General features: G+C 36.4%; 3 protein-coding genes, 3 long non-coding RNA genes and 3 pseudogenes across 15 annotated transcripts; 5 read left to right on the top strand and 4 right to left on the bottom strand.

The window, feature by feature from the left end:
• Nucleotides 1-56,546: 56,546 nt before the first annotated feature.
• Ca-beta (Calcium channel protein beta subunit) lies at nucleotides 56,547-497,523 on the bottom strand. Of its 9 annotated transcripts, none has more exons than XM_070106634.1 (9): nucleotides 497,417-497,523; nucleotides 301,425-301,530; nucleotides 217,015-217,131; nucleotides 216,734-216,955; nucleotides 216,566-216,665; nucleotides 146,174-146,673; nucleotides 114,743-114,910; nucleotides 94,036-94,153; nucleotides 56,547-57,108 (listed from the first exon to the last, which is right to left on the bottom strand). In XM_070106634.1, the coding sequence occupies exons 2-9, from the start codon at nucleotides 301,488-301,490 to the stop codon at nucleotides 56,720-56,722; spliced, it is 1,680 nt and encodes a 559-aa protein (XP_069962735.1). In that variant the 5' UTR covers nucleotides 301,491-301,530; nucleotides 497,417-497,523; the 3' UTR covers nucleotides 56,547-56,719. The 9 variants fall into 9 exon arrangements, with proteins under 9 accessions (XP_069962735.1, XP_069962738.1, XP_069962736.1 ...); XM_070106637.1 differs by lacking the exon at nucleotides 497,417-497,523 and adding an exon at nucleotides 472,698-472,794; XM_070106635.1 differs by lacking the exon at nucleotides 497,417-497,523 and adding an exon at nucleotides 379,026-379,375.
• Nucleotides 101,731-102,809, bottom strand: LOC138856197 (uncharacterized). Its single transcript, XR_011395288.1, has 3 exons — nucleotides 102,369-102,809; nucleotides 102,147-102,286; nucleotides 101,731-102,065 (listed from the first exon to the last, which is right to left on the bottom strand). It is a non-coding gene; the product is annotated as an uncharacterized lncRNA (long non-coding RNA).
• On the top strand, nucleotides 225,261-250,793 carry LOC118682813 (uncharacterized). Of its 2 annotated transcripts, none has more exons than XR_011395286.1 (4): nucleotides 225,261-225,326; nucleotides 249,782-249,864; nucleotides 249,954-250,088; nucleotides 250,358-250,793. It is a non-coding gene; the product is annotated as an uncharacterized lncRNA (long non-coding RNA). The 2 variants fall into 2 exon arrangements; XR_011395287.1 differs by having other exon boundaries at nucleotides 225,267-225,330.
• LOC138856425 (uncharacterized) lies at nucleotides 254,686-255,522 on the top strand (annotated as a pseudogene).
• Nucleotides 255,615-262,170, top strand: LOC138856424 (uncharacterized; annotated as a pseudogene).
• Nucleotides 264,315-265,874, bottom strand: LOC138855910 (uncharacterized). Its single transcript, XM_070106216.1, has one exon. It carries the CDS (start codon nucleotides 265,287-265,289, stop codon nucleotides 264,642-264,644), a length of 648 nt encoding a protein of 215 aa, XP_069962317.1. The 5' UTR covers nucleotides 265,290-265,874; the 3' UTR covers nucleotides 264,315-264,641.
• LOC138855908 (uncharacterized) lies at nucleotides 352,666-353,838 on the top strand (annotated as a pseudogene).
• LOC138856196 (uncharacterized) lies at nucleotides 417,674-427,281 on the top strand. The gene is made up of 2 exons (XM_070106638.1): nucleotides 417,674-418,209; nucleotides 426,178-427,281. The coding sequence occupies exon 2, from the start codon at nucleotides 426,184-426,186 to the stop codon at nucleotides 426,799-426,801; it is 618 nt and encodes a 205-aa protein (XP_069962739.1). The 5' UTR covers nucleotides 417,674-418,209; nucleotides 426,178-426,183; the 3' UTR covers nucleotides 426,802-427,281.
• On the bottom strand, nucleotides 459,741-461,846 carry LOC138855907 (uncharacterized). The gene is made up of 2 exons (XR_011395048.1): nucleotides 461,628-461,846; nucleotides 459,741-459,937 (listed from the first exon to the last, which is right to left on the bottom strand). It is a non-coding gene; the product is annotated as an uncharacterized lncRNA (long non-coding RNA).
• Nucleotides 497,524-512,748: the final 15,225 nt, after the last annotated feature.

The following is a 512,748-nucleotide window of genomic DNA, read 5'->3' as shown; positions in this document are numbered from 1 at the left end:
GTGCTGATAAGAAAAAGTTTTGGAAGAAGTATAACAGTAGTTTGACTTGAAAAATTCTACAAACATATTAAATATAATAACATTTTCAGTTGAAATGATAGATTTGTATTTCATCGCGGATGGAAATTTGGAAATCCTGCGTTTGGAGTTGACGAAATCATAAAACGATTTTGGATTACTTACAGCATTCTTTTATACTTTATTTAAGTAATTATTATAAAATTTTTTTTTAGGTCAAAATATTGTCGACGCAATACAGAATATTTAGAATAGTCGACAAGTGAACCGGTTTTTTTTTAATTTTTTAAGGCTCGAGTTTTTTTGTTTTTCAACTTATGTAACTCTTTCGAAAACCACGGACTTCTACTTTTACTTTTATTAACAATTACTATTTTAACATACTTTTCAAATAATTTCGTAATAATGTTATTAAAATGAGAGACACTCAATTCAATATCACCATTATAATTAGGCCATGATATTGCAGAAAGTTCTATATTTAACTTTTTAAAATTAGCTTTTGCAAAGTTGAACCGAGTACGGAAGGACGAAGTTTGCTAATTATTATCACGTACGTTGCTTATGATTTCGACAGATATTTCCAAAGCAGGATGATATGGGTCCTCTGGTAGAACAAGAGGATTACTCTGAATAACGGAACACTTTGAAGAGGTATCAACGTATACTAAATCTAAGCATTTACCAAATTTATTCGGAATCAAATTAATTTGGTTCAGACCCAACTTGGACATTTTTTCGAACAACTCATGAAAACATGACCGATTGCAAATCGGTACGATATAGTCATCGCAAGCTTTCCACGAAGCACACGGTAAATTGAAATCTCCTAATACGATTATTGAATCTGCATTATTTGCCATCGAAGTAACACTATTTATTAAAGAAGCATGCTGCATATATACAAATAAGTCCGAATGGGGTGGTATATAAGACAGGGTTAAATAAATAAAGCAACTATTAACATATACTCTAATACATTTAAATTCAAATTAGTCGGTTCCTGGAACAAAACATCTTCAGATGATTCAGGCAAATAGAACACCTCCACCGATTCTGTTCAGTCGATCACATCTAAATATTTGAAATTCGCTGTTTAAAATCTCGTTATCAAAAATGTGAGGTTTTAACCATGTTTCTGTAAATCCAGTTATATGGAAATTAAAATTGGAACTGTTTAAATATAGTTTTTATATCAGTGGTTGCTTTTGGTAATTTAGCAATGTTTTCCCAGTTTGACTTCTAAGTTTAGGCTTAAATTCGCGTACAAAAGCCCCAGGTGACCAGAATGAACTATCTAAGATCTTTTTGAATGTTTCAAGAGATACATCTATTTTAAACGATGGTATACTTCTATCATAATTGATTGTTAAGTTTACGGATATTGATATCATCAATTTTTAAACGTGATGAAATGTAAGACTTAATGTCCTCCACCAAGGTATCTTTGGCAAGTCTAGAAATAAATGTATACTTTTTAGGTGGAATAACTACCAAATTTTTAATAGATGTTACTAAGTTATTAGTTACTATTAGAAAGAGCTTTTGGGGAATTGAGCTCTTTGGAAGTTGACGGCTTATCACCTTGATGACAAGGAGACGTTCTTTTCTGTACAGAAGAACTAAGTGTTACTTCATCGGAAGGACGTTTACGCTCAGGAGCAGGTTTGGAGGATTCATGAAAATCATTCAAACACTTAGAACAATTTTTCGTAGTGCCTAAATTTTTCAGTGAGGGTTACAAGATCTCGACCGATTTCGGTAAAGCCATTGCGTGTCTCCCTATAAACTTTAAATCGATCGATTTCAATAGATCTACAATTTAAACAGGACCAACGCAATCTCTTACAGTCGAGAATAGAATCTAAGATTCTACCCTCTGACTTGCCTTTAATGTTACAATTGGGGAAGTTACAAGACATAACAAACAGCAAAAATGAAGATCAAATAAAAGAGTATGTAAAACCAAATGTAAAAAAAAAGTCATTACGGTCGACCAGATTTGTTTATAACATTTACGTGTAATCCAAATTGGGAAGAAATCCTATCTTTACTATTACCAGGTCAACAATCAATACATCCTCACGATATTACTGCACGAGTGTTTAAACAAAAGTTGAAATGTTTGATTGATTTTATTGTATTTTAAATTCAGTTTTCGGCCAAATGTGTTGTTGGCTGTATTTAATTGAGTGGCGGAAACGAGGCTTACCTCATGCTCACATTTTAATATGGCTTGAAGATAAAATTCTTCAAGAGGAAATTGTAATTGATCAAGAATTATTGAAATATTGCTACAAGTCATATGATTCATGGACCGTGTGGAGCTCTTAACATGACATCACCATGCATGGAAAATGTAAGAAAAATTTTCCCAAGAAACTCACAAACGATACCATTACTGATATTGATGATTATCCATTGTATTGCCGCAGAACGCTGATAATGGGCGACATACATATATAATCAGAACGTCAAATTCTAGCCAATTAAAACTAACAATCAATGGGTGGTACCATACTCACCATTACTCTCCAAAACGTACAAGGCTCTTATTAATGTTGAGCTTTACAGTACTGTCAAATCCATCAGGTATATTTGCGAGTACGTTAAAAACGGCAGTGATTTGGCCGTATTTGGAGTACAAAATATAAACGAAAATGATGAAATAACACGCTACAAAATGGGTAGATATATTGGCAGCAGCTTTAGGGAACCTGCTATCCAACATCTTGCAGTGCATCTTGAAAATGGACAACGTGTGTATTTCACTGAAGAAAATATCCTGCAAAGAGCATTTGAACCACTAAAAAAGATAATAACAGAATTTTTCACTCTTTGTCACAAATATGATGTGTATGGTCAATTCGCAAAAACATTATTATACACCGATATTCCATGCTATTTTACATGGAACACGTCAGCTAAAAAATGGGAACCACGTAAAAAGAGAGAACCGCATCCTTCAATTGCAGGCATATTTTTAGCTAAGACACTGGGTCAACTTTATGATGTACATCCGAAACAACGTAAATGCTTTTTTCTGCGTTTATTTTTGGTGAATGTGCCTGGACCTATCTCTTTTAAAATTTTGCCAACAGTTAATAGCCAAGTGTTCAGTACGTATAAAGATGCGTGTCACGCTTTGCAACTTTGGGAAGATGACAACCATTGGGATCTGACACTTGCTGATGCTGCTTTATCGTCCTCGCCGAGTAATATACTATACCGGCATAAGCAAATAAACCACTCATCAAACTTATACTTCACACAAGATATGTATAACGAAACATTAATAATGATTGAAGATTTATGTACAATATTATGTTCTCAAATTCATCACTTAGTCATTATGGTATTCCATCCTTTAATCGCAAAGCTACAGACTTAGCGAATAGTGATTTGCAGCGAGAAGAACAATTGAATAATCGTGACTTAAATACATTTGTTATTAACAAAGAACCATTATTAACTGACGAGCAGAAGAACATATGCCTTTCATCATCTGATCATTATCATCAGGCATAGCTGTAACTTAGTTGGAAGGTGGGCGGACAGCCCATTCTACTTTCAAGATACCATTATATATTCATAACAATCCAATTGCAATGTGTAACATCAAAAAAGTAAGGAAGGGCTAAGTTCGGATGTAACTGAACATGTTATATGCTCGTTTTAGATACCAACCGTCTTACGGTACCAAGTTTCATAAAGATATCTCGATTTTTACTCAAGTTACAGCTTGCACTGGCGGACCGTCAGACAGAAAGATAGTTACCCGGATTTCAACTCTTCTCTTCATCCTGATCATTTATATATACATAACCCTATATCTAACTCGATTAGTTTTAGGTGATACAAACAACCGTTAGGTGAACAAAGCTATTATACTCTGTAGCAACAAGTTGCGAGAGTATAAAAAGAAGCGGAATGGCAGCAGTGTTACGGAAGACTTGGATCATAATTTGAGATGAGTTTACTATGGCTCATAAGCATTCGCTCGAAGCATTAAATAGGACTATGCAAGATACAATAGTAACTGACTTTTCGGTGGTACTATTTTACTTCTATCTGGTGATTTTCGGCAAACGTTGCCTGTTATTCCTCGCTCTTCTTTTGCAGATGAAATTAATGCATGTGTTAAACAATCAATTTTATGGAGAAATGTTTAAACCCTCAGACTGACAAAAAACATGTGAGTACAACTCCAAAAGGATCTAACAGCACAAGAATTTTCTAAGCAATTACTGAATTTTAGAAACGATGAAATAGAAAATCATCAAGATACGCAACGTATTAGATTGCCAGATAATTTCTGTACTGTCGTTCAAACTAAAAATGAACTGATAGAAAGTGTCGATTCTCCCATAGCATTTAAAAGACTACAGTTTCCCATTTATTAGCATTCGCGATGACTATAAATAAATCTTAAAGCCAAACAATGTCTATTTGCGGGGTAGACTTGGAAAATCCATGTTTTTCTCATGGGCAATTATACGTGGCCTGTTCACGAGTAGGAAGACCATCAAGTTTATTTGTATTAACAAAGGACCGATTGACCAAAAATATTGAGCATCGATTGGCGCTTGATTAAACAGCAACTCTGATTTATTACAATTAAAGATATTTAGAGTATATATATATCAAATAAAACTATTTAAAGTATTATATTTATTAATTAAATGTTATAAAAATGGTATGTTAATTTGTGTTAACTTTTGTCTTTTGCTAGCTCCAGGTTTGCCAGCGAGTGAGTCTGTATTAAACAAAAAACTTAATTTAACAGATGAACAAAATACTATTTACAATCGGATTAGGCTGATTGTCAGATAATTTCAGCACTATTGTACACGGAACAATATAATTTATTGGCAGTATATTCCCAGACAAACAAAATAATCTTCTAGTATTTAATATATAATAATAACTTTTACCTATGTAATAGGTAAAATAATAGGTAATACATAATAATAAAACTTAAATCTAGTTTAGGCTTATATAATATATTAATAAATTGCGTGGTCCGAGCCATACCGAATGGCACTATTGGTTTTGTACAAAAATAAATATAAAAGTGGTGACAAAACTCAAAAATTGTATAACATAAGTATGTACATATAACAATATAAAATCCAAAAGAAAGGAAATTTATACACAAAAAAAAATGTGGTACTAAAAAGGAAAAAAAATGTGGAAAAAGTACACACAAATAAACATACAGATATATACATGTATCGTATAATAAAATGAAAGTGCGGTGATACAAATATGTAATATGTTTATACATTTATTAAAAGATACCTAGAACAAAGCGCAGTGCAGTGTTAGAAATATACTCATACTAGAGGACCCCGTCCACACGTTGTTATGGCTAAGGTATATTATTATATATAATTATAAACTATTCAATACAGCAAAATTGTATTTATAAATAGAAACGAAACCGTTATTTCCGGTGTAAGAATAATACCGCGGATCTTTCTTCTTCCAAATTTTAAAATGATTGATATCACTTTTCTTCGATTTGTTATTAAGCACAAATAAACATAAAATATATAAAATAAACATTATAAATATTTTGAAACTCAATTTAATTCAGCTCTATTTGTATCGTACATTCTGACAGTATCATTGGAAAACATGGCAAGAGGACCATTTCTCCATTTAATTTCCCGTCAAAATGGTTGCTATTATAATATTCCCTATAATCCTTTTTATTACCAAACGTGAACCGTTGCATAGTTGAGGTGAATTGAAATTTCTCTGAACAATTTTCAACCGATGATGTGATGTCATCCCGAGTATATCTTGATAATTGAGGTTTTCATTTTCATTTATAACAGTAGCGAATGATTTAAAATAGACGATTCTAAGCTATCTCCCCACCAATTTTTAACCAAATCGGTTAAATCGTTCTTGAGTTATAAATATTTTAACTAACACGACTCTCGTTTGTATACAGATACAATATTACGAATCGTTTTTATGGGAGTATATAAGATAACGAATCGTTCGTATGGTGTTGTTTTTAGGATTTACAATTTTCTCTGTATAAGAACTTCGTACTTCAAGCAATTAAAAAAAGAATTAGCGAAAGTAGCTGTAATTAATTTTTATATTATAGATTGTATATTCCATCATTCGATGGCATGGCTATGATATAAGAATAAAGGCGAACACGTAATTCCCGGTATAAGAATACAAGGGATTGTACTTACAAACATCTGTCAATGAAAATAATAATGCATTTTTCATTTGGCATTTTACTGAAAATTTTAGTTAATTTTTATAAAATTATATATAAAGTTTGCCACGAAGTTTGTAACACCCAAAAGGAAACGTCCGAGATCCTATAAAATATATACATAAATGAACAGTATGATGAGCTGAGTAGATTTAACCATCTCCATCTGTATACCTATATACGGCTATATTAACTGAGCGATCGGAATAAAGTGCTTGCATGGAAAACTTTTTTATTTCACGAAATTAAATCGGAATCCAGTTCTTGTAAAGAATATTTGTATTTGTGATGGTATTATAGCTTCGGTGCAACCGAATTTAACGTTTTTTTCTTGTTTGTCCTGATTTTTAACATGTAGATTGAGGAAAGTTAGATATTCATCGCAAATCTTTAAGTTTTTACTTAATTCATACTTTTACTTTCTCATTTTAAAGAATTCGCCGCAAATATAGTAAATCGAGTTATATATAACTATATCTATATCTATCTCGATAAGTTTTAGGTGATACAAAATTCTGTTAAGTGAACAAAACTATTATACTCTGTAGCAACATGTTGCAAGAGTATAAAACGTTAAGTGACATAGGGTAATTTTAACGAAAATTAAACGAGGCATCTGGTCACAGTACTGAGGAATATATGCAACTTCAAGCGTTTTGAAATTGTACCCTTTATAACTTCTATTTACATACATATATCATAAGCTGTTTGATTAGATTAACCACACTTAGTTAAAACGTAAAATTTGCAATTTCATACCACAATTAAAATTAGTGAATTCGGACCACAATCTATTTCTAAAGTAGTAAAATCTTACTTATTCCAATGTGAGAGTTTTCTGAAATATCAATTTTTTATAGGTAACATTTCTCATCATTTGAAACCTGGAAATATACTACATTTTGCATGCATATTTATATATAATAACTTTTTTCTCTCGCAACATGTTCCATAGTGAACAAAATTATTTTTTTTGGGTAAGCGATAATGGGTCTGCTTTAGTATACCATCCCTAGATTTCAGGGATAAAAGGGGTATGGTTTGGTTTTATGGCCTGCGAATGGCAGGCACCTTGTCGTGGTGCAGGGGCTTAGGTCGCAAGGCATTCTCGGCATCTCCCAACCGGGGTGAGATGTGCTGCCTAGCACCTTTTACACTGGTTGTCAGAAGCCGCATGCGTGCGACAACCAAGAGCTGCCACTTTCTAATCCAGGGTGTTACGCGACTCCCGTGCCCATTGGACGATTTGCAGCCAGGTGGTAAATTCAGCTGTATTTGAACAGAGCCTTCCCAAAACCGGGCCGCATTGTGAAGTAACGGTGGCCTTACCGCGTCATGGGGGACTTTTGCGTTCCCCTTACAAAACGTTGACCGGGCGGCTCGCCACGTCGAGCCCATGGTCGTAAGAACAAGATAAATAACAACAAACAAACCACAACAACAACCAACAACACAACAAAGGACACAACAAGGCAACGACAACAGCGAACGGATAAGGACAATGCCAACAAAACAGGCACCGGTGCAGGTAAGGAAGGTTCAGGGGCAAAACTGAAGTTCAGCTTCCTGGACGCCCTGTCGCCAGAAGAGCGGGCGCTGTTCGAGGAGCATGCAAGAGACGACGACGACGACATGCCCTCGTGCAGCGGCGCTCAGCAGACAAAGTCGACTGCGGCCGGCGCTGAGATAGCGGACCTCATCGAGGATCCCTCGAGCAGGATCACCTGCTCGGACTCGGGTGACTCGCAACAGGCATCTACTGTGGGGGTTCAAAAACGAAAACGGAAGAGAGGAGGCAGACTACCCCCTCTACCACTAACTGGGAGTCCAGGGGGGCAGGATGATCCCAGGAGGAGAGGCATGAGTGGTGCCAGCCTTAAATGGTACCTGAGGCACCTCCAGGAGGGAAGAACTCCGGAGGTAACAGGGTGAGGGGAAACAATGCCTCTTCTGCCTCGGAGAAGTGGAAGGGTGGCAATACCGTGATCGGCAGTAAACGAAGGAGCAGTAATCGTAGCCAACGCCCGGTTAACGCAACTCAGGCCACAAGGTGGGATTGCGAAAGTGCAGCGCCTTCAACCACCCAAGCTGCGAAGCGCAAGAGTGGGCAGCTAACGCCACAGGAGCCGCCTAACACCAAGCGGCAGAGGGGCAGCAATGTACAGGGGACCGGAGGCAACCACTCCGCCACGAATCGAACGAAAGCCATACCCAAGGTAGGAAGGAAAGACTACTCATTCGCAAAATTCTTTAGGCCAAGAAGTCTAACTTCCTTCCTACTTAAAAGTATGGAAAATATCATTGATCACGAAATAAGATCGAAGGTGCTGAAGGCTGCACCGCTACACGCGAATCAGCATGCTTACAGAGCCTGCAGATCAACGAATACTGCTCTGTATCTGCTAACCTCTGAGATCCGAAGTTCTTTGGATGGGGTGAGGTGCTGCTATGCGCTTCTTTGACATCGAAGGTGCCTTTGACAATACGTCTCACGAAAGCGTGTCAAGAGCACTGGAGAAAAGAAGTGTGGCGCAGATGGATTGAAGCCGTACTGCGCACCAGGATAGCTGAAACCACAGTGAGCGATACCAAGAGTCGTCTTGGCACAACAAGAGGCAGTCCACAGGGCGGCCTAGTTATGGACGATCTACTCGAGCTGCCAATTAGCAATGGAATCCGCTGTCAAGGATATGTGGACGATATTGTTATTTTAGCCAGGGGTAAGTTCGCAGACACTCTCTGCGATATTGTACAAAGGGGATTGGGGCTGGCAAAGGGATGGTGATTTGCGTTTTATATATCAGCATTTAGCGATGAAAATATGTACCATATTCTATTATAACTCTGGACAAAAAAAAGAACCATATTATTATATAGTTCTTAGTTTAATTTTTATATATGTACAGTGTATCACAAAAATAAGTATGCACTGTGTATATGAGTAAAAAAAGTCATATTAATTGCAAAATAAAAATAAAACTTTTCGTGGTTTTTACAATAACAATTATCGCCTTCCTGAGTATGATAGATCGATGTCATTCACATTTCCCGTTATTAAGAACCGTTTGATTTTATCAGTAAAAACCAAAAATCACGTCACATAAATATGTATGCAATTTACCATTTCAGTATGTTTTCGACTGGCACACAGTATTTATTCTCTTCAAAATCTTTAAATAGTTATTTATTGTTTAAGATATAAAGCTTTACAAGTTTTAACAAAATTTTAGCCGTAATTTAATTTAAATTTTGATCATGGCGCCGCGCGGAAGAGAACTATCACAACAAAAAAGTTAGAGGCAAATTGGATAAATAACAAATCAAAGTAGTTCAACTATTCAAAAAATAATAAAAAAATATAAAAAAGAGGGAAATACAAAAAATAAGGAAAGATCTCGGGGGAAAAAAATATTTGATGCAAACGACCGGCGTATTATAACACGCAAGATACAGGTGAACCCAAAGAAGAGTGCACCAAAAGTGAGTACAGAGATTGAAAACGAGATTGGTAAAAACTGCAATCCCTTAACTATTCGTCGAATACTGTATGATGCTGGCTACCATGGTCGTAATGTCCGTAAAAACCCATTCATAAGCAACACAAACAAAAAAGATTGAAGTTTGTGAAAGAGCACGAAAATAACACGAACATTTTTGGAATTCTGTTATTAAATCGGACGAAAGTAAATACAATATTTTTGGCTCGGATGGACATGAAAAAGTTTGGAGAAAAGTGAATACTGAGCTTGACCACGGAATATGACTGCCACGGTAAACATGGTGGTGGGTCGCTCATGATGTGGTAATGTATGGCAGCATCTGGAGTAGGTAATCTTGTATTCATTGAGCATAAAATGAACAAATATGATTACCTTAACATTTTAAAAGCCAATTTGAATGAAAGTGCAGCTAGATTTGTCAAGGATTGGCTTGTTTTGTTAAGGAATGGCTTCTTTATAAGACACCCAAACAATTAAAAACACCAGCCCAATCTCCTGATGTCAATCCCCTCGAGCATTTATGGGATTATTTAGAAAGAATAATCAGAAGACACCAAAAAACCAGCAAAGAATCTTTGAAAGCTGCGTTAATCGAAGAATAGAGCAAGATTCCACCTTTAGTGACCCAAAAGCTGGTAAAGTCCATGCCATCCAGGTTGAGTGCAATTAAAAAATCCAAAGACTATCCACCGAAATATTAACCGTCCATCAAAGCTCAAAAATAAACCATTAGAACTTTTTTTCGTAATTTATTTTTAGTGCATATATACTTTAGTGCCGTAATTTTGAGCTATTGAAACATTTCTGTAATTTGAAAAATTATTACTTTAAGTTTGGGTTTTTTGTTATTGGAGAAATAGAAGTATATGAAATAATTGAAAACATAAAAAATAAATGGTTAATAATATTAGTTTTAGGTCTTTTTTTCGCATTGTAACGATTTTTCTGGTAATGCGGCAGTGCATATGTTTACCAGTATAGGGTCCCAGCTGTCTGTGGGAATATTTTGTGTCGATAAAACCGAAAAACAGTTTGAAACAGTGGATTGTAGTCTTATAAACTCTTCACTGGTTTCTTTTTGAATCTTAGGCAAGGTTATTAGTGTCGTTACTTGGTTATCGACCAATATTCTTTCATTTTCATATCTTGCTTTTAGAGCTTCCCAAGCCAAATTGAAATTGTCGTCATTAAGTGCGAACTGTTTGACTATTACGCCTGTTTGACCTTGCGTTTTGTATCGGAGGTGATACAATTTTTGCGCTTTTGATAATTTTGGATGGTTGATGTAAACGGCAGTGAACATGTCCCGGAAGGACGGCCATTCTTCATAACCTCCATAAAATATTTCTGTGTCACATGCGGGCACCTCGAGATGGATGCCTGAACTTGCCTCTTGATTTTGTACTTGTGGCAGCTCTACTCTCGGATGTGGAGTAGGTGCAATAGCTTTTATTAGCTTTAATTGATCAGAAATCATAGCTTTTGTTTCTTCGAACTGGTCTAAGCAGTTTACGTATAGTGCGTAAGCCGACGATTTAAAATCGTGTGGTAGATCTGAATTGTCATAATCTACTATGGCGTCATGAGCCGTTTGGAGACGAGTCCAAAAATTGTCCAATATATTGTTTTTTTATTTCCAATAACGATTCAGAGAAGATGAAAATCGAGTGCAGTATCGTGTTAATCTGTCACTCTCAGAAATGAATTTGGTGGCACACATATTTTTGCCTTTTATTTGCTTTGTGGTAACCTGCCTTGCGCGTGTAGCTTCTGCAGGTGTAATTTGATTTTTATCGTCATTAACCATTTTTGTTATGTTATTTATGTATGTGTCAAAGTTAATTAAAATTGTCTCAGTGTTAACTGATTTAAACGCAGCAATAAATGATAATTAATACCGAATACTCTTTTACGTATACTTGTATACGAGTTTTTTTCGGACTAGATAAATATTTAAATGCGAAATAAATTTTTTAATTTGTAAATTATTTTAAATATTTTGTTGTAAGTGTAATTTAAATTTTCTTAATTTTATTATTAAGAATCGCTCTTTTAATTTAACAATTTTTTTATGTCCTTATTGTTGATGTATTTAGGTACACCCTAATACATGGACTTGTTAGTATATATTTATGTGCTCGTTGAAGAGATCAATACACTTTGTACATAAGTTTGCACGGATTGTTTGTGCGTATGTATGTATATTTTCTAATGCAATTGAGAGCTCGTTGTAGAGATCAATTTGCTTTTACTTTTGTGTACGCAATCCTGCTTGTTTGTTACAAGGGGTATTGCGGGATGTATGCCAATTGTGGACTTTGAAAATATGTACAATTATGTATATGTTTTAATATGTATATATATTTAAATATTATTTTTGTTTGTGTGCAATTGAGAGCTCGTTAGAGAGATCAATGCGTTTTTGTTTGATTCGCAATCCTGCTTGCTTGTGTTTTAACAAGAACAAGAGGTTTTGTTGAATAGATGTACATATGCGTATGTACTTTAGTTCTTGTTAAAAGAATATTTTATGTATTTATATATATATATATATTTTTTTTTTTTTTGGTTTTTTTCTTAAGAGTTTGTTTGCTTTTTTAAAAAAAAAATTAAGGAAATTTTATTTCACTTTGTTTATTCATTCGCAATTTGAAAATCACTTTTTAGTGAATGTTTAAAATTTTAATAATTTAATATTACCCAATGTTGAGTATGGTATAAAAATATAGGTAGATTGTATGCCGTATGTATGTATAAACTGGGCTTCTATATTTTGCAATAGAAAGAGAGCGCGAAAAAGGAATTGATAATGTGCAGGTATTCTCCGTATGCACATATATGGATGTAAATATGTACTTGGTTTTTGAAAATATATAAATATGTCGTTTGTATTTATTTTGTTTCTCTTTCTTTGTCTTTAAATTTTTGTTATATGTTTGTGCCTTTGCTTACTTATTTAAGGCAATCCTGCTTACTGTGTTTGTTAAAAATAAGGGGTATTGCCGAAAAATATTTGCAAGTAAATACTTGAATTCTGTTATTGTTTTTTGTGTTTGTGAAAGATGTGTGTTTGAAAACACAAAGGTAAGCTTATAGGCATACAATAATTATTTACATAATATATATTTGGATATATATATTGTACCAAACTGGTTTTAATGTCAGCGGTATTTCGATTTGTACCGTGATCTATACCAGTTTGGTAATCTTATTTTATATTAGTGTATAAAATAATAAGTGAAATAAATACGCTCACTTTGGTTTTCCTCAAGGGGCTTTTGGAGGGCGTATATATGTATATACAAGTTACGTGCTTGTGCGTTTGTCCCAGTGTCTGTCTTCTTCGGCATCCAGTTGGCTAGCTCCTTATGCGTGTTTGTTGTTTGTATTTTTTTTTGTGGATAAATTTGCTCGCGCCCGAATATGTGTTTTTATTTAGATTTTGTTGTATGGTGCTTTAGTTTCGCGCTCAATTTATGTATTCTTTTAGTTTTCGCGTTCGATTTGTGTTGTATTAGTTAGTTGAACCCTTTTTTGTTTGTGTTTTGACATTCACTTTTTATAAATTCGTTATTTAATATGTTTTGTTTTTTTTTTTTTGTATTTTACTGCACTTGTTAGACCTATATGTCAGGCTATTGGTAATTTTTTTTTTAAGTTGGCTTTGTATATTTTAAAATATTTGTATATGTAGCCATGCATGTACATATGTATGTACATATATTTTTTTTTTTCGTGCCACTGCACTTTTTGGCTTTTTAGCTCACTGCTCTCTTCCGATTTATATATTTCATATAATTTTTCTATATGTTTCTTAATAGTTTTTATTTTATTTTTTATAACAATCCGAAGGTGCCTTTCAGTAAGGCTCGAAGGACCATGAATAAATTGATACTAATTTGCACAAAGCCTTTAACACTTATTTCCGAATAAAGCAAGGAAAATGTGATGAAAAAAGTTTACAAATTTAAAATTTGTTAAAATCTTTCAATTAAATTTCAAGTAAATTGAACTTTAACAAATTAAATTAAATATTCCGCAGAGAAAGAGTCGAAAAAAACGATGTTCACTTCGCAGGTTAACGATGACGGCGGACGATCGAAAAGTTGCACACAGGAGCTTTCGTATCAAAAATGTTGACTTGGCGCTCAGGCCTGTGGACGAAACGAATGATATATAGCGAATGAGAATGGTATGTTGTGTTGTCCTGTGTGGTGTCATCTGGTGTGGGGTGAAATTCCTTGAGTGTTCACAGGTGTGGTGAGTTTCATTAAGGTGCGTCAGTTTTTACCGAGTAGAGCGGTGCACTTGGAGGAGGGAGTTAAAACTCATTTAAACACGCATGAAAAAACAGATAAACACCCTGCATAAAATAAATTATTTATTGAAGTTACAATAGTTTCTTTATAGTATAAAATACGGTAGGCATACCAGGTAGCTGGCTCTGTATTTCAGCATATAGCGATGAATGTATGTACAATATTTTATTACAACTCTTTACATAAACAATTAAAATATTATTATATAGTTCTAAGTTTAGTTTTTGAATATATAGACTTCTTAAATAAAATATTTGTTGAAGTTCCAATATCTTTCAAGCATAAAATACGGTGGTTATATTTCTTTCCTAAAAAGTAGTTTAAAACTAGCTTACGCAACTTTGAAAATTTTTGACATGGACGGACTTATTTTTATGAAGGTTAGTTGTTTTTGAGTATTGCTTTTAATATAATTATTAGTTTTGTATAAATTTATAAAACTTGTCTAAAGGTTCGTTGAATAAGAATTTTGCGGATCCCGTTATTTGACATGGTTGCCTTACTGAATCTTTTATTTTTCAGTGGTGAATATTTATTAATTTACCACAGTTAAAAATCTGGAATGTGCCAATAATAGTCGCTCTCTTGAAGAATATACATTAAAATAAACTGATGTCATTTTTGAAAAATACAAAAGTTTTACCATAATCAATGTTTTTGGGACAACTTTCTCATAAATCAAAAGAAAATAGCAATATGCAACAATTTTTCGGTCAAAAGTCGGCCAGCTTGGCTGTCAATAGAAACTCAACCCCTAGGCCGACTTGACGTTTCTCATGGACACCTCTCAGCTGTGGCTTTGTTTACATAGATCAGCTGATAGTTTCTCTACTCCCCTTTTACGATGACCAAAATCCAACTGACATGCTTATACTATGTTCGCACCGAATTGAAATCCTCTTGAAAACACAATTTGTGGATTGTGGAGCCAAAGTCGTTCTGACCGACATTGTGTGTTTTCGATAAGTTTTCATTGACAGTTCACACATCTATTTGTTTACATTTGTTATGTACCCTACAAGAACAGTGACGGTCATCTGATGGGTAATATGACAGTCATAGCTGAAAAAATTTTATCAGCGCGCAGAACAAAGTTTCTATCATTTTCTTAAGAGCCTTGTGTAAAAACTGATGTAAACAAACGTAAGTGTGTGAGTTTGCATCTCTCTTTAACACATGCGTAATACAGGAATATCAGAGGAATGTTATGTACCGAATTCAGGTTAAATCGGTCGAGCAGGTCCCGAATATTTGATTTCCTCTAAAAGTGGGCGGTGCCATGCCTATCGTTCAATTTTGACAGCTGCACCTAAAAAGCATTTTTGTGTCATGTTGAGTATAAAATTTTATGTCTCTGACCATTTAGTTATTGATTTATCACACTTTTAGTTAATTGTGAACAAAATCGGTATATGAGGTGTAGGCGGGGTTATTATCCGATTTGGTTATATATGGGTTTGGAAGATATATACATTAAACTTATTAGGTACTGGCGGTGGTCCGATTACGCCAATCAACAAACTTGTCCTCACTTTTTTTGTCAAACACTTGTTACAAGTTCCATTAAGATATTTAAATTTTTGCCCCATTTATTGCTTGCACAGACGGACGGTCGGATTTTTTTCACGTCAAATACCAAAGAACATATTAAGGTACATAAGTGCACAACGAAAAATACCGCTTTGCGCTCACTTTTTAGTGCAAAATTATAGTCTTACGTTGTTTGTCTTGTCCCCTTTTCTATTTCGTTTTTGAGAGATTTATAACAGCTAATGGCTGCGAAAATTCCTCGAAAATACTAGAACCACGTTCGTCGTCAGGATCGTTTTAAAGGGGGATGTTCATTCCTTGTTCGAAATAGGAAAATCAATACATTTTTTTATGTTAGCTGTTACAAAAGGCTCTGTCTCTTCATCAAATAGCGGTTCTGCTTGCAACTGAATGAGCTCCTTATATGAAAGGGATTCCCTATCTGTTTTAGGTACATAAATCAAACACATCACGTTCGTTCAAATCTTCAAGTAATATAAAAAAAAAAGAAATAGAAAAACACGAAAAGTCCGTTCAAGGAAAGGATAAAAAGAAATTCAAAATATAAGGTTACAGAGTACTGGATATGTTTCCTGTCCTGCACACATCGAAACAACATTTTTTGGCCGTTACAGTGAAACAACTTAGGCCGTATATCAAAAATGTGCCTTAATTCAAGAAAGCCGTTATAGCGAAATGCCGTATAACCAGGTATGAGTGTATTCGGTTTCAGTCAGCAATAATAGCTCCATTTGTACTGAAAATTATTATTAATTTTACAAATATTTTACGATGAGTAACGACAAAAATCAAAACATACCTGCAGAAGCTTCAAGCTCAAAACAGGCCACTACAAAGCAAAAGCAGAAGAAAGAAATGAAAGTGACAGTTTATTAAGATACTGACACTAGATTATTATCTTCGCTAATTCGAGAAAATTCTGAATCGCTCTCAGAATAAAAATATAATTCTTTAAAATTTTGGACACCACTCCAAGCTCATGACGCAATAGTATTTAGAATTTGACAAATCAGATCTACCAGAAAATTTTAAACCTTCCGCTTACGCCAAGTATGAAAACCGCATAGACCAGCACCAAAAAACAAAAGCGATGATCTCCGATCCACTAAAGCTATTAAAATCAATTGCACCTACTCCACTTCCGATAGTAAATCTACCACAAATACAAAGTCAAGGGACAAGTTCAGGTATCCATCTCAAGGTGCCCGCATATGACACAGAAACATTTCATCGAGATTATGAAGAATGGCCGTTCTTCCGGGACATGTTCACAGCTGTCTATATCAACCATCCTAAATTATGAAAACTGTAAAAATTGTATCACTTCCGATACAAAAGAAAAGGTCAAGCAGGCATCACCGGTAAGCAATTCGTACCAAATGATGACAATTTAAATTTGCCTGTGGAAGCACTAAAAGCAAGATACGAAATTTTCATATTTCTATGTTATAGTGCGAAAATGGGCGAAATCGGACTACAACCACGCCTATTTCCCATATAACACCATTTTAAATTCTATTTGATTCTTTCATTTTCCACTATGCATATCAAGCAACAATGACTATATCGGGGTGAAACTTATGGTGAATAATACGTTTAAAGTATGCCACCTTGTGACCAAAAATTGTCTAAATCGACCCAAAACTGTTCAAGCCCCTAAGTACTAAATATGTGGACCCCAGTGCCTATAGTTGACCTTCTACCGAAAATATCAGTCAATCCACAAAGAAATCTCAAACGAGTATGTGGTATTTGACTTTGCGAGAGTATAAAATGTTCGGTTACATCCGAACTTAGCCATTCCTTACTTGTTATAATTTATTATTTAATTATATTTTTGTTACACTCTTATTTTATATTAATGTATATTATTATAACTATTTTAATTAAAAGTTTTGAATTGTGATAGATTTACAGTCATATCTGAATAATTACGGCTATGAAAGCGTCATAACTGACAACTTGCAGCTATGCTGGATTTATGGTCGCAATGACTCAGAAAAATACATGAGAGTGAGCAGTATAGATATGTAGTGAATCAATTTCGAATCCCCAAGTGTTAAAGAGAGATGGAAACCCACACACATATGTTTGTTTACATAAGTTTTTGCGCAAGGCTCTTAAGAAAATGATAGAAACTTTGTTCTGCGCGCTGACAAAATTTTTTCAGCTGTGACTGTCATATGATTAGTCCGATTTTAATCATTGTTCTTGTAGGGTTGCATTCAGAGATAAAGAGAACTCATCACTCCCTGGAAATGAGAGCGCAATTGCTAAACCGTCTGAACTCAGGCCACTGTCAAAGCTCAGGTCTGATGTTTAGCAATTGGAAAAAGAGGGACCGCCAAATTGAAATCCTACAGAAAAATATATGAACAGAGAGATTTGTTGCTGCCGTTGAAGATCACTAACAAAAATTGGAAAACAATGAAAGAAATTGAAATGTATGTGATGAAATCTTTTGTGATATCATGCTTGGCAGTACAAATTTTCAATTGAAAATTATAAAAAAAATTTATTAATTGAGAGCTTATACATTTATTCGTTTGATTAAGTATTGAAAGTACAAAAATTAATTGTTTTAATATAAAATATTACAAAATTACAAAAAAGGGTTTAAAAAGTGTATGAATTTGTTTAACGGATACATGTATAATAATATTTAATCTTAATAAATGTTGGGTACAACACACAACACATTTTAATTCATGAAAGGAGGCGTACTCTTAGCAAGCGAAGTTGAGTCATTCATAAAAATTAACGCCATACACATCTCCCTGAGCATGCGTTTGCCCACAAGCGTCTTTTCGCTACGATGGCAAAAGCTAAATATCATAAATTGAACTTTTTGATGTTCCTTGTGGAAGGGATGAGTGTCAACCCCGCAAACCCACATAACAAAGAAAATGTGACAAAAATAGCAACATAGTTCTTGACGATTTAAAATATTTTACAATTCAAAAATATTTTACCATGGCTCAGAAAAATCTGCGTTGATATATTATATTATATATGCATGCTCATACCAAAACATACATTTTTACGATGGTTTATTGGCAAAGCTGTTAGAGCGGCAAGGGAAGCGGGGACAATCGGCGAGCGTTCGTTTATTTTTCGGCACATCTCGGATTTTCTACCAACAACACAATGTTGTGACGCTTTGTCGTCGCGTTAATCCTTCGTTCGTTGGCAAAAATCCTCCGCTGAACCCTCCACGAGGGTGCCGACTGGAAATAGATACCACAGGTTCACGTCGTTAGTAGTGAGGTGTCTAGCTAAGGTCAGGCTTCCTATCTGGGTGTTCGGTACTCTTCGATAGTGCAGCATCCAGCCAGGAGGTCTTACCATGGTAGGAGGTAAAGGGCTGGATCAAGGTGTCATGCGACCCGTGCCGAAGATCAACCTGGCTGGGGGCCCTTAAATAGCCCAGTCTCGCACGGAGCTTACGGATACCTGGCGCCCTCCGTAATAAGATAGCCTTACTTGCGTAGCGGGGGCTATGCGCAAGCGGACATACTTTCCCCTACACTCGTGGGTCCAAAATATGAGCCAAAACAATAACATTATAAATAAAAACAAAAAGGAGTCCGGACCTCCTTCAAAAAGACCGGAGGGAGAGATCTTTTGCTGATGTGGCCCGAAACCGCATTTTCATTGGTGTACTGGATGAGGGTGATCCCGAAGGAAAAATCCCCAGAGCCCAATGGAAATGGGTGCAAGCCGCACTAACGAATGTGGCTTTGGAAGTGCTACTTAGCAATCCAGGTCCACCCCCGTCATGTGCGGATGCCGGATGATATCAAGGGCAAATAAAGATGATAGCGTGTGACGATGAGAGATCGGTCCAGCTATATAAAGCAGCAATAGCTAAGGTGGGAGAGGTCTACCCCGGAGCCAAATTGGTGGCGGTAGACAGGAAAGATATCCCATCCCGACCGAGAGCAAGGGTATGGATCCCGGCTACACCATCGCAGCCGGACCAAATAATGCAGCTCATAAGAGCCTGCAACCCAAATCTGCCAACGGAGGGATGGAGATTCGTCAAGGCCTTTGACGACCCCGCAGCAGAATCTCGAGTGGAGACGAAGCGAGCCACAATGCAGATTCTACTGCTTCTAACAAAAGAATCTGTAGAACCGCTAGCGAAAAGTGGCGCAGAGATCAACTACGGATTCACAAAAGTAAAGGTCATGACCTACAAATCAGACGCCGATGCAGGAGAAAACTTGGCATCGGAATCGGAGTGCGAAGTCGAGGAAGATCCAGTGGAGTCCTCGAGCGACGCAGAGATCACGGATCAAGGTGAGTGTACTTCGGGGTCTGAACTTGCGGACAGACTCTCTAAACTCTACACTGAGAGTGAGCTTTTAAGCGACTCTCATGATGATGCAGAGAAGACCATAACTAATGCGTCTTCTCCAAATTAATTTACACCACAGCAAACTAGCGTCTCTAGCCCTAGTTAACCGCATGGCAGAAGAACGGCCTGACTTTGTCCTCATTCAGGAGCCATGGGTTAACGGAGGGCGTATTTGCGGTCTGAGGATACCAGGTTACAATCTATACGCGAATGGTTGTGTAGGTAAGCCTAGGACATGTATATTGGCTAACAAAAAGCTTAATGTCTTTTTATTACACAATTACAGTAGTAACGACACTACGGTGGTAAGCTGGGAGACGAGCAAGAGGAAATACCGGCTCGCATCATTCTACATGCCGTACGACGAGGTAGCAGTACCATCGCAGCTGTTCAAGGAGCTGGTACGAGACGCCGAAGCATCCAAGTGTTCGATCATACTTGGATGCGACTCCAATGCGCAGGAGGCAATTCAATTCTGCCAAACTATCCCAAGAAGATATAGAGTGGGATAACTCTCACAACCACCTTCGGGCATACAAAAAGGAGGTAAGAAAAGCAAAAAGAAATTCGTGGAAATCTTTTTGTAGCGACATCGAAGATACAGCAGAAGTGTCCCGACTAAGAACGATAATGACACAGTCGAAACATAGCATCGGATACCTTCAGAAGCCAGATCACAGCTGGACGGAATCCAGTAAAGAGACTCTGACTCCAATTAGTCTTTTATCATTTCTTTTAAAAACGCTGGAAAGACTAATAGAAATACATATAAAGGACATACTAAACCCAAGAAAAATGGCAGTTTCGCAGCATGCGTACTCGAAGGGTAGATCCACAGAAACGGCATTAAGCTCAGTGGTAGCAGAGATTGAAAAATCTCTGGCAATAAAAGAATACACCCTCGTAGCCTTCCTAGACATAGAAGGTGCCTTTAACAACATCCAGCCGAAGGCCATATTGAGCGCATCTGGGCATATCTGAGCCTCTCCGGAAATTAATTGAACAGATGCTCTTGGGCAGGTCAATTATGTCAATGCTGGGAGCTTCAACGATGTACAAATCTGTCCGAAGGGGTACACCCCAAGGAGGCGTGTTATCCCCACTTCTCTGGGTCCTGACAATGAATAAAATGCTTGTGGACCTAGAAAAGAAGGGGGTACATGTTGTGGCCTACGCTGATGATGTGGCAGTCTCGGTTAGGGGCAAGTTCCCGAACACCCTCGCTAGTCTCATGCAGACAATACTAAACGAGATTAATCGATGGGCCGTATCATGCGGACTGAATTTAAATGCTAGCAAGACAGAACTGGTATTGTTTACTAAGAAACACAGTACTCCCGAAATCACGCCGCCATTTTTAAATGGCACCAGGCTAACGATAGGGGATAAAGCAAGCTACTTGGGACTAATTTTGGACAGGAAGCTTTCTTGGAAACAAAACCTGGAAGCGAGGATAAAGAAAGCTGCTACAGCGCTTTACACATGTAAAAGAATGGTGGGGCCCAGGTGGGGACTGACACCTCGGGTGGCTCACTGGCTGTACACAGCAATTGTAAGGCCGATCATGACCTACGGGATAGTAGTATGGTGGCCAATTACAGAAAAGAAATATGCGATTAGAAGCATGGAAAGTATACAAAGAGCAGCTAGTATTTGCATCAGTGGAGCTCTCAGAACTACGCCAAGCCAGGCACTCAACATAATTTTACACTTGCTGCCAACAGACTTATATTGCAAGCAAATGGCAGCGAAGTCAGCTCTAAGCCTGAGGGAAGCCTCCCTATTAGTCGCCTGTAACAAGGGACATTCTAGGATACTTAGGAAGTTCCCGGTTCTTCCCATAACTACGGATTTCCGCAATCCGGTGGAGCTGAACCTAAATCCGGTCCTCAATATTACCTTTCCCTCCAGAGAGGAGTGGGAACGGGATGTAGTGGACAAGGAAGAAGGGATTAGCTTCTATACGGACGGTTCCAAACTGGATAACCGAGTAGGCGGCGGTGTCTTCTCGGCTAAATTAGATACCAAAATCGCCTTCCGGTTACCAGACCACTGTAGTGTCTTCCAAGCAGAGGTCACTGCAATTAAAGAAAGCCTTCTTGTACTAACAAAAAGCGTAATCACAACAAGAAGTGTATTTATATATACAGACAGCCAAGCGGCTTTGAAATCTCTGATGTCTCATAGGATTTCGTCGAAGACAGTGAAGGATTGCCATGATCTTCTAGCGGATCTGTCATCCTATTTCACTGTAAATCTGCAATGGGTTCCAGGACACAGTGACATCCCTGGTAACTGCGTAGCAGATGAACTAGCCAGAGCAGGCACCACCCTACAACTAGATTCTGGTAAGGAGGGCATATATTTATATGCCTCTGGCTACTTGTAGATACTTAAGCGACAAACATGTCATTAACATAGCCGAGTGTCAGTGGAATCAATCCCTGACCTGCTCAACCAGCAGGCAAACGTGGAATATGAGCCGCACATGCCGACTGTTAAAATTCAAGAGGAATGATATAAGAACTCTCGTAGGAGTACTAACAGGCCACTGTCTAATAGGCAGACATGCAAGTAGACTTGGCGCGCCATATAACGACTATTGTAGAAGCTGCCAGGAAGTAGAAGAGGAGGAGACCATTAAACATCTTCTATGCGATTGCGCAGCACTATATAGGAAAAGAATCCCAACCATGGGTCGTGGGTTTCTTGACGACGTCTCGGAGGTTGCACAGATAAAACTTGTCACACTGATGAAGTTCATCAGAAGTACGGGGTGGTTCAGAGAGGAGCCAGTAGAGTGAGGGGATCACAGTCCCAGTGGTATCACAATGGGCCTCCTAAAGGCCTAAGTGTGTCGAATGACAGCCACTTTACCTACCTACCTACCTAATCCTTCGTCACATTGACTCTTTGATATGAAAAACGTGAGCTTCGGTCATTGGTTTCCGTGTCAACGGAGATTTCGCATGAAGTAATTAGTGTACATATTTACATACACATAGCCAATAAAGACTGCGTTCACCCGACACATTTTTTTAAGTGAAGTAAGAACACAATGTAAATAGGTAATTCAGTTCAAATTTTCTGCATGTATTTATTCTTTATATTCTTAAGTTCAAAATGCAAAAACAAATATGTGTATTCCGATTTCAATTTTTGTGATAACGGGATTTTAGTGTAAGAAGAAGTTAACATAGGCACCATTAAGTCTGCGTTAAGTTTTACATATATATACATTTTTGTTTTTGCATTTTGAACTTAAAAATACATACAAGAAATACATGTAGAAAATTTGAACTGAATTACCTATTTACATTGTGTTTTTACACCACTTAAAAAATAGTGTCGGGTGAACGCAGACTTTATTGGCTATGTGTATGTACAAACATATGTTGCTTGTAGACAGATATACAAACATTATGCGTTCTCTTATATTTGTTTACATTCAACGTTTCAATTGATGAAACAAGTTTATGGCGATGATTGCCTATCCCGTGGCAGGCTGCACGAGTGGTTTCAACGTTTTCAAAGTGGTCGTGAGGACATAAATGACGATCAACATGTGGGCCCAAAAATCGCGCCTGGAGAAGTCAATAATGAAGACAATGCTGATTTGTTTTTATGATTCCAAGGGTATTGTCCACAAAGAATTTGTTCCACCCGGCCAAAACGTTAATGCGGTATTCTACCTTGGAGTTTTGAAGAGTTTGGTGCGCCGTATTTGACGTGTTCGGCCCGAATATCGCGAAGATGGAAGTTGGCGTTTGTTGCACGATAATGCGCCGTCTCATCGATCGACGCTTGTGGCCGATTATTTGACCAAAAATCACATTTTAACAATGAACCACTCCCCGTATTCACCTGATATGGCACCGTGCGACTTTTATCTTGTGGGAAAAATGCATTTGACGATGAAAGGAAAGCGTTGAGCAGACGTGGAAGCCATTCAAAATGCTTGCACCGGCATACGGGCGGCCATACCGGGCAACGAGCTAAAACACTCGTTCGACATGCTTTTGGACCGTGCAAAAAGCTGTATTAAATCAGAAGGAGACTATTTTGAATAAAATTAATTGATTTTGCCCAAAAAACCATTTGTTCTGTCTTTTTTTTAAAGTCCTGTTTACTTTGGAACGCACCTTGTATATTTCAAGAGATTTTATGGAATTCCTCATGAAATACATAGGTAAATTTAAACATAGGTATGTACTGTATACTTATGTCCTGTGAACCCAATTAAATACAGATTATGTATAAATTATATGCAGAGTCGCTTGGGCATTGTAATTAAACGAATAGGTAAGCATACATTTCTTAACATAGGAATTAGCATTCTTTTTCTCATTTAACAGTGAAAATGCTCAATTCGGCTATTTTTTAGTTTTAGCTACCATAAAATATTAGTTACATTTATAAACTGTGAAACTCATAATGAAGATGGAATTGATAATAAAATGGTTGAAAATAATTGAAAAATGGATCAAAATTACTCAACGATTATAAAATATAGTTTTCTGTTGTTAAAGTGAAACGTTTTAATATTTGTATATCATCTAAATAATTGTTCAGTATTATGTATTTTTTTTTTTCATCATCATTGTTGTCGTCGCAGCAGCGGTATGTGCCGCTTGCAGGTCAAAAAAAACCCCCCTCTAGGGAACCGTCGCCCACCCTGGAACCGCGTTTGCATTACTTCAGGGTGGCGTTCCATTTTTCTCATTGACAGATTTACATCTGCGCACCTGCGTCCAGGTCCCGCTTTTTGCTGCGTAACAAATTTGCAGCGAATTTCTGGATGATCATGTGTCATGTAGAAGTCGACTTCTCCAAATTTGCGGCTTGTCCATAAGGTTGCATCTTTTATGAGTCTGGCTGTCCATCTGCCGCGACTGTCATTCTCCCATCTTCGTTGCCATGCTGACATGATATCTTTCTTTGTTTGTTCGGTTGCCCTCTTATTATTCTCAGATGTTTTCTTTAGCTCCGACAGTTTTTTCCTTTCGTATGCCAGGAGATCAATTGGGATATTACCAATATTGCATCGCCTGACACTGTGCGGTAAGCTGATGCAACTCTAAGGGCTGCGGTGCTGTGTACTTTGGCTAATACCTTACGCTGTTTTTTTATTTTTTTGCACATCTGCCCAAATCTCTGCTCCGTATAATAGGACACTGATGGTCGTGGACATTAAGAGATTTCTCTTTTCATGGCTGGGCCCCCCTATGTTGGCCATTAGTCTGCTGAGTTAGGAGGTTATTTTCGCTGCTTTTGCGGCGGCGTGCTGGATTTGTACCCAGAAAGTTAATCTGGTGTCCAGTCTGACGCCTAGGTAGTTTACCGCTTTTTGTGTCTTTAGAATATCCATAGTCGTCTGCATAGAGAGGTATGTGCTTGTTTGTTAGCAGTAGTAGCTCTGTTTTTTAAGTTTTTTATAAAACCTCACAATCCTTTTTTATATTACCAGAATGGGCGGAAGAGTAGTGCAAAACACAAATAAAATCCCAACTTACTAACATGCTTCCAAGCTATCATATAAATAGCCAAGCAAGGGTTGTACACCTAAAGCTTGCAGATTCTTGCGGCAACACTTCCGCTCAAATACATATTCTATTAGGCATCGACCTTCTGCCCCAAATATTACTTGAAGGTGTGAAAAAATTTCAAAATTAAATAATTCGCCCCGGGTTTCCACAGATAGCTGCTTGTTTTGTAAGTCGAACAGCAACTGCTTCTGCACCCGTGTTCTTTGTAGCGTACTACCATACACATTTAGAAAATGCGTCTACTATATGACCAAAATGTAATTGTAGGCTTTGCTTCTTGATTCCATGGACCCCACATGGTCGATGTGAAAGGTTCCTAGCGGCTAATCTTCTTTATTAACTGGATTTAAATACCCTTAGTCGTCGCGCTCTAACACCTTACGAACTGCTCCTATCCAGTCTTCACATAACTGCCCTTGCTTTAAACGGTGATTTAGTGATTATTCCAACATCAGACATGACACACGGCTTAAGGCATCAACATGCCGCATCTTCGTTCCGCTCCTATGCTCATTTTCAAAAAAGAACTACACTTATTTGTAGCCTGTCATACTGTATGACAAGGCTCCCGCCTTCAGTCGCAATAACGCACTCGCTCACGCGTCCCTTGCGCTCAACAGCTACCGCCTTCCGTAATTCATGTGTGCTTTCACCGCTTCTCCTGCAGCCTTACGCTTAACAGTTTCCATGCGCCTAAATGCGCCTGCAGTCAAATTGTTGTCCTGAAGTCCTATTGCTGCTATTTGGTTAATTTCCATGAGTTGCTGCCGTTTTACCTGACATTTTTTCACCATTAGAGCTACATTCGTAAAAGCTCTGTTGAAATTTAGTCTGTCCCGCAATGTCGGTTTTCTTCCGCTAGTCGGCAGATTCAACCCACTCAACTTCTCACTCTTATATAAATAATATTACGTTAGCATATATCAGTAAAAAAAAGTCTACTTAAATTCTTTAGCTTTCACTCATTAATAAAGAGAAATTATGGAGTTAAACTCCAAAACAACTGCGGCGGATCGATATAACAATACAAATTGAATACTAACGCACCAGTGTGCGTGCAACACAAATGAAAATGTACTAATCGCCGCTTGTACAAGTATACGCAAATAAGTACAACAATAAATCTTTTTTAAATTGCTGATGCTACTTGCTCGTCACCTCTGCTTCGCAGCGATGTTGCTGTTGCCTCTCTGCTGGTCTGCGCGTCGCTTATAGTGCGCCGCGTCGTAACTGTTACTTCGCCCGCACTTGGTTGCCATGCACCGTTTTCGTATATATGTATGTACCATCGTAAAAGAATTATATGTACATACTTCGTAGGGCTTCGTAGGATGTAGTAAACAAATACAAAATTCAAATTATGTTTGCATTTTTTATGACAAAAATTATATATATTACATATGTATATATACTTCGTTATGAAACTTGGTACTCGTGTTTCTTGGTAAAAAACAGTGGGAAAAGTTCGTAGATGGGCGTAATCAGACCACCGCCACGCCTACAAAAAGCCATTAAACGTAATTTTGAATATTGGTGATAGCAAGTGTACTTTAATATAATTCAGAGTGCATATTATAAGTTTGTGGCATGTTAAGCATATATGGTATTTCCAAAAATACATAAAACCAGGTCAATACATCCTAATATCTAATATACAATTTTCAAAAATCTAGAAAACCCATCACCATATATTCGAATTCTCTCACTCCCATATAATGTATTTCTAACAAACCTTATAACGAATACATTTGTCGTTCAGTGTGTGAATTATGTATTTAGAAAATGGTTTCAGAATATGTTCTCAAGTATACCTGAGCAATGTCCAAATTAGTGCATTCCCTTTCTCTGCTCCCAATATATCCCATTGTTTTACTTGGCTTTAAACCGTTTAGGCTGCTCAAAATACTATGTGATATTTTATTGAAATTAAATGGACAAGTTTCTTTGAAAACTATGTGGTTTACCATTGATCTGGACCTCAAGTTCCTAATATAAAGAATATGGACTCTCTCGTTGATGTTTTCCACATCCACTCAATATATTAAATTTTCTGCGGTTGAGTTTGTATCATATATATCTTATTTAAGGATGATTTTAATATAATTTTATAAAACAAATTGAGTATATGACCTACAATACAACTTAATAAAATAAAAAAAATTTGATTGAAATTCATTTTCGTTTTCGTCGAATAATGAATGTTGAATTATTTCGCAACATTTTTATACTCAGGCAACATGTTGCTACAGTTTTGTTCATCTAACGGTTGCTTGTATCACTTAAGACTAATCAAGTTAGATATACTTGTAGTGTTATGTTTATATACATGATCAGGATGAAGACACGAGTAAAAATCCGGCTGACTTTCAGTCCGTCCGTCTGTCCGTACGTCTGTGCAAGCTGTAACTTGAGTAAAAATTGAGATATCTTTATGAAACTTGGTACACATGTTTCTTGGTACCGTAAGACTGTTCATATTGCAGATGGGCGTAATATGACCACTGCCACGCCCGTAAAACGCCATTGATCAAAAACAAATAAATTGCCAAAACTAAGCTCCACAATAAGATACAAGACTATTATTTGGTACACAGGATCACATTAGAGAAGGGCATATGCAATTAACACTCGCCCACCCCCATAAAACGGTATTGTTCAAAACTACTAAAAGCGTGATAAATCAAGCACTAAAACACCAGAGACATTAATTATTATCTCTGGGATGACATGAGATGACTTTATAGGAACCGCGTTCAAAATTAGACAGTGGGCGTGACACAGCCCACTTTTAGGTGAAAACCCATATCTTGAGATCTGCTTAACCGATTTCAACCAAATTCGGTACATAACATTCTTCTCATATTTCTATGTTATAGTGCGAAACTGGGCGAAATCGGAATACAACTGCGCTTATTTCCCATGTAACACCATTTTAAATTCCATCTGATTCTTTCACTTTCCACTATGCAAATCAAGCAACAATTATTGTATCGGGATAAAACTTTGCTTGAATAAGGCGTTAAAAGTGTGCCATCTTGTGCCCAAAAATTGTCTAAATCGAACCAAAACTGTTCAAGCCCCTATGGTAGACTTTTTACCGAAAATATCGGTCAAGTGTAAAATGTATAATTGAAATTCATATAATAAAATAAATAAATGAAAATCTCTATAATAGTATGTGTTAAAAACATAGGAGAGAATTTTTTGCAATTTAACTGAAGTATATTTAAAATTGTTATAAAAGCGATATTCTTAAAAATTAAAAAAATTACTTTGAACTCTTCCCTCTGAAAGTTGTCATCCGAATGCATGATCGGCTCCCATTTTCCCATTGCCTACGGTGCTAATCATACTACCATTTGCTCCCTCTTCGCTTATTCTGCCAATCAGAGCGCGCCACGTCAGTTCATACGTAAGCAAATAGGATCTACGAGAATTACGTCAATCATGCTGCCATATCCTGCTGATCAGGGTGTACGGAATTAATCACATCTAGAACGGTAATTTGGCGGCAGCTCACTCAAAGATGTCACAGATGGTCTTCAAAGTAGCGCTACCGACTTTTCAATCATTACTCTTTCGTACTTGGATCACTTTGCCTTTAGGCCAGCAGTTTCGCGGGTTACTAGAATCAACTGTGTACGCGATATCACCGACTTCGATGTTCTTTACATCTGTAAACCATTTGCTTCGCTTGGTTATGGTAGGCAGGAACTGCAATATCTAACGCCTCCAGAATGTGTTTGCGAGTTGTTGCGATGTTTGCCAGTTACGAGGCAATAAAACGTTCTCAGCAACTGGTTGCGCGTTTGGCTTAACTCCACTGGAGCTACCTAACAAAAAGTGGTTAGCAGTGAGTGCCTCTTCCTCTTCGTGGTCGATAGGGATATAAGTTAAGGGCCGAGAGTTAACCGACATTTCCGCTTCCATAAAATTGCACGAAGGAGTTCGTCACTGGGACGGCTAGTTGTCAAGATTTGTTCAAGCACTTGCTTTACTGACCGAATTAACCGCTCCCACGCTCTACCCATATGTGGCGAAGCGGGTGGTATAAAACGCCAGTCGGTAGCAGCAGAAGTAAAAGTTCTTGTTATATGATGTTTATCTAACAGTTTAAATGTCGACTTCAACTCTTTCTTAGCACCTTTAAAGTTTGTACCATTATCACTCCATATTTCTAACGGACTGCCTCGGCGAGCGATTAAATTAGGTACAGCTAGAATGCAGGAGTCTGTTGAAAGCGAGTATGCGATTTCAAGATGCACAGCTCTTGTTGTTAAGCAGGTGAACAATACTCCGTACAGTACTTCTCTCAACTGTGGCCAGGAGTGGACCAAAGTAGTCAACGCCTACGTAGGAAAACGGTCTGCTATATTCTGAAGTACGAGATGGTGGCAGAGAGGCCATCATAGATGGTCGAGGTTTGGATGTTCCGTTTTTATAATGCTGACAAATGCGTCTAATATTTTTAGCCACTCTGCGTAGTTTTATAATCCAATAGTACTGCCTTATTTCGTTGACCACGTTTCCAAATTGCCACGACCTGTTTCCAAATTGCCATGATGATACTTTACATGGAAGTTGTTTATGATTAGGTACGTAACATGGTGATTTGAGGGCAATAATACTTCATCTGGTCGCCCTGTTATCTTAACTCGACCATTTATTCTTAAAACGCCGTAGTCATCTAGATAATGTTATAACTTGAAAATATTGCTGTTGTGGGCCTTTTTCCACAGATAACGTTCCGCTTTACGAAAATCTTCAGTAGTTAGGCAATCGCCAGCAAGTTGATTATCTCGAATATCGCTTAGCCAGATCCGAGCACAATATATTGTCCTAGCTGTTGCACAAAGTAGACGGTTCCAAGTTGAAAATTTTACTGGCTCTGGTACTACCTGAAGCTTTTCTGAGATGGGGTGATGAAAACCCGTAGGCTGTGGACGCAGTTCTTCAGTTGCAATACATAGCAATTCGTCAGACAAAAACCACTGGTCAGGCGAAAGGTACAAGGATGAAGGTTCTCTAAACCATCGACTATCGTTAGAAAAGTTTGGATCCCCATTCCTTTTCGTAGCTTCATCGCCAACGTTTTCCTTCTTTGGAACCCAGTGTCATTCCTTGACGGTGGTCATCTTTAGAATTTCACTAACTCGGAAGGCCACGAACTGTTTGCAGCGGCTAATACCGTTCGTGAATCTGAGCAATAAACGCATTTATCAACGTGTACTGAATGCGATGGTAAACGAGGTGTGGATATAAGCTTCAGTGGGGCTACCCTTGTTTTGCTTGCGATCATTGTACAGTTAACCGCATCGCCATACGAGTATCGGAGGTAACACACTGCTACGAAGCTGCTTTCTCTTGCATCAACAAATGTATGTAATGCTATTTGTGGAACTCCGGCAAACAGAGTTCGCATATAGCATCTTGAAATTCCTAGGCTCTCTATTTTAAGAATTAGTTTGAGGGATTGGAACATCCCAGTCGCATCCAGCTCTCCGTATCTCTTGCAGAATAACCTTAGCGCATATCACGTAAAAACTGATGAGTCCAAGAGGATCGTAAATAATCATAACCAAACTCAAAACCTCGCGCTTAGTAGGCCGCCGAACGAAATGCGAAATGGTCAGTGGACGTAATCCACCATATGCCTAAAACCTTCTCAGTAGGCAGTTCACGTCCAAGATCAAGAGATAGCTCATCAAGCGGATCCTCATTTAGGGCACCTAATACCCGACTCGAGTTGGACAAAAAATTTCTTAAATGAAAGCCTTCAAGTGAATGAACATGACGCACGTCTTGAACTAATTTAATAGCTTCCTCTTCGGTGTCAACACTTACCAACATATCGTCTACATAATGATTTTCGATTATGCATTTTGAAGCACAAGGAAATTCTTCTTCAAAATCTTTAGCATTCTTATTTTTTACTTGATGAACATGTGGCCCCAAACGTCATCACTGTATTCGCGAATGCAATGGGCTCATTGGCGTTGGATTCATATTAAAGAAAACGGAGGATTAAAGAAAAAGGAAGTTTTGGTATTCTTGCCATACACGAACTTGGTGAAACATTTCAGCTATATCGGCTGTTATAGCAATTCGCTTTTGTCGAAACTTAAAGAGCACTGAGTGCAAGTCTGGACCTTTCAGCAGCATGCTGTTTAGAGATACTCTATTTACCTTAGCTGCTGCGTCCCAGACTAATCTAACCTTTCCTGGTTTATTGGGATTGGTTACTGCAAAAATTGGCAAATACCAATATTTTTTCACTGCAGAATCAAGGGGTCCCAAACATCTGATATATCCCTTTTGCATATAATCTAGGATCGTTTTGTGAAGAGTTTCAGTCAGGTCGTGGTCTCGTTGCATCTTTTTCCTTAGACATTTCGCCCGAAATAAAGCCATTGACAGGCTATCGGGTATCTCAATGCCTGGATGCTTCCACAATAAACTGATTTTGAAACGACTTTCAATGCGGACGGTGTACCTTTTTAGTTGATCCAAAGCGACCTCATCTTTCTTAGACATTAAGGGAACTTAGGGGAGGGCACAATAGACCATAGGTCGCGGTGCATACCTCTAAACTAATCTATCTATCTATCTGGACAGCAGGCAACAGGTTTGGTTGACACACCTCAGTTGTCGAGGCAAATGTACACTTTGGTAATTTTAAGCAGTTCAGCTTGGGCAGAGCAATCACAGATGTGGTAAACTTAGTGTATGGGATCGGTACCGGCTGTAGGCCTCAACCCTTTCAATGTCCATCCCAATTTAGACTTCTCTACAATTGGACCATTTTCTCCTTCATATAGACATTTTATTGGAGATCCAAGTGCCGGGTTATTTAAGCCTATCAGCAGTTATGGGGTGGCGTTTGAATAGGACTGCAATGGCAACCCTTTTAAATGTTTGAAATGTAGTCGTAGTTTTTCAGCATCAAGCGATTGCGTAGGCAACCGGAGCTTCATGACGGTGCGAGCACCCTTAAGAGCAAATTGCCTATGCCCGTTTATAGCCGATATGGTTAGGTCGGCTACAACATACTCAATGTGTATCACCAGTTCAACGTAGGCGGTGTTCCTCTTACATAAAGCTGTCTTAAGAGGTCTTTGTCAATGAGTGTAAGAGACGAACCATAATCTATAAAAGCGTATGTTGATACACTACTGGCTAGATGAATTACGCCTCCCCCCTCCATACACGCCACTGCGCGCCAACACACCACATCAACACGATCCACAACAGACATCACACCACTCAGACCACCCACACATGCACATCACATCACACCACAACTCTACACAACCCAACACTCAAAAGGGACTAACAGAGGACCAGATGAGCTCTTTTTCGTTAGCAATTCGAGCGATCGAGACGTAGATCTTTTCCGCCCGTCTTTTTTATATATTATATATCAGCCGTGCCGACCGTGTCCGTTTGGTTTTTTTTGGTGACTTAACAGTGCAAACAAGTGGAAAAAAGGTGAGTGTGCAACGAAACAATTATTTATTGGTCCTTCAAGCCATAGTGAACGGCACTATGGAGTGAACAAAAACAAAAAGAATAAATAAAAAATAAAAAAAAAATAAAAATAAAAATAAAAATAAAAAAAAATAAGAATATAGATAATATATAACTTAAGTGAAAGTGAAGTGGCTAAACGTTTATATACACACGATAAAAAAAAGAGAAGAAAAACCAACAACGTGCGCGAAATAATAAGAAATTACGTACGGGCCCAAATTTCAACAAAAAAAAAAAAAAAAAAAAAAAATACATACATAAAAAGACAGAACGGGCGCGAATTAAAAAAAAAACCATACCAGCAAACAACAACAACGTGCTCACCAAAATCACCCACCACCGCTAAGCAGCAAAGGAGTGGGAAAGCAGTACGAAAGGCACACGCACAGGCACATATAGAACATTGTCCCCAAAACCCCTTGGCGGAAACCCCAACGTGAGTCGTATCGATTCCATTTAATACATGTATATATCCTCTTATTATATGTATGTTGAAATTTATGCCTTTGCGGTTTATTTTTTACAAAAATCCGTCTAAATAAAGGCAATAACAAAAAAGAGCGGTTACCAAACTGTTTCTATATTTCGGTTTATTTTCCGGTAAAAACCGAAATACCGCTAACAGATAAAACAGTTTGGTAAAAAATATATATCCAACGAACTCTTGATTGCCTAACTGCTTACCGTTGTGTTCAAATACACAAAAATAGCTCTAAAACTAAACAATTCAAGTATTTACTTGCACCAATTTCCAGCAATACCCCTTATACTTAATCAAGTATAAGCAGGATTGCGTAAAAAAAGCGAAGGCACATCAAAATCAAAAAATAAAGTAAAAAAAACAAACCAAAGCGAAAACGTACAAAATAAATTTTAACATACATACATATACATATTATATTTAACATATATAAATATATACATACATATATTACTAAAAATTTATATACATACATATATACATAAATTTTATTCGAATAACTGCGGTAAATTATTCTACGTTTTGCGGTCTTTTCGTACTGCGTACATATATTCCGCACAAATATATTACGTGAAATCCATACGTATATACATAAATTTTACAAGAATTTCTGCGGTATATTCTTTCCTTTTCGCGGTCCTTTCGCACTGCGTACATATATACACGCTCAGGTATACAAAAATACATAAGTACTTCGCTTCAAAGTCCACATTGGCAAATATTCCGCAATACACCTTGTTCTTGTTAAACAAAAACAAGTAGGATTGCATATATACATATAATATTCTAAGTCAACATTGGCACATATTCGCAATACCCTTGTTCTTTGACCAACAAAAACAAGCAGGATTGCGCAAAAATATTTAAACATAATATATTACATAAATACATATGTACATATGTACAAAGTGCATTGATCTCTAGGACGAGCTCAATTGCGCATAACGTCAAGTACATATGTATCAGCTGATCCGCTTATAGGTATACCCTATAGGAATTACGGACACATAATACTTACAAATACAAGTAAAAATAAAAAACATTTGCGTTTAATATTAATCAATTAAATAATATTAAAGGAAAAAAAGCGATAAAACACGAAATACGCGTAATATATTCATTTCATTAAATAAAAACTCTTATTTTCTTAAAAGAGGTTTCAAATCTACATATATTTCTTACATTGTAAATCTTTTCCGCCCGTATTTTTTTTTTTTTGGTGACTTACCAGTGCAAACAAGTGGAAAAAAGGTGAGTGTGCAACGAAACAATTATTTAACTACCATGACCATAGTGTAAAACTACTGGTAGTATTCGCAACAGTGTGCTTGCTCCAGTTACAATATGCGTATTAATGTTGGCGCAATGCTATTTGGATCCCATATTGACATTGGATGACGTTTTCTTAGCTACAGTATGGTCGAATCCCGAATTGTGTAAAAGTAGATGATAACTGCGTGTGAATCCGTTAAAGCTTCAAGGTTTAACCAAATTACATCTATTCGTCGAATGCCTTTTAAGACATCGACGACATAGCTTTAGCTTATGAACAAATTGGCACCTTTTACTTCGTGGCATTACCTTGAAAGAGGTACAATTAGAAGCTTCAATACAACTTTCATCGCAAACGATACATCTTACAGGATAAAATTGATGATTAACTGTCTCTCGTTTACGTTCTCGTATTGGTTCCTTTAGAACGATAAAGCAGTTGAAAAAGCCAATCACTGAAGTTTTGTAAATTACATACTGTCAAGCTCCGCTTATGCATTCCCCAATATGCTGGTGGAAGCCCAGGTAATTTTGAAACCAACCGCTGTTCAAATTCGGGATTGTTGAAATGACTAGTCAGGCCTGATACTGACATTGTTGCACAGATGTTTTGCACTTCTACCGCAAAGTTGACTATATATTTCAGATGGCCATAATTTGGTTGGCACATGAGGAGTGCAATAGCAAATTTTTAACAGCCTTTCGCGCTGGACCTTCTAATGCCTGCCCCAGTCTTAACAGATTCTCTTCGTCGGAAAATCCGCAAACCTCCGTAGTTCGATTATAGCGGCAAAAAATAACGGCCACTCGCTGGGTTTACCATCATATTTGGGCAATTTTTTTGCAAGGCTGTTACGAGAAGTAACTTTATCCCGAGTCAATCGGCGATAAGCTGAAGCACCAAAGGACAAGCTGTTAGCGTGTCCACCTCTCGGAAAAGTTGTATGTGCTGGTTGCGGCAAAGCAGTCTCTGGATAGAGTGTCGAATACCGTCGCAACTGTTGTTCAAGTGACTGTATTCGGTCCAATAAAAATTGAAAGATCAGTGTTTCACCTTGCTGACTAGTTAATATTCCGGTTGGAATATTGTTATGTAGTTAGGGCCCACTATTAGTGATACCATTTACAACATTTACAACAGGAGCTGTTCTAGTAAATGGTGCTACAAATTTTGGCGGTAGCTGCAGGATCTAGGATGGAGGAGGCACCTGATCCCTAAAACCATTTGTGATCCTTGGCATTGAGTATTGCCTTTCGTCGAGGTCGTTATCGAAGCCAATTGCCTCTATGCGATCCAAAAAGCTGTGCTGTTCCCTTAATAAAGCCTCCCTCTATCGCAGGATTTCGCTTTGCTCTGGTAGCAACTAACGGAATTTACGGATTGAACAGGACTTATGAGTTGGCTTTCGTGAAGATGCACTTGTTGGGGTGATACCGTATACACCCTATTGGCTGGGGGAGATGCATTTGATACGCCTGCGTTCGAACTTTCAGTGTTTGTCACAGGAATTCTCTTATTAGCAGCCCGCTCAGTAACACTATTATCTTCTGGATTGCCCACAACTGGACAGCTAGTTGAAGTAGTGAGGTTGCTGGCTGCAGCGAAATTATAGCTAAGAACGAAATTAGCAGGTGTAGCAGATGAATCTAATTTAAAGGCGTTTAAAGTGATATTCTTAAAAATTAAAAAAATTACTTTGAACTCTACCCTCTGAAAGTTGTCATCCGAATGCATGATCGGCTCCCGTTTTCCCATTGTCTACCGTGCTAATCATACTGAAATTTGCTTCCGCTTCGCTTATTAAGCCAATCAGAGCGCGCCACGTCAGTTCATACGTAAGTAGGTAGGACTTACGGGGATTACGTTAATCATGCTGCCATATTGTTCAGAACAGTATGTTTTTGTGTAAAACATGGGTTGAATCGGCTCAATACTTCCTATAGCCCTCATATACCTAATATAAAGATTTTTGAAAGGTCCTAAGGTCCCCTCACTCTATTGGCTCCTCTCTGAACCACCCCGTACTTCTGATGAACTTCATCAGTGAGACAAGTTTTATCCGTGCAACCCCGAGACGTCGTCAAGAAACCCTTGATCGATGGCTACTATATAGTGCCGCGCAATCGCATAGAAGATGTTTAATGGTCTCTTCCTCTTCTACTTTCTGACAGCTTCTACAATAATCGTTATATGGCGCAACGAGTCTACCTGCATGTATGCCTAGTTGATAGTAGTCTGTTAGTTTTCCTACTAGAGTTCGTATATCATTCCGTTTGAATTTTAACAGTCGGCATGTGCGGCTCATATTCCATTCATGCCACGTTTGCCTGCTAGTTGAGCAAGTCAGTGACTGATTTGACTGAGACTCGGCTATGTTAATGACATGTTTGTCTCTTAAGTATCTACAAGTAGCCAGAGGCATATAAATATATGCCCTCCTTACCAGAATCTAGTTATAGGGTGGTGTCTGTTCTGACTAGTTCATCTGCTACACAGTTCCCGGGGATATCACTGTGTCCTGGGACCACTTGCAGGTTTAACGTGAAATAGGATGCCAGAACCGCTAGAAGAGCATGGAATTATTTCACTGTCGACGAAATCATATGAGACATCAGAGATTTCAAAGCCGCCTGACTGTCTGTATATATAGATATATTTCTTGTTATGATCACATTTCTTATCAGTACAAGAAGGCTTTCTTTAATTGCGGTGACCTCCGCTTGGAAGACACTGCAGTGGTCTGGAAGCCGAAAGGTGATTTTGGTATCTACTTTAGCTGAGAAGACACCACCGTCTACTCGGTTATCCAGCTTAGAACCATCCGTATAGAAGCTTATTCCTGCTTCTTTGTCCACTATGCCCCTTTCCCACTCCTCTCTGGAGGGAAGGCAATATTGGCAATCGAATTTAGGTTCAGCTCTGTAGGACTACGAAAATCCGTGGTTATGGAAAGAAATGGGAACTTCCTAAGTATCATATAATGCCCCTTGTTACTGACGACTAGTAGGGAGCACTCCCTGAGTCTCAGAGCTGACTTCGCTGCCATATTCTTGCAAAACAGATCTGTTGGCAGTAAGTGTAAAATTACGTTTAGTGCCTGGCTTGGCGTTGTTCTGAGAGCTCCACTGATACAAATACTGGTTGCTCTTTGTATACTTTCCATGCTTCTAATCGCATATTTCGTTTCTGTAACTGGCCACCATATCAATATACCGTAAGTCATGATCGACCTTACAATTGTTGTGTAGAGCCAGTGAGCTAGCCGAGGCGTCAGTCCCCATCTGGGCCCCACCATTCTTTTACACATGTAAAGCGCTCTAGCTGCTTTCTTTACCCTATCTCTTATCGTTAGCCTGGTTCCATTTAAAGATGGCGGCGTGATTTCTGGAGCACTGTATTTCTTAGTGAACAGTACTAGTTCTGTCTTGCTAGCATTTAAATTCAGTCCGCATAATACGGCCCATCGATTAATATTAAAGGCAAGCGAGGGTATTCGGGAACTTGCCTCTAACCGAAACTGCCACATCATCAGTTCTAAAGCTATGACTTTTCCATCTCCGCTACCACTGAACTTAATGCTGTTTCTGTGGATTTACCCTTAGAACACGCATGCTGCGAAACTGCAATTTTTCCTGGGTTTAGTTTTCCCCTATATATATTTCTATTAGTCTCTCCAGCGTTTTTGAAAGAAATAAGGAAATACTAATTGGTCTAAAATCCTTTGGATTAATGTGTGAGCTTTTGCCAGCCTTTGGTATATATATCTCCTCCATACCGAGGGAATGTGGTTTAATTGCATCGCCGCTTTAAGCATGGCTGTTAACCAGTTAATTATGTAGCTCAGGGACTTCTGTGACTAAGCCGGGAATAATCCATCTGCTCCCGGCGATTTATAAGGCTTGAAGCTACCTATCGCCCAATAAACATTACTATCTAACACTATGTCTTACGAAGGGGACTCTGAGCCCACTTCACTCTCCAGTGTATGCTGCCTTATGTAGTTCTCGGAACTGTCTGGGAAGTGAGTATCCATTAGTAGGCCTAGAGTCTCTTCACTGGATACCGTCTAGATGTGGTTTGGCTTCTGAAGGTATCCGATGCTATGTTTCGACTCACATGTCATTAGTTTTCTAAGTCGAGACGCTTCTGCCGTATTCTCGATGTCATTATAAAAAGATTTCCACGAGTTTCTTTTTGCCTTCCTTATCTCCTTTTTATATGACCTTAGGAGGCTATAAAAGTCATCCCACTCTTCTTCTTTTTGGGATAATTTGGCAAAATTGCTTCCTGCAATCTTTCTGCATGTTCTTAAGTATGGGAGACCACCAGGGGGACCTAACTCTTCCCCTACGGTTCGTTAATGGACAAGCCACCTCTAGTGTGTAAGAATCTGTGAACTGTTTAATGAGGATTTCTAGGTCCTCTTTATTCTTGTTGTTGGAATCATGGGAATAGGCTTTTTGATCTCCTGCATGTGCAACTGCCAGTTCGTTTTTCTATCATTCCTAAATTTCTCTTCCTTAACTACATTCTCATCAATTATACACTCAATGTAGCGGTGATCTGAGAAGGAGTGTTCCTCCAGTACGCTCCAATGAATCATTTTATCCACCGGTTCTTCCGACACAAGTGTTATATCTAATACTTCTTGTCGGTTTATGGTTATATATGTTGGCGTTCCACCTTTGTTGCATAACAAAAGCTTATTTCCTATAAAATACAATAATTAAAGAGCAACTCACCCCTTTCATTGATGTCCGTGCTACTCTATAGTGTGTGGTGCGCGTTAGAGTCGCACCCAAATATGGTACTGCAACCTCGTCCTACGGCATGTAGGATGATGCCAGCCGGTATTTTTTTCCGCCCGTCTCCCAACTTACTGCTGTAATGTCGTTATTACTATAACTGTGCAATAAAAAGACATTAAGCTTTTTATTAGCCCCGGTGTCCTCAGACCGCAAATACGCCCTCCATGAACCCATGGCTCCTGAATGAGGACGAAGTCAGACCGTTCTTCTGCCATGCGGTTTACTAGGGCTAGAGAAGCTAGTTTTCTGTAATGTAAATTAATTTGGAGAAGACGCATTATTCAGTGTCTTCTCTGCGTCTGACTTGTAGGTCATAATTCCTCATGACTGAGGTCATGATTCCTTTGTCAGAAGCAATAGAATCTGCATTGTGGCACGTTTTGTCTCCCACCAGATTCCGCTGCGGGCTCATCGAAGGCCTTGACGAATCTTCATTCCCTAGTTGGCAAATTCGGGTTACAGGCTTTTATGAGCTGCATTATCTGGTCCGGCTGCGATGGGGGTACATACACTTGTCCTCCGTCGGTATGGGATATCTTTTTTGTCTACCGCTACTAGCCTGTATTCGAACATTCGTCTGACTTTACTCCATTTGATTGGTAATGGTATGTGAGGTACCTTAATGAAACAGTGGGAGCATTTTATTAGTCTGAGGCATGTTAGTAGTATGTGGTATTGGCAAAAATTTACAAAATCGGGTTAATACTACCCTCAACTTCCATATACTACTTATAATGCTTTTCGTTATTCTAACCAGACTTATGCCGAATACGTCGGTCGGTGAGTATTAATATTTTTTTATACTCTCGCAACCTGTTGCTACAGAGTATAATAATTTTGTTCACCTAACTGTTGTTTGTATCACCTAAAACTAATCGAGTTAGATATAGGGTGATATATATATAAATGATCAGGATGAAGAGACGAGTTGAAATCCGGGTGACTCTCTGTCCGTCCGTCCGTCTGTCCGTCCGTCCGTTCGTCCGTGCAAGCTCTAACTTGAGTAAAAATTGCGATACCTTTATGAAACTTGGTAGACATGTTTCTTGGTATCGTGAGACGGTTGGTATTGCAGATGGGCGTAATCGGACCACTGCCACGCCCACAAAACGCCATTAATCAAAAACAAATAAATTGCCATAACTAAGCTCCGCAATAAGATACAAGACTGTTATTTGGTACACAGGATCACATTAGGGAGGGGCATCTGCAGTTAAATTTTTATTTTTAAAGTGGGCGTGGTCCCGCCTCTAATAGGTTAAATGTGCATATCTCCTAAACCGCTAATGCAATAATAACAAAATTCACTGGAAGCATATGTTTTTAGCACTTCTATTGACGGTGTGAAAATAGTTGAAATCGGGTGGCAACTCCGCCCACTCCCCATATAACGGTACTGTTAAAAACTACTAAAAGCGCGATAAATCAAGCACTAACCACGCCAGAGACATTAAATTTTATCCCTGGGATGGTATGGGATAACTTTATAGGAAACACGTTCAAAATTAGACAGTGGGCGTGGCACAGCCCACTTTTAGGTGAAAACCCATATCTTGAGATCTGCTTAACCGATTTCAACCATAACGTTCTTTTCATGTTTCTATGTTGTTTACATATAAAATTGCTTCAAAATATGTTCTCGAGTATAGCTGAGCAATGTCAAAAATAATATCTTTCTCTATTCCCAATATATATATGATTTCCGTCTTTCTACCTGACTTTAAACCATTCCAGTTGATCAAAATATGATATTTAAAGGAAATTAAGTGGATAGTTTTCTTAAAAATTATGTGGTTTGACGCTGAATAAGAATGAAATTAGTATATACCTTGGTCTAAACCTCACACCTTTATAAAATTAATTCCGATTCTCTGGTTGACGTTTTCCACATAATCTTATAATATAAAATTTAGCCACTTAAACGCATCCTAACCTAAACCACCTAAAACTAATCGAGTTAGATATAGGGTATATATACATAAATGATCAGGATGAAGAGACGAGTTGAAATCTGGGTGACTGTCTATCCGTCCGTCCGTCCGCCTGTGCAAGCTTTAACTTGAGTAAAAATGGAGATATCTTTATGAAACTTTGTACACATTAATCAAAAACAAATAAATTGCCAAAACTAAGCTCCATAATAAGATACAAGACTATTATTTGATACACAGGATCACATTGCAGAAGGGCATATGCAGTTAAAAATTTTTTTTAAGTGGGCGTGGCCCCCTAATAGGTTTAATGTGCATATCTCCTAAACCACTACAGCTATAATAACAAAATTCATTATAAACAAACGTTTTTAGCACGTCTATCGACAGTGTGAAAATAGTCGAAATCTGGTTACAACCCTGCCCACTCCCCATAAAACGGTATTGTTCAAAACTACTAAAAGCGCGATAAACACGCCAGAGACATTAATTAATATCTCTGGGATGGCGTGGGATGACTTTATAGGAACCGCGTTCAAAATTAGACATTGGGCGCGACACCGCCCACTTTTAGGTGAAAACCCATATCTTGGGATTTGCTTAACCGATTTCAACCAAATTCGGTTCAAAACATTCTTCTTATATTTCTATATTATAGTGCGAAACTGGGCGAAAATCGGATTACAACTACGCCTATTTCCCATATAACACCATTTTCAATTCTATTTGATTCTTTCACTTTCCGCTAAGCAAATCAAACAACAATGACTATATCAGGGTAAAACTTTGCGTGAATATAATGGTAATACGTTTAGAGTATGCCACCTTGTGAAAAATTGTCTAAATTGAACCAAAACGGTTCAAGTCCTAGGTACTGAATATGTGGACCCCAGTGCCTTTATATTTTATAAGATATATAATGTAAATTCATATAATAAAATAAATAAATGAAACTCTCGAGAATAGTATGTTTTGTGTCAAAAATGGGTTGAATCGGATCAATACTTCCTTTAATATAAAATTTTTTTAACACCTGAAATAATTTCCTGGACTTTGACCCTTGCAAGTTGCGAGAGTATAAAATGTTTGGTTACACCAGAACATACAACTTCCGTACTTGTTCAATATAACGTTTTGCCAAATTCTATAAAAATTTCGCCGGCTTTGATCCTTGCAAGTTGCAAGATTATAAAATGTTTGGTTTACCCGAACTTAGCCCTTCCTTACTTTTTCATAATAAAGTTTTGCCACACCTGAAGATATTTCGCCGGCTTTGATATTTGCAAGTTGCAAGAGTATAAAAATTGGGTTACACGCGAACTTAGCCCTTCCTTACTTGTTTTTCATTGTAATTAACGCTTACACGGACGGACGGATAGTCACCCTAAACTCAACCCAATTCACCATTTATATTATATATAGTACATACCATACATAACTCTATATTTTTCTTGTTTTAAGTGAACAAAACTATTTTACTTCGTAGCAACATTTTGCGAGAGTATAATAATACGAAATATTATGTCACAACTTATTTCATGAAATGCATTTTTTTGTAAATGCATTAAATGACATTTATCCTTGCTAAACTTTTTTGTAAGTGCATTAAATAACATTTATCCTTGCTAACATTAATTTCGCTATTTTTTTTCGTGGTTTCCGATTCTGAACTATGCATTGGGATTCAACAAATCATAAGTCATTCCATCTGAAGATATTGAGCTTCAACCCGTCAGCCAAAATTACTCTCTTCTAGAAATCCAAATAATGTTCCTTCCAGCTACTTGTAGAATAAATGGCTTCTTCCGCGCAACATTGAAGCAATGTATAATCTTCACAGTTTCTGCGCGAAATGATTTGTTTAATTTCTGCTAAAACTTTGAGTTAATTTAAATTCAAATGTATTGTTTTTTATTTCGGTCAAACGAACGTTTCCGTCTTGTGGACTCAAATATTTTTGTATTCGGTTTCCATGAAAAAACCGCTAAATTTCTCTTCACAATTCGCTGCGATTTTCCACTTTAGAAATTATTTATTTATAAACAATTCGTGCTATTCAATATACGACGGTCGACGGTTTCATAAACTCCTATACAGATCACTTAAAATTAAAATAAATCCAAAACGCTATAAACGATAATTAATCGCGATGTAAAATATAAAAAAGTTAAATATCGTTATTTTCGCGACTGCTTGTCACTACAATGCAAACAAGTTATTTGCTCTGCTTTACTATATTTTTATTGGAAATACTTTTCATATTATTGTAATCTAGTTTGCAATATTAATATTGCGTTAAAAAACTTTGAGCCAATGTATGTTAAGACACATGTATGTAGTGTGGGTCTGAGTGAAGTCGGTTTGTTTCTTAGCGCTCTTGGAATATTTATATGTTATACTTCTAATTTTTAAAACTGACAGCAATATAGATTTTGATAGAGACTTACCATTTAAAAAGATAGTAAACCTAAATAAATAAATAAGTAGAAGTCTAATTTAAATAAAAATTTATTTGCACTTACCTGCCCAATTCCCCAAATAACAGAATATTAAAACGTGCGCTCAATTTAAAGCTGCCGTTTGGTGTTTCTCTGCTTTCGTTTCTTCTTCTTTGTTTCTCCTTTTTCGTTTTGCTTTTGGTTACGGTACTGCCAACAGATAAGGTTTTAGGACGAAGGACTGAACGTAGCCACTCACAAGTGTTCCTGAACTATTTTCTAGCAGAGAGTCCTTTTCGGAGAAATTTTGAGAACGCCTAAAAAGGGGAAAAATGAGGAATCCTCCGCTGCTGTATTAACAAAAATTTGTGAAAATTCCGACCAAACGAGCGAAGGCCGGAAAATCGAGCAAGAGAAGAATATGTAGTGAAACTACTGAAATTAAGGAGTTTGAAAGTATGATGGCTAGTCAGAGACACATAAATCAAGCTATGTGCGAGCTTGTCGGTATACATATATAATAACAAGGCTGAAAAACCGGCGAAAAGAGTAATGGTAGGAAAAGGGTCGCAAGTAGCCTTATTCATAAAGATGAAAATATACTGAAAAAACTGCGTGAGTTTTCAGGCTACTTACCACAAGAAAAAAGCCTAAAAACCTAAATGATAAAGCGCATATTACATATAGTGATTATGCAGAAAGACAGCTCAGAAGATAAGCCCACAGGCGAGAAATGGGTGGACGTGGTAAATAAGAAAAAGCCGATCGAAAAGAGAATCAGATCGAAACTAGACGCTATTATTTAAACAAAAACAGACGGAGCATCGCTTGCGGATATCCTTAGGAAATGTGGCCTTAAGGAATTGGGTTCAAACGTAAGGTACATCAGGAAACCCCTTAAAGGAGATCTGTAAATAGAACTTAAAAACCAAGCAGACAAGAAAGCCGACATGTTCGAGAGCGCCCTAGAAGGAGTAATTTGTGAGATTGCGGTAATACAGCCAAAAACACATAACTTTACCATTATGTGCAAGGACCTGGAGAAGATATTTACTACCGAAGAAGTTTGTGAAAGAAAATGTAAAAATAAGAGAAAACGTTATCTTCGGCTGCGCCGAAGCTGTAATACCCTTCACAGGTGCATTTCTTTTAGTAACTACTATATGTATGACTACATTTGAAAACCTGACTTGCCAACGGTTTGCATCCAACGGAAAGCATTTTCCCAGTTCTTTCTAGCCAGGTTCTTTGCTATAAACAATCTTCTATTCGAATTAAGGTTAGTTATTGAGGAAAATAGACCTTTCAGACATATACATAAATTTTAATTTTCTAAGCTGATTGATTATTCAAATTAATTAATGGAATACAAAACAAATTATAATATTTATAAAAATTAGAAAATATATAACATATAATAATATTTATTATTCTATAATACTTTTTTATATGATATATAAATTACAATAATTACATCTATGACTTACACTTTATATTATAATACAAACTTAAATTTATTATATATAATATATCTATTTTCTAAAGCTTAAAAATATTCCGTCATGATCACTATATGGTGTTTCATATGTGATACATGAGGTCATTGCAGAATCCATGTTTGTCCATACCCAATCTATTGATGTTTCCTGTTTTGTTGTGGCGACCTTAGCCAATGAAGATTGAAATCCTAACTATTGCAATCGAGCCTCCAAATCATCAGTTGCTGTTAGGCGACATATGTTAAAGTCACCAAGGACTACTGACGGTCCATAATACTGTTCAGTTATCTGACGGATATTATTTTCCACTTGGTTTCTAAATTCCGGAAGTCTATAGCGGGGGTTCCTGTACACAAGTGATATGGAAACTGTTGAATTGTTTACGTCTAACAGTTGGTGAACGTTTGTTGAACCGGTGTCGTTTCTTGAAAATGATCCTTCTGATAGACCTGGGCACCTATCTTGCCTGTAGTATATTATAAGGCCGTTGGCAGGGCGTCGTCGGGATGATCTTGTTTCTCCATCAAGGCGTGCAGTAACACTGTAGCCTTCTATTGGGAATTCTTCTTGAGGTAAGGCCCATGTCTCGGCAAAGCACAGAATATCAGCAGAACAAATCAGCTTGTCTGATCTAATATCTTCAATATGCTTGTTTAGGCTCCTTACATTTTGATAATAAATATCTAGGCGTTGTTCCGATTTTTCAGTCAAAAATCTGTAGCATGTCGTCAATGCTCCTTCTGTCTTCAATCTATTAAGTTGAGTTTTAATTGGATCCTGCGGTCCAAATGGGTTCGGGGGAGAAAATATTCCGATTATATACAATCCATTGGCACTTGTGGCTCTGCTATTGTTCATCCTACATATAAAGCTGATCTGCTTACTCTACCCTCTAGATGAACAGCAACTTGTGTGTATGTTCCACCTTGACTTTTATGTATCGTGATGGCTTCAGCTGGAATGACCGGAAACTGTCTGCGTTCTATGGTTATTTGCTCATTTCTCTTGTATTGGAATGATCGGACCACGCTCATGATTGGTGTCCAATCTGCATTGCGACTGGGAGTCTGCTTGGAACGTGCAAAGCTTCCAACTCTTGATTCTGCGAATTTTATCCATAGTCGCACCACTGAACTTTCAGATCTATGTGATTCGGAATCAACCTGCATTAGTTCCCCCGTAGCACCATTGACGAGACCATCACTTATGCTTATGTTGACTGTCACCATATATTTGATCGAAGTCTTGAGCTGCAATGTATAAAGCATTCCTTGTGTTTCCGATGGCTTAAAAGACTTCACAGCTTCTAAAATGTTTGCCCTGCTGCGTTCTGTTAGGGAACTTGACTTATTGTATCCTTCGCAGTCGAAATGAACTCCTCGGTCATCGTGTTCGCCAGTTTAGTTAAATTAAAATCATTTGCTCCAGCATTTGAATAAAATAGATGGATGGCTTCGTTCGGTATCTCATTAGAGGTCTTTTCCCTGCTTTTGATTAATTGGATGTCAGCGTGTGTCATATTTCCCTCTGACATGTTATTTAAAGCGATTTAAAATGCTTGATCTTCACGCTGGCGCATTATTTCAGTAAGCTCAAAGTACCGAAATTGATCCCAAAGCGGTGTTCCTGTAATTATACTGTAATGATCATTCCTATTCGGCGCAAATATCCATCGATCTCCTACTGGCGGCAGCTGCTTTAAGTCACCAAACACGATAATTGGTATGCCTCCAAAGTAAGCGGTGCTCCTGAAAATTTGCTTTAGCCTGCAATCTAAATATGCAAACATCTTTGCTCCAACCATTGAAATTTCGTCAATTATAATAAGCCTAATATCTATGAGATTGGCATGAAATGTGTTTAATGTGTCACTATTTAGTGGCCGAAGATCGCCGGAAGACTGGTTGACGGGGAGTGAAAAAACCGAATAAAGGGTTAGGCCCTCAATTCCAAATGCTGCTTTGCCAGTGGGTGCGCAGAGTAACACCTTGGCTGTTTCGGGGTTGGTTCCTGATACACTATTAGCTCGAAATGGCAACGACTGATATATAGTTGTTATAAGCCGACTCTCCGACATATATTATAAGAGGATTTCCCTTTAACTGACATTGTGCATTACATGAGCAAAGTATTCCCTCTGTTTGCTGTTAAGTGACTGCACCATTGCCAGTAAATGGTCTTCTAATATTAGAGGTGGGAGTTTAATTAATCGAACCGCCTCTTCCTCTTCCTCTGTATTGTTCTGCTCTTGAAAAACATTAATGTCTCCTGTTTGCTCTGGAACGGCTAGAGCTCTAAATTCGGGATTTAAAAGTTGTGAGGCAGCTCGATCAACAGCTGTTTCTTCCGCTGTGGCATTGAAGGTTTTCTAAAATCCGTTCTAGTTCGTTTGATGAAAATTTGTCATATTTGAGCTTATTCAGCTCAATTTGCTCCTTGTGTGAATTGCAAATACTATTATATAATACATTTGCATATTATGCTTGACGTAGAGCTCTGTACCCAGCAGATAGTTTAGTGCCTCCAATATTGTTGCTGGTCGCACTGTCTCCGTCATAAAATTTTGTTCATATTCCAATCGACGTTTCAAGTGCACTTGAATAATATGGCTATTATCAAATCTTCGTGGAAGCATGGTGACTGTCTCTACAACTGAAATGGGGATATTCACCGCTGCTCCACGAATAGCACATTGTCGTTCATATCCTAAGGAGATGATGCGCATAAATGGGATCTTCGGTGATATCAGTCTTTCTTCCAGACACGTTAAATCCTGAAGGCATTCCGGAATATCAGGAAACTCCTATCCTTCCGATAGGCAAATATTTGGTATCTTGCCCTTCCTAACAATATGATAGCATGTGTTGCAAAAGTTGTACTTTTGATTCGAAGACGGAAATTTTGATGACAGATAAAACACTTTTCTAGCATCTTCTGAGCGCGCAAATTTTGTTGAAGTCTGACATTTTTCTAGTTTTTTCACTTGATGAGGGACCAAGTGCCACCGCAACACACGCATCAGTGGGTCCTTTCTTTATCAACAATGCGTACATATCAAAGATATTGGCAGCTCGACGTTGACGTTGACGTTCTTGTTCTTCTAGCTGTGCATCAGGAGAAAGTTCACGACGTCTTCTTATATTCCTCCTGGTTTTCCTCTCGCTTTCTAACTGACGATTTGCGGGATCCGATCTATGCAATTGTACCCTTTCCTACGTTGATTCCTGCTCGTTTGCTAGTTGTTGCCTGGTTTGCTGACAGGTCACTCTTCTTTGAGAAGAATTTAAAATTTGCTCACGACGTCTTCTCCTCAATGCTGCATCTCGTTGCCTCTCTAATCCGGATTGGTTCTCCTATTTAAATGTTCCGCGGTGTTGCGTTCCTGCTTTTCAGTTCTATATTCCGGTTCTAAGCGCCTGTTCGAACGACCTATTGTTTTGCGCTCCTGTTCCGCTGCTCTATATTCCGGATTGGTTCTCCTATTTAAATGTTCCGCGGTGTTGCGTTCCTGCTCTTCAGTTCTATATTCCGGATCCAAGCGCCTGTTCGAATGTCCTATTGTGTTGCGCTCCTGCTCCGCTGCTCTATACTCCGGATCCAAGCGCCTGTTCGAATGTCCTACTGTATTACGCTACTGCTCTGCTGCTCTGTGAAGTAAGTTCTGTCGTCTAGTGGAACGTGCAGAACTATCACTAGTTCTCTCCTCATTGCGGTACTCCAAATTTGAGCTGCGTAATTCGGCAATATAGTCGGCGTTCCTCTGTCTATTATTTTCCAAATTTTGACTATATTGTTGTCGGCTTCGATTCAGAGCATTGCGACGTCTTTGTTCCTGCGATTGTTTAGATACTCTTGGCATTTTTATAAATTAATAAGATATTTATACAAATAAAAAATAAACAGTGAAAAAATTATAATAGAATTAAAATAAGGCTTATTCTTAAAAAGTAATAATATTTTTAAAATAATGCTTATTATTTGAAAAGGATTTTTTTCGTTGTCTTGAAAGTGTGCCTTGTTGAAAGTTTAAGCTGCTCGCGTAAACTGAAGTGATCCGATGTGTTGGGCCCTATTTATTGAATGCTTTAGAGCTCGAGTTCACATCTGCAAACTCTTTTGCCCTTCTTGGCATCATCAAGGAATTTTCAAAGAAATGTTAAAGCGTTAATTACAAAAGTTGCATTGAAGAGGTTCTTTCTTACCTAGGTTATATTTTCTACCTCCCCTACGAACTATGTTTACTTTCTACCTAGGTTTTATAATATATCTTGACTTATTAGGGATTTATTTATTTTATGGGTATTAAAATTATTATTTCGCCTTTCTCTTATGTATATATTCTTAACTTAATTGTCTACTTACCTCCATACCAAAATTTATTTAAATCGATCAGTTTGTATGGCAACTATATGATACAGTTATCAGATCTGAAAAATTTCTTATGATATTTTATTGTTACCGTGGCCAATAATCCATGCCAAATTTCATCAAGTAATTTTAGTGGAAATATTTAGACGTTAAATACAAAAGGGCATTATCGAAGTTTTTTTACCTAGGTTATGCTTTTGAGCTACGCTTCGAACAATGTTTATTTCCTACCTGTTATTCTACCTAGAATGTTTTGTACCTACCCATCAGTTAATTAGGGTTTTAAAACTGCATAGTTATGTTTTCAAAGTTAGTGTTTTATTATTATTAATAAATAATAATATATCTTGAATAATTAGGGATTTGTTTATTTTATGGTTAATTAAATAATATTTTTGCTCCTTACTCATATGTATCCATTCTTAACACAATTTTCAATATTGCACCTTACTTTTGTCACAAGCAAAACAGTTTTTGGCAGATATAAGAAAAATTTTATTGAAAGCTCAATTGGACAGATTTGTTTATAATATATTTTTTGTAAAGTGGTTAAAACTGATTACAATGTAAATATATTGGAGAAAATTGATTAGTTATGTTACTCACTATTTACCATATAGGAAAAATTTATGGGTTTAATTTTCTATTACAAACTATATTAGATTTCGGAATTTAATGAAAAAAGTAAGTCATGCAAAACTTTGTGAAGATATTTTGTCTTATAAAAAAATTGCCCATACAAGATCTTGTATTTGATCGGTCAGTTTCTATGACAGCTGTATGCTATAGTGGTCCGATCTTAACAATTCGTTCGAAGATTGAAGTCATATCTTAAGCAATAATCCACACTAAAAACTTCCATACAAAAATTTATTTTGATCGGTCCGTTTCTATGATAGCTGTGGTCTGATATGAACAATTCGTTCGAAGATTGTAGCGATATTTTGGACAATCATCATCCATGCCATATTTCGTGAAGATAACTTGTCGTAAACAATTTTTTCATATAAGAACTTAATTTAGATTGTCAGTTTGTATGGCAGCTATATGCCATTGAGAGAAATCCATGCCGGATTTCGTGAAGATATCTTATCTAATGAACAAATTTTCCATGCAAGCACTTGATTCCGATCGTTCAGTTTGTCTGGCAGATATATGCTATAGTGATCCGATCTGTACAATTTTTTCGGATATTGCAATACTTCTAGCAATAACCTATGCCGAATTTCGTGAAGATATCTCGTCAAATGAAAAAGTTTTCCATGCAAGTATTTAATTCCGATCTTTCAGTTTATATGGCAGCTATATGCTATGCTCATCCGATCTATACAATTTCTTCGGCGAATAGATTATTGCCTTAAATAATAATCCATGCTAAATTTCGTGAAGATACCTCGTCAAATGAAAGAGTTTTCTATACAAGAATTCATTCCAATTGTTCAGTTTGTATAGGAGCTATATGCTATAGTCCTCCGATCTAAATAATTTCTTCGGAGATTACATTGTTGCCTTAAATAATAATCCGTGCCAAATTTCGTGAAGATACCTCGTCAAATGAAAAAGTTTTCAATACAAGCACTTCATTCCAATTGTTCAGTTTGTATGGCAGCTATATGCTATAGTGGTCTGATATCGGCCGTTCAGACAAATGAGCAGCTTCTTGGTAAGAAAAAGACTTGTTCAAAATTTCAGATCGATATATCAAAAACTGAGGGACTAGTTCGCGTATAAAGACGGCCGGACGGACGGACAGACGGACATGGCTAAATCAACTCAGCTCGTCACGGTGATCATATATATATATTATATATACTTTATATGGTCTCCGCCGTTTACTTTTGGATGTTACAAACTTCGTGGCAAAATTAGTATACCCTGTTCAGCGTATAAATATGCGAAAAACCCAAAGCGGCACCCAAATAGCCCTTTTGTGACTGCGTGCCGAGGATACCCAGACCGTCCTTAAGCTAGGCAAAGTTAAGATCCGGTGGTCTATTTTCCAAGTGGGACACATGGCGCATATATGTCGCAACCGCACTGACAGGTCTGTACTCGTTGCGGAACCTCAGCACACGTGGCAAAGGTATGCACAAATAGCCCGAGCTGTATGCTTTGTAAAAGGGAACACTCCGACTTGAGTACGGTCTGTCTTAAGTATCTAGATGTGATGAAGTCGATGAAAAAAATTAATGATATCTTTAACTAAACCTTAACCAATGCGCTACAGCACAATCACTGGTAAAACAGATGATGCTAGAAGAAAACATAGATGCCTATTAAGCCAATCTCCTCAGCATTCGGAAAATATTTGGATTAAAAATATAAGTGGCAAGGCAATATGGTCTTGCAAAAGACCAGCGTTCACATCGTGCTCCAGAGAAGTCCGAAACGGCTTCACATGGGCGAATATACATATATCTTGTTGAAGTTTTGTTTGCCAGAAAAACGGAACCCCTCAGCAGAAACACCACTCGAAAACGAAGTTGAAGACAAAAGAAGTTCGATACTGACGTTTTCGAAAACCTTTGTGTGCGGCAAAGGCACCAGGTGAGGACGCCACCCACTTGGTTTCCGCGGAGCGGAAGGAGTTAGTTGCACCAAGCGACACAACTATCCGCAGTATGAAATACAATAACAAGCCAAAACCGGTATACTAGTGGAACGAAGAAATCGCCACGCTGAGGAAGCTCTGTCACTCAGCTAAACTTAGCTTACAGCGTAACCAGAGAGGTGAAAACGAAAACCACCTCAAGTCAGCAATTACTCGAAGCAAAAGATTCTGTTTTGAAAAGCATTATATATACGCCTTTTCCCACGCTAAGCAATGTTGCAGAGCCACTCTCAAGTCACAGAAGAAGAACTATTGGCTATTGCGAAAAAAATAAGAAGCTTTAAAATGCCTGAAATAGATGGTATACCAAATAGAGCCCTAAAAGAAGCCATAACTCTGAGACCCAGTTTATTCTTTAAAATGTACAATGCGTGTATATTGGAAGGCGTGATCCCAACCCGTGGAAGGTGCAGCGTTTGGTTATACTCCCAAAACCGAAAAAACTCATAAAGAACCTTCATCATATCGACCTCTGTGCATGCCCGAAAATATTAGCTTGGAGTTAGCAATCCAAAAAACGGGCGGATTATCAAAGAGACAACACGGCTTTATAAAAAAGAAGTCCACTATTGACGCAATAACTGAAGTCGTTGATACTTCGAAATGTGCGAAAAAGGGGCGAAAGATCTAAACCTTGCACAAAAAAATATTGCGCGCTAATTACCCTGGATATGAAGAAGGCATTCAACTCTACGAAATGGGCAAATATCATCAAGGCTCTGTATGAAATACGCGCTCCCAATACCTCATAAATATTCTTATGAGCTATTTTGAGAACAGAAGACTGCTAGCCTGGCTACTCTATTTCGAGTGTAGTACCGCAAAGTTCGGTTTTAGGCCCCCTTCTATATAACCTGACGTACGACGGGGTACTAAGAATACATCAACAATAATCCGCGATACTAATCGCTCTATGCGGATGATCTCACAGTGGTAGCAGTGACGGAACATCTAGATGGCATCCGAATCAAATGCAATGATTGCATAAATGGTCTGCGCCGATGGTTCGCCACTATCAGTCTAGAGTTGGCTGAGCACAAAATTTAAGAAACAATATCGCTCACTATAGCATAATGGGATATAACTTTACAGTCGCAGCTGAAGTACCTTGGTGTAATACTCGACTCCAGACTAAAATTTAAAGAGCAGGTTAAAGCAGCAAATAAAATCAGGTTAAGGCAGCAATATAAACGTACACTTGGCGGTAGTTTCACGGTGGAAAATTTGACAGCACATTTGTGTGAGTTCTTTATTAAATGGAAAGCTGTCAGCGAAGCGGCCGCTCTGATTATGACAAGGTGGAGACATTTACAACAGATTAGGCATCAATCGGTCCATACCATAGACGAGACTTAAATGCCTTATTCGCTCCCATGAAATAATACTTAGTCCATTGGTTCCGTGGGAGAGATATGAGATGGTAGTAGGTTAAGTTTAGCGGATTAAAATTCCACACTTCGGCTTTCGATGCTTTCCCTTACTATAAAAAAGCCACGTGGGAGATATGATATGTTCTTAGCGTACAAGAGAAAACTGACATTTTGAAAACTTATTTCCATTTTGGGGATTGATTTCTTTACATAATCTCCCTTTATCTCAATACACTAGATCAAACGATGTTCCAAACTATTCGAATCTTCTGACAAATACGTATTCGTGAGCATTGCAAAATAGGCCGCCGTGGTCTCTCGATGTAAATTTTTATCTGGCGAGTGACTTTTCCAGGCATGGAAACAAACAGAAATATACAAATCTGGATCTGATGATGGAGTAGTATTTCGTGGCCTAGTTAGACCAGGGACGTAAAACAGGACTTTTGACTCTTTGCTTGACACGGACCTTTCTTAGGACTATTAGATGCATTTGTTGAACCAGTGGCTGGTGGTCGAGGTATACTGTCACCCGCGTATGCAGGGGTGACACCCTGCAAGAATGCTGATGGGTTAATGTCATGACTGCTACCGTCCCGTTAAAATTCTGGCAGACCGCGGAGTATGTTTATATCCCCTAATCAATAAGTTGGTGTGATTGGTGTTGATTGAGATGACTTCTCCTTTACGCTTCGAACGCAGTGCTTCATAGGGTCGTGCATCATCCCTCGCCTGGGCTTCGTCACTGATATAATCGTGGAACCATATAAGGCGACTACCTTTCCGGGATGTGGATAACGGGTCCCAGAAAAAGGGGTTAAGCGGGACAAACGATGGGAAAGAGGGATCTAACGAGATTTAGAGGTCCCAAGAGGGGCGATCCTCGGCAGGAAATCACGGGTCTGCTGGAGAACAGTTTGGAGGATGAAGATCCTACACTCAACATTTTAATGTGTAAGAGCGGCTCTGATCGGTATCTGCGGTGCACTGCGGACAACAATACCACTACACATATCACTATTGGATTTTGCCAGCAGGTGCATTGATGTGAAGAAAGTCTCAGAGAAGCTGGGTATATGAAGAGATTCAAACAGGCTCACGCTGAAATTCTTTGCTCCTTAATTTGCATCTTTGAAAACGTGGACCACTGCGTCACAGAGGCTACTCCTGGTGGATATTTTTTTGCTCACATATCGACGAGGGACATGTGGGCGGGAAGAAGTCGCTGGTGAAGAGGCGCAGTAAACTTTTTCACGATAACTCGGAGCTAAAAGGGAAGGTTGAAGAGGGAGTCTTCTGTAAGGAACTCCCGTCAACCTTAGCCTGGGGCTACCGGACTACTGTAGTGTTTTTTCTGGCAGAAGTGGCTTCTTTTAACGTAGCAGTAGACTTACTGCTCCGAAGTGCAGCTTCTTTTGGGGAGGTGAGGACGATATGAGCGTTGAACTCGCAAAATCTGCGCTCAAAGTTAGGCAATTAGGGTCTGTTCTTACTAGAAATAGACTTGGGTGCCTTGTCATAAAGTAATCCCAGAAAACTGGAAAGCTGAAGAGCTAGCAAGGACGGGGACCGTTACATTGCTCACATCGGAGTTGGAACGAATTGGATTTCTGTTGTCATCTTTCGTTCTAGCACTGAACCTATGGACCTCGCGTGCGCTTAGTAGGCATTGGTCATCGACCATCTTCTGTGCAACATCATTCTGGCCTAGAATAGAACGTAGAGAATGGACTGACCTTTATCTTGGCGCAATCGTAGGAATTCTTACTGGACATTGTCTAATAAGCTAAGGCTAAAAATCCAGTCGGATACAAATTGTAAAAACTGTATGAAAGCTGTAAACATCAAGTCACTTTCTCCTACATTGCTCAGCCTTTCCAAGACTGAGGTTGAATCATCTCGGCAGACATACCTTCAGCGAAACAAGAGACATAGCCGAAACTGAAATAAGCCACGTCACCTTTTGATATGCTCAAAGTGCTTTGTCGATTTATGAGGCTCTTTATGATCAATTTTAACTTAACCTAAACCAAGTTGGCTATGACGAAGATAGTAGAATAAAAATGACTTTCCCCAAAGGGGATCAGTTTTCTGAAATTCGGTGTAGAATGAGCCCAATATGGGCGTTTGGTTCTTATCCAGCTAGTCGATGTAGATCACACCTTATGAACTCAAGAAAACAATGGCTATCACCTTTTCGGAAGGTATCACAGTTTTCGCCTTTTTCGGAGCGAGTTCACCGGAAAGTGCACTATTTCGACTGTTCCCTGACCTCTGGTGCGTACCACATCTATTATAACATATATTTAAGTGTGTGAGGGTAACCGTTAAGTGCGCAAAATTATGAAACTTAAGTTGGGAGAAATTAAAATTAAAGGTAAGGAAGCTCTAAGTTCGGGTGTAACCGAACCTTTCATACTCTCACAATATGCAAGGGTCAAAACCCAGGAAATCTGCAATCCCAACCGTCTTACGGTAACAAGAAACATGTATACCAAGTTTCATAAAGATACCTAAATTTTTACTCACCCTTTCAACTCGTCTCTTCATCCTGATAATTTATGTATATATAACCCTATATCTAACTCAATTAGTTTTAGGTGATACAAACAACTGTTAGGTGAACAAAACTATTATACTCTGTAGCAACAGGTTGCGAGAGTATAAAAATATTAAACAAGAAAATAGAACAACGAAAATCGTTTTTTAGAGTATGTTTTACTTCAATACTATATTTAGCTTTCGATTTGAATTTATATTATACTTTTTTACCGTTGAAAATATAGTGATACATGCGACAAAAATTAGTTTACACATAAACTTAGATTAAAAAAAATTTTTAGGTTTGTCGTCAACCTTATATCCATGATTCCTATATAGCATTCAGGGCTCGTCTGCCGCTAGTAACAACTCTATTAGTACCAAACTCATCGCGGTCTATAATGACATTATCATTAATTACTGTTGGTAATGTTGATAGAGTGCCTTCCGATTCTGAAAAACGTCCTCGAAGGGGACGTGTTATAGCAGAAGAATGAATTTTTGGTGAAGCATTGTGATCAATTACGTAAGAGGGTTCCTCTGGTTCTAATAAATTAATTTTTTCTTTTCTGTAATGCAAAATATCTCTATCAATATGCTGCAATCGTTTCACTTCACGCTCCGGTCTGGCATATCTGATTTGTTCGCTCGGAGGGTCAACAAAACCCTCTACGTGATGACCATAGTATTGCCGTTGGCTGCGTTGAAACGTTGAACTCTCTGTAAAGTAGATGGTAATTCAGTTATTTTTATTATTTAAATCTATAAACGAATTGGAGAAAATATTTACAAATTATACATATACATAAGTATTATCAACCAAGGCAATATTGAGATTCGCTATATTACACCACAGAACGTAAAGCATTGTTGAAACTTAGTAGTTAAAAAATATTTTGATATACATATATCTTTAGATGATTCATATATGCATATAAATTTTAATAAAAAACAAGTTAGGAAGCTCTAAGTTCGTGTGTAACCGAACATTTTATACTCTTGCAACTTGCAAGGATCAAAGCCCGGGAAATTACTTCAGGTGTTGATAAAATTTTATATTGAATTTATATGATCCGATTCAACCCATTTTTGACACAAAGACATACTATTTTTGAGAGTTTCAGTTATTTATTTTATTATATGAATTTCAATTATATATAACATTTCACACATTGACCGATACTTTCGGTTAAAAGTCAACTATAGGCACTGGAGTCCACATATTCAGGACCTAGGGGCTTGAATAGTTTTGGTTTTATTCCGACTATTTTTGGTTGGTCACAAGTTGGGATACTCCAAACGCATTATTCGCACAAAGTTTTACCCCGATATAATCATTGTTGCTTAATTTGCATAGTGGAAAATGAAAGAATCAGATGGAATTTAAAATGGTGTTGCATGAGAAATAGGCATCCAAATAATAGTCTTCTATCTTATTGTGGAGCTTAGTTTTTGCAATTTATTTGTTTTTGATTAATGTCGTTTTGCGGGCGTGGCAGTGGTTGGCCCATCTGCAATATCAACAGTCTTACGGTACCAAGAAACGTGTGTACCAAGTTTCATAAAGATATCTCAATTTTTACTCAAGTTACAGCTTGCACAGACGTACGGACAGACGGACGGACTGAAAGTCAGCCGGATTTTAACTCGTCTCTTCATCCTGATCATGTATATAAACATAACACTACAAGTATATCTAACTCGCTTAGTCTTAAGTGAAATAAGCAACCGTTAGGTGAACAAAACTGTAGCAACATGTTGCCAGAGTATAAAAATGTTGCGAATTAATTCAACATTCATTATTCGACGAAAACGAAAATAAATTTCAATCAAATTTTTTTTATTTTATTAAGTTGTATTGTAGGTCATATACTCAATTTGTTTTATAAAATTATATTAAAATCATCCTTAAATGAGATATATATGATAAAAACTCAACCGAAGAGCCCAAATTTAATTTATTGAGTGGATGTGGAAAACATCAACGAGAGAGTCCATATTCTTTATGTTATTAACTTGAGGTCCAGATCAGTGGTAAACCACATAACTTTTAAAGAAACTTGTCCATTTAATTTCAATAAAATATCACATAGTATTTTGAGCAGCCTAAACGGTTTAAAGCCAAATAAAAAAATGGGATATATTGGGAGCCAAGAAAGGGAATGCACTTATTTGGACATTGCTCAGGTATACTTGAGAACATAATCTGAAGCCATTTTCTAAGTACATAATTCACACACTGAACGACAAATGTATTCGTCATAAGGTTTGTTAGAAATACATTTTTGGAAATACCATATATGCTTAACATGCCACAAACTTATAATATGCACTCTGAATTTTATTAAAGTACACTTGCTATCACCAATATTCAAAATTACGTTTAATGGCTTTTTGTAGGCGTGGCGGTGGTCCGATTACGCCCATCAGCATTTCCCACTGTTTTTTACCAAAAAACACGAGTACCAAGTTTCAGCACGAAGTATATATACATATGTAATATATATAATTTTTGTCATAAAAAATGCAAACATAATTTGAATTTTGTATTTGTTTACTACATCCTACGAAGACATAAATAAAAATATATACTATTAAAATTTATAATGTGTTATCGATACTTTAAATTGAAGTTGTATTGTATGCACATATAATTCTTTTACGAAGGTACATACATATATACGAAAACGGTGCATGGCAACCAAGTGCGAGTGAAGTAACAGTTACGACGCGGCGCACTATAAGCGACGCGCAGACCAGCAGAGAGGCAACAGCAACATCGCTGCGAAGCAGAAGTGACGAGCAAGTAGCATCAGCATTTTAAAAAAAAGCTATATTGTTGTACTTATTTGCGTATACTTGTACAAGCGGCGATTAGCACATTTTCATTTGTGTTGCACGCACACTGGTGCGTTAGTATTCAATTTGTATTGTACTGATGTATGCTAACGTAATATTATTTATATAAGAGTGAGAAGTTGAGTGGGTTGAATCTGCCGAATAGCGGACGGAAATCGACATTCCAGGACAGACTAAATTTCAACAGAGTTTTCACGAATGTATCTCCAATGGAGAAAAAATGTTTTAATTGTAGTGACGCGTCACACATTGCACGTTATTGTCCCCGCAAACGAATTACTTGTTTAAAATGTGGCATAGAGGGGCATCGCGCTGCAGAATCCAGAAGTCCGTCAAAACAGAGAAAAGCAACGTAAACACAATGACAGATGATGAAATACCCGCGTTGGCGAAAACTGAAAGTGGCCTCATATTTAAGGGATTATTGGAGTCCCTGATTTTACTAAACCCTACAGATTTCATTGTAGCCAACAAAATGTCGAAAACGGTGTCTGCGCTAATAGACAACGGATCGGACTTATGTTTGATGCGCTACGATACTTTGGTTATGTTACAGTTGGATATTAAAACAAGAAAAAACGTTAACTTCGGTTGCGCCGAAGCTATAATACCCTTCACAAAAACAAAGGGCCCTTACAAGAACTTGATTCCGAACGTTCAATTTGTATGTCAGCTATATGATATAGTGATCTGATCTGACCAATTTCTGTGGAGAATAATTTGCCTTAAGCAATAACTCGTGCCTAATTTCGTGAAGATACCTCGTCAAATAAAAAAATGTTCCATGAAAGCACTTTACTCCGATCGTTCAGTTAATATGGCAGCTATATGCTATAGTCATCCGATCCATACAATTTCTTCGGATATTAAATTAATGCTTTACATAATAATACATGCCAAATTTCGTGAAGATACCTAGTCAAATGAAAGAGTTTTCCATACAAGCACTGAATTCCGATTGTTCAGTTTGTATGGCAGCTATATGCTATAGTCATCTGATCTGAATAATTTCTTCGGAGATTACATTATTGCCTTAACTAATAATCCGTGCCAAATTTCGTGAAGATACCTCGTCAAATGAAAGAGTTTCCCATACAAACACTTGATTCCGATTGTTCAGTTTGTATGGCAGCTATATGCTATAGTGGTCCGATATCGGTCATTCCGATAAATGAGCAGCTTCTTGGGGAGAAAAAGAAGTGTTCAAAATTTCAGATCGATATCTTAGAAAGGGGACTGAGGGACTAGTTCGCGTATATACAGACGGACAGACGGACGGACGGACAGACAGACGGACATGGCTAAATCAACTCAGCTCGTCACGTTGATCATTTATATATATACTTTATATGGTCTCCGACGTTTCCTTCTGGGTGTTACAAACTTCGTGGCAAAATTAATATACCCTGTTCAGGGTATAATGAACAGGAAGAGACGAAGAATTGTAGGAATAGGCAACATTGCGCTAGTACCGATTGGTAGTTTCACCATTCTGATGACGATTGATGATATTGAATTGAAAATCACTTTCCATGTGGCTATGTGCGTGATTTGAGTTGAACATTGGTGAGTTTAGACGAAAAGAGGTAAAGCGGCAGCGTTACAGCAATGATCTTGCGACTATTATCGAAATAAGGGCTAAGTTCGGATGTAACCGAACATTTTATACTCACGCAAAGTCAAACGGTATACTCGTTTGAGATTACTTTATATATTGTGCTTGATTTTCATAGTGGAAAGCGAATCAAATGGAATTTAAAATGAGGAGATATGCGTGGTTGTAATCCGATTTCGCTCATTTTCGCACTATAACATAGAAATATTAAAAGAATGTCATGTACCGAATTTGGTTGAAATCGGTTAAGCGGATCCCAATATATGGAGTTTCACCTAAAAGTGGGCGGAGCCACGCCCACTGTTTAATTGTGAACGCGGTTCCTATAAAGTAATCTCATACCATCCCAGAGATAAAATTTAATGTTTATGGCGTGTTTAGTGCTTGATTTATCGCGCTTTTAGTAGTTTTTAACAGTACCGTTATATCGCGACGTAAAAGAAATGGTGACTACTATCTTTCTTCAGCATTTTTTTTCACACGTGGAAATTAATTTTAATATAAAAGAATGCATAAATTATTAAAAAAATTCACTTTGCGCTCACGGGTTTGTAATCTTCGCGTCAAAATAAGACGATTTAAACAAAAATTATAATTTTTGCCTCCTTCATTGGGCGATCTAAATTATACATTTACCCATTTTGGCACGAGCACGAACATCTGATGTAAAGAAATCTTAGATAGTTCCTATTATGAATTTTGGTACGCTGCGACTAGCAGCAAAGAGCAGTTTCTTTTTTTAGTCTTCGCCAACGCCTTCTAATAATTTCTGACAAATTCGCCCCAATTGGAATTGCGGTTTGTTTATTCAAAAATGTATCGACACAGTTGACCACGAAGTTATTTGACCAGGGATAGGCACAACCACAACCAAACGACTCTGACAAAATGACATTCTACTCGAGAATTGATTTTTCTCATAAAATTTACCTTTACCTTCCGAAATCGATCACGAATCAATTCTAGATTTTACGGTAAGGTGACTAGTTTCACATTCTACATACCATTAAATACCATAACAAACGATGTGATAGAAAGTCATGCAAGTATATATTTATTTATTTCCAGTACTTATTACTTATATTATATATTTACAACTATGTATATATTAGGTGTAGTAAAAAGACTATCCATTATTTTTGCATGAAATTGAAGGCTTTAATCACCATAGTTAGAATAATCCGATTTAGGTCAAAAAGCGCAGTTTTGATTTTTGAGTTCATCATGTACAGTGTTTTATTTTTAAATTCGATTAGCAATACCTAAATTTAGGGGAAACTTTAGTATACCATCCCACGATTTCAGGGTAAAATGGTTAGATCGAAGAGATTCTCCAGATCAAGAATATATATAATTATAGCTGCTGGAAACTTAAAGTTTTCGAGATATTTGCATTTTAAGTTGAAAATTTCACAAATTTTATCTTACAATTTCTCGATTTATACTTACACAGCATGATGAGCTGAGTTGATTTAGCCATGTCCGTCTGTCTGTCTGTCCGTCTGTCCGTCTGTCTGTATATATACAAACTACTCCCTAAGTTCTTAAGCTATCGATCTAAAATTTTGCACTTGTCCTTTTCTCTCTAAGAAGCTGCTCATTTGTTGGTTCGGCCGATATCGGACCACTATAGCATATTGCTGCCACACAAACTGAACAATTGGAATTAAGTACTTATATGGGAAGCTTTTTTATTTTACGTAATATCTTCAATGACATGAGTTATTTTCTAAAGTTACAATGTAATCTCTGAATAAATTGTTTAGGTCGTATCTTTATAGTATATAGCTGCCATACAAACTGAACTATACATATATATATATATATATATAAATGATATGGCAACACTTATTATTTGTCAACATGGAACCCATTTGTTATTGTGGATATAACGAAAATTGTGTAAGAAATTAAATACTTATTTAAAGCAAATATGAAAATAATTCATATAAAATATATAAGTGCATAATATAAAAGAAAATTTAACTATAAATCGAGAAATTGCAAGATAAAAGTTTCAACTTAAAATGCGAATGTCTCGAAAACTATAAGTTTCTGGCGGCTATATCTGTATATATTCTTGATCTGGAGAATCTCCTCTATCTAACCATACCCCTTTTAACCCTGAAATCGTGGGATGGTATACTAAAGCCAACCCAAAATTTAATTATAATTACATTTAATTTAATTTTAAATAAAAATAAATAGATTTTAAAAAATAAGGAAGGGCTTAGTTTGGATGTAACCGAACATTTTATACTCTCGCAAAGTCAAATGGTATACTCGTTTTAAATTTCTTTGTGGATCTTGCCGCCTTGTTCTATGTTGACCGATATTTTCGGTAAAAAGTCAACTATAGGTACTGGGGTCCACATATTCAGTACCTAGGGGCTTCAACAGTTTTGGTTCAATTTAGACAAATTGTGGCCACTAAGTGGCATACTTTAAACGCATCATTAACGTAAAGTTTTACGCCGATACAATTATTGTTGCTTGATTTGCATACTGGAAAGTAAAAGAATCAAATGGAATTTAAAATGGTGTCATATGGGAAATAGGCGTTGTTGTAGTCCGATTTCGCCCATTTTCGCACTATAATATAGACATACTAAAGGAATGTCATGTACCGAATTTGGTTGAAATCAGTTAAGCGGATCCCAATATATGGAGTTTCACCTAAATGTGGGCGGAGCCACGCCCACTGTTTAATTTTGAACGCGGTTCCTATAAAGTAATCTCATACCATCCCAGAGATAAAATTTAATGTCTCTGGCGTGTTTAGTGCTTGATTTATCGCGCATTTAGTAGTTTTTAACTGTACCGTTATATGAAGAGTGGGCTCGGGTGTCACCCAATTTCACCCATTTTCTCCCTGTAGGTAGAGAAGCTAAAAATATTTACTTTCAGTGAATTTTGTTATTATAGCTTTAGCCGTTTAGGAGATATGTACTTTAAACTTATTAGGGGGCGGAACCACACCCCCTTTTTTTTATTAAACTGGAGATGTATGCAGTATATCTTGTATCTTATTGTGGAGCTTAGTTATGACAATTTATTTGTTTTTGATTAATGGCGTTTTGTGGGAGTGGAAGTGCTCCGACTACGCCCATCTGCAATACCAACCGTCTTACGGTGCCCAGAAACATGTGTACCAAGTTTCATAAAGATATCTCAATTTTTACTCAAGTTACAGCTTGCACGGATATCTAACTCGATTAGTTTTAGGTGATACAAACAACCGTTAGGTGAACAAAACTATTATGTAGCAACAAGTTGCGAGAGTATAAAAACACCTAGTCAGATCGACGATCATTAGTACTAACGAATATAAAATATAGTTAGTACTCTAGGGTTAAACAAGATATGACTTTTTGCCATCGTCGCGAGGAAAAAATTTGTGGTCAGCAAGGTTTGTGCGGGAAGAATAGTTGAAACGTATGTTGTTGCTGTTTTTGTTGCATTTATGTATAACAATTTTTTTAAGTCATTATCGTATGTTTGTTTGTCTATTACTGTGTTCACTTTTCCATCACTCTTACATATGTGAAAATATATTTTTATGTTTGTTCAGGTTCTTCCATTCTACTCCTTTCGTGGACAAATCCTAGTATTTAAACATTTTTTTTTTTACATATTTGTACTAAATAAGCGATTCAATCGACCATCATACAAAATTCGATTTGCACCTTCTCATTGCTTTACGTTGTCTCTAACTTGAGCATGTAAGCGACTATTCTGGGGGAAATATAATATGTTCAGCATATGTCACCCTTTGGTGGCCATTTCACCAGAAGGGGGGTAGTAGCAAGGTGCAGCGGTTTGGGCATACATACATATGTATCAATAAATATGGCGGTTTTTCTAACCAAAACCAAAGATATAATTTTTATTTCGTCATGTTCAAATGTGTCTGCACCATGGAAACAAATTTGACGATTTGTAGGACGGCATAGAGCTCAAGTTGTGATAGACTGACATATATTTGGATGATCTACCTTTGACCTTAAGAAGCGTCGCAGAAGCCGGTGCAGCGCGTGTACTCGGGGGCATAATTAATCCATCGTCGAAATTATATCTCAGAAATTTTTACTTAAATTGTCGCTTGTATCATTATTGGCGAAAGCCATCGGGGGTTGAAAAGTTTTGCCACTGATGACAAAATTTGCCTTTTTTTAACCCAGAGAATGCAGATATTGACTCAGTAGCATATGAGAACTTGTCTGATATCGAATTTTATTGAATGTCCATAGTTTTTTTTGAAGGGTGTTTGGCTGTTATCTCATTTAAGGGAAACCATACAGTTTTGAGGGCTTGTTTTACTTGAAAAGTTTGAGGTTGAATCGAACCCCAAGCATTTTATATATAGTCTTCTTTGCGACAGAACTGTTATGGGTGAGCGCAGCTTTGCACGTGCACTACGAAGGGTCAATAGAGACACCGCCTAAGGTGTGAAATTTGTGTCCTCTAGTCTAGATTTAGAGAGAAATTATCGATTGTTACAACTCGAGCGACGAGACTGTCAGGTGGTACCGAACATGGTTGAAATCGGTTAACCCTTAGTAGCCTGATTTACGAAAGTGATTTATTTTTAATATTACTGTGTTTGCTTGAGGGTCTAGATGAAGGGAAAATAGCTAAAAAAAAATCACAATATTTATTTTACATATTTATTTAGAAAAAAAAACAGGTATCAATTTTGATACTACAGGCATTAACACCGTAAAGAAATCAGATATACCTATGCATGAGATAATGCGAAACATTGATTGTTTTTATTATCGCATATCGACACTTTACACTTTTTACAGAACCAGGAGGTAAGTTTCCTACAATTATTAAATTTACACTTGTTTCTTGAATCCATAAATATTTTTTCATGACCAATATAATCGCAACGCACGTCAGTAGAGGGTAGTACTTGTACACCTTTCCGGGGTCTTTTAGAAGGTACTGTAGTGTATATGTGATAAAATAAAACAATAATGACATTTGATTGTTTTTAATTTCGTTGGAAAGAATATTATACAATAGTAAAATACGTACAGCCAACCTATAAAAAAAACTAATAGCAATGTGAACATTCGGTTTAAAAGATTGGTATCAAAATTGAAACTCTAGGTTATTAAGGGTTATGCAGATCCCAAGAGATGGGTTTTCACCTAAAAGCGGGCGGTGCCACGTCCACTATCTAATTTTGAACGTAGTTCCTACAAAATCATCTTATACCATCCCAGAGATAAAATTTAATGTCTCTGGCTTGTTTACCCGATTTCACCACACCGTCGATAGAGATGCTAAAAACATTTGTTCCCAGTGTATTTTGTTATTATAGCTTCAGTGGTATAGGAGATATGCACATTAAACTTATTAGGGGGCGAGACTACGCCCACTTAAAAAAAATTTAACTGCAGATGCCCCTCCTTAAGGTGATCCTATATACCAAATAAAATCTTGTATCTTATTGTGCAGCTTAGTTATGACAATTTATTTGTTTTTGATTAATGGCGTTTTGTGGGCGTGACAGTGGTCCGATTACGCTCATCTGCAATACCAACCGTCTTACGGTACCAAGAAATATGTGTACCAGTATAGTTTCACAAAGATATCTCAATTTTTGCTCAAGTTACAGCTTGCACAGACGGACGGACGGATAGATAGTCACCCGGATTTTAATCATCCTGATCATTTATACATATACAAGTATAACCCTATATCTAACTAGATTAATTTTAGGTGATAAAAACAATCGTGAGGTGAACAAAACTGTTATACTCTGTAGCAACAAGTTTCGAGAGTATACAAAACTGCTAAGTATTTAAATACGAGTAGTACATTTGTGTAGAGCCTGTCCTCTCTCTAATTTTTTATAAAGCCCTTCCGTAACATCCCGGCTGTAAAATGTAATGCCTCGCACGCATTTAGTTATTGATTTATTGCATTTTAGTAGTTTTTAACAAAATTGTTATATGGGGAGTGGGTGGGGTTAGAATACGCCTATATCCTTTTTCACACTTAGGTAGAAGTAAAAAAAATATTTGCCTTAAGCAAATTTGGTTATTATAGCTTTAGTGGTTAAGGTATATACATTAAAACTATTAAGGGCGGGACCACGCCCACTTTTTCAAAAAATTTAACCGTCGATGCCCCTTTGTAATTCGTTGTGTTAATAATAGTATTGTATCTTATTGTGGAACTTGGCTTATAGGTTTTCGATTATTGCCCTTTTGTGTGCATAGCAATGGGATGATTCCACCCATCTGCAATATTAACTTGGGTGCGAAAGAACATGTGTACCAAGTTTCATAACAATATTTCAATTCTTACTCAAGTTATTGCTTGGACGAACGGCCGGCAGACTGACATTAGGATTTCAACTCGTCTCGTTATCCTGATAATTTATATATGGTATACATAATCTTATATATATCTCATGACATATTTAAAATGGCCGAAACGACACTTAGAAATCATATCATCCCTATTGGAAAACCCCCTACAACCCATTTATGACATACAGTTATATCTATTATTGTCAGAAAAGGATTATTTTCAAAGTTCTATAATATATCTTACAGATTGACCGATATTTTCGATAAAATGTAAGGTAAGACTGGGACTCACATATTCGGTACCTGAGGCTAAACCTTTTAGTAAGCGGGACCACACCCATTTTTTCAATATTTTGAGCCCACAGGAGCCTCTTGCTAATACGATCCCCTGTGCCAAATAAAAGTTTTATACCTTAATTTAGTGATTAGTTATGACACTTTATAGGTTTTATTTCAGTGACGTTTTGTGGGCGTGGCAGTGATTCAATCATGCTAATCTACGAACTCGTCTTCTCTTTTTTGGTAAGGCACATGTGTAACTGTTTTATCACGGTATCTCAAAATTAATTCAAGTTACAGCTTGCACAGACAGACGGACGCACAGACAGACATCCTGCTTTCAGCTCGCCTCGTCATCCTGATAATTTATATATTTATATATATATATATATATATATATATATAACTCGATTCGTTTTAGGGATAGGATTTATTAAAATACATAAAATAGCGTTTGGAGAAAGTAAACTTCTGGCCGTACTGCCATAAATATGTGCTAGAACGATAGAAATCAGAACAGGACAAGTTGCAGAAAAATTATAACAGTTGGAAATTGAGATTGTTACATTTTCACATACATATGTTTAATTATATAATAGTCACTCCTAAAGTTGGTTTAGTTTATTTATTACCTTATCTTAGTATATGAATTCTGTTAAATAATAATAGTATGCTGGAACTGAAGGTTTTAATGTGTTTATTTCAAATTCATTTAACAAAAAAAATTACCGGAATAGCTCCAATGTTAAGAAAAAGTTCAGTCATAATATGAGATGAGTACATAATGGCTGACAAATATTCTCGAATCATTGCGCAGAACAATGCAACATTTAAACGCCAAAAATTTATTAATAAAAAGTATTTTCCTGGAAATAAAAAATAATTTCCTGGAAATTAAAAATCGTTTTATCGATTTTAGTAGGCACAGAGTTGCATCGTTATTAGAAAAACATGCCCGCTCAATTTTAGTAAGATAGCTCACATATTGGCCGATATATGCGGTATAAAAACAGCCGGAAGTTCAAAAATCTTTCTTTTAGGTATATGATGGCTAAGAGAAGTATTGACCCGATTCAATTCCTTTTTGACATACAGACATAATATTATCAGGAAAGGATTCTCTCTTACTTCCAAATATAACGGGTGATCCAAGTAGAGGTACTTTTTTCAATAGCCTATTTTTGACCGATCACGTGATCGTGAGCGTACTATTCCTAACACTATCACATATCTTGAGACCCAGCATTAGTTACATGTAAATGAAAAAGGATTACGAGCAATTATACATAATAGTGATGATACAATTTATGTACAAGTAAGAAAGGCCTGAGTTCGGGGAAACCGAAATTTTATGTTCTTGCAACTTACCAGAATCATAACCCGACAAATTATTTTAAGTGCTGGCAAAATTTAAATTTAAACATGTTGGGAAAGAATTCAACATTCATTTTTCGACGAAATCGTGAAAAAATTACAACGAAATTTTGTATCTTCTTGACTTATTTTTAAGGACTTAGTTTTAATACTATATTTTTGTTCATAGCAGGTAAAATTAATTCGACCGAAGAGCGTAAATTTAGTTTGTTAAGCTGATGTGGAAAACGTCAACCAGAGGATCGGAATTCATAAACTCGGGTCGGAATTGCTAATCCACATAATTTTAAAAAACACCTGTTCATTTAATTTCATTAAAAGATCATACATTTAGATCATCCTCAATGGTTTAAAAACAGTTGGAAAGACGGACTCATTATAAGGGGTGTATTAGGGGCAGAGAAAGGGGGATTGCATTAATTTTGAATTTGTTCAGGTATACTTGAGAACATATAATATTTTCAAGCAATTTTATAGATATATAACTCAAGCACTGAACGACATATTCGGCTTTAAACTTGTTAGAATAACGAAAATCATTATAAGTAGTAAATGGGAGTTAGGGGTATTATTGAACCGATTTTTTTCTATTTTTGGCATTACTACATATTATTAATATGCCACATACTAATAAAATTCTCACTGGGCAAATGTAGATACAGAGATTCATTTAGGGGCTTGAACAGGTTTGGTTCGATTTGGACAATTTTTTGTCGTAAGTGAAAGCAGCATATGGAATTTAAAATTGTGTTACATGGTAAGTAGACGTGGTTGTCATCCGTTTTCCCCATATTTCGCACTTTCACATAGAAATCGGAAGAACGTTATGCACCGGATTTGGTTGAAATCGGTCGAGCAGGTTCCGAGCTATGTGATTTCACCTAAAAGTGAGCGGTGCAACCCCCATTGTTCAATTTGGGCACCTGTGCCTATAAAGCCCACTTGTGTCATTCTGGGTGTAAAATTTAATGACTCTGACGCATTTATTTTATCGCACTTTTAGTAATTTTTAACAAAACCGTTATATGGGGAGTGGGCAAATGCATTATACCTATTAGAGGGCAGGTCACGTTCCTGACCCGTTGTGCCAAATTTAAGTTCTGTATCTTAATTTACGTCTTTTTTATACGTTTTCGGATAATTGCATTTTGTAGGCGGGGTAGTGTTCCGAACATGTGTACCAAATTTAATCAAGATATCTGAACGGACAGATAGACAGTCCCTCGGAGTTCAGCTAGTCTCGTCATCCTGATCATTTGTATATGTATTACTTCATATCTAACTCGATTAGTTTTAAATGAAACAAACAACACTCAAGTAAACACAACTATTATATGTTACTATTGCAAGAGTACAAAAAGTAATTGATGAAAAGAATACCATATAAATGTTGACATTGACTAAATGAGAATAAATGAGTAGCAGACAATTGTGACATTAAATGTTCAGAGTTAGGAGCAGAATTAAGTCTAATCGAAACTTTACTCGGACAATCGTGCAAGCGATTTACTTAAGATTTAAAAGCGGTATTAATGGAAGAGGTTCAATTTGTTCAAAATATAATGTTTTCGTTTTAATAAGTGTAGATAGCGTTTATTGGGAGAAATGCTGCAATTTTGACTATTATAGCATTACTTTTTTGATGGCAGCTTGAAACTAAATTTTGGCATATTCCACAGGAAGTAACCCCCAGGTAATATGGCCGAACGAAATCTTTTGTTGACGTTAAATGTTTTCTTAAAATTTTGGCTTTCATTAAAGCGCAAACATTCTCTTGGCACCTGGTGACCGTGACGGTCAATCTAAAGTCACAATATGGTTTTCTTGTTTTCATTGAGTACATACTCTACTCCTATGTTTTGGATCATTGTCTTCCTGCAGTTTCCATTCATGGTTACTTGTGTCGTAAAGCATTTTAGTTGCCTTCAGTAAACTCTTTTTATACAATTTTATCATTCTAGCGGCGTTTAGGTTTTCTGTGAAGCACCTCAAAACCCAAATCCATAAGCAGAGAAGCATCCATAAACATGTACCTTTTGGGGATGCTTAACACTCCTTTGAATAAATATCTGTGTTTTTCACAGCTAAACGCGTCTCCAGGGGTTAAGCAATGCAAAAGTTGACTCATCTGTAAATATTATATTGCTCCAATCACGGTTGATGTTTTCTTGGGTACAATGTGACCTTTTTATACTCTTCCAACATGTTGCTACAGAGTATAATAATTCTGTTCAGCTAACGTTTGTTTGTATTACCTCAAACGAATCGAGTTAAATTTAGGGTTTTACATGTATATATGTATACTTGTATATATATATATATATATATATATGTCCATCCGTCCATCTGTCTGTCTGTACAAGCTGTAACTTGTGTAAATATTGAGATATTTTGATGAAACTTGGTACAAATGTTTCGTGATATCGTAAGAACTTTACAATAAATGGGCGGAATCGGACCCGTACCACGCCCACAAAACGCCAATAAATTGCCATGACTAAGCCCCACAATAAGCACAAGAATGTTATTACGTATAACGAATCGCATTAGGAAGAGATGCCCCTTGCAGTTTAAAAAAATTGTAACAAGTGGGCGTGGCCCCGCTCTCTAATAAGTTTAATGTGCATATTTCCTAAACCGCTATAGTTGAATACGGACCGTTTTCCGTAGGAGTAGTAGGATTCTTAGAGCCCCTATACTTTCCACCACTCCAAAACAAGCTAACAAAACCGGAGAAAGGACAGCATAAATGGAAACGCCGGCTACGCAAACGGGATCTACAAAACAAAGAGAAGGGAAGTGCACCCCAGCTTCTATCACAGAAGAATTTCTGGCCACTCAAAACTCACCGAAACAAGAGTATATCGCCCAAATGAGTGCAAATAATGATGACGGCGATGGCCGTCAGTATGGACGTTAAGAACGGAGCGGCACAACTAGGCGAACTCTTTGACGTAATCAAAAGTTACCGCAGAAACTGGCTTATCGCTGAGACCGAGAAAAGATGGGGACATTTAAGCAGGCGTATCATGACCCCCGAGCCAATAACCTCGAAGCGGCGAGAGCCCAGCCCTGTGGAGCCTCAAGAAACTGTTCGACCACGTAACGAAAAGGAGGGCCAGTGGCACAAAGCTTTGCCTAAAAAGACGAAGAAGACCCATGCAGAAGGAGGCAAGGTGGTGGAAGCACTCAAACCCACAGAAGAAAGGCAACAAGGAAAAAATATAGCTGCAAGTCAGAGAGTATATAATAGGCCCAAGCGACAATCAGGGGCCGTGATCATTAAGCCAGCAGAAGGCATTAGCTACGCCGAGGTGTTTATGAACATCCGTAGCAAGGTAAACCTAAAAGAAGCAGACGTTAAGATTAAGGGGATCCGCAAAACAAGAGCCGGGGCGCTACTATTAGAGCTGGATAAGGGACAGACTGCAAAAGCAAACTTCTGTGAGGGACTCAAGCACATCCAACAAAAATCCGCAACTGTGGCCGACCTTAAACCAAAGGCTACTACAGAGATTAGAGACCTCGATTCACTTACAACAAAAAATGAAGTCGCAGCGGTCGTAAAAGAAGTGGTACAGGAGCCGATCGAAGACTTAACGATAAACATAACCGCACCTAACACTGCTCTCTTGTGTAAAGGCGTATATAACGCTTCATCAAAATAAAGCTGACAGACTGGTGCGAAAGACACGCATTAAAATTGGCTGGGTTAACTGCAGGCTGCGACTTAAAGAAAACGCTAAAAGGTACTAGTAGCAGCTCCCCCAAAATTGCAAGAAAAGTTGTCGAGCACACAATGCTTAATATAAAAAGAGCATGTCACAAATCGATTCCCAAGGTTTCCTGCAGCAAACATAAAGCAGCAGTTTACTGGTGGACAGAAAATATCGCCCAACTCAGACGCACATGCCTTTGCCTTCGTATATCGTATACGATACCCAGGCGAAAAGGAGCCGCATCCCGAGAAGCCAAGCAATATCAAGCAGCGACAAAGGAGCTGAAGTACGCCACCGACGATAGCAAAAAGAGAAAATGTGAATAATTATGCGAGGAGTTCAACAAAAACCAATAGGGACTTGGGTACAAAATAGTAATGAAGATACTCGGAGCTCGAACAAAGCCACCTGACTTAACCATTGCCAAAATTGATTACATCGTAAGCCAGAGGACCATCAACGAAGCCAGAGGACTCCCCCCTAGACAACACGGCTTTAGGAGGTCAACTTTAGAAGCTATAAGATGCATCACTGAAAGCGTAGAAGCCGCACAGCGTAGATGCCATAAGTACAAAAGATTAGTTTTGCTGGCGACTCTAGACGTCCAAAACGCCTTCAACAGCGCTAGATGGGCGGACATAATCGACGCTCTCGAAAAAAGTTTTAGAATCCACAAATACCTCAGAGCTGTGGTGCGGAGCTAACTCAGCAATAGAAAACTGATGTACCAAACCAGAGAGGAATCACGACAGATAGCGGTTACGTCAGGAGCTGCATAAGGATCCATTTTAGGCCCAGACTTGTCGAACATCAGCTACGACGCCATACTAAAATTCGAAATGTCAGACGAATCGTACCTAATTGCCTACGCGGACGATATTGCAGCAGTTATTACAGCCCTAGACACAGAAGATGCGCGAAGGAAGGTAAACCAGGTCATGATACTGACGCAAGCATGACTTGACTCACACAACCTCCAGCTCGCTACGGAAAAAAACAGAGCTACTACTGCTAACAAATAAGCACATACCCCTCGAAATAAGTATGCAAACGACTACGGATACCCTAAGGACACAAAAAGCGGTGAACTACCTAGGCATAAGACTGGACACCAGATTAACTTTCTGGGCACAAATCCAGCACGCCGTAGGAAAGGCAGCGAAAATCACCTCCCAGCTCAGCAGACTAAAGGGCCAACATAGGGGGGCCCAGCCAAGAAAAGAGAAAGCTCCCAATGTCAAGCACCATCAGCATCCTATTATACGGAGCAGAGATTTGGGCAGATGTATTAAAAAAGGAAACCCGGCGTAAGGTATCGGCAAGAGTATACCTCACCGCAGCCTTTAGAGTTGCATCAGCTTACCGAACAGTGTCAGGTGATGCAATATTGGTTATAAGCGGTAATGCCCCAATTGACGGCCTGGCATACGAAAGGAAAAATCTGTGGGTGCTAAAGAAAATGTCTGAATCCAACAAGCACGCATTAGACCAAATAAAGAAAGATACGATATCAGCATGGCAACGAAGATGGGAGAATGAGAGTCGCGGCAGATGGACGGCCAGACTTATAAGGGACGTTAACTTATGGACAAGTCGTAAATTCGGAGAAGTCGACTTCTACATAACACAGCTACTATCATGGATGCTTCAAAAAGTACCTCTACAGAATGGGGAAAGTCGAAGAGCCGATGCGACTGAAGATGACGCTGAACACACATTTTTTAAATGCGAGCGATGGAAAAGGGAACTCATCGCCGTAGAAGACCTGGTCGGTCCAATAAACGCGTACAACTTAATCAGAGTCATGGTGGAGAGCAAAGCTAAATGGGCAATTATTCAGAAATTCTCAGAAACTTTGTTTGCAGCAAAAAGTGAGACCTGGACGCAGATGCGCAGATGTAAATTTCTCAATGAGGAAAATGGAACGCCACCCTGAAGTAATGCAAACGCGGTTTCAGGGTAGGCGATGGTTTCCTAGAGGGGGTTTTTAGTGACCTGCAAGCGGCACATGCCGTTGCTGTGACAACAGCAGTGATGATGCGGAAGGCATTTGCCACATTCTCAGCCGCAAAACAAAAAAAAAACATAAATAGGAAGGCTTTAAGTTAATAAAACCAATAACCTTCAAAGCTATAAATATAAGTTTAATCATTTAAGCCTTAGTAAATTATTACTCCTTTAGAATTGCAAATAATTTCTTTGGACTAGCCGGTTTACCTCGTCGATACTCAAGATAACCCAGACGCTTACAAAATATGAATACATGAAACGTAGTATCTACGATTGGGATTTCGACAAACGATTTGGAAAAGTTGAACAGCTGACGGCTGTGGCATTCTGTTACCTGAGTATGCCAGAGTGACATCTTGCACTCGGTTTGAAGCGGGGACCTTTACGACATGAACATGAATAAAAAATAATAATGAAAACAAACGAGAGCAAAACCCAAAAGGAAAAACCGAGGACGAACTGAATGCCTTCGCACCGCAAATAGGAAATGAAAGGGTAATCCAAACTATTTTCAAGGAAGAAGCCGATTCCTCGATGTCTGAACCAGTGGACGATTTCTTTGGACTAGCCGGTTTACCTCGTCGATACTCAAGATAACCCAGACGCTAACAAAATATGAATACATGAAGCATAGTATCTACGATTGGTTCATCTATCTCGTTTCTAAGAATTTTAAGCCATCTGTTAAGCTCGCCCGGGCTCATAGATGACGCATGCTGAACGGCATGCAAGACGTATTTGATGATGTCTCCACGCTAGTAACAGCTCTTCCCAAACCGACTGCACCAAGCCCAGCAGAATACGATTCAGAGGAAAGGGGACGAGAACCCGTAAATGCCGTATGGCATGTAGTAAAAGGGAAAAGATACAGCACACAAAACGAAATAAAAGCACAGAACAAACCGCAGGCAACACTAAACGAACAAAACGATGACAAGCTTCAGAAGCAAAAACAGATAAACCTAACCAGAATACGGCCTATGTAAACTAGCAAAGTTTCCACATTTGGGACAAAAAGTAACCTGAAGAGATTCAAAAGCGGCCATTTTGGACTCGAAAATTTACTTGAAAACTGAGTGCGCCGCCTCTAGATGTTAAAAATTTTTTTTCGCTCCACCCAAATATATACTTATATATATATATCTACATGTATATATACATGTAAAACCCTAAATTTGACTCCATTCGTTTGAGGTAATACAAACAAACGTTAGTTGAACAAAATTATTATACTCTGTAGCAACATGTTGGAAAAGTATAAAAAGGTCGCATTGTACCCAAGAAAACATCAACCGTGATTGGAGCAATATAATATTTACAGATGAGTCAACTTTTGCATTGCTTAACCCCTGGAGACGCGTTTAGCTGTGAAAAACACAGATATTTATTCAAAGGAGTGTTAAGCATCCCCAAAAGGTACATGTTTATGGATGCTTCTCTGCTTATGGATTTGGGTTTTGAGGTGCTTCACAGAATACCTAAACGCCGCTAGAATGATAAAATTGTATAAAACAAGTAAGGAAGAGCTAAGTTCGGATGTAACCGAACATTTTATACTCTCGCAAAGTCAAATGGTATACTCGTTTGAGATTTCTTTGTGGATTGACTGATATTTTCGGTAGAAGGTCAACTATAGGTACTGGGGTCCACATATTCAGTACCTAGGGGCTTGAACAGTTTTGGTTCGATTTAGAAAATTTTTGGTCACAAGGTGGCATACTTTAAACGTATTATTCACGCAAAGTTTTACGCCGATATAATCATTGTTGCTTGATTTGCATAGTGGAAAGTGAAAGAATCAAGTGGTATTTAAAATGGTGTCATATGGAAAATAGGCGTGGTTGTAATCCGATTTCGGATTGAAATTCCATTTGGTTGAAATCGGTTAAGCAGATCTCAAGATATGGGTTTTCACCTAAAAGTGGGCTGTGCCACGCCCACTGTCTAATTTTGAACGCGGTTCCTATAAAGTCATCTTATACCATCTCAGAGATAAAATTTAATGTCTCTGGCGGGTTTAGTGCTTGATTTATCGCGCTTTTAGTAGTTTTAACAGTACCGTTATATGGGGAGTGGGCGGAGTTGCCACCCGATTTCAACTATTTTCACACCGTCAATAGAAGTGCTAAAAACATTTGCTTTCAGTGAATTTTGTTATTATAGCATTAGCGGTTTAGGAGATATGCACATTAAACCTATTAGAGGCGGGACCACGCCCACTTTTAAAAAAAAATTTTTAACTGCAGATGCCCCTCCTTAATGTGATCCTGTGTACCAAATAACAGTCTTGTATCTTATTGCGGAGCTTAGTTATGGCAAGTTATTTGTTTTTGATTAATGGCGTTTTGTGGGCGTGGCAGTGGTCCGATTACGCCCATCTGCAGAAACATGTCTACCAAGTTTCATAAAGATATCTCAATTTTTACTCAAGTTAGAGCTTGCACGGACGGACGGACAGACGGACGGACGGACAGATGGACGGACGGACAGACAGTCACCCGGATTTCAACTCGTCTCTTCATCCTAATCATTTATATATATATAACCCTATATCTAACTCGATTAGTTTTAGGTGATACCAACAACCGTTAGGTGAACAAAACTATAATACTCTGTAGCAACAGGTTGCGAGAGTATAAAAAGTGTATACTGAAGGCAACTAAAATGCTTTACGACACAAGTAACCATGAATGGAAACTGCAGGAAGACAATGATCCAAAACATAGGAGTAGAGTCTGTACTCAATGAAAACAAGAAAACCATATTGTGACTTTAGATTGAAAATTTTAAAGAAAACATTTAACGTCAACAAAAGATTTCGTTCGGCCATATTACCTGGGGGTTACTTCCTGTGGAATAAGGCTAAAATTTAGTTTCAAGCTGCCATCAAAAAAGTAAGGCTATAATAGTCAAAAAGGGAGATAATTCAATAAACGTCAGCTATAATAAAACAATGTATTTTCCATAATTGCAGCATTTCTCCCAATAAACGCTATCTACACTTATTAAAACGAAAACATTATATTTTGAACAAATTGAACCTCTTCTATTAATACCGCTTTTAAATCTTAAGTAATTCGCTTGCACGATTGTCCGAGTAAAGTTTCGATTAGACTTAATTCTGCTCCTAATTCTGAACATTTAATGTCACAATTGTCTGCTACTCATTTATTCTCATTTAGTCAATGTCAACATTTATATGGTATTCTTTTCATCAATTACTTTTTGTACTCTTGCAATAGTAACATATAAAATAATAGTTGTGTTTACTTGAGTGTTGTTTGTTTCATTTAAAACTAATCGAGTTAGATATGAAGTAATACATATACAAATGATCAGGATGACGAGACTAGCTGAACTCCGAGGGACTGTCTATCTGTCCGTTCAGATATCTTGATAAAATTTGGTACACATGTTCGGAACACTACCCCGCCTACAAAATGCAATTATCCGAAAACGTATAAAAAAGACGTTAATTAAGATACAGAACTTAAATTTGGCACAACGGGTCAGAAACGTGACTTGCCCTTTAATAGGTATAATGCATTTGTCTTCCAATCCAATAAAGTTATATCAACCAAATTTACAGGCAACACATTTTCTCAACATTTCTTATGCCAGTGTGAAAATAAGTGAAATCAGATGATAACCCTGCCCACTCCCCATATAACGGTTTTGTTAAAAATTACTAAAAGTCCGATAAAATAAATGCGTCAGAGTCATTAAATTTTACACCCAGAATGACACAAGTGGGCTGTATAGGCACAGGTGCCAAAATTGAACAATGGGGGTTGCACCGCTCACTTTTAGGTGAAATCACATAGCTCGGAACCTGCTCGACCGATTTCAACCAAATCCGGTGCATAACGTTCTTCCGATTCCAATGTGAAAGTGCGAAATATGGGGAAAACGGATGATAACTATGTCTAGTTACCATGTAACACAATTTTAAATTCCATCTGCTGCTTTCTCTTACGACAAAAAATTTTCCAAATCGAACCAAACCTGTTCAAGCCCCTAAATGAATCTCTGTGTCTACATTTGCCCAGTGAGAATTTTATTAAAGTTTCGATTATACCTAATTCTGCTTCTGATTCTGAATATTCAATGCCACACCGCCAATCATTTATTCTCATTTAGTCAGTGTCAGCCTTTATATGGTATTCTTTTCATCAATTACTTTTTGTACTCTTGCATTACAGAGAATGTAGATTATAGAGAAGGTTCACAGTGCGGCCATTATCAAAATATTTCACTTTTCGCAGGGGAACTGAAAACGATGAGCGTGTTTCACCACAGAAAATTATTGGCCACAATTAACGCCAGGAGACTAAAACATAGCAAAATTGAGCATTTTCGGTGTTAATTGAGAAAAGTAATGCTAATTTGAATGTTGAGAAATGTACGCTTACAAATTCGTATATTTATAATGCGCAAACGACTTTGCTTTTAAGATATTCTGCATATATAGAGTGGCTCACGAATCGTGCTACAAAACTAAACCATAATAAGTTTCTTATTAATCAATGCCTCAATTATCTATTTAATGATATGCTTCAGTTCGGTCAGATTTCTGGGTTTGATTTTGTACACCTCTTGCTTGACATAACCCCATAAGAAAAAACCAAGCGGTCGCAAATATCCTTATGCATAATATATAAGTATGTAATTATGAGTGCATGTAAACAAATATGAAAGTACCCATTATAATTTTTAATTTGCCTACATGCAACGTATGTATGTAAATATGTACACTCATTGTTTCATGCGAAATCTCCGTCGCCACGGACAACCAATGGCTGAAGCTCACGTTTTTGTTTTCTTGTCAAAAAGTCACTGTGCCGAAGGACTGACGCGACGACAAAGTGTCACAACATTGTGTTGTTGGTAGAAAATCTGAGAGGTGTCGAAAATCTGAGAGGTGTCTCTTGCCGATTGTCACCGCTTCCCTTGCCGCTCTAACAGCTTTGCCAACAAATCATCGTAAATATGTATATTTATATATGAACATGCATGCATATTGACGCAGATTTTTGCGAGTCGCGGAAAAAAATTTTAGAATTGTATGTGTGTTTTATGGGCTTGCAGGGTTGTCACTTTTCCCTCAACCAAACATAATAGCAGGAGACTTCAATACATGGGCCTTAGAATATGGAAGCAGAAGCACAAACCAGCGAGGACATGCGTTACTGAAAGCCTTCATGCTACTTGACATTGTCCTTCTAAACATTGGCTTTAGGAACACTTTCGAAAAAAAATGGTCGTGGTGCTATTATTGATATAACGTTTGCCAGCAAATCTCTAGCTCGAACGGCAGAGTGGCAGGTGTGTGACACGCACACACATAGTGACCATTTCGCAATCACAATAGATTTATGCAACCGCTCCGTAAGCCAAAGAAGATGTGCGCGTGTAAAAAAGGTACAAGCTAAAAGGTGGAAGGAAAGCACAATCGATTAGGATGTATTCAAACTCGTATTGAATGAAGACATACCCGAATCAGAAGACACCAACGAACAGGCTAAGTTGCTTGTTCAACATATCTGCAGAGCCTGTGACGCCGCCATGATTCGAAGAAAGCAACACCCCAAACGAAAGCCAGCATACTGGAGGAATAATGAGATCCAACAATTGCGAATAGATTGTAATAAAGCGAGGCGACAGTACTAGAGAAGTACAGTCAAATATATGGAAAAAACAACGTTTGGTCTTATTACAAAAGCCAACAAAACAGTTGGGGATCCTGTGCGTATCGAACACTGTACATGATAGACACAATTGGGAAAATTCTGGAGCGATTGATTTGTGAACGTCTTGAAGTACACCTGGAAAAAGTAGAAGATGGTTTATCTAGCAACCAATACGGGTTTCACAGGAAGCGAAGAATATTGCGCAATCATCACTTTCGACGTGAAAAACGCTTTTAACTCAACATACTGGCCCCACATAATAAGAGCCTTAGAGAGCCCCAAAACTCCAGTATATTTATTGCGGATTATAAGAAGTTATTTGTCCGACAGGCTGCTGGTCTACAACTCTGAGGAAGAGGTGGAAAATTATGCGGTAACTGGTGGAGTGCTACAAGGCTCTGTTTTGGGCTCAATGTTATGGAATTTCTTGTACGACGGAATACTGCGCCTCCCACTACCAAAAGAGGCCAAAATATTTGGATACGCGGATGACATTGCGGTGGCAATAGTAGCAAAAGAGCTATACCAAATCCAAAGCGTTTGTCTAGCTACGTCTCAGAAAATTAAAAACTGGCTCGACTCGTCGAAATTTCAGCTAGCGGGGCAGAAGACAGAAGCAGTCCTGATCTCTAGTAGGAAAAAACTAGAGACTATTACTCTAAACATTGACGGGCATTCAATTAGAACTCAGCCATCTCTAAAGTACCTGGATGTCATAATTGATGAGAGACTCAACTACAAGATGCATATCGAAAAAAGCTGCGCGAGTGACGTCGGCACTAGCGCGAATTATGGCTAACATAGGTGGGCCAAGACAAGCGAGATGGTTACTTTTAGCAAAAGCCAGCCTATCAGTTATGCTGTATGCGCTATCATGAATGAAAATTATTAGAGCAACCGTTACTAGCCATTAATTCATAAATTCAAAGAGAACAGAGAATAAATAAGTGTCTGGAATTATGAAATAAATCAAAAAGCAGAGTGTCCGGATTACAGAGTCAACAATGGAAAGCAATTCAGTGTCCGAATTATCGCGATGTCTGGATTAGAGATGGTCATAATAATCGAGATTTTACTGAAGTTACCAGAAAAATACTTCACTGCTCTCATCTTTCTTAATATGATAATCTCTAATTAAATCCATAAAAATAATTGTTATTTTAATTTTGATACAATGTTTTTTTAACTCACTTAAACTAAATTACCCTTCTCATCGCTTATAGGTCGTTACTGCCTCTGGAACTTTCTAGTATCTGGAGGTTTTCTGGAACACTGGTTTATCAAATAATTGTTTTTATCCCTAAAGCACGAGTTTTTTTTTACTTCTACTTAAAGGGAAAATTGAAATTCACTTATAAATTTTATTCGAATCTTCCTTTATTTTTTACGAGTTTTTTTTTTGCACATGTAACACGCGTCTTTGCGTTTTGTTTTTTATATATTTTTTCCTTAAAAGAATATTTTTGTTTGGTTGATTTTATTTTTTCTCTCTCTTTTTGGATACCTATTTTTAATAATTTTGTGTTTTACACTGCACGTTGACGTGTGTTATCTTCCCTACGAGTTTTCTTTATTTTAACCGTTTTTATGTGAGGGTCCCACGTTGGACGCCAATTAATTATCTGTGGTCAAAATAATCAAAGGGAATACCTTCATAAGAAAGCTTGTCCACTTAATTTCACTAAAATTTCACACGTGTTGACCAACCTAAACGGTTAAAAGACAGGTGGGAAGTCGGAAATCATTATATAGGGTATATTGGGAGCAGAAAAGATTCGAGCTGATTGCACAAACTTTTGATTTTCAAGCAAAAGTTTACGCACGACCCATATTTTTGATGTCTTGCTGAATGTTAATATAATATGGAAAAAGTAATGATGCAGTATTGTCTGAATTTTATGTTTAATAGAAAACTATAAAAAAAAATTATTCCATTACAAGCATAAAAAACTGTACACAAAAAAACTAGAAAAAACCATTGATAAAAGTCTACGTACGGCATGTATGATATACTTTTTGTTCTTGTTGCAAACGGAACAGTACCGTTTATACTAATTTTGTACTTATGCTTTACATAAGGCTTCGTGTTAATTACATTTCAATATAGGCACATATAGTTTACACCAGGTTCAGTTGTCACAATGGCTCCTCGGAAAGAAAGGAAGGAAACATCGGAGACCGTAGAAAATATATATACGTATATGTATAAATGATCAGCGTGACGACCTGAGTCGATTTCGATATACATAAAATCAGGCGAAAATATATTAGGTATATAGAGATTAAGGGAATTATTAATCCGATTCAACCCATTCCTGGCACACGGGCATATTCTTATCAGATAAATATTATCATTATGTTTCTATAATCTATTTCACAGATTGACCGATATTTTCGATAAAAAGTTCGCAATACAAACTGTGGTCCATATGTTCGGTACCTGAGGGCTTGAACAGTTTTGGTTCGATTTAAATAATTTTTGGTCGTAGGCTAAAAGGCAGTACTTGTGCGGATTTCAAATAGTCTCTTCATCCTGATCATTTATATAGGTATACACAACTCTTTATCTATCTCGATTAGTTTTAGGTGTTACAAACAACCAGTGAACAAAACAAGTATGCTCTGCAGCAACATGTTGCAAGAGTATAAACATTTCTTGGAAAAAAATTATTTAAAATTGTAATTTTTCATGTCTCTGACTACACCTAACATAAGCCCTTATTGTATTTGCCGTTTCTTGTATTATTCGGTTTATTTTACGGATTGCATTGTAAAGGACTTCGCGATGAAACGCTTACCTTGTAACTCACTCTTCAGTTCGATCACTAAATAAAATTCACAATTTAATGGCTATACACTTACCTTTACTTCTAATTCCAACAACTTAATACTTATTGCCCGTTATTCGAGATTACAACTTCCTGTTTATGTCTCAAGTGCTCTTAACACGACAACACTCTAACTAAAACTGTCCGTGCTGCACAACTGGCCGCCCTTATATAGTACATTTTTAATAAAACTTCGCCTCTATAACATTTTGGTAACTACGAATTCGCTGTCCAGTTTATTAAAGAATATAACAAAAAAGTGTTTGACAGCCGAATGGAATTAAATTTAAATATATTAAGAAGGATAAGAGCTCGGTATAGCTCGTATCCTTCGAAAAGGAGGCAGAAGCGATGGCAGTCGAAAGCAAAAAACTGTAGGGGAAAACTGTAGTATACCGTCCTAGGATTTCGATAAAATGGGTATGGGCGGATAGTGAAGATCCTCCAGATCAATAATAAATATAGATATAGCATATAGCGGGAAACTTGTAGTTTTCGAGATACTTACGTTTAATGGTTCGAATTTCAACTATTTAAAGTACGTATTTTTTCGATTTAAAATGAATTATTATTATTATTCACTTTTATATCGACTAACACTTCATAAATTTATTTTTAGACATTTTCGTAATGATTGTGTGACCAGGGTTATTTTTTTTGAAGCGTGGAAAGGAGTTCGACGATCTCCGATATTCGTCCATACCATCATCATAATCGAATCTGTTGCAAAATGTTTGTAGATTTTCTTCGGTATTTTTTCTTTCACAATAAAATGTCTAACATATTGAACGAGGTCTGCACAGGTTGTTTCTGGAACAGAACAATAAACTGTCCATATTGTGGAGAATTACGCACACTTAGCTCGAAAGTAACAAAAGACGAATTGTTCTTTCGCTGTCGCAAAAGTCGGGCAGTTGTGAAAAAAAAAATTCGAGTGAAATGTGATTTCACACAATCATTACGGAAAAACTCGTACTTTTCAGGATCACATTTACCGATATCTGAAATTTGCAAACTAGCTTGTTTTGTTCTTTTGAATCCCAAAAGTAAGATTCTTGTTTTGGAAAATGAAATGCAATTGACGCGCGTTACAATTTGTGATTGGTTAAGTTTTATGAGGGAAGTATTTTTGGATAGTGGCAGAGAAAAAGTTAAGTTTTATGAGGGAAGTATTTTTGGATTGGCTAGATTTGGAAAAAATGGTGGTCTTGGAAAAATAGTAGAAATCGACGAAACCAAAGTAGGTAAACGAAAAAATAATTGCGGAAGAATAATTGAAGGACAGTGGATTTTTGGAGGTATTGAACGTGGATCAAAAAAGTTTTTCGCTATTCCCATAAAAGATGGAACCTCTGTAAATCTGGAAAAAATAATTGTAGAAAAAATACACGATGGAACAACTATTATATCAGACTGTTCGGCGTCTTACAGAAGTTTAAGCAAAAAATGTTTCCAACATTTAACCGTTAACCATAAATATAACTTCGTAGATCCAGAGTCAAAAGCCATTACGCAAAATATTGAAAGACTACATTGGCGGGACTTGAAGGATGGAATACCCAAGTATGGACGGCGAAAAGAATACTATTTGGGATATCTGGCGGAATTTAATTTCAGAAAACGATTTCCACGACACACGGAACGAATTCACCAGTTCTTTTTGGCTGCTGGTCGCTTATATAACCCGAGAAAAGATCTCAACCTCGATGATAAGTTTCATCCCGATATGTGTAATTATTAATATCACAATAAAAGTGCACTAACATTGATATTTTCATATAAATTTTCAGAAACGTTTATGAAGAAGAGGAGTAAATAATAATTGTATTACAATTTTTTTCTTTTATTGCATATTTATAAAAAAGAAATAAAAAAACGTTTTTTCTTAAATTGTATTTTTGAAAAAATTTAAAAAAAATAGAAATATTGAAAAAATTCACTTTCCGCTCACGGATTTGTAATCTACGCGTAAAAATAAGACGATTTAAAAAAAAATTTCAATTTTCAGGCCTCTTTAGTGGGGGGAAATAAACTATACATTTACCAAACGCAACACTGCGATCTCTTGAATGCCACTGATGGAAGAACGCGTGTACAATTGGTTTATAATAAAACGGCAAAACAATCTACCAATTTCATCCAAGATCTTAAAAGAAAAGGCTAAGCTACTCTGTGCTGAAGTTTATGCAAACGCTGAATTTTTGGCTTGTAGCGGTTGCTTTAACAATTTTCATTCACGGAATAAAATTTCTGAAAGTATCTGGCGGGAAACTATCAAACAATCCAGTTGATCCGTACCTGGTCGCAAAATTGGTAAATAAAGGGTTACTCTTCTGCAATGCAACTGGAGAGCATAAGCTTACTGATGATCTGAAAAGCCAAAAACTTAAAGGTGTTTAAGAAAGTGCAGCTACCTATGCTAACACTAAAAATGCTTGGATGACAGAGCTTTTGTTTAAAAACTGGTTTGAAAAATAGTTTATCAAACAAATGAAAAGAAAATAATGTTACTTAAAAGGCGTGGCTTTTCTTACATCAAACGCTTGGAATGCTTCAACAAATTTCTTTATGACAAAGAATGGGACTCAGGTGACGATATTCCTCTTGCTATGGTGCGTCCCAATAACTCAACGAAAATAACTGATCTATTAGTCCAAATATCCGCGGTTGTTTATTTTGATGATGCAATTGATGATTGGCTAAATGATGAGACCGATGACTAGGTTGAAGAAGTCGATCTCGGTCCCAGCAGCCAAGATAAAAATGAACAAGAAATATAAATATAAAATATATAAAACAAATTTTTGAAGTGGAATTAAATAGTCTATTTTTATTAAGTAGTTATTTTCCGATTTTTTTCTACATTTTGGTAATCCGGACATTTCGATATTTCGACACTGCTTGGTTTTCATTTGTTCAGATTGTTGAGATTAAACTGTATTGTTGCCAGAAAAATACTACATTGCTTAATTGGCAAGGGCTGATATTTGGTGACACGCATCGTTCATAGTATAGTATTGTTGCCACATATCTGTCACAGGTATTAGAGGGGTTGGTTACTTCCACTTTAAAAAAAAATGTTAACCGCTGATGCCCACCCCACCGTGATCCCGTGTAACACATAATCGTATATTTAGATACTGCACTATATTTTTAACATCAACAGCATTTGGTATGCGTGCTAAATTTTCCCACTGCAACAATAGCTTCCTCAGAGTACCAAGTAACATGTGTGCCAAGTTTTATCTAGATATCTAAATTTTAACAAAAATTATCGCGGGGAAACTTAGTATACCATCCCACGATTTCAGGGCTAAAAGGAGTATGGTTGGATAGAGGAGATTCTACAGATCAAGAATATATATACATATTTTTTTTCTGTGAATTATTTTCATATTTGCTTTAAGTAAGCATTTTATTTTTTACACAGTTTTCGTTATATGCACAATTCACAATGCACATATCCAAACGAATGAAAGCAATCAAACTGAATTTTCCATTTTAATAAAAGAAAAGGCTTTTGGGCGTATAAGTATGTTTTATTGACTCTATTCGTTGCGTATGGGTTTTTTTGGTTAGATTTCCTTTCTGCATTGGGGGCCTTCGGCCGCGCTTCAAAAAAATAATCCTGGCTCGTCCAACACCGGGGTGGTCGTTATTCCTCTCGCGTACAAGTTTTTTATACATTGGCGGCCTTCGGCCGCGCTTCAAAAAAGTAACACTGCCCAAACCAAAACCATGGGCGTCGTTATTCCTTTCGCGTCCTACTTCTTTCTGGTATATTTTTATTATTTTTTATTTAATTTGATTACTTTCATTCGTTTGGATGGCAACACTTATTATTTGTCAACATGGCACCCATTTGTTATTGTGCATATAACGAAAATTGTGTAAAAATAATATGCTTATTTAAAGCAAATATGAAAATAATTCATATAAAATAAATATGTGGAAATAAGGTTGTGAAGTGTATAATAAGTGCAAAATACAAGTATAAAAGAAAAGTTAACTAGAAATGAAGAAATTGCAAGATAAAATTTGTAAAACTTTCAACTTAAAATGCAAATATCTCGAAAACTATAATTATATATATTCTTGATCTGGAGATCAAGATTCTCTACCAAACCATACCCCTTTTATCCCTGAAATCTAGGGATGGTATACTGAAGCCGACCGATTATCGCTTACCCAAAAAAAAATGTTGTTCTCTATGGAGCAAAAATTGATATTTCAGAAACCTCTCACATTGGAATAAGTAAGACTTTACTAGTTTAGAAATAGAATTTTGCCCGAATTCACTAATTTTAATTGTGGAATGAAATTGAAAATTTAACGTTTTATCTAAGTGTGGTTAATCTAGTCAAACAGTTTATGATATATAATATGTATGTAAATAGAAGTTATAAAGGGTACAATTTCAAAACGCTTTAAGTTGTATTTATATTCAGTTCTACTGTGACCAGATGTCTCGTTTAATTTTCGTTAAAATTACCATATATCACTTAACGTTTTATACTCTTGCAACATGTTGCTACCTAAAACTAATCGAGATAGATATAGTTATACAATATATGACTAGATTTACTTTATTTGCGGCGAATTCTTTAAAGTGACAGTGAGAAAATAGATGAAATCGGATGATAACCACGCCCACTCCCCATATAAAGGTTTTGTCAAAAACTACTAAAAGTGCGATAACTCAATAAATAAATGCGTTAAAGACATTAAGTCTTACATTCAAGATGGCGCAAGAGTTCTTTTTAGGAGAGCTATCAAAAATAGGCGATGGGCGTGATACCGCCTTCATTTAGGTGAAATCACATATCTGCAGACCTACTCCATTAATTTCAACCAAATTTGGTATATATTATTAGTTTAACATTTCCATGTTACAGTACGAAAATGGGCGAAATTGAACCGCAACTACTCCTACTTCCCATATAACAAAACCTTAAATTCCATCTGATTTTTTCACTTTCCAGTGTATAAATCAAGCACCAATTAATATTTCGGGGTACGAATTTACAAGAATATTGCCTTTAGGGTATGCCACCTCAGGTCTAAAAATTGTCAAAGCTGGACCATAGCTGTTCAAGCCCTCAGATACCGGAAATTGGGACACAAGAACCCAAAATATCAGTCAATATGTGGGATATATAATTGAAATTAGGAGATAATCTTTCTTTGATAATAGTTCATCTTCGTGTCAAAATGGCTTAAATCGTATATCTAATAGATTTAATAGAAATTCCTTATATATATATTGTTGATGGTATGTGAGGTACCTTAATGAAACTCAAGATTTTCAAACTTCCGAATGGAATGATACCGTATGTATCGGTATATATGATTGTGAGAAATCTTTAAGATTAAACTTTTTTGCTTTATGGAGTATGTTACTAATTTGACGTTGCTGATTTCAAATTTACCTACAATTTCTTTCTCGCAGCTCTAGTTTTAGTGCTACAGGTACTTCTTGAAATATCTTACTCGGCTTTCTTGAATTAATTTTTAGGGTAAAAAATTACTAAATTCCATAAATAAATAAATATGTCTTAATTTCAGTTTGATTCTATAAAAAATGCCTATTTGGCTACTTTGGGAAAAAATACATACACATAGCCAATAAAGTAGTAAGTGGACCAACTCTGTGCAACATGTTGCGGCTATAAAAATTGTACATTGTAAATTGCCGAATTTATGCAATAATATTATATATCTAGCGATTTAATTTTCTACCAAATTACTTATAGCGTTACTGACTTTATATTATATTAAAAGAATCTCCTTTAGTTTATGAAATTCTAGTTTTTTATTCACAACAAATTACAACCATTATATACTCAAAATTCTCTCAAAAGTTTCCAAATTTACTTCAGGTTGGGGATATGGTGTCCATCATGTCATACGTTATTTGTTAAGAAACTGTATAAAAAAGAAAAATTAAAGCAAATGATGGATATTAATAGAAAATCTTCTGGTAATTTATAAACAAAATAAATAGATACATACATAATAAAAAAGTTAGTAAAATTATAATGACGTCCTTTAGTTACAAATTTGAAAATCGGAACATATTCGTAGGGATAAGCAAAAATATAGTTTTAACAGATCTACATATTGATTTTTAAAAAGTAAACAATAATAATAAAAATATTTAAAGGCTTCAAAGATATATTACATAAATAAATTCTTGCTAAATTAATGCTTGATTTATATTGTTTTTTAATTATTTACTTGATTTTAAAATCTTTTTGATATGAACTTAAGCCTATTAACAAAATAGAGTTGAAGTACAGTAACACCGATTTCTGCTGTAGGAAAGGGTTTTCAAAAAGAAAACAAGAGGAAAGTGTATGTGTTTTGAACGAAGTTACATGATTCTTCCAATAGCAAGGGGCCACCGTCGAAAACGATTTCGGATTGAAAAAAGGTAACAATCGATTTTCAAGTAGCAACTCAATGTGGATCATTCAAAAAGTTTTTTTTTTTTAATTCTATTATTCTTTCAAATATACCAATATAAAATTCTCAAGCTTTTTTGTGACAAAATAAAACGCTGGGATGCGCAACTTTAAAAAAAAGTACCAATTGCCTGTGCCTTAACGAAAATTAAAATGTCCGTTTAGCAAAAAGAGGTGCGTTTGCGAGTGTGGTTTTATTATGGTACAATAGCATTCTTTATTTTATGTATAATATAAACTAACCTAAGCCTTAACCTAACAGCTTAAACTACAAGAAGTGGTATGTATTAAAAGAGGGGTAAGTATAAGCATATTTCAACAGTTTCGTTAATTCATTGTAAGAGATTATTGTAATAGATAATGTGTTTTGTAATAAGTATAATAAAGGTAAGAATTTTTATAGCATAAAACATTTACAATTCATTCCAATATTATTCAATTGATCTTTTTTTTTTTAAGTTTATTTTTAACATATATATTATTTTAGTTTCGAAAAGTTGCTTGGCGCAACAGACAATATACAAACAAAAATAAGTAAGGAAGCTCTAAATTCGGGTGTAACCGAACATTTTATACTTTCGCAACTTGCAAGAATCAAAGCCCGGGAAATTACTTCAGGTGTTGGCAAAATTTTATATTAAAGGAAGTATTAATACGATTCAACCCATTTTTGACACAAAACATACTATTCTCGAGAGTTTCATTTATTTATTTTATTATATGAATTTCCATTATATATAACATTTCACACATTGACCGATACTTTCGGTAAAAAGTCAACTATAGGCACTGGAGTCCACATATTCAGGACCTAGGGGCTTGAACAGTTTTGGTTTGATTGCGACTATTTTTGGTTGGTCACACGGTGGCATACTCCAAACGCATTATTCGCGCAAAGTTTTACCCCGATACAATCATTGTAGCTTGATTTGCATAGTGGAAAGTGAAAGAATCAGATGGAATTTAAAATGGTGTTACATGGAAAATAGGCGTAGTTATATATAAAATATGCTTAGTTATGGCAATTTATTTGTTTTTGATTAATGGCGTTTTGTAGGTATGGCAGTGGTCCGATTACGCCCACCATCCTCGTTTTGATTGACAGTTCAACTTTAACATTGAACGAAATAAAACAGTTTTCCATGCTTCTCTCACATATTTCATATTTCGTGTATTGTTATTTTAATCTTATGTACATACAATATTAAAAATAGATATATTAAAAAATATATTTATATATACTAATATATAAATATTATTAAGTACTTGATTTTGATCCACCTGATTGTATGGCAGTTATATGCTATCGTGGCTATATGCTAAGGTGTGCAAAATTTCAGATCGCTGTCTTAAAAACTGAGGAACTAATTCGACTATATCCTGACAGACAGACGAACATGGAAAAGTCGATTCAGCCTATCAAGATGATCACTTATATATAAACTTGAGATGATCTCCGACATTTTCTTCTGGATGTTACAAACTTAATATACACCTTGAACAGGGTATAATAATAGAAATGAGTAATTAAAAAAGACACCTGCTGCTTCTCAAAGCATAAAAAAATAGATTGCCGAAATTAAAATTAATGCATTGTACTTATATATTTAAAAACATCGTTTACGTTCTACGCCTCGTGTTTAATAAATCAATAATGTGTGGTTGAAAAACTTCTAAACAAAAAAAACTTCGAATAAGTGCTATAATAGTGCGGATCTAATTAAAAATTTTATTCGAAATATTGTAGTTAGCTTTTGTTTTCATAAAAGCCTTCAAATGATAGCAGCACGGTATTAGTGACGCTGCTCGAACCAAAAATTTTTTGAGACTCTCCTAATTTCTGTGTTCGACAGGCCATGTTCTCCAACTTTGACCACAAACATAGTCTAATAGATTTCAATCTGGACTTCCAGGCGGCCAATCATCTGCAGATATGAAACCAGGAATATTGCTTTTAAGCCACTGCTGAGTGGTTTTTACCTTATGTGCTGGATTAGAATCTTACTGGAAGGTCCAATGCTCTTCATCGAAGAGAGTATTGCTTAACTGCTTCACCACGCCTTCTAAAACATCCTATATTCACTTCATTTTATTAATATATTTTACTTCGCTTAAAACTTAACCGAAGAGACTAAATTTAATATAATAATTTGATGTGGAAAACGTCAACCATAGGATCGAAATACATTATAATAGGGGTATGAGGCTTAGGTCTAGGTCTAGACCAATTCCATTCGTACTCAGCAGTAATCCTCATAATTTAAAAAACACTTGTACATTTAATTTCGATTTTGACAATTTTTGATTATAAGTGGCTATTAGTGCAAAGTTGTATCCCGATACATTCATCAAAGCTTGATTTGCATATTGTAAAGTGAAAGAATCAGATGAAATTTAAAATTATGATATATGGAAAGTAGGTGTGATTGTAGTCCGATTTCACGCATTGCGCATTGCACTGGAACCTAGGAATATCAGGACAATATATGATTTCCCCAAAAGTTGGACGGTGCTACGTCCAACATCCAATTTTTACACCGGCTGCAATTAAGTGCTGAGTATAATTTGAATTTCCGCTTTGAGTAGCTTGATCTGGGGGTGGACGAGGATATCATCCGGTTTAATCCATTTTCGCACTGTTGGTGCTTAAAATATTTGACCTGAGCGAATTCGGTTATTGTAGCTTTCGTCGTTTAGGACATACATACATATGTACATTAAACCTATTAGAGGAAGGGGCCATGCCCATTTTTTCAAAAATTTTACCCTGTAGGTTTCTATTGCTAATATTTCCCTGCACCAAATTACAGTTTTATAATTTATTATATTGGTCTAATTACGCACGTCTGCAATGCCGTCTTCCCTTTTCTGCCATGGAACACATGTACAAACTTTAATTACGATATCTCAATTTTTACTCAAGTTACATCTTGCACAGACAGACGGGCGGACGGCCAGACAGTCAATCGGATTTTAACTCGTCTCGCCATCCTGATCATTTATATATACATAACCTTATATCGATCTTGGTTAGTTTAAAGTGATACAAACAAACGATAGGTGAACAAAACTATTATATATATGTACTCTGTGGCAACATGTTGCAAGCGTATAAAAATGATACGAAAAATTTTAACATTCATTATTCGACGAAAACGTTAATGCATAAGAATTTGTATCTTATTAACTTATTGTATATTATAGGTCATAGACTCAATTAGTTTATTATATTTTACTTCTCGTCAGCGACATTAAGCGTCAACCAGAGGATTTGAGTTCAATTCATTAGGGATATGAGGTTTGGACCAAGGTCTAAACCAATTCAGTTTGTTTACTGAGTTTCATTAAAATGTCATACATTTTGATCAACTTAAACGATTTCAAGTCAGGTGGAAAGTGGAAAACCACTATGAAGGGAAGTGAAAGATCAAAGTTGATCGAGTGAATTTCGACATTGCACAAATAAACATATTTTCAAGCAATTTAAAACTTTATTTCACACACTGAATGACCTATTCGACTTATGGTTCGTCAGAATAACGAAAATCATTCTAAAAAGCATATGGGAGTTGGGGTAACTCGTAGATCAATTTCACATATTTTAATTCCACAGTGTCAAGACATCCCAGTGCCTATTCCAAACTCAATATATAATATATTGATATATCTCAGAACTTCACATCAGAACAAGATTTACATCGTCAAGATTTGACAACATAAATTTATTTAAAGTAAGTTGAATGATTTAGTTAAGGATTAAAATCTTTCTAAGGAATCTGCTCCTAATACTTATTTTGCTTGATAGAAAAAACGTGAAAAAGAATATGAACACTTTTTTTGTCAAGAAGAATATTTTATTGTAAAAATATAACTGATCTTATTGAAAAGGTAGGTACAGAATTTAATCCTGGAGCATAAAGATACTTCGAAACGGAGTTTTAAAGGTATTGTTTTCCACAACACCTATAATAAGGCTTCTGTTACAGTCGCTCACGCTGTTCATTTGAATGAAAATTTAGAGACATTACGGTTATTAGCTTTGTGGGGATTTATGATGTTAGGTCAGCAGTCAGGATACCCAAATATCCTTGTTTTTTGAGCGAATGGGACGTATATAATTATAGTGAAGAACAGAGAGAAACGTTATCAAGGCAAACAAACTATGGAGACAAAAATTCAGAAACAAAATGCGCCTAGACATAATTTTGACGCTAAACGTTAAAGATGTCACTCTAAATGTGCCTATAGCAATTTCCACACTTGTTGTTTTCTTTATACATTTTTAAATATAAAATATTTACTCTTTTTTTTCAAGTTTTAAAAAGCCTGATATTAGATGATGTATTTTTGTGTTCACAATATTATAAATTGGCAATAATTTTCATTTAAATAAACTTTTTCTTGCTAACTTTTATTTTCCATTCAAATTCTTTATGCTTAAAATAAATTAGTATATAATAATGTTGTACTATAAATTTACCTGTTGATGTTGAATTAAATCTATTTTGATCTGCCATTGGTGATGTATTTTGTACCGTCAAGGATTTGGGAATAGGCGCAGTTACACTTATATCTGGATGCGTGGCCCTCCAATAAGTCTATTTTAAATATTTTTCATTAGTAACTCAATTTTATACATATATATATATATATGTTTCTATAACCTTAATAAAAAACAAGTAAGGAAGTTATAGGTTCGGGTGTAACCGAACATTTTATACACTCGCAACTTGCAAGCATCAAAGCCGGAAAATTACTTCAGGTGTTAAAAAAATTTTATATTAAAGGAAGTATTGATCCGATTCAACCCATTTTTGACACAAAACATACTATTCTCGAGAGTTTCATTTATTTATTTTATTATATGAAATTCAATCATATATCTTAGACATTGACCCACTATTTTTGGTAAAAAGTCAACTACAGGCACTGGGGTCCACATATTCAGTATCTAGGGGCTTAAACAGTTTTGGTTCGGTTTTTGGTCACTTTAAACGCATTATTCAAGCAAATTTTTACCCCGAAACAATCATTATTGCTTGATTTGCATAGTGGAAAGTGAAAGAATCAGATGGAATTTAAAATGGTGGGAAATAGGTGTGGTTGTAAACCGATTTCGCCTATTTTCACACTACTACATAGAAATATGAGAAGAATGTTATATACCGAATTTAGTTGAAATCAGTTACACAAATCCCAAGATAAGGGATTTTACCTAAAAGTCGCGCTTCCTATAAAGTCATCTAATACCATCCCAGAGATAAAATTTAATGTGTCTGGCGTGTATAGTGTTTGATTTATCGCGCTTTTAGTAGTTTTTAACCGGACCGTTCTATGGGGAGTGGGCGGGCTTGTAACCCGATTTCATTCGTTTTCAGACTGTCAATAAATGTGCTAAAAACGTTCGTTTTCGGTGTATTTGGTTATTATAGCTTTAGCAGTTTAGGAGATATGCACATTAAACCTATTAGTGCGGGACCACGCCCACTTTAAAAACAAATATTAACTGCATATGGCCATCCTTAATTTGATATTGTATGCCAAATAACAGTCTTGCATCTTATTGTGGAGCTTAGTTATGACAATTTATTTGTTTTTGATTAATGGCGTTTTGTGGGCGTGGCAGTAGTCCGATTACACCCATCTTCAATACCAACCGTTTTACGGTACCAAGTTTTATAAAGATATCTCAATTTTTACTCAAGTTACAGCTTTCACAGGCGAACGGAAGGACAAACAGTCACCCGGATTTCAACTCGTCTCTTCATCCTGATAATTTATATATGGATATATATATAATCTTATATCTAATTCGATTATTTTTAGATGATACAAGCAACCTTTTGATGAACACAACTATTATATATCTGTAGCAACATGATGCAAGAGTATAAAAAGTAAGAAAGGGCTCAGTTCGAGATTTACCGAATATTTCATACACTTGAAAATTGCAAGGATCAAAGCCGGAGAAATAATTCGAGGTGATATAGCGTCTGTGGTTTGTGAGATATCTATATTAAACTTATTAGGGCCGGTGCCATGTCAACTTTTTAAAAACTTTCAAATAATAGATTCCGCTTCATAATTCGATACCATATACCAAATTTTCTTATCATAATTTGTGGCTTACTTAAAGCTCTTTATAGTTTTGGCCGGACAGTCACAATAACTTTTTACGCGGTTTTGATTTAACACGATTTGAAAATTAAAACTAGAAAAAACGTTAACTTAACTGCACCGAAGCTATAATACTCTGTACAAATACAAAGGTTCCTTACAAGAACTTGATTTCGATAGTTCAATTTTTATGGTAGATATATGATATACCGATTTGATCTGAACAGTTTCTTCGGAGAATACATTGTTGCCTTAAACAATAAGTCGTTGAGCACTTGATTCCGATTGCTCAGTTTGTATGGCAGCTATATGCTATAGTGGTCCGATATTGGCCGTTCCAACAAATAAGCAGCATCAAGCGAAGAAAGGATAGATGCAAAATTTCAGAACGATAGCTTAAAAACTGGGGGACTAGTTCTTATGTATACATACAAACGGACATGGCGAAATGAACTCAGCTCGTTATGCTGATCATTTATATATATATTTTATAGGATCTCCGACGTTTCCTTCTGGGTCTTACTAACTTCGTAGCAAACTTAATATACCTTGTTCAGGGTATACAAATTTTAATTTTTTACACGATTTGATTCCAGTTAACGCAATTCAACATTTTTTGGCCTTAAATTTTATTTGTCAGATTTAGTTTTTGCAAAACATTTTCATATCACAAATTTAGGGGAATTCTCTTTTCGTTTGCAGCGAAGCTATAAATATACCCTTCACAAGTACAAAGATTCCTTGATTTCGGTTGTTAAATTTATATGGCAGCTATATCATATAGTGATCTTATCTAACCGATTTTTTTCGGAGAACATATTGTTGCCTTAAACAATAAGCCATGCCAAATTTCGTGAAGATACCTCGTCAAATGAAAGAGTTTTCCATACAAGCACTTGTGTCCGATCTTTCAGTTTGTATGGTAGCTATATGCTTTAGTGATCTGATCTGAACAATTTCTTCGGAGAATGTATTGTTTAAAAATATTTTATATTCATTCAATTATTAATAGCTGTTTTACATAATTGCTTTTAGTTCCTGAACTTACCACACATTTAAGATTAGAGTGCATATCTTTTTTTTCTTCTAGCACTATGCTTGTACAAATGTGAAATGTGTTGATAAAATAAACATTTATAGTTGTTCCAAACAAACTTGTTTTTCACAAATTTTAATAGGTTTTACTAATTCTAATACTTAGCCGAATCGACTAACATGTATTTAGCACTGAGTTTTTGCGGTTTTGAGGCATCAATTGTCAAAAAAAGCTTATATTATCTATTTGTTTGATATAGACTTTGGCAAGTGGAATGGACGTAAAGCAATTGTCCATCGTAACATTACGGTTAGAACCATGAATAGTTCTCGTTAACTCTTTTATGAAAAAGCTGAGTGGCAGCCACCAGTTTTTGTAGTTTTGCCCAAATAAGGTATTGCATCCATCATGTATTGGGTACCAGCATCACAAATTATTACAATATTTATCCCATATTTCGCCAGCTTATAGGGAATATACATTCTGAAGAAACATCTGCTTCGAAATGCTAGAAGTTGTTCATCAACTGTTACATATGATCATATTCATAATCTGCTCGAAAATTATCAATGAATATATCCCAAACTTTTCTGATTGGAGTAAACTTGTCATTGCTTATAGTTTTCAGTATATCGGACTTGTCGGCAAACCTTAGGCATTGTGTCAAAATGTTAAATCTTGCCCTGCTCATTGTTGAAACACACCTGTTGCCAGAAAATGATAGATCAAACAATTTATCTTTGAGCACAGCAAGTTAAATTAACAGTCCAATAAATGCTTTAATTTCGTATTTTTCAATTTTTTGTTGGCTAGCGCTGCAAGTTTCATAGTTTGACTGCGCCATTTTGATTTCAACGTTTGCCCATTTAACAATTCCATATATAATTTCATCTGTCAGAAATAATTCAAAGCAAGCTAATGGAGCAGTAAATCTTTGATTTTGGGTGGGTCCTTGATTTTTATGAACAATATTTATAGCTGTTTGTCTATATAACCTTAACGTTTGCCTTGAGTTGAACTATATTGGATATATACGGTGACTGGTTCAATGTGTATTCTTCTGACTAGAATTCGCATTCTGAATCAATGTCATTTATGTCAATAGACTCTTCCTCTTCGACAATAGCATCCTTTACGATTTGTTGAAATTCAAATCAAATCGCTTTCGTCACACGTTTAAATCATCAGTTAAGCTTTGTTTGAAACTCATTTTTCAATCCGCTGGTTAACTGCACAAAAAACACAAACGCTTCAATCTCTAATCTAGAAAACTAAATATTGTCAAAAAAGAAAACTTGCAACTTAAGTTAAAGTGAATTGTTAGTCGAATTGACCAACATGAACTTCACAGCTAAAAAACCACAAAACTTACTGCTATAATACGACTGCTCACGTTAAGATATCGGTGGCGACTAAGATTACATGAAAGTCGAAAGTTCACTTAGTTGAATTTAAGTTGAAGCCATTTATTGTATTAATATACAAATAAAAATATGTTGGGACCAAAACTAATGTGCAGAGCATAAGAAAAAGCAAATCCATTGGAACTTCCAAACAGCAAGTAAGCCAAAGTTTTATTGACAATTAAACGGCTTTTAAATAATGTTTGTACAGATACATAAGCTATTTTCGTTTAAATGTCGCATAATTTTGTTTTTTAATAAATGAGATGAAGGAACATTATCATAAACTCTTGGATCCTTTGCTGCCGGTAGTTATCATAAATGCATTTTATGGTAAATAATTTTAACATTGGGCTGAAGCAGCCTACGATATCTATGGTTGATACAAAACCTCCTTTTAAATATTAGGAACACTATATTTGTGCACAAAACCCAAATGACTGAAGAGGAGCGAAACACTTCAAAAATTTATTTTAATTGTACTTAAAAAGTATATTCCTAGCAGCTAGATTTATCGAGTCTTTACATTCGAAACACTTCCCACGATCCCTTAATATTTTGTTTTTACTGTTTGTATAATTGTAGCTTGCCTCGTCCAGTTTCGAAATTTCTTCTACACGAGCTCAACAAGTTTTTCACCTTTCTATGTAATATATTCAGTTACATCAATAGTTTAAAATTATAAATAAAATAATAATAAAAACACTTACGAATTCAAACACACAGTCAAAAATCTCTATATTAGGGATATAGGGTATAGTAGACGGGATTTTGGCGGCACTTCCCCGAGTAGATGAACCATTACCAGGTTGATTAATGTTTGCCAAATCTGGAAGTATCACAAGAAGACCGCACCATCGAAATCCGTATGTTCGTGTTCAAGAAACAATCGCGGCTGTTGCAGCTTCAATTCAGGCAAACCCAATAGTTTCGACTAACAACTTATCGGCGCAACTTGGAGTAAGCAGACAGTCATTACAACTAATAATTCATGATGACTTAAAACTGTTTCTGTACAAAGTTCAAATAAAAAGCCTATTAAACATTCTAGATTAGCCCATTCGCCTGGAATTTCGCCAAAAAATTATTGAAATGGCAGAAGAAGACAAAAATTTGATAAATTGTTTGTTTATGTCTGATGAGGGCCATTTGGATCTAAACAGAAATGTAAATAAGCACAATTGCCGCATATGGAGTGAATCAAATCCATACATAATCCACGAGACTCACCCAGAGCGAGTCACTGTGTGATGCGCAGTTTCATCAAACGGTGTAACAGAAACTGTCAATGTGTACCATAATTTAAAGATGTTGAATGCGTTTTTTTTACGCAGAACTACGCCGAAGACGTATCCTTTTGGTTCCAGCAAGATGGAGCAACTGCACACATAGCCAGACCGGTTATTGCGAAGCTCCAACGAAAATTTGAAAACAAATTAATATCAAGAAACTCCACTTTACGCTGGCCCCCGCGGTCACATGATCTCACTGCACCATACTTTTTTATGGGGTTATGACGCAGAAATATGACTGAAATGAAGCAGTCCAATAAATCGATAACTGATGCAATCCCGACTTCAACCCTTCATGCCGAAATATATAATATAATTTTCTAATTAGGTGTCGCATATGCGTGGCTTAGCCAAAAATAATTAATTATATAAAATAAAATTTGTAATGTATTCATTGATCAAAAACAAGTTATTACAGTTTATTTTTGTAGCACGATTCGTGCGCCACCCTGTATAAGCAGTATATGGGTGCTAGCTTATTTCATTAAACGATTTTCGCAACAAATTATTGTATTTAAAAGGTTATTAAGGGTAATTTTCATTTAATAAGATATCTTAAATACTGGTCGATATATACAGTATTATAGTCAACCAGAAGTTTGAAAATCACGATACCGTGGTAGGTAGTAGGGGAAGTACTAAAACTTTAACATTAGAGGGGAACGCTAAATGACCTGTGGTTAACACACCCGTAAAAAACACGGATTTACTTTTCCCCGCGTGGACTATATGGTAAATAAGATGACTTATATGGATTTGTTTGCAGCCTGGGTTGGTGGCCTAGGTATTCCGACACCTGCGTATGTGGAGGTATGCAGAAATGGCTGCAGTAATATGTGTATTAGTCAACTCAAATATTTGAGCTCTTTAGAGGTGCACATTTTTTCTTTAATTTGAATCTTTACGTTTGACCATTGTAAAATTGAACGGAATCTGACAGGAAACTGATCGCTCTACAAACTAAACAATAGAACCGGTAAGGAAGAAGTATGTTCGGATATAGCCGAACATTCCGTACTCTTTTAACTTGCAAGGATCAAAAGCGGGGAAATACCTTCAGGTGTTGTCAAAACTTTATTTTAAAAATGTTGCATTCATTGTTCGACGAAATTGTAAATGGATTACCCTCAAATTTGTATCTTATTAACTTATATTATAGGTCATAGACTAAATTAGTTTTATAACTATATTTTACTTCCCGTCAGCGAAAATTATATTAAAATTATCCTCAAATAAGACGTTTTAACACCCAAACCCTCCCCGGTCAGATCCACCACTGTATATCAGGTTTGGACCAAGGTCTAAGCCAACATTCATATTAAGCGCTAAATCACATTCTTTTTAAGAAGGCCACTTAATTTTACTAAAATAACATTCATTTTATTCAACCTAAACGGTTTACGGGGGGAAATCGAAAATCCCTCTATGTTTGCACAAACTGTTGACACTACTCAGGATTTTCTTGATAATTGGTCTTCCAGAGCGTTGTGCATCTTTGACATCGAAGTTACCGGAACGGAATCGACGAAACCAAAATTGCTTATGATTGGCTGTTACACGACCATAAACGCTATTCACATTTTCAGCCATTCGCTAGTGTTTATCTTTGACGTGCGTTCAAACAAAACTGAATCAACCAATCACAAAACTGTCAGAAAAGCTTTTTTAGTATGAAATGTCATTTTTTTCACGCCATTTAGCCGAACCCAATCTTATACATCTCAGGACTTATACAACGCGAGATACAGATAAATAACGCCATCTATTGTTAAAATAATTGATTTCTTTTTACTACACCTAATACATATATGGTATAAAGACAACCGGAAGTTTGAAATCCTTATATTAGGTATATAGAAGATAGGGGTAGTAATGACCCGATTTTATCTATTTTTGGCATTACTACATATTATCAACAGAAAAAGAAGTTATATATCAAGGATTCTTTCCGAATTTCTATAACATATAGATAACATAAGGGCTGGGGTCTACGTATTCGGTATGCAAAAATTTATTCGGTTATTTTGCTTGATTCTTGGTTTGTATACTGGAAAGTAAAGAAGCAGATGGAATTAAAAGCTGTGTTATATGGGAAGTAGGCGTGGTTTTCATCTGATTTTGTTTTAACCTAAATGTGAGCGGTGCCACGCCCATTGTCCAAATTTGACACCGGCCACCTATAAAGCCTTTTTGTACCATCTCGGGAGTAAAATTTTATGTGCCTGGCGCATTTATTTATAGATTTATCACACTTTGTCAGCAAAACCATTATGTGGAGAGTGGGCGGGGTTCTAATCCAAATTCACCCATTTTCATAGGGTGGGTAGCAAAAACATATACCTTGAACGAATTTGGTTTTTATAGCTTGAATGGTTTGGGAAATATGTATGGTACATTAAAACTATTAAAGAGCGGGGCAGCGTGGCTTTTTAAACGATTTTTTTACCATAGACGCCCCTCCCTCATGCATTTCGTTGTAATAAATAACACCCTTACATTTTATTCTGGAGTTTAGCTATGGTGCTTTATAGGTTTTAGAATAATGACGTTTTTTGGGCGTGGCAATGGTCCGATTCTGCCCATCAAATAGTTGCGTCATCCAGATTTATAGAATATATCATACATTTGGAAGTTTAAATACGATTATCTTTATAATAGTACACTGTAAAAAAAATTTTCATTTTAAATTTCGAATGAATGTTTTTATGAAATACTTTTTAAGTCTTCAAGTATCTTAATTAACCTTTAATAATACGTTATTTGGCAATAATCTTTGTCAAATTTCATGAAGATATCTCGATCGTTCAGTTTATAGGACAGCTTTATTATATATATTTATTTTTAAGTGGTCCGATATCGGCGGTTCCGTCAAGTGAGCAGCTTCTTGAGGAGGAAAGGATCAGAGCAAAATTTCATAAATAAATTAAATGCATAGTTAATTACAAATATAAATCGTATATTTTACCTAAATTCAGCAAAGAAATGTATACAATGTAGTTGATAGTTAGTCCAAGAATCGGTGAAATATGACACCGAATCACAGCAGCCTTCACTTACTACATGTTATGATTTTCTTTATTCTGTGTTAATATAAAGTTTGACAGCACCTCTCCTCCTTTGATCCTTCTAAATTGCGAGAGTACAAATTGTCTAACCGGCTCCGAGCTTCCTTACTTTTTTAAAATTGTTTTGTCTCTGGTTTATCTTTCGGAAGTAAAAATATTTGAAAAGTTTCTGAAGAAATGAAGTTTTAGGAATTTGTTACGATATAATTCTTTGGTTTTCGTTTGTAACAACTCAACCTAATCGAAATAATATTATATGTTAGTGTATTGTGAGATAACTTGAATAAAAGTCCAGATATTTTGATGAAACTTAGTGCACGTTTTCAATTAGTTATTTCGTACCACTGCCAGCCCAGAAAATAGAATCAATTGGAAAAACTTAAAGTGCTTTGATTAAGACTCAATTTAAGTTATTAAATTTTAATGTAGAGAATCTAGTAGGTTGGAATATATTCTACTTTGAGAGTATTAAAAGTGGTACACTCTTTAATAACTTTCAGTTACATACATATATCATAAACCATATGAGTTTGGTCAACCACACTTAGTAAAAACTCTACATTTTACGATTTCGTGCCACAGTAGGTTAGTATAGATTAGGTGATTGGGTTTATCCTAATCGATGGATCTCACTTGGACAGATGTTCGTTCTTTGTCTTACACATACATTACAAAAAGTGGATCATATCCTCAAAGACCGACGAAGCTTACCACAATTTTGTTAAGACGGTTATTATCAATATCAGCCACTTCGCTAGGTTCTCCAAAGGAGTATCTACCGAGATATTTCAATCTCAATCAGGCAAAAGCCGGGCAATAGAAAAATATTTAACCGCACCGCATGTGAACCTACTGGACAGTGTCCAATCAGAACACCTCCAACTGCGGCGAGATTGCCTTTGCTAAGACCAAGTAGTTTGGAGGACCTTCATTCTGGCCAGAAGGATGTCACAGTCGCACTAGTTGTGGTTGTTGACCAGCGCTTGCCGAGATCACTGCAGGTCCATAGGTCCAGCGCTACAACGCAAGAGGACAACAGGAAACCTACTCGCTTCCAATCAGATGAAATTGAGGTAAGAGTGAACGGGCACGCATACAGGTCTAATAGGAAAGAAGCTTGATGCTGTTGCCGCCATTTCTGTTTGTTTTCTATTATTATAGTATAGATAAATGACAAAATTAATCAACTACTTGAGATCAGTTGCCTACAATATTTTGCAAGTTTTACAATTTGAATATATTAAGAAGTACGATTGGAGCAAATGGGCGTATCGCTGCTCTTTAAAAACTACAAATTTACTTTAATTTAAATACTCTCGAAACCTGTTGCTACCGAGTATAATAGTTTTGTTCACCTAAAAATAAAAATTGAGATATCTTTATGAAACTTGGTACACATGTTTCTTGGTAGCGTAAGATTGGTATTGCAGATGGACGTAATCGGACCACTGCCACGCCCACAAAACGCCATTAATCAAAAACAAATAAATTGTCATAACTAAGCTCCACAATAAGATACAAGACTGTTATTTTACATACAATATCAAATTAGGGAGGGGCATCCTCAGTTTCAAAAATTTTTTTAAATATTTAATGTGCATATCTCCTAAACCACTAAAGCTATAATAACAGATATTTTTAGCACTTCTATCGACAGTGTAAAAATGGATGAAATCGGGTGACTCGCCCGCCCACTCTCCATATAACGGTACTGTTAAAAACTACTAAAAGCGCGATAAGTCAAGCACCATACACGCCAGAGACATTAAATTTTATCTCTGGAATGGTCTTAGATGACTTTATAGGAACCGCGTTCAAAATTATACTGTGGGCGTGGCACCGCCCAATTTTAGGTGAAAACCCATATCTTAGGACCTGCTCTACCGATTTAAAAAAAATTCGATACCTAATATTTTTCTCATATTTCTACAATATGTTATAGTGCGAAAATGGGAGAAATCGGATTACAATCACGCCTAGTTTTCATATAACACCGTTTTAAATTCCATCTGATTCTTTCACTTTCCAGTATGCAAATCAAGCAACAATGATTATATCGGGGTAAAACTTTGCGTGAATAATGCGTTTAAAGTGTGCCAACTTGTGACCAAAAATATCGGTCAATGTGTAGGATATATAATTGTGGTTCGATATATAATTCGGTTACACCCGAACTTAGAACTTCCTTACTGGTTTATAATTGTGGCTAAACGTACACTACTTGGAAATTGGTAGTTAATAAATAACTCTTCAGATCCTTTAAATTTAATCAACTTCAAAAGGTGAGTCATTTCATATAGTAATTTAGTAATTGCATGACGAACATACAAATTAATTAAAATCTGTTTATTGATTTTAAATTCTGAATGAACGTATTGCTGAGCAATGCTGACAAATATTTTAAACAGTAGTTGACACACATTGTAGTAAACCCAAATACTATTCAGCTTTATTTTAAACTTGTGTGAACGCCATTATTTCCTTAATCGTAGATCTAAAATTTTTCATGCTAATCCATGAAATTTGTTCAGAAAATTGTTAGTAAGGAACAATATCAATAAATGTAAGAGCACTTTATTACCAATTTGCTTGATTTTAAGACTTTTTTGATATGAATTTACCCCTATTAACAAAATATAGTTTTCGGTTTTGGTCAACACTAAAGCTGAAAAGCGTTTCAAAACGAACTCAACCTAATCCTAATTGGAAAGTACAATAGTTAGCTCACAAAAGAAAAAAGAAAATTTTTGGAAAATGGCGATTGACTTTTCAACGTAGCTCGACCAACTCGAACCAGCAATTTTCCAACTTCTTTCACATACGTTTTCTGTAGGTCTGCCAAGTAGGCATCTGTGGCACCTGTAACCTATTTATTCGACTCTAATTTCTGTCCGGAGAGGATTCGCACGAGGCCAATTCCGGAAAATACTGGGAATGTGGGAGTCTAAGTAATCCCTTGTTTAACCCAGAGAGGAGTAGCCATCTTTCCGGCCCATAGACCCGTTTCTTCGGAACAGTGAAGTTCACTGTTTTAACCCTTCATTGGCCTCTACTGTGTAACAGGGGATATATGTATGTATATTACGTCGACGGTCACTGGGCAGAAACTCCCTCTAGTCAAAATAGTACCAGTTGACCTACGATCTTCTGACATTGATTTGTTCGATATATTCGTTTACCTTGACATAATTTTCTGTTTTCTAAGGGATGTCTGCATATGCGTTCGCGAACAGTTTTTATGGCTGAATTGGTTCGAACCGCGAGGACGATCACTTCTCTGCCTGTCATCATGCGGCAAAAAAACATTTTTCAAATATTATGGTTTTTGAGAGATTCATAAATTACACTTAGGTTTTTTCCACGCTTATTCAAAGCAATCCGCCATATACTATATTTTCATCATAAAGGGTTTTCAAAACTAATATAAACTCGTATTAAACTCAATACAAAACAAGAAAAAACGTTAACTTCGGTTGCGCCGAAGCTATAATACCCTTCACAAAAACAAAGGCCCCTTACAAGAACTTGATTCCGAACGTTCAATTTGTATGGCAGCTATATGATATAGTGATCTGAACTGAACAATTTCTGTGGAGAATAATTTGTTGCCTTAAGCAATAACTCGTGCCTAATTTCCTCATCAAATAAAAAAATGTTCCATGCAAGCACTTTACTCCGATCGTTCAGTTAATATAGCAGCTATATGCTATAGTCATCCGATCCATACAATTTCTTCGGAGATTAGATTAATGCTTTAAATAATAATAAATCCCAAATTTCGTGAAGATACCTCGTCAAATGAAAGAGTTTTCCATACAAGCACTTCATTCCGATTGTTCAGTTTGTATGGCAGCTATATGTTATAGTCATCCGATCTGAATAATTTCTTCGGAGATTACATTGTTGACTTAACTAATAATCCGTGCTAAATTTCGTGAAGATACCTCGTCAAATGAAAGAGTCCCGGTTTATTCAAATTAAATAATTTGGCGTGTATATACAGTCAATCCAAAGCAGACTTATACTATGTTCGCACCGAATTGAAATCCTCTTGAAAACACAATTTGTGGATTGTGGAACCAAAGTCGTTCTGGCCGACATTGTGTGTTTTCGATGAGTTTTCATTGACAGTTCACACATCTATTTGTTTACATTTGTTATGTACCCTACAAGAACAGTGACGGTCATCTGATGGGTAATATATATGACAGTCATAGCTGAAAAAAATTTGTTAGCGCGCGGAACAAAGTTTCTATCATTTTCTTAAGAGCCTTGTTTTCTTTTTGGTTGTTTGTTTTGTTTTTTCTGAGTCATTGCGGATCATAAATCCGTCATAGCTGAAAATTGTCAGTTATGACTGAAACGCTATCAGAAGTGAAAAATTCTTTTGCGCAGTAGATAATACTTGTATAATTTTTATTTCTTTAATAAATTTCAAACTTTTAATCAAAATTAGTTATAATAATATACTTAAATATATAAAGGAATGCAACAAAAAATGTAATAAAATAGTTCTCAATTTAAAAATGCAAATGTAAATTAACAGTACTGACATATCAAATGTGAGTGTATTGGTGAACCCATCAGCAGTTTCTTGTAGGGCACGTTTAGGCCAATGGCAAAATTTAGCGCTGGCAAAATATGTCTTCTAATAATATCGATTAAATTAGAGCAGGCACCGACTATAATGAGAGGAATGTAAGTTTTCAAGGGGTTTTCAGCGAAAACTGTGTTTTCGTTTGACAGATTTTGTATGGATGAAAACACAAGTTTTCGCGTGAAAACCTCTTTTGTCTATGAAAACACGAATTTTGCGTCGGTGCGAACATAGTAGAAGGGATTGTTGGTTAAAATCACCGGACCATTGTCATTTGAAGATATAAGTAAAGTAAATGGACAACAGTATCCCACGTATAACAACACAAATTCTTCTAATATTTGCTACCCGATCAGAAATGTTGTGGAGTAATCACAATGATTAGAGGGCGAATGATATATTGAGAATCAATGTATTGTCATTGTTAATTTCGGTATGAGTTCACTAAATCGCATTAGTGCATTTGATTTAGTCAACGCAAGTACACATATGTAAATCGTGAACTGCAGTATGATACTGCCGAATTGGCAGAGACTGTTCCCCGCAATGTTCAACTACTAAATGATGAACAAAAAACAAATTACGACCGCATTATGCTGGCAGTTTCTTCAGAGCAAGGGAATTCCTTTCTAGGTTTTTTTGGATGCACCAGGTGGAACTGGTAAACATTCCTTATTTCGCTACTTCTTGTTGAGATACGATCAAAAATGGCATCGCATTGGCCGTCGCATCATCTGGCATTGCAGCAATTTTATTAGATGAGGACGAAATAGCTCATTCAGTATTTAAGCTGCCATTATACGAGTATACTCAAAATAACCCAGATGCAGTGTGTAACATAAAGAATCGTCCATTACCACTGTGCTGATATATGGTAAAATTATCATTTGGAATGAATACACTATGACACACAAATATTCCTTTAAGGCATTGGATATGGGTATAATATATAAAACAACGACGGGAAAGATATAAAAAAAAACAACGACAAACTATGTGGCGGCTGTCTATTATTTATTACTCCTTTCAACATGCGCGTTCATATGCTTTAAGATCCATCTGCCGAGACTTTCTTAAAACAACTGGTAGGTATTAGCAAGGGAAAAGTTACTGTACAGGGTTGCACATAATGCATTAAAAAAATAATTGATTTAACATTTGAATAATTTTTTTTTTCTATTTTGTAATCCCATATTTGAGAATACAAAATTTTCAATCTGGTAGTTGTATTTTAAACTTTGATTGAGAAATAAAAATAACAAATTTTAATCTTAAGCATATATAATACTTAAGATTTGAAAAAAATAATTGTTTTAAAATTAACACAATTTTCGCGTTGATGGTAATGAAAACCCCCTAGTGTAGATCCATGTCTACGTTGTGCCATCTGATCAAATATGACACTGACAAAAAAATCAACTTTTCACGTATTTGTATTAAAGACTTAATATACCATATTATCGCATTCAAAATAGGCTCCTTTTCAGCCAATATACCTACAAGCATGCCAACGCTTAACCCAATTTTCCATACATTTGTTATAAGCCTCGAATAGAATGGCCTTCCATGCCTTCAGCCTGAAAAAAGTCACAGGGAGCCAAATCTGGCGAATACGGTGGCTGAGAGATGATTCTCGTTTCGTGTGTGGCAAAATATTCAGTGACAATCTTGCTACAATGCCACGGCGCGTTATCGTGGTGGTAATACATGGAGAACCACAAAGTAATCCAAAATACGATGAGCATCAACATAATTTTTGTCTGACTTAAACGAAATAATGTGTTTGATTAATGTAGGGTCAGCTACGTTGTCAATTTTGCAACCTCTCTTCAAGCACTGTTTCTTTAACTATTTCGACATTATCGTCGTTAAGAGAGGTAAACGACTCATATGAGGCAACTTTGCGATGACATCACAACCTTTACTGAATGCTTTGTGCTACTCAAATACTTGTATTTGTGGAAATTTGTATTTTCTATCGTAAAAATCGCCAGATAAACATTTCGCGTCGCATAGCGAACAAACTGACTTAATTTCTAGTATTATATTTCCAAGATTTAAAGATGTTGCTCTTTTAAAACATTATACTCAAAACGCACCCTGTTTTTAGTGTGGCGCCACGAAAAAGTACCAACAAAGAAGAAGAAGTACCGACAAAGAAGCTAAAATAAAAAAGCAGTAGCGAAATTTTGTGAGCAAACTGGTAGAAAAGTGGAGAACTAGCCATGGATTATTAGCAGTATTTGTAGAGCGAAACAAGTAGTGGTTGGATAGAAATTTTGTACTGCCTGACCCAATAGTAAATATGTCATCGGGAAGTCCGGTTAAGTTATTTGAAGACTGCAAGACGGACCCTCAAGTACAAAAGGTTGGCGCAATTGTTGATGTAATTCCGTGTAAAGAGTTCATGGTGGCTGCCAGTCTATTCAACAAAGGAAAGAGTCGTGCTTCGCAATTAGTTTCAATGGATGGTTCTAGTCCAGAACTAGCATCAACATTTTCAAAAACTGTCAAATATGATACTAAAGAACCTATTCCATAACCCCACAATGGCTTCCGAAGCAACTGGAACGGAAATAAACAAAAATTTGTTTATTTAAAAAAAAAAAATTTTCGAGGTTAACCAAGATTTTTTTTTTATACCCTGAGAAGGGTATATTAAATTTGGCACGAAATTTGTAACACGCAGAAGGAAACGTCGGATACCCTATTACAGGGTAGGCGAACCAATGGCACGAGTGGCATTGATAGCACGCGACACAATATTTTGGGCACGTCGTAGAATTAGGTATTTTAAGACGATCGAACGCGATGCTCCTACGCTGCGGAGTGTTCGGTGCGCGGGGTGGGGGCAGCGCGGTGGCAGGCAGGAAGCGCTGCACGGCGCTAGTTTGTTTTGTTTTTATAATGCCGTGGGTTTCAATTGCGAATGACGCATTGTTTGCTTACGCATAAAGTAATAGTGAGTTTTGTTGACATAATTGTATTGTAAAGTTTATTCGGGTGATTTTAAACTGATATTAAATATTTTTCTTATTATTATTAAATTTTAATATGACCAGCTCAGCAAAAAAAAAAAAGTTCATGATACTAAGTATAACAGAGAATTTCAAACTTGGTGGACTGAGAAATATGGCATGATTAGTAAAGGTGACAAAGCGGTGTGTGTTTTATGTTCTAGAACAGTGGTATGTAGAACATCGTCTTTTAAACGACATTTTGAAACAAATCATAAATCTGTTAGTCAAAAAAGCGAGGCAGAACAAAAAGAATTAATTGCAAGTGCATTGAATGACAGAAATAAACAGTCAACGTCTATGATTAAATTTGTTGGCAAAAATTGTAATACAAGCGCGGAAAGTTACGCGGCTGCAAATGTCATTGCTCGGCATGGTAAACCTTTTCAAGAAGGTGAGTTTTTGAAGGAAGCCTGGTTAGCATGCGCGCCCTCTCTTTTTGAAGATTTCGACAATAAAGATAACATAATTCAGCGCATCATAGATACTCCTCTATCAAGAAACACAATAAAAGAAAGAATCTTAAAACTGGCTGAAAATATAACAGATAAACAAAAAATTGACATTAAAGATGCTTCTTTTATAAAAATCTGCACGTTTAGCTGTTTTTGCTCGGTATTGCGTAGAAAACGTCATTAAGGAAGAATTAATTGCAATAAAATCGTTGCTAACAACTACAAAGGGAACAGATATAAGTACGGCAGTTAAAAATTCGCTTGCTGAAAAAGAAATTGATATAAAAAAAATTGTTTCTGTAACAACTGATGGTGCTCCAAGTATGGTGGGTAAAAAAAACGGTTTCATAAGTTTATTTCAAGCTGACGTAGGACATTCGATTCTTGAATTCCACTGCATCATTCACCAACAAGTCTTGTGTGCTAAGAGTGGTTTAATATCCCTTGATAATGTAATGGCGGTAGTTACAAAAATAGTCAACCTCATCTCGTCACAGGCTTTAAACAAGCGAAAATTCTATGCTTTGTTGGACGAAGTCAACTCGGTGTATAATGGCTTACTGATGTATAATAGTGTTCGCTGGTTGAGTCGCGGGAATTTACTTGAAAGATTTGTTGATTGCTTGGAAGAAATCAGACTGTTTTTGAAATTGATGTTTTTTACAGACATATGCCAACATTTAAACACATTAAACGTAAAGCTTCAAGGGACAAACAAAACAATTATTGCCATGATAGATCTCGTTCGCGCTTTTGAGGCAAAACTGCAAGTTTTTAGAAACGATATTATCACAAGAAACTACAAGTATTTTCCAAACTTGAAAAAATATATGAATGATTTAGATATTCACGAGACAGCAGACAAAGAAAAAATTACTGCAGAATTTATTTCTGTGATCGATTCTTTAATTAAGGAATTTTTAGGGAGATTTTCTCAGTTCAAAGAATTGTCGGAAATACTCAAGTTCATTATGTACCCAGATGTGACGTCATTTCATAAACTGAACTTCTCTCAATTTGATTGGTTGGAAATTGAAGAATTTGAAATGCAGCTGATTGATTTCCAATCTAGTTCAATATGGATTCAAAAATTTATTGAAACAAGGAAAGAGTTGGAATTAATTAAAACTGAAAGATCGACAAGTAATTTAAGTAAAAATGCTAATAATAAAATTCTGGAAACATGAAATGTGTTACCAGAAACATTTAACTGTTTGAAGAAGCTGGCTCATGCTATTTTAACCATGTTTTCATCTACATATGCCTGCGAGTCATTATTTTCAGAGATGAATAACATTAAAAACTCGGTTAGAAACCGTTGGACAGATGAATCTAGTTCAGCATGCATTTTGCTAAAAGTAACATCTTACAACGCTAACATAAATTATTTGTCATCTAACCTGCAGCAACAGAAGTCACACTAATTTTACTGAAATTTAATATAAGAGTTTTGATAGTATTTATAATTATTATTTTCCCAACAATCAGAAAGTCAAAATTATTTGATGGCACGCGAATGACCCCATTAAACTTTTTTTTAGAAAAAATGGCACGTTGATGCATAAAGGTTCGCCTACCCTGCCCTATAAAATATAATATATACATAAATGATCAGCATGATGAGCTGAGTTCGTTTAGCCAAATCCGTCTGTCTGTATATACACCGGTGGCACACTAATTTGCACACCCTTACATATTCCAATAGTACTGCTTGAAATTTGAAGATAACAGTATTTTAGGAAAATATTTGTTTTGGATAATAATAAGTTGTTATTTTGCCGTTATAAAGGTCGGTTTCGAAAAAGTATGCCTTTATTTCACAAAGGCTTTTGATTCAGACTGGCATTTTAATTAGCACACCATGCCATCAGAAAAGTTTTTCGTAATTCGTTTGCGGTTAAGGTTGTGATTTTTCTCTGAGATCAGTTGTAAGTAAAATTTTTAATAGACATCGGTGTGAATTATTGAAAACGAGACGTTCCAAGGCTTTCGGGACGGGAAAAATATTACTGAAAACGCTCTCAGATATTATCGTGAGAATAAATCATTTGCAAATGTAAAGAGATCTAGACGCAAAAAGACCACAAAAAGAGAAAATTCACTTATTGTTCGGCAAGCGCTTAAAGATCCTTTTGCGACTTCCTCGCAAATACGAACTACAATGCAGGAGGAAGATAGCGTAAACATTGCCAGCAGGACTGTTAGACATCGGCTTTTAGAAAACAACCTTCGGGGATGCCAAAGTTTCACATTTTTCAGACTGCATAGGGAATCTCCTCTTTCCTTCTGGAATTCTGTTGTTTAGAGCGACGAATCTAAATTCAACTTACACGGGCCTGATGGGAGAACTTATGTGCGACGCCTCCCAAATAAAGAATTGGACCCGAAGTATACCAGGAAGACCGTTAAGTTCAGTGGGGGAAGTGTTATGGTGTGGGGTTGCTTTACGAAGCATGGTGTTGGTCCTTATGTTAAGCTAACAGGCAAGCTAGATTCTGTAACATACCAGAAGTTGCTTACAAAATATCTCGTACTGTTTTTGGAAGACTTACCGTTATCTGTATACACCACCGCAGTTTTCCAACAGGACAATGCGCCCTGCAATAAGTCGAGGTCTGTGATTCAGTGGCTTCAAAACCAGACAATTCTATTGCTGAATTGGCCTGCCCAGAGTCCAGACCTCAATCCAATTGCAAGTCTGTGGGCAATAATAAAAAAGGGAGATATGGCACTGAAACCGAAGACAGTGCACGATTTATGGACAGTTATTCAAGAGGAATGGCAGAAAATTCCCAATGACATCTGCGTGGATTTGGTCACATCTATGCCGAGAAGATATACATCCGTAATTTCCCAAAATGGATACCCAACTAAATATTGAGTAAGTATAAAATCATACGCTTCTTTTTTCAAATTACTTTCAAAATTTTGTAATATTTTTTTTCAGATGTGTTGATCTGTGTTTTATTTTAATTTTTGTGCACATTGGAGGGTGTGCTAATTAGTGTGCCACCTCTGTATATAAACTAGTCTCTCAATTTTTAAGCTATCGATCTGAAGATTTGCACATGTTCTTTCCTCATTAAGAAGCTGCTCATTTGTCGGAAAGGACGATTTCGGACCACTATAGCATATAGCTGCCATACAAACTGAATGATCGGAGTAAAACGCTTGCAAGTAAAACTTTTTTATTTGATTTTTTCTTATTCTTATTGTCTAAGGCAACAATGTAATCTTCGAAGAAATTGTTGAGATCAGATTACTATAGCATATAGCTGCCATAGAAACTGAACTTATTTAAGGCAATAATGCAATATCCGAAGAAATTGTATAGATCAGATGACTATAGCATATAGTTGCCATATTAACTGAACGAACGGAATAAAGTGCTTGCATGGAAACCATTTTTAATTGACCAGGTATTTTCATGAAATTAAATCGGAATCAAGCTCTTGTGCGGAACCTTTGTATTTGTGAAGGGTTATATAGCTTCGGTGCAACCGAAGTTAACGTTTTTTCTTGTTTTTCAACTAATAAAAGAAAAAACAGAACGGAGATTGTTTTATTCGTTCTGTAGTTATTAATTAATCCATCCCAGATTGGTCACTTCGTCCACTGTGCGTTATAAACAAATAGCTGCCAAACATACACTATTTGACACATGGAGATTAAACTTCACACGAACCTAGAAAAGGATGTACTAAAAAATCGAAAATTTACTTTATTTATTCGGCATGCGCACGTAGTTATAAAATAAATTCGACGTTTCAAAACTATCATAGGCAATCGATAGCATGAAAAATCGCAGCATGAAAAATCGAAGTAATTTATAAAATTATAAATTGCCTAAGAAATGAAATATTAGTGGAAAAGGAATTAAAAGTCATTTCAACAAAGTTTTTGTAATCGAAGAACATAGATATACCGGTGTTTTCTCTGCGCTAACATGTGCTTTGATACATGTTTGAGTTGAGTTGATTTTTTTTTGGTGGAGAAATTGATGTTTATAATATAACATTGTATGTGAATTTGAATGATATGTGAGAAATAATATAACTTATATGTATCAGATCATATATATTAGATTCTCGCAATAACATTTTCACTAATACCGATTTAAAGTTTTTCTTAGGAATGAATTAAACAAGCCATATTTAATACACCTTATCTTATTTTGATTTATAATAGAATTTTAGGATACTTACTTCTAAGTATTCAGCAATATGCTCACATGCATCCTCCAGTTGATTTTCGTCAAGTATCACATCAAACATCTCTGAGGGACATTGCGCTAGTTTTTCAGCAGCAACCATTTGAACTGAAAGATTTTTAGCTTGCGATTTCCCCCTCGATTTAATCAACCTTTGTAGGACCTAAAAGAAAATTTTATATTTACAATCTGGTTCGCAATATTCTTAAGCGTATTAAACACAACATTTTATTAAACATTTCGCATGATCTCTTCGTATAATCTCTTATACAGAATTTCTTAACCTTTTTTTGAAAAACTTTAAATAAGTCTTCCTTTGCTACAGTAATTCTATACTTTTTTAAAACAATTTGATATTTTTGTACAAGTTTTAGTATTGTGATAAGTAACGTGATTCATTAACAAAAACCTAAAATCTAACATAACAACAACCTTAAACACACGTTAGATCAGGGCTCATTCATGTCGAAAAAAAGTAACGCAAAGAGAAAAAAATTATTAATGGCACTGGTCAAGGCAGCAGTTCAAATCATAATTATTTTTCGCTACTGCAAACGGTTGATGATAACAGTGACGACGACGTAGAGATCATTAGTCCCACGCAGGGTTGCAAAGTTTCTAGTTCAAAATTTTTGAATTACAAATTTTATTTTAATTTTTTAATTCCGATGTTGGGATTAAAAATTAAATCCAAGACGTTTGGGATTAAATATTTTATTTTTTAATTTTAATAAAGTACGCAAACGCGAAAATTTTGTTAATTTTAAAACAAATACTTTTTAATTCTTAATTATATGCTTGGGATTTAAATAAATTTTATTTTGTTCAATCCAGTAGTTGGGTTTAAAAGTAAATTTTTATTTTAGAATGTGGAATTAATTTTTTTTTTTTTTCTAAACCGGTATATAAGATTATTTTGTTTTTATTTTGATATCTGGAATTAGTGTTTAATTTATTTTTAAATCCCGTATTAAAGACTACAAAATAAATAAAAAAATTCAATTATAATCTTAATCTCTCTATCTCTAAAGTCTTCCAGTCACCCAATTAAAGAACTCACTTTTGAGTTTATTAAAATTCAAGCTCTTCATTAATAAAGCATGTATATTTTTGTCGTAATGTCAGACCGTTTATATACAGCTATGGACAGAGGTTTAGCGCACTTTCTTATTGTTAAATATAATACTTAATAACGTTATAAATATATAAAAAGAAAGTAAACCCGTAATGTTATACAAAAACTATTTATTACTTCACTAAAAACTAAAATAATACTTTGTGGAATAATCGTTATTCTTCTTTGGCATCTGTCCAAAGTAATAGCGTTCCATGCTTTCTGTACTCCAGCAAAAAACTCGTCGCAATTTTTCTAATTTTCTTTGCCCATTTTTTCTTTTGACATCATTCCACAAGTTCTCGATTGGGTTTAGATCAGGACTTTGCGCTGGCGAATCTAGAAGTGGAATTTTTTCTTGTGTGAGCCAATTTTTTTTACCTCTTCTGTTGTATGCTTAGGACTGTTATCGTGCATAAAAATCCAATTTACAAAAATAACGTCGTAGGAATATGTCGCCATTGTATTTCTTAGTATATCAAGATATGCAAATTTCTATCTTTACTAGGGGTTCAACCTAACTCCATGAAAACTACCCCAAAGCTTTTAAATTTCATACACCGTGCTTTACGCTCTTTTTGGTATATCTTGGATTGACTTCCTGGTTTTTCTTGTACAAATGTTTTACCATCAGGACTTATGCGATTTATTTTAGTTTATTACGTAAAAAGTATTTTCTTTCCTTTTCCAAAAGTATAAATCTGTTGATCTGTGACTATGAGCGAATGACAAACGTGATTTAACATTATTTTTCGAAAATAACGTTTTTTTCTGCGCAGATTACATACAAATTATTTTCATTTAAACATCTCCGCTCTAGTTTCTTGACGAGTTTAAGCCCAGTTCTGCATTGACTTCGAATATTATTGCGCCTTACGAATTTTGTTTTGGGTTAACAGATTAGGATCACTCTTAACATTTTGATGGCATTGTTCACCATTTTTCTGGAACATTTCACTATATTAGCAATTTTTATTTGGTTTGTAGCGTTTTTGTTGGTGTTGGTGCATGGAGTGGTGATGTGGAATGTATGGCAAGTAGGTGTAGTGATGTGGATGTAAATAAATGTCGTGATTGTAGTGTAAGTAGATGTGGTTTTAAAATATTAGGGTGGTTCGCCTTTATCTTTTTCAACGGAAATATTGTGGTTTTGAGGGCGTGTACCACTTGCAATAGTGACTCGAATGCTTGTGAAAGCGTGGGATTTCCAGACAGGATATCATCTACATACAAGTACGTTTACGTTTTTAACACCTGGTTGCCGGAGGAAATTCTGACGTGGTGTTTTCTAACAATTCGAATGGCTAGATATGGAGCACAGTTGACGCCAAGGGTAACTGTTTTTAATTTATAGTGGCGTAGAGGACTACTGGGGTATTTTCAGAAAATAATCCGCTGAAAATCGTAGTCATCTTTATGTACGACTATTTGCCGATCCATTTATTCAGCGTCAGATTTTTAATATGGAAGCATATTTGTTAGTTGCGGTAAGACAATAGCTTCTGCTTCAGGGTAATGGGGCTCCGCTCATTCCCGCGATTTCAAAATGACCTAGTTTTGGTGCTTCTTGCCGATTTTCGGTATTTTGTATTTCGGCATTTGCTGTTGCAATTAATACCGTAGCCATTTTAACATTAGTTTGAGGTAAGCTGGTAAAATTTATGATATGTAACATTGAATGATGTCTTTTGTGGCAATATACTCAATTGAAATTGCTTTCACATTCTTTAAGACTGTCGCACGTGACAATTATTTTGTGCAAAGTTTTATTGTTCTCACAAATTTGTTCCCATCGACAATATTAAATTTTTTGAATTTATCGCAAGATTTGAGCTTATGCCCTCCTGTACACATTTCGCATGTCGTTTGTTTATACTGTTCGGATGTGAACGATTGACTGGTTTGAGGTCTATTGAAGCTTCTATTGAGGTTGTTTTGAACATTTTTAGTTCTAACTTTTTTGTCTACCCTTTCTGCAATTTCGTATTGGGTAGTTAGAAATTCTTTCATTTGCTGCCACGTTAGGCATTTTTTCCGAGATGAGAGCGCTTGCTCCCACAAAAGTAATGATTTTTCTGGTAATGCTGCGGTGGATATTTTTATTAGAGTAGGATCACAGCTGTCTGTGGGAATATTTTGTGTCGATAGAACCGACAAACAATTAGAAACAGTGGATTGTACTTAATAAATTATCTTCGTATATATGAATGTTTGAACGAAACTCTTTTAAGTAAATAGAGTTTATTAATTCCGACAAAATAACTTTTAAATTGCGTATATATGTATAACCGCAAACTCTTTTGAGTTAATAACAGTTTTTAATATATCTTCGTATATATGAATGTGTAAACGAAACTCTTTTAAGTAAATAGAGTTTATTAATTCCGACAAAATAACTTTTAAATTGCGTATATATGTATAACCGCAAACTCTTTTGAGTTAATAAGAGTTATTAATTCGAATTAAATATCTGAAATACGCGGATTTAGTTTTTATAGTTAGCGGTCGTATTTATTTTTTAATTTATTAACAATTTAACTTTTATTTATTTATGTTTTTGTGTCCTTATGTAGGGGTATGTAGGTTACCCTAATGCGTGAACTCGTAGGTACGTATTTATGTACTTGTGCAATTGAGAGCTCGTTGAAGAGATCAATGCACTTTGTACTAAAATGTTTGTGCGCAACCCTGAGTGTTTTCGTTTGCCAAAGAACAAAGGGTATGGCGGGATATACTATGCCAAAATGGACTTTGAAGAGCTATGTATGTATGTAATATATTTGATTAATTTTTATATTAAATACCGTGATTTTTTTTAGCTTTCTTTTAGCATTTTTTTTTGTTTTGTTATTTGTAGTTATTTGTTAAGAATTGTAGTTATAATTTAACCGCACCGTTTAATTAGTTTCAAAATAACCAATTTTTAAATGATAAAATGAAATAAAAATATGTAATTGTAACCACTGTACTTGGGGTAATAGGAGCATTGGCAGATCGTGTGCCGAATATACGAATGCGTAATATTTTCGGCACGAGAGAAGAGTGTAAAAAAAAGTTATAGTACGCAGGTATTTTACCGACTGCACTTATGTTAATATATTCGGATATAAGTATATGTGTAAATATATAAATAAATGTTTAGTTATAAAATATATTCGTAAATGTAATTTGCATATTATTTGACAATTGAACGTATTAATATGTATGTTTATATTTTTGTATTTTTGCTGTACATTCTAGCTTTAGTTGTTATTGTGCCTTAGCTTGCTTATTGTTATGCAGTCTTTTTTATTGCTTTATTAAGCATAAGGGGTACTACCGGAAATTTTTTTTTGGGTTTCGCGTACTTTTGTATTTGTATTTCAGTATTTCTTTTTTTTTGTTTTTTTAGCACATTTAATATGTTTTGCCGTTTCACTTTTCGTATTTTATGACATACCTTCTGCTCAAATATAAACGAGACTGGCTCAATAAAACAGAAACGGTTAATTATTCTTCAATATTTATTTTATCCCCTTCAAAATAGTCACCATTAGAGGCGATACACATATGCCACCTTTTTTTCCAATCTTCCTAACACTTCTGGTAGGCCGCTTTAGGTATGGCTTTCAGTTCCTTCTTCGAATTCTCTTTTATGACTTCAATCGACTGAAAATGCTTTCCACGAAGCGGCAATTTGAGTTTAGGGAAAAGAAAAAAGTCACACGGTGCCATGTCGGGTGAATACGGTGCTTGCGGAACAATATTTACGTTGTTTTTGGTCAAATAATCGCGTACAAGACGAGACGTATGAGCTGGATTTTGGAACAAGTCGAGCAGACACACGTCTCATGCCCAAAACATCGTGAATAATGCTATGAGCGGATCCATTTGATATGTTGAGCTCACTAGCTATCTATCTTTCAGTCACACGACGATTTTCCAACACAATTTTCTTTACTTTTTCGACGTTTTCTTCGTTTATTGACGTTGCTGGGCGACGATCATGGGGCAAGTTCTCCAGCGATGTACGGCCGTCCTTGAACGACTTATACCAATCAAAAATACGTGCACGTGATAGGCAAGACCCCATATATTCCATAGTAAAATTCGAAAAACACACTCGAGGTTGACTTGTTTATAGTGACTTAAAAAAAAAACTATGTGACAGATCGCGCTCAAATTTGACATGTAAACATATAACAGTCCTGCCAACCAAAGCAAAAAAAAGTATGGCCATATGTCATGTCCTTGTCGAGTTATGAATAAAGTCTCGTTTTGCGTTGAGCAGAAGGTACAAGTATACATACTATATGTATATGTACGAACATACGTATGTACATATATTCAGTCACTCAACAATGAAGAAGAAAGTAGATTTTTGTTTTGATCATAAAATGGAGCTTTAAAAAAACTATGAACACATTAATTTAAAGTCAAATCATTTAATTTTGTGAAAATTTTTTTTCCGAATGTTCAATAAAATTAAATTTTTATGATGTGATTATGTACACCAAATCGTTCATGTGACGCAATGTATGTATGTACATATATTTTTCTTTATATGGTACTCTGCACTTCGTTAATGTTTGAGTTTTGGTGCATGGTCCCTACAAGAAACTGCTGATGGGTTCCCCAATACACTCACATTTATTATGTCAGTACTGACAGTCAAATGAACAGTAAAATGACCGTCAATGTTTACGATTTTTCCAAAAGCAAGTTCTGTAGATGTTGTGAAATACTTGTGTAGCTGTTATTTGGTGCGATAAACCAAAAATGTTGCGTGCTTCTGTGCAATAACAATTTTTGTTTAATTAAAAATAAATAAATAACAAAGGATTTATAATATAATATACGTAAGTTATTATTTAGTTTAAAATAATTTATATTTTTAGTTAATTTTCATTTTTATTTAGGCATTTTTAAATACCGAAATATTCATGAACTGGAGAAATGCGTACAGCAGAGCTTTTGAGAGTAGCAAGCATGGAATGAGGTGAAGATTTCTTTTCATAATTTATTATTTAAATATATTTTTGTTACACTCTTTTTTTATATTTATGTATATTATTATAACTAATTTTAATGAAAAGTTTTCAATTTATTAAAGAAATAAAAATTATATTATCTACTGCGCAAAAATAATTTTTCATTTGTGATAGATTTACAGTCATAACTGACAAATTGTAGCTATGATAGCGTTTCAGTCATGGTATAGATATATAGCGCATCAATTCCGAATACCCCTGTGTTAAAGAGAGATGCAAACTCATACACATGCATTTGTTTACATCAGTTTTTGCACAAGGCTCTTAAGAAAATTATAGAAACTTTGTTCTGCGCGCTGACAAAATTTTTTCAGCTATGACTGTCATATTACCCATCAGATGACCGTCACTGTTCTTGTAGGGGCGTAGTGATGTGGAATGTATAGTAAGGTAGGTGTGGTGATGTAAGTAGATGTGGTGAATGTGGTGTGGCAGTGTCTTATGGTGAGGGAGGACTGAGACTCATTTAGCCAATAAACTATTAAATACAAGTTCACAACAGGGAGTCGTTATTTGTTAGACCAAACAAAACTAATGGCCGAAACTATTGCTGCGCTAAATCATTGTCTAATGAATTTATGACGACATTTAACTAAAACAAATAAACTTCATCTGACTGAATATGATAACGGGTATTCACCTCGCATTTAAAGGGGCGTGAGAAGCAGTATTGGCAATAATAAATTCCAAACAATATTATCTCTTACAAGTAACAGTAATATTTCTAATTATGAATGCAAGTGCGCTAAATCTCTGATCATAGCTGTAACTATAATCTCATGAAATGCCAGCGGTGTTGCGGTTATTCCCAATGATCAAGTCAACATTAGAAGGAAAATCTTATTTGTAGCATCTATCTCATATTATATATTATAACTCACACTTAATTTAACTTAATTTATACATACACATATGTATATACCACCCTCTGTGGTGAAAATACATAGTAAATATTTGCATACATCACTCGTTATTATAATTTCTCATTTGTTTGGGCAAAGCAACACTAAAAGTACCAGAGCGGTCAAATGACCGTTTTTGAGACTTTAATCAATATTGATTAATTCCAGGGTTTTATTTTTTGAACCTATTGCACGACTTTTTCTATAATATATAACTGTTTAATTTTTCAATATATATTTCTCTTCTTTTGTCGTTTTTCCTGTTAATAATATGTACTGTCTACCCTGAGCGGTCTTTTGACTGTTAAAATGTATATGAAGCTTTATGAAATTATCTGCTTTGAAATCCAAAATTTAACACAAAAACAGTATATCTTATGGGATGCGGAAAAAATATAACCACTGATGATTTTTTTATGAGGTCATCGTTAGCAACAAAACTTTTATCAAAAGGACCTACCTTAGTAGGAACTATTCGGGAGAATAAGAAGGAATTACCCAAACCTGCAAATGAAAAGAAGGACAAAATGGCACGTTTTTCAACGCCGATTTACAATTTAAATAATTGTATTCTAACAATTTACAAAAGCAAACCGAACAAACAAGTTCTCTTATGTGTAATATGTAAAAATTAAAGATTTTTATAAACTTTTCAGTTTTAAGCCTTCTTTCTAAAAATGACTCCTAAAGCCCAAAAGATAAATGTTTTTTTTATTATTATATGATAATAATTTTGTGTTTATTGTTTATGCTAAATTCTGTATTAATTACAATCAACTAGAAAAGACTACAATGATTAATTCAAAAGCGGTAATTTGACCGCCATCCGGTAGGAATAGGTAGCTTTAGTGTATATCACTGTATATCCGATCGTTTTTATACTCTCGCAACCTGTTGCTACAGAGTATAATAGTTTTGTTCACCTAACGGTTGTTTGTATCACCTAAAACTAATCGAGTTAGATATAGGGTTATACATATATAAATGATCAGGATGAAGAGACGAGTTGAAATCCGGGTGACTGTCTGTCCGTCCGTCCGTCCGTGCAAGCTCTAACTTGAGTAAAAATTGAGATATCTTTATGAAACTTGGTAGACATGTTTCTTGGTACAGTGAGACGGTTGGTATTGCAGATGGGCGTAATCGGACCACTGCCATGCCCACGAAACGCCATTAATCAAAAACAAATAACTTGCCATAACTAAGCTCCGCAATAAGATACAAGACTGTTATTTGGTACACAGGATCACATTAGGGAGGGGCATCTGCAGTTAAAACTTTTTTTAAAAAGTGGGCGTGGTCCCGCCTCTAATAGGTGTAATGTGCATATCTCCTAAACCGCTAATGCTATAACAACAAAATTCACTAGAAGCAAATGTTTTTAGCACTTCTATTGACGGTGTGAAAATAGTTGAAATCGGGTGGCAACTCCGCCCACTCCCCATATAACGGTACTGTTAAAAACTCCTAAAAGCGCGATAAATCAAGCACTAAACACCCTAGAGACATTAAATTTTATCTCTGAGATGGTATAAGATGACTTTATAGGAACCGCGTTCAAAATTAGACAGTGGGCGTGGCACAGCCCACTTTTAGGTGAAAACCCATATCTTGAGATCTGCTCAACCGATTTCAACCAAATTCGGTGCATAACGTTCTTTTCTAGCACTTCTATTGACGGTGTGAAAATAGTTGAAATCGGGTGGCAACTCCGCCCACTCCCCATATAACGGTACTGTTAAAAACTACTAAAAGCGCGATAAATCAAGCACTAAACACGCCAGAGACATTAAATTTTATCTCTGAGATGGTATAAGATGACTTTATAGGAACCGCGTTCAAAATTAGACAGTGGGCGTGGCACAGCCCACTTTTAGGTGAAAACCCATATCTTGAGATCTGCTCAACCGATTTCAACCAAATTCGGTGCATAACGTTCTTTTCATGTTTCTAAGTCATAGTGGGCGAAATCGGACTACAACCACGCTTACTTCCCATGTAACACCATTTTCAATTCCATCTGATTCTTTCACTTTCCACTATGCAAATCAGGTAACAATGATTACATCGGGGTAAAACTTTGCGTGAATAATGCAATTAAAGTATGCCACCTTGCGGCCAAAAATTGTCTAAATCGAACCAAAATGTTCAAACCCCTAAGTACTAAATATGTGGACCCCAGTGCCTATAGTTGACCTTCTACCGAAAATATCAGTCAATCCACAAAGAAATCTCAAACGAGTATACCATTTGACTTTGCGAGAGTATAAAATGTTCGGTTACATCCGAACTTAGCCCTTCCTTACTAGTTTATATTCGCTTCTTTCGGGTCCACAGTCCCAGCAACATACAAAGAAACATTAACTTTCACAAATAAACCACTAGTTGATATATGTATGAGGTGTGTTCAAAGGAAAAGGTTAATTTTGAATTTTTTTGAAAAGTCCCCCTCGGATATAATGCACTTGTGTCAACGCTATTTCCAATCTTTAAAACATTTATGAAATGCACTTTTCGGTATGCTTCTTTCTTTCTTTAGTTCTGACTTGATCTCATCAGTTGTGGCAAAACGCTTTCCTTTCATTGATTTATACAGTTTTGGGAATAAGAAAAAGTCGCAGAGAGCCAAATCATGTGAATACGGTGGTCGAGACATGATTAAAGTTTTGTTTTTGGTCAAAAAAATCACAAATAAGCATTGAGGTGTGAGCTGTTGCATTACCGTATTGCAGAATCTACAGAATCTACGATTGTTTGAAATTAGCTCCTAATGCAGGCACATGATTAACATATGTCGATAATCGAATGTACACAGCCCGCGAAAAATCAAAATTTACCTTTTTCTCTGAACACACTTCGTACATACAGTGCGTTCGAAAAATAACGTTTTTCGTTTGCTCTGATCCACGAAGTATTTAAATACGAGTTGTACATTTGTGAAAAGGTGTTCTGAGGACAAAGCTATTGTTCTCCTTTTTGAGAAGAAACCACTGCTCAGTCTAAGAGATGCTAAAAAAATGTTGCTCAAAAAGGGATTAGGCATATCTCTTAATATAATATGGGAAATACTGCAGAGATCTGGCATCAAACGCAATAGTACTGTAATAATTCGAAAAATATGGATGTTTATGGATGCTTCTCTGCTCATGGATTTAGGGTTTGACGTGCTTCACAGTAACTATGAACACCGTTAGAATGATAAAGTTCTACAAAAAGAACTTACTGAAGTGATCTTTTACTGCAAAATAACCATGATTGGATACTTAGTAAGGTAAATTCAAAAAGACAGATGTGAAAAATTTATTTAAAAAAATGTTTAAAACAAGTAAGAGATGTAGTTTCGTCAACAAATCAGTCACTTGTTCTATTCTAAATGAGCAGACATCATTATCCGCGAGCACAATAATTACTAATACTACAGTGTAAGATCAGAAAACATACTATAAGTATCTTATGCAAGTGAAATTATAGAAGATGAAAATACGGAACATAATGTTAGAAGAGCTTTATGTGTCTTTAAAATACTCAAATTCAACAAATAATAGTTCACCTTCAGAAGAATGACGCAGTACAAAGGAGAGAGAAACATTCTCAAATATTTTGGTATTACTATGGTAAAGAAAGAAACTAATGCCTTTCTACAATCTTGCGATCAAACCCGCTTGAAAAATGGAGATCTAAAAAGGAAGGTATTATCAACAAGTAAGGAAGTGCTAAGTTCGGATGTAACTGAACAATTTATACTCTCGCAAAGTCAAATGGTATACTCGTTTAAGATTTCTTTGTGGATTGGCTGATATTTTCGGTAGAAGGTCAACTATAGGCACTGGGGTCCACATATTTAGAACTTAGGGGCTTGAACAGTTTTGGTTCGATTTAGACAATTTTTGGTCACAAGGTGGCATACTTTAAACGTATTATTCACGCAAAGTTTTACCCCGATATAATCATTGTTGCTTGACATGCATAGTGGAAAGTGAAAGAATCAGATGGAATTGAAAATGGTGTTATATGAGAAATAGGCGTGGTTGTAGTCCGATTTCGCCTATTTCCGCACTATAACATAGAAATATTAAAATAACGTTATGTACCGAATTCTGTTGAAATTGGTTAAGCAGATCTCAAGATATGGGTTTTCACCTAAAAGTGGGCTGTGCCACTCCCACTGTCTAATTTTGAACGCGGTTCCTATAAAGTCATCTCATATCATCCCAGAGATAAAATTTAATGTCTCTGGCGTGTTTAGTGCTTGATTTATCGCACTTTTAGTAGTTTTTACCGGTACCGTTATATGGGGAGTGGAAGAGTAGCCACCCGATTTCAACTATTTTCACACTGTGGGTAGAGGTTCTAAAAAAATTTGCTTCCAGTGAATTTTGTTATTATATCACTAGCGGTTTAGGAGATATGCACATTAAACCTATTATAGGCGGGCCCAAGGTCACTTTAAATTTTAACTGCAGATGCCCCTCTCTAATGTGATCCTGTGTACCAAATAACAGTCTTATATCTTATTGCGGAGCTTAGTTATGGCAATTTATTTGTTTTTGAATAATGGCGTTTTGTGGGCGTGGCAGTGGTCCGATTACGCCCATCTGCAATACCAACTGTCTCACGGTACAAAGAAACATGTGTACCAAGTTTCATAAAGATATCTCAATTTTTACTCAAGTTACAGCTTGCACGGACGGACAGAGGGACGGACGGACAGACAGTCCCCGGATTTCAACTCGTCTCTTCATCCTGATCATTTATATATGTATATATATCCCTATATCTTACTCGATTAGTTTTAGGTGATACAAACAACCGTTAGGTGAACAAAACTATAATATTATACTCTGTAGCAACAGGTTGCGAGAGTATAAAAAGGCTCGACCACAATCTTAAACTTGTTCAGTGTTAAGTAGATTGAAGTTTTGATTATTTCTTGTTGACCGTTAAATCTGCAGAGTCTATTAATAATGAAATGTCAAAAAAGGAGAATTCGCCCCAGTAAATTTGGCTAGAGTATGCTTGTTTTACAACAAAAGATAATTTATAATAGAACAAGTCTTTTAGAAGATGTCCATACTGATACAGATTCAAACAATGAAAGTTTAAAAAATCTGAATGATAGATCTTATATTTATCACAATGCTTGTGGAATAAATAAAATAATTTCGGAACAAAAAACTTCAGCAATAAAAATATTAGTGGGTTCATAGTTCCGTATGATGTTTGGTACTGTGAACTACATCCATTTTTTTTTTTTTGTTTTTACTTCTAGTATAGAAGGTTATGATCGTATTAATCGAAGTTGTGACCATTTTAAGCGACAAGTTAAGTCTTTGAAAATTTGATACACATGGTTCACATGGCTCATTAGAACTTCTAAATATATTTGCTTAGCAATTGAAATTGATAGCATTGAAAAGTGTGGCAAGAAGTAAAAAGTTGTGTGTCATAATACCGGGGGCATAATACCTATATAAAAATATAATCTGAAAGATTACGAAGAGCTGCCAGAAAATTATTCAAACAAATATAAAGCTAACGACATACCTAGAATTGCCATTTTACCATCAAAATTGACCCGAACTGACAAAAAACTACATTTTCACGTATTTAACTAGAAAAAGTAAACGCTTAATTAATGTATATGAACCGTCACAAGTACTATGATATCCTGCTTCGAAAATATCACTAAGTAGAACAGTATTTTCCTATTTATGTTCATAAAATTTTCGTTGCTGCAAAGTAAGTATAAATCTTTTAATAGTTTCATTAGTAAACAAATGTACTTTACTATCTTTTCTTTGGTAAAAAATAATAATGTCTATAATTTTTGAGGGGCTGCCTTTAAAATACTTCCGAATCTGTTCTGATTTACGTACCTATCTTACCTTGTACAATACATATGTACTTTATTTTTATTGCATACTTCAAATACCAATGCATGGTGACTTAAGTGCAGCTAAAGCATTTTATCAGTTGCTGATTGTGTGCATTAGTATTTGGTGGACGAATATTTTGTATCTTGTATATTTTCATGCAATATTGGGTTGTTTTTAATTGTATAACCTAATACAAGTGTATGTGTGTATTTTATATATTATATTATTATTCAATGTGTATCGTAAAGATGTTTTTATGAGCAAAGTCTTATATTACAATTTTATTGCCTATCATTGCACTTGACATTTAGTGGACTGTTTTTATACCCTGAACAGGGTATATTAATTTTGCCACGAAGTTTGTAACATCCAAAAGTAAACGGCGGAGACCATATAAAGTATATATATATATAAATGATCACCGTGACGAGCTGAGTTGATTTAGCCATGTCCGTCTGTCCGTCCGTCCGTCCGTCTGTATATATGAGAACTAGTCCCTCAGTTTTTGAGATATCGATTTGAAATTTTGAACAAGACTTTTTATATAGCTGCCATACATACTGAACAATCGGAATCAAGTGTTTGTATGGAAAACTCTTGCATTTGACGAGGTATCTTCACGAAATTTTGCACGGATTATTATTTAAGGCAACAATGTAATCTCCAAAGAAATTTTTCATATCGGATGACTATAGCATATAGCTGCCATACAAACTGAACAATCGGAATGAAGTGCTTGTATGGAAATCTTTTTCATTTGACGAGGTATCTTCACGAAATTTAGCATGGATTATTAGTTAAGGTAATAATCTATTCGCCGAAGAAATTGTACAGATCGGATGACTATAGCATATAGCTGCCATATAACCTGAACGATCGGAATCAAGTGCTTGTATGGAAAGCTCTTTCATCTGACGAGATATCTTCACGAAATTCGGTATTGGTTTTTGTTAAATAAAGCTATGCAATCTCCAAATAAATTGTATAGATCGGATGACTATAGCATATAGCTGACATATAAACTGAACGATCGGAATTAAATACTTGCATGGAAAACTTTTTCATTTGACGAGATATCTTCACGAAATTTGGCATAGGTTATTGCTAGAAGTATTGCAATATCCGAAAAAATTTTACAGATCGGATCACTATAGCATATATCTGCCAGACAAACTGAACGATCGGAATCAAGTGCTTGCATGGAAAATTTGTTCATTAGATAAAATATCTTCACGAAATCCGGCATGGATTTCTCTCAATGGCATATAGCTGCCATACAAACGGACAATCTAAATTAAGTTCTTATATGAAAAAAATTGTTTACGACAAGTTATCTTCAGGAAATATGGCATGGATGATGATTGTCCAAAATATCGCTACAATCTTCGAACGAATTGTTCATATCAGACCACAGCTATCATAGAAACGGACCGACCAAAAAAAATTTTTGTATGGAAGTTTTTAGTATGGATTATTGCTTAAGATATGACTTCAATCTTCGAACGAATTGTTAAGATCGGACCACTATAGCATACAGCTGTCATAGAAACTGACCGATCAAATTCAAGATCTTGTATGGGCAATTTTTTTATATGACAAAACATCTTCACAAAGTTTGGCATGACTTACTTTTTTCATTAAATAGAGAACCCATTTTTTCCGAAATCTAATATAGTTTTTAATAGAAAATTAAACCCTTAAATTTTTCCTATATGGTAAATAGTGAGTAACATAACTAATCAATCTTCACCAATATATTTACATTGTAATCAGTTTTAACCACTTTACAAAAAATATATTATATTGTATATATAATATATATACAAATCAGATTAATTAATAATTTATACTGTCCAATTTGAGCTTTCAAAAAAATTTTTCTTATATCTGCCAAAAACTGTTTTGCTTGTGACAAAAGTAAAGTGCAATAAGTTGAAAATTGTGTTAAGAATGGATACATATGAGTAAGGAGCAAAAATATTATTTAATTAATCTTAAAATAAACAAATCCCTAATTATTCAAGATAACATGAAACACTAACTTTGAAAACATAATTATTCAGTTTTAAAACCCTAATTAACTGATGGGTAGGTACAAAACATTCTAGGTAGAATAACAGGTAGGAAATAAACATTGTTCGAAGCGTAGCTCAAAAGCATAACCTAGGTAAAAAAACTTCGATAATGCCCCTTTTGTATTTAACGTCTTAATATTTCCACTAAAATTACTTGATGAAATTTGGCATGGATTATTGGTCACGGTAACAATAAAATATCATAAGAAATGTTTCAGATCTGATTACTGTATCATATAGTTGCCATACAAACTGATCGATTTAAATAAATTTTGGTATGGAGGTAAGTAGACAATTATGTTAAGAATATATACATAAGAGAAAAGCGAAATAATATTTTTAATACCCATAAAATAAATAAATCCCTAATAATTCAAGATATATTATATTTATTAATAATAATTTTAAAACCCTAATTAACTGATGGGTAGGTACAAAACAAAACCTAGGTAGAAAGTAAACATAGTTCGTAGGGGAGGTAGAAAATATAACCTAGGTAAGAAAGAACCTCTTCAATGCAACTTTTGTAATTAACGCCTTAACATTTCTTCGAAAATTCCTTGATGATACCAAGAAGGGCAAAAGAGTTTGCGGATGTGAACTCGAGCTCTAAAGCATTCAATAAATAGGGCCCAACACATCGGATCACTTCAGTTTACGCGAGCAGCTTAAACTTTCAACAAGGCACACTTTCAAGACAACGAAAAAAATCCTTTTCAAATAATAAGCATTATTTTAAAAATATTATTACTTTTTAAGAATAAGCATTATTTTAATTCTATTATAATTTTTTCACTGTTTATTTTTAGTATATTTTTTATTTGTATAAATATCTTATTAATTTATAAAAATGCCAAGAGTATCTAAACAATCGCAGGAACAAAGACGTCGCAATGCTCTGAATCGAAGCCGACAACAATATAGTCAAAATTTGGAAAATAATAGACAGAGGAACGCCGACTATATTGCCGAATTACGCAGCTCAAATTTGGAGTACCGCATTGAGGAGAGAACTAGTGATAGTTCTGCACGTTCCACTAGACGACAGAACCTACTTCACAGAGCAGCAGAGCAGTAGCGTAATACAGTAGGTCATTCAAACAGACGTTTGAATCCAGCATATAGAGCAGCGGAGCAGGAGCGCAACACAATAGGACATTCGAACAGGCGCTTGGATCCGGAATGTAGGACTGACGAGCAGGAATGCAACACCGCGAAACATTTAAATAGGAGAACCAATCCGGATTAGGGATGCAGTATTGAGGAGAAGTCGTCGTGAGCAAATTTTAAATTCTTCTCAAAGAAGAGTGACCCTCCAGCAAACCAGGCAACAACTAGCAAACGAGCAGGAATCAACGTTGGAAAGGGTACAATTGCATAGATCGGATCCCGCAAATCGTCAGTTAGAAAGCGAGAGGAAAACCAGGAGGAATATAAGAAGACGTCGTGCACTTTCTCCTGATGAACAGCAAGAAGAACAAGAACGTCAACGTCGAGGTGCCAATATCTTTGATATGTACGCATTGTTGATAAATAAAGGACCCACTGATGCGTGTGTTGCGGTGGCACTTGGTTCCCTCATCAAGTGAAAAAACTAGAATAATGTCAGACTTCAACAAAATTTGCGCGCTCAGAAGATGCTAGAAAAGTGTTTTATCTGTCATCAAAATTTCCGTCTTCGAACCAAAAGTACAAATTTTGCAACACATGCTATCGTATTGTTAGGAAGGGCAAGATACCAAATATTTGCCTATCGGAAGGATAAGAGTTTCCTGATATTCCGGAATGCCTTCAGGATTTAACGTGTCTGGAAGAAAGACTGATATCACCGAGGATCCCATTTATGCGCATCATCTCCTTAGGATATGAACGACAATGTGCTATTCGTGGAGCAGTGGTGAATATCCCTATTTCAGTTGTAGAGACAGTCACCATGCTTCCACAAAGATTTGATAACAGCCATATTATTCAAGTGCACTTGAAACGTCGATTGGAATATGAACAAAATTTTATGACGGAGACAGTGCGACCAGCAAAAATATTGGAGGCACTAAACTATCTGCTGGGTACAGAGCTCTACGTCAAGCATAATATCCAAATGTCAAGTGATTGGCAGGCAAATGCTGGAAACGAGGAATCTGTGCCATTTATTATGGATTTAAATCCAGGTGGTCAGAAGACTTTAATGGACAATGAAACCGTTGAAAATTGATCCATTGAACGGGTTGCAATGGCACCAGGACAAGGTAGATGCCCAAGGGACGTTACAACCGACGACGATGCTCAGGAATTGTCGTATCCAACGATTTACTGCGAAAAAAGAGGACATCTACAACAACTTATAGTAAAATTGCACGTTCTGAAATTCGACGCTATGATCGGCGTTGTGTGCGCATGGACGTGCTCCTGTATATTTATAAGTTCTACGAGTTGGAGCGCATTAAAAATGCAATTTCCATTTGCCTGCGTAAAAAGTCTGGGAATATAACTGCTGCAAATGTGAGGGATGAAAAAGGCTATCATGTACTCAAAGGACTTCGATCCTCACCTGCACATTGGGAGGCTGAAAAGAAGAAAGTTTTAGCCATGATCCGCCAGTTTGGTTTTCCAACATTTTTTATCACAATGTCTGCTGCAGAAACAAAATGGCCTGAGTTGTTAGTCATATTGAAGAAACTGGTGGATAAAGTAGACATTTCGGAAGAGGAAGCTCCTGCTCTATCTAAGCTCTGAAAAGGCGAGACTGATAAGGACAGATCCAGTTACATGTTGTAGGTATTTCGACAATCGATTCCGCCAAATGCTAAAATTATTACAAAACGGACTATTTGGAGAGAATTTAGTAGTCCGTTACTACAACAGAATTGAATTCCAGCATTGGGAATCACCACATTGTCATGGCATGTACTGGGTAAGTAACGCACCACAATTGGAAAGTGATGGAATCACCAACACAAATGATGTTGAAACATTCATCGATCGACACATCACAACCGATGGGGCTGATTTGGACTTCATTCAGTATCAAAAACACAGACATGGTCGAGCTTGCATAAGAGAACAAGTCATATGCATATGGAAAACAAGTGTGCCGATTCAACATGCCATATCCGCCGATGCCACGGACAGAAATACTTTTCCCTTTGGAGAATGAGGAAGGTATCGAGCAACACAAAGCTCAATTCCAAAAAATACAGGAACTATTAACTCTAACGGATCTCCCAGAGGAAGAAATAACACGGTGAACTGCTTCGAAAATTTTTTGGCGGATGAGCGAATCAACACTGACTATGAAGGATACAAGCCTGCTCTTCGCTCATCTGTAAAAAAGCCACACATTTTCCTAAAGAGAAAATTTTCAGACAAACTTCTAAATGCCTATAATAAAAATATCCGTAAATTGCATAGAGCAAATATGGATATTCAATTCATTCTGGACGCATACGCATGCTGCAGCTATATCATTAATTATATAAATAAATCCAATAGAGGAGTATCAACATTATTGAAACAAGCCATGGAAGAAAAATGCAGGGAATTTCTCCATTAAAAGAAAACTGCAGCACATCGGAAACAAATTTGTAAATGGATCGGAAATATCGGGTAAAGAAGCAGCTTATAATATTTTGGGGCTGCATCTATCAGAAGCCAGTAATGGGTAAATATTTATAAATACATCACATCCAAACAACCGAGTAAGGATGATAAAGCGCCGACTTGAATTGAATGCTTTACAGGAGGACTCTACGGACATATATGTGCCGAGTGTGCTGGAGCACTACTTTCAAAGACCCGATCAGTTGGAAGAACTATGCTTAGCAGATTTTGCAACATGGTTCAGATTTTGCAAAACAAGCAGAAATGTTTCTGATAATAACGAAGAATACAACGAAGTAGAAAACGAGGATGACCCGACAGCTGCACTTCCAATGGCATTAAAGGATGGATCAGGATTTCTAAGGAAATGGAAGCAAGCCTTTATTCTCCGTCGGAAACGTTTTAGCGTTGAAAGTTCAAGAGCCGATTTCTTCAGAGTAACCGCCATGATGTTTCACCCATGGAGAAATGAGGAAACAGGCTTATTAAATAATGACATCGAGAGTATTTGCAATTCACACAAGGAGCAAATTGAGCTGAATAAGCTCAAATATGACAAATTTTCATCGAACGAACTAGAACGGATTTTGGGAAACCTTCATGTCACAGCGGCAGAAACAGCTGATGATCGAGCTACCTCACAACTTTTAAATCCCGAATTTAGAGCTCTAGCCGTTCCAGAGCAAACAGGAGGCCTTAATGTTTTTCAAGAGCACAACAATACAGAGGAAGAGGAAGAGGCGGTTCGATTAATTAAACTCCCACCTCTAATATTAGAAGACCATTTACTGGCAATGGTGCAGTCACTTAACAGCAAACAGAGGGAATACTTTGCTCATGTAATGCACAATGTCACTAAAAGGGAAATCTTCTTCGAATATGTCGGAGGCGGTGCTGGAGCGGCCAAGAGTCGGCTTATAACAACTATATATCAGTCGTTGACATTGCGAGCTAATAGTGTACCAGGAACCAACCCCGAAACAGCCAAGGTGTTACTCTGCGCACCCACTGGCAAAGCAGCATTTGGAATTGGGGGCCTAACCCTTCATTCGGTTTTTTCACTCCCCGTCAACCAGTCTTCCGGCGATCTTCGGCCACTAAATAGTGACACATTAAACACAATTCATGCCAATCTCATAGATATTAGGCTTATTATAATTGACGAAATTTCAATGGTTGGAGCAAAGATGTTTGCATATTTAGATTGCAGGCTAAAGCAAATTTTCAGGAGCACCGCTTACTTTGGACGCATACCAATTATCGTGTTTGGTGACTTAAAGCAGCTGCCGCCAGTAGGAGTTCGATGGATATTTGCGCCGAATAGGAATGATCATTACAGTATAATTACAGGAACACCGCTTTGGGATCAATTTCGGTACTGTGAGCTCACTGAAATAATGCGCCAGCGTGAAGATCAAGCATTTGCCATCGCTTTAAATAACATGTCAGAGGGAAATATGACACACGCTGACATCTAATTAATCAAAAGCAGGGAAAAGACCTCTAATGAGATACCGAACGAAGCCATCCATCTATTTTATTCAAATGCTGGAGCAAATGATTTTAATTTAACTAAACTGGCGAACACGATGACCGAGGAGTTCATTCCGACAGCTAAGGATACAATCAGTCAAGGGAACTAATGCAGGTTGATTCCGAATCACATAGATCTGAAAGTTCAGTGGTGCGACTATGGATAAAATTCTCAGAATCAAGAGTTGGAAGCTTTGCACGTTCCAAGCAGCCTCCCAGTCGCAATGCAGATTGGACACCAATCATGAGCGTGGTCCGATCATTCCAATACAAGAGAAATGAGCAAATAACCATAGAACGCAGACAGTTTCCGGTCATTCCAGCTGAAGCCATCACGATACATAAAAGTCAAGGGGGAACATACACACAAGTTGCTGTTCATCTAGAGGGTAGAGTAAGCAGATCAGCTTTATATGTAGGATGTAGCAGAGCCACATGTGCCAATGGATTGTATTAAATAGGGATATTTTCTCCCCCGAACCCATTTGGACCGCAGGATCCAATTAAAACTCAACTTAATAGATTGAAGACAGAAGGAGCATTGACGATATGCTACAGATTTTTGACTGAAAAATCGGAAAAACGCCTAGATATTCATTATCAAAATGTAAGGAGCCTAAACAAGCATATTGAAGATATTAGATCAGACAAGCTGATTTGTTCTGCTGATATTCGGCCTTATAATATACTACAAGCAAGATAGGTGCCCAGGTCTATCAGAAGGATCATTTTCAAGAAACGACACCGGTTCAACAAACGTTCACCAACTGTTAGACGTAAACAATTCAACAGTTTCCATATCACTTGTGTACAGGAACCCCCGCTATAGACATCCGGAATTTAGAAACCAAGTGGAAAATAATATCCGTCAGATAACTGAACAGTATAATGGACCGTCAGTAGTCCTTGGTGACTTTAACATATGTCGCCTAACAGCAACTGATGATTTGGAGGCTCGATTGCAATAGTTAGGATTTCAATCTTCATTGGCTAAGGTCGCCACAACAAAACAGGAAACATCAATAGATTAGGTATGGACAAACATGGATTCTGCAATGACCTCATGTATCACATATGAAACACCATATAGTGATCATGACGGAATATTTTTAAGCTTTAGAAAATAGATTTATTATATATATTAAATTTAAGTTTGTATTATAATATAAAGTGTAAGTCATAGATGTAATTATTGTAATTTATATATCATATAAAAAAGTATTATAGAATAATAAATATTATTATATGTTATATATTTTCTAATTTTTATAAATATTATAATTTGTTTTGTTTTCCATTAATTAATGTGAATAATCAATCAGCTTAAAAAATTAAAGTTTATGTAAATGTCTGAAAGGTCTATTTACCTCAATAACTAACCTTAATTCGAATAGAAGATTGTTTATAGCAAAGAACCTGGCTAGAAAGAACTGGCAAAATGCTTTCCGTTGGATGCAAACCGTTGGCAAGTCACGTTTTTAAATGTAGTCACACATATAGTAGTTACTAAAAGAAATGCACATGTGAAGGGTATTATAGCTTCGGCGCAGCCGAAGATAACGTTTTCTCTTGTTTTTATTCAATTTGTGGTTTACATATGTATGTATATTTAAGTACTAATGTACATGTCTCAAAAATGTAAATTTCCATATATAATTTTATTTTATGAGTACAATATTTTCATGCTCATTATTTTATAAACATTCTGCCAGGGACAAAGTTGATTTGTTTTAACATAACAAGCCTATCATGGAAGTTCTAATGGAACAGTCACAGTTCTTGTTATACATTTCGATCTTATATATAAAATAGAAATAATCAGTCCTATTATGAAAACTCAAGTAAGAGAGACGTGACCATTTTCGTGATGAAAAATGATACCTTTCAATTTTATATTTTCTTTTTTAAGAAGTTATATTTCTTGTTTAAGATTAACTATATCTTTAGTATTATTTATCAATGTTGAATCGAAAGACTTTATTTGTAGTTCTGGAATATCTTCAATTTCTTTTACCCAAGAAGAAGATAGTAATTATTTATTAATCTCCGATTGGATATGACGAGACGCTGTTATATAGATTCCTTTATGTCGGGTCGTACATATTATTGTGATAATGCCCTATTGTGATAATGCCTTGGCTAGGAATTTCCATTCGCAATTGTTGGTTGTTTTCGCATTCAAGATGTATCATTATTTTGCTAAATGATTTGTACAACCAACGATTTTGGGAAGATAATTTTATCCATATGTTTTCATTTGTAGTAGGTTTGAATCCAAAAGCTTCATTTTCTAACTGCTTTAATGCTATTATTTCACATGAATTATCAGTAGCAGTTTTCCAAGCCCAATTTCCAAGGCATTGATAGATTCTCTAAAGTAGTCGAAAACTTATCTAAATCTGATTAGATTATCAATAAATATTGATTCAAATCAAACTTATGTACTAAATATTCTGCTTTTATTTCTGGAATAATTATATTTCCTTTGTATTTTATTGGAAATGGATTTAATTTGTATACGTTTGATGTTTCATAAGATATTAAAAACATTTCTATGTTTATGACGAGTCGTGAATCAAAAATTAAGCCTCTAGCAGTCATCAATTTATAAATTTCTTTTATTGTAATTCATTACCCCTTTTTTTCCGGTAGTATTAATTTGTGTGATAACTTGTTTCTAATAATTTCAATTTTTTTAATTAAGCTGTGAAGGCTTTAATAGTTTTGGATTTATACGACCATGATTTATATCAATTAGGAGATTGATTATCAAAGTTTGTATCTCTTCACATTCGTCTATAACTATTCCTATTGCTATTGTTAATATTTGAAACATCAAACTCATCCACTAAGCTCGTGATAAAATTTATTTAGTTGTTCATTCATTTTACTTAACACTTTTCTATTTGTCCTTTAAAGTTTCAATAGACATAGCATCTTTGTAATAGGCCGATTTTGCATTGATGTTCTAGTTTGTTAATAAATTCTAGTACTTTATTATTTAATCATAATAAGTACCTAAGACATAATAAACGAAATTATTCCATTTTGAATTTACTATGTCTATTTTGTCATATATAATGATTTAACTTACGTTTGCAGTACTTTTTGTTATTCTTGAAGTCAACAAACTTGCAACCTGATTTGGCTCTTCTTTGTCTCCAGTGGACACAATTTGTGATGGTCTCGTTTAAGTATCCCATTTTGTAATTTTAGAGTTAGAACTCTAACATTTCCATTACTTCCAGGATGAGTTTCAATAATTTTAGCTAATAGCCATTTGGTTGGGTGAGTCTCTTCACCTTTAATAATAACTATTTGACCTACTTATAGATTCGCCTGTCTGTATTAGAATATCTATATCGCTTTCACTATCAATCGCACATAGAGGTCGTGAATTCAGCACTGCTTCAATTTGTGATAGCAAAGTAATCATCTCTTCAAATGTCAATTTACTTTCACCTATCACTCTTTTTAAATGATATTTAACTGAGTTGACTCCTGCTTCCAAATACCTTCAAAGTGAGTATTTACATGGATACTGGGAATTCTTTTTATTTGTTTTGCTACTACTTTGCGGTAATGTTTGCAAAGACTACAAACTCAAATTATCTTTTTTATAGAGTTTTTCAATCCAATAATTCCTTCTAATCATTGTTTCCATTAACTTATTTCCTCCATGCAAGGTTATTTTATGAACGTTTTCAATTATTAATGATGACAAATGTGATATATTTAATATTATTGGGCGCTTCTGATCAAATTGAAGATTTGCATCCTCCAACCTACCTCCTATACGAAAAATTCCATTACTACCAAAAATTGTATTCAAGCTTGCAATGTTACTTTGATATCAAATTTCTTTGTTGAGTTCTACACTCTAAATTTCCTCTCTAAATTGTAATATTTGCTGATATCTTATTATCATCTCTTCAGCTTTTTTTATTTCTGATTTAACTAAGTATGCAGGACATTTTTGTTTTCTTATTGTATTTTTCTTAAAAATCGCAAAATATAAGCTACTACTTTTATTAATTTGGATAAACTAGAATACTTTAGTATTATCTTATCCAAGAAATGTGATTCCTTTGATGATGTGACATACAATGCATCGATTTTAAAACTTGTTTGTGTTGGCTATTGGTGTTCTTCTTCTTGTAACTATTTGGTATCTCTCCACCATACATCGACTGGATTTTGCTTTGTTCCTACGCCATATAGCAGTGGAAGCAAAAAAGCTCTTGTTTTGATGAATCTGTCTTTACTCCGGCAATTATTTATCTAAGTTAACGTTATAGATGAATCGCTCCAAGCAAATATTTGAACTTTTCTGTTGATAACAGTTTTTATCCGTTGTAGTTTTTTAGCAAGTAGGTGAGAACCGATCCAACTCTAACATATGCAACTGCTGCCTAAGCTTTTTCTAAAGCATCTGCGAATCCATGTAGTTTAAGTCATGTAGTTTTTATCTCTGGTATATGCTGCACAAACTCTTGCCATACTTTTGTTAAATTGTCGTTAAGTAACTCGTCCCAGTTGATTTTCATCAACCAAAGCTTTTGTATAAATAACTTTGTTATAACTGTAATTGGTGAAAGCCAACCCATTGGTTTAAAAATTCACGCTAAATCAGATAAATCTAGTCCTTTTGTTAATTGCTTTTTCTTTAAAAGATTTGTATTAAATCCAAACATGTCTTTGGAAGAATCCCATTGAACACCCAATGTCTTTATTGTTTCGTCGTCTGCCGTTTTTATTACTTCATTTGCGTCGTTTATTGTTGGTGTAATCCCAGTGTTGTTTGACATCCATTTTCGTACGTGAAATCCATATTTTTGTAATTGTTTCGAAATTTCATACTGAATCACTTTACATTCATTTACCGTATCTGCTCCTGTCATTAAATTGTCCATGTAGAAGTCGTTTTTAAAATGTCTGAAGGTAAACAGTTGTGAGGCTTGCGGAATTTAGCAATTTCTTGTAATGCTCTTGTTGCCAGGAAAGGAGCTGATGCTGTCAAATACGTTACTGTTTAATACTATTTTCGCACCGAATTAAAATCCTCTTGAAAACACAATTTATGGATTGTGGAACCAAAGTCGTTCTGACCGACATTGTGTGTTTTCGATAAGTTTTCATTGACAGTTCAAACTTCAATTTGTTTACATTTTTTATGTACCTTACAAGAACAGGGATGGTCATCTGATGGGTAATATGACAGTCACAGCTGAAAAAATTTTGTCAGCGCGCAGAACAAGGTTTCTATCATTTTCTTAAGAGCCTTGTTTTCTTTTTGTTTGTTTGTTTTGTTTTTTCTGAGTCATTGCTGACCATAAATCCGTCATAGCTGAAAATTGTCAGTTATGACTGCTACGCTATCAGAAGTGAAAAATTCTTTTGCGCAGTAGATAATATAATTTTTATTTCTTAAATAAATTTCAAACTTAATATAAAAAATAATGCAACAAAAAATATAATAAAATATGAAAATATAAAAATTAATTTTCACTTGATGCCATCTCCTCCTCTCAATAGCTCTGCAGTTTTCTCCAATCAATGGATAGTTCTGAATTTACAAATGCAAATGTAAATTAACAGTACTGATTTAGGCCAATTATAGAATGTAAACAAATTGTCAACTGACTTAGGGCTGGCAAAATATGTCTTCTAATAATATCGATTAAACTAGAGCAAGCACCGATTATAATGAGTGGAAGTAAGTTTTCAAGGGGTTTTCAGCGAAAACTGTGTTTTCGTTTGACAGATTTTGTATGGATGAAAACACAAGTTTTTGCGTAAAAACCTCTTTTGTCTATGAAAACACGAATTTTGTGTCGGTGCGAACATAGTATAATTCTTTATCTTTTTTAAAAGGCAGTCTGACGACAAATCGATTATTTTCACTGTAATCTTTCACTGTTGTTTTATCAAAGGCATTCATCATCATTTTCTATATATGTTGGAGTTGCGGTATCTTCTATTTTCCAAAATTTCTCCAATGTAGTAACCGCCGCTAAAGTTTTATTGTTTTTTTTCCGCTTGTTGTAAAATTCCCGACAATATCCTGCTCAATTTTGTAGCTTAACCTAGTATTCCATCCTTCTTAACCCTAATTTTAGTAACCAACTTTACCGACGTCTTTTAGCAACCGGGTACCGGTTTTTTCTTCAAATAATCAGTGACAATTTAAAGAAAAAAATAATACTAATAACGTAGAGTCATGAATGACATCTGAAACCTATTTGGGACACTCCAGGTAGTCGGCCGGCTTTAATTGTTCGGAGCTGAGCAGATGCCGTTCGAGAGAAAAAGAAAAACTCAAGGTTATTTCTTTGTTTTCTATCGCGCACTGGATTCCAGCATTTTTTAGTATGTAACAGATTTTGGTGGGATCAGACGTGTTTCATTTGGTGTTCTCTTGACAATGGAAAATAAAGCTATGGAACAATTATCGAGAATGTATATATGCTCGGTAAGTAAACGTATATCAGATATACAAGTTGGTGATGACGCTAAACGAAAACCAGAAATTATAAATTTTTATAATAAATATAAAGCTGGAGTTGACACAATGGACCAAATGGTGCGGAGATACACCAGTCAACGACGATCGATAAGTCGTAAGAAGACACGTAAGGCCTGTGCCAATTGTCACCAACCTGTGTGTGACGAGCACTCAGTTAATCGTGTACAATGTGTTCAATGCACTAATTATAAAAAAAGTGTAATATTTCTTTATTTTTTTTAATAAAATTTAGTTGCATGCATTAATAGAAATTATATACAATATTTTTTCTAGCGATGGCTAGAGTTTAAGCTTATTTCAAAAAAAAAAATTATTAAATTAACTCACAAATAGCTTTCTTTTAAGTTAAAAAACGACGATTTGAGAGCTTAAAATGAAATATTGAATTTTTTTGAGATATTCACACAAATATGCCTTCTTCTATTATGTCAGCATATACATCACCTCCAATGACGACGTCGATTCGATCCGACTTATTGAAGTAGGGATCAGCTAAGATATAGTTTTGGAATTGTTCTACATCCCATTTAAACGTTTTATCTGATTATGAACACGCTAATTCTGGCAAAATTAGTGCCTCCACATTGCATTTGTGTCGCTTTGGAATCTTGGTTTGGTTTCAATTTTTATTTTGAATTTGGATACTCCCACTGTAGTATTTCCTAAGCCTTGTAGTTCAGTTACTTCTCTTCTTTTTGGTAAATGAAGTATTTGAGCTGCTTCTTCGGAAATTGTGATTTTTTGTGATCCTTCATCGATTACATCTCGCAATGTCACGTACTCCCCATTTGCTGCCTTCACTCTCATTTGAGCTGTTGCTAGAAATATTGCCGTTTCGGCGATTTTGGTGATCATTCTGGAAGATTTTTTTGTGATGTTTTCTTCACTTATTCCCTTTCCCATTTATTACAGTATTTTTTATTTTTACACTTGCCTTCATATACATGATCAAGGCAATTAGAGCATAGTTTGTTGTTTGTAACGTATCTCCAACGATTCATTATATTCAATGCCTGGAACTTTTTGCATTCAAAAATTGTATACCCAGGAATTTTGCAGAATACACAAGTTTATTGTATAGTTGTACAAAATGCAAATGTTCCTTTTGGTTGTTGCATTTAGCTGTTTTCCTGTCTCTTATGGCTTCTAGAGCTTGATATTGCTGTTCCAGAAAATGGAAAACCTCATCTGAAGTTTGTATATCCTTTTTTTTACATCCTGAATTTAGACCTTTTAATGCATAAATACACTCCTTAGTGGTATCCAAAAGCTGCTTAATGTTTGCTGCATTTTCTCTATTTACAGTTGGTTGATCGAGAAGTCTGTCAACTTGTACTGTGAATTGTGGCCGTTTATTTTCACACCTTTCCTGTAGAATTTGCCAAGCAGCTTCGCAATTTGATTCTATCACTAATAGATATTTACCAGCTTCTCCACCTAATGATGCCTTCAGTTGGAAAAACTGTTTTACTTTAGTAAAGTGCTTCGAATTATGCACTAAACTTGAGAAAAGATCACAGAATGATACCCATTGCTTCATGTCTCCATTAAATGTTGGAGTTTTTATTTTTGTAGTTTTACGTTAGAGTACACATTTTAGGGTCCGAGTGTGCTTGTTTAATTCTTCTTCTTTTGTTATTTTTTTAAGGAAAAATTTATATTCTGGTTGAATTTCTTCTATTTGATCCATCATTAAGTTTTTCGTCAAGACTTTTGAATGGATATTATTTGCTTCATCAAATGCTTCTTCAACAATGTATTTGAAGCTTCATTTTAAGATTTCTCCTCTCTTCTTATTTTTCTATTTCTGCTAATATAGTTTTTAGCTTTCGCCCTCGACGTTGAAATTTTCGTTCAACGTTGGAAGCAGAACCTGGTGGTTCGATTTGGCTTGTTTGTTGCATAGATCCAGTAATCCTTAACTTTTAAATTTTCAATGGAATTTTCCATTATTTGAATAACATGCTCATACTATTTTTTCGCAATGTATTCATCAGCTTCTTGACTTTTTTTAGTCATCATTTTGATATGAGTTCCTTTAAGTCCGTCATGGTTAACTGAATATGAGCGATATCGCCCAATTCCTTTGCCTCTTTAGCAAAATTTCCATGATGATTTAATTTATTTTATGTTTTTATTTTTTTTTTTAGCACTGTTCTTGTTATTATAGCCACAAAGACGCTATTTAACACGAACTTAAAACAAAATTTTTTTTTTGATTTTCCGTTTCCAGGGAATCGGTTTTCGTTTATGCGAATTATTTATATACATAAATGCAGATAATCCTTGTTATTTCGGCTTACTTTTATATTTATTTTCGTCACCTCTTTTTTAGGCTTCGAAGAACCAAATTTACAAAGCCTTCTCTCAATAGTTTTGTACAATGTGAGATTCAATAGGAATCTGAATTTATTTGTGAAATATTCTTCATTTTATACATTTCCTAAAAAATTGTTTTTGCCTAGCCTGAGGGTAAAATTTGTAGATTATAAAAAAAAAAAAAATTGGGAAAACTCTCACTCACTTTTAAAGTAAATTTCGAGTTAAAATTTGTATTTCGTAAAAAATTTTTATAAGTGTTCTAGAAGCTATGGAGAGTCCTCTTTCTGGCCACTTAAAAGTTATCAGCCTAAAAAATATGTTTGTGGTCATTATTAGCGTTTTAACAAAAAGTCTTAAACGACAACATGCATTCGTTAGCCGTTAAAATAAAATTTGAGTCAAAAACCGTCAAATTTTATATAAATGTGAAGAGTTTAAACCAAAAAAAAATGTTCTTGAAATTTACCTGAAAAGTGAGTCGGCCGCCTCTAGATGGTTTTTTTCCAAAAATTTTCTGTTTTTACTTTAAATACCATTGTATGGGTCTATTATAATTATTTTCGTTCACTGTGTGACTTAAGTGCAGCATTTTATCAGTTGCTGATTGTGTGCATTAGTATTTGGTGTACGCATGTTTTGTATCTTGTATATTTTCATGCAATATAGGGTTGTTTTTAATTGTATAACTTAATACATGTGTATGTGTGTATTTTATATCTTATCATTCAATGTGTATCGTAAATATGTTTGTATGTATTTTTGTATACGAGTGCACTGTAATTAATGTGTTTATATCGATAGGTAATGATTTCTACAATTTTATGAGCAAAGTCTTATATTACAATTTTATTGCCTTTCATTTCATTTCACTTGACATTTAGTGGACTGAATTTTTATACTCTTGCAACCTGTTGCTACAGAGTATACGGGTTTTGTTCACCTAACGGTTGTTTGTATCACCTAAAACTAATCGAATTAGATATAGGGTTATGTATATATAAATGATCAGGATGAAGAGACGAGTTGAAATCCGGGTGACTGTCTGTCCGTCCGTCCGTCCGTGCATCTGCAGAAAATTTTTTTTTTTAAACTGGGCGTGATCCTGCCCCTAATAGGTTTAATGTGCATATCTCCTAAACCGCTAATGCTACAATAACAAACTACAGTGTGAAAATAGTTGAAATCGGGTGGCAACTCCGCCCACTCCCCATATAACGGTACTGTTAAAGACTACTAAAAGCGCGATAAATCAAGCACTAAACACGCCAGACAAGAGCATTAAACCTCTTAGAGGGCAGAGCGACGCCAATTTTTTCAAAATTTTTAGTCCACAGGTGTTCTTGCTACTGCGATCCCATGTGCCATACAGTTTTATATCTTAGTTTAGTGCTGTATTATGGCTTTTTATAAATTTTAATGGCAGTTGTGGCCGTGGCAGTTATCCGATTACGTCCATCTACGAACTCGTCCTTTCTCTTTTGCCAAGGAATACGTTTATCAAGCTTCATTACGATGTCTAAATTTGTACTCAAGTTACAGCTTGCACGGATAGACAGACGGACAGAGGGACAGACATTCACCGGCTATTTCAACTCGCCTGATATAAACAATCGTGAGGTGAACAAAACTATTATACTCTGTGGCAACATGTGGCAATAGTATAAATAACATTGGAGGTGGACCACCATTTATGAATAAAAAAATGTTGGCCGATTCTTAGACCTACCTGATAAGCACTCTAAATTTTATCAAATTCGGCTAGATTTGATATACTAGATTTGTCGCACTTTTAGTAGAACCGTTATACGGGATTAAAATCCGATTTCATCCATTGTAACATAGTCGGATCATCATTTAGCACGATTAAAAATTTTGTAAGCCTTAAATTTTATTTGCCATGTCACATTTAATGTATAGGAATACTCTTTTTGTGGATACAAGCAAGTTTACTGGTCAGAGCAATTGTAAATAGTAGAATGAGCAAGAGAATGTCCAGTTCAAAATTATTCGTGCGATAATAGTGATTTTATACGCATTCGATTAAGTTTATGATGCTGTATTTATGAATATCATTTTATTTTTTTATTTTAATTTTTTCTTACCTTAAAAACCGATAATAGGTTATTTTATTTTTGTTGACTACATAATTGTTTTTGGTTGTTGAACTTGTCTTACATTTAATTTACATTACTTTTAAGCTTAGAGTGCATATCAATTTATTTTTATAACTATGCTTGTGTAAATACATTATGTATGTGATTTAATAAAGTAAACGTTAATAATTGTTCCTTAAAAATCATGTTTTTCACTCATATTTTTAAATCGGTTTTTCTGGAACCAAACTATTGTGTAAAAACAGAATTAGGTGTATATGAGATAACACAACAAGAGAGTTTAAAAAAAGAGCTTCAAATACAGAAAATCCCCAGCATTTTATATCAAAGTACATACCTTACTGCTGCTTATTTTTAGATATACAATAGTAGGCGCCAATGAAGTTTTTGCAAGTTGTGAAGGGTGGTTTATTGTGTCGCAGTCAAGAACTACTAATTGTAGAGTTCTCGCCAGTTCAAATATACGTTCAATTTCTTCTTGAACCTTGGTGAGACAGTCTGACCGACTGCTGGACCGTTCCATGATTGCACGTTTCGTAGGGTTGTTCATAATAGATCTCTTTGCTAGAGATATATCAGCCATTACCCGTGTAATTATAATTCTCCCTTCAAAGCGGTGTTTTAAAAAATCAAAGAGAGCCTTTTGCATCATATCTGTCACTTCATATCCCTTAAGGCTAGGGCCAACTAAAACAACTGGTCGCATTGATGGAACTACGTCGTAAGGAGAAGCAGTTTCTTGCTTTTTGAAAAATGGCTTACGCTTGTCTTTATTTAATGAATTCGTAATTGTAGTTTTTCCTTGTCGATTCGCGCCTAAGGAATCGGATTCATCACCTAAAGATGTTCGAGAGGATTAAAAGAATTGTAAAACATAAATGTAAATATATAAATAAATTGTACATATCAAATTATGAAACAACAGCTAGCTCTTCACTCCCAATAATTGGTTTAAAGTCATGACAAATTATATCATTTATAATTTTACTTTTGAATTTTACAATGGTTGATTTTGCCTAGCAAAGAACTTGCTTTCAACTTTGTTTGTGGAACGAATATTCTTGTGCGAATATATTGAAAATGTTGCGGAAGGTCTTTGGTGATAAAACTATGGCACAATTTATAAGTGGTACAACAATTTCAAAGTGGGCTGAGAACGCGATAAAGACGGCCCGCGCTCTGGAAGACCATCAGGTTTGGTGCTTGAAAATCGCCGACTGACAATTAGAGACTTTGTTGATAGTGTTGGAATATCATTTGGCTTAACCCAATCATTCCCCAACCACCAAGTTTGCTCGATTTGGCACCGTGCGACTTCTGGCTATTTAACAAACTTAAAATGCCAATGCCAGGACGCCATTTGGACACGATTGAGATGATTAAAACCGAATCGAAGAAGGTCTTCAAGGCTATACCGAAAAAAGACTACCGATTGTTTCGAAGTGTTGGCAAAAGTGCGTTTAACCGGACGTAGATTACTTTGAAGTGGATAAAATTGACTTGGAAGAATAAATAAAGAATCGGATAATTTGTCAAGCTGTTTTGGAAAAAACGCGTTTAAAGATGAACTAATAATGAGTTTGTTAAACTATGCGGCTACACTTTAGAAGGCTGTATTAACTCAAAAACTATTTGAGAAATCGATTTAAAATTGTATTACGTTATTTTGAAAGGTATAACTTATCGAAGTATAAAAAACATATGTATTTCGTTTAATTTCACACATTACAATCAAATTTGTATATTATTAACTTTTCTTATAGGTCATAGACGAAACAGGTTTTATAACTATATTTTACTTCCCGTCAGCGAAAATTATATTAGGTCAAGTAAAAAGATCGTTCGGTTTTTATCTAAGAGATGGCGTTATTGTCCATAGTACTAGTGTTACGTGTCGCATCATGTCATACTATACGGCGCTGAAAACGTGTTTATTCGCGCTAAAAGTTTGTCTTTGACAGTTTTTCGATTGATTTACTCAGTTCGTTTTGAGCGCTCGTCAAAGACGGACACCAACAAAGAGAAAATTCGCTATATTTTACAATTTTTCTTCGATAAAAGCGAAAAAGCAGCCAAAGCGGCTGAAAACATTAATTTAGTTTATGGGCCCGATACTGTAAACGAACGTGTAGCACAAAAGTGATTTGCTAGGTTCCGTTCCGGTAATTTCGATGTCAAAGATGCACCACACGTCGGGAGGCCTGTCGTCGAAAATTGCGATAAAATCATGGAAATAGTGGAAACAGACCGTCACGTGAGCACTTATTTAATTGCTGAGGAACTAAAGATAAGCCAGAAAACCGTTTGGAACCATTTGCATAACCTTCGATTCAAAAAGGAGATCGATGTTTGGGTGTCACACGAACTAACGCAAAAAACATGATGGACCGAATTTCCATCTGCAAATCGCTGCAGAATCGCAACAAAATCGACCCGTTTCTGAAGCGGATTGTGACTGGCGATGAAAAATGGGTCACTTATGACAACATCGAGGGCAAACGGTCGTGGTCAAAGCTCGGGGAAGCGGCCCAGATGGTGGCCAAGACCGGATTGACGGCCAGGAAGGTTTTGCTGTGTGTTTGGTGGGATGGGCAAGGAATCATCTACTGCGAGCTGCTCCCCTATGGCCAAACGCTCAATTTGGCCCTCTACTGCCAACAACTGGACCGCTTGAAGGCAGCACTCATCCAGAAGAGGCCATCTTTGATCAACAGAGGCCGAATTGTTTTCCATCGCCAGAAGCTCCTGGAGCTCGGATGGGAGGTCCTAATGCACCCACCTTATAGTCCGGACCTGGCACCAAGTGATTACCATCTTTTCCTGTCCATGGCGAACACGCTTAATGGTGAGAAGTTGGCCTCAAGAGAGGCCTGTGAAAATTGGCTCTCCGAGTTTTTTGCCAATAGGGACGCAGCCTTCTACGAGAGGGGTATAATGAAGTTGGCATCTCATTGGCAACAAGTTTACGAACAAAACGGCGCCTATTTGACTCAAATCGGACAAATGTACACAAAGTTATCATCTTTTGACAAATCAATAAAAAACCGAACGAACTTTTTACTTTACCTAATATTAAAATCCTCCTCAAATAAGACATATCTAACATAAACTTAATCGAAGGGGCTAAATGTAATATATTGAGATGAGAAAAACGGTCTGGGCTAATTGCATTAACTTTTGACATTGCTCACGTATACTCGATAACATATATTCGGCATTTCGTTTCTTAGAATAACGAATATCATTAGATGTAATATATGGGAGTCGGGGTAATTGGTTAAACAAATTCAAATTTTCGGCATTAAACTGTAGTATGTGCAGTTAATTTTGCTAAAATATTTTACATATTGACCCATATGGTAAAAACGGTATAAAGCCAACCGGAAGTTTGAAAATCTTATATTAGGTTTATGGAAGATAGGGGTAGTATTGAAATGATTTTATCTATTTTGGGCATCATCATACCCTGAACAGGGTTAAGTTTGCCACGAAGTTTGTAACACCCAGAAGGAAAACGAAGACCCTATAAAATATATATATATGATCAGCATGATCAGCTGAGTTGATTTAGCCATGTCCGTCTGTCCGTCCGTCCGTCCGTCTGTATATATGCAAACTAGTCACTCAGTTTTTAAGCTATGGATCTGAAATTTTGTACCTGTCCTTTTCTCACAAAGAAGCTGCTCATTTGTCAGAACGGCCGATATCGGACCACTATAGCATATAGCTGCCATACAAACTGAACAATCGGAAGCAAGTCCTTGTATGGGAAACTTTTTTATTTGACGTATTGTAATGTCTTCACGAAATTTGGCATGAGTTATTTTCTAAGGTAACAATGTAATTCCCGAAGATATTGTTTTGATCGGATGACTATAGCAAACTGAACTATCGGAAGCAAGTACTTGTATGGAAAACTCTTTCATTTGACGAGGCATCTTTCTGAAATTGGGCATGAATTATAATTTAAGGCAACAATGAAATCTCCGAAGAAATTGTATAGATCAGATTACTATAGCATATAGCTGCCATACAAACTGAACGATCGGAATCAAGTACTTGTATGGAAAACTCTTTCATTTGACGAGATATCTTCACGAAATTTAGCATAGAATATTATTTAAAGCAATAGTGCAAGCTGCGAAGAAATTGTACAGATCGGATGACTATAACATATAGCTGCCATATTAACTGATCGATCGGAATTAAGTGCTTACATGAAAAACTTTTTCATTTGACGAGGTGTTTTGAGGGAATTTGGCATGAGTTATTTTCTAAAGCAAAAATATAATCTCCGAAGAAATTGTTTAGATCGGATCACTATGTCATATATCTATCCTCCTATCATCACCAATAAATAAGCAGTAAAGTTAATGTTTGAAAATCCTGATATTAGTTGTATGGGGTCTATGGCAAGTTTTTAACCGATTTTATCCGTTTTAGGTAGAAAGTTGCACGGTTATTAAACAAAACAAGTAAGGAAGTTCTAAGTTCGGGTGCAACCGAACATTTTATATATCGACCCGATTCAACCCAAAACATACTATTATCGAGAGTTTCCTTTATTTATTTTATTATATTGGCTAGATGAGTTACGCCTCCCCCCTCCATACGCGCCACTGAGCGCCAACACACCACATCAACACGATCCACAAGAAGACTCCACCCATTAACACACACAAACACACACCACCCCTGCAGACATCACACCACGCAGATATCACACCACACAGACCACCCACACATACACATCACATCCTACCACAACTCTACACTACCCAACACTCAAAAGGGAGTAACAATAGACCAAAAACTTTCTTTCTCATCAGCGAATCGCCCCGATCAGACGTCCGCAAGTTTCCGCCCGTGTTCCCTTTTTTTTATACGCCGTATAATTTTTCGTCAAAGTGCAAACAGGTGAGTGCACAAGTGAAACGATTAAATATTGGTCCTTTGAGCCCTAGTGGACGGCACTATGGGCAATTAAACATAAAAAAAAATATAAAAAAACAGGTGCAGTGACAAAGTGCGGTGTGAAGTGGCTAAACACAAAAAAAAAAAAAAAAAACCAACAACGTGCGCGAAATAATAAGAAATTAGAAACGCGCGCGAATTTCAACAAAAAAAACAACAAAATTACATACATAAAAAAACGGGCGCGAATTAAATAAAAAAAACCTGCCACTCTACAACAACAACCACACCAGCTCACCATTGTCAGCGCAGCCAATGAGCAGAGGACTGGGCCACAGAAAGGACAGCACAAGCATATGTATATGTACATATATAAAATTGTCCCCAAAACCCCTTGGCGGAAACCCCAAAGTGAGTCGTATCGATTCCATTTAGTATATGTATATATCCTCTTAATATTATATGTATGTTGAAATTTATACCTTTGCGGTTTATTTTTTACAAAAATCCGTCTTAATAAAGGCAATAATAAAAAAAAAGCGGTTACCAAACTGTTTCTATATTTCGGTTTCTTTTCCGGTAAAAACCAAAATACCGCTAAGATATAAAACAGTTTTGTAAAAAATATATATCCAACGAACTCTTGATTACCTAAATGCTTACCGTTGTGTTCAAATACACAAAAATAGTTCTAAAACTAAATAATTCAAGTATTTACTTGCACCAATTTCCAGCAATACCCCTTATACTTAATCAAGTATAAGCAGGATTGCGTAAAATAAGCAAAGGCAAATCAAAAGCAGAAACAAACAAAAGCGAAAACGTACAAAATAAATTTAAACATACATATACATATTATATTTAATACATATAAATATATACATACATACTATATTAGGAGAAAACCTCCGTTTAAAGCATTAAAATATGTATGAAAATATTCAAACATACATATTATACTAATAATTGCTATACATATATATATTACTAAACATTTACATATATACATACATATATACATAAATTTTACTCGAACAACTGCGGTAAATTATTCTACTTTTCGCGGTCTTTTCGCACTGCGTACATATATTCCGCACAAAAATATACTACGTGATATCCATACATACATATATACATACATTTAAAAGAATACCTGCGGTATATTTTTTCCTTTTCGCGGTCCTTTCGCACTGCGTACATATATACACGCTCAGGTATACATAAATACATTAGTACTTCGCTTCAAAGTCCACATTGGCAAATATTCCGCAATACCCCTTGTTCTTTGTTAAACAAAAACAAGTAGGATTGCATATATACATCTAACATTCTAGGTCCACATTGGCACATATTCGCAATACCCCTTGTTCTTTGACCAACAAAAACAAGCAGGATTGCGCAAAACATTATATAATACATACATACATATGTACAAAGCGCATTGATCTCTAAGACGAGCTCTCAATTGCGCATAACGACAAGTACATATGTATCAGCTGATCCGCTTATAGGTATACCCTATAGGAATTGCGGACGAATAATACATACACATCAAATTAAAAATAAAATCATTCGCGTTTTATAATAATCAATTAAATAAATAAATAAAAATAAATTAAAAAAATTATTGCGAGTGAATACGAATGGTACAAACTAAATCCGCGAAATTTTGCTTACTTAATCAAATTAAAAACTCTTACTATCTTAAAAGAGTTCAGTTATTCATACGAGTTAATACGGAGATTAAAAACGTCATTGATTCACTTGGTTTATTCATAAAAAAAAATATATATATATATAAGAAAACAAAAAAAAAACTTCTTTTCTTAAAAGATAGATAGAAGAAGATATTTATTACACTGAAAATATTTTAATTTATTTCGGCATACCTTTTTAAATGAGCTCAGACTCAAAAGAATCAAAAATATCTCAATTGTTAAAAGTACCAAAGATGATTTCAGATGATAAAAGTCCATGTACACCTGCAGAAGCTACACGCTCGAAGCAAAGGTGCTACACTAAATTCATTGCTGAGAGTGACAGTCTAATACGATACTGCACTCGATTTTCATCTTCGCCGATTCAAGAAAATTCTGAATCGGTATTAGAAATTAAAAAAGACAATCCTGAAATTTTTGGAAACGTCTCCAAGCTGCATATGACGCAATTGTAGAATCTGACGACTCAGACCTACCAGAAAATTTCAAATCTTCGGCTTACGCCAAATACGAAAACTATTTAGACCAGTTCGAAGAAACTAAAGCAATGATTTTCGATCAACTTAAGCTAATAAAAGCAATTGCACCTACTCCACATCAGCGAGTAGAGCTGCCACAAGTACAAAGTCATGAGACAAGTTCAGGCATCCATCTCAAGGTGCCCACATATGATACAGAAATATTTCATGGTGGTTATGAACAATGGCCGTCCTTCCGGGACATGTTTACAGCCGTTTACATAAACCAACCAAAATTAACAAACGCACAAAAATTGTATCACCTCCGATACAAAACAAAAGATCACGCAGGCGTCATAGTCAAACAGTTCGCACTAAATGACGATAATTTCAATCTGGCTTGGGAAGCTCTTAAATCAAGATTCGAAAACGAAAGAATATTGGTCGATAAACAAATATCGATATTAATGAACTTGCCAAAAATTCAAAGGGAAACTAGTGAAGAATTTATCAAACTTCAATCCACTGTTTCAAATTGTTTGTCGGTTTTATCGACACAAAATATTCCCACAGACAGCTGGGATCCAATACTGGTAAACATATGCACTGCCGCATTACCAGAAAAATCATTACTTCTATGGGAACAATCGCTCTCATCACGAATAAAATGCCCCACGTGGCAACAAATGAAAGATTTCCTAACTACCCAATATGAAATCGCAGAAAGGGTAGATAAAAAAATGGTCAGAACGAAACCCGTTCAACATGACCTAAATAGAAGCTTCCACAGACCCCAAGCCAGTACCAACAACAATTTAAATAGAAGCTTCTTCAAAAATCAAACGTTCACATCCGAACAGTACAAGCAAACGTCATGCGAACTATGTACAGGGAGGCATAAGCTCAAATCTTGCGAGAGATTCAAAAAGATGACTATTTTCGATCGAAACAATTTTATAAAAACGAAAAGACTTTGTACAAATTGCCTATCACATGCACATACACTTAAAGAGTGCGAAAGCAAATTTAATTGCGTTTATTGTCATAAACGCCATCATTCAATGCTGCATTACAGCACATTTTCCAGCTCACCCCCAAACAACGCAAATACAAAAAGAGCCACGGGTTTAGTTGCAACAGCAAATCCTGAAGTGCGAAATCCCGATAATTGCCAAGAAGCACCATGCTGCTCAAAGGCATTAAAAACCCAAACGCTACACAGCGAAAATCAAAGTAGAGTACTACTACCAACAGCAGTCGTCTCCATCGAACATCGAGGAGAGTGGTTAAAAGTTAGAGCCTTAATAGACCAAGGATCACAACGATCTTTCATAGCGTCTAGGGCTCAAAATAGGCTACAACTGCCAACAAAACAAGCCAACTTTGAAATTACAGGAATGGGCGGAAGAGTAGTTCAAAACTCTAATAAAATCTGCCCCATTACCTTAATTTCCCCCCAAGCGGATAAGCACATACAAGCAGAAGCTATAGTCTTACCGCAACTTACAAATATGCTTCCAAGCTATCACATAAATAGCAAGCATTGGCAAAAGGTTTCACACCTAAAGCTAGCAGATCCCAACTGCAACACTCCCGCTCAAATTGACCTTCTATTAGGCAGCGATCTCATACCACAGGTAATACTCGAAGGTATTGAGAAAATTTCAAATACACTATTAGCACAAAATACTATTTTTGGGTGGATCCTAAGTGGACTAGTTTCGGAACCAGTTACCACCATGACCACTCAAGTTGAGGAAATCTCAAACGAATACCTCAATTCACAATTAAAAAAATTTTGGGAGTTAGAAGAACTCCCCCCCATATCAATCACAACCCCTGAAGATCAGTATTGTGAAGACTTTTACAAAGCCACAACTACTAGATCAGATAATGGTCGGTACGTCGTACGACTACCACTAAAACAACAATTTCCCAACACCATCGCCTTAGGTCACTCTCGCACCTCTGTAATACAGCAGTTTCAAAGTATGGAAAAAAACCTACTTAAAAAAGGCGAACTCAAACCAGTATATGATGGTGTGTTGAAAGAATATCTCCATTTAGACCACATGGAGGAAGTAAGTCCATGCGAAAAAATCATAAATGGCAAATATCACTCATTTTACTTGCCTCATCACGCAGTAGTAAAGCCAGACAAAAAAACAACTAAAGTAAGAGTTGTTTTTAATGCATCAAGATCTACTAGCTCGGGGAACTCCCTAAATGATATCCTATTTACGGGACCCACGCTCCAACCAGATTTAATGCTACTCATTTTAAATTGGCGTATATTCAAATACGTATTCAACGGAGACGTCGAAAAAATGTATAGGCAAATAGTCGTACATAAAGACGATCAAGATTTTCAGCGAATTATTTTCCGAAAATCTCCCAATAGTCCACTACGCGACTATAAACTTAAAACAGTTACCTTTGGCGTCAACTGTGCTCCATATCTAGCCATTCGAACACTCCACGAACTGGCAGAAAACACAAAGTCAGAATTTCCTCTGGAAACCAAAGTGTTAAAAACACAAACATATGTAGACGATATCTTGTCTGGAAGTCACAGTCTTCCACAAGCATACGAGTCACTATCACAAGTGATAAAAGCCCTCAAAACCGCAGGGTTTCCGTTGAAAAAGATAACGGCGAACCACCCTAATATTCTAAAAAATATACCACATGAAAATTTGTTAGATACTAATTTCCTTAAATTCGAAAAGGAAAGTACAACAAAAACTCTGGGGATCCAATGGAATGCGATATCTGACCAGTTTTCATACACTACAGAGTCAATATCTGCATTATCTGCCATAACAAAGCGACAAATTCTATCCTCTGTGGCGAAACTTTTCGACCCCGCAGGATGGCTTTCGCCAGTTATGATACAAGCCAAAATTCTAATACAAGAATTATGGTTAGATGGAACCGACTGGGACGAACAAGTAAAACCACTGCGTTTAGAAAAGTGGTCCCAGTTTGCGAGCAATCTAAATGATATCTCACAGATACAAATCCCACGATGGGTAAATTATGCCCCAGAGCACAAAGTCGAACTACACGGCTTCTGTGACGCTTCTGAAAAGGCATATTGCGCAACTATATATGTTCGCACACAAGGCGACATTGCGACCACAAGCCACCTACTAGTAGCAAAAGCAAAAGTAGCTCCGTTAAAAACAATAAGTCTGCCACGACTTGAACTGTGTGGAGCGCTACTACTAGCCAAACTAGCATCCATAGTGCGAATGCATTTAAACATGGCAAAATACAAACTATATCTGTGGTCCGATTCTGAAATCGTACTCGCTTGGTTAGAAAAACCACCACATGCATGGAAGACGTATATTTCCAATCGAACGTCTCAAATCCTTGACCTAGTAGGATCAGCCACTTGGCGACATGTGGCCAGTGCTGACAATCCTGCTGATTTAGGTACAAGAGGATGCAAACCGCTGCATCTTGCCACCACCACCCTCTGCTGGAATGGCCCCCGATGGTTAACAGAATCTCCGGATTCCTGGCCACAATCGCCCATGCGCAATATAATTGCCCCAGAAAGTCGAAAAATCGATTCTTTTCACACATCAGTGGAGAATACTGACATCCTTGAGCGATTTTCATCGTTCTCCCGAGCCCTCAAAGTAATCGCCTATATGTTAGAGTTCATAGAGCGACTTAAAATTAAAGTTAAGGGAGTTCCCTCAGAGTACCCCCAATGCGATACATTGACGCACCTGGAATTGCAAAAGGCAAAGGTCGCTCTAATCGCATCAACTCAAACTTCAGCCGCGATATAACACTATTAAGAGAATCAAAACCCATTGACAAAAGGAGTTCACTCTTAGTTCTTAACCCATTCCTAGACACGAAAGGTCTGCTTCGTGCGAATGGTCGGCTTGCCAATTCAAGCCTCACGTATAATGAACGCCATCCTCTAATCATACCAGAGAAATCTCGACTTGCCACTTTACTCCTCAATTATATCCACTTACTTATGCTCCACGCAGAACATCGCCTAATGCAACATATAGTCCGCCAAGAGTTCTATATTCCCCGACTTAAGCCCCAAATAAAAAAATGCATTTTCATGTGCAAGTTGCGAGATTATGGCAGCACTTCCACCGGAACGCTGTAACTTCGCTCTGCCTTTCACAGTCACAGGTGTCGATTTTGCTGGGCCTTTTCAAGTAAAGGCGTCCATGCTAAGGTCGCCCACCATAATGAAAGGCTATGTGGCTGTCTTTGTCTGTTTTACGACAAAAGCAGTGCACCTCGAGCTATGTACAAGTCTGACTAAGGAGGCTTTTCTCGCGGCATTTGCTCGCTTCGTCGGACGAAGCGGCTTCTCCTCAAAACTAATGAGCGATAACGGCAAAACCTTCATTGGAGCCCAAAGAGCCACTGAAAAACAGTTTGTGGATTTTATTAAACAAGTATCACCTGAAATTGTTCAGAAGTATGCTCCCCAAGGCATTAATTGGCAGTTTATCCCCCCAAGCGCTCCTCATATGGATGGTTTATGGGAATCAGCTGTAAAGAGCTTCAAATCCCATTTTAAAAAAGTAGCTGGAAATTATAAATTCAATTATGAAGAATTCACTACCTTATTAATCCGAATTGAAGCCGTTCTCAATTCACGGCCACTCACCACACTCTCGCAAGATCCCTCCGACTTCACAGCCCTAACTCCAGGGCATTTTCTCAAAGGAGCACCCAGGCGTGGGGTCGCTATCCCTATTAAATCGATGGGAAAGAATCAAAATTCTCCATCATGATTTCAGCCGTCGATGGAAGGAAGAGTACATCAAGGACCTTCATAAAAGGTACCGAGGAAAACTCCAGAAGAGGCACCAAAGCTTGGAGACTGTGTTATCATACACGATGATTGTCTACCCCCCACAGAATGGCGGCTTGGCCGCATAGAAAAATTATATTACGGTTCCGACGGTCATATACGAGTAGTTGATCTCCGTACTCAAAGCGGAACGCTGAAAAGACCGCTCGTGAAATTATGTTTTCTGCCAACCGTATCTAATGACAAAACCGCAAATAACAACCAATCCGCCGATATTACCGCGACGCAAATGAATTAGTCGTATAACTAACCAATAAACCCGCAAATGACAAAACCGTTATAAACCAAACATTCTAACCGCAATGATCGATCAAATTGACGATCCATTCCTGCTACACACCGTGGCACATTCGCCATAAATTTACATGCCACAAATGTATAATCATTCCAACTTCTTCATACAGATCAATATGGAAGTAGATATGGCAGCAACACCAACGCCAGCTGTGAGGTCCGCCATCAATGTGCCGCGCCCTGGGGCAACTGCAACACCACGAACCGCAGCGGCAATCGGCCCTGCAACCGCTCCCCGTAATGGCCCGCGACCACTACCACCTTCATCAGCACCGGCAACGGTACCTCAACACCGCCGATGCCCACTGTGTCAACGCACACACCGGCTGCAACACTGCAGCATTTTCCGAAACATGCAGCCACCACAACGTCAGCAGGTTGCCCAAGCGCACGGGCACTGCCTCAACTGTTTGTCTACGGTCCACACGACTCCGGAGTGTACGTCGGTTACGCTCTGCCAGCTGTGCCATAGACAGCACCATACTATGCTGCACCGCACCCCAAAGCGGGCCGTCGGGCGACAACTCGCCCCAAGCCGCAGATCGCAGCAGAGCAGCCATCCGGAGCACCACCGAAGACAGGCAGTTCCTTCTCCATCCGGACCGAGACAGGAGGCGTCAACACGGCGTCGGCAGCCCAGGCCAACATACCGCCGCTCCACTGGCCTCAGCAGCGTTGTTGCCACGCTGCAGCAACTACAGCGGTTGCTAGGCAAAAATTCGCCTAGGGGGGCCGGGATGGCTAGATGAGTTACGCCTCCCCCCTCCATACGCGCCACTGAGCGCCAACACACCACATCAACACGATCCACAAGAAGACTCCACCCATTAACACACACAAACACACACCACCCCTGCAGACATCACACCACGCAGATATCACACCACACAGACCACCCACACATACACATCACATCCTACCACAACTCTACACTACCCAACACTCAAAAGGGAGTAACAATAGACCAAAAACTTTCTTTCTCATCAGCGAATCGCCCCGATCAGACGTCCGCAAGTTTCCGCCCGTGTTCCCTTTTTTTTATACGCCGTATTATTTTTCGTCAAAGTGCAAAAAGGTGAGTGTACAAGTGAAACGATTAAATAATATGAATTATTATATCCTACACATTGACCGATATTTTCGGTAAAAAGTCAACTATAGGCATTGGGGTCCACATATTCAGTACCTAGGGACTTGGCATACTTTAAACGTATTATTCACGCAAAGTTTTACCCCGATATAATCATTGTTGCTTGATATGCATAGTGGAAAGTGAAAGAATCAGATGGAATTTAAAATGGTGTTATATGGAAACTAGGCGTGGTTGTAATCCGATTTCTATAATATAGAAATATGAGAATAATATTATGTACCGAATTTGGTTGAAATCGGTTAAGCAGATCCCAAGATATGGGGTTTCCCCTAAAAGTCATCTAATACCATCCCAGAGATAAAATTAAATGTCTCTGGCATGTATAGTGTTTGATTTATCGCGCTTTTAGTAGTTTTGAACAATACCTTTATATGAGGAGTGGACGGGATTGTCACTCGATTTCATCCATTTTCACACTGTCGATAGAAGTGCTAAAAAGATTAGTTCTCAGTGAATTTGCACATTAAACCTAGCAGGAGAACTGTTTCTTACGAATTTGAATTCACTGATTTCAAATCTACCCTCAGTTTCTTTCTAACAGCTCTAGTTTCAGTGATACTGGTTCTTTTTGAAACTTTGTTACTCGGCTTACTTGAATTAATTTTTAGGGAACAAAATTACTAAATTTAATAACCGCTATGTCTACATTAAGAAGAACTTGTTTAAATGATTCGAATAGTTTTGTTTTGTTTGTGGTGACTATATATTTAGAGAAAGGCTTACTAAATACTTGTAATGGCTTCCCAAAGTAGTCCAAATAGGTATTTTTTATAGAATCTGAGGCATTTAAACAGCGTTTTCTAAACAATAAGCCTTCATGTGCATATGGGACACCGGGCCAAGACATTGCACTGGAAGTTTGGCCTTTTAGAGTGAATTAAGTACCGGGTAGTACGAATGTGATGAATGCTTCTCTAGTTGCCAGAGACCGCATTATATTACCCCCTCTTTATATAAAGTTAGGCCTGATAAAACAGTTTGTAAAAGCTCTAAACAAGGGTGGGGAATTTTTTGAAATATCAGTAAAATATTTCCGAAATTGAGCACAGGAAAAATTAAAGCCGATGCTTTTGACCTTCCTTAAATCAGGGAACTAATAAAACCAATATTTCACTGATTGTATCGCAAACAAGGAAACAACTTGCATGGATGGAAATTTAGGTTGGCAATATTTCTGAAGAAATAAAAGTCTCCAGACGACCTTTAACACATTAAGCAGCTCATGTTGCACTCTCAGAGACTAGGACTAAGACTAGTAACATGATTCATCTTGGTACACTTCCTCTTCCACCATTTAGACTGCTCCCAGAAAATTTATGCGACCTACGCGAAGAACAAGGAAAACGCTTTCATCAGGAGATTCACACTATGGAAGAGCGGTGCCAAGATCGTTGGAATTCAAATATTTAACTGATTACTGCTGGATCATTCAAAACAAGACTGATGTTTCTACTCATGCAAGAAAAGCACATAAAAAGAATTTTTTTTTCATGTTAAGTAAGAGCAATATATTTTTAAATTCTAAAATTGTAGTACAAGCATAATATTTTTGGCTAAAAATATTATATGTTCATATTTCGAAAACTAGAGCTGCTAGAGAAAAACTTACTATAGATTTGGCAAAATCATACAAAATCGGTTAAGAAAATTCATAAAACAAAACTAAAGTTTCTCAGCGTAATTGATCCGATTCAAGCCATTTCTGACATACAGACATACTGTGATCAGAAAAAGATTCGTACTGAATTTCTTTAATATATCTGACCAATACATTCATTGATTTTTGATTTGTATACTGGAAAGTGAAAGAATAACATAGAGGTAAAAAAAAAGATGAACGACCTACTGCTTCTGCCCCCATACATGCCCTTTGCCTTCCTATATCCGCCTCCCTCGAAGGTATCGACGAATATCGCGAGGAATATTATGCGTATGGGAAGCAACTAATTACTGAGACAGACGCTAACGTACTAACTATTAATATAGGTAATACCCCCATCTTTATCAATAGACGTAGGAGGGAGGTCTTAGATATAACAATAAGGAACAGAGGCACGCCCGGCTAAAGTCTTATTGAAGTACTCTTTTTCGATCATAGGAGGGGTACCGATGTATACGAACAAATCTAGAACGAACCGGGACACATATGTGAGTGAACTGGATCGCTCTATTAGCACACTTTCAATCCGATAAGTTCTGCGTTGTGTGCATTGTCATTGCCTTTGAAATACAAACCATGTTTAAATGAGGAACTACAAATTCGACGTAATTACGATCGCATTGACGTATCAGATCGCATTTCATGAGTATAATATTATAAACAAGCAGATAACGTCAGCGCAATATGAAATATTAGAAGATTTTTTTGAAGGACCACATGCTCTATTGGTTGAGGCAGGGCACTTAACACGGAGAATTCAATAAAAAATATTACTAGATACACATGATTTAATGCGAGACGTCCGCAACTTGTACAACTACGAAGTTAAAATGAGGGTCTCGTGCTTACTTTAGAAAAGATTGCTAGATCTTTCGATAATTTCACTAAAGTAGCCTGCACGGACGGTATGTTCCCCCCTGTAATGCAGATGTATTATCTCACCGAGCTGTATATACTGCCTCTGACCGGTTAGCGTCCACAAGTAGGTGACAGAACCCAAGGAATTCATCCAAAGCCGGGAAAGAAATACTACTCATTGCCAGAATCGTATAGCCCAGTCAACCTAACATCATTCCTACTAAAAATTGTGGAAAGGCATGTTGATGGTCTGCTAGACTCAGAAGGTGAGTGAAGATCAGGAGTAACAAGGCTTTAAGTGTCTTCACTACTGGGGAAAGGATCCATTCCATTTTATCTTATTGTGAAATATATTTGATTAATTGAGCACAACCTTTTTATTGATTCCTTTAGCTTTATTAAGGCAAACAAATATAATTATTGTATAATAAATAAATATAAAATAAAAATAGTTTTCGCTTTGTGCGTAAGAGTAGCTTCCATTGAAATATTAGATGCATTGTTTGTCACGAGAATCATTTTTAAAAAATTAATCATAGTTTACGGCATCTGTTCCCTTTTATTTTTTGAACAGGTTTTAAATCGACATATTAAAAATCGTATTACTGTTATTTGTGATAACATATATACATACCTTTTTCAGTCATATTTTTTAGAAGTATTTGGCAATGACTCTGACAAAACAGAGTTGTCATTAGTTCATGCAAATTTTAAGGATATTTTGTTTTTGTTATAATCGGACACATATTATACTTGTATGTTTATCATGTGCTTGCCTTAGGAGCCAATTTCGATCAGTAGTTTGTTTTTGATTAGTTGTACCCAAGATATTGGGGAGTACACTATTTATCTAAAAGTAACACTTGCTTTGTTTCAAAGAACAGGTTTATTTAACTTATATATAATATGTGGTATATTTAATTTTGTAGACACAATAAATTTAAAAAATAAGTTCGGTGGCCGATGTAAAAGGAAGCACCAAATACGAAAACAAAAGTTTAATCGCCAGGATCGCCGTCGTATTAGAAAAGTTTATATAAGGTATTCAATACGTCGAAAAAGGTAGCGCGCAGGTTCGTATAGCGAAAACGAATGTGTATGATCGCTGTAGCAACTGTCCAAAGCGAATGTGGGGTGTTGACGCGGCGCAGTGTACTAAACGAATCGGATGGGTAGAGTTGCGCGCAAGATCGCTATTCCGTCGAATGAGGTGAAAAAGCTGATCATCCCTTTTGTTAACTGATGATGTACACGCGCGGTGTTGTGGTGTGTTGTACTATCCTATGTGGTGTCATCTGGTGTGGTGTATTGGTAAGTATTTGGTGGCATTATTAAGGTGCGCCAGTTTTTACCGAGGTGTGGTTATTTACTGAGGCTTAGCTCATTTAAACATCCTGGCCCCCCTAGGCGAATATTTTGCCTAGTGTTGCACATATTTGCAGTAAACATTCCAGGTATCTCGGCGTACTGCTGTTGGAGTAGCAGAGCGCGCGGCATGCATGATAATGCAGTAGTGGTAGATCCATATTTACCTGTGCGTGTAGGATGGAATTTTGATTTTGAAATGGGTATTATGTGTGCGTTAAGCAAGCAACGTTGTTTTGCATTTATTCAATTGGTGGTTGTGACGACGTATTATTAGATGGTATAATTTTGTTTATTCATTTTATTGCCGGTTATCTATTATTACTTTATTATAGGCTTATATGATGGCGACTCCACGTCTAGCTCAGATATGGCCAGAATGGGTGCCCCTTTTAAACCTTTGAAGAGGGATCTTGCGAGAGTGAGGTTTATGATTTTTACCCACTTTTTTGAAGTGAGATTTGCAACTTTTAAAAGTGTTTCCCATAAACTACCCATATGATGAGCGCATAGATCGATGGGATAAGTGCGACCTTTGCTTTTCGTAAGTCTAGGTGCGTCACAGTTTCACATTGGGAGTATGGTGATCCCTTAACTTGATTTTTGAATTATTTACTACTATGAGCCACTATAGTGAGATAGGTGTCGATATTTCGATATTCTAGGACAACTATACTGCGAACGATATAATGTTTGGGCGTGGGCGATTGTAGCCAAGAATCGGGAAATTCGAATATCGTTTAGATTATTCGAGAATTGTGTTAGGATTTTCACTTGTATCATAATTGGCGAAAGCCATCCTGCGGGGTCGAAATTATTATTGCGAATAATGCGGATATTGACTCAGTAGGATATGAAAACTAGTCAAATATCGCCTTCCATTGGATCCCCTGTATTTTTATATTGTTCGAAATTAGTATCCAACAAATTTTCTTTTGGTATATTTAGTAATATATTTGGATGATTTGGTTGTTTTATAAATATTTGTGTTGTTAACACTGGGGTTGTCAGAAGAAGCTCTGACTTGGTTTTTTGTGCCAATTTGTGGTTGGAAAGTTGTGGCTTTAGTGATAGTCGTAGGACGTACCGGCCATTATTTGATCGAGTAGTTGTGGCTTTGTGGAAATCTTCACAATACTGATCTTCTGGGGTTGTAATTGAAATGGGGGGAAGTTCTTTTAACTCCCAAAATTTTTTTAATTGTGAATTGAGGTATTCGATTTCCGCAACTTGAGTGGTCATGGTAGTAACTGGTTCCATAACTAGTCCACTTAGGATCCAACCAAAAATAGTATTTTGTGCCAATAGTGTGTTTGAAATTTTCTCAATATCCTCAAGTATTATCTGAGGTATGTTGCAGTTTGGATCTGCTAGCTTTAGGTGTGAAACCTTTTGCCAATGCGCGCTATTTATGTGATAGCTTGGAAGCATATTTGTAAGTTGCGGTAAGACTATAGCTTCTGCTTTATTTCTATTATCCGCTTGGGTGGAAATTAAGGTAATGGGGCAGATTTTATTAGAGTTTTGCAGTACTCTTTTGCCCATTCCTGTAATTTCAAAGTTGGCTTGTTTTGTTGGCAGTGTTAGCCTATTTTGTGCCCTAGACGCTATGAAAGATCGTTGTGATCCTTGGTCTATTAAGGCCCTAAGTTTAAACAGTTCTCCTCGGTGTTCGATGGAGACGACTGCTGTGGGTAGTAGTACCATACTTTGGTTTTCGCTGTGTAGTGTTTGAGTTTTTAATGCCTTTGAGCAGCATGGTGCTTCTTGGCAATTTTCGGGATTTTGCACTTCGGGATTTGTTGTTGCAACTAAACCCGTGGCTTTTTTCATATTTGCGCTGTAAACTGGAAAAATTATTTAAATGAAGCATAGAATGATGTCGTTTATGACAATTGGCCAAATGAGTTACAATTCCCGCCCCGAAGAACTCAGACACACGACACACAAGACAACACTGGCACACACACCACACACAACACCCACACACCACACGCAACACCCACACACCACACAAGGATCTCTACACAACACACCGAACAAAACATCTGTCCTCGAAGCGGACAGCCTCTTCTCTCAGCGACTGTCGATCAGCAAACATCGAGCTTTCCTTTGGCGCGTTTTATCGTCAATAAATTTATATCATTTTATTACCTCTCCACTGGTATGCGACCAGGGAGTGAGTGCGTCAAGATAACCCTTTTTATAATTTCATATTAAAATAAACATTTTCGAAACGGAAAAACATTCAATTTTACTTTAATTTACACACGCGGAAGTATAAAGTGGCAAGTAAGTGGTGGACTTAACATTGGTCCTTCGAGCCATTCCGAATGGCACTATAGTGAAAAAAAAAAAAAAAAAATTTAGTAAAAATAAGGGTGGAAAACCTTAAAAAAAAATGGCGGTGACAAACAACTAAAATAAAAAAATAAAACATAAAATATATATATGAAAAGTGCTTAAAAGTGATTTACATATGTATATATAAACGGAGAAGCCAACAACAAAGTGTATTGAAAAAAAAAGGCAGAAGGAAAAAACAAAAGAAAAGGGCAGTAACCACAAGAACAAAAAAAAAAATTTATATATATATACATATGCTTTTGGTGCATAATATAACAGTGCAGTGACAAAAAAAAAAAAAAGAAAAGGGCGCGGAAAACCAAAACACAAAATTAAACTGAAAACGGGCGCGAATTAAAACCCATATATATGTATATATACATATTAACATATAAAACGGGCGCGAAATTAATACAACAAAAACCAATCAAAAACCTCAAGGAACATCCCAGGGAAGGATTGGATACATCAGCAGGCATACAGGCTATAGTCCCCAAAATCCCTTGACGGATATTCAAGTGAGTTGTATCGATTCCATTTTGTACCTCATTACTGCAGGGTATATGTATCTTTATTACGGTTTTCAAAAACGGTTGCCAAACTGTTGTATTTGCGGTATTTCGGCTTTCACCGAAAAATTCAATACATATAATATACATATATATATATATATAATATTTATATATATATATATAAATATATACATATTTTTATTGCCTAGGAAAGCTTACCTTCGTGTATTTAACACAAATCCCAAACACAATATATGATATATACATATATATGAAATTCAAGTACTCTACTTGCAAAAATATCTGGCAATACCTCTTATGCTTGATCAAGTAATAAGCAGGATTGCCTAAAACAAGTAAGCAAAGGCAAATCAAAAAAAAAAAAAAACCACATATACGTATACCCACATAGCAACATATACAATATACGTGTCTATCTAACTCTCAGACATACGTACATATTTACTTTATATACCGAGAGTGCACATTTACGAATCGTAGTGCACATACGATTACTTTGTTTCTAATTACGTTTATGCGCTCTTTCTTAACTCAGAAACAACGTCCGTTCGTTTACATACATACTTATACAAGTACGGGACATCCTGTTATACCCTACTAAGGTACCACCAAAAGTTAAAGAACTTAAAAAGCGTATTCGGAAAAAAAAAAACATTTTAAACGGTTCGGTAAAGAAAAAAACGAATTCTTAACAAAAAAAAAAAAGAAAAATAATTATTTATAATTCTATAAATAAATAAATAACGATAATAAAAAATTGTGAACAATATTATATACATTGCTTCTATACAATTTAATTTAATATATTCCAAAGTACAATTTGGCACATACTCGACAATACCCCTTGTTGTTTGGCAAACAAAAACAAGCAGGATTGCGTAGAAAAAAAAAATTATTTAATATTATTTATATTCAAAGTCCATATAGGCACAAATCCGGCAATACCCCTTGTTTCTTGGCAACCAAAAAACAAGTAGGATTGCATACATATGTATAAAGTACATTGATCTCTTATACGAGCTCTCGTTGACACATACTAATTCGCTTATAGGTATACCCTATAACGCATACGAACACGAAAAAGATATAACAAACTAGATATTGCAATTTTTGAATAATTATTAAAATAAACAATACAATCGAGAAAAATAATAAATAAATACCGTAACAACGAAACACGCTATATCATTTAATCCGATTTAAAAAAAATAAAAAATAAACCGATTTACTAATTCTCTTATTTATATAAAAGAGTTTACGCGTTACAATTACGAATTTCGCTTGAATTTAATCAGTTTACACTGAGATAAATCATTTCATTAATTGGACTTTTTTAAATGAACGCAGATTCTAAAGATTCTAAATCTTACCAACTACTAAAAGTACCAAAAATGATTTCGGACGAAAAAAGTCCATGTACACCTGCAGAAGCTACACGCTCAAAGCAAGGTGCTACAAAACAAAAAAGGGGGAAAGACATTACATATAGTAAATTCATTGCTGAGAGTGACAGTTTAATAAGATACTGCACTCGATTTTCATCTTCTCCGATTCAAGATAATTCTGAATCGGCATTAGAAATCAAAAAGGAAAATCTCGACAATTTTTGGATACGTCTCCAAGCTTCATATGGCGCCATAGTAGAATCTGACGAATCAGATCTACCAGAAAATTTTAAGTCCTCGGCTTACGCCAAATATGAAAACTGCTTAGACCAGTTCGAAGACAGTAAAGCAATGATTTCCGATCAGCTGAAGCTAATAAAAGCAATTGCACCTACTCCACATCAGCGAGTAGAGCTGTCACAAGTACAAAGTCAAGAGGCAAGTTCAGGCATCCATCTCAATGTGCCCGCATGTGACACAGAAATATTTCATGGTGGTTATGAACAATGGCCGTCCTTCCGGGACATGTTTACAGCCGTTTACATGAACCACCCAAAATTATCAAATACACAAAAATTGTATCACCTCCGATACAAAACAAAAGATCACGCAGACGTCATAGTCAAACAGTTCGCACTAAATGACGATAATTTCAATCTGGCTTGGGAAGCTCTTAAATCAAGATTCGAAAACGAAAGAATATTGGTCGATAAACAAATATCGATATTAATGAACTTGCCAAAAATTCAAAGGGAAACTAGTGAAGAATTTATCAAACTTCAATCCACTGTTTCAAATTGTTTGTCGGTTTTATCGACACAAAATATTCCCACAGACAGCTGGGATCCAATACTGGTAAACATATGCACTGCCGCATTACCAGAAAAATCATTACTTCTATGGGAACAATCGCTCTCATCACGAATAAAATGCCCCACGTGGCAACAAATGAAAGATTTCCTAACTACCCAATATGAAATCGCAGAAAGGGTAGATAAAAAAATGGTCAGAACGAAACCCGTTCAACATGACCTAAATAGAAGCTTCCACAGACCCCAAGCCAGTACCAACAACAATTTAAATAGAAGCTTCTTCAAAAATCAAACGTTCACATCCGAACAGTACAAACAAACGTCATGCGAACTATGTACAGGAGGGCATAAGCTCAAATCTTGCGAGAGATTCAAAAAATTGAATATTATCGACCGAAACAATTTTGTAAAAACAAAAAGACTTTGTACAAACTGCTTGTCACATGCGCATACACTTAAAGAGTGCGAAAGCAAATTTAATTGCGTTTATTGTCATAAACGACATTATTCTATACTTCATTATAACAATTTTTCCAGATCACCCCCAAACAGCGCAAATATGAAAAGAGCCACGGGTTTAGTTGCAACAGCAAATCCCGAAAATTGCCAAGAAGCACCATGCTGCTCAAAGGCTACACAGCGAAAATCAAAGTAGAGTACTACTACCCACAGCAGTCGTCTCCATCGAACACCGAGGAGAGCTGTTTAAACTTAGGGCCTTAATAGACCAAGGATCACAACGATCTTTCATAGCGTCTAGGACACAAAATAGGCTACAACTGCCAACAAAACAAGCCAACTTTGAAATTACAGGAATGGGCGGAAGAGTAGTTCAAAACTCTAATAAAATCTGCCCCATTACCTTAATTTCCCCCCAAGCGGATAAGCACATACAAGCAGAAGCTATAGTCTTACCGCAACTTACAAATCTGCTTCCAAGCTATCACATAAATAGCAAGCATTGGCAAAAGGTTTCACACCTAAAGCAAGCAGATCCCAACTGCAACACTCCCGCTCAAATAGACCTTCTATTAGGCAGCGATCTCATACCACAGATAATACTCGAAGGTATTGAGAAAATTTCAAATACACTTCTGGCACAAAATACTATTCTTAGGTGGATCCTAAGTGGACTAGTTTCGGAACCAGTTACCACCATGACCACTCAGGTTGAGGAAATCTCAAACAAATACCTCAATTCACAATTAAAGAAATTTTGGAAGTTAGAAGAGCTCCCCCCTATATCAATCACAACCCCTAAAGATCAGTATTGTGAAGACTTTTACAAAGCCACAACTACTAGATCAGATAATGGTCGGTATGTCGTACGACTACCACTAAAACAACAATTTCCTAACACACTCGCCCTAGGTCACTCTCGCACCTCTGCAATACAGCAGTTTTTAAGTATGGAAAAAAACTTACTTAGAAAAGGTGAGCTTAAGCCAGAATACGATGGCGTGTTAGAAGAATACCTCCATTTAGATCACATGGAGGAAGTAAGCCCATGCGAAAAAATCATAAATGGCACATATTACTCATTTTACTTGCCTCATCATGCAGTAGTAAAGCCAGACAAAATAAGTAAGGAAGGGCTAAGTTCGGCTGTAACCGAACATTTTATACTCTCGCAAAGTCAAATGGTATACTCGTTTGAGATTTCTTTGTGGATTGGCTGATATTTTCGGTAGAAGGTCAACTATAGGCACTGGGGTCCACATATTTAGTACTTAGGGGTTTGAACAGTTTCGGTTCGATTTAGACAATTTTTGGCCGCAAGGTGGCATACTTTAATTGCATTATTCACGCAAAGTTTTACCCCGATATAATAATTTTTACCTGATTTGCATAGTGGAAAGTGAAAGAATCAGATGGAATTGAAAATGGTGTTATATGGGAAGTAGGCGTGGTTGTAGTCCGATTTCGCCCATTTTCGCACTATGACATAGAAACATGAAAAGAACGCTATGCACCGAATTTGGTTGAAATCGGTTAAGCAGATCCCAAGATATGGGTTTTCACCTAAAAGTGGGCGGTGCCACGCCCACTGCCTAATTTTTAACGCGGTTCCTATAAAGTCATCTCATACCATCTCAGAGATAAAATTTAATATCTTTGGCGTGTTTAGTGATTGATTTATCGCGCTTTTAGTAGTTTTTAACAGTACCGTTATATGGGGAGTGGGCGGAGTTGCCACCCGATTTCAACTATTTTCACACCGTCAATAGAAGTGCTAAAAACATTTGCTTCTAGTGAATTTTGTTATTATAGCATTAGCGGTTTAGGAGATATGCACATTAAACCTATCAGAGGCGGGACCACGCCCACTTTTTAAAAAAAACATCCAACTGCAGATGCCCCTCCCTAATGTGATCCTGTGTACCAAATAACAGTCTTGTATCTTATTGCGGAGCTTAGTTATGGCAAGTTATTTGTTTTTGATTAATGGCGTTTTGTGGGCGTGGCAGTGGTCCGATTACTCCCATCTGCAATACCAACCGTCTCACGGTACCAAGAAACATGTCTACCAAGTTTCATAAAGATATCTCAATTTTTACTCAAGTTAGAGCTTGCACGGACGGACGGACGGACGTACGGACAGACAGTCACCCGTCGTCTCTTCATCCTGATCATTTATATATATATAACCCTATATCTAACTCGATTAGTTTTAGGTGATACAAACAACCGTTAGGTGAACAAAACTATTATACTCTGTAGCAACAGGTTGCGAGAGTATAAAAACAACTAAAGTAAGAGTTGTCTTTAATGCATCAAGATCTACTAGCTCGGGGAATTCCCTAAATGATATTCTATTTACGGGACCCACGCTCCAACCAGATTTAATGCTACTCATTTTAAATTGGCGTATATTCAAATACGTATTTAACGGAGACGTCGAAAAAATATATAGACAAATAGTCGTATTATTTTCCGCAAATCTCCCAATAGTCCACTCCGCGACTATAAATTGAAAACAGTTACCTTTGGCGTCAACTGTGCTCCATATTTAGCCATTCGAACACTGCACGAATTGGCAGAAAACACCAAGTCAGAATTTCCTCTGGCAACCCAGGTGTTAAAAACACAAACGTATGTAGACGATATCCTGTCTGGAAGTCACAGTCTTCCACAAGCATACGAGTCACTAGCACAAGTGACACAAGCCCTCAAAACCGCAGGGTTTCCGTTAAAAAAGATAACGGCGAACCACCCTAATATCTTAACGGACATACCTAAAGAAAATCTGTTAGATACTAGTTTCCTTAAATTCGAAAAGGAAAGTACAACAAAAACTCTGGGAATCCAATGGAATGCGATATCAGACCAGTTTTCATACACTACAGAGTCAATATCTGCATTATCTGCCATAACAAAGCGGCAAATCTTATCCTCTGTGGCAAAACTTTTCGACCCCGCAGGATGGCTTTCGCCAATTATGATACAAGCCAAAATCCTAATACAAGAATTATGGTTAGATGGAACCAACCAAACCTTTCATGCAACATCGGATGATACTGACATCCTTGAGCGATCCTCATCGTTCCCCCGAGCCCTCAGAGTAGTTGCCTACATGATCAAATTTATAGAGCAGCTCAAAACTAAAGTTAACGGAACACCTCCAATATACCCCCAATGCGATACATTAACGCACCTACACTTACAAAAAGCAAAAGGCGCTCTTATCGCATCTACTCAAACGCGCTACATCAGGCGAGAAATATCATTGCTAAAAGATTGGAAGCCAATCGATAAAAAGAGCTCAATTTTAGTACTAAATCCATTTCTGGGCACAAAGGGTTTGCTTCGTGCGAATGGTCGGCTTGTCAACTCCAGCCTGACATACAACGAACGACATCCCATAATCATACCAGAAAAAGCACGGCTTGTCACATTATATCTGCATTATGTCCACATACTGATGCTACACGCCGAGCACTGCCTCATGCAACAAATAGTCCGCCAAGAGTTTTATATTCCCCGTCTTAAGCCTCAAATAAAGAAGTGCATTTACATGTGCAAAGTTTGCACAACGTACAAGCAAAAAATGCGAACGCAGATAATGGCCGCACTTCCACCTGAACGCTGCAACTTTGCTCTGCTCTTCACAACAACAGGTGTCGATTATTCTGGGCCTTTCCAGATAAAGGCTTCAATGTTAAGATCTCCCACTTTAATGAAAGGTTATGTGGCAGTTTTTGTTTGTTTTACGACAAAAGCTGTTCACCTTGAGCTATGTACAAATCTGACGACAGAGGCTTTTCTCGCGGCATTCGCTCGCTTCGTCGGACGGCGTGGTTTTCCTTCAAAAATAATGAGTGACAACGGCAAAACGTTTATTGTAGCCAAAAGAGCCACTGAGAAACAGTTTGTGGACTTTATCAAACAAGTCTCACCTGAGATTGTACAGAAGTACGCACCTCAAGGCATTAGTTGGCAGTTTATCCCCCCAAGCGCTCCTCATATGGGTGGTTTATGGGAATCAGCTGTAAAAAGCTTCAAATCCCACTTCAAAAAAGTAGCTGGAAACTACAAGTTTAATTATGAAGAATTCTCGACCTTATTAACTCGAATTGAAGCCGTTCTCAATTCACGGCCACTAGCGACACTCTCGCAAAATCCCTCAGATCTCACAGCCCTAACTCCAGGGCACTTTCTAAAAGGAGTACCCATTCTGGCCATACCTGAGCCAGGCGTGGAGTCGCTATCCTTACAAAATAGATGGGAAAGAATTAAAATTCTCCATCATGATTTCAACCGCCGATGGAAGGAGGAGTATATAAAGGACCTTCATAAAAGGTACCGCTGGAAAACTCCCGAAAAGGCGCCAAAGCTTGGAGATTTTGTTTTAATTAATGACGATTGTCTTCCCCCTACAGAATGGCGACTTGGTTGCATAGAGAAGCTACATCATGGTTCCGACGGTCATATACGAGTAGTTGACCTCCGTACTCGAAACGGAACGCTAACCAGACCGCCCGTTAAACTATGCTTCCTGCCAATCTCAAATAATAGCATGTAGTAAACCATCCGTTTAATAATACCTACAAGAAAAAAATCGAAATATCCGTCTAAATAATCGAAAACAGAAATAAAAAACCACAAATATAATATGACAAATTACAATCATACCGCACCAAGTTGCAGCACTGTGGGCTCTTCAAGGGCATGTCGCCGACACAACGCCAGCAGGTTGCCCAGGCGCATGGGCATTGCAGCAATTGTCTGGCACATACACACACGACGCAGGAATGCGACTCCGGTGCTTTGTGCCAAATGTGTGGCAGGCAGCATCACACGTTGCTTCACCGTACTCCTAGGCGAGAGTTCAGTCGGCAGCCTGCCCCACGGGTCCGCGGCGCAAACCGACCGCAGCAAGCCAATCGTGTGGCACGTCGCCGAAGAACGGCACCCCGATCGGAGTCCCGTCCATAGCGTCAGTATAACGTAGCACCGACTAGGCGTAGGCCGAACTATCGCCGCACGTCCGGACTCAGCAACGTTGCAACAGCTACAGCGACTGCTAGGCTGAACATTCGCTTAGAGGGGCCGGGATGGCCAAATGAGTTACAATTCCCGCCCCGAAGAACTCAGACACACCACACACAAGACAACACTGGCACACACACCACACACAACACCCACACACCGCACAAGGATCTCTACACAACACACCGAACAAAACATCTGTCCTCGAAGCGGACAGCCTCTTCTCTCAGCGACTGTCGATCAGCAAACATCGAGCTTTCCTTTGGCGCGTTTTATCGTCAATAAATTTATATCATTTTATTACCTCTCCACTGGTATGCGACCAGGGAGTGAGTGCGTCAAGATAACCCTTTTTATAATTTCATATTAAAATAAACATTTTCGAAACGGAAAAACATTCAATTTTACTTTAATTTACACACGCGGTTGTATAAAGTGGCAAGCAAGTGGTGGGCTTAACAACAATAAACGCAATTGAACTTGCTTTCGCAATCTTTGAGTGAATGCACATGTGGCATACAGTTTGTACAAAGTCTTTTTGTTCTTACATAACTGTTTCGATCGGTAATATTAATTTTTTTGAATTTCTCGCAAGATTTGAGCTTATGCCCCCCCTGTTGGGTATTATAAAAAAAACTTGGGGGTATTTTGCATTTCGATATTATTTTTAGGTGCTCCGTCCCCGAGTAGGCCTATATAACGCATTTACATCCCTATATACTTGTATTTACATAATAAAATTTTTAAAAAATCACATAACATAAAAAAATAGCATATAAATAAAAAAAATTATAACAAAGCAACAATACAAGTCATAAAAAAAGGTCATGGTTTTATATTGAACGTTTTAAATTAAATTAACAAATAAAATTTAGTTGCACGTTATTCAAAAGTATTTGTGTCGTTCCTTGAAATTTCTTTTCGCACTGCTTTTGTTAGCTATTTTTAGCGGGTTTATTTCTGGCATCCCGCCTTTTTTAACATCAGCTGTTCGAAATTCCCTGATTTTAATAATCAGGGAAAGAGAATAACAGAAAAATCAGCGAAAATGAGAGAGTCTCGCATCATGTCATCCTTGGTAATGCGGCAGTGTATATGTTTACCAGTATAGGGTCGCAGCTGTCTGTGGGAATGTTTTGTGTCGATAAAACCGACAAACAATTTGAAACAGTGGATTGAAGTTTGATAAATTCTTGACTTCTTTCCTTTTGTATTTTTGGCAAGTTCATTAACATCGATATTTGTTTATCGACCAATATTCTTTCGTTTTCGAATCTTGATTTAAGAGCTTCCCAAGCCAAAATGAAATTATCGTCTTTAAGTGCGAACTGTTTTACTATTACGCCTGCTTAACCTTCTGTTTTGTATCGGAGGTGATACAATTTTTGTGCTTGTGACAATTTGGATGGTTGATGTAAACGGCTGTAAACATGTCCCGGAAGGACGGCCATTCTTCATAACCTCCATGAAATGTTTCTGTCTCACATGCGGGCACCTCCAGGTGGATGCCTGAACTTGCCTCTTGATTGTGTGCTTATGACAGCTCTACTCTCGGATGTGGAGTAGGTGCAATAGCTTTCGGAGATCATAGCTTTTGTGGCTTCGTACTAGTCTAAGCAGTTTTCATAATTTGTGAAAGCCGAGGTTTTAAAATTTTGTGGTAGATCTGATGACTCAGTTTCTACTATGGCGTCATAAGCCGCTTGGAGACGAGTCAAAAAATTGTTAGGATTTTGCTTTTTTTATTTCTAATAGCGATTCAGAGATGTCTTGAATCAGTGAAGATGAAAATCAAGTGCAGTATCGTATCTCTCTCGAAAATGAATTTGGCAACCTGTTTTGAGCGTGTAGCTCCTGCGGGTGTAGTTTGATTTTTGTCATCATCAATACTATATGAGTCAAAGTTAATTAAAATTTTCTCAGTGTAAACTGGTTTAAATGCAGCAATAAATGATAATCAATACCAAATACTCTTTTAGGTATATACGAGTTTTTTTTCGGAATAGATAAATATTTACTTGCGAAATAATTTTTTATGTGCATGTGCTTGCCTTAGGAGCCAATTTCGATCAGTAGTTTGTTTTTGTTTAATTGTACCCAAGATATTGGGGAGTACACTATTTATCTAAAAGTAACACTTGCTTTGTTTCAAAGAACAGGTTTATTTAACTTATATATAATATGTGGTATATTTAATTTTGTAGACACAATAAATTTAAAAAATAAGTTCGGTGGCCGATGTAAAAGGAAGCACCAAATACGAAAACAAAAGTTTAATCGCCAGGATCGCCATCGTATTCGAAAAGTTTATATAAGGTATTCAATACGTCGAAAAAGGTAGCGCGCAGGTTCGTATAGCGAAAACGAATGTGTATGATCGCTGTAGCAACTGTGCAAAGCGAATGTGAGGTGTTGACGCGGCGCAGTGTACCAAACGAATCGGATGGGTAGAGTTGCGCGCAGGGTCGCTATTCTGTCGAATCAGGTGAAAAAGCTGATCATCCCTTTTGTTAGCTGGTGATGTACACGCGCGTGGTGTGTTGTACTATCTTATGTGGTGTCATCTGGTGCGGTGTATTGGTGAGTATGTAGTGGGCACTATTAAGGTGCGCCAGTTTTTACCGAGGTGTGGTTATTTGCTGAGGCTTAGCTCATTTGAACAGTTTTTGAAAAGGTTAGCCACGTTTTTCTGTGCTTTTGATTTTTGACTTTTAAAAGAAGTGGATCAAAGAATATGTATTAAATTTTGCGTTAAAAATGAAATAAAGTGCTCCAATGCACTTGAAATATTGACTGTGGCATTCGGTGAGTCCACTTTGTCTCAAAAAAGTGTTGATGAGGCTGAGCATTCTGGAGGTGCGACTACGTCAAGAAGCAAAGAAAACATCGAAACAGTGAAAACAATCGGCGAACCACTATTAGGGAAGTTACAGAGGATGCTGGCATATCAATCGGCTCATGCCGTTCAGTTTTCTCAAATGTTTTGAGCATGAAACGTGTGGCAACGAAGTTTTTTCGAACTTGCTAATTTTGAGCAAAAGCAATGTCGCATTAGTATCGCTCAGAAGGTCAAAAACAAAACCGCAATCATGCCTTAACCACCATATGTTCACCAGATTTGGCTCATTGCGACTTTTTCTCATTCCCAAAACTGAAGAAATCAATTAAAATAAAGCGTTTTGCCACAACTGATGGCTTCGAGGATTGGAAAAAGCGTTGGCAAAAGTGTATTATATCCGAGGGGGATTACTTTGAAGGGGATAAAATAGATATTGATAAATAAATAAGTACTTTAAAAAAATTCAAAATTCATCTTTTCCTTTGAACACACCTCGTACGTATTCACACGGATTATCAGTAACATGCACAAAAGAAGAGCTTAAAACGAGCACTTACCATGAGGCAAAGCGACGATAAAGACAGTATGCAATCAGCAGTTGACAGAACGGATTAGTGCGGACTCGATAAAATTTCATATAGTCCCTTCTTTAAATGCCAAATTGTCCAACTATAATATAATCGCCCCTCAACCTAAAATAATATTTACTTTGATCCATTAATTTGCATGTGAACATATTCGGTCCGGCATAGACCCGCTTATCCGCTTTGTCACACTGTAAACGCACTAACCCAATGTCATTTTGAGTTGTTTGGTTGTGGTTGTACCCGCCCGTGTCAATGACTCTGTACGAGGGCGGTTCCTTTGAAGTGACAATATCCTTCTCAAATTTCTTACCAGCTAGTGACTTTTTCACGATTGTAAACAAAAATTAGTCGCAGAAAGTCTGGAGAATAGAGTAGTTGCTTGATATGAACTACCCGGTTGTTGTTGCTGTTGTAGCAAGTACCTATATAAGCCATTTTTGGTGGAACATACAAAAATCAATGGCTTGAGTGAAGAAATCGCCTCGGTAAATTGTTAAAGCTCGTCGAATTATTATAGAAATGCTCTCTTTGTGTTTCTAGGAAGCGGCTTTTCTTCAAGTGTCATTTCTGCTAGAACATTCTGGGCTATAAAGTAAGTAGGGAAAGGAGATACCAAAGATGAGGTAGCTGGTATAGCATATTCCGTAGAAAGGCCTATCTTTAAAGTCGATGATCCAGCTAAAGCAGCAACCGCCAACTAATGATAACTTTACATAGGATCTCAATGAATCCATTATTTGAGAGAAAGCGGTTATACCCAATTTCAAACTTGAACCGCAGTTGCGGCAGTGCCCAATGGAAATGACAAACGCTTCTTTGAAAGTGCTATTAAGCAATTCGGGTCCACCATTGTCATGCATGGATGCTAGCTTTACAAAATCACTATGGCCAAAGTTAGGAAAGTTAACTCCGGAGCTAGGCTGAAAGTGGTCGACAAAAAAGACAATCCAAGCCAAGGATAATGGTCTGGATCGCGGCTACACCATCGCCACCAAATTTGCCAACGGAGGGGTGGAAATACGTAAAAGCTTTTGAAGAACCCACAGAATTATATGGCGTATAAACCAAAATCGCCACCATGCAGTTCTTGCTGTTACTAATAAAGGAATCCATCGAACCGCTGGCGAAATGTGACGGGCAGGTTAGTTATGGATTCAAGAAGAAGAAGATGCTATCGACCACGTTACTTCAAATAATAAGATTGGTGAAGTAGAGAAGACACCATAGAGCCCTCGAGCGATGTCGAAAGTATTGAGCAAAGTGACTGCTCTTCTGGATCAGAATTAGTGGAGAGACTCTCAAAATTATATTATATACTGAGAAAGAGTTTTTAAGGGACTTTCAAGAGCACAGGGACCATCTATTACTAATACTAGTTTTTCAAATAAATCTTGATCATAGCAAAATAGTTCTCTTAGCCCTAATTAACCGCGTGGCAACAGAGCGGCCTGACTTCGTCCTCCTTCTTCGATGGGTTAATGGGGGGCGCATTTGCGAACTGAGAACAACGAACTCCAAATTATACATGGTAAACTGCGAAGGTAAAAATAGGGCATGTATAATGGTAAGAAAAAACCTTGAATTTGTATGATACTATAGCAACCACTACACCAGAACAGTAAGCTGAAAAACCGGCACAAGCAAGTACCGGCTGGTGTCGAGTAACATGCCGTATGACGACGACGAAGTACCATCGCAGCTGATAAAAAATTGGTTCACGACAGTGAGGCATCCAAGTGCATGATAATAATTGGATGTGATTACCTATGGAGGTTGCGTGGTGTAACAGAGGTAATATACCAACAATTATTGTCAAAAATCGACAAAAAATATTAGATACTACACTACATACTTATATCGGAAGAGCTGTTAAATAGTAATAACCCAATGAAAGGTTCCTGAAGAACACTCCTTCTCAGATTTCCGCTACATTAAATATATATTAGAAGAAAATGTAGCGAGGGTAAACAATAATCAAACGGGTAAAAGAACGTATTCCTACGGTTCCCCCCTTCGAACCTAAGAACAAGGAGGACCTAAACATCCCCGAAATACGTTTCTCGGAATCTTGCCAACAGGCGGTAGAAGTGGCTTGTTTAATAACACATAGTATGAAATGATTTTGGCCGCCTCGAGCTTAAAAAATCACTTGCATGGAAGTAATTTAATGTAGCTAAACTATCTTAAATAGAGTAGGAGTGGGACAGTTATTACGACCTTCTAAGGTCATATAAAAAGATATATGAAAAGCAAAAGAAAATGTTTGGAAATATTTTTGTAATTATATCGAAACTATGTCAGAAGCGTCTCGTCTAAGGAAAATAATTGCAAAGTCGGTGCATAGTATTGGGCATGGGTAGAGCAGATCATAGATGGGCGTCCTTAAGCTTACTAGTGTATACTGTCTTCCCGGGCAGTTAAGAGACTTCTGCTGTTGAATACACACAAGACACGGAAGTAGAAATAGATCCCATTCCTGTATATATAGAATCAAAAATTAATGTATGATGGGCAATAAGCAGGTTCAAGCGCTTTAAAACACAATGACCCGACGGTACATTTCTGGCTCAATTACAGCAATCCTTGAATCATATAAAATTTGATTAGTAACTATTCTCAAAGAATCGCTGCAGTTAGACTATATTCCTTCGTTATGGATGAAAGTTAAGCAAATATATTTAACAAAGGCTGGAGAAAGCTCTCATACAAGTCCAACGGATTTTAGAACAATTAGTCCCTCCTCACTTCTTCTAAAAATGCTGAAAAGATTAACACAAATACACATAAGAAATATATTGACCGCCGAAAAACTAAAGTTTCGCACAATGCGTATTCTAAAGCAAAATCTCTAGAAACAGCATTAAGCTTGATGGTAACAGAGATTGAAAAATCTCCCGATATAACATAGAAAGAGCTTTCGATAACATTCACCCTAGGGCCTGAGCGCGATTAAAGATCTGGACATATCCGAATCCCTTGTGGAATTTATTGAACAAGTACTAATGGACAGCTTCATAATTTAAACGCTGAGAGTTTCAACGATGTGTAGATCTGTCCAAAGGGAAACACCTCAACCCTAAGCTGATGATGTGGCGGTTTCGGTTATGCAAACTATATTAAACGATATAAATAGAAGGGCCGTATCGAGCGGAATAAACTTAAATGCTAGCAAGACATACTGACATTAACACAAAAGACATTGTTCATTAGAAAATACAGATTTCTAAATATTACGCTGCCATTAATAAATGGTAACAGGCTGTCAACTCTTAGACTTAGCGAGTCCTCCCTATTGGTCACCTATAAAAGTTCTCGTTTCTACACAATACCAAAGATTTTCGTAATATTTTTCAATTTAACCTAAATTCGGTCCCCAATATTGATTTCCCCTCCAGAGAGGAGTGGGATAGGGGAGAGGTACACAAAGACACAGAAATAAATAAATTATACGGAAGGGTCCAAGCTGGATAATCGAGTGGGAGTCTTTTCAGCAAAATTAGATATCAGATCTACAAACCTGCAATGGATTCGAGGACACAGTGGTATTCCTGGTAAATGTAAAGCAGATTAACTTAGGCAGAAAAGACATCACCCTATAATTAGACTCGGACAAAGAGAGATTCCTCTGGCTACTTGTAGATATTTAATTGACAAATATTTTATGAATATAGCTGAGTCTCGGTGGATATCACCCTTGACCTATTCATGTCGACTATTGAAATTTAAAAGAAATTACATATATTGTAGAAGCTGCCAAAGGTAGTAATAGAAGAGACTAGAACTTCTTTCATGCGAATGCAAGGGTTTGCATAGGAAAAGAATCAGAACTATCGGTCGAAGATTTTGTGGCGATATTTCGGCAGTTGCACATAAACAAAACTTTGTGAATTAATGAACTTCATGAGGAGCACAGTCTGGTTCAAAGAAAACATAATAGAGTGAGGGAATTTTAGTATTGCTGGTTTAACAACGGGCCTCCTAAAGTCCTAAGTGCGTCGTTAGACATCCACTCTGCCTTCATACCTAGACATTGAATTAAAACCGTATACTTGTACAACAAGAGTTTTTCAAAACACTAAAATTTGTAATAGAAAATGCGTATGCTCCGACCAAATGTTTCTCAACACATTGAACGTTTTGGTTTTTAATAAAATATTTGAACTTATTATCAAAGCATTAATTTGTTTTGGTGTTTTGTCATTACAATAATCATAAACTATGACATTACACAATTGATTTAATAAAACATGTAATTTTTAAAAAAATAATAAAAGATAATTAATCTGGTAAAAAGAAATCCATTACTTTTCCATAAAATGGCTTTGGCAATCTGTATCTCGCGTTGTATAACTGCGATTGGGTTACGCAATATGGTGTTAAAAATATAGCATTTCGCACTGAAAAATTATCTCCGACAGTTTAGTGATTCCTTGATGTAAACACCAGCAAAGAGAAAATACGCCATAGCTTAAAATCTTTCTCCGATAAAGGCGTAAATGCAATCCAAGCGACTGAAATGTAAGTAGTGTTTATGGTCCTGTTACTGTAGAAGTCAATTATGCCTAAGGCCAATAGGAGGGAAATTGTGTTTCACCAAACAATGCCAGGCTACACACATCGATAGTGTCTCCCCCTAAGCTTCGGTAGCTTGGTTGTATTTATGCATTAACCTTATAGTTTGGACCTGGCATCAAGTGCTTACTACCTGGTCTTGTCTATGGCGAATGATTTTGCTGGTGAAAAACTCGCCTCAAAATAAGCTTATGAAAATTGACTGTCCTAGTTAAGGTTTTCTCCACACGTTATCGGCAATAATGAAAGTTGCCCGTGGATTTGTCTGTAGTAATTGTCGAGTACATGTGTTTGGCTTAAGTGCGAAATTTCCACCACCTACTGGCACAATTGTGTGAGAGTACATTTTTATACTCCTGCAGCATGTTAGCAACAGAGTATAATAACAGTTATTTGTCAAAATAATTAAGTTGGATATAAGGTATATACTAGGCTGATTCAAATAAAAAATTTTTTTTTCGAAATCCTCACGTACCTATAAAGTGCCATACCTAAGCTCAACAATAAGATACAAGGATGTTAGTTACTACAACGACTTGCATTAGGGAGGGGCATCTAATGTTGAAAAAAAATGTAAAAGTGGGCGTGGCCCGCCCTCTAATAAGTTTAATGTACATGTGTAAGTATATTATGTAAGTATCTTTAAATCAAACTAAAAGAACCAAATTCGTTAGAGGAATATCTTTTTGGCTCACTTACTTACCTACTGAAAATGGGTGAATTCAGATTAAAATTTTACACCTAAATTGAGACAAAAGGGCTTTATGTTAAATTTTAACGAAGGCCGTGGCACCGCCCACATTTAGGTGAAAACCTATATATCGACCTATCGGACCAATTTCAACCAAATTTGGCACATAACATGTTATGACATTTCTATGTTACAGAAATCGAATGTCGAAATCGAACTACAACCACGCCTACTTTCCATATAGCACAATTTTAATTTCCACATGATTCTTTTTAGTGTAAAAGTCAAGTACCATTTCAGATAAAACTTTGGACAGATAGTGCCTCTGAGGTATGTCATCCCAAATCTAAAAATCGGACCATAACTGTTCAAGCTAGGTACCAAATATGTGAACCCCAGTACCTATAGTTGATTTTTTACTGTAACTATTGAAAGATTTTCGAACTTATCTTAATATAATTGAAAATGTGAGTGTTTTTAAATGACGTTGCGTCTTTGTGCCTAAAATGAATAAAATCGGGTAAAAACTTACCATAGACCCCATATAACTAACAAACCTTATGAGTGTGAATGGATTTGCTGTGCCCACCCTCCACCTTGGTGAGTGCTCTTTATTTTAATTTAAAAGTTGCATGAGTTATTTTTATACTCTCGCAACATGCTGCTAACGATTATAATAGTTTTATTCATCTAACGGTTGTTTGTATTACCTAAAACTAATCGAGTTAGATATAGGGTTATATATATATAAATGATCAGGATGAAGACGAGTTGAAATCCGGGTGACTGTCCGTCCGTCCGTCTGTGCAAGCTGTAACTTGAGTAAAAATTAAGTAATTTCGGTTACACTCGAACTTATTTGTTTAATATAAAGTTTCTCAGCGCCTGAAGGAATTTCCTGGGCTTTGCTTCTTACTTGTACAAATTCGGTTACACCCGAACTTAGCCCTCCCTTACTTTTTTAAATATCGCAGTGTATAATTTAATATATGTATGTATGTATAACCTCTATACGCTGTATAAGTTAGTTTATGGTTGGACGTGCCATCATGTGTGGTGATATATGTATGTATGTGTATGGTATGGTTATGAGTGGTGCTCCCAGGTGTAGTTGGTAGTATTAGGGTATGCCAGTTTTTGTTCCGGGTGATGTTGTGTGATATATACTACGGGCATAGACTAAACCTACATATATACAATTGATTTATAAAAAAATCGAAGACGTGTTCGATGTGTTTTTTTTTCTTTTTTATTACCATTACGAATGAGTGTACAATTTATGATATATTATTAGTATGGATGCAATATTATTATTATTTTTTTTTTTTTTTTCTATACTTGATTATATTATATTATTTAAATAAATAAGATAACATTTTTTATTTTAATTGACTTATATACGTACATGTAGGGAATTAGTTTAAAAAATTTATGTATGTAATTAGGATACGATGAACCCTCTAAGCATTTGTGGGCGGTCCAAATGCCGGTTCGAAGATGCTACATTAGCAGCTGCTTTGACGGACCGACAACGCTTTTTGAATTTCCAAGAAAGGAAGATGTTCGACAGAGTTGGGCAAAGGCTTGCAACTTAGTCGTGTCGCCTTCCGATACCCTTTTTATTTGCCTAAATCATTTTGATTCGCAGTACGTCACTAAGTACAAACTTTTGTCTGGGGCTTTTCCCTGTTTGAGATTAGAGCCAGCACTAAGTCGTAGCTCATCCAGTGCTGACCCAAGTTGGGTGTGCTCGCCCCTCACTGTCACTCATGGACGTCCTAAAGTAGCTGTAGGAAGTAAAGAAGATCCATTTTAGAGGATAATATATTAGAATAAAAACCACAAAGTAACGACGTAGGCTGTGCAATAGATAGCCGCAAACGATTTGCTCGATCAGCACGTTACTATCAAAGTAATGCGCTTAAATTGAGTAGAAAGATCGAAGAGTTAGAGGGGGTAATTAGAGATTTAGAAATAAAATATGAAGACCTTAGAGTCCAATAATTGCGGATGTAACTTCAAGCTCTGAACCTAAAATATTCGCTAGGATGATCGTCACGAACAGCACTATTTTTAGTGATGAGGAAAGAACATTGGCACAGAACATTAATTAAATGTCCAACATATCTTATAGTTTAATGCGTGACGATTTAGGTAACTTATAACAGAGTTAGAGATGTTATTGATAGGTTTGTGGATTATGGGGAAGGCCATCGTGTAATGAATTTAGGTAATAAGTGTTGTTTTTTTATGATAAAAGGGTTAAGTTCAAATTGGAAATATGTGTTTTCAAACATTGTAAACATAACACAAAATTTTGTTTCGAAAAATCCATTGAAATATCCGCTGTTAGAGAACGACTCCGGGAAGGTCCAACGCCTCCATGATCATATAAAGTATTTTAAGTTAATCAAACTTCCGACCAATGCTCATGTAAGGTGTGTAATGGGTTCTGTCCCACAATTATTGGAATGATACAGTTGAGCTAAGAGCTATTTAGGGATCAAAAGGAATTAAGTTATATATTTCTTGTGAAAATGAATCAAGATGAGTTGGAAAATTTTTTTATAGAGTGCGGGCTAGTAAGGGTATCAATATTCAACCCTTTTGCCTATGAAATCCAGCATATTGTAGGTCGTTTAATTTCAATGAAAATTTTGAGACTAAATTTTGATGACAAGGGGGCTAATCAGGGGGGTCATCTAGATATACAGGGAAACGAACCGGAATATGAGCAACTCGACTTGGAAACATTTAGCCCTAATCAGAGCAAAAAGTTTAAGGGATGATAGGGTCTTTGAAGTGTGTCGACGCCAGATTATGTAGTACGTCAAGCTCTTCAACAAAAACGCTCATTCTCCACATTTGATCCAACTGATGAATGTTTCGCTCATAAAATGAAATTATTACAGTATTTACTGACTGTACTGTTATATAAAAATTCAAAATGGTTTGTGAAGCAGGAAGTAAATAAGGAACGACAGCGCGATGCTAAACTAAAAAAACTTAGTTGCAAGTCAAGACCCTTGGTGTGAAAAACATCTTACTTTCGGGTGAGTAATCAATTTATGAAATAAATATTTACATTCTTTTAATGTTTAGAATTTTATTTACAGGTTTTTTTATTTCCACTTTTTTCTCTACTTTCAGTCTTCTCTTTATACTTTCAGGTGTTTTTTTATTCTTTTTTTTTAGCATGTAAACTAGCCTAGCCTTTTAAACACTAACGTTGAACTTAATCAAGATGGATTAAATTGTGTTTAAAAAAGCAGGTGAAATAAATGACTTAATTTAATTAACAAGTCGTGTGAGAAATTTCCATTGTAAATGGACAATTTCGTAATTCGGCATTATTATTTTTTATATATTTTTTAACATTTAATTTCAGTATTTTATAAAAATTGTTTTAATTGTTTTTAATTACTTTAAGTACAAAAAATGTATAAATAAAATTTGCATATATTTTCTGAATACACTTGCCTTTGATTTATAGTATAGTACAAACATACATTTATTTGTATAAACACATAATACGTAAGTACTAAAATCATATTGGAATATACACACATATTTACATACGGACATTCTCTAACAATATATTGAATATTTTCTTTAAAAAGTTTAGCATATACAGTTATGTGTACATGTAAAGAAATATGAAAGAAAAATATTTGTAAATTTGTCTACAAACAACATACATATGTATGTAAATATATAAACTAATTGATTCATGTGAAATCTCCGTTGTTGCGGAAGGTCATGTTTTTTGTTTTCATTTCAAAAAGTCAATGTGTCGAAGGACTGACGTGACGACAAAGTGTCACAACATTGTGTTGTTGGTAGAAAATCTGAGCTGTGCCGAAAAAAATTAACGAACGGCCGCCGGGTGTCACCGCTTTACTTGCCGCTCTAACAGCTTTGCCTACAAACTATCGTAAATATGTATGTTTATGTATGAGAATGCATACATATTGACTGAGATTTTTGTCATGGAAAAATATTTTTGAATTGTAAAATATTTTAAATCGACAAAAGCTTTGTTGCCACTTTTGTCACTTTTTTCCTGTGTGTTTTGGGCTTGCGGGGTTGCAACTTTTCCCTTCTAGAGGGAATATGAGAAATTTGTTCAAATTATGATTTTTAGCTTTTGCCTTCGTCGCGAAAAGGCACGTGTTGGGAGAGACATGTTCGGGGAGATGTGTATGTGTACGTTTACTTTTATGAGTTAATCATTTGAGCTTGTTGAAAGTGCGCTTGCGTTCAAGAATGAAAATGTTGTTGTTTTGTGTTTTACTATAAATTTGGGCATACTTACATGTGTAAGCGTACAAGTATATGCATATAGGTTTGTGTATACATTATTTGTGTGGCAATGTCATACGCACATATGTATGTAAGTATGTACATATAGAGCAGAGCGCCACATGTTAGTGATTTGAGCGCGCGAAGGTGTATATACATAAATATATACATACGTGCGTGATACATGCGTATATATGTAAGTTTTAAACGATGAGAGATAGGATTTATATAAATTACTATTGAAATATATTAAGTCTTTTAGTATACCTATTATGATAGTATGTTATGCATAATGTATACACATGGCATATATACAAACATATGTATGTATTCGAGATATATTTAAAAAGGTATTTCTTTATTTCACATTGACTATAAATATTACTTTGGAAATTGCATAATTTAATAAGAATGTTACCAGTTTTACATGCATTCATTAAAATTCGCAAAATGATATTGATTTCAATAAATATGATTGCATATACGCGTATAAAAATATAAGCCAAAAGAGTAACATGCGGCTGTAAAATGAAATCAAGTCTCTGAGCATAATTTTTATCCAATGCTCAGCTCTGTTTACGCGCCACTGCTAAAAGTTCTCCTTCCGAGCTAGCTGTGGCAGTGTGTGTGTGTGTGTGACACGCTTGTCGTATTTTGTTAGGTTTTGACACTTCACACGCTGGTCCGTAGTTGGACGTTCTCAATAATCTACATATATACATAAAAAAAAGCAGAAGACAAAATAGTGCACTGACAACAAAAAAAAAATATATATATATAAGAAGCAATAGTTATACAAAACCAAAACGGGTACAGAAAAGCAAAAAACACAATCAAATGAAAACGGGCACGAGCTAAAGGCCATATATATATATGTATATATATACATATTGACACATAATACGGGCGCGAAGATAAAAAAAACAAAAACCAAAAACCCCTAGGAACATCCCAGAAAGGATTTGGAAGCACCCTCAGGACGCCTACTTACGTACACAAGCTATAGTCCCCAAAATCCGTTGACGGATATTCAAGTGAGTCGTTTCGATTCCGTTTTGTATTTTATTTCTGCAGGGTATATGTATATTTATTACGTTTACATTTAATGTCAAGCCGGTTTGAATAACAAAAAACAAAAAAAACCAAACAGAACGGGCGCGAATTAAAACCAAAAAAAACCTCAACAGAAAACAACCACACCAGTTCACCAAAATCAGCGCAGCTAAGCAGCAAGGGACTGGGCCACAGAACGAAAAGCACACGCACAAGTACATATATACCATACATACATACATATGGTATATAATATTGTCCCCGAAACCCCTTGGCGAAAATCAAAGGGAGTCGTATCGATTCCTTTTAGTATTTTGTTTATTTTCTAATATTATATGTATGTTAAAATGTATGCAATTTCGGTTTATTTATATATTTTTATTATTACATAAATCCGGATTAATAAAAGAAATAACAAAAACAGAGCGGTCACCAAACTGTTTCAATATTTCAGTTTATTTTCCGGTAAAAATCAAAATACCGTTAACAGATAAAACAGTTTGGTAAAAAATATATATCCAAATATATAACGAACTCTTGATTGCCCAACTTCTTACCGTTGTGTTTAAACACACAAAATATCTCAACAACAAAACAATTCAAGTATTTACTTGCACCCATTTCCGGCAATACCCATTATACATTATCAAGTATATTCAGGACTGCGTAAAATAAGCAAAAAAAGAAAACAAAAACAAGTAAGGAAGTTCTAAGTTCGGGTGTAACCGAACATTTTATACTCTCACAACTTCCAAGGATCAAATCCGGGAAATTACTTCAGGTATTGCCAAAATTTTATATTAAAGAAAGTATTGATCGGACTGAACCCATTTTTAACACAAAAACATATTATTATCGACAGTTTCATTTATTCTTTTTATTAAATGAATTTCAAATATATATTTTACACATTGACCGATATTTTCGCTAAAAAGTCAACTATAGGCACTGGGGTCCCCATATTCAGTAATTAAGGGTTTGAACAGTTTTGGTTCGATTTAGGAAGTTTTTGGTCACAAGATGGCATCGTTTAAAAGCGTTATTTACGCAAAGTTTTACCCCGATCATATCATTGTTGCTTGATATGCATAGTGGAAAATGAAAGAATTAGATGGAATTTAAAATGGTGTTATATGGGAAATAGGCGTGATTGTAATCCGATTTCGCCCATTTTCGCACTATAACATAGAAATATGAGAAGAATGTTAAGTACCGAATTCGGTTGAAATCGGTTAAGCAGATCCTAAGATATGGGTTTTCACCACTGTCTAATTTGGAACGCTATAAAGCAATTCACACTGTCGATAGAAGTGCTAAAAAGATTAGTTCTCAGTGAATTTGGTTGTTATAGCTTTAGCAGTTTAGGAGATATGCACATTAAACCTATTAGGGGACGAAACCTCGCCCACTTTACAAAAAAAATTACTGAAGATGCCCCTCCTTAATGTGATCCTGTATACCAGATAACAGTCTTGTATCTTTTTGTGGACTTAGTTATGGCAATTTATTTGTTTTTGATTAATAATGTTTTGTGGACGTGGCAGTGGTCCGATTACGACAATCTGCAATACCAACTGTCTTACGGTACCAAGAAACATGTGTACTAAGTTTCATAAAGATATCTCAATTTTTACTCAAGTTACAGCTTGCACGGACGGACGGACAGACAGTTACCCGGATTTCAACTCGTCTCTCCATCCTGATCATTTATATGTATATAACCCTATATCTAACTCGATTAGTTTTAGGTGAACAAAACTATTATACTCTGTAGCAACATGTTGCGAGAGTATAAAAAAAAGAGCAAAAACTTACAAGATAAATTTAAACACACACACATAAAGGCCAGTCCAATCTATGATATACATACATATATTATATTAACACACATACACATACATATATTACTAATAATGGCTATACATACATATCTTCGCACAACTATATAACGTGATATACACGCGCATTTATACATACATACGGGCGCAGGTATACAAACATACACGCGGAATAGAATCGAAACAAAAAAAAAAACATACCCCATTGATACCCGGTTCGCATACCTTTAGAAAATAAAAAAAAAGCGGCGGAAATTCGGAATCTAATAAACCAAAAAAGAATTTTTTTTTTGTTTCTGACCAATATACGCAAAGATTGGTATATACGTGTATTCCATACATTGGTATATATGTACATCGCTTCAAAGTCCACATTGGCAAAAATTCAGGACAATTCTGAATCGGTATTAGAAATCAAAAAGGAAAATTTTGATAAATTCTGAAAACGTAGCTGCATATGACGCAATCGTAGAATCTGACGAATCAGATTTACCGGAAAATTTTAAATCCTCTGCTTTCGCCAAATACGAAAACTGTTTAGGCCAGTATGAAGAAACAAAAGCAATGATTTCTGACCAATTAAAATCAATTAAAGCAATTGCACATACTCCACAGCCGAGAGTAGAGCTGCCACAAATACCAAGTCAAGAGGCATCAGAGAGATCAGGCATCTATCTCAAGGTGCCCACATGTGACACAGAAATTTTTCATTGTGGTTATGAACAATGGCGGTCCTTCCGGAACATGTTTACAGCCGTTTACAGAAACCATCCTAAACTATCAAATGCACAAAAATTGTATCACGACCGATACAAAACAAAAGGACAAGCAGGCGTAATAGTCATGACAATTTCAATTTGGCTGGGGAAGCTCTTAAATCAAGATACGAAAACGAAAGAATATTGGCCGATAAGCAAATAACAATATTAATGAATTTACCTAAAATTCAGAAAGAAACAAGTGAAGAATTTATGAGATTACAATCCACTGTTTCAAATCGTTTGTCGGTTCTATCTTTTGTGGGAGCAATCGCTCTCATCACGAAGAAAATGCATCGAAGAACGTGGCAACAAAATAAGGAATTTCTCTTTACCCAGTATGAAAACGCAGAAAGGGTAGACAAAAAAATAACTAAACTAAAAGGTATGCAACACGACAATAGCAGCTTTCACAGATCCCAAGCCAATAGCAACAACGATTTAAATAGAAGTACAAACTTCTTGTCACATGCGCATACACTTACAGAGTGCGAAAGCAAATTTAATTGCGTTTACTGACATAAACGACATAATTATGCTTCTTTATAACAATTTTTCCAGCTCATCCCAAACAGCGCAAATATTAAAAGGGCCCCGGGTTTAGTTGCAACAGCAAATAACCAAGTTCGAAATCTCGAAAACTGCCAAGCAGCACCATGCTGCTCAAAGGCATTAAAAACTCAAACGCTAGACAGCGAAAATCAAAGTAGGGACTACTACCCACAGCAGTCGTCTCCATCGAAAAACGAGGCGAACCGTTAAACTAATGGCCTTAATAGACCAAGGATCACAACGATCATTTATACCGTCTAAGGCCCAAAATAGGCTACAACTGCCACCAAAACAAGGCAACTTTGAAATTACAGGAATGGGCGGAAGAGTAGTTCAAGACTCTAACAAAATCTGCCCCATTACCCTAATTTTCCCGAAGCGGATAGGAGAATTAAAGCAGAAGCTATGATCTTACCGCAACTCACAAATATGCTTCCAAGCTATCATATAAATAGCAAGCATTGGGAAAAGGTTTCACACCTCAAGTTAGCAGAACCCAACTGCAACAGCCCCGCTCAAATAGATATTATATTAGGCGATCTCATGCCTAAGATAATACTCGAGGGTGGTGCGAAAATTTCAAACACACTATTGGCAAAAATACTATTTCCAGTTGGATCCTAAGTGGACTAGTTACGGAATTATTTATCACCAACTCAAGATGATGGAATATCAAATGTATGTCTCAATTCACAATTAAAGAAATTTTGGGAGGTAGAAGAACTCGCCTCCATATCAATCACAACCCCTGAAGAGCAGTATTGTAAAGACTTTTACAAATCCACAACTACTAGATCAGATAATGGTTGGTACGTCGACAATTTCTTAACACACTCAGCTTAGGTCGCTCTCGCACCTCTGCAAGACCGCAGTTTTTAAGTATGGAAAAAAACGTACTTAAAAAAGGTAAGCTTAAACCAGAATACGATGGCGTGTTAGAAGAACACCTCCGTTTAGATCACATGGAGAAAGTAAGCGCAAGCGAAAAAATCATAAATAGCAAATACTACTCATTGTACTTGCCTCATCACGCAGTAGTAAAGCCAGATAAAAAAAACAACAAAAGTCAGAGTGGTCTTTAATGCCTGAAGATCCTCTAGCTCAGGAAATTCCCTAAATGATATTCTATTTACGGGACCCACACTCCAACCAGATTTGATGCTCCTCGTTTTAAATTGGCGTGTATTCAAATACGTATACAACCGAGCCGTTGAAAAAATGTATAGACAAATATTCGTACATAAGGACGATCAAGATTTTCAGCGAATTATTTTCCGAAAATCTCCCAATTGTCTACTAAGCGACTACAAATTAAAAACAGTGACCTTCGTCGTTAACTGTGTCCTATTCTTAGCCATTCGTACACTCCACAAATTGGCACAAAATACCAAGCCAGAATTTCCTTTGGCAACCCAGGTATTAAAAACCCAAACCTATGTAGACGATATCCTGTCTGGAAGTCACAGTTTTCCACAAGCATACGGCTCACTATCACAAGTGGTACAAGCCTCAATACCACAGGATTTCCGTTAAAACAGATAACGGCGAACCACCCTAACATTTAAAAAAAAATATACCAAATGAAAATTTGTTAGATACTAATTTCCTTAAATTCGAAAAGGAAAGTACAACAAAAACTCTGGGGATCTAATGGAATTCGATATCTGACCAGTTAACAAAGTCTCTTGATTATTGTCCACAATCGCCCATGCGCAATATAATTGCCCCAGAAAGCCGAAAAATCGACTTCTTTCACACAACATTGCAGGATAATGGCATCCTTGAGCGATTTTTCTAGTACCCCCGAGCCATCAGGGTTTCCGCTACATGCTCAAGTTCATAGAGCGACTTAAAATTAAAGTTAAGGGAGTAAACTTAGGATACTCCCAATTCCATACAGTGACGCACCTAAACTTACAAAAAGCAAAAGTCGCTCTTATCGCTTCTACTCAATCGTGTTACTTCAGCCGAGAAATATCAATATTAAGAGATTCGAAGCCGATTGATAAAAGGGCTCACTCTTAGTACTAAATCCATTCATAGACACGAAAGGTCTACATGGTGCGGATGGTCGGCTTGCAACATATAGTCCGCCAAGAGTTCTATATTCCCCGACTTAAGCTGCAAATAAAAAAAAATCTGCACTATGCACAAGCAGATGTACGAATCTGACTAAAGAGGCTTTTCTCGCGGTATTTGCTCGAGTTATCGGACGACTCGGCTTCCCCTCAAAACTAATGAGCGCCAACGGCAAAACCTTCATTGGAGCCCAAAAAGCCACTGAGAAACAGTTTGTGGATTTTATCAAACAAGTATCACCTGAAATTGTACAAAAGTACGCGCCTCAAGGCGTTTATTGGCAGTTTATCCCCCCAAGCGCTCCTCATATGGGTGGTTTATGGGAATCAGCTGTAAAAATCCCACTTCCAAAAAGTAGCTGGAAGATACAAATACAATTATGAAGAGTTCACTACCTTATTAATTCGAATTGAAGCCGTTCTCAATTCACGGCCAGTCACAACACTCTCGCAAGATCTCTGACTTCACAGCTCTAACTCCAGGACATTTTCTCAAAGGAGCATACATTCTGGCCATACCTGAGCCAGGCGTGGAGTACTAAACTTATTAAATCAAAAATGGTTCCGTCGGTCTTATACGAGTAGTTGATCTCTGTACTCAAAGCGGAACGCAAACAAAACCGCTCATGAAATTATGTTTTTTTCCAACTGCCTATAATAACGAAACCGCAAACAACGAACAATTCACCGATATTACCGCAACGAAAATAGATTAATCGTATAGCAAACCGATAAACCCGCAACTAACAAACCCGTCGAAAATGCTAACCATTCTAACCGCAATGATCGATCCAGATGACGATCCATTCCTGCCACATACGGTGGCACAATCGCCATAAACTTAAATGCCACATATGTATAACCATTCTAACTTCTTTATACAGATAAATATTTATGTGGATATGGCAGCAACACCAACGCCAGCTGTAAGGTCCGCTATTAACGTGCCGCATCAGCTACAACACTGTAGCATTTTTAAAGACATGCAGTCCATGCAACGCTAACAGGTAGCCCAGGCTCATGAGCACTGCCTTAATTGTTTGGCCACGGTACACACTGCACAGGAGTGTACGTCAGTTACCCTATACCAACTGTGCCCCAAGCCGCCATACCGGGAGACCCACACATACACATCACATCACACCACAACTCTACACAACCCAACACTCAAAACGGACTAACACAGGACCAGAGGCCTCTTTTCGTTCGCATGATTCGAGCCGTCAAGACCAGGCCGACCGCAGCAATTTTTCACCCGAGTTTTTTTTTAAATTTTTAACACTTTGTATACAGTGGCCCCAGCGCATAATCGGAAAGAGTTTGCCTAATACTAATATTCTCCATACATAAAACCAAAAAAGCTTAATGTTTTGTTTTTGGCTTTTATTTACACTTTATATTATCGTCTGCTTAAATGAAAAATAAAACTTATATTTTTTTTTATACAAGCTGTCAATTTAAACAAAAAAATTAAAACAATTCAATTTTTTGTGCTCAACGAATAATCGGACAAAATAAAATAGTGCTACTACAAGTATATATTATATATAAAACAAAAGGAGTCAATACTTAGTTGCATATCCAGAACGGCCTGTAAGCGCTTTAAAGCAGATTTGACTAAATTTGACAAACCTCCGGCTCTATGAAATTACAAGCCTGTAATAAATCATCCTGACTAGCTGACGTTAGGGGTTAAACTCTTCCTGATATACTCTTCTAGCTAATTCCTCCAACAAATGCTTGATTACATTGAAGTCAGGGCACTGCTCAGGTGTTTGAATTAGTTTGAAGCAGATGTGTATCAACCAAAGCTTTGCAACGCCCGATATGTACTTGGAGTCGTTGTCTTGATAGAAAGCAAAATTGTTCGCAATACCCAACTTTTTCCGCCCTTTGCTTAACTTTGTCCTTCAAAATATTGAGATAGCCAAATTTGTTCATTTTACCATCAATAAAATGCAAATTGCCTACTTCAGCACTTGACATGCCGCCCCAAACCATGACAGAACCCCTGCGTACTTTACCGTGATTTTTCTATTTTTATGATCAAATTCGGCATTTCGTTTACGCCACACAAGCATTTTGCCATCTGATCCATGCAAATTAAATTTGCTCTCATCAGTGAATATCAAAATCATTGTATTTTGAGATAAAATAATGTGAAACTACCTGATTCCAAAAGTCTTCTGATTTTAATAAATACTCCTTAGCATATTTTAGCCTTTTGTTTTTATTTTGAAGGCTAATAAAAGGTTTTTTCCTTGCAACTCTTAGTAATCGTATTTGTGTAACGTTTTACGAACAGTATTTAGGCAAACATCTTTTTCACTTCGAAATTTTAAAGAAATTTGCAGTTCTTTTGCCGTTTTGAAAGGATCTTTTGTGATTTCCTTTAGTATAGAACGCCCTTCTCGCACAGATAATATCTTACCCTGACCTTCTCTGCTTCTATTGGCCAATCTGAACTCATCATGGAACCTCTTGATCACATCATGGACTGTGGATTTGCTTCTTCCAACCAATTCAGCGATTTAACGCACGGTTTTACCTTCACTATTTAATTTCACTATTAATTGCCTTATTTCGAACGAAGTTTGCTTTCCTTTTGGAGCCATTTTAAAAACAATTCTCAAAATTCTGAACTTCTCTAACACTAAATAAATTTTAGTACAGAATGAGACTAAAAATGCAATTGTGAAGTGCTCATTTAGAAAATAACTGCAATATTTGCATTGCTAGTGAGATTTGTCCGATTATTCGTTGAGTGCAGAAAATTTAGTTAATTATGTTTTTCTACTAAAATTTACAGTTATCATAAAGGATAGTTGTTGTTTGTTATGAAGTGTGAATAAAAGCGAAAAACAACACATTATGCTTTTAGACAAACTCTTGTCCGATTATGCGATGGAGCCACGCATGTTTTTTTTAAAAACGGAGCGGATACCGCCGGTTGATCTAAGTAAGATCTTGAATCTTCAATATATAATTTTAATCCCATTTGCACATACACGTAGTGATTGTGTCAAGTATGTAGTGGTGTTAACAGATATAAATCGTGAACTGCAGTATGATACTGTCGAATTGGCAGCGACTGTTTCTCGCAATATTCCACTACCAAATGATGAAAAAATTATTTACACCCGCAGGGCAAGCGAGTTCATTTTTTTCTGAATGCATCCGGTGAAACTGGTAAAATATTTATTTCGCTACTTCTTGCTGAGAGCATTGCATTGGCCGTTGCATCATCTGGCATTGCAATAACTTAATTAGATGAAGGCAAAATAGCTCATTTATGGCATTTAAACAGCCATTCAATCCATCCAAATAACCCAGATGCAGTGTGCAATATAAAAAAACAATAGTCTATGCCCAGTCTATGCTGATCAGTGTACAATTATCATTTGGGATGAATGCCCTACGCAACACAAGTATATAGTATATTGATACATACAAGAAAAAACGACGACAAACTATTTGGTGGCACTCCTTTCAGGTGATTTAAGACTTCCCATTATTCCTCGTTCAACAAACGCTGATGAAATTAACGCTTGCTTAAAATCATTGCGACTATGGTGTAATGTTGAAAAAGTACAACTGACAGTGAACATGCGCGTTCATATATTTCGGATCCATCTTGAGTGGCTGCCATCAATAGAGATTATGGTAGCAAAAAATTTGGACGTCAATGGATTATATTTAAAGATATAGCACTTGTTGTCAGCGGGCTTCGTGTCGTACAAATCTATCGATGTTGTTTCTGATGTCAATGAATTTGTTAATTATCCAATTGAGTTTTTGAATTCAATGTATATACAGGACATGCCACCACCTTCTTTGCAACTGAAGATTTGATCTCCCACCATGGCTTTGCAGTGGCACAATATTAGTCATTAAAAACTGAATGAAAAACATTATAGAAGTAACCATTTTGAATGGCAAGTTTCGAGGCAAAAATGTATTGCTGCGCCGATTCAATTTCCTACGCAATGACGATCAATAACTTACAAGACAAAACGTTGTCTGTTTGTGGCGTAGATTTGAGTACACCATGCTTTTCCCACGGCAAGCACCTACGATTTTTATATTTTGTATGTACATTGGGAAATATATTGTCGATGAGAGTATTTTGTGAAGTGATGCATCCAATATTTTCATGTACAGCAAAGTTTCGGCAGATGGATCTTTCAGCTTTGACATGGATAAAGATTTGGAACTAACTTTTCTTTGGATTTCCGTTGAATCGTAGGCTGGTGGTTGCGTCATTCTGTCACTTGAGTATGCTGGGGTGAAACCCAATAGAAATGCCTAGTGGGATAATGTCGCAACTTCCTCCGTACGGCCTTAGAGTACGTTCCGATGCAACCCCTATCACGGGCACATCAAGACCAGACGCACTAAGGAAATAAAAGGAAAGTCGCTACCGAATACGAACAATGCTGTACAAACGGCACGAGGCGCAATCGCCAGTACCAGCGGGTAACCTCGGTTAGAGTCATAGGTGAGGAAAGAGAAGGCGGGCCGATAGTTGGCAGCCAAAACTCTGGAGCGCTACGGCGACAGAGATGCAGAGCAGGTATCTGTTCAGCATGCCACTACGCTTGAGTGATTTATGCGGTCTTCTGTAAGGTGGTTAGAGCGAAACCATGGGCTTCCATAAGCCATAAGCTCATAAGGTGTGCTGATAAACGATCGGCAGCTTTCTATAAAGAGGCAGTATCTCTTGTCGTAGAGGTGTGAAAGAAGACCAGATTGAAGGTTCAGGAAAAGGTTGATGTTCCCCTGCCCCTCCTGCTCAGGTATGTCTCCCGTCCGAACATTCCTTCGCAGCAGAAATTGAGATTATATGGTAGTGCTGTTGTGTATGCTAGTAACTCCTCGTTGCCCACGCACGATTGGCGGGTTATACGACTCGAGAGAACCAAGGAACCTTATCGGCAAGCGCTGATACTGCTTAATGCCGAGTTCCTCGGTTCTGCCAAGAAGTCTAAGGGGCCATAAGTTCTGGTGTGGAGAGGGTGGCTCTAAGGTTCATTTCTTCGGATGCCAGTTCAGATGGCTCTCAACCCTCTATTGTGGTAGAAAAGAAAGATGGATAGGTCTTTGGGACCATGGAAGTAGACTCGGGCCTATCGGACCATGCGAGCAAAGAAGGCGATTCCCACAACAGCCGGTTCTGCGATACCGGAATTGACCCGGATTTTATCCGGCAAGGGCTGTTATTTCGGCGATCTAACCCTGTTTGGATCGGTAAGTTTTAGATTAAGTCTGTCGTCATTGGAGCAACGCCTAGCAGCAGGGTTGCTCCGTATCCTCCTGACCCGTGCTGGCATCGAGTCCAACCCGGGCCCCGAGGAATTCTACTGCTGCGTATGCGCAAAAAGGCTCCATCCAAATTCCACCTCGGTTAGGTGCAATACATGCAATGGATGGAGCCATCTTAAGACCTGCTCAGGCCTTAAGACACACAGGGAGTGGACCACGAGTTACGTGGCCCCATGCTGTCAACGCAATAATGCGACATCTGCCTCAACGGCTGTGCAACCTGCACCATGTTCGCGCACTGCGCTGCCACTCCAGTCGAGTGGCCAAGATAGGACCTCCATGGTCCCAAGGAGCTCACACAGACAGCATAACTCCCAATATGACCAACCTCCCCCCCCAACCTTCATCCAGCTCCAATCCTCGTGCGAGAACCACCCAGCAACTCCTGGTTTCTCGCACAGTCTGTTCCGTGTGTCAGACCATAATACGCCGGAATGTCACATCAGTCAAGTGCAATTCTTGTACTGGCTGGTGTCACTTTCTGTCGTGTTCTGGTCTGCGCACCACACGAGAGTGGAGTGCGTCGTATGTTGCCCCATGCTGTAGGAGTCTGCCCCCGCAATCAGATACAGTGGCGTCGCCAACCAACACCACAGTGCGACAACCGCCCATGCGGATAGCACAGCTGCAACAACCACCACCTACACGCACCCCACTCACCCCTAGGATCACGACTGGACACCCGCGACAAACGCGACTCTTACAATTTAACTGCAACGGACTCCAGAGCAAGATCGAGGAGATAGTTGCATTTATGAGCCGGGAGCGCGTAACGATAGCTGCAATCCAAGAAACCAAGTTAAACAGTCGCTCAGATCTTCTGAGTTGTGCAGGTTTCAACGTTTTACGTAAGGATCGCGAGCGGGATAATGGTGGAGGCCTAGCCTTCATATTGCACAACACCGTGCAATATCGTCTAATCGATGTTGACATCGACCGCAGGGACACCACCCTAGAATGTCAGGGTATAGCTGTCCGGTCAGGCGATGTCGAGCTCGAAATATTTAATATATACATCCCCCCAGTTACATGTTGCCCAACAGGATATCACCCGAATATAGATGCGCTACTTCGTGGTGAAAACCGTCTGGTGCTAGGCGACTTTAACGCGCGTCACGATCTTTGGCATTCCTGCCTGTCAAACGATCGTAGGGGGATGGAGCTGGCGGAACAGATAGACGATTCGATATTCTGCACAATGAATGGCGAAGCCCCCACCAGAATTATGGGCACCTGTAATAGCTCGCCAGATATTACCATCGCTAGCGGTGGTCTGATAAATAGTATAACCTGGCGACCTATGCTAACTCTTGTATCAGACCATCTGCCCATAATTATCTCGATCGAGAAACCTCCTGACTTTATTTCTGTGGACAACCGCACTTATGTTAACTTTAACAAAGCTAACTGGGTAGGCTTCACAGAATTTACTGAGAGCACCTTCAACGCACTATCCATTCCTACGGACGTTATCGTTGGCGAGCGTCAATTCCGCAAGGTGATCGCTGCTGCTACTGCTCGCTTCATACCGCGGAACTCCGCCCCAATTTCCCAGCCGAAGCAGCTGTATTAGTAAATGAGAGCGACACTTTACGCCATGCCGATCCCTGTGATCTCTGAATAAGGGATCTCAATTTGGAGATTCGGCAAATGGTAAATCATCATAAGCGGACAAAATGGATAGAGCACCTGAATTCCTGCAATCTCCACCGGTGTGAGTAAGCTTTGGAATACTGTCAAGGCCCTGTCAAATCCGAGGAGACATGACGATTGGGTTGAAATTCAATTCGATGGCCATGCCTCCTCGGACCCGAAGAAGTGCGCGAGCTACTTTAGCCGGCAGTTTATACTGCACCCTTCGACCGACAAGGCCAAACGATGTGTTTCCCGACGGCTGCGCAAAATGCCAAAAGACTGCGCACCACTTACTTTCACCAATGGGGAGGTTCAGAGTGTCATCAAAAAGGCGAAATCGTCTAAATCGGCCCTGATGGAATAAGCATGCTGATGTTAAGGAGGGCCCAACGGAAGTAAACTACGTCACCAAGGTCCTCAACCTGTCGATATCCACTCTTCAAATACCCGATGTGTGGAAAGTCGAAAGAGTGGTCCCACTGCTGAAACCTGGGAAACCCGCCAACAAAGGGGAGTCTTATCGCCCGATAACTCTCCTTTCCCCAGTAGTGAAGACACTTGAGGCCTTGTTACTCCCGTCATTCACCCACCACCTGAGCCTAGCAGATCATCAGCATGGCTTCCGTAAAGTGCACAGTACCACCACAGCACTTAGCGTCATAAACGCCCAGATAGTTCATGGCCTGAACCAGAAGCCACCCTGCGAGAGGACGATCCTCGTAGCGTTGGACTTGTCAAAAGCTTTTGACACAGTCAATCACGCAACGCTACTTGAGGACCTGGAACAATCAACGCTCCCTCCAGGGCTGAAGCGGTGGACTATGAACTACCATTTGCACATACACGTAGTGATTGTGTCAAGTATGTAGTGGTGTTAACAGATATAAATCGTGAACTGCAGTATGATACTGTCGAATTGGCAGCGACTGTTTCTCGCAATATTCCACTACCAAATGATGAAAAAATTATTTACACCCGCAGGGCAAGCGAGTTCATTTTTTTCTGAATGCATCCGGTGAAACTGGTAAAATATTTATTTCGCTACTTCTTGCTGAGAGCATTGCATTGGCCGTTGCATCATCTGGCATTGCAATAACTTAATTAGATGAAGGCAAAATAGCTCATTTATGGCATTTAAACAGCCATTCAATCCATCCAAATAACCCAGATGCAGTGTGCAATATAAAAAAACAATAGTCTATGCCCAGTCTATGCTGATCAGTGTACAATTATCATTTGGGATGAATGCCCTACGCAACACAAGTATATAGTATATTGATACATACAAGAAAAAACGACGACAAACTATTTGGTGGCACTCCTTTCAGGTGATTTAAGACTTCCCATTATTCCTCGTTCAACAAACGCTGATGAAATTAACGCTTGCTTAAAATCATTGCGACTATGGTGTAATGTTGAAAAAGTACAACTGACAGTGAACATGCGCGTTCATATATTTCGGATCCATCTTGAGTGGCTGCCATCAATAGAGATTATGGTAGCAAAAAATTTGGACGTCAATGGATTATATTTAAAGATATAGCACTTGTTGTCAGCGGGCTTCGTGTCGTACAAATCTATCGATGTTGTTTCTGATGTCAATGAATTTGTTAATTATCCAATTGAGTTTTTGAATTCAATGTATATACAGGACATGCCACCACCTTCTTTGCAACTGAAGATTTGATCTCCCACCATGGCTTTGCAGTGGCACAATATTAGTCATTAAAAACTGAATGAAAAACATTATAGAAGTAACCATTTTGAATGGCAAGTTTCGAGGCAAAAATGTATTGCTGCGCCGATTCAATTTCCTACGCAATGACGATCAATAACTTACAAGACAAAACGTTGTCTGTTTGTGGCGTAGATTTGAGTACACCATGCTTTTCCCACGGCAAGCACCTACGATTTTTATATTTTGTATGTACATTGGGAAATATATTGTCGATGAGAGTATTTTGTGAAGTGATGCATCCAATATTTTCATGTACAGCAAAGTTTCGGCAGATGGATCTTTCAGCTTTGACATGGATAAAGATTTGGAACTAACTTTTCTTTGGATTTCCGTTGAATCGTAGGCTGGTGGTTGCGTCATTCTGTCACTTGAGTATGCTGGGGTGAAACCCAATAGAAATGCCTAGTGGGATAATGTCGCAACTTCCTCCGTACGGCCTTAGAGTACGTTCCGATGCAACCCCTATCACGGGCACATCAAGACCAGACGCACTAAGGAAATAAAAGGAAAGTCGCTACCGAATACGAACAATGCTGTACAAACGGCACGAGGCGCAATCGCCAGTACCAGCGGGTAACCTCGGTTAGAGTCATAGGTGAGGAAAGAGAAGGCGGGCCGATAGTTGGCAGCCAAAACTCTGGAGCGCTACGGCGACAGAGATGCAGAGCAGGTATCTGTTCAGCATGCCACTACGCTTGAGTGATTTATGCGGTCTTCTGTAAGGTGGTTAGAGCGAAACCATGGGCTTCCATAAGCCATAAGCTCATAAGGTGTGCTGATAAACGATCGGCAGCTTTCTATAAAGAGGCAGTATCTCTTGTCGTAGAGGTGTGAAAGAAGACCAGATTGAAGGTTCAGGAAAAGGTTGATGTTCCCCTGCCCCTCCTGCTCAGGTATGTCTCCCGTCCGAACATTCCTTCGCAGCAGAAATTGAGATTATATGGTAGTGCTGTTGTGTATGCTAGTAACTCCTCGTTGCCCACGCACGATTGGCGGGTTATACGACTCGAGAGAACCAAGGAACCTTATCGGCAAGCGCTGATACTGCTTAATGCCGAGTTCCTCGGTTCTGCCAAGAAGTCTAAGGGGCCATAAGTTCTGGTGTGGAGAGGGTGGCTCTAAGGTTCATTTCTTCGGATGCCAGTTCAGATGGCTCTCAACCCTCAATTGTGGTAGAAAAGAAAGATGGATAGGTCTTTGGGACCATGGAAGTAGACTCGGGCCTATCGGACCATGCGAGCAAAGAAGGCGATTCCCACAACAGCCGGTTCTGCGATACCGGAATTGACCCGGATTTTATCCGGCAAGGGCTGTTATTTCGGCGATCTAACCCTGTTTGGATCGGTAAGTTTTAGATTAAGTCTGTCGTCATTGGAGCAACGCCTAGCAGCAGGGTTGCTCCGTATCCTCCTGACCCGTGCTGGCATCGAGTCCAACCCGGGCCCCGAGGAATTCTACTGCTGCGTATGCGCAAAAAGGCTCCATCCAAATTCCACCTCGGTTAGGTGCAATACATGCAATGGATGGAGCCATCTTAAGACCTGCTCAGGCCTTAAGACACACAGGGAGTGGACCACGAGTTACGTGGCCCCATGCTGTCAACGCAATAATGCGACATCTGCCTCAACGGCTGTGCAACCTGCACCATGTTCGCGCACTGCGCTGCCACTCCAGTCGAGTGGCCAAGATAGGACCTCCATGGTCCCAAGGAGCTCACACAAACAGCATAACTCCCAATCTGACCAACCTCCCCCCCCCCCCCCAACCTTCATCCAGCTCCAATCCTCGTGCGAGAACCACCCAGCAACTCCTGGTTTCTCGCACAGTCTGTTCCGTGTGTCAGACCATAATACGCCGGAATGTCACATCAGTCAAGTGCAATTCTTGTACTGGCTGGTGTCACTTTCTGTCGTGTTCTGGTCTGCGCACCACACGAGAGTGGAGTGCGTCGTATGTTGCCCCATGCTGTAGGAGTCTGCCCCCGCAATCACATACAGTGGCGTCGCCAACCAACACCACAGTGCGACAACCGCCCATGCGGATAGCACAGCTGCAACAACCACCACCTACACGCACCCCACTCACCCCTAGGATCACGACTGGACACCCGCGACAAACGCGACTCTTACAATTTAACTGCAACGGACTCCAGAGCAAGATCGAGGAGATAGTTGCATTTATGAGCCGGGAGCGCGTAACGATAGCTGCAATCCAAGAAACCAAGTTAAACAGCCGCTCAGATCTTCTGAGTTGTGCAGGTTTCAACGTTTTACGTAAGGATCGCGAGCGGGATAATGGTGGAGGCCTAGCCTTCATATTGCACAACACCGTGCAATATCGTCTAATCGATGTTGACATCGACCGCAGGGACACCACCCTAGAATGTCAGGGTATAGCTGTCCGGTCAGGCGATGTCGAGCTCGAAATATTTAATATATACATCCCCCCAGTTACATGTTGCCCAACAGGATATCACCCGAATATAGATGCGCTACTTCGTGGTGAAAACCGTCTGGTGCTAGGCGACTTTAACGCGCGTCACGATCTTTGGCATTCCTGCCTGTCAAACGATCGTAGGGGGATGGAGCTGGCGGAACAGATAGACGATTCGATATTCTGCACAATGAATGGCGAAGCCCCCACCAGAATTATGGGCACCTGTAATAGCTAGCCAGATATTACCATCGCTAGCGGTGGTCTGATAAATAGTATAACCTGGCGACCTATGCTAACTCTTGTATCAGACCATCTGCCCATAATTATCTCGATCGAGAAACCTCCTGACTTTATTTCTGTGGACAACCGCACTTATGTTAACTTTAACAAAGCTAACTGGGTAGGCTTCACAGAATTTACTGAGAGCACCTTCAACGCACTATCCATTCCTACGGACGTTATCGTTGGCGAGCGTCAATTCCGCAAGGTGATCGCTGCTGCTACTGCTCGCTTCATACCGCGGAACTCCGCCCCAATTTCCCAGCCGAAGCAGCTGTATTAGTAAATGAGAGCGACACTTTATGCCATGCCGATCCCTGTGATCTCTGAATAAGGGATCTCAATTTGGAGATTCGGCAAATGGTAAATCATCATAAGCGGACAAAATGGATAGAGCACCTGAAGTCCTGCAATCTCCACCGGTGTGAGTAAGCTTTGGAATACTGTCAAGGTCCTGTCAAATCCGAGGAGACATGACGATTGGGTTGAAATTCAATTCGATGTCCATGCCTCCTCGGACCCGAAGAAGTGCGCGAGCTACTTTAGCCGGCAGTTTATACTGCACCCTTCGACCGACAAGGCCAAACGATGTGTTTCCCGACGGCTGCGCAAAATGCCAAAAGACTGCGCACCACTTACTTTCACCGATGGGGAGGTTCAGAGTGTCATCAAAAAGGCGAAATCGTCTAAATCGGCCCTGATGGAATAAGCATGCTGATGTTAAGGAGGGCCCAACGGAAGTAAACTACGTCACCAAGGTCCTCAACCTGTCGATATCCACTCTTCAAATACCCGATGTGTGGAAAGTCGAAAGAGTGGTCCCACTGCTGAAACCTGGGAAACCCGCCAACAAAGGGGAGTCTTATCGCCCGATAACTCTCCTTTCCCCAGTAGTGAAGACACTTGAGGCCTTGTTACTCCCGTCATTCACCCACCACCTGAGCCTAGCAGATCATCAGCATGGCTTCCGTAAAGTGCACAGTACCACCACAGCACTTAGCGTCATAAACGCCCAGATAGTTCATGGCCTGAACCAGAAGCCACCCTGCGAGAGGACGATCCTCGTAGCGTTGGACTTGTCAAAAGCTTTTGACACAGTCAATCACGCAACGCTACTTGAGGACCTGGAACAATCAACGCTCCCTCCAGGGCTGAAGCGGTGGACTATGAACTACCATTTGCACATACACGTAGTGATTGTGTCAAGTATGTAGTGGTGTTAACAGATATAAATCGTGAACTGCAGTATGATACTGTCGAATTGGCAGCGACTGTTTCTCGCAATATTCCACTACCAAATGATGAAAAAATTATTTACACCCGCAGGGCAAGCGAGTTCATTTTTTTCTGAATGCATCCGGTGAAACTGGTAAAATATTTATTTCGCTACTTCTTGCTGAGAGCATTGCATTGGCCGTTGCATCATCTGGCATTGCAATAACTTAATTAGATGAAGGCAAAATAGCTCATTTATGGCATTTAAACAGCCATTCAATCCATCCAAATAACCCAGATGCAGTGTGCAATATAAAAAAACAATAGTCTATGCCCAGTCTATGCTGATCAGTGTACAATTATCATTTGGGATGAATGCCCTACGCAACACAAGTATATAGTATATTGAAACATACAAGAAAAAACGACGACAAACTATTTGGTGGCACTCCTTTCAGGTGATTTAAGACTTCCCATTATTCCTCGTTCAACAAACGCTGATGAAATTAACGCTTGCTTAAAATCATTGCGACTATGGTGTAATGTTGAAAAAGTACAACTGACAGTGAACATGCGCGTTCATATATTTCGGATCCATCTTGAGTGGCTGCCATCAATAGAGATTATGGTAGCAAAAAATTTGGACGTCAATGGATTATATTTAAAGATATAGCACTTGTTGTCAGCGGGCTTCGTGTCGTACAAATCTATCGATGTTGTTTCTGATGTCAATGAATTTGTTAATTATCCAATTGAGTTTTTGAATTCAATGTATATACAGGACATGCCACCACCTTCTTTGCAACTGAAGATTGGATCTCCCACCACGGCTTTGCAGTGGCACAATATTAGTCATTAAAAACTGAATGAAAAACATTATAGAAGTAACCATTTTGAATGGCAAGTTTCGAGGCAAAAATGTATTGCTGCGCCGATTCAATTTCCTACGCAATGACGATCAATAACTTACAAGACAAAACGTTGTCTGTTTGTGGCGTAGATTTGAGTACACCATGCTTTTCCCACGGCAAGCACCTACGATTTTTATATTTTGTATGTACATTGGGAAATATATTGTCGATGAGAGTATTTTGTGAAGTGATGCATCCAATATTTTCATGTACAGCAAAGTTTCGGCAGATGGATCTTTCAGCTTTGACATGGATAAAGATTTGGAACTAACTTTTCTTTGGATTTCCGTTGAATCGTAGGCTGGTGGTTGCGTCATTCTGTCACTTGAGTATGCTGGGGTGAAACCCAATAGAAATGCCTAGTGGGATAATGTCGCAACTTCCTCCGTACGGCCTTAGAGTACGTTCCGATGCAACCCCTATCACGGGCACATCAAGACCAGACGCACTAAGGAAATAAAAGGAAAGTCGCTACCGAATACGAACAATGCTGTACAAACGGCACGAGGCGCAATCGCCAGTACCAGCGGGTAACCTCGGTTAGAGTCATAGGTGAGGAAAGAGAAGGCGGGCCGATAGTTGGCAGCCAAAACTCTGGAGCGCTACGGCGACAGAGATGCAGAGCAGGTATCTGTTCAGCATGCCACTACGCTTGAGTGATTTATGCGGTCTTCTGTAAGGTGGTTAGAGCGAAACCATGGGCTTCCATAAGCCATAAGCTCATAAGGTGTGCTGATAAACGATCGGCAGCTTTCTATAAAGAGGCAGTATCTCTTGTCGTAGAGGTGTGAAAGAAGACCAGATTGAAGGTTCAGGAAAAGGTTGATGTTCCCCTGCCCCTCCTGCTCAGGTATGTCTCCCGTCCGAACATTCCTTCGCAGCAGAAATTGAGATTATATGGTAGTGCTGTTGTGTATGCTAGTAACTCCTCGTTGCCCACGCACGATTGGCGGGTTATACGACTCGAGAGAACCAAGGAACCTTATCGGCAAGCGCTGATACTGCTTAATGCCGAGTTCCTCGGTTCTGCCAAGAAGTCTAAGGGGCCATAAGTTCTGGTGTGGAGAGGGTGGCTCTAAGGTTCATTTCTTCGGATGCCAGTTCAGATGGCTCTCAACCCTCTATTGTGGTAGAAAAGAAAGATGGATAGGTCTTTGGGACCATGGAAGTAGACTCGGGCCTATCGGACCATGCGAGCAAAGAGGGCGATTCCCACAACAGCCGGTTCTGCGATACCGGAATTGACCCGGATTTTATCCGGCAAGGGCTGTTATTTCGGCGATCTAACCCTGTTTGGATCGGTAAGTTTTAGATTAAGTCTGTCGTCATTGGAGCAACGCCTAGCAGCAGGGTTGCTCCGTATCCTCCTGACCCGTGCTGGCATCGAGTCCAACCCGGGCCCCGAGGAATTCTACTGCTGCGTATGCGCAAAAAGGCTCCATCCAAATTCCACCTCGGTTAGGTGCAATACATGCAATGGATGGAGCCATCTTAAGACCTGCTCAGGCCTTAAGACACACAGGGAGTGGACCACGAGTTACGTGGCCCCATGCTGTCAACGCAATAATGCGACATCTGCCTCAACGGCTGTGCAACCTGCACCATGTTCGCGCACTGCGCTGCCACTCCAGTCGAGTGGCCAAGATAGGACCTCCATGGTCCCAAGGAGCTCACACAGACAGCATAACTCCCAATCTGACCAACCTCCCCCCCCCCCAACCTTCATCCAGCTCCAATCCTCGTGCGAGAACCACCCAGCAACTCCTGGTTTCTCGCACAGTCTGTTCCGTGTGTCAGACCATAATACGCCGGAATGTCACATCAGTCAAGTGCAATTCTTGTACTGGCTGGTGTCACTTTCTGTCGTGTTCTGGTCTGCGCACCAGACGAGAGTGGAGTGCGTCGTATGTTGCCCCATGCTGTAGGAGTCTGCCCCCGCAATCACATACAGTGGCGTCGCCAACCAACACCACAGTGCGACAACCGCCCATGCAGATAGCACAGCTGCAACAACCACCACCTACACGCACCCCACTCACCCCTAGGATCACGACTGGACACCCGCGACAAACGCGACTCTTACAATTTAACTGCAACGGACTCCAGAGCAAGATCGAGGAGATAGTTGCATTTATGAGCCGGGAGCGCGTAACGATAGCTGCAATCCAAGAAACCAAGTTAAACAGCCGCTCAGATCTTCTGAGTTGTGCAGGTTTCAACGTTTTACGTAAGGATCGCGAGCGGGATAATGGTGGAGGCCTAGCCTTCATATTGCACAACACCGTGCAATATCGTCTAATCGATGTTGACATCGACCGCAGGGACACCACCCTAGAATGTCAGGGTATAGCTGTCCGGTCAGGCGATGTCGAGCTCGAAATATTTAATATATACATCCCCCCAGTTACATGTTGCCCAACAGGATATCACCCGAATATAGATGCGCTACTTCGTGGTGAAAACCGTCTGGTGCTAGGCGACTTTAACGCGCGTCACGATCTTTGGCATTCCTGCCTGTCAAACGATCGTAGGGGGATGGAGCTGGCGGAACAGATAGACGATTCGATATTCTGCACAATGAATGGCGAAGCCCCCACCAGAATTATGGGCACCTGTAATAGCTCGCCAGATATTACCATCGCTAGCGGTGGTCTGATAAATAGTATAACCTGGCGACCTATGCTAACTCTTGTATCAGACCATCTGCCCATAATTATCTCGATCGAGAAACCTCCTGACTTTATTTCTGTGGACAACCGCACTTATGTTAACTTTAACAAAGCTAACTGGGTAGGCTTCACAGAATTTACTGAGAGCACCTTCAACGCACTATCCATTCCTACGGACGTTATCGTTGGCGAGCGTCAATTCCGCAAGGTGATCGCTGCTGCTACTGCTCGCTTCATACCGCGGAACTCCGCCCCAATTTCCCAGCCGAAGCAGCTGTATTAGTAAATGAGAGCGACACTTTACGCCATGCCGATCCCTGTGATCTCTGAATAAGGGATCTCAATTTGGAGATTCGGCAAATGGTAAATCATCATAAGCGGACAAAATGGATAGAGCACCTGAAGTCCTGCAATCTCCACCGGTGTGAGTAAGCTTTGGAATACTGTCAAGGCCCTGTCAAATCCGAGGAGACATGACGATTGGGTTGAAATTCAATTCGATGGCCATGCCTCCTCGGACCCGAAGAAGTGCGCGAGCTACTTTAGCCGGCAGTTTATACTGCACCCTTCGACCGACAAGGCCAAACGATGTGTTTCCCGACGGCTGCGCAAAATGCCAAAAGACTGCGCACCACTTACTTTCACCGATGGGGAGGTTCAGAGTGTCATCAAAAAGGCGAAATCGTCTAAATCGGCCCTGATGGAATAAGCATGCTGATGTTAAGGAGGGCCCAACGGAAGTAAACTACGTCACCAAGGTCCTCAACCTGTCGATATCCACTCTTCAAATACCCGATGTGTGGAAAGTCGAAAGAGTGGTCCCACTGCTGAAACCTGGGAAACCCGCCAACAAAGGGGAGTCTTATCGCCCGATAACTCTCCTTTCCCCAGTAGTGAAGACACTTGAGGCCTTGTTACTCCCGTCATTCACCCACCACCTGAGCCTAGCAGACCATCAGCATGGCTTCCGTAAAGTGCACAGTACCACCACAGCACTTAGCGTCATAAACGCCCAGATAGTTCATGGCCTGAACCAGAAGCCACCCTGCGAGAGGACGATCCTCGTAGCGTTGGACTTGTCAAAAGCTTTTGACACAGTCAATCACGCAACGCTACTTGAGGACCTGGAACAATCAACGCTCCCTCCAGGGCTGAAGCGGTGGACTATGAACTACCTGAGCGGTCGGCATTCATCCGTACTGTTTCGAGGTCAAAACTCCAAACTCAGGAAAATTAAACAGGGGGTTCCGCAGGGCGGTGTCCTCTCCCCGCTACTGTTTAATTTCTATATTTCTAAACTCCCCCAGCCACCAGCGGGAATTTCAATGACCTCGTACGCTGCTGACTGTACGATATTGACGTCGGGCAATGGAATCGATGGCATGTGTTCAAAAGTAAACGGCTACCTCTCCGATCTTTCTCGCTTCTTTTCTGCAAGGAACCTAACACTCTCCCCCACCAAATCCACAGCGACCATCTTCACAAATTGGACGAAGGAGTACAGACTGGACCTGAACATTTCAGTCGATGGCACAAAAATTCCGACAGTAAATAACCCTAAAATTTTAGGCGTCACTTTGGACAGTCTGTGCTCTTTCACTCCTCATACGACCGCGATAACTGCCAAAGTACAGAGCCGCAACAAAATCCTCAAGTCGCTTGCCGGCAGCTCATGGGGAAAAGACAAAGAAACGTTGTTGGGAACATACAAGGCAATCGGCCGGCCGGTCCTTAATTATGCAGCCGCAATATGGTCGCCTGGATGCAGTGACACGCAGAAGAAGAAGCTTCAGACCTGTCAGAACACTGCTGGACTATCACGGGATGCCTCTTGATGTCTCCAATCGAATACCTACATAGTGAGGCCAGTATGCTTCTGGTTAAGGAACATAACGAGCTCCTCTCCAAGCAGTTTCTGCTGGGATGTTTTCGTAGAAACCAGACCCCGTCGAAACAGCTCGTTTCCTGGGCCTTCCGTTAGATGACCTCGACGACAACGAATCTAGAATTTATCACCCAAACCTAACTAACCGTTACAACAACAACAACAGCAAAGAAGGCGTATCGTCAATTAGCGAATCTATCTTCAGTTTAAAACGCCTGTTCGAGGAGGAGGGGGACACTAAGGACACCGAACTGGCGCAGTTGGAAGAGAGCCTGGAGAATGAAGTTTCTTCAGGTTAATCTCCAACATGCAAAGGCGGCATCTGCAAACCTACTGCTCTTACTAGAACGAGACAGAGCCGATGCCGTCCGAATCCAGGAACCGTGGCTGAGCAGTTATGGAATTTCAGAGTTGACGAAGGACGAAGAGTTATAAGCTGTTAGCGGCCAGCGACGTACTCAGTCCTTGACTACAGGTACATCGCACTGTCTGAACGCGGCACACCCGTCTAGGAAGATCTATAGTAAGTTAGAAATTCAAACTCGGACAGCAGTGCACAGCGGCAGAAGGAAACCCTACTGGTGGACATTGGAACCCTCGGAAAAATTAATGCTTCGTGTAGACGACTCTTGAACAAGGCCCCTAAAAGTAGATCAGCTAAAGATTGGGCGCTGTATAAGGCAGGACTCACAATCTACAAGTTCGAAGTAAGGACGGCCAATAGGTTTTCGTGGAAAGCATTATGCGGAAAGGTAAAAGGCTGTAATGAATCTTAAAAGTTCAGGCGCATCTTAGCAAAGAACCCCATCCCCTTAGGGTACTTAAAGGATAGAAACGGTACCCACCTTTGCAAACTGAATTAGATTCAGATATATTCCTGGAGCTTGGAGAATGGTTAGGTTGGCGTTCATTCCGAAGGCCGGTAAGAGAGCGCATGTGTTGGCTTAGGACTTTAGACCCATCACTCTTTTATCTTTCTTATTAAAGACGTTAAAGAGACTGATTCGATCTGTACTTAAGGGGTAGTATTCCAAAATATCGATTTTCAAGGGGACAGCATTCCTACTGCAAAGGTGAGTCAGTGGGCATTGCCCTTTTGTCTTCTGGCTCGAGAGGAGTGCGAGGAACAAACAGTTTACAGTAAGGACCTTCCTCGATATCGAGGGAGCTTTCAACAATGTATTGCCGGAAGCGGTCATTAGCGCTCTGAATAGGTTTGGGGTAGAATCAAACCTAAACATCTTATCTTCAAACCTCTCTGCGATAGAACTATCATGGCAGAGCGGGGCAGTGCGCGGGCACAATAGAATGTAAGCAGGGGCACCGTGGTTACGGTTACCTAATGGTTGTTAATGAACTCGTGGAAAAGCTTGACGAAAACGGAAGCCGGGTGATTGCCTACGCGGATGACGTGCCTCTCATGTTTGAGGGAAAATTTCGGAATACCACGTATGAGCTAACTCAGGGATACCTTAGCATCGTAAGCAACTGGGCTGCTGAAAACGACCTCTCCATAAATCCTAGTAAGACCGAACTGGTCCTATTCAATAGGAAGTACAAAATCCCGGAGGCGCATGTACCACTAATGGAGGGAACGCGCCTTGGGCCTGCTGAGTTAAGCACGTAAGGCTCATTATAGACAGAAAGCTCTCGTGGAAACCCAAAATCGAGAAAAGAGTAAGGAAAACATCAGGCGCCCTTTACTGCTGCAGGGGAGTCATTGGCAAAAGCTAGCGTCTCTTACCTAAGGAAGTTCCTTCGATCTATGATATTCAACTACCGTAGTTTTTCGTTTGACTTCAAAAAGGACTGAATATAACAACCTAAGTGTGATCCCTCCTCCATGCCGAGGACTCAGCCATCTAACCTAACTAAAACCATTCAGTTTGTTTGAATTCACTAAAGGCTGATGGACCAACTATTGTACAATCCATTGCATTGAGAGAGTTATCTTTGTTTATTTATAATTGTCATGATTAGTAGTATAAATATGAATTATTTTCGATGTAGATAGCTATCAATAACTTTAATTTAATATATATTTGTTATTTTAATATATAATAATGTTTTAACTTAAATAAAGCATACTTTGTTTGATTACAACTTATCATTTAATTATATGTATCCCAAAAATTACGTATATGCCAAAACAATGTTTGCCGGGTCCGCTAGTCAATAAATAAATGCACCAGTGACATTCAATTTTATACCCGTAATGGTACGAGGGCTAACACATTGGCTGCCACACGTTTCCATGCGGCACACGAAAATTCATAGAGTGCGACAGGGGTTGTTCGACATATAACGTTATGCTTTTTTTATGACGCGATTTTAATTTTATAGGCTGATGCATTTCGAGGTCCCTACCTTCTTAAAAAAAAAACACAGAAAATTCAAAATTTATGCGGAATGTTTATTATCATTCGAAAGAATATTCTTTGCATTTATTATTTGAAGATTAGCTCTCTCAATGTTGACCGCGGCTACGTCTCAGATGGTCCATCAGTTGAGCCCAATTTTCGATGACTCGTTCGAGCATTTCAACTGGTAACTGGCGAATGACACGCGTGATGTTTTGCTCGAAGACCTGAATCGAAGCGAGATTGTCCGCATATACTTTAAACTTTACATATCCCCACAGGAAAAAGTCTAACAACGGTGTGGTATCAGACGATCTTGGTGGCCAATCGACCGGCCCAAAACATGAAATTATCTACTCACCAAAGTGTTCTCTCAAATAATCTAGAACATCCTTTGTAACGCGTTCGCGAAATGTGCCAATATGTATGTTTTTGTTATTGGTTGCTTTCTTGTATACAATATACGCGTTTAACACTGCAATTCACAGTTGAATCTTTGTAGCCTAAAATAAAATAAAAGTTATGGATTGTGATATTTTCCCGAAGTTACTTAGCAATGAGGAGAAAAATGCCAGGAACAGTTTTGTGGCAATAGTGCATGGTTTCCTTGGAAACCATAAGGTTGACAATTATGACGAACTTATCACTGTCATGATTATGCTTTTCTCCATCATCGGATGTATAATGTCTCTAAAGATACATATATATTACATTCTTATTTAGATACATTTATAGATAATATGGGAGCTTATTCGGAAGGGCAAGGAGAACGCTTCCATCTAGATATAATGGAATTTGAGAGACGTTACCAAAACCAGTATACTGAACTGTGGGACTATATTATATTTGGCGGTTAATAAGAGAAACTTCTGTGGAACATGACAGGAAAAGTAAAATTGGTCTATTTTTAACATTTGGAGTCTATTTTAAAATATATATTTAAGGTATTCACAAAGTGTCATATTTGTCATATCGTCATATTGTCTTATTTTTTTATGACTGTCATATCGACACTGTTGTTGTTTCTCATACAAAATTGAAATACGACAAATACAACACGGCGCGATATGTTTTTTGAGTGTGCTTTTCTATCAGCGTATCTGTTTACTTTTTTTTATTGTTGACGTTTAGGTGTCTAAAATTAATCAAATAAATAAATTTCATCAATTTGTTTAATAATATGGAAGGAAGCCACGATATTCAGGTAAATTAAGTTGAAGAAAAGTGAAATATAAAAATATTTTGTTGTTTTTGTGGTTGCAATGCGAACCAAAATGCTGCCGTTTCAACATAAAGAAGATTTAATTTTATTTTTGTCACTTTCCCGTGACATTTTTGTGTTTTTAATTTTTCACTACCAGCTGGTGAAGTGTAGAAATATTACATATTATGACATACAACAATTAAGGGGTGCTCACAAGTGTCGTATTTTTTAAGACTATTGAAATACAACATAGGACATAACACGAAGCTTGTGAATTGCCTAATTGTAAGAATGAATCCTAAATGTATGATTGGTGTCTTTTAAGAAAATATTTATATGTAAATTTTATTGAGTTGAATTTTACCATTCTTTATACATAAAGGCAAATGCATAACTTATTTTTTTTTATTATTATTTGAGGTATAGAAGCAACAAAAATAAGTTATGTAATACCCGTGCTCAAAAATGCTGTTGACCGGTGTTATTGGCTGCGATGATGAAACCTAGAGATGTCGAGACATTGTTTTCCCCGAAAAATTGTACGGTGGTAATATTGGATTGATCTAACAATCGTTGTACATACATATTTAATCATTGCTGTGACAATAAAATCAATAATTTCTTTGTCAACGAATACAAAGCCTGATCTACCCGAGATTACGAACGATTTCTGGTGCGAAGAAAAATCGGACCAACTGGCATTCGTTTTTTAAAATCGGCTACTTGCGTTGATCCAGGCTCGTCTTCATCAAAGTCCCAATCGTCTTCGCTTTCATTTTGGTCACGATTATTATTAGAAAGGTCTGTATTCGAATCATTACTAATTTGGCAGCTAATTTTCATCAATCACAGAATCGCCTCCGAAGAAATCTTCTTCACTCCATTCCAAAACTTGATAAATTTAACTTTTATTCAAATTCCGTCTCGGCATCTTTACTATTATAACTACAAATTAAAAATTAAAATATAAGAAAAGCAAAGTAAAACAAAATCAAGCAGAAAAACATTCAAAATAAAATAAAACAATTAACAACAAAAAGACATTTTCGTACGACCTGGACCATTCGAAATCCGGAGTACAGAGCCACGTCGCACAAAAACGTACGACATATAAAACCCAAAATAAACCACAAGAACTTTCGGGAACAGTAATAACAAAAATATAGTCCCGTTTTACACAGCTTTAGATCTAAAAACGTTCTTGGTATCCGTAAAGTATATTGGATACACTCATAAAATATACCGAAAAATAAATAATGCCGAAAATATGTGAATTAAGTCTACGAAGATAGTTATTCTAACAGACCTTATGCCAAACACGTCGGTCAGTGTGTGTTATGTATATACTTGTATTAAAGCCAAGGAGACCAGAGCAATGTCAAAAGTTAATGCAATCAGCCTAGACCTTTCTCTGCCCCCAAAATAGAGTAGATTAGTTTCGAGGTATGCACCGCGACCTATGGTCTATTGTGCCCTAACAAAATAGAGTATATAGTGATTTCCAATTTTACGCATTATTTCAGACCGTTTAGGTTGGTCAAAATGTGTGATATTTTAATGAAATTAAGTGGACAAGTTTTCTTAACAATAACGTGGTTTTGCGCTGAACACAAATATCCCTGATATAATGAATTTTAATCCTTTGATTGACGTTTTCTAAATCAACCCAATATATTAAATTTAGCTTCTTTGGTTGAGTTTATATCACACATATATGGCATTGAGGATTATTTTAATATGATTTTCGGTGATGAGAAGTAAAATATAGTAATAAAACTAAGTGAGTCTATGACCTTTAATATAAGTTTAATAAAATGCCAAGTTTAATTTTGATTCATGCAAGTTAGAATATTAAATGTTCGATTACAACCGAATTTAGCCAGTTCTTATTGGTTTCATTTTACATTTGAGATATGTAAAGTTGTTGTAAAATTAATATTAGATATCCAACTTACCAGGTGTTGGTGGAGTACTACCACGCATTGTTTCCCCAGCTCCTACGTTATTTGTTGAAGAGACTTTAGTACCGTACAATCTCGATGGCCTCGTCTGGTTCTTTCAAAAAATTTTTTTTTAACTATTTGCCATCCAAATAGAGTGAAAGTTAAAATACGTGAACTTACCTGCATACGAATATGTTCCAGCTTAACTGGACTTGGTATGAACCCAACATCACAACCTTCTTTAACCAACCTTCCAATCCACCAATTGTTGTCATACTTTTCTTTGATGTGAAGAAATTCTCTCATTTCAAAAGACACGGCACTTCCATGAACTGGTGAATCATCATCAACTGTAGCATCATATGCAACATTCGTCCGTACTGCAAAAGCTACAGGTTTACCCTAATTTTTTAATTATTGAAAATTAAATTCAATTTATTAAATATAAAACATTATTTTACCCTCGCCTTTTCCAACTGGCTAAGAGCATGCCTTTCTCTTTCTCGTCGAAGTGTTTCTTTTTCATCGTCAAGCGACAGATCGGATGAGGGTTGAGAATAGTTAGAATCGGCGGAACTCTAAAATAATAGATTTCATAGTGTTTGTGTACATACCTTTTACATTGTTATACAATTTGAACATACAAATTTAAAAATAAATTTAAAGAGTAGAGTGGATATAATACATTACTAATAAAATAGTTATGGCGCGTAAGATGGCTCAAATAAATCTTCTTAATTTCACTCTTATCCTATTTATGCTCTGGTAATAGATAATTAACTTTATATACAAGTTGACGGTGAACCTCGGTAAAATTTTGTATTAGTGTTACCTTCAAAGTGCACAATGTGCAGTTTTTACGTGAGAAAAATAATAAATCTACTTAAAAAATTATGCGTTAAGCACTGAAAAACTGTAAATTATATATGGTTTTATAAAAATGGGACTCATATTGTATTTCAATATTCAATTCAATATTATATTTCAATACATTTTTTGGGTGGGTAATAATCCTAATTAAAGATTTCAGATATCAAAAAGAAAACTATATCTTGCATGTTGTGCTTGAATAATTGGACTCAAGCGACGATTTTAAAGACTCTGGAAGCGAATTTGTGTGTGATAACTCTGAACAAACAGATTCCGCTTCAGACACTGACGATGGCAAAAAAATTACCCTTGACGAGAATAACGAACTGCGACTCGCAAGGAGTAAATGTCTACTGATAATCGCCACTTTCATGCAGCATTAATTATGCATTTCAATAAGGTATCATCACTAAAGAACTATAGGAGCAAAAATTAGTCAATGGATAATTCTGTTAAATTAAAAATTGCATGTCCCGAGATCGCGTCCCATTATTAGCATCAAATCATGATGTACCGACTGTCTAAAGGACTAGAATGAGGCTTAAGAATATTATATAGCAGATATTGTACGTTACTTAAAATATACATTTGATAATCATTGCGACAATCAAATCATTAATTAGAGTGTAAAGAAAACATTTATTTTTTGTTAATATATCTTTTTTAATGCATCTGCTTGCTCAAAGCCTACAGGTTGGTTGAAAAGTTTCTGCGCTCGAAATGAAAATATACTGTTTTTGGTACGAAATATATTTTTTTATTCAATATAATCTCCCTTAACTTCATAATCCTTATTCCAATGATCCTCCAATAATTTTATGTCATCTCTATGACTTTCCGGAAGCTCTGTAAAATATCCATCTACGGCTGTAATAGCTTTTTCATTCGACAAAGGAATTGTTTCAGGTTTCTGAAGAGGTAGTAGTCGCTGGACCTTTGTGAGCAGGTGCATTGTCTTGATGAAATATAATTTTTTTTGAAAACCAGGTGTTTTCTCACCAATTTTTTCATCCAGCTGATCCAAAAGGCAGCAATAATATGCAGTGTTGATTGTTTTACCTTTCTGCAGATAATCAATCAACAAAATTCCTTCTGCATCCAACAAAAACTGATGCCATTACCTTCTTTGCTGATCATTGTGACTTTACCTGCTTTGGAGCTGAACAACCAGCTTCAGTACACTGTAAACGTTCTTCTTTCAATTTAGTATCATGGTGATAGATCCAAGTCTCATCTATAGTTATAAAATGACGGTTTTATTCTGTTTAAAACGCTCAAAATTATGCTGAGAAATTTGTTGGCACTAAGTTTCCAAACAGCTTTTTCATATGTAATTCTCCATGTAAAATACGAAGTACTCGTTTGTCGGAGATGCCTATGGCATTAACGATTTCACGCTTAGTCAAACTTGCTCAATGATTTCTGGTGTGGTTGCGTTTTTGGTCGTCCTTCGCATGAATGGTCTTCAAGCCTAGTAAGACCACGTTTAAATTCACCAGCCCAAAATTCAACGGTGCGTTTTCAAGGCGAGGACTCCTTATACACTTCTAACAATCGTTCTAAATTTCATTTGCTTTTAAACCTTTCAAAACAAAGAATCAAATAACTGCGCGAGATTCAATTTTTCCTTTTTTTACCATGGGAATACCAAGATCATTGTTAATATAGCATTGTGAATCCGTTATATCTCTAATGATTTTTGACTGGAAGCTCTGTATTTTTTCAATGTTAGTTTACCTGTGGGGTACGATACCATACATCCAAATCGGCTTTATTACCGCGTTGTATAATAAAACTTTATTATCAAGGGTAAGTTTAGAATTTTTATTTAAAAGCCAGTTTAAATTTGTTTCCTCCATATGAACCTTCTGCCCAAGTGAATGCCAAGATAATGTACATCATTTATTTAGTTCGCTCATTTTTCACTTAAAAAAGTTTGCACCATTTGCGTTTGCGCTTTAATTAGATCTTGAATCATATTTTTCATTGTTGACATAAATTGAATAAGATTTAAAACCACACTTTCAACACCACTTTTTGGGACAATTGAGTTTGAACAGTGTTTCCACATTTACATAACTTCCATGGACTAATTTTTAACATAAGGTTAATCCAGGTTTTGAACTCTGGTCAGTGATTTTAATAATTTCGCTACGAAAAATGTTCATAATTTGGTTTCGGAGTGTTTGAATTTTCTTGAAGTTCTTAAAGCCAAAATACCACAACTCGACAAGTAAGCGGCGGTGGCGGAGGTGTAGTAATTATCGCAGAAAAGCCTGTAGTTCCGATTGATGGATACATCACGGACAAGGCGGGCCACTACATTAGATAATTCTTCTATTTCAAGTTCACCAGGTGAACATAAGTCTTTCTTTCTTTTATACATTTCAAATTTATACACATAGCCAGAAACGCAGCATATAACCTAAACTGTTGGTTCCCCATTTATGTATGTGGCTTATTGGGTAAATATTGTTTTAAAGCACTTCGCGCGAATGGAATTCAAGTGTTTGGATTTCCATGTGATATTGGTCCTCGGTACTCGACAAGATGTCACTTGAGGTGGTTCGGATGCATTACTAGACATAGCGGAGGTCGGATTTGGATCTGTTGAAGTAGCGATGGTTTTAGCATTGGCATAATTATTGCTATAGTAGTGGTAGTATAGAAAACATAATTTTCCCACTCTAATGGTAGGTTTTGTTCCTTGTCATCAGAAAAACCGAGGCCTTCCTCTCTTTAGCCCATTCTTCTACGTTATTTTCCATTTCCCTGGTAGTTAAATTATCATTTGCACGGCTAATTGTGATTCCGAACAAGAAGCCTTCGTGATTGAAGTTAACATTAATAAAGTGTTGCGCGGTGTTGCGCGGTCTATCGACAAGTACTATATTTTTATTTTTCAAGAAAAAGTAAATGGTATGTTGCAGAAATGCAACAAGTGCAACCAAACGGTTAATACTATCGGGTGATCCAAGTAGAGGTACTTTTTCAATAGCCTTTTTTGGCCAGATCACGCGTGAGTCGTGTCAAGCAGTCATGTTATTTTTGTTCAGTATTGTTTGGCATTTCATCATGGAAAGACTTACGCTTGAACAACTCGACTGGATTTGCAGCACATCTGTTAAGGCTGGTGTCGCAGTACTGCGTTGGCAGCATGGGGCCACGTTACTCGTGGTCCACTCTCTACGGATCTTAAGGCCTGAACTGATCTTAAGATGGCTCCATCCATTGCATGTATTGCACCTAACCGAGGTGGAGTTTGGATGGAGCCTTTTGGCGCATATGCAGCAAAATAATTTCTCGGGGCCCGGGTTGGACTCGGAGGATACGGAGCAACCCTCCTGCTAGGTGTTGCTCTAATGACGAAAAACTTAAAGTAACACTTTCCGATCCAAACAGGGTTAGATCGCCGAAATAACAGCCCTTGGGCGGATAAAATCCGGGTCAATTCCGGCAACGTAGAGCCGGCTGTTGTGGGAATTGATTCTCCCCGGCTCTTGTATTCCGGTTAGCCTTACCACCTTTTGTAGTGGACGCAGACGTCGGCGTTTAACGTACATGCTTTCTTTCGTCAACCATGCATACTGGTGTCTTAGTCGTAATCGTTTGTAGTAGACCTCGAATTGAACTGAAAATTATTCGTCGGAGAGAGATCTCAATCGCACAGTTGTGGAACCTTCAGTCTAGGCAGGTGCACTGGCGCCTATACCTTCTACTCGGATTTCGCCCGGAGTTCTACGAAGATTCAAAATTTTAAACATGGATTAACTGAGGAACCTCACCTAAGATCCGATGAGCATAAAGCACGGCATTCGTACAACCTTTCATAACAATCGGAAAGGAGAACCTTGGCCGTCGCAAGTAAGATGATCCGGTCACCTTGCACAACTAATGACTGGACTTCAGCTATGTGCCATTATCGGGGGCGGTAATACACCTGCGATCCGGTAGAACTGGGGTTCACCGCAGCACTTTTCCTAGATGCCGATACGGTGCCTGGTAGCGTGTTATGCCCCTGCTGGCAAAGCGAGAACACAACAGAAGTACACTAACGAACGGTATGCCCTGACCGTAAGCAATTGAAACATAGTCCTCAGACGTTGTACACTTTCCTAGCGTTCCTGAACTTGCATGTTTTGAAAACACTTTATTAGACGATGGTTCCCTAAACAGTGAGGGCAAGCAACGTTTATGGAGGGTGCGTTAATAAATTGAGTTCATTCACGTGCGCTGTAACTGTACGAGGCAGTACTTATGTTATTGGCACGTCGCTCTTGGAATAACAGCAAATCTTCTAGCTTCGGTATGCTTACGGTAGTGAGGCTCATTCCCAATTCGCTCCGCGAAGTTTTTGGTCGGTAGGTGCACAATGAGTTGCGCACACAATTAACGATTGATCGTAGCGTATTTGGAGTCTCTGCTGGGTTGTTTGGCTCTGGACATGTGTTTCTGACAATAGGCGTGGATTGCCATAACGTAACTTTAGCTCAGATTACACCTCGTGGTAGCCACCAGTATATAATCCTCCAATCATCGGAACACTCTCTTGATCGACACACTGGCGCAGCCAATTTATATGCAGGATCCAGATCTGTCCGGTTGTGAACCATTGGTTCAAATAGGTCCTTAAAAGCCAACCAGAACCTGCGTTCTGAATTTCCTTCACAAGGCGAATAATTGAAGCGTGCGACGGTGCATATACATATACATATACACTCAATATAGCGGTAGTGAGTTCAATTCCTCACAGGTAGCACCAAAAATTTATAAGATTGAATTAAAAGAAAATCCGTTTGTTGGTTCTTCATCTGTCTTCCCTTTATTTTTAGCACTGACCCAAAATCCGTACAGGAAATTATATGATTGGTTGTCAATTATACTTGACATATGTACATATATATGTAAACTAATTATGTTTCAGGAATAGAGCTTATCGGCGAATTGCAAAATGTTATTTATTAATTAGTGTATTCAATCCAAAATATTAGAACAGAAACCTATTTATTGGCACTCATCCATGCTTTAGTTTGTCCCTTGAATTTTTTTTTATTATGAACTATTTTAAATGAAACTCAAAATCAAAGAAAAATAATGACCATTATGTTGTGTTATTGTAAGGAAATACATAATCTAATAATGTATGCAAAAACTTTTTATTTGATTTCTTTGTTTCAAAAAAACCGCAACATTAAAAAACTACTAAGTGGTGCTTTATTTTTAGCCAATACTCATTACTGGGTAGTTAAATTACTTTGCAAAAGTCAAAAAAAATAGTTTCCCATACAAGCACTTGCTTCCCATTGTTAAATTTTTATGGCAGCTATATGCTATAGTGTTCCGTAAAAACTGAGGGACTAGTTCGTATATATACAGACAGACGGACATGGCTAAATCAACTCAGCTCATCATGCTGATTATTTATGTATATATTTCATAGGGTTTCTGACGTTTCTGGTTATTACAAACTTCGTGCCAAACTTATTATACCCTGTTCAGGGTATAAAAAACAAATTTTCAATAATTAATTTTAGCATTGTGAAATCATTGTCTAATGTAATTATGAAGAACACCGTCAATAAAATGGGCTTCGTCATATTTATTTATTTTATTTTTATGTGTTACATTTTTCGCGAATAGACGGACTTAGCTACAAATGTTCATTAAAAAAAATACGCATATAAATCTTAAGCTTCTGGATAAATTTGTTTTTAATGTTTATTGGAATACTCACCTGTGTAAATAATTTATTATATCCACTTTGGTAACTAGAATGGCCTAGACCAAATCTAGGTTCACGGCTAGATGCAACCAGTGGAGCATCTGTAGATGGTCCTCTCTGCACCATGGGCCTATCGGCCCTACAATCTTCTTCGAAAGATATCTTGATGTTATAACAAACAATAATCAAACATTCACCAAATTTGGTGATAGGAGTATGTTATGCACAGAAATATTTTAAATGTGAATCCAAGGTAGATCAAATTGCAAACACTTCACATTTCTTGTTAACAATTACTCTTTATAAGAAACTCAATCGACACTGATTTATCACTATAAATATAGGCATATGTAGCTTCAAAAGATTTTATAATAGTTATGCAGTTTTTATTTCCTGTAAAAACAACAACCAGGTAAATACTTTGCGTTTAATTCAGAGTGCGAATTTGCACACCTGCTCGAGTTAAGGAACGTATTACTTATAACATTAGGGTCGGCTTTAGTATACCCACGATTTCAGGGTTAGAAGGGGTATGGTTGGATAGAGAAGATTCACCAGATAAAGAATATAAAGGGTGTTTTTTTTGAGGTATAGAACTTAAAGATGGCATTACTCTTCAAGATGGCGACCGATTTAACAGCTGTCAAGTGATTTATTCTCAGTGTGGCTTGACAATTCATCATGAATAGACTCACACCTGAACAACGCTTGCAAATAGTGCAATTTTATTTCGAAAATAATGGTTATGTGCGGAATACGTATCGCGCACTACGTTCATTTTATCGTATGATGCGATGAAGCGCCCTTCTGGTTGAATGGCTACGTCAACAAACAAAACTGCCGCCTTTGGAGTGAAGCTAATTCTCAAGTGTATGTCGAAACACCGTTACATCCAGAAAAACTGACTGTTTGGTGCGTTTTATGGGCTGGTGGAATCACTGATCCGTACTTCTTTAAAAACGATGATGGCCTGAACGGTACAGAGCCATGATTACTAACTTTTTCATTCCTGAATGGAACAACCATGATGTCCAGGAGCTGTGGTTCTAACAAGACGATGCAACATGTCACACAGCTCGTGCCACAATCGATTTATTTTAAGACACCTTTGGTGACTGCCTAATTTCACGTTTTGGTCCTGTGAATTGGCTTCAAAATCTTGTGATTTAACACCGCTTGACTACTTTCTGTGGGGTTATGTAAAGTCATTGGTCTATGCGCATAAGCCACAAACGCTTAACCATTTGGAAAACAACATTCGCCGATATACGGCCACAAATATTGAAAAAAGTCATCGGAAATTGGACGTCCAGATTAGACTACACTACATCCGAGCCAGCCGTTGAGGTCATATGCCAGAAATCATATTTAAAATGTAATGCCACAAGATTATCTTTCGGATAAATAAAATTCATGTCAATCGAATAATCCATCGTTGTTTTATTGCAATTTAAAGTTCTATACCTTTCAAAAAACACCCTTTACATAATTAAATCGCCCGGAAACTTATAGTTTTCGAGATATTTGCATTTTAAGTTGAAAATTTCACAAATTTTATCTTACAATTTCTCGATTTATAGTTAAATTTTCTTTTATATTTTGCACTTATTATACACTTACACTTCACTACAATGTTTCTATATATATATATATATTTTACATTAATTATTTTAATATTTGCTTTCAATAAGCATTTTATTTTTACTCAATTTTCGTTATATGCACAATACCAAATGGGTTCCATGTTGACAGTTAATAAGAGTTGCCATATCCAAAAAAATTAAAGCATTCAAATATAGTACTCTAAAATTAGTATGTGTGCATTTCATTATAAAGCAAACTCTCATCTATTGGGTGTATGCATTAATTCGTGCGTTTTTTTCTAAAAATAAGACTTTATTGTGAAAAAATTGTTACACAATTTATGTTCAAAGTATTGCCCATCGGAAGTTACCTTTGAAATGAATACAGCCACAGATGAACACGACGCGAAATAATTCTAGTAGAGCCCTCTCTGAAAACCAAACGCATAACCCAATACCTGTTTCAAAATTTTTGATAATACTCAAACACATTTTTTTATACATATGAATTCATAATCAGTTTTATTCTAAACTTTGTGTGAACGCCATTGCCAAGGGAAAAAGTCACAAATTTGTGTTTTTTCATCGTGAACTTCACGTGGGTAAAATCTCCCATATTCAAAATCTTTCCCTAATCATACATTTATTGTATATATAATTTTTTTTTTATGTGTGTTTTATATATGAACTAAGACCTATTAGTAAAATAAAGTTGACGTTTTTGGTCAACACTAAGGTCGAAAATCCTGATATAGGAAAGATTTGAAAACATAAAACAAGGAGGAAAGGGTTAAAAATAAAAAACAAGAATATGCATGTATTTCGGATGAACTTACATGATTCTTCCAATAGCCAGAGGGCACCATCGGGGCTCAATGTGTGTGCCATTCAAGAAGTTTTTTAAATTTATTCCTTCAAATATACCACTGCATTTTTTTTCTGTAGTGGAAAACGGAAATTGGACGAGCACGGAAAATTGTTATCTGCATAATTTATACAGCTAATACTTAAAAGGTCTAATTAGATCAAAGAAGATATGTATATAATTAAAAATAAAAGCGCCATTTTAAGCTAAAACAGTCACATAATTGGATTTTATATAAACAAATTTTTTTTCAATGCCAATAAATCAAAACAAAAACATGTGTGACAGATTGCTGAAGTTCACAATAACATAATCGAAATTGGAACATAAGTTTTCATTCACACGAAATTCGTGATGCGACTTTTTCGGTCGCATGAAAATATAAACACATGGGATTTATTTATTCACACGAATCTTACAATAATGTTGAATGAGTAAAATGTTCCCCTTTTGCGAAACTATCGTATGTTGCAAATATCAAATTTTACAGGAAAGCGTTTTTTTTTTGTTTTTTTTTCCAATTCGGCTTAGGGCATTGCTTCTAAATATCAACAATAATTATGAATTCTGCTTATTTTTGTAAATATTGCCACTTGATGGCACATACGATAAATTCGTGTTTATTTAATAAAATTATTTAGTAGTGATAATGTTAAATTTAAGAGTCTTCATTGGATTCATTTAAAACATCTTTTATATGTATTGACTGTTTTCAATTTAGGTGATCCATATGATATTTATTAAGGATACTTTTTTTGATGCAAACTATTTTTTAGGTCATTAAATTTTACTTCAGCACTATAATTAAACTTATTTAGATAATTAAAATTATCACAATATCCATATTTTAGGTCATTAAATTTTTTTGTTGAAATGCACATAAGGGTTTTTATACAATACTATTTCAGCACTATAATAAAATTTAGATAAATAAAATTATCACAATATCCATATTTTAGAAATATTAATAAAATTGCTTTTTTTTAATGAAATGACTCAATTGTGATATGTATCGAATACACGGGCATCGTGGTAGATCCGGAAGCAAAAAAAACTAATTTTCAACCGCTTTGTTGCTATTTTGGCCAATGCAAATGTCTCAATATAGGTCTACTATATACAATATTTATAGAGAGTCGAAGATATTTCATTGCATCCTCATTTACCGTTTTGCTCGCCTCGCTCCATTAAAAAAAGTATTTACTTCTGGTACCATTCTCATATACGCTAAAATTAATGTACGCTAATTTTCGGGCGTAAAAAAGTTCCATAATACTCAGAAACATACAGTAAATTATTGGATGTATGTTAAAGAAAGCAACACAAAAATATTAATATGTTTATTTTATGTTGATGATACACTTAAATTACTCTGACATTTACAAATACTAATGACGGGATTTAGTGCTAAACTACGCTTTATTAAATAATATGAATTAAGGTTCTTTTCATCAAAATGTTAAGAGATACTATTTCGACCAATGAACAAAATAAAGCGATGGAACAGTAATAAAATATGACACGGGATTAAAACGCTTTTATCGCCTATATCCACTTTGTTTTTAAGGTGATTCTAATTTCTGAAAAATTCTAGTTTCTGCATTTTCTTTTATTTGTATATGTACGTATGTATAAAAAAAAAATGGGTTAAACTTACCCAAAAAAACTACAATGAATTTATTTTTTGTTTCATTCTAATTATAAAAACCAAAAAACAAAAGGCAAAAATCCAATACAATACATATCACATTTTCTTGTTTAATTAAACATATGTATACACTAAATTAAAAATAAGTGCAACAAAACAAAACAAAGCAGAGATGCACCCTAATTACATTAATCATATTTTTCCTGTTAAAAATTAAAAAAAATCGGTATGTGCTCAGAAAAAAAAAGAAGATAATTACGATAACTTTTAAAGCTTAGATATTAATTATAAAATAAACGGCTTGGTTACCAATTTCACCTTTAACTGAATTTATTGCGGCAGTGTTGCCTTTAGTGAGAAAGCATCACGTTTAATGTGAAAATTCTGGCAACAGTGCCTACGTCACATGTGCAATCGGTTAATTGAGAACTCAAAGACAAATGATCCGAACATCATGAAATTTTTTTCTGCCCGTTCTGAATATAATTCCAATCGGTTTTTTGACCAAAAAACGAATTTTGAAAAGCCAACAACGAACAAAATTTGGCGTAAAATTCAATTTTAAAAACGTCGCCATTTTGTCAATTATTAATTTTTATACTCTCGCAACCTGTTGCTACAGAGTATAATAGTTTTGTTCACCTAACGGTTGTTTGTATCACCTAAAACTAATCGAGTTAGATATAGGGTTATATATATATAAATGATCAGAATGAAGAGACGAGTTGAAATCCGGGTGACTGTCTGTCCGTCCGTCCGTCCTCTAACTTGAGTAAAGATTGAGATATCTTTATGAAACTTGGTAGACATGTTTCTTGGTACCGTGAGACGGTTGGTATTGCAGATGGGCGTAATCGGACCACTGCCACGCCCACAAAACGCCATTAATCAAAAACAAATAACTTGCCATAACTAAGCTCCGCAATAAGATACAAGACTGTTATTTGGTACACAGGATCACATTAGGGAGGGGCATCTGCAGTTAAAACTTTTTTTTTTAAAGTGGGCGTGGTCCCGCCTCTAATAGGTTTAATGTGCATATCTCCTAAACCGCTAATGCTATAATAACAAAGTTCACTAGAAGCAAATGTTTTTAGCAGGTGTGAAAATAGTTGAAATCGGGTGGCAACTCCGCCCACTCCCCATATAACGGTACTGTTAAAAACTACTAAAAGCGCGATAAATCAAGCACTAAACACGCCAGAGACATTAAATTTTAGCTCTGAGATGGTATAAATTGGCTTTATAGGAACCGCGTTCAAATTAGTCAGTGGGCGTGGCACAGCCCACTTTTAGGTGAAAACCCATATCTTGAGATCTGCTCAACCGATTTCAACCAAATTCGGTGCATAACGTTCTTTTCATGTTTTTATGTCATAGTGCGAAAATGGGCGAAATCGGACTTTAACCACGCTTACTTCCCATGTAACACCATTTTCAATTCCATCTGATTCTTTCACTTTCCACTATGCAAATCAGGTAACAATGATTATATCGGGGTAAAACTTTGCGTGAATAATGCAATTGAAGTATGCCACCTTGCGGCCAAAAATTGAACCAAAACTGTTCAAACCCCTAAGTACTAAATATGTGGACCCCAGTGCCTATAGTTGACCTTCTACCGAAAATATCAGTCAATCCACAAAGAAATCTCAAACGAGTATACCATTTGACTTTGCGAGAGTATAAAATGTTCGGTTACATCCGAACTTAGCCTTTCCTTACTTGTTTTTAATCGGGTTTGATTTGTACGGAGAATAATTTCTATAATTTAGCGAAAATTCGTTATTTTTCGGTTTCATCCACGGAGAGGACCAGACGATGAAACTGCAGTAGTGGAGGTCTTTTTTAGGCGCCTTCGGAGATCTCGTAAAATCGATAAAAAAAAGTGTAATTTGTTTTGCAAAAACTTCACTGTGGATTCTTGAAAAATGTATAAATATACCAAATAATAAAAAATCGACGCTTTTTTAGGCTGCCACACTAGGATTGCCTCTTAATACAAAATCCGATTTCTTTGTCTTCTTTGGGCGGTATTTATCAAAAAATTGCGACCTTCTTTTCCAACATCTTGTCTGCAATTATATACCATACATTGAAACTTTCACATTTCTAAGTAACACGTTTTGCGCGAAATAATAACTACAATATTGCAGCAGAATATCAGCTGAGCATCAGCAACAGAGTATCAAGTTACAAGGTTGCAGTATTGCGGTAATTATTATGCAGCTCGAACACACCCATAGTCAGTTAGTTTGTTTTTTAGCTTTTTTTTTTGAGTCTGAAACAACAATATCGAAGAGTCGTTTATTGCTTACGTGCTTAGTAGAAAACAATTCATTATGGAGACCAGAGCTGCAAAACAATCGATGGGACTATCGATAATTTTATTTTCGTCTCATTATCGATTTTGACTGCCGATGGTTAATGCCTTAACTAGACATACCAACAATTTTCATAAAATTGTGAAATTTCACTTAATATAGGTACATATTGATAGTCTGATAATACCAAAAGTGAAGTCTAATTTTGAATAACTGGTACACAACATTTTGACGCCACGGTTTTCCAGTATTTTAATAAGAAATTATAATTTAATTTAAATAAGAATTAAAAATTTAATTTTAATAAGAATTAAACCAATGTATTATTAAAGAATAAAGTACTCTACCGAAACGTATATTAAGTATAAATTTCTTAACCTCATATTACATTAGTAAATGTATAAAAAATGTACCTTTTTATAACTCGTCAGCTCTCAGAGCAGTAACATACAAGTATACAACATACAACATATCTCAGTATATACAATAGTAACATGAAAAATTTTATAATGTAAATTTCGTTATCATTTCATAAATTTTAGTTTAAAAATTATATTTCGATAAAAAATAGCATAGGGTGTTTGAATATGAATTTTGCAGACTTTATACTCACAGTGGAGAACAAAACTTCCGTTCCGCAAAACGAAACTTTTTCTCATGAAGATTGGCACTAAATCATAGCAAGTTTGTGCAATAACAACCTAGTGCGAAAACTCTATCGGTAAAAATCAAAATCTACCACGAAACAGTTATATTTTGTCATATAGAAATAGATTTCTTTAAAAAAAAAAATTGGGAATGGCTGGCACGGAAAGTCTAGATATTCGGAAAACAATATTGCAACACAGAATAGTTAGTTTAGCAATAAACTTATACATATCGCACATTAAATACAAATGAGTCACAATTCGAAAAATAGCAAATATTCAGGAGGAGCAAAATCAGTTCCTGTAAAAATTATTAAAATTTTACAAGTCAAAAAGTCGTCCATAATGTAGAATATCTTCATTAAAGAGCGTGCTACTCAAATATTATTGATTTTCTAGTTTAACAGAGAAATTAAGAGACAATTTTTAGTTAAAACATCGAATAACAGTGCGATAATCACAACTATTTCATAGAAAATTATCCATTACAAATAGTACAGATGATTAAAATCCCTTTTTTTTAAGATGAAGAGACATATCTTCGAATACAGCAGCAAATTTACAGATTATTTCAGCAATAGCAGTTGTGTAGCAAATTTTACATATAGTACTCTTTAGTTGATACTGAACAAGCGAGGCAACGTTGCGTCAACTAACACAAAAGTAGACCTAACGGATAATTTTCGAGTAAAGTAAGGTAGTGATGACAATAAAATATCATAGGTAGCTAGAGTATTTCGAATTGATATATGGAAAAAAAATTTATCATGAAAATTTTTGAGTTGTGAATCTTTTTTATTTAGTGTGCGATGTGTATGTGTATATATATTTAATTACATTTAGTTTCTAACTATATCGCTCATCAATTATACAGAAGAATTCTAAAATAATAGAAAACTCACCAATATTGCAGTCGGCACCATATTCTATAATCCTGTTAACTTTTTTGTTCATATTAAAAAATTAAGTAAACAAATATTCCAAATTATTGTTTTTTATTTAAAATTTTTGAGGCAGTTCACATGAGAATGGTCATGATGAATGTTTGCTTAATTAATTCAGAAACGTAGTCGTCAAAATTTCACCCATATAATAACTTTTTCAGCACTTTCTTGTAAGTTGATATTTTAAAAGTTTAAATACGCATATCTGTACACATCATACATCCCACTATGATTGGCACTAGGTAGCCACCACGCTTCGCCACGAAGCAGCGCACCTATGTTAGGGTGATATTCTGTAGGGCAACATGTAAAGGGGGGAATGTTTATATTAAATATTTGAGCTAGATGTCGCCTGACCAGATAGCTATGTCCAGACAGTAATGGCGAGTTCCTTTTGGTCGATGTCGCCGTCGATAAGACGATATTGCAAAGTGTTGTTCAGTATGAAGATTAGGCGTTCACCACTATCTCGCTCGCGATCTTTACGTAAAATACTGAAACCTGTACAACTCAGAACACCTGAGCAGCTGTTTAGCTTGGTGCAGGGACAGGCCAGAACACTACGGGGCTGGGCTTTAGAATACAATCATTAAAATGGGTAGCAGATATTTTAGATATTTACATTTAAATTTTAAAGATACAACTATTCAAAGTATGTAGTTTTTCAATTTATAAGAATGTTTAGACTTACATTGTTCACTTTTATGTCTGCCAGATTATTATTTTTTATTAAATAGTACACAAATACCTAGAAATCATCATTGAAGCTTTTCTTAAACTCGACTTATTCGTGCGATAACAAAAAGGTTGCATAAAAACAAATAATAAGTGCTACCATTTCTACATATTTGCAAAGGTATAAAGAATAAATAAAAAGACTATACCGCAAATACATAATCCATAGTCGTAGAACAGGGTATGCAAAATCTTTTAGTATTTCCCTTCTCTTATCAAAACAAGTAAAGAAGGGCTAAGTTCGGATATAACCAATGAGTGGTGTGTCAAACTATATATTAATAAATGTTGCGAAAGAATTCAACTTCATTAATTGACGAAATCATAAGTGAAATACAATCAAATTTGGTATTTCATTAAATTATATTATAGATCATATACTTAATTAGTTTTAATAACTATATTTTACTTCCCGTCAGCGAAAATTATATTAACATCGTCCTAAAATGAGATATATCTGACATACCTTAACCGCAGAGGCTTTAATATATTCAGTTGATGTGTAAACTACAACCTGAAGATCGGAATCGAAATAATTATATCAGTATAATATAATTTCAGATATTTTTGGCATTAAACTAAAGTATATGCAATATTATATGTTCAGTTAATTATAACTATAAGGAGTAAAGTCAACCGAATGTTTAAAAATCCTGATATTAGATATACTTGTATGAAGGATAGGGCAAGTTTTCACCAGATTGTATCCATTTTAGGCACAAAGATGCACCGTTAGGAGAAAAACACGCTCACTTAATTTAATTAAGAGAACTCACATATTGGCGGATCTATGGGGTAGAAAGTCAGCCGGAAGTTCGAAAATGTTCCTATTAGGTATAAATGGGCTAAGGGAAACATTGACCCGATTCAACCCTTTTCTAGCATACATACTATTATCAGGAAATGATTTTCTCCTAATTTCAATTCTATATCTTACACATAGGCTGATATTTTCAGTAAAAAGTCAGCCATAGACCCTGGGGTTCACATTCCCGGTATCTGGGGGCTTAAATAGTTTTGGCCCGATTTAAAATATTTTAGACCTGAGATGGCATACCCTACAGGCAATAATCGCGCGAAGTTGTATCCCGATATATTAATTGGTGCTTAATTTGTATTTTGGAAAATAAAAAATCCTATAGAATTTAAAGGTGTGTTATATGGGCAGTAGGCGTGGTTTCAGTCCGATTTTTGCTCTGTAACATGGGAATGTCAATATAATCGTATGTACCAAATTTGGTTGAAATTGGTCTACTACGTTCGAATATATGTGGTTTGACACCCCCTCTCGTACTATCTCGGTTGTAAAATTATATGTCTCTGGCGTATTTAGTTATTGATTTTATGGACTTTTAGTAGTTTGAAACAAAACCGTTACCGAGTGGGTGTTATCATCCGATTTCAGTTTGAATGGTTGGGAGATACATACATTAACCCGATTTAGGGGCAGGGCCACACCCACTTTTTAAAAATTATTAATTCATTCTTGCTATTCGTTGTACGTTGTCGTTGTAGATATGGCAATTTATATGTTTTCATGACGATATCTCAAATTTTACTCAAGTTACTGCTTGCACAGACAGACAAACGGACGGACATACAGTTACTCGGAATTCATTTATATATATGTATGTATAACTTCATGTCTATCCTGATTAGGTTTAGGTGATACAAACAACCGTTCCAGCTCGGTGATAACGCTAACTTTGGTTGCACCGAAGCTTGAACACCCTTTACCAATAACGAAGTTTCCATACAAGAATTTGATTTATACACAGATCGATATCTCAAAACTGAGGGACTAGTTCGTGTTTATACACACAGATAGATAGACGAACATGATTAAATCGATTCAGCTCATCATGGTGATCATTTAATGTCCGACGTTTCCTTTTGGGTGTTACAAATACCGTGGCAAACTAAATATACTCTTTTGAGGGTATAAAGAGTTTGGAAAGCATACCATAAATATAAAGCGGGATGAATTTGGTGAATTTCACCATTTGTATAGAGATTTAAAACGTTATCGGCAAAAATGTTTGAATATACATGAATAAAAATTTAATCATAGATTTTCAATTATTATTCTATTATGGTAATTTTTAGTTTTTTGACCCCCCAGAGCAGGGCCAGAAAAAAATGCACCTATTAATATGTTAATATCCATATTTTCAAAATTACATGTAATCAAACAATCAATCGAAAATCAACTGAATAATATGCGCCATTTCACCGCGAGTGGGCGCCAAAAAACGCTTCAACATTGTTTTCTTGCATTGATCTGCTTTACGCTCGGCTTCGGTCACCTTCCATTGTGGAAATGTCCCCGCAGCCATTGGACCAGCGTAAACGTCGTGAATTAGCTGATTTTGCCTTGGAATAACTTGAAAACGATAACGATTTTTTTAAGAAAATCATCTTCTTCGATGAGGCTCACTTTCATCTGAGTGGTGCAGTAAATAAACAAAACAGTCAATTCTGGTGCGAAGAAAATTCACATATTATTCATAAACAACCATTACATTCACCTAAATTAAAAGTTTGGTGTGTTTTTTGGTCTGGTGGAATCATCTTTCAGCTGGTGACACCGTTTCTGTCAATGGAGATATATAGATCGATTGTAACCAACTTTTTATGGCCGCAATTGGAAGAAGTTGTTCTTGATAACATCTGTTTTCAATAAGTCGGGCCTACGTGCTACACAGCTAATTTTTGCGAGAAAAGTTTAGAGATTCGATAATTCCAAGAAATTATGGCATTGATTGGCAGGGAAAACTTTAGAATACCGTTCCATGATTTTGGGAATAAAATGGGTATGGGATGATAGTGAAGATCCTACAGAATATACATAGATATAGCTGCGGGAAGCTTATAGTATTCGAGATATTTGTGTTTAAACTTTAAAATTTCAACTATTTAAAGTACGTAGTTTTTCAGCTTAAATTTTTTAGTTTTATATCCACTAACACTTCACCAATTCGTTTGTACAAATTCATTTTACATTATATAGTGCAAAAATCACTTTGTTTAAATATTTAACTTATTGTCCAATTCTATTAATTCACACAATAACAAAAGCGTTGCAAAATGACAAATAACCAGTGTTACCTTATCGATATCTTTTGTAATTGAACTGAAAGAAATAAAGTAAATAGATGATGCCACAAATAGTGAAGTGGCGGCCTTCGGCCACGCTTCAAAAAAATTGATCAATCAAAGTGAAGGAAAAAACTAAAAGATTTATTATTGTCCATCAACGATAATGGTTTTCTGCGTCTGGAAAATATTTTAGAATGATAACACTGGTTATTTGTCATTTTGCAACCCTTTTATTATTGTGTGAATTATTAAATAATTTAAATATTGAATTAAATCTATTTTTGCACTATATGACAAAAAACCACGAATTAGTGAAGTGTTAGTGGATATAAAAGTGAAAATATAAGTGTAAAATTCACTTTGAATCGAACAAATATGTACTTTAAATAGCAGAAATTTTCAAGTTTAAAAGCAAATATCTCGGAAACTATAAGTTTCCCGCGGCTATATCTATATATGTTCTTGATCTGGAGGACCTCCTCTAACTGCCCATAACCATTTCATCCACGAAATCCTGGGAGGGTATTCTAAAGCCGACGCGAATGGCCTCCAAGAAGACACCATTAGACTACTTCGTGTGGGGTTATTTGAAGTCATTGGTTTTTAGCAATAAAACAGGCTCTTTTCAAGCTTAAGAAGTCAATATTGAACGTGCTATTCATGACATACGACTTGATTTAGTTGAAAAAGTACTCAAAAAGTGGGTTCATCGAATTCGTTCCTGCAAAAGAAGTCGTGGAGGCCATTTGAATGATGTTATATATTCAGATCTTAATTGTAACGATTGTACTTTACATTACAATAAAAAAAATCATTTGAATTTCCTTGACAATTAATGTGTTTTTTTTTTAATCATTTCACTCTTATTGGAAATACCTTTATCAAAAACTATAGCGACAAAATTCAAGAATCATGATCCGTTGAAATCTTGAATGTATTACAATACAATTTTATATTTTATTAAATTATATTAGGTTATGGACTACCTTAGTTTTATTCGCATCTGCTAAAGTTCTATTAAAGAGATCAAATAGGTTATACTATGTGATATGAACTCAGCCGAAAGCGCTAAAAGTTATATACTCCGATGACGTGGAAAACGTCAACCAGAGGATGGGAATCCTTTATATTAGGGATTTTAGATACTTTAAGGAGATTTTTCCACTTAAGTGCATTAAAATATCACACATTTTGACAGATCTAAATGGTTTATAGCCAGATACAAGCTTGTTACATTTACTTTTAACGCTGTTATGTATATTCGAGAACACATTTTCAAACAATTTTTTGAATAAACAAATCACATAGGGACCCACATGACACATTCCGCACAATGTTTGTAAAAAAAACAAAAATCATTTTGGGAATATATTTACATACATGTAAAATACATATATATGGGAATTTAGTATTTGGTATACTAAATTCAAAACTTTTAGGCGTTAAACTATCGTACAACCAATATTATAAAATCACTTAAGCTTTCTAACGATATCGCACATATTCATGGGTGTTGTAGAATCTGATAGTTGTCGGAATCAGAATTGAAACCTATGAAAAAATGTAGTAGGGGTCATAAATTCAGATATTATTGGTTCGACGTTCAAAACAGAGAAATTTTACCGTTTTGGGTGTCATGGAAACCAATTTTATCGGTTTCGTTATCAGAAACAAAGCAAGAGGATAGTCGGTGACAGATAATATAAGTTAAGAAATTAATTTATATTATTGTTACGATTTAATTTATCTTTATTTCTAATAGTCGCTGACAGATAATATAACTTAAGAAATTAATTTATATTATTGTTATGATTTAATTTATCTTTATTTCTAAGGGGAAAATATAAGAATAAAACACAAAATGTCATAATTTTTGAGTTTATGGAAAAAATCCAGTTATTTTAAGAGGATTTACAAAACGTAATAAACGTAATTTAACACCCAAATGCGTTTTTGGTCAGTCGATAGTGTGATATAAAAATGTGAAGTAAGCATGTATAGAAATATACAAGTAAATGCAAGTCAAGTTCACATGCGACTTTCCTGGTACATCAAGTGAATTACTGTGATCTTTTATTGCCTTCCTTTTAATTTTTCGTTGCTATTTTCTTCCAACAAAATAAAAGCTAAAATAGCGGAACTCATTGCAAACTTTAGTAGACTTTATTCAGTATTATAAATTTATCAAACGATTCCAAATTTATTCATTTGCAAGTTTCATCACAATAGTAAATCAATAGCAACATATTAGTCAGCTCGAAAATTGATTTTGTATTGTTCAAAAAGACGAAAATCCAATCAGATTCTGATTCTGACCGTTGAAAATCAGAATTGGTCTTTCTACATAAAATAATTCTCTCTGAGTTTCATGCAGGTACCTAACATACCATCAACAATATAATATATGATGTTTGAAAATCCTGATATTAGTTATATGTTGGCTAGGGCAATTTTTCATCCGATTTTGTCCTTTTTAGAAGAACCGTTATTAGAAAAACACATCCACTTAATACTATTAAGATAATTCACACATTGGCCGATATATGCGGTACAAAGTCAACCGAAGGTCGAAAATCTTTATATTAGGAATATGGGGGCTAAGGAATGTATTGACCCAATTCAATCCATTTTTGACATACAGGCATAGTATTATTAGGAAAGGATTCTCTCCTAATTCTAATTATATATCTCTCTACATTGAACGATAATTTCGCAAAAAAGTCAACCATGGGCACTGGGGTTATATGGGGGCTTGAACAGTTATGGTCCGACTTTTACAATTTTTAGACTTGAGATGGCATATCTGGAACGCACTCTTTGAGCAAAGTTTTTTTTTTTGATATATTCATTAGTGCTTGATTTATCTACGGAAAAGTCAAAAACACAGATGGAATTTAAATTTGTGTTACATGGGAAGTAGGTGCTTGTAATCCAACTTCGCCCATTTTCGCAATGTAACATAGACATGGGTAATGTTATTTCCCAAATTTGGTTAAAATCGGTCGGGTATATCCTAAGATACAAGTTTTCCCCTAAAGGTGGGCGATGCAGCGTCCATTGGCCAATTTTTGTTTTGGCTTCGATAATGACATCCTATATATAAAATTTATAGTCTCTGACTTGTTTATTTAATGAGTTATCGCGCTTTTAGTAGTTTAAATGAAAACGGTTACATGGGTGTTGTCGGGGTTATCGCCCAATTTCACCCATTTGCACCCCATCGGCAGGGTTGTTAGAAAGATTTGTCCGGAGTGCATTTGGTTATTATAGCTTAAGTGTATATATAATATATAATGCGAATGTATATAATTATTGCCGCCCGAAACTTATAGTTTTCGAGATATTTGCATTTTAAGTTGAAAATTTCACAAATTTTATATTACAATTTCTCGATTTATGGCTAACTTTTCTTTTATATTATGCACTTATTATACACTAACACTTCACTTAAATGTTTCCACATATTTAACTTATATTAAGTATTTGAATATTTGCTTTAAATAAGAATTGTTTTTGTTCATATAACGAAATTTGTGTAAAAATAAAATGTTTATTTAAAGCAAATATTTAAATATTTAATATAAAATAAATTTATAGAAACATCGTAGTGAAGTGTATAATATGTGCATAATATAAAACAAAAGTTAACCATAAATCAAGAAATTGTAAAATTAAATTTGTGAAATTTTCAACTTAAAATGAAAATATCTCTATAAGTATATTATTATATAACTATAAGTTTCCGGCGGCAATATTTATATATATTCGTGATCTAGAGAATCTCCTCTATCCAACAATACCCCTCCTGAAACCCGGAAACCGTGCGATGCTAAACCAAGTGTTTCCCTTATTTTATACCCGAAAGCCTGGGACGGTATACTGAAGTTTTCCCTAAATGTGTACAAACTAATTAGTGAAGTGTTAGTGGATATGAAAGGGAAATATATAAGTGTATATATCTCGAAAACTATAAGCTTCGCGCGGCTATATATTCTTGATCTGGAGGATCTCCTCTATCCGCCCATACCCATTTTATACCAGAAAGCCTGGGACGGTATACTAAAGTTTTCCCTTAAAGTTTCTCTCTTTTCCTATACTAAACTTTCCCCAAGTTTTCCGATAATCTCAAGCATGTGGTTTAATTCATGAAATCACAGAAATATTCAACTAAACAATGTGATAGTTATTAGGTGTATCAGAAGTTCCATTCACTTTGGTCTCTCTTATTGATTTTTATAGTTTTTAGACAAATCTCTAAGTATTCTGATTAAAAATTTTAAATCACTCTTTGAACTATTGTATTTACATCACATATGGTAACAGATCAGCATATCACTTATTTAATATTATATTTTAGTCGAAACTGCAATATACACCACACATTTTACATTCGGATCAACTTCCATTTACACACATATGTACATATATTACTCGCATAATGTTCCTCCTACATACAGTGACTTCCGAAGTCTGTGTTTAAACGCAGCAACTTTAAGTGTGATAAGTTATGGTACCTGAACTTTGGCTAAATATTTGAATAGCATTTTATGACTTTATGATTAAAATCGAAACGTGTTGATTCTGGTACTTTTTTTAAACTATTTTAACCAAAAACAAAAAATCCCTGAAAGTCTGAGGCCTTCATATTAATTTTAAGTACTGTGCTGAGGCTTGTAAAGATTTCCCGTTGAAAATACACGAAATATCTGATTTTATATTATTAAATTTCTATAGCTTAGCGGAATTGCATGGCATCACGTTGACTAAAGGCGGGTTGATTTCAGAATTGAACGCTCTAACAAAGTACCAAATGCGACCAAGTAACTCTTACCAAAGAACGTATATCAGAGAATGTAAAATATAGAGAAGGTCCAACTACGGACCAGCGTGTGAATTGTCAAAACGTAACAAAATACGATGAGCGTGTTTCACCACAGTCGGCTCGGAAGGAGTAATTTTAACATTGGCGCATGAACAGAGCTGTATATGTATCTGCTATGTTTTACTATATACATACATACATAAGTATATACATGACAAACCTACATTCATATATTCGTACACATGTTAATATGTCACCTTCAAAAACTACAAATTTTGTTCTACAAAAAGAACAATCGTCACAAGTCAATATGTCAGCCAAATAGGTGAAGCCCAAATTTATAGTAAATCACACAACAACAACATTTTCATTCATGAACGCAGGCGTACTTTTAACAAGCAACCTCGCTTCATTCATAAAAACAAACACCCTCTCATCTCTCCGAGCATGCGTTTGCCACAAGCATCTTTTCGCAAAAGCTAAAAATCATAAATTGAACAAATTTCTGATATTCCCTCTCGAAGAGAAAAGTTGCAACCCCGCAAACCCACAAAACACAGAAAAAATTGACAAAACTGGCAACAAAGCTTTTGTCGATTTAAAATATTTTACAATTTTAAAATATTTTTTGTGCCTCACAAAAATCTGCGTCAATATGTATGCATGCTCATATATAAACATACATATTTACGATGATTTGTACGCAAAGCTGTTAGAGCGGCAAGGGAAGCAATGACAATCGGCGGCCGTTGCTTATTTTTTTCGGCATAGCTCGGATTTTCTACCAACAACACAATGTTGTGACGCTTTGTCGTCGCGCCAGTCCTTCGACACAGTGACTCTTTGACAAGAAAACTAAAAACGCGAGCTTCGGCCATTGGTTGTCCGTGGCAACGGAGATTTCGCATGAAACAATGAGTGTACATACTTAAATACATATAATATGTTGCATGTAGACAAATTAATAATTATAATGGGCACTTTCATATTTGTTTACATGCACACATAATTATACATATATTATGTATATGAATATTTGGTACTGCTTGGTCTTTTCTTATCGGGTTATGTCAAGCAATAGTTGTACAAAATCAAACCCAGAAATTTAGCTGAACTGAAGCAGTCAATTAAATAGATAATTGAGGCAACCCCGAATTAGGTGTCGCATATGCGTAGTTGAGCATGGGAGAATAATTAATTGTTTAAATAAAATAACATTTTCTATACAATAAAAAAAATAAATGTAATGCATTGACTAAAAAGAAACTTATTACGGTGTAATTTTGTAGTCCGATTCGTTAGCCACCCTGTATAGGCAGAATATCTTCAAATTATATGCAAAGTCGTTGCGCATTGTAAATATACGAATCTGTAAGGGTACATTTCTTAACATTGGAATTAGCATTACTTTTCTTAATTAACACTGAAAATGCTCAATTCTGCTATTTTTCGGTCCCCTGATGTTAATTGTGGCCAATAATTTTCTGTGGTGAAACACGCTCATCGTTTTCAGTACCCTTCCAAAAGTGGTGAAATACGCTCATCGTTTCCATTCCCCTGCGTAAAGTGAAATATTTTGATAATGGCCGCATTGTGAACCTTCTCTATAATCTACATTCTCTGCGTATATCATAGAGAAGTTTCATGGTGTGTCGATTGTCAAAATGGTCCGCTTGACGGAGGGTTGCGAGCTAACTTAAGGGGATTTCACCACAAACAAATCATAAGCGGATTTCACCAGAATTTTACCCCTGCGTAGCGCAAATTAGAAGAATTGAGCATTCTGAATGTTAAATGAGAAAAATATTGCTAATTTCAATGTTAAGAACGCTTACAGATTCGTATATTTACAATGCCCAAACGATTGTGCATATAATTTTAAGATATTCTCCATAAATATACAGGGCGGCTCACGAATCGTGCTACAAAAATAAACCGTGATAAGTTTTATTTTAATCAATGCATTGCATTTATTTTTTCTTATTGTAAAAGAAGTGACCTCCATGCTCAGCCACGCATATGCGACACCTAATTAGAAAATTATTAATTACGGGCTGAAGGGTTGAAATCGAGATTGCCTTAATTATCTATTTAATGGACTGCTTCAGTTCAGTCAGATCTCTGGGTTTGATTTTGTACATCTCATACATCACATATGGACAAGTGCAAAATCAACCCCTATTCATATACAACGCGGCATGCGTAAGTGGAAACAAAGTCAACATGTCATCTGCATATATATGGGCAGATGTGTGTACAAAATATTCGAATATTTACATATGTACATTCTTTGGCAAATACAGTCAATCCCGGTTAAGTGCCAAAACCAAAGATGCAGATTTTTTGTGCTTTGTAGTACATAAGCGATTGTGCTACCAAAAACTAATAATTTCTATGTATTTAAAGAAAAACGTGAGATGCAGCAACACACAGACAGATGAGAGGGACTGGAGGAGTGGTATTTAACCGTTGTTTACTGTATGCTTAAATCAGAGGAATATTGAAACTTTTCTTCCTTCTAGAGGGAACATCAAACATTTGTTCAATTTATGATTTTTATACTCTCGCAACCTGTTGCTACAGAGTATAATAGTTTTGTTCACCTAACGGTTGTTTGTATCACATATAACTCATCGAGTTAGATATAGGGTTATATATATATAAATGATTAGGATGAAGAGACGAGTTGAAATCCGAGTGACTGTCTGTCCGTCCGTCCGTGCAAACTGTAACTTGAGTAAAAATTGAGATATCTTTATGAAACTTGGTAGACATGTTTCTTGGAATCTTGAGACGGTTGGTATTGCAGATAGGCGTAATCGGACTACTGCCACGCCCACAAAACGAGATTAAACAAAAAAAAATAAATTGCCATAACTAAGCTCCGCAATAAGATACAAGACTGTTATTTGGGACACAGGATCACATTAGAAAGGGACATCTGCAGTTAAATTTTTTTTTTAAATGGGCGTGGTCCCGCCTCTAATAGGTTTAATTTGCATATCTCCTAAACCGATAATGCTATAATAACAAAATTCACTGGAAGCAATTATTTTTAGCACTTCTATGGACGGTGTGAAAATAGTTGAAATCGGGTGGCAACTTCACCCCTCCCCATATAACGGTGCTGTTAAAAACTGCTAAAAGCGCGATAAATCAAGCACTAAACACGCCAGAAACATTAAATTTTATCTCGGGGATAGTATAAGATGACTTTATAGGAACCGCGTTCAAAATTAGACAGTGGACGTGGCACAGCCCACTTTTAGGTGAAAACCCATATCTTGAGATCTGCTTAACCAATTTCAACAAAATTCGGTACATAACGTTATTTTCTTATTTCTATGTTATAGTGCGAAAATGGGCGGAATCGGACTACAACCACGCCTATTTCCCATATAATTCCATCTGATCCTTTCACTTTCCACTATGCATATCAAGCAACAGTGATTATATCGGGGTAAAACTTTGCGTGAATAATACGTTTGAAGTATGCCACCTTGTGAAAATATCAGCCAATCCACAAAGAGATCTCAAACGAGTATACCATTTGACTTTGCGAGAGTATAAAATGTTCGGTTACATCCGAACTTAGCTCTTCCTTACTTGTTAGCTTTTGCCTTCGTCGCGAAAAGCCAATTGTAGGCAAGCGCATGCTCGAATAGATGTGGGGATGTCTGTTTTTATGGATGAAGCGAGGTTGCCTGTTGAAAGTACGCCTGCGTTTACGAATGAAAATGTTGTTGTGTGATTTGCACACAATACATACATATATTATAAATTGACTTGTGGCCATTGTTGATTTTGCAGAACAATGTTTGTAGTTTTTGCGGGTGACATGGTTACATGTGTACGCATATACATATGTATATATGTTGGTTTGTGAATGCATTATTTTTTCGGCAATGTCATATATACATATATGTGCTCTTATAAATATCTGCTCTTATAAATGAGCAGCGTCGAAGAAGAGTTAGAAGTTGTAGACAAAAAATTGAGGTCTCTTAATATAAATAAAGAAACAATAATGACTGAAGGAAAAGATAAGCGCGATCTCGTCATGCAAACCATTAGGCTGATTCAACCGTTTGACAGCAACATAAACTACTTAGCGATGTACATCGACAGCATCGACAGCATTGTACCTCGGTACACAACAATCTCTTTAGAAGAGGCTGCATTTTATTTCAACTGCGTTACCTGCACTCTAAGAGATTCTGCTCTGGATATTGTAAGACGGGAGCAACCATGTGATTGGACAACACTACGACAATTGCTCATTGACGAATTTGGCGAACATACACTGTGTCTACTCTTATTTTGGAAATAAGTAATATAAAATTTAAGAATAACGTAAAATTATTGTGCGAAGAAATTAACATAGAAGTATGTAGAGTAAAAGATTGTATCAAATTAAAAAATGAAAATATTTCCACCAAAACATTTTTGTATAAAGAGCTAGATAAAATTAGTTTAAAGACATTAAAAAGGGAATTGCCAAATTATTTAACTGCATTAATAAATGAAAATTTAGTAACAGACCTTAAGTCAGCAATACGAATTTTGAAAGAAAATAATGTATTTGAAGTTGATAGAAGACTAAACAAAAGCAAACAAAATTATAACCAAAGAAACATCCTATTTCCCAGAGTTTCCAACCTTTCTTACATAAATTCAAATAGAGTAAATGGTAACGAGTTTCAACATTTTCCACCTAGTGAAAATCGATTTTTTGACTATTCTCATGGCAATAACTATCGAGGATATACCCTATCACCTAATAACTCAAATCATTTTTATCACTCAAATCCAAATGAGTGGAATTATTACCTAGAAATGAATACAGCTTTAAATTCTCCTAATAGTTATACTAACAGAAATAATTTTAGTGCGCTTAATACTAATAATGTACCTAAAATAAATTCGCAACAAATAAGAAGGCAAAATGAACTTAATTCGAATGAATCTAGAATAAGGCGATATGGCGCTCCTCAACCAATGGAATTTGAGCAGTCAAATTTTCAATTAGAAGCCTCGGAGGACTGCCCACGATCGAGTTAAAGATCGAAGGTAAATTTATGAAGTTCTTGATAGATACGGGGCTTCTGTCAGTTTAATTAAGCCCCAAGTTCTTAGTAGTAGAATCTTTGAAATTAAACCAATATTACTAACAACAGCTACAGGAAAAGTATTACTTAAACAGATTCAAGAAGTTTTCGACAATTGCCATAACCACAAAATGATGTTATACGTTTATAATTTTTCCGATAGTTACGACGGATTAATAGGTTACAATACACTTCGTAGCTCAACTCTAAGATCGATTTAAAAAATAATACAATTAGTTTACAAGGACTTATACACAAATTTTTCAACAATGTTAAAAATTATACTCACACTAACTTACTAACCGAGTTAAATGTTAATGATGACAAATTTACTGCCAAATTTAGACTCAACCATTTAAATAATGAAGAATCGCAAAAATTTAATAAATTGCTGGGGAAACACAAAACCTTATTTTACAAAGAAGGTGAGAAACTTACATTCACTCACAAAATTCAACACAATATTAAAACTATTCATGAAGATCCAATATATGTTAAATCTTATAGTACATAAAATGGAAGTAAATAAACAGATAAAAGATATGCTAGAACAAAAAATAATTTTCCACAGTACTTCTCCTTATTCTGCACCGATTTGGGTGGTGCCTAAAAAGCTAAATGTTTCAGGTAAAGAAAAATGGAGAATCGTTGTAGATTACCGAAAGTTAAATAATATCACTGTGGATGACAAGTACCCCGTTCCAAATATGGACGAGATACTTGACAAGTTAGGTAAATGTCTATACCTTACGACAATTGATTTGGCGCAAGGATTCCACCAAATCGAAATGGATCCTATAGATAGACAAAAAACCGCTTTTTCTACTCAAATTGGCCACTTCGAATTTTTGAAAATGCCATTCGGTTTAAAAAATGCACCAGCCACTTTCCAAAGGCTCATGAATGCAGTTTTGAAAGGTCTAATTGGGAAAGATTGCATGGTTTATTTAGATGACATAGTAGTTTTCAGTACATCTCTGCAAGAGCACATCGAATCGCTCGATAAAGTGTTTCAAAGATTAGCTGAAGCGAATCTAAAAGTACAGCCGGACAAAAGCGAATTTTTAAAACAAGAAACCGAGGGCCATGTTATTACCCCTACTGGCATAAAACCAAATCCAAATAAAGTCGTGGCAATTTTAAATTATCCAATTCCCAAAACGGAAAAGGAAATAAAACAATTTTTGGGTTTAGCGGGATTTTACCGTAAATTTATTCAAAATTTTTCAAAAATAACAAAGCCTTTAACGAATTGCTTAAAGAAAGGCAATGTGGTGAATAGTTCAGATAAAGAATTTATCAGAGCCATAGAAACTATTAAGTTATTAATAACAAAAGAGCCGATACTGGCGTATCCAAATTACGAGAAGTTATCTACGTTAACGACAGACGCCTCTAATGTAGCATTAGGAGCAGTGTTAAGCCAAAATGGGCATCCGATATCCCAACAGAAAAAGAGCTCTTGGCAATGGTATGGGCTACGAAATACTTTAGACCGTATTTATACGGCAAAATTCTTAATGAATAGTGATCATCGCCCTCTGCAATGGTTACATAATTTAAAAGAGCCAAATGCAAAACTGCAACGGTGGAAGATTAGGTTGAATGAATACGATTTTGATATTAAATACATTCCAGGTAAAGAAAATAATGTTGCCGATGTGCTATCTCGGGTTAGAATTGAAGAATGTAACGTTAATGAAGAAACTGCTTCGAATGTAGCCACAATCCATTGCGCTGACGAAGACTCCGGCGAGTTTATTAGAATTGCCGAAAGGCCATTGAACGTATTCAAAAACCAAATTAAGCTAATAAGATCTAACCAAAATTGTACTAACACATGCAAAATATTTTCTAACAACTACTTACTACTATATATTATACGGAACTAACAACTGAATATATAAAGGACTTAATTAAAACTCATTTGTTAAACAAAAATACAACAATACTTATGACCGATGACGACGAATTTGTAAAATTTCAAAACATTTATAAAACTCTAATTACTTCAAACAGATTTAAAATTTACCGAACCATGAAAGAATTAGAAAATATTGAAGATTATTCTGCCTTCAAATCCAAAATATTAGAAATTCACCTCGAAGGACTGCATCAAGGAATCGAAAAAGTAGCAAACTGTTTCAAACAAAAATACTATTACCCTAATTACCTTAAAGAGATAACTAAAATAATTAATGAATGTGAGTTATGCAACCATTAAAAAAACGACCACATCTCGAACAAATTACCATTTAAAGTTACGCCTCCTGTGTATGAGACTCGAGAAAAGTTTGTAGTAGACTTTTGGAAATGGGATGATGAAAATTATCTAACATGTATTGATTTGTTTTCCAAATTTGCGACAGCTGAAAAAGTATCAGCTTTAAATTGGTTAGAAACTAAGAAAGCTCTCCTAAAGATTTTTAATTTTATGGGACCTCCGAAGACATTAAAAATAGACCAGGACCAAGGTATCAATAATGTTAGCATAAAGCAGTGGTGTCAACAATTGAATATAGCAGTCGAAGTCACAACTGGGAAAACTGGTATTGGTGACATTGAGCGGTTTCATAAAACAATGAATGAAAAATTGCGAATTATTTGTAGTTCTGGGGATAAAGAGTTGAAATACCTTCAAATTGAACAAGCATTATTTACCTACAACCATATTATTTCTCATTCCACTACCGGTGAAAGTCCGTAAAATATATAAAAAATAGAAAACATCCAAAAACCAATCCCCAATTAATTAAAAGAAGAAGGATAAATAACATATATCAAAACCGACAAGAAAAAGAAATAGATACGAATTTTGTTAGCGCCGAAACCTCTAGGAAAAGATTGGATAAGATTAGTAACCCTTATAAAAATGTACGGCTTGTTCAAACCGAACCTGATGGGGAACATCATGTAGTAAAGTTTAAAAACAGGAAACTAAGAAAATATAAAAGCCAATTTAAAAGAAAGAAAAAATATGTATAACTGATTTATGTTTTTAATTAATAGTTTTAAGTATTTTGTAAAAAAAAAAAAAAAAAAAAAAATTTTGTAATATTATTGAGAATTATATGAATTTGTTAATTTTTTTTTAATTCTACACATTTTGTAAATAATAAAAACAAAAAACTGCAATGAGGACATTGCAATATTTTTAGATGGGAGGAGTGACATTGCTACACTCACTCAAATCATAAATATCTCTAATACGCTCTCATACGATATGAGTAAAAACAATCAAGGTAGAAGTTGTTATCGGGAGTTTAGTTTAGTTCTTAAGCAAACATTCAAATGAAATAATGTAAATTAAGCATACAATTGTTAATAAATATAAAATTAAATCGTATAGTTTAAAAATATTACTTGTGTATACCTATAAATCAAAGCGCGCACACATAGTGTATTGATAAGTGATAATATCATGATTTGAATTTCTGAATACATACATTCAAATGAGCATGTGCAGATATACATATGACTATGTAAGATTAATATGATAAAAGATGTACATATGTATATGTTTTAATAAATTTATAATATAATAATAATATTTTGAAAATTCCATAATTTAATTAGCCTTTTCAGTTTTGCATGCATTCATAAAAATGCGCATAATCAAAAAATATGTTTGCATACAAGCGTATAAAAATATGAGCCAAAAGGCTCTGAGCATAATTTTCATTGAATGCTCAGCTCTGTACCCTCGCCACTGTTAAAATTTCTCCTTCCGAGCTAGCTGCGGTGAAATTCACTATTAAAATATTGTTAGGTTTTGACAATTCACACGCTGGTCCGCAATTGAACCTTCTCCATAACATACGTTCTCTGCCTGTACGACCTTGCACGTAAGACTGAGCATTATATGAAAAATTCAAATCATGATTTTATCACTTATCAATACACTAAACTACAAACATTGTTCTACAAAAAAAAAAAACAATGGTCACAAGTCTATATGTCAGCCAAATAGACAAAGCTCAAATTTATAGTAAATTACACAACATTTTCATTCATAAACGCTAGTGTATTTTCAACAAGCAACCTCGCTTCATTCATAAAAACAAATACCCTCACATCTCCTCGAGCATGCGTTTGCCTACAAGCATCTTTTCGTGACGATGGCAAAAGCTAAAAATCAGAAATTGAACAAATTTTTGATGTTCCCTCTAGAAGGGAAAAATTACATCCCCGCTGATATGAGTATTAAAATATTTTAGAATAAAAGTGACAACATAGTATATATGTCGGTTTACAATTCAAGAAACTTTTTAAAAAAAATTTCAATATTCCTCTGATTTAAGCATACAGTAAACAACGGTTAAATACCACTTCTCCAATCCCTTTTATCTGCCTGTGTCTTGCTGCATCTCACGTTTTTCTTTAAATACATAGAAATTATTATTTTTTGGTACCACAATCGCTTATTACTGCAAAGCACAAAAAATCTGCATCTTTGGTTTTGGCACTTAACCGGGATTGACTGTATTTGTCAAAGAATGTAAGTATGTAAATATTCAAATATTTTGTACAAACATCTGCCAATATGTATGCAGATGACATGTTGACTTTGTTTCCATTTACGCATGCCGCGTTGTATATGAATAGGGGTTGATTTTGCACTTGCCCATATGTGATGTATGAGATGTACAAAATCAAACCCAGAGATCTGACTGAACTGAAGCAGTCCATTAAATAGATAATTGAGGCAATCTCGATTTCAACCCTTCAGCTCGTAATTAATAATTTTCTAATTAGGTGTCGCATATGCGTGGCTGAGCATGGAGGTCACTTCTTTTACAATAAGAAATAATAAATGTAATGCATTGATTAAAATAAAACTTATTACGGTTTATTTTTGTAGCACGATTCGTGAGCCGCCCTGTATATGCAGAATATCTTAAAATTATATGCAAAGTCGTTTGCGCATTGTAAATAAACGAATATGTAAGCGTACATTTCTTAACATTGAAATTAGCATTATTTTTCTCATTTAACACTCAAAATGCTTAATTCTGTTATTTTGCGCTCCGCAGGGGTAAAGCTCTGGTGAAATCCGCTTATAATTTGTTTGTGGTGAAATCCTCTTAAGTTCGCGAGTAACCCTCCGTCAAGCGGACCATTTTGACAATCGGCTTACAATGAACCTTCTCTATGGTATACGTTCTCTGGTACGGGCCACTAAACATGATTTTTCCATAAAATTTGCGTAAATGACAAGAAGAATGGAAAAAATGTAACTGAAAAACTTGCATGAAATTTAATTTCTTAAAAAAAAGTTTCTTGAGCTAAATCGATAACTCCAATACTGCTGGAAATATTTCAATTTTAAGTTTGTGAAGTTTTAAAATTTTTGTAAATTTTTCGTAAAATTGTATACATTATCGTTCTTTCCATATTTTTTACTACTTTTTAAACTAAATACTTTATTTTTTTACAGATGGAAGTTTTAACCCTTCAATAATTTCCCTTTATCAATAATTTTGTACAAATTTTGGGTATTTAAGTTAAAAGCATCCTAGTGTTGTTAGAGGATGTGTTCCAGGTTAACAGCATACACATGCCCTCTCAACAGTTACCACCTTCACTATTGTAAGGGTTTTGAATTTTAGGTTTACCGTAAATTCAAAAGCTCATAATTTTAGCATAAATATGTGACGTCTGAAAGCAACCCTCACAATACATAAACAGTTGTGTATGTTTGGTTTATTGCAATATTTTTAATAAAATTTGAAAATATTTGATTGAAATAGAATGGAGGAACTTTTTTAAATTACTAAGTGTGAATAAAACGGCATATGTGGTTAAAGAATTCGGCAACAAAATTATTTGTAAATATGTATGTACGTATATAATATATGAACGAATAAAAAGATATTTATGCTTAAATAAAACAGTAATTTTAGTATATAGGTATACATATTTATTATGTAATAATCGCATTCTCAAGGATCTGGGGAATTCTTTACACGAAAATATTATATAATCCTAACAATTACTAGAACACATCAAATACGAGACAATACAAAACACACACAAAGAAGCATAGTATGCATGCAATACACATGCATTCAACATTTAACAATACAAAATAAATGTAACTATTTCAAGAACTTGCATATTAACAAACAAAAGTATGAATTGTTAACCGCATGCATTGAGTTGTACATTTAAACACAACCGATATCGCATAACACATACACATGATGAAAATAGTGAAATAAAACCACATTTTGTAAGCCTAAAAATAAATATTATATAATATTAAATATTATATTTACATCAAAATTATTAAATTTGCGAAATTACTTACTTTTTCTTGGCTGTCCATTTTTTATTTTCTTTCGTCTATTTTTATAAAACAGCTGTTGGACAGCAGTACGCTTTTCACCTTACGTGATGACGTTTTTAAGCTCTTTCTTATGAGGTTCAAGCAAGCATAACTTCACAAGAACTATCAGACATTTTTTCTCTCAAATAAGTTGTGAGGTTTTCTTAGAATAGTGCTGCCGTTGGCTCACAGCTTTAAATTTCATAAATTTTCCAATTTAGAAGGGAGAGGTGAGTCCCTACTCAATTTGATTTTACAAAGTAATCTAGTGGTAGCTAATCGAGGTGAGAAACCTACCCATATAGGACCGTCCTTTAGAAACGTCCTAGACATAACGCTTTATACTATTAGAGATGCAATGGTAGAGAATTGGAGCGCGCTAAGCACACAGTCATTCTCTGACCATAAGTATATCTACTTCTCCATTAGATCCAAATCAAAGATCAGACACTTGACACTTTGGTAACTCTCATCTTTTAATGCTTGGTCCAGCACTATTCGTCATATCAATTTGAGAGAAGTACATAAAGCAAAGCATTTATTCAGACATACCCTCTGCTTTCTTCGATTTGTTGCTAAAGTATAAATTAACAAATAACAAGTGCTGCCATACCTGCATATTTTGAAAACGAATCAAAGAAAAAAAATAATAAGGGTATTCAGACCGGACATGTTAATCTGATAATTCGTTAGTTGATACTTTATTAAAACACTTTTCTGTAAACATACCTTTTGCTCTATCTCAGTAGTGTGGCAAATTTTGTTCCAAAACAGTAGATTCAATTTAATTAAATACTTATTTTTGAAAAATGTGTAACTTTAAGGCAAGCAGCAAATGTATGTTTTCGCAATGAATCAAATGAACTTTGGGGGCTACGACCCAAAACAAACAGCTGATAGCTTGATGTTACCAAGTAACGAAAAAATTATCGATATTCTATTAATTTTACAATAACAAAATGCACGTAAAAAACTACCGAATAACGACTAACGAATTAACAAAGCTAGTGTGAATACTACTGCTAATAAGGAATAAAGTAAAATCGACAATGAATTACCAGAATCATGCTGGAGTTAGTGACCGACGTGCCGCCCTTCCGTACTTACCGTCCGTATTAAACGAAACTTGTCAAATGTCATGCCCGTAGTGACAACATAGGAATCAGTTGTTCCCTTTTGTTGTCATTTGAGCAAGGCCACCATTGCACAGTTTGTATACAAGGTTTTGAACACATCTAATTTTTAAGTTATAATTCTTCATAATGTAAAAGATCAAATGTAGAATCCAACTATTAAAAGTAATGTACCTGTTTATAAATAATTGTATTCAAATTAATTTAAAAATATTTCAAATATATTTAAGTTTAATTTTTTATTACTACAAAATATTGAGACTGGCAACCCTGCGTACTTAGAGAGCTGAGTCGTTTCTATGGGGAAAAATCCAATCAAAGTTCGTAAGAATGGGTAATGCAAAATCCTTGAAAACTTCTTTTTCTGACAGACCACATAAGCTGGAAATAAACACACTTTCCTAAAGAATACGTATTATTACCGAAAATATTCGAACTGTACTTACATGTACGCTGCAGTTACACGATCAAGAAAAGATTTAAATTGACAACCGTGACGTAGGCTGCAAGCAACTTGATAATCAATAATAGTTTCAAGATGCCGTTGTCATGGAAACTTCTTAAAATTTTTACACGAAATTAATAATATACTGTATTGATATACTTACATTTTAATATCAATCCATGAATATAACAAAATATTCATATTACTGACAATTCCATGTCATTTGTTTGCAAAATATGCGATCAGCTGTACAAACTTGATCGTCAACTTACCACTCGACTTCAATGAGAAAATTAATATCAAGACGGCTTTTAAGCTCGAAAAGTGCGAGTGCGGTAGTAGAATAGTGTGAGTGTATTGCAACTTGAAAGCATATTCTTGATCGTGTAACGTCCGGGTTACATGAAAAATTGACGCAGCTGTCGGTGTAATTCCCTATTGTAATCAGCCATGTTCTGCATTTATCTCTCACATACAAACGAAGTGATTCGGTTTGAAAATCGAATTCGCCTTTTACAGAAATGAAATAGCTTTTTGATGATTTCGTAAGAAAGGCCTTCGGTTCTGAAAACCGAATTCAGATATTTAAATGTTATTTGAATATTAAAAATTTATACCGTGTGATTTCTTCTCTGCGTACATGCCAATAGGAGATATGTGGGGGGAGGAAGTTTGGACGGATAGTTTTTTTGTTAAGAGCTCTCTATTAACTTTAGCTTCAGGATGCCAGACCACTGTAGTATTTTTCAAGCAGAATTGACTGCAATTAAGTTAGCAGAAGATGCAATGTTCCGAAGTACAGCCTATTTCAAGGAGGTGATCATTCACTCCGACAGCAAAGCGGCAATACTAGCATCTAGTTCGCCAACTATGAGCTCAAAGTTCGTCAAGAAGTGTCTGCCCTCAGTATCAATAGCATCATTATATTTAATTAACATACTCGTTGGAATTGCTGGAAACTGCAAAGCCGATAAGTTCGCAATAAGTGCAGGCCTGATGCATTTCAGCGCGGGCTGTGTGGACCTTGCGTAAGCTCAGAAAACGTTAGTTAACAACCAGCACCTGTTTCATAGCTATATTTTCTGAATCAAAGTGGTATGTAGGCATGAGGCAACGAGCGAAAGCTGATGTATATCCCCAGTTATCCCCTTATAGGGGACTGCTTTATATGCATCCTCAAAAAGAAGTAAATACAACGACTCAAAGGTAAGTCCAACCTAAAGGGAGAAGAAGTGAAACGCTTGGCTTGGGCCAGACAAAGAAAAGGTGAAAAACGGCCGAAGGTTGAAGATCATATCGCTGGAAAGAGGCAGCGTTCGACGGAAGCGAACCGAAGGCGCCTTTGAAAAAGATGAAGTGTACAGACATAGCCGAGAAGCTAGACGTCAAGCACGTGGACGACAAACCGACAACGTTCAAGGTAGCGGCGGCCGCTAATGAGAACGCGAAACGACATTTGATGGTCACACTCACTAACCCTCTGGGACAGATGTCGCAGGAGCAAAATTGTAAAGCGGAAATAGTGGAGATGAAGCTATTGGAAGCCCTCTTCTCGAGGATGAACGACATAATCCTGAAGTGTAACGATGACGCGACGCTAACATGGATAAGGGAAGCAGTTCGAAATCTTTCTAGTCTTACAGGAAGTGGGGTGAGTGGGTTACTCAGTAAATTGATGGTCCAAAACCGAGAGCTAAGGAAAGGGCAGCTACGACGTGGTTTCAGTCCAGGAAATATGGATAGTATTGGTTAACGTGATTGCTGGGCTAAAGTCACAAAATACACAACATACACACCGGGCGGAAATAACCAGGTAAGAACGGCGATATTGGTGAAGAAAAATCTAAATTCCCATCCTGATGGTTGTGGCAGTGAAGGGTGTCAAGGATGAGCCTTCACTCCTTGCATTCTGTTATATGCCACACGATTGCGAGGTACCAACGGCAGAGCTCCAAACGCTGACGGTTACATCCAGCAGAAGAAAGCAGGCGTTGGTGTTGGGCGCTGATGCTTAGAGAGGTTAGTGCCTACTCAATTTAATTTTACAAAGTTGCCTAGTGGTAGCTAATCGAGGTGAGGAAATTACTTATATAGGACCCACCTCCAGCAACGTCCAAGACATAAGGCTCTATACCAGTAAAGATGCAATAGTAGAAAATTGGAGGGCATTAAACCTAAGGGTAATTTTTTGATCATAGCTACATCTACTTCTCCATTAGATTGGTTTCAAAGTTGAGACACGAGGTTAGGAGAAATCCCAGAAGTACAAACTAGGATCTCTACAGGCAGATAGTATTAGGCAAGAGACTTCGACGTTGCGCATATAACTCACATGAAGAGCTTGAAAAGGGCGTGACTGTATTCACGAATGCCTTTAATACAGTTTTTCATAACGATTCCCCTACGCTGCGACTCAAGCATAAAACGAAGCTCCTTGGTGGAACAATTAGCTCGGGTCTTGCCGACGCAGAGTATGGGAATGTTTCAACTGGGCGAAGCTAGCGGAAAGCAGGTACTGTTGGAATGAATATAAAGATCTTCTAAGGGACTACCAAAAGTTGGTACGTAGGACAAAGCGGCAATACTGAAAAAACTTTTGTAGCAGCTTTGAAAAGACCCACAAGGTGATGAGGCACAGGAAACTATTATCCAAAAGACCCGCCTCGCCCGATCTAATTCGCAAGAGTAGCGGATAGTGGGCAGATAACTGTGAGGACTTATAAGAAAACCTAGTCAGTGTGCCCTTTCATACATACATCGAATACATTATTACGGATAATAAAATAAAATGGGGAATTCGCTCATTCGACCCATACAAATCTACCGGTACGGACGGAATCATTCCAGCAGTGCTGCAAAATGCACTTTATCTATCCGTGCCGTACATGAGGTCGATTTTAAGGAGATGGCTGAATTTCAGCTATACACTGCACTCTTGGAGAGAGAGGCTAGGGCATGCTCATACCGAAGGCAGGTAGAAATAACCCAGTGGACTCGAAAGCTTAAATTCCTTCCTGTTGAAAACATTAGAGAAAATCCAGCGCCCCCTGGAAGCTTGTCCAAAGTGCAACAGTCATACACTAAAGGCAGAAAGCATATGCATCTAGGCAGATCTCTCTCTCTCATGCACTGGTGCTACACAGATATTGTAAGACCAATTTTGCTTTACGCTGTAGTAGTATGATGGACAGGCGTACGGAAATCTACCTGCTGGAAGCCAATGGAACGGATTCAGAGGCTCGATACACTATGTTTAACGGGGGCTCTAAGAGCCTCTTCAACGGCGGCTCTTGAACTAGTGCTACCAGCCAAAAATCGGCGGGGCGACTATTCACTTCAGGAGAAGTTACATATACAGTCATAGTCAAAAGTTAACTTACAGCAGCTACATCCTTCTTAAACAAATTACTTTTTGTTTTTAATGGAAAAATCATTTAATTTTTTTTTATACTACCTTATAAAGAAAAATTAAAACTAACATTTTGTGTGGCCACCATTAGACTTTATAACGACTTTCACACGCCTTTGCATGGAGCCAATCAAATTTTGAGTAAACTCACTTGAAATTTTCGCCTATTCTTCAGTCAGGGCGTTCCGCAAATAATTTTTTGAGGTTATGGGTCTTTTTCTACTGTTTCTGTCTAGAACATCTCACAAATTCTCAATAGAATTGAGATCCGGTGATTGGGGAGGTGAGTTTAACTCTTTAGGGTGTTATACAGAAGCCATTCTTTGACAACTCTAGCTGACTCTGACGAAGTTAAAGCCAAGTTTTGGACGCTTTGCTTTAAGTTGTCCTTCAATATTTGAAGAAAATCTGTGCTATTCATCGTATACTCAACAAAATCTAAATTTTTTGTGTCAACAGCCGACATGCACTCCCAAACCGTTACAAAACCTCTCCTTGCTTAATAGTGAAAACAAGATTTTGTGGAGGCAACTCGCTATTTCGAGTTCTCCAGATCAATTTTGTCACTAAACACAACGCTGTTCCAGAATGCTTGGAGGTTAGCCGTTTAGCCCTAATATAATAATAATAAACCCAACGATTACCCTCCTCCAGCCCAACCGACGCGAGGGGCTCAATCCGCATACGTGCGGAATTAGCCGAGTCAGAAAAGGCAAGCGAGTTTTTTAAGTGTTGAGATCTAAAACTGCTCAGCTACAGAAACAAAAATTTCAACAGCTAAGATCTAAAGTTACAATATAATAAATTGATACATTTTCATTTATTAAGAGAAAACAATAAAGTCTTTTAAATTTTGAAAAGTGAGTCAGATAAGTCAAATGTGCTGGAATGAGAATTAAAATCATGACATATACGGCGGAATGGCTCGTTTAGTTCAAAATTTGATCTACAGGATTTTAGCAGTAAAGGTCTAAACTGCCTCGAAAAGCGAACCGGGATATTAAATTTAATTTCAGACAGGAGAAAAGAACTGCAAACAGTTCCATTCAAAAGTTTCACTAAGAATATTATGCCAGGCATTTCCCTACGACTAGAAAGTGTGGTTAGATTAATAAGTTTTAAACGACTAGTGTATGGAGGTAGACTTACCCTAGCATCCCATCGGAAATGCGCTAAGGCGAAAAGTAAAAATTGTTTTTGAACAGACTCTAACTTGTCAGAATGGATTTGGTAGCTAGGGTTCCATACCACAGAGGCATATTCCAATATAGGTCTAATCAAAGTTGTATAAAGTGTTTTAGTAATATACGGATCTCTAAATTCTTTAGACCAACGCTTAACAAAACTGAGGACAGCTTTTGCTTTCAAGACCATGGTATCAATATGAAGACTGAAATTAAGCTTAGGGTCAATATTAACTCCCAAATCAACATAGTTAAAAACTTGCTGTAGAATATGGTGTTTTATTACATAATAAGAGGGGTGCACAGATCTACGGGAAAAGCACATCGTCTTACATTTATTGAGATTCAATGGCAAATCATTTCTATCACACCATGCAACCAAATTGTTTAAGTCTGTTTGCAACAGACACCTTTCTTCAGTTGAAGTGTATGATTTAAAAAGCTTTACGTCGTCAGCGTATAATAAAATTTTTGAGAATTCTATTACTGAAGAGATATCGTTAATAAACAAGAAGAACAGAATCGGGCCAAGATGACTACCTTGCGGAACACCTGAAGAAACAGTAATTGTATCTGAAGGTGTATCCTCAAATATCACTCGTTGTGTTCTATTATAAAGATAGGAAGATACCCATTGAAGGAATCTTGGCTGAAAGCCCAGCAGATCAAGTTTATGAATGAGAATCGAGATATTTACTTTATCGAAAGCTTTGCTAAAGTCTGTGTATATAATATCCGTATGCTTATGTTCCCTAAAACCCAATGATACATGGTTTACAAATTCAAGTAAGTTTGTTATAGTCGAATTCCCTTTACGAAATCCATGCTGAGATGAGGAAATTAACGGAGAAATCGAAAAGGTTATATGGTCAGTGATGATAGCTTCAAAAAGTTTAGGTATAACTGATAGTTTTGCGATACCTCTATAGTTTTCAATGTTGGATCTGAATCCACTTTTATGCAAAGGGATTATAAATGACTGTTTCCATATTGCAGGAAATATACCGTGTTTAAGAGAGGAATTAAATATCCTTGTCAAAGGCAGGTAAATATATTTGGCACTATTTTTTAGGAAGCATGAGGGTAACATGTCTGGGCCATAACTAAAAGATGGTTTTAACTTATTTGAATTAAACAGGACGTCTTCTTCAGAAATAATTGGAGCGTTAATTAAAGTATCCGAACACAGCACTTGCTGATAAGAAAAAGTTTTGGAAGAATTGTTACAGTAGTTTGGCTTGAAAAATTCTGTAAACATATTGGATATAATATCATTGTCACTTGAAATGATAGATTTGTATTTCATTGCGGACGGAAATTTGGAAATCCTGCGTTTGGAGTTGACGAAATCATAAAACGATTTTTGATTACTTACAATATTTTTTTTTACTTTATTTAAGTAATTATTATAACATTTTTTGTTTAGGTCAAAATATTGTCGACGCAATAGAGAATATTTAGAATAGTCGACAAGTGAACCGGTTTTTTTTTAAATGTTTAAAGGCTCGAGTTTTTCTGTTTTTCAATTTATATAACTCTTTCGAAAACCACGGACTTATACTTTTGCTTTTATTAACAATTACTATTGGAACATACTTTTCAAATAATTTCATAATAATGTTATTAAAATGAGAGACACTCAATTCAATTAGTTAAAAAGAGTACAGAAGCACGAAGTTTGATGATTATTATCCCGTACAATGCCTGAGATTTCGACAGATATTTCCAAAGCAGGATGATATGAGTCCTCTGGTAGAACAAGAGGATTACTCTGAATAACGGAACACTTTGCAGAGGTATCAACGTATACTGAATCTAAGCATTTACCAAATTTATTCGGAATCAAATTAATTTGGTTCAGACCCAACTCGGACATTTTTTCGAAAAACTCATTAAAACATGACCGATTGCAAATCGGCACGATATAGTCATCGATATGTTTCCACGAAGCACACTGTAAATTGAAATCACCTAATACAATCAATGAATCTGCATTATTTGCCATCGAGGTAGCACTATTTATTAAAGAAGCATGCTGCATGTATACAGATAAGTCCGAATGGGGTGGTATATAAGATAGGGTTAAATAAATAAAGCAACTATTAACGTATACTCTAATACATTTAAATTCAAATGAGTCGGTCCCTGGAACAAGAATATTTTCAGATGGGAGAGAGGAATGCACGGCAAATAGAGCACCTCCACCGATTCTGTTCAGTCGATCACATCTAAAAATTTGAAATTCGCTGTTTAAAATCTCATTATCAAAAATGTGAGGTATGGAAATTAAAATTGGAACTGTTCAAATACAAGTCGGTTAATTTTGTATTAAGACCTCTAACATTTTGATAATAAATGCTTAGCGAATTTCTACCAATCAGTTTTTTATATCGGTGGTTGCTTTTGGTAATTTAACAATGTTTTCCTCAGTTTGACTTCTAAGTTTAGGTTTAAATTCGCGTACAAAAGCCCCAGTTGGCCAGAATGAACTATCTAAGATCTTTTTGAATGTTTCAAGAGATACGTCTATTTTAAACGATGATATACTTCTATCATAATTGAAGTTAAATTTACGGATATTGATATCATCGATTTTTAAACGTGACAAAATGTAAGATTTAATGTCCTCCACCAAGGTATCTTTGGCAAGTCTCGAAATAAATATAGACTTTTTAGGTGAAATAACTATTAAATTATTAACTGATGCTACTATGTTATTAGGGGCAGCCTCTGGAATTGTGAGATACTTATTACTATTAGATAGAGCTTTAGGGGAATTGAGCTCTTTGGAAGTTGACGGCTTATCACCTTGAGGGCAAGGAGAAGAGAGATTTATTAGGTCATTGGAAGGAGACGTTCTTTTCTGTACAGAAGAACTAAGTGTTACTTCATCGGAAGGACGTTTACGCTTAGGAGTAGGTTTAGAGGATTCGTGAGAATCATTTAGGCACTTAAAAGATTTGAAAAATTTTTCATAGTGCTTAAATTTTTCAGTGAGGGTTACAAGATCACGACCGATCTCGTTAAAGCCATTGCGTGTCTCCCTATAAACTTTAAATAGATCGATTTCAATAGATCTACAATTTAAACAGGACCAACGCAATCCCTTACAGTCGAGAATAGAATCTAAGATTCTACCAGTCAGTCCAGCGCATTTAATATGGGCAAGCCCATCACAAAGCCAGCATGAAACGTAGCGATCTGACTCGCCTTTAATGTTACAATTGGGGAAGTTACAAGTCATAATAAATAACAAGAATAAAGATCAAATAAAAGAGTAAGTAGAACAAAATTTAATAGATATATAATAAATTAGTGTGTTAGCAAAATATTAATAATAATAAATTTAATTAAGAATAAACGCAAAAATAATAGCAATTTTTTTTATCAAAGTTTCAAACCAGTTTGACAGTTTGAAAAAGCAATATAGCGAGCAGTTTAAGAAGCACTATAACAAATAATAAGCTAAACGCAACACAGCTGTGAATAAAGACATAAAAGAAGATAAATAAAGAAAGACAATAGAATGAAATAAAACAAAATGAAACGAAAAGCTGACTCGGCACCAAAAATTCGAAAGTTAAAACTTTTTAATGCTGCACAAAACTGAAGAACATTTAATACTTATCTTGCAGCTCTGAGTTAAAATCACTTAATATTGAACTAAATCACTAAAAAAGCAATTAAAGTTTAAGAAATTTTGCAAAATTACGCACAATAGTTCAGAGCAAAAAAAGTACAACTTTACAGCTTGAAGTGTTGCCAATATTTATATAACTTGTGACGCTGAGTGTAGAATCTTGAGCATAGCTCGGTGGGTAATTGCAGTTCGGCAAGCACCGACTACATGATCCCACTCTTCAATTCGCAAAGAAGGTTCAGGTTAAACTTAGAAAAAGGTGGCGCGGTGATAAACTGCTTAGAGTTACACACAAGGTAGCCTTTTAAGCTGCCTGAACACATCAGAAAATTTCAAGCAGATGTCTGGGCTATTAGGAAAGCCCCAAAGCTAGACTTAGTACATCAGCACCCAGCTATCTACGTTGAGAGCCAAGCAGCAATCAAGGCAGGAACTTGGGTTTGCATATCCGCCAGAAGTGTCTTGGGAATCAGGGCGGCAGTGGAGAGTGTCGCCAGAACACTTCACTTCTACTGGGTGCCAGGTCACAAAGGCATCGATGGCAATAATATAGTGGACGGGATTGACAAGAGTGGTGTGCGGCTGTCATCCAATAACGTGATCGATATTGGTAAGAGCATTGCAAGGAAGGTTAAAATTCGATGGAATGATCTATCGAAATGCAAAACAGCAAAAGTCATTTGCAAAACGGTAGCTCAAAAATAAACAAAGTTTCTACTCACTCATAATAGAAGAAACTGTAGGAAAATGGGCACACGCCTGCACAATGTGGCTGACAGATCGAGAGGACTGCAAGAAATGTCAAGAGCAAGGTACCAGGGAAACAATTGATTATCGCTTGTGCACTTGCCTCGCACTAGAAAGGCAACGCTTACAACATTTAGGGCCCCACGATATGAGACACTGAAACACTGGTAAAGGTATTGATAGTGAGACCTGAGAACCTTTTGAAATTCGCGTCAAGCGCTGGCATCCTGAAAGATGATTACTTCTGATGAACTACGTAACGGCACTCCATTTGGCATAGCTAAGCACTAAAACTAGTCTATGCGTGGTTCATAAGCCTGCGAGAATAATCTAACCTAACCTAACCAAACATATATATTTAAGAAATTCGGTCAAGATTTTATTTGAAAATATGTATGCATGTATTGAATACATGTTCGAATGAAAAGATATTTAAATAAATCAGTTTTTTTTATTACATATAAACATATACATATGTATAATTCTCAAAAATCTGGTGAATTTTTCATACGAAATATGGTATCTTAACTATTATAAGAACACATGCAGTAGGAGACAGCACAAAACAAAAACAAAAGAAACATATTCTTGCACCTGCCATCCAAAAGTAGTTAAAAAACTAGCGAAACACTAGGTTTTCAAACCTTCGAAAGTGGTAAGCTCGTCATAGGCCGCGTGACAATCTTCACCACTTTCTCCTTGCACGTACGTATACGTGTGAGCAGGCATCTCAGTTGCACTCATTCAGAAGTGTCACACAAAAACACATAGCTCTGCTCTACTCAACTGCCCTAACTGTCATCATCAGCCGATGCAGGGTTGCATTTTCTTGTATAAACAAATTCGCTTAAGAATTTAATAAGCATCATTATATAACTCATATTACGTACATACATATTATATTTTAATAATTATATTTAACTTTCCATTGTAGCCAGATCGAGCAAAATAAAATTTTAAAAATATTGTTATACATGTATCCGGTAAACATATGGAAAAACTATTTAAATACATTTTTGTGATTTGGTGATATATCAAAACAACTGATTTTTGAACTTTCAATACTTAAAAAGTGAAAAAATGTACTAACTCTCAGTTAGTAAATGTTTTTTTATCATTTTCAGTTGAAAATTAATACTACGAAGCATGACATCTCAAAACATTTCATCACATACTTTTCAATTTCCATTGTTTTCCAATTTTCGTTTGTGATTTTCAACAGCATCTCCGTTCACATATTTTTCTGTAGGATTTCAATCTGGCCGTCCCTCTTTTTCGAATTGCTAAACGTCAGACCTCCTGATCTTTGACAGTTGCCTGAGTTCAGGAGGTTTTGATGTTTAGCAATTGCGCTCTCATTTCCAGTGAGAGATGAGTTGGGCGAATATAAATGAACCGCCACAAGCATCAAGGAAATAATTGAAAAACACGGATATAATTACTTGTGACATGTAATGCAAAAGATGTTATATTCTTAACCAACCAAAATGAATATATTAATATTATTAGTTATTCTACTATTGAGATCCTCGCAGACAGGCTACTGTTATTAAAAAAGGTTGTATAACAATGCAGGAGTTATCTTAATATAATACATACATATAAAACAAGTAAGGAAGGGCTAAGCTCGGATGCAACCAAACATTTAATACTCTCGCAAAGTCAAATGGTGTATTCATTTGAGATTTCTTTGTGGATTGACTGATATTTTCGGTAGAAGGTCAACTATAGGCACTGGGGTCCACATATTTAGTACTTAGAGGCTTGAACAGTTTTGGTTCGATTTAGATAATTTTTAGTCACAAGGTGGCATACTTTAAACGTATTATTCACGCAAAGTTTTACCCCGATATAATCATTGTTTCTTGATATGCATAGTGGAAAGTGAAAGAATCAGATGGAATGGAAAATGGTGTTATATGGGAAATAGGCGTGGTTGTAATCCGATTTAGCCATTTTCGCACTTTTCGCACTATAATATAGATATATAAAAAGAACGTTATGCACCGAATTTAGTTGACATCGGTTAAGCAGATTCCAAGATATGGGTTTTCGCCTAAAAATGGGCGGTGCCACGCCCACTGACTAATTTTGAACGCGGTTCCTATAAAGTCATCTCATACCATCCCAGGGATAAAATTTAATGTGTCTGGCGTGTTTAGTGCTTGGTTTATCGCGCTTTTAGTATTTTTTAACAGTACCGTGTTATGGGGAGTGGGCGGGCTTGTCACCCATTTTCACACCGTCAATAGAGGTTCTAAAAACATTTGCTTCCAGTGAATTTTGTTATTATAGCATTAGGGGTTTAGGAGATATGCACATTAAACCTATTAGGGGCGGTACCACGCCTACTTTAAAAAATTTTTTTTACTGCAGATGCCTCTCCCTATTGTAATCCTGTATACCAAATAAGAGTCTTGTATCTTGTTGTGGAGCTTTGTTATGGCAATTAATTCGTTTTTGAATAATAGCGTTTAAATATTCGATTACGCACTCACCTTTTTTCACTTGTTGGCACTGTTCCGTAACGAAAAAACCAAACGGACACAGTCACGGCTGATGTCGAAAATATACGGGCGCAAAAAAGGGGCGGAAAAGTGGCACGTCTTGTTCGCTTGAAATGCTAACGAAAAAGGAAAGATTTTGTCCTCTGTTAGCCCCTTTTTAGTGTTGAGTTGTGTAGTGTTGTGGTGTGATGTGATGTGTATGTGTGGGTGATCTGAGTGGTGTGATGTCTGTTGTGGATCGTGTTGATGTGGTGTGTTGGCGCGCAGTGGCGTGTATGGAGGGGGGAGGCGTAACTCATCTAGCCATCCCGGCCCCCCTAGGCGAATTCTAGCCTAGCAATCGCTGTAGTTGCTGCAGCGTAGCAACAACACTGCTGAGGCCAGTGGAGCGGCGGTATGTTGGCCTGGGCTGCCGACGCCGCGTTGACGCCTCCTGTCGCCTCGGTCTGGATGGAGGTGGAGCTGCCTGTCTTCGGTTGTGCTCCGGATGGCTGCTCTGCTGCGATCTGCGGCTTGAAGCGAGTTGTCGCCCGACGGCCCGCTTTGGGGTGCGATGCAGCATAGTATGGTGCTGTCTATGGCACAGTTGGCAGAGCGTAACCGACGTACACTCCGGAGTCGTGTGGACCGTAGACAAACAGTTGAGGCAGTGCCCGTGCGCTTGGGCAACCTGCTGACGTTGTGGTGGCTGCATGCTTCGGAAAATGCTGCAGTGTTGCAGCCGGTGTGTGCGTCGACACAGTGGGCATCGGCTGCGTTGCGGCACCGTTGCCGGTGCTGATGAAGGTGTCAGTGGTCGCGCGCCATTACGGGGAGCGGTTGCAGGAACGATTGCCGCTGCGGTTCGTGGTGTTGGAGTTGCCCCAGGGCGTGGCACATTGATGGCGGACCTCACAGCTGGCGTTGGTGTTGCTGCCATATCTACTTCCATATTGATCTGTATGAAGAAGCTGGAATGATTATACATTTGTTGCATGTAAATTTATGGCGAATGTGCCACGGTATGTGGCAGGAATGGATCGTCACTTTGATCGATCATTGCGGTTAGAATGGTTGGTTTATAACGGTTTTGTCATTTGCGGGTTTATTGGTTATTTATACGACTAATTCATTTGCGTCGCGGTAATATCGGCGGATTGGTTGTTATTTGCGATTTTGTCATTAGATACGGTTGGCAGAAAACATAATTTCACGAGCGGTCTTGTCAGCGTTCCGCTTTGAGTACGGAGATCAACTACTCGTATATGACCGTCGGAACCGTAATATAGTTTTTCTATGCGGCCAAGCCGCCATTCTGTGGGGGGTAGACAATCATCGTGTATGATAACACAGTCTCCAAGCTTTGGTGCCTTTTCTGGAGTTTTCCATCGGTACCTTTTATGAAGGTCCTTGATGTACTCTTCCTTCCATCGGCGGCTGAAATCATGATGGAGAATTTTGATTCTTTCCCATCGATTTAATAGGGATAGCGACCCCACGCCTGGCTCAGGTATGGCCAGAATGGGTGCTCCTTTAAGAAAATGCCCTGGAGTTAGGGCTGTGAAGTCGGAGGGATCTTGCGAGAGTGTTGTGAGTGGCCGTGAATTGAGAACGGCTTCAATTCGGGTTAATAAGGTAGTGAATTCTTCATAATTCAATTTATAATTTCCAGCTACTTCTTTGAAGTGGGATTTGAAGCTTTTTACAGCTGATTCCCATAAACCACCCATATGAGGAGCGCTTGGGGGGATAAACTGCCAATTAATGCCTTGGGGAGCATACTTCTGAACAATTTCAGGTGATACTTGTTTAATAAAATCCACAAACTGTTTTTCAGTGGCTCTTTGAGCTCCAATGAAGGTTTTGCCGTTATCGCTCATTAGTTTTGAGGGGAAGCCGCGTCGTCCGACAAAGAGAGCAAATGCCGCGAGAAAAGCCTCCTTAGTCAGATTTGTACATAGCTCGAGGTGCACTGCTTTTGTCGTGAAACAGACAAAGACAGCCACATAGCCTTTCATTATGGTGGGCGACCTTAGCATGGACGCCTTTATTTGAAAAGGCCCAGCAAAATCGACACCTGTGACTGTGAAAGGCAGAGTGAAGTTACAGCGTTCCGGAGGAAGTGCTGCCATAATCTGCGTTCGCAACTTCTGCTTATGCAGAGTGCAGATCTTGCACATGAAAATGCATTTTTTTATTTGGGGCTTAAGTCGGGGAATATAGAACTCTTGGCGGACTATATGTTGCATTAGGCGATGTTCTGCGTGGAGCATAAGTAAGTGGATATAATTGAGGAGTAAAGTGGCAAGTCGAGATTTCTCTGGTATGATTAGAGGATGGCGTTCATTATACGTGAGGCTTGAATTGGCAAGCCGACCATTCGCACGAAGCAGACCTTTCGTGTCTAGGAATGGGTTAAGAACTAAGAGTGAACTCCTTTTGTCAATGGGTTTTGATTCTCTTAATAGTGTTATATCGCGGCTGAAGTTTGAGTTGATGCGATTAGAGCGACCTTTGCCTTTTGCAATTCCAGGTGCGTCAATGTATCGCATTGGGGGTACTCTGAGGGAACTCCCTTAACTTTAATTTTAAGTCGCTCTATGAACTTTAACATATAGGCGATTACTCTGAGGGCTCGGGAGAACGATGAAAATCGCTCAAGGATGTCAGTATCCTCCACTGCTGTGTGAAAGGAGTCGATCTTTCGACTTTCGAGGGCTATTATATTGCGCATGGGCGATTGTGGCCAAGAATCGGGAGATTCTGTTAACCATCGGGGGCCATTCCACCAGAGGGTGGTGGTGGCGAGATGCAGGGGTTTGCATCCTCTTGTACCTAGATCAGCAGGATTGTCAGCACTGGCTACATGTCGCCAAGTGGCTGATCCCACTAGGTCAAGTATTTGAGACGTTCGATTAGCAATGTACGTCTTCCATGCATGTGGTGGTTTTTCCAACCAGGCTAGAACAATTTCAGAATCGGACCAGAGATACAATCTATGTTTCTTCATGTTTAAATGGGTCTGCGAAATGGAAGCTAATTTTGCGAGTAGTAGCGCGCCACAGAGCTCAAGTCGAGGTAGACTTAGCGTTTTTAAAGGAGCCACCTTTGCTTTTGCTACTAATAAGTGGCTTGTGGTCGCGGTATCGCTTTGTGTGCGCACATAGATAGTGGCACAGTATGCCTTCTCCGAGGCATCACAGAAGCCGTGTATTTCGACTTTGTGTTCGGGGAAATAGTTTACCCATCGAGGGATTTGTATCTGGGAAATATCTTCCAGATTGTTTGCAAACTGGGACCATTTTTCTATGCGAAGAGGTTTCACTTGTTCGTCCCAGTCGGTTCCGTCTAGCCATAATTCTTGTATCAAGATTTTCGCTTGTATCATAATTGGCGAAAGCCATCCTGCGGGGTCGAAAAGTTTTGCCACAGAGGATAAAATTTGGTGTTTTGTTATGGCGGATAATGCTGATATTGACTCTGTAGTGTATGAAAACTGGTCAGATATCGCATTCCATTGGATCCCCAGAGTTTTTGTTGTACTTTCCTTTTCGAATTTAAGGAAATTAGTGTCCAAGAGATTTTCTTTAGGTATGTCCTTTAAGATATTAGGGTGGTTCGCCGTTATCTTTTTTAACGGGAACCCTGCGGTTTCGAGGGCTTGTGTCACTTGTGCTAGTGACTCGTATGCTTGTGGAAGACTGTGACTTCCAGACAGAATATCGTCTACATACGTTTGTGTTTTTAACACCTGGGTTGCCAGAGGAAACTCTGACTTGGTGTTTTCTGCCAATTCGTGCAGTGTTCGAATGGCTAAATATGGGGCACAGTTGACGCCAAAGGTAACTGTTTTCAATTTATAGTCGCGGAGTGGACTATTGGGAGATTTTCGGAAAATAATTCGCTGAAAATCTTGATCGTCTTTATGTACGACTATTTGTCTATACATTTTTTCGACGTCTCCGTTAAATACGTATTTGAATATACGCCAATTTAAAATTAGTAGCATTAAATCTGGTTGGAGCGTGGGTCCCGTAAATAGAATATCATTTAGGGAATTCCCCGAGCTAGTAGATCTTGATGCCTTAAAAACAACTCTTACTTTAGTTGTTTTTTTGTCTGGCTTTACTACTGCGTGATGAGGCAAGTAAAATGAGTGATATTTGCCATTTGTGATTTTTTCGCATGGGCTTACTTCCTCCATGTGGTTTAAATGGAGGTATTCTTCCAACACGCCATCGTATTCTGGCTTAAGCTCACCTTTTTTAAGTAAGTTTTTTTCCATACTTAAAAACTGCTGTATAGCAGAGGTGCGAGAGTGACCTAAGGCGATTGTGTTAGGAAATTGTTGTTTTAGTGGTAGTCGTACGACATACCGACCATTATCTGATCTAGTAGTTGTGGCTTTGTAAAAGTCTTCACAATACTGATCTTCAGGGGTTGTGATTGATATGGGGGGAGTTCTTCTAACTCCCAAAATTTTTTCAATTGTGAATTGAGGTATTCGTTTGAGATTTCCTCAACCTGAGTGGTCATGGTGGTAACTGGTTCCGAAACTAGTCCACTTAGGATCCACCCAAAAATAGTATTTTGTGCCAGAAGTGTATTTGAAATTTTCTCAATACCTTCGAGTATTATCTGTGGTATGAGATCGCTGCCTAATAGAAGGTCTATTTGAGCGGGAGTGTTGCAGTTGGGATCTGCTAGCTTTAGGTGTGAAACCTTTTGCCAATGCTTGCTATTTATGTGATAGCTTGGAAGCATATTTGTAAGTTGCGGTAAGACTATAGCTTCTGCTTGTATGTGCTTATCCGCTTGGGGGGAAATTAAGGTAATGGGGCAGATTTTATTAGAGTTTTGAACTACTCTTCCGCCCATTCCTGTAATTTCAAAGTTGGCTTGTTTTGTTGGCAGTTGTAGCCTATTTTGAGCCCTAGACGCTATGAAAGATCGTTGTGATCCTTGGTCTATTAAGGCCCTAAGTTTAAACAGCTCTCCTCGGTGTTCGATGGAGACGACTGCTGTGGGTAGTAGTACCCTACTTTGGTTTTCGCTGTGTAGCGTTTGGGTTTTTAATGCCTTTGAGCAGCATGGTGCTTCTTGGCAATTATCGGGATTTCGCACTTCGGGATTTGCTGTTACAACTAAACCCGTGGCTCTTTTTGTATTTGCGTTGTTTGGGGGTGAGCTGGAGAATGTGCTGTAATGCAGCATTGAATGATGGCGTTTATGACAATAAACGCAATTAAATTTGCTTTCGCACTCTTTAAGTGTATGTGAATGTGATAGGCAGTTTGTACAAAGCCTTTTCGTTTATATAAAATTGTTTCGATCGAAAATATTCATCTTTTTGAATCTCTCGCAAGATTTGAGCTTATGCCCCCCTGTACATAGTTCGCATGACGTTTGCTTGTACTGTTCGGATGTGAACGTTTGATTTCTTAAAAAACTTCTGTTTAAATTGTTGCTGCTACTGGCTTGGGGTCTGTGGAAGCTTCTATTTAGGTCGTGTTGAACGGTTTTCGTTCTGACCATTTTTTTATCTACCCTTTCTGCTATTTCGTATTGGGTTATTAAAAAGTCTTTCATCTGTTGCCACGTTGGGCATTTTTTTCGAGATGAGAGCGATTGCTCCCACAAAAGTACCGATTTTTCTGGTAAAGCGGCGGTGCATATATTTACCAGTATTGGGTCCCAGCTGTCTGTGGGAATATTTTGTGTCGATAAAACCGACAAACAATTTGAAACAGTGGATTGAAGTTTGATAAATTCTTCACAAGTTTCCCTTTGAATTTTTGGCAAGTTCATTAATATCGATATTTGTTTATCGACCAATATTCTTTCGTTTTCGAATCTTGATTTAAGAGCTTCCCAAGCCAGATTGAAATTATCGTCATTTAGTGCGAACTGTTTGACTATGACGCCTGCTTGACCTTTTGTTTTGTATCGGAGGTGATACAATTTTTGCGCATTTGTTAATTTTGGGTGGTTTATGTAAACGGCAGTAAACATGTCTCGGAAGGACGGCCATTGTTCATAACCACCATGAAAGATTTCTGTGTCACATGCGGGCACCTTGAGATGGATGCCCGAACTTGCCTCTTGGCATTGTACTTGTGGCAGCTCTACTCGCTGATTTGGAGTAGGCGCAATTGCTTTTATTAGCTTAAGTTGATCGAAAATCATTGCTTTAGTTTCTTCGAATTGGTCTAAGCAGTTTTCGTATTTTGCGTAAGCCGAAGATTTGAAGTTTTCCGGTAGATCTGAGTCGTCAGATTCTACAATTGCGTCATATGCAGCTTGGAGACGTGACCAAAAATTGTCAAGATTGTCTTTTTTAATTTCTAATACCGATTCAGAATTGTCTTGAATCGGAGAAGAAGAAAATCGAGTGCAGTATCTTATTAAGCCGTCACTCTCAGCAATGAATTTACTGTATGTTATGTCTTTCCCCCTTTTTTGCTTTGTAGCACCTTGCTTTGAGCGTGTAGCTTCTGCAGGTGTACATGGACTTCTTTCGTCAGAAATCATTTTTGGAACTTTTAGCAACTGAGTTGTTTTAGAATCTTTCGAGTCTGAGCTCATTTAAGAGATGTGCCGAAATAAAATAAAATATTTACACTGTAAGAAATATTTGTATTTGAAACCTCTTTTAAGAAAATAAGGTTTATTGTTTTTTTTTTGAAAATATTAACAAATTAATAACTTTTTTTTTTTTTCTTTAATATTATTAAATTGATTAATATTAAACGCAAATGTTTTTTATTATTACTTTTATTTGTAAGTATTATGTGTCCGTAATTCCTATAGGGTATACCTATAAGCGGATCAGCTGATACATATGTACTTGACGTTATGCGCAATTGAGAGCTCGTCTTAGAGATCAATGCACTTTGTACATATGTATTTATGTAATATAATATATTATGTTTAAATATTTTTGCGCAATCCTGCTTGTTTTTGTTGGTCAAAGAACAAGGGGTATTGCGAATATGTGCCAATGTGGACTTAGAATATTATATGTATGTATATATGCAATCCTACTTGTTTTTGTTTAACAAGAACAAGGGGTATTGCGGAATATTTGCCAATGTGGACTTTGAAGCGAAGTATTAACGTATTTTTGTATACCTGAGCGTGTATATATGTACGCAGTGCGAAAGGACCGCGAAAAGGAAAAAATATACCGCAGGTATTCTTGTAAATGTATGTATATGTGTATGTATATCACGTAATATATTTGTGCGGAATATATGTACGCAGTGCGAAAAGACCGCGAAACGTAGAATAATTTACCGCAGTTATTCAAACAAAATTTATGTATATATGTATGTATATAAATTTTTAGTGATATATGTATGTATATGTTGAATATGATATCTATATGTATGTTAAAATTTATTTTGTACGTTTTCGCTTTTGTTGGTTGTTTTTTTTTTCTTTGCTTTTGATTTGCCTTTGCTTATTTTACGCAATCCTGCTTATACTTGATTAAGTATAAGGGGTATTGCTGAAAATTGGTGCAAGTAAATACTTTAATTGTTTAGTTTTAGAGATATTTTTGTGTATTTGAACACAACGGTAAGCAGTTAGGCAATCAAAAGTTCGTTGGATATATAGTTTTTACCAAACTGTTTTATCTGTTAGCGGTATTTCGGTTTTTACCGGAAAATAAACCGAAATATAGAAACAGTTTGGTAACCGCTCTTTTTTGTTATTGCCTTTATTAAGACGGATTTTTGTAAAAAATAAACCGCAAAGGCATAAATTTAAACATACATATAATTAGTGGATATATACATATACTAAATGGAATCGATACGACTCACTTTGGGTTTTCCGCCAAGGGTTTTGGGGATAATATTTTATATATGTGCCTGTGTGTGTGCCTTTCGTTGTTTTTTTTTTTTTTTTTTTTTTTTCCCACTCCTTTGCTGCTTAGCTGCGGTGGGTGACTTTGGTGAGCTGGTGTGGTTGTTGTTGCTAGCTGGTATGGTTTTTTATTTATTTAGTTCGCGCCCGTTCTGTCTTTTTATGTAAGTATTTTTGTTGTTTTTTGTTGAAACTCGCGCCCGTACCTAATTTGTTAATAATTCGCGCACGTTGTTGGTTTTACTGGTTTTTTTTTTTTTATGTATATATGTATGTTTGTGTCCCTTCACTTCACCTCACTTCTCTCTTGTGTATATATATATATATGGTTTTTTTTTTTTTTTTTTGTCACTCTTTTGTTTTCTGTATATATATATATGTTTGTGTCACTGCACTGCACAGCACTATATGTGTTTGTTTCTTTTTTTTTTTTTTGTTTTTTTTTTTTGTTTCTCACAGCACTTTTTTTGTTTCTCACATAAATTATATAATATTTCTTTGTTTTTTTTTCGATTTTCTATGTGTATATATGTTTTTTTTCCCACTGCACTACACAGCACTTATGTCTTGTTTTTTATTTTTTTTTACGAATTTATGATTTTTTTTTTTTTTCACTCCATAGTGCCGCTCACTATGGCTCGAAGGACCAATAAATATTCGATTACGCACTCACCTTTTTTCACTTGTTGGCACTGTTCCGTAACAAAAAAACCAAACGGACACGGTCACGGCTGATGTCGAAAATATACGGGCGCAAAAAAGGGGCGGAAAAGTGGCACGTCTTGTTCGCTTGAAATGCTAACGAAAAAGGAAAGATTTTGTCCTCTGTTAGCCCCTTTTTAGTGTTGAGTTGTGTAGTGTTGTGGTGTGAGGTGATGTGTATGTGTGGGTGATCTGAGTGGTGTGATGTCTGTTGTGGATCGTGTTGATGTGGTGTGTTGGCGCGCAGTGGCGTGTATGGAGGGGGGAGGCGTAACTCATCTAGCCAGCGTTTTGTGGGTGTGGCAGTGATCCGATTACGCCCATCTGTAATACCAACCGTCTTACGGTACCAAGAAATATGTCTACCAAGTTTCATAAAGATATCTCAATTTTTACTCAAGTTAGAGCTTGCACGGACGGACGGACGCACAGACAGTTACCCGGATTTCAATCCTGATCATTGATATATATATCATTTATATATATATAACCCTATATCTAACTCGATTAGTTTTAGGTGATACAAACAACCGTTAGGTGAACAAAACTATTATACTCTGTAGCAACAGGTTGCGAGAGTATAAAAACTAAGCTGAAGTAAAATAACAACCATACTTATGGAATTGCTTAGCAGATCTTAATTTATCATCGGACGTTTGGTGTGCAACAATCTCAATAGAGTATATATATTATACTTGCAGATACCAAATAGCCAAGTTTTATAGCTATACAAATAACGGGTTACAATTGGAATATTAGAAATTTTAGCGCTTTAAACGTGAGGCTGTGATTCCTAAAATGAGCGTTTCATTCAAAAGAGATTTGAAATTTCAGAAGCGAATTTATTAATATTGTAACGGATTTCTCGATAAATCGTCTACCAGTAAGTCAGCTTTAGTTTAGCACCCACGATTTCAGGGTTAAGAGGGGTATGGTTGGATAGAGGAGATTCTCCATATCACGAATATATATAATTATTGCCGCCGGAAACTTATAGTAATCGAGATATTTGCATTTTTAATTTGAAAAATTTCACAAATTTAATTTTAAACTTCAGTTCAATGTTTCTACATATTTATTTGACATTAATTATTTAAAAAAAAACCCAATTATATGCATAATATTTACCAATTCAATTTGAATATGAAAATAATGACAAAACAGACAAAAAAAGAAACGGTACCTTGTTTAGTTGTTACAATATGCGTGCGGAAAGAAGTTTGACGCGATTGAACTATGAACACCCCGGTGTTGGACCGACCAGGGTTATTTTTTTGAAGCCGAAGGCCGCCAGTGCAAATAGGAAATCTAAACAAAAAAAAAGTAATGTTAAAGAGAGTATATCACTTTGTTTTTATACCCTGAACAGGGTATATTAAGTTTGCCATAAAGTTTGTAACACCCAGAAGGAAACGTTGGAGACCCTATAAAATATATACATAAATGATCAGCTGAGTTGATTTAGCCATGTCCGTCTTTCCCTGTGTCTGTATATATACAAACTAGCATCTCAGTTTTTAAGATATCGATCTAAAATTTTGCACCTGTCCTTTTCTCCCAAAGAAGCTGCTCATTTGTCGGAACGGCCGATATCGGGCCACTATACATATAGCTGCCATACAAACTCAACAATCGGAATCAAGAGTTTGTATGGAAAACTCTGTCATTATAGCTGCCATACAAACTCAACAATTTGTATGGAAAACTCTTTCATTTGACGAGGTATCTTCACGAAATTCGGCACGGATTATTATTTAAAGCAACAATGTAATCTCCGAAGAAATTATTCAGATCGGATGACTATAGCATATAGCTTCCATACAAACTGAACAATCGGAATCAAGTGCTTGAATGGGAAACTCTTTCATTTGACGAGGAATCTTCACGAAATTTGGCACGGATTATTATTTAAGGCAATAATCTAATCGCCAAAGAAATTGCATAGATCGGATGACTATAGCATATAGCTGCCATATTAACTGAACGATCGGAGTAAAGTGCTTGCATGGAAGATTTGTTTATTTGACTAGGTATCTTCACGAAATTAAGCACGAGTAATCGCTTAAGGCAATAAATTATTCTCCGCAGAAATTGGTCAGATCAGACCACTATATCATATAGCTGCCATACAAATTGAACGTTCGGAATAAAGTTCTTGTAAGGGGCCTTTGTATTTGTGAAGGGTATTATAGCTTCGGTGCAACCGAAGTTAACGTTTTTTCTTGTTTGAACTTCAATTTTTATTAAGGATAATTATATTAGCAGTGAAGATTTTTAAAATTTGATATATGAATACATATGGCGTAAAAATATAGCAAATCCGCATCATGGACCATTTGTGAAATTATCAGATGCTATAACCCATACGTTTAAGCCATAAAACCTTTTTCTTTTATTAAATTGGAAAATTTAGTTCATAATATTTTGTAGAGGGTAATCGGGTTTTTTATTTATTTTGATTGCTTTCATTCATTTGGATATTGCAACACTTATTATCTGTCAACATGGAACCCATTTGTTATTGTGCATATAAATAACGAAAATTGTGTAAAAATAAAATGCTTATTTAAAGCAAATATTAAAATAATTAATGTGAAATAAATATGTAGAAACATTGAAGTGAAGTGTTAGTGTATAATAAGTGCATATAAAAGAAAAGTTAACTATAGATCAAGAAATTTTAAAATAAAATTTGTTATATTCGTGATCTGGAGACCTTTGGGCACTAGCCGGAGATAAAGAGATGCCCAATTCATCTCTCACTGGAAATGAGAGCGTAATTGCTAAATGTCAAAACCTCCTGAACTCAGGCAACCGTCAAAGTTCAGCTCTGACGTTTAGCAATTGGAAAAGGATGGACGGCCAGATTGAAATCCTACAGAATAATATGTGAACAGAGGGATTTGTTGCTGCTGTTGAAGGTCACTAATAAAAATTGGAAAACAATAAAAATGAAAGAAAACGCGAAATTGAAATGTATGTGATGAAATCTTTTGTGATGACATGCTTAGTAGTATTAATTTTCAATTGAAAATTCTCTCTACTCTTTATCTGGAGAATCTTCTTTATCCAACCATACCCCTCTTAACGGTGAAATCGTGGGATGGTGTACTAAAGTTTCCCCACATCAATTGTTTTAATATAATATATAATATATTACAAAATCACAAAAAAGAATTTAAATGGTTTTTGCATATGTTTAACAATACATGTAATAATATTTAATCTTTATAAATGTTGAGTATTTTAATTTAAATTCCAAAAAGTAATTATCTTGTCCGATCTGGCTACAATGGAAAATGTTATAAAAAAACGTTATTTTTGCGCTCTTACACTGGAAAGAGTTGGGCATCCCATTATCCCTGGCACTAGCGGTTGATGGATTGCCGAATGTTGGCACATTGGGTCACCAGGTAATATTTTAATTTAACATACATACATAGTGGTACTCATACATCAAATTTATTTTTCAAATTTATACACTTACTATTATATGAGGCAATAATTGGTCCATTCTATACCTACAGGTTTTGACTATGCTGTACATAACAATGGACCCAGTCTCTGTACAAGTTCCTGCTCCTGCTCCAGCTTTCGCTCAAACAGCCACATTACCTGCTCCAGCTTCTTCTGCTCCTTATACCCCTACTTTATCTTTCTCACACTTCATCACCTCTTATCCTGCTTTATCACCTACTAGCTTATCTCCTCTCATCATACCTTTTCTTTCTCATCTCCTCCTACTTCTGTATCTTTTGAAGGTTCTAAACTAACAGCGAAAATGGTTGAAGCAATGTTAAAACAAGTTACATCCTTGTAACCGAATATTTTATACTCTCGCAAGGTCAAATGGTATACTTGTTTGAGATTTCTTTGTGGATTGACTGATATTTTCGGTAGAAGGTCAACTATAGGCACTGGGTCCACATATTTAGTACTTAGGGGCTTGAACAGTTTTGGTTCGATATAGACAATTTTTGGTCACAAGGTGGCATACTTTAAACGTATTATACACGCAGAATTTCACCCCGATATAATCATTGTTGCTTGATATGCATAGTGGAAAGTGAAAGAATCAGATGGAATTAAAAATGGTGTTATATGGGAAATAGGCGTGGTTGTAATCCGATTTCCCATATTCGCACTATGACATAGAAATATAAAAAGAACGTTATACACCGAATTTGGTTGAAATCGGTTAGGCAGATTCCAAGATATGGGTTTTCACCTAAAAGTGGGCGGTGCCACGCCCACTGTCTAATTTTGAACGCGGTTTCTATAAGGTTATCTTATACCATCCCAGAGATAAAATTTAATGTCTCTGGCGTGTTTCGTGCTTGATTTTTCGCGCTTTTAGTAGTTTTTAACAGTACCGTTATATGGGGAGTGGGCGGAGTTGCCACCCGATTTCAACTATTTTCACACCGTCAATAGAAGTGCTAAAAACATTTGCTTCCAGTGAATTTTGTTATTATAGCATTAGCGGTTTACGAGATATGCACATTAAACCTATTAGAAGCGGGACCACGCCCACTTAAAAAAAAATTTAACTGGAGATGTCCCTTTCTAATGTGATCCTGTGTACCAAATAACAGTCTTGTATCTTATTGCGGAGCTTAGTTATGGAAATTTATTTGTTTTTGATTAATGGCGTTTTGTGGGTGTGGCAGTGGTCCGATTACGCCCATCTGCAATACGAACCGTCTTACGGTACCAAGAAATATGTCTACCAAGTTTCATAAAGATATCTCAATTTTTACTCAAGTTAGAGCTTGCACGGACGGACGGACGCACAGACAGTCACCCGGATTTCAACTCGTCTCTTCTTCCTGATCATTTATATATGTATATATAACCCTATATCTAACTCGATTAGTTTTAGGTGATACAAACAACCGTAAGGTGAACAAAACTATTATACTCTGTAGCAACAGGTTGCGAGAGTATAATAAGTTTATTTTTTATCAATGCATAACATTAATTTTTTTTTGTATTGTATAGAAAATTTTATTTTATTTTATACAATTAATTATTCCTCCATGTTAAGCCACGCATATGCGACAAATATTAAGAAAATTAATGCCCAAAGGATTGAAGTCGGGATTGCCACAATTATATATTTAATGGACTGCTTCAGTTCAGTCAGATTTCTGGGTTTGATTTTGTACACCTCTTGCTTGACATAACCGCATAAGAAAAGGCCAAGCGGTCCCAAATATTATTGTACACATATATATGAAAGTACCCATTATATTTGTTAGTTTGTCTACATGCAACATATGTATAGAAATATGTACAGTCATTGTTTCATGGCAAATCAGAACCATACACACTTTTACAGACATACATCGCATGTGGCAAGTGCAAAATCAACCCCTATTCATGTATAACGTGGCATGCGTAAATCGAAACAAAGTCAACAAGTCGTGTGCATATATACGGGCAGATGTGTGTACAAAAAATTCAAATATTTATATACGCACTTACGTACATTTTTTGACAAATACAGTCAATCCCGGTTAAGTGCCAAAATCAAAGTTGCAGATTTTTCGTGCTTTGTAGTACATAAGCGATTGTGGTACTTAAGCGAGTAGTACCAAAAAATTAATTTCAATGTATTTTAAAAAAAATTACAGTTTTCCTTAAAAAATAAGAAAAAAACGTGAGATGCAGTAAAACACAGGCAGGTAAGAGGGATTGGAGGAGTGATACTTAACCGGGGTTTACTGTATACATTAATCAGAGGAATATTGAATATTTTCTTTAAAAAGTTTCTTGAATTGTAAATCGACAAATATACTATGTTGTCACTTTTATTCTAAAATATTTTAATACTCATATTAGCGGGGTTGTCACTTTTGCCTTCTAGAGGGAATATCAGTAATTTGTTCAATTAATGATTTTTAGCTTTTGCCATCGTCGTGAAAAGACGGTTGTAGGCAAAAGCATGCTCGGGGGGATGTGATGGTATCTGTTTTTATGAATGAAGCGAAGTTGCTTGTTAAAAGTACGCCTGCGTTCAGGAATGAAAATGTTGCTGTTGTGTAATTTACTATAAATTTGGGCTTCGCCAATTTGGCTGACATATTGACTTGTGACAATTGTTGTTTTTGTAGAACAATGTTTATAGCTTTTGCGGTTGACATATTTACATGTGTACGCATCAGTGTTCACATCTTGAAGTGAGGCGATTATCGTACCAGTAGCGTAGAATTATCGTACATGAAACGAAATTATCGTACTTTTAAAAAGAATGACTATAATTATTTTAATTATTGCTAATTTTTGCAATTTTTTTTGGAGGTGTAATGTCCAAATCAACATCAGTTGGTTTAGTATTATTAATTTCTTCGGAATCTTCACGTAAAGAACTCATTTTTCACTTTACAGCTACAGAGGGAAAATGATAGTTTATATATAGTTTATAGCCAATAAATTAAAGTTTTCGATTGACATACTTACTCATTAATATAAAAACACAATCATTTAATATAGAAGCATAATCGCGTTGAGCTTTCAGTAACAGTTTTTTTCGAACTATTATAACTACTATTTTAAATCTTGAACGCGAGAACGTTAGCTCAATACAATAACAAGAATAACAGCCAACATTCGAACACTAAATATGCAAAGTCTGTGAAGTCTGAACATAATCGAAATCAAACCACAATATCGATATTATTTATTCGTTGAACGAACCAGTAGATGGCGTTATGAGCAAAAAGACGGAAGAAATATTTGCTAGCAGTAAGAGCCAAGAGCTCGCGCCTTCTCCTCTTTTTTCCTATAAAAAAAAATCGCCCAATTGTCTGCGAGGGTAGAAATAAGATACATTTTTAATGCATCATAATGAAAATTATCGTACAACCTGCGTACGATAATGATATCATATCGTACATCGTACGTAGGCATGAAATTATCGCATATGTACGATAATTATCGTACGGTTGCGATCACTGGTACGCATATATTATACATATGTAGAAGTTATGCCACTTTAATGAGGTATACGTATACTCTCCTGCTTCAAAAGCAAAACTTTGTTGTGCTTTCACATGTAAATTTTTTGATAAGAGAGCAGAGAAATGAGCAATCGAAGACAGAGGTTTCAGAAACACCTTAATTATTTCCCCGAACTAAGCCCTTCCTTACTTGTATATATATTTTATTTGAAGGAATAGACAAATGGTTCTTCTTCTAGGCTTGGTAAGTTATACAGAAGTCAAAATAAATTCAACAATTGAAAAGCGACCGAGTTTAGGTAGTTTTAATTCAACATGGACATATTTGTACTAAAAGATAGTCAGCGGTGGATTTATCAGCAGGCTGAGTAGGCTGTAGCCTAGGGCAGCAAATTTTAAGGGGCGGCAAATTTTAGTCGACAATTTTTTATTTCGATTTTCGGAATAAAAAAAATTAACATTTGTACAGAGAAGACAAATTGTAAAAATTTTACAGGAATTAAAGTCTTTAATAAAAAAAATATATATACAGTACTCCAGGCAACATAGTAAATACTTTAACGTCTATTTATGAACAGTTGCTAAACGCTTTATAAAATATACTTGAATCATTATGAACTTTCACAATATCGCAGCAGTGATCCGATATTATCATTGAAATTAAGATACTTTTACATATTTTTTCACTAATAATTACTATAAGTTTTCCTCTATGCACAGAGAAAAAACGATTTACTTGAATCAAATAAAAAATTGTCTTGCAATTCCTTATCTTGATAGAAGTAAACCTTTCTTCCTTGATTCAAGTATAATTTCTTGTCCTGAGATAGTTTAGATTCTTGCTCTAATAAACTTGTGTCTTGGCTGAAGTAAATTTTCTTTTTTTGGCGGAAGAAAATAAAATTTTAAATATATTTAAAAATATTATTTTGTGGGCTTTCAGTAGTTAGCAAATTAATTTCTAAGCATTGTTGCTCTAGAAAAGAATTTAACGTCTGTCGGAATCGAACCCACGATTTTCTCTGTATGAAGCAGAGCCGCACACCACTGCGCTAAATCGATAATGTTCAGTGATGTGTTTTTTTCAGCAACATAAAAACACTTCCACTTTCACTTTTAAAGTTTGGGGGGGGACTGCTTAAAGATCAAGAAAGGAATTTTCTTGTCACAAGAATTTTTTTCTTGGTTAAAGAATACCATTTCTATTGTTACCAAGAAAATACTACATTGCTCCCAAGATAAACTGTTAGTATTCGTTCGTATTATAGTATTGTTACTATACGTCTGTCACAGGTATTACTATCATTCTCCATCATAGACATGTATATATTTTCCCAAAGTTCCTAGCTGGAACACAGGGTCTCAATAAACAAATTTTAATTCAATTTCTTGCAACTTTCCTTCAACTTGTCGCCTTCACGTATTGGCTGGTCTCCCTTATCTGGGGCTGCTTGAAGTCCAGCATAATGCTGGTCTTGTAATGTCGTCTTGGGGCTTACGCAACGTGTGCCCGATCCATTTCCATTTAAGGCGACGAATTTCAATGTAGACAGGTGTTGTTTGGTCGCGGTCCAAAGATCGTCATTACTTAAAAATTAGGCCAGAATATCCTCAGAGACAGCGTGTAAGGAAGCCTCAGAATACCCGTTTTTTCACGCAATTAGCTGGTTTTGACTGATTTAAAGAAGTTTCTGATTCAAAGAGGTCGAGCATGGGCAGTTCGTAGCGCTGGAACTCTTTGCACAGTTGTAACAATTTGGTTGGTTTTAGTAGTGAGCGCACATTCCATGGCCATTAAACGAAAGAAACTTTTAAAGTGCCATAGCTCAGCCGAAAATTGAGATGCAAAACTGTAATTTGGTGTTAGTACAGGAGATCGCAGTACCTAGGGACACCTATGGGCTAAAAGTGGGCGTGCCTTCGCCTCCTAAATGGCTTACTCTACATATATTCAGTACTGCTTAAGATATATCAACCTAACTTGCTGAGAAGAAGTGATTTATCACCTCTTCAAACACTGTGAATATGGATAAAATCGGATCATAACCACGCCCAACGTTAATGTTGAAAACTACTAAAAGTACTATAACTCACTGAAGAAATGAGCCACAAGCATTAAATTTCACAACCAGGCTGGCAAAGCAGTGCTTTTTAGAACCTGGTGGTGAAAATTGAACAAGGGGCGTGGCAGCGCCCACCTTTCAATGAAAGCCTATACCTCAGAAACTACTCTACCGATTTCATCCAAATTTGGTGTTAGAGGTTACCCAAACATTCCTATTAGACACTGCAAAAATGGGCGAAATGGATGAATGAATCCAATAGCAACCACGCCTAATTCCCTTATAACAAATTTTTAAATTCCGTCTGATTCTTTCACTTTACAGTATACAAATCAAACATCAATAAAGTTATCAGAATAAAACTTTGCACAAATTGTGCCTTCAAGGTATTTCATCTTATGTCCAAAAATTGAAATCGCACTATAACTTGTACCAAAAATGATTGAAATCAGGTGGGAAGTGTAGCCCCCTATATCTAACATAAAGATTTTCGAACCTCCGGCTCACTTTATACCGCATCTATTGGTCAATATGTAAGAAATCTTTATAAAATTCAGAAATATTCTTTTTCTAATAACTGTGGATCCTCTTTTCTTAAATGAATGAAATTACGGCGATACACTTCTTAGTTTGATATAAAGTTTGACAAAACCTGAAGGTGTTCCTCCGCTTTTGTTTCTTGGAAGTTGCAAGAGTTTGAAATGTTCGGTTACACTCGAAGTCAACCCTTCCTTACTTGTTTTTAAAATGCAAACTCAATCGATATATCAGAAATATGAGTTAATATAACATATGTGTATTAAAATGCTCAGATTGACGAAAAAAAGGAATAATTAATAAAATTAAGTTGAATGTTAAGCTAATAAATTCCAAATAACAGATCTACCCTCAAAAAGACTTAATATACTCAGTCAGTCAGCAAAAAATAACATGTGTAAGAATGAGACATATTGATGAAACTGGTACAGGTGTTTTCTTGCACTCTGTTGTGGGTAGTGCCGATGGGCAAAATGGAATCATGGATATGACCAGAAAACCGAGAAAATCGGTGATGGGCATCTGTGGCATTTGAAAAGTACACGTAGCCCCACCATCTAATAGGTTTAGTTTACATGTTGCCCAAGAAATCTTATTGAAATTATGTCCATTTACAATACAAAGTGCATTGCTAAATATTTCTTGAGAATCACCACCTACTCTACAATCTGATCTAAATTTTGTACGTAACGGCTCTTGACTAAATGTCTAATGGCATCATGAATAAAAAACGGATCCACCATTAATGGCATTAAAACATCGAACATATTTGACCAATAAAAGGTATAGAGGCAACCGAAAGTTGAAAAAAACACCATATTGTAGACAGCAGAAGCTCCGAACTATTTTAATTTACTTTACGTATATTAATAAAATATATTCGAGAAAACATTGTAAAGATAACTCACACCATTATATTCGGTATAAACTCTATTGGAACATCAATAATAATCATTATATGTAGTGGTTCAAACTGCAGTATGTCTTAGATAATAAGTTCACTTATGTAATTTTTTTACGATCTTACTATTGTAATTTACAGATATGTACGGTATATATTCAAACAGAAGTTCGAAAAACATTATACTCTATACACGCGACTTTATTGAACTTTTTTAAGATGCAGGTATACTATGTTAAGTGACATTTTCCGCATAAAGTCAGCCGGTGTGGGTTTAGAGTTTCTCAAATTCAGTATTTAAGGGCTAGGAAAGGTATTTCCGGACTATTTGTTGACGAAAGTTGGCACAACATAATAGCACTAATTGTGTAGCCGTCTAATTTATTCTGCCTGTTGCTTTTTTATTATTCTGCTCATCATGCTCATCAAGCTCAGCTTCATTGTTAATGAGGGAACCGATTTCCAAAAGTACGCATAACGGTTGACGCCAGGATTCCGATTGTGACGGCGAGAGCGGAAGCACGTACTACGGAGTGTAAAGTGTTATCAAATCGTTACTCATCATATAAATCATTTAAGTTCATTGAAGTGCCAATCGTGTTCTATAATCAGTGTAAATGTGTTCCTTTTATAATGAGTGAGCGCAATGCGCTTAATTTTGCAAACAATGTCGCAATCTTAAATAGAAAAAGAAAAAACGACAACGTGTTCGAACACACAATGTCGAAAAATACCAAAAACAATTATTACGCTATATTAGATGACGATCTCGGAGAGTGCAATGAAACACTTCAAAAATTCGAACAACACGTTCGTTCCAATAATCTAAGTAACGATAATGAACAAAATGAAGCTAACAATACAACAAAAAACAATCCATCAACAAGTGCAGCGGCAGCAATAACTCCAGCTGTCGTCTCTCACAAAAACAGCACTAGTGAAGTTAATTCGAACCCAAACGTCAAACAAAAAATAAACAGCAAAAGCATTCCTCCAATAAACACATTCGATATCGAATCAAAACGAATAATAGAACTAATAACAGATGGTCTAAACATAACACAATTTAAAATCAAAGAATATAATCAAAATAAATTAGCAATTTTTTTAACAAACATTGAAGACTATAAAAAAGTCCGAGGGTACTTAGGAAAATCAAAAGTTAAATTCTATTCTTACACCCCTAAATGTTTAAAAACAAAAACATACCTATTAAAAGGGCTAAACGGCAATACCGACCCCGAAGAAATTTTTAATGAACTTTGCACATACCAAAACGATAACCTAAAAATTCTCAAAGTTAGTCAATTTACCACAAAAATTTCCACGCAACGCAATATAAAACTACCTATGTTTATGGTTCAAACAAGTGCCGAAAGTAACATTAACGAATTAAAAGCAATCAAAACTGTTTTGTACCACTGCATTAAATGGGGACCCCTACGGTAAGCTGAGATTCCGCAATGTAGAAACGGTCAAAGTTTCTTTCACAGCGCAGCTAATTGTAATCTACCACCAAGATGTGTCAAATGTAGCGGAACACATAAAACCAAAGATTGTACCTCATTAGACGCAAACTCAACCGGAAATGAAAAGGTGTATTGTGTTTTATGCAAGAAATTTGGGCACCCAGCTTCCTATAAAGGCTGTGAGCGATATAAAGAGCTTCAACAAAAAATTAGAATGAAAAAACAAAACCTAATAGCCACGAAAATAAACACTAACCAAAATTTTACTAACTCTAATTTAAGTTATGCAAATGCTTGTAAACAGTCATCTGGTATATTTTGTGATACCAATAATCAAAATTCTCAAAATACTATATTCGAAGAACTAAAAAATACAATGTTATCTTTAAGTAAACTATTAACAGTTCTGCAGAAGCAGTTGGAAATACAAACGGCAAGAGTTAATGCAATTTACAATATAATAGATACAGCATGAATTCAGACCATACTATTACTATTACCCAATCCCAGTTAAATATAATTTCTCTTAATGTCAACTCGCTTATTAATATAAGCAGGAGAATAGAGTTACATAAATTCTTATCGAATAATAAGCCTGATATTCTTCTGTTGAACGAAACTAAACTTAACACAAAACACAAACTAAAATTTATAGGGTATAATTTAATAAGAAAAGATAGATTGTTATGATCGAGAGGGGGAGGAACCCCAATTCTAATTAGTGAAAACATAAAATACACGAAAGTCTTTCACCAACATATCGATGCGTTATCCTGTTTAGAATGTTGTGTAATAAAAATACATATGCCTCCGAATAACATCATGTATATAATTTCAGCCTATTACCCGTCAGGTAATAATAACGACACATTTAAATCTGAACTCAACACAATTTTTAATCCTTAAACCTACAAAACCCCAACCACTATTACATATTAGCTGGTGATCTCAACAGTAAACACACAGACTGGGGTAACCCACAAAACAACTCTAAAGGTAAAGCCCTAAAAAACTGGCTGACCTCTAACGAATTAAGGTTCAGATGCAATATGTATGCTTCGGTTTCTCCATCTTACGAAAGAGCTAATTCCTTTCTAGATATTTGCATGGCTGATCACAGAATAGATATTCACAGAGCCAATAACACAATTAACTGCTTGAGATGCATTGATTACGATAGCGATCACTGCGCTATTCAAATCGTGGCAACACAAACTATTTTACTTTGTTAGGCAACCCAATTAAAACCACATTTGACTACAAAAGGACTAACTGGACAAAATTTAAAAAATATCTAAACATGCAACTTCAAAGCAACCCCCTTGTACCAAACGATAGAAACTTGAGCAACACAGAGATTGATCACCATTTGCTTCATTTAAATAATATTGCCTTGGAATCCATAGAAAATAATGTACCAAAAGCAAAAATCATTAGCCCTACTCAATCTCTTGTAAACTTGCCTATCATAAAAAAACTGCTAGCAGAAAAAAGTAAAATCCTTTCACCCATCAAAAAACATAATCGACTGCAAACATACCTACCTCCCACGACACTTCAAGTAGAAAAAGCAAAACTGAAACTTGTAAAAAAACTAATAGATGACAATATTAAGAAACATTTCAATAACCAACTCGAACAGAGACTTACTAGCCTTAAGACTAACGATCCCTCAAAATTTTCCGTTATTAAAAAATCGTTTATAAAAGATAACAATAATACAATCAGTCACATAAATATCCCCTTAAACTCATCCAACATAATCCAAAACGCTGGCTTAGACCGCGACCTTCTGCAAAAAGACTTAGTTAAAAACAACTACGTCATCAACAACAACAAATTTATAAATGAAATAGTCGGGACTCATTTCGAAGCAGTCCATGCTTCAAAAGAAAGTAAGCGCAACAATCCAGTCCACTACCAGGTACAAGAATGTTTCAGAAAGTTTTTGGAAATGAAAACTTTATTCGACAGCACTCGAGCGACCAAAACAAACTTCAATACCAACAAAATAGCCAATAATTTAAATGACGACCAAACGGAAAACTTTTTTGTTAGTTCAAACGACCTTACAGACTAACTAACTATTCTCTAAACTAAAAGGTAAACTATCATCCGGCTTAGATCAAATACCCAATATCATTCTAAAAAATTTCTCCCCAGAACTAATATTAGAATATTGCACTTTATTCAATAATATGTTAAACAATGCCTACTTCCCACCTAATAGGAAAACAGCTAAACTAATTGTGATACCAAAGAAAGATAAGGACAAAAATAACTTGAAAAACCTTCGGCCAATTAGCTTGCTACCAAATATTAGTAAAGTTTTTGAAGTTTTGGTTAACATAAATATAAATAAAGTTACTAAAACCAACAACCTAATTAGCCCTAAGCAATTCGGATTTAAACACAGGCATTCGACTATACATGCCATTAATCTTCTCGTCTCCGAAATAAGCTGGAACTGGAATAAGAAATATGTCACAGGTGCATGTTTCTTTGACCTTGAGAAAGCATTCGATCAAGTATGCTTTCTAGGGTTAATATGTAAGCTCATCAGCTATAAATTCCCTCTCCATCTGATTATACTTATTTATAACATGATATCCGGCAAAAAATTTTCTGTTCATATAAATAATACAAAAAGCAGTCGCGAATTTCACGTAGTAAATGGTCTGCAACAAGGGACAGTAAATGCTCCAATTCTGTTTAATCTTTTCATCCTCGACTTAGTACAAAATATGGACAACATTGTAGCCTTCGCTGACGACATTGTCATTTACCACTCCGACAGAACGATCGACAGCGTTAATAGGAGCCTGCAACTCAAATACAATACTGTTGAGAGTTATACAATAAACTGGCATCTGAAAATAAATATTAACAAATGCGAAAGTATCCTTTTTCGCCCTCCCGTTAATAAATGTAACTCAAACGTTAAAAAAAAATGGAAGGAGTTTAATATAAAATCCAGTGTAGCATATATCCAAATACAGCGCAAGGAGAGAATCAAATATCTTGGTATTCACCTCGATAAGTTTTTATATTTTGATGTTCATATCAACATACAAATCCTAAAAACAAATAGAGCCCTTTATACTTATAAAAAAATGTTTTCTTCAAAACTGCTATATAACAGGCTTAAAATTATCATGTATCAATCGCTAGTGAGATCAATACTTTCATATGGATGTTTAATTTGGTTTAATATCTCTCCTTCATACATGGAAAGACTCAGAAGATTCGAGAGAAGAATTCTCCGATCATGCACATCGCTGCATAGGTCACAGAATAGTAATTTTACCAAATTTATATCTAACTCTAAACTATACGACACGGCAAAAGTTCCCAGAATTGATTGTCACATCATAAATCTAATTAGAAAGAATATAAGTCGCTGCCTATATGATGACAATAACACTTTAATAAGAGCTCCTTTTTACGAAAGTGATGACTACTTTGCATTAGCTATTGCAAACGGATTTGCACCACCAGAATCCTTTCTCTACTTGGACAAAAATGGTTTCATCGAAAACGAAGACAACATCCCAATAATATATCACATATTTAGAAGAGCTAACAACAAAGTAGTCACTTCAAAAATACTCACTGCTGAAAATAAACGATTCGACACATACATCTCGTTTAGAGACAAAACTGAAACCACTTTGACGAAACAGAACTGCTGGTTGCTATTAAATGATAATGATAACTAATTCACTCCCTGACGCAAATGGTCTGATTTCTTGTTCTTCTTTTAACCATTTTATATTATAAAATCATTTATGCATCGTTTTTTTACTTTTTCCTTGCAAGCAAATACAAGCATATACAATATATCTACTAAGTTAAGATATAAATAATATCATTAGTTAATAAAATGTTACTAATTATTGATAGCGAAGTACTCGAGAGCTCGTCTAGAGACACTGTACGTATATAGTATCGTTATACTATTGTTTATTGTGGTAATTAAGTTTATTAATTTTATTCAAATAAACAAATATACCAAAAAAAAAACTGTTGACGCCAGTGGGAGAGGTAAAAATCGGTTAATGACTCAATGCTACACCCCAGTGTTGTTGCTGCTTAACTAACTGATAATACTCTATCCAAAACAGGTTTCATGCTATGATTGTATTCGCTGTAGTTGTTGTGGCCGCGCTGAATGATAACTATATTTTATTAAGCGCAAAATTAGCCATTCATAGTAGACAGAGAATTTCGCATATCACCATAGCTTGTACAATACTTTTGTTCAGCTTACTGTTGCTTGTAAGACTTAGAAGTAATTGAGATAAATGTAGATAAATATTATACATATACCATATATTATATTACAACAATCAGGATGGTGAATGATTGATTCACAGTTGAACGCTCTGAGAAGATCGGTATTAAAGATAAGCGAAATAAAACACAAACACTTTACAATGTGATCGGATAATATAGAATAAACACCTCAGAAGCATTAAATTTTAAAAGAAAGATTGCATGTGAATCCAAACAAAATAGGACAATCTCGCAACTATAGCAGGTACTTCACCAATTTCAACCAAATTAGATTTACATATATTATTACTCTGACGATTAATTCTCATATAATACAATATAATTTTAAACTCCATTTAATTCATTCACTTTCCTATATAAATATCACAATATAGCATAAATGAAAATATCGGAAAAAAAACTTCGCACATATTTTGCCTACAAGGCATATTGTTTAAATGAGTTTTAACTACCTCCTCGAGTGAGCGGCACTATGGATTAAAACAAAAAAAAAAAATGAACAAACAGTGAAAAAAAGTGTATTTATTGACAACAAAAAAAAAAGTGCAGTGTCAAAGTGAACAAAAAAAAATTTTTTTTATATATACACATGCTTTTGGTGCAGTGACCACAACAACAAAAAAAAAAAAAAAAAAAAAATATATATATATACATATGCTTTTGGTGCATAATTAACAGTGCAGTGACCCAAAAAACAAAAAAAAAAAACGGGCGCGAAACCAAAAGACAAAAGCAATAAACGGGCGCGCAACTTAAAAACACAGTATACACAATAACATAAATAACAAGTAAGGAAGGGCTAAGTTCGGATGTAACCGAACATTTTATACTCTCGCAAAGTCAAATGGTATACTCGTTTGAGATTTCTTTGTGGATTGACTGATATTTTCGGTAGAAGGTCAACTATAGGCACTGGGATCCACATATTTAGTACTTAGGGGTTTGAACAGTTTCGGTTCGATTTAGACAATTTTTGGCCGCAAGGTGGCATAATTTAATTGCATTATTCACGCAAAGTTTTACCCCGATATAATCATTGTTACCTGATTTGCATAGTGGAAAGTGAAAGAATCAGATGGAATTAAAAATGGTGTTATATGGGAAATAGGCGTGGTTGTAATCCGATTTCCCATATTCGCACTATGACATAGAAATATAAAAAGAACGTTATACACCGAATTTGGTTGAAATCGGTTAGGCAGATTCCAAGATATGGGTTTTCACCTAAAAGTGGGCGGTGCCACGCCCACTGTCTAATTTTGAACGCGGTTTCTATAAGGTTATCTTATACCATCCCAGAGATAAAATTTAATGTCTCTGGCGTGTTTCGTGCTTGATTTTTCGCGCTTTTAGTAGTTTTTAACAGTACCGTTATATGGGGAGTGGGCGGAGTTGCCACCCGATTTCAACTATTTTCACACCGTCAATAGAAGTGCTAAAAACATTTGCTTCCAGTGAATTTTGTTATTATAGCATTAGCGGTTTAGGAGATATGCACATTAAACCTATTAGAGGCGGGACCACGCCCACTTAAAAAAAAAATTCAGCTGCAGATGCCCCTCCCTAATGTGATCCTGTGTACTAAATAACAGTCTTGTATCTTATTGCGGAGCTTAGTTATGGCAAGTTATTGGTTTTTGATTAATGGCATTTTGTGGGCGTGGCAGTGGTCCGATTACGCCCATCTGCAATACCAACCGTCTCACGGTACCAAGAAACATGTCTACCAAGTTTCATAAAGATATCTCAATTTTTACTCAAGTTAGAGCTTGCACGGACGGACGGACGGACGGGCAGACAGTCACCCGGATTTCAACTCGTCTCTTCATCCTGATCATTTATATATACATAACCCTATATCTAACTCGATTAGTTTTAGGTGATACAAACAACCGTTAGGTGAACAAAACTATTATAATCTGTAGCAACAGGTTGCGAGAGTATAAAAACAAAACAAACGGGCGCGAATTTTTAAACAGAAAGCGCGGATAAACAAACAGCACAAGGAGGTAGCTAGCTGGAACACAGGAATAGGAACAAAACGCAAAAGGCACAAAGGCAACATACACACATACACCCTCCAAAAAATACCCTACAGAATCAAAGTGAGCGTATTTATTTCACTTTTATTTATTTGAGCACATACATATATTTGTTCGGAAAATACAGTTTATCTTTAAATAAACTTTAAATTATATATGTATCTACATACATATATTGTACAATATATAACATTTTTTGCTTATATACGCTTACCATCGTATATTTAAATATACAAAATTCAAAAAAATACTAAGAGCTATATATACCATATATTGTATATTTATTTCATATGTATTAAAAATTGAAATTTAGAAACTGCAAACTATATGGTACATACGTGACAAATACAAATTTGCACATTAAAATATTTACCTATAGCCAAGTGCAGACGGTAAACTACCTGCTCATTATCAATTCTCTGTTCTCGCTTTATTCGTACCACGAAAATAATACGCATATTCACCATATACATACATACGGCACACAATCTGCCTATGCTTATACATATACTCTATATACATTAGGTCAATTCGATATGGAAATTTTATAAAATTATTGAAAAAATTACATATTATTTCAGAAATAAATAGAAAATAAATAAATTATTAAAAACACAATACAAAAAAAAAATATATTACCAACAACATACTTATATACATACATATGTATACATATATTGGTATATACAATTTTATAATATTTTCAAAGTCCTCATAGGCAATTATCCGGCAATACCCCTTGTAACAAACAAGCAGGATTGCGTAGCAAAAAAAAATACTAAAAGCATATTGATCTCTTCAACGAGCTCTCAATTGCATTAGAAAATATACATACATACGCACAAACAATCCGTGCATACTTATGTACAAAGTGTATTGATCTCTTCAACGAGCTCTCAATTTCACGAGCACATAAATATATACTAACAAGTCCGTGTATTAGGGTGTACCTAAAAACACCAATATAAGGACATAAAAGTATTGTTAAATTAAAAGTGCGATTCTTAATAATTAAATTAAGAAAATTTAAATTACACTCACAACAAAATATTTAAAATAAAATACAAATTAAAAAATTTATTTCGTATTTAAATATTTATCTAGTCCGAAAAAAACTCGTATACAAGTATACGTAAAAGAGTATTCGGTATTAATTATCATTTATTGCTGCGTTTAAATCAGTTTACACTGAGGATTTTAATTAACTTTGACACATATAGGAATAAATAACATAACAAAAATGGTTAATGACGATAAAAATCAAATTACACCTGCAGAAGCTACACGCGCAAGACAGGTTATAACAAAGCAAATAAAAGGCAAAAATATTTGTGCCACCAAATTCATTTCTGAGAGTGACAGATTAACACGATACTGCACTCGATTTTCATCTTCACCTCTGAATCGTTATTGGAAATAAAAAAACAAAATATTGACAATTTTTGGACTCGTCTCCAAACGGCTCATGACGCCATAGTAGATTATGACAATTCAGATCAACCACACGATTTTAAATCATCGGCTTACGCACTATACGAAAACTGCTTAGACCAGTACGAAGAAACAAAAGCTATGATTTCTGATCAATTAAAGCTAATAAAAGCGATTGCACCTACTCCACATCCGAGAGTAGAGCTGCCACAAATTCTAAGTCAAGAGGCAAGTTCAGGCATCCATCTCGAGGTGCCCGCATGTGACACAGAAATATTTTATGGAGGTTATGAAGAATGGCCCTCCTTCCAGGACATGTTCACTGCCGTTTACATCAACCATTCAAAATTAACAAAAGCGCAGAAATTGTATCACCTCCGATACAAAACAAAAGGTCAAGCAGGCGTCATAGTCAAACAGTTCGCACTAAATGACGACAATTTCAATTTGGCTTGGGAAGCTCTTAAATCAAGATTCGAAAACGAAAGAATATTGGTCGATAAACAAGTAACGACACTAATAAACTTGCCTAAAATTCAAAAAGAAACAAGTGAGGAATTTGTTAGACTACAATCCACTGTTTCTAAAACCAAAAACCAAAATGCCGAAAATTGCGAAAAGACACCAAGTTGCTCAAAGGCATTAAAAACTCAAACGCTACACAGTGAAATACAAAACAGGGTATTACTACCCACAGCAGTCATCTCCATCGAACACCGAGGAGAGCTGTTTAAACTCAGGGCCTTAATAGACCAAGGATCACAACGATCTTTCATAGCGTCTAGGGCACAAAATAGGCTACAACTGCCAACAAAACAAGCCAACTTTGAAATCACGGGAATGGGCGGAAGAGTAGTCCAAAACTCAAATAAAATCTGCCCCATTACCCTAATTTCCCCCCAAGCGGATAAGAGAATTAAAGCAGAAGCTATAGTCTTACCGCAACTAACAAATATGCTTCCAAGCTATCATATAAATAGCAAGCATTGGCAAAAGGTTTCACACCTAAACGTAGCAGATCCCAACTTCAACACCCCCGCTCAAATAGACATTCTATTAGGCAGCGATCTCATACCTCAGATAATACTCGAGGGTGTTGAGAAAATTTCAAACAAACTATTGGCACAAAATACTATTTTTGGGTGGATCCTAAGTGGACTAGTTTCGGAACCAGTTACCACCATGACCACTCAGGTTGAGGAAATCTCAAACGAATACCTCAATTCACGATTGAAAAAATTTTGGGAGTTAGAAGAACTCCCCCCCATATCAATCACAACCCCTAAAGATCAGTATTGTAAAGACTTCTACAAAGCCACAACTACTCGATCAAATAATGGCCGGTACGTCGTACGACTACCACCAAAGCCACAAACTTCCAACACTTTACAAATTGGCACAAAAAACCATGTGAGAGTTTGTTCTGACAACCCCAGTGTTAAAAACACAAATATCTATAATTCAACCAAATCATCGAGATTTATTACTAAGTATTCGAAAAGAAAATTTGTTGTACACTAATTTCCTTAAATTTGGAAAGGGCAGTACAACATAAAAATACAGGGGATCCAATGGAATGCGATATCTGATCAGCTTTCATATCGTACTGAATCAATATCCGCGTTATCCGCAATAACATTTTTGACCCCGCAGGATGGCTTTCGCCAATTATGATACAAGCGAAAATCCTAATTCTTCTTCACTTAGAAAAATGGTCACAATCCTCAAACAATCTTAACGATATCAGAATCTACCGATTCTTGGCCACAATCGCCCACTTCCATACATAATATCGTCCGCAACATACGAGTAATTGTCATAAAATGTCCAAAAATCGACACTTCTCTTACTATAGTGCCTCATAGTTGCCTAAATTTTCATAATCAAATACAATTCAAAATTAAAGTTAAGGAATCACCATACTTGCAATGTGATACAGTGAAGCACCCAGACTTACAAAAAGCAAAGGTCGCACTTTTCGCATCTATCTAAGCGCTAGCGGTAGTTTATGGGAAACACTTGTAAAAGTTGAAAATCTCACTTCAAAAAAGTGAGCGAAAATCACAAATCTCACTCTCGCAAGATCCCTCTTCAAAGGTTTCAAAGGAGCACCCATTCTGGCCATATCTGAGCCAGGCGTGGAGTCGCTAACCGTAATAAACCGATGGTAAAGAAATTTTAAACAAACAATACAGATAATAAAATTATAAAAGAAACAACCGCAATACAATAAGTATGAAAAGCACATACAACCTCAAAACCCGCAAAATTAAGTTACATATCTTTTGCACGCACAGCAAAATGCATACCGAATATGCCTTCTGCCCATACAGGTAAATATGGATATTACTTTATCACCATGTATGCCGCGTCCTCGGCTACTCAACCAGCAGTACGCCGAAATACATGCAATATAAGCATATACGTGTAATACTAGGCAAAATATTCGCCTAGGGGGCCCAGGATGTTTAAATGAGTTTTAACTCCCTCCTCCAAGTGCACCGCTCTACTCGGGAAAAACTGACACACCTTAATGAAACTCACCACACCTGATGACACCACACAGGACAACACAACATACCATTCTCATTCGCTATATATCATTCGCTTATCGTCTACGGGCCTGAGCGCCACATCAACTTTCCGCTTTTTAGCATTTCGATTCGCTAGCGATCAGTTCTCCGAGCACCCGTATCAATCGACTCCTTTTTTCCTTAATAATTGTGCCAACGGTGAGTGAAGTTAAAATTAACTTAATAAGTAAATAATTACATATAAAAGTGGTCTAAATTGAAAAACAGTTTTCCAAACCCCCACATACTGAATTAAGAACCTCGTGCCTATGGCTGACTTAATCCCGAAGATATCAGTCAATCTGTAAGACATATTAATGAAGTGCATATGTCGTCCAGGATATAGCCAAAAATAATATTTCAATAATAATAAATCGCATTGAATGTATGAATACTGTTTGGTCAGAAGTATGACACTGTGCAAAATCGGGGGACCGTGACCATGAATTAGGCCATTCATTTCTGTGAGAGCACCGCTTAGGCATATGCACACAAATTCTTATATCCACATACAAATGTTACGGTTTTCTATGATTTGTACATAATTGCATTTTTTATGTTCTTACTTTTCGCTTTGCAAGTAAGAGTAAAAGAAATTGAATGTAAACTTAAATTAATTAAATTCAAAATTGTTAATTGGGCATTAATCTATTTTTGGACTGGAACACAATTTGGCGACCATGACAGGACTATGTATCCTACATTTAATATTTCGATCAAAGAAAGCCAATAGATTAATATCTAATTTTAATTTTTAATAAGTTTCATTTCGTGTAAATTCTGGCAAGAGCTGGCTCTGCGTTTGTTCAACCACACGAAATCCGCCTACACTATTGTCTGATGAAGTGTATCGGTATCCAACAACCTAAATTTTCGAATCATGCAGATTGTTGTGCCCGGGAAACATTCTGTGTAAGCGCAGATAGCAAATCTTGCCACATATCATCGTAGTAGCCGCTGTAACACGTGGTTTTCAACATTCGTTCGAGACTTTTTCTCATCGACATCTGTCGAAGTTACCGACAGTTCTTCAACTCGTCAAAGTCACAGTGAGAGTATACGGGACATTTTGCAGTACGGTTTCATCGGGTTGCAGATCTGCTTTTGCTACATCTACAACAACAACATCATATTCTTCATTACTCAGGTATTCGTATATATTTTATTTTGTGCCTTAAAAAGCCTAATAACAGTAGAGCCAATATGCCAAACGTGGCTGATGAGGAACCATCACCTTTGTCCTCGCTAATTCAAACGCGTTTAACGATTCTTAGCAACCTACATAGTATAAAGCAACGAAATGCTTGTGAAAAAGGCGATGGTGATACGCATGTTCTCGAATGTCAATTACAAATTGTTGAGCCTTTTTCAACATATTTGCGACGTTCAGAACAATATTGAAGCTCTTTCTCCGTCAGACAAATCAAGAGCTGAAGTTAAAGAGAAGTACATTTCAACAAAATTCAAAATACTTTCTTTACTCCACCCCAGAAACTGTGTTTCTGAGTTGAACACTAGCATGTTCAACGCAACGACATTTGGATATACTAGTTAGCATAATTGATTGCCGTCGCTCAAATTGTCAAAACTTGACAGCAAATATTCGGTATATAAACGCTTTTTCCGCACCTTTTGCAACATTGTGCACGATGACCCAACAATGCCGAAGGTGGACAAATTTAATTATCTTTTGAACTGTCTTTCAGGTCACCCAAGAAAATTACCCGAAGGTATACAACGGCTCAAAGAACGATACGACAATAATGTATTGAGTTTTCAAGATCACATAACATCGCTTTTTAACACTCCAGTTATGAAAAGATCTGACGCAGCAAGTCTACATAATATCATCGACACAGTTACAGCGCTGCGAGGCTCGGTACTTTCGTTGGGCTCAGAAAGTGACATAATGAATTAAATGATAATTCATATCGTCTTAACTAAAATTGATTCTGATTTAAAATTGACATACAATCAAAAGCAAGAGTTTGACTACTTGCCATCATGGGACGATTGCTACAAGTGGTTAAATCGGTACTGTCAGTATTTAGAAACTTGTTCAAACGGGGAAAACTCAAAGGTAACACAGCGAGATTGAAAGCTACTTGATACGAAAAATGCAAATTCATTCATTATCGTGATGTCAAACTGTATACATTGCAATAATGCAAAACATAGCCCAAACAATTGTCCTTCATTTCTACAGTTATCAGCTAAAATGCGCTTTGATTGGGTGAAGCAAACCGGTGCTTGCATCAATTGCTTACGCAAGGGACACACATATCTAAATGCCCATCGAAATCTCGTCTCCGTAGGTCATCAATCGCACCACTCTCATTTCCATTTCGCCACCGTTGGAGCTACAAATTATCCATTTGTACAAAAGTTAGAACCGAAAGAGAAAGCCCAAACACCTATGCCATTTACTTCGTCGAATCCATCGCATCATTCACCAACCAATCCATCAGTTTCACTAATCGCATGCACACGTAAAAGAGCGATAATACAAACAGCCTTAAATTACATACAAAAGCCATTTACTTCGTCGAATCCATCGCATCATTCACCAACCAATCCATCAGTTTCACTAATCGCATGCACACGTAAAAGAGCGATAATACAAACAGCCTTAAATTACATACAAAAGCCATTTACTTCGTCGAATCCATCGCATCATTCACCAACCAATCCATCAGTTTCACTAATCGCATGCACACGTAAAAGAGCGATAATACAAACAGCCTTAATTTACATACAAAACAAATTTGAAGTGATGCAGCCAGCTCGTGCGCTATTGGATTCATGTTCCGAATTAAATTTCACACCGAGGAGACAGCGAAGCGGCTGCAGCTTAAAAGGTTTTCCTCACATCAGGAAATCTCGGGTATTTCAGACATTCATTCTAATTCAAAGTATGCAGTAAATGCGAAAATCAAATCTCGTATCGGAGATTTTACTTATATATCGCAATTTGCGATAACTAAGCAGATCACAACACAAATACCTAGTAGTTTAATCAACACTTATAAATGGGATATTCCTGTAAACCTTCAGCTTACGGATCCCTACTTCTACAAACCGCAACGTATTGATTTATTGCTCAATGCAGAAATATTTTTTAAAAACCTTTAACCAGGCACTTTCTCCCTTGGAAAAGGCTCACCACGCCTTCAAAACAGCAAATTAGGGTGGATTGTAGATGGTAATTTTTAAACGTTTTAGAATTCCCGCCCATCCATTTGTAATATCACACTAAATTCAAATCCATCTAACATCGATTCGATTCATCAACGCTTTTGGGAAATTGAAAATTTCCCTGAAAACACATGAACATTGTCCGAAGAGGGACGTTTATGCAAAAAACATTTCATTCAAAACGTTCAAGTGAAAAATGATGGACATGTACAAGTTCGGTTACCATTTACGGTTTCGCTTATAATATTAGGCAACTCTTTCTACAATGTCAGGAAGAGGTTTCTTGCTCTTGAACGACGTCTAACAACAATTTATTAAAAGATATGTATGCAGATTTCATAAAAGAATACATTGAACATGGTTGCTCTCATTTTATGGAGAAACGAACCCTATGAGCCATTACAGTTGTTTCAACTGTAACTTACGGTGTGGCTTCTGCACCATTCCCCGCTATGCGCAGTTTATTTCATATTGCTGACGTCAAAAAAGATGCCTTTTCATTAGCATCGTCTGCTACTCGTGAAAGTTTTTATGTTGACGATTTGTTAACTGGTGCAGAAAGCACAGACCATTTACAAAAATTAAAAAAGTTCTTTGTTCTCATGGTCTTTCTCTTACTAAATGGCACTCGAATTCTACACGATTATCTGACGCATCTTATAATGAAGTCATAATTAAAACAATTGAAGAAAACATTACCAAAGCTTTAGGTACGTCGTGGAAACCTTTAGCTGACACCCTTTGTTATCGCTATGAGTTACCAGATATGCAGGCAGTCACTAAGCGATCTGTTTTATCTATTATCTCCAAAATATTTGATACCCTCGGTGTATTGGCAAAATATTAATGCAAGAAATTTGGATTCGCCGATTAGATTGGGATGAAACAGTACCACCCGATCTACATAACATTTGGTTGCATATTAAAGTCATGTACAAACAACATCCAATTCTGCTTATGATTTTTATGATTTGTTGTATGTTGCATTTATGTACCTTCTAAGATAAAACACACCTAAAAAAAACGTGACTTATTGCGAAATCTAAAGTAGCGCTTATTACAGCACAATCGATTCTTCTTTAGGAGCTATGTGCAACACTGTTACTGAGTAGAACTTGGCAAAAAACTAAGGAGAAGTTATTGACATTCAGCACTAACATTTATTTTTGAACTAACTCAGAAATAATGCTGAAGTGGTTCAACAGTCATTCGGCCACATTTAACTGTTTTGTTACCAATCGAGTCTCTGAAATTCAAGAAATTTCAGCTGGAATCAGCTGGAAACATGTACCAAGTACGCAAAATCCTGAAGACATTGTTTCACGTAGCTGCAGCGCTCAAGATCTTGTAGATACAGTTTGGTCTGGCCCAGAGTTTCTAATGAAAAATTTGTCAGAATGGCCTGTAAGCAAGAAGGAAGCTAACATTAAAATCCACGACATGGAACAATGAAAAGGAATCAACTTCAAGTGTAGAAAAAGCAGCAACGAGGGAAATGTTATCAACGTCATTACCAACAACTGTTTATTGCACCACCGATTACTTCGCATAGTTGCATAAATTTTTCGTGTTTTCAATGATACTTCATCTACTGGTAGAGGAACTTGAGCCGACTTGGTGGAGAATCATCAAAGCTATTCAACAGATCGAATTCACGGAAGAAATTGAAAAACTTAAAAAACAACAACAAGTTAAATCGTTCATACAAAAGCTGACTCCTTTTCTACATCCAATGAATCTTAACGGAGTAACAGTTTCAGTGCTCAGAGTCGGTAACCGTTTGTCAAAGGCACCAATTCTTTCCTACTATAACTTTATACTTTGTCTAAAACGTTTTTACAGCGACAACGCCACAAATATTATACATCTAGCCAAATTGAAGGATCTTCATCAACAGTTCTTCAATAATGCGGTTACTGATGACATCACTAATGATAGCACCAACACTGGTTTCGAATTTTGATTTATTCCGCCTCCGGCTTCGCATTTTGGTGGTCTATGTTAGGCGGCAGTAAAATCGATGTAATCCATTTTGATAAAAATCATGTCAAATGAACACCTGACATATGAAGAACTGCAGACCATTGTGGTTGAAGTTGAAGCTATCTTAAACTCTCGCCTGCTGCCACCTCTTTCAAATGATCCTAACGATGGCGAAGCGTTAACCCCAGATCATCTATTGATCGGAACGTCATTACTGTCGATGCCAAACAAAGCCATCAATATCAACACTGTATCTTCGTTAACGCAATAGCAACGGGTGACGTATCTAAAGCAGCGTTTCTGGGACTTATGGGAATACGACTATATTCTTATCCTACAACAATGCTCCAAGTGGTTGAAGCCGGAAGCCAACATCAAAATTGTTCAAATGGTCATGATCCATGAAGCCAACTTTCCTCCACAACAGTGGTCACTTGGCAGAATTATCGACATCGCTCCTGGTTCAGACGGCAAAGTGAGTGTTGTAGATATCAAAACTATAAAAGGGATTATACGGAGAGCAGTCCATAAAGTTGCACCATTACCTATTTCGGATTGAAATGCAAGCATTTCAATGAGGCCAGCATGTTTGGTCAAAAGTATGGCACTGTGCAAAATCGGATGACTGTGACCATGAATTAGGCCATTCACCTCTGTGAGAGCACTGCTTAGGCAAATGCACACAAATTCTTACATTTATATACATATGTTATGTTTTCTATGATTTGTACATAATTGCATTTTTTATGTTCTCACTTTTCGCTTTGCACTTTGTAAGCAGGTACATATAATATATACATATACACACACAAAAATTCATATTTTCATACCTACACCCATGTATAAGTATATACGCACATGCTTACATACAAGTGGGTACGTAGGTAATACGAAAATAGGCACAAGACGGGATAAAAACCCGTGCTAGCATAATATTAATCACATTATTATTAGAGCATTAGGATTGTTAAGAGTAATAGAAATTGAATGTAAACTTAAATTAAATAAATTCAAATTGTTAATTGGACATTAATCTATTTTTGAGCTGGAGCAAATACTTTAAAAGTAATGTCTTAATTGTTAATTAAATTGAAAAAATTTCTCACCTTCCTAGATTCAACACGGAGGGGTTTTGAAGATTTCTGCATTCCACCTAAGCGCAATCTTCTCATTACTCCGGTGTTAATAAAAACCAGATGCTGCCAATAATAACTGTAATATATTAAAAAGCAAAAACGTTTATCAACTTTAAAAAATTAGAATATTTAAAATAACAGTGGCTACATTTAGGTGTAACTCAATTTTATTAACTTGGTTGATGATTGTAAAAGTAGAACAGCTGTATATTAATTCGTCACCAATTTATGAAAAAAGTAACACTTCAAACATCAATTCAAAATTTTCTAAATAATGATTTAGTTAATTATATAAATGTGTCATTTAACACGTAAAAATTTGCTGTATATTTTTCACAACGCAAGTGCTTGTCGCCCGAATATGTTTTGGTATGTATTTCACTAAGAGTACATATTACATAAATCACATCTTTAATAATAATTAACATAAATCGCATCATATATAATAGCCAACATCTGCTAACACTAGAACTACGAAGATTTACCATATATCTATTTCAAATAGGTCTCTCTCTCTCTCTCTGAAAATTTGAAGCGTAAGAACAATATAATCTATAATATTATTCTATACAAAAATTTAATAAAAATCATGACATTCTCGTAAAATATTTAATAGGAATAAAGAGGAAATGGTATAAATAAATGATGCAACCGGCCATTTTAACCGGTTCGTAGTTTTAGTGTTAAAAACAAAGGAAGGGTTAAAGTGTAATCAAACATTTTATACTTTCGCAGCTTTTCGAGATTCAAAAGCGGGGAAATATTTTCAGGTGCTAGCAAAACTTTACATTAATACCTGAATGTAACGTTAGAATTCAACATTCATTATTTCACGAAACCGGTAATTAGGGTCCGATGCCCAGTAGTTTTTTCGCGTGCCATTTCAAGTTTTTGTTTTTTTAAGTATTTTAAATTTTTAAATATTAACTTATTCAATTCCAAATGCGGTAATTCGAATCGCTAATTTTAATAACTTTTAAGCTTGTTGTTTAAGGAAAATATTTTCAGGTATGGGCAAAATTTTAAGAACTCAACATTCACCTTGATTGAATTACAATAAATTTCGAATGAAATATTTATTTTATATTGAATAAGAAAAGTACTATGGAAAAAAATAGTGAGCGTAAATCGCTTAATATTGTGTTTACTACGTTGAAGTGTAGTAAACCCAAATGCTAGTATCCGTTCCATAGACAATAGATATTTCCAAAATATTTGCAACAATAAATATCTAGTGTGTGTGTAATGGAGAAAGTAAGTAATATTATTTCCAATACTACAAAAGTGATGTTTTCCCAAAAAATAAGGCGGTACATGCATTTGGTATTTGATGACACACATCTGCTATTCCTTCGTAGTATATGGTAGTATTGGTACCATATGTCTGTCACAGGTATTATTATCATTCTCCATCATAGACCCCCAAATTTCTTAGGTAAAACATAAAAAAAATTCAATAAAAAAAAATTATAATTCAATTTATAGAATTATAGGAATTCGATTTGTCTCCAGGAACGGCCTGTTCCTTGCAACTTTGCTCCACTTGTCGCCTCCACGTATTGGCTGGTCTCCCTTGAGGATTCCAGTCTAATGCTGTTCTTGTAATGTCGTCTTGTCGATCCATTTCCGTTTACGGCGACGAATTTCAATGTGAACAGGTTTTTGCTTGGCCTCGGTGCAAAGACCATTATTACTTATAACATTAGACAAGAAAATCTTGAGAGACAGCGGTTAAAGAAGGATTGCAGTGTTTGTAGAACGCATGCTGTTAGATTCCATGTTTCACTAGTGAACGTATAATATTGGATATAAAAATGTGCGATATCGATCACCGAATTGTATCACTTAAAACTATTCGAGGCAGATATAGAGTTATACATTTATAAATTATCAGGATGGCGAGACGAGTTGACATCTGATTGGATGTCTGTCCTTCCGTGTAAGCAATAACTTGAGAAAAAGTTAGACTCCTTGGCACACAAGACGGGTAATATGTATATTTCATAAATTGACGGATATTTTCGATAAAAAGTTCGCAATACGAACTAGTGTCCACATTATCGGTATCTAGGGGCTAGAAAAATTGTAGTCCGATTTAAATAATTTACGTGGCGTGTAATAGTTCAATTCCGTTCTTCTGCAATACTAACCATCCTTTGGTGCCAAGAAACATGTGTACCAAGTTTAATCAAGACATCTAATTTTTCATTAAAGTTATCACGCGTGACCCGACGAGAGGCAGGGGAGACGGGGGTGATTCGAACTTTGTTTTTAACGTTGTGGTTACCGATATAGCGCATTTTTGCGAGCTTGTACAAAAAAAAGCAGTTACGTACATTATCACAAACTGGAAAAGTAATGTAATATGAGTCGGCATAACCGCTGCCAATCGAGCCAATTATACTTTTCTAGCGCGTTTTCTTGGCGTTAGGGTACTTGCACATGTACACCATAGCAAAATTTCTCTCCACTACGAATGTCAGCAGATGCTTCCTTTGTCGTTTAGAAAACTCTGAGCGAAATACATACGCGTCAATTGCAAAAATACATTTAACATTAGCAGAGACGTTGACGTTTCCAGAATGAGAATTTACGACTTTGTTTGAAGTTTTTCGTGTGCCCAGAATGTTGTGTTTTGTGTTTCGACCAAGAAATTGATTCGCTAAAGGCTAAAGCAATTTTGTGAACATACTGTTGAAGGGTTGTCCTTGAGGTGAGGTGAAAAATTCAATTTACAAACAAGTTTGCATAACATTCTGAAAATATTCGTGACTCAGAAGGGCCAGTAAAAAAGAAACTGGATTAGTAGTTGGTAATTTTTTGAACACTTTTATAAAAAACTGAGTTTTTGCCGTGGTGTTATCGTATGCGTAAAATCTTCCGCAACTCTTAAATGAACTATCAATGAAAAATCTGATATGTTAAAATTTTACAGTCATTTTGCTGCTAAATCTCATAGTTTGCTAATAAACAAATAATGAAGGAAAATGTGTGTTAAAAAATGTTTTAAAGAGGCAATCAATTAAAGATCGCGCGATTTTACCGATCGGAATTTTCCTATCAATAGCGGAAAATGTCGTCTTCTCCTGGATCTTTTGGTGGAACATTATTAAAATTTTTTCATTCCTCAAAATTGTGGAAGTCGGTGATGAGAAAAATAACATACATGCGCATGCTTTCATTTTCGAAATTTTCTGATTACTGAAATATGAATAATCGCAAGATTTTGTTTGTTAACATGCACGCGTGCACTGAATTAGCCAAGAAATTGGATTTCCAGCAAAGAACGTAGATTTATAGAGAAGGTTCATAAATTAATTTCTTAATTTACATTTCAAATCTGTCAGCGACTATTCTTTTGCTTTTTTTCTGATAACAAAACCGATAAAATTGGTTTCAATGACACCCAAACCGATGTAATTTCTGTTTCGAACTACTACATTTTTTTATCAGTTTCAATTCTGATTCCGACAACTATCAGATTCTACAACACCCCCTAATATCTTCCTTTAAACTTTTACGTTGTTTTCTTCCTCCAATAAAATAAAAGCTAAAATAGCAAAACTCATTGTAAACTTTAGTAGACTTTATTCAGTACTAGCCGACCCAGTCCACGCGTTGCTGTGGCGGCTAAGGTATACATTAATTAAAAACTATTCAATACAGTAAAGTTGTATTTATGAATAAAAACGAAAACGTTATATCCGGTGTAATAGTCCAAGGCGTTAAAATTTGAACATTAGTTCCAAATTTGAAAATGATTGATCCACATTTTTTTAGACTTGTTATTAAACACAAATAAACATAAGATACTATAACATTTTTAATTTGATTAATTTTATATTAAAGTTTGTAAAAAATTAGTATTTTTTTTTTGAATTATTAGTTGACAACGTTTGAGATAATGAAAGAGGGTAGATGATTCTTACATTTTAACAATAATATTTATAGTTTTTAATTATTAATATTTCCAAATTCAATTTAATTCAGCTCTTTTGTATCGTACATTCTGATAGTATCACTGCAAAAAGTGGTAAGAGAACAATTTCTCTAATAAATTTTTCAATCAAAGTGGTAACTACAATAATATTTTCTGTAATCCTTTTGATTACTAAACGTGTGCCGTTGCATAATTAAGTTGGATTAAAATTACGCTGAATAATAATTGATCCTGGGTATATAATTTACGTTTTAATTTTCATCAACAACAGTTACGAATGATTTACATCTGATAGTCTGACAATAACTGTTGTATCTGGAAACATTAAGATTCGCACTAGGGGTAGAGGTCAGGCAACTTCCTCCCAGGCGTATCCCCAAAACCACGGACTGGGCCACCTTTAGGGATACACTTGAAATAAATGACAAAAGGAGGGGGCAGCTGGACGGCTTCTGGACTGGAGAGCAGATTGTCTGCGCTAAATCAGTCCATTATAGAGGCATATAATAGTAGGCTCTGGCTAGGGGCAAGACCGACACAGTACTAGCAATTAAAAGACCGAATGGGACCTATACGTCCAGCGCGGAGGAAAGAGCCACGGCCCTTCTACTTCCGCACTTCCCGGAGACAACTCGAGAAGACCTAATTCGACCCAGGGTCAAACGAAAGCCATCTCGCTTGGATTGTACAATCGCAAAACAGTTCTTCACTGCGGACTCCATCAAGTGAGCTGTGGCCTCCTTCGAAAAATATAAGTTTCCTGGTGCGGATGGCATCCTTCCAGCTTTTATGCAACGGGGGGGCTAGGTCTTACTGCCCCACCTTGTTCGGCTAATAAGGGATTGCTTGGCGCTGGCTAAATCCCAGAACCTTGGCGCACTGCAAAGGTGATCTTCATACCCAAGGTAGGAAGGAAAGCCTATTCGTTGGCAAACTCCTTTAGACCAATAAGTCTAACTTCCTTCCTACTAAGAATTATGGAAAGGATCATTGATTACGAAATAAGATCGAAGGTGCTGAAGGTGCTGCGCCGCAACACGTGATGCAGCATGCTTACAGAGCAGGCAGATCAATACTGCTCTGTATCAGCTAACCCCAGAGATCCGAAGTTCGTTAGACGGGGGTAAGGTGTTGTTATGCACCTTCCTTGACATCGAGCTTTTGACAATACGTCTCACGAGAGAGAAAACGGGTGTGGCGGTTCCGGTGAGCAGATGGATTGAAGAAGTACTGTGCACCAGGATTGCTGAAACCACAGTAAGCGACACTAGGATTCATCTTGGCATAACAAGAGGCTGTCCACAGAGTGGAGTGATATCCCCCCTACTTTGGAGCCTAGTTATGGACGACCTTCTCGAGCTGCTAACTAATAACGCAATCCGCTGTCAGGGATATGCGGACGATATTGTTATATTAACTAGGGTAAATTCGCAGACACTCTCTGCGATATTGTACAAAGGGGATTGAGGCTGGCAAAGGAATGGTGTAGTGAGGTTGGCCTAAATATCAAAACCTCCAAAACTACAATCATACCGTTTACCAGACGCAGGTTGCTGCCAGGCTTCAAAAACCTATCCTCCGGAGCTGGAGATGGCCAACACCGTCAAGTACCTAGGCCCCTCGCTGGATTCCACTCTACGGTGGAAACAGCATGTGGACCTGACCTTAGCAAAAGCAACGAAAGCGCTCATGGTGTGCAATTGACTTGCTGGGAAATCATGGGGCTGCCACCCAAGGATCATCAGATGGTTGTACACCGTGATTGTGAGACCGATCATAACATATGGAGCGGTGGCATGGGTTTCCAAAGCATCGCAGACCTCGGTAGGACTTCGACTATCGAAGCTGTAACGACTTGCCTGCATCTGCGCGTCGGGCGCGATGCGTACGTGTCCGACTGCAGCACTGGAAGTAATGCTGGAGCTAACACCGTTACATAAAGTGATCGAACAGACGGCCAAACAGACCTTGCTTCAAATCTCAGCAGAAATGTTTAGCAAAGGGAAGGTAATCTCGTCCCAGCAGATGAAGGCCCTAAGTGACGCAATGTCACTGGTCCTTCTTCCAAGGGACAGCATTACCAAAACAGTAGGCTTCACTAGGAAGTTCAAGGTTACCCTTGACAGTAAGGCTGAATGGAACGACTCCACGCTGGACCTACTGCTAAGGCACAGCACTATCAAGTGGTACACCGACGGCTCGAAAACGGCGAAAGGATTGGTGCAGGGGTCGCAGGACCACGCACCAAGCTCTCCATTCCCATGGAAAGTTTTCCTAGCATATTTCAGGCGGAAGTATATGCTATAAGTCGGTGTGTAGAGATGAACCTCCAACGCGACTATCGCAATAAAAGTATCGCTATACTCAGCGATAATCAGGCGGCACTTAAAGCGATCTCGGCTTTTGAGGTCAAATCGCTACTAGTGCAGGAGTGTATAGAACGGCTGAACAGCCTATCAAGTCTCAATAGAGTGCACCTCATCTGGGTGCCTGGTCACAAGGATATAGCAGGAAATGAACTGGCTGACGAGTTGGCCCGCTCTGCAGCCTCTACAAACATGGTAGGACCAGAACCGTGCGTAACGGTTGGTCCATATACCATTAAAAAGCGGCTTCGTAAAGAGGAAAGAGCAGGCAGGGAGAGACATTAGCAACATCTCCAAGGCATGCGCCTTGCCAAGTGGCTAATGGGGGGTTATAACCTCAGACGGTTTAAAACCGTAATCAATCTCCCGAGGAACAAATTTCGGCTACTGGTCGCGTTCTACACCGGACATTGCAGGCTCAACAAGCATTTATTTAACATGGGCTTGGTCTCCTCTGCAAACTGCCGGTTCTGCGACATGGAGTCGGAAACCCCAGAACACCTGCTAGTGGACTTCACAGCAGTCTGCAGACGCAGAGTTAAGGCCCTGGGATCCATGTTTCCAAACAGGGATCGTATCGCTTCACTAGCACCTAGCAGTATATTGGAGTTCATCAATATGCAGGGACTAGATGAGTCTTTGTGACTTAGGGGAGGGCACAATAGACCATAGGTCGCGGTGCATACCTCAATCTTTATCTATCTGGTAACTAATTTCGTCAACATCTACATTTTTGGCCGCAATGTAGCACTGATTACTGAGCCGGTTATGATCCATACAGTTAAGTTTTACTTTCAGGAATATACTCTCAATTAATAAAAAAATTTCGTGAATAGGAGTGGAGAAATTGTCTGGTAGTGAATGCATATAGTAGGCAACAGTTCTATTCTACTATTTCCAATATCTAGCAATTGGTCGGAACATATTTATGCTGTTGAATCAATTTGCTATTGTGCGCTCATATACATTATATGGTCCGTCGAAGTGTTTCAACACTTTATCATAAGAGCCATTTCGTAAACATTCATTAATCTCATTGGCTTAAAAAAAGCGGAACATGATCAGGCAGTTGGCAATCAGAAGACAGTGGTAAGACAGCACCATCGAAAACTCATCGTTGCCGTTTAAATATTGGATTGGTCTTTGCAATACTTCGAGAATATTTTTGAGCCATTATGCACTCATCTCAAATTATAGTTGAACTTTTTATCAACACTGCAGGCAAATGAGATCATTTGTTGTGATATTAAAATGTATTACCGGTCCCACATGGCGCGTCCTGAAAAAACCGCCTCGTTCAGTAGCAACTATCAGCATATTCCATATATGTATGTGTGTATACGAAAATTACTGTATCCTTGCAGGAGCGTATGTTCAAAAAGACGGAAATCCAATCCGATCTGTGACACCATTGAAAATCAGAAATGGTTTGCAATTCTGACATCTACGCAAATCTGCTTTGAATTCCACAACACTCCTGAATATCATGATTTAAATGCGTGAAGGTGTACATACTTGTATATACCTATTATATATCCATATGTGCATGATACATGCGTATATAAGTTTTAAATGATGAAAGTTAGGATTTATATAAATTACTATTGTAATATTTAAGTTTTTTAGTATATGATGATAATATGTTATGTATATACCGATCCCTACCGATTCGAATGAATTTTGCTATAAAGTTTTGTCTTATCATAAAACGAAGTTGTGCCAAAGGAAAAAATTTTGAATACATTTTCCTAAGAACCATACGATGTTAAAAAATGACGATAGGATGATTATAGGGGGGGTGTCTAAAATCTGAAAAAATCGATGACGTAATTTATGGACGGCCCCTTTAGAAATATTTTTCTGAACCACTTTTACAAATGCAATATAATTATTTGATATATTATATAATTTTTTTGTTTTGTTTTATATATTAATATAAATATACATAGGTGATTTTTAGTTGCTTTGGTGTGTTATACAGCAGCCATTTGACAACGTGAGCTCAATTTGAGTGCACTTTGCTTCAAATTATCCTTCAAAATGTTGAGATAAATAGTTTTATCCATTATCCTGTCAATCAGAACCAGATTTCCCACACCAGAAGCCGCCATACAACCCCACACCATTATTGAGCCACCACCATGTTTAACTGTGCCGGTCATGTTTTGAGGATCGACCTCTGAATTTACTTTTCTCCATACTTTTTCACGTCCGTCGGAATCAGATATATTAAATTTACTCTCGTCAGAGAAAACGGTATTCCAAAAGTTTTGGTCTTTGGTTTCGTGCATTTTTACAAATTCAATTCTTTTCTTTCTGTTAGTACTATTTACAAATGGCTTTTTACGGATGTTTCGACCGTGGAAACCAGCATTATGTAATACGTGACGAATGGTTTAGGGGTTAGAAGTCTTGCCAGTTTCTGTTTTAACTTCCTTGGTTGATTATTGGTAATACCTTCTCTTTTAAATTTTTCAATAATTTTTTGGATTGTGGCGTTGCTTTTATTAACGTCTTTTGCAATTTGGCGTTGGCTTTTATTAGGTTTGTACAATTTTATTATTAAATCCTTCATATCTTGTGAAAGTTCTTTGGAGTGAGGAGCTATGATCAAAATACCAAAAAACTTTAATTGAAATTCAATTTATAACTTTAAAAAAGGTTTGTACTATGCTATCGCGGTTAAAAGCTGCCAAAAAGAATAAAGGCTATCCAACGAAATATTAAAAGTTCATTATAACTGTAAAATTTGTTATTAAATTCGGGTTTTGATTGAATGCATACTTACTTTTGTGATGTGATTTTAAGACTTTTTGTAGATTAAGCCGATCTAGCTAAAACAAGAATTATTTCTCTATAATTTTTTTTTGTAAATAAAAGAAAGAAGATAAGACTTTGAAGAATGAATAATATTGTATTTTTTTTGTATTGTTACTTTTGAATTTTTTTTCGTTTGTACGATGGAGAAATCATCGCTGCATACTTACTTTAGTGATACACTGTATGTATGTATGTATCTCCCTCAATATGCCTTTTGTAAAAAAATCAAACATTCGCCCAGCTACAAAAAAAATCACAGACGCACCATCATTGACCAATGAGATTCGAGCAAACTCGCACCATATTTTCTAAGTATTTCATATTAAAACGACAACAAATTCATTCATAAGGAACGCGCGTATGCTACAAAATGAAGTGCGATCGTTTATAACTCTGCACTGCGCTCTTTTTTCTGTGCGTCTGGTCAACCTTATTTGGTTTTCATATGGAATTCCTACCGCAAATGCGCGAAAACGAAGTTTGAGAAAAAATGAATGGAATTGAATTTGAATGCCTTCAGTAAAATTGAAGAATCAGCAAAATTTCAGTTTTACAATTTGTGTCACTGAAAATTCTACCACACTCCTCGCATTTGTATGTTGACCAAAAGCTGCATCCTCACAACATTTGCTAAAAATCTGAGATTGAAGAATTTGTCTGATGTTCCCTTCAGGAAGACGAATTGTCAGCATGGTCTTTTTAAATTTACTTATACATTATTACATTATATTATAAAATTTATATAAAATTGCCATTTATATGAAATCCTTTATAACTTCTATATATTCTAAGCACACTGCATATAGTACATTTATATGTTTACTTGTTATCACTATATCATTGATTTTCGATTTAGCCCATTTTATCTAAATTCAATCATGAAAATGCAACCCAATCGGAAGTCGTAGTATTTTAAAAGAGCATAAGTCAGTTTTCAATAGCAAAACACTGCAAAATCGACAAACGCGACAACATAGCCGATGCGCAAAATTCGGCGTTAATATGTATCGAGCTAGTGTATATGTATGTATGTAAGTTGCTCCATTTGGTTTTATTCAACGTTTTGTCAGAACTCAATTTTTTGCTCCACTCTAACTCGCCATTACTTCCATAATGTGCCATCATGCGATCGTTCAGCTCGCTTCACGCAAAAAGCAAAAAGTTTTGACAAAAGTCATTATTGAGCGGGACAAGAAAAAGCAAGCGTACTTGTGCTTATGAATGTATGTGTGATTTTCACATTTGAATAAATACGCATAAATAAGGGAATATGCAATAAACCCAAACATATGAACATATTTTCCTGAAATATTTTAATTATCTCAGGAAGAAAAATATGCTATTCTAGTAAATGAATTGAGATCAGCTAAAATATCAAATAATAAAATAAGATCAAAATAAAAATTAAGATTTATGATTTACATGATTCGATCGTAAGCATTTATATTCGGAGTGGTTTAACCAGAGAACGTAAATGAATAGAGAAGGAGCAAATGTTAAATGAAAACTTTTTGAGTACTAATTTGTAATTCCACATGAAGGAACATCGAAAAATATAACTTCGAAAAAGAAAAATACACCACACAATATGCGAAATGCTATAAATAGACACAACGAATATTCCTATAAGAAAAAACGTTGCGCATACCTATTTAGATTTATGTTTTCAATTTCTATGATATGACAAATTTATAATTATGAAAAGCCTTCTGAATTAAAAATCTGTATTACCGGTAAAAACCCCAGATTTCATAATAAAATAAACATTTAGTAGGCTATTTTTCCAACTTATGTATGTGCGTTATGTGAGCAATTGCTTATTAAACAAAGAATAACAATAAAACGGTGGCTAAGCGGCCACATTTCCACTTTTGTGGTGGCTGAGGTCGTAAGCGGGAAGGGGTTAAGCACAATCCGAATACGAACCTATACGTTCGAATCCTAAAACTCATGTAACTGACATTTTATTTAATTTTTATTTTATTAATTGGAATCTGAGCATATCATAATTCAATTACTTTAATAGCATATTTAACTTCCTGAGATAATTAAAATATTTCAGGAAAATATATTCATATGTTTGGGTTTATTGCGTATTCCTTTATTTATGCGTATTTACACAAATGTGATAATCACACATACATTCATGAGTACACGTACGCTGATGCTTGCTTCTTCTTGCCCCGCACAAGCAATGACTTTTGTCCACACTTTTTGCTTTTTGCGAGTTGAACGATCGCAGGCAAGGAGGGATTGGGGCGCACTGCCACATAATTATTTCAGATATATTTTTATTAATCGAATTTATTTTAAAAACGATTATAAGTATGAATATATGTGTATTTATATTTTTACCTATATTAATATTATAATTCGAAAATAAGTAATTTATGCATCAGTATTTTTCAATTCAAATTAAGCAGCATATTAATATACTATGAGCCCTCAGTTGAAACGCCTTTGTGTATGATGGCAAGCCAACGAAATAACGGCGAGTTCGCGCGGACATTGTGTTGTTGAAAAAAACCAAATGACGATTTTGTCGACAAACATACATATATACATATGAGCTCGCATACATATTGACGCCGAATTTTGCGCATCGTGGTGGAGTTGACAAAATTTGTTTCAATCGACAATTTTACGACAATGTCGATCGGCTATGTTGTCTCGTTTGTCCTTTTTGCAGGGCTTTGCTGTTGAAAATTGACTTATGCTCTTTTGAAATATTGTGATTACCGATTGGGCTGCATTTTCATAGCGTCGTATTTAGATAAAATGAGCTAAATCGACAAACTATGAAATAATAATAATAAGTAAACATATAAAAGTACTATATGGACTGTGCTTAGAATATATAGAAGAAGTTAATGATTTCATATGAATGGCAATTTTATATAAATTTTTTAATTTAATGCCATATATAGTGCATAATATGCAAAAATATAAATATTATTTAAACTCGCTAATAGGTCATGTTGCCAATTCTCCTTTTTGAAGTGAACATCAGACAAATTCTTCAATTTCTGATTTTTAGCATCATTGCGAGTAGGCAGCTTGTGGGAAAAATACAAATGCGAGGGGAATGGTAGGATCAGTTGTAAAATTGAAACTTCTTCACTTCTACTACTTCAAATTCAATTCATCATCAATCATTTTATAAACTTAAATTTCGCATTTGCGTAGGAATTCTATATGAAAACCAAATGTGGCTTACCAGGCGCACAGAAAAAATAGCGCGGCGCAGAGTTATGAACGAGTGCACTTTGCTTTGAAGCAGACGCACGTTCCTTAGGAATAAATTTATTGTCGTTGTAATATGAAATACTTAGAAAATATGCCGCGAGTTCGCTTGAATATTATTGGCCGATGATGGCGTCTACGTTTTTTTGTCACTTGCGCGAATGTTTGATTTTTTGCGAAAGACATATTGAGGGACATACATCTGTACATATGTGTACATATATGCAAATATATTTGGACATGCGAATGAAGGAAGGCAATTTCAAGAATATTCACATATAGACATATGAACATTGAAGCAAGTAAACAACAATAGCTGTTTGAGTTCACAGATTAGACAAAATTACTCTAATATATGTAGTCTGTGGTGCTGCTTGTATAGCAGACTTCTTTATTGCAACGTGAAATATTTTGTCTAAGTTCAAATCCTATCATATTTTTATATACTATTTTAATATTTTTATAATCCTTTATTATCGAATAATATTTTATTTCTATTTTCATATTATTTCCTTATTTATTTATATTTTCTTGTCGGATGTCAATTACTTTCATTTTTATTATTTCAATTTTTGTTTATGCGCATTTCAAAGAACATCTGTGCATATGCATGTGTATACATTTTGCTTATAGAGTGGTGTAGTTCGTTTCAGGGTACGATAGTTGTGGTGAAATTTTATTTTCGAACTTGCGCGTTTTCGATGTTCCTTCATCGTAATTAACATTTTAGAACAGCTAACATTTGCTCCTTCTCTATTCATTTACATTCTCTGGTTTAACTCCATCACGCTTACGACCTGAGCCACTGCAAAAGTGGAATCGCGGCTGCTTAGTCACTGTTTTATTATTATCCTTTGCCTATTAGACATTGTTCATGCAACGCACAAAAATGTGTTGAATAATTTATCTATTAATTACTTATTTTTTTGTAAATTCTGCGGCTTTAACCAATAATCCTCTTATATAATTCGAAGGATTATTTTAATATGCAAATGTAAATCAGCAATTCATTTAAGAACATTGTTTGTGTCTATTTATAGCCTTTTCTCCGCTTCGATCATTGCGTGGTGTATTTCAAATAAGTCGAAGTTGTATTTTTCGATGTTCCCTCTAGTGAAAAGCTCAAATTAGTACTTCTTAACATTTGTGCCTTCTCTATTTATTAACATTCTCTGCTTTAAGTTCGGGGACTAAATCAGAGAATGTTGATGAGTAGAGAAGGAGCAAATGTTAGCAGTACTAAAATGTTAATTGCTAAGAAGGAACATCGAAAACAAGTTCGAAAATAAAATGTCACCACAGCTGTCAATTTACGCAACGAACTACACCACTCTATAAGCAAAATGTATATACATACATATGCACAATGTTCTTTGATATGCGCATAAACAAAAATTGAAATAATAAAAACGAAAGAAATTGACTTCTGACAGGAAAATTTAATAATCAGGGAAATAATATTAAAATAGAATTCAAATATCAATTCATAAAAAAGGGTTATAAAAATAAAAAAGGACTATATAATATATGATTGGATTTGAACTTAGGCAAAATATTTCACGTTGCAATAAAGAAGTCTGCTATACAAGCAGCACCACAGACAATATCCAAACTCTTATGTCTAATCTGTGAACTCAAACGGCTATTGTTGTTTACTTGCTTCAATGTTCATATGTCTATATGTGAATATTCTCGAAATTGCCTTCCTTCATTCGCATGTCCAAATATATTTGCATATATGTACACATATGTACATATGTATGTCCATCAATATGTCTTTCGCAAAAAATCTATCATCATCGGCCAATAATATTCAAGCGAACTCGCGGCATATTTTCTAAGTATTTTATATTACAACGACAACAAATTCATTCATAAGGAACGTGCGTCTGCTTCAAAGTAAAGTGCGCTCGTTCATAACTCTGCGCCGCGCTATATTTTCTGTGCGCCTGGTAAACCACATTTGGTTTTCATATAGAATTCCTATCGCAAATGCGCGATATGAATGAAATTGAATTTGAATTGAATATCTTCAGTAAAATTGAAGAATCAGCAAAATTTCAATTTTACAATTTGTATCACTGAAAATCCTACTCATCATCCCCCTCACGTTTGTATGTTGCCCACAAGCTGCTTTCTCACAACATTTGCTAAAAATCAGAAATTGAAGAATTTGTCTGATGTTCACTTCAGAAAGGAGAATTGGCAACATGACCTATTCGAGTTTAAATAATATTTATATTTTTTCATATTATGCACTATTTATGGCATTAAATTATAAAATTTATATCAAATTGACATTCATATGAAATCATTAACTACTTCTATATATTCTAAGCACAGTCCATATAGTACTTTTATATGTTTACTTATTATCATTGTTTCATAGTTTTTCGATTTAGCCCATTTTATCTAAATACGACGCTATGAAAATGCAGCCCAATTGGTAATCGCAATATTTCAAAAGAGCATAAGTCAACTTTCAATAGCAAACCACTGCAAAAAGGACAAACGAGACAACATAGCCGATCGACATTGTCGCAAAATTGTCGATTGAAACAAATTTTGTCAACTCCGCGACGATGCGCAAAATTTGGCGTCAATATGTATGCGAGCTCGTTTGTATGTATGTATATAAATATGTATGTTTGTCGGCAAAGTCGTCATTTGGTTTTTTTCAACAACACAATGTCCGCGCGAACTCGCCGTTATTTCGTTGGCTTGCCACCATGCACATAGGCGTGTCAAGTGAGGGCTCATAATATATTGATATGTAGCTTAATTTGTATTGAAAAATACTGATGCATTTATGAATTATTTTCGTAATATAATATATATTATATATATATATATATATATATATATACCAATAAATTCATACCTATAATCGTTTTCAAACTGAATTCGATAAATAAAATATATATCTGAAATAATTATGTGGCGGTGCGCCCCAATCCCTCCTTGCCTGCGATCGTTCAACTCGCAAAAAGCAAAAAGCGTAGACAAAAGTCATTGCTTGTCCGGGGCAAGAAGAAGCAAGCATCAGCGTACGTGTATTTAAGAATGTATGTGTGATTATCACATTTGTGTAAATACGCATAATAAGGAAATATTCAATAAACCTAAACATATGAACATATTATATTTTCCTGATATATTTTAATTATCTCAGGAAGTTAAATATGCTATTAAAGTAATTGAATTATGATATGCTTAGACTCCAATTAATAAAATAAAAAAATTAAATAAAATTCGTTTTAGGATTCGAACGTATAGGCTCGTATTCGGATTGTGCTTAACCCCTTCCCGCTTACGACCTAAGCCACCATTTAATTTTTTTATTTTATTAATTGGAGTCTAAGCATATCATAATTCAATTACTTTAATAGCATATTTAACTTCCTGAGATAATTAAAATATATCAGGAAAATATGTTCATATGTTTGGGTTTATTGCATATTCCTTTATTTATGCGTATTTACACAAATGTGATAATCACACATACATTCATAAGTACACGTACGCTGATGCTTGCTTCTTCTTGCCCCGCACAAGCAATGACTTTTTTGCTTTTTGCGAGTTGAACGATCGCAGGCAAGGAGGGATTGGGGCGCACTGCCACATAATTATTTCAGATATATATTTTATTTATCGAATTCAGTTTGAAAACGATTATAGGTATGAATTTATTGGTATATATATATATATATATATATATATATATATAATATATATTATATTACGAAAATAATTCATAAATGCATCAGTATTTTTCAATACAAAATAAGCAACATAATAATATACTAAGAGTCTTCAGTTAGAACGCCTCTGTGTATAGTGGCAAGCCAACGAAATAACGGCGAGTTCGCGCAGACATTGTGTTGTTGAAAAAAACCAAATGACGATTTTGTCGACAAACATACATATATACATATGAGCTCGCATACATATTGACGCCGAATTTTGCGCATCGTGGCGGAGTTGACAAAATTTGTTTCAATCGACAATTTTACGACAATGTCGATCGGCTATGTTGTCTCGTTTGTCCTTTTTGCATGGCTTTGCTGTTGAAAATTGACTTATGCTCTTTTGAAATATTGTGATTACCGATTGGGCTGCATTTTCATAGCGTCGTATTTAGATAAAATGAGCTAAATCGACAAACTATGAAATAATGATAATAAGTAAACATATAAAAGTACTATATGGACTGTGCTTAGAATATATAGAAGTAGTTAATGATTTCATATGAATGGCAATTTAATATAAATTTTGTAATTTAATGACATAAATAGTGCATAATATGCAAAAATATAAATATTATTTAAACTCGCTAAGAGGTCATGTTGCCAATTCTGCTTTTTGAAGTGAACATCAGACAAATTCTTCAATTTCTGATTTTTAGCAAATGTTGCGAGGAAGCAGCTTGTGGGCAACATACAAACGCGAGGGGGATGGTAGGATTTTCAGTGATACAAATTGTAAAATTGAAATTTTGCTGATTCTTCAATTTTACTGAAGACATTCAAATTCAATTTCATTCATATCGCGCATTTGCGGTAGGAATTCTATATGAAAACCAAATGTGGCTTACCAGGCGCACAGAAAAAATAGCGCGGCGCAGAGTTATGAACGAGCGCACTTTGCTTTGAAGCAGACGCACGTTCCTTATGAATGAATTTATTGTCGTTGTAATATGAAATACTTAGAAATTAAGCCACGAGTTCGCTTGAATATTATTGGCCGATGATGGTGCGTCTACGTTTTTTTTGTCACTTGCGCGAGTGTTTGATTTTTTGCGAAAGACATATTGAGGGACATACATATGTACATATGTGTACATACATGCAAATATATTTGGACATGCGAATGAAGGAAGGCAATTTCAAGAATATTCACATATAGACATATGAACATTGAAGCAAGTAAACAACAATAGCTGTTTCAGTTTACAGATTAGACAAAATTGCTCGAATATTGTCTGTGGTGCTGCTTGTATAGCAGACTTCTTTATGGCAATGTAAAATATTTTGCCTAAGTTCATATCCTATCACATATTTTTATATACTCTTTTTTTATATTTATAACTCTTTTTTACTAAATGATATTTTAGTTCTATTTTCATATTATTTCCCTTATTACTTATATTTTCTTTTCATAAGTCAATTATTTTCCTTTTTATTATTTTAAGTTTTGTTTATGCGCATATCAAAGAACATCTGTGCATATGTATGTGTATACATTTTGCTTATAGAGTGGTGTAGTTCGTTTCGTACCGTGATAGTTGTGGTGACATTTTATTTTCCAATTTGCGCGTTTTCGATGTTCCTCCATCGTAATTAACATTTTAGTACTGCTAACATTTGCTCCTTCTCTACTCATCAACATTCTCTGCATTTGCTCCTTCTCTATTCATTTACGTTCTCTGATTCATATACGTTCTCTGCTCTGACTAAATCAAGAAATTCCGTAACAGAAATGAACCTTATGTGCTCAGTGTTTGCATACATTTAGGCATTTCTTTCGGATATCTCTAGCGGAAAAAATCAATTGAAGACAGCAGGGTGATTCAAAAATAATATTTACGAAAAAATTTTTTTAATGGCAAATTAAAATGTGGAATTTAATAAAAATTTAATTAATGAAAATAAATAATTCAATACTCTGAGTATATATATTAGTAACATTATTATAAAGCTATTGCATAGCTTTTATCGCGGGCTTTGAGCGCGGCGGCTCAATCAAGAAATTCCATAACGAAAATAAGGACGCGTAATGTTTGTATATCTGTCTACATGCAACATATGTATATAAATATGTTCTGTTCATACCAAATGAACACATCCCTGCATTGTTCTCCAAACTCGCAAAAGGCTCAACAGCACCAACATAGCTCATAATTCCCAATAAGAATAAATCAGCAGGCAAGAGCAGATATCAACGCGGACGGTCATAAAAAGGCGCGAACAATAGGTCGTCCTAGCAGCACAACAACAACAACAGCAGCACCATCAAAGTCTACGCGGGATTATCAACCCACATCAGGTTCCAATTAAGTTTATAGTTCATTTATATTATTTATGTCTAACTTACAAATAACACATAAATTGAATTATATATATAACCCTTAACAAACACACACATAAATTGAATTATATATATAACCCTTAACAAACACACACATAAATATTGTACAATTAACCCACACAAATTGTCTATAATATTTATACCCTATATACTTAAATTAATTAAAGTTAAATTTTGTTGAATTTTAATTAACATTTTATTTTATTTGGCACACCGGCAAACTCAACGTCGAGTACCCCGACATTTTGGTCCTTCGAACCGGATTCGTTCCCGATAGAATAAAACCTACCCAATTAACCACCCTTTATATATATTCACCCACCCAATCAACCACCGTTTTGATCATTAGAAGTTATATAATAGCGTTACTCTTGATACCTATTCATACATACACGTATATATTGTAACGGATTTTTCGATAAATCGTCTACCTGTAACTCATTCTTGAGTTCGATAACTGGATTGTTAAATAAAAGTCCCAATTTAATGGCTACACACTTATCTTTATTTCTAATTCCAACAACTTAACACTTATTGCTCATTATTCGAGCTTACAATTTCTTGCTAATAGCTTGATTGCTCTTATCACGACAACACTCTAACTAGAACTGTGTTTGCTGCACAATCTGGCAGCCCTTATATAGTAAATCTATAACAAAAGTTCGCTACTAGAACATTCTGGCAACTACGGATTCGCTGTCTAGTTGCTTCTGGCAGTTTATCGTTAATTCTGATTTGTTCTGGTACTCGTGTTCGCCACACTGCCCTCCACCTAAATCTAATAAACACAAAGGTTTTATGTCCCCCATCTCGTCTTCTAGGCTGGTGCTGACATCTTTAGCCGTCCTTCTCTTCTTGGAGTTAGTTCCATCCGTTTTCCGGATACTCAGTTTACTGGTACATCCCTTGACTTAAAGCTGACTCGAGATTCCATTCTTGATCAGAACGTAACTCCATTGGAACACCGAATCTCGTTACCCACTTGTTGATAAATGCCTCCGCCACTGGTTCAGTCTCTTGGTTAGGAATTGTCTATACTTGTGGCCATTCGTTGAAATGGTCCTTGACTACCAAAACATGACTATTCCCTACTTTACTGGTGGGGAATGGACCATCTTCACACACGCCTATTTTCTCAACTGGCGCACGCGAATTGTGCTGTTTCATCTGCCCATGACTCCTGGACCTTGATCCTTTAGCTACAATGTTCTCAGCATATTTCGCAATCCTTTCTATAGCTGATTGACAACCAGTCCAATAAAACCTTTGCTTCAAATTCTTCAAGGATTTCATGTCTCTCAAGTGCCCTCCTCTTGGACATTTGTACTGCACGTTAAGAACATCAGGAATTCAAACCCTTGGAACAACCATAAGTACTCGGAAGGTTTGCCCATTTTCGCTTTTCCATACTCGATGCCAGCAGCCATACAATCACTTTAAACTGCTCCGTTCTGCGCAATATGATTTTTTGACTGGCCTTCCTGTAGTTATTTCTCCAAACGTTGTACATTGGTTCAACTCCACTTAATGCACCTTCCATGTCTGGATCTTCTTGCGAAGAGTCATTCGTTTCAGGTTCAATTTGCTGATCTTCCACCTTGTATGGTATACACGCTTCCTGCTCTTCCAACTGTAAGGACACTTGTGCATGTATCCATGCTTCTTGCTCTTCTAACTGTGAGGAACCTTTTACTGGTTCACACGCTCTCTCCTCTTCCAACTGTGAGAACACCTGCCCTGACATACGCAGTTCCAGCTCTTTCGACTGTGAGGACCCTTGTACTGGTACACACGCTTCCTCCTCTTCCGACTGTGAGGACACCTGCGCTGGCATGCGCCCGTTCAGTTCTTCCGAATGCGAAGACACTTGTGATGGTATACAAGCTTCTTGCTCTTCATACTGTGAAGACCCTGGTTCACACGCTTCCTCCACTTCCAACTGTGAGGATACCTGCGCTGACATATGCACGTCCAGCTCTTTCGATGCTGACAACTGATCTTCAGATTGTTAAACTTGGCCATTTTTAAACAATTCTCTCTTTGTGAATTTATTTGACAATCCCACTTCTGATTTCTTCTTGCTTATGTCTCAATTGTTCTTATCACTACAACACTCTAACTAGAACTGTGTTTGCTGCACAATCCGGCAGCCCTTATATAGTAAATCTGTAACAAAACATTGCTTGTAGAACATTTTGGCAACTACGAATTCGCTAACTAGTTGCTTCTGGCAGTTTATCGTTGATTCGATTTTGTTCTATCATCCGTGTTCGTCTCAATATATATATTCAAACATTACCCCCTCTGTTAAATATTCATTGCGAGCATGCAAAAAACCCTGTAGGAAAAAATTCAAAAGACCCAGTAGGAAATTTTTCGTTCATCGGAATTTTAAATATTGTGCATATATAAGACACACGCAAAAAATAATTTTTTTTGTTTTGAAATTCGCCAGCATTCGGGAATTTGCTTGTTAAAATTTGAATAGAGAAAAATTAAAATTTATTATTTGTTTCATTTCAATTTTATAAATTGTTGCGATATATACATACATATCTATATAATAAATAAATACACAAATTATCTATCGAAATCTGTAGTTCGGATTTATACGAATATATCGAAGAATATTACGAAACCCACCCCGAAGATGAATCCGTTTATACTCTGGAAATAAAAAGAGTTGAACTCAATGCTATTTACGACAAGGCAAACAAGTCGTACGATGCCTTTCGTAGAACTCCACGAAAACTATTGACTTCTCAAAATTTAAAACAGGTAATCAATTATATTTGAAATATTTGGGATCCATTAACCAAGCTATTGATGATCTTTCGGCCCCAACCCCCACACAAAAAAAAAACGAGCTTCAGATGAAAACACATTGCGGGACATAGGATCTTCAATTCATCTACCCCTTTGTGACACGGACATATTTTATGGCGACTTCGTTACCTGGCCCTCATTCAGAGACATGTTTACGGCCATATATGTAAACAATCACAAAATTAGTAACGTGGAGAGACCTAGTATCGCAATACGAAAACAAACGAGTTCAAGTCAACGCGCAATTAAAAATTGTGTTTAATTTACCGGAGGACCGTCAACAATTGTCTAACAAATCTTCATAATGTATACATAGACACGACTAGTTGGGACCCAATCTTAATCTTCTTATGTGGATTGAAACTACCTAAAACTTTACTTCATCAATTTGAGGACACCCTAGAAGACAACTCCGAAATACCATCATGGAAAACTTTCGCAGCGTTTCTCACCCATAGATACAAATCTTTGGAAGCAGTAGGAAATCTAACTGACTCCGTTCCAGTTACCCAAACCCTGTAAGAGGCAGCATCATCTCAAAAAAACCCCAAGACATTGTGAGTTGTTAATTATGTAGAACCCAACATTCCATTCGAGAATACCCAAAATTTTTACAAATGAATGTCGATACCCGAATAAACGTAATAAAAAATAATGGGTACTGTTTTAATTGCCTTGCATTATCGCATAGCTTCAAGGATTGCAAATGCAAATAATCATGCAGAATATGTAGAAAGAAACATAACACTCTTCTGCATAGGGATGCCCCAATCCCTCCCGCAAGGATCAAGAGCCTCGAACCCGCCTCTTGAGTCTACCAATAGTAGTACCTCCCAAACCCTTAATCCCAATACAAATCCTAAAGCCTACACAACCCTCTTACAGTCCACTGAAAATAAAACTCAAGACCCACACAACTCAAGTAGGAAGCAGGTTTTGCTAGATACTGCCATAGTGCAAGTTTATTATAAAGGGCAATTATATACAGAGCACTAATCGACTCTGGGTCAGAAGCTACCTTCATTTTCGAGAAGTTCCTCAGAAAATTGGACATACCAACATTCAAGAAAAATGCACAAGTGACCGGATTGAACAACACAGTCTCGGCAACAGCTACCAAAACTTGCGAACTCACCCTTCGTTCACCAACAAAAAGGGAATTTAAGATAACAACCCACGCGTTTATCTTAAAAACTTTAACCGACCAGTCGACATCCTTACCGGAAGTGATCTGTACCCACAAATAATTCTAGTGGCGTACAGAGAAATTTACTCGGGTCATTACTAGCCCAAGAAATAGAATTCGGTTGAATTCTTTCTGGAACCACACCTGAAAAATCCATCTCACATTGTCATTTTTCAATAAGACGACCCCAGACAAGTTGCTCACACAATTTTGGGAAGTCGAAGAAGTTCCGAAAAAGCCTCTACCCTCAACTTCGGATATACTGTGTGAGCAAAATTATCAAAAAACAACCTGAAGACACTCAACTGGGCGCAACGTGGTAACATTACCCTTTTAAACCTCAGAAAAAATAGACTCGAGCAACTCAAGACATATAGCTTTAGCTCAGTTTCTAAGATATGAAAAATCCCTATCTAGAAAACCTGAAATAAAAACAGAATACGACAAGGCCATCAACGAGTACCTGAAACTCGGTCATATGACCCCGCAGAGAATACGAAAGCATAGTATCTACCACACCATGCAGTCATCAAACCCGATCGCTTAATGACCCAACTGCAAGTGGTATTCAACGCATCATGCTCCACCTCAAATAGAAACAGCCTCAACGATGTATTACACACTGGACCTATTCTGCAAGCAGACCTGGTAATCCTAGTGGTAAAGTGGCGTATGTTTCGAATCGTATTTAATGCAGATATTCAAAACATGTATCGTCAAATACTTGTTGAAAGCAAACACAGTCCATCTCAAAGAATCTTATTTAGAAGATCGCCTAACGACCCCATAGAAGAATTTGAACTACGAACTGTTACGTTTGGTATTAACTGTGCCCCATATTTAGCTATCCGTACCCTCCTCAAATTAGCGGATGATGTACAAGGAACCCACCCACTGACAGCAGAGATACTTCGAAACGGAATGTACGTCGATGATGTACCTGCAGGAGCACATAACGTAGCAACTGCGAAGATGGCACGAGACGAACTCACTTGATCTTTGGAGTCCGCAGGATTTGCTCTACGTAAATGGACCTCAAATGACCCAAAAGTCTTAGCTGGAATCTCATAAGAACAGCTGTTGGATACCAACTTACTCAGTTTACTGGAATCCAAGAGCACAAAACCATTGGGGATCAGATGGAATTCAAAAAAAGATGCATTGTTTTTTCTCATCAACCCTATTCACGATAAGACATCGTTAACTAAAAGAGAAGTATTATCGATTATAGCAAAAATGTTCGACCCAGCTGGTTGGCTCAGTCCCGTTGTAGTCACAGCCAAAATAATAATGCAATAAATATGGCTCGATAAATCCGATTGGGATGAAAGTTTAAAACCCTTAACTTTCCATCGCTGGAAAACCTTTATAAAGGATTACGAAAATCTAAATCTGATTGAAATTCCTCGGTGGACCAACTTTTCTACATCCGCGATCATCAATTTCCACGGATTCTCTGACGCATCAGAAAAAGCTTATGCAGTAAACCTATACATCAGTGTTTCAACAAACACAAACACCTGGACAACTCTTTTGACATCCAAGACTCGTGTGTTCCTAATAAAAAGTATATCTTTACCAAGGATAGAACTTTGCGGAGCGATTCTTCTGGCGAATCTAGTTGATGCAACCCTACCCCGATTAAACATTACTCAGTACCGCACTCACCTTTGGACAGATTCTACAATTGTCCTTTCTTGGCTAAGCAAACCCCCTTGCTCTTGGACAACCTTTGTATCCCAGTAGTTGCCCTTAATTGCAGAAAAGGTTGGAACCGAAAATTGGCGTCATATCGAAAGCCAGCACAATCCGGCAGATCTTGGTAGTCGCGGATGCATACCTCTGGAAATGGTTAACCATGATCTCTGGTGGCACGGACCCCAATTGCTAAAACTCGACCCGAAACATTGGCCAATTACCCGAAAATCAATCGATTCAACACTGGAACTGCGGCCAATCAAGACTTGCGTCAACACAACACAAGAGGATATACTGGATTGATTTTCATCACTACCCAAAGACATTCGAGTCATAGCATATTTATTCAGATTCTGTTCGAATGCGTCACCCAACAGATCACAACAGCCATACACAACGTTGGAAATAACTCCAGACGAGTTCAAAACTACCCGCACGAAGTTAATTATTTCAACCCAAAGAAAGCACTTCCAGGAGGAGTATGAAGCTTTAATTAAAAAAACCAGCCTACACAGAAAAAGTACAATTTTGTCCCTAAACCCTTTAATCGATCCCCGAGGAATAATGCGAATTTAATGGCCGATTGATTCATATAACGAGCGTCATCCGATTATACTACCCTATAGCAGTCGATTAACAAAACTACTCACCCAATTTACCCACTCAATTACCCTACATAGTGGAAACCAGCTAGTTTTACGACTCATGCGTACGGAGTTTTGGATACCGAAGCTTAAAACGCTCATAAAGTCCATTATCCATCAGTGCAAAACTTGCGTCTTACACAAAAAGAGAGAAACTACTCAAATTATGGCTGCTATTCCAGAGGAACGTACCACCCTAACCCGCCCATTCGCGGAAAAAGGAATCGACTTCGCCGGTCCCTGTGACATAAAAAATTACACCGGCAGAGCGTGCTTGATCATAAAAGGTTATGTATGCGTATTTGTTTGTTTTGCAACCAAAACAATACGCCTGGAGGCAGGAAGCGATCTCACCACCCAATCATTCATGCCCGCATTCGCACGATTCTTTTCCAGGAGCGGATGTCCCTCCGATCTCTATTCCGACAATGGTACTAATTTGGTGGGAGCGTCTAAACTCTTAATCAAAGGTCGACGAGAATTCATAAAATCACTAAAAACACAAGTAACAACAAATGAAGCACACCAAAACATCAACTGGCACTTTAATCCTCCTGGAGCTCCACACATGGGTGGACTCTGGGAAGCAGGAGTGAAAAGTTTAAGACCCCAGGAATATAGAACCTTTAACTCCAGGCCATTTCTTAATAGGTACCTCTTTATTAACCCAAGCAGAACCCAACTTAGAAGATACACATCTAAGCATCGCACATAGATGGCACAAGTTAAAGATACTCCATCGACACTTCTGCAAACGATGGAAAGAATATCTAAAAGAACTCCACAAACGGTATAAGTGGAAATACCCTCAACGCAATATAGAGGTCAATGATACGGTAGTTATACGCCAAGTAACTCTACCCCCAAACGCATGGAAACTTGGTCGCATCGAAAAAACCTATCTCGGTGCAGATAATAAGACCAGAGTAGTTGACATATGTACTTCTCAAGGAACAATTACCCGCCCAATAACCAAAATAGTCACCTTACCAAATAACTAATTTCATTTCTTTATAGTGACGTGGCTTCTCAAATAGCATCAAATCAATCTGCAGCCGACAGAGCAGCCCAGCCTTCACCGTACGATCACTCAGGGTCACCCGAAGCATCCCCCCACTCTCCGACAATGGGACCCTGGCTAGACGCTTACATCGCTTTAAAGCGACCCTCTCCCCCATTCGAGAAGAAAGAGGAAGTACCCACCGCACGGCCCGACGAACTATCACCCAATCATCAAAACGCACACATAAACACGTCGCCTGTGGATTGTGTAAAAAGGATCACCGATTCACATGTTCAAAATTTACAAAAATGAACATTCACGAAAAGTTTGACGCAGTAACTATAAGTACTGCGTCAACTGCTTGGCCAGATCGCACTCAACACAAAGATGTACAAACGCAAAACGATGTAGCATGTGTGACTGGGAGCATCATTCAACCCTACACGGACACCCCAGGTTGTTCTGCATAGAGACAACCAAAACAACAAAGAGCGACAAACAAAACACTAAGACCGAGAGATTTCAACGGTACTGGCCAAGTCGACCCTTATACCCACTGCCATGAAAAAAATAAAACCCGATGGCAAATGGAATAAAGTACGTACCATAATTAACCCGACCAAAAAGGTAACAATAATTGCCTCTGAGCTGGTTCAGAGATTGAGGTTACCGAAAACATACCTCGACTCTCACCGTATAGGTATGTAAAATCGTCATAGGGTCACTAACTGATCCCGACTGGCATGTCGAAGTCAACTGTCTTATGACGCAGGAATTACCGACCCGACCCTACAATCGTGATATAGGTGTCGAAACCTTTAAGAGATTCGACCACTTAGTCCTAGCCGACCCTATGTTCCACAAGGATGATAAAATCATGATGGAACTGGGAGCAGACATCTACCCAAAGATAATGAAACCCGGATTATTCAACTCAGACAACAGCACCGTGATCGCACAAAGCACTTCACTCGGTTGGACTCTAACCGGTGCTTGTGCGAGTAGTTAAACCCTAAGTAACCACTCAACCCATTTTAAAACAACCCAAAGCGAAATAGATCTAATAACTTTTTTATTCGCAGACCCTGCAAGGCGGCCGGGATGTTCATACCAAATGAACACATCCCTGCATTGTTCTCCAAACTCGTATAAATATGAATTAGAGGACAATGCAAAAGGCTCAACAGCACCAACATAGCTCATAATTCCCAATAAGAATAAATCAGCAGGCAGGAGCAGATATCAACGCGGACGGACATAAAAAGGCGCGAAAAATAGGTCGCCCCAGCAGCACCACCAAAATCTACGCGGGATTATCAACCCACATCAGGTTCTAATTAAGTTTATAGTTAATTTATATTATTTAAGTCTAACTTACAAATAACACATAAATTGAATTATATATATAACCCTTAACAAACACACACATAAATTGAATTATATATATAACCCTTAACAAACACACACATATATATTGTACAATTATCCCACACAAATTGTCTAAAATATTTATATGAATTGTCAAATTAATTATAGTTCAATTTTGTAGAATTTTATTTAACATTTTATTTTATTTGGCACACCAGCAAACTCAACATCGAGTACTTCGACATGTACACTAATTGATTCTTGCGAAATGTTTATGTATGAGCATCTATATATTATATATCGACGCAGATTTTGCGAGCCATGGAAAAACATTTTTGAATAAAATATTTTAAATCGACAAGAACTATGTTGCCATATTTGTCAATTTTTTCTGTGTTTGCTGGTTTTCGAGGTTGACACTTTTCCCTCTCAGAAGGAACGTCAGAAAGTTGTTCAATTTATGATCTTTAGCTTTTGCAAACGTCGTGAATCGGGGAGTACGCGTAAAATTTATATATAAAGTGTTTTAAATATGTATAAACAAAGTGCATTTATTAATGAAGAAAGTGATGAAAAAATAGTGAAAGAATTGAGTGAGTACTCTATATACATACGTTTTATTATTATCACAAATGCAGGGAATTTCGATGATCAAACTCTTAATGTGGTTGTTTTTGTTCAAATTTTTTGATTGAATAACCATAAAGTAAGAATCTTATCTAGAATGGTTCGTATTTAAGTAGCAAATTCCTTTTAATTTTTTTTAGTAAGTTAACCGGTTCTGCATCTACCTTCTTAGTTTTCTTTTGTCTAACAGTTAACGGAGAATTTATTTAGTTTGTTATTTAGATGTCTCAAATAGCCAATGAATTGGGGCTATTTGGACACTTCATGTTGTTTTATGGTTTTAGGCATGTTTTTGAAAGATTGAATATTGAGGCCCAGGGTTTATTTGAGACACTTCCAAACATAATCTAAAGGTGCGTTCGAAAACACAGTAACAATCAATGTTTTTGAACTTGAATTAATATCAAAGAAAAAAAAATACTGCATGCAAAATAAATAAATAATTATAATATAAGTTGATAAAAACGCTTTGAAATAGATTTACCGCGGCAGTCCCTGTACGTTTTTTTTAATATAAATATTTTGAACAAGTAAACTGTAGTTATCAAACTAATATCATTTCAGTAAGCAGACTCTAGTCACTGATTGAGACATTTTGAGCTAATATCTCAATTTGTGACAAGTTACTACAAGTATTTACAATACAGTATCTAGTCACAAAATATTGTCTCAACTTTGTCAACTGATAGTAAGCAGGTCACACAACTATTAAGAAATTTTTTTTCCAACTAGGGAGAAGCGTGTGAATTGTCAAAAGCTAACAAATTGCGATGAACGTGTTTCACCTCACCTAGCGCGGCTAGCTTAGTGAAAATTATGCTCAGAAGTTTGCATTGATATTACAAACGTATGTTAGTTTTTTGGTTTATGTTTTTATTATGTATTGATATTGTTAAGCCCACCACTTACTTGCCACTTTATACTTCCGCGTGTGCAAATTAAAGTAAAATTTAATGTTTTTCTGTTTCGAAAATGTTTATTTTAATATGAAATTATAAAAAAGGTTATCTTGACGCACTCACTCCCTGGTCGCATACCAGTGGAAAGGTAATTAAATGATATAAATTTATTGACGATAAAACGCGCCAAAGGAAAGTTCGATGTTTGCTGATCGACAGTCGCTGAGAGAAGAGGCTGTCCGCTCCGAGGACAGATGTTTTGTTCGGTGTGTTGTGTAGAGATCCTTGTGTGGTGTGTGGGTGTTGTGTGTGGGTATTGTGTGTGGTGTGTGGGTGTTGTGTGTGGTGTGTGTGCCAGTGTTGTCTTGTGTGTGGTGTGTCTGAGTTCTTCGGGGCGGGAATTGTAACTCATTTGGCCATCCCGGCCCCCCTAGGCGAATGTTCAGCTTAGCAGTCGCTGTAGCTGTTGCAACGTTGCCACAACGTGCGGCGATAGTTCGGCCTACGCCTAGTCGGTGCTACGTTGTACTGACGCCATGGACGGGACTCCGATCGGGGTGCCGTTCTTCGGCGACGTGCCACACGATTGGCTTGCTGCGGTCGGTTTGCGCCGCGGATCCGTGGGGCAGGCTGCCGACTGACCTCTCGCCTCGGAGTACGGTGAAGCATCGTGTGATGCTGCCTGCCATACATTTGGCACAAAGCACCGGAGTCGCATTCCTGCGTCGTGTGTGTATGTGCCAGACAATTGTTGCAATGCCCATGCGCCTGGGCAACCTGCTGGCGTTGTGTCGGCGACATGCCCTTGAAGAGCCCACAGTGCTGCAACTTGTGGGGACAGCAACAAAGGGGGCATCGGATGCGATGGGGCGCCTCAGGTGGAGACGGAACGGCTGCGGATGCTCGAATACTATTACGAGCGGTGATTGACGGTGCGGTTGCAGCTGGTGTTCGGGGCGCCGCGGTTGGCATAATCACAAGGCGAGGCACAGTGATGGCCGATCGCATTGTTGGCGTTGAGGTGGAATGCATTTCAGTATCCATATCTATCTGTATGGAGAAAAAGGCGTGATTAGTTACGATTCAGTGGTATAGAGTATGGATATCTTTCTATATGTGACCAACTTTATTTGGTTTGGTGATCGTATTATTTTGTTAGTATATATGATTGTAATTTGTCATATTATATTTGCGGTTTTTTATTTCTGTTTTCGATTATTTAGACGGATATTTCGATTTTTTTCTTGTAGGTATTATTAAACGGATGGTTTACTACATGCTATTATTTGAGATTGGCAGGAAGCATAGTTTAACGATCGGTCTGGTTAGCGTTCCGTTTCGAGTACGGAGGTCAACTACTCGTATATGACCGTCGGAACCGTGATGTAGCTTCTCTATGCAACCAAGTCGCCATTCTGTAGGGGGAAGACAATCGTCATTAATTAAAACAAAATCTCCAAGCTTTGGCGCCTTTTCGGGAGTTTTCCAGCGGTACCTTTTATGAAGGTCCTTTATATACTCCTCCTTCCATCGGCGGCTGAAATCATGATGGAGAATTTTAATTCTTTCCCATCTATTTTGTAAGGATAGCGACTCCACGCCTGGCTCAGGTATGGCCAGAATGGGTGCTCCTTTTAGAAAGTGCCCTGGAGTTAGGGCTGTGAGATCTGAGGGATCTTGCGAGAGTGTCGCTAGTGGCCGTGAATTGAGAACGGCTTCAATTCGAGTTAATAAGGTCGAGAATTCTTCATAATTAAACTTGTAGTTTCCAGCTACTTTTTTGAAGTGGGATTTGAAGCTTTTTACAGCTGATTCCCATAAACCACCCATATGAGGAGCGCTTGGGGGGATAAACTGCCAATTAATGCCTTGAGGTGCGTACTTCTGTACAATCTCAGGTGAGACTTGTTTGATAAAGTCCACAAACTGTTTCTCAGTGGCTCTTTTGGCTCCAATAAACGTTTTGCCGTTGTCACTCATTATTTTTGAAGGAAAACCACGCCGTCCGACGAAGCGAGCGAATGCCGCGAGAAAAGCCTCTGTCGTCCGACTTGTACATAGCTCAAGGTGAACAGCTTTTGTCGTAAAACAAACAAAAACTGCCACATAGCCTTTCATTAAAGTGGGAGATCTTAACATTGAAGCCTTTATCTGGAAAGGCCCAGCAAAATCGACACCTGTTGTTGTGAAGGGCAGAGCAAAGTTGCAGCGTTCAGGTGGAAGTGCTGCCATTATCTGCGTTCGCATTTTTTGCTTGTACGTTGTGCAAACTTTGCACATGTAAATGCACTTCTTTATTTGAGGCTTAAGACGGGGAATATAAAACTCTTGGCGGACTATTTGTTGCATGAGGCGGTGCTCGGCGTGTAGCATCAGTATGTGGACATAATGCAGATATAATGTGACAAGCCGTTCTTTTTCTGGTATGATTATGGGATGTCGTTCGTTGTATGTCAGGCTGGAGTTGACAAGCCGATCATTCGCACGAAGCAAACCCTTTGTGCCCAGAAATGGATTTAGTACTAAAATTGAGCTCTTTTTATCGATTGGCTTCGAATCTTTTAGCAATGATATTTCTCGGCTGAAGTAGCGCGTTTGAGTAGATGCGATAAGAGCGCCTTTTGCTTTTTGTAAGTGTAGGTGCGTTAATGTATCGCATTGGGGGTATATTGGAGGTGTTCCGTTAACTTTAGTTTTGAGCTGCTCTATAAATTTGATCATGTAGGCAACTACTCTGAGGGCTCGGGGGAACGATGAGGATCGCTCAAGGATGTCAGTATCATCCGATGTTGCATGAAAGGAGTCGATTTTTCGACTTTCTGGGGCAATTATATTGCGCATGGGCGATTGTGGCCAAGAATCAGGAGATTCTGTTAACCATCGGGGGCCATTCCACCAGAGGGTGGTGGTGACAAGGTGCAGGGGTTTGCACCCTCTTGTACCTAGATCAGCAGGATTGTCAGCACTGGCTACATGTCGCCAAGTGGCTGATCCTACTAGGTCAAGTATTTGAGACGTTCGGTTGGAAATATACGTCTTCCATGCATGTGGTGGTTTTTCTAACCAGGCTAGTACGATTTCGGAATCGGACCATAGATATAATTTATATTGTGCCATGTTTAAATGTGTTTGTACGATGGACACGAGTTTGGCTAGTAGTAGCGTTCCACATAATTGAAGTCGTGGTAGAGTTATTGTTTTTAAAGGAGCCACTTTTGCTTTTGCTACTAGTAAGTGGCATGTGGTCGCATTGTCGCTTTGTGTGCGAACATATATAGTTGCGCAATATGCCCTTTCAGAAGCGTCACAGAAGCCGTGTAGTTCGACTTTGTGCTCTGGGGCATAATTTACCCATCGTGGGATTTGTATCTGTGAGATATCATTTAGATTGCTCGCAAACTGGGACCACTTTTCTAAACGAAGTGGTTTTACTTGTTTGCCCAGTCGGTTCCATCTAACCATAATTCTTGTATTAGGATTTTGGCTTGTATCATAATTGGCGAAAGCCATTCTGCGGGGTCGAAAAGTTTTGCCACAGAGGATAAGATTTGCGGCTTTGTTATGGCAGATAATGCAGATATTGACTCTGTAGTGTATGAAAACTGGTCAGATATCGCATTCCATTGGATTCCCAGAGTTTTTGTTGTACTTTCCTTTTCGAATTTAAGGAAATTAGTATCTAACAGATTTTCTTTAGGTATGTCCGTTAAGATATTAGGGTGGTTCGCCGTTATCTTTTTTAACGGAAACCCTGCGGTTTTGAGGGCTTGTGTCACTTGTGCTAGTGACTCGTATGCTTGTGGAAGACTGTGACTTCCAGACAGGATATCGTCTACATACGTTTGTGTTTTTAACACCTGGGTTGCCAGAGGAAATTCTGACGTGGTGTTTTCTGCCAATTCGTGCAGTGTTCGAATGGCTAAATATGGAGCACAGTTGACGCCAAAGGTAACTGTTTTCAATTTATAGTCGCGGAGTGGACTATTGGGAGATTTTCGGAAAATAATACGACTATTTGTCTATACATTTTTTCGACGTCTCCGTTAAATACATATTTGAATATACGCCAATTTAAAATGAGTAGCATTAAATCTGGTTGGAGCGTGGGTCCCGTAAATAGAATATCATTTAGGGAATTCCCCGAGCTAGTAGATCTTGATGCATTAAAGACAACTCTTACTTTAGTTGTTTTTTTGTCTGGCTTTACTACTGCGTGATGAGGCAAGTAAAATGAGTAATATGTGCCATTTATGATTTTTTCGCATGGGCTTACTTCCTCCATGTGATCTAAATGGAGGTATTCTTCTAAAACGCCATCGTATTCTGGCTTAAGCTCACCTTTTTTAAGTAAGTTTTTTTCCATACTTAAAAACTGCTGTATTGCAGAGGTGCGAGAGTGACCTAGGGCGAGTGTGTTAGGAAATTGTTGTTTTAGTGGTAGTCGTACGACATACCGACCATTATCTGATCTAGTAGTTGTGGCTTTGTAAAAGTCTTCACAATACTGATCTTCAGGGGTTGTGATTGATATGGAGGGTAGCTCTTCTAACTCCCAAAATTTCTTTAATTGTGAATTGAGGTATTCGTTTGAGATTTCCCCAACCTGAGTGGTCATGGTGGTAACTGGTTCCGAAACTAGTCCACTTAGGATCCACCCAAAAATAGTATTTTGTGCCAGAAGTGTATTTGAAATTTTCTCAATACCTTCGAGTATTATCTGTGGTATGAGATCGCTGTCTAATAGAAGGTCTATTTGAGCGGGAGTGTTGCAGTTGGGATCTGCTAGCTTTAGGTGTGAAACCTTTTGCCAATGCTTGCCATTTATGTGATAGCTTGGAAGCAGATTTGTAAGTTGCGGTAAGACTAAGCTTGGGGGGAAATTAGGGTAATGGGGCAGATTTTATTATAGTTTTGAACTACTCTTCCGCCCATTCCTGTAATTTCAAAGTTGGCTTGTTTTGTAGGCAGTTGTAGCCTATTTTGTGCCCTAGACGCTATGAAAGATCGTTGTGATCCTTGGTCTATTAAGGCCCTAAGTTTAAACAGCTCTCCTCGGTGTTCGATGGAGACGACTGCTGTGGGTAGTAGTATTCTACTTTGAATTTCGCTGTGTAGCGTTTGGGTTTTTATTGCCTTTGAGCAGCATGGTGCTTCTTGGCAATTTTCGGGATATAGCACTTCGGGATTTGCTGTTGCAACTAAACCCGTGGCTCTTTTCATAGTTGCGCTGTTTGGGGGTGATCTAGAAAAATTGTTATAATGAAGCATAGAATGATGTCGTTTATGACAATAAACGCAATTAAATTTGCTTTCGCACTCTTTAAGTGTATGCGCATGTGACAAGCAGTTTGTACAAAGTCGTTTTGTTTTTACAAAATTGTTTCGGTCGATAATATTCAATTTTTTGAATCTCTCGCAAGATTTGAGCTTATGCCCTCCTGTACATAGTTCGCATGACGTTTGTTTGTACTGTTCGGATGTGAACGTTTGATTTTTGAAGAAGCTTCTATTTAAATTGTTGTTGCTACTGGCTTGGGGTCTATGGAAGCTTCTATTTAGGTCATGTTGAACGGGTTTTGTTCTGACCATTTTTTTATCTACCCTTTCTGCGATTTCATATTGGGTAGTTAGGAAATCTTTCATTTGTTGCCACGTGGGGCATTTTCTTCGTGATGAGAGCGATTGCTCCCACAAAAGTAACGATTTTTCTTGTAAAGCGGCGGTGCATATATTTACCAGTATTGGGTCCCAGCTGTCTGTGGGAATATTTTGTGTCGATAAAACCGACTAACAATTTGAAACAGTGGATTGAAGTTTGATGAATTCTTCACTTGTTTCCCTTTGAATTTTTGCCAAGTTCATTAATATCGATATTTGCTTATCGACCAATATCCTTTCGTTTTCGAATCTTGATTTAAGAGCTTCCCAAGCCAAATTGAAATTATCGTCATTTAGTGCGAACTGTTTTACTATTACGCCTGCTTGACCTTTTGTTTTGTATCGGAGGTGATACAATTTTTGTGCATTTGATAGTTTTGGGTGGTTCATGTAAACGGCTGTAAACATGTCCCGGAAGGACGGCCATTGTTCATAACCACCATGAAATATTTCTGTGTCATATGGGGGCACCTTGAGATGGATGCCTGAACTTGCCTCTTGACTTTGTGCTTGTGGCAGCTCTACTCGCTGATGTGGAGTAGGTGCAATTGCTTTTATTAGCTTCAGCTGATCGGAAATCATTGATTTAGTGTCTTCGAACTGGTCTAAGCAGTTTTCATATTTGGCGTAAGCCGAGGACTTAAAATTTTCTGGTAGATCTGATTCGTCAGATTCTACTATGGCGTCATATGAAGCTTGGAGACGTATCCAAAAATTGTCGAGATTTTCCTTTTTGATTTCTAATGCCGATTCAGAATTATCTTGAATCGGAGAAGATGAAAATCGAGTGCAGTATCTTATTAAACTGTCACTCTCAGCAATGAATTTACTATATGTAATGTCTTTCCCCCTTTTTTGTTTTGTAGCACCTTGCTTTGATCGTGTAGCTTCTGCAGGTGTACATGAACTTTTTTCGTCCGAAATCATTTTTGGTACTTTTAGTAGTTGTGTAGATTTAGAATCTTTAGAATCTGCGTTCATTTAAAAAAGTCCAATTAATGAAATAATTTATCTCAGTGTAAACTGATTAAATTTAAGCGAAATTCGTAATTGTAACGCGTAAACTCTTTTATATAAATAAGAGAATTAGTAAATCGCTTTCTTTTTATTTATTTATTTTTTTTTTAAGTCGGATGAAATGATATAGCGTGTTTCGTTGTTACGGTATTTATATATTATTTTTCTCGATTGTATTGTTTATTTTAATAATTATTCAAAAATTGCAATATCTAGTTTGTTATATCTTTTTTGTGTTCGTATGCGTTATAGGGTATACCTATAAGCGAATTAGTATGTGTCAACGAGAGCTCGTATAAGAGATCAATGTACTTTATACATATGTACGCAATCCTACTTGTTTTTTGGTTGCCAAGAAACAAGGGGTATTGCCGGATTTGTGCCTATATGGACTTTGAATATAAATAATATTAAATAATTTTTTTTTTCTTCTACGCAATCCTGCTTGTTTTTGTTTGCCAAACAACAAGGGGTATTGTCGAGTATGTGCCAAATTGGACTTTGGAATATATTAAATTAAATTGTATAGAAGCAATGTATATAATATTTTTCACAATTTTTTATTATCGTTATTTATTTATTTATAGAATTATAAATAATTTTTTTTTTTTGTTAAGAATTCGTTTTTTTCTTTACCGAACCGTTTAAAATATTTTTTTTTTTTCGAATACGCTTTTTTAAGTTCTTTAACTTTTAGTGGTACCCTAGTAGGGTATAATAGTATGTCCCGTACTTGTATAAGTATGTATGTAAACGAGCGGACGTTGTTTCTGAGTTAAGAAAGAGCGCATAAACGTAATTAGAAACAAAGTAATCGTATGTGCACTACGATTCGTAAATGTGCACTCTCGGTATATAAAGTAAATATGTACGTATGTATGAGAGTTAGATAGACACGTATATTGTATATGTTGCTATGTGGGTATATGTATATGTGTTTTTTTTTTTTATTTGCCTTTGCTTACTTGTTTTAGGCAATCCTGCTTATTACTTGATCAAGCATAAGGGGTATTGCCGGATATTTTTGCAAGTAGAGTACTTGAATTTCATATATATGTATATATCATATATTGTGTTTGGGATTTGGTATACTTTGTGTTAAATACACGAAGGTAAGATTTCCTACGCAATAAAAATATGTATATTATGTGTATTGAATTTTTTGGTGAAACCAGAAATACCGCAAATACAACAATTTGGCAACCGTTTTTGAAAACCGTAATAAATATACATATACCCTGCAGTAATGAGGTACAAAATGGAATCGATACAACTTACTTGAATATTCGTCAAGGGATTTTGGGGACTATAGCCTGTATTTTGTATGTAGATGCCTGCTGATGTATCCAATCCTTCCCTGGGATGTTCCTTGAGGTTTTTGATTGGTTTTTGTTGTATTAATTTCGCGCCCGTTTTATATGTTAATATGTATATATACATATATATGGGTTTTAATGGTTTTCCGCGCACTTTTTTTTTTTTTTTTGTCACTGCACTGTTATATTATGCACCAAAAGCATATGTATATATATATAAATTTTTTTTTTTTGTTCTTGTGGTTACTGCACTTTTTTTTTTATTTGCACCAAAGCATATGTATATATATTATATATAAAAAAAATTTTTTTTTGTTCTTGTGGTCACTGTCCTTTTTTTTTGTTTTTTCCTTCTGCCTTTTTTTTTCAATACACTTTGTTGTTGGCTTCTCTGTTTATATATACATATGTAAATCACTTTTAAGCACTTTTCATATATATATTTTATTTTTTATTTTTTATTTTAGTTGTTTGTCACCACCAATTTTTTAAGGGTTTCCACCCTTATTTTTACTAAAAAAATTTTTTTTTTACTATAGTGCCATTCGGAATGGCTCGAAGGACCAATGTTAAGCCCACCACTTACTTGCCACTTTATACTTCCGCGTGTGCAAATTAAAGTAAAATCGAATGTTTTTCCGTTTCGAAAATGTTTATTTTAATATGAAATTATAAAAAAGGTTATCTTGACGCACTCACTCCCTGGTCGCATACCAGTGGAGAGGTAATAAAATGATATAAATTTATTGACGATAAAACGCGCCAAAGGAAAGCTCGATGTTTGCTGATCGACAGTCGCTGAGAGAAGAGGCTGTCCGCTTCGAGGACAGATGTTTTGTTCGGTGTGTTGTGTAGAGATCCTTGTGTGGTGTGTGGGTGTTGTGTGTGGTGTGTGTGCCAGTGTTGTCTTGTGTGTGGTGTGTCTGAGTTCTTCGGGGCGGGAATTGTAACTCATTTGGCCAGATATGAAATTCCTTTTGTGAATATATATGATAGCATACTAAACAATTACATTTTAATTAATTAATGTTCTATTTCAAAAGACTTTTTTTTAGTCAACATGAAAATAAGACCTACTTTTTAAATATTTCTTATGTTTGATAATATTATAAACTTTCATATACAATATGTATGTATATTTGCTTGTATTGTATATATACATATGTGGGTCATTCCAAGTCAAATCGACAAATAGTTGGACGCGACCCCACCGATTTGGATGATTTTTGGCAGAGAGTTTTGTCTCATTATAAAACGAAGTTCTGCCAAAGGAAAAACTTTTTCCTAAGAGTTATTCAAAATTGAAATATTCATTGTTTTTCCGATGTTATGAGTTTATTTATTCAATATTTCAGAAACTATTGTATATTATGATAAAAACGCTGGTGCGTTCATAGTGGTATAAAAAACAAATTTTTAGGAAAAAAAATTTTAAAAATTACCAAAATTAAAAATTTTTCGTTTTTAAATTTTTCAAAATTGTAAAAAGTACCCGGCGCGGAAAATTTTGCCTCAAAACTTATCTTCGACGGGTACTTTTTATAATTTTGAAAAATTAAAAAATTTTTAATTTTGGTAATTTTGAAAATTTGTTTTCAAAATGATCTTCTTGTACCTCGTAGTGTCCTCTATGCACGCACCAGCGTTTTTTTTACTAATATACAATAGTTTCTGAAATATTGAATAAATAAACTCATAAAATCGGAAAAACAGTGAAAATTTCAATTTTGAGTAACTCTTAGGAAAAAATTTTAAAAAACTTTGTTTTATGATGAGACAAAACTCTTTGCTAAAATTCATCTATCTCGGTGGGTGTCGCGTACAACTATTTGTCGATTTGACATGGAATGACCCATGTATGTACACAACATACTATCATAATATTCTAAAAATATATAATGCATATATATATTACAATAGTAATTTATATAAATCCTATCTTTCATCATTTAAAATTTATATACGCATGTATCATGCAAATATGTATGTATGTACCTTCGTAAAAGAATTATATCTGCAGGCTTCTGCATTCCAGTTATATTACCCCGCTATCCATCCGAAAGTTCTGTAGCACGTGGCATTCTTACTATATAATTAAAATTAAAAGTAATTAATTATATTTGCATACACTAGATTTAATATCTTTAACTTACTTATTTTTAAATTTTTTCATTTTAGTTAAAAACTAAATATGTATATATGTTGTCCGTGCAGCTGCCAGAACACAAATAGATGAATTTGCACATATAATTATTTTCTATGAACTATACAAATCGCAATGCCGTATTTAATTAACGGCACTACAAATGAGACGAGTATTAAATGTTATACACGGACAAAATATGTGAACCATGAATACTGAGATCCAAAAATTTGCACACATAATTCTTTTACGAAGGTATGTGCACTTTCACGCATTCAAATCACTATATTATCACTTATCAGTAATAACATGTTCCAGAGAACTGCAAAAGTGCATAATTTTTGCTTTAAAATCGGTAGCGATGGCCACTCACACTCAAACACATGTATGTTGGTCCAAATAACTACTCAAAGAAATATGAGCGCGAGAAGCAACTGAGCACATCGAGCATTTGCTATTGCGTCGTAGTTGTGTTTCTTTTTCACACTCTTCGTTTTTATTTGCACGGCGGTCTTGCTTATAAAATATATATAAACAAAATAAAAACTCATGACAAGTAATGGCAAGTACAACAAATGCAAATGATCAGTAGCCGGTGTACCTGTGTATTTGATCTTTATTTATGTTGTATTTTTTTGTGTGCTTTGTTTGAGCGTTGTTTAACTCTTTGTTGTGTGCCGAATGCATTTTAAAATTGTATTATTCGGTTAAGAATATTCTTAGCACACATTCTTATCGATCAAGTATTTTTGTTAAGATTAATAAATTAAAAATTAAAAGCCTAACTTTAGAGAAAAAAATCAGGTTTATATAAACAAATATATACATATTACTATATAAGATCAGCTTTGGTATTATTATTAAGTTTAATATTTAATAAATAAATCTGTTTATTACTGTTTTATAATTTTTTTCAAATCCACTTTGTTTACAACAAATATAGATACCATTACCAGAAAACTGAAACAGTACACACTAACAAAGAGAGAAAGTCCCAGTTCATATGTACACGGACTCTTTTGTCGCAGAAACCGTTTTTTGTGGGTGCCGCTTATGCTCGGGTGGCACGATTTATGTTCTTCGGTTTCAAATGAATATATACGAATTTTTTTTACATTTTAATATCGTTATTTATATTAGGTATATGGCAGATGGATATGGCCAGAGATGCACCGTTGTTTGAAAAACATTTAATTTTATTAGAATAATTCACACATTGGCCGATATATGCGGTATAAAGTCAGCCCGAAGTTTGAAAATATTTATATTAGGTATATGAGGGCTATGAGAAGTATTGACCCGATTTAACCCATTTTTGACAAACAGACATAATATTATCAGGAAAGGTTTCTTTCCAAATTCTAATTATATACATATCTCATACATTGAACGATAATTTTGGTAAAAAGTCAACCATCGACCCAGAGTCCACATTTTCGGTATATAGGTTGAACAGTTATGTCCCTACTTGAGATGGGATATTTTGAAGGTACTCTTTTTGCAAAGTTTTATTACGATATAGTATTGTATTTTTTAGTGCTTGCTTTGTATATACATAGGCACGTAAGGATAATATTACTTGCCGAATTTGGCCTATTGTCCAATGAAAAATTAAGGTTTCTGACTTGTTTATTTAATAAGTTATCGCACTTTTATTTCACTAATTTTTACCCCGTCGATAGGGTTGCTATAAGGATTTGTCCTGATTGAATTTGATTATTACAGCTTTAGTGGTTTAGGAGATATACACATTAAACTTATTAGAGTACGAGACCACGCCTACTTTTTAAAAATTTTTTAAACCGCAGATTTATTGGTTTTCGATTAACGACATTTTGTTGGCGTGGCAGTGGTCCGATTATGTCCATCTTCAATACCGACGGTGCCAAGATATACATATGTGTACCAAGTTTCATCAAGATATATCACTTTTACTCAAGTTACAGCTTGTACCGACGGACGGACGGACGGACGGACAGGTGACTGTCTGACCCGAATTTCAACTGGTCTCTTCATCCTGATCATTTATATATTTACCTATAATTAGTTTTGGGTGATACAACCAACCGTTAGGTGAAAAAAACTATTATGGTATACTCTGTAGCAACATTTTTCAGGAGTATAAAAAGTTAGCGAAGGGGTTTAACTTCATTGTTAGAGGAAATCGTGAATGGATTACAGTCAAATTCGGTATTTTTTAACTCACATATATAATCTTATAGATCATAGACTAAATTAGTTTTACAACTATATTTTATTATTTTATAGATCATAGACTAAATTAGTTTTATTACTATATTTTACTTCCTGGCAGCGAAATATATATTGAAATCTTCCCCAAATAAGACATACATTACTGGGAATAAACGCAACCGAAGAGGCTTAATATAATACATTAAGTTGATGTGAGAAACGTCAACCAAAGGACTGGAATTTATTGATTAGGCATGAGAGGTTTAGACTAACATCAATTTCATTTACATCTATTGAGCGCCAAACCATTTATATAATTTTTTAACTTTTAAGAAAACGTGTCCACTTAATTTTATTAAAATGTCACACATTTTGACCAATCTAAACGGTTTACAGACAGGTGGAAAGTTGGAAATCATTTATAAGATATATTGCAATGGAATGGCTGATTGCATTGATTTTTCACATTGCTTAGGTATACGTGACAACTTATTTTAAAGCAATTTTATAAATATACAAATTTAATCAGGTATATAGAGTAAAGTCAGCCGGACGTTTCAAAATCCTGAATATCAGTTATATGGGGGCTAAGGCAAGTTTTCGCCCGATTTTATCCACACACACAGAATGGGGTTCATATATTCGGTATTCAGGGGCTTGAACAGTTATGGTTCGATTTTGACAATTTTTAGACTCAATATAGCATATCTAGTGCCTTCATATTCTGGCAAAGTTGTATCCGAATATATTCGTTGGTGCTTGAATTGTGTACTGGGAAGTAAAAAAAGTCGTATGGAATTTAAAATTGTGTTATAATGGAAGTAGGCGTGGTTGTAGTCCGATTTCACCCATTGCAAAATTTGTCGGTAGTGGTGCTTAAGAGGTTTCTCTTTTTATAGCTTTAATGTTTTAGGAGATACGTACACTAAATCTTATATAGGTGGGGTCATGTTTATTATACTCTCGCAACCTGTTGCTACAGTGTATAATAGTTTTGTTCACCTAACGATTGTTTGTATCACCTAAAACTAATCGAGTTAGATATAGGGTTATGTATATATAAATGATCAGGATGAAAAGACGAGTTGAAATTCGGGTGACTGTCTGTCCGTCCGTCCGTCCGTCCGTCTGTCCGTCCGTGCAAGCTCTAACTTGAGTAAAAATTGAGATATATTTATGAAACTTGGTACACATGTTTCTGGGTACCGTGAGACGGTTGGTATTGCAGATGGGCGTAATCGGACTACTGCCACGCCCACAAAACGCCATTAATCAAAAACAAATAAATTACCATAACTAAGCTCCGCAATAAGATATAAGACTGTTATTTGGTACACAGGATCACATTAGGGGGGGGCATCTGCAGTTAAAATTAGTTACAAAATTCACTGGAAGCTGAAATCGGGTGGCAACTCCGCCCACTCCCCATATAACGGTACTGTTAAAAACTACTAAAAGCGCGATAAATCAAGCACTAAACACGCCAGAGACATTAAATTTTATCTCTGGGATGGTATGAGATGACTTTATAGGAACCGCATTCAAAATTAGACAATGGGCGTGGCACAGCCCACTTTTAGGTGAAAATCCATGTCTTGGGACCTGCTTAACCGATTGCAACCAAATTCGATACATAATATTCTTCTCATATTCTATATTATAGTACGAAAATGGGCGGAATCGGATCACAACCGCGCCTATTTCCCATAGAACATCATTTTAAATTCCATCTGATTCTTTCACTTTCCACTATGCATATCAAGAAACAACGATTATATCGGGGTAAAACTTTGCGTGAATAATACGTTTAAAGTATGCCACCTTGTGACTAAAAATTTTCTAAATCGAACCAAAACTGTTCAAGCCCCTAAGTACTAAACATGTGGACCCCAGTGCCTATAGTTGACCTTCTACCGAAAATATCAGCCAATCCACAAAGAAATTTCAAACGAGTATACCCTTTGACTTTGCGAGAGTATAAAATGTTCGGTTGTTTATGTCACCTAAATATAATTGAGTTAGATATAGCCGAGTCCGTCCGAGCGTGCACGCTGTAACTTGAGTAAAAATTGAGATATCTTAATGAGACTTTTTGCACGTGTTTCGTGGTGTGAAAGTGAGGACAAGTTCGTAGATGGGCGTAATTGGATCACTGCCACGCCCATAAAACGACATTAATCGAAAACCTATAAATTGTCATAACTAAGTCGCCAATTAAGATGCAAACCCGTAATTTGATACAACGAATCGCAATAAATAGGGGCACCTGTGGTTTGAAAACTTTGTAAAATTGGGCTTGGCCCCGTCCCATAATAGGTTTAATATATATATCTCTTAAGCTATTCTAACACAGCAAACATAAAGCGGCAGTTTATTGGAAGAAATGGGAGGAACTAACCGAGGCTGTTAACAATACCCCCTGAGGACTCGGGTATAAAATAGTAATGAAAAAACTTGGCCGAGCTAAGCCACCTAACTTAACCGTTGTCAAAATGGACCACATTGTAAGCGCGCTATTTCCCACACACGAAAAAAGGCCGAGCGATTGCAGACAAGCTCAAGACGAACAAATCACCCGGCCCGTATGGGTTCCCAGCAGAAATTCTTAAAATAATCGCTACAGAGCGACCGGCAATACTTCTGAACATGTACAACGTCTGCCTCGAGGCCGGAATATTCCCTGAACCTTCGAAAAAACAACGGCTGGTCCGAATCAGTAAGAAAAAAGGAGATCCCAACTTGCCATCAGCATACCGTCCACTATGCATGCTCGGCACAGCGGGAAAGCTTTATGAAAGATTACTTAAACCTAGACTCGAAGTAGTCATCAACGAAGCTGGAGGACTCTCCCCTAGACAACATGGATTTAGACCCGGCAGGTCAACTTTAGTATCTATCAGATACGTCCTTCAAAATGTAGAAGCCGCACAGCGCAGATGTCATAAGAAAGATAAAAGAATAGTTCTGTTGGCGACTTTATATGTCCGAAATGCCTTCAATAGCACTAGATGGGTGGACATGATCGACGCTCTCGAAAGAAGCTTTAGAATCCCCGACTACCTCAGGGCGGTGGTGCGGAGCTAGCTTAGCAAGAGAAAATTGTTGTACCAAACTAGAGAGGGATCACGGCAGATAGCGGTTACGTCAGGAGCAGGATCTATTTTAGGCCCAGACTTGTGGAACATCAGCTACGACGCCATACTAAAACTCGAGATGCCAGACCAATCTTATCTAATTGGCTACGCGGACGACATCGCCGCAGTAATTACAGCCCCAGATACAGAAGATGTGCGAAGAAAGCTAAACCAGGTCATGGGATGTTTTAGTGACCTGCAAGCGGCTTATACCGCTGCTATATCACATATATTTGTACAGGACATATCACTTCGACATCTCTTGCGGCAGCATGAGAATAGGTCAAATCGGATGTTATTTCTATATAACGGTTATGTTAAAAACTACGATAAATACATTAAATTTGACATCCGAGATGATACAAAAGAGCTTTATAGCAGCATTTTTCAAAATTGAACAATGAGCGTGGCACTGCCCACATTTAGGTGAAATCATATGTCTCCGAACCTACACCACCAATTTCAACCATATTTGGTACATAAGATTATTTTAACATTCCCATGTAACAGTGCTACTTCCCATATAACACAATTTTAAATTCCACTGAATTTTTCACTTTCTATTATACAAATGAAGCACTACTCAAAATATCAGCATAAAAATTTGTACGAATATTTTCTTTAAGGTATGCTATCTCAGGTCGAAAAAGTGAAAAAATCGGACCATAACTATTCAAGCCCCCAGATACCGGGAATATAAACCCCAGAGCCGATGGCTGACTGTTTTACGAAAATATGGGTCAATCTGTGAGATATATTATATAATAGAAATTCAATTTTAAAACGTCCGGCGGACTTTATTTCATATATATTAAATGTTTATATTTATATAATTGCTTAAAAATTAGTTCTAAAGTATACCTCAGCAATGTTAAAAATAAATGCAATCAGTATAATTTTTGCTGACGGGAAGTAAAATATAGTAATAAATTTAAGGGAGGTTATGACCTTGAAAATAAGTCAATATGATACTAAATTAGATTGTAATCCATTCACCATTTCGTCGAACAATGAAATTGAACATCTTCGCTACATTTCTTAATATAAAGTTTTGACAGCACCTGCAGGTGTTTCCTCGGCTTTGATCTTTGCAAGTTGCAAAAGTATAAAAGTTTCGGTTACACCCGAACTTAGCCTTTCCTTACTCGTTTTGCTTTTATTTTTCATAATTCAGTATTGAAAATACATTCAGTTCTAAATCTTTACCACTATACGATCACCTGATTTTTAATCGCGATTTTTGTATTATTCTGTTCTATCCAGAAGAAAGCAATCGAATATAATAAATGTACACTAGTATATTATGATTTTCATGTATTCAACCAATAAGTTATCTCACTTTCTATACAGTTTCGTCCATTTTTATACTCTTGCAACATGTTGCCATAGAGTATAGTAGTTTTTTTGCACTTAACGTTCGTGTGTGTCACCGAAAACTAATCGATTAAGATATAGGTTTATATACATATTTATAAGTGATCAGTATGATGAGACGACTTGAAATCGGAGTGACTGTCTGTTTGCATATCCGTCTGTTCGGCTGTCTGTCTGTGCAAGCGATTAATTGAGTAAAAATTAAGAAATCTTAATGAAATTTGGTACTCGGATTCCTTGCAAAAAAGTGAGGACGAGTTCGTAGATGGACGTAATCGGAGCACTGCCATGCCCACAAAACGTCATTAATCGAAAACTTATAAAATTTCATTACTAAGCACTAAATTAAGATATAAAACTGTAATTTGGTACTGGGGATAGCAGGAGCAAGGTTTACAAACATTTAAAAAAATGGGCGTGTATCTGTTCTCTAATAGGTTTAATGTACATATATTCTAAACCCCTAAAGCTACAATAATCAAGTTTACGTTGGACAATTCTTATAAGAACTCTTACTGACAGTGGGAAAATGGATGAAATTCTATTATAACACCGCCCTCCCTCCATTTAACGGCTTTGTAAAAACTATTTCTTCGTTCAACGAGTAAATGCGGCAGAGACATTAAATTGTACACCTAGGTGATACATTAGGGCTTTATAGCAGCCGCATCCCATATAGCAAAATTTTAAATTCCATTAGATTCTTTCACTTTCCAGTACACAAATCAAGCACCAACGAATATATTCAGATGAAACTTTACACAAATGTGCCTTTGAGTTATGCCATGTTGAGTATAAAAATTGTCCAAATCGAACCAATCTGAGAGATATGTTATTAAAATTCGCGGAAAATGTTTCCTTGATAATGTATACCCTTGTGTCAAAAATTAATTGAATTGGAAACGGGATAAAATGAAAATATTTATTTTATTTGTGTTTCGATCGTTGAAGTGACGGCTCTACGTATCATATAAATTTTCCATTTCTCAAGTTAATATTATTCCCATATTCTAATTGATTAAGAAATCTGATATACCATAAATCAACGCGTGTTGTGAGCTCCCGACAAGAAAGGTATTTGTTAATGGGGAATCACGGCTCGATTCCGGAGAGCCTGAGAAACGGCTACCACATCCAAGAAAGGCAGTAGGCGCGAGTTATTGACTCACTTGACTATATATTGTAATACTTTTGCACACGGTACCAACAGAAGCTGACACAATATATGCCTTAATCAGTTGAACCACAACTACTAAGAACTTGTAGGACCTAAATTTTAGCTTAAATATACAATAAAGACAGCATCATTCTATACATTACTCTTTGTTTAATACAGTTTAAGCGTGTACTCTATTTATACAAGTAAAGTAACGTTCATCATCTTGATTAACCAAAAATATATTTTTCTGTTTTTTTGTGAAATAATGAAATTAATTGGAGCCAAACGTGGGGCTGCGCAAATAAAAAAGAATTCAGATAAATAAAAATGTATATAGTACTATAACATAAAAAATAATTTTTTTGCAGGGTTGGGAATTTTTTAATTCAAAAATTTGATTTTAACTTTTTAATTCGGATGTTGGGATTAAAAAGTAAATTTTAGATTTTTAATGCAGCATGTTTGGGGTTAAAAATTGAAAATATTATTTTTTGGTTTGAATGAACGCGAAAAAGTGTTAATTCTAACACAAATTCTTTTTTTAATTCTTAATAATATGCTTGGGATTCAACTTTTTCATTATTATTTTTTAATCCGGTAGTTGGTATTAAAATTTTTTGTTATATTTTTTGATCCGGTATGTGGGAATAAAATTTTCATTTTGGATTTTTAACGTATTATTTGCAACTCTGCTTGCAGGCAATTGTTCCAAATATAAACCTGCCCATATACTAAGAAACAACAACACCAAGTAATCGAAATAATGGATCGACTAGATGATTCATACGCCGACCAAATATATGTACTAGAGGATGAAATGATGAAAATACGACAAAAAAACATCCCAATTCATGTCTACTTCGTCTTTCGAAATGGAAATGACACATAAAACTTCTAACGTCGTTATCGCAATAACGCTTTTGTATAGACGGGTTTGCGCACATCTACCTTTTTAATAAGGAAGGGCTAAGTTCGGATGTAACCGAACATTTTATACTCTCGCAAAGTCAAATGGTATACTCGTTTGAGATTTCTTTGTGGATTGACCGATATTTTCGGTAGAAGGTCAACTATAGGCACTGTGGTCCACATATTGAGTACCTAGGGGCTTGAACAGTTTTCGTTCGATTTAGACAATTTTTAGCCACAAAGTGGCATATTTTAATAGCATTATTCACGCAAAGTTTTACCCCGATATAATCATTGTTACCTGATTTGCATATTGGAAAGTGAAAGAATCAGATGGCATTGAAAATGGTGTTACATGGGAAGTAAGCGTGATTGTAGTCCGATTTCGCCATTTTTCGCACCATAACATAGAGATATGAAAGTAATGTCATGTACCGAATTTGGCGGTGCCACGCCCACTGACTAATATTGAACTCTATTCATATAAAGTTATCTTATACCATCCCAGAGATAAAATTTAATGTCTCTGGCGTATTTAGTGCTTGATTTATCGCGCTTTTAGTAGTTTTTAACAGTACCTTTATATGGGGAGATGCTAAAAACATTCGTTCCCAATTAATTTTGTTCTTATAGCTTCAGTGGTATAGGAGATATGCACATTAAACCTATTAGGAGTGGGACCATGCCCACTTTAAAAAAAATTTTAACTTTTTATACTCTCGCAACCTGTTGCTACAGAGTATAATAGTTTTGTTCACCTAACGGTTGTTTGTATCACCTAAAACTAATCGAGTTAGATATAGGGTTATATATATAGGTATATAAATGATCAGGATGAAGAGACGAGTTGAAATCCGGGTGACTGTCTGTCCGTCCGTCCGTCCGTCTGTCCGTCCGTGCGTGCAAGCTCTAACTTGAGTAAAAATTGGGATATCTTAATGAAACTTGGTAGACATGTTTCTTGGTACCGTGAGACGGTTGGTATTGTAGATGGGCGTAATCGGACCACTGCCACGCCCACAAAACGCCATTAATCAAAAACAAATAAATTGCCATAACTAAGCTCCACAATAAGATACAAGACTGTTATTTGGTACACAGCATCACATTAGGGAGGGGCATCTGCAGTTAAATTTTTTTTTTAAATGGCGTGGTCCCGCCCCTAATAGGTTTAATGTGCATATCTCCTAAACCGCTAATGCTATAATAACAAAATTCACTGGAAGCAAATTTTTTTAGAACCTCTACCTACGGTGTGAAAATAGTTGAAATCGGGTGGAAACTCCGCCCACTCCCCATATAACGGTACTGTTAAAAACTACTAAAAGCGCGATAAATCAAGCACTAAACACGCCAGAGACATTAAATTTTATCTCTGAAATGGTACTAGATGACTTTATAGGAGCCGCGTTCGAAATTGGACAACGGGCGTGGCACCGCCAACATTTAGGTGAAAACCCATATCTTAGGATCTGCTTAACCGATTTCAACCAGATTTAGTACATAACATTCTTCTCATATCTTTATGATATAGTGCGAAAATGGACTAAATCGGACTACAACCACGCCTATTTCCCATATAACACCATTTTCAATTCCATCTGATTCTTTCACTTTCCACTATGCATATCAAGCAACAATGATTATATCGGGGTAAAACTTTGCGTGAATAATACGTTTAAAGTATGCCACCTTGTGACCAAAAATTGTCTAAATCGAACCAAAACTGTTCAAGCCCCTTAGTACTGCATGTGAAAAACAAAATATACAAAGCTGTAGAAGCAAAAAAAAAAAAAACACAAATCGGGCGCGAAGCCTAAAAGCACTTAACCACAAAACAGGTATAAAAACAAAAAAACGGGAGCGGATTAAAACACATAAACTCAAATTGTTTTAACAACAACACAATACTACTTTAAGACTTTAGAAGAAGAGGAAGAAAAGAATTGGAACAAAACGACCAGGCTCATAAACATACCCATATATTTACATTACGTACAGAAGTCCCTTGATGGAATACCAAGCGTATTAAGTCCACAAATATTTATTATATGAAAATGCTCAAATGTATATACTAATTATAGGTTTATATAAATATGTATAAAACATGTAATACCAAACCCGTTTAACAATGTAATACGGTTACCAAACTGGTTCAATTTTTGAGTTGAATTTACGGGAAAACCGAAAACACTTTGGTATAAAATATAGACACATACATAAAATTAAATATCTAATTATTTAATGCCTATCTACTAGCTTACCTTTGTATATTCGAACACACCAATTAACAAACACAAAAAACAAATTCAAGTATATACTTGCACATTTCTCCAGCAATACTCCTTATGTTAAAAAACAATAAGCAGGATTGCGTAAACTAAGTAAGCAAAAGCAAAATAGCAAACCTAAAACAGAGAAACAAATAAAAACACAACAAACATACATATATGTATATGGAATTAACGCTTACCTATCAGATCTATATATATCGTTAAATATATATTATTAATAAACATATATGTATGTATACAAAAATATATTTACGAAGTGCATACGGAGAATACCTGCACATTATCGATTCTTTTCTCGCGCTAGTTATGTGTACACTATCATCCCAACCAGACACCACACAACAAAATATTGTAAATTGGACAAAATAAAAGATTAAAGAAAAACAAGTAAACATTACAAAAAAAAGGATAACAAGTAGAGATAAAGAACATAATAAAAATGCATACAAACATGTTTTGGTAATTATGTTTGACTGTAATGATAACCCAGTCATTATCGGGTAAACCACACAATCATGTTTGTTTGCATTCAATAGAAAATAAGATTACATTTAACAAATATTGTATTTCATAAGAAAATAGAAAAATAAAGAAATAGATTAAGAAAATGGTAATCACTTTAGTAGTTATATAAGCAAAACATAATTTGAAAAAGAAACAGAATAAAATATAATGTCACAGAAGTAACATCGTCGGCATTTTTATTTTTTCCTCCGCTCGAACAACCAAAACTCGCTCTCTCTTCGTATTGCAAACATACGTACGAACGTTTACATAAAATCATACGGCATAGAATTAAACTATCTCTTGTTAATCTACGCCGGGAATAATTAAATTAACATTTAAAATAATTTCTAAAAATATGCAAAAAAATTCGCAAGTAATTTAACAGTAAACAGGTAAAGTGAAAACGAATTCACTGAATTAAAATTATTAGAAACAAAATAAAAAAAAATTTCTAACAACATACTTACATACATATGTTTTATATATTGGTATTTACAATTTTACATATATTCTAAGTCCTCATAGGCAATTATCCGGCAATACCCCCTGTTGTTTGGCAAACAAAAACAAGAAGGATTGCATACAAAAAAAAGCCCTTTGATCTCTTTAACGAGCTCTTAATTGCATAAAAAACAAAAAAAAACATAAGCACATACATACATACGCACAAAAAATTCGAGCATACATATGTAGAAAGCGCATTGCTCTCTTCAACGAAATTTTGCCAAGGCTTCTATAAAGCCCTCTTGTATCATCCCGAATCTAAAATTTAATGTCTTAGTGACATTTTAATTAGAATGGAACGATGGATGATGGAGATAGAATAGATATTGAAAATCACCTTAAGAAAGTAGATGAAAATTTACATAATTCAATTACAGCTCTCAACCACCAAATAAAAATTAATAATTTCTTTTCGAACACGTTCACAAAATTAAAACAAATTATTGAAGACGAAAGAAAGAATTCTTTAATGTATCAAGAGAGAACAGACAAAATATGGATTCTTCATGAACAAACAAAAAAGATAAACATTCTCAAAGACGCAGTAAACCAGATTCAGGAAAACATTATTTCAGCAAAAAGTGGTATTTTTCACCCAAGCATTTAAACAAATGAAGAAATTTATAATTACAACATAGACCTCAATAAACTTCAACATATAAAATTATGCGCCTTGAAATATAAAGAAAATTTGTTTATGTTCGTGGTCAAAATCCCAAAAGAATTTCAATCGGTACAATTAAAAACTATTATTCCTATACCAAATACAGCAGGCAAAGAAATAACAGCAGAAATTGAAAATGTTTTTGAATACAAAAATGTCACTTATAAATTCGAAGAAGCTAAAACACTCAATGAACTACAAATTTCTAAACATTGCATCTACTTATTAAATTGTGAACTTATCAAAAATAGCATTACAGAAATTTTTCAAATTGATGAAAAAACTATTTTAATAAAAAATGCAAATGGCATAGAACTAAACCATAACTGCGACAACAGAAAAATTAAGTTGAAAAACACTACATTGATTCATTATAATAACTGCACAATTAAGATCGTATACAAAACATTCTCAAATACTAAAATATCATACAATCAAAGATTTTATTATCCAAACTATGATACTCACAATTTCACTAACAAAATTACAATTAACGACCCTGTATTTAAAAACGAAGAAAATTTAAAAGAAATTAATGAATTAAAATATCACGAAAATATCTCTCATATTGGAATATCAATTTTAAGTTTTATTGTGATTATAATAATAATTTTAATATCTTGTAAAATTAAAAAAAAAGAAAAACAATACTATTCAAACTCAGGAGAATTTTCAATTAAGGGAGGGAGGAGTTATGTGTACACTATCATCCCAACCAGACACCACACAACAAAATATTGTAAATTGGACAAAATAAAAGATTAAAGAAAAACAAGTAAACATTACAAAAAAATAAGATAACAAGTAGAGATAAAGGACATAATACAAATGCATACAAACATGTTTTGGTCCTTATGTTTGACTGTAATGATAACTCAGACATTATCGGGTAAACCACACAATCATGTTTGTTTGGATTCAATAGAAAATAAGATTACATTTAACAAATATTGTATTTCATAAGAAAATAGAAAAACAAAGAAATAGATTAAGAAAATGGTAATCACTTTAGTAGTTATATAAGCAAAACATAATTTGAAAAAGAAACAGAATAAAATATAATGTCACAGAAGTAACATCGTCGGCATTTTTATTTTTTCCTCCGCTCGAACAACCAAAACTCGCTCTCTCTTCGTATTGCAAACATACGTACGAACGTTTACATAAAATCATACGGCATAGAATTAAACTATCTCTTGTTAATCTACGCTGGGAATAATTAAATTAACATTTAAAATAATTTCTAAAAATATGCATAAAAAATTCGCAAGTAATTTAACAGTAAACAGGTAAAGTGAAAACGAATTCACTGAATTAAAATTATTAGAAACAAAATAAAAAAAAATTTCTAACAACATACTTACATACATATGTTTTATATATTGGTATTTACAATTTTACATATATTCTAAGTCCTCATAGGCAATTATCCGGCAATACCCCCTGTTGTTTGGCAAACAAAAACAAGAAGGATTGCATACAAAAAAAAGCCCATTGATCTCTTTAACGAGCTCTTAATTGCATAAAAAACAAAAAAAAACATAAGCACATACATACATACGCACAAAAAATTCGAGCATACATATGTAGAAAGCGCATTGATCTCTTCAACGAAATTTTGCCAAGGCTTCTATAAAGCCCTCTTGTATCATCCCGAATCTAAAATTTAATGTCTTAGTCCAGTCATTTAAGCTTAAGTTAGGTAAGAATCTCGGAATTCAGATACCCAGCTGTAAGTCTGTAAATACTTGTATATTGACACCCTAAAAGTTGTCTCAAAACCTACATATGGTAGGGTGTACGCAACTATTAAATTTCAAGGTCAAAGGTCACAAAAATCGGTTTTTTGCGCTTTTTTTGTAAATATCTCATTTCCTATGGGTTTTTTGCTATTGGTATTTATTATCAATATTGTAGAATACAAAATTCTCTACAAATTTTGTTTAAAAATTTTTTTCATACGGTGAACCGTTTTCGAGATAGAGGGCTTAGAGCGCGCGGTCACAGCATCACTTCAGGTCAACCGGTGCCTCCGATCAAAAACGCGCCATATATAGTTGATGAACTATCGATAAATCAATGATTATAAATATTTGTCAATTTTTATTAACTATTATATTATATTTTATCATTTTCTTCATGCCTTAAATCTTTATCTATTCAATAATACTGATCACCGTTTCCTAAAATTAAAAAATAATGAAGGAAAAAACTTAAATCTTACTATAATTATATTCCCATTAACACTAATGACATTTTAATTAGAAAATAATTAAGTGCATCTTCTTTAAAATCTGTAAATTTGTAAATAATAGGACAAGATATTGATATACTCATCATTTTAATTGGGCGTACACTGTCTTACGAACAAGAAATTTTCTTTCAAAAAGTTAGGAAAGGTAATGTAAAAACGGAGCTATACTCGACTAAGTTTTGATAATTATCCTCATTCCAAAACACATATTTTATTTCTGCACGCATTAAGTGGATGTGACACAACTTCTGCGCTTTTAAAAAAGGGAAAAAAAACATTTTTAAAAGTTTTTGAGAAACTGACCAATTTGGATGAACTAGCTGCAGCATTTGAGGAAGAAAATTGTTCTGCCCAGAGATTACTAGAGACTGCCTTATTGGCAGTCTATAATGCTCCGAAATCTGTGAAAAGTCTCGATCATCTTCGTTATATGCATTACGTCAAGTCTACAAAACTTAATAAACCTGTGCAGCTTTCAAATATTCCACCAACAAGTGCAGCTGCTCATCAACATTTCGAACGTGTATATTATCAAGTTCAAACTTGGTTAGGGCATGATTTGGAACCCCAGGTATGGGGTTGGGCAATGCAAAACGATTTTCTGGAGCCTATCATGACAATTTTACCACCTGCTCCAGAACATTTGCTTAATACAATTTTCTGCAACTGCAAGAGTGGTTGTGGTTCGCGATGCGGATGCAGGAAGGCGGGCTTGCAATGTTCTTTAGCTTGTGGCCAATATAATGGGCAAGCTTGTCTCAATGCTCTACCATATCAGAGCGACATTAACGAAGATGGAACTTTTGACCCCGAAATCATGGAAGAACTTGAAACAAATGTCGTTGAAGACGATAATGAAGACCAGTTTGAAATTTACCAGCAGCCGGAAGACGACGATGAAGAGGAAGAAGATGATTAAAATTATAAATTGTAGTTTTTTTACCCTTTATTCCATTTTTTTACTTTTAATAAAAATAAATGTACTGAATGATATTTTTTAATATATTTTTTATATATTTTTTTTATCATGTAAGAAGTTATTAATATTAATAAGGTTTAAATTCAAATATAATTCCTATATTTTCATTAACAATTCTGCAATTTCATGGGCAGGTAAGTGTTGTTAAATAAATTAATACTGAATAAAAAGTGGATAGGTTAGGAAAAAATGATAAAATATAATATATATAGTTAATAAAAATTGACAAATATTTCTTCAAATAGTTATCTTCCGATTTCATCCATTTTCACATTTTCGAAGGAGGAGTCAATAACGCCCACTTCTCAAGAAATTTTTCAACCACAGATGCCCCTTTCTAATGCAATTCCTTACACCAAATTAGAAGTTTATATCTTAATTCAGTGCTTTGTTATGGCATTTTATAGGTTTTCGATTCTTTACGTTTTGTATACGTGGCAGTCCGATTACGCCCATCTAGAATTCCAAACATCTTATGGTACCACGAACTATGTGTACCAAGTTTCATCAAGGTATCCTAATTTTTACTCATGTTACAGATTGCTCGGACGAACGGACTGACAGACAGTTACCCGGATTTCAACTCGTCTACTCATCCTGATCATTTATATATATATAACCTTATATCTAATTAATATTTTTAGCTGACATAAACAACCGTTAGGTGAAAAAAAATATTATGTATAAAACTATATCTATCTTGATTAGTTAATAGCATCCGAATGGATTACAATCAATTTTTAGGTGTTAATAATTTTACCGGCCAAGGACTAGACAATTCAGACCAATTTGAGCTAAAATCTTTTATTTATGTATTATTATCTTTTATCTTCAAATTACGGACTCATTGCAGAAACCAACTGCTCAAAGTTTTTATGGTAGGATTACCCAAGTCTTGATCCATCTTCTACCAGTCCATTACCCAGTCCCTCTGCTATATTTCCTCCAACATCTTGTAAGAGTGTTGCATCAGACATTTGTTCACCAACCGTCAACAGAACACAAAAAAGAACATTTAAGAGACCTCACTTAGAAAAACAAAAACTTTAGCTTGAATAGAAAAAAGAGGAAAAGTTTAAATAGCTCATATGTTATGTGGCTGAAATGTGTAACAATTTCTTCTTCTTTCTCCAACCTTGGTTTCTGAAATTTGAAAATGTTTTCCTCTCTATAAACTTTTGAATCGTTCATTGCTTTTTAACGTCGGAGCTTTTTTGTTTTACTTAAAGTGACTGGCAGTGAAAATGGCCTACCTCGAAAAATAGTTTTTTTTTGTTAATGTTCTCAAGCTATAGAAATTAAACTAAATTAAATTATAGATTGTTTGTCGCCTTATCTTCTCTTCACTGATACGACGAGCACTTAGTAACAACTCGTCAGTTTGGTGCTCCGATTCCTCAAGTTGGTAATCGAAATGATCACCTTGCTGCAGTATAAGGTTATGTAACAATGTGCAACAGAGAGAATCCGATTTGTTACTTTTCTCATTCCGCTTTCAATTTGGATTTGGAGCCGTAAGCCTTTTAGACTCCCAAATCTTTCTTTCAGCATTCCAAAACAGAGTTCAATCCTAATTCTATAGCGACTGAATATTTTGTTGTGAAAAAACCTTTGGCTTTGTATTAATTCTCTGGAATTTTCTCTAAATGACGTTATAACTTTTCTGTCTCATTTATGATCATCAACTTCTTTTCTCTACTGTAACTTTCAAATAACCTCCAGAAATTAAGTACTCTCATTTATATTCTTCTTACCGTTGCATATTTTATTTTTCCCTGTTTTTATTCTTTTGTTAAATATAAGTGAAAGGTTCTATGTAATATATTTAGGTGTTGAACATATTTATAAAAATACCATACATGCAAAAATATAAGTATATTAAAATTGTGTGTTTAATAAAATATATAATTGACACAGTTAATAAAAAAAATAAAGTTAAATTCAAACAAGTAAGGAAGGGCTAAGTTCGGATGTAACCGAACATTTTATACTCTCGCAAAGTCAAATGGTATACTCGTTTGAGATTTCTTTGTGGATTGACTGATATTTTCGGTAGAAGGTCAACTATAGGCACTGGGGTCCACATATTTAGTACTTAGGGGTTTGAACAGTTTTGGTTCGATTTAGACAATTTTTGGCCGCAAGGTGGCATACTTTAATTGCATTATTCACGCAAAGTTTTACCCCGATATAATCATTGTTACCTAATTTGTATAGTGGAAAGTGAAAGAATCAGATGGAATTTAAAATGATGTTACATGGGAAGTAAGCGTGGTTGTAGTCCGATTTCGCCCATTTTCGCGCTATGATATAGAAACATGAAAAGAACGTTATGCACCGAATTTGGTTGAAATCGATTCGAATTGAGCAGATCTCAAGATATGGGTTTTCACCTAAAAGTGGGCTGTGCCATGCCCACTGTCTAATTTTGAACGCGGTTCCTATAAAGTCATTTTATACCATCTCAGAGATAAAATTTAATGTCTCTGGCGTGTTTAGTGCTTGATTTATCGCGCTTTTAGTAGTTTTTAACAGTACCGTTATATGGGGAGTGGACGGAGTTGCCACCCGATTTCAACTATTTTCACACCGTCAATAGAAGTGCTAAAAACATTTGCTTCTAGTGAATTTTGTTATTATAGCATTAGCGGTTTAGGAGATATACACATTAAACCTATTAGAGGCGGGACCACGCCCACTTTTTAAAAAAAAGTTTTAACTGTGCCCCATACGATTTAATTTTGATACATTCATTTCCACGTGCACATATTCAGTCCGGCATAGACCCGCTGATTCTATTTGTCGCACTATAAACGCACTAACTCAATGCCATTTTGTGACAGTCGTTTGGTTGTGGTCGTGCCTATTGAAGATTAAATCCTCAAAATCTTTTTCCAAAGCAAATAGCTTTTTTAAAGGTTTTAATAAAAAAAAATCTTAACATTTATTTATTAAGTAAAAACTTGTGCAATATTTTTTAAAATCATTTTGATGTAATTTTCTCCAATAAGAATCTATCACTTAAATATATGTAACTATGTTTCGAATTAAAAGAAATCAAGGTTAACCGATATCTAGCTATCCTGTTTTTGCATGTGCAAAATGAAATAACTGGCAAAGTGGTGAGTTTGTGCATCAACTACCCAGAAAATTTTCAAGTGTTGCCAGATTCATAGTGAAGATTTTTTTGTAAAAAATTAAGATTTCGTTTTAATTTCACTTTAAGGGTTTGATGATATTTTTTTTTTTAAAAAGTCTTAATTTTGACGATAAGGCGCAAAATAATTGCTCAATTGGAAGGTACTTATAGGTATTTACCATACGTCTATAAACAAATAAGATATTATAAACATACCTAAAGTATTGAATTTTTACAGAAGTAGAACTTTGTTGTTGATGTTTTAGTAGAGCATACTGTGCTGTTGGAGAAGCTACCTCAAAGAGAGAGTTGAGCATTGCTGCAGCTACATATTTTATCGGCGTAAAACTTTGCGTGAATAATACGTTTAAAGTATGCAACCTTGTGACAAAAAATTATCTAAATTGAACCAAAACTCTTCAAGCCCCTAGGTACTGATATGTGGACCCCAGTGCCTATAGTCGACTCTTTACCGAAAATATCGGTCAATATAGAACAAGGCGGCAAGATCCACAAAGAAATATAAAACGATTATACAATTTGACTTTGCGAGAGTATAAAATGTTCATTTACATCCGAACTTAGCCCTTCCTTACTTGTTTAATATTATAAAAGTCTTTAATACAAAAATGACTACCTTGGTTATATTGGGGCAAGTGGACGATGTGGACTGTTTGCATTTCCGTCTGGCATTAACCTAAAGTCTCTCCATTTCTTCACCTATTTGATTAATTTAACTCACACAATGACCGATATATTCAACATAAAATCCACTAGAATTTTTGAACTTCAAATATTTAATATTTGGGGGCTGGAGTTGTTTCGTATGAATGTATGTTTATAATTTGATTGCAAAAATATTTTACATATTGGCCGATATAACCCGATTTCATCCATTTTTGGCACAAGAACACATTAACATATTATAAAAAAACGATGCTGATAATCCCAAGTTTCAACCAGATATCGTAATTTTTGCTTAAGTTACATTTCACACAGACAGACCGACAGATGGACAGACAATCACCAGGATTTCAATTCAGACCGGCCGTAAATTATTTTTTCTTAATTTTCCGTTATTTCATATTTTTAGATTTAGCTGTTACAAACAACCGTTAAGTGAGCAAAAGTATTATATTCTGTAGCAACATGTGGCAAGAGTATAAAAAATCAAAAACTCGGTAAATATAATTTTCACATATTGGTGGCAACACTTCAACTGCCCATTGTCGTCGGCAAAATTAGAACTAGTTTTAAATTAGCGACAGCAACAACTCCAAGCCTTCTGTCGTGAAGTCGTGCTGCTGTCTTAATAACTGTGCCCATAAGAAGAGTGTATTTTAATATTTGACAGATGTTGCCTATCGTTTGTCGTCGTCTATGTGTATTACGATGGGACAAAGCGACGATAGAGTTAGTCTGCAATCATTAGTTGAGAGATCGGATTTGTGTGAACGGAGGTCCATATCGTACATACGAAATTAAACTAATTATTATTAGATAAAATTTCATAGAGTCCCTTTTTTAAACGCCAAATTGTCCAACCATAATCTAATCGCCACTCAACCAGAAATTATATTAATTTTGATACATTCATTTGCACGTGCACATTTTCAGTCTGTCAAAGATCTGCTGATTCGCTTTGTCACACTGTAAACGCACTAACACAACATAATTTTGTGAGAGTCGTTTGAATGAGGTCGTGGCCATCCCTGCTCATCAGGTCAGCGTTCACATGGAGACGCTTTTGTCGTTAATTATCGGCAAATTCTCTTTTGGTGTCACTTTGTGCGTTCGCACGAACGAAAAGAGTCCTGTAACTCGTGTCGAGTTTTTCTGTTATTCTTTTTCACAAATTTTTCGCAAATGTTTGTGCGATTCGGCTACGCGACACTTAGAGCATGTTGCATATTTTATTTATGTGTTGGGATGGTGGTCTCACATTTTGCTTGCAAGGGATTACCATGAATGTGTGTCCATTTTTATTAAAAGTCATTTATATATATTATTACGTTTAATACTGCTAAATGTTTTTAAATATTCAAATAAAATATTTTTGAGTTTCTTTTTTATTCTTATTCACCATTTTCTAAAACATTTCTATTATTCTAAGCATTTTTGCACATTACTTACAAAAAATATTTAACAAAATTTCAATTTCAGAACGAATCGTATACGTTCATTTGAAACCAAGCGCTATTGCAACAATGAAAATAATTTCATAATGAAAAAGACTGCAGAAATGGGTAGCAGCGAACTGTTACGAACAAACACACAAAGCGTGCCACCCGAGCACGACCGGCACGGTCCCTTTGTGTTTCCTTGTCATCCCCTCGCTCACAATAAACTGGTTTGGGCGACAAAAGAGTCTGTGTATGAACTGGCAACAGCACGCTTTAGACTCAGTGATCGGCAGCCCATAGCCCGCGGGCACTCTCTGAAGTTGTAACTTTTGTTTAGCGAGTGGGAAAAAGTAACCCATTGCCCCTTGGATGTTTAATGTCTTTCCCGCTTTATCTAATTATTGTACAATTATGGCAGTTTGTCTCTGGATTTGTTTCGGTAAGCAGTATGGCATATATTGGTTACATAATCTGTTAACAGTCTGTTAGATGTAACAATTGTAAGTGTTACCTCTGCTATTTACATGTGTTAACGAATGGGTTACCTACATATGTGTTATTCATAACAGCAATATCAGTTACCCTAACAGTTACTGTTTTGTTTAGAAGTTTGTTACCTCTAATATACAAACTTGTTAGTGCATTTGTTACCCTTTTTTTACCAAGTATATCTATTACTTCATTTTCATCGACGTGTTATTTTATTGATTATCCATCTTAACCTCTAACAAATGCATATGTTAGCATATCGGTTACGTTTTTGTTACCACAACTAAATCCAATTATTTTAAACATATGCATTTGTTAGAGGTTACAGATGGATAATCAATAAAGTAACACGTCGATATCAACACAACTTAAACTAATTATTAAAATTAATTGATAACACATATGTATATATTTAACTTATATAGTTATATAATTATATTTATATAATATAATATAATAGTAGTAGTAGAAAAAATATATAATAATCAATATGTACTACATTTATATATATACATTTCAAATAAAAATATGAACACTCAAAATATATACAATACTTAAACAAGTACAATACAATCTTATTAACAATACACACTACAATTATAAATCTATATGCATAAAAAATAAGATTTGGTTCATTCATCACGATAATGCACCATGTAATACTACAGGGTTTTCCAATAAGAATGATATGATTTAAAAAAAAACACTAATTGTTGAGGTAGTTAAAATGTTTTTTATTTAATGTGAAGTGCAATCGATACAATTAAGTTCTTAATATAACGGCATTCAAATGGCCTCCACGACTTCGCTTGCAGCAACGAATTCGATGAACCCAATTTTCGAGTACTTTTCCACTAAAAAAGTCGTATGTCTCGAATAGCACGTTCAATATTGACTTCAAAAGCTTAAAGAGAGTCTGCTTTATTGTTAAAGACGAATGACTTCCAATAACTCCATCAGAAGTAGTCTCTTGGTGTTAAATCACAACTTCCTAAAGGCTATTCACTGTCACAATTTCTTAAAATTATCGAACCTCCAAAGTTTTCGCAATGTTTCAGTTGTTGCAATGATTCCACCAGACCAAAAACCACAACAAACTGTTAATTTAAGTGAACCGAAGGGTTTTTCATGAATAATTTGTTGATTTTCATCGCACCAGAAACGAATATACATTATTTCAATAATCTTTTTATGTTATTATAAATGAAAGGCCCAAATTTTTGAAACTAGTATATAATAATTTTATTTTATACGGTTTTCTTTTATAAAAATCGTATTTTTTCTTTAAACGATTTCTTATTCTCCCGAAAACCCGTTTAAAGAGAAGATCAAACGTATATGGGTCTCTGTGTGCGTTTTTTCCTAAACTTGCTTAGAAACATGTTCTTGAGTATACTTGAGTAATGTCAAATATATGCAATCATCCAAATTTTTTCCCAGCCCTTATAAAATTTTAAACTCTTGGATTGGTTAAAATGTGTCATATTTTAATGAAATTAAGTGGGCCTGCCTTCATAAATACGGTATAATGTAATTTAACGCGGAATTTGAGTGAAAACGTACTATGATTTGAGATTCTTGGATTGACATTTTCTTGGCGAATACTCTATATAAAGTATAGCCCCTTGACTTGGCTTGAGTTTATATGAGCTGTTTCTCATTATTTTAAGAATTTTAATAAAAATATAATATTTAGAACACGAAGAAAAATATAGTAATGAAACTAAGTGTGTCGATAACCTAAATTATATGTATATGCATAAGGAACCAAATCTAATTGTAATCCATTGACGTTTTCGTCGCATAACGTTTATTGAATTCTACGCAACATATTTATTAAAAAAGATTTTGTCAACACCGAAGATATTTAACCGCATTTGATCTTTGAAAATTACGAGAGTAAAAAAATGTTCGGTTACAAACGATTTTATCCCCCCAATTTGTTTCTTGTATGATTTTGAATTTTCGACCATATCTTTTATGCATATATTTAGTTGCCCTAGCTAAACTTATGTAAGTGTAATAAGGCGAGATAATTAATTATTGCCTTTAGAACGAATTATATTGTAGTAAGATGTTCAACATATTATTAGAGTACAAAAACTATATGAATTTATTTAAAACCGTATTTTGATATATCGAAGATTTTTTTTCTAGTACATGACTGGTTTTGGATCTTACTTTTCGTCAGAAGATAAAAGATGCCCTGGCTCCCTACCGTCAAATCAAAACTCTCCACAGAACTGTCCTTATGGTTTATATGCGGAACAAATATCAGGAACAGCTTTTATAGCTGGTTGTACAGAATACGTCCTAGTGTATTGCACGAACCGTTTAAGCTTTTTGCCAGTTACACGGGATTAAATAACAATTGAAATGAACAACATCCAAATCCTAATCAAGTAAGAAAACTTACAATCATAAGCTATTTAAAGTATTCATGTTTCATTAGTTTGAAATTACACAGGTAAGATTTTAAAAAAATCTAGAACCAAAGTGCTCATTTATCGAACTCGATTTAGAAGTGCCGTTCTATTAGAAAATAGTTTTTGATTAGGGAGAGTAAAGGTTCATCATAAGAATATCTGATATCTCGACATCCGGCCACCCGCTTTAAGAAGATTTTTGATTTTATACTAGGTTTTCTAATATAAGGCATATATTTTATTAGTACATTTTCAAGTTATTAGAAATTTATATGATGGACTTATCAATGAAAGTAGTTTTGAGGATCTTGAGTCTAAGTAACTCAGGAATTTGTTTATTAAAAAGTATGTACGTATTACAGATGCGTTGGAAACCTGTTGACCGTTGAATGACGTAAATTTTGTTGAAGGTTTACACACGATATACGGTTCAGGGAATGTACATAGCCATCATGGCATTGCAATACATATCTACAGTTGCACTACTCCATGGAGAAAATCGCTTTTTATAATAGCGACGGTGATTTTTTGATTTGTAAGTAGAATTTTGTCAGTGAATGCCTGCCGGCAATTACAAGGTGCTTTCCAAAATAAACAGTAAAAAAGTAACAAAGTAATCTCTAGAGGCGCCATCTATATGTCGACTAGTGTGTTAGAATCTGCTATCCTTTATCGACTTCTAGTAAAAATGTTATGACATTTCATCTATTGCAAGTGAAGTTATTGCGTTTTAAGTGTCAGTATGCTTTTGTCATCGGTACGAAAATGAGCTTCGAACAAAGAGCCAACATTAAATTTTGTTTTAAGATTGGTAAAACTTTTACCGAAACATTTCAATTGATTGAATTGAACATCTCCAAAACATCGATTTATCGCATTTTGACCGAACATTTGGGCTTACAAAAGGTGTGTGCACGGTTTGTTCCGCACAAATTGACTGACGACCAAAAATTGCTCAGAATTCAACATTCGAAGGACATCATTAAAGAGGCAAAAAAAGACCCGAACTTCCTTTACAAGATTGTGACTGGTGACGAAACGTAGTGTTTTCAATATGATCCCGAAACGAAACGCCAGAGTGCTGAATGGAAGGCGTCGGACGATCCAAAACCCAAAAAATCGCGCCTGAAGAAGTCAAAAGTGAAGACAATGCTGATTTGTTTTTATGATTCCAAGGGTATTGTCCACAAAGAATTTGTTCCACCCGGCCAAAACGTTAATGCGGTATTCTACCTTGGAGTTTTGAAGCGTTTAGTGCGCCGTATTCGACGTGTTCGGCCCGAATATCGCGAAGATGGAAGTTGGCGTTTGTTGCACGTTAATGCGCCGTCTCATCGATCGACGCTTGTGGCCGATTATTTGACCAAAAATCACATTTTAACAATCATTCACTCCCCGTATTCACCTGATATGGCACCGTGCGACTTTTACCTTTTCGGAAAAATGCATTAGCCGATGAAAGGAAAGCGTTATGCAGACGTGGAGGCCATTCAAAAGGCTTGCACCAGCAAACTGGCGGCCATACCGGGCAACGAGCTAAAATACTCGTTCGACATGCTTTTGGACCGTGCAAAAAGCTGTATTAAAGCAGAAGGAGACTATTTTGAATAAAATAAATTTATTTTGTCGATAAAACCATTTGTTCTGTCTTTTTTTTTAAAGTCCTGTTTAGTAAAGTAATCCGATGAGGCAAGGTCAGGACTATATGGTGGATGTGGCAAAACATCCCAACCAAGTTCCAATAATTTTTGCCGAGTGACCAAGGATGTGTGTGGCCTTGCATTGCCATGATGGAATACAACACCTTTTCGATTTATCAATTCGGGCCGCTTTTCTTCAACTGCATTGTTTAATTTTGTTAGTTGTTCAATGTAGACAACAGAATTGATCGTTCGGTTGGGTGGTAAGAGTTCAAAGTAGACAATTCCTTTATAATCCAACCAAACTTATAACTGAATACCAGTTTTTGATGTTGTTTGAGCTGGTTCACCTGGCCTGCTCCACGATCTTTTCCACTCGATATTGTTGTAAACAACCCATTTTTCATCGCCAGTTATCATTCGTTTTAAAAATGGATAATTTTCATTACGTTTCTTTAGCAAATCGCAGCTGTTAATGCTTTGCGTTAAATGCGTTTCTTTCTTTCTTTCCTTTATAATGCAATCTCACGTGTTGTACTGTGACGATCCGAATCGATTATTGCTTTAATTAGGTCGTCATCAACTTCAATTGGACGACCAGAGCGTTTTTCATCTTTGAGTGCAAAATCACCAGAACGAAATTTGGCAAACCAATTTTAACACTACCGTTTTTTTATGGCTTCGTCGCCATAAACAGCACATAACTCTTTGTGAGCTTGTGATGCGTTTTTCCCTTTGCGAAAATAAAAAAGCAAAATGTGACGAAAATGTTCTTTTTGATCTTCCATTTTTCAACGAACGCGAAACGAAAACTACGCCAACGATCAAAAAACTTTTTTTTAGTTAATTCAAATGAGATATATGTGGTGTAAACTCAACCAAAGAAGCTAAATTTAATATTATATATTGGGTATATGACGACAAAATCAACTGAAATTACAATCAACAAAAATTGACCGATATCCGATAAACAGTATAAAGATTTTAGTAATATTAGGTATAAGGATACTCTATTATTAGATAGAGGAACTATTTAAATTTCATTAAGATATCTCACATATTGATATAAAGTCAATCGGAAGTTCGAAAATCTTTATATTAGGTATTTGGTGGCTATGGGAAGTATTGTTTCGACTGAGCCCATTGTTGACATGCCGGCATACTATTATCAGAAAAACCCTATCTCCGAATTTCAATAATATATCTCACAGGTTGACAGATATTTTCGGTAAACAGTTAGCAATAGACGCAGGACTCCTCATATTCAGTATCTGGGAGCTTGAAAAGTAGTGGTCTGATTTTGACAAGTTTTACACTTAAGATGGCATACCTTAAAAGTACTGTTCATGTTACATAATAATGTCAAGAAAATGTAACATAACGAACAGTTGAAGTGAGATTTGGTTTTTGACATTGTCACGTCCGTTGTCCAATTTCGACTTCATTTCCTATAAAACTAACAGCGGTTAGTAGATGAAAACTGTTATACTCTGTGTATCATGTTGCAAGAATATGACTAGAGAAATAATAGTGAAGGAAGTTTAAATAAAGAATACAAGGATATCTCTTCAGATAATCCGTAGGGCTACTAGACGACACTATCACGTAAAAATATTATGTTTAATGAAACTGGAACAAAACTTAATTAAAATAAAATGAATTGAAGAGCATTAGTATGAAGTGAAAATAAAACAAGGGTCGATATCAATCTTTTTGAAAATTACGATACTACTTTAGACTCAAAAAATTTCGCCAGGGTTTAAGTATTAAGGTATATTATGGGATAAAATTCCACTATCAAGTAGTTACTGTGGATATGTTCAACTTTATTAAAAATATATGTTTTTTGTTAAACAGACGGGGAAAAAATTGAGAGGTACTGCCGATGCAGTACTTTCGTCCTTTAAAACGGTGCTAAACTTTATTGTTAAATTTCCTTGTCTCGTTTTCACCTATGCTGAAAAACGACCAACATGGCACTACGAACAAGAACTCCGCATTGTGAAGATGTTCAATGTTGTGTTTAGAATTTTGCGTAGAGGCAGAAAAAAGCTTCCTTTCAATAAAAACTAGATGGCTGATATACTATAACCTTCCATCGGAGCTGGCGCCAGATATAAGTGATGCGCTACGTTACGCGAAATCAAAAATTAGAACGATGAGTACAGTGCAAAACTTTTACTTGGTATACAACTTGGTAAATTGCTTTCCAAATAATCATAAACCAGGTGTGCAATTCAAAAATGCAAAAGAAATTAAGGAAATGGGGTGCAGTAAACGCAATATATAGTGACTTCGTGGAAATGCTTCTAACAATAAAATTCAGGCACACAGAAAATGTGTCAATGGTATCTGAGATTCCACGAATAACAGAAAGCTAAGCGAATGTTATGACTATTTTTTCAAGCATGAAAAATAAGGAAAAGCTTAAGTTGCAATTAAAAATGGACCGTGGTCGTAGCTTACTTAAAAAGTTCGAATTTAACGAGTGAAACCCCAAATTTAAGCTGTCGGACTGTTTTAAAGCTCTGCTAACATATGCTCAAAGCATTTGATGGTTGTTTACAACCCGCGCCACTCCGCAATCGAACCTTTTTATACCCTGAACAGGGTATATTAAGTTTGCCACGAAGTTTGTAACACCCAGAAGTAAACGTCGGAGACCCTATAAAATATATACATAAATGATCAGCATGATGAGCTGAGTTGATTTAGCCATGTCCGTTTGTCTGTCCGTCTGTCTGCATATATACAAACTAGCTCCTCAGTTTTTATGCTATCGATCTGAAATTTTGCACCTGTCCTTTTCTAACAAAGAAGCTGCTCATTTGTCGGAACGGCCGATATCGAACCACTATAGCATATAGCTGCCATATAAACTGAACAATCGAAATCAAGTGTTTGTATGGAAAACTCTTTCATTTGACGAGGTATCTTCATGAAATTCGGCATGTATTATTATTTAAAGCATTAATCTAATCTCCGAAGAAATTGTATAGATCGGATGACTATAGCATATAGCTGCCATATTAACTGAACGATCGGAGTAAAGTGCTTGCATGGAAAATTTTTTTATTTGACGAGGTATTTTCTCGAAATTAGGCACGAGTTATTGCTTAAGGCAACAAATTATTCTTCACGGAAATTGATCGGATCAGATCACTATATCAATAGCTGCCATACAAATTGAACGTTCGGAATCAAGTTCTTGTAAGGGGCCTTTGTATTTGTGAAGGGTATTATAGCTTCGGCGTAACCGAAGTTAACGATTTTTCTTGTTTTCTATCATTTATGTTATATTATATTTGATATCGAAAGGGTTTCGTCCTACTATGATTTTTTTTTCTTTAAAAATTATCTACTGTTGCTATTATGTTTTCTTATTTTTTAGTGCCTCAGAAGGGAAGTTTGGAAGTATTTACTGAATATGGTAAATTTGTTCTAAGGCCAAATGAAATATGCGTCATACCACAAGGTATTCGCTATTCAGTTAAAGTATCAATTTTGTTCGTCTGGTAATGTTGTTTGAAGAAAGCGGTACAAAAATATTGAAAACTTTATTTGTTAACATAGTCTCCTATATTTCGATTCACTTGACCCAGCGATTCTCCAACTTCTTTAAGCCTGACTGAAACTGAAAAATATATGTCATATAGAGCCAATTAATGGATGCGGCAGCAGTTCGTAGCTTAGTTTGACCAATTTGACGATACGACGACGGAGGTATCAGCGGATGCGTTGTCATGGTGGGAGAGCCCCTTTTTCGCCAAATGTGGTAGCCATTTCTGTAATTCAGAATCGAATTATTTCAATAACTCGGCATAGCTTAGTGACACTTTCATTCCTCACTAGATATTCGATGTAGAACACATCTTATGAATTATAGGATATGAGAATTTTAAACTAACCGGCAGTGAAGCTTAAACAGCGTCAATCACTCTTACGAATTTATCTAGAGTCAGCAAAGGCTCAACTCATCGCGCCAGCTGTCTCATACCCAATATGATCCACGCGGTTTTTTTTTTGACAGAAATCAGTGCACCAAAAAAATTTTTATAACATTTTCCATTGTAGTCAGATCGGACAAAATAATAATTTTTGGGAATTTTAATTAAAATAGCCAATATTTATTAAGATTAAATATTATTACACATGTATCCCTTAAACATGTGCAAAAACTATTTAAACCTTCTTTTGTGATTTTGCAATATATTAAACCAATTGATTTTGGAACTTTCAATACTTAATGAATAAAATAAATTTATTAGCTCTCAATTAATTTATGTTTTTTATAATTTTGAATCGAAAATTAGTAAAGTAGCATGGCATCACAAAATATTTCCTCACATACATTTCAATTTCGCGTTTACTTTAATTTTCATTGTTTTCAAATTTTTGTTAGTGATCTTCAACAGCAGCAATAAATCTCTCTGTTCACATATTTTTCTGTAGGATTTCAATCTGGCCGTTCAGGCCTAAGTTCAGGAAGTTTTGACGCTTAGCAATCGCACTCTCATTTTCAGTGAGTTGGGCATCTCCTTATGTCTGCTACGCAGCGAGCAAGACATATGCAGAAGTATATGCATGTATGTGCGAGTATGTATGAAGCAAAACTCTTCGATTTTATATGCCCTTTAATATTGAGAGGAAATTCAGTTTTTTCTTTGCAGAAAATTTAAATAGATATATTATATACAAATTTGTTTGATATATCAGTTGTTAATTGTTTCTAATAAAATTTTTTTGTAACACTACTAGTAAAATTCTATAACAATTTAGAGGACCAGTAAAACTTTAAAAAATAAAGGTGTAAGAATACCGACCACTTCTTTAGATGACCAAGGCGACAAATTACGAAAATATCCCAGGCACAAATTAATCAACTAACCAAAAGCAGAGAAAAAGCAGATTCAATGTATAATAATGTAAGTAGTGAATTTGAACATAAGGCACATCTTTTATAAGATATCACGGTTTGCCTACATTTAAAACGAACTGCCCCAAATGGCATACCGGTGTATATATTAATATGCTCTGGTGCTACAAGTAGTTAAATCAGAAAATATTATCCATTTGCAAAAAGAATTAAACTTACTGAACCAATTGATACAAAAACATTACATGGTATGTCCATGTACCATAAAACATAAAAAAGAAATAAATCTTGTTGGATTTCCTTTAGATTTTTTTTTGGAAATAGTGGAATTAAAAGATTTTGATATAATACTCGGGGAAGTTTCCTTAGGAAAATGAAGGCAAAAATACATTTATTCAACTACTTTATTAGTTATGCTAAAGTGGCGAATCACTCTAACACTTAACTATGTAGTAGGAGAAATTTATAGGCACGAAATACAGGTATTAATGAAAAGATCTCCTTAGTAAACAAGAAAAAATTGTATCCTACCATGACCAAAAACCAGAAACAGAAAACATACACTAAAGGGTAAGTAATGTATGAAAAAAACTAGCAGACAAGACAAGTATTCAAAAAGATACGTTCAACATACGGTACAGGAAGATCGTGAGGACACATGATGGAATTAGTAACCGACGTGCCACCTTTCAGTACTTACCGCCCGTATCAAACGAAATACAAGTATGTCAAAATTTATACCCGTAGGAACCGTAGAAATCAGTTGTTCTCTTTTAATTTCATTTAAGCAATTTGTATACATGATTTTGCACACAACTAGATTTTCAGTTATAATTTTTCATAATGTAAAAGATCAAAATTAAAATACAACTATATAATAATAGTTTTGTTTAAAAATAGTCTACCATTTATTCGTAAGAGTGATTTATAGTTGGTTTCGACTGTGATTTTGGGTTAGTTTAAGAATATTTAGTATAAATTTTTAATTACTACAAAATATCGAGATTGGCAACCCAGTGTTTTAATATCCTACGTTTCGGACGGTTCTTTTACATTGCACTCTAAGATAAGATAGATCGTATCAGCTGATACGGTATATGTTTCAACGTCCTAACAAACTTTTCAACGAGGGGGAAGATTATAGACAATTATAACATCAGATAAAAATTTCAAAATCTTGACACTCCTGGCATTACTTAGTAACCATGTACTGACCCAAACAACTTAAGGTATAAAAAATACGTACTAACAGAAACCGATCCATCATACTTGCTTACAGACGAGGACTATATATTGCAACCAAAAATATTGTAAACAACAATCCTTCAACACTACGAAATCATCTCGAAAATGCTAGAAGCAGATTAAAATAAAAAAGCAGAAGATGCAGCTTTGCCTTTTAGAATAGAAGCGCTGAAAACCAGATGTACACACGAAGAAACATGAGAAGAAGGAGGTTCAGCACGTTAATTCATTGCAAAAACACCAGATCACGATGACGTCATAGAAATAAAAGAATTCATAAATCAAATTATAACAAATAAAGAGTAATAAGCTGTCACTTTGAGAAACTACTAAAGGAACTTGATTTAATGCTAATATAACTACAATAACACTTAGAAAGTTTACTTAAATTTTACTGAAATAATGTTTAAAAGCTCGTACGACTTATTCAATTAAGCTTGGGATAATAGAAAAGATTTTATCCGTTTTAACGGCTGGGAAATTTCCGCGAAACTCGATGTGAAGAAAAGGGATTAATAATGACTTATAAAATCACGTTGGCAGATGTGGTCAATGTGCTGTGTAGACATGATGAAGTTACAGGTGTTGAGCTGCTGGTTTACTGAGGGATCTTCCTTGGTCGAGGTGCCCTAATATGTCCTCTGTGGCTCAGCGTGCGGGTTTAAGGCGTTCGATGCTTACGTTTACATGGCGTAAACGTGTTCATCTATTCTTTTGATAACATATGCGTACACATTGCTAGGTCTTCATAACAGAATGTTTTTTAAGAAAGTGATGTGAAAAATTCGCCTGGTATTGGAAGTGTCGTTCCATATAGATACGCCTTCCAATCCTCTTTATAACAGGTTCTTAACCCAAGTAAGGCTGATGGCAGTACCTGCACCCACTGTGCTGTTTTGTGACACTTTATTGTTGCTTTAAGTGTGCGATGCTATTTTTCTACGAGACCGTTTGCTGCTGGGTGGTATGTCATTGTGCGGATTCATTTTCCACCAACTAATGTCCTTGAAAGGTACGGCTTGGGGCCATTTGGGGAATCTGTTGACCGTCGTCATATAATATCTGCAACTCTGAGACTCGGGTAGGGGTCCGACTAGGTCCAAGTGAACGTGTTCGAATCTTTCTTCTGGGAACGGGAATGTTGGGGGAACGTTGTATGAACTAGAGGACCCATCTTTGATCGTTTGTCCACTGAGTGATGTCCCTATTCATAGACTATTGAAGACGCTGTTGAAAGGAGTACGCCTTCAGCGCAGTTCTGGGTAAAGAACGCATTCTACATCTTTAAATAACGGTGCCCAGTTACTGTTATACCGTTTTCTCCAAAGAAGTATTGCACGAAAATACACCTTGATGAAACACACAGTGACTCGTATATGGCATTTTTGCTTGTTTACATTTTCGTTCAGATCAAAATGGGCCTCATTAGACATAAACAGGCAATTTATTAAGTTATTGCAAGTTAATGTCGAAAATTTGTTATGGCTTCGTAAATCGCAGTGAATTCTCTATTCGGCCTGAGAAAGCTTTTGGAATAGAATCCTAGTGGTTGCCATACGTTATTCTTTTTCCGCTCGAGTATTGCCCCTAAAGCGGTACTGGCGTCCCATGTGATGCGAAGTTCTGCTGCTAGTATGGGATATGCAAGGAGTGTCGCGTCCACGAGTTTGTTGACTGCGATTAATGTTTTTTCCCCTCCACAGGTCCTTAGTCGTGTGTTTTTGAATCTTTCAAAAGATCATTTAGTTGCGCTTGCACATCGGCGGCGTTCTTAAGGTGACGTCTTTAGGAACTTATGGCGCCCATGAATATTTTCAATTCAAGAACGCAAAAGCCGCTCAAATATCAAACGCAAATGTTGTTCGTGTTGCCGTTCATTGAAGGAGGAGGTCGTCGATGTATGCGTAGGCGAAATCAAGGTCGGAAAGAATATAGTTGATGAAAGCACTGTGCTGCGAAGTTCGAACGGCATGCCAACAAATTCGTAGAGACCGAGCAGGGTGATTACTGCAGTATTGGCAATGTCTTTTTCTGTTACTGGAATGTGGTGAAACGCACGGCGTAGATCGATTGTTGAGAATGTTCGTTTGTCCGCTTGCAGCTGAGAAGTCGTGTAGAAGAGGTATTGGGTAGCGATCTGGAGTTGTTTGTGCGTTCAGCCTGCGATAATCGCCACATGGTCTCCATTCGCCATTTTTTTAGCCATATTTAATGGGACTTTCGGATGATCTTGCGTGACCAAGTTCAACCATCTACTGGAATTCTTTTTACCCACGGTGGTTCCGTAGTTGGAATATAATGTTTGACTTCTTGTTTGGTCAATGTGCGCTTGGGAGGATTGCGCAGCAATTCAGAAAATTTTTTAAGAATTTGGATGAAGTGGCTATTTCCACTGACATGGATGGATGTTATTGAAGCGTTTGTGTATGAGCCTGAGCTGTGGGCATCGGTGCAGGGTAAAAATTTGTTGACTGGCATCAGACTTCTGCTTTCCGAGTCTTTTTGGATTTTTACCACTTTATTTGCTAACAGGGCGAGTTGGTCCTCGTCAAGCTCCTCTGAAGCGGTCAGCGCTACCTCTATGTATTGAAGCAGACGGTCTAGGCTGATTGTGCGTGCGAATGCTACGTCTAATTGGCTGCCACCCAGCCAGTTTTATTTCTGTTAAAAGTTTGAACGGGCGCCGATCGCCTAATTCCACTCCCGTTAATAACTGAATAAAGCGGCGTTCTAGCGTCATCGAAAAATGGTTTATCAGCTTCTCCTTGAATCCAGGGTATTTATTGATTTCTGGTTTGTAAAGAAGTAACGTTCTCAACAACGATGAGTGTTCCTTGATCAAAGCGAACAACTAAGGCCTGGTACTTAGTACAGCCGGATGTTATTCTTCGCAGCTGGAACTGTGCGTCGATTGTTGCAAATCCTAGCGGTACTTGTATATTCTAAAATAGTGGAAGTTCCAGCTCGTCTAGTTTGTCGATGTGTGCGACTAACTGATATTGGAGTGGTGTGGGATTGAATCGAAAAATTCGTATGTTCGAGTTCCATTGCCATTCCATTGAGAGGTTTTAGACGAGTCTGCTTGATCGGTTTGCATTTTAGAAAAATCGAGGTTAGTTGTTTTGTTATAAAAAATCAGCAATACTGTGGCAGTGTAATGGATAGCTGTCCAAGAAACTTAGCTATTGATTTAGCAATTGCACTTGAACCACGTATGTAGGTTATAATTAATTTTATTTTGTTTCACAGGGTGACCAATTATTTGTAGCGACTAATGATACCCCCTATAAATATTTATTAATCTTATTACAATGGCACTTAGAATTTTTACTTAAATAATGTTCGTAAGCTCGTACGACTTTTTCACTTGAGGGTATCTTCTGGCATTAACTCGCTTGAGATAATTGAAAAATAATAACCGTTTTAACGGCTGGAAAATTTTCGCGATATGAAAAAAAGACTAATAATGACATAAAATCATGTGGTCAGTGGGCTGTGTATCCACAGTGTCATAATTGTATTTAGTATATAAATACTTACTAATAAAAACGGAATGTGATACATTAGACGTATTGTAACTTCTTTATTATACCACCATGGTAAATTAATACTAAATCCACTAATATGATAAAGCAGGGTGCGTGGAGTCCCTCCGCGCAGACGAAGTGAAACTTCATGATGGGAAATTGGAATCAATGCTATTGTAACACAATATTTTTGGCAAACACACATTTATATTTTTTTTCGACAAACAAATTCTTTTAATTTCACTCTTACTTTCAGGGGGCCTGAAGGGGGAGCTGAAGCGAACAGTAACTTAATTTTGGTCGTCTTTATGTACGACTATTTGTACATACATATTTTTTTAACTTCCCCATTGAATACGTATTTGACGTGGGTCCCATAAATAGAATATCATTTAGGGAATTCCCTGAGCTAGTGGATCTTAAGGCATTGAAGACAACTCTCACCTTTGTTGTTTTTTTGTCTGGCCCTACTACGACATGATGTGGCAGGTAAAATGAGTGGTATTTACTTTGTATGATTTTTTGCTAGGACTGACTTCCTCCATGTGGTAGGTGGAGGTATTCTTTTAAGACTCTATCATATTCTGGTTTCACCTTGCCCTTTTTAAGTAGGTGCTTTTCCATACTTAAGACTGATGTATTGGAGAGGTGCCGGAATGGCCCATAGCGAGTGTGTGGCGAAATTCTAGCTTATGTGGTAGTCGTACGACATACCGAACATCATCTGATCGAGTAGTTGTGGCTTTGTGAAGTTCTTCACAATACTGAACTTTTGAGGTTGTAATTTAAATGGGAGAGTTCTTCTAACTCCCAAAATTTCTTTATTTGTAAATTGAGGAATTCGTTTGAGATTTCCTCAACTTAAGTTGTCATGGTGGTAACTGGTTCCATAACTAGTTAGGATCCTACCGAAAATAGTATTTTGTGCCAGAAGTGTGTTTAAAATTTTGTCAATACCTTCGAGTTTTATCTGTGGGAAGCATATTTGTTAGTTGCGGTAATACAATAGCTTCTGCTTAAACGCGCTTATCCGCTTTGGAGGAAGTTAGGGTAATGGGGCAGATTTCGTTTGAATTTTGGACAACTTTTCGCCCGTTTCCATGATTTCAAAATTGACTAGATTTGTTGATGGTTGTAGCCTATTTTGAGCCCTAGGCACTTTAAATGATCGTTGTGATCCTTGGTCTATTAAGGCCCTAAGCTTAAACAGTTCTCCTCGGTGTTTGATGGAGACGACTGCTTTTACTTTGATTTTTGCTGTGTAGCGTTTGGATTTTGAATGCGTTTGAGCAGCATGGTGCTTCTTGGCAATTTTCGGGATTTCGCACTTCTAGATTTTCTGTTGCAACTAAACTCGTGGCTCTTTTAATTTTTGCGCTGTTTGGGGATGAGCTGGAAAATGTGCTGTAATGCAGCATTGAATGATGTTGTTTATGACAATAAACGCAATTAAATTTGCTTTAGCACTCTTGAAAAGTATCCACATGTGACAGGCAGTTTTTTGTTTTTATAAAATTGTTTCGGTCAAAAATATTCAATTTTTTGAATCTCTTGCAAAATATGAGCTTATGCACCCCTGTACATGGTTCGCAGGACGTTTGTTTATATTGTTGCTACAGAGTATAATAGTCTTGTTCACCTAACGGTTGTTTGTATCACCGAAAACTAATCAAGTTAGATATAGGGTTATACAAGTATATATATAAATGATCAGGATGAAGAGACGAGTTAAAATCCGGATGACCATCTGTCCGTCCGTCCATGCAAGCTCTAACTTGAGTTAAAATTTGGATATCTTTATGAAACTTGGTAGTCATGTTTCTTGGTACCGGGAGACGGTTGGTATTGCAGATGGGGGCAATCGGACCACTGTCTCGCCCACAAAACGCCATTAATCAAAAACAAATAAATTGCCATAACTAAGCTCCGCAATAAGATACAAGACTGCTATTTGGTACACAGGATCACATTAGGGAGGGGTATCTGCAGTTAAATTTTTTTTACGTGGGCGTGGTCCCGCCCCTAATAGGTTTAATGTGCATATCTCCTAAACCGCTAAAGCTATAATAACAAAATTCAGTGGAAGCAAATGTTTTGAGAACCCCTACCTACATGTGAAAATAGTTGAAATCGGGTGGTAACTCCGCCCGCTCCCCACGTAACGGTACTGTTAAAAACTACTAAAAGCGCGATAAATCTAGCACTAAACACGCCAGAGACATTAAATTTTATCTCTGGGAGGGTATGAGATGACTTTATAGGAACCGCGTTCAAAATTAGACAGTGGGCGTGGTACCGCCCACTTTTAGGTGAAAACCCATATCTTGGGATCTGCTTAACCGATTTCAACTACCCCAAAGAAAGTAGTCTAGCGGTGTTAAAACACAAGATTTTGGAGGGCAATTCACAGGTCCAAAACGGGAAATTAGGCGGTCACCAAACGTGTCTTTCAATAAATCGATTGTGGCACAAGCTGTGTGACATGCTGCGCCATCTTGTTGAAACCACAGCTCCTGGACATCATGGTTGTTCAATTCAGGAATGAAAAAGTTAGTAATCATGGCTCTATACCGATCACCTATGACTGTAACGTTATGGCCATCATCTTTTATGAAGAAGTACGGGCTAATGATTCCACCTGCCCATAAAGGGCACCAAACAGTCAGTTTTTCTGGATGCAACGGTGTTTCGATATACACTTGAGGGTTAGCTTCACTTCAAATGCGGCAGTTTTGTTTGTTGACGTAGCCATTCAACCAGAAGTGCGTATTCCGCACAGAACCATTATTTTCGAAATAAAATTACACTATTTGTAAGCGTTGTTCAGGCGTGAGTCTATTCATGATGAATTGTCAAACCAAACTGAGAATAAATCACTTGACAGCTGTTACATCGGTCGCCATCTTGAACAGTAATACCAACATAAAGTTCTATACCTCGAAAAAAAAACACCCGATATAAGGGGTATTGCAGGTAATAGGTGCAAGTAAATACTTGAATTGTTTTGTTGTTATTATGTGTGTTTAAACGGCAAGGAGTTATGCAATCAAGAGTTCGTTATATATTTGGATATAAATTTTTTACCAAACTGTTTTATGTGTTAGCGGTATTTCGGTTATTACCGTAAAATAAACCGAAGTATTGAAACAGTTTGGTAACCGCTATTGTTTTTGATATTGCTTTTGTTAAAACAGGTTTATATAATAATTAAACCGCAAATGCCTAAATTTTAACATACATATAATATTAAATATAAAAATATACAAAATACTAAAAGGAATCGATATGACTCACTTTGAATTCCGCCAAGGGGTTTTGGGGACAATATTATATATCAGATGTGTGTATGGTATATATGTACTTGTGCGCGTGCTTTTCGTTCTGTGGCCCAGTCCTTTGCTGCTTAGCTGCGCTGATTTTAGCGAGCTGGTGTTGTTGTTTGCTGTTGAGGTTTTTTGTTTATATCGCGCCCGTTCTGTTTGGTTATGTATGTATTTTTTGTTTTTTGTAGAGTTTCGCGCCCGTATGTAATTTGAGATTTGTTTGCACCCGTTGTTGATTTTCACTGCTTCTTGTATATATGTTTGTGTCACTCCATACTTTACTCACTTTCTTCTTTTTTTTTGGTTGAAATTAACTTTTTAACAGTTTTTGGGCTTTGTTTTCTATGTGTAGATGTTTGTCACTCCACTGCACTGCACTGTTCAGTCACTTGTTATATATGCATATATTTTTTTTTCTCTTTTTTTTTGTATGTTTATATATGTGTTATTCCACTGCATAGCACTCTTTTATCATTTGTTATATTTGTTTTTTTTTTCGTTTGTAAAGTTTTTTTAGTCCATAGTGCCTCTCACTATGGCTCGAAGGACCATGAATTATGTCATTAAGATCGCCCGGCAGTATCCCCTCCGTTTATTAAAAAAAATACAGAAAGTGTTAAAAATTGTAAATAAAATTCGGGCGAAAAGTTGCTGCGGTCGGCGTGATCTTGACGGCTCGCATCATGCGAACGAAAAGGGACCTCTGGTCCTGTGCTAGTCCGTTTTGAGTGTTGGGTTGTGTAGAATTGTTGTGTGATGTGATGTGTATGTGGGGTGTGTGTTATTGGATGGAGTCTTCTTGTGGATTGTGTTGATGTGGTGTGATGTGTATGTGGGGTGTGTGTTATTGGATGGAGTCTTCTTGTGTATTGTGTTGATGTGGTGTGTTGATGCTCAGTGGCGTGCATGGAGGGGGTGGCGTAACTCATCTAGTCAGTCACTTTTTGCTGTTTGCTGGGAGCAGCTACATGTGTGCGTGCAGCCATAAACAAATTGTTGCAATGCATGTGTTGTTGTTATGCGCTCACTCTCCGACATACATACATTTTGATACGTGTACGGCTTCTAGCTGCACATTGGCCCATACATACATCACTTCGGAGTCGTTCGGTTCAAACGCTGAACTCATAAACGACGACAAGCGACACCAGCTGTCAAATATTAACATGAACACAGCAGCATGACTTCCCGAGAGCACGATTGCAGTAGTCGCTGTCGCTAAATAAAAACCATTCCTAATAATAAATAATAAATCGATCAAAATTTTCAATTTGAACAAAATATTTAAATTTTAATGAAAGCTGGCTTCAAGAGGACATTTGCCTATAAGAAAATTCGCTATCGCGAAGTTGTCTTTGTGTTCAAAACATAAACGATAGAAGGTAAGCGGACGAATGAAACGCTGAACACATAGACGACGACCATCTGTCAAATATTGACATAAAAGTTACCAATAGCCTTCACACAGTTGTTTTACCCGAATTATAAACAAAACTGTATCTTTGCACTTAGCAATCATACAGCCTCATTATTAAAATCTTAATAAGCATCTTTGCTTATTTAAGTAACTGATATGCTTTTCCATTCAGCTCAGACCACCTACAAAATGTAAACAATAGTAAATATTAAACCAAATACTGAATTAGCATTTTTGTGAATAGAATTATGTTAAGTTTATAAATAGTTGTTTATTTTGATCTAATATTTAAACGGAATAAGTCGTTTCGTTTCTAATCCGCGCGTTAGGGGTTAAATAATTTATTTTTTTAATATCTTCTCGACGACGATGCTAATAGGCGCCCAACAAGAAGCTCCGAGAAACTTTTCAAAGTGGTAAAAACCTTGGTATCGAGTGAATAATTAAAACCTATTTTTATGCCAGGACGAGTTTCCTTCAACTTTGAAATTAATAAAATTACATGAGTGAATAAACAACTTAAAGAAAAAGCAAACAACAATAAAGCAGCGGCATCATTGAATAAAGTTCTCTTAATCTTTAAAATTGATAAAATTGCACGAGTGAATAAATTTTGTACAACAACTTAAAGGAAAAAAACCAACAAACAATGGACAATTTTTCGTACTGACGGAGGCAATCAAAACAACAGCAAACAGGAGAGGCAACGTCAGAAGTAATGTAAGTTATATAATTTAAAAAACTTTTGTAAATGGGGAGTAGCCCTAGTATTAAATATAAGAAGTTATTATATTGTGATTATTGTATTGCAGAGAACGTATATAATAGAGAAGGTTCAAATGCGGACCAGTGTGTGAATTGTCAAAACCTAACAAGATTTTATGAGTGGATTTCATCACAGCTAGATCGGAAGGAGACATTTTAACAATGGCCATGAACAGAGCTGAGCATTGAATGAAGTTTATGCTCAGAAGTTTGCATTGATATTACAGCCTAATGTTAGCCTTTTGGCATATATTTTTTTACTTTTATATGCAATCATATTTATTGATATAAATGAATGCATGCAAAATTGATAAGACTCTAATTCAATATTTTAATTTTAAAAATAATATTTATAGTCAATTTTGGCATTTAATAATTTGCTTTAGTTTTTAAATAATATACATTCCTAATAAATATTTTGCATTATAATTGTTTTTAATAGACTCTAAATTTATTAAACCATATACATACATCTTTTATTACATTAATCTTACATAGTCATATACATACATATTTATATCAGAAGAAACAAAGAAATTATTATTAAATTACTTTTATATTTTCTTATTGTTCTGGTTGTGGTGATAGAGAAATAATATACGAAAACCAGAACCTATGGACATCGATCCATCTATGTCTAGAAATTATAGGAGGACATACAATCCTAAGCAACAACAAAATAATGGTTACAAATATTGGACCACCTATGGCTTATACAATTGCTCAAGCCCATAAGCCACAAGGAAATAATGGTACACAAGTTTAGGCCAGTCATGGAGTGAAGCGGCCACGAAGAAGCAATTACAGCTTCCGTCCTCGAAAATTAAATCACATGAATAATAGCCTTTTCTTAAGTATGAGGGGAGGACCTAACTATATCAAACTTTACGACTCAAAACTAAACAGGAATATAAAGCTCTTGTCGATTCGGGAGCAACCGCTTGCTACATTAAGCCATGGGTATACGCTTTACAAACGTGTTAAAATGGTAAATGGTTGTTCTACCATGTTAATAAATTTTATTATGTAATAACCAAATTTGAAGTCGAAGCAATCTTCTTAGAAATGGAAGGTGAAGAATCAGTTTTGGGATATAATTTCCTTCAAAAAATTAAGAGGCAAATCAGTGTGCCCAATAGGAAAATTTATTATATGGGAAAAAACAGTATCGAAAATGGAATCAAAAGTATGAATATATTTTTCAAAAATCAAAATAATAATAATAATAAGGAACATAAAGTTTCCATAAACCGATCCGAAGGGAATTGCGGCAAAAATGAGAAAATTGTAACAAAATAACACAAAGCTTTCACGCAGGAATACACAAATTCCAAAAACAGACGAGAGAAATTTGGGCATTAATAAACACATAAATATTAAGGAACAAGTAGTTTCCATACCACCACACAAAAGAAATATCGACATAAATAAGAAATTTAAGGAATATGCAGTTTGCACAAAACTAGTCGATGAATTTATAGGCAACATAAATGAGAACTATTCAGCGAAAAAGGGTCGAAAATATCACTAGATGATTATTTCCGGTAAAGAATTTCGAAAGTACAAACAATGAAACCAGAATGAAGAATTATCCAAACTCAAAATAAATATTTAAATAAATATTGCACAAACGCATGCAAACAATAATAAAAGCTTTTTATTCATGACGAATGTAAAATCAGAAATAAGAATGAAAAATGAGAATCCTATATGGAGCCGACAATATCCATATCCTTAATCTGGAAACTCATTTGTTAATGTGGAAAATTAATTGTTTTTGATTAATAAAAATATCATAAGGCCTAGTAAGAGTCGTTATAATTCACAAATATGGGTAGTACCAAAAAAGTGTAAAAATGACGATTGTTCATCGAAACTTAGGATGATAATTGGATTATAAAAAAATAAATGAGCGCAGAATTTCTGAACTTAATTAAACCAGATATTAACCTAATACTGCCCAATTTGGGAAAAGCAAAATATTTGTCTAGTATTGGTCTAGAATCAGGGTTTCATCATATTTTAATGACAGAAAATTATATCGAAACAGGAAATATGAATTTTCGAAAATGCTCCTAGAATTTTTCAGAGGATGCATTGGATGACATATTACGCGAACATATTGGGAAATATGTCATGTCGGTATGGATGATATAATAATTTTTTCGAAGGACATTACACAACACCTAATACATTTGTAAACAATCGCAAAAATTTTAAGAAACGTTAATATGAAAACATCATTAAAAAAATTTCAATTTTTGGAGTAAGAGATAGAGTTTTTTGGTTATTTAGTAGCCAAAAATGTTATCAAAATAGATCCAAATAAAATAAAATTAATTTTGAACTACTCAATACCAGAAAGTTTACGGGAACTGAGTGATTTTTTATATCAAGTTCGTTAAGGACTACGCTGCGATAGACAAACACAAAATACCTATAGGGAGAAAACGGTAGGAATTTTAAAAATAAATCAAAGAAATTCGAAATAACTCTAAAAGAAAAAGGAATTTCTGCATTCAATACTTCTATATTCAAGCAACACTTGGCTTTAGAAATGGAACTAACGCAGCCTGATTATTCAAAAATATTTATATTAACTACCGACGAACTAATGTTGCAATGGGTGCGGCACTATCGCAAGGGGGTATGTTAGGTTAGGTTGAGTTAGGAGGCCGATCCCAAGAAGGATCTTACTTGGACAGCTTAAAACGCCGGTCCGTTGTGGTACCTAAAAACTCCTATAAGCTGGATTAAAAGACCCTTACAAGTCGACAAAGCGCTTTGTGCGGCTAAGTATTTCAGGACCGCCGAAAGTGTGATTGCCGAGATGTTTCAGTCTCAGCCTAGCGAAAGCCGGACAGTGGAGGAGAAACTGCCGGGATGTTTCCACCTCACCCTCCTCCATACAACTTTGGCAACTAGCATCGGATAGTATTCTAAGCCGTGCCGCATGAGTACCCATTGAACACTGTCCAGTGAGAACTCCTACCATAGCGGCGAGATGCATATTGCTCAGGGCGAGAAGTTCCCCCGACCTCCCGCGATCCACTCTTGTCCAGAAGGATCTCGCGGTTGCAGAGGAGTTGGTCGTCGACCAGCGTCTGCTGAGTGCTCGCGAGGTCTATTGTTCTAAAGCTAGAACGCAAGACGTTAAAGGAGATCCAAGTCGATCCCATTCCGATGTGAGCGAGGCAAGGGTGCCGCCCGTGGCTAGCTTATCAGCTTTGCAGTTTCCTGCGATTTCGCCGTGACCAGGCATCCAAACGAGCCTGATGTTGAAGTAGCCAGATGCTCTTTCTAGATGCTATTTACTTTTAGCGCCTTCTTGATAGCAGCCACTTCCACCTGAAAAACACTACAGTGGTCCGGATGCCTGAAACTAAGATTTACGGAGAGCTCCTTGCAGAAAACACCCCTCCAACATTTCGTCTTCTCCAGCGGCTTCTTCCGTTCACATCTCCCTCGTCGTAATATGAGCAGAGAAAGAGCCGCCTCGAGTGACCTCAGTGACGCAGTGATCTAATTTCTGGAATGCAGCTAAACAAGGAAAGAATTTCGGCGTGTCCTTGTTCGGACCCCATCATAATGTTTAAAATAGCATTAAATTAAATTAATAGCCCCTTTGCAGCAATATAAGGCGACCGATGCCTTCTTAAGTCTCTCCTCCTAGGAATTTCACTTTAACAACAGGTTGAAGAACCCCCGAAAGAGGGGAGAGGCACATTTGGGATCTTATATCTTCTAGTATACAAAACCATTTCAGTTTAATTAGGTTCACGGCTAGGCTGCTTCTATTCGGCCAGCTAAACACCACGCTTAGGTATCCTTCGGTGAGCTCGTAAACGGTTTTTAGGAATTTTTCCTTAACCATAAGAACCATATCATCAGCATAGGCTGCTGCTCGAGTTCCATAAGTAGGTCGTTTACCACCATGATTCAGGGCAGTGGGGAGAGTACCCCCCTGCGGAGTTCCCCTATTAACTTTTCTGGTTGACTTTGCGCCACACCGCTCCGCTACGACAGTTCTGTCGCAAAGAAGACTAAAAATGAAGTGCTTGAGGTTCGATTCCACCTCAAACTTTTCGAGAGCTTTAACCACTGCCTCCGGCCGCACGTTATTGAAGGCCCCCTCGATGTCGAGAAAGGTGCCCACAGCAAATTTTTGTGCTTGAGAGCTATCTCCATCCATGACACTACATCATGCAAAGCAGTGTCGACCGACCTGCCTTTGATATGGGCATGCTGCGCTCGTAACAGTTTATCCCTCGGTATTCTGCTGCTAATGTACAGATCCATAAGTCTCTCCAACCTTTTCAACAGAAACGAACATAGATATCTGAAATCTTTGGCACCGACTTGAGAGCCTTTACCGGCCCAATCTAACAGAGTTCGCGTAAAGGGGCGCCAGCCAGCTGTATGACATCTTGACTGTGCGCTGTAGTTGCTTCAGTATAATGCCATCAGGCTCCGGGGACTTGAAGGGCTTGACAGATTTCAACAGCCAGGTAAGGTGACGATCGACATTTCTCAGATACCCCAATGGAGTGGGATTTTTCGGAAGAAAGCGCCTGAACCGTGAGGACTCATGACAGCCCTCTACACTACCGCAGAGGGCTCTCCACGAGGCTCTCTTAGCTTTCTTCAACTCGGACTGATAAATGGCCCGTCCAGCCTTGTACGACGCACGGTCGTCACTAGAGCGTCTTTTACGGGCTTTGTCGGAAAGTCTACTGCTCGAAGATTTGATCTCCATTAGCTCCGGAGTCCACCAAGGGGTTTCCCGTTGCTTTTCTGAGTTCTTAGAGGACAGGAGCTTACAAGAGTAGTTCTACTAACAGAGCTGAAAGCATCGACGAGTTCATTAATCGCATCCGCCGATAGGATCGAATCCCTGTCGGATGCGGTTGGAAGAGCTGATCGAAGCTTACTGCACTACAGGACTCAGTTGGTATTCCTGAAATTTCTATAGCTTTTGAGTTCCGGGCTCGAGGCATTCAAGCTGAAACCAATATATTTATGATCGGAGAAGGAATGGTCGTCTAGAACCCTCCATTCCGAAATCAAGGGAGCAGCTTCCCTAGAGGTTCGCGTAATGTCAAGGACTTTCGCCCTGCTAGCTGTCACAAAGGTAGGGTAGTAATATAGAAAGGTCTACACTACAAATAAAATCAAAAAGTGACTCACTTCTTGCGTTGATTTGGCATCCGAGCCTATTAAGACTGCGGCTCCTTTGCGCCCGGCCGAGACAAGCCAGAGTTCTCCAGCATTGTCATCCATCCTAGCAGTGACGACAACTTCGTTGCTGAAATTAGGTAAAAGAAAAAAAAAAGTTCGTTTCCCCTTAAACCAGAGATACCGTCGCTGCTCAGTCCCGGTTCCTAGATAAGGACAACAGTTAAAGCCGCCAACGAAAGAGGAGTTAACGAAGGAGCTCCAAGCATCGATTGACTGCGCGAGAGCAGTCATACCCAATTTCAAGCTGGAGCCGCCGGTAAAGGCAGCCAAGCGACATAGGTCAGCTGAAGAGGCTAAACCGTCAGCCAAGAGGCCGAAAACAAAGGGCGTAACGCCTGCAAAATCATTTGCAGAAGTGGCCCGGAACCGAATTGTCATTGGCGTTCTGGATGAGGGAGATCCCGAAGGAAGAATCCCTAGAGCCCAATGGAAATGGGTGCGGGCTGCGCTGACAAATGTGGCGCTGGAAGTGCTACTAAGCAATCCGAGTCCGCCACCGTTATGCACAGATGCCGGCTGGTACCAGGGCCAGATCAAAATGATTGCTTGTGACGACGAAAGATCGGTCGCTCTATACAAAGCTGCTATAGCCAAGGTGGGAGAGGTATACCCGGATCAACATTGGTAGCAGTGTACAAAAAGAACAAACCATCCGGACCAAGGGCAGGGATATGGATCCCTGCTACACCATCACAGCCGGATCAGATTATGCAGCTCATAAGAGCCTGCAACCCGAGCCTACCCACGGAAGGTTGGAAGTACGTTAAGACATTTGAGGATAGAGCAGCAGAATCTGGCGTGGAGACCAAAAGGGCCACGATGCAGGTTCTGCTGTTTTTAACGAAAGACCCCGTCGAACCGCAGGCGAAAAATGGCGAGGAGATAAATTACGGGTTCACGAAAGTGAGGATAATGCCCTCAGAAGTCGGACGCCGATGCTGCAGACCATCTGACATTGGAGAAAGAGATATGCGAAGTGAAGGAAGATCCTATAGACTCCTCGAGCGACGCGGAAAGTATAAAGCAAGGTGAGTGTTCTTCTTCCGGGTCTGAGCTTGCTGCCAGACTCTCAAACTTGTATACTGAGAGAGAGCTTTTAAGCGACTCTCAAGTAGACGCATATATAACAATAGTTAATGCGTCTTCTACAAATTAATCTTCATCACAGCAAACTAGCTTCAACAGCCCTAATTAACCGCGTGCCAATAGAACAGAATGAATTTGTCCTCAGTTAGGAGGCATGGGTTAATGGAGGGCGTATTTGCGGACTAAGGACACTGAGCTATAAGTTATTTATGGCTAATTGTGAAGATAAAATCAGAGCCTGCATAATGACAAAGAAAAACCTTGACCTTTGTTTATATTACATAATAACAGCAACAACGACAAAGCAGCAGTAAGCTGGGAAACGGGCACAAGCAGTTACCGGCTGGTGTCGTGCTATATGCCATACGAGGAAGTGCTGGTGCCACCTCTGATGTTGAAAGTGGTGATACGGGATAGCGAGGCATCCAAGTGCATGACTATACTTGGATGCGACTCAAACGCGCATCACACAGTCTGGGGCAGCACAGATGTCAATGACTGAGGTGAGTGTCTCTTTAAATACCTACTAAGCACTAAGTTACTGGTGTGTAATAAGGGAAGCACGCCAACGTTTATTACAAGAAATCGACAAGAAGTGCTGGATTGTGTCGGAAGAACTATTTGACAGGGTAACCCAATGGCGCGGTGAGCTTTTTCACGGATGGGTCGAAGCTAGGAGGGAAAGTTGGAGGGGGGTTTTCTGCAAAGAGCTCTCCGTCAATCTTTGCTTCAGGCTACCGGACCACTGTAACCACCTCGTAAAGTTCACCTCGCCGCCATCAAAAGGAACATATTCGTCATATTTTGCTTTTTTATTTTCGCAAAGGAAAAAACGCATCGCAAGCTCACAAAAAGTTATGTGCTGTTTATGGCGACGAAGCCAGAAAAGAACGGCAATGTCAAAATTGGTTTGTCAAATGTCGTTCTGGTGATTTTTCACTCAAGGATGAAAAACGCTCTGGTCGTCCAGAGAAGCTTTAGGTATCACATACATGTATTAAAAATCAATTAAAACAACTTGGCGTGTTCAAAAACTCGATACATGGGTTCCTCACGAACTAAAAGAAACGCATTTAACGCAACGCATTAACAGCTGCGATTTGCTAAAGAAACGTTATGAAAATTATCTATAATTATTTATAATTTTACAACAATATCGAGCGGAAAATATCGTGAAGCAGGCCAGGTGAACCAGCTCAAACAACATCAAAAGCTGGTATTCATCAAAAGAAGGTTTTGTTATCAGTTTGTTGGGATTATAAAGGAATTGTCAACCTTGAACTCTTACTACCCAACCGAAGGATCAATTCTGTTGTCTACATTGAACAACTAACGAAATTAAACAATCAGTTGAAGAAAAGCGGCCCGAATTGATAAATCTAAAAGGTGTTGTATTCTATCATGACAATGCAAGGCCACACACATCCTTGGTCACTCGGCAAAAATTATTGGAGCTTGGTTGGGATGTTTTGCCACATCCACCATACAGTACTGACCTTGCGCCATCGTATTACATTTTGTTTCGGTCTTTACAAAACTCCTTGAATGGTAAAAATTTTAATAATGATGATGATGTCAAGTCGTATCTGATTCAGTTTTTTGCTAATAAAAACCAGAAGTTTTATGAACTCACAACATCTCGTTGAAAATGCAGTATACGAATAATTTACTGATTATTGTGATAATGCAGAAATAAAAAACCAGCTGAGTGTTGTCGGGAATATAGAATGCGAAAGATGTTATCATACACAGTTCGTTGGTTATGTACACCCATGGCGATGCTTTTCTCCCTGGTAGGGGTGATGATCGCATACCATTGAGTCTTGGTGGTGGCTTTAAGTATATTTTAGGTTCGGAAAAATTCGATTCAAATACGAATAACGACCGGAAAATTGTCATGATTCAATCAGAAACAACGATTGATGCTCTATTATTCAGAAATCTACACTATTTAGAATCACGAGCATATGTATATTTCAAACTTCATTTACCATAAAGTCATAATTTTCGATATACCTATACCTATTTCGACTGAATATAATGTACAAATTGAAGAAAGAAATTATATATTTAATTTGTATACCACATCTTATTATTTCGATTATCCCTGTAATATGTACAATACAACTCCCTCTCTTTCATTCTCTCACTCTCAATGAATCGGTAAAGAAGTATTCGCCTCTATCACGTGTACTGTGCTCCAGCTTGTGTGGAGTTTTCTTTGCAGAGATTTTTGACATTGTGAAATCTATTGAATAAAAGTTAGATCTATGAAAGTTAGTTACAAATAGTATGGAACACGTGTTTGTATGCTCCGTTTACGTAATATGTCTTTCACTCTCACGTACGCAGAGACGTACTCCAATTATATACCGTGCGGCCACGTACACTTAATGTAAATAGGCAATTACTTCTATGTAATTTAGGCAAAAATTAAATTGCTCTCAATATATATAAAAATAAAGTGAGGATACTTACATTTTTATTCGTTTTAATGATTTTATAAAAGTTAAACTATCACTCAACACAAAATATTACAACAAACATTCAGTTTACACTTTTACCAAAACAAACACTACACTGAACGCAGACAGCTGTACGTGTTAATTCATCCACTATGTAAGGTAAAATAATAAAAAAACAAGAAAAACGTTAACTTCGGTTGCACCGAAGCTATAATACCCTTCACCAATACAAAGGCCCCTTACATGAACTTGATTCCGAACGTTCAATTTGTATGGCAGCTATATGATATATGTAGTAATCTGATCTGACCAATTTCTGCGGAGAATAATTTGTTGCCTTAAGCAAGAACTCGTGTCTAATTTCGTGAAGATTCCTCGTCAAATGAAAGAGTTTCCCATACAAACACTTGATTCCGATTGTTCAGTTTGTATGGCAGCTATATGCTAGAGTGGTCCGATATCGGTCGTTCCGACAAATGAGCAGCTTCTTTGCGAGAAAAGGACAGGTGCAAAATTTCAGATCGATAGCTTAAAAACTGAGGGAGTAATTTGTATATATACAGACGGACGGACAGACGGACAGACAGACAGACGGACATGGCTAAATCAACTCAGCTCATCATGCTGATCATTTATATATATATTTTATAGGGTCTCCGACGTTTCCTTCTGGGTGTTACAAACTTCGTGGCAAACTTAACATACCCTGTTCAGGGTATAAAAAAAAGTAGGTGCAGCTGCCTGATCGATGACAAGATTGATAGAATGCAATATTACGAAAGATTTGTGATTTCGAAGGTTGTGTTTATTTAAATTTATTTAATTAAAGTGGCTAGATGAGTAACGCCTCCTACTTAAAGCACGACACTGAACGTTAATGCACCACACTAGCGCAATCCCAGTACAGCACACATTAATACACACAACCATACACCATCATTACATACTCGTTCCCACACCTACACACACAGAACGTTACACACCACAAGTCTACACCACCCAACTATCTAAACGAACTGACCGAGAACCAGAGGCCAAAAAAACTAATATTCAATAATCATTGTACTGTGACTTATACATACAGATGTAACCAACATAAAAGTGAACGAATTAAAAAATATAATAAGCGCAAAAACCATCAAGGGATAATTATTTATATCAACTTGTAATTTTCAAAAAATCAAATGTACATGTATTGGAGGATATTCTTCGGAAATTTCAAAATGATCTGACAAATAGTTTTGGAGATATGAACGTATTTGTAAGACAACTCAGTGTAATGGGCTCCCAAAACTTTGAAATCGTTTTTCTCGAAACGCTGTTTTCAGACTCGGTGAAGAAAATTTCTCTGAAACGACGGAACCGATCGGCTTGAAATTTTTACACGACATTCTTATATATATATCTCGGGTAATGATTGAATGAATAACATTTTTGACAATAATCTCGATTTTTTAAGCCACTTTAAATTGTAAACTTTCTCACAAAAAATGATTTTTTTGTTTGGTAAGCCGCCATTTTCTCACAAAACAAAAATTTCCCTATTCCTTCGATCATTACCTGTATTTATCTATCATAATACTAAATTTCATTGGTGTTTGGTTTCAGATAATTTGAGTCCGAAATATCTTAATCCCCGCCAGACACATTTTTCTGGATGCCCCCTGGAGTTCGGCTATAGGAACAAAGCGATCCAATATTTTAATTAATCGCTGATTTCAAAAGTACATTAAATTCTCTTCATATACATTTTTTTTTTAGTTGTAATAAAAAATACCGCTGCAAAAAATTCACAAAAGTTCGAGTTTTTTCGATCTTGCAAGTGGATGTAACCCCTTAAAGAGAAAAGTTATCAGAAAAGTTCGGGAACTATATAAAAGTGCTGTGCAGTTGAGAAATAGGTATATACACATGTATACATACAAACATCCTTAAAAGTGTAGAGCGAAACATATTATACATAAATATACATACATGTGTATGTACAAAAAGAGCGATAATTCCAGCAAAAAATATATATACATAAAACATACAAAAAAGAAACTATAATATAAAAAACGGCCGCCAAAATATAAAACTAAGATATATAGCGGCTGCGAATATCAAAATACAACAAAAATACATATATAACTAAAAGTAACGGGCACGAAATAAACGATAACCAAAAAAAAAACAACAACAGCAACCACACCAGCTCACCAAATCAGCACAGCGAAATATCAAAGTCCCAGTTCACACGGATTCTTTTGTCGCTCAAACCGGTCTTATGTTTGCAAGGGGACGACGAGGAAATACGGAGGGACCGTGTCGCATGTGCTCGGGTGGCACGATTTGTGTTCTTGTTTGTAGCACTTCCCAATTCAGGTTTCCTTTTCATTTTGAATTTTTTTCATGGTTGCAATAGCGCTCGGTTTTAAATGAATATATACCACACATATATATACATAGAAATACTTTGAAAAATTATGAATAAGGATAAAATTAAGATGCTCAAAAATATTTTATTAAATTTTTAATAACATTTAGCAGTATTAAATGAAATAATATATACATATATAAATTAATTTTAACAAAAATGGAGTTACTTTTACTTTTTATATTTACATAAAAATTACGATGCTTTCATATTTATTCCATTTATAGGCAAATGATATAGTTCGAATATCATACATTTTATTTGAAAAAAGAAATGGAATTAACTCATGAATGTTTTGTAATATCAAGAAAAAATTTGGAGTAAAATAACTACGGGGTTTTAATAATTCCCAATAGATTACAAAATGTCCGTCATAAATTTGGCCTTGAAATCTTCTGGTAGGAATTCCCGTCAAAAGATTTTCTTTGAAAATATTAAAAGCGGGTATTCTAAATATTGTTCTACCACTTTCATGGTTATTCCTTGTAAGCAAAATATGAGACCACCATATCAACATATACATGAAAAAATTTGGAGTAAAATAACTACGGGGTTTTAATAATTCCCAATAGATTACAAAATGTCCGTCATCAATTTGGCCTTGAAATATTCTGGTAGGAATTCCCGTCAAAAGATTTTCTTTGAAAATATTAAAAGCGGGTATTCTAAATATTGTTCTACCACTTTCATGGTAATTCCTTGTAAGCAAAATATGAAACCACCATATCAACATATACATGAAATATGCAACACGCTCTACGTGTCGCGTAGCCGAACCACACAAACATATGGCATGGAAAGGAATAACAGAAAAAATCGATGCGAGTTGCTGGACTCCTTTCGCTAGTGTGAACTTACAGAGCGACACCAAAAGAGAATTTGCCGATAATGAGCGACAAAAAAAATGCCCATGTGAACGCCATCAAAAGACTGGCAGAATTGTAAGACGCACAAGAACACGCACTTATATATATATACGCATATTGTCCCTAAAACCCCTTGGCGGAAATCAAAGAGTGGTGTCGATTTTTTTAATGTATTTTTCTTTTATGTATGCTTCAAAGTTTTTACAATTGCGGTTTATGGTAAGTCCGTTTTAAATAATATGGAAAAAAATGTTGCCAAACTGTTTTAATATTCGGTTTATTTTCCGGTCAAAACCGAAATACCGCTAATAGGTAAAACAGTTTGGTAAAATATATATATGTATGTATATATCTCCAAATATATAATGAATTTGTTTGCGTTTAGATGCATACCGTTGTGTTTAAACACACAAAATATCTCAAACAACAAAACAATTTAAGTATTTACTTGCACCAATTTCCGGCATACCCCTTATACTTGCTCAAGTATAAGCAGTATTGCTTAAAATAAGCTAAGGCAAATCAAAAGCTTAGAAGAAAAAAAGAGAGAATATTCATAAACTTAAGCATACATACATATGTATATACATACAATATATGCAAATCTAACATTTGTTATATCAAACATATTTTACATACGTTCAACATATATATAGAGATATATATACATATAATATTATATTAAGAGAATATCTCCCACATTTACAACATTAATACAGCGCATATATATACCAACAATCTAATACAAATATAATACTGATCATAGTTAAATATAGGGTGATCCATTTGGAGGTTTCCTACTTTATTAAAAAAACCCAAAAAATTCAAATTTGATGGGAAATGTTTTTTATCATTCGAAAGAACATTATTTGGTATTTATTTTTTGTAGATTATCTCTTTCATATATTGGCCGCGGCTATGTCTCAGATGGTCCATCCGTTGAGTTCAATTTTTGATGACTTGTTTGAGCATTTCGACTGGTAACTGGCGAATGACACAAGTTCATTAACTGAATTGAAGCGGGACTGTCTGCATATACTTTAAACTTTGCATATCCTCACAGAAAAGATCTTGACGGTGTGATATCACAAGATCTTGGTTGCCAAGCGACCGGCCCAAAACGTGAAATTATCTGTTCACCGAAGTGTTCTTTCAATAAATCCATTGATTGATGCGATGTGTGGGAACTGGCGGTGGAGCTTACGGCCCACAAACCACACTAAACCGTAGTTTTTTTCTGGATGTAATAGCAGCTCTTAAATCTATTCAGATTGTTCTTCGTTCTAAATGCGGCAATTTTGCTTTTTTACATACCCACTGACCCAGAAATTGGTCTTCTCACTGAACAAAATGTTCTCGAAAAAGTCGGATCTCCTTGGAACTTAGCCATAGAGCGAAACAATGTCGCTTGGGAAGGTCGAGGGACTCAGTTCTTGCCAAGCTCTATATCTCGACGTAAAATGCGCCAAGTTATTCCTTATTATTCGTATGGAAATTGGAAGCATACAATATACATCTTGTGCAAGGACTGAGCCGACTCTCCACGGTCTTCGTGTACACTCTCAGCTACGGTCGCTTTATTTTATTCACTGCGTGCTGGACGTGGTATATTCGGTCTATTATTATCCAATAATGAATACTGGGTCTCAAAATTTGTGATGGTGTTGCGAATAGTACGCTCAGTAGGCAGATTATGTTGACCATATTTAGAACAAAGCGCGCGAGAACGTGAATTTTTGTAATAAAGTTGACAATACTAAACAAAAACAAGTAAGGAAGGGCAAAGTTCGGATGTAACCGAACATTTTATACTCTCGCAAAGTTAAATGGTATATTCGTTTGAGACTTCTTTATATATTTTAATAATTAGAAGTAGGAACTGTTGCCTTAGATTATTTACTTTTCACTCACAGTGAAAATAATTAGAGCAATTTGTAAACTAAATTTACTCAAATTATGAGAAATCGTTCTTGTGCTTTTTGTATACGCTTATAATTGATTTTATATAGAATGCATTACAACACTTAAAAACTTTTTTTATTTATTATATCGATATTATTATACATGTTTAGCTTAAAAATAATAAATATTAACAACTTTAAAAATGATATAATATTATTATATTAATTTGTATATAATATTTACAATATTAAACATAAATAGAAAGTAGAGATTCTTATACATATATCCAAATTATATTTCTTTTTCCCTTATACTATTTAATTTCTATCATATATTTATACAATAATGTCATATATAATAACAAATTATATATATAATTTAAATTTTCTTAATTAGATTATTTACATATTTTTCTTAAAATTGTCTTAAAAACTACTGTAAAAATTCCTATACCATTCCAATTCGATTATATTTGGAAAAAAAAAAATGAAGAACTATTGCACTAAGTCTGAAAACTTTAGTTCAAAATAGAGACACAAATACTGTCATGATAGCTGTGTACTGTCTCAAAAGTAATTGCATTTACACAGAAAGGATCCATGTTTGAAAATGCCCAATCAATTTGTGTACCGGCAGGTGTAGTTGAATATTCTGCACCAAGCAGGGAACTAAAGTTTTTTTCTTGGAGCAGATTTCTTATTGCAGTCCCTGTAGACATTAAACAAATGTTAAAATCTGAAATCTAAAATAAATTCTGCATTACTTGCTTCCGAAATATGGAGCCCAATGCAGCAATATACTGCTTCTTGTGCAGATATTTCTGTGCCTGATATAAATATGTGACCTATATGTTTAAGTTTTTGCTTAATAGTATAATTTTCAGCATTCACCTCTGATATAGCTTCATTTAAGAGCCTAGAAACTAACCTGTTAGACTTCATCCAGTATATATTGGATATCCATATTTGCTCTATGGAGTTCCAAAATCAGAGGACTATAAACGCTTATAAAACGATCCTGTAATTTTCTTTTTAGAAAAATCTTGGGTTTTGTTAAACTTTACCTAAGGGCTAACAAATAGTCATCAAAAGACATATTTATTCTACTATCAGACATGAAGTGATCAAAATCGTTTAAATTAGAAATGTCTTCTGTAGTCATATTTGAATTTAAAACGTTTTGAATTTTGAAAAAGTTTTCCTTGTGTCTTTCTGAATTTTGACTTGTTTGTTGAAGGCATTGGTGGATATGGTATACCAAAACGACAAAACTGTTGTCCTCTTATTTCCCTAGTACAAGACCGACTGTGGTTATGCTTTTGATAACCCAAATAATTTTCTAAGTGGCTGATCGAACCATCGGTAGAAATATAATTGTCAATAAAACTAATGACATCAGGGAATGTCTGAGGATCTTGAAGGTTGATCCTGGGAGAATTATTAAGCCAATACATGCCATGTACATGCGGGGAATCTCTCTGTTGAAACTCCACTCTCCAGTAGAAATTTGTAACAAAATGCTCTCCAAAAATGCCGGCGTTATCTTTAAAAAGCTTAAGAATTTGTCGATAGCGGTAGTCAAAATATCTAGCACAAGTAACCGCGTCTGACCGAATTAAGCGATATCTATCTTGGGTTGTTAAGCTGTTGGCTTCCTCTTCCGAAATATCTTTAGAATCAATAGTTTTAGAGAGGATGACCAAAAGCTCAACCCACTGAGATTCTGCAGCCGATAAAGTGATAAAGAAGATTGGAAGGCCAAATTGGTGAATTATAGCGATTGCCTTTTTCTTCTCAGCTTCCCAGTGCGCAGGTGAGGATCTAACGTCAAAATCATCGTGTTGAATCAAGTTTTGAACAAAGTTTTCGTTTAATAGATTTTGGGCCGTAACTCGGTTGCGACCTGAAAACTTTCTAAGGCAAATGGATGTACTATTCTTAATTTGTAGCAGTTCTAATTTTTTGTAATCATAGAACAACTTTAGAATGGTACACGCTCTTCTGTCAAAACGGCGAATTTCAGAACGTATTATCTTGCTATACGTTTCAGAGCATGTACGCTTCTGCCCAACGTATATTGTTCCACATGACAACTCTTCTGAAATATAATATTATCTTGAATTATGTCAATTGGGCTTTGTCCTTCACCTGGCGCTATAACTAAACGGTTATAGTCTAAGTTTTCTACAGGAATATTGTCCAAAAGAGTTTCTTGACCGCCTGGATTTAGCTCTGAAGGTAAAAGACCCGTGGGAATATTATTACCTGAGGGATTATCATGAGAAGTTTGTGCCGCATGAAAAGATTGAACCAATCGGGAATCCTCTGCAGATGCAACAAACGGAACTTCTTCTTCGTTATAAAATTCTGAAATCCAGTTTTCATTTATATATATATTGTGCTCACGATACAGAGGGGTATTCACTAAGAACTGCAAAGCTTCCATAATCGTTGCGGGGCGTATGGTATCGATCATGTAATCATGATTGTATTCCAAACGCCTTCTTAAGTGAATTTGTATAACATGAGCCTCATCAAAGGACCTTGGTAGAGATGTCACAATATTGTTAACAGAAATTGGTATATTAACAACAGCACCTTTGAGCAAACTCTGACCTTGATATCCTAATGGACGGATTGTCATAAAAGGCAATCTAGGCATTATGAGACGTTCTTCAATTGGGGTTAAACCTTTCAAACAATCCGGTATTTCAGGAAAGTCTAGACCGTTAGCTAAACATATTTTTGGAACGTTCTTTTTAACAATCGCATTTTTGCAAGTAGCACAAAAATTGTAATTTCCATCTTCTGAAGGAAATTTTTGCGCAATAGTTTCGAAATTTAATTTGCGAACTTGGTGTGAAAACCATAAGCCGCCGCAGCAAATACATTTTTCAGTAGGGCCCTTATTTATATTTTGGAAATAAATGTTTTTGAAATCTGTTAAATTGCCACTATTATCAGTTTCTATAACATTGTTTTCTCTCGTTAATCGGATTCGTTGGGACTGCTTTTGGTTTTCAATTTGTCTATTGAGTGGGTTATCTCTACGAGGGCGAACTTGACCTTGTCTAAGACGTCTCTGATTTAAAATTTCTTCCCTCATACCCCTCCTACTAAGCTGTCGACGTTGTGTTTCTCTATCACGCTCCTCTCTCCTTATTTCAGGATTTCTTCTTGCATGTTCCCTTGGCATTTGATCACGAATGCGCTCTAAATTGCTACTCAGGATTCCTTGCGCGAAGTACTCTATGATCCCTAGTGTTCCTACTTTGTTCATCATAACGTACTCTGGATTTTCTCGACGAGATCTATGACCTCGAGTATTTCTTATTTGCTCTTCAGAGCGAATTTGCGGATCTTGCCGCCTTGTTCTATGTTGAACAGTATTTGCAATTTGCTCAATAGATCGAACCTCGGGGTCTTCACGCCGAGACCTTTGACCTCGAGTATCTCTTATTTGCTCTTCAGAGCGAATTTGCGGATTTTCCCGCCTGGTTCTATGTTGATTTGTATTGATAACGACAGACGGACAGACGTACATCGGAATCTAATCTACGATTAGCGTGACTTACAGTATTTTGTGACTGCTCACTATCTCTATATAAAGAGTTTGCACGAAGAACTCTCATACGTCTTCTATTCTGAAGACGACTTAGTAATATAGATTTTCTACTTAATCTAGACATAATTAATTAATAATAAATGGATTAATATATAAAATACTTATAGATAATACTTATATAATTCAGTCCGTCCGGGTGTTAAAAGTTGGATCCTAGGTGCTGCTCTCTTTCACTGTTTCCTTGTAAGTCCTTGCTATGCTATTGCTCGTCACTCTACACTGTACTGTGTAATACACTAAAATTAGTTTGAATAAAGCACTTTGCTTGTAAAGACATCTATTGAAACTGAAACTACAAACACAGTGTACTGATATTTATTATACTCTTGCAACATGTTGGTACATCTTACGTACTTTTGTATACCTATATATTACTTAGCTATTCACTAACATAATAATACATAATATTTAGTTATATTTATATTTTAGAAATTAATAGTTTATTTCACTGTATTGAAATTAAGTTCTCGGAAAATCCCTCTGTAAATTACTTTTGTTAAAGGCTTTCTAAAACAGGGGGATCTATGGTACCTATTTTGAAGGGTCTACCCATGAAGGCTAAATTAACAATAACTTACATATAATTAAGTATGGTATACACATATGTAGAGCAGGTATGTAGATTTTCTTCTTTCTGTCTTAATATCTAAACCTTTCATAAGCTGCCAACGGCGCTAGGTAAAAATGTAATTTTCTTAAGTTTACAGTTCACCTCATGACCTTCATATTAAAATGTGTCGCAAAACTGAAATAATAGACAGTAGTAGAATAGTAGTAGTAAAAAGGGTCTTTAGCCCTTTTGATACTACATTACTAATATTTATTTCATGCAATTTTTTCTAGAAAGATTTTTTTGCTCTATACAAAGTCCAGCACTCTAAGAAACTTTTTTAGCATTGTTGTCTGGTATATTCTATAATAAGTTCAACATGATGGCTGAGAAAATATACCTAACCACTGATTATTACCAAATATTAGAAGAGATATATGTATATAGAAATCTATATCTATCACTTTAGGTGATGCAAACAACTCTTTGGTGAACAAAACTATACTCTGTTGGAACATGTTGCGAAAATATAGAAATGTTGCGAAAGAATTCAACATTCATTACTCGATTATTATTTGGTATCTTATTAACTTATGTTACTGATCATAGATTTATTTTGTGTCAATACTATTTTTTTCTCCGAAATGTTAACTTTTATAAAAAGAAGCTACTTAACTCAAACATGGTATAAGTGATATAAACTGAACCAAAGGGGTTAGATTTAATATGTGGGGTATATGAGGTTGCTGTTGTACCAGAGGAGCGGAAATCAGTATATTAGGGTTATAAGGTTTAAACAAAGTCTAGACCAATTTCATTCATATGCAGCGATATACATTATTTTTAAGAAAAACTGTCCATTTAATTTCATTAAATTATCAAATTGACGAAAAAAATTATACTGGGAAAATCAAAGACCAGAAAATTCCTCCAAACCGTATATTAAAAATGTTGAATTAAACATCCATTATTAAATGATATCGTGATTAAATTACAATCAAATTTGGTATCTTCTTGACTTATATTAAAGGCCATAAACTTAGTCTCAGTTTTATTGCTTGAAGTGAGATATACATAAGTATGAATGTGATATTAACTCCACAAAAGTGGATAAATTTTATATTATAAGCTTAGGTGGCAAACGTCAACCAGAGAATCGGAATTCATTATATGAAGGTATGAGGTTTAGACTTAGTACATACTAATTTCATTCTAATTCAGCGTCGAACCACATAATTTTTAAGAAATATGTTCCACTTAATTTCGTTAAAATATCACATTGATCAACCGGAACGGTGTAAAGTCAGGTGGAAAGACGGAAATCATATAATATATATATTGGGGATAGAGAAATATATTAATTTTAACATTGCTCAGCTATACTCGAGAACATATTTTGAAGCAATTTTATATATTAAAAAAAATATTAATACTCACACCCGATTTGATCTTTTTATGAGTAAAACACGCTCTCTCATTTTCATTGAGATAACTCACATATGCGGTATAAAGTCACGCGGAAGTTCAAAAATATTTATATTAGATATATGAGGGCTAAAAGAACTATTGATCCGATTCAACCCATTTTTGAAACAAAGACATACTATTATCGATAATTTCATTTATTTATTCTATTATATGAATTTCAATTATATATCTTACACAATGGCCGATATTTACGGTAAAATGTCAACTATAGGTACTGGGGTCCCCATATTCAGTACCTAGGGGCTTGAACAGTTTTGGTTCGATTTAGAGAATTTTTGGTCACAAGGTGGCATACTTTAAACGTATTATTCACGCAAAGTTTTACGCCGATATAATCATTTTGCTTGATTTGCATAGTGGAAAGTGAAAGAATCAAGTGGAATTTAAAATGGTGTCATATGGAAAATAGGCGTGGTTGTAATTCGATTTCACCCATTTTCGCACCATGCCATAGAAATATAAAAAGAATGTTATGTAACAAATTTGGTTTAAATCGGTTAAAAAAATCCCAAGATATGGGTTTTCACCTAAAAGTGGGCAGTATCACGCCCACTGTCTAATTTTGAACGCGGTTCCTATAAAGTAATCTCATACCATCCCTGAGATAAAATTTAATGTCTCTGGCGTGTTTAGTGCTTGATTTATCGCGCTTTTAGTAGTTTTTAACAGTACCGTTACATGGGGAGTGGGCGGAGTTGCCACCCGATTTCAACTACTTTCACACTGTAGGTAGATGTTTAAAAATCATTTTCTTCCAGTGAATTTTGTTATTATATCTTTAGCAGTTTAGGAGATATGCACATTAAACCTATTAGGGGCGGGACCACGCCCACTTTAAAAAAAATTTTTAACTGCAGATGCCCCTCCCTAATGTGATCTTGTGTACCAAATAACAGTCTTGTATCTTATTGCGGAGCTTAGTTATGTCAATTTATTTGTTTTTGATTAATGGCGTTTTGTGGCCGTGGCAGTGGTCCGACTACGCCCATCTGCAATACCAACCGTCTTACTGTACCAAGAAACATGTGTATCAAGTTTCATAAAGATATCTCAATTTTTACTCAAGTTACAGCTTGCACGGACGGACAGACGGACAGACAGTCACCCGGATTAAGTGATAGTGACTAAGTGAAGTGGACGTGTTTTTTGCGCTCCTGGGTTTGCCTGCAGATAATCCCAGCTTTACATTGTGAATCACAGTAGTTTTTGTATTGGACTTACCGGGCAACCGGACGATATAAGTGGATTTAGCCTAAATATAGAGATAAGTACAAATTTGTTTTATATAAAAAATCATTGGCACTTACCTGCCCCTTTCTTAGAGAGAATTTATAATAAGTTAGTTGTAGTTATCATTTCCCCTAATTTTTCGCTGTTATTCACATAAAACGTGCACTTTTTTGAATCTGCCGTTTTGTTTTGATTAAACAGCTGTTCCCCGCTTCGCTTTCTCCTTTTCGTTTTTGCTTTTGGTTTTGGCGCTGCCAACCATTCATAACATAAGTAAAGTTTAGCGCTAGGGTTGAAGATACCCATTGACAGGTGTACCCAAACTATTCTCTAGCTGAGCTATGGCCTCTGAGGATAGTATGGGGCGTACACCAGAGAATCCTTTTCGGAGGAATTCTAAAATTTTGAGAACGCCACCAAATGACAGAAATGAGGAACCCACTTCTGCTGGATCAACATGTAATGGTGAATTTACTGACCAGGCAAATAAAGCTGAAGAAAAGTCAGAAAATATTGAAATTTCTGGTTATTTTAACAAACTGGGTAGTAAATTAAAAGAGTTGGAAAACATGATGGCTGGTCAAAGGCACGTTAACCAAGCTATGTGTGATCTACTTAGCAGCATTATGAGCCTGTATAACAGAGCCGAGAAACCGCAGAATCAACGGAAAAAACTTATGGCTGAGAAAGCAACACAAGTATTTCCTATTTATAAGAGATAAATACGCCAAAACGGCTGCGAGAGACATCGGGCACCTTACCTCCCACGAAAAAACCGAAAAAAGCTGTAGAAAAAGTGCAGCCAACAACCAGTGAGTCCACGATAACAATAAAGGAAAACACCAGGGAACAATATAGCGCTGACGAAAAATGGGTGGACGTTGTTAAAAAGAGGAAACCGATTCAGAAGAAAATAAGGACGAAACTGGACGCCATCATCATAACCAAAAAGGAAGGTGCGTCATACGCTGATATTCTCCGGAAGATAAAAAGCGACAGCGGTCTTGAAGAGTTGGGTTCCCTACCTCATACGCTAAGCCACGAAACGATGTTGCAGAGCCACCATTGTTGGTCACTGAAGATGAAATATTGACCATAGCTAAAAGAATAAAAACCAACAAAGCGCCTGGAATAGATGGCATACCCAACAGAGCCCTAAGGGAAGCCATGACCATAAATCCCAGTTTGTTTGTAAAAATGTATAACAGAAGAGGTGTTCCCCGACCCCTCGAAGATACAACGTTTGGTACTGCTCCCAAATCCACCGGATGAACCTTCATCTTATCGACCATTGTGCATGCTCGACACGATTGTTAAAGTGTACGAAAGCATTGTAAGAAACAGCTTGGAGCTAGTAATCCAAAAAGCCGCCGGATTATCAGAAAGACAATACGGCTTTACAAAAAAGAGGTCCACTATTGACGCACTAAGAGAAGTCGTTGATACTGCGAAATGTGCAGTAAGTGGCAAAAGATGGAAAGGTGGCACAAAAAAATATTGCGCGCTAATTACTCTGGACGTTAAGTATGCGTTCAACTCCGCAAAGTGGGCAAATATAATCAAAGCTCTATACGACATACGCGCTCCCCAATATCTCGTAAACATTATAACGAACTATTTTAAAAATCGCATTTAGCTATTCGACACCGACGAGGGCACTCAGAGCTACACTATCTCGGGTGGAGTACCGCAAGGTTCGGTCTTAGGCCCCCTACTATGGAACTTGATGTACGACGGGGTACTAAGAATACATCAACCAAAAAACGTGAAAACAATAGCGTATGCGGATGATCTCATAGTGGTAGCAGTGGCTAAACATTTAGATGATCTCAGGATCAAATGCAACAATTGCATAAATGGTCTGCGTCAATGGTTTGCTACCATGAGCTTAGAGCTGGCCGAGCAGAAAACAGAAGTTTTGCTCATAAGCACAAGGAAGGTGGAAGAAAGACTGTCACTGACCATAGGGGAGTGCGAGATTACTTCACTGCCGCAGATGAAGTATCTGGGAGTAATACTTGACTCCAAATTAAAATTTAAGGAATACCTGGCGCATACTTCCGGTAAAGCAAACAAAATTGATAACGTCCTATCGAGAATGATGGCCAATAAAGGCTGCGTGCGTTCCAGCCGGCGGTTTTTAATAGCAAAAACAATGAGTTCCGTGATATTATATGCAGCACCAATATGGATACAAGCGCTAGACATAAAATCATATGCTAGACAAATAAACGCAGTGCATAGGCTTTCTGCAATTCGAATAATAAGTGCTTTCCAAACGATATCAAGTGATGCTGCTGAAGTATTAGCCAGCATGCCGACTATTGACATCCAGGGGGACGAATTCGCGCGACTGTACCAGCGCTCAGTGCCGTCTTCAGGAGTAAAAAAAGAAGAGAGAACCAAAAGCCTAACAATGTGGCAGCAACGGTGGCAAACCTCATCTAAAGGACGATGGACCCATAGACTAATTCCGTCCATTCATTCATGGATAGACAGACGACACGGGACCTAAATTTCCACCTAACCCAAATACTGAGTGGGCATGGATGCTTTAGAAAGTATCTATTCCAATTTCATCATGATGTTAGTTCGTTTTGTCCGACGTGTACAGAGTGCATAGAAGACTCTGAACACGTATTTTTTCAGTGCACCCGTTTTTTGAATATTAGGGAAAAGTTAAAATCTACACTCGGTAGTCTAACGGTGGAAACCTTGACAGCACATATGCGTCAGTCCTCTGATAAATGGAAAGCGAAGAAAGTTGAAAACCAAATCTTCATATTTTTGCGGTTTATTCGAGCACAGGTGTGTAAGTGAAAGTGGTGAGTGGGTTTTTAGTGCAAGTTAGCACCAGAATAACTATGGTCCTTCGAGCCCTAATGGACGGCATGTTTAACAAAAAAAAAAAAACTTAAAGTGAAAGGCTGTTAAATTGCCATGCAAATAATACAAATAACAATAAAACAAAGTGTTTTCACAAATTAAAAGTATATATGTACGTATTTAATGTTCAAAATAAGTGCATTGCAGTGCATATACACATATAACTAAAAGTATACCTATTTCGACTGAATATAATGTACAAATTGAAGAAAGAAATTAAATATTTAATTTGTATACTACATCTTATTATTTCGATTATCCCTGTAATATGTACAATACAACTCCCTCTCTTTCTTTCTCTCACTCTCAATGAATCGGTAAAGTATTCGCTTCAATCACGTGTACTGTGCTCCAGCTTGTGTGGAGTTTTCTTTGCAGAGATTTTAGACATTGTGAAATCTGTATAATAAAAGTTAGATCAATGAAAGTTAGTTACAAATAGTATGGAATACGTGTTTGTATGCTCCGTTTACGTAAAATGTCTTTCACTCTCACGTACGCAGAGACGTACTCCAATTATATACTGTGCGGCCACGTACACTTAATGTAAATAGGCAATTACTTCTATGTAATTTAGGCAAAAATTAAATTGCTCTCAATATATGTATATAAAAAAAAATTGAGGATACTTACGTTTTTATTTGTTTTAATGACTTTATAAAAGTAAAACTATCACTCAACACAAAATATTACAACATTCAGTTTATCCTTTTACCAAAACAAACACAACACTGAACGCAGTCAGCTGAACGTGTTAATTCATCCACTATGTAAGGTAAAATAATAAAAAAAAAGTAGGTGCAGCTGCCTGATCGATGACAAGGTTGATAGAATGCAATATTACGAAAGATTTGTGATTTCGAAGGTTGTGTTTATTTAAATTTATTTAATTAACGTGGCTAGATGAGTAACGCCTCCTACTCAACGCACGAAACTGAACGTCAATGCACCACACTAGCGCAATCCCAGCACAGCACATATTAATACACACAAACATACACCATCATTACATACTCGATCCCACACCTACACACACAGAACGTTACACACCAAAAGTCTACACCACCCAACTATCTAAACGAACTGACCGAGAACCAGAGGCCAAAAAAACTAATATTCAATAATCATTGTACTGTGACTTATACATACAGATGTAACCAACATAAAAGTGAACGAATTAAAAAATATAATAAGCGCAAAAACCATCAAGGGATAATTATTTATATCAACTTGTAATTTTCAAAAAATCAAATGTACATGTATTGGAGGATATTCTTCGGAAATTTCAAAATGATCTGACAAATAGTTTTGGAGATATGAACGTATTTGTAAGACAACTCAGTGTAATGGGCTCCCAAAACTTTGAAATCGTTTTTCTCGAAACGCTGTTTTCAGACTCGGTGAAGAAAATTTCTCTGAAACGACGGAACCGATCGGCTTGAAATTTTTACACGACATTCTTATATATATATCTCGGGTAATGATTGAATGAATAACATTTTTGACAATAATCTCGATTTTTTAAGCCACTTTGAATTGTAAACTTTCTCACAAAAAATGATTTTTTTGTTTGGTAAGCCGCCATTTTCTCACAAAACAAAAATTTCCCTATTCCTTCGATAATTACCTGTATTTATCTATCATAATACTTAATTTCATTGGTGTTTGGTTTCAGATAATTTGAGTCCGAAATATCTTAATCCCCGCCAGACACATTTTTCTGGAGGCCCAGTGGAGTTCGGCTATAGGAACAAAGCGATCCAATATTTTAATTAATCGCTGATTTCAAAAGTACATTAAATTCTCTTCATATAAATTTTTTTTTAGTTGTAATAAAAAATACTGCTGCAAAAAATTCACAAAAGTTCGAGTTTTTTCGATCTTGCAAGTGGATGTAACCCCTTAAAGAGAAAAGTTATCAGAAAAGTTCGGGAACTATATAAAAGTGCTGTGCAGTTGAGAAATAGGTATATACACATATATACATACAAACATCCTTAAAAGTGTAGAGCTACACTATCTCGGGTGGAGTACCGCAAGGTTCGGTCTTAGGCCCCCTACTATGGAACTTGATGTACGACGGGGTACTAAGAATACATCAACCAAAAAACGTGAAAACAATAGCGTATGCGGATGATCTCATAGTGGTAGCAGTGGCTAAACATTTAGATGATCTCAGGATCAAATGCAACAATTGCATAAATGGTCTGCGTCAATGGTTTGCTTCCATGAGCTTAGAGCTGGCCGAGCAGAAAACAGAAGTTTTGCTCATAAGCACAAGGAAGGTGGAAGAAAGACTGTCACTGACCATAGGGGAGTGCGAGATTACTTCACTGCCGCAGATGAAGTATCTGGGAGTAATACTTGACTCCAAATTAAAATTTAAGGAATACCTGGCGCATACTTCCGGTAAAGCAAACAAAATTGATAACGTCCTATCGAGAATGATGGCCAATAAAGGCTGCGTGCGTTCCAGCCGGCGGTTTTTAATAGCAAAAACAATGAGTTCCGTGATATTATATGCAGCACCAATATGGATACAAGTGCTTTCCGAACGATATCAAGTGATGCTGCTGAAGTATTAGCCAGCATGCCGACTATTGACATCCAGGGGGACGAATTCGCGCGACTGTACCAGCGCTCAGTGCCGTCTTCAGGAGTAAAAAAAGAAGAGAGAACCAAAAGCCTAACAATGTGGCAGCAACGGTGGCAAACCTCATCTAAAGGACGATGGACCCATAGACTAATTCCGTCCATTCATTCATGGATAGACAGACGACACGGGGACCTAAATTTCCACCTAACCCAAATACTGAGTGGGCATGGATGCTTTAGAAAGTATCTATTCCAATTCCATCATGATGTTAGTCCGTTTTGTCCGACGTGTACAGAGTGCATAGAAGACTCTGAACACGTATTTTTTCAGTGCACCCGTTTTTTGAATATTAGGGAAAAGTTAAAATCTACACTCGGTAGTCTAACGGTGGAAACCTTGACAGCACATATGCGTCAGTCCTCTGATAAATGGAAAGCTGTCAGCGAAGCGTCAGCTTTAATTATGACAAAACTGAGATACTTACAACAGATTAGGAGTCAGTCAGTCTGTACGGTAGAGGAGCCTTAAATGTCCTTTTCTCTCCCATGAAGTAATACTTAATCCGGTGGTTCCGTGGGAGAGATATGAGATGGGAGTAGGTTGGTTTAGCGGATTAAAGTTCCGCACTTCGACTTTCGATGCTTCCCCCTACTATAAACAAAAAAAAAAAAAAAACAAAAAAAAACCGGATTTCAACTCGTCTTTTCATCCTGATCATTTATATATACATAACCCTATATCTAACTCGATTAGTTTTAGGTGATACCTACTCTGTAGCAACATGTTGCGAGAGTATAATAACATGACAGCTTGACACAACTCACGCATGATCTGTCAAAAAGAGGGCTATTGAAAAAAGTATCTTTACTTAGATCACCCCTATATTATATATTTCAAACAACAATATCACTTTACACACATATGGTACTTGCATATTGGCTAAATGAACTATAAGGCTTTCCAGCGAACATCCCTGTACAAGCATCACACAGCACTTCACAAGCAACACTGATACATTCCAACACACCACAACAATGCCATCCACTCCCGAAAACACCACACACCAATTCATACAATTTCACTCAATTCACCGAGGGATACCAACACACACCACACCACCAACACACCCACGATCTCAACACACTACCCAACCAACAAAAGAGATCGACGACTGGATACGGGCCCTTTTTTTCGATCGATCGCCGTCGCAACTGCATCAGCCGAGTCCTTTTCTGCGCCACCCCGGAAATCTACACCGTTTTAAAAATTTTTCAAAGTAACATTTAATTGTGGAAAACGATTATGTTAAATAAATTAATTTTACAGTTGAAAACCAAACGATTGTGTTAAATAAATTAAACTTACCGTTGAAAATCATTTTTTCGTCTTCATATTTTTGCGGTTTATTCGAGCACAGGTGTGTAAGTGAAAGTGGTGAGTGGGTTTTTAGTGCAAGTTAGCACCAGAATAACTATGGTCCTTCGAGCCCTAATGGACGGCATGTTTAACAAAAAAAAAAAAAACTTAAAGTGAAAGGCTGTTAAATTGCCATGCAAATAATACAAATAACAATAAAACAAAGTGTTTTCACAAATTAAAAGTATATATGTACGTATTTAATGTTCAAAATAAGTGCAGTGCAGTGCATATACACATATAACTAAAAGTATACCTATTTCGACTGAATATAATGTACAAATTGAAGAAAGAAATTAAATATTTAATTTGTATACTACATCTTATTATTTTGATTATCCCTGTAATATGTACAATACAACTCCCTCTCTTTCTTTCTCTCACTCTCAATGAATCGGTAAAGTATTCGCTTCAATCACGTGTACTGTGCTCCAGCTTGTGTGGAGTTTTCTTTGCAGAGATTTTAGACATTGTGAAATCTGTAGAATAAAAGTTAGATCAATGAAAGTTAGTTACAAATAGTATGGAACACGTGTTTGTATGCTCCGTTTACGTAAAATGTCTTTCACTCTCACGTACGCAGAGACGTACTCCAATTATATACTGTGCGGCCACGTACACTTAATGTAAATAGGCAATTACTTCTATGTAATTTAGGCAAAAATTAAATTGCTCTCAATATATGTATATAAAAAAAAAGTGAGGATACTTACGTTTTTATTTGTTTTAATGACTTTATAAAAGTAAAACTATCACTCAACACAAAATATTACAACATTCAGTTTATCCTTTTACCAAAACAAACACAACACTGAACGCAGTCAGCTGTACGTGTTAATTCATCCACTATGTAAGGTAAAATAATAAAAAAAAAGTAGGTGCAGCTGCCTGATCGATGACAAGGTTGATAGAATGCAATATTACGAAAGATTTGTGATTTCGAAGGTTGTGTTTATTTAAATTTATTTAATTAAAGTGGCTAGATGAGTAACGCCTCCTACTCAACGCACGAAACTGAACGTCAATGCACCACACTAGCGCAATCCCAGCACAGCACATATTAATACACACAAACATACACCATCATTACATACTCGATCCCACACCTACACACACAGAACGTTACACACCACAAGTCTACACCACCCAACTATCTAAACGAACTGACCGAGAACCAGAGGCCAAAAAAACTAATATTCAATAATCATTGTACTGTGACTTATACATACAGATGTAACCAACATAAAAGTGAACGAATTAAAAAATATAATAAGCGCAAAAACCATCAAGGGATAATTATTTAAGGGATAATTATTTATATCAACTTGTAATTTTCAAAAAATCAAATGTACATGTATTGGAGGATATTCTTCGGAAATTTCAAAATGATCTGACAAATAGTTTTGGAGATATGAACGTATTTGTAAGACAACTCAGTGTAATGGGCTCCCAAAACTTTGAAATCGTTTTTCTCGAAACGCTGTTTTCAGACTCGGTGAAGAAAATTTCTCTGAAACGACGGAACCGATCGGCTTGAAATTTTTACACGACATTCTTATATATATATCTCGGGTAATGATTGAATGAATAACATTTTTGACAATAATCTCGATTTTTTAAGCCACTTTGAATTGTAAACTTTCTCACAAAAAATGATTTTTTTGTTTGGTAAGCCGCCATTTTCTCACAAAACAAAAATTTCCCTATTCCTTCGATAATTACCTGTATTTATCTATCATAATACTAAATTTCATTGGTGTTTGGTTTCAGATAATTTGAGTCCGAAATATCTTAATCCCCGCCAGACACATTTTTCTGGAGGCCCCCTGGAGTTCGGCTATAGGAACAAAGCGATCCAATATTTTAATTAATCGCTGATTTCAAAAGTACATTAAATTCTCTTCATATAAATTTTTTTTTAGTTGTAATAAAAAATACCGCTGCAAAAAATTCACAAAAGTTCGAGTTTTTTCGATCTTGCAAGTGGATGTAACCCCTTAAAGAGAAAAGTTATCAGAAAAGTTCGGGAACTATATAAAAGTGCTGTGCAGTTGAGAAATAGGTATATACACATATATACATACAAACATCCTTAAAAGTGTAGAGCTACACTATCTCGGGTGGAGTACCGCAAGGTTCGGTCTTAGGCTCCCTACTATGGAACTTGATGTACGACGGGGTACTAAGAATACATCAACCAAAAAACGTGAAAACAATAGCGTATGCGGATGATCTCATAGTGGTAGCAGTGGCTAAACATTTAGATGATCTCAGGATCAAATGCAACAATTGCATAAATGGTCTGCGTCAATGGTTTGCTACCATGAGCTTAGAGCTGGCCGAGCAGAAAACAGAAGTTTTGCTCATAAGCACAAGGAAGGTGGAAGAAAGACTGTCACTGACCATAGGGGAGTGCGAGATTACTTCACTGCCGCAGATGAAGTATCTGGGAGTAATACTTGACTCCAAATTAAAATGTAAGGAATACCTGGCGCATACTTCCGGTAAAGCAAACAAAATTGATAACGTCCTATCGAGAATGATGGCCAATAAAGGCTGCGTGCGTTCCAGCAGGCTGTTTTTAATAGCAAAAACAATGAGTTCCGTGATATTATATGCAGCACCAATATGGATACAAGCGCTAGACATAAAATCATATGCTAGACAAATAAACGCAGTGCATAGGCTTTCTGCAATTCGAATAATAAGTGCTTTCCGAACGATATCAAGTGATGCTGCTGAAGTATTAGCCAGCATGCCGACTATTGACATCCAGGGGGACGAATTCGCGCGACTGTACCAGCGCTCACTGCCGTCTTCAGGAGTAAAAAAAGAAGAGAGAACCAAAAGCCTAACAATGTGGCAGCAACGGTGGCAAACCTCATCTAAAGGACGATGGACCCATAGACTAATTCCGTCCATTCATTCATGGATAGACAGACGACACGGGGACCTAAATTTCCACCTAAGCCAAATACTGAGTGGGCATGGATGCTTTAGAAAGTATCTATTCCAATTTCGTCATGATGTTAGTCCGTTTTGTCCGACGTGTACAGAGTGCATAGAAGACTCTGAACACGTATTTTTTCAGTGCACCCGTTTTTTGAATATTAGGGAAAAGTTAAAATCTACACTCGGTAGTCTAACGGTGGAAACCTTGACAGCACATATGCGTCAGTCCTCTGATAAATGGAAAGCTGTCAGCGAAGCGTCAGCTTTAATTATGACAAAACTGAGATACTTACAACAGATTAGGAGTCAGTCAGTCTGTACGGTAGAGGAGCCTTAAATGTCCTTTTCTCTCCCATGAAGTAATACTTAATCCGGTGGTTCCGTGGGAGAGATATGAGATGGGAGTAGGTTGGTTTAGCGGATTAAAGTTCCGCACTTCGACTTTCGATGCTTCCCCCTACTAAAAACAAAAAAAAAAAAAAAAAAAAAACCGGATTTCAACTCGTCTCTTCATCCTGATCATTTATATATACATAACCCTATATCTAACTCGATTAGTTTTAGGTGATACCTACTCTGTAGCAACATGTTGCGAGAGTATAATAACATGACAGCTTGACACAACTCACGCATGATCTGTCAAAAAGAGGGCTATTGAAAAAAGTATCTTTACTTAGATCACCCCTATATTATATATTTCAAACAACAATATCACTTTACACACATATGGTACTTGCATATTGGCTAAATGAACTGTAAGGCTTTCCAGCGAACATCCCTGTACAAGCATCACACAGCACTTCACAAGCAACACTGATACATTCCAACACACCACAACAATGCCATCCACTCCCGAAAACACCACACACCAATTCATACAACTTCACTCAATTCACCGAGGGATACCAACACACACCACACCACCAACACACCCACGATCTCAACACACTACCCAACCAACAAAAGAGATCGACGACTGGATACGGGCCCTTTTTTTCGATCGATCGCCGTCGCAACTGCATCAGCCGAGTCCTTTTCTGCGCCACCCCGGAAATCTACACCGTTTTAAAAATTTTTCAAAGTAACATTTAATTGTGGAAAACGATTATGTTAAATAAATTAATTTTACAGTTGAAAACCAAACGATTGTGTTAAATAAATTAAACTTACCGTTGAAAATCATTTTTTCGTCTTCATATTTTTGCGGTTTATTCGACCACAGGTGTGTAAGTGAAAGTGGTGAGTGGGTTTTTAGTGCAAGTTAGCACCAGAATAACTATGGTCCTTCGAGCCCTAATGGACGGCATGTTTAACAAAAAAAAAAAAAAACTTAAAGTGAAAGGCTGTTAAATTGCCATGCAAATAATACAAATAACAATAAAACAAAGTGTTTTCACAAATTAAAAGTATATATGTACGTATTTAATGTTCAAAATAAGTGCAGTGCATATACACATATAACTAAAAGTATACCTATTTCGACTGAATATAATGTACAAATTGAAGAAAGAAATTAAATATTTAATTTGTATACTACATCTTATTATTTCGATTATCCCTGTAATATGTACAATACAACTCCCTCTCTTTCTTTCTCTCACTCTCAATGAATCGGTAAAGTATTCGCTTCAATCACGTGTACTGTGCTCCAGCTTGTGTGGAGTTTTCTTTGCAGAGATTTTAGACATTGTGAAATCTGTAGAATAAAAGTTAGATCAATGAAAGTTAGTTACAAATAGTATGGAACACGTGTTTGTATGCTCCGTTTACGTAAAATGTCTTTCACTCTCACGTACGCAGAGACGTACTCCAATTATATACTGTGCGGCCACGTACACTTAATGTAAATAGGCAATTACTTCTATGTAATTTAGGCAAAAATTAAATTGCTCTCAATATATGTATATAAAAAAAAAGTGAGGATACTTACGTTTTTATTTGTTTTAATGACTTTATAAAAGTAAAACTATCACTCAACACAAAATATTACAACATTCAGTTTATCCTTTTACCAAAACAAACACAACACTGAACGCAGTCAGCTGTACGTGTTAATTCATCCACTATGTAAGGTAAAATAATAAAAAAAAAAGTAGGTGCAGCTGCCTGATCGATGACAAGGTTGATAGAATGCAATATTACGAAAGATTTGTGATTTCGAAGGTTGTGTTTATTTAAATTTATTTAATTAAAGTGGCTAGATGAGTAACGCCTCCTACTCAACGCACGAAACTGAACGTCAATGCACCACACTAGCGCAATCCCAGCACAGCACATATTAATACACACAAACATACACCATCATTACATACTCGATCCCACACCTACACACACAGAACGTTACACACCACAAGTCTACACCACCCAACTATCTAAACGAACTGACCGAGAACCAGAGGCCAAAAAAACTAATATTCAATAATCATTGTACTGTGACTTATACATACAGATGTAACCAACATAAAAGTGAACGAATTAAAAAATATAATAAGCGCAAAAACCATCAAGGGATAATTATTTAAGGGATAATTATTTATATCAACTTGTAATTTTCAAAAAATCAAATGTACATGTATTGGAGGATATTCTTCGGAAATTTCAAAATGATCTGACAAATAGTTTTGGAGATATGAACGTATTTGTAAGACAACTCAGTGTAATGGGCTCCCAAAACTTTGAAATCGTTTTTCTCGAAACGCTGTTTTCAGACTCGGTGAAGAAAATTTCTCTGAAACGACGAAACCGATCGGCTTGAAATTTTTACACGACATTCTTATATATATATCTCGGGTAATGATTGAATGAATAACATTTTTGACAATAATCTCGATTTTTTAAGCCACTTTGAATTGTAAACTTTCTCACAAAAAATGATTTTTTTGTTTGGTAAGCCGCCATTTTCTCACAAAACAAAAATTTCCCTATTCCTTCGATAATTACCTGTATTTATCTATCATAATACTAAATTTCATTGGTGTTTGGTTTCAGATAATTTGAGTCCGAAATATCTTAATCCCCGCCAGACACATTTTTCTGGAGGCCCAGTGGAGTTCGGCTATAGGAACAAAGCGATCCAATATTTTAATTAATCGCTGATTTCAAAAGTACATTAAATTCTCTTCATATAAATTTTTTTTTAGTTGTAATAAAAAATACCGCTGCAAAAAATTCACAAAAGTTCGAGTTTTTTCGATCTTGCAAGTGGATGTAACCCCTTAAAGAGAAAAGTTATCAGAAAAGTTCGGGAACTATATAAAAGTGCTGTGCAGTTGAGAAATAGGTATATACACATATATACATACAAACATCCTTAAAAGTGTAGAGCTACACTATCTCGGGTGGAGTACCGCAAGGTTCGGTCTTAGGCCCCCTACTATGGAACTTGATGTACGACGGGGTACTAAGAATACATCAACCAAAAAACGTGAAAACAATAGCGTATGCGGATGATCTCATAGTGGTAGCAGTGGCTAAACATTTAGATGATCTCAGGATCAAATGCAACAATTGCATAAATGGTCTGCGTCAATGGTTTGCTTCCATGAGCTTAGAGCTGGCCGAGCAGAAAACAGAAGTTTTGCTCATAAGCACAAGGAAGGTGGAAGAAAGACTGTCACTGACCATAGGGGAGTGCGAGATTACTTCACTGCCGCAGATGAAGTATCTGGGAGTAATACTTGACTCCAAATTAAAATGTAAGGAATACCTGGCGCATACTTCCGGTAAAGCAAACAAAATTGATAACGTCCTATCGAGAATGATGGCCAATAAAGGCTGCGTGCGTTCCAGCCGGCGGTTTTTAATAGCAAAAACAATGAGTTCCGTGATATTATATGCAGCACCAATATGGATACAAGTGCTTTCCGAACGATATCAAGTGATGCTGCTGAAGTATTAGCCAGCATGCCGACTATTGACATCCAGGGGGACGAATTCGCGCGACTGTACCAGCACTCAGTGCCGTCTTCAGGAGTAAAAAAAGAAGAGAGAACCAAAAGCCTAACAATGTGGCAGCAACGGTGGCAAACCTCATCTAAAGGACGATGGACCCATAGACTAATTCCGTCCATTCATTCATGGATAGACAGACGACACGGGGACCTAAATTTCCACCTAACCCAAATACTGAGTGGGCATGGATGCTTTAGAAAGTATCTATTCCAATTCCATCATGATGTTAGTCCGTTTTGTCCGACGTGTACAGAGTGCATAGAAGACTCTGAACACGTATTTTTTCAGTGCACCCGTTTTTTGAATATTAGGGAAAAGTTAAAATCTACACTCGGTAGTCTAACGGTGGAAACCTTGACAGCACATATGCGTCAGTCCTCTGATAAATGGAAAGCTGTCAGCGAAGCGTCAGCTTTAATTATGACAAAACTGAGATACTTACAACAGATTAGGAGTCAGTCAGTCTGTACGGTAGAGGAGCCTTAAATGTCCTTTTCTCTCCCATGAAGTAATACTTAATCCGGTGGTTCCGTGGGAGAGATATGAGATGGGAGTAGGTTGGTTTAGCGGATTAAAGTTCCGCACTTCGACTTTCGATGCTTCCCCCTACTAAAAACAAAAAAAAAAAAAAAAAAAAAAAAACCGGATTTCAACTCGTCTCTTCATCCTGATCATTTATATATACATAACCCTATATCTAACTCGATTAGTTTTAGGTGATACCTACTCTGTAGCAACATGTTGCGAGAGTATAATAACATGACAGCTTGACACAACTCACGCATGATCTGTCAAAAAGAGGGCTATTGAAAAAAGTATCTTTACTTAGATCACCCCTATATTATATATTTCAAACAACAATATCACTTTACACACATATGGTACTTGCATATTGGCTAAATGAACTGTAAGGCTTTCCCGCGAACATCCCTGTACAAGCATCACACAGCACTTCACAAGCAACACTGATACATTCCAACACACCACAACAATGCCATCCACTCCCGAAAACACCACACACCAATTCATACAACTTCACTCAATTCACCGAGGGATACCAACACACACCACACCACCAACACACCCACGATCTCAACACACTACCCAACCAACAAAAGAGATCGACGACTGGATACGGGCCCTTTTTTTCGATCGATCGCCGTCGCAACTGCATCAGCCGAGTCCTTTTCTGCGCCACCCCGGAAATCTACACCGTTTTAAAAATTTTTCAAAGTAACATTTAATTGTGGAAAACGATTATGTTAAATAAATTAATTTTACAGTTGAAAACCAAACGATTGTGTTAAATAAATTAAACTTACCGTTGAAAATCATTTTTTCGTCTTCATATTTTTGCGGTTTATTCGACCACAGGTGTGTAAGTGAAAGTGGTGAGTGGGTTTTTAGTGCAAGTTAGCACCAGAATAACTATGGTCCTTCGAGCCCTAATGGACGGCATGTTTAACAAAAAAAAAAAAAAACTTAAAGTGAAAGGCTGTTAAATTGCCATGCAAATAATACAAATAACAATAAAACAAAGTGTTTTCACAAATTAAAAGTATATATGTACGTATTTAATGTTCAAAATAAGTGCAGTGCATATACACATATAACTAAAAGTATACCTATTTCGACTGAATATAATGTACAAATTGAAGAAAGAAATTAAATATTTAATTTGTATACTACATCTTATTATTTCGATTATCCCTGTAATATGTACAATACAACTCCCTCTCTTTCTTTCTCTCACTCTCAATGAATCGGTAAAGTATTCGCTTCAATAACGTGTACTGTGCTCCAGCTTGTGTGGAGTTTTCTTTGCAGAGATTTTAGACATTGTGAAATCTGTAGTGGCTAAATGAGTTAAGCTTCCCGCCCCGAAAAACACAACACACCACTCACAAGACAACACTGGCACACATCCCATACCTGGAAACATCAAAACACCTATACACCACACAACACATACAAATGCATTACACTATTGGAAGCAGCCGCATACACACACACAGTAGGATCTCTACACAACAAAACAGTACAAAATTATCTGTCCGCGAAGCGGACAACCCCTTTCTCTCAGCGATTGTCGTCGAAAAAACACCGGACTTGTCTTTGGCGCGTAACCGCATTTTCTTCATTTTTTTATATTCTTTGAATTACCTCTCCACTGGTATGCGACCAGGGAGTGATTGCGTGAAGATAATCTCGTCATAATTATTAATAAATAAACAATTTTGTAAACATTTCCAAACCGGAAAAATATACAATTTTTTAATTTACATACGCGGAATTATAAAGTGGCAAGTAAGTGGTGAACTTAACATTGGTCCTTCGAGCCATTCCGAATGGCACTATAGTGAAAAAAAAAAAAAAAATTTTAGTAAAAATAAGGGTGGAAAACCTTAAAAAATTGGTGGTGTTAACATTGGTGGTGATTGGTGGTGACAAACAACTAAAATAAAAAATAAAATATATATATGAAAAGTGCTTAAAAGTGATTTACATATGTATATATAAGCGGAGAAGCCAACAACAAAGTGTACTGAAAAAAAAAAAAAAAAAAGGCAGAAGAAAAAAAAAGTGCAGTGACCACAACAGCAAAAATATATATATATATATATACATATGCTTTGGTGCAAAAAAAAGTGCAGTGACCACAACAACAAAAAATTTATATATATACACATATGCTTTTGGTGCATAATATAACAGTGCAGTGACAAAAAAAAAAAAAAAAAAAAAAAAACGGGCGCGGAAAAACAAAATACAATCAAATAAAAACGGGCGCGAATTAAAACCCATATATATGTATATATACATATTAACATATCAAACGGGCGCGAAAGTAATTCAACAAAAACCAAGCAAAAACCCCAAGGAACAACCCAGGAAAGGATTGGATACACCTACAGGCATCCACATACAAGATACACATACAAGATACAGGCTATAGTCCCCAAAATCCCTTGACGGATATTCAAGTGAGTTGTATCGATTCCATTTTGTACCTCATTACTGCAGGGTATATGTATATTTATTACGGTTTACAAAAACGGTTGCCAAACTGTTGAATTTGCGGTATTTCGGGTTTTACCGAAAAAATTCCATACATATAATATACATATATATATTCTATATATATATATATAAATAAATATATACACATTTATATATAAATATATACATATTTATTGCCTAGAAAAGCTTACCTTCGTGTATTTAACACAAAATATACCAAATCCCAAACACTATATATGATATATACATATATATGAAATTCAAGTACTCCACTTGCAAAAATATCCGGCAATACCCCTTATGCTTGATCAAGTAATAAGCAGGATTGCCTAAAACAAGTAAGCAAAGGCAAATAAAAAACACAAAAAAAAAACACATATACATATACCCACATAGCAACATATAACGAATAAAAAGAGATATAAGAACAATATTCTCAAAAAACAAAAAAAAAAATTAAAGAATTTCTTACCTGTATGCCACATCTCTAATTACATACATATTTACATATTTTGCACAATATATACCAAAATTTTTAGCACTTATAATTTTGAGCGCTTGCAAATATGTACATATTCGTAATATTATTAACATATTATATTTAACTACAAGAAAGAGAAGAGAGAGAAAGGCAAAGAAAATAAAAAATTAAATTTTTAAACATATAAAATATACGTACATTATTTTACTCTTTTACATACGTACATATTTACATTCATATACCGAGAGTGCATATTTACGAATCGTAGTGCACATAGGATAACTTTGTTGCTAATTACGTTTATGCGCTCTTTCGTAACGGAGAAACAACGTCCGCTCGTTTGCATATATACTCATACAAGTACGGGACATATTATTATACCCTACTAGGGTACCACTAAAAGTTAAAGAACTTAAAAAAGCGCATTCGAAAAAAAAAAAAAAACATTTTAAACGGTTCGGTAAAGAAAAAACGAATTCTTAAAAAAAAAAAATTAAAATTATTATTTATAATTCTATAAATAAATAAATAACAATAATAAAAAATTGTGAACAATATTATATACATTGCTTCTATACAATTTAATTTATTATATTCCAAAGTCCAATTTGGCACATACTCGGCAATACCCCTTGTTGTTTGGCAAACAAAAACAAGCAGGATTGCGTACAAATACAATTCTATAATATTATTCATATTCAAAGTCCATATAGGCACAAATCCGGCAATACCCCTTGTTTTTCGGCAACCAAAAAACAAGTAGGATTGCATACATATGTATAAAGTACATTGATCTCTTATACGAGCTCTCATTGACACATACTAATTCGCTTATAGGTATACCCTATAACGCATACGAACACAAAAAAGATATAACAAAATAGATATTGCAATTTTTGAATAATTATTGAAATAAACAATACAATCGAGAAAAATAATAAATAAATACCGTAACAACAAAACACGCTATCTTATTTAATCCGATTTACAAAAAAAAATATATAAACCGATTTACTGATTCTCTTATTTATATAAAAGAGATTACGCGTTACAATAACGAATTTCGCTTAAATTTAATCAGTTTACACTGAGAGAAATCATTTTATAAATTGAACTTTTTTAAATGAACGCAGATTCTAAAGATTCTAAATCTACACAACTACTAAAAGTACCAAAAATGATTTCGGACGAAAAAAGTCCATGTACACCTGCAGAAGCTACACGCTCAAAGCAAGGTGCTACAAAACAAAAAAGGGGGAAAGACATTACATATAGTAAATTCATTGCTGAGAGTGACAGTTTAATAAGATACTGCACTCGATTTTCATCTTCTCCGATTCAAGATAATTCTGAATCGGCATTAGAAATCAAAAAGGAAAATCTCGACAATTTTTGGATACGTCTCCAAGCTTCATATGACGCCATAGTAGAATCTGACGACTCAGATCTACCAGAAAATTTTAAGTCCTCGGCTTACGCCAAATATGAAAACTGCTTAGACCAGTTCGAAGAAACTAAAGCAATGATTTTCGATCAGCTAAAGCTAATAAAAGCAATTGCACCTACTCCACATCAGCGAGTAGAGCTGCCACAAGTACAAAGTCAAGAGGCAAGTTCAGGCATCCATCTCAAGGTGCCCGCATGTGACACAGAAATATTTCATGGTGGTTATGAACAATGGCCGTCCTTCCGAGACATGTTTACTGCCGTTTACATAAACCATCCAAAATTAACAAATGCACAAAAATTGTATCACCTCCGATACAAAACAAAAGGTCAAGCAGGCGTAATAGTAAAACAGTTCGCACTAAATGACGATAATTTCAATTTGGCTTGGGAAGCTCTTAAATCTAGATATGAAAATGAAAGAATATTGGTCGATAAACAAATATCGATATTAATGAACTTGCCAAAAATTCAAAGGGAAACTAGTGAAGAATTTATCAAACTTCAATCCACTGTTTCAAATTGTTTGTCGGTTTTATCGACACAAAATATTCCCACAGACAGCTGGGATCCAATACTGGTAAACATATGCACTGCCGCATTACCAGAAAAATCATTACTTCTATGGGAACAATCGCTCTCATCACGAAGAAAATGCCCCACGTGGCAACAAATGAAAGATTTCCTAACTACCCAATATGAAATCGCAGAAAGGGTAGATAAAAAAATGGTCAGAACGAAACCCGTTCAACATGACCTAAATAGAAGCTTCCACAGACCCCAAGCCAGTAGCAACAACAATTTAAATAGAAGCTTCTTCAAAAATCAAACGTTCACATCCGAACAGTACAAGCAAACGTCATGCGAACTATGTACAGGGGGGCATAAGCTCAAATCTTGCGAGAGATTCAAAAAGATGAATATTTTCGATCGAAACAATTTTATAAAAACGAAAAGACTTTGTACAAACTGCTTGTCACATGCGCATACACTTAAAGAGTGCGAAAGCAAATTTAATTGCGTTTATTGCCATAAACGACATCATTCTATGCTTCATTATAACAATTTTTCCAGCTCACCCCCAAACAGCGCAAATATGAAAAGAGCCACGGGTTTAGTTGCAACAGCAAATCCCGAAGTGCGAAATCCCGATAATTGCCAAGAAGCACCATGCTGCTCAAAGGCATTAAAAACCCAAACGCTACACAGCGAAATTCAAAGTAGAGTACTACTACCCACAGCAGTCGTCTCCATCGAACACCGAGGAGAGCTGTTTAAACTTAGAGCCTTAATAGACCAAGGATCACAACGATCTTTCATAGCGTCTAGGGCACAAAATAGGCTACAACTGCCAACAAAACAAGCCAACTTTGAAATTACAGGAATGGGCGGAAGAGTAGTTCAAAACTCTAATAAAATCTGCTCCATTACCTTAATTTCCCCCCAAGCGGATAAGCACATACAAGCAGAAGCTATAGTCTTACCGCAACTTACAAATATGCTTCCAAGCTATCACATAAATAGCAAGCATTGGCAAAAGGTTTCACACCTAAAGCTAGCAGATCCCAACTGCAACACTCCCGCTCAAATAGACCTTCTATTAGGAAGCGATCTCATACCACAGATTATACTCGAAGGTATTGAGAAAATTTCAAATACACTTCTGGCACAAAATACTATTTTTGGGTGGATCCTAAGTGGACTAGTTTCGGAACCAGTTACCACCATGACCACTCAGGTTGAGGAAATCTCAAACGAATACCTCAATTCACAATTGAAAAAATTTTGGGAGTTAGAAGAACTCCCCCCCATATCAATCACAACCCCTGAAGATCAGTATTGTGAAGACTTTTACAAAGCCACAACTACTAGATCAGATAATGGTCGGTATGTCGTACGACTACCACTAAAACAACAATTTCCCAACACAATCGCCTTAGGTCACTCTCGCACCTCTGCAATACAGCAGTTTCAAAGTATGGAAAAAAACCTACTTAAAAAAGGCGAACTCAAACCAGTATATGATGGTGTGTTGGAAGAATACCTCCATTTAGACCACATGGAGGAAGTAAGCCCATGCGAAAAAATCATCAACGGCAAATACTACTCATTTTACTTGCCGCATCATGCAGTGATAAAGCCAGACAAAAAAACAACTAAAGTAAGAGTTGTCTTTAATGCATCAAGATCCACCAGCTCCGGGAATTCCCTAAATGATATCCTATTTACGGGACCCACGCTCCAACCAGACTTAATGCTACTCATTTTAAATTGGCGTATATTCAAATACGTATTTAACGGAGACGTCGAAAAAATGTATAGACAAATAGTCGTACATAAAGACGATCAAGATTTTCAGCGAATTATTTTCCGAAAATCTCCCAATAGTCCACTACGCGACTATAAACTTAAAACAGTTACCTTTGGCGTCAACTGTGCTCCATATTTAGCCATTCGAACACTCCACGAACTGGCAGAAAACACAAAGTCAGAATTTCCTCTGGCAACCAAAGTGTTAAAAACACAAACATATGTAGACGATATCTTGTCTGGAAGTCACAGTCTTCCACAAGCATACGAGTCACTCTCACAAGTGGTAAAAGCCCTCAAAACTGCAGGGTTTCCGTTGAAAAAGATAACGGCGAATCACCCTAATATATTAAAAAATATACCGCATGAAAATTTGTTAGATACTAATTTCCTTAAATTCGAAAAGGAAAGTACAACAAAAACTCTGGGGATCCAATGGAATGCGATATCTGACCAGTTTTCATACACGACAGAGTCAATATCTGCATTATCCGCCATAACAAAGCGACAAATTCTATCCTCTGTGGTAAAACTTTTCGACCCCGCAGGATGGCTTTCGCCAATTATGATACAAGCCAAAATCCTAATACAAGAATTATGGTTAAATGGAACCGACTGGGACGAACAAGTAAAACCACTTCGTTTAGAAAAGTGGTCCCAGTTTGCGAGCAATCTAAATGATATCTCACAGATACAAATCCCACGATGGGTAAATTATGCCCCAGAGCACAAAGTCGAACTACACGGCTTCTGTGACGCTTCTGAAAAGGCATATTGCGCAACTATATATGTTCGCACACAAAGCGACACTGCGACCACATGCCACTTACTAGTAGCAAAAGCAAAAGTGGCTCCTTTAAAAACAATAAGTCTACCACGACTTGAATTATGTGGAGCGCTATTACTAGCCAAACTAGTGTCCATCGTACAAACGAGTTTAAACATGGCACAATATAAATTATATCTATGGTCCGATTCCGAAATCGTATTAGCATGGTTAGAAAAACCACCACATGCATGGAAGACGTATATTTCGAACCGAACGTCTCAAATACTTGACCTAGTAGGATCAGCCACTTGGCGACATGTAGCCAGTGCTGACAATCCTGCTGATCTAGGGACAAGAGGGTGCAAACCCTTGCACCTTGTCACCACCACCCTCTGGTGGAATGGCCCCCGATGGTTAACAGAATCTCCTGATTCTTGGCCACAATCGCCCATGCGCAATATAATAGCCCCAGAAAGTCGAAAAATCGCCTCCTTTCACGCAACATCGCAGGATAATGACATCCTTGAGCGATTTTCCTCGTATCCCCGAGCCCTCAGGGTAATCGCTTACATGCTCAAGTTCATAGAGCGACTCAAAATTAAACTTAAGGGAGTAACTTCATTACACTCCCAATGCGATACAGTGACGCACCTAGACTTACAAAAAGCAAAGGTCGCTCTTATCGCATCTACGCAAGCGCGTTATTTCAGCCGAGAAATATTATTACTAAGAGAATCGAAGCCGATAGATAAAAAGAGCTCACTCTTAGTCTTAAATCCATTCATTGACACGAAAGGAGTACTCCGTGCGAATGGTCGGCTTGCCAATTCCAGCCTGACGTATAACGAACGTCATCCCATAGTTATCCCAGAGAAATCGCAACTTGCCACCTTATACCTTCACCATGTCCACGTGCTTTTGCTACACGCAGAACATCGCCTCATGCAACAAATAGTCCGTCAAGAGTTTTATATTCCAAGACTCAAGCCCAAAATAAAGAAATGCATTTTCATGTGCAAGATCTGCACTATGCATAAGCAGAAAATGCAAACGAAGATTATGGCAGCACTTCCACCGGAACGCTGTAACTTCGCTCTGCCTTTCACCATTACAGGTGTCGACTTTGCTGGGCCTTTTCAGATAAAGGCATCCATGTTAAGGTCTCCCACCCTCATGAAAGGCTATGTGGCTGTCTTTGTCTGTTTTACGACAAAAGCAGTACACCTCGAGCTATGTACGAATCTGACAAAGGAGGCTTTTCTCGCGGCATTTGCTCGCTTCGTCGGACGACGCGGTTTTCCGTCAAAACTCATGAGCGACAATGGCAAGACATTTATAGGAGCTCAAAGAGCCACAGAAAAACAGTTCGTGGACTTTGTTAGGCAAGTCTCACCTGAAATTGTACAAAAATACGCTCACCAAGGTATTAACTGGCAGTTTATCCCTCCAAGCGCTCCTCATATGGGTGGTTTATGGGAATCAGCTGTAAAAAGCTTCAAATCCCACTTTAAAAAAGTAGCTGGAAACTACAAATTTAATTATGAAGAATTTACAACATTATTAATTTGCATTGAAGCCGTTCTCAATTCACGGCCACTAACGGCACTCTCGCAAGATCCCTCAGATCTCACAGCCCTTACTCCAGGGCACTTTCTAAAAGGAGCACCCATTCTGGCCATACCTGAGCCAGGCGTGGAGTCGCTATCCTTACAAAATAGATGGGAAAGAATTAAAATTCTCCATCATGATTTCAGCCGCCGATGGAAGGAGGAGTATATAAAGGACCTTCATAAAAGGTACCGCTGGAAAACTCCCGAAAAGGCGCCAAAGCTTGGAGATTTTGTCTTAATCCATGACGATTGTCTTCCCCCTACAGAATGGCGACTTGGTTGCATAGAGAAGCTGCATCATGGTTCCGACGGTCATGTACGAGTAGTTGACCTCCGTACTCGAAACGGAACGCTAACCAGACCGCTCGTTAAACTATGCTTCCTGCCAATCTCAAATAATAGCGAAAACGCATGTAGTAAACCATCCGTTCAATAATACCTACAAGAAAAAAAAAAAATCGAAATATCCGTCTAATTAAAAAACCGCAAATATAACATGACAAATTACCATCATATACTAATAAAATAATGGGTAGACTAGTACGATCACCAAACCAAATAAAGTTGGTCACATATAGAAATATATCCATACTCTATACCACTGAATCGTATCTAAACACGCCTTTTTCTCCATACAGATAGATATGGATACAGAGATGCATTCCACCCCAACGCCAACAATGCGATCGGCCATCACGGTGCCTCGCCTTGGGATTATGCCAACCGCGGCGCCCCGAACACCAGCCGCAACTGCACCGTCAACCACCGCTCGTACTAGTATTCGAGCCTCCGCAGCCGTTCCGTCTCCACCAGAGGCGCCCCATCGCATCCGATGCCCCCTTTGTTGCCGTTCACACAAGTTGCAGCACTGTGGGCTCTTCAAGGGCATGTCGCCGACACAACGCCAGCAGGTTGCCCAGGCGCATGGGCATTGCAACAATTGTCTGGCGCATACACACACGACGCAGGAATGCGACTCCGGTGCTTTGTGCCAAATGTGTGGCAGGCAGCATCACACGTTGCTTCACCGTACTCCGAGGCGAGAGGTCAATCGGCAGCCTGCCCCACGAATCCGCGGTGCAAACCGACCGCAGCAAACCAATCGTGTGGCACGTCGCCGAAGAACGGCACCCCGATCGGAGTCCCGTCCATGGCGTCAGCACAACGTACCACCGACTAGGCGTAGGCCGCACTATCGTCGCACGTCCGGACTCAGCAACGTTGTGGCAACGTTGCAACAGCTACAGCGACTGCTAGGCTGAACATTCGCCTAGGGGGGCCGGGATGGCTAAATGAGTTAAGCTTCCCGCCCCGAAAAACACAACACACCACTCACAAGACAACACTGGCACACATCCCATACCTGGAAACATCAAAACACCTATACACCACACAACACATACAAATGCATTACACTATTGGAAGCAGCCGCATACACACACACAGTAGGATCTCTACACAACAAAACAGTACAAAATTATCTGTCCGCGAAGCGGACAACCCCTTTCTCTCAGCGATTGTCGTCGAAAAAACACCGGACTTGTCTTTGGCGCGTAACCGCATTTTCTTCATTTTTTTATATTCTTTGAATTACCTCTCCACTGGTATGCGACCAGGGAGTGATTGCGTGAAGATAATCTCGTCATAATTATTAATAAATAAACAATTTTGTAAACATTTCCAAACCGGAAAAATATACAATTTTTTAATTTACATACGCGGAATTATAAAGTGGCAAGTAAGTGGTGAACTTAACATGTAGAATAAAAGTTAGATCAATGAAAGTTAGTTACAAATAGTATGGAACACGTGTTTGTATGCTCCGTTTACGTAAAATGTCTTTCACTCTCACGTCGCAGAGACGTACTCCAATTATATACCGTGCGGCCACGTACACTTAATGTAAATAGGCAATTACTTCTATGTAATTTAGGCAAAAATTAAATTGCTCTCAATATATGTATATAAAAATAAAGTGAGGATACTTACGTTTTTATTTGTTTTAATGACTTTATAAAAGTAAAACTATCACTCAACACAAAATATTACAACATTCAGTTTATCCTTTTACCAAAACAAACACAACACTGAACGCAGTCAGCTGTACGTGTTAATTCATCCACTATGTAAGGTAAAATAATAAAAAAAAAGTAGGTGCAGCTGCCTGATCGATGACAAGGTTGATAGAATGCAATATTACGAAAGATTTGTGATTTCGAAGGTTGTGTTTATTTAAATTTATTTAATTAAACTGGCTAGATGAGTAACGCCTCCTACTCAACGCACGAAACTGAACGTCAATGCACCACACTAGCGCAATCCCAGCACAGCACATATTAATACACACAAACATACACCATCATTACATACTCGATCCCACACCTACACACACAGAACATTACACACCAAAAGTCTACACCACCCAACTATCTAAACGAACTGACCGAGAACCAGAGGCCAAAAAAACTAATATTCAATAATCATTGTACTGTGACTTATACATACAGATGTAACCAACATAAAAGTGAACGAATTAAAAAATATAATAAGCGCAAAAACCATCAAGGGATAATTATTTAAGGGATAATTATTTATATCAACTTGTAATTTTCAAAAAATCAAATGTAGATGTATTGGAGGATATTCTTCGGAAATTTCAAAATGATCTGACAAATAGTTTTGGAGATGTGAACGTATTTGTAAGACAACTCAGTGTAATGGGCTCCCAAAACTTTGAAATCGTTTTTCTCGAAACGCTGTTTTCAGACTCGGTGAAGAAAATTTCTCTGAAACGACGAAACCGATCGGCTTGAAATTTTTACACGACATTCTTATATATATATCTCGGGTAATGATTGAATGAATAACATTTTTGACAATAATCTCGATTTTTTAAGCCACTTTGAATTGTAAACTTTCTCACAAAAAATGATTTTTTTGTTTGGTAAGCCGCCATTTTCTCACAAAACAAAAATTTCCCTATTCCTTCGATAATTACCTGTATTTATCTATCATAATACTAAATTTCATTGGTGTTTGGTTTCAGATAATTTGAGTCCGAAATATCTTAATCCCCGCCAGACACATTTTTCTGGAGGCCCCCTGGAGTTCGGCTATAGGAACAAAGCGATCCAATATTTTAATTAATCGCTGATTTCAAAAGTACATTAAATTCTCTTCATATAAATTTTTTTTTAGTTGTAATAAAAAATACCGCTGCAAAAAATTCACAAAAGTTCGAGTTTTTTCGATCTTGCAAGTGGATGTAACCCCTTAAAGAGAAAAGTTATCAGAAAAGTTCGGGAACTGAGAAATAGGTATATACACATGTATACATACAAACATCCTTAAAAGTGTAGAGCGAAACATATTATACATAAATATACATACATGTGTATGTACAAAAAGAGCGATAATTCCAGCAAAAAATATATATACATAAAACATACAAAAAAGAAACTATAATATAAAAAACGGCCGCCAAAATATAAAACTAAGATATATAGCGGCTGCGAATATCAAAATACAACAAAAATACATATATAACTAAAAGTAGCGGGCACGAAATAAACGATAACCAAAAAAAAAACAACAACAGCAACCACACCAGCTCACCAAATCAGCACAGCGAAATATCAAAGTCCCAGTTCACACGGATTCTTTTGTCGCTCAAACCGGTCTTATGTTTGCAAGGGGACGACGAGGAAATACGGAGGGACCGTGTCGCATGTGCTCGGGTGGCACGATTTGTGTTCTTGTTTGTAGCACTTCCCAATTCAGGTTTCCTTTTCATTTTGAATTTTTTTCATGGTTGCAATAGCGCTCGTTTTAAATGAATATATACCACACATATATATACATAGAAATACTTTGAAACATTATGAATAAGGATAAAATTAAGATGCTCAAAAATATTTTATTTAAATTTTTAATAACATTTAGCAGTATTAAATGAAATAATATATACATATATAAATTAATTTTAACAAAAATGGAGTTATTTTTACTTTTTATATTTACATAAAAATTACAATGCTTTCATATTTATTCCATTTATAGGCAAATGATATAGTTCGAATATCATACATTTTATTTGAAAAAAGAAATGGAATTAACTCATGAATGTTTTGTAATATCAAGAAAAAATTTGGAGTAAAATAACTACGGGATTTTAATAATTCCCAATAGATTACAAAATGTCCGTCATAAATTTGGCCTTGAAAACTTCTGGTGGGAATTCCCGTCAAAAGATTTTCTTTGAAAATATTGAAAGCGGGTATTCTAAATATTGTTCTACCACTTTCATGGAAATTCCTTGTAAGCAAAATATGAGACCACCATATCAACGTATACATGAAGTATCCAACACGCTCTACGTGTCGCGTAGCAAAACCGCACAAACATATGGCATGGAAAGGAATAACAGAAAAACTCGATGCGAGTTGCTGGACTCCTTTCGCTAGTGTGAACTTACAGAGCGACACCAAAAGAGAATTTGCCGATAATGAGCGACAAAAAAAATGTCCATGTGAACGCCATCAAAAGACTGGCAGAGTTGCAAGACGCACAAGAACACGCACTTATATATATATACGCATATTGTTCCTAAAGAGTTGTGTCGATTTTTTTAATGTATTTTTCTTTTATGTATGTTTCAAAGTTTTTACAATTAAGGTTTATGATAAGTCCGTTTTAAATAATATGGAAGAAAATGTTGCCAAACTGTTTTAATATTCGGTTTATTTTCTGGTCAAAACCGAAATACCGCTAATAGGTAAAACAGTTTGGTAAAATATATATATGTATATATCTCCACATACATAATGAATTTGTTTGCGTTTAGATGCATACCGTTGTGTTTAAACACACAAAATATCTCAAACAACAAAACAATTTAAGTATTTACTTGCACCAATTTCCGGCATACCCCTTATACTTGCTCAAGTATAAGCAGTATTGCCTTCAATAAGCTAAGGCAAATCAAAAGCTTAGAAGAAAAAAAGAGAGAATATTCATAAACTTAAGCATACATACATATATACAATATATGCAAATCTAACCTTTGTTATATCAAACATATTTTACATACGTTTAACATATATATATAGATATATATACATATTATATTAAGAGAATATCTCCCACATTTACAACATTAATACAGTGCTTATATTATATATACCAACAATCAAATACACATATAATACTGATCATAGTTAAATATAGGGTGATCCATTTGGAGGTTTCCTACTTTATTAAAATAACCCAAAAAATTCAAATTTGATGGGAAATGTTTTTTTATCATTCGAAAGAACATTGTTTGGTATTTATTTTTTGTAGATTATCTCTTTCATATCCTCACAGAAAAGAGCTTGACGGTGTGATATCACAAGATCTTGGTTGCCAAGCGACCGGCCCAAAACGTGAAATTATCTGTTCACCGAAGTGTTCTTTCAATAAATCCATTGATTGATGCGATGTGTGGGAACTGGCGGTGGAGCTTACGGCCCACAAACCACACTAAACCGTAGTTTTTTTCTGGATGTAATAGCAGCTCTTAAATCTATTCAGATTGTTCTTCGTTCTAAATGCGGCAATTTTGCTTTTTTACATACCCACTGACCCAGAAATTGGGCTTCTCACTGAACAAAATGTTCTCGAAAAAGTCGGATCTCCTTGGAACTTAGCCATAGAGCGAAACAATGTCGCTTGGGAAGGTCGAGGGGCTCAGTTCTTGCCAAGCTCTATATCTCGACGTAAAATGCGCCAAGTTATTCCTTATTATTCGTATGGAAATTGGAAGCATACAATATACATCTTGTGCAAGGACTGAGCCGACTCTCCACGGTCTTCGTGTACACTCTCAGCTACGGTCGCTTTATTTTATTCACTGCGTGCTGGACGTGGTATATTCGGTCTATTATTATCCAATAATGAATACTGGGTCTCAAAATTTGTGATGGTGTTGCGAATAGTACGCTCAGTAGGCAGATTATGTTGACCATATTTAGAACAAAGCGCGCGAGAACGTGAATTTTTGTAATAAAGTTGACAATACTAAACAAAAACAAGTAAGGAAGGGCAAAGTTCGGATGTAACCGAACATTTTATACTCTCGCAAAGTTAAATGGTATATTCGTTTGAGACTTCTTTATATAGTTTAATAATTAGAAGTAGGAACTGTTGCCTTAGTTATTTACTTTTCACTCACAGTGAAAATAATTAGAGCAATTTGTAAACTAAATTTACTCAAATTATGAGAAATCGTTCTTGTGCTTTTTGTATACGCTTATAATTGATTTTATATAGAATGCATTACAACACTTAAAAACTTTTTTATTTATTATATCGATATTATTATACATGTTTAGCTTACAAATAATAAATATTAACAACTTTAAAAATGATATAATATTATTATATTAATTTGTATATAATATTTACAATATTAAACATAAATTTTTGTAGAGATTCTTATACATATATCCAAATTATATATCTTTTTTCCTTATACTATTTAATTTCTATCATATATTTATACAATAATGTCATATATAATAACAAATTATATATATAATTTAAATTTTCTTAATTAGATTATTTACATATTTTTCTTAAAATTGTCTTAAAAACTACTGTAAAAATTCCTATACCATTCCAATTCGATTATATTTGGAAAAAAAAATGAAGAACTATTGCACTAAGTCTGAAAACTTTAGTTCGAAATAGAGACACAAATACTGTCATGATAGCTGTGTACTGTCTCAAAAGTAATTGCATTTACACGGAAAGGATCCATGTTTGAAAATGCCCAATCAATTTGTGTACCGGCAGGTGTAGTTGAATATTCTGCACCAAGCAGGGAACTAAAGTTTTTTTCTTGGAGCAGATTTCTTATTGCAGTCCCTGTAGACATTAAACAAATGTTAAAATCTGAAATCTAAAATAAATTCTGCATTACTTGCTTCCGAAATATGGAGCCCAATGCAGCAATATACTGCTTCTTGTGCAGATATTTCTGTGCCTGATATAAATATGTGACCTATATGTTTAAGTTTTTGCTTAATAGTATAATTTTCAGCATTCACCTCTGATATAGCTTCATTTAAGAGCCTAGAAACTAACCTGTTAGACTTCATCCAGTATATATTGGATATCCATATTTGCTCTATGGAGTTCCAAAATCAGAGGACTATAAACGCTTATAAAACGATCCTGTAATTTTCTTTTTAGAAAAATTTTGGGTTTTGTTAAACTTTACCTAAGGGCTAACAAATAGTCATCAAAAGACATATTTATTCTACTATCAGACATGAAGTGATCAAAATCGTTTAAATTAGAAATGTCTTCTGTAGTCATATTTGAATTTAAAACGTTTTGAATTTTGAAAAAGTTTTCCTTGTGTCTTTCTGAATTTTGACTTGTTTGTTGAAGGCATTGGTGAATATGGTATACCAAAACGACAAAACTGTTGTCCTCTTATTTCCCTAGTACAAGACCGACTGTGGTTATGCTTTTGATAACCCAAATAATTTTCTAAGTGGCTGATCGAACCATCGGTAGAAATATAATTGTCAATAAAACTAATGACATCAGGGAATGTCTGAGGATCTTGAAGGTTGATCCTGGGAGAATTATTAAGCCAATACATGCCATGTACATGCGGGGAATCTCTCTGTTGAAACTCCACTCTCTAGTAGAAATTTGTAACAAAATGCTCTCCAAAAATTCCGGCGTTATCTTTAAAAAGCTTAAGAATTTGTCGATAGCGGTAGTCAAAATATCTAGCACAAGTAACCGCGTCTGACCGAATTAAGCGATATCTATCTTGGGTTGTTAAGCTGTTGGCTTCCTCTTCCGAAATATCTTTAGAATCAATAGTTTTAGAGAGGATGACCAAAAGCTCAACCCACTGAGATTCTGCAGCCGATAAAGTGATAAAGTAGATTGGAAGGCCAAATTGGCGAATCATAGCGATTGCCTTTTTCTTCTCAGCTTCCCAGTGCGCAGGTGAGGATCTAACGCCTTTCAAAACCTTGTAACCATCATCGTGTTGAATCAAGTTTTGAACAAAGTTTTCGTTGAATAGATTTTGGGCCGTAACTCGGTTGCGACCTGAAAACTTTCTAAGGCAAATGGATGTACTATTCTTAATTTGTAGCAGTTCTAATTTTTTGTAATCATAGAACAACTTTAGAATGGTACACGCTCTTCTGTCAAAACGGCGAATTTCAGAACGTAGTATCTTGCTATACGTTTCAGAGCATGTACGCTTCTGCCCAACGGATATTGTTCCACATGACAACTCTTCCGAAATATAATATTATCTTGAATTATGTCAATTGGGCTTTGTCCTTCACCTGGCGCTATAACTAAACGGTTATAGTCTAAGTTTTCTACAGGAATATTGTCCAAAAGAGTTTCTTGACCGCCTGGATTTAGCTCTGAAGGTAAAAGACCCGTGGGAATATTATTACCTGAGGGATTATCATGAGAAGTTTGTGCCGCATGAAAAGATTGAACCAATCGGGAATCCTCTGCAGATACAACAAACGGAACTTCTTCTTCGTTATAAAATTCTGAAATCCAGTTTTCATTTATATATATATTGTGCTCACGATACAGAGGGGTATTCACTAAGAACTGCAAAGCTTCCATAATCGTTGCGGGGCGTATGGTATCGATCATGTAATCATGATTGTATTCCAAACGCCTTCTTAAGTGAATTTGTATAACATGAGCCTCATCAAAGGACCTTGGTAGAGATGTCACAATATTGTTAACAGAAATTGGTATATTAACAACAGCACCTTTGAGCAAACTCTGACCTTGATATCCTAAAGGACGGATTGTCATAAAAGGCAATCTAGGCATTATGAGACGTTCTTCAATTGGGGTTAAACCTTTCAAACAATCCGGTATTTCAGGAAAGTCTAGACCGTTAGCTAAACATATTTTTGGAACGTTCTTTTTAACAATCGCATTTTTGCAAGTAGCACAAAAATTGTAATTTCCATCTTCTGAAGGAAATTTTTGCGCAATAGTTTCGAAATTTAATTTGCGAACTTGGTGTGAAAACCATAAGCCGCCGCAGCAAATACATTTTTCAGTAGGGCCCTTATTTATATTTTGGAAATAAATGTTTTTGAAATCTGTTAAATTGCCACTATTATCAGTTTCTATAACATTGTTTTCTCTCGTTAATCGGATTCGTTGGGACTGCTTTTGGTTTTCAATTTGTCTATTGAGTGGGTTATCTCTACGAAGGCGAACTTGACCTTGTCTAAGACGTCTCTGATTTAAAATTTCTTCCCTCATACCCCTCCTACTAAGCTGTCGACGTTGTGTTTCTCTATCACGCTCCTCTCTCCTTATTTCAGGATTTCTTCTTGCATGTTCCCTTGGCATTTGATCACGAATGCGCTCTAAATTGCTACTCAGGATTCCTTGCGCGAAGTACTCTATGATCCCTAGTGTTCCTACTTTGTTCATCATAACGTACTCTGGATTTTCTCGACGAGATCTATGACCTCGAGTATTTCTTATTTGCTTTTCAGAGCGAATTTGTGGCTCTTGCCGCCTTGTTCTATGTTGAACAGTATTTGCAACTTGCTCAGCAGATCGAACCTCGGGGTCTTCACGGAGAGACCTATGACCTCGAGTATCTCTTATTTGCTCTTCAGAGCGAATTTGCGGATCTTGCCGCCTTGTTCTATGTTGAACAGTATTTGCAATTTGCTCAATAGATCGAACCTCGGGGTCTTCACGCCGAGACCTTTGACCTCGAGTATCTCTTATTTGCTCTTCAAAGCGAATTTGCGGATTTTCCCGCCTGGTTCTATGTTGATTTGTATTGATAACGACAGACGGACAGACGTACATCGGAATCTAATCTACGATTAGCGTGACTTACAGTATTTTGTGACTGCTCACTATCTCTATATAAAGAGTTTGCACGAAGAACTCTCATACGTCTTCTATTCTGAAGACGACTTAGTAATATAGATTTTCTACTTAATCTAGACATAATTAATTAATAATAAATGGATTAATATATAAAATACTTATAGATAATACTTATATAATTCAGTCCGTCCGGGTGTTAAAAGTTGGATCCTAGGTGCTGCTCTCTTTCACTGTTTCCTTGTAAGTCCTTGCTATGCTATTGCTCGTCACTCTACACTGTACTGTGTAATACACTAAAATTAGTTTGAATAAAGCACTTTGCTTGTAAAGATATCTATTGAAACTGAAACTACAAACACAGTGTACTGATATTTATTATACTCTTGCAACATGTTGGTACATCTTACGTACTTTTGTATACCTATATATTACTTAGCTATTCACTAACATAATAATACATAATATTTAGTTATATTTATATTTTAGAAATTAATAGTTTATTTCATTGTATTGAAATTAAGTTCTCGGAAAATCCCTCTGTAAATTACTTTTGTTAAAGGCTTTCTAAAACAGGGGGATCTATGGTACCTATTTTGAAGGGTCTACCCATGAAGGCTAAATTAACTTACATATAATTAAGTATGGTATACACATATGTAGAGCAGGTATGTAGATTTTCTTCTTTCTGTCTTAATATCTAAACCTTTCATAAGCTGCCAACGGCGCTAGGTAAAAATGTAATTTTCTTAAGTTTACAGTTCACCTCATGACCTTCATATTAAAATGTGTCGCAAAACTGAAATAATAGACAGTAGCATGTGAACCGATGAGGTCGCAGTTTATATATAACCACATAAAAAGGGTCTTTAGCCCTTTTGATACTACATTACTAATATTTATTTCATGCAATTTTTTCTAGAAAGATTTTTTTGCTCTATACAAAGTCCAGCACTCTAAGAAACTTTTTTAGCATTGTTGTCTGGTATATTCTATAATAAGTTCAACATGATGGCTGAGAAAATATACCTAACCACTGATTATTACCAAATATTAGAAGAGATATATGTATATAGAAATCTATATCTATCACTTTAGGTGATGCAAACAACTCTTTGGTGAACAAAACTATACTCTGTTGGAACATGTTGCGAAAATATAGAAATGTTGCGAAAGAATTCAACATTCATTACTCGATTATTATTTGGTATCTTATTAACTTATGTTATTGATCATAGATTTATTTTGTGTCAATACTATTTTTTTCTCCGAAATGTTAACTTTTATAAAAAGAAGCTATTTAACTCAAACATGGAATATATGATATAAACTGAACCAAAGGGGTTAGATTTAATATGTGGGGTATATGAGGTTACTGTTGTACCAGAGGAGCGGAAATCAGTATATTAGGGTTATAAGGTTTAAACAAAGTCTAGACCAATTTCATTCATATGCAGCGATATACATTATTTTTAAGAAAAACTGTCCATTTAATTTCATTAAATTATCAAATTGACGAAAAAAATTATACCATAAGTAGTACATGTGAGCTGGGAAAATCAAAGACCAGAAAATTCCTCCAAACCGTATATTAAAAATGTTGAATTAAACATCCATTATTAAATGATATCGTGATTAAATTACAATCAAATTTGGTATCTTCTTGACTTATATTAAAGGCCATAAACTTAGTCTCAGTTTTATTGCTTGAAGTGAGATATACATAAGTATGAATGTGATATTAACTCCACCAAAGTGGATAAATTTTATATTATAAGCTTAGGTGGCAAACGTCAACCAGAGAATCGGAATTCATTATATGAAGGTATGAGGTTTAGACTTAGTACATACTAATTTCATTCTAATTCAGCGTCGAACCACATAATTTTTAAGAAATATGTTCCACTTAATTTCGTTAAAATATCACATTGATCAACCGGAACGGTGTAAAGTCAGGTGGAAAGACGGAAATCATATAATATATATATTGGGGATAGAGAAATATATTAATTTTAACATTGCTCAGCTATACTCGAGAACATATTTTGAAGCAATTTTATATACAAAAAAAAATATTAATACTCACTGACCGACATATTCGGCATAAAACTGGTTAGAATAACGAAAAGCATTATAAGTAGTAGCATATGGAATTTGAGGGCAGTATTAACCCGATTTTATTAATTTTTTCCAATACCACATACTACTAACATGCCACAGACTAATAAAATGCTCCCACTGTTTCATTAAGGTACCTCACATACCATCACCAATCAAATGAAGTAAAGTCAGAGGAATGTTCGAAAATCCTGATATTAGTTACATGGGGGCTAAGGAAAATTTTCACCCGATTTGATCTTGTTATGAGTAAAACACGCTCTCTCATTTTCATTGAGATAACTCACATATGCGGTATAAAGTCACGCGGAAGTTCAAAAATATTTATATTAGATATATGAGGGCTAAAAGAACTATTGATCCGATTCAACCCATTTTTGAAACAAAGACATACTATTATCGATAGTTTCATTTATTTATTCTATTATATGAATTTCAATTATATATTTTACACAATAGCCGATATTTACGGTAAAAAGTCAACTGTAGGTACTGGGATCCACATATTCAGTACCTAGGGGCTTGAACAGGTTTGGTTCGATTTAGAGAATTTTTGGTCACAAGGTGGCATACTTTAAACGTATTGTTCACGCAAAGTTTTACGCCGACATAATCATTGTTGCTTGATTTGCATAGTGGAAAGTGAAAGAATCAAGTGGAATTTAAAATGGTGTCATATGGAAAATAGGCGTGGTTGTAATCCGATTTCGCCAATTTTCGCACCATAACATAGAAATATAAAAAGAATGTTATGTATTAAATTTTGTTGAAATCGGTTAAAAAGATCCCAAGATTCACCTAAAAGTGGGCGGTGTCATGCCCACTGTCTAATTTTGAACGCGGTTCCTATAAAGTCATCTCATACCATCCCTGAGATAAAATTTAATGTCTCTGGCGTGTTTAGTGCTTGATTTATCGCGCTTTTAGTAGTTTTTAACAGTACCGTTACATGGGGAGTGGGCGGGGTTGTCACCCGATTTCACCCATTTCTACACCGTAGGTAGAGGTGCTAAAAACATTTGCTTCCAGTGACTTATGTTATTATAGCTTTAGTAGTTTAAAGGCGGGACCACGCCCACTTTTAAAAAAAATTTTAACTGCAGATGCCCCTCCCTAATGTGATCTCGTGTACCAAATAACAGTCTTGTATCTTATTGCGGAGCTTAGTTATGACAATTTATTTGTTTTTTATTAATGGCGTTTTGTGGGCGTGGCAGTGGTCCGATTACGCCCATCTGCAATACCAACCGTCTTACTGTACCAAGAAACATGTGTACCAAGTTTCATAAAGACATCTCAATTTTTACTCAAGTTACAGCTTGCACGGACGGACGGACGGACGGACAGAAAGTCACCCGGATTTCAACTCGTCTCTTCATCCTGATAATTTATATATACATAAACCCTATATCTAACTCGATTAGTTTTAGGTGATACAAACAACCGTTAGGTGAACAACACTATTATACTCTGTAGCAACATGTTGCGAGAGTATAAAAATATTCTACATATTAACTTATATATAATTGTATTCGACTGTGATTTTGAGATAGTTTAAGAATATATCAAATATAGTAACGTGTATTTTTTAATTACTACAAAATATCGAAACTGGCAACCCTGCGTAGGAAAAGAGCAATCAGCGTTTCTATCCGTAAAAACCAATTTTTGCGAATATCCCACGTTACGGACGGTAGAAGCGGTGGCATTGCACTCTCATAAGATAGGTCGTATCAGCTGATACGGTCTACAGTTTTGCGTCGATCACTAACTGAAGCATTAGAGTAGAGAAGGTTAAGACAACAGTATACGTCATCGAACCAAGAATGATTGTGCTGATAACCGAAACTTGGTTAGACAATGATGATGTCGTCAGTATATCAAACTTCACATTTGGCGACACATATGAACGACCGTACATTCGAGCAAGAGGTTTTGCGATATACCTATTATAATAAATGTGGTACATTAAACATTGACACTCCACATTATCATTTTAGTGCAATAAATTCAACTGCACATACAGGTAGTTTGACTGAAATTGGCGATCCACTACAGGTGTCGATTTTGCTGGGCCTTTTCAAATAAACGTCCATGTTAAGGTCTCCCACTCTGATGATAGGCTATGTGGCTGTTTTTGTCTGTTTTCCGACAAAAGCAGTACACTTTGAGCTTTTTACTAATCTAAAAAAGGAGACTTTCCTTGCGGCATTTGCTCGCTTCGTCGGACGACGCGGTTTTCCATCGAAGATAATGAGCGACAATGGTAAAACCTTTATCGGCAATCAAAGAGCCACCGAAAAACAGTTTGTGGACTTTATCCAACAAGTCTCGCCTGAGATCGTACAAAAGTACGCACTACAAGGCATTAACTGGCAGTTTATCCCTCCAAGCGCTTCTCATATGGGTGGTTTATGGGAATCAGCTGTAAAAAGCTTCAAATCCCACTTAAAAAAGGTAGCTGGAAATTACAAATTCAATTATGAAGAATTCACTACATTATTAATTCGAATTGAAGCCGTTCTCAATTCACGGCCTCTCACCACCCTCTCGCAAGATCCCTCAGATTTCACAGCCTTAACTCCAGGGCACTTTCTCAAAGGAACACCCATTCTGGCCATACCTGAGCCAGGCGTGGAGTCGCTATCCTTATTAAATCGCTGGGAAAGAATTAAAATTCTCCATTACGATTTCAGCCGCCGATGGAAAGAAGAGTACATAAAGGATCCCCATAAAAGATATCGTTGGAAAACTCCTGAATAAGCGCCAAAGCTTGGAGATTGTGTCATTATTCATGATGATTGTCTACCCCCTACCGAATGGCGGCTTGGTCGCATAAAAAAGCTACATTACGGCTCCGACGGTCATATAAGAGTAGTTGATCTCCGTACCCAAAGCGGAACGCTAACCAGACCGCTCGTGAAGCTGTGCTTTCTACCAACCGCAGATTTAAACGATAAAGCAAATGATAAACCGATAATAATCCCGTAAACGTAATTCATAACCGTTTCAATAAATCGAAAAAAAAACTAAGAGACAATAACTCGTAAACTCGACAACAATCCGTATATATAAATATATAAACTAACGAGTCGATCAATATGACGACCCCTTCATGCTACCAAGAGTTGTAGAATGCCTATTTCAACTTATATCTTACAACTATATAAAGCCCAATAATCTTTTATACACAGATAACTATGGACGCAGATGCACCTATATCAACGCCTGCTATTCGGTCGGCTATCAATGTGCCGCGACCTGGGGTTACTCCAGCGCCCCGATCTGTAACTGCAACCGCTCCTATAGCCGCTCCTCGAAGTGGCGCGACCATCACCAACACCAAACATGGAACCGCAGCGCGTCCGGTGCATCATTTGCCGCCGCCCTCACCGAATACAACACTGCAACATTTTTAGGGGCATGCAACCGATGCAACGCCAGCAGATTGCCCAGGCTCATGGGCATTGTCTCAATTGCTTGACAGCGGCACACAGTACTCAGGGCACGGCCGTCAATCTATGCCAAATATGCGGCAGGCTGCAGCATACGTTGTTCCATCGCAACCCGAGACGTGATATCGGTCGGCTGCAGCAGCACCGACGACCAGCAACCCCTCCTGTGTCCAGATTAAGGAGTCACCGAAACGAAGCACCAATGATGCGCCGGCACTCTAGGCCGCAATATCGCAGCTCTAGGGGACTGAGCAACGTTGTAGCGACGCTACAACAGCTGCAACGACTCCTCCCGCCCCCTCTAAGCGACTCCTAGGCTAAACATTCGCTTAGGGGGGCCGGGATGGCTAAATGAACTATAAACCTTCCCAGCGAACATCCCTTTACAAGCACCACACACCACTTCACAAGCAACACTGATACATTCCAACACACCACAACAATACCATCCACTCCCGAAATCGTCACACACCAATTCATACAACTTCACTCAATTCACCGAGGGATACCAACACACACCACACCACCAACACACCCACGATCTCAACACACTACCCAACCAACAAAAGGGATCGACGACTGGATACGGGCCCTTTTTTTCGATCGATTGCCGTCGCAACTGCATCAGCCGAGTCCTTTTCTGCGCCACCCCGGAAATCTACACCGTTTTAAAAATTATTCAAAGTAACATTTAATTTTATAGTTGAAAACCAAACGATTGTGTTAAATAAATTAAACTTACCGTTGAAAATCATTTTTTCGTCTTCATATTTTTGCGGTTTATTCGACCACAGGTGTGTAAGTGAAAGTGGTGAGTGGGGTTTTAGTGCAAATTAGCACCAGAATAACTACATATAAAAGTGATTTACCTGCGGTTTATTAATTTCCTTTACGCGGTCCCCTTGTACTGCGTACTTATAATATATTCAAAAGTTAACACATAATAAATTATCACAGTTAGAATAATAAAAGCTTAATTAGATTCCAGGAATCTGTTCAGTAAATTCAATTCGTTAATATTTCATACAAATAAAACAACTTAAATCAATTTGAGGAATCAAAAGTGTATTTTACATGCGTGATAACAGGGTCGATTACTTTTCTTAAATTAACATTAAGTGGTAACAATTCTAACGTTAGACATTATAAAAAGATCATATTGTAAAACATACAAGTATAAGACCCAAAAAGTAAAAGAAAACTAGTCTTAAAGGCACACGTGTGAAATTGGCTACATGTTTTAATTATTTCTAATGCTAAATAAACAAAAAACTAATTTGAAAAAATTAAATAACTGTATGCGATCATAAAGCGAAACTGATTTCCACACCCTGGTTAAAAAATAAAAATATAATTTGAAAAAAATAAAATAACTGTATGCGATCATAAAGTAAAACTGATTCCCACGCTCTGGTTAAAAAAAAAAAAGACATAAATAGCTGTGTGCGAACATAAAGCGAAACCAATTTCCACAACCCTGGAGCTGCGCATCGGACAGACAGCGTCCATCATAAGGAGGAGCCTGAGTACGGGTGCGTTCGAGATGGCAATCACGACAGCAGTGTTGCAAATTTGTCAAAGTATCACGTTCTGCGTGAATTTTTGGCAACACTTGCAACAGCATCACGTTCTGCTGTCATTTTTTGTTCGCAATTCGTACAAATAATCGGCAACACTAAATTTTTGTCTGCACATCAGCAGAGTATCAGCACATATGCAACACAGTAGCTGTACTGCTGCAATTATTACGTAGCTCGAACGCACCCTACGCAGAATTCTACCAAGATTATCACGCCGCGGAATGTATACTCGACTAGAGTAAGTTAAATTAAATATATTATATATTAGTTAAAAGAAAAATAATATATGCATTTATTTTATGTTAAAACAAATAATTAACGACAGAGGAAACCAATAATTTAAGAATGTACACATAACATCGAGAAGAACTGTTAAAATTTAGGGCCTTAATAGACCAAGGATCAGAACGACCATTTATAGTGTCTAGGGCACAAAATAGGCTACAACTGACAACAAAACTAACCAATTTTGAAATCACGGGAATGGGCGGAAGAGTAGTCCAAAACTCAAATAAAATCTGCCCCATTACCTTAATTTCCCCCCAAGCGGATAAGAACATACAAGCAGAAGCTATAGTCTTACCGCAACTTACAAATATGCTTCCAAGCTATCCCATAAATAGCAAGCATTGGCAAAAGGTTTCACACCTAAAGCTAGCAGATCCCAACTGCAGCACTGCCGCTCAAATGGACCTTCTATTAGGCAGCGATCTCATACCACAGATAATACTCGAAGGTATTGAGAAAATTTCAAATACACTTCTGGCATAAAATACTATTTTCTCTTGAATCCTAAGTGGACTAGTTACGGAACCAGTTACAACCATGACCGCTCGGGATGAGGAAATCTCAAACGAATACCTCAATTCACAATTAAAGAATTTTTGGGAGTTAGAAGAGCTCCCCCCTATATCAACTACAACCCCAGCATATCAGTATTGTGAAGACTTTTACAAAGCCACAACTACTAGATCAGATAATGGTCGGTACGTCGTACGACTACCACTAAAACAACAATTTCCTAACACACTCGCCTTAGGTCACTCTCGCACCTCTGCAATATAGCAGTTTTTAAGTATGGAAAAAAACTTACTTAAAAAACTTAAGCCAGAATACGATGGCGTGTTAAAAGAATACCTCCATTTAGATCACATGGAGGAAGTAAGCGCAGGCGAAAAAATCATAAATGGTAAATATTTTAATTTTACTTGCCTCATCACGTAGTAGTAAAGCCAGATAAAAAAACAACCAAAGTCAGAGTGGTTTTCAATGCCTCAAGATCCACTAGCTCAGGAAATTTCCTAAATGATATTCTATTTGCGGGACCCACACTCCAACCAGATTTAATGCTCCTCATATTAAATTGGCATATATTCAAATACGTATTTAACGGAGACGTCGAAAAAATGTATCGACGAATAGTCGTACATAAAGACGACCAAGATTTTCAACGAATTATTTTCCGAAAATCTCCCAATAATCCACTACGCGACTATAAACTAAAAACAGTTACCTTTGGCGTCAACTGTGCTACATATTTAGCCATTCGAACACTCCACAAATTGGCAGAAAACACAAAGTCAGAATTTAATCTGGCAAACGAAGTGTTAAAAACTCAAACGTATGTAGACGATATCCTGTCTGGAAGTCACAGTCTTTCACAATCATACGAGTCACTAGCACAAGTGACACAAGCCCTCAAAACCGCAGGGTTTCCGTTAAACAAGATAACGGCGAACCACCCTTATATCTTAAAGGACATACCTAAAGAAAATCTGTTGGACACTAATTTCCTCAAATTCGAAAAGGAAAGTACAACAAAAAATGGAATGCAATATCTGACCAGTTTTCATATACTACAGAGTCAATATCTGCATTATCCGCCATAACAAAGCTACAAATTCTTTCCTCTGTGGCAAAACTTTTCGACCACGCAGGATGGCTTTCGCCAATTATGATACAAGCCAAAATCCTAATACAAGAATTATGGTCAAATGGAACCGACTGGGACGAACAAGTAAAACAACTTCGTTTAGAAAAGTGGTCCCAGTTTATGAGCAATCTAAATGATATCTTACAGATACAAAGCCCACGATGGGTAAATTATGCCCCATAGCACAAAGTCAAATTACACGGCTTCTGTGACGCTTCTGATAAGGCATATTGCGCAACCATATATGTTCGCACACAAAGCGGCACTGCGACCACAAGTCACTTACTAGTAGCAAAAGCAAAAGTAGCTCCTTTAAAAACAATAAGTCTACCACGACTTGAACTATGTGGCGCGCTACTACTTTCCAAATTAGTATCCATGGTGCAAATGCATGTAAACATGGCAAGATACAAATTATATCTGTGGTCCGATTCTGAAATTGTATTAGCATGGTTAGAAAAACCAGAGAAGTCTACTTTTAGTTCTAAACACATTCCTCGACACGAAAGGTCTTTTTCTTGTGAATGGTCGGCTCGCCAATTTAAGCCTAACGTATAACGAACGCCATCCCATAATTGTACCAGAGAAGTCTCGACTTGCCACATTGCTCATCAGTTATATCCACATATTAATGCTTCATGCCGAACATCGTCTCATGCAACATATGGTCCGCCAGGAATTTCACATTCCCCGACTTGAGTTCCAAATAAAGAAGTGCATTTTCTTGTGCAAAATCTGCTCCACGCATGAGCAAAGGATGCGAACACAGATTATGGCAGCACTTCCTCCGGAACGCTGCAACTTTGCTCCGCCATTCTCCACTACAGGTGTCGATTTTGCTGGACCTTTTCAAATAAAGGCGTCCATGTTAAGGTCTCCCACTCTGATGATAGGCTATGTGGCTGTCTTTGTCTGTTTTCCGACAAAAGCAGTACACTTTGAGCTTTTTACTAATCTAAAAAAGAAGGCTTTCCTTGCGGCATTTGCTCGCTTCGTCGGACGACGCGGTTTTCCATCGAAGATAATGAGCGACAATGGTAAAACCTTTATCGGCAATCAAAGAGCCACCGAAAAACAGTTTGTGGACTTTATCCAACAAGTCTCGCCTGAGATCGTACAAAAGTACGCACTACAAGGCATTAACTGGCAGTTTATCCCTCCAAGCGCTTCTCATATGGGTGGTTTATGGGAATCAGCTGTAAAAAGCTTCAAATCCCACTTAACAAAGGTAGCTGGAAATTACAAATTCAATTATGAAGAATTCACTACATTATTAATTTGAATTGAAGCCGTTCTCAATTCACGGCCTCTCACCACCCTCTCGCAAGATCCCTCAGATTTCACAGCCTTAACTCCAGGGCACTTTCTCAAAGGAACACCCATTCTGGCCATACCTGAGCCAGGCGTGGAGTCGCTATCCTTATTAACTCGCTGGGAAAGAATTAAAATTCTCCATTACGATTTCAGCCGCCGATGGAAAGAAGAGTACATAAAGGATCCCCATAAAAGATATCGTTGGAAAACTCCTGAATAAGCGCCAAAGCTTGGAGATTGTGTCATTAATTATGATGATTGTCTACCCCCTACCGAATGGCGGCTTGGTCGCATAAAAAAGCTACATTACGGCTCCGACGGTCATATAAGAGTAGTTGATCTCCGTACCCAAAACGGAACGCTAACCAGACCGCTCGTGAAGCTGTGCTTTCTACCAACCGCAGATTTAAACGATAAAGCAAATGATAAACCGATAATAATCCCGTAAACGTAATTCATAACCGTTTCAATAAATCGAAAAAAAACTAAGAGACAATAACTCGTAAACTCGACAACAATCCGTATATATAAGTATATAAACTAACGAGTCGATCAATATGACGACCCCTTCATGCTACCAAGAGTTGTAGAATGCCTATTTCAACTTATATCTTACAACTATATAAAGCCCAATAATCTTTTATACACAGATAACTATGGACGCAGATGCACCTATATCAACGCCTGCTATTCGGTCGGCTATCAATGTGCCGCGACCTGGGGTTACTCTGGCGCCCCGATCTGTAACTGCAACCGCTCCTATAGCCGCTCCTCGAAGTGGCGCGCGACCATCACCAACACCAAACATGGAACCGCAGCGCGTCCGGTGCATCATTTGCCGCCGCCCTCACCGAATACAACACTGCAACATTTTTAGGGGCATGCAACCGATGCAACGCCAGCAGATTGCCCAGGCTCATGGGCATTGTCTCAATTGCTTGACAGCGGCACACAGTACTCAGGGCACGGCCGTCAATCTATGCCAAATATGCGGCAGGCTGCAGCATACGTTGTTCCATCGCAACCCGAGACGTGATATCGGTCGGCTGCAGCAGCACCGACGACCAGCAACCCCTCCTGTGTCCAGATTAAGGAGTCACCGAAACGAAGCACCAATGATGCGCCGGCACTCTAGGCTGCAATATCGCAGCTCTAGGGGACTGAGCAACGTTGTAGCGACGCTACAACAGCTGCAACGACTCCTCCCGCGCCCTCTTAGCGACTCCTAGGCTAAACATTCGCTTAGGGGGGCCGGGATGGCTAAATGAACTATAAACCTTCCCAGCGAACATCCCTTTACAAGCACCACACACCACTTCACAAGCAACACTGATACATTCCAACACACCACAACAATACCATCCACTCCCGAAATCGTCACACACCAATTCATACAACTTCACTCAATTCACCGAGGGATACCAACACACACCACACCACCAACACACCCACGATCTCAACACACTACCCAACCAACAAAAGGGATCGACGACTGGATACGGGCCCTTTTTTTCGATCGATTGCCGTCGCAACTGCATCAGCCGAGTCCTTTTCTGCGCCACCCCGGAAATCTACACCGTTTTAAAAATTATTCAAAGTAACATTTAATTTTATAGTTGAAAACCAAACGATTGTGTTAAATAAATTAAACTTACCGTTGAAAATCATTTTTTCGTCTTCATATTTTTGCGGTTTATTCGACCACAGGTGTGTAAGTGAAAGTGGTGAGTGGGGTTTTAGTGCAAATTAGCACCAGAATAACTACATATAAAAGTGATTTACCTGCGGTTAATTAATTTCCTTTACGCGGTCCCCTCGTACTGCGTACATATAATATATTCAAAAGTTAACACATAATAAATTATCACAGGTAGAATAATAAAAGCTTAATTAGATTCCAGGAATCTGTTCAGTAAATTCAATTCGTTAATATTTCATACAAATAAAACAACTTAAATCAATTTGAGGAATCAAAAGTGTATTTTACATGCGTGATAACAGGGTCGATTACTTTTCTTAAATTAACATTAAGTGGTAACAATTCTAACGTTAGACATTATAAAAAGATCATATTGTAAAACATACAAGTATAAGACCCAAAAAGTAAAAGAAAACTAGTCTTAAAGGCACACGTGTGAAATTGGCTACATGTTTTAATTATTTCTAATGCTAAAAAAACAAAAAACTAATTTGAAAAAATTAAATAACTGTATGGGTATGCGATCATAAAGCGAAACTGATTCCCACACCCTGGTTAAAAAATAAAAATATAATTTGAAAAAAATTAAATAACTGTATGCGATCATAAAGTGAAACTGATTCCTACGCTCTGGTTACAAAAAAAAAAACATAAATAGCTGTGTGCGAACATAAAGCGAAACCAATTTCCACAACCCTGGAGCTGCGTATCGGACAGACAGCGTCCATCATAAGGAGGAGCCTGAGTACGGGTGCGTTCGAGATGGCAATCACGACAGCAGTGTTGCAAATTTGTCAAAGTAGCACGTTCTGCGTGAATTTTTGGCAACACTTGCAACAGCATCACGTTCTGCTGTCATTTTTTGTTCGCAATTCATACAAATAATCACTAAATTTTTGTCTGCACATCAGCAGAGCATCAGCAAATATGCAACACAGTAGCTGTACTGCTGCAATTATTACGGAATGTATACTCGACTAGAGTAAGTTAAATTAAATATATTATATATTAGTTAAAAGAAAAATAATATATGCATTTATTTTATGTTAAAACAAATAATTAACGACAGAGGAAACCAATAATTTAAGAATGTACATATAATTTTTTTAGAAATAAAAGAAACTGACAAAATACAAAGAAAATTAAAAATTTAACAACATAATTTTTTTTTTGATAGAGGAAAATGGCTAAATGCTTTTTAGAAATTTTCAAGAACTCTAAAAAAGAAATTCTATTTTTATATAATAACGGGCTTGTACAGCTAATAAAATAAATAATTTAAAAGCTGCGATTCACCACCTTCGGGGGTATCCTCCAGAGTATTATAAACCACATTGAGCATAAGCTCAAATCTTGCAATTAAAAAATTTAATATTATCGACGGAAACAATATTGTAAAAATAAAAAGACACTATACAAACTACTCGTGCCTTGCGCATACACTTAACGATTGTGAAAGGAAATTTAATTGCGTCTATTGCCTTAAACGACATAATTCTATGTTACATATTACACATTTTTCCAACTCACTCCCATAGGTTTAGTTACAACAGCAAATCCCAAAAATTGCCAAGAAGCACCGTGGCATTAAAAACTCAAACGCTATACAGCCAAAGTCTAAGTAGGTTATTACTACCCACAGCAATCGTATCCATCGAACACCGAGGAGAACTAACGGGTGATCCAAGTAGAGGTACTTTTTTCAATAGCCTTTTTCTTGACAGATCACGCGTGAGTCGTGTCAAGTTGTCATGTTATTTTGGTTCAGTATTATTTGACATTTCATCAACGTTTACAAATCGTTCAACTTTTTTACGAAAATTCACTTTCTGTAAAGAATGAATTTTGCACGCTTCGCTCAACTTATGGTCCACAAAATCGGCCTACTGAGCGTACTATTCGCAACATCATCACCCATCTTGAGACCCAGGATTCATTATTGGATAATATTCGAATAGACCACGTCCAGCACGCAGTGAAGAAAATATAGCGGCCGTAGCTGAGAGTGTAGACGAAGACCGTGGAAAGTCGATTCGGCGCCGTTCGTAGCAACTCAAACTCACGTATGGAATGACTTGGCGCATTGTACGTCAAGGTCTTAAATTGAAAGCATACAATATACATCTTGTGCAAGGACTCAGCCGCTCGACCTTCCCAAGAGACATCGCTTCGCTCTATGGTCTCTTGAAAAGTTCCACGGAGATCCGACGTTTACGAGCCAAATTTTGTTCATTTCTGGCTCAATGGGTATGAAAACAAGCAAAACCGCCGCATTTAGGAAAAGGTCAACTTGAAGAAATTCAAGAGCTGCTATTACATCCAGAAAAATCGCACGATGATAACCGACTATTTGATGCCTGAAATTAAAGCTCGTGATCGCGGCTACATTTGGTTTCAATAGACGGTGCCACTTCCCACACATCGCATCAATCAATGGATTTATTGAGAGAACACTTCGGTGAGTAGATAATTTCATGTTTTGGGCCGGTCGATTGGCCACCAAGATCGTCTGATACCACACCGTTAGGTTTTTTTCTGTGGGGATATGTAAATTTTAAAGTATATGCGGACAATCCCGCTTCGATTCAGGTCTTCGAGCAAAACATCAAGCGTGTCATTCGCTAGTTACCAGTCGAAATGCTCGAAATAATAAATGACAAAAAATGTTATTTCGAATGATAATAAGCATTCCCCATTACATTTTAATTTTCTGTGTGGAATCACGGCAACGGGCGGAAGAGTAGCTCAAAACTAAAACAAAATCTGTAACATTACAGTAATTTCCTACGAAGCGTATACATATGCGCATTTAAGCAGAAGCTAATGTCTTACCACAACTAACAAATATGTTTCTATTGGCATTGGAGAAAGGTTTTACACTTAAAGCAAGCAGATAACAACTGCAACACCCCGCTGAAATAGATTTTCTATTAGATAAAACTCGAAGGTATTGACAAAATTTCAAACACACTTCTGGCACAAAATATTATTTTGGTTGAATTCTTACTACATAGTTACGGAAACAGTTACCCCTATGCCACCTTAAGTTGAGGAAATCTCAAACGAATACCTCACAAGTAAAAAACTACTCGATCAGATGATGGTCGGTATGTCGTACGACTACCACATAAGCCAGAATTTCGCCACACACTCGGCATGGGTCATTCTCACAACTCTGCAATACAACAGTTTTATGTATGTAAAAAAAACCTACTTAAACCAGAATATGATAGAGTCTTAGAAGAATACCTCCATTTAGACAACATGGAGGAAGTCAGTCCTAGCGAAAAATCATACAAAGTAAATACCACTCATTTTACCTGCCACATCATGCTGCAGTAAAGCCAGACAAAAGAAGAACAAAGGTAAGAGTTGTCTTCAATGTCTCAAGATCCACTAGCTCAAGGAAATCTCTAATTGACATTCTATTTACGGGATCCACGTCAAATATGTAATCAATTGGGAAGTTGAAAAAATGTACAGAGTCAATATCTGCAATATTCGCCATAACAAGGCGACCAATTTTATCCTCTGTGGCAAAATTCTTCGACCCCGCAGGATTGCTTTCGCCCATTACGATACAAGAATTATTGCTAGACGGAACCGACTGGGATGAACAAGTGAAAGATCTTGCAATTTTAGAAAAATGTTCCCAGTTCGCAAACAATTTGGTAGACATTTCCCAGATACAAATCCCACGATAGTTAGAGCAAAGTCGAATTACACGGATTCTGTGACGGCTCTGAGAAGGCGTGCTGTGGCACAACCTATGTGCGCACACAAAGCGGTATTGTTTAAAAATACTAAGTCTTCCTCGACTTGGGTTCTACCTCGAAGGGTTGCCCTACGGACGCTTTTCTCGCGGCTTTTGCTGGCGACGCGGTTTTCGATCAAAACTAATGAGCGATAATGGCAAAGCCTTATTTGGAGCCCAAAGAGCCACTGAAAAACAGTACGCTCTTCAAGCGCTACTCATATTGGTGGTTTAGGGGAATCAGCTGTAAAAAGCTTCACTTCACAAAAAGTAGCTGGAAACTTCAAGTTCAACCATGAAGAATTCACAACATTATTAATTTGAATTGAAGCCGTTCTCAATTCACGGCCAATCACAACACTCTCGCAAGGTCCCTCTGACTTCTTAGACCTAACTACAGGGCACTTTCTCAAAGCAGTATCCATTTTGGCCATACCTTAGCCAGGGATGGAGTACCTATCCTTACTAAATCGATGGGAATATATCGAAATTCCCCATCATGATTTCAGCCGCCGATGGTACCGGTGGAAAGTTCCAGAAAAGGCGACAAAGCTTGAAGATTTTATCATCATACATCATTCGTCTGTCAGGATCCCCTTACAATAACCCGAGATCAAGCAGAGAATAAAAATAAACGTTTGGTGATTAACTTCAGAAAACTGAATGAGATTGCAATCGAGGACAAGTATGCGATAAAAATGCCCATTACTTTACCACACTTGATTTGAAATTCGGTTTTCATATTGTGTTAGCGGAAGGAGACAGAAAAAAAACAGTCTTATCTGTAAACAATGGCAAGTATGAGTTTTACCGCTTGCCGAAGCTTACATCAATTATGTAATTATCTACTCAAAAATAGCCGGAGATCACCTAAGGGACATTGAATGAGTGTTACGTAATCTCCACGCTAATATGAGGGTATCGGTAAAAAAAGATTAAAAAAAAAACAATATTTAGGATTTGTCTTATCAAGAACTTGTTTAAAAACAAGTCCTGAAAAAGTCAACGACATAAAATACTATAAACAACCAACCACACTTCGCAGACTTCGCTCGTTTTTTGGGATTAGCAAACTATTAGAAAGGTTTTATCAGAGACTTTGTCAGAAGAAAAACAACTGACAGACATGCTAAAAGGGGACAATGGCAAAGTAAGTGCCATCCAGGCGAAAAAACATTTAAGTTGAAATAACACCAGAAGGCGAAGACGCATTTACAAACTTAGAGGAATTCTGTCTTCGGAGGATGTCACATCAACGTATCCTGTATCAGTTTGATTGCCAAATTTATTCAAAATCGAAATACGAACGACATCCAATAAAACATGTTGAACAATAAAACATGGTTATAGCATGGACGTAAAACCATCTATATTACAACTAATGGCATTTTTCCGAACAATAAATGAATATAATTAAATTAGAATATAATAATGTGAAAAATTAACTCCTCCATTTAATAGTAAATCAAACGGTGAATTGGAGCGTTTTCACAGTACTTTGACTGAAATAGCTAGATGCCTGAAACTCGAAAGATATCTGAATGACACCGTTGATATGATTTTATTAGCTGCTATAGAGTACAATAAGTCAATTCATTCAACTACTGTTAAAAACCAATAGATATCTTTTATTCTGGCTCGGTCAATATTACGGAATCAATTCGAAATCGCATTGAAAAGGTACAGACGACTAGCCTCTCATATCATAATAATGGGCTTAGTAATGGTTAACCGAAGACTAGGCAATAAACTTACCACGCTGAAACACACAGAAGAATTAGTTGAACCACCCAATAATGCAGATTAACTTCAGTAGTATTCCGTTTGCCGACAACTTTATCGGAAAAACTTATGAACTACACTAACGCTAACTACATTCTTAGTATTAGGCTACTTGAACCACTACACCAACTTGACTTGTATTCAATAATGAAGGATGAGCCAAGAAACCTAACAAATCTTTTTCCCCAGTCTCATATGAGAAAGATACTAGATTCTGGAATTCGCTGACTCAACACACTCCCAACGACTACGGCAGATAGCTACAGAGAGAGCAGCGACGGTAGCGAAGGTTAAGCTATAGTTGTAAGTGAAATGTAAGAGCAGTGATCAATGAGATCAACAGATATGCAGATTATTGTATTGGTCAATAGATAATAAGGCACCCGATTTCCCCAATGCATGTTCTGAATCACGTTTAAAAATTTATTTTTTATTGTCTTAGTATCTTTCATTTTGGTATAAAGGGAACGATTGGTGGGTCATGAAGGATTTTACCGAGTTAAGGAACCTAGGTACAACCTTCCAGAGATTAAGCTTTTTAATCAGTCCCTAAAGTAGTGATAAGAAATCGCAACGAAGGAGACTATCCGACATAAAATGGGGTAAGTATTTGTAAATCCATCGTTAGATTATATGAGATAAGTTCGTTCTTGGTTACAAACCACATAAGTCGTGGCGCTAGAATTTTTTCGTATAGTTTGCTCATGGATGAGATATATGTAGGTATGAAGCTATTTATGTTACGGGTGAGTTTATATAGTCTGGAAATGGGTATAATCACTTCTATGGTCCACGTGTGTTAATATCTCCCGTGTTTCAATACCTCATTAAAAGACAGAGCTGTTTTGTTGCGACTTTCGCTTCTCTCTTGAATAGGTTAAGGTTGTTGGGTTTAAATTTAGCCAAAGAGTTTGTTTATCCTTCCGCAGTTTGTCGAGTGCTCTACTCCACAAAACTACAATAATTTTATAAAGTATGCTCTGTGCTTCTGGTATTGATTTATTTGCTGCTTTGGGGATTGCTTAAGTTAGTTTGGCAACGCCTTGGTGGATGTTAGAATAATGAAATTAATCGAGTTTTAAATTGTGCAGTAAAGTTAGCGACGATTGGATAATGATCTTTTACAGATTACAGCTGAAAACATAGTTAGGTCAACATTCGTAAAGGTGTTGTGATTTAAAAAATCAATAGCTGAATCGTCGTTAAAAAGAGCGAGGTTCGCGTCTTCTAAAAGGTTACAATTAATTAAAGGATGTGAAAAGTCATTTACTGTAAAGTTTTAGCAGGAAGGAATGTATGTATTTAGTATTGTTATTTTTAACATATACTCTCGGAACATGTTGCAACAGAGAGTATAATAGTTTTGTTCATCTAACGGTTGTCCGTATCACCTAATACAAGTACTAATCGAGATAGATATAGAGTCATCTATATATAAATGATCAGGTTAACGAGATGAGTGAAATTCGGAGTGATATCTTAATGAAACTTCGTACTCATGTTCTTTGGTAAAAAGTAATGACGAGTTCGTAGATGGGCGTAATAGGTCCACTGTCACGCCCCCGACGTGCCGTTAATCCGAAATTCATATAAGTATGAAATAGCATAACTATGCACCTATTTAAGATACAAAACTATTATTTGGTACAGGGTTTAATGGTCATATTTTCTAAACCGATTAACTTAAATCAACCAAACTTGCTGAGAATAAATTTTTTTAATATATTATATTTTTATATAATGTAAAAATAGGTAAAAGCAGAAAATAACCCCGCCCACTCCCCATATAACGGTTATATTAAAAACTACTAAAAGTGTAATAACTCACTGAATAAATGCGCCATAATCATTAAAATTTACAATCAAATTGGCAGAGAAGGGCTTTATAGGGCAGGTGTACAAACTAAACTGCCTATTTTTAGGAAAATCCTATATTTCAGGAACCACTTCACCAATTTCAATCAAATTTGATGTGTGGGGTTATCCAAACATTTCTATTGTACGAACTTTTTAAGAACCCATACACACAATATGTGGACCTCAGTGCATATGGCTTATTTTTTACCGAATCGGTCAATCTGTGAGGTCTGTATAAAATCGGGACAAAATATATCATGATCCTTATATACCTTATACAGGGTTACATGGATAACAGAAAGAAATATATAAGAACTTCAATTTTTTGTTGGCTTTATACCGTATATATTGGTCAATATGTAAGATATCTTAGTAAAATTTAATATAATTATAATATGGAATATACTATAGTTCAATGATAAAAATATGTGACCAACGAATTACACCAGCTCTCATTTACTAAATGCATTTTAGATTTCCCTTCTTTTGTTGTATAATGTTTTCCTCATAGAACCCATGTACTAAATGCAGTACTTGATTGAGTTTATATCTCATAAATATCATTTCAGTTAATTAGGTTGATTTTAATATTAATATTTCGGACATGCAAAATGTATTATGAAATTACCATAAGTGAGCCTACGACTCATAATATACTCGTACGTAAGTTAATAAGATACCAAATTTGATAGTTTTTTCACCTAACGGTTGTTTGTAACACCTTAAACTGAACGAGATAGATATGGATAGATTTCCCTAAAAGTATAGGAATAGGGATAACATACTGCGAAATTTTGAAGTTATCTCATATATAACGGACAGAATGTAATACGTTCGTAAGCACTTTAAATTTCTCATAAAATAATTTTTTTTTTTAAATAAATAAATGAACCCGTAATTTTTTCGCTGTTTTCCAACACTACTGAAAGTAGTGAAATAAATGACAACTTCGATAAAAAAAAAACAGATACAATACGTACATATCAATGCATATAAGTAGATAGAAGTATATAAACATACATATTATATATAAAGTTTTTTTTCCCGATTGTAGTGAAAAAACGGTTTAGATAATAAAGCAAACAGATACAATACGTACATGTAAATAGAAAGATGTATATGAAACAAAGGTGCAGATAATAAAGCCGTTATCTACATTATAAAATATACATAAACATTGTTAAATTGACTTCAAATTTTCACCAGAAAAATCCGCTTTAAAGATTTTGGTGAATTTTTCATAAAACAAAAGGGGTAGGTAAAATTCATTGACACCAAATTTTCTGCCTAAATATATATGTATGTATACTTATCTAATAATTATATGTTTGAACTAATTTTCTACCTAATCATGACATTTGCGGTATGTAAGTTTTAGGAAGCTTTAAACAAAAGAACTTTACGGAGGGTTCTTTCTGGTAAATACTTTCAATACTATTTAACAAATTTCTAGTTTCTGAGAAATATTTAATTTTTTCTTAAAATTTCATATACCACAGTTCCAATAATGCTATTGTTTAATATATCCACAAAAATGCATACATACATCCACCAGCTGTACACCGGACAGAAAAAGAGCCATATCAAGGAATAAATTAATCTGAAAGCAGAGCAGAACTTAGGAGCATACTTTTCAAGCCCGGACGGTTGAACCAGCGAACTTAAAACAACGAGAAGGTGCAGGTTCGACAGCGAACATACACGAGAAACAAATAACATTTCTCGCTTTTATAACAGCAGTGAATCTGTAAACGTACGCTCTCTTAACATAACCAACCGTCGAATATTGAAGAGAATATAATACATATGTGAGCAAAACTGGGCATATTGATATGCCATTTGAAATATATTCCCTTTTATTGAACTATTATTTATTATTATTTTTTAAATTTTTTTATGTTAATTCATTTTTACTTTATTGTGAGTTATTAATAATAATTTCAACATATTTTAATATATTTCTTAAAATAATTCATAATTCACCATTTTGGAGTCACAAAAGTACAGAATTGTGTTTTGCCGTCGGCATTTCACATTCATGCTTAAATTTTTCTTTTCAAATGCATGTGTAAAAGTAATTATGTACGTAAATATGTACTTAAATATATTATGACATACATATATTATGTCGTTTGCACATTTGTATGTATATATGTACACTCATTACTTCATGTGAAATCTCCGTTGACACGTTTTTTGCTTTTATGTCAAAGAGTCATTCTGTCGAAGGACTGACGCGACGACAAAGCGTCCCAACATTGTGTTGTTGGTAGAAAATTCGAGATGTGCCGAAAAATAAACGAACGCTCGCCGATTGTCATCGCTTCCCTTGCCGCTCTAACAGGTTTGCCTACAAATCGTTGTAGGTATGTATGTTTTTATATGATCATGCATACATATTGACGAAGATTTTTGCGAGCCACGAAAAAATATTTTAGAATTGTGAAATATTTTAAATCGACAAAAGCTTTGTTGCCATTTTTGAGTGAAAATCAGAAAGATGTTCAATTTATGATTTCTAGCTTTTGCCATCGTCGCGAAAAGAAGCTTTTAGGCAAGCGCATGCTCGGAAAGATGAGTAAGGCGTTTGCTTTTATGAATGAAACGACTTCGCTTATTGCTTGTGCGCCAGCGTTCATGAATGAAAATGTTGTTGGTGTGTGATTTACTACAAATTTAGGATTTGTCAATTTGACTGCCATATTGATTTGCGTATGCATTACTATTTTGCAATGTCATACGCATATTTGTACATACATACTTACATATAGAACAGTGCGCGCACATGTATTTATTGATAAGTGATAATATATTATTATATTATATTATAAAACATATTGATGTACATATGTACATACATAAAATATTAGTTCTGTAACAATTGAAATTAGAAAATTATGAAAATAGTAAAATATCATTTTTTGCATAATCTTTCGCATTTTATCATGCCTCATTTGTGCAAAAAAAATCATATTTTATCAATTTTTTATCATAAAAATCGTTTATATGGCAAAAAATAATCATGCATATGTGAAGTGGCATTTGTATTTTTTGTTTTCTCATTCATTTCATTTCATTTTTCTCTTTATGTTGGGAGATACGTAATTTGTCAGAGAACTTTGTTAGAAATTCTCATTTCTGTTAAATAACAGCAAATCCTACAAAAAATGGTGAACTCCTTGATCTTAATTTTTCAGCCAACCAATCGAGCATCATACAAAACCAATTTGCACTGCTTAAATCAGAGAACTTAGAAGAACGAGAAGGTGCAGGTTCGACAGCGAACATTTGTCAAATTTTATCAAGGAGTTCACCGCACACGCAGAAGAAACAAATAACATTTCTCGTTTTTATAACAGCGGTGAATCTGTACACATACGCTCTCTTAACATAACCAAACGGCGAATATTGAAGAGAATATAATATGTTTCCCAAACTGGGAATATTGATATGCCATTTGAAATATATTCCCTAGTATTGAACTATTAATTATTATTTTTTAAATTATTTTATGTTAATTCAGTTTAACTTTATTATGAGAAATATATCAAAATACTTTTATATTATTACTACTTAACATCATTATGGAGTCACAAAAGTACAAAATTGCGTTTTGCCGTCGGCATTTTCATATCATATATACATGTTAAGAAATATGAAAGAAAAATATTTGTAAATTTGTCTACAAACAACATATGTATGTATATATGTACACTCATTACTTCATATGAAATCTCCGTTAACACGGTCAACCAATGACCGAAGCTCACGTTTTTTGCTTCAACGTCGAAGAGTCAATTTGTCAAAGAAATAACGCGACGACAAAGCGTCACAACATTGTGTTATTGATAGAAAATCCGAGATGTTCCGAAAAAAGAAACGATTGCTCGCCGATTGTCACCGCTTTCCTTGCCGCTCAAACAGCTTTGCCCACAAATCATTTTAAATATGTATGTTTATATATGAACATGCATACATATTTACGCAGATTTTTGCGAGTCACGGAAATATATTTTGGAATTGTAAAATATTTTAAATCGACAAAAGCTTTGTTGCTACTTTTGTCACTTTTTTCTGTGTTTTGTGGGCTTGCAGGGTAGTCACTTTTCCCTTCTAGAGGGAACATAAAAAAGTTGTTCAATTTATGATTTCTAGTTTTTGCCATCGTTGCGAAAAGACGCTTGTGGGCAAACGCTCGGGGAGATGTGTAAGGCATTTGCTTTTATGACTGAAACGACTTAGCTTATTGCATGCGCCCCAGCGTTCATGAATGAAAATGTTTTTGTTGTGTGATTTACTAAAAATATAGGATTTGTTAATTTGTTAAAATGCTATTTGACTGAATTGTTGTTTTTGTATAACAACGTTTGTATATTTTCTATCGGCTCACATACTTACATTTGTACGCATATATATTTACGTATGCATTACTTATTTTGCAATGTCATACGCATATTTGTACATACATACTTACATATAGAGCAGGGCGCGCACATGTATTTATTGATAAATGATAATAAATTATTATATTATATAATGTAACATATTGATGTACATATGTACATACATAAATTATTAATTCTGTAACAATTGAAATTTGAATATTATTAAAAAAGTAAAATATATTTTTTTTGCATAATCTTTCGCATTTTATCATGCCTCTTTAGTGCAAAAAAAAATCATATTTTATCAATTTTTATCATGAAAATCGTTTATATTACAAAAAATAATCATGCATATGGGAAGTGGCATTTTTATTTTTTGTTTAAGGTATTAAATTTTTCTTTTTAGGTTGGGAGATACGTATTTTGCCAGAGAACGTTGTTATAAATTCTCATTTCTGTTAAATAACAGCAAATATTACAGAAAATGGTGAAATCCTTGATCTCAATTTTTTTGCTCTGTTAGCCGTCCAATCGAGCATCATACAAAATTTAATTTGCACCTTCTCGTTCTTCTAAATTCTCTGCTAAATCATTCCTGTCGAGTTTTTGGAAAAAAACCTGCGAAGAAATAATGACATGGTGCATTATCGTGATAAAGGGACCAAATTATATTTTGTATGAATATAGATTTATAATTGTAGTATAAGTAGTTGTTTATAAGATTGTATTGTTAAAGGAAATCTACTTGTTTAAGTATACATTTTAAGTGTTAATATTATATTTATATTTAACATACATATATGTATACATTTAAGGTATAAATTCATTTTAGTAATTTGTTTAAGTTAATACGTTTTTCGATAAAATAAAATAAACTAAGATACAAAATATTCAATATTATTTAAAACAAGTAAGGAAGGGCTAAGTTCGGATGTAACCGAACATTTTATACTCTCACAAATTCCAATCGTATACTCGTTTGTGGATATTTTCGGTAGAAGGTCAACTATAGGCACTGTGGTCCACATATTCAGTACCTAGGGGCTTGAACAGTTTTGGTTTGATTTAGACAATTTTTGGTCACAAGGTGGCATACTTTAATCGCATTATTCACGCAAAATTTTATCCCGATACAGTCATTGTTGCCTGATTTCCATAGTGGAAAGTGATAGAATTAGATGGAATTTAAAATGGTGTTATATGGTAAGTAGGCGTGGTTTTAATCCGTATCCATTTTCGCACTATAACATAGAGATATGAAAATAATGTCATGTACCGAATTTGGTTGAAATCGGTTAAGCAGATCCCAAGATATGGGTTTTCCCCTAAAAGTGCCCACTGTCTAATTTTGAACGCGGTTCCTATAAAGTCATCTCATACCATCCCAGAGATAAAATTTAATGTCTCTGGCGTGTTTAGTGCTCGATTTATCGCGCTTTTAGTAGTTTTTAACAGTACCGTTTTATGGGGAGTGGGCGGAGTTGCCACCCGATTTCACCCATTTCCACACTGTAGGCAGAGGTTCTAAAAACATTTGCTTCCAGTGAATTTTGTTATTATAGCATTAGCGGTTTAGGAGATATGCACATTAAAACTATTACGGGCGGGACCACGCCCACTTTAAAAAAAAATTTAGCTGCAGATGCCCCTCCCTATTGTGATCTCGTATAACAAATAACAGTCTTGCATCTTATTGCGGAGCTTAGTTATGGAAAGTTATTTGTTTTTGATTAATGGCGTTTTGTGGGCGTGGCAGTGGTCCGATTACCCCCATCTGCAATACCAACCGTCTCCCGGTACCAAGAAACATGACTACCAAGTTTCATAAAGATATCCAAATTTTTACTCAAGTTAGAGCTTGCACGGACGGACAGACGGACGGACAGACAGTCACCCGGATTTCAACTCGTCTCTTCATCCTGATCATTTATATATCTATATCATTATATACGCTATATCTAACTTGATTAGTTTTAGGTGATACAAACAACCGTTAGGTGAACAAAACTATTATACTCTGTTGCGAGAGTATAAAAATAGGTACTAGTTATGGCAATAAAAAGGTAATAGATACGCTAACATATGAATTTGTTAGAAGTAACAAATGGGTAACAAATAAAATAAAACATCGAGGTAACATATATGCTTGTTATAGCTACCAAATAGGTAAAAAGACGCTAACATGTTTTTATGTTAAAGGTAACAAACTTCTAACCAAAACAATTTCATTAACAGAAAGTTGGGTAACAAATACTTTTGTTATTGATAACACATAGGTAACTTATTCGCTAACAAAAATATTTCTTACCTTTAACAGACTGTTAACAAATTTGATAACCAATGTATGTCCTTATGTTGACGAAAAACATAAAAAACAAGGTACGTTTATAAGAGTTAAGAACGAGACAGCATGCCATAATTGCAATTGGATTGAGTGAGAAAACCAATAAAAATCAAATGGCGATGTGTTACTTTTTTCTCACACTTTGAGCTAAAGTAACTAATAGTTTTATGAATAAACAATAACAAGTCGTTAACACGTTTGCAAACAAATACCCAGGATACTAAGGAACGGACTGTTATGACAATGAAACATTGAAACCTAAATAATTGTTGCTTTAACTTTATGGACCAATTCAATAATTAAATATAATGATTTATATATATATGCTAACAATTATCATTAAAATATTAACAATATATATATACATACATATGTATGTATTTAATTACAATTTTCTATTGGCATTTTATTTTTGCATTTCAATTATCACTAAAATATTAACCATACGTATACATAAATATGTATATATATAATTACTATTTTCCATGTTTTGTTCAAATTTATGTTTTGAATATTACTGTGATAAACTGCAGTTTACGCAACGAAACATTAAACATTGGCATTTAATCTTTGCTGGCATCATGCCACCGAAGCTATGCATATAGTTACATGATGTCTCTTCAATATTTGTGTGTAAATGAAAACAGCGCTGTCAACCCAGAGAATATTAATACCTTAAACAAAAAATGAAAATGTCACTTCACATATGCATGATTATTTTTTGTCATATAAACGATTTCCATGATAAAAAATTTATAATATATACTATTTTCATAATTTTCTAATTTCAATTGTTACAGAACTAATAATTTATGTATGTACATATATACATCAATATGTTATATAATATAATATATTATCACTTATCAATAAATACATGTGCGCGTACTGCTCTATATGTAAGTATGTATGTACAAATATGCGTATGACATTGCAAAATAGTAATGCATACGCAAATCAATATGGCAGTCAAATTGACAAATCCTAAATTTGTAGTAAATCACACACCAACAACATTTTCATTCATGAACGCAGGCGCACAAGCAATAAGCTCGTTTCATTCATAAAAACAAACGCCTTACACATCTCCCTGAGCATGCGCTTGCCTAAAAGCGTCTTTTGGCGACGATACATAAATTGAACATCTTTCTGATTTTCACTCTAGAAGGGAAAAGTGACAACCCTGCAAACACAGAAAACACAGAAAAAAACGACAAAAGTGGCAACAAAGCTTTTGTCGATTTAAAATATTTTACAATTCTAAAATTTTTCCGTGACTCGCAAAAATCTTCGTCAATATGTATGCATGATCATATAAAAACATACATACCTACAACGATTTGTAGGCAAAGCTGTTAGAGCGGCAAGGGAAGCGATGACAATCGGCGAGCGTTCGTTTTTTCGGCACATCTCGGATTTTCTACCAACAACACAATGTTGGGACGCTTTGTCGTCGCGTCAGTCCTTCGACAGAATGACTCTTTGACATAAAAGCAAAAAACGTGTCAACGGAGATTTCACATGAAATAATGAGTGTACATATATACATACAAATGTGCAAACGACATAATATATGTATGTCATAATATATTTAAGTACATAATTACTTTTACACATGCATTTGAAAAGAAAAATTTAAGCATGAATGTGAAATGCCGACGGCAAAACACAATTCTGTATTTTTGTGACTCCATAATGGTGAATTATGAATTATTTTAAGAAATATATCAAAATATGTTGAAATTATTATTAATAACTCTCAATAAAGTAAAAATGAATTAACATAAAAAAATTTAAAAAATAATAATAAATAATAGTTCAATAAAAGGGAATATATTTCAAATGGCATATCAATATGCCCAGTTTTGCTCATTATGTATTATATGCTCTTCAATATTCGACGGTTGGTTATGTTAAGAGAGCGTACGTTTACAGATTCACTGCTGTTATAAAAGCGAGAAATGTTATTTGTTTCTCGTGTATGTGAGGTGAACTCCTTGATAAAATCCTACAAATTGTTCGCTGTCGAACCTGCACCTTCTCGTTGTTTTAAGTACTCTGGTCAAACCACCAAAATGACAGTTCATTACTAGCTATGTATGGCATGAAACGTATTTAGGCATCAATTGCTAAACATTAGCAATGTGCAGTCTCCAATGGCAATATTGCTAGCAATTCAAACTTTGTCAATCTTTAATTGCCTGTCGAGATGCCCCTTTAGGGCAGACCAAGAACGAGTACAAGATTACGATAAGAATTTACCGTTACTTGTTCGGTTTAGGCTGTGACAATTATTACAATTATTACAAAAACAAATTGAACTATGCCGCCATCCTGTAAAGTAATTCTTTTGAGTTGAGACGAAGAAGTATAGAGCAGCATATAAATTGTAAACAAAAACGTAAATTCTTTTGTTGATACAGGAAATAAACATTAGTTTTAGGTAAATAGATTTTTGTTAAAGGAATAGACTAATTTTGCGAGCAACGATCGATAAGCTCGAGGACAACATTCCCCGAACTAAAGCCGAAATGCTGCGCCGGGTCCCCGAAAATTGGCGTATTTTGTTTAAATCACAAATGGCGTAAAATTGTTTGCTCTCTTACGACACTGGGAAAATACATAAGCAAAATCGGATGATAACCCGCCCACTCTCCACATAAAAGTTTCAACGAAAATTACTAAATGTGCGATAACTCACTTACAAAACACGTCAGAAACAATAAATTTTATACTAGAAATGGTACGATCAAGCTTTATAGGAGTCGTTATAAAATTAGACAATACGCGCCGCCCATATTTAGGTGAAAACCTATACCTCAGAAACTAACAGACAGATTCTACCAAATTCGGTATCCTGACATCCCTATGAGCTAGGCGAAATCGAACTACACCCAAGCCTACTTCCTATATAAACCAATTTTAAATTCCATCTGATACTTTCACTTTCCAGTATACAATTTAAGCTCCAATGAATATATCAGATCAAATATATCAAATTTAGTAATTTCTGTTGACGATATGTCACATTTATCTCATTTGAAGATGATTTTAATATAATTTTATCTAACGCGAAGTAAGACGTAGCAATATAACTAAGCGCCCATGACCTATAATATAACTATTTTTATACCAAATTTGATTGTAATCCTTTAACGATTTCGTCGAATAATGATTGTTGAATTCTTTCATGTTGCTGCAGAGTATAATGCCATAGTTTTGTTCACCTAGCGGTTGTTTGTATCACCTAAAACTCGTCTAAATAGTACCCTTTTTTGCGAAATTATCATATTTTACAAAAATCAAATTTTATAGGAGAGCGTCCAATTTAAAATTTATATTTACAACAATAGTCAACCAAAGAAGTATGCCATCCAAAATTTAATAACGGCTATTTTTGTAAATATTGCCATTTAATGGCACATACCATAAATTCGTGTGCAAAGTTTTGAGCATGTGGTGATTAACTTACGATATGAGATAAAATTCGAATAAAAGTTGCTTTTAACTTATAAACAAAAAAATGTTTTAGGTTTTTCTTTTTATATAGAATTTTTTTTATTTCATAAACTGAATTATATCTAGGGGTGATTACTTTGAAGTGAACAAAATAGCTATTCATGAATATATAGACACTGTATTGAGAACAAACCTCGTATACGATAATTTCGCAAAAGGGGTATGATATATAAATGATCAGGATGACAAGACGACTTAAATTTCGAGTGACTGTCTGTCTGTTCATCCGTGCCAGCGATAACTTTAGTACAAATTAAGATATATTAATTTAACGTACACGTGTTCCTTGGCACCCTAGGGGGATTGGTATTGCAGATGGGCGAAATCGATATGTTGCCACGCCCACATTTGAGTTATTTTAAAGCAAATACGTTTAAATTGTGATTAGGAAAGTTGTATATATTATATTTAAATTTAGAAGACTATAATATATTGATTTTGAAAAATGTGCAGTGTCGAGTTACAATAACTATTATGTAAATAACCATTTAAATACGATTTTTTTCAGTTTTCCTTCGGATATAAAAGTAATCAAAAATTTTTTAATTTCTTGTAGACAAAATTAATTTCATAATCATAACTATAATTTCACTTAAATACATTAGAATTCTTATAAATATGTATATGTATATATAATATTTTGTGTATAATAAAATAAACTACTACTAGATACATCGCAATATTTGAGGAACATAACAATAGGAGTTATTAAATCTTTATGTAAAATTAAAGGTGAATATTGTAATAAAATTTAATTAACATGAGAATTATTATAATTGACAAATTTATAAATAAGGTCTCTTAAAGTTCAGTTTAAAAAGTAAACATCAATATTGCAGAGGAAATTTAAAGCAAAGATTATTACGTAAAAATAAAATTGTGTAAAACATTACTATCTATTTTAAACCACTTATTTTTAAATTTGTTAAATATGTACGGTAACGAAAGTTTAAACCTGACCGTTGACGGTCTTAAAGAGAGATTGGGTGATTTAGGTTATGGATAAGCGGCCAGAAAGCGACACTACAAGACCGCTTAATGAACATTTCGACAGGACTGTTAGTGACGGCTCGAGCAATGGCTTGATGATTTTGAGGCCAATGTATTAGGAGTACGTTGGAGCGATCTGCAAAAATTCATTTACGCAAAAACACTTTTAAAAGGGGGTGATGGGGCGAAGATTTTTATACGACCCCAAAGCGGTATAAGCAGCTGCGTTCACTAAAGCGCTGTCACTGCATTATATTCGATTGAAGTACATCGTACCTTGCGTAGTCGTCGGAAGCGGAATGGAAAAGATCTCAGAGAATGTTTGTACGTTTTAATGGAGTTAAGGAAACCGATTGGAGTGGATAACTCAAGTTTAATTAATTAATTTATCGAAGACATACCGGTTACATCCCATGAGTGCAAACCAGGAAAAGCTTTCGTCGTCAAACCAGGTTTTCCATGAAGCAATTCCATTCAGAAAAAAGTGTTTTGACTGTGTGGAGTCATCACATTTCGCTAAAAGCCATCCCAGACGGATCATTCGCCGATAGACTTCCATCTGGTTTAACACATGAGTAGGAAGACAAAACCATCCGAAAAAAGGTAACATTTGTACGAACTCGAGGTACTTGCGATCATAGAAGCACTTAAGAAGTTAAGAGTGTCTTTGATGGGGATAAATTTTAAGATAGTAACCGATTGTAATGCATTTGCGATGACGATGCGGAAACGAGATGTGCTGTTAAGAGTTTCTCGCTGGGAAATGTTCTTTCAAATTTTTTCTATGATATAAAAATTTATATAAATTGTTGGAAGAATCAGTCGTTGACGAGCTCGATGCAGGACGGGAAGCAAAACCCCAAGAAGCGCGACACAATATCGCTACCATCCAGCAGGAAAACCGGAGAACATTCAACAAGAACCGAAGAGCGGAAATCGACTGCGATATAAACGAGCTAGTAACCATTAAGCGAATGCAGTTCCATACTCGGACTAAGACTGGGAGCAAAATTCTTTGAGCCTTAAAAAATTGTGAAGAAGATGGTATATGGAAGATATGAAATCGAGAAGTGGAACCCTTCATTCGAGGCCGAAAAAACAGGATAGCTGAGCGTAGAACTGTGTAAACGGACAATAATAAATTTAAATAAGTACGGAAGGGCTAACTTCGGGTGTAACAGAATATTTTACACTCTTGCAACTTGTAAGGAGCAAAGCCGGCGAAATACGTCGACATAGGTGTTGGCAAAACTAAATATTGAAAAGTTATGGTACAACCGAAAATTGTGTACTCTCGCAAGATAGTATTATAGGGGATTTCCGTATATTTTTATTTAAAACTAGACAGTATTGCATCCTTTATTTACAATCACAAGAAATTAGACACTAATATTAGAAAGAGCTTCTTTCGGAATTTCAGTAAGAAGTTCGAAAATATTTTCATTAGGTATATGGGGGCTAAGAAAAGTATTAACCCCATTTTACGCATATTTGACATGCTGTTGTCACAAAAGTATCATCCCCAAATTTCAATACTAAAAGTCACAGACTGACCGATTTTTTTTGCAAAAAATGAGCCACATGCACTAGTGTCCACATATTTGGTGTCTGCGTCCTTTGAAAAATTATAATCGAATTTCGACAGTTTTTGGGCTTAAGATAAATATCTTTGATATCGACTCCCATTAAGGCCTCTCGTACCATCCATGATTTACAATTTAATGTCTCTGGTGTATTTGTTAATTGATTTTTCGTTATCATCCGATTTCATCTATTTTTACAGTACCGGTAGGGGTGCCTACGAGATTTTTCGGAGCGAATTTGATTATTGAATTTTAAGTGGTTTAGGAGATATGTATGTATGTACATTAAACCTCTTAAAGGGCAGGGTCACATCAATTTTTTCAAAAAATTTAGCCCACAGTGCCCTCTTGCTACTGAAATCCCTTTCAGCAAATAACAGTTTTATATCTTAATTTTGGGGTTAGTTATAACATTTTATAGATTTTATTTATATAGTATATATATAACCCTATATCTATCTATCTATCTATATAGTATAAAATGTTCGGTTACACCCGAACTCAGCTTTTTCTAACTTGTTTATACATACGTACAAGCCTTTATCTATCTCGATTAATTTTAGGTGATACAAATACCCGTTAAGTGAGCAAAGCTATTATACTCTTTAGCAACATGTGCAAGAGAAAAAATGTGACACTATGCTAGGAACAGAAATAACACTAAGGAACGTACTGTTATGAGAATGAAACATTAGGGATGAAAACAAACTTAGGACAGAAAATAGAACAGAACAAGCGCAATCACGTACCAATGCAGACATAACGAACGCATTCTAGTGGACAAACAGATCACATTTTACTTCACGTTTAAAAACAGTTTATGAAATCATTAAATTTATCCTTACAAGTACAATTTTGTGAACTAATTACAACAATATATATAACAATTCTACATAAAAGCAACTGTGATTATATAGAATCGGACATCCCACATATGACAGTTTTATTTTTTTTGTTTTTGCCTTTTCTTAGGTATTATGAGCTTGTTACTTAATAAGCGCAAGGGATATCGATGGAAATTCTACAAGTAGTAAATATTATATTTGACATACATAAATTGAATGGACACGACTCACTTATTTATCCTGTAAGAGTATACTTATTCTTTTGTTAACGCTTTTCCTGTTGGGTTGTTTAGCTCCTCGCTTGCTGCTTGTTGGTGTAGTTTCTGTAATCTCCTGTAATTTCTGTAGTCTCCTGTGCCGTTCGTTTTTTTGTAGTTTTGTTTTTGTAACATTTCGCACCCACTTTTAAATTGATATTTGCCTATGTTTGGCTTTTATTTGATTTTGCGCCCGCCTGTTTTTTTATTATTTGCCTACCTTATTTTCATCCTTGTACATAGTAATTTTAAGAATACCACACTGCACTTGACTTTATTTAAGATATGTATGTATGTAGTAATTTGTTGTTGGTTTTTGTTTTGTAAGTGTTTCACACTGCTTTCTTGAAGCGTTTGCACTTATATATATTTATACTCTCGCAACCTGTTGCTACAGAGTATAAAAGTTTTGTTCACCTAACGGTTGTTTGTATCACCTAAAACTAATTGAGTTAGATATAGGGTATATAATGATATAGATATATAAATGATCAGGATGAAGAGACGAGTTGAAATCCGGGTGACTGTCTGTGCGTCCGTCCGTCCGTGCAAGCTCTAACTTGAGTAAAAATTGAGATATCTTTATGAAACTTGGTAGACATGTTTCTTGGTACTGTGAGACGGTTGGTATTGCAGATGGGCGTAATCGGACCACTGCCACGCCCACAAAACGCCATTAATCAAAAACAAATAAATTGCCATAACTAAGCTCCGCAATAAGATACAAGACTGTTATTTGGTACACAGGATCACATTAGGGAGGGGCATCTGCAGTTAAATTTTGTTTTTACAATGGGCGTGGTCCCGCCTCTAATAGGTTTAATGTGCATATCTCCTAAACCGCTAATGCTATAATAACAAAATTCACTGGAAGCAAATGTTTTTGTCTTCTATTGACGGCGTGAAAAAAATTGAAATCAGTTGGCAACTCCGCCCACTCCCCATATAACGGTACTGTTAAAAACTACTAAAAGCGCGATAAATCGAGCACTAAACACGCCAGAGACATAAAATTTTTTCTCTGGGATGGTATAAAATGACTTTATAGGAACCGCGTTCAAAATTAAACAGTGGGCGTGACACAGCCCACTTTTAGGTGAAAACCCATATCTTGAGATCTGCTTAACCGGTTTCAACAAAATTCGGTGCATAACGTTCTTTTCATATTTCTATGTTATAGTGCGAAAATGGGCGAAATCGGACTACAACCACGCCTATTTCCATACAACACCATTTTCAATTCCATTTGATTCTTTCACTTTCCACTATGCATATCAAGCAACAATGATTATATCGGGGTAAAACTTTGCGTGAATAATACGTTTAGAGTCTGCCACCTTGTGACCAAAAATTGTCTAAATCGAACCAAAACTGTCCAAGCCCCTAAGTACTAAATATGTGGACCCTAGTGCCTATAGTTGACCTTCCACCGAAAATATCAGCCAATCCACAAAGAAATCTCAAACGAGTATACCATTTGACTTTGCGAGAGTATAAAATATTCGGTTACATCCGAACTTAGCACTACCTTACTTGTTTTAGATAAATGTTCTCCACTTTTATAAAATTATACAGATTATAAAGATAAAGGTTTTTTTTTTATTCCACAAATTGTTTTATTTTAATTTAAATTTTCGTTTAAAAAAACTAGGTTTTACTTTGAGGACGCTGTATTTTACAACTTCATTTAACTTTAGTTCAATTTTAGATTGAAATGGTTTTATTCACTTGTTGTCTACTGGGGGAGATCGGTTGAAATATGAAATATAAAAAGTCACAGACGGTGATCAACGCTTTTGCTCGCACGGACCGAAATCGAGAAAAAAGGACAGTTTTCCAATCGCAATGATCCTTTTGAGGTCTGTTGGGTGGTGAATGTGGGTAGGTTGTGTGGTGTGTTTAATGATGTGTTGTGGATGCGGTTGGTGGGTGGTACGGTATGAGGTAGTGTATGTTGGGTGCGATGCATAGTTTGTGTTGTAATCATTTCACGCAATCGCTCATCATAGGTCGTGTGAACAGGGGATAATATATTAGAATAAGAGTTATCGTTTGACGAAGTGCATTCGGATAAAAACACACACATAAAATACACAAACCAAAACATATTTTTGTTTTTACTTTTTACATTGCATTTACAGATAACAACGTCATCCTAAGTTGAAAAAACAATAATTTTTATATATTGTACACATGTTATTAAATTTGCAATATTACTTATGTTTCAATGGTTGGAACATCAGCGGTTTCATTAACTATACTGACAGACAAAACGACAAAACGATGCCCAGCTGGACCTGCCACCTCTTACTAGTCTATGAACTTTAGCTTTACTTGCGTATGAGTGGACTTGATTCTCCAATGGATGGGGTCTATAGTCTATAGAGAAAACTAAAAAGACTCTATTTGCCCCTTTGTTCCGTGCTAATACGTATAACACTATGTTCGCACCGACACAAAATTCATGTTTTCATAGACAAAAGAGGTTTTCACGCGAAAACTCCATACAAAATCTGTCAAACGAAAACACAGTTTTCGATGAAAACCCCTTGAAAACTTACATTCCACTCATTATAATCGGTGCCTGCTCTAGTTTAATCGATATTATTAGAAGACATATTTTGCCGGCCCTAAATATCAGTTGACAATTTTTTTACATTTCATAATTGGCCTAAACGTACTCTACAAGAAACTGCTGATGGGTTCACCAATACGCTCACATTTGATATGTCAGTACTGGTAATTTATATTTGCAGTTTTAAATTCAGAACTATCCACTGATTGGAGAAAAACGTACGCAGAGCTATTGAGAGGAGGAGATGACATCAAGTGAAAATTTATTTTTATATTTTCATATTTTATTATATTTTTTGTTGCATTCCTTTTTATATTTAAGTATATTATTATAACTAATTTTGATAAAAAGTTTGAAATTTATTAAAGAAATAAAAGTTATATTATCTACTGCGCAAAAGAATTTTTCACTTCTGATAACGTTTCAGTCATAACTGACAATTTTTAGCTATGACGGATTTACGGTCAACAGTGACTCAGAAAAAGACATGAGAGGGAGCAGTAGAGATATATAATGAATATTAAAGCGAGATGCAAACTCACACACATACTTACATCAGTTTTTGCACAAGGCTCTTAGGAAAATGATAGAAACTTTGTTCTGCGCGCTGACAAAAATTTTTCAGCTATACCTGTCATATTACCCATCAGATGACCGTCACTGTTCTTGTAGGGTACATAGCAAATGTAAACAAATAGATGTGTGAACTGTCAATGAAAACTCATCGAAAACAGACAATGTCGGTCAGAACGACTTTGGCTCCACAATCCACAAATTGTGTTTTCAAGAGGATTTCAATTCGGTGCGAACATACAATAGTATATGGTATTTACTTATGGGTGTGGATGAAGGAGGAAGTGACAGTGAAATTTGTAGTAAATAGTAGTTTTATGTTCGATATAATTAATTATTTCTCTTTAGCGTGATTCCATACTACTGAAAAACTTTTTCACTTTTATAACATTTGTATCTTGCAGTATTATTAAAAAAAAAAACCGATATCTTTGTCTTCGTTTTTCCTTATTTATTGAAAAATTGTGGCCTTCTTTTTCCAACATTTAGTCCCCAATTATATACGTTCAAAGTTTCATATTTCTGTGTAACACATCTTGCGCGAAATAATTACTACTATATTGAAGCAGACTATCAACACTATACCGTATTTCAGTAATTATTTTGCAGCTCTAACACAGCCTATTTGTCTGTGATAAAAAATGGAATGAAATAATTATAAGGAATAAATAAAGCTTGTTTAAAATACTTACCATCGCTTTCTATTCCGCTCAAATGTAAAGATAACAGGGTTTATTAAGTTTGCCACAAAGTTTGTCAGATATTTTATATATAAATAAGCAGCGTGATGAGCTGAATTGATTTAACTATGTTCGTCTGTCCATCTGTCTGTATATCCGCCAAATTTTGCACACGTTCTTTTCTCCAAAAGAAGCTGCTCATTTTTTGGAACCGCCTATCTCAGACCGACAGTACAATCTCCAAACAAATGTTTCAGATCGGACTACTATAGCATATAGCTGCCATACAAACTGAACGACTGAGACTTTTTTATTTTACAAGATATCTTTACGAAATTTCATCATCATAAAATGATTGTCTGAAGCAACGTTACAATATCTAAAAAAAACTGTAAGATCCGACATTGATAAATATATATCAATACAGTTAAGCAATACATCTCTAACAAGCATTAACAGTTGATGGTTTACCTTTCTTTTTAGCACATTACTTGGTCCATCAAACACAAAAAAATTCACTAAATTGCTGTTTTTCAATTTAGTTACTTGAGAGTGACAGACAGAATATCGGCATTAAGCACAGATATGTATTAATCTAATACCCATTTCCATCAACACTTGAATGATCGGGTATTCAATAAAGATTTATTGCATGCAATAGTATAAATATTGAACAGTCTGTGGTAATGGATCACAAATGATCCTAAAATAACCAAGAGATAAGAAAGAACTATTCTATTATCTATATTTTATTTATTTGTCAAGTGAACAGAATAGAGGTGTTAGTAAAAATAAATGAGCTCTGGGCACTCTGAGTTGAGTACGATTTCAACCTTCAACATCAAATGTATTAATTTAACAAGGCATATCTACCTTAGTAAGGAAATTATTTGCATATTTGGTGTTGTAACTATTTTGTCTGTAATTGTTTACTTGTTTCTGTTGTTACGACTATAGCGTAAGGTTTTTTTACTACTATTGATTTATACTTATTACCCTATTATTAATGTTTAATTAGTTGTCTTCCATTCGCCAAGAGTTATTCTCCAGCAAACCGAATAAACTATACCAGATGCTTAAACAACCAAACGTGGTGCAACTCTGCGCTAACATATTTCAGACGCATGCACAAAAGTGATATTGTATAAAGTTATGTTAATTTCCACCAAATAGAAGAAGTCGTCTTGATCTTACAACAGTCTTTTACGGAATAGGTCGCATCTTTATTGAATTCCTTCCTAAATATAAATGTGGCCAACGGGATATAGCATCGCGCCATATGATACATATGTACATACATATATGGATAGTTTAAATGTTTCAATTTTACATTTATATTCCCTACGCTAGTATGCAAGCAATGCTAAAAGGAGGATACAATTATGCTGATCATTCAGCATTCAGCAATTAGCTGACTGGTATTGGTTTGGGTCCGTGCTAATTTTGCGCAGGACTGCATTCTAATGTACTTAAATCTTGAACATGCTGCCCGACTGAACCCTCGCGGGTTAGTAATTCTTCTGCGGAACCTGCTAGGCGGCATAATTTTGCACCTGTCGCTGACACCACTGTTTAATAGGAGCTCCATCTGATGATCTCTGGTTTGCATTGTACTCTATCGTCACGGTTCGTACCAGGCATCACTGCCCGGGTAAACGGCAAACAACCGTCCGATACACCAAACCGATGGTGGTAGATTTTCAGCACGTATAAGAACGACGTCACCACGCTGAACATTGGGTTCCGCTCTAGTCCATTGTAATGAAGGATCTGGGCGACAATTAAGTGGACGTCCAATCAGGAAGTTCCCCGGAATTAGAGCTATCCCACCTTCAGGATCATCATAGAGAGCTATTAGTGGTCTCGAATTCACTCACGCCTCAATGCGAGTCAAGATTGTAGACAACTCAGTGTAACGCAGCGTCTGACTGCCCATGACACGCAGCAGATGCTTTTTAGTCGAACGAACTGCCGCCTCCCATAAACCAGCATGATGAGGTGCGTAAGGGGTTATGAACTTTCAACAGGTACCTTTAGCTGCCAAATGTTGTTGAGCATGTGTCGCTACTTAATTTCTTAAGTCTTCCTGCATTTGACGTTTCGCGCCTACGAATTGTGTTCCATTGTCACTGTATAATGTGGTGCATATACCTCTTCGACCAATGAAACGATCGTAAACATCTATAAATGCCTGTGTACTTAAGTCCTCTGCCAGCTCAATATGTACCGGTCGTGAAGCTATACAAACAAATATGGCAGCATATGTTTTTGTAGTCGGGGTAGCGCGATGCATTCCCACACGGTCATGGAATAGCCCGCAGTAATCTAATCCGCTACGAGAGAATGGTGGTGCCACTAGTACTTGTTCTTTTGGAAGCGAAGCCATTTGCTGGCGTTGTATAATTTGGAGATGCCTACGACATGTCCAGTGTCCAGATGAAAGACTTTACTTGAGCTCGTGCCCCTATAAACCAGAAACGTTGTCTAAGAAACTGCAGCATTTGTTGTATACCACCATGTAGGCAACGTGTATGCGCATCAGAGACTAGCAAGTAAGCCAGGGCCCCACGTGGAATTATAATTTGATATCAATGAGCTTTATCTAAGTCATTGATGGTGAGTCGACCACCTACTCTCAGTATGCCGTCAGTATCCAGAAAGGGATTGAGTGCTATGATTTGACCACGACCCACAATTTTAGAATGCAATTCAAGCGATTTAGTTTCGTGTTTAAAATTATTACCTTGTGCTTGTCGAACGTGCAGAAGTAACGCCCAGTGCTGCTCTTTGACAGAAACTACATCGCTCCTGTAACCATGATATTTCGGTAACTATCGCCTTAACCAAACAGCGGTGTTGAGTAAACGACCAAATTTGCTAAATTTCACTACGAGAGGTATCCGCTTCTCTTTCGTGGATATCATAATCCACTGGTAATCAGCTCTAAAAACAAAGATGGAGACCGAACGAGACTCAGCTATGGAGAGTTGCTCTTCCTCTTTCGTTAAAGTGGGTAGGCTTATTGTGCAGCCCACACCTCGGTGTATGGACGTCGGTCCCGTTCACCAAAGGTGATGCTCTGCTAAGAGAGCAGGAGATAGGCACTGCTTGCACAGTCGGCTGGATTCGATTCCGAGCAAATGTGTTTTCAAGCATTAATATCTGAATTGGCTTGGATGTAAGCTACACGGATTAGTATTGATTTCAAAAAAACATAACTCGATCATTTTTGCAGATATATTTTTAATTCTGGTCTTAAAATGTTCCCAAGAAGGGAGATTTTTATGATAAAGTCACGTTCTGAAGTTCACGTCGAGCATATGGCGGCCATCAGCAGTAATGCATGAATCGAGTCTCGAGATGAAGCTCGTAGCCACACTGCCCAACATGGCCCGAGGGATTCGTCGGATTTCTTCACTGACACGTTGCTGCATGGTCCAAACCATCTTAAGTACTGACCTAAAAAAAGCTCCCCTTCGTTGTGAACACAATGAGACCAACCCCACCACTCTGAGGGGCCCAGACGCCGAGTACTACCCATTTGAAAAACATACTAATCCGTTGGCGGACCCTGTATAGCACCTTGGTTAGAAGATGAGCACCACACAGTTCGAGGCGCAGTATGGTCACATCCTTAATTGGTGCTATCTTCGTCTTCGCTTAAACCAGAACGGTGCGTGACATTCCGCTGTTATCGATGGTTTGAACATATTATATATAAGTGCTGCATATGCTTTACTACTAGCATCGCAAAAGCCGTGTAAATGCACCAAAGAGCCCACTAGTATACCCAGCCAACGAGGAATACGAAGCCGTGCAACATCTTGCAAGCTGTTGCGAAATATCAACCATGTATTGAGCAGCTCTGCTGGGAATTCGGCATCCCATGGCAGACCAGCCTTCCATAAGTCCTGTATGAAAAGTTTGGCCAACACGACTACAGGTGCTAATACCCCATCGTATAGTTTCGCCACGTCACTCAAAACCCCTCGTTTAGTATGCATTGAGGTGTCATCAACCATGCTAACCTTGAAGAAGAGTTCGTCACTGACCGGATCCCAGTTGACATCCAATACCTTTGTCGTAGAGTTGTCTAACTCCAGAGAGTGTAGAGTTGGAATTCCACTTTCCCAAAATAAATTGTCCTTGTTCCAAAACAGTTGCTACGTCTTGAGCACGAGTAACGGTATCCAAATAATCATCATCTTGGGTCATAGATGTCTTTATAATTATCATTCGCATATTGACGCAGTGCGCGTATTGCATTGAATGGGCTACACGCCATTCCATAAGTTACCGTCTTTATTTCATATACTTGAAGAGGTTTATTTGGTGATTCACGCCAGAGTATCCGCTGCCCATTACGATGTCATTTGTCTATCAATATTGGTTGGAACATTTTCTTAACGTCTGCAGTAATTGCTACGTTGAATTTGCGAAAACGGTTAAGAATGTCGACAATATTTGCGTGTAACTGTGGTCCAGAAAACTGTGTATCCTTTAAGGATGTCTCATGAGAAGTCTTCGCGGAAGCGTTGAAAACCAAGCGAAATTTGGTGATTACCGCATGATGAGGTATGAAGTAACCAGTTTCTTTGCCAATGAACGTTTCTTTGCTAACCTTCATGTGGTCGAGAGCAATGTATTCTCGCATAAATCCGATGTACTGCTTACGAAGACATGGATCGTTTATCAGCCGCCGCTCGAGTTGTAAGAACTGGCGCATTGCCGATTGATGAGATCACGCGATGTAGAATGGCGCGATCCATGATCAGCCCCAAGACAACTGAAACATAATGAGAGCCGCTTAACTGTATCACATTTTGCACGGTGTCGACTAGTCGGAGAAAGCACTTTTGAGATTCGACGGGTTGGTTGGGCAAATTCAGGATACGCTGCACGTTAGATTCAACCAACAATCCTGGATTGTCAAAACGCCGTTTCAATTCCTGCCACATGTCCTCATAACCACCAGTATATAATCCGCCAACCAATGGTACGCTGTCTGCATTTACATTGGCGTAACTTACGACGTAGTCGAATACATATTTGTGTGTACAGCAATTCCGTTGCAGCCAAGAATTCGTCATGCGTGGTCAATTCACTGGCTTATGCTGAGGAAACCAAGTCAGTATGATACTCCATGAACCTCCCGAAATGTTTATCCAATTGCCCGCGAATCACGTCGCACTCAATGCTGTCTGGATCGTAGGTAGCTGTTTCTGTCAGTTTTCCAATGTGCACAATTCAAGCTTGTAAATTTAACTTTGAATCAGGATCGAATAGTTCCTCACAAGACGCACCAAAAAAGATGTATAAAGTTATGTTAATTTCCACCAAATAAAAGGAGTCGTCTTGATCTTACAACAGTCTGTTACGGAATAGGTCGCATCTTTATTAAATTCCTTCCTAAATAAAAATGTGGTCAATGGGATATAGCATCACGCCATATGATACATATGTACATACATATATGGATAGTTTGAATGTTTCAATTTTACTTTTACATTCCCTACGCTAGAGTGGAATGCGAGCAATGCTAAAAGGAGGACACAATTATGCTGATCATTCAGCATTCAGCAATCAGCTGACTGGTATTGGTTTGGATCCTTGCTAATTATGCGCAGGACTGCATTCTAATGTACTTAAATCTTGGATCCTGTTATGATTGATTTTAAGTCTTGTGTTTTAAAAATACAAGGGAAAAATCAATTTGTAATTTCATTTGTCATTTGAACCATTCCCAATAGTAAAAAAGAGCTAAAATATGTAAAACAAAACTTGACAGCATTGAAGAAAAAAGTTATACCACTTTAATGAGGTATCCGCATACTCTATTGTAGTTTTAGCAGGGGCAAGCACTAGGTTGCGCTAAAGTGGCATGGAATAAAAGAAGTTTGCATATTAATAAACTGCCATAGAAAAACATTTAGCAATTCCCTAAAACTCTTTCCAAGTATAATCATAAGTTGTGGATTATCATCACTCCAAATGCAACAGTTTAGTTTATTAACGTACCTATTTAACCAAAATTGGGCTTCATCGCTGAAAAGTATGTAAAAGTGATGGGGTTTGGGCACTGATCCAAATATTGAGCCCTATGGTGTATGGACTCATTCCGGTCTTCTTCGATACTTCGTGTTGTGTTTTATGTAAGTATGCTGATCGCATTTTCAAAATGCATTTTTCTTTTCAGAGTATTCTTAGCATGACAGAAAATTAATTTTTAATAATTTCCCGACTAGACGGAGATAATCATTTACTATTACACTTGTAAAGTTTGACCTCTACACCACTACTTAGCCATTTGAAACTTTTTGTTGTTAAACGAAAAATTATGTTGTAAGAGGAGCAACATCTATGAAACTTGAATGTATAAGAAAGAGATGCAGTCATATTCGCTTTTATGACATGAACGTACGGACCTTTTTTGTCAACAATTTTATTTCCTACAAATTTTCCTTTAGAAGTTTTTCGATAAAAATGTGAAAAACGTGAAAAAAACAAAAAGAAAGTACTTAGAATTAAAGGCTTAAATTTTCATAAATGTATCCGTGAATAAATAAGAAAAGGTTTTAAATAAAACACCCTAATGAACAGAAATATAAATGCTAATATTAAAAAATAAAAATAAAGTTATTATAAGAATTTTTAAAAATAGAAAGAAAAAATTTATCTATAGTGATAAACAAGTAAATTTCAGAAAAAAATAAAAAAATTTTATTTATAAGAAAGAAGGTAACCAACACATTAGGAAGTTGTAATCAATTGGAAGCCAATAAAAACGCACAGCAAGTGGCGTGGTAACCGATGCACCAGTTTTCTGTAACCAATAGTTATCCAAACAAATAAATAAAATAAAACCTCTCATACATATATAGGTTGGCCGTTATTTCCCTTCCGCTTTTTTGCTCTTCATCAATGCTTTATAAAAAGTGTTACAGTGATCGGATTTAGTTAAAATATGCGCCGTTTTGTTCGTAAACTTGTTGCCAACGAGATGCCAACTTCATTATACCCCTCTTGTAGAAGGCTGCGTCCCTATTGGCAAAAAACTCGGAGAGCCAATTTTCACAGGCCTCTCTTGAGGCCAACTTCTCACCATTAAGCGCGTTCGCCATGGACAGGAAAAGATGGTAATCACTTGGTGCCAGGTCCGGGCTATATGGTGGATGCGATAAAACCTCCCATCCGAGCTCCCGTAGGTTCTGACGAGTCATCAACATAGTATGTGGTCTGGCGTTGTCCTGGTGGAACACTACACCCTTCCTGTTGGCCAATTCTGGACGCTTCTGGTCGATCACCTGCTTCAAGCGGTCCAGTTGTTCGCAGTAGATGGTAGAATTAAGCGTCAGGCCATATGGGAGCAGCTCATAGTGGATGATTCCCTTCCAATCCCACCAAACACACAACAAAACCGGCCAGGAACGTCAATCCCGGCTTGGCCACTGTTTGGGACGATTCACCGGCCTTCGACCACGACCGTTTTCGCTTGATATTGTCGTATGTGATCCATTTTTCGTCGCCAGTCACCATCCGCTTCAAGAATGGGACGAGTTCGTTCCGTTTCAGCAGCATATCGCAGGCGTTGATTCGGTCCAGAAGGTTTTTTTGCGTCAAATTATGCGGCACCCAAACATCAAACTTTTTTTTGTATCCAGCCTTCTGCAGATGGTTCAAAATGGTTTGGTGACTAACTCCCATCTACTGGGCGATGTCACGAGATGCCATATGCCGGTTTAACTCGATGTATTCCATGATTTGATCGGTATTTGTCGTCACAGGTCTTCCGCCGGCTGGCTTATCCATGGTGTCGTTTTCACCGGCTCTGAATCGTCGAAACCATTCCTCCGTGGTTCGAAGTGATAGAGTACCATCCCCCAAAACACCATTAATCTCACGGAACGTTTCTCTAGCGGATTTGCCTTTAACGAAGGAAAACTTTAAAATAGCGCGAATTTCGGCGTTAGTGAACTCCATGTTTACACGTCTATAACTGTTGAACGCAATATCCAAACTAATCATGCATAGCGTTGTTTTGTAGGTTATGTCAAGACCTTTCAAATTATGTATAGTGTTGCCAGATACGAGCTCTGTAGCGCTTTGTGCATAGCCGCGAAATTCAAAAGACAAAAAAGCGGAAGGGAAATAACGGCCAACCAATATATATATATAAATAAGCAATATTTTAGAGAAAAAATTCAGGTTTATGTAAACAAAGATTTTGTGAAAACGAAATACTAATTGAATAATTATGCTACAATGTTAGCACTCACGAAAGACATGTTATTTCCCTTTTTTAATAAAACGCTCTTTTTATGTTTAAATTAAAAATGTTTATTTTTTTTTATTAAATGTTATTTTCACAACCTTTGAACTAAAAGTTAATACCACGATTTTAAAAAGGGCGGTAGCGGAGATAGCGATTATACGGTGACGTTGCGCAAAAGAGATCGGAATTATTTCGAATGTGTTGAATTGAAAATCCAATCCCTCTATTATTGTTGATTGTGTGGGGTGTCATCGTGTATGGTGGCAACTTCTGTGGTGACATCGTGTGCAGTGTGGTCGTGTATGTTGTGAGTGCGAGTTGTGTTCCAAGGTGTGGTGTGTTGTATTAGGGTGTGTCATTACTTACCCTGATGAAGCGGTGTAGTTGGAAGGGGAGTTTATAGTCATTTAAACACCCTGGGCCCCCTAGGCGAATATTTTGCCTAGTAGTACAGATATGCTGTAAATGTCCCAGGTATCACGGTATAACATAGGCGAATTTGGTTTTATATCAAATTTTGTATTTTTATGTTGTGCTCAGATAAGATAAGCAGCTTTATTGTGCGTAAGGGGGTCATATTGATATACCCTTAATATGAATTTTCTGGCTTGACGACTTATTATTATGTGATACCTGTAGATACATTATATTTATTGGCGGTCATTTATTATTTCTGTATTATCGACTTATAGGATAGCGACTCCGCGCCTGGCTCAGATATGGCCAGAATGGGTGCTCCTTTCAAACTTTTGAAGAGGGACCTTGCGAGAGTAAGATTTATGATTTTCTCCCACTTTTTGAAGTGAGATTTACAACTTTTACAAGTGGTTCCCATAAACTACCCGTTTGATGAGCGTATAGATAGTTGCGATAAGTGCGTCCTTTGTTTTTTGTAGGTCTGGGTGCGTCACTGTATCACATTGTAAATATGGTGATCCCTTAACTTTATTTTTGAAATTTTATACATTATGAAAATGTTGTCAACTATCAGGCACTATAGTAAGAGAGGTGTCGATTTTTCGACTTTCTTAGGACAATTTTGTTATATGTTATGTTAAGTGCGATTTTGGCAAGTAGTAGCGCGCCACATAACTCAAGATTTTTGAAGCAGGATTTTTGTATCATTATTGGCAGAAGCCATCCTGCGGGGTCGAAAAGTTACATATTTGTGTTTTTAAACCTGATCTTGTCAGAAGGGACTCTAACTTGGTTTTTTCTGCCAATTAGTGGAGTGTTGGAACATTGGGAGTTTAGTGGTAGTCGTATGACGTACCGGCCATTATTTGATCGAGTAGTTGTGGCATTGTGGAAGTCTTCACAATACTGATCCTTTGGGGTTGTAATTGATATGAGGGGGCATTTTTCTAACTCCTCAAATTTCCTTAATTGTGAATTAAGGTATTCTTTTGAATATTCGTCAACTTGAGTTGTTGATGTGGAAACTGGTTCAGTAACTAGTCCACTTAGAATCCAACCGAATATAGTATTTTGGGCTAGAAGGGTCGTTGAAATTTTTTCAACACCTTCAAGCATTATTTGCGGTATAAGGTCGCTGCCTACTATTATATCTATTTGAGCGGGGGTATTGCAGTTGGGATCTGCTAGCTTCAGGTGTGAAACCTTTTGCCAATGCGTGCTATTTGTATGATAGCTTGGAAGCATATTTGTTAGCTGCGGTAAGACTATAGCTTCTGCTTTAATTCTCTTATCCGCTTGGGGGGAAATCAGGGTAATGGGGCAGATTTTATTTCAGTTTTGGACTACTCTTCCGCCCATTCCCGTGATTTCAAAGTTGGCTTGTTTTGTTGGCAGTTGTAGCCTATTTTGTGCCCTAGACGCTATGAAAGATCGTTGTGATCCTTGGTCTATTAAGGCCCTAAGTTTAAACAGTTCTCCTCGATGTTCGATGGAGACGACTGCTGTGGGTAGTAATGCCCTATTTTGTATTTCGCTGTGTAGCGTTTGAGTGTTTTGTGCCTTTGAGCAACATGGTGTCATTAGGCAATTTTCGGTATTGTGGTTTTCGGGATTTGTAGTTGAAACTAAACCCGTGGTTCTTTTTATACTAATATATGAACTCTTTTGGGGTGAGCTGGGAAATGTGCTGTAGTGAAGCATTGTGTGATGTCTTTTTCGACATTAGATGCAATTGAATTTGCTTTTACAATTTTTATGAGTATGCGTATGTGACAAGCAATTTGTACATTATCTTTTTGTTCTTATAAAATTGTTTCATTCGTGAATTTTTAATTTTTTAAATATCTCGCAAGATTGTAGCATATGCCCTCTTGTGCATAGTTCGCAAGACGTATGCTTATTCTGTTCGGATGTGAACGATTGCGTTTTGTAAAAGTTTCTGTTTAATTTATTTTTGCTACTAGCTTGGGGTCTATTGAAGCTTCTTTTTTGGTCGTGTTGTACATTTTTTGTTTTAATTAGCTTTTTGTCTACCCTTTCAGCGATTCCGTACTGGGTAGTTAGAAAGTCTTTCATATGCTGCCACGTGGGGCATTTCTTTCGTGATGAGAGCGATTGCTCCCCTAAAAGTAACGATTTTTCTGGTAATGCTGCGGTGCATATATTTACCAGAATAAGGTCCCAGCAGTCTGTGGGAATATTTTGTGTCGATAGAACCGACAAACAATTAGAAACAGTGGATTGTAGTCTAACAAATTCCTCACTTGTTTCTTTTTTAATTTTAGGCAAGTTTATTAGTGTCGTTACTTGGTTATCGACCAATATTCTTTCATTTTCATATCTTGCTTTTAGAGCTTCCCAAGCCAAATTGAAATTGTCGTCATTTAGTGCGAACTGTTTTACTATTGCGCCTGCTTGACCTTTAGTTTTGTATCGGAGGTGATACAATTTTTGCGCTTTTGATAATTTTGGATGCTTGATGTAAACGGCAGTGAACATGTCCCGGAAGGACGGCCATTCTTCATAACCTCCATAAAATATTTCTGTGTCACATGCGGGCACCTCGAGATGGATGCCTGAGCTTGCCTCTTGACTTAGAATTTGTGGCAGCTCTACTCTCGGATGTGGAGTAGGTGCAATCGCTTTTATTAGCTTTAATTGATCAGAAATCATAGCTTTTGTTTCTTCGTACTGGTCTAAGCAGTTTTCGTATAGTGCGTAAGCCGATGATTTAAAATCGTGTGGTAGATCTGAATTGTCATAATCTACAATGGCGTCATGAGCCGTTTGGAGACGAGTCCAAAAATTGTCAATATTTTGTTTTTTCATTTCCAATAACGATTCATAGATGTCTTGAATAGGTACACCCTAATACACGGACTTGTTAGTATATATTTATGTGCTCGTGAAATTGAGAGCTCGTTGAAGAGATCAATACACTTTGTATATAAGTATGCACGGATTGTTTGTGCGTATATATGTTAATTTTCTAATGCAATTGAGAGCTCGTTGAAGAGATCAATGTGCTTTTATTTTTTTTTTGTACGCAATCCAGCTTGTTTGTTACAAGGGGTATTGCCGGATAATTGCCTATGAGGACTTTGAAAATATTATATAAAATTGTATATACCAATATATGTATACATATGTATGTATGTAAGTATGTTGTTGGTTATAATTTTTTTTTTTGGATTTTGTTTTTGATAATTTTCAAATTAATTCAGTGAATTCGTTTTCACTTTACCGCTGTTAAATTACTTGCGAATTTGAAGTGTATACTTTTAGAAATTATTTTAAATTTTAATTTAATTATTCCCAGTGTAGAGTAAAATGGGATAGGCAAATTCTATGCCGTATGATCTTATGTAAACGCTCGTTCGTATGTTCGCAATACGAAGAGAGAGCGCGAGAAAAGAAATTAGTAATATGCAGGTATGTCCCGTCTGCAAGTATGTATATATGCTTGTAAGTTTGTATGTAAATATGTATATCAAGAATATATATAGATATAAGATGTAAGCATTAAGGAAATATGCATATATGTATGTTTTTTTTTTTCTCTTTTTATACTCTTGCAACCTGTTGCTACAGAGTATAATAGTTTTGTTCACCTAACGGTTGTTTGTATCACCTAAAACTAATCGAGTTAGATATAGGGTTATGTATATATAAATGATCAGGATGAAGAGACGAGTTGAAATCCGAGTGACTGTTTGTCCGTCCGTCCGTCCGTCCGCATGTCCGTCCGTGCAAGCTCTAACTTGAGTAAAATTTGAGATATCTTTATGAAACTTGGTAGACATGTTTCTTGGTACCGTGAGACGGTTGGTATTGCAGATGGGCGTAATCGAACCACTGCCACGCCCACAAAACGCCATTAATCAAAAACAAATAACTTGCCATAACTAAGCTCCGCAATAAGATACAAGACTGTTATTTGGTACACAGGATCACATTAGGGAGGGGCATCTGCAGTTAAAACTTTTTTTAAAAAGTGGGCGTGGTCCCGCCTCTAATAGGTTTAATGTGCATATCTCCTAAACCGCTAATGCTATAATAACAAAATTCACTAAAAGCAAATGTATTTAGCACTTCTATTGACGGTGTGAAAATAGTTGAAATCGGGTAGCAACTCCGCCCACTCCCCATATAACGGTACTGTTAAAAACTACTAAAAGCGCGATAAATCAAGCACTAAACACGCCAGAGACATTAAATTTTTCTCTGGGATGGTATGAGATAACTTTATAGGAACCGCGTTCAAAATTAGTCAGTGGGCGTGGCACAGCCCACTTTTAGGTGAAAACCCATATCTTGAGATCTGCTCAACCGATTTCAACCAAATTCGGTGCATAACGTTCTTTTCATGTTTCTATGTCATAGTGCGAAAATGGGCGAAATCGGACCACAACCACGCTTAATTCCCATGTAACACCATTTTCAATTCCATCTGATTCTTTCACTTTCCACTATGCAAATCAGGTAACAATGATTATATCGGCGTAAAACTTTGCGTGAATAATGCAATGAAAGTATGCCACCTTGCGGCTAAAACTTGTCTAAATCGAACCGAAACTGTTCAAACCCCTAAGTACAAAATATATGGACCCCATTGCCTATAGTTGACCTTCTACCGAAAATATCAGTCAATCCACAAAGAAATCTCAAACGAGTATACCATTTGACTTTGCGAGAGTATAAAATGTTCGGTTGCATCCGAACTTAGCCCTTCCTTACTTGTTGTTTTTTATATTTGAGTTTCGATTTATACTTGTGCCTTTGCTTACTTAGTCTATGCAATCCTGCTTATTGTTTTTTTTTTTTTTTTTTTTTAACATATACAATACATGCAATACCCCTTGCTGGAGAAATGTGCAAGTATATACTTGAATTAGTTTTTTGTGTTTGTTAATTGGTGTGTTTGAATACACAAAGGTAAGCTAGTAGATAGGCATTAAATAATTAGATATTTGATTTTATGTATGTCTCTATATATTACACCAAACTGTTTTCGGTTTTCCCGTAAATTAAACCCGAAAATTGAACCAGTTTGGTAACCGTATTCAATTGTTAAACGGATTTGGTATTACAGGTATTATATAGTTATATATAAACCTATAAATTGTACATACATATGGGCATTTTCGTATAATAAATATTTAAGGAGTAAATACGCTCACTTGGTATTCCACCCATGAAAATATATTATATGTGTATGTTTATGAGCCTAGGCGTTTTGTTCCAATTCATTTCTTCCTCTTCTTTTGAAGTCTTCCAGCAGTGTTGTGTTATTTGTTGTTTAAACAATTTGAGTTTATGTGTTTAAATCCGCGCCCGTTTATTTAGTTTTTATTTCTGTTTTGTGTTTAAGTGCTTTTAGGTTTCGCGCCCGATATGTCTTTTAGTTTTTTTTTTGTTTGCTTACACAGTTTTGTAGTTTTTGTTTTTTAAATGCACTTTGTGTTTTTAACTGTTTTGTTTCACTGCACTCTTTTCGTTGGTTTTTTTATTTTTATTATATGTTCTGTCACTAAACTTTGTGTTAAGTATGGGTATACATAATTATGTATTTTATTTTCACTATGTATATTTGATCACCACACCGCACTGTTTGTATAAGTGTTTTCTTTTATAAAAAGCCAAAGGTGCCTTTCGGTAAGGCTCGAAGGACCATGAATAATTATGCTACAATGTTAGCACTCACGAAAGACATGTTATTTCCCTTTTTTAATAAAACGCTCTTTTTATGTTTAAATTAAAATTGTTTATTTTTTTTTATTAAATGTTATTTTCTCAACTTTTGAACTAAAAGTTAATACCACGATTTTAAAAAGGGCGGTAGCGGAGATAGCGATTATACGGTGACGTTGCGCAAAAGAGATCGGAATTATTTCGAATGTGTTGAATTGAAAATCCAATCCCTCTTTTATTGTTGATTGTGTGGGGTGTCATCGTGTATGGTGGCAACTTCTGTGGTGACATCGTGTGCAGTGTGGTCGTGTATGTTGTGAGTGCGAGTTGTGTTCCAAGGTGTGGTGTGTTGTATTAGGGTGTGTCATTATTCACCCTGATGAAGCGGTGTAGTTGGAAGGGGAGTTTATAGTCATTTAAATACTAATTTTGAATTAGGAAGTAAAAAAAAATTATTCAATGTATAGACCATTGCTTTTTACACATTTTGCTCACCTTTCTGGCAATTTGTGAATACCGTGCCAATAGAAATGTTCGTCTTTTGAAGAAAACCAATCTGACCCCATTTTTCGCCTTCCGCGTAGGAATCGAAGTGCTGCTCAGCCAATGCATGTCCCATAGATGAAAACAATTGGTAATCGAAAGGGCCCAAGTCTGGTGAATACGGCGGGTGGAGCAGCAGCTCCCAGTCAAGTACTTTGATTGTATCCTGAACCGATTTAGCTTTGTGTTCAAGATGATGATTTTCTCCGGTTAGGATTCTAAAAATAAATCCATTTTTCATCGCCAGTGACAATTCGATGCAAAACTGATTTTCTTTCGTGTCTTCAAAGCAAAATTTCACAAGTGTTTTTTCGGTTTTCCATTTGTCTTTCATTGAATTCATGTGTCATCCATTTTCCACACTTTTTTTCTGAAATTGTTTGTTATGCAACATTTAACATGGCTGTCATTTGCTTTTGATTCAAAATATCATCGTCACCAAATATTGCTTGCAGTTCGGCGTCTTCAAATTTTTTGGTGGTCTTCCACATTCTTCATTTCTCACATAAAAATATTATCTCTGAACCTTTGAAACCATCTTTTGCATGTTGCTAGAGCATTAAATTAATACCTTTCGCAAATGATCACTTTTCGGTTCAAAATTTGACATTTTCAACACAATGAAAAAGTATGATGCAGTTTTTTCAATGACTGTACGGTTATTGAATATGTTTGACAGATGTCACGCCAACCAAACAGAAAAAAAATTAGGGCTCGTTCACAACGCTCACTTAATACCGGTATCTGAAGTACTGGACGAATTAATGGAGACTTTTTGTTTCCCCAAGGTTTTGTTTTGAATACTTTGAAGCTCTTTGGCGATAATACATTCAATATTTGTGAAAAGTTATATCCCGATATATTCTTTAGTGCTTAATTTGTATATTGGAAAGTAAAAGAATCAGATGGTATTTAAAATTTCGTTATATGAGAAGTAGGCGTGGTTGTAAACCGATTTCGCTTAGCGCAGTGACATAGAAAGGTCTGAATAATGCTACCTGTCAAAAGTGGTTGAGATCGGTGGAGCAACTGCCGAGATATAAGAAGGTTTTCACGTAAATGTGGGCGGCGCCACGCCCGTTGTCAACTTTTGACAGCGGCTCCTATAAAGCTCTCTTTTATGATCTCGGGTGCAAAATTTTATGTTTCTGATTTAACGCGCTTTTAGTAGATTTTGACAGAGCCGTTATATGGAAATTGGGCGGGGTTATCGTTCGATTTTATTTATTTTTATAGTGTTTGTGTTTTGGTTATAATAGCTTTAATGGATTAGGAGATATGTACATATATTTTCAACTGCGACCAACTGCTCCAAATAGCAATCTTTATTTAGTGCTTAGTTATGGCGCTTTATAAGTTTTTTTTTTGGTCAGGCATTGGGACATACCAAGAATTTCTGCTTCAAAATGTCAAAATGGTATGTGGTAAGCACAAAGCTAATGAGTGCCAAAAGCCCAAATGCTGTAATTGTGGCGAAAGCTATACGGCCAACTATAGGGGATGTATTGTCGCCAAAGAGCTTCAAAGTACTCGAAACAAAAACTTGATGAAACACAAAGTCTCTATTATTTTTTCCAGTACATCAAATAATCCTTCCACCATAAATAAAAATGATCTCAATAACCCGCATCGAGTACAGACGAGTAAGTTTAGTTTTTCCGAAGTTGTAAAAAGTAACTCAAAAGTAATGAACGCCAAAAACCCTAAGTTGAATGAATTGACTCAAATTCTTGAGGTATTAAATAAACAGGAATTTAATGTCGATTTTTGCAGTCGTTTAGATAACCTCGAAAAATAAACATAAAACGAATTCTAAGGTATAAATGGGGCTCTCCAGGTTTTGACATGGAACGCGAATGGGTTATTAAAGCACCAAGAAGAAATTCAAATAATTTTGGAAAAAGAGAAAATAAATATATTTATGTCTTACATATATCCGAAACTCATTTTACGATGCACGGTCACATTACTTTCTAAAACTATGAAGTTTACTAGGGAACGTACTGCTGTAATTACTAAAATCAATATTGAGCATTATGAAGATGGAAAACCCACTACGCACAATATTCCGACCACAACTGTTAGATTAAAAACAATGAACCTACTCCTATCAATTATTGCAATATATGCCCGCCTAGGTCCAAAATTCTCATTGATGTAGGTATATAAAGAACTTCTCAATATGCACGCTCACAAATTTATTTGTGGTGGCGATCGCACCTAACGACATCAAAAAGACGAGACTTATTCCAGGCGGCTCAGAAAACTGGATGTGAGTTTGCATCGACCGGAACCAATTCATTGGCTAATAGATACCAACAAAATACCCGATGTAATAGACTTCTTTATTACCAGGAAAGTATACCGAAATTTCATAGAAATGGAAGGAGGGCTAGATTTGGGCTCTGATCATTCCCCAATATATTTAACACTAAGTGAAAAAGTCATTATAAAAGAAGCAAATTTGAAACTATACAATAAAAATTCGGACTGGACTTCGTTCAAAAAAGTACTTTAGGTTACAATAAAATGTCCACAAATCACAACAATCGAACAACTAGAGCTAGAAATTGACAGGTATACAAAAGAAATTCAACAAGCTGCTTGGGACAATACTCCGGAGAGGTTCTAGTTACCCTAAAGACATACAAATTTTAATAACCAGGAAAAGAAAGTTATGATGCAAATGGCAACAAACACCAAATATCTTAAGCGTGATTGTGATAAAGCAAACACATTCGCAACACAAAGTTGTTGAAAAATTATTTAAATCTATCATCGCTAAAAAGCAGTTAATCCCATCAGTTCATCTTCAGAAACAAGCATTCTACAATTGAACAAATTCGTAAAGTAATATCTAAAATCGAAAAAACGCTGGAAGAGGAAAAGTGTGCTCAGCGGTATTCCTTGACGTTTCGCAGGTATGCGATAAGGTGTAGAACGAAGGCCTTATTGGCCTAATGCATAAATAAAATTATGTTTTCCGGTTGAGTATTGTGCTCTACTACAAATGTATAACACCCCTAAATTTTTTCGTGTAAAACAAGGGAATGAATACTTCGACCTAAAAGAGATTGAAGCAGACATACCGGAGGGAAGTATTTTAGGACCACTTTTTTATATGATATATACTAGAGATTTATCGATAGTACCAAACAGTCTGACTGCCACTTTTGGTGATGACACGGCAATACTCTGCGTTCAAAACACAACAGAAAAAGCAGCGATGCATCTGCAACATGCAATCAACTCCGTATGGACTAAGTAACGAAAAAAAAAACATAAAGTCGAACAAAAAATTACTTCTCACCCTATAAGTATTTTTAATGTCTGCATACCATATGCCAATACAGCCAAATATCTTGGCATTACACTCAATGTTAAATTACGCTGGAAAGGGCACAGTAAGATGAAAAGGATTGAAATTAACCTGAAATTGTCAAAAACGGAAAGGCTAATTGGATGAAGGTCGAACCTGTCCATACATAACAAATTACAAGTACTTTTATACAAACAAATCATCAAGCTAGTATGGTCATATGGTGCGCAACTGTGGGGTTGCGCCAATGATGGAAGCATAACTATTATTCAACGTTTCCAAAATAAGGTGCTAAGGAGTATTGTTAAGGTCTCCTGGTACATTAGAAATGTTGATATTCATCGCGCCCTAATACAGTCGCCGAAGAAATAAGATTTCAGCCAGAGGAAGTGAGAAATCTAATTTTAGACAGATGTCGCTTCTGTTGAAGAAAAAACACATAATTTAGCTAGTAGTTAGAATACCAAAAAATTCAAGAAATTACGAGATTCCTTCTTTGTTAGCTATTAAAATAAAACTGCTCGTTAGTTTCTAAAACCAGTTGTAGTACCATCAAACATTATTATCGTTTTAAAAATGCTTAAAATAAAATAAAAAAATTAAATAGGTTATTGTTTAATGGCGTTTGGTGGGAGTGGTCCAATTACACCCATCTACGAACTTATTTTTTTTTTACCAAGGAACACGGGTACCAATTTTCATTACGATATCTCTATTTTTGCTCAAGTTACACATGCACAGACGGACTGAAGGACGGACGGTCGGACGGGCGGAGTGACAGTCATCCGGATTTCAAGTCGCCTCTTCATCCAGATCATTTGTATACCATAGGTATGTATGTACATATAAATAACCGTATATCTGTCGTGATTGGTTTTAGGTGATATAAACAACCGTTACGTGAACAATATTATACTCAATAGCAACATGTTGCAAGAGTATAAAAATATTATTTAAGAGACGAAAATATCAAAACACAAACATTATAAGAGAAATTAGGAGCTGGGGTAATTTGTGGACCTAGTTCAGACGTTTTCGACACTACCCAATATTATATCTCCACTTAATTCTGCTAAGATATCTTATATATTGACTGATATACCATATACCATATACAGTATAGAGCAACCGGAAGGCTGAAACACATTTGAGCATTTGATGTGTTAAAAACAATTGAATTCGATGTGTTAAAAACAATTGAATTCGATAATTATCTTATCATTTTGAGGTTATATGTGTATATTTTATTAACATGAGTGAGGGGCCAAAAGTTTAAGCGGTGCTGCAAATAAAATGCGCGCTTTAAAGTAAATTTATAAGGAGGAAGAAATTTTGTGCAAAATTCCAAAAATATATAGTTGTTTTCAAAAAATATTTACAACTTGGAGATCGAATTTTCATTGGATGACGAGTTTGTATACTTTCACGCACATTGTTGTAGAAAAAGTTGGAAAAAAATTCACCAACCTTTTGAGGCACTCGCGGATTAACGAGTTATATACTGGTTGGAGATAGCATATCGAATTTTCGTCACATTAGCTGTGGCAATTTGCAGCGCAGAACGTTCGGTCAAGAACTTTTTACGTTATATGTTATGTATGTGGAAATCGGCTGAATTGTTTAGCTGTTTTGTATCGGATTTACTTGAACACTTGCAAATATCGTCAATCAGTGTGCGAAAAAGTAAGACGCGTTTGCATTTGAGAAGATACATTCGATCTCACAATTCGCCAGCTATGATCAGTATTTTCATATATTTTTAATACAAATTCAAATGTTGTTTGTCAGACGATTTAATCGTCATTGGATTGTTTTGAATTTAATTATGTTGAGCTAATATCAAAAGGATTTACTACAACTTGCCCTTCTTAAGCAATAATTTGTTTGTCGACATTAAGATTTATTTACGTATAAAATTGTAAATTATGTAATTATTTCCTTATAATTAAACAATGAGTAAATTTAAACTAAGTATTTTTTTACAAGCACATTTATTTCAGCCATGAATGAAACTTTTAATCATTGTAAAAAGCGATCTTCACATTTTATGTTGGTTCATAAAGGCTGCATTGTAATTAAATCCGGTCCTGTGCCGGAGTATAATATAATATAAGAAGATTTTATAACTTCTCTACTAGAAAATACACAACTCTTTCGCAAGGACCACCCCAAATACCTAGGGGTAGTCTTAGACAGCAAACCGCTGTGGAAGAAAGTTTAAGAAAGGCTCTTATCCCTCTTTCATGCACTCGTGCTTCAAAGCAATTGTAAGCTCAATTCTGGTCTACGTTGCAGTAGTGTGGGGGACAGGCTTATGAAAATATGTACAGGAGCATGGTAAGCGTAAAACGGTTGATCAGAAATATACAAAGTTGGTACTAGCAGTCGATAGAAGGGACTGTTGGAACATGACTGGAATACTCACTGGACAAAGTCTGGTGGCGGAATACGCCTACAGAATGGTGCTGACAGATCGAGAAAACTGAAGGAAATATCAAGAGCATGGCACAAATAAAACAATGGAGCATCTCTTGGGTACTTATCCCGCATTGGCAAGGCAACACTTTAAGCATTTGGGGGTATGCACGGTATGAGACACTGGAAAACGCATCCTAAATGCTGACTACTCCTCATAGACTGCGTAACCTTTTAACTTTCCTACAAGTTATCGTTATGAACAACAAAAAAGGGCAAAGAAATCTGACTACGTTGAGAAAATCAGTAACACTACACTAAATACACCATAAGTGAGTTCCATGTAAACAAGTTAGGACGGCCTAAGTTCGGGTATAACCCTGAAGTAAGGCAAAAGCGGTTCCCGGGGAGGAGAGGCTATATTTTATATTTGATGTATAAAACGTCAACCAAAAACCAAGGTCGAGACCTACTCCATTCATGTTCATCACTGAACCATTAACATAATAAGGTTTGATAGAATAACGGAAATTTTCATATGTAGTATAATATAATTTCATATATTTTCGGAATAGTTTTTTATTTTATTTACCGAATCTGCTTAAAATCATTGGAGTGGAGCGGCTCTAATAAAGGCCTCTTGTAACATCTAGAGTGTAAGTTCTTCTAAGATTTATCGCACTTAAATATTTGCCTTGTGTGAATTTGGTTATTACATGCCCACTTTTTCAAAAAATTTTAAACTGCAGCTGCCCCTCCCTAATGCGATTCGTTGTACCAAATAACAGCTTTGTATCTTATTGTGGAGCTTAGTTATGACTATTTATTGGTTGTAGATTAATACAATACCAACCGTCTTATGGTGCCGAGAAACATGTGTACCAAGTTTCATCAAGATATCTCAATTTTTGCTCAAGTTACAGCTTGCACTGACGGACATGCGGACAGACGTAACTATATATCAAACTCGATTAGTTTTAGGTGACACAAACAACCGTTAAGTTAACAGAGCTATTACACTCTGTAGCAACATGTTGCAAGAGTATAAAAATCACAGCTGTCACTTATGCTGTTGTTGTTGCAGTTCTTGACAGTCCTTGGCTGGATAAAAATCTGGGTCCTTTCCGGTTACGTAGACCCGAATGTCGGGGAACCACTTATCTTTGGTGCTGGTAATGATTGTAATAGTATATTGCCGCTATAAATCTCAGCATAAGTGTGGAAAAAGCGCAGGTGAAATTTATGAACTTCTCAAAAACTTATGATTCTGTGGAAGTTTGTTTATCGCACTATTGTTTGTTTTTCTCAAACATCTTCATTTGATGACAGAAAGAGAAGTAGTCGTAATCATCTTCTGACATCGCTCTTGAAGAAAATTAGGTTCAACAGATGCAAGCGATTTCTTCAGTCACACGCGTTTAGTGGCTATGGAATTATCTTTTAACAGGTGAAAACAAATTCATTGTTAAAGTTTTTAATATACAATTTGCCGTTTTGTAAAGACGAAAAAATGTTATTCCAAGAGTTCAACGTGTTCTGTTGTAATGGTTTGGTGGGGAGTCTACTGTAAAGGCGTTACACCTTTTCACTTCCGTGAAAAAGCGATCAAAACTAATGCAAAATTGTACCAGCAGGATGTTTTAAAAGACATGCTATAACAATTAAGCTTCGGTGGAAAGCATTAGATTGTTCTGAAAGATTCTGCTCCAGTACAATAGGCAAAAGTGCTTTAAAATCAATATTTCTGGTTTTATAGCGGCAGATGTTTGGCCATTTGGAAGTCCAGATTGGAATCCATTGGACTGACGCTTATTGTCAGAGTTGGATCGCATGGCTTAAGTATCAAAAAATCTTTAGTTCGGGCAGCGTCGTCAATACCAATAGAAACTGTGCGTGCTGCTATTTACGTATATACTATATACGTTTATAAATAAAATTAACTTTGTTAAAAAATTTATTGCAGTTTAATTTTTATAACGGCTTAAACTTGTAATAGAACTGATGACAGGACTGAGTAGAGAGAAATGTTTGAACTTGTTTGAGCTGATGGAGCATTTGCAGTTTATGCGATATGTACACTTTACTTATGAAGATATCGGACCACAATTATCCTTAATTTAAGTTGTGTAGCCCAATTTGTAAATTACATATATCAATTTAAAGTTTTGATTAAAAGCATTCCGATTTTACATATGTATGTAAAATACCAAAACTTGTGCCAAGTTTCAAGAAGATGCAGGCAGATGGAGAGAGACATCCGGAATCCAATTCGTGCAGTATATGCTCAGGATACAATATGTTTGTATTACTAGCGAAAGTGTTTCCTACAACACTTAAAAATTATTGGTATATATACAAATGTAATATGTATCAACATGTTAGCAATGAAGAGATGAGAGCGTTAATTTCTAGGTAATGGTTTAATTCTAATACAAATCAGACGTACTAAGCCATTAAAAAATATTGCGGTTCCCAATGACAAGCACCCTCTAGATTTAACATATGTTTTTGGTTTATCTCACCGCTGCAAAGCAATTACTTTTAGATTAAAACATTGACCACCATATATAAAATTTCGAATCAATCGACCAAAATCGTGACCTTCATACAGATAATTATTTAATGTTTTGTCTCCGATTCCCTCTTATTTAGTTTCTAAGATTCCTTTAAAATGCAATTGTATGGCCACCACCCACACTTCCTCAATTTGTTATTTGCGCCTAGAAGTCGTTGTGTTGGATCGCCTTATTTAATCTTCTAGCATAGGTGGCTTTAAGCAACATATTGAGCAGCTGATCGTTGTTAAATGTTCACCAAGGTGCATGATTTGGCTAACTTTTCAGTTTTGGCATAGCTTTCTATAGATATGTATGAGTACATACATACACAACCTGTCAAACCAACGATGCCTCCTAGATTACTCGCTAAAAGATTATTACCCCTTTGCTTATTTTTACATAGTGATAAGACATACCGTATAAAAACTCCCCATTTTAATTTTGCCTCGAGTTGTATGTACAAGTATAATATGTTATGGGTAACCTATAATAAGTTTAAAGCACATAATTTACAAGCTCCTAGAGATATCCCACGTAAGCTCGGGAAAACATTAAATGTCGTGATGCTAGGATGTGAAAATAGCGATAAAACACGTATACTCTGAAAAAAATTGTTCAAAACTAGACATATGTCAATTTTCCAAAGAAAATGCAGAAATGTAAAATTTTTGTTTAAAGGTAATAAAATAAGATATGGATCCGTTTAAAAACTGCACTATTATGTTGAAATGTCATATTTTACAGCCCACTCAACAGATTTAAACTACATTAACATTAACCTACTCCTATCCCCAGACTTTTTATTTTAAATTTTACCAGAGAATTATATCAAATTCGATAAAGAGTAAAGTAAAGTATTATATCCGCCGTTACCAAACGTTGATCTAGCAATAACAAGGATTACAATTTAAAAAAAAAACTTGTCAACATGCATCGACAATCGCTTTTTTAACCTTTTTACAATTATCGACAGTATGTAATGTCCAACATGTCTAAACTTAACTTCCCTTATCCATATTCCAACTTTATTAGATATGGATATACATATGTATGTGTATGTTTAGAATTTTTTATATTTCAAGCCAATATTGTACGTGCGTTGTCGAATAATATTAGCTGTTCTCAAATTATGGCGTAACAAAAAAAAAACTTTGTTTCGATACAAATAAATTTTAAAACCATTCTTTAATTTTGCTTGTTTACTTGTATATTCATAAAACGAAATGTCGAATTAATGGTAGTAATTTGTACACATTCATAAAACTTTCACCTTGCTAATATATCAACAGTTTGGTTTTTATATAAAACTATTCGCACTTTGTAATAATAATTACATCAAGATTGAAATTAACAAACAAATTACTTATTTGCAGCATCTACAATGTTGCAGCAACTTTCGTAGCAATTTAAGTGAATTTTATATTCTTCGTAAGTACACATACATTTAGTTTCAATATTTTCGCAATTATATGAGTTAATGGTCAAACTAAATACTTTGGTTTGATAAATTACTTACTAAATTTAATTTCAAGTCCATAAGGTAGTTTTTTAACAACCACTTCAGTAAAAAGGTAAATTAAAACTGCTTGTTAAAGATTATAACGTCATTGAAAAGTGAGTTCAGTACCACAGTGCTAAACGGCGTTTTGTACCAAGAAAAAAAAAACAGACTGTAGGTAATAAAAATAAGCAATAAGGAGATGGTGAAATATTTTATCTACATACATAGAAATGTATAGCCTAGCTCTTCATAGGAATAGTAAAGTTGGTTTAAATATTTGCAGATTAAAATTGGCGTATTATTTATATAGTTTAAACTATTCAATAATATAAATAATCGGTGAGGCCACTGCTTACTACTTAGGATTACACTAGAGTTATTCGGGGTATACTAGTATATTCAAATTATTGTTATGTCTGTGTTCGAAGTAAAATATTACATACGCACATAGAATTTTCGTCAAACCAGGAATGATATTAGGAACTAAGAAAATATTTCTAATCATTCAAAAAGTTTTAATTGAAATGTTATTTTAAATATTTATTTATCTATGTTTTTGTTTTTGTTTCTAAATATTTTTTTATACTCCATCTGATAGGGGATTGTAATATTAATATAAACATTCCAACATTTTCTATGAGAAATGCATTGACTTATTCGTAATCACAATTTCCCTGCTGCTAAATTGTTGTGTTCTTGTAGCCACTTTACTCATGAGAAAATAATTATAAAAACTCTACTTTTTATACTGGTGAGAAAAAGATGCATAGCTGTAGTGCTTTGTGTGATTTTAAAGAGCACTGAAGCGAATTTAAATTTATTTTTAAATCGGGTTAAAAAGCATAATTCGGAACACATAGTGCAACTTAATGGAGGAGCAGTGAAAGCAATAGCATATGCAGACGAAGAAGTGTTGATGGAATGTATGTGGAAAGAGCTCTTGTGAAGCTAACACATTATATATTTCTCTAATACATATGTATATACCATATATAATAGTTGACGATATATGTAGTTTGGGAACATATAAGTATATAAAAAAACTGTTTTTAATCTGCTTACATAATATTATTTCTATATCAAGATATTTTGTATCATTCTAGAGAAAGCCTTTACTTTATTCCTTTATGTCAAGTTCTGAAAAGATAATCTCTCTCCAGTGACGGATCTACACGGCAAAAACATCGTATGAAACATACATAAAGTTAATTGGTTATCAAAGTGTGTGTTTAATTTCAAGTTTTATGGACATTTGTTGCATTCAAAATTTCATAATGAATAAATAAAGTTATAAATTCGACCTTTATATCTCTTAAGATCCGAATGTATCACTACAACATTAATTAGTATTTAGTTTAACTAGAAACTGGACGGTTGGTCGATTTAAGAGCTCCTGGAAGCTTAAGCGAAGTCTATAATCTTATTTCGGAGCCACAAAGTAGCCATGCTTGCACTCATTGCTGACACCAGTTGATTGTAAAGGCATTAATTAGTTAACTGATGGTATCCTGATGCATGTACGACACTTATACCGATACACAATCAGCGGCCAAAAATACTTCCAATGCTTATATCAAAATTAAAGTTTTTCTTAGCTTCAAATAATTATATCGAATAAAAAAATAATATTACTAATAATCAAACTCTCCAAACTTTTCTACCACTAAAACAAAAAGTCTTTTGTTTTGCTTTTGACTAGTTTATTAAATAAAGTAACAAAATTTAGGAGAAATAATTGTATTGATAACGAATTTAAATTTATTTAAAATATATTAAGTTGAAAAATTAGAAAAATTTTTGTAATATTATTCATGTAAGTCAATAACGGATATTACTAGAATCGACCTCGATTTTTCATAATGTCCACAAAGGGAAAATGGATGAATAAACCTTTCATTTTACAACCATCTCAAGTCAAGGTGACGATCTACCCGTGATGATGGTTGATTGATCAGTGGGCCTCCTCCCTCCGATGCCCGGGCGAGGTCGGAGGTATTAAATGCCTTCTCTGCGCATACCGGCTCTGCGGACGAGGGACCAACCCTTTCCGGCTGACTCGTGGGAACAACAATGAACTCAACTAACAAAAACAAACCAATAACAACAACTACAAATATCTTGACCACGAGCACTTTGACAGATACAACGACATCAAAAACAGAATATAGGACTCCAGGACCCGTAACGGAATCCGACAAAGCTACCCGCCTCGATTAAGAATGCTCCCGGATATACCAACCATAGTAAAAAAAAATAAAAGGAAATCAATCAAGTGAGGAAAAGCTGGTACCAGATGGTCTTTATACTAGGTATGATAGCCAAGGATCAGGCAGCCAAAATCTCATTTGATGAAAAGGACATACTGCGCCGAAAGAAGATAGTGGAGAAATATGAAAATTTCCTGAACAAACAGAATCTTCCGTCGGAACCAGTAGGCAGGCAGGTTCCCAGAAAAGTAATCGCACAAAGAAGAGAAGAGCAGTACAACAACAACAAGGCACTTCAATGATGTGGCCAGGGACAACTTTCAGGTGGCTGTCATAGACGAGAGCTCCTCACCGAGCCCCATACAGGAAAGATGGGTAGAGATCGACGATCCTATCGAAGTGTGCGTACCAGGCCTCCCTGAATTTTCTACAGGGTAGTGTGGCTCAAATTAGCGATGTCTTTGTAGGCCTCAAACTGAGGCTCATACCCGCCAAGAATATCCCAAGGAGGCTTCGAGCTCGTATTTCGCTGCCCCTTCTAGAAGAGCCAGCCGAAGAGCTTTATACCTGATAAAGACGAATGGCAGAGGAGGATCAAGTAGGAAAAACCCAATAAAGACAGCAAACCAATACCAGTGGCCATGTGTCAGCTTCGGTATCCGCAATGTCAGGATGAAGATCTTCCAAGGTGACAAAGCGGCTGAGAAAGACAGAAGACAGAAGAGGTCGACGATGCAAGCCAGCTGCTAAGGGATGTCGCAATTAGAGAGCAGCAATATGATCCGCAAGCTTAGATGCGTGCAGATTAAAATGTAGCGCTCGAAAAGTGCTACAGCAATATCAACTTATTTCAAGAGCCCCGAATGAAATAGGAAAATATCGAAGGGCTAAATAGCAATAAATACAACATGTTTTACAAACAAAATTAAGGTAAGCCAAAGGCAAGCATTATCGCCAAACAAGGTTTTTTTTGTTCTAACTATAGCGCACCAGATACCACAGTGGTAAAAGTGAAAAAAGAAAGAGGTAACTTATTTCTGGTTTCTTCTTACATGGCCCATGACGAGGACCTCTCTTAAGACTAACAGAGAAGAACAGCAAGGTGGACATTTTAATAGGGTGAGACGCCAACGCGAGACGCATCAAATGGGAAAGCTCCAACACAAACACCAGGGGTGAGTCGCTCTTACTATTTATACTAAATAGATATTTAGGATTTTGTAATAGGGGCGATAAGAATCCTTAGAGGAACTCATGAAAACACACTTCCCTGGTAATCATCAAACCGCAGTAGACGTACAACCAGAACTACTTGCGATTACAGCAGACCAGATAGTTCCAAAGCTAGAAAATATATATAAGAATAGCATTCACCTGTCCTATATACCGAGAAGCTGGAAAATGTCAAAGTGGTGTTCTTACTAATCCGGGTAGACGAAAACAAGATACTGCAAAAGATTTTACACCTATAAGCTTCACTTCCTTCGTGCTGAAGGTTCTGAAAAGGCCAATGGGTATATACCTAAGAGCAATCCTGGGGAATACCTTATCGAATTCACAATATGCATACATAAAGGGTCGATCAACCGAAACTGCCCTACATGAGGTGATTAATGTAATTGAAAAGTCACTACATCACAAACAGGATACAATGCCGACCTTTCTTGACGTAGAAGGGGCTTCAACAATTTAAAAATAAGCACTACTATTGATTCTCTGTCCCATTGCGGCATAGACGACATAGTTTGCAGATGAATACGATCGATGCTTATGAACAGAAGGATTATAGCATCAAACGGCTCAGCGATACGAATAAGCTACGTAAGCAGAGGCACTCCTCCAGCAATTGTCCTTTCCCCGCTTTTATTCGTGGTGGCGCTGATTGGAATACTACCTCAACTAAATGGAGGAGCAGTGAAAGCAATAGCATATGCAGACGACGAAGTGTTGATGGAATGTATATGGAACTGATGCTTTTTAAAAGAAACACAAAAATACCGCGATTCAATCTTCCCACACTCAGCGGTACAACAATTTCTCTGTCTCCCACGGCAAAATACCTAAGCGTTGAAATCGCAACCAAACTGAATTGGAAGATTATCATTGAAAAGCTAACTAACTAATAACTATATCGTATATAACCTACTACACTTGCCAAAGAATACTTAGGAGCTGGATCATAAGGATAACTATGTGAAGCACTGGTTTGTTGGCCAGCATTAAAAAAACAATATCATATCAGGAGACTAAATGGGATACAAAGAGCAGCCTGTGCAGGGGACTGGCGCGCTGTTGTGAACTCGGCTATAACAGCGTAATCTGTGTCTTCGTCAGTAAAGAAGAGGAGAAAGTCAACAACTTCACGAAGGCTTTAAGCTCACTTTCGGTCAACTCCTCATTTTTGGCAAAGTTAGGAACCTCTTTAGTCGAATCCGAGTCGGGGCCAATGCCATGCTCGCTAGGCACGATCAAAAGAGAGCTTTATATGCATTTTGAAAAAATCGCACGGGGTAGATCTAGCACAACAACCAAAAATGCAAGATAAAAAAGCAGATATGGCCCAAATTTGATAGGATTAGAACAAAATACCTACTATCTAGGTCCAGAAATAGCATGTACAGACTTACAGCTACTATGGCCTTTTGGAGAGTATGCCCTAAAAATGGGGTTGCATTATAACAATATTTGCCGCAACTGCAAGCAAGAAGGGAATATGGAAACAGTTTTCAGCACACTTACCTAGCTACCTACGTGTTCCTTGAACCAGCAGCTTCTTTAGAGTTCTTCTATTGAAACTAATACATATTACTGACATCGAGAGCGGGAATACAATTCCGGAAACTTTCTGCTCTTAATGTATAACATATGTTTTCAAGTTTTGCTTCTCTGTTTACTTCGATGCATCCTAATTTTTCAAAACAAAACTGACATTAAAAAAATGTATGCTATTTCGTTGCACGTTTTCTGATTTTTGTAATTTTAAGTGAAAATCAAAATTTTAAAATTAACGAGCAAACCTTAAAAAACCATTGATAGTTTCATGAACCCATTGGAATTGTCCATCTGTCTGCCCGTCCATCTGTATATACGCGAACAATTCTTCCAGTTTTGATATATCGATCTGAAATTTTGCATACTTTGTTTTCTTCCTAAGCAGCTGCTCTTTTTTTGATTGATCGTTGATATCATACCACTATAGCGTATAACTTCCATACAAACTGAACAATCGCATGAGAGTGCGTGCATTGCGGTGTCACACCCACTGTCTAATTTTGTATCTTATTGTCAACTTAGTTATGGCCTTTTTTTTATTAATGGCGTTTTGTGGGCGTGGAAATGGTCCGATTACGCCTGTCTGCAATACCAACCGTCTAACGGTACCAAAAAAGAGGTGTACCAAGTTTCATAAAGATATCTCAATTTTTATTCAAGTTACAGCATGCACAGACGGACGGAGGCACGGACAGACAGTCACCCGGATTTCAACTCGTCTCTTCATCCTAATCATTTATAAATATATAGCCCTATTTCTAAATCGATTAGTTTTAAGTAATACAAACAACCGTTAGGTGAACAAAACTATTATACTCTGTAGCAACATGTTGCGAGAGTATACAAATTTGCTTTTGTTTAATAATTCCAGAAAACGTGCTGCGTGTTTTCTCATTTGCACACATCTATATATTAATCTACTGGCAAAAAATATAACATTAATTTTATTAGTACTTACTTGTGATTCATTGAACCGTTCTTTCGTCACCTAAAACTAATAATGATAGATATATATTTATATGCATATAAAAAATTTATTAAAATAACAATACCAATTGATTTCGCGATTTATGTTTTCGTGTAAGCCATAACATCAATTTAAAAATAAAATGAGAGATTGCGCTCTGAGGAGGTTTTGATGTGCGCAATCAGCCTATTGACATGGCCAAAAAATACCGCTTCTAAAACATATAAAGGTTGGAAGGTATCTCCCTTCCGCTTTTTTGTCTTTTGAATTTCGCGGCTATGTACAAAGTACTACAGAGCTCGTATCTGGCAACACTATACATAACTTGAAAGGTCTTGACATAACCTACAAAACAACGCCATGCATGATTAGTTTGGATATTGCGTTCAACAGTTATAGACGTGTAAACATGGAGTTCACTAACGCCGAAATTCGCGCTATTTTAAAGTTTTCCTTCGTTAAAGGCAAATCCGCTAGAGAAACGTTCCGTGAGATTAATGGTGTTTTGGGGGATGGTACTCTATCACTTCGAACCACGGAGGAATGGTTTCGACGATTCAGAGCCGGTGAAAACGACACCATGGATAAGCCAGCCGGCGGAAGACCTGTGGCGACAAATACCGATCAAATCATGGTCAGAAGCTACATGAGCTCGGATGGGAGGTTTTATCGCATCCACCATATAGCCCGGACGTAGCGCCAAGTGATTACCACCTGTTCCTGTCCATGGCGAATGCCCTTGGTGGTGTGAAGTTGAACTCATAGAGGATTGTGAAAAGTGGCTGTCCGAATTCTTCGCAAATAAGGAGGGGGGCTTCTACGAGGAAGGTAATATGAAGTTGCCGTCTATATGGAAACAGATCATCAAACAAAACGGCGCATATTTTAACTAAATCCGATCACTGTAACACTTTTTATAAAGCATTGAATGAAGAGCAAAAAAGCGAAAGGGAGATACCTTCCAACCTATATATAAACTTGTAAACAAAAAATTACAATATTTGTGATAAGTGGACATTCCCCCTTTCTATGCCTATCTCATACATCGCACTGATTTCTAAAGCTTTTTTAATTGAACTTAGTGGAAGCACTTGATCTTAGTATTTTACGATAGATTTTAAATTTTGTTTTATTATTATTTCTCTATATACAAGGTGCAATTCAAAAGTTTCAGGACTTTTATTAAAAAACGAATATTATTTGTTTTTTTTTGAAAAATTTATTGGTCGCATTTAAAATAGTCTCCTTCCGCCTGAATACAACGTTTTGCACGTTCAAGAAGGTTATTGAATGACTTTTTTAGGTCATTTGTCGGTATAGCGTTGAGGATGGCGGTCGTCGCCTTTTGGATGGCATCAACGTCAGCATAGCGGTTTCCTTTCATGACCAAATGTAGTTTCCCGAACAAATAAAAATCGCAGGGTGCCATATCAGGCAAATAGGATGAATGGTTGATGATATGAATGCAATTATTGGTCAAAAAATCTGTCGTGAGTGTCAAACTCTGAGATCTTTTTCGTGTTGTTTCAAAGTGTGCGGGACAAATCGAGCACAAACTTTCTGAGGCCCAAATTTTCTTCCAAATACGATAAATCGATGCTGCGGATACTAATAATTCCGATTCCATATAATTAAGCGATGATTTCGGCTCTTTTTTAATGAATTCACGCACAATTTCCGTGTTTTTTTCGTTCACAACATCTTTTGACCGGCCCGAACGTTCGTTGTCTTCCAAGTACTTCCGTCTCTCTTGAAAACGTTTAAACCACTCGTGAATACGGCTACGGGATAGACAATCATCGCCATAAACTTGTTTCATCATTTGATGAGTTTTGGTAAAAGTTTTACCAAGTTTAAAACAAAACTTAATGTTGGCTCTTTGTTCGATGCTCATTTTCCGACCGACACTACAAATGTAATGTCACATGTAGCGCGATATCTCAGCTGTTATACAAGTCAGCTGTTATATAAATTTTATACGACAACACTGAAGAATACACAATTGAGGGATAACAATTTCAGACAGATGGCGCCACTAGAAGCCGCGTTGTTTAAAAAGTCCTGGAACTTTTGAATTGTACCTTGTATTGAATCTATTTGTTATGATTTAACAATAAGGAAAGTTCAACAATAAGAAATAAAATATCATAAAACTAGAGAAGCTTAACGGTGAGGTTGCGCCCTTTTATGCCCTTTTTAAGGCGGTTTGATTACTGGATTCTAGCAAAACAATAACAAGGGGATTTGGATGGTCAGAGAGTTCAAATATATTATTCATTCTTCAGTCCTCTACATATTTCTTTACTCTACCCTGAATTCGTTTTAGCTCCAAACATTTTTGACTGGGACCTCTATATTGTTGGTTGCACAGAGGGTACTGTACAGTTGAATACCATATATCCAAATTAGTTTTATGACCTCATTGTATAAGAGAACTTTGTTGTCAATGCAAAGTTTGGGATTTTTATTTATAATTTATAGTTTTTTATTTAAAATCGCTAATTTTATCTTCATGTTAGTTATTTTTCTCGATATGTAATGTATCCTTGTGAAGTTTCTGTCCAAATTAATGCCAAAATAGGTTTCTTTATTTGCTTGGGATACTAAGATATAATTAATTTTAATCGGAATTTGGTCATAATGGAAGTGTAACATGCTTGCACTTTTGCTCATCAAATTTAGCAATTTCGGAACAAACTTCGCTGCCACATTTTTCATGCCCAAAACATTCGAGAAAATTAAATTGCATGAGCCGATTGATATGCCAACATCCTCCGCAACTTCCCTTATAGTGATTCGACGATTTTCAAGAACAATTTTTTTCGCTTGTTGACGTGGTGCCACCTCCAAGATCCTCATCGTCATTAACATCTTCTCGGCCTTCTGTAAAGCGCTTGTGCCACTTTAAATATAAAGACTTTTTTGAGACAAAGTTGACTCACCGAATGCCACAGTCAACATTTTATGTGCCTTGGAGCACTTTATTCCATTTTAACGCAATATTTATTACAAATTCTTTGATTCAACCAAACTACTAATCGATATTGGCTCCTAATGCAAGCACATGATAAACATATGTGTTCGTTTACAACAAAAAAAAAAATCGATAATCGAATGTACACAGACCTCGTAGTGTGTTAAGTTAGCATGCTGCCCTGGGATATTCCAGCCGTTATTTGTCGTTCGTTCAGACATGAAAACTGTTACTTTGACAGGGAAGTAATCATGTTTCTTAAATAAGCTTCGAAAGTTGAACGAAGCTCGAAAGGTAAAACTGTCTTAACTTATATATATGTATGTACTATAGTAGTGTACTATACTATAGTGTTTTCTACGGTTGATGACACACATTGAACCAAAATCAGTGACATACATTTTACTGGTAATTTGACCGTGTGTGAGTTTGCATCTCTCCTTAACACGTGGGTATTCGGAATTGATTCACTATATATCCATACAGCTACCTATCATGCCTTTTTCTGAGTCATAAATCAATCATAGCTGAGAATTGAAAAGCTTATAATAGCTGCAATTTTTCAGTTTTGACTGTAAAGCTATCGGAAACGAAAAACTCTTTTGCGCAGTAGATAATATAAGTTATATTTCTTTAATAAATTTAAATGTTTTATTCAAAATAAGTTATAACAAGGAAGAAAATGCTATGTTCGGATATACCGGGAAACTCCCTCAATACTTTATATATATTAAAAAAAATTTGTGAAATAATTCAACATTCATTATTCGATTATCGTGATTAAATTACAATCAACTTCATAGACTTAGTTATATTGCTGTATTTTAGTACGAGTTAGCTAAAATTATATTAAAACAAGTAAGGAAGTTCTAAGCAATTTGCAAGGATCAAAGCCCGGAAAATTACTTCAGGTGTTGGCAAAATTTTATATTACAGGAAGTATTGATCCGATTCAACCCATTTTTGACACAAAGCATACTATTATCGAGAGTTTCATTTATTTATTTTTTTATATGAATTTCAATTATATGTTTTACACATTGACCGATATTTTTGGTAAAAAGTCAACTATTGGCTGGAGATAGCTCTCAAGCACAAGGAATTTGCTGTGGGCACCTTCCTCGACATCGAGGGGGCCTTCAACAATGTGCGACCAGAGGCAGTGGTTAAGGCCTCGAAAAGTTTGAGGTGGAATCTAACCTCAAGCACCTTATTTTTAGTCTTCTTTGCGACAGCACTGTCGCAGCGGAGTGGGGTGGTTCCAAGGCTACCAGAAAAGTGAATAGGGGTACTCCGCAGGGGGGAGTACTCTCCCCACTGCTCTGGATAATGGTGGTTAACGACCTACTTATTGAACTCGAGACGCAGAGCTGTCGGATGACAGCATACGCTGATTATGTGGTTCTTATGGTTAAGGGAAAGTTCCTGAATATCGTTTACGAGCTCACCGAGGGGTACCTGAACGTGGTATCTAGCTGGGCGAATAGAAGCGGCCTAGCCGTCAACCCAAGTAAAACCGAATTGGTTTTATTCACTAGGAGGTATAAGATACCAAATGTGCCTCTCCCCTCTTTCGGGGGTTTACTTCTTCAACCTGCTGAGAAAGTGAAATACCTAGGGCTCATCCTCGGCAGAAAACTTTCCTGGAGGCCAAATATGCAGGAGAGAGTTAAGAAGGCTTCGGTCGCCTTATACTGCTGCTGTTGGGGCTATTGGGAAAAGGTGGGGACTCTCACCTAAGGTGGTGTTCTGGCTCTACGAAAGCGTAGTTAAGCCAATAATGTTCTATGATGTGTTCGTCTGGTGGAGGGCGCTCGAGAGATCCACACTGGCTAAAAAGCTTGAAAGGGTCCAAAGAGCGGCGCTCATCGGAATTTTCCGCAAGTTAACGACATAGCCGCACACCGCATACATATCTGCATACAATATGTGATATCTACACTTCACATACACATCGTACATATACATATGTACATACATATAAGTGATATTGCATATCACTAGCATAAATACACAAAATCGAAATAAGAATATGTAAACATATCTATCAGCTAACACACATTGTTAAATATAAATACTAGAGATAAGAACACATAACAATAGAAAAGCACTATGAATAACAACCTAAAGATAACAATAGAAACTAATAGTTTTATCTGTTAGTAAACAGATAACTATCGATACAGCTCAATAGTATAAATAGCACTAAGATTTGTGTAAACTAGCCAGTCTTAAGAATACAAATAAAGAGTACACATTTCACTGCAGCTCAAAGGTATTTTGAATAACTCATATCGTGTAAACGATATTAACTGGGGGCTCAACCGGGATAGCAAATTTTTACTTGCTATCAAAAAAGCCAGGAGACATCCTTGAAAAGACAGGAACTCCGCGATCCTAAAGAAGGATACAATTAAAATACCACGGGAAGTAGGACTTCCAGCACTAGATTTTAGAAAAAAGTGCTTAAAAATTCAACAAAAAATTCCTGAAAAATCGGAATAACATCGTACTGGAATCGCGAAGCAAACGACAAGCATTCAATTCATCACGTGTATCGTTGGACATAAACTCCGATATGACAACACAGGAGATCGCAACCCTGAGAGCACAAATCGCTGCTCTAACCACAACGCTCACCGAAACCCAACAAAGAGTGAATTCCTTCGCAACTCACCCATCACCTAACGTCAAAGTCACCAACCAATACCAGGACTGTACACCAAACATTACCGACGCATCACAAATCAAACTAGAAGTGTTCAAAACGTTACCAATATTTACAGGTGACGCGAACCACTATAGGTCATGGAGAAAACGTGCCTGGACACACATGGAGAACATCAAGGATTACGTTACTACACCCACATATTACACGGCACTCTCAATTGTACATTCAAAAATTCAAGGAGAAGCGGCCGATATTTTAATAAACCACGACACAAAATTCAATTTTTATTCAATAATAAACCGCCTTGATTACACCTATGCGGACCAGAGACCTCTGTATGTGTTGCTCGACGGAATGAAGAGATTAAAACAGGGAAAAAGGACCCTGGCAGAGTTCCATAGCGAAGTCAGCAAGTCACTTAATCTTGCACTTACTAAGGTTGAGATGGACAGCTCAGGAAATCCCTCAGCTATGAAAGAATATGCGAACCAGGAAGCTGTACGGACATTCATTCTTGGTCTGAACAGCAAATATACCAGTGGCACCCTCTATAGCCACAATCCAAAGGACCTAGAAATCGCTTACGCTATCGCAAGTACGATATATCAGACAACATAATACATCACAGTATCAATACACAAGCAGAAGATATCATGAGGAACCACAAAGGTACAAACCTAACGTGCAAGTGCAATACAATCAAACTGCACCCCGCCAACAACACCAACCAATGGATGTAGATTCATCACAGCAGTACATGAGATCCACAAATTACAACAGGAATCATCCCCCACCACAACAAAACAGCTACGACCGCCAAACACAAGGACTACCTCCAAATAACCCATTTCGCGGGAATCCACAGAAAAGGGAAAGAAATTCTTCTTCTCGAAACGTACCACTGAAGGTGCAACGTGTCAACCAAACACGCGACGAAGAATTAACATCGCTTGTACCAGAATATGAAAATGAGGAATACGAAACAGGCAGTGTTTTTTTAGGCGCATGAACGATTTGCCGTGTCTGCAACGCCACTGCAGGGATACAGGCAAACTTATCAACATCCTAATCGATACCGGAGCAACGAACAATTATATTAGCACAAAGTGCAATATAGGTAAGCCAATTAAAATTAAGCCAGTAAAAGTAAAAACCCTTCATGGTTACTCCATAACCAAATCAAAAAAAATTATTACATTATTAGAGCATAATCTTACATTTTTTGAAACAGATGCATTAGAAGAATTTGATATGCTTCTGGGTGAACAGGGACTTAGAAAAATTAAAAAGCAGAGATCGACCTTTTCGAGTACAAGCTCAGTTATAAATATAGGGCCAAGAAAGAAAGTGAATCTTTGCAAAAAAATAATTATACGGTTAATAGTGAAAACTATAGGGCAGAAATCGAAGAAATTATGCAAAAAAATGAAATCACAAACGAAGTGCTACCTTATACTACCGCGATACAAGCTACCATTAGGACGAACTCCGAAGATCCTATTTGGACCAAGCAATATCCGTACCCTATGTCAGATAGCGATTTCATTAACAAAGAAATTAACAAACTTTTAGAAAATGAAATAATTCAACCCAGCAAAAGTCCGTACAACTCTCCCATTTGGACAGTCGCTAAAAAAGGTACCGATGAACAAGGGAAACCTAAGCGCAGAATGTTTGTAGACTTTCAAAAGCTAAACGCTCAAACTATTACAGATAGATACCCCATACCTGATGTGGCTATGACCATACAGAATTTAGGTAATGCAAAAGTATTTACAACTTTAGATTTAGAGTCTGGCTTCCATCAGATCCTTATTAAAGAATCTGACGGGGAAAAAACCGCCTTTAGTGTAAATGGAGCTAAATATGAATTCCTTCGTATGCCGTTCGGTCTGAAAAATGCTCCATCAATTTTTCAAAGATGTGTAGATGATATTTTGAGACCATATATCGGCAAGTTCGCATACGTTTATATAGACGACGTTCTCATTTATTCTTCCTCTCCCGAAGAACATATCGAGCACATCCGCATAATAATAAACGCGCTTCACTAGGCCAACATGAAGATCTCCAACGAGAAATCTCACTTTTTCCAGGACTCTGTAGAATATTTAGGTCATATAATTAAATATAACAGGATTACAGTTGATCCTTCAAAAATACAAACCATTAAAGATTTTCCTATTCCCATAACGCTTAAGGAACTCAGATCCTTTCTAGGCCTTGCGAGTTATTATCGAAAATTCATACAGAATTTCGCAGCCATAGTCAAGCCACTTACCACGTTCCTCAGAGGAGAGAACGGTGGCATATCCAAGAATCAAAGTGCAAAAATAAAAATCAGCTTAGACGAACGTGCACTAGAAGCATTAAACAAAATAAAAGAAGAATTACAAGCCCAGGTTGAACTCTTCCAACCAAATTTTACCAAACCGAACCGAAACCTTTTCGAATTAACCACAGATGTTAGCAATTACGCTATAGGAGCCGTATTATCTCAAAATCAAAAACCCATATCATTTATTTCACGAACGCTCAGCGAAACAGAACAGAATTACTCCACTACGTAATTACTTGTATGGTATAGCAGATTTAACAATTTACACTGACCATCAATCATTAATCTTCTCCATATCAGAAAAAAATCCCAATACAAAATTAAAAAGATGGAAAAATTTCATTGAAGAATATGGTGCAAAACTCGTTTACAAACCCGGACATCAGAACGTTGTCGCTGATGCACTTTCTCGCCAGCAAATAAACAACACTGTAAATTCTGACGACTCCCAACATTCAGCACAAAGCTCCCCAACACAAAAACTCAAACGAGTAAAGAAGCCAATAAACTCCTTTAGAAATCAAGTTATTGTGAATCAGTCAGATTAAAACTCCGCCGAAATATCGTCACAAAACATATTTTCTAACAGCCGACACACGCTTTTTTTAACACAAAAACTGAATTACTAGACAGACTAAAAACTATAATTAGACCAAAGGTCACTAACGCATTTCTTATAGACGAACAAATATTATTTTACGTAGAAAACGAGATTATCAACACATTTCCGACTGTATCAATTGTACTAGCGCAAAAATTGGTAGACGACATCACCGAAACCGAACAACAACAACGAATCATACAAGACACACACAGACGTGCTCACAGAAACTACAAAAATAACGCACAGGAAATTTCGCTCAGATACTACTGGCCAAACATACGTGACGCTTGTAAAAAAGAAGTACAGGACTGCGAAATTTGTCTCACAAATAAGTATGAACGCCGACCAAATAAACAACCAATAGGTTTAGCACCAATACCGAACAAAGTAGGCGAATACATATCAACCGACAAATACTCAAAATTCTGCCATTTGAGACAAATACCATCAAAGAAGGACACATACAAATACGTTGACGAAATACTATCGCAAATATACCCAAACGAAAAGTTTGTAATGACTGATAACGAGTCAAAACTTACTGGCATATGTGCACAACAAATATACAGGCGGCTACAAATAACGCATACCAAAACTCCAGCCTATCATTCGACAACAAACACATGAACACAGTTCGGCACCTGATGAACAGATATTCGAAGCAGTCCGACAATACAACAAAACAATCCATTCGGTAACCAACGAGAAACCCGAGGACATATTTTTCAATCAAAGAGAGTATCCTGACATCAAGGAGTGTCTTCAAAAAAACCAAGAGACAGTTTTGCGATCCCATAACCGCAATCGCAAACAA

The sequence above is a fragment of the Bactrocera oleae genome, chromosome 3, assembly GCF_042242935.1.
Source record: "Bactrocera oleae isolate idBacOlea1 chromosome 3, idBacOlea1, whole genome shotgun sequence".
Taxonomy (NCBI): domain Eukaryota; kingdom Metazoa; phylum Arthropoda; class Insecta; order Diptera; family Tephritidae; genus Bactrocera; species Bactrocera oleae.
The sequence above is the reverse complement of the archived record's forward strand: the minus strand, read 5'-3'. Positions and strand labels throughout refer to the sequence as shown.

Bases quoted from the DNA above. Each gene is read 5' to 3' on its own strand.
- Ca-beta (XM_070106632.1), bottom strand. From the start codon at position 340,182: ATGCAGAAGCCTGCAGATATAATTCTTTTACGAAG. The intron at 216,956-217,014 runs GTAAAATAATGT...TTAAAAAATTAG, and splicing joins GCCAGTTGGAAAAGGCGAGG to GGTAAACCTGTAGCTTTTGC. The intron at 94,154-114,742 runs GTAAGTATCCTA...TATTTAAAATAG, and splicing joins ATATTGCTGAATACTTAGAA to ACTTATTGGAGGGCCACGCA.
- LOC138856196 (XM_070106638.1), top strand. From the start codon at position 426,184: ATGGATACAGAGATGCATTCCACCCCAACGCCAACAATGCGATCGGCC.
- LOC138855910 (XM_070106216.1), bottom strand. From the start codon at position 265,289: ATGCAACAAATGTATAATCATTCCAGCTTCTTCATACAGATCAATATG.